Source organism: Podarcis melisellensis (assembly GCF_964234715.1).
Source record: "Podarcis melisellensis genome assembly, chromosome: 10".
Lineage (NCBI taxonomy): Eukaryota > Metazoa > Chordata > Lepidosauria > Squamata > Lacertidae > Podarcis > Podarcis melisellensis.
This window is the reverse complement of record NC_138542.1, coordinates 38,229,608-38,806,323: the sequence shown is the minus strand read 5'-3', so window position 1 is coordinate 38,806,323 and position 576,716 is coordinate 38,229,608. Positions and strand designations below refer to the sequence as shown.

The 576,716-nt window shown below is 40.8% G+C and overlaps 2 protein-coding genes and 2 long non-coding RNA genes across 7 annotated transcripts in view; 2 read left to right on the top strand and 2 right to left on the bottom strand.

Annotated features, from left to right (window-relative positions):
- Positions 1 to 26,087: 26,087 nt before the first annotated feature.
- Positions 26,088 to 32,196, top strand: LOC309378496. 2 transcript variants are annotated; one of them, XR_014172110.1, is made up of 4 exons: positions 26,088 to 26,274; positions 27,906 to 28,062; positions 30,680 to 30,762; positions 32,014 to 32,196. It is a non-coding gene; the product is annotated as an uncharacterized lncRNA (long non-coding RNA). The 2 variants fall into 2 exon arrangements; XR_014172109.1 differs by lacking the exon at positions 27,906 to 28,062.
- Positions 32,197 to 239,454: 207,258 nt separating this feature from the next.
- Positions 239,455 to 552,390, top strand: MGAT4C (MGAT4 family member C). Of its 3 annotated transcripts, XM_081926596.1 has the most exons (6): positions 239,455 to 239,477; positions 241,494 to 241,702; positions 311,922 to 312,017; positions 544,671 to 544,823; positions 548,485 to 548,632; positions 550,807 to 552,390. In XM_081926596.1, the coding sequence occupies exons 3-6, from the start codon at positions 311,991 to 311,993 to the stop codon at positions 551,961 to 551,963; spliced, it is 1,485 nt and encodes a 494-aa protein (XP_081782722.1). In that variant the 5' UTR covers positions 239,455 to 239,477; positions 241,494 to 241,702; positions 311,922 to 311,990; the 3' UTR covers positions 551,964 to 552,390. The 3 variants fall into 3 exon arrangements, with proteins under 3 accessions (XP_081782722.1, XP_081782723.1, XP_081782724.1); XM_081926597.1 differs by lacking the exons at positions 239,455 to 239,477; positions 241,494 to 241,702 and having other exon boundaries at positions 311,971 to 312,060; XM_081926598.1 differs by lacking the exons at positions 239,455 to 239,477; positions 241,494 to 241,702; positions 311,922 to 312,017 and adding an exon at positions 499,153 to 499,181.
- Positions 306,284 to 316,505, bottom strand: LOC309378495. Its single transcript, XR_014172108.1, has 4 exons — positions 316,321 to 316,505; positions 315,002 to 315,231; positions 307,467 to 307,642; positions 306,284 to 306,401 (listed from the first exon to the last, which is right to left on the bottom strand). It is a non-coding gene; the product is annotated as an uncharacterized lncRNA (long non-coding RNA).
- A 21,457-nt stretch (positions 552,391 to 573,847) lies between the features above and the next one.
- The window catches only part of NTS (neurotensin), a 13,605-nt gene continuing 10,736 nt past the window's right edge, over positions 573,848 to 576,716 (bottom strand). The window contains exons 3-4 of the mRNA XM_081926614.1: positions 575,643 to 575,867; positions 573,848 to 574,212 (exon numbers count right to left, since the gene is read on the bottom strand). Of these exons, the coding sequence (XP_081782740.1) occupies positions 574,066 to 574,212; positions 575,643 to 575,867 (372 nt within the window). The 3' untranslated portion in view covers positions 573,848 to 574,065. The remainder of the gene's footprint in view (positions 574,213 to 575,642; positions 575,868 to 576,716) is intronic.

The window sequence follows — 576,716 nt, the reverse complement described above, 5'->3', positions numbered from 1 at the left end:
AATTTGTAAGGATAAAATAAAACAGACAAAAAGACATATAGGCCTTGGTGCAAGGATGAGGAACTTCTCATCCTCCAAATGTGGTTGGAGTCCAAATCTTATCAGTCCCACTCAGCATGCCCAATGGTCAGGGATGATGGGAGCTGTAGTCCCATCCAAGCAGTGCAAGATGGCACCTTATTTCTTAAGCCTGGAATATTATCATATTCATTTGGAAACTGGTCCCATTAAATTCAGGAAGAATCATTTCCATATTTAGGATCAAAGTGTAAATCTTTCAAAGCAACCCAGCAGCTACTGTCTCTAGCAAACTGTATGAAAATGTTACTGTGAAAGGTTTTATATGCCATTTAAAATATCCGGGTTATTAATCATTCCACTAATGGGTAAGCTGGAATAATTGAGGGTGAACTGTACTAATGCGTCTGTAATTTTTTGGTACGAGTGACAAGTCTGGCTGGAGTATCTCATGCTAAGTGTAATTTTTGAAGAGTCAGGGAGCTTTGCCAAAAGCACATTAAAGAGGGAAAGGTATGATATTTCCTGAGTATCAATTCTTTTCCAGGAGCCAGTAGTATGCTAATGTATTAAATGTGTAGTTCTGGCTTCCTTTCTTAGCTGATTAAATGGATCTTATTAATTGTACCCTACAAGAGTCAGAAAGGATAATGAAGAACTTAAGCACGGTGCCAGATCTGATATGATAAAGGCAGAACCCATGTATTTATTTATTTATTTGCTTGTTGTTTTATAAATTAATGATAGAAAGACTATCATATATGCTTGGGGTAAAATGAAATGTTTAGAATATCACTAAAGATATTGCTGCTTACACATCTATTGAATCTCCAATATTGTTTGTAAATACAAACATTAGAAAGCTATCTAGCATGAGTGAAAAATTATCAAGGAAGGGAATCTCCAGTTGTCAGCTTCTGAGTACAGTTATGTGCCTCAATTTCCTCATGGTTTTTTCCCATCCATCTGAAAATGCAGCCTAGAGTAATAAACCATGGAAGAGGAGTTGTCTCAGGTAAAATGTGAAGCTGAAAGCTTCTGAAATATGAAGAGAATTCTGGAAAAGAGTTGTATAGCTCAAGTTTCAGCAGAAAATTTAAAATAGGAAGTGAGGCGGACCTGTGTTCCTTCTTAATCTTTTATCAAGATTGCAGTGGTTCATGAAGTCTAATACTGTTCTCTGTCCTTGAACTGGAATACCACCTATACAAGAAACCATTTAATTGGGATGTTAAGTGTTTGATTTACAGGGCAAATCTGTTAGGATTTTATCACTGAAGTTTAAAGCTTGTAGTTCTAGACCAGGGGTAGACAACATATTGCTCTCCAGATATTGTTGGACTAAAACTCTCATCAGCCCCAGCAAACACAACCAGTGGTCAGGGATGATGGGAGTTGAAGTCCAGCAACAAGATCTGAAGCATCTTTCCAAGTCTGTATGTCTACCTACCTCCCTATTTTATGATATCCATTATACTACCTTTCCTCTAACTCCCTCAGGGTGACTTATATGGACCATTTTATCCTCCCAACTATCTTGTGAAATAAATTAAGGATGAGAAACAGTGAGTGGCCCAAGTTCTCCCAGTGAGCATTTTTCAGGAGAAGAAAAGGCTAAGGCATAAACTGTACCCAAATCTGGGGTGGAGTCCCTAAGATGGTTGGACGGTGTCATGTATGCCTCCTTCCAGCAACTACTGTAGCCAAGCTGCTGCCAAACATATTGCTCTGCTTTCTTTAGGACCAAATCAGTGAGGCCAAGAGGAGAGTCTTGATGTCCGGGCAGCCCATACAAAACTGAGGCTTGTGCCCCAGAGAGGTCACTTTACTGCTGCTAACGCAGCAAAAACAATTCATGAGACAGCAGTTACAAGTTACTGGTCTCTGCAGTCACAACAGGTGCTATGATTCTCCAGTAGTTTGAGGCACACTCCATTGTCTCTTGAGGCAGACAATTGCCAACAACAGCAAATGCGAATTCCCCCCCCCCCATCATGAACTGTAAATTTCCCCAAAGATGCAGTCAACTTTCTGGAATAGTCATTCATCCCCACGCAGAACACCCACTCCTATGACTTTCATTCACCTCTTCCTTTCACAGAAATCATTCTTCTCATTGCCAGGCATCCACCTTTCTGGAGAGTATGACTAATCCCACCACTTTCTTCCCAAAACAGTTCAATGACATGGTTATCCTTATTTTGAGTTGCTGATCTCCATCATATTTTGCTTTTCTGTGACTGACGAGTCTCTGATGAATCCAGTAGTACCAGGTGGGTTAACCCTGGTCACAGAGATTAGACTCGTCGGGTCTGCTTTCCTTTCCCTTGTCAGTAAGATGGAGAAATCTCATCAGCATCCCTGCAGTCATGGAGAATCAGAAAACAAAAGGACAGAGCAATAGGGTGCAAAAACAGCACACCTGAAGCAGTGTGGAGCCTAATAGATGGAGCGGCAAGGTTAAAAGGAAACAGGGAAGGCCACTCTTCTGTATGACTCTTCAGGAGAGAACTTTTATCTTTAAAAGTGATAAGCACTTCAGTGTAGAATGTTTATCTAAACTAATAGCTTGCCTTGGGAATGGAAAGTCTCTCCCTTCCCCTCCTTCCTTCGTGACTGAACTAGCACAGTCATTGTATCTTACAAGGGAAAGATTATAATATCTCAGAACTTGGTGGGCTTTGTGTTAACGATTGCTAACTGTAAATCAACTTTATAGTTACCTGCAAATGGCAATGCTGTAATGTTTTGTGTGAGAACCACAACAGACAGGAATTAATTCTTTCTTTGTTTTGACTTAAGGGATGATTTTAAAAAGAAGAAGAAAGGATTTGTATTTGTAGTTTAAGCTCCTGCTCCAGTCCCTGCATACAAATATCAATCAGGGACAACTATAGAATTTCAACAACTTCCACCGCTCCAGAGTTCCAGCAGAGATCATGCTTGGCAAAAATAAAATAAGAAATGCTATAGACAAGTCATTTCTCTGCTGGCTCCAGAGTATAAGTGGTTGGTAATAGATTTTTTAAAATTCTATTTTATTAGATAGAATAATTTTACTAAGTACAGGAAACAAGCACCAATATTTTCATGGACAATTAGGAAAAAAACCAAGTATAATGATATTAAAACACTATCAGCAACAGCTCTGAAGAAGCCAGTGCAAGGTCCAGACTAGCCTTTAAGATTTATTTGGGTTAGGTTTATTAAATTTATACATTGCTCCCCACAGAAAAAGTCCTGGAGTGATTTGTAGCCAAGTAAAAAATAAAATAAAATCACACCAACATATTAATAACAGATTTAGCAATGCATTATCATATCACTGATGTGTCCCGAATGTCCAGGAAAACAAAAAAGTGTTTGCCAGGCACCAAAATGATGAGAACATTGGTGAGAGATAGCCCTACCTGCAGAGAACATTCCACAAATTGGGGACTTTTAGAGAGAAGACCATTCTCTTCTTCCCACCATCTGGGTCCACCTTAGAGGTGGCATGCAGAGAAGGGCCTCAAATGATGGTCCCAGGGGCCAGGCAGGTTCATATGCGCAGAGCTGCTCCATCAGGTATGGTAGTTCTGAGCTGTATAATGCTTTAATGGTTAAGACCAGCACTTTGATTTGGGTACAGAAACAAAATACTGGTGATATATGTGCATGCCTACTTGTTCTAGTTGACAAGTGTCGCAGCTGCATTCTGCATTAGCTGCAGTTTCTGCATCATCTTCAGAGGATGTCTGAATGCATTGAAAAAGCTGAGTCTGCACACTGAAGCTATTCCGCTTCCATATGCTCAAGTGGGTACCCTTTCTGCCTTAAATACTCAGAACACAGGCTCATGACACAAAATTGCATGTACACACATTCCTTGGTCACCCTAGCTGGTAACCTTTGTCAGGAGACTTTTCAGAAGCTTGTGATACCATGGATCATGGCATATTTGGAGCGGCTCCATTGGGGCTGTTCAGTCATTCAAAAGCCCCAAGTGGTGCAGACACTGGTTGTTGGTGTGCTTCCGAGATCAACTCAAGGTGCTTACATTGACAGGTTTGAGGGACAGCAGTGCATGAGAAGACCTTTCTGTGGTGGTCCTCAGATTGTGGAATCTCCAATGGGTATTTGACCTCATCTGTGCATATATTTTAGGTAAAGAGTTGCACCTCTTCCCACAAGTCTTTGGGGTTGAAGCCATTATATGGTTCAGTTGTACTGAGCAATATATAACCCACCCTCAGACTACCGGTACATGGTGATGAATGAGCTATTAACACCTATAATGTGGAAAGAGAGAGAGGGGGGGAGAGTAAGTTAAATAAATGGCTAAGGTCTCACTGGCATTGTACTTTGCAACATGCTCAGTCACCCCTTAAGCAAATATAAGGTTTTTTAAAAGTGGGGGTTGCAGGAGATTGGGGCCCAATGTAAAAGACCTGATGCTTGGGGGGCGCTACCTAACAACATCTCTATACTCAGACTCAGCCCATTTTCCAGCTCACATTTCCAACTGCCTTTAAGTTGCACAAACGCATCTTTAGAGACAACCCAAAAGTGCTGAACAGTACTGTCTGTGTTATAGCCTGTCCTGGATTGTACCATTTCAGACTGCAGGCGGGGGACATCCAGGCTGAATGCTTTTGCATTCTATGCACACAGAAAGCTAACATGTGAATAAGAAGATTTCTGGCTTTTCACATCTCCCTGGTGCATGTGAACAAGCCAAAACAGTTTGAAAATGGTCTGGGGAAGTCCTATTTGCATGTTGGCATGGAGTTCATAAATACTTAATTCTCATATACACCATACTTTCCAATATTTAAACGCCACAGTATTTACCACTAGGTGTCACCACAGCCATTGGCATAATGGCTTTAAAATAACACACGTTTCAGGCTGCGACTTACCTGGTAGTAAGTCTCACTGGATTCAGTGGGGATTACTTTTAAATAGCTATGGCTGGGAATTCTGAATCGGGGTTGTTTCTGAAAGTGTTTGCTATTAACGAAGAGTTCAGAATTACGCAAAACTGAAGTCTGGATTTTGACAGAATAAACATGCCTTTTCTTGTCCTGCTTCTCTCTTTACTCTTTGTGTTGAGTCACTTTCTGGTTGAGTCAGTGTTCCCTCAACCTGTGTCTTTCCTGCATGTCACTAACTTTCTCCTCCTGCCTGATCTTCTGACTGTATTGTTATAGGGACCATAGCTAAGTGATGGAGCAGGTGCCTTGTATGCAGAAAATCCTAGATTTGGTCCCTGGTGTCTCAAGTTAAAAGGAGACTAGCTTGCAGATGTCAGAAACAATATCTGCATAGGAGTCCGAGACCTTGGGGAGCCGCTCCCTGTCAGAGTAGGCCATGCCTGGTGAGATAGACCTTCTGGTGGCCAGATTACCAATGAACTGATAATAGTACAAGATGATCTGAGGGCTCTTCATCTTCCTTGTTCTATTCACCTTCTTTATATGTAAAAGATGGAGACCCCCCCTTTTTGTTGCTTACAGGTCTGCTTACTCTCCTCAGGTACAGTGAGTTTGAGGGCCAGTGATGCCTCCTCTACCAGATCTGATGTAAGCTCAGGTTGCTGGGACTGCCTGGCCAGAGAGAGGAGCTTAACGCTCTCCTCACTGACTGGGAACCGGATCCAAGCCTGTCTGCAGGTTGGCCAATGGCAGGCAGGCTTGGAGGCAGGACTTCCATTGGGGATGAGCCCAATGAAACAGGTAGGTGTGATGGCCTGGGATTCCGATTCAGAGGATGAACCAGAGGAATCCCAGCCTGCACAGGAGTCCCCGCCTCCAGGGCCGGCTGAACTGGGGCAAGGCCTAGATGCTGAAGAGCCTGCACCTGTGGCAGAGCATCAGGAGCTGGCCCCAGGTGAAGCCCTTCTGGCCCCAGAGGGGCTTGACGACTCAGTGGCCACAGGTGAGCCTCCTCCAGGGCCCAGTAACCCTTCGGCCTCTCCTGATCTGCAGAGGCTTAGGGCAGAGAGGCGAAGGGAACTGGTTGCCCCCAGGAGGAGTGCTCGCCTTAAGGCCAGAGGAGGCGGGGCTCCTGGGGGCCGGGACCGCCCCCGGCCTTAGAAGAGGATAAAAGCCCAGTCAGCCCGGCCCCAGGTTGCGGGAGCAACGTCGTTGTTGGCTTCGTACCTTCCTGTGTTCCTGATCCCTGCTCGGCCTCCTGTTCCTGACCATCCGGTGCTCCTGTTCCTTGCTCGGCCTCCTGTTCCTGACCATCCGGTGCTCCTGTTCCCTGCTCGGCCTCCTGTTCCTGATCATCCGGTGCTCCTGTTCCCTGCTCGGCTTCCTGTTCCTGTTCATCCAGTGTTCCTGTTCCCTGCTCAGCCTCCTGTTCCAGCGTTCCTGTTCCCCGCCCGGCTCTCTGCCTTGGACCTCGCCCCTCTTCGTGTGGACTCTGCTTACACCCACGGTACCTTACCCCCGGGACCAGCACAGTAGGCTTCTTTTAGGTCTGCTCCTAGGGTATTTAAGATGGCCTGCCCTGAACCCAGCACCTGGTTTTCCATGTCAGATCTCTCACTCATCCACACCCTTTTGTTTAAGATGTATATTGTGTATTTTTCACCTTGCTATGTCATTGTTGGTTGCCATGTTCAGGGCTTGGCAGGGATTTGTCTTCTAGGCAAATTGGCTGCAGCCTGGAGATACTGCCTATCTCATAGCAATTTTGGTACTTTAAGCATTGGGTAAACATTAGTCTTCGATAGAGAAGAGGTCTCTGCCTGCCCCTCCAGTGGTAGGGTATCCTGTTAAAGGGAGCTGGGAGGAGTTGCTTTTGTCCAGATGCCCAAGCAGGGTCAGGGTCCTATAGCACTCCTCAAGACAACAATCCCTGTCGGGGTCCCCCTATTTGATGTACATCAGAGAAATCCCTCCTGCTGGATTTACTTGGTTTCACTGCTGGCAGGTGGGCTGGAAGTCAATCGTTGCCCAACAAATAATCTTGCAATGTGGTTACAATGCCTGCTGGTGATTTTTATGTGTGTATGTTGTTTTAAGCCATTAAATATATTTGCTACTTAAAGGTTCTGAGTCTGGTTGCCACTGTTCAAGTACATACTAATCAAAAGGAAGGAAGAGAGGACATGAATGAACTGAAATTGTTTCAGTTGTCCAGGATTTAAACAGAGTTTACTTGTATTGTTCCTAACCAGAGGCAATCATTTCAATCAGAGAACAGACCACAAAATTGTTATCTATACTGTCAGGTACATTTTCTGAACTTTGACCAAGCTATAGATCACCCACAGTTAATATGCATCCATATGACCTTGTTTGCTCAATACAGAAGTTGAGCAAAAAACGAAGAAACATTATACAGATCAGTTGGCAGGGGTGGGGTGGGGTGGAATCTAGAGTGCATTATAAACTTATTTTTGCTGAAATAACACTGGATAAATATCTTCTCTCTTATAGCCTGAAATTCATTTCCCAGGAATTTTCACATAGTTTTGTTGTTGCTTCTTAAATCACTGAGCTATATAGTGCAAGATAAACAGGTAACATTATTGACATTTTCTATGGGCAGGCTTGCTCCAAATCTGTAGAATTCAGCAGATCATTAATCTTCTTTCACAAACTCCACAAGGCAGGGCCTCTGCAGAGTTTGTTTGTATCTCCAGAGATGTTGAGAGTGCCAGTTGTGACTCTGTAATTAAGGCTGACTTCCATTTTGCATTTCAGCAAGGCTTTCACATTCTCACCTCTTAACAATGAAACAGAAATTCCTCACCAACAGGTAATAGATCTATCCTAGGGAACAAGCTTTCTGTGTATGTGTGAGAAATTTGAATGAGTTTATTAAAGATGCTGGAATTCCAGTGTCCATTGATACTATTTTTTTTCCATATCTGAGAATATAGGTCCAGAGATTGTAAACAAATCTCCCTCCCACATTTTCAGAGCCCAGGGTGAAAATATAGACTATGATTAAACACTATTGTAGAGAAATTGACTTACATTCCTGAGCAGAGTTTATGGAAATCTGTAGAAATCAAGAAAAAGATGCAGCATTATCAAGATACCTGATAATGGAGCAGCAAACTCTTAAAGCATCCTGTGGACAAAATCAACTGACATTTTGCTAGAGTGGAAAATCTGTGGCATCTAGCACAACATAATCATTGATTCTCTGTGAGAGGTCCAGGAGCAATGCTAAAGGGTTTAGTTTTCATTCAAAGAGAATGTACTGGAGACTCAAGGTGGCTTTGCAATGTTTGCTTTACTTATAAATATACAAACAGAGAATGGTGGAAACAAATAAGTTCCTAAGCAAAACTGCCAATCCTGTAGCAGAGCTCTGAAGAGCTAACCAAATCTTTAGCCTATTTCTAGCTAACACCAAGATATGCACAGGTGTTTTGCACAAGCTCCTTTTGTAGTGTGGTGCCATTAGACCAGAATGTCACTAATTCACCAGGAAACTTTGTTACCAACTTTGGAACAAACCAGGATCTTAAGTCATGGAGCCAAGTTTAAGATCATGACTTGTTATGTACCTATTAACTACTATGCTTAGTTGGAGATTTCCAGCTAGGAATTGGAGAAGAGATTTGATTTTGTGTGCATGAGGAATTACTAATTTTCACTTCTCAAACAACTATATAATCTGAAACAAAGCTATCCTTTGAAATTCACACTTTGCTGAATTGGTGATGCAGTTCTCCCACCAACCAATGTGTGTAAAATGCATATATTAGTGAAGATAACATTTAGATTGCATTAAATTAAGGGAAAGTGCTTGCAAAAATGCCAAAACTGCATATAAAATATGTTTATTTGGAGAAACAAACCATTTGCACTAAAATGGTGATGGATTCTCATAACAATTTTTCCCCCAATTGCAAATTGTTGCAGAGGTGTGGAGAACTGGAGATGGAAAAATGAGAAACTGGGAGAAACCAAAACTGACAGATTCACCTGTCCCTGTTTCCAGCTTTAATTGCTTCTAGTCATGAAGACAGAAAAGAATAACTAAATGTGCTTGTAAAGGGCTCATGCATATATTACTTATTGAACCAATATATGATAATCTGTACTGGACCAGGTAACTGTATCTGTAAAGTAACCAGATTTTTATTTAATGAAGTAGATAAATTCCTTCATGTGAAACATTGACAAGATCTAATTTGTTTCTGAAGGAAGTAAGTTATTATTGAGGATGTTCAACCATTATTGACATGTTGTTTTTGAGAGGAAGAAAAATAGCTTGTGGCCACAACACTAATGAACAAATATAGCAACCGCAGGAGGTCTTATTTTTTGTACTTGTTCTTTGCAATGTAGGAAACTATTTTCCAGAATGGCTCTTTAAGCTCTGCAGGAGAACACTTTACAGAGAGAGGAGGTCTTTGAAAAATTGCTTGGAGGGACTGCTGGTTTGACGGAGGCTAGGTTTTCTCCAGGCCTCTGACTGAAGTTCTATGACTTACCTCTAAGAGCCATGCATGGTTTTGATGCCAAAAAGGGCTACAGTTTCACTATGAATTCTTATCAAGTCATAGAGAATGAGAGGCTAAACAGTGTCCATCAATACCACAAAGAAACGTGCTTCATTTTTAAAATGAATTTGGAGAGCGTTAAGAGTTTGACAATGCAAGTGGCACAACACATATAATTCTGGAGCAAAATAATACAATGTAGCATCTCAACATTAATCCTACGTCTGCTTGCTGGAAGTAATGAACAGGAATGAAACCTGTGTACTCCAATACATCTAGAGATGGAAATAGGTATTTGCCTAACGATGTTCAATCATCCCATGACTGGAGGGGAAAATCTATATACCAAATGCCCTTGATGTCCAGAGGGCTGAAAAAGGCTCTGCATTCTTTCTTTAAGCCTTCCTTAGCTAAATGAGGCTGTGGCAATTATGAAGAAGTTCCCAAGTTCAGTCCCAATTGTCTCTAGGTAGGGCTGGGAGACTCCCATCTAAAGCCCCAGAGAGTCACCACCAGTTACCACAGAGAATACTGAGCTAGATGGGTCAGTGGTTTGACGCAGTATAAGGCAGCTTCCTGTGTTCCTATGTTTACTAGCTCTCTTCAGTTGTCAGGGAGTTCTTAGGCCCATACATTGACGCAAAAATTTTCAGATCCAGAGGCAGTTTGGAATGTGAAGGGGAAAAGATGCTGGTCATAGGAATCAAGTCACACAGCCACAAAAATGAGGAAGGACAATTCTAAGAAGCTCTCTTTCTCTCTCCCACAGGGGCAGGATCATGCTCCTTTTCCCAAGCCAAGTCCAAGGAGTAGGAGGCAAAATCTTGTAGCTGTCACCATCCTGAAGCACATGCTATCTGTCTATCAGAGAACAAACAGCAAGGACAAGAACGATGACATGCCTGCAGTATTCCCAAGCCCTGAACATGACATGCTGTAGACAGTCATTGGCGGTTCCTTTACAATGACTTTGTTTGTATATATTTATCAGTTATCTCTAACTTAGCAGTGTTTTTTTTCAGGCGGACATTCTTACATGTTAATTTCCTTTTAAAGAAACGTAACCCCCAAGAGCAATTTAATGTGAAGGACATTGATCTTAAACATTTGTGTCTCACTTAATTCTATTTTCCAACTATTATTTTTTGTTAACGTCAAGGCCTGGCGGGGGGCGGGGGGGGGAAAGAGGAGAGAAAAGCTATTTTAGAAACATTCCGGCAGTCTTAATCGATACAGTGTAAATGGAACGACCATAATGGGCTGTTCAGTCAAGAAAGAGTCCATCAGATCACATCACATTTAACACGACACAGAGCTAACATTGTTAGTGTGTGCATGTGTGAGAGCTTGAGAGCATTCTCCTGTCACTCAGCCATCACAGTAACCTGCTACCTCTCATTATATATGGAGAGCTTAATGGAACACACATCGTGGGAAACCAGCTGATAGCACAACACTCTGCCACAAGGGATATATAAAATTTGAGACCTGAGTTTTCTCTATTGCTATTATCCTGGTAAGCAATCTGAAAGCTGCTAGAGCAGCATGATTAGAGGCTGTGGAGCAATGGCTGCACCTTGCCAGCATTTCTTGAGGGACACAGAAGAGGAAATAAATTTTTTTTAAAAGAGTCTACTCTTTAAGCTGACTTTGGTGAAAATGACGGACCCATAAAGGGACTGCATGCCTACCCAAACCCCCAACTTAAAATGCATATACCATACATTTAAAGCACATGACTTTCCTCAAAGAATGTGGGGAAGTGTAACTTGTAAAGGGTGCTGGGAATTTTAGCTCTGTAGTGGGGTAAACTACAGTTCTCATGTTTCTTTGTGGGGAAGCCATCTTCTTTCAGTGTGAATGATGTGGCTGAAGGTTTTTAAGAAGACCACAGTTAACAACCAGCACCATCATTTCTTGCTTGGTTGGAACTTGGAGAATATTCAAGTTTATGTTCACAGATCACTGGTCTGTTGAAACGAGCAGTGTCATATGATGGGCAAATGACACTGAAGGATTGACCTGTCCTTCTCCCTATCAATGAGGCACCAATAAAGCCCTGAGCAGATGAATGAGAACTAGGCACCAGCTGCATATAAAAGAGGAGAAAGTATTGTAGTGACAGATTTAACATCCAGGCTCCAAGTGTTGCTCATGCATTGTGAATGGAGCCTTCATTTATATAAGCTGTAGGTGCAGAAATTTGCACAGATCATACAGAAAAGACCTGTACCTGCAAAGGCTCAGAGTGTCAGCTTTGATCTATTTTTATTTATGGGAAAAGGGGAGAGCCTAAAAAGAAAAGAAAAGAAAAGAAAAGAAAAGAAAAGAAAAGAAAAGCAAGTAAAGTCTTTAACTGTTCACCATTTCTTCCATTTATTATCCCTGATCATCCAAGTGAAATTTTGCTTATTTAGTTCCTTCCCCCCTCCTATAGTTCCATAATAAGGGCCTGAGGCTGATAACATTGGCCCAGATCCAGATTTCAAATATATGATCCATGCAGTGGGAAAGTGCATTCATGCCAGGACTTTATTTCTCCTTCAGATCTTATGCTAGAGCCATATGCCTGCAACATAACAAGGAAAACAATGCACCAAAGTCCAGCTGCATGCACAATGATGACCAGCATGTGCTTAGCCATTTTTTTAGCCCCTGGTCCATATGATATGAAAGTAAATATGCAAAAATAAAAGGAATGCAAATTATTTTAAATTGAGGATCTTTTAAAGGAAAAGCAGAACACACCGAATCCAAACAAGAAAGTGGCCTTTTGGATGAATTATTGCTATGAGGTCAGTTCATGTGGTCACTTTCCCCTCTATATTACACACTTCCAGCACCTGCAGGGATACGTTTACATTTGGAATGTCGCTTGTGAACCAGATACAACCACCACCTCCTGTGATTATGACAGCAGAAGAATGTGGCCCCATGATTGTGGACATTGCTGGTGAGGAGAACCAAGTATCACATTCATCTCATTCAGGAACTCTAATACCCAGTCAGGGCAGGAACACAACAAGAGCAATCAAGTCCTCATTCTTGTCTCAAGGCAGGGTCATCTCCATTTTCCTTCCACTGCAGCTCAAACCATCTAGTTTAAACAAATGAGCTGTAATGGACCCAGTGTACTACATCTTCAGAACACATGCCTGTAGGTCACCAAGCAAGACAGTTGTCCAACATGCTACAGGTATATTTGGGGTATATAAAAAATGGAAGCTGGGATTTCAGAAAACGGTGCCTGAGAGGTTCTATGTATGCATCAGTAGGTATCACTGAAACTAGGTGAAGGGCTGCAACTATTTGGAGTAGCAGCTGCCGTGGGCATTGCTGAAAAGATGTGGTGAATCTCTTCCTTTACAATTTTTCTCTTACATTTCATCTTTACATTGTGTGTTGATCAGACAGCTGGTCTTGCTGTGATTGTTCCTGCTGCTGCTTCATCAGTTGGTGGTCCCTGAAGTAGACTATATAGCAGCAGGAAACTTTCCTAGTTTAATACTATTTTAAGTTTCTATTAAGCATTCTAGCAGACATCTTGCTTCTAAAATAGGTTACTCTCCTGAGTACTATAATGATTTTAGCACCTTCTTTTGCAGTCTTTTGTCTGCTCAAAATTATGGGAAAGAAATGTGTTTTAAATTGGAAAGCATTTGAATGATTTTAAAATGAAAAGCACTGTTTCTTGATTTCAGTAAATTCTGTTGCAAAATTTCAGTAAGAGCCGGCATCCTTCCCATAGTAGACGCTGTATGAAACATTTGAAGCACTAATTCTGCTTTAAGTGGAAAGATTTCCAGCTGGTATATAGTTATCATTTGACAGCAGGAGTCTTGAATTCACACCAGTAGCTGCTGCATCGTTTGGAGTGGACCAGAGATTCCGGAATCTTAATTGGTTGCTTCGCTTCATGGCCTTCCATTCCCCACCATGGGTGGCTGAGAAGTTGTGCACCGAATAGAGCAGCCTTCGCCAACTTGGTGCCCTCCTGGTCTTTTAGACTCAACTTCCACCAGCCCTAGTCAGACTTCCCTAAATGTAAGTCAGAAAAGTCAGAGATGTTGCAGACCTACCTTCCTCTTGCATACAAATGGGACATTTTGTAGGTAACATTAGCAGCAGCTCAGCATTTTGTTACATTTCCACCTCTTACAGATTGGGCACATACTAATGACTCTTCCTTTTCAACAAGACTTTAAGGTTGGAGGTTTTTATCCCAGTCCGTGGGCATCTCCAGACTGTTGCTATTTTCTGAGTGGGATTCAGACACATACTGGCAAATTTAGGCTTCACTACTATAGATGGCTGGGAGGTCTTGTGCAGCATGCCTCCTCCCCCAAAATTGAAGGAAAGTGTTGGAAAATTGCCCTTTCATGCAATATCACATTTCCCACAAACAAAACAGAATGAACGCCCAATAAACAGCTAGCACCATCTGGTCAGGATGAATGTTCATTAAAAAAAAAAAGTCACAATCAAGAGCCCTGTACCCATATCGGATTTGAAATCGATTTTTAATATATAAAACTGGCCTTCAGAAGGTTTTCCAGAACATAATGCGGCCCTTGGACTGTAGCAGAAGGAATCCAGGTAGCCAGCCATACTCTCTGGTGTCTGAGTGCTGGCATGTTCTTTTGGGATTGGATGCATAAGCATGTCAGTCAGTGATCTGGCAATCTTCTCCTACTTCCTCACTTGAGTAAGAGAAAATATTGCTGCTCCTCATAATAATTAAGGCAGAAATAGAGTCAGTGGATATTCTGAGGGAAGGGGAGAAGGAGAGTCCAGGTAGTCTTTCCTTCTCTCATTGGAAACTGTAGCATTGGGAAAGCAACATCCCATTAAAGCTCTTAATAGCAAATGGCTCTGTTTGGTGAGGCTGCTGGTGCCTTCTCCCCAAGTTCCATGCAAACCTTCTGTCAGGAGAATGGAGGTGAATGTGGGGAGCAAAGAACAGAGGATCCTTTCACAATTTTGGAGAAACCAGCCAGTCAACATATCAAGAAGGCATAAAGCTCACATAATCCCTAACACTGACCATGCTTTGTGCGGTTGATGGGAGAGTCCAAGAACTGAAGCTCTATAGCTGAACAGTCAGGAGATGTACTCCTATCTAATCTGGTTCAGATTTACCAACATGAATTATGGCTGTGAAAACATAAGAACATAAGATGATCCTTATGGATCAGGCCAATGGCTCATCCCATCTAGCATCCTGTTTTCACAGTGGCTGACATGCAAGAAGCTCACAAGCTGGTCATCAATGCAACAGCATGAAACTCCTCCCAACTCAGTGGCCATCGTATTGACACAATTGACACAGAGTGTACATGAAATCATAAAGAATCTCTTTCTCTCTTTTCTTAGGCTCTCAAACAATTTCTGTTGTACTTTCATCACATAGGTAATCTATTCATTAATCCAAAACATGGTTCTTGCCTGTTCTTCATTACTAAAAGTAATCTCAGTAATCTCTTGCAAAAATGTGATGCATAATGAAACGGCAGAGTAATGAAACAACACACAATGACCAATAAACTATTGATAGGCAGTGGAACTTCATGGCCCAGGAGGCTGACCCAAAGGGCTGGGTGAATAGAATGTCTTGCATAGTGGGGTGGTGGGTGGTAGTGGGAAGGTTGATATTTACCTTCAGCAGCCCACCATTCTGCAAAAGGCTAAGGTCGGGTTTTGTCTCTTCAATGAATTTTCACTAGCTTTCTCAATTGGCTGCAAAACTGATTAGCAGTAGGTACTGCTGTTAAACTCAGTCATTCATGACTTCACCAGATGGGTTTGCTTCCAGGCCAATGACAGCCTTTGCATTGTTTTTCTTCTTTCTTGGAGCAAGCACCAGTGCAATTAAAAAAAAGCATAATAAAGCTGCTCGTCTATAAGCAAATGCCTGTCCCCCCCCCCACTGTAAGCACAGGGGGTGCAGAATAGCGTATGAAGTACTTGCATCACAATAAACATGCATTCAGTTATCTATCATACGTGTTTCCCTCTGCAAAAAAAAATTTCTTATGCTCCCATTTTCTAAAATTAGATTGCATCCTTGTTTATGGTTACCAACTTGCCATAGAAAAAGAAGAGAGCATTTGCATAATCACAACAGAGGACATGCATCTGCATGTGTTAATGTTTATGCAAATTAATAAATAATTACTATAATTTAAATATAAATTCAATGCATCCTGCCATAGCGGGAGAGGCACCAGGTGCCTTGTGGACCTGCTTGATCTGCTGATCTGGTACTGTTCATGGTTGATAGCCAATTTCAAGGTCCCTGATCATCCTTTTTATTCTTCCTTCGCTTTTACCCACACTTGGATGGCATGCTTTCACAACAGAGGACTGCCTCTGTGAAGTAGGACACATGGCTGTCCTGTCATTCCTGCTTGCCAACTGTTTTGCCCTTTACAGGTTTGCTTTGTAGTTCAGTAGGACATGCTGATGTTGTGTTCTAACAAAGTTGCATGCTTGTCAGGTGCTGCTCATCTAGGCCTTGAGAAGATTGGCCTTTGAGGCGAGTCCAGCAGCAGGGAGATCGAGTGTCCAAACAGCTACGGGTGGGTGAAGCAGGGGCAGAGCTCAGTTAAACACCTAAACCAGGAAGAGGGAACCTGTGGCCCCCTAGATGTGGTTGGGCTCTAAGTGCCATAAACCTCAGACAGCATAGCCATTGATGATGGCAATTGTGGCCCAGGTCTAGTACGTGTCCAAAGCCTCAGTCCCAGCTGTAAGTTTAGCTTAAAAAAATCAGAATCAGCATCTTCTGTATCCTCTGCCAGATGGGTGTGAGAAGCCTTAGGTGACTGGAGAAGTGATGGAGTTGAGAGTTCTAGTTCGTTCTTTGAGAAGTTTGAACCCACAGGATGAGACAGGCATGAACTCCTTTTTCATCAGACAGCTAGCAGCACCTTCTTCCCCTGGCTGTCCTCCTGACCCAGCTCCACAAAAGCCTCATCTGCATCAGAAATACTCTCCAAGGCAGCTTTAAGTCTGAGACATGATGACTGAGCTTGCCCTAAAAACCTATTTGTTCTAATTCTCTTTTAATTGCTTGCAAGCCACAGGGGGATTTCAGCAGATCATCATTAGATGACTGCAGATGAATTCGAGAAGTGGGAAACATTGGACAGAGACGGATGGGGAAAAGTGTAGACAATATCCCCAAGGATGGGGCTCCTCTGTTAAAAACACAACAAAACCTGCTTGAGAAAGGCAACATTTATTAGGGAGATGCCTCTTGTTTAATTGCATTGGTTCCTAGGAATTCTGATGACTGCTGGCATCTGCACCTTACTTATTTGCTAGTGGGGTTTTGTGACATATTTCTATGGCTACATCTTATTGCTGTCTTCTACTCCCAGCTGTGAACTGAGGTCAGCATTTCCCTGCTGGTACTCCTTAATTAACTATTTCTCCAAATTCAGTTGTTATGGTGACACAATTGGGGTAAAGATATTTGTATCTTTATTCCTGAGATCTCTCTTCCTATATATTTACAAATGTATCGCACAAACATATTAGATAATCATCAATGGTTTGGTTTTTTAAAAAAGTGCTATATTTATGAATGGAATTTTAAAAAAGAACTCTAATTGTCTTTCGGTCATACAATATTATTAGAAGGAGCCCTCGGACCATTTCTGATTTACATATATATATGTGTGTATGTTTTGTGACACATTCTTATTTATTTGAAAAGAGCTAATTATAATGTGCATTGTGCATAATTGCAGTTTTAATTATTTGTCACATTGACCTTTACAGAGTGATGTGCAATGTGAACAATTCATTAGAATATAAAAGGAATACCCATGCTCAGGAGAATGCTAGCTTTGAATGAAAAGAAAAGAAAGATACTACAAACTTATAGTTTTTAGTTTTAGTTATATAGACACAGTTTAATGTGTGCCATCTATTCAAGTTTAATGTAATGTTTCCCAATTAAAGAAATAAAATAAAAGTAGAAAATATCAACTATGTATGCAAAGCCAGTATAATAAGGAAAACATAATATATGGTTGGATGCTATTATAAAATATGTTATTCTGGAACAGTATGAAAGCCCACACAATTATGTGCATGTTATCTATTTCTCCTCCTTCTGATATGTGCCAAGTTGATCAAACAGTAGCATTCCAAACCACTGTGAGATTCCAAAACTACTGGATCTGTGGCTTGCTTCCAATAAGCAGATAAACATGAAGCAGTATTGGTGATTAAATTCACAGTTACTTTTAGATCAGTGACATTTACCAGGCTTGAGTAAAAGCCTTTTTGGGGTCTCATGGTAGGATGCAACCCTTCATCTCATTCATTAGGTTAATAATAATAATAATAATAATAATAATTTATTATTTATATCCTTTCCTAAACAGGGCTGCCTTCAGATGTCTTCTAAAAGTTTGGTAGTTATTTTTCTCTTTGACATCTGGTAGGAAGGGGTTCCACAGGGCGGGTCCCACTACCGAGAAGGCCCTCTGCCTGGTTCCCTGTAACTTGGCTTCTCGTAGCGAGGGAACCGTCAGAAGGCCCTCGGCCCTGGACCTCAGTGTCCAGGGAGAACGATGCAGGCGGATACGCTTCTTCTTCTGGTTTCAATGCTATACACACATGGGAGTCAACAAAGTCAATGGGACTTCTGAGTAGAACACAAATACCAAAACAGTATTTAATGGTTTTCCAAAAAAGAAAAGAAAATATAAGTTATGTTCTTCTAGTTTGTGACTTTGCCTTTTAAAATAAATAGTAAAGACTGAGGTATTCTCCCATCCCACCCCTAATTTTGCTCTCAGATGAATTCTGTGCTCAGAAGACTTGGTGAATACAGATAGTTGGTCCTGTTACTAATCTAATCAAACAGAAATGGACTTGCTTGATTCTCCTGTGTTACTGCAAATATCCCCACCTCTTTATGCTCCTGGTCTGTACTGACGGAAAGGTTGTCTATAAGATATCAATGCCACCTGCTGAAAAGAGCAATTACAGAGCTGGCTTGCATGTTTTTGCCTAATGGCATGCTATTTATTTGATAAACAACAGAGGATTTGCAGTCACCAGCCAGGCCAATGCGCCAGGTAAGTCAATGAAATTTATCACCTTTGGGTGTTTTATGGGCCTCAGACAACTCTGCGTTGCAGTTCTCTATCTTTATTGGATGTCCCTGGTGCTTACAGTGAAGATCCAAGATAGCAACAAAATAAATAACAGCTTTTACTTGAGTATCTTGTAAAAGGTGATCTCTTTCTTTTTGTATATAGCTTGCTGCTGCAGATATTTACAAGGGGAAACTTTCACTAGTTTTTCTCCTGGGTAAGGCAGGTGGCATTTTGAGGTGTTTAATGGGAATAATGACCTGGATGAGATTTGCAACATCATAGGCCATGTGTCAGGTACTTGACTTAAGGGAGAGAGACTGAAGTATACGGATACATCATATTGCACAAGAGAGTTGTTAGCATTATCTCACAAAAACGAAAGGCTCCAAAGAGTAATTATCCACTCCAGCTCTGGCAGAGGCAATAGGATCATTTAGGAAATTAATTTCCATATTTTCAGGAAGCATCACATTAACATGTTTGAGCAACAGACAAAGCAGAGCACATTAAGGGTGCTACTCTCACCTCCTGCTTTCAATGCGGCTTATCTCATTTTTCACCTTAAACAGAGAAAAAGTCTAAACTTAAAAAGTGATGCTCAAGGCAGGAGCTATTTTCTTTGTGTGATTTGCTGAGCACATTTCCACCTGGAAAGTCTGCAAGGCTTCCATCTGTAATTATATTAAATTGGATCTTGCCTTTGCTACCATTGGTGGAAGCATCCTCTCAGAAGGGTGGGGGCAACTTTTGCTGATTTCACTCTACCCCTTCAGCCCCCAGCAGTACCTGCCACACTGGAGATGGACAACATCCTGGAACAGTGTTAAAGGTAGTCTGCAGGGGTAGGGAGGTAGAAATCCTACTCCACTGATGGGTTCCTTCCATTAGATCAAAAGCCTTCCATGGACACTAGAACAGGAACAGGCAAACTCGTCCCTCCAGATGTTTTGGGACTACAATTTCCATCATCCCTGACCACTGGCCCTGTTAACTAGGGATCATGGGAGTTGTGGGCCAAAAACATCTGGAGGGCTGAATTTGCCTATGCCTGCACTAGAAGTTTTTCTGATCATGGAAGGCAAGTCTGGATTCAATGCATTGATGTGATGGAACCAGCTTTGTTGATTAAGACTCAGGTAGCACCTGTGGTCTAGACAGCATCTTGAGAAGTAGAGACATCACCTTGCCAACAAAGGTTCGTATAGTTAAAGCTATGGTTTTCCCAGTAGTGATGTATGGAAGTGAGAGCTGGACCATAAAGAAGGCTGATCGCCGAAGAATTGATGCTTTTGAATTATGGTGCTGGAGGAGACTCTTGAGAGTCCCATGGACTGCAAGAAGATCAAACCTCTCCATACTGAAGGAAATCAACCCTGAGTGCTCACTGGAAGGACAGATTGTGAAGCTGAGGCTCCAGTACTTTGGCCACCTCATGAGAAGAGAAGACTCCCTGGAGAAGACCCTGATGTTGGGAAAGATGGAGGGCACAAGGAGAAGGGGACGGCAGAGGACGAGATGGTTGGATAGTGTTTTCAAGGTTACCAGCATGAGTTTGACCAAACTGCGGGAGGCAGTGGAGGACAGAGGTGCCTGGCGTTCTCTGGTCCATGGGGTCACGAAGAGTCGGACACGACTAAACGACTAAACAACAACAACAACAAGCACCTGTGGTGAAGAATGCCTTCTTGCATTCACCAGTTATGGCTGTTCCTTTATAGAAATAGCCTGGCCACAATGGCCCATGCTCTGGCAAAAGACTTTCTGGATTATTGTAATGTATGTATTATACACGGGTCTGCCCTTGATGATTATTTGGAAGCTTCATTTAGATTGGTCTGTCTGTCTCTTAATCAGTGTCAGGAACTGGCATGATGAAGAGAAGGAGGAAGAAGAGGAAGATGACCCCAGTGAGGGATGTAGGCAGGACTGGGCCAAGCAGGGGATGGGGAAGGAAGGACTCACATGGTGATGGAGGATGGAGAGGAGATGGGGGCCAGTGCGCAGGAACCAGAGCAGCAGGACCCATTGTTGGAGCCTGAGGGCCCCCTGTATCCATGAATGGCAGCCCCTGACATGTAGGAAGCAGTGGGAATGGTGCTCTGGGAGGCTGAGGCAGGCAAGGGCCCATAGCCCAGCTCACTAGCTGTCAGGTGGGACTTGCTAGCTCTGGGAGGAGGTGTGTGGTTCCTCAGCTGGAGTAGGCTGAGAACAGGTGAGGGTCACATGCCTCATCAAGCCCAGATTCTGCTATCAGCATGCAAAAAAGGGATGCAGAGCTAAGCTGTTGTGCTTGCTCCATTGACCATGTTGATGGTCCTTGACTTGGATGCTCCTGGACCTCCACAGGACTGTGCTGCAGGTTTGACTCTGGACTGTATCCTGACTGCTGGACTTCAGACTTGGCTACTTGGACTGACTCTGGGTTGAGTTTCCTGATCTTTGGACTTTGCTTATGTGGATTAGCCCTCGGACTTTGAACTTTGGACTTGTCATACTGACTTGCTGCCAGGTAGGCCAAGGGTTCAGAACAATCAGTCAGCCATCAATCTATACTTTCTCACTCTGATATACACCACTTTTAACTTACAACAAGTTTTCTCCTGTTTTTGATGTTATATTGCAAACAATGGTGCATAGTTTTATATCTTATTTTGTAAAGCTCTAAAAACGGTTTTGGTGAAAATAATACCGGAGGTCGTAGTTTAACAAGGATAATCTTTCAAAAGAATTCTGGCAGTGTCTTAATTACTCATGGGGCCCTTTAAACTCTGATGCCACTTGTAGAAAGAATGGGATTTTATAGTAGCAGAATATGTCAGATTAGAGATAAAGAAAATTTAGATCCTGAGAATATAAAATTTAGATTGTCTGAAATGACGAGGTCACATTCTGGCTTTAATTACCTATTTTATAAACAATATTGTTGCATAATCCCAATTTTCCTAAGTGATGAGAAATTAAAAACATATGATGCCTATGTTGTACTCCACCATCAATTATGGGATACATTAGCTCAGGCACTTGGTAGAGTAGGAGGCAACATTCCCAGAGCACTAAAACTATTAATCTTTGATGGTCTTATTTTCAATATATTAATCTAAAGCACTCAGAACACTCTGACCTACATGAGAAAATCCTTACGTGTAGAAACATTACACTGAATTTTGCTCCTTCACGAACCACATTATAAAGATTTCCTAATAATAGGTTGATGTGTTCTGGGTGTTTTCGATTTATATATGGAGAACAATACCATCACAGACTCAAAGTTTTGCAGCTCTGGGGAGGCTGCTTCCAGTCTAGGACATTTGTGCATCATTGCTGTCTGGGTACAAATCACTGATGACTCAATTAGTATTTTGCCATCATACTTGGCTTGGGCAATGAATCTGATGCCATTGATTGATTTCAAAGTGACTAGAGTAAATCATTGTCCTTAAAAACAAAGATAGTATCAAATAAATATTTTTAAATGCAAATCTTTCCTTGTGTTCTCCTTTTGAAAGTTTGATTTATTTAACCTTTGTTTTTAGAAAATTGCTTTGATTTCCACATTTTCCAGGTGATGGACTTTGGGGAGGCGGGCAATGTTTTACTGTCAGGCTGCATTAGTCACACTGCATTATGTTGTTGCTTGCTCTAAATTAAGTAACAAAACATGACTATTAATGCTGGGATGTGCAAGAGTATCTCCAGCTTGGGACTATAAAGACTCAGTTTCCTGAAAACAGCTGCCTTTATAGCTTTTTAATGCCATTTTTATGCAGGAAACTGATAGAATTTTGCTAACTAAGCAGCTTCATGGATGATATCTCTGAGTATATTAAGAAAATGCATGCAATATTCTTATTTACATTCCCTCTCACATGCTTATTCAAGTTTCTTTCTTCACTTGGGCAGCAAATATTGATGGTAGAAAAATACGAAGGATGTCACATTTATCTTAAGGAAACATTTCCTTTATCTTAGAAGTAGCATACAATTATACCAGGGCCATTGAGCATTTTCCATCCCGTAAATGATGGAAAACTCTGAATGGTTATTCTGCAAAATAGTTAAGTGGAGTGGGTGGGTGTGGGAGGGCAAACCAAATAACTATATTTCCAGCAGTTTCGGAAATGACATTGACATAATATGTTGAGAATGGATTTCAATGTATTGCAACCCCTCAACTTTTTTCCTGGAGCTGCAATCTCAAACACTTGCAAGATCATTCAACGACTTCCAAAGCTCCACTCCTAATAAATGTACCGTACATTGACATTGTCATAGAAAACTTTTGGAAAGCATATAATTCTCAATCAAGCATTAATGGGGAAGGTTTGCCTTATGTTAGTTAAGAGGCTCATTTGGTGGCAGCGGAATGATAGGAATGCCCTCAAGAACGACCATCCTGTGCACAGTGATGACACTTAACTACTATAGACTTCAACTGAATTTAAACAATCTAACTATATACGGGATTTTGGCCAAGATCTCCCTACACCACTGGAAATGGAAAGCCTACCACTTATTTTGGATAAGTTCATCCGACTGATTTAATGATATCAATTTAATAAGATAATGCTTTCCATGTAATTCTTTCTCACCACTAGTGAGCATCAGGTCAAAAGCCCTTGCATGAATATATTAACTGGCCATGTTAGTTGGCCATCCCACTATATATCCTCTATATAAAGGATATATACAAATCAAAGAATACAGTCAAACCCATCACCTCCCCTAATAGCAACTTCAGGTGGTATAGGATGACAGCTTTGTTATATCAAACAACACTTCCCACAAGCTTGGAGTGGTAACAAAAATAATATACATGTGGCTATGATTAACAAAATGGAGTATTTTTTGACGTTGAAAAATGTTTTTGCTTCTGCCTTCCCGAGCTGCTCTGATACAAATGAAATTATGCTCTTTCCAACCTGGCAGTTATAGAGTTTTGATGATGGGCTGTCCAGACTGACATTATACAGTGTTAAAGTGTCTAGCATATACATCCAAAATTTCCCTCTTTTTGCCAACATTGCTGATATCAGTTGAGAAATGAGAAGAAAGTATTGGCATGCTTGGGGGGTATGCAGGTTTGCAGAAATAGATTGGGGAGGGGGTGTAGAGAGAGAACAACCCAGGAAAAAGTGTCACCTGGAGAAAGGGGAGGTGGGTAAGGAAGTAAGTGGGAAAGCGTATGGCTTGCTAGCTAGAACCCTGAACAGGACCATTCCTGTTAGATCAGACATGGTACAATATATTCTCAGATCTCTTTATCTATCTATGCATGCAAATTTGCAGCACCCCATTCCACTCCACCAGCTCCATTGTTCACCAGTGTGGGCAAGTTCAGCACTCCAGTCTAGGAGTCTGTAGATAACAGGTGGCTTGGTACTCAATGATGTCACAACCAAATGGCTGCCATTAACATTGCTGTGGTGAAAGCAAAGGCTACTCTCCACCTTTGAGTCTGTCTGACACAGGATGGAGTGTCCTTACAGTGGCAGGCATCCTGCAGGGATGCAATTGTGTGCTGTGTCTTTAAACATTCAGAGAATGCAGACATCCATAGAATCTCCAGAGCTCTCTGTATTAGGTAAGAAGGGTTTACATATCTACCTACATGGTGGGCATTCTGCTAGATGCTAATGTCTTGGACATTTCAAGCCATGTCTTTTTACAAAACATCCACTCTACCCAGAATTTCCCATATCTGTACCCATCACCCATTCTTCCTGCCTCCGCTAAATTACGCACCTCTCTCATCAGTTGGTTCTTAAAAGTTTTCCCTATGCAAACACGGATGAATGCAGGGAAATTATATTTGTACATTCAGTCCATTGTGTTCTATATAATGTCAGTCATTATTCTATCTGACATGGATTGCAGACTGATGTGCTTAAAATTAATGAGCCATTTGTTCTCACACTGTGAAAAATAAAAATGAAGAACTCCCCCAATCACTACTATGAATTATGAAGACAAATGAATACAGATCAATTTTATTTTGGGAGGACAGTGCTATGATTCGCACTCCCCTTCAAGAGACATCTAACATTTTATTTGTATGAGAGAGTTGTAATGACTGGATGATAAATGCAACATAAATTAGAAGTATATGATGTGTTTTTTCAGCAAGGCTAGAATGAAGTGCAAGGCATTCAGTGCTGATCTGCCATGCAACCCATTCATTGGTAAAGTGCTTGATGTACCAGAAGGTCTAGAATTCAATGCCTGCGATTGATTATTTGATTTCTATACCACTTAATATATTAAAAAGCAGCTTACAAAAATATATATTCTCTAAGTGATGTACAAAAAATGGTAGCAACATCAGATAACTTAAACAAAATATTACAAAAATAGTCACATATAAAAATGCTACATTAATACAAATTTACTAATAGATATAAACTCATACCAATTCCTTTTCCTTCTGACACACTCTCCTTCTCAGCCTCCAGGTTTTCACCCACAGTCCAAACAAACTCTCACTCACCCAAGAATTATAGGTAATCTAAATCTCGATGGCCATCAGAATTCAAGAACACTGCTGCTTTTTATTAATTTTGAAAGCAATGGTCAGTATAACTGCAGTGTTAATTTAAGATTATTTAGTTTAGTTGACTTCTTATTAATTTTGGTTCATCATCTTTTGCTTTAGACCAAAGTAGCAATTTGGTGGATTTCATGTGGGTAAATGGAGTCACATGGGTATAATTAATATGTCCTCCTATCTGTAATGCAATCTTAAAGCTTTAAGGAACTTTTGTAATTAGTAAAAGGGATTAGTACTAATGAGGTTTATCTTAATGGATTAGACTGAACCTAAGGATTAGATACGTTTAGTTCTGTTCCAGGGGATCTGACCCATTTTGCAGGTGGACTCTGGAGGTTACAGAGAGCTTTTGCATACAGTTCCCATGGTGTTTGTAGCTGCAATAATTTAGCAAAGAATGTCTGACCTGAGTGCTTCAAGTCAGGAAGGGTGCAACAACATAGTGCCTGGGAGCATGCATTTCAATAAAGTGTATTTGAATTAGCTTATTTGCTAAAGTTAATTTGGGGGACACTTTGCAGACAGCCTAGAACATGGGTAGGCAAACTAAGGCCCGGGGGCTGGATCAGGCCCAACTGCCTTCTAAATCCAGCCCACGGACGGTCTGGGAATCAGCGTGTTTTTACATGAGTAGAATGTGTCCTTTTATATAAAATGCATCTCTTTGTTATTTGTGGGACCTGCCTGTTTTTTTGTTTTTTTTTTTACATGAGTAGAATGTTTGCTTTTATTTAAAATGCATCTCTGGGTTATTTGTGGGGCATAGGAATTCGTTCACCCCCCAAAAAAAATTAGTCCAGGCCCCCACAAGGTCTGAGGGACAGTGGACCGGCCTCCTGCTGAAAAAGTTTGCTAACCCCTGGCCTAGAATTATCAGAGCCAATGACATCAACTTTGATAATCATGATGATTGGTTGCATGCCCTGTCTCCATCCTTTGTGAGGTGACAGTTGTGCCATGGTGCTGCCCTGCTGCCATTGTCAGACTCCTCAGGTGGAGTCTCAATGGCCAGTGGGAGATGTCATGTTCTCTTTTGCTGGTCAAGGGGTTTTGAATTTGGCTCACCTGAAAATTGGCCAATCACAGGCGGGCCTGGAGGCAGGGCAGAGCTAACTGCAACTCAGGCTGGAGTCTTCACTCAGGTCTGCTCCCCAGGCTTCAATTAGGCCTGCCTCCTCACCCAGCATTGCGGTGACCTTTGGATTTTCCACCCACCCTCCCTTGTTGCATGGTTAGCACCCACCCAACGGAGGGGGTAGTGTCCTTAGTATGGCCTTTCTATGGAACTATCAGTTGCTGTATTCAAGGCCAGGGAGGAATTTCTCATTCAGACTAATTGGGCTTGTCTGGATCCCACCCCCCACCTCATAGCAATCATCACAACTTTGGTAAATAAGGCACTGAGTAAGAGAGCCAGTGTGGTGTAGTGGTTAAGAGTGGTAGACTCGTAATCTGATGAACCGGGTTCCCTTCCTCACTGTTCCACATGCAGCTGCTGGGTGAACCTTGGGCCAGTCACACTTCTTTGAAGTCTCTCAGCCTCACTCACCTCACAGAGTGTTTGTTGTGGGGGAAGAAGGGAAAGGAGATTGTTAGCTGCTTTGAGACTCTTTCGGGTAGTGATAAAGTGGGATATCAAATCCAAACTCTTCTTCATCATCTTTAGTCAAGGACAGAAGGGGGCAGTTAAAGTCTTATCCTCCAAGGAAATGGGGTATCTAGTTAAAGGAATCCTAGGGGGAGGCGCTTCTGTCCATATGCCCAGGAGAAGGCTAAGGGCCATAGCACTCCCCAAGGTGGTGATCCTGTCATGGTTTGATGCCTGTCATAGGTCAACCCTATATCAGGATTGATCCCCCAGAAAATCTTCCAGCAGGTGGGCTGGTTAATACAGGAGACCCTCAATGCCTAAGCCAAAACTTACATCTGTCATCAAAAAAGTTGCGGCCTAATTAGAACCAAAGTGACATTGTACTGTGGTCCTTTCAGTTTCTACATATACAGCATCAAAGGGGTATTGGGCACACAGCATCTGGGCATGCAACTCCTGATTTATTAGGCTCACATTTAAACCTGGTCACATGGTTGATCCCTTCCGTATCTGCAGCTACAGAAGATAATGGTTTGATCAAAGATTCACTTTTTCTGAAGGAAGGGATGTTCCCCTGATGGAAGGAATTCTTCCATTGATGGAAGATCATTATCTGCTGTCCTAAAAGAAATAACCAGCCTACTCAGGTTAGGACTATTGATAAAGTGACCCTTTAATGATGGAGAAAAACTTGTATATCTCTACTGCCCAGAAAATGGCTAGATTTAGTATTTTTAAAAGCACATCCTCAAGCTACCTTAGTTTTCCATCATTTTTTATTATCATTATCCCTTATACTAGCAACACTTCAAAGAGAATAGAGATCAAGTATTTGTAATGGTCTCATGGTGACCTGTTAGGAGTCTTTGATTTAAAAATCTACCACCTATAATGGTAATAATGAGCATTTTAAGACTGCTCTAACCACCTGAAAGAAATCCCAAAGATGGTTGGGTGAGTCTTTCCATTGTGAGTTCAGATTTGATCGCTTCCTTCATAAAAAAAGAATGCCTTATTGGCAGGATGCTCAAAAAGAGAGTATTGATTTGAGAGCATAATTCTTTAAATCCTTTAGCAAAAAAATAAAATTGTAGAAAGACTAAAGAAGAATAGATTTCATGTATTTCAAATGAGATGAAGGAAAGAGAAATACTGTTAAGGAAACTAATGATTTCGTTATAGCTTCACTTCAAGAGATCTCCAGGGGTTCTGCAGCAGTTCACCTACTACAGAATGAGATACTGAAGAAGTTCTGAAGCAGTTGCCTGAACATTGAAGTCCGGTCCATATGCTTGATTTTCCAAAGGCTTAGATAAAGATAACCTTTTTGCCCCTGAATGTAAGATCCACTCCTTCCATAACCTGATCTCTTGAACTGACAAGTCACTGACAGAAGTGACTCTGGATCTTCATTGATTTTATTGATTTATTAAAGTCCTTCCAAAGGAGCTCAGGATGGCAAACACCAGGCATTGGCAAACTTGGCCCTCCAGATGTTTTGAGACTACAATTCCCATCATCCCTGATCACTAGGGATGATGGGAGTTGTAGTCTCAAAACATCTGGAGGGCGAGTTTGTCTATGCCTGGCAAACTCTGTTGTGATAAAAAATACCATTGAAAATAAAATAAAAACTAAGTTAAAACATTAAAACAAAAAAAATTCCTTCCAGTAGCACCTTAAAGACCAACTAAGTTAGTTCTTGGTATGAGCGTTCGTGTGCATGCACACATGCACACGAAAGCTCATACCAAGAACTAACTTAGTTGGTCTTTAAGGTGCTACTGGAAGGATTTTTTTTTTGTTTTGACTATGGCAGACCAACATGGCTACCTATCTGTAATTAAAACATTAAGTTATTTAAAGTACCCCAAGCAACAAAACACAATAAAACTTAGGTAATAAATTTAAGAACAGATGTAAACAAATCAGATTCTTTAAACAAAATGGGAGGGAGCATTATCTTATCCTTTGCCTACTTTCACATTACAATCTGGAGCATAGCCAGCATTGGGGGCATGTTCATTGGTGGTAGTAGGTGGTGTCTGAAAAAGGCTGCAGCAGAAGGCTTCCTCTGTGGATGCATGTTCTGGTCTCACATTTCCTTGGCACATGACATGGCACACTAGTCTGGGAATTACCGTTCTATCAACTCAATGGGAAACACTTCTGAGTGGCAAGTGTAGGCGGTAATATCGATGTTGGCCTCAGAAGGTTTTTTTTCTGTTGAAAGAATTAAATGAACATTGAGGATTACCATAATTCATTGTGTGCCACAGAGGCTCACAGAAACGAAGCCGAGAACGGCACTTTGTGAGAGAGATATTTACTAGGACATTGTTCTCCCTGTTAGTTTTGCTCTTTGTTAGCAAGGGGGGAAAACCCCCTCTTATATTCAGAAATAGATCCTGCAAAATAAAGTGGTGCAGTATAATGGCCAGTATAATAGGTTTTGCTGTGATCACAACTGAGACGTTGCATAGTGTATGTAGGCACAGTTTAATGCAAAATCCATTTCTGACAGTGTAATTCCCTCTTTTTTTAAAAAAAAGGAAAGGAAAATACTTTGCTCCTCTGTAGGTTTATTCTTGCTTTATAATGAGCACAAAGAAATCTTTACTTGATTTATTTTCCCAACACATGCTCAGGTTTGAATTCTCCCTCTAAAATAAATCAAGCTCTCTACAGAAACTTTCACTTTGACTCATCAATTAAGAAAAGAAGGGGAGGAAAGCCAGAGCAATGGCTCTAATTGTTGTGAACGCCTAATAAGCATGATCCATACAAGAACACAGATTCTAGGGTGCATGTGATTTCCTTTTGTTTTGTCTGAGATAGCGGATATACTGAGGAAATATTGTTGCAATACATTGGTACCTCGGGTTACATATGCTTCAGGTTAAATACGCTTCAGGTTACAGACTCCGCTAAGCCAGAAATATTACCTCGGGTTAAGAACTTTGCTTCAGAATGAGAACAGAAATTGTGCTCTGGTGGCGCGGCAGCAGCAGGTGGCCACATTAGCTAAAGTGGTGCTTCAGGTTAAGAACAGTTTCAGGTTAAGTACGGACCTCTGGAACGAATTAAGTACTTAACCCAAGATAGCACTGTACTATATTGGGAATAGAGGAGGCATTTGCTGGGTCCATATTGCAGACTCACATGGTCAATATATTCTGGAGTGATTTGCTGATCTGAATGTAGTCCTTATTTGGAATCCTTATTTGTGAATTACATTAGGTGGCGTGTATACACGGGGTTGGCTTAACACATCTTGCTGCCTGAAGCAAAGGACAAGATTGTGTCCCCTTCCTATTCCAGGCACAGAGTGGCAGCTGAATCCTATTTCAACTCTGGTGATGGGATAGCATGCAGGTTTAGGTAGCCCAGGATGGGCTGCATAGATCTGTCTTCCAACAGAGGGGATGACTGGAGGTCTTAGGAGGAACAGCTAAGAGGCTGCTTCTGACCCCCCGACTCTGACACTTTAGGCCTCACTTTGCCTAATGGTAGGGCCGCCCCTGGGTGTATATACTGTTACAAGCCATCCCAATCTCTGAGCGGTGCAAGATTCCAGGGGTTCCAGGTGCACTTACCAGGGTTTGTGTATCCTTTTGGAAAACATGAGGGACAGAGGGGACTGTGGTGCCTTTATGATATATGGTTTGTTTACATATATATGCAACCTGCACTTAGATGGAGAGAATGCAGAACTTTCACATTCCTTCCATTGCTGCAGCTTCCAATTCAAAGAGAACCCAACCATTGTGTCGGACCCTCTGACCAGCTGATCAGTAGCGCCTGTAAGCCCTCTTTGACCCAGCCACACCTTTACCTGTTCCTGACATCATATCTTACAGTGGGCCACAGGTTCTGAACCTTGGGCTAGGGCATGGGAGCGTCTGAAATAAGCCTAGAATTTGACTGATATTACTGAGATACTTCCTTTTTTGTAGGCTATTCCTAATGAATCTGTCTTGCAGTGCAAAGGCATAAAAACCGCAAACAAAGAAGCAGATAGGCTCCTATCTTAACAATGGTAAGGAAACGCTAATCTCTGTTAATTTGTTTTTCAAAAAAGAAAAACTTTTCTCAAGGGCCTTAAGTGACAGGAAAGAAACTTTTTTTTGTAAGAGGAGCTGAATTTTAAGAATAAATTTAAAAGTTAAAGTGCACCAGATTAATCACCACCCTTGTAGCTCATTTGCAGAAGCACTGAAGCAGCCTACAAAGCTTATACTAATCTGTTTTCAGTCCCGGTATCTTCATTTCCTACAAATTAAATATATTCAGTGTCAATGCAGAATTAAGGTTTTCTTATGTGTATGAAATGAAAGAAGGAAAAAAACTGTATGGAGGAATCTATAACATTGTTTTCCTGCAAGCTATCAGAAATATATATATATATTTATCAGCATTCATTCTCCCAAGCCCCCTCCTGCATTTTCTGACTTGATTTGACGCTAAAGCCACTGATTAAGGTCTGAATTTTCAGGAGCTGCAAACATTATAAATTGCAGTGTTAACAAATGCCTGGACCTGAAATGAACTGAGCCAAATTAGATGCAGACCTAGGTTGGATCCAAAGCACTTTGGAGTTACTGAGAGCTTTTCCACTGACCTCTGTTAAAACCTGGTGCAGCTTCAGTAGTTTTAATGGGGTTGGAGTTGCTGCAGAATAACTGTGCTCTCATTCATATGAACTCATGCAATTCTCTTGCTAGGGGTAGCACGATAGATAATGAAAGGCAATGAAGGCCAGTCCTAATGGGGCTCTTTTCTGTATTATAGTAGGAATCATGCACCAGAGTAACCCATCATCTTAGGGTAATTTGGGGGTGATTATTTTACCTGCTTTTTTTTAAAAAAAAGTCTACAGGATGGTTTCAATACTTTAATTTGAATTAGTCCAGCATCTTAAGTTACAACAGGTGTGGGGAATCTTCAGTCCTCTAGATGTTGCTGAATTACAACTCCCACCATCCTCAGCAAGCCTGACCAATGATGAGAATTGTGGTTCAGCAACATTTGGTGGGCCAAAGAGTCCCCATGCCTGATTTACAATCTCCCGACACAACATCCTTATTGCCATGTTTTATTCTCCCCAAATATACAAATTGTGGCTTTGCTGTTTTTCGTAAAATTATCTGAAGGAGAAAATTCTCATGCAAACCATTTGTGACCTTGATCCTCAATGCTGTAAAAAGGGAAATAAAAGACCTTTCATCTAAAGTCTACCACTTTTCTTTAAGCTGAATCATTTGGTTCTGATCTTTCTTTCTTTCGACAGGGCAGACTGATCCTGGCCCAGCCTCATCTACACCAACCGAAGGCATGGCAATGGCTTTGCTAAGACCTTTCTGAAACTGTGGAAGTTAGCTTGGGAAATATGTTATTGTATTCTGTGGTGACAGATAATAATTGTACCTGAAACCCTGTAATGATAAGACAATACAGATAGCTTTTCCATTCAGGAGGTTGTTTTTATATTAGATACAGCTTTTCGGTGGGAATTGACATTGGGCAGGATCTCCTGGTGGGATAGTGGAGGTCAGCTCCCAGCTTCCCATTATTGGGGATCCCCTTAAGGGATGTGGAATGCCGCCCAAAGTACAGATGCACAGACTTGGAGGCAGATGACTTACTCATCACACAGCAACTGGGGTATACAAGCTGATCCTTCCCCAATGCCAAGCCAAACCCTCCTGGGCTATTGTTAACCAACAAATGTGACCTTGCTTCCAACCATTTAAATCTGTCCTTTGATTATTTCTCCGCACTCCACCCTTGGCTTTTTGTTGTACCCAGATGTGCAGTTCATATTGTGAATGACGGGATAGATATATGGCTTTTTAGTCAATTTGATAATACATTACCTGTTCAAAGACCTAAAAGAGGAACATTCCTTTAGGTGTTCTATCTATACTCAGCTGCATATAAATAAGCTTGGCTCTGTGGTGTCTAGGCTGTGAAACTGGACAGCTGATCAGCCACCTTATTTCAAGCAAATGGGCACTGTTTGTTTTGGTACTTCTGCTACAGCTTGCCCAAGTAGTGTCTACCATGATAGAAAATAACTTGGACCTCAGAGTGACTCATTGTGCCATAATAATTTTTTTTAGATGTTATGCCATGCTTAAATGGAAAATCCCCCCCATCTACTAAAGAAAAAGAAAAGATGGAGAGAGCTGATTTTTTTTTTTTAAGAAAAGTATCTCAGTATCCATTTGGTTTTCCCTTTCCCTTGTGTGGAAGAGGATCCACCTGCGAGTTGATGCCATCGATGTGGAAATGGGGCAAACTGAAAATAGTTTTAAAATGAGAAACCAAGAGAACCCAAAATTTACAGATTCGTCCAGCTGGCGCTTGTGGCAAGGGATGATGCAGATCTAAGATGGCAGCTTTCCATGGTTCTAGCCTGGTCTGAATCCACTGACCACCCCTTTGTAGCAATAAGTTAGACTAGAATTCAAGTGTTTGCTTCAGTCATTTAATGTCATTCGCCTCTGTAATTCCAGCTATTTACATGAATCCAACTCCTCTTTTGTCATGACTGATTTATTCAGGATTGTAATCTGCATCTATTCCTGATAAGCCAACATTAATAAGGTCAAGGGAAAGCCAGTTACTATTGACCATTTCTTTCTTATGAATGTTTGAGTCACAGTAATTAATTTTGGGGTAGGCAAAGTTTTAAATGTTTTTGCTTTTAATTATCTCTGAGGCAGCATTCATTATGGAAATGAGCTACAATTATTTCAGCTTCTTTCCTCCCACCAGGTTTCCAGATTACATAAAACAGTTGCATACCTAAGAGAGACAGGCATCTTTTCAAATCCTGCATTATACATGTTACACTAAATGTCACAAATGGTTTCACTGCAATATTAATGAAATTCAGCTGGGAAAGCCATTAGAGTTGTATTTCACACCTGTACAGAACATCACTTAAAATCAGAACTATTTAGCTGAGGGTGGGTTGGTTTTTTTAAAGCTGCTTTGGATTCTGTACAGCATTCCAAATAAGTTTCTGCTTTTTTAAAACAGTTGTTCAGTTACGGCACGTTATGATGGGTCCAGAGTCTAGTCATGATCAGCCAAGAAGGTTCTCTCTCATACAGATCTAACTTGTAAATGGCTTTTAACTAAACAGTTCCCCCTTGCGTATGGGAACTATTGCAGAGTAAGGAAAGGCATGCACGTGTGGAATTAATACAATTTATATAGATACAGAAGCCAGCATTTTGTAGGTTCAAACCTGGCAACTGGCAATTATTGCTAGAGAGGGGTTTTTTTAAGTGCATATTATACAATTTGCATATACTCAATCAAGGCTGATTAAGGTTTGCTTGAACACTTCTGAGTACCCATAATAATGTGCCTCTTTGAGTGAGTGAATGAATATGGTATATGTATAAGGAGACAGTGTAGTGTAGTTGTATGAGCAAGAATGATGACATCTGGTAGATGCTGCTGGGTTATAATTTCCATCGCCCTTGAGTAGGACCTCAGAGTGGCTATTTCTATTGGCCATACTGGTTATTTACATTAGATTTTCTTGGAAATCCCACCCACACACTCATTCAACATTTGATTTGCTCCTTGTACTGCCATCCTTGCACACTTTCTTTGAAATGAATTCCAGTGTGACTTATTTTTGTGTAAACATGGATCTGACTGCACAGTTAATTACCAAGGTACTGGCAACCGCCCACTGCCTTCCTGCTTTTCCATATTGTTATGGATATCTTTTGCATTTGGGAACGCATAGAACTCTTTGGAGGCACTCATGATAGATATTCATTTGAGGGGATTTGTTGGAACAGCTATATACTTTGCCTTGCAAACAGCCTTGCTTTAATTTACTATATTTTTCCCCATACTGCAGCATTTAGTGGACACATTTACTCAGAGAAACACTTCGCATTCATTGCTATTAGTTCCTGGCTTATATTCTTCTTCTTTTCAATGGTGCTTTAAATTTGTTATGGATAATTTTTATGTGGCAGCAAATCAGACTTCAAGGACAGATGCCGGCTTACCTACCTTTTGTTGCCATTTTATTTTATGCCAGTATCATCCATTTATTTTATATTGGCTGGCATGCCAGCCACTTGCCACTATTAATGAATATGCTGCTGGATCTCAGAGCGGAAGCTGGCAAAATCTATATTAATGTTTAAGAGGATGTATAAACACAGTAAATTTTAATGCATGAAAAATGTCGGCATCCTCATTTTTACTTTTATGCTTGATCTTTTCATCTAGATGACATTCCTCATTTTTACTCATAAAGTCGCTTTGATAAAATGCAGGGATATTCAGCAGGAAAACAAAGAGTGAAAACATTATGACTACTAAAAGGAGTCATTATGCTTTCTATAAATGTGGACCTTTCCCTTTTTCCCCTGGGAAAATGGGGGTTGTTTCAGAGGTTCTTACCAGATGTCTGCAGGAAGCCTGAAATCAGGACTCAAACACAGGTCCATGGAGGCAGAGCATAGCCATCGTGGCTAGCAGCCACAGGTAGCCATATCCTCCATTAATTTATCTAATCCTCTTCTAAAGGCACGCAAGTTGGTGGGCATCAATGCCTCTTGTGGGAGTGAATTACATGGTAGTAGTAGTAGTAGTAGTACTAGTAATAATAATAATAATAATAATAATAATTTATTATTTATACCCTGCCCATCTGGCTGGGTTTCCCCAGCCACTCTGGGCACCTTCCAAAACAATATTAAAATACAGTAATGCATCAAACATTAAAAGCTTCCCTAAACAGGGTTGCCTTCAGATGTCGTCTAAAAGTCTGGTAGTTGTTGTTCTCTTTGACATCTGGTCGGAGGGCGTTCCACAGGGTGGGTGCCATTACCGAGAAGGCCCTCTGATTGGTTCCATGTAACTTGGCTTCTTGCAGTGAGGGAACCGCCAGAAGGCCCTCAGCACTGGACCTCAGTGTACGGGTAGAACGATGGGGGTGGAGACGCTCCTTCAGATATACTGGACCGAGGCCATTCTAGTTCAGCTAGAATTGTGCTGTATCAGTGTACACAACACACACAAGAGGCTGCCTTATTCCAGGCCAAACTATGTGCCTATCAAGCCTATGATTTCTACTCTGACTGGCAGCAGTTCTCCAAGATCTCAGGCAGAGATCTCTCCCAACATTTGCTATTTTATCCCATTGACAGGAGAGGAACTGGAAGTCATGGACATCCAATGAAGCTGAGTGTTGTAAGATTCAGGATGAATAAATAAAAGTACTTATTCATACAGCAACATAGTTAAACCATGGAACTCCCACAGGAGCAGTGCTCTTTTTCAGCTGGAGCACACCAGAGCGCAGTTCCAGCACCTCTCTGGTGGGTGCCATTGTGTGTGCACCCACTTCATGCCTTTACATACTTCTGAGAAGCCCAAAACAAACATTTCAAGTCAAAATGGAAGCTGGCTAGCATGTGCGAGTCTGCACTTTCTTTAGATCTATGACTCCACCTAACTCCTAGCTGCTTCTAGCAGGGATTGGCCAAGCTAGGGGGTGGGCCCAATTCATATTTCATTTTCTTCAATCCATCTCCCATGTAGCACTGGCGGGCTTTCAGCTTTCCAGCCTGGCATATATGAAGTATTTGCATGAGGGACCTTCTGAGCTTCCCTAGCCATCCACCTGAATCTAAGAGAACAAGGCCGTGAGTGCACATTTATTTGACCTGCACCAGAACCAGGGGTGACCCCCAAACCAGCTAGGGTGACAGCTTGCCATAGTTTTTAGCACCTCTCTGGGCAGTGAATGTGGCTGTTGTCAAACCAGCATCTGTTCAGGGCTGTTCAGAGCTGCCCTGAGTCACCTGGCAGCTTACTGTAACAATTTCATGGTGAGTTCTGCATAGGAGTCAGTGATGGCAAACAACTTGGATGGCTTTAAAATATCAGACAAATGCATGGAGGAGAGGCCTATTGATGATTACTAGCCATGATGGCTATGCTCTACTTCCATAATTGGATGATTCTGAATACCAGTTGCTTGAAACCACAGGAGAGAAGAGTTCTCTTGCCTGTGAAAAACCCTTCAAGGACAACTGTTCAGGCAGTGTGAGAACAGATGTGCCACTGGCTTGATCCAACAGGTTCTTTTTATGTTCTTATGTTCTTTGAAGCATGTGTGAACTACTGCTAAGCAATGGTCCCTCCCTAAAACCCTAAAAGATCCTGGGGTGACTTGTGTTGCTCAAGCAATGTACACAATGTCGTATTTGTTTGCTGGACATAAAATAAAAGCAAATAACCAGTAAAATAGCATAGATAATTTGCAGGTGGAGGGGAAAGGGACTCCTCAACATGCTAACTGGAATTCCCTAGTTAAAGCTATCAATCCATGGTGGCTCCAGCTGTGACTGGGTGCAGAAGCTGTAGCCACTGTCATTACTGCACATGAGTAGTAATAAAATTTAGATTTTGACTCTCTCTCTCTCTCTCTGTGTTTGTGTGTTCTGAGGAGTCCAAACATATTCAAGTAAAAAAGCTGAATTGGCTTTGCTTATGCATAGCTAGATGAGATCTAATTAAGGTCCCCCCTGCTTCATCATGCAGACTATTAAGGAGACATAAAGTATAACCCCCGCTAACTGTTCATCAGAATGCTTCTTCATAAATGAATAATTTATTTATTTTACTTCAGAATCCATTTGAGTCACACATTTAGGAGCTTCCCACAAATCTCTGATATCCATTAATACTCAATCTCAATGAAGCAAACATGGCATTCTTTGATATTATTTTTACCAAAAGGTACTAGTACGCAAGCTGAAAATCCATAAAGAAATGTGAGTGGGCCTGCAGTACCGTGTCTTATAAAAGAAGAATGAATAGTCTTGGGCACCTGGTAGAATCTTTGTGACTTGACCCTTGTACAAAAATACAAACACAGAAGAAGCTAGAGATGAGGTTACAAGCCTTCTATGAACATGCAGCTTTTGAGGTCCCTGACAGTAATTCATGCATGACATTTCTTAGTTTATATTTGAGGTTCTATCATATCTGCCAGGTTCGATTGTTGACATGGATATTGCTAGTCTACTGGTGTGGGAAATTATCCTTATTTTTCCTGCTGCCTAATGTGATCTGATTTACTTCCCATTTTGAAAAGAAAATTGGTGTCTGAATGAGCAAAGAGGGCAGAAAGTGCACAGGTTGAAAGCAGCATGGAGTGATGCATCAGAATGTGCATCAGGGTGCAAACATCTGCCAGCCCAGCATTATTCCTGCTGGGATGTCCCTTCTGATACACATTCAAATGTGAATTCCACATCTAGTGAAACTAGCCGCTATGCTGCTGTAATGTTTGTACAACTATATTTTCAATGGGAAAGGAACCAAGAGCCTACATGTGTAGAAGTTGTCCAGAAAACTACAGATATCAGAGACACTCCATGGACTTCTTGTTGCTATCTGAGAGCATAGTAGGCAAAATGGAAAAATTCACAGGGACTGGTTTCATGCCCCCCTAATTTATGATACTGTGTTTACCATTCGGTTAAAAAAATTGCTGATGATGTCTGTAGGAAAATGTCATGCTTATCCACATCTCTTGCTAGTGCACTCATCCATTCACCCTCTGAATCCCCTGAGAACAACTGCAAACTAAAAATTCATCTCAAAATGTCACCAGTCAGGAAAGCAATGCTTAAAACATGATTTTTCTGTGATTTCCTTTTCAGTTTGCCATCTCCTTGGTTGATCATGTGGATCTGATAGGTATTCAGCATTTTTTTGCTTCTTCAAGTGGAAAGTCCATATTTACTGTTGGTCCAAATATTTATCACCAGATTCATGAAAATTAGCAATGGGATAAGCTTCAGAGTGAAGCCAGATGTGCTTGTCCTTTGCTTTAACCTTTTTTGGCTGTAGTTTTTCTCTTAAGGAGAACCTCTCTGGGTCAATGGCTTTTAGATTTGTACTCATATTTGACATTATGAAGTCACAGTTAGGTATCCTTGGCCACAATGCTATCAAAATTTACCTTTGAAGTATGTCCCATTGAGGTATGCATAGATAGACATGCTCTGTTTAGTCTCTGTTTTCATAAATGCATCTTGATGTTGTAAATTCTGCAATCAAGACCTTCAAGACTTCAAAAAAGTCCCTTCAAATGCTAAAGTTCTCCAATATCCATGACAGGGAACTCAGGCATGGGGACCAATTGTAGCCCTCCAGGATTCAGCATCATTCAGCCCTTGGGACTCTCCCAAGGCACATCTACTCCACAAAGCACATCCCTTTGTTCTAGGCCGCACCACTCTTTGGCCCTGCTCTGTGGCCTCCTTGGGTCCACTTCCTGGCAGGGATGTATCCTTAAATTGTGACAATGTCTCCTGCTTGCCTGGATAGAGGTGTTTGTGTAGAAACTTCTGGCTTTTATGTGGCTGGGATGTAACCAACTGCACAAATGTCACAATTATTACCTCTGGCCTTGCACACCACTGCATGTGGTACCCAGAAGACTGTTCACAAGGGCCTGCTGCCCTTAGGCTGGAGAAGATTCCCTACCCTCAATCTAGGGTCTTATTCTAAAGAAATTCCATCAGGGGAAACAGAATTATGATGGTAAAAATACAAAAATAGAAAAGGGAAAAAATAGAATTGGAGAAGCAGACCTGAATTTCTCTGCATTCCTGTTGATGCACATGTAATAAGATGATGAACAAATAACAGGAGTATGTTCCTTCTTTTTAATGACTGAGATCCCTTGCAAAATTTAGCTCGGAGGCATTGATAAATCTGTTACGTGTAAAATTTCTATCATTATACAAATTCTTCCCTCTAAGTAAATAGGAATTTCTTCCCCATTCATCACTTTTCACAGCATTAACCTTTCTACCATTCCCTGAGTTGACTTGCAATATGGGATTTACTCTAATGATTTATGTATCACATGGTAAAATGTTCAGAGAAAAACCTGCTTTTACCCACTAACCCTTGAGCCATTTTAATTTGTACCTTTTGTAGAGTTTCCAGAAAACACGTCTGTTGCTCTTTAGCAAGTTCATAGTAACAGCAATATTTTCAAGGAGATAACGCTACCACATTACTGATCTGCTTATTTTACATATAAACCATCAAATCTGACTTCTAAGCCAGGCTTTGAATTTATAGAACGTTATTAATATGGGTAGGGAGAATTTGACAGATTGGGCACATGGGATTTTAGAGACTAGTCGGCTTCATTAGTTTTTTTAATGAGTTGAATAAAGAACTGCCATTGTAGAAGTAACTAAGCTTAGGGCCAGTTCACACACACCTCTAGAATGCACCCGCTGTTTTCTATGCAATTGTGTCTGGACCCCAATTGTTTAGAAAAACAATGTACAATAGGTTATGGATTCAGCAGAGATTGCTGTGATTCAGGCCATGTGCTTTGAAGTTGCATTTTTTGGTGTTATGGCAATCTTGAGTACATTCATGTACCTCCAGGTCGCAAAGCTACATAGAAACCCCTGATGAAATGGAGTTAAAGCCCCTTGGGGGAAGGGATTTTGATGCACACCGCCTCCCTGAATTTGAAAGGGGTGTACACAAGAATCCCATTCTAAAATGGACATTCCCCGCCCCCCCCATGATTCTAGATGGGGATTCCATGCCAACCTGCACACGATGAAAGTCACCTGTGTGATACTACACACATGACGCTTCCTCTTTATGGGAGAGGGAAATCAGTGCATAATATCCTTTGTCAATGTTGAATGCAAGTCTGTTTACAGCATGGATACACACTGGGAAGCCATTGTAAAGAATGAGTTACCAGTACATGTAGGAAAGGAATGAGAAAACAGTGGTTCTCCAGACGTTGTTTGATTCCAGTTCCCATCAGCCTGAACAAGCATGGGCTATAGTCAGAGAGTTGCATTAGATCTGGAAGGCCACAGGTAAGCCATCCCAACTGAAGGGGAAAAGGAAGCAAGCTCAGTTGGGAGAGCATGAAACTCTTAATCCCAGGGTCATGGGTTTGAGCCCCACATTGGGCAAAAGTTTCCTGCATTTCAGGGGGTTGAATTAGATGACCCCTTTTTTCCCTTCCAACTCTACAAGTCTATGATTCTGATAGCTCAGTGGACCTCATATGGCTTAGCTATAGATTTTTCACCTTGAAGCTTTAACTGTGGTAGAAACAGGAAAAATTCTACATAATATATTCATGCAGTCATTATATCCATGTTCTCCATTCATCGCAGTCTATGCAGGTTGTTTCTCCCACACGTGAATGAAGTCAGTGACCCTAAGAAACAAACAAATGGCAGAGTAGCAGCTTCTGAAGCCATTGAATCATTACTAATCAATTCATCTTTTGTGTGCCATTAAAATGCCAGGATCAACATGTGTTCAGTTTTGTACACATTACCTCTTACTACTTATTCTCTTTAAATAAATTGAAGGTCAAGGATAAATTATAAATAAGAGTCTAATTATTATTTTGCATCATTATGCCCCAGTTTGATTCTTGATTTTAACCTTCGTATTCACATGGGGTTAACTTAACACAGATTATTTGCTGAGCTCATAACTTTTCAATTTATTACTGGCATAACAACATCTGCATTCCCTCCTTTAAGAGAGTTGCACTTGAATCATCCTTGAGGAACTGCAAGATAAAGCTGAGCTAGGCTTCCTGGGCCTTTTGTCTTTTGCCAGCCTTCTGGGAAATGACATATTTCAAACTCTTGTTTCCATAATGCACAGTAGAAGACAAAGTATTCTCATAACACCCTTAAATGTAAATTTGCAAAGGCTACAAATGAGCAACTGCCTTTAGCATTCAAATGAAATGCTGAGATTCACAATAAAGCCCCTTGAGCTTTGTCTTCAAAAGTGTTCTGCCCCAGTATGTGAATAAATGCTTGGAACTTTCCTTAATTTCTCCATGTTTTGGTTTTTTAATTATTATTATTATTTAAATGTTCCTTTTGTGGCATTGGTAATAACCACTTTTGAGGAAAGGAAATTCTATGTTGGTCTAGCATTTTTTCATAAACATTCTGCATAATTTTATAGCCACTGTGATTTAGCTCAGCACTTAGGTTTCTCAACAAGGCGGGGGCAGGAATGCCCCTCTTACACCCCACAGCTAGCAACATTAGGCACTCGACTCTTTGTGACCCCATGGACCAGAACACCCCAGGCACTCCTGTCGTCCACTGCCTCCCGCAGTTTGGCCAAACCCATGTTTGTAGCTTTGAGAACACTGTCCAACCATCTCGTCCTCTGTCGCCCTCTTCTCCTTGTGCCCTCCATCTTTCCCAACATCAGGGTCTTTTCCAGGGAGTCTTCTCATCTCATGAGGTTGCCGAAGTATTGGAGCCGCAGCTTCATGATCTGTCCTTCCAGTGAGCACCCAGGGCTGATTTCCTTAAGAATGGATAGGTTTGATCTTCTTGCAGTCCATGGGACTCTCAAGAGTCTCCTCCAGTACCATAATTCAAAAGCATCAATTCTTCGGTGATCAGCCTTCTTTATGGTCCAACTTTCACTTCCATACATCACTACTGGGAAAACCATAGCTTTTACTATACAGACCTTTGTCGGCAAGGTAATGTCTCTGCTTTTTAAGATGCTGTCTAAGTTTGTCATTGCTTTTCTCCCAAGAAGGAGGCGTCTTTTAATTTTGTGACTGCTGTCACCATCTGCAGTGATCATGCAGCCCAATAAAGTAAAATCACTCACTGCCTCCATTTCTTCCCGTTCTGTTTGCCAGGAGGTGATGGGACCAGCGGCCATGATCTTAGCTTTTTTGATGTTGAGCTTCAGATCATAATTTGCGCTCTCCCCTTTCACCCTCATTAAATTCCTCCTCACCCTCATTTAATTCCTCCTCACTTTCTGCCATCAAAGTTGTGTCATCTGCATATCTGAGGTTGTTGATATTTCTTCCGGCAATCTTAATTCCAGTTTGGGAGTCATCCAGTCCAGCCTTTCGCATCCTGAATTCTGCCTAATTTAAATAAGCAAGGACTTATATGGGCACTTAAGTCCATTAATTTCTTTTCTTTGGCCAACAGATCCACAGCAGACTATTTAAGCAGAACATGAGAGCTTGTTGAATTTCCCACTGCTGCCCACACCTCCAGCCACTGTGGCCTGAGGCTGTGCCTTTGGCATGTGCCTCTCTCTGTGACCAAATGTGTGTATAAGAATGCACCTAGGATGTACTTGGGGATTTAGAAACTAGTTAAAGCTGGTGTGTGTTTCGTGCTTGGTGCTTTTAGTTCCAAGGTTGTATCTGTGCTCGTTTTAAATTATTTCAGTGTTTTATTAGAGTAAAAACATTTTGTTCAGGTGGATTTCCCATTAATTTCCGTATTCTGAGCTGGTGCTGCTTTAATTATCTGCTCTGCTGCTGCTTCACTCTAATGCTTAATTGTGGCTTGTTTTATTGCACTTTGAATGTTGTTAGCCACCTTAAACACTCCTTGGGTAAGTAAAAAGGTGGGATGAAGATGATGGTGATAACAGTAGTTCTAAGAACCTGATTGCATGTGTGAAACTTCAATTGAAATGTATGAGACAAGCCCAGTCATGTGGCTCTGTCAGCTGAGCATGTCCGCCGAACTCTGCTATAGTTAGGGAAAGTGAGGCATTATAACTTGAGACGTTGAAGAGATATTGAGGGGGGAAGGTTTGATGTAGCTGAGGTTGAGTCCTAAAAACTGCTCTCCCACACAAACTGGTTAATTTTTCCTCTCTCAAGGAGTCCATGACTGTGCAGCAGTGTGGGTCAATGTGGTTGCATCAGTAGTTGCTAGCACGCCAATATTCTTTTTTTTTATAAATATTTTATTAGGTTTTTAATAAACAAATTTCCACTTTCAAATACATACTTCCATGAATCCAATGGACTTCCCCCATCTCCCGAGCACTGCATTCCCTGTGTAACCAAAACCTCAGCAATTTGTTGACTTGTTTTGTACATAACAATATATCTTCCATTTTATCGTGTTATCTGATGTAAACATTTCGATACAATTGCATTAATTTTTAATTTCCACACAATAAAAATATTTCGTTACCTCACTTCTGTCTTATAGTGTCTTATTTATCAATTCAGAAATTTGCCGATACTGAAGCTATACCTTCCTAGAAAGGAGCATTTTTTAACATTCATACAACTTATAATGCTTTTTCAAATAGTCCTTAAAATTTTTCCAAACTTCCTCCGTTTCTTCTTCTCCCGAGTCTCGAATTCTGCCAGTCATTTCAGCCAACTCCATATAGTCCATCAGCTGCGTCTGCCATTCTTCCAATGTGGGTAAATTTTGTGTCTTCCAGTGCTTTGCCAACAGAATCCTCGCTGCTGTAGTAGCGTACATAAAGAAAATTCTATCTTTCTTGACCATCCTCTGGTCTACCATGCCCAGAAGGAAGGCCTCCGGTTTCTTAGGTAAGGTGAATCTCAGCACCTTTTTTAGTTCATTATGTATCATTTCCCAGAAGGCCTTCACTTTCGGGCAGGTCCACCAGAGGTGTAAAAATGTCCCTTCCTCTTCCTTACATTTCCAGCATTTATTGTCAGACAGGTGATATATCTTTGCAAGCTTGACTGGGGTCATGTACCACCGGTATATCATTTTCATAATGTTTTCCTTCAAGGCAGTACATGCCGTGAATTTCATTCCGGTGTTCCATAACCTTTCCCAGTCTTCAAACATAATGTTATGCCCCAAATCCTGTGCCCACTTTATCATAGAGGATTTGACAATCTCATCCTGTGTGTTCCATTTAAGCAGCAAGTTATACATTCTCGAAATTAGCTTGGATTTTGGCTCAAGCAACTCTGTTTCTAGTTTCGATTTTTCCTCCTGAAAACCCACTTTTTTGTCTGCTTTAAAAACTTCCTGAATTTGAGCATAATGCAACCAATCTCGCACCTTGTTTTTTAACTTTTCCATACTCTGTAACCTCCATTTATCTCCAATTTTTTCAATTATTTCCCAATATTTAGGCCAGTGGGCCTCCATATTGAGTCTTTTACGTGCTTTGGCCTCCATCGGTGAGAGCCACCTCGGAGTTTTACTCTCCAATAAGTCTTTATATTTTGACCAGACCATGAAAATTGCCCTTCTGACAATATGGTTTTTGAACAATTTATGAACTTTAACCTTGTCATACCACAAATATGCATGCCACCCAAAAGCATTATCAAATCCCTCCAGGTCAAGGACATCGGTGTTCTCCAATAAGATCCAATCCTTCAACCAGCAGAGGGCTGCAGCTTCGTAATATAACCTCAAGTCCGGCAGGGCAAACCCCCCTCTTTCTTTCGCATCTGTTAGTATTTTAAACTTTATTCGGGGCTTTTTGCCCTGCCAGACAAATTTGGACAAATCCCTCTGCCATTTTCCAAAACATTCCACCTTATCCACGACCTGGAGGGACTGAAACAAAAATAGCATTTTCGGCAATACATTCATCTTTATGGCAGCTATTCTGCCCAACAAGGAAAGTTTTAATCTTGACCATGTTTCCAGATCTCTTTTTATCTCTGCCCAACATTTCTCATAGTTGTCCTTAAATAAATTCAAATTTTTGGAGGTCAAATGGACCCCTAGGTACTTTACTTTTTTGACCACATTTAGTTCTGTTTCTTTTCTGAACTCCTCTATTTCAGTAGTTGTCAAGTTTTTTGCTAAAACTTTAGTTTTTTGTTTATTCAGCTTGAATCCCGCCACCCGACCAAAATCAGAAATTAATTCTAACGCTCTTTTAGTACTAGAGGCTGGCTCCTGTAATGTTAATACCAAGTCGTCTGCGAAAGCTTTCAGTTTATATTGTTTCTCTCCGACCACAATTCCCTGTGTCAACTGGTCGTTTCTAATCATGTTCAGTAGCACCTCCAGAACTGAAATAAACAGCAGAGGAGATAGAGGGCACCCCTGTCGTGTCCCTTTTTCAATTTTAAACTCCTCTGTCACCACGTTGTTTACTATCAATTTGGCCTTTTGTTCTGAATAAATTGCTTCTATTCCATTTTCAAACCCCCGCCCTACTCCCATCCTTTCCAAATTTTTCTTCATAAACAGCCAAGAAATGTTGTCAAAGGCCTTCTCCGCATCAATAAAAATCAACACCGCTCTTGTGTTTGAATTAATCTGTAAAAACTCCAAAATGTCAATGATGTTTCTTGTGTTGTCAAATAAATGCCTACCAGGGAGAAAGCCTGCTTGGTCCTTATGAATAACTTCATTTAAGACTTTCTTAAACCTACTTGCCAAAATGTCTGCAAAAATTTTATAATCCACATTTAGGAGTGAGATAGGACGGTAGTTTTTAAGTTGAGTTTTTTCAGATTCTAGTTTTGGGATCAACGTGATGAAGGCTTCTTTCCACGTTTCCGGTGCCTTCCTCCCCTCCATAATCTGATTGCAAACTTCCAACAATGGTTGTGTCAATGAGTCCTTCAGTACCTTATAATATTTGGAAGTAAGCCCATCAGGTCCCGGAGATTTGCCCAGTTGGAGGTTCTGAATGGCGCATTCAATTTCTTGGGTTGTAATATTACAGTTCAGGGTTGCTCTCATTTCCTGGGGTATTTTTTGTAATCCATTAGTTATGACAAATTGGTCCACCTCTGAGCTTTTTTGTGGCCTTTGAGAATAGAGTTCTTTAAAATATTTCTGGAAGGACCTTCTGATTTCTTCGGGTTTCTGAACCATTCTCCCTTCAATCTCTAGATTTGTAACTGTGTTAAGTTTTTGTCTCTTTTTCAACTGCCAGGCTAACAATTTTCCACATTTGTTTGCAGATTCAAAGGATCTTTGTTTCATTTGTTTAATTTTCCATTCCACCTCTTGATTTATCAGTTTCGAATATTGTGCCTGGAAAAACTTCACTTCTCTCAATACTTCCTTCGATTTGGGCCTGGATCTCAGTTTTCTCTCTCCTTCTCTTATTTTCTCCAAGATCTTCTCCTTCTTTTCATTCCAGAGTCTTTTTTTAATCGTGTTCTGTTGTATTAGAAACCCTCTTATCACTGCTTTGCTTGCGTCCCAGATTATTCTTTTTTCCACATTTGTCTTTAAGTTTATTTCAAAATAGTCCTTTAAAACTTTTTGGGCCTTCTTAACAATCTCCTGATCTCTTAACAAGGCGTCATTCATTCTCCATCTGAACGATCCGGTTGTATTTAGTCTCAATTCCATTCTCAAGGCGTTGTGGTCGGAGCAGGTTTTTGGGCAGATTTCCACTTTTCTGGTCTTAGGTGCCAGCCCTCTAGTTATCCATATTTGGTCGATTCGCGTCCATGTCATATGGGCCTCAGAAAAGAAAGTTCCTTCTTTCCCTAGAGGGTTCTTGATCCTCCATATGTCGATCAAATCCAAATTGTCAGTCATTTCAAAAAAGGTTTTTGGAAGTCTGCCATCTTTCGTTATATTAGCACTTTGTGACTTATCCATATTCACTGAGGCGACACCGTTCATATCTCCCAACATGATAATGTTGTTATAGTCCAAATAGTCCAGCATAATCTCATGCAGCTTCTTAAAAAATTCCGATTTTCCATCATTTGGGGCGTAGATTCCTAGAATTAAAAACTTTTCTCCTTGTGTCTGAATTTCAATTGCCAAAATTCTGCCCTGTTCGTCTTTAAATACAAATTTTGGGGACAAGTTCTCCTTTGCATAGATCACCACTCCTCTTTTCTTAACTTTATCCGATGAAATAAATTCTTGGCCTAACCTTTTATTAATTAGCACTTTTCTATGGAGTCTTGTCACATGTGTTTCTTGCAGGCAAATAATGTCCAATTGTTCTTTTTTCAAAATATGAAATACTTTTCTGCGTTTTTCTGGAGAATTCCCGCCATTTATATTCCAGCTAAGAAGCTGTAGAGACATCCCGGTCTACTTCTTGGATATCACAGTTGGGTATCTAATTTGTCTTCCTTTTCCGGAAGCTGTGGTGCCGGGCCGCCTCCAGATGGTGTGGATCCTGGTGGTAATCCCGGTGGTGGAGGCCAAGAATCTGCGGCTCTCTTTTGGAGGTCCTCCTCGTTGTCGTGTAGGAACTTCTGGTGGTCTTCTGGCGTTTTGATTCTTACCTTCTTTCCTTTATAGGTAAATGACAGACCTTGAGGAAATTCCCACCTGTATGGGATTGCGTTGTATCTTAACAATTTGGCCAAGTCTGTATATGTGGCTCTAAGGTCCAACAAATATTTAGGAATATCTCTATAAATTTCTGCCCTTTTACCTTCGACTTCCAGGGATTTTTTAAAGTGTTGGCCTAATATCTTGTCTCTTTCCTCTCTTGTTCTCAAACAAACCAAACAGTCTCTGGACTTATCTTTTTTAACCGATCTTCCCAGTCTGAAGGCCGTCACGATCTTGAAGTCTTTATCTTCTTCAACCCCCCAAAATTTAGAAAACAGCTCCGTCAAGAATTTCTCTAGGTTGCCCTGTTCCAACTCTGGGACAGCCCTCAGCCTAAGATTACATTCCTTACTTTTCAGTTCCACCATTGACAGGTAGGCTTGCTGTTCTCCTACCTGTCTTCTCAGAGGTCTTACTTCCCCTTTGATCTCTTCCACCTTCTTGCACGCTTGCTCAGCTTTTTGATTGGCTTCCGCAGCTAATTTGTAGTTCTCCGCCGTAGCTCCTTGCAATTTCTCAATAGCCTGGGTATGCTGCGAAACCTGATCTGTTAACTTGCTGATAGTAGATGTAGCTCTATCAATTTTAGATGACTGATCGTCCACCTTCTTATTCAAAAGTGCCAATTGTTCCAAAATTTGTTTCAAGACTGGATCAGTTCCTCCAGCTGCCATTTCTTCTGTAGCAGGCGTTTCAACTTCCTCCTCCTGCGCCGTCAGCACAGTAGGCACCGAGGATCTACGATGGTGAATCAAGGTTGTTTGGACCAGCTGCCCAGCTCTCTTGTCTTTTTTCTTTTCTTTAACTTCCTCAGCTAAAGCTTCCTTAGCTTTAGCTGCTCTTGTTTTCGCTGGGCCACTCATTCCCCAGCTGCTGTTCAAGGTCAAATAGTCTTTCAGTCCATGAGAAAGGCAAGTCCAGAGTATAAACAATTAAACCACAAAAAATCCCAATAAGATACAGTTCCCAGGCTACTATGTCTCCGCAAATCCACTAGGGGGGGTTTTCAAAGGAAAGAAAGTTTCTTTTCCACCATCAAAGCTCCTATTTCGACTGAAATCCCCAAGTTCAGAAAGGAGGATTTCAGAGAGTTCTGTTTCGAATTAGTGCCACAAGGTAACAGAGAGGTTTCAATAACAGTATTAAAGCGATAGTGTATCCATCAGTGCAACAGTTTATGTTAAAAGAAAAGTTTCTGCAGCCTGACAGTACTCATTTGCAACACTGGCAGTCCAATAACTCGGTTGTCCCCTTCAATTCCACGTCTCTTCACAATAGGAGGAAGATTCTCTAACACACTGGACTAAAACATTTATTTCTTCACCCTTTTTCGATTTCTAAAAACACACAGTCTATTAATGCCCCTTCTTATTTCTTTCAAAGTCTCTTTTTAACACTTCAGCCCGCATCGGGTTCATTGCTTTGCTCCGATTAGCAGGACCGGAAGGCGGACTTCCTGTTACTCGCCTCCCGTTTTCAGCCAAAATAGACAAATTTAAGTTGATCCTTAGTCAGTTCTTTGGTACCCCTTACTCACGGGTAAATTGCAGCCAATCTCGATGTTTTTCAAGAAGAAAGGTCGGCGCTCATCAGCAACAGCAGCGCGGCTTCACTTCCGCGAAAAGAGCGATGAACTCACAGCGCCGCTCCCCCGTTCACGATCCGGAGCCTCTTACGAGGTCCCTTCCTCGCTTCTGGGGGGGCTTCTGGCACCCGCCGAGTCCCACGGCCACAGGCTCGCTCTGCCTGCGGTTTATCTGGATGGGTCTCCGCTTCGCCGTAGCGGAAAACCCTTTTTCGCGGAGCCCCTCTTCACTGGGTAAAGAGGACCGCCATTGCTGTTTTGCGCCGCCTCCGGAAGGCTAGCACGCCAATATTCAACACAATGGTGTTGCAGATTTTTTTTAAAAAATCCAGCTGTTTTAATCGTTTTTTCACCCCTTCAGTCAGAGGGAGTGTGCTTCTGCATGCCAGTTGCCGAGCGTGGGGTGGGTGGGTCTTGCTATCTGGGCAGTCCAGGACCTCCATACACTCTGCCTAAAGGTGCCCTGGGTAGGTCACCTCAGTGCTACTAATACAGCTGATTGATTTCACTGCTCAGAGGCAGTGGCAAAGCTGCATGCTTCACTACCGGGGGTGGAGAGCAGGTGGGGGCATGGCTGGAACCCCTGGGGTGTGTGGCGCGCACCCCAGGGGCTTTACAGCATTGTGTCCAACACTAGAAATTGGCTCATGCCCATTAATTTCAGTAGGTTTGCTTTAAGTGCAGCAGTGGATCAAGCCAATCAGGAGCCTGGGGCAGCGCACGTGCCCGGTGCCTAGGGGCAGGGCCAACCACCCGTAGGGTGGGGCCAGCTGGGGCAGCACACTCTGGGGGGCCTCTGAGGAGTGTGCCTGTCTCCTCCCACTCAGCTGCCCTACAGCTGAGGGGGAGGCGGTGGGTGGGCCATTTGGGGTGGCTCAAAGCCTGCGCGCGCCGAAGCCACCGCGACTCTCCCAGGAGAGACGCATGGCTCGGGCGCACTGCAGGCCTTGTGGGGAGTGCCGCCCAACTTTTTTTCACCCCTCAGAGGTGACACCCGGGGCATACCGCCCCTACCACACCCCCTTCCTCCGCCCTTGTCTAAGTGGAACTTAGTTGAATTCAAACCATACTTTGTAAACTGCTAATAAACCTATTTTGCCATTAAGCAGTATATTAACGAACAAATAACAACGTACAGTGGTACCTCAGGTTACATACGCTTCAGGTTACAGACTCTGCTATCCCAGAAATAGTGCTTCAGGTTAAGAACTTTGCTTCAGGATGAGAACAGAAATCGGGCTCTGGCGGCACAGCGGCAGCAGGAGGCCCCATTAGCTAAAGTGGTGCTTCAGCTTAAGAACAGTTTCAGGTTAAGAACAGACCTCCGGAATGAATTAAGTACTTAACCCGAGGTACCACTGTACAACAATGCTTATTTGGACTGCAGCGGACAGAGTCCACTACAAGAACTTGCTCCAGTTGCCAGGTTTAGAATCCTATCACACCCATCCAAGTTAAAGCTATTTTGCATGGCTTTGACTAGAAGTGTATACAGTCTTAGGGCTTCTCAAGTTTCAAGGAATAAATTGTAGAGAAGGAAATGGTTATAAAAATATACCTATAAAAATATACATAATGGTGATATCAGGCTTTTCAGAATTTCAAATTGCTGACTTTCTAAATCTTTTACACATGAAGAAAGAAAGAGGAATAAAGTAATCCCCAGGTAGGTGTCCAACTCAATTGTTTCAGGTGAAGTACTTGGATTTAATCAGTATAGTTAATTGACTTCATTGGAACAGAATTAGTTCAAATGGTCCTTTAGCTTAACTGGGCTCTAGATCAATTATTCTAAAAGCAAGAGTTATTCCAATTATAGTAACTGGTTGCTGTGGTTTTCTTCCAGCAAAATGCTATTCAAATTAAAAAAAGAAACAAAACACTACTAAAATGTTTAGGGGCCAAATAAATAGACAACATAGGATTTAATATACACTGATGACCTTCCTACTCCTCATAATAGTTTTAACACCTAGGACACAACCTATTTGCTACAGTCCTGTAAATAAGCTGTTTCATACATTGATTACGGAGCTCTAGGGATATAAACACCTCATATATAAACCTGATGGACATTTCTCAGCTACTTCTGGCACAGCTTTTGTTGAGATATCTCTGTTTTTATCGCTGAAAGAGAAAATGAATGAAATTTAAGAAAACATGACCCCAACATATATTTACACTTCCTGTGTGCAGACATTCTGTATCGTTAGTCCTATCTAGAACTATGAGGAACAAAGGGAGCTTCCATGTAAATGAATTATTCTCATTCTGTCCTGGATACACCTAAGCTTATGCATGCGGGGCTAATATTTATTACAGCCGAACAGTGTTTTAGTGTGGACATGTATTTGATCCTTTGCAATCTTCTATGCCATGCATTCAATTTAATGGGGTGTGTGTGGGCATGATCCCGCTGGTGTTGGGGTATAGTCAGATGGTGCAATCTCCTCTTCCCCCTCATGGGTTCAGTGATTATGCATAAAGAGGGTTTTCAAAAGGGCTTCTGCACACTCTTGGACTGCAATCCTGCTATCGTTCCATGTGTGCAGTTCTGCACAGAATGAACCTTTGCACCAAGCTTCAACATAGGAGCGCAGAGCAGTTTGTGCTGTTGTGAGATCCTGATAGTTTCAGTACTTAATTTTGTGGAAGCAAGTGTAAAATACGTCCGCTAAAGGTAACACATTCAGGAATAAGCTGTATATTTTTTTTTCAGTGCACCTGACAGCCCAGAGGTTCTCCATAAATGGATGATTCAGCTCACAGTAGGTTCTAATATGATACTGATCTCCCAGTGAAAGTATTGAAGCTTTATTCCTATCCCTATATACTGAACAAAAAGCAGCTTTCCATACCCCCAACTTTCTTTTCTGAGAATAATCTGGAACCTTTCATTTTAATATTGCAAGGTTTGCTTGCCCCCGGTGTTTCAGCATAAGGGACTCCTAGTATTTAATGTTTTGCTTTTGCAAAAGCTCTTTCCCCCACTTTTGGAATGTTGGAGAGTAATATCCTCCACAAAGGTTGCGACTTCCGAAGACGCGTGAAGTGAAGTGAGTGGCACCAAACAGTAGGTAGCAAAGCACTGTACAATTCAGTGAACAACAAGGTCAATTACTTCATATCTACTTGTGGTTCGGCACAGCTGGAGTGAAAACCTCATAATGCCTGACTGGCATTTCTGCAGCAGTTTAATGGAGAATAATCACAGAGCTTAAATCATTGGCTTACCAAAAAAGAAATGGGAAAAAGGGGGGGGGGAGTCATTTTGACTGGGCAAACGCAGAAGGCAAAACATATTCTTCGTCAAGAATCGATAGCACAAAAGAGAGACCCTGAGATCAGAGATGCAGGATAGGCTTAAGAGAAGGCCCACAACCATGCATAGCCCAGTTTGCATGCAAAATGTCTTGGGTTCAATGGCTGGTGTGTCCAGGTAGGGCTAGGAAAGACTGGAAAGCCAGTAGTACATGTGAATAGGATCATGGGGTCTTAGTAAACCACAGGTTTAACATGAGTCAAAAGGGGGATTCAGCACAAAAAAGTAAATGCTACTATAGACAGCATAAACAGAAGTATAATGTTCTGATCAAGGGAAGGAATGGTGCCACCCATGGCTTTTAGTGGGTTTTTTTTTTTTTTTTAGTTTTTAGTTCCGGCACCTTTCAGGTGGATGCCATTGCCATTATAAGAGAACAAGGGAGGTGCTCATGGTGAGTTCCATCACCTTTCTTTCCTAGAAAAATAGCACCGGTCCTACTCTATTTTGCCTTGATCAGACCACACCTGGAATACTGTGTCCAGTTCAAGGCACCACAATTTAAGAAGGATTTTGACCATGTGCAGAGGACGGCGACCAAGATGATAGAGATTCTGGAAATCAAGACTTATGAGGAGCAGTTGATAGAATCAGATGTGTTTAGCCTGGCAGAAGCTGGATAGCTCAGATGTTTAGAGCACAGTGCTGATAATGCCAAGGTTGCAGGTTTGATCCCCACATGGGACAGCTGCATATTCCGCATTGCAGGGGGTTGGACTAGATGATACTCAGGGTCCCTTTCAGCTCTACAATTTTACGGTAAAAAGGTGAGAGACAGGAGATATGATAGCCACCTTCAAATATTTAAAGGGCTGTTACATGGAGGATGGACCATGTTTTTATATAATAAGTGGTCTATAAATTAATTTATCAATAATAAGTTGGTAAGAGCTGTTTGACAGTGGAACAGACTCCCCTAAGTAGCTGGAGGACTCTTCTTCATTGAAGGTTTTTAATCAGAGGTTGGATGGCCATCTGTTAAAGTTTCTTTAGCTGCAATTCCTGCATTGCAGGGGGGCTGGACTAGATGAGCCTTGGGGTTCCTTCCAACCCTACACTACACACACACACACACACACACACACACACACATGGTATATTCCTTGTTGACATCAAATACAGACTAACACGGCAGAAAAAGGTGCCTGTGTATGTATACTAATGGTCATATCCTGTTGCAATATTTTACTTTTAAAGGGACCAAATAACCATCTCCACCTTAATAATGTTGTCAGCTCAGCTGCTGATGACCTCTTTGTGACAGCAGCCTGGGGAGGAGATGATTGACTGCCTCCAGAAAATGATCCTGATGTAAAGCACAATGGACACTAGGAAAAAAACAACAACAGCCCACAAGTCTAATTATATCTCCTTGCAGCTGCTTAGATTGTTACTGTCAGCAAACATTGTTTCTCTCATTCTGTCTGGCTCCTGACAAGTTTTCAGGTTCCAGGATTACCTTTGCACAACCCCCTTTTTCCATAAGCTGATACCAGAAGAAGCTTTTTATCATACAAGCACTTGAAGGAAAAATGCCAATCAATAAGATTTCATTAAAAGAATGGAGAAAACTGAAGAAAAGTGATGGGAGGGCTTCCCATAGAGCAAAGATGCTTTATTACAATGGGGAAAGAAAACCGTGTAGGATTTAATGCAGTATCTGCAACTATTCCTTTAACAGGCATTGATCTTCCTAGCAATAACTTTCTGAAAATTGTTGATTTTGCTTCTTGGGAAATTTGCTTTCCCATCATGCCAGCATATGGCCAACATCTCCAACCAGTTGCCTGTGAGTTTCACATGTCACATTTTAACCTCGTCAACATCCTGATGCTAAACATTTGTACAGTGGAGTGGAACCAGTGTGGTGTGGTGGTTAGAGTGTTGGACTAGAACCTGGGAGACCAGGGTTCAAATCTCCACTCAACCATGCAGATCATTGAGTGAACTTGCGCCAATCACTGCCTCTAAATCTAACCTATCTCACAGGGTTGCTGTGGGGATTAAATGAGATTGGGGGGGGGGAGAGAATAATGTGGACCACCTGGAGCTGCTGGGAGAAAAAGGTGGGACCCTGCAATGTAACTGCCACAGGCCCACAGAGCAGTACTCCAGTGCTATTATCTGGGCACGACCCTGCAAGCAGGAACAGAGCCATTGCAGCACATCTGACTTTAGTACATGGAATTGCAGGGATGCACCATCTTGTGCTTAATCTCAAGCAGGAAATGTATTGGGCCATTCCTGTTGATAAAGAAACACCTGCCTTTTTATGATGCTCCTGAAGCTGGAGTTTATTAGCTTAATTTCACCACAGCATGGATGCTTGTTTATACTGTGCTGCTTGGTGGTAGCAAATAATAATAATAATAATAATAATAATAATAATAATAATAATAATAATAATAATTTATTATTTATACTCCGCCCATCTGGCTGGGTTTCCATCAACTGAGTTATGCTGCTGTTTGGCAGATACCTTAATCTGTTAGAGTGGTCTGATGACTACTCACTCATACAGCCTGTTCTGGTCCTCCTCAGTATAAGACTGTCCCTCTTCCAATAAATTAAAACAAAGCAGAAATAGCTGCTTAGGAACGTATGACGCTGCTTTATACTGTGTCAGACCACTGATCCGTATTGCTGACACTGACTGGTAGCAACTCTCCAGGGCTTCTTCGACCTCTACCTGGAGATACTAGATACCTTGACCCTCCAGATGTTTTGAGACTACAGTTCCCATCATCCCTGACCACTGGTCCTGCTAGCTAGGGATCATGGGAGTTGTAGGCCAAAAACATCTGGAGGGCCAAGATTGAGGAAGCCTGTACTAGAGGTTGACTCTGGGACCTTTTGCATGCAAAGGAAGTTCTCTGCCACTGAGTTATGGCAGGGTTTTTTGTGGTTTTTAAAAAATACTTATCCCATCTCCAGTTTTTTTATCTCAATCTAGACTTAGAGGGGAAATGTGGTAGAAAAGGAGGAGCACTTTTTATTTGGTTGCATAAATTACAATGGCCTCCTATTAATTTAATGCCCTAAATTATGGGAGATAATAAAAGCACCCCGTAGGGAAAATATGTCAAGTATTGGAATGAATATAAAAAGAACTGTGCAACAATAGCTTTAAACTATTGATTTTCAAGCCATTTTCACGTTTTATATTGCAAGTTTGATTATGTAACAATTTTGATTTTGAGACCTAATTAAAATGATCCATTAGTAATTAACAACTGGATGGCAGTAAGTGAAGCAGAGAATATGAGTATTTCTTACTGGAATACCATCCAGCACCTCACCAGTGAAAACAAGGACCTACCTGTGCATGCACAGCAGCCATAGCCAGGCAGCCATAAAGCTGATTACCAACATGCCACAAATGAAAAGCATGTACAGAGCAAATTATTCCAGATGACTAAAGCAGGGAAGCTTACTACAAATCTAGCCATCCCCAAGCCAAGAACTTTAGCAGAAGCCAGTTTCATAGTGGCAGCAAGAAAATGCAAAGATCTCAATGCCTATGGGAGCCTATTTCATTGGTCATGGCAAGTACTAGCGGTAAGTGGGAAATCACCTTGAATCAAATGAAGTTGTCTCCAATCCATTTATGCTTCTGTCATGATAAATCTGTTAATTGCTAAGCTGTGTTTTCTGTTGCAGAGTAAACAAGCTGAAATTTGATGGGGTGACCAGAGGCTTGGCCATAACGTGTATGCATGTGCACACACAAACACGCATACACACCCCTCAGCACCTATAATTGTTTCTTTAATTACCGTAACTGATAGATTTCTGAAACAAACATTCACCTTTACAAGCACTAAGACCAGCACCAGGAAATAGGGTTTGGAAAGAAACCCCAGTGCTTCTACCCCTCTCGTCAGCATTACAGTGGAACCTCTACTTAAGGATGTAATCGGTTCTGGAGGTCCGTCCATAAGTTGATCTGGGTCACTGGTAGAACCGCCATTGTGCACCGGCTCATTTGGCAACAGCACTCTTCTGTGCATGTGCAGACGGTGGCAGCCACTTCTGCGCGTGTGCAAATTGGGGCAAACCTGGTATTTACTTCCGGGTTTGCTGAGGTTGCAACTTGGATTGGGCCCAAGTAGAGGCGGTCATAAGTAGAGGTTCTACTGTAATGTGGGAGAATTGTGGAAGCATTGTAGAACAAGCTAAAGTATTACAAAATACACAACAAATGCACTATCATTGTTTCAAGAGCATGTTGGGGATTAGACATGCAGTAAAACACCAGTCTAGAAATAATAATAATAATAATAATTTATTATTTGTACCCCGCCCATCTGGCTGGGTTTCCCCAGCCACTCTGGGTGGCTTCCAACAAAGATGAAAGATACACTAAAATGTCACATATTAAAAACTTCCCTGAACAGGGCTGCCTTCAGATGTCTTCTGAATGTCAGGTAGATGTTTATCGCTTTGACATCTGATGGGAGGGCATTCCACAGGGCGGGCACCACTACCGAGAAGGCCCTCTGCCGGGTTCTCTGTAACTTGGCCTCTCGCAGTGAGGGAACCGCCAGAAGGCCCTCAAAGCTGGACCTCAGCGTCCGGGCGGAACGATGGGGGAGGAGACGCTCCTTCAGATATACTGGACCGAGGCCGTTTGGTTTAGGAAGTGGCCTGATTATGTCTTTTAGAAGAGCTGTATTTGTTGTTCTGTATCTGGGGATACAGAAGTGATGTGGAAAGTGACTTTTATTTACTTTTTTGAGTCTTCATAAGTTATACTACTTAGGGCTTGGATGAGATAAGTCCAGAAGTTTGAAACATTTGATTTACACTTGGAAAATTTCCCACCCAAAAATCGGAAAGAAAAAACCCTCTCGGCACTGGAGCCAGCTCGAAGGTGGGAAATGGAGGGAAAGGACATTTTATATTAATTATCTATTTGTTGGTTAATTTGAGCCCTTGGAGAAGACTATGCCAACACTTTAAATTTCTTTGACATTAATAAATGACAAAGTTACTTTCTAATTAAGAAATCATCTTTTTTTAAAGGCAGTAGGATTGAGTGGACCTGTTTGGTAATTGCGGGTCCCATCAAACTGACAAACAGCATGTTATTAAATTAAATACAGTCAAAATGATCAGACATCTCTAAGATTATAATAGGCAGTAACTGACGTTGGTGACAGAACACATTTCATTAACGAGACTCTGCTTGGTACCTTGCTAGTTATTCTGTGCCTGAAAATCCCCTCAGAGATGGAAATGGGATTGTGATGTTAGTCAAACCAGGCAATAAATCAAATCTCTCCTGATTATGGTGCAGTTTATTACATGAGCAAACATACAAATTTATAAAACCTTTGAGGTATAGTTCTGTATTACTGGTTCCTGTGCTGATTTGTATCTCCTCTCTGCCAATCTTCTTTTTAAAAAAATAATTTCTTTCAAAACATGTGCTTTGACAGGAACCAGAAAACAACTAATTTATAGTATGTACCTCATTCCAGAATTTTCACATTTTATTATTAATTTTATATGCTGTTTGGTACGGGTATTATCTGGGTGGGTTACCAACAATAAACATGAAAATACAGTATAGATGTGAAAGAAATCATAAACATGGTTTTAACAATGAGTCCATAAGTGACTGTGGAGGCCAGTTCTGGATCCACACATCCTTCCACAGTGGGGATATTGGTTTCTGGGTGGGAGTTGATCAAGGTGTGGATTTGCCAAGCATGACTTCCTCTTAGCACCTTTCTCCCTTGCGTCCTGAGTTCGAGTGTCTTCAAAGCCCATGACACCTTTGGTAAAGGCTGTTCTCCAACTGGAGCGCTCGCAGGCAAGTGTTTCCCAATTGTTGGTGTTTATATCACATTTTTTAAAATTTGCCTTGAGATAGTCTTTAAACCTCTTTTGTTGACCACCAGCATTACACTTTTCATTTTTAAGTTCAGAAAAGAGTAGTTGCTTTGGAAGATGATAATCAGGCATCCGCACAACATGACCAGTCTAACAAAGTTGATGTTGAAGAATCATTGCTTCAACACTGGTGATCTTTGCTTCTTCCAGTACACTAGCATTAGTTTGCCTGTCTTCCCAAGTGATATGTAAAATTTTTTGGAGACACCATTGATGGAATCTTTTGAGGGGTTGGAGATGGCATCTATAAGTGGTCCATGTTTCACAAGCATACAGTAAATTTGGTAGTACAATAGCTTTGTAAACAAGCATTTTGGTTTCCCTGCAAATGTCAGACACTCTGCACTTCAGTCGGGAGAAAGCTGCCCTCACAGAGCTGGTGATTCTGGATTTTAGCATCAATGTTGGCCCTTGTGGAAAGAGTATCAGGTCAACACACTGAAGACAAATACAAAACAGTTTTGTTAATCCTATTACAGTATTTGTTTATTAGAAGTGTGCCTTTTGCATGCAATTACTCTTTACTGTCAAGCTGATCATTTTATTATTGTTTTAAGCAGTAATAAGTAATTTTACATTATATCACAGGCTGTTATGTTCACTCTACAGTGGAGCTCAGTGTATTTTGAGCAGGGTCAGCTTTTAAAAAATCAATACCAAGTGTCCTGCTTGAAGGAATAACCTGACAAATAGCCTGAAAATCCATTTCAGGTTTTCCTGAGCTGAGCATAGTTACATAATGACTATTTGTTGCATCAACATTTACCCTCAAAGATAAATTGAATATTTCCCTCCAGGGAGAAAAAGAGAGGAAGGTAAACTGACACTCTGTGACTGACTTTGCTTTCTTCCTCCCTCCTTCTCTTTCCCTCATGCTTTCTACCATGAAAGAATTAGAAAAAAATCTTGACAAATCAGTGTACCATAATCTATTGATTTCTTTTTTTGGGGGGGGGGGGGAGGTTCTTACCTTTCAAACTACTCATTTTAACTGGCAGTTGTTAAACAGATACTTTTGAATTTGCAACAGAGGTGTAAATTCTGTGGCAGTCCTGAACAGGCCCTGAGCATGGGGAAATGGGTGATTTTTTTTTAGATTCTGAGGGACCTTCACTGGTTGCCTATATGTTACCAGGCCCAATTCAACATGCTGATATTCTTTCCCTTCTCAATGTTGGGTGTAGCCTGCTGTATAATGACATGGGTTGGGGCCTTCTCAGTAATGGCACCTCAACTATGAAATTCCCTTTCTCTGAAGATGCAGCTGGCCTCTCGCTATGGGGCTTCTGGCATCATGTAAAGGCATATATTTTCACCTAACTTTGGGAGAGAATTGATTGCTGGACTACCATTCCCATTATCCTTGGTGATGCTGGCTGGAGCTGACGGGATTTGTAGTCCAACAACTTCTGGAAGGCCTCAGGTTCCCCTTCCTTGCCTTGCATGCAATATTGATGTGAGTAATTCTGCAACTACCCTAATGGAGAAAGAACATTACATCAAATTGGACAGTGTACAATTATATCAGTGTAAGATACTCATTTTAAATGAATCGAGCAAAGAAAAGAAAACAACAGCAGCACACTTCATTAATGATGAGTTCTAGATTGATGGAAACTCTTAAGTTATTGTAAAATTAACTTAAAGCAATCATTCATAGGGGAGAATTAAAAAAACAACAACACTGAAGAAAAGCCTGTAGTTTTCCTAACTGCTTGGCTCAGCACACCTATAGGAGAAGGCTATTTATGACATTTGTTGTGCAATCCTTCTGCAAAGTAAGTGCAAATAATGTTTAGAATTGGGGCTGTCACTTGAATTTTGAAATCTTAATCTATTAATTTATCAAATTTGCAGATAAGTGTCAAATGTATTTTATTGTATTTTTAATATTTTGTTGGAAGCCGCCCAGAGTGGCTGGGGAAACCCAGCCAGATGGGCGTGGTATAAATCATCATCATCATCATCATCATCATCATCATCATCATCATCATCTACTACCAGAATTCTGTACTAAGCTTGGGAAACTGAAACAATTGATTAAGATGTCTTTAGGAATCATTTATTGCAGTTTGTGGGATTGACCACTTACCCAGCTCTGGGGTGTTGGTGGTTGAGGTGGGGGGATGATTAACAAAATCAGACTGGGAATATCCCCTCACTCCTGCAGTTTAGGACATTCCACACCTTTCTTCAGAAGAGGCAGTTGGTCCCTCTTAACAGAAAGTTAATGGAACACAGAGAAGGTAGGGGCTGATTCTGGAGCAGAACACCCTCCCCCCCCCCCCGAGACCTATCACTCTACTATTCAAATTAGGCTGCAGTGTTTTTCTTACAACCCTCATCCACTGAAGATGAAAAGGCTCTATATTGTGGCCAGCTGTTTGATTCTCTGGATGGCCACAAGGGATCATGGGATAGCTCACCAAATCCCCAGTTCTAATCTGGCCAATCAGAGTCAGCCATGGAGGCGAAGCCTTGGCAGCAGCCTCGGGTTGGCCACTTTAGTTGGCCTGCATCTTGACATGGTCCAGATCCCAGCCCTGTTCAACTTCAGCCTTCCTCTCATAATCAATAAAGTTGTGGCTAGTTTTTAGTCCCAGAAAGTTCTCATGTGTAGTTTGTTCCCTCTACCACTTATTAATGTCTTCACCCACAGGGGCGGGGGGGGGGGCGGGTCCTGCAACCAACTTCCTATATATTTGTTTCACACTTTTTCACAGATCGACTACCCTGTAAAATATACAATTTTCATTTCGGTTGTTTTGTTGTCATAAAATATAACTACATTAAAAATGGCTGCTCCTAAAGAATAATTTGAAAATGGTAAATAGGCAAAAATGATTGCTGTGATTATGAAAAGACTTTGGGAAGGAATAAAATAATATGGATGAGAAACCTGTAACACTCTACAGAAAAAAACATTTTTTGAAAGTGCAATATGGTATGTCGGCTTTTCACTGTTGTTACTAAGGGACATCTACCGTATATATCTGTAGGACACCTTCCCAGGGGAGATTAAGGACTGCACCCTTAACTATGACTTCAAACTGAGTAAAATATAAATGTTGTAATGTATATATTATACAATATGTTCATGCTTTTAAACAAGATTTGTTTTGTTTTGTTTTGCTTAGGCTATGACTTGCTTTATGCCATCTCAAAAAAATAAAATTATCCCCAAAAGTTTGAAAGAAAATTTCCAATGTATTGAGAGAGCAAAATCTCTAGTCCTGTTTTGAGTGCTTCCAAAGAAAAATAAAATAGCCCACCTTCACTTTAATTTAGCAGCAGCATGCAGGCTACTCTAATAGGAACGCTATCCTTGTCAAGACAGTAGACAATGTGATTGTATGACTTGATGCTCTGACATGCCAAAGTCAGTCCAGGGTTGGAAGATCGATTTGACAGGCACAATTTCTTTTTGGACAGATATAAAAAGAACATCCTGAACATTAATTGGTGTGAGGGAACTCTAGGCAAGCAAGGTCCTTGTTTGACACAGATAGGAACACATCCAGGATTAGTATATGTGGACAGCAAGTATAAAATGCTTGCAAGAGATATCTTCTTGACTAAACTTGCTTAACCAGCCAGGTGAATTTTAATCCTGTGGATTATAGAAGTGTCAGGATTTAGGGACTGAAAATGACAAGCAATTGATACAGTTTGCATTCCTGATGTGACTTCAAATCCACTATGCAACTTCACATTTGCTTCTGCTTTCAATACTGTTTCTCTCTGCAGAGGTTTAGGGTGGCCATACTGTTTAGTTTCCAATTTGTGCATGTCTCAGAGATGCCTGCTGAAATCACGAAACTTTTCATACCACAACTGTTTGAGTGGGGTGGATGACAGGTATTCTGCCTTCGTTGCACTACAGCACAAGAGTGCCCCTCTAGGTGACAATTATGTGGTAGCATTGGGGAAACATTGCAGAAAAAACATGAAGTGGAATGCTGTGTGGATAGTCCAGTATAAATCCACTATGAATGCACTATGCTTGTGATAATGACATGATGCAGAATATGCCCACAAAACCACCCAACCCATTCTGGAGGGGTACCATGAGCTTCCAGATAAAAACTAATCGCAAACTCCACAGGAGGTTTTCTTTCACATAAGTTCATAGTGAAGCAAATTGAGCTGACAGGTAAGAGATGAGCTAAAAGTAGAACTGCCAAATGCTGGGATACTCAAAGACAGAATCTGAGGATCAAGGATTTTGTGGTTGCCACCAAGAACAGGGGATGCTCGATTATGAATGTTCTTGCTTATGTATTTAAAACAATAAGCAATATTTTCTTGCTTATGCATTAAAATTTACTGACATCACACCTTGACTCTCCACTTAACAGAGCAGGGTGTTTCTTTTAATTGCCTTTGCAAATATATGAGCATTTTTTTCTGCCTATATTTTAAATTCTCCAAATGAAATATTGGTTCTGCTGAGAAGACGCAGGCAATTGTTAGAAAAGGTATATATTCTACCTCAACCAAATTGGCTAGAAAGGAGTGGGACATTAAGCCAATTCCACCATAATATTATCATTAACCTCCCTGCATGTTAAATGCAAAGTTTGACCCTAAGCTTGTTGATTTAAAGATTCTACACAAGTTGATGTTGGCTGGGATCCAGTATATGCTACTCCAGCCATGCCTGAGAGATTGCCTTCTGAGTGAAATGTCTGTCATTTTTTTATTTGCAAAGTTAATCACTATGTCATATCACCAACTGCTTTTGGAGCAATTTCAGAACTGTCTTGCTATGAGGCCTTGGAAAGTCCTTTTTGAGATGCCCAGATTCAGCGGCCGCTTGCGCACATGGAATATCATTGGGCAGTACTTTCCATTCAGATTTTTATGTAGTAAGATATCTACATCTCTGTTTCGATGGCTATAGGTCATGGCTCTTATTCATGTGTTCCATGAGATAGTCCCAGCATGCCAACTGGAAGAAGATTCTCACATAATCATTTCTCAAGGAGCAGGGTTTTTTAAAAATGTGAAGTCGTGAAATAGCTATATCTCTGACTCTTCTCCATTTCAAAGAATGATCTACTCTAGAATGATGAGGACCTGCCCCAAACATGACACCTTCCACCTAAAATGGCCTATCTTCCAAAACATCACAGTTAACTACTGGGATAAGAATTTCAGACATATGCTTAACAAAAAACATTTATTTCATATTTTTGTGCTTTTAAATGGTGTTTAAATTTTTCATGCTGTTTTAAATAGGATTACTTATTAACTTACTTACTTTACTTATTTTTATTGTGTGTGTTTTGTCTGTATTTGATTTAATTTATGCTGGGAGTCACCTTGGGTCCTGCATTGGATTTTAGAAAATTGTCTCTCTCGGACTGATTTTCTAAAGCTATATGCAAGCTATATGCCAAATGATCTCCTCTTTGTTTCTTCTCATAGATACCCCTCTGTTCTCTGTTTTGCACTTTTCATCAAAATGCAAAATAAAATTAGGAGTTTGGTTTATTTTCAAAAAAGAATTTTTTTTTGTATTTATTTAAATATTGGCCATCACACAATCATTCAGCTAGTGGAAGGCTCACTTAACTGGTTACCCTGTTGATCTATGATTGTTCATACATTTTTAATACATTTTTATATTGGCTTGAAATGAGCCCATCTTCTTTTTGTCAGTATCTACTAAAACAGCTCCTCTCCTTTAAAATACATGTTGAGATAATTATTCCATGGCAGGCTATCATGTCCTTTGGAGATCTTTCTCAACAGTATTTAGCACACTGATGCACAAATATTGGTATGCCTTTATAGAGCTTTGGGCAGAACTGATGTATGCATATCATTTTTGAGGAGGGCAAGAGTGGGAACGCAGACACTGTTTGTGTTTTCACTGTTTGAGAGTCAGTTTCCAGGCTCATTTTGTTGAGATGTGCTTTCTCCTTCTCCTTTCTGTTTTAAAAACCTAGACCAACTCGGAAACACGATGCTGCTGTCACAGTCGTGTATTTCCACCACGTGTGACCATTTAGACCTTGTTACCTGGGGAGTCTTCCCTTCCTGTGAGCAAGCCTGGCTGCATTCATTGTCAATAGACTGACTACATTTGTGCCATCTGTTAGAAGAGCAGAAAGCCTGTGGAGCAGCTGGCCAGTCCGTTTCTCGGCAGCAATAAATGCCAGGTAACAACAGGTTCACACAGTAAAGATGTAATGAGAGCTGCCTCTCCCTTCTTCCCACCCTCTATCTTTTGGCTAGCAATGAAGCATTGTTACCTTGGGCCCCATTTTTTCTATAGCCATCACCTGTTGGGGGAAAAAAAACCTGTGCCAAAAGGAAGCAGTTGGTGACACATTGGTTCTCTTAAAACCAGTAAAAGAGGTTATTCTGAAGCAGTTAGTTAGTACAAGCATCAATGCCTTACTATGACTGCTGAGTACTTTTCCTTTTTACCTACAATGCAAGCAGAATTTTGAATGTGCAGAGGTGCTCTATTAGAAAGGCTGAATATCAGCCATGCAGTAATCCTGCTAACAGACTGAGGTTTTGCAGTATTGTGCTAAAATGGAGAGGGCAAGGATGATCTGTGTGTGTCTGTTAAACATACACCTCGCCCATTTAGCTTTAGGAAATATTTCAGCTAATTTGATCATCTCCATGTTTACGTTTGGGAAACTGAATTCAGCTTTCCAGTTCTAACAGGAATGGATTGTGTTCCCTATCAGCATACAAAACCAGGCAGGACCCTTCACAAGTATAGGAGAGTTCCCTGCTCCAGAAAGATAGCCTTGAAACACAGGCGAAGGAGATGGGAATATGGACATAGGAAATTCAGGCACATTTTCTTCTTGTGTGCTTATTCAAGTCCTCAGCATCTCTAGGAAGAGCTGGGACCAACTTCAAACTGAGACTCTAGAGAACCACTGCTGATCACCGTGGACAATACTGAACTAAATAATAATAATAATAATAATAATAATAATAATAATAATAATTCTATTATAATAATAGAATCATGAAGTTGGAAGGAACCCCAAGGCTCATCTAGTTCAACCCACTGCAATAGAGGAATCTCAGCTAAAGCATCCATGGCAGATGGCCATCCAACCTCTGCTTAAAAATCTTCAAGGAAGGAGAGTCCACAACCTCCCAAGGGAGACCATTCCACTGTCCAAACAGTTCCTACTGTCAGAAAGTTCTTTCTGATGCTAAGTCAAAATCTCCTTTCTTGTAACTTGAAGCCAATGATTTTAGTCCTTCCCTCCAGAGCAGGAGAAAATAAGCTTGCTCCATCTTTTAGGTGACAGCCCTTAAGATATCTGAAGGTGGCTATTGTATATCTTCTCAGTCTTTTCCAGGTTAAACATACCCAGCTCCTTCAAACATTCCTCATAAGGCTTGGTTTCCAGACCCTTGATCATCTCAGTTGCCCTCCTCTGTACAACTTCTAGCTGGACCAATGGACTCAATGTCTGGCACTTCCTTAAGTTCCTAGACTATTTCAAGTGTTCAAAGTGCCTCACATGTATTATGGAGTGATTTTTACATAAACTTACTATCTTACTAGGGACGCGGGTGGCACTGTGGTCTAAACCACAGAGCCTAGGGCTTGCCGATCAGAAGGTCAGCGGTTCAAATCCCTGCGATGGGGTGAGCTCCCATTGTTCACTCCCAGCTCCTGCCCACCTAGCAGTTCAAAAGCACATCAAATTGCAAGTAGATACAAGTAAATTACCTTCTGGCGGGAAGGTAAACAGCGTTTCCGTGTGCTGCTCTGGTTCACCAGAAGTGGCTTAGTCATGTTGGCCACATGACCCGGAAGCTGTCTGTGGACAAACGCCGGCTCCCTTGGCCTATAGAGCGAGATGAGCGCCGCAACCCCAGTCGTCCTAACAGTCAGGGGTACCTTTACCTTTACCTTTATTATCTTACTATCCACCCGAATTATAGATGAGTAGATTGAGGCTGGAAGGCAATGGTTTGCCTAAGGCCATGTAGTGGGTTCATGGCAGCGGTAAAAATTGAACCAGGCACTTGCTAATTCATTCTCTTAGCCACAACACTATACCTGTTCAGTGTGTTGCAGCATGAGTATAAATCACAGTAAATATCAACGAATTCTGTGATTATTATTTCCCGCCTCTATTTTACATGTTTTAAGCAGAAGCCAGTAAAGTAGCAGATTTTTAAACGGTGTTTTAGACCACATGGAATCATTTCCTTCTTTGCTCTTTTCCTATTCTGCGGCTGTACTGAAATAGTTAAATGCATGATGTTCAGTTAGAATAGCTCAAAATAAGTGTGAGCAGCTTCAAATGATGTCTACTTGCATGAGGAATGGGAATCAACTCACCATGGGACTTCTGGCTGCTAATCTGCTCTGCCTCACCTGCCAGAGCATGTTTCTTTGGGTATGTGTGGGAGGCTGCAGGTGGAGGAAAGCTAGAATAGTCTCTGTTGTACAAGCAGACACCTGAGCTGTTAAGTTGGATCTCATCCTATGTGGCTCTATACCCAAACTGCAGTGGGTCAAGTATTTTTTTTTTTGGGGGGGGGATAATTTCCCCATGATTGAAGACCCGCCTAAGAGTAAAGGAAGTATTTACAGAAGATAATACTGAGTGCAGGTTCTCATAAGAAATAAACCATAATGCATAATCTGTCTTAAAACATAGCAGCAGAACTTTCCGTTAGAAGATATCGGCATGGAAGCAGCCTGCGACCACACCTGCAATTTGCTCATTCCCGTAAATGTGGCTGAAGGCAAGTAATACAATGCCAGCATCATGTAATGAACATTTGGTTCACTTCCATTTGTTGAATCTGCTGCAGCACATTTAAATTAATGGCTGCATTTGAAATTAAATGTAGGTTAGCCAGATTTTGCAGTGCAGAGCTGTTAACTTTAATACTTATTTTCCTGGCCATACTGGCTCAGCCTTGCTGTGCACCAAATGATGGTTACAGATTTTCAGACTGTGATTTGTAAAATTCTCCTCCCTTTTTCAACTATCACAAAGGTTTTTCCATCCCAGTGCAACTTAATTAATTAATGCTAATAATGATGACGACGACTTTCATGCAGTATCATGGGGTCATATATTACTAAGTCATTCTCGCAGCTGATCCATTGAAATGGATGAATACAAGTGACTTAAGTTCACTTGTTTCAGTGGGTCTAGTCTCAGCATGACTGATGTTGGCTATCACCCATTTATAAAGCTACTGCACTGCAATTAAGTGTTATAACTTTCTCTCTCCCCCCTCTCTTTCACACACACACACAAACAAAATACACATGGATTAATTTCCTTTTCAAGTTTTGAAATTGATACCGGAAACCAAAATAATGCTTGGAAATGGATCAAGCCATTTTTAAACTAATTCACTTTGATTTTGACATTTTTGTCCCTTGTTGCCCAATAGGAAGAGGATGGAGATGATATAGCATAACAAACAGCTTGGATCCATATTTCATATTTCATGAATAGAAAGCTTCCTTCCTTCCTGCTGCTCAAGGGAATTTCACTGATTCCCTTTCCCTGCAGCCTCCAGTGCCAACTCCCACACTGTTTAGAAGGGTTCTCCAACCCTCTGGAAAAGTATGGTCTGCAGGGGGAAGAGGGGAGTCCTCAAAAGTCATCTCCCCACCTCTGCCAGTGGGAAAGTCCTATGAACAGAACTCTGCTTGGTGGATGTTCTCATCCATAGGAGCAAATTTGGGATCCAACCCAATGTATTTTATGCCACCACTTACAGTTGGTTGGATGCAATGAGGGCCCTCATCACTCTCATTTATTAATTTATATACCACTTAATTTCTAATTATAAAGCCAATATACACCTCATCAATGCATTAAAATATATATCCCAAATTAAAATGTACAATAATAGAAGGCCATTAGAACAGCACAATTAAAACAATTAAAAGAGAAATTAAAACGTACAAATTAAAAGAGCCAGCCAAATGCCAATACTGATGGGGAGGACTCTTATATTTCAGCAAGGAGAACATTTCACAACACAGATGGAAGCAGTAAAAATCACCCCCATCATGTTGCAACGATGCTGAAACTATTGGAGAGTACACAACCTATGTTGCTGGTTCACTTAAAGTACAAAAGCAAAATCAAATTGAAGAAGTCAGTGAGGTCAAACCCAGCCCTAATGCCAGTGCTCTGATCCAGATCATGGACACCTCATGTTGGCAATTTGTGGTGGAAAATGCTTGCACTGGAGGGCAAAGTGTGTGATAAACATCATATGTATAAAGGTAAAGGTACCCCAGCCCATATGGGCCAGTCTTGACAGACTCTAGGGTTGTGCGCTCATCTCACTCTAGAGGCCGGGAGTCAGCGCTGTCCGCAGACACTTCCGGGTCACGTGGCCAGCGTGTCGAAGCTGCTCCAGCAAACCGGCACCAGAGCAGCACACAGAAACGCCGTTTACCTTCCCGCTATAAAGCGGCACCTATTTATCTACTTGCACTTAAGGGTGCTTTTGAACTGCTAGGTGGGCAGGAGCTGCAACCGAACGATGGGAGCTCACCCCGCCGCGGGGATTCAAACCACCGACCATGCGATCGGCAAGTCCTAGGCGCTGAGGTCTTACCCACAGCGCCACCTGCGTCCCATAGGTAGTTTATCCCAATTTCACACATTAGGAGTCATATCCAATGCTGTTTTTCCACTAGCGCAGAAGCACTCTGTGCAATGCAATTTTCCTCTCCTCTCTCCTGCAGCTCCCTGCATACCCTCAAAATATGTTTTCAAAGGCTGGAGTATGACCCAGAGCAGATTTTGACAGCATGTAGGGAGAGGAGAATTACAAACATAGTGTCGGATATTACATAACAGTAGGAGAATAGGGCCTTACCTGAATGTTGCCAGACAACATTTGCCCAGACAACGTCTGCATGGCAGGAATCGACAAAATTATGATCCTACATTTTAAGTTGCTGCTTAGAATAGCTCTTCAGAACTGCCTCATGTTTATATAAAATGGCTGGATCATTGAATAATATTTGTTGCCAATGTAAAAATGAAATTCTTCAGCAATTTTTCTGGACAAGGTGTGTAAGCTGCTGAAGAAACCAATATCTAGGTGTTCAGCAACACTCTTGATTTGCTAAGGAAAGGGCAAAAACTATTTATATGAATATTTACTTGCTTGTGAAAATAATAAGAAGGGAATATATGTTCTGTTTGCTACTTTCATTTCTTTAAGAAAAGGTGATTATGAGTGGCTGGGTAAATGCAAGGTTTGCTGAGGTAGCTGCTGGTTTCAGCACAAAGGTTTCTTTCTTTCTTTTTTTTTTTTTTTGCATGTCCTATGATGAATGGTTGGACTTTAGCATCATTTTAAAGAATGACAGTTATCGTGGTCTTCCTTTCTGCCCTGACCATTTAAGTCATTACAATGTGCAAGTCAGCATTCCTTGAAAATTGTGTTCTATGAAATATGGGAGATACATGTATAAATTTTGTTTGAGTGATATGCTGGTATCTTGGCATTAAGGAAGGGGGCCTCATATCTCACTTGTCTGTAGCAGAACTTCATGTTGCAGCTGATGCTTCGCCTATATTTTAAGTCAATTTTGTGACCAAACACTGGCCATGCCTTATAATCTCGGTAGTTAGCTTGGTCTTGCTTTGAAACCTTCTGACTAAGAACTGGCTGGAAAGTATTGGTGTGTTTTGTTTTGTTTTTAAAGGAGAAGATTCAGTAGATGATTTGGATCTTGCTATAATGGAACATGTGTGAGAGAAAATAATTGCACAGCTAACTTGTTGGTAGCCTGTCCATGATTCAGCAATGCTCCTATGATACCTCTTCATGGCGAGCAAAACAGCAGAGGCTCGTCTGCGAGAGTGAATCCGGCTCTGTCCCACCAAGCTCAGTCTATTCCTAGACAACCCCCATCCACCTGCTTTCTTACTAGCATCCAGTGCAGAACTTTCAGCTTCCTTCTCCTGAATCTTAATGTTGCCCTTATAGAACCCAGCAGGGAGGAAGATGAGGATAAAACTGGAATTAGTTGGCTCTGCCTTACACTGGATGTCACTGTGCCTGTCATTGGCTCCAGTTTCACCTGCTGTTGGCTCTTGCCTTATACCCTACCGATCCCAATGGACACCAGTTGCCACTGAAATCAAGCGAAGCCAGATCTCCTCTCTTTAGGCTGATGTTGGACCACCATGCAATGTGCAGAATGCTGCTGTGTGGCTAGTTTCCAAATCTTTTTTTGGAATTGTTTGTTGTTAGCTTTTTCTTTTTTAAACAAGCAAACACAACCACATGAGAGTGCAGGTCTGTGAATTATGTTTATACTAACCGATTTATTGATATATTTTTTAAAAAATCTAGTCTACTTTCAATTCAAATGAGCCTTGTTCCAGGGAACTCTTGTCTTGGGATCTCTTTTGTCAGGTGACACATGGCCAAGTGGCCGCAAATGGGGGCAGGGTCCTGCCCAGATCATGCTCCCGTGGGGACCTCCAGAAAAAAACTCTCCCATGGGATGCCACAGGAGGGGATAGAATAAGGTTACCAGATGTCCCCGTTTCCCGGGGACAGTCCTCGGATTTACAAATCAGTCCCCATACAAAATCAATTGAAGTTCAAAAGTGTCCCTGGATTCATTGGAAAAATCTGGTAACCTTAGGCTAGAAGCCTTTAGAAGGCTCCCAGTCTGGAGTTCAGGGTCATTTTGCCTCAGACGCTTGGAGCCAAAGGGGAAATCAGGGATGCAAAGTGGGGCTGCAGAAGAGAAGAGAGTGGTGGCTTCAGAAATGGGGTTTGGAAGATGAAAAGTGAGCTCAGTAGTTGCATGGGTTAGAAAGGGTAAACACTGCGTGGTAAATGTGGGGGTGGTGGTGGTGGTGAGTTGGCAATGTGAGATGTAACATAAGCAGTCAAGTACAATACTTCCTGTTTTCCCAGAGTGGACACACAGGTGGATGTTACTCCAGCCAGAGGACTTCCTGTCACACCTGCCTGGAGCATCCTCTTCCTGCATGTGACTAGGTAGATGGGTGTGACCTCATAAAAGGAGCCCCCCATAGAATATACTGTAACTATTAAAAACATTTGAATTTGCCCAAAATGTTTTTTAAACTGCTTCATAAAACAAATAAGCACATTAAGAGGACAACAGACAATTTTTTGTTCAAATTCATTCTCATTCCCTCTCTCTCCCTCTCTTTCACACACACACAAAACAAACACACACACACATATTCACACTCAAAGAAATATTAATGACATTTGTTTATTCTGCTTTACCCACAAGAGAATTTCCTATTTGTAGGAAATAAATTTCATTTTAAACTCTCCAGTCTAGGCTGGTGTTTGTGCTTCAAAAGCCTTGCTTGGTTGAATGAAATAAAACACCTGAGCTCTGTTATCCTGTGTAGCACAGTGGGAGATGATTCTGTTTCCTTGTTTGATAGGTGTTCTGTATTCCACCCTCAGTGGCAAGTTATGATGAAACCAAGTCTTAGTCAGTTAGGTTGCAGCATTTTTGTCTCTGAAAAGTAGACCTTCATTTTCAAAGCACCCTTCCCCTAAAACAGGACAGAGGTAATTTCTTTCTTTTCCGCTTAGGAGAGCAGCATGACCAATGCCATTTAGGCTCCATTTAGTCAGGAATAAGTGCCATGCAGGCCTTATGCTGATCCAACTGAAGAGAATGTCACATCAGCCAAGATAAATATCCCCCGTTTGTGAGAAAGGGGCACTGGCAGAGCTCACCAATAGGATTAGTAACTCAGGAACATTAATCAGACCATTGGTGGCTGGCAGTGGTTCCCTAGGACAGGGCTTTCTCCCAGTTTTACCTGGAGATGGCAGGAATTGAAGCACAGACCTTCTCTGCTTTGCATGCAAAAGGTTCCAAGTGCAATCCTTAGCATTTCTAGCTTGGCTTGGGAATATCATCAGATTCTCTCAACTGATAGGATCAGTTAGAGGAATATTGAAACAAAAAACAACTAGAGAATGGATAATATTTAAGGATTATGTAAAACTCTATTGTACAAATAACTCCGTATTAGCAGAAATTGAGTGATATTTGTAAAGAAAAAGATCAAAGGAATGTATACAAAGCAGAAAGAAATTATATTATATAATGTAAACCTGTGTAACCCCTTCATGGATCACTGCCTTGCCGTGGCGAAGGGGCTTGAAGAACTCAGAGAAGCTATGAACTATGCCGAGCAGGGCACCCAAGATGAACAGGTCATAGTGGAGAGTTTTGACCAAACGTGATCCACCTGGAGGAGGAACCGGCAAGCCACTCCAGTATCCCTGCCAAGAAAACTCCATGGACAAAGACAACAGGCATATAAAAGTTATGACGCTGGAAGATGAGCCCCTCAGGTCGGAAGGCGTCCAACATGCTACTGGGGAAGAGCGGAGGGCAAGTACAAGTAGATCCAGAGCTGATGAAGCGGCTGGGCCAAAGCCGAAAGGACGCTCAGATGCGGATATGCCTGGAAGCAAAAGGAAAGCCCAATGCTGTAAAGAAAAATATTGCATAGGAACCTGGAATGTAAGAACCATAAACCTGGGTAAGTTGGAGGTGGTCAAAAATGAGATGGCAAGAATAAATATTGACATCCTGGGCATCAGTGAACTAAAATGGACGGGAATGGGTGAATTCAGTTCGGATGACCATCATATCTACTACTGTGGGCAAGAAACCCGTAAAAGAAATGGAGTGGCCCTCATAGTCAACAAAAGAGTGGCGAAAGCTGTACTGGGATGCAATCTCAAAAATGATAGAATGATCTCGATACGAATCCAAGGCAGACCTTTTAACATCACAGTAATCCAAGTTTATGCACCAACTACTGGTGCTGAAGAAACTGAAATTGACCAATTCTATGAAGACTTACAACACCTTATTGAAGTGACACCAAAGAAGGATGTTCTTCTCATCATAGGGGATTGGAATGCTAAAGTAGGGAGTCAAGAGATAAAAGGAACAACTGGCAAGTTTGGCCTTGGAGATCAAAACGAAGCAGGGCAAAGGCTAATAGAGTTCTGTCAAGAGAACAAGCTGGTCATCACAAACACGCTTTTCCAACAACACAAGAGACGACTCTACACATGGACGTCACCAGATGGGCAGCATCGAAATCAGATTGATTATATTCTCTGCAGCCAAAGATGGAGAAGCTCTATACAGTCAGCAAAAACAAGACCTGGAGCTGACTGTGGCTCAGATCATCAGCTTCTTATACCAAAATTCAAGCTTAAACTGAAGAAAGTAGGAAAAACCACTGGGCCGGTAAGATACAATCTAAGTCAAATCCCTTATGAATACACAGTGGAAGTGAGGAACAGGTTTAAGGATTTAGATTTGGTGGACAGAGTGCCTGAAGAACTATGGATGGAGGCTCGTAACATTATACAGGAGGCAGCAACGAAAACCATCCCAATGAAAAGGAAATGCAAGAAAGCAAAGTGGCTGTCCAATGAGGCCTTACAAATAGCGGGGGAGAGAAGGCAAGCAAAATGCGAGGGAGATGGTGAAAGATACAGGAAATTGAATGCAGATTTCCAAAGAATAGCAAGGAGAGACAAGAAGACCTTCTTAAACGAGCAATGCAAAGAAATAGAGGAAAGCAATAGAATGGGAAGAACCAGAGATCTGTTCAAGAAAATTGGAGATATGAAAGGAACATTCCGTACAAAGATTTCCATAATAAAGGACAAAAGTGGAAAGGACCTAACAGAAGCAGAAGACATCAAGAAGAGGTGGCAAGAATACACAGTGGAACTGTACCAGAAAGAAATGGATGTCTCGTATACCCCAGATAGTGTGGTTGCTGACCTTGAGCCAGACATCCTGGAGAGTGAAGTCAAATGGGCCTTAGAAAGCACTGCTAATAACAAGGTCAGTGGAAGTGATGATATTCCAGCTGAACTATTTAAAATTTTAAAAGATGATGCTGTTAAGGTGCTACACTCAATATGCCAGCAAGTTTGGAAAACTCAGCAGTGGCCAGAAGATTGGAGAAGATCAGTCTACATCCCAATCCCAAAGAAGGGCAGTGCCAAAGAATGCTCCAACTACCGCACATTTGCACTCATTTCACACGCTAGCAAGGTTATGCTTAAAATTCTACAAGGAAGGCTCAAGCAGTATGTGGACCGAGAACCCCCAGAAGTGCAAGCTGGATTTAGAAGAGGCAGAGGAACCAGAGACCAAATTGCAAACATGCGCTGGATTATGGAGAAAGCTAGAGAGTTCCAGAAAGACATCTACTTCTGCTTCATTGACTATGCAAAAGCCTTTGACTGTGTCGACCACGGCAAACTATGGCAAGTTCTTAAAGAAATGGGAGTGCCAGATCACCTCATCTGTCTCCTGAGAAATCTCTATGTGGGACAAGAAGCTACAGTTAGAACCGGATATGGAACAACTGATTGGTTCAAAATTGGGAAAGGAGTACGACAAGGCTGTATTTTGTCTCCCTGCTTATTTAACTTATATGCAGAATTCATCATGCGAAAGGCTGGTCTGGATGAATCCCTAGCCGGAATTAAGATTGCCGGAAGAAATATCAACAACCTCAGATATGCAGATGACACAACTTTGATGGCAGAAAGTGAAGAGGAATTAAAGAACCTTTTAATGAGGGTGAAAGAGGAGAGCGCAAAATATGGTCTGAAGCTCAACATCAAGAAAACGAAGATCATGGCCACTGGTCCCATCACCTCCTGGCAAATAAAAGGGGAAGAAATGGAGGTAGTGAGAGATTTTACTTTCTTGGGCTCAATGATCACTGCAGATGGTGACAGCAGCCACAAAATTAAAAGACGCCTGCTTCTTGGGAGAAGGGCAATGACAGGCCTAGACAGCATCTTGAGAAGTAGAGACATCACCTTGCCAACAAAGGTTCGCATAGTTAAAGCTATGGTTTTCCCAGTAGTGATGTATGGAAGTGAGAGCTGGACCATCAAGAAGGCTGATCGCCGAAGAATTGATGCTTTTGAATTATGGTGCTGGAGGAGACTCTTGAGAGTCCCATGGACTGCAAGAAGATCAAACCTCTCCATACTGAAGGAAATCAACCCTGAGTGCTCACTGGAAGGACAGATTGTGAAGCTGAGGCTCCAGTACTTTGGCCACCTCATGAGAAGAGAAGACTCCCTGGAGAAGACCCTGATGTTGGGAAAGATGGAGGGCACAAGGAGAAGGGGGCGACAGAGGATGAGATGGTTGGATAGTGTTTTCGAGGTTACCAGCATGAGCTTGTCCAAACTGCGGGAGGCAGTGGAGGACAGAGGTGCCTGGCGCTCTCTGGTCCATGGGGTCATGAAGAGTCGGACACGACTAAACGACTAAACAACAACAAACCTGTGTAAAAAAGAATGTTATATCAAACAGTATAATGAGACGGATGGGAAGGATTTTACTATGTAAATAACTTTGTCTTTTTTAATTTCTTTGTTTCTTATCTTTGTTACTTCTTTATTTTTTCTTTCTTTATAAATTTTCTATTTTATATAACTTTCTTTTTTCTACCTGTTAAGAGATAGTACATAATGTTTGTATAGACATGCAATTTTTTTAATCAATAAAGAATATTTTTTTAAAAAAGATTCTCTCAAACCTATATTGGCATATGTACAATATTGTCAGAGATTGGTCTGGATCTGAAGACTGGGGAATGCAGTCACAGACAGATCAGCTTCTCTCAGAAGAGGAAGGGGAATATTTGCGCCGCCGCATCTCCTGTGTTTACAGAAGCAGAGAGATAAGCAGACACAGACAGGGACACAGAAACTGAAGAGATTAGGGAGGAGTTACCCAGCTTACGAGATAATGACAAGAGATCCAGAAGGGAGGGTGCAGTTGGGAGACACATCAATTGAGAGTGTGGGGAAACCCCCCTCCCCACGGACTCAGAGGTCCGAACATATCAGAGAACAAAGGAAGCCAAGAGTGAGAGGAACTTCTCATTGGCGCGCTCCTTGCTGGGGAAGTAGGGAGGCAGATTCAGAGTAGGCAACTGCCCTCCTTGCAGAGAGCTGTGTTTTTTGTGACCACAACATGAAGCTTTAAAAAAAGGACTATAAATCTATCAACTGCTCATTAATTCTTATTTGTGGAGTTGCCGAAGGGAGGGGAGGACTCTCAGAGCTTGACAAATATTGCAGGAGGGCTCAGTACAAAAGAACCACTCACACTTGACCGGTCGGTCGGTCAAGTTCGGTCAAGTGGCAGGATTTATATTGAATAAGAAAAAAACTAAAATAATTGCAAAAAATATGGACCAAGGGATGATAGAAATAATGCAGCAACAAATAGGGATAGAAGTCGTGAAGAAAATTAAATATCTGGGAATTTGGTTAACCCCCCAAAATATTGATCTATTTCAGAACAACTATATACCAGTGTGGAATAGAATAAAAAAGGATCTGGAGGTGTGGGGGAGAATGAAGTTATCATTCTGGGGGAGAATTTCGATGATAAAGATGAGTGTGCTGCCAAAGATGCTATTTTTATTTCAGACAATTCCAATAATCAAAGGGGCAATGATATTTAAAGAATGGCAAAGAGTAATTTCAAGGTATATCTCGCAGGGTAAGAAGCCAAGAATACAGTTTAAGTTATTAACAGATGCGAAAGAAAGAGGAGGCTTCGCCCTGCCAGACTTGAAATTATACTATGAAGCATTATGCCTCTGTTGGTTAAAGGAATGGACAAAATTATGAAATGGAGAGTTGTTAGACTTGGAAGGATTTGATAACAGATTTGGTTGGAACGCATATTTATGGTGTGAAAAGAAGAAAATCCATAAAGGCTTTGAAAACCACATCTTCCGAAGATCTCTTATGGGAAGTATGGGATAGGTATAAAAACCTATTAGAACCAAGAGTGCCACACTGGTTATCCCCATTAGAGGTGATGAGTGTTAAAAAGATCAATATGAGGGGGAGATGGATAACATATGGAGATTTGACTGTTAAGGAAGGAGGGAAATGGAAATTGAAACCCTATGAGGAGGTAAAAGAGTACGTGTATGATTGGTTGCATTATTATCAGGTAAATGAAATGTTTAAAAAAGATCTTAAAGAGACTGGTTTTGTTGAAAAAGATTCAAAATTCCAAATAGAAATATTAAATAATGATTTTAAATTTTTATCAAAAACGTATTAATTGCTGCTGGAATGGCATACGAAAGATGAAGAAGTTAAATCGGTTATGGTTCATTGGGCCAGAGACTTTGGATATAATATACAATTTAATGATTGGACAAAATTATGGAATGAAAGGTTAAAATTTACAGCTTGTACTGCGTTAAAGGAAAATGTTATGAAAATGGTATACAGATGGTATACTACTCCTGTAAAACTTGCAAAAATGTATAAAATATGTAATAAGTGTTGGAAATGTAAAGAAAAAGAAGGGACATTTTATCATATGTGGTGGGAATGTAAGAAGGTGAAAGGCTTCTGGGAAATGATATATAATGAATTGAAAAAAATGTTGAAATATACATTTGTTAAGAAACCAGAGGCCTTTCTACTAGGAATAGTAGGAAATGAAATAAATAGAAAGGGCTGTAAACTTTTTCAATACGTAGTAACAGCGACAAGAATATTACTGGCTCAAAAGTGGTAACAGGAAGAATTACCGACGGTGGAAGAATGGAGAATGAAATTAATGGACTATGCAGAACTTGACAAATTAACAGGAAAGATTCGATACCTACGGGATCAAAAGTTCACTGAGGACTGGAGTAAATTTGTAAATTATCTGAAAGGTACATGTGACGAACAGACAATGCTTGTGGGTTTGCAAGAAGCTCTGTGAAAGTATTTGGAATATTGTAAAAAAGGGAATAGGGTGGGGGAGGGTATATTAAAAGGCAATATTGAATTAGGAAATGCGAAAAGAAAAAATCAAAATGGAAGATTGGCAGGGAAACTGAGGGAAGTACAAAAAAAGGTTTGTGTGATAAATTTTGATATGGTTTTATAAATTTGTATTGGAAAACGAATATTTTCTTTTTTTAAAAAAGAACCACTCACATAAAAAATCCCTGCACCTAACGTTTAAACTAGTGTTGCATAGCATTCACAAATCCTCATTGTGTGTTGCAGAATCCTGGCTACTATCTCCATCTTTTCCCCATCCTGAGTAAACATAAGGAAGGCTACCTTTCGTTTATCTGAATGCTGCTCCCTGATAATAACCCCCACTAACCATTCCCTAATAACAATAAACTTGTTAGATTGAATGCTATGATAACAGGGGCAGTGCAAAAGAACATGTGTGATTGATTCTGTTTGTCTTTGACACAAAGAGGCATAGTCTCTCAACAAGTGGTGTTTTCTGGAATCTCCCCTGTAGTATTGTTGAGGGTAGCACATTCATTCTCGCTAGTATGTAGGCCCTGCATTGGAATATCACCAGTCTGAAACTCTGGAAAGCTGCTGCCAGTCACTACAGTGGTACCTCAGGTTAAGAACTTAATTCGTTCTGGAGATCCATTCTTAATCTGAAACTGTTCTTAACCTGAAGCATCACTTTAGATAATGGGGCCTCCTGCTGCCGCCGTGCGACCAAAGCACAATTTCTGTTCTCATCCTGAAGCAAAGTTCTTAACCTGAGGTATTATTTCTGGGTTAGCGGAGTCTGTAACCTGAAGTGTCTGTAACCTGAGGTACCACTGTACATACATCACTGCATTAAGTGGACCAATGGTCTGACTCAGAAGAATGCAATATATTTTCCCCCTAACTTGCATTTGCTGCTGCTCTTCAATGCTTCAAAAGTTTTGCTCACTCAATAATCTCAATGAGATGATCAGCGGTAGGGAGAGTAAAAGCAGGGTCCCACCGTCTGATCTCACCCTTGCCATCATGTCCCACTCAGTGCCATCTGAGTTATGCTTAAGGGTCTAAAATAAAGGGGGGAAACCCAGTGCAGTAAAGTGAGTTTCTACCTGAGGAATTCACTGTTTGAGTTAGCTTAGTCTCCAGCTTCCAGTGAATAGCACCTGCTGATTGCATGGCACTTGATGTTCTTTTCATCCATTGTGGATGTCTATTGTTCAGTAAAGTGCTTAGAGCAGGAACAGGAAAAAGGTCAGCACTTCATCCATTAAGCCATCAAGCCCTTCCTTTTTATAACAGTAGATGAAGGTCTTCAACTTCAATCACAAATGCAAAGTTCATCAGACTGATCGTATCTGAGACTGGAAGGAGATGGCAAAAAATAGCTTTGTCATAACACATATCGATAATTTGGTGGCCTGAATGCCAATATACAATGACAGAGCATCAAATATGCTGAATCGTATCACTCAGAGCCAGGAGACAGAGCAATTTTTAGCTTCCTACATTCAATTTATGCTTATTAATGGAAAGCTCAGCTTGAGCTCTACTTATCTGAACAGACAATGCTAGCGTGAGGTTGAGATTTTATATGAGACTGCTTGTTTATTTCCAATTATATGGTAATCAATTTGATTTCTCATTTAAACTTAGGCTAAGCTATTGCCATGTAATAATCGGCCTCATATTCAAGCAACAAAGCAGCTGTTGTATGCCATGCATAAGCCAAGTTTAATTGCTCATTTGGTATGATGGAAATGAAGATGGATTCTCTTTCGTTTGTACGGTGCAATATTGCGCAATGCACTTTCGCTTTGAGCTGGCACTTTTATGGCTAAATTATTAAACTGTAACATCCAAATATTTACTAAGACATACCAAGGCATTTCTCTTGTCTAAGTGAGGCGTGTGGGTTCACTGCTTTCTTGTTCTGCTGCTTCTCTCTTCCAGGGAGTGTTGAACGCTGTGGATATGCACATGAAAATGAAAAGAATTGTATAGAAAGCTAATTGTACAAAGCCTAATTGTAGTTCATTGCTGTTGTAATTCCTCAAATGAAAGTACTCTGAAAAAAAGTGATCACCAACTTTGCTCATCAAGGAAAACTGGAATGGGTGTATATAATACAATTTGATGAATTAAGGAGAAGAGGGGATAGATCCCTCCTTTAAAACAAACAGCTAGTTATATGAAGCTTATTGTAACTGAGGAAAGTTAAGATGTCTCATTTCACAAAGAAGCACACACACACACACGGTGAGAAACTTATCAGGTGCCATCTGCCCTATACATTTTGAGCCATATCATGGCACCTTAAACAGGTAGGGCTTCCCTTAAAGAATCCTGGGAACTGTAGTTTGTTAAGCATGCTGAAAGCTGTTGGAAGACCCCTATTCCCCTCACAGAGCTACAATTCTCAGAGTTCCTTAGGAAGAAAGAGTGTTAAACCATTATGCATAGCAAGGGATGTGTGCCAGCATTTGTGACAATCAACCAGATGCCTCTGAGGAAGTATTCTGCTTCCAGGGACCATAAGAAAGGTGTTGTTGCACCAGTCTGTCACCAGTTGCTACCTTCATATATTCCTTGCTCAGATTGCTTGCTTACCGTGTCACCAGCCTGGCCCTACAGGCCCAAGAGACTTCTTGGGTATGATATATAATGAACTTTTAAAAATGTTAAATATACATTTGTTAAAAACAACAACCCAGAAGCCTTCCTATTAGGAATTGTGGGTAGAGAAATACATAGGCAGGACAAAACATTATTTTTATATGCTACAACTGCAGTGAGAATATTACTAGCCCAACGATGGAAGCAAGAAGAGATACCGTCGGAAGAAGAGTGGTAGATGAAATTAATGGACTATGCCGAATTGGCGAAATTGACTGGAAAAATTTGGAACCAGCAGGACCAGAATTTCTTGAAAGACTGGAATAAATTTATGTTGTATCTGAAATACAACTGTAAACAATTGACCTTGCTAATAGGGCTACAAGAAGTTTTATAGGCTCAAATTATCATTTATCACTAAATGCAATTTACAAATTGTTTATTTAAGATTGTGATTTAACAGTAATATTTATAAGAACAAAATGCATATTAGAGATTAAGTTGGAAAGATGAGGGAAGTTCCAGGCTTATATAGCCAATGTTTCTTTATTTTATTTATAAAATGGATGTTACGGGGAAGGGGAAGACTTCCTGGGTAGACAGAGCCTACCTGTCCTTGAAGCCTGCATGGCTATGTGCTGTGTCAAAGGAGCCACAAGAACATTGTCCAGGACAGGAGTTGTTGCAGCTGTTCCCCGCAGTAGCAACAGCACCAAGGCCTGGGCAGGTAGGCTGTCGCATTGTGGAAGGAGAACTGCAGTATTGCAGCAGCCTAACAGAGAGGCTTTGTGGCTTACTCCTTTGTAACTCGGCTATACAGGAACCCTTTCTGAAAATGAAATTCAGTGTTTTAAAATGTAACTTGCAGGACTTGCTTAATAGTCAAATTGAAAAAGAGAAAGGTTTCAAGGTTGGCTGACACTACAGAAAGACTATTCAGGGCTGCAGAGATTGCTCAATTGAATAATCAATTTCAGACATGCACAAGGATTTTTGATGTACAAAAAACGGACAGGGCTTTTATTGAATCTTTACTTGCTCTGCCCCTTGAATATTATCTTTTGAATACAATTAGATTAGATACCGAGGCAGTTTCAGTTGTGCCTTGAAGCTGCTAGCTCAGCTGATTATATACTGTGCCTCTGGCTACACTGCTTCGGATGATTGTTGTAGGCTTACTTTCAGAACAAAAACTTGAAATATAAATTCAGAGTAGGCTTCTCAGTGGCTATATGATATATAGTGTTCAAAGGATGAGGAATGATTGCAGGTGCTCCCCGGGGCAGGCAGGGAGCGCCAAGGGTGTGCAGTGTGTAATTTTGACCCACCTTTTGGTGTGGGCTTAAGGTCCCATCCACACAACCTCACATTTAATAATCATAGCTTCTCCTTGGGAAGTGCAATACAGTGGTACCTCGGGTTACAGATGCTTCAGGTTACAGATGCTTCAGATTACAGACTCCGCTAACCCAGAAATAGTACCTCTGGTTAAGAACTTTGCTTCAGGATGAGAACAGAAATTGTGTGGTGGCGGCACGGCAGCAGCGGGAGGCCCCATTAGCTAAAGTGGTGCTTCAGGTTAAGAACAGTTTCCGGTTAAGAACGAACCTCCAGAACGAATTAAGTTCTTAAGCAGAGGTACCACTGTATTGTTGCTCTGTGAGAAGTCTAACAATTTTCAGCACCCTTAACAAACTACAGTTCCCATGATTCTTTGAGGGGAGCCATGATTATTGTACACTGTTTTAAATTGTGTTTTATTGCATGTGTAATGTTGTGCATTGCCCTGATATTTTACAAGCTGGTAGGGTGTGGGCTTGTGTGAACAAATATTTTAGTTCAGTGCTTTCCCCCTCCATTGTTACCCTGTTGAAAATCCATTCCCCCAGTTGTTCTGTGTCCCATAAGTGAAAACTTAAAATCATGTAGGCTTCTTTCTGTGACACCAGCCTAATTTAGGGCTGTATGACAAGTCGGGTGTTTTCATCTTTTGACTCATGTATTCCGAACCAGTGATGTTAAAATTCAAATAGCTGGATTCAACTACATAGGTGCACTAGTGCAAGTAAGTGCAATGAGTCCCACTAATGCAAGGAGGCTTTCCTTTCTCCCCCTGCGTGCCCCCAATCTAATTGTGGGGGGGGGCAGGAGAACTCCCCAGAACAGCATATGAAGAAGGGTAGATTATTCCATTTGTCAAGCAGAAACTGATGGCACAATCAAATTGCACGGTGTTTAATTCCACCCACTATATTTTAAATATATCCATCCCCATTTACAGAACAGAAGTAGCAATACCACACCAACTCTTAATCCAATCAGCTAAAATGAAACGTTAATATGTGGGGATAAAAATGTTACCACTTCAACTTGTGCAACATAATCCTATACATATCTGCTCAGAAAGTAAGTTCCACTGAGTTCAGTGGGGCTTACTCCCAGATAAGTAGGTGTGGGAATGCAACATGAGAATCTTGAAATATTTGAGCAGGTAACGGGGAAAATCTGTTGGGTAATGAAAAAAAATACTACTACGGAAAACAATTGTATATTTTATAGAACAGTAAAGAGAGGAAGGATACAACAGTAGAGCTGGAGGGGAAAGGGAAGTATATGTCAGATTGCCTGTGTTCCCTATAAATTATAAATGATAATCCCTTGAGATTTCGAGTTGTTAAATTTTAATATGTTGGAATCTGAAGAAAGCCTTCTGCAGATAACCAGCAGAGTCGGAGAGGAAGAAAAACAGAAGGTGCATTTTAAAACGCCATCCCCTTTGGCATGCAAAACAAATTATTCTTTTGGGGATTACTAACTTCAAGTTGATTAATCAGTTTCAAGGAGGAATTCAAAGAAGATTTCAAACTGCTTAGCATGTAAAGTTTGGGAACAATCTCCAAAAAGAAACAACGGCATGAAGTCATAACAAGATCGGTTTTGAGATAGGGTTGAGCTAATTCTGCAAAGGTGTTTGATGCTGTCTATTCTTAGTGCTCTAGTTGCATCACACTGGAGCTCCCCCCCCCCACTCCACTGGATCTTGTGCTTTTTCTCTCTTGCTATATTTATCCAAAACTGCAATACAAACACCAGGTTGCTCCTGCTTCCATATGGTGTTTTGGTGAGTTAACGAGTTTGGGGTTAACATATAGAAGAGAAAGGCTCAGTAAGGCTGATATATCCCAGGTTCCAAAATGTCAGGCTTTGGAGAATGGCTTCTCTCCCTGCCCCCTGCATCAGCAGAACAAAGCAATCAAGTCCCTTACCAGTTTAAGAGTGTTTAATGGTCAAAGCAAAAGTACAATGCAGCCATTCTCGGAGGGAAGGTGCTCCCGGTTAAGCTTCCCTCCTACTTCCCCCACCCTCAAGTTATCTCTGTCACTTCCCCCTTCTTGAAACCTGATCTCGCAACCACTGAGCCGTCTTCATAGCAACCTTATCAGCTCTCCTTGCCCTTGGAGATAGAGGCTGGATACTTTTTAGTGGAGTCAGTTATCTCTCTCTTCCTGTTCTGCTTCTCCTAGCTGTTCCCCACTCAGCTCTGCCCAGCTGTTGTTTTCCAAACTATGTCCCTCTGCAAACCAATTCTCTAAATCTATACTGTTCCGTTGTTTCAGAGCAGCTTCAGGATCCTGGTCAGGAGCAGGAAGAGGGGGAGGTTCCCATCATTCCTCTTCAGAGCTGTAATCCTCAGTCTGGTCTCTGACACAAATAGCAGCTACTATTTTGCATATTCTCAACTTCTTTGCCAAAGTAGTACCTCAGGTTACATACGCTTCAGGTTACATATGCTTCAGGTTACATACACTTCAGGTTACAGACTCCGCTAACCCAGAAATATTACCTCGGGTTAAAAGCTTTGCTTCAGGATGAGAACAGAAATTGTGCAGCGGCGGCACAGCAGTGGCAGGAGGCCCCATTAGCCAAAGTGGTGCTTCAGGTTAAGCACAGTTGCAGGTTAAGAACAGACCTCCAGAACAAATTAAATTCTTAACCACTGTACACCAATTTAGCCATGCAGTTTCTACCAGCTACTCTTTGGTGCATCGCCTCCTGATTTTTCTAGTCTAGATGCTGAGCTTGTGGCTCAGCTGATGAATGGGCTTTATGTGTAACAAGAAGGGGGAGCTATAGGGCCTTCATTACAGGTTTGGTATCAGTCAGGTAAGAAGGCATTGTGTTGTGTCCCCTCGTAAATACGTAGATGGAGATATCCTTGAAGGAATATCAGATTAAAGTCTAAAATAAATAACTGCATAGAACATGTGTGGGATAATTAATTAATTGTCTGAGTCCATTTCCTTTAGAGAAACAAAATTCAATTTCGGTTCCGGCTTCTGTTACTAATGCACCAGCTATATTTCTAGAGAAGCTAAAGATCCAGGTTCAGCATGCCTTAAATTTTTAAGTCTTCAGAAGTATTTATGTAGCTGAACAGAAGGGGGTCATTTGTCTTTCAGAGCTGGGAATACACTTCATCTGAGACAACCAGCTTTCCACATCCAGAAGCCAAGTCATCCCACTGTGAGTCTAAGAAATAAAGAGGAGGATAGAGAATCTCAAAGCTTCAAAGGAACCCCTAGAGGGGAAAATTAAATTTCACAGAAGATCTATTTTGATGTTGAATTCAATTTCCTTCACCAACCTTCTGATCCCCAACAGATTAGTGACCAGAATTTTTTTCTTCCATTAAGTAACAGGAGCTAAAAGTGATAGCTGTTGGCACAAACCAAGCACAATTAGAAAAGTTAATCCTGATGCTATCAGGAATTTAGATTATTGTCAGGAATGGCCAAAAAGGAACAGCTTTAGTAAGAGAGAAAAACTGTTTACTTTTCCTGCATGCATATAGCATACAAGGATACACACACACACACACACACACACACACACTACTGTTTAAAGAGAATAGATTTTTAATATACAGGCAACGACCGATTTAGGAGTGTCTGAATGATGCCCGATTATGCATGTGTGCATGGCACCAAAATTGGAAACAGTCTGCAAATGTTATGAAAAGAGGCAGAATGGGGAGGACCACAGGCAGGGCAGAGTAGGGTTATGCATGTTCCACCAGTGTGTGTGTGTGTGGGGGGGGTGGATCTGGAAAGTAACCCCAGTGCAAAACAAGGATTGATTGTATACATCTATATAGGTAAAGGTAAAGGTACCCCTGCCTGTATGGGCCAGTCTTGACAGACTCTAGGGTTGTGCGCTCATCTCACTCTATAGGCCGGGAGCCAGCGCTGTCCGCAGACACTTCCGGGTCACGTGGCCAGTGTGACAAGCTGCATCTGGCGAGCCAGCACAGCACACGGAATGCCGTTTACCTTCCCGCTGTTAAGCGGTCCCTATTTATCTACACTACCCGGGGGTGCTTTCGAACTGCTAGGTTGGCAGGCGCTGGGACCGAATGACGGGAGTGCACCCCGCCGCAGGGATTTGAACCGCCGACATGCAATCGGCAAGTCCTAGGCGCTGAGGTTTTACCCACAGCGCCACCCACGTCCCTATACATCTATATACATATAAGGTAAAGATAAAGGGACCCTGACCATTAGGTCTAGTCACGGACGACTCTGGGTTGCGGTGCTCATCTTGCTTTACTGGCTGAGGGAGCCGGTATACAGCTTCTGGGTCATGTGGCCAGCATGACTAAACCACTTCTGGTGAACCAGAGCAACACACGGAAACACCATTTACCTTCCCGCCAGAGTGGTACCTACTTGCACTTTGCACTTTCGAACTGCTAGGTTGGCAGGAGCAGGGACGGAGCAATGGGAGCTCACCCTGTCATGGGGATTCAAACCGCCAACCTTCTGATCAGCAAGTCCTAGGCTCTGTGGTTTAACCCACAGTGCCACCCGCGTCCCTTATGTACATATAAATAATATATATTAATGCTGCAATCCTATACCCAGTTGACTGGGAATAAGCCTCACTGAACTCAATGGGACTTACTTCTGAATAGACACAGACATAATTGCACAGTAAGGAAACTTTAAAATCCAAATTAAATAATTCTAAAATCCCTCTTTAGCTAATGATAGAGTGACTTCTATAACTATATGCCCTCGCCTGATCTATGCAAATAAATCCCAACCCAGTGTTTAGGAGCATCCCCAATCTGATCTCTTAGGACACACAACAACAACAGCAACAACAAATGGATACGAATGTAAGTAAAGGCGGGGGAAGAAATGATTATGAATGTCATTCAAAAGTGTTATGAATGGCAGTAGAAAAAGACCCAGCAATGAAAGAGATGGAAGAGTGAGATGGGACCCTATATGATGTTAGTATTATATCATGTCTCCCTATAAATATGTACAGTTGTACCTTGGTTCTCAAATGCCTTGGTACTCAAACAACTTGGAACCCAAACACTTCAAACGCGGAAGTAAGTGGTCTGGTTTGCGAACTTTTTTTGGAAGCTGAACGTGCTTCGTTTTAAATGTTATACTTCTGTTTTGAGTGTTACGCTTCCGATTTGAGTGTTACGCTGAGGTCTGCCTGTTTTTGCTATTTATTTTGAGTTTGAGTTTTTGTGACTCTTTTTTTGTTTGTTTTTGTGACTGTGTGGAACCCAGTTGATTGATTGATTGCGTTACTGCAGTACGTTGTTTATTGCTTTCAATTTATGGATCAATGGTCTCATTAGATAGTAAAATTCATGTTAAATTGCTGTTTTAGGGGTTGTTTTTAAAAGTCTGGAACAGATTAATCCATTTTGCATTACTTTCTATGGAACGCTTTGGTTTTGGAACAGATTTCTGGAATGGATTAAGTTTGAGAACCAAGGTACCACAGTATATAGATATATTTTCAGAGAACAGTTCCTGAGAGTCTTCAGAGGAGATGCCTTAAATGGTGTGGATGTGAATGTTACCTGATGCCTTCTCCAGCTGGGATAAGAGCAGATGCATGCTCCTGGATAAGTGGAGGGAAAAGGGTGGTAGGCTATTGCACAGAGTCTACTATAACACAAGAGAGTAGACTTCAAATGCTACAAAGAGGCATTCCCTCAGGACTTGCGTGATACAGTGTCCTGTATGCCCTTTTCCTACAGTTTAGTGTAACTCTGGCTAGATTTGATACTAATTGGTTGTGTTTCCTTGGTGTTGGGCACCTCTCTCCTCCTGATCTATCTAACCACAATAGTGCAGAGAGGCTTCCATGGATGCTGCAACAGAATAAGCATAACATTGGCAGAGACAGCTGTATCCTGTATGCTGCTTGCTAGTTGCAATCTCACTATAACAGGCTTTGGCAATGTATCGGACATATAAGACTGTGATATATATAATGGGCTCCATGGTGGTCGAATGACATTCTCTTGCTCTGTCTTTGACCACCTCCCATTTCGACTGGTTTTTATACCTCATAACAATTTTGTGAAACACTGTTGAGTTGCACTGAGACATGCTATCTCTCTAAACAGTGTGTTCTTGAGGAGTAGAATTGATTGAGACACATGCCTCCATGCTAGCACAGTATGGGGAAGGCTTGGTGTTTTGCCAAAATAACCCTTATATCAATCCATCTTGCTTTTTTCCTGGATCATGAAATATTATCCTTATTTTTACTTTTTGTGGTGTAAATAGCCCTCCTATCATCATCATCATCATCATCATTGCATGAAATAATCACAGGTCACAATTTGCATTTCCCTGCTAATTCATATTGCTTAAAAAACCCCCCAAAACTTAAGCATGATGTGTTTTAATGATCGATGCTGAACACAGGTGTGTTTAAATACCAGACAATATTCCTAAACATGCCAGAACCTGTGCTAGACTTTTGTTGTTGTGTTTTACCTCTGCTTTATCCCATCTGCATTCTGAGTCTGTGTTGAACATTCGTTTAAGGTTTACAAATCATATTGATCCATAACACGGTGTTATAAAGCAAGTTAATTTAAATAGTTCAATATCTCCCCATCAGTTGCGGAACACATTTAAATCAAGGGACCAAAAAAAAAAAAAAGCAATTAGAAAATAAATAATTCATGACAGTTACGGACCAATAAAAGTTGATACAAACAGGATGCATTACATAACAAGAATGCAGATAGCTAAGGAGAAGAGTCAAAAGGGATTTCTTACTCTATCATCTGCTTTTTAATTTGTAGCAAAGATTGAATGGATTTAGCTACACTTTCAGTAAGGTAGAAAAAGACATCACTTCTGCCTTTTTAGTTTCTGATACTACTGTGAGTTTTATAGGGTGCAAGGGGAAGGGAAATGTAATTCCCATAGATTATTTTCCCCCTGAAAAAATAAATTGACTACATCGATGAAGTGCTAATGTAAAAAGACAAGAAAGACTTTGTAGAGATTAATAATTACTAACGGAAACTCTGGAAGCAAAGCTCTATAAAAATATTTCCTTTTTAACCATAGCACTTTATACTAGGGTTCAACGCTCCCTGCAAGTTTGCAAGAAAGAAAACATCTGTGAGTGTTTGGCTTTATCCTCTCCAAAATTCACAGCAATTTCATGACATCAGCTAGTGTATGCCCAGCATAAAACCCCATTAAACTGCAATTCTAGGCAAACTTACCTGGGACTAAGTCACATTGAACTCAAAGGAACTCAAAGGAACTTCTAAGTAGGCACACATAGGATTGTACTGCTGGTGACATTTATTCTACTTATGTGCAATTGGAAGCATGCTCATGTGGAATTTACCAGAAGCAGTAATTACTTCCAAGGGACGCGGGTGGCACTGTGGGTTAAACCACAGAGCCTAGGACTTGCTGATCAGAAGGTCGGCGGTTCGAATCCCGGCGACGGAGTGAGCTCCCATTGCTCCGTCCCTGCTCCTGCCAACCTAGCAGTTCGAAAGCACGTCAAAGTGCAAGTAGACAAATAGGTACCGCTCTGGTGGGAAGGTAAACGGCATTTCCGTGCGCTGCTCTGGTTCACCAGAAGCGGCTTAGTCATGCTGGCCACATGACCCGGAAGCTGTACGCTGGCTCCCTCGGCAAATAAAGCGAGATGAGCGCAGCAACCCCAGAGTCGGTCACGACTGGACCTAATGGTCAGGGGTCCCCTTTACCCTTTACCTTTAAGCATGATTAGGACTAGGGGTGTTTACATCTGATTTGCCAAACATTCATCAAGCCCAACCTTTGTTTTTGTTTGGACTTCTTACATGAATAAGATTGCATGGCCAGCTCGCTCAGAAATGTCTAGTATCAATGGTACTCATCTGATGTAAGGCCGGGAATGAATCTATTCTGTTATAAATAACACAAAACAAGGATAGGAAAACTGTATATAGCAGTAGCTGTAAAAGCATGTAGCTGTGATTGAGTTTAAATATCATATGGTGAATATCAGAGCCACCAGCAATCCAATACACACGGTGACCTTAATGTATCATATACAGTAAGCCTGCAACTTACATGGGGGTTATGTTTTGAGGGTCACGTCTAAAGCCAAGCACATTGGGTTCAGTGGTGGGTGGAATTGCCAAAGCCATTTTTCCTGGAAGCTCACCCCCTTTCTGCCCCCAGCCCATCAGCAGTGATGAGCAGTATGGGAAAGACGAAGAAAGTGCTCTCTTCTGGTGATATTCCCAAAATAATAAGTTTGGCAACACATAATCAGAGGATCGTATCCAATGGTGGCAGTAGACTTGTTCACATATTATACTGAACACTGATCCAAGCATATTGTGTGAAAGAGTGTACACTTATTGATTGGTACAACTCAATTCTTTGTGTACACAGACTGTGTACTTGATGGATGTAATTTGTCAACACTTCTGTATTAGAAGTCATTTTTGCTTTGTTTTTGTTAATACTAAAACATGGAAAAGAGGGAAGGGGCTCATGCAATATTGCCAATGAAGTCTGCATTAGCACACCCACAACTTTACTTTCTTTAAAAAAAAAAAGACTCAAGAAAATAACATCTATCAGCACAGAGTTAAATCTTTTTTTTTTAAAAAAAAACACTCCCAAATAAAAAATGTAGGTCCTTGAACTCAAGAGATATTCTTTGCTGGCTTTGTGACTTTCATAAGTCTTCAAAGTGCTTCTGAATTTTCAAGTAGCATTCAGGAATTTGAAAGCACTAGCTGCAAATTGAACTTGAACCACCATTCTATCATAGGAATTCATATTCTATCAAGGAAAGAGTAATTGGTTTCTATCTGAGCATAATGCCTTATGATAGGGTGGATTCATCTATTGTAGTTTAGCTCCTCTTTGTGAAAATTGATGCCAAAGATTACAAACCCAGGGCCATGATTTTAAGTTGAATGCCTAGATATCACATGTCTTGAGGAGATGATTTACTGAGGACCTATTTATATTTAAATTTCCCAAATAGGAATTTTGTGGGGCAGGCTTAAGAGGCATTGCTAGACTGTTCCTATTTTTTTTTTTTAAAGCTAGGAGCTTGTCCACTTTGATGCATCCTTAGTTTCTTCACAAAATATGAAGTGTGGGGTATAAAGAATTTCCATAGGTGGAACATGTGATATCAGAAAGTCAGAGTATGTAGATAAGGCAGGAATGGAGGTAGATTGCTGGAAAGTCAAGAGAATTTGTTACTGATCCATACTAATTTACTAAAAAGCAAAACCCTTTCAATTTCCCTCAATATAAATTATGCCTTATATACCACCGATGGAGAAACCATGGTCAAGATGCTGTAAGACTCCAACTCCCATGGACCTCAGCCAGCATGACCAACAGTCAGTGATAATGAGAGTTTGGACCAAACAACATCTGGAGGCACACAGTTTCACCATCCCTGCTATATATTATAATAGTTGTCATTCTTAGAGTGTTGATTGTATTCAACATACAGGAGCTTAATGGACTGGCAGTTGAACCTTCAACACTGACAATAGGACAACATCCTTCAGTACACCTGAAGGCAACAGGGTAGCTTAGAGGGCACAAGTCAGACCATGGTCTGTAGCACTCTGTTGCCATTCTCTGCCCCAACATGTGCTGTCCCAGGCAGCTGCCTCATTCTGCCTAATGGGAGGACCAGCCCATATGCAGTCAAAACAGCACCATCCATGCACAAGAACCTTGGAAATGCAAAGCTGGGATGGAGGGGAAGGAAGAGAGTATCCTGGAAGAAGACATGAGAAGTTTGGAGGACTGCAAAGGAGCACTCCATGCTGCAACTTTTTGTTGCATTTTTCACTTGCAAAATATCTCATAAAGCCAATAAATGATGTGCAATGAGAAATCCAGGAGGTGGACAGAGGCTATTTTCCCCCAACATGGTGTAAAGTGTTCCTCACTCCCAGGAAAGAAATTTATGTTCTGCAGCTAGGCTATGTGATCTGCAGGGTGAAACCTTTAGAGATATTGTAGAAAAGTCCTAATTACATGCAGAGAGCTCTTATGTGGTTGTAGAGAAAGAGATTCTTGAATGCACCATAAGAAAGATCAGGGGAAGAATCAGTTGCCAGGGGATCAACCTGCTGTGTGAATAACTGCTTTCTCCTTGCACTAAGCATGTATCTCAAGAGGCTGCTGAAATATCTTTGAGGTAGGAGATCTGATCATCCGGTTTTTATCATACATTTTGAAAGAGGCAATATAACTGTTTATTCATTTTATGAATGAATGAGTGATGAATTCACAATGGTGTATGATTTTAGCAATAAATAGCTGAAACAGTAGGACGCTTTTCCATTAGTAGCTTTGTGTACATCAAAAATGGTCATGGTTGTATTTGTTGCTGGAAACTCCTGCTGGTCCAGAGATAATGCCACTCTTCTGTGTGTTCTTTAATTATAACTAACACAATTCTTTCCTTGAAAATAATTGAAAAGTAAAGAGTGAATGTTAAATATGTATTCTTTTTAGAAAAGAGATACTTAAAATGATACCTAATTGAGCTTTCGGAATTAGTTTATAGCCATGGTTACATTAGGCCCAGTCATTTCAGTTCAATTAAATGTGTATAGCTAAATTGCAGTTAGATAAAGAAAAGGGGCGGGGGAACCCACAGATGATATAAGGGAAATAAATAATCAGACTCGAGCTTTGTGTTCTGAAGAAAGTTGGGGGAGACTTCTTTCAAGTAGTCTAGCTAAGGCCTGGTTTTATATCAGAAAACCAAAGACCAATTTTTGCAACATGTCATGCTTGAAAATACATAAGAGCATAAGCCAAGCTATTATGCTGACTGAGGGAATTGTGGAAGAAAGTACTGACACAGTTGGGTGACTTAGCACAATAGCCCTAGCCTCCATAGTAATAGCTGGTGTTTCTTGCACAGTGGAACTGTTAATACTAAAGCAGTGGAAGAGGGGAAAGAAGGAACTAAGTCAGGAATAGGGAACTTGTGGACCTCCATATGTTGCTAGCCAAAACTCCCATCATCCCCAACCATTGGTCACTCTGGGTGGGGCTGATGGGAGTTGGAGTCCAACAACATCTGGAGGTTCTCCATTCCTAACACAACTTCATAAGAGGCCATGAGACACTTAGTGCTGTGCTTCACTAATGTCATTTTCTACAGGTAAGATATAGGATGCAGCTCTTGTCTTAGACCATTTAATACCCCCCTTGAGGATTTTATACAGGTACAGAAGGAATCTCTTAGCCACAGATAGATTATTGTGATTCAAAGATGATGTCTCATGGTGCTTGAGGTGGCAGACTGTTTTGGCACCCTGTCATTTAATTTAGAAGTGAGGGAATGGACATGGGATAATAGATTCCATGGCTTGCTTTAGCCACAAATGAATCACATGGGAGTAGGAATGGCAAATAATGGTATGACTGTGTTTTATTCATCTGGGTATTATTTATTGGCAAAAGTCTGTCGCTCACTTAATGGTGTCAAAGCTGTGGAGGACAAGGAGGGAGAAGGCTTCTTTCACTGGAGAGAGCTGCCTGTCTCCCACTGGCTGCCATGGATGTGATGAATGCCAAAGCCCCCCTCCTAGCTAGAGGAAGCCATGGGAGTCTTCCTCTCTTTTGAAAGGGAGGTAGAGGGCAAAACTACCCCCTCACAAGAGATGGTGGGGTGGCAGCAAAAAGGGGTGCCAACACTGAGTACCAGTCAGTTTTGTCAGGAGAAAAAGCACTGCATGAAGGAGAAGAAGCTGTTGCTTCTGCCTTCACTATGGACTTTCTGAAGACGGGAGAGGTGAGGTGTTGAAGGAGTCCTTGCATTCTCAACCCACAGCTTTGATTTCACCATCGGTGAGGACTTAGGTCAGCCAAAGTGAGCTAACTCATTTCACAAAAATTGCAGGTGGCAGCAGCTCACCTTTAGACTTATGAACTTACTCTTTTTCTTAAATGAAAGCTGTAAGTTCAGGCCTCGTGTTGATGTTTCATATGCCAGCCCCTTAAATTTGCTGCCCTGGGCAATTGCCCCACTGACCTTTCTCAAATACATTTCTGTTCAATGCTGCAACTACTATACCAACATCTGCTGGAGCACCGAAGTAATGGGCTGAAGTGGAGGCTGAGTTTGTTGTCAGAGTTTTGCAGATAAGTTATCTCTTTGCTCTGCTACTGAGAGCCATGAACCTGATGCTGCTTTGTGATGCAGGCACAGCAGAGCATAGTTCTGAGCTCTAGATATAATAATACGCTGTGAGAACTTGATGAATCCCCCACTGCGCTCAAAACATGCTCAAAGATGTGACTTTCAGTGCCAGTTTAGCCCATGATATGAATGTCATAATGTTACAGTTTTCATGGTTTTCTTGGATTCAAAGATTCTTGAGGCACCTTTGTCCCCCTCCAAAAAAATGATTGTTCATCCCTCCCTTATTATGACAATAAGCCTTTGTGGTCAGGGCTCTAGTCCACAGACCTTTATTCCATAACAACATTTGTTAGTCTGTAAGGTTGGGATGGTTTCTCATTTTCCCCATCTTATGTCTCTCATTAGTTTCTCATTTTCCCCATCTTATGTTCACTTTGCCCTATTTGTACATCAGATTGCAGATTCTTTTTAAAAATTATATGGATTTTTGGTGTTCATATACACATTTTTGCACACAATTTTTCCTAACACAATGAATTTTTGTATGTTATTTTTCAGGAATATGCACATATAGGCTCCTCCTTTTATGGGAAGTCTCAACCTCTACAGTAGAGCCTCTCCTCTGCACACTGAAGCTGTCAATTTCAATCCTCAGCAACCCTAGGAAGGGCTGAGAAGGTCCCTAGTCTCAAATCTTGGAGAGCCACAGCCAATCAGTGTAGACATTACTGAACTAAGCGGACTGACAATCTGACTCAGTGTGAGGCAGCTTCCTGTGTTCAGAGTTCCATCTAATATGAACATTGGTAAAGTTAAAAGAAAATATTTACACACAGTGATGACCTTGCCATTGTAGAAGTTCCCATATAATAGGTAAAGTTCTATCTTCTTTTTTCTACTTTTCTTGGCAGCAAATTCAGATATGAGATTTTCAAAAGACATTGCTCTTGTAATATCAAATTCTGTAGAAAAGAACAGATAATGATAGCAGTCGTGACTGCAGCAGTGGTAACCATGATTTATTTTTAATGAAAAAATTGCTTGGTGAACAATCTTTTCCCTTCAGAATTTGAAATGGACAAAGTTAAAGACAAAGAGCTATGGTACAATTCTGGAAAAGTCTCCAATGTAGGTCCTTACTGTGAATTGTCTTCTATGTGCAGTGTTCTCAGATCCATCACTTCACTCTGTGGCATCTAAGTAGTGAATGAAATGGCTGAGCTCAGAGGATGGAGGAATGTGAAGGCATTTGGAGTAAGCTCTCACTAAATCTTCTGCATCCCTTTCATGATCCCTTTCAGTGTATCAAAATTTGGGGAAGAATGGCCCAGTCTTGCCAGGAATCCAAATGAATCCACATATTTGGCAAAAGCACATCTCTCTGAAAGCTTTCAGTCACTTTTCTCCACCCGTGAAAATTTATTTGTTTCTCTGTGTGGTTGATCTTTCATCTGAATACATGGGCTTCCATTTGATGACTCGTTTTCTTTGTTTTTTCTTCAATCTCGTCAGAGTTGGTCTACATGTCATGGAGAAATGTGACCAGGGAAGAGAGCAATCTTTTCCCTGATACAATGTTAAGGCTTGCTTGTTTTAAAGGATCTTGCTGATATAGTCAAATCTGTGAAGGACTTTATGCCAGAATACTTCTATAAAATAGATTTCAAGTGTTTCCATGCTTTTTTAAAAAATCACTTTATTTCTACTTAAGCACCACTTTCTCATTAGAACCACTGAACTGCAGTCAGAGTATACCTATTGAAATTCATGGACCTAAGTTAGCCATGGCCATTGATTTCAGTGGGTCTGCTCCATGTAAAACTTAGTTGAATACAACTCTTTAACAATATTCATTGAGAACAAACAATCACAACAGAGGACAAGTGTTTATGTGGCATCTTCTCTGATTTGGGATATATATTTTTGGACCAGTGATCAGTATTGTCTTTTCTTTACTCTACTGGTAGTGTCCATTTAGAATTGTAGATAAGCCTGACCTTTTAAAAACTAAGTTGACTCTCCCATTAGCTCGATTTGCGCAATGTTGAACTCTATATACACTGTTTCCTTTTTACCCCTTTTCTGAAAACTGGAGTTCTTAGGCTAGTGTTATTCTATGGATTACCCTTATGATTTAGTGTTGTGAATTTTCACAACCTTTGGACCCTAGCGGGCAGTTGCCTTAATGTGCCCTTGGCTGGAGAACCACATTGCCAAAATAATAATAGTAAATAAAATCACAGTGGATTTTGGATGGCTTTCTTTTGGTTCTCCAATTGTTTCAGTAAGTGCCTATCAGGTGGGTTTCCCTTTAAATCTTAACTGAATCTATTTTCTCTCTCTCTTCCCCCCACCTATATCAGAGAGATACAGCATTTCTAAATAAGGCCACCTTCCTTTCTTTGCTGAACCTGAGGACAGAAGATTTGTGGAAGAGAGCTAGAAGTTAGGTCAACTCTCTTGATTAAATAGTGGTGATGTATTGACTTCTAATCCTGCCAACCTAGCAGTTCGAAAGCACGTCAAAGTGCAAGTAGATAAATAGGTACTGCTCCAGCGGGAAGGTAAATGGTGTTTCCATGTGCTGCTCTGGCTTGCCAGAAGCGGCTTAGTCATGCTGGCCACATGACCCGGAAGCTGTACGCCGGCTGCCTCAGCCAATAAAGCGAGATGAGCGCTGCAACCCCAGTGTCGGCCACGACTGGACCTAATGGTCAGGGGTCCCTTTACTTTTTAAATACATAATATAAATGTTACTTTACTTTATTAACTTCTAAAGAGAAGACATACCTTCCTATGCAGCACATTTGTTCAAATACATAAATAGTTAATTAACACCCTTTTCACTAAAGCACACCAATGCATTGTAGATACCTATTTAAAAACCTCAGTCTTCATTCCGAGACTACAAATTTGGAATATTCTGAGTCACTCACCGTTCTGAAATGATGCTCTGTAGTGGTCTGAGTTTTGCATCTCCGCCCCTTTTCTCATTGGTTTGAATCTTGCCGCTCCCACAGAATTTTGATCAAAGTTCTACATTACAGGTTGTAAACATTACAGGTTGTAAACATTACTCACTTTAATTTGTAGTGCCTTTGATAAGTGTCTGAAAGTGAGTTATCTCCTGATTCTGGGGGAAGTATAAGTAATAGAGTTGTGGAGCCCTGGCCCAATTATCAGAGACGTTAAGCTGCACCACATTTCCCAATAGCTTCAGTTGTCGCAGTGTGTTCTCATCTCCCTCGCTCAGGGTCACACAGAAAGTAATTGATGGAACCTGGCTTCTAAAAACAAGCTAGGCCTTCAGTTGCATTCTAAATTCAAAGCCATATTTTATGCCTTGGGGAATGAAATTCTCTGTAGAAACTTATAACTGGCAAAGCCTTGAATTATTTTATAGCCATGTAAGCTACGGGCGCGCTGTGTGTGTGTGTGTGTGTGTGTGTGTGTAGGAAATGGGAGCTTTCTCCAAATTCTGTAAAGAAGCAAGGAAAACAAATGACCTGAAGAATTCCTCCTTGAGCTTTGAGGGCATGTTTACCACCTTAATTAAAGCAGAACAAATTGCTTCTGAGTACAGTGAATGAACTTGATAACTAATGAGAATTGGGAATTTGCACATATAGCTACTAGAAGAGGGTTTCCAGAGAGATTTTTGATAGCTGGGGAGGAAGATGGTAAACAAACTTTATGAACTATTTTAATTGGTTGGAAGTCCCTGAACTTCAGACAGAAGGCTCTCTGAATTATGCAAATTAGTTCTTGGAATTTTATAATGTAAAAATCTCTTTTTATATTAATGGAAAGGTGGTAAAACTCTCCTGCATTTTCATCCTTTTGATTTATGATATTGTGTGCGGGGTTTTGTGCCTGTGTAGCTGTGACTGCTGTATTAATGCTGCTTAAGTATGCTCAAAGCACTTAGCGACCTCATTTGCCCCAGACAGGATTATGCCAATTGATAATGTTTGATGATTAAAGACCAGGAGCCCACCTTTCTAGACTATACGCTGACAGTTACTGCATGCATTCTGACTGCATATTTTAATTACCACTTCTCTTTTAAATAAATAAATTCATTGGAACAGGGTTCATCATAGTGGACCTGGGAATTTACAAGGTTAGAGTGATCTTGCTTCATTGAAATGTTTATCATACAGACATAATCTATTTTATATTTTGAAATAATTCCCAGGGTGTTGCTCTTTGTCCTACAAATTATGCCTTCTTTGTTATCCCTTTTGTGAGGAATTAGAGAATGCAAGTCAGTCATCCTTGCCTCCTCAATGTATTAACTGAATATGAAATGAGTAACTTTGGCTGCAATCCAGTTTATACAAGTGTGAGTCCATCAGCTTCTACAGGATTCAATAAAGTGTATGCTGAATTATAGCCCCATTTCTGAGTGCTAATGGCTACATTCTAGAAGCCCTCAGCTGATGTTACAGATTTTGTATGAACGAAAACAGACACTCTTCATTTTCCAAGCCCAACATTCCCCTTTCTATCAAAACAAAAGAAAAATCATTGTGCTTTTAGAGTTCTGTAGACATTAAATTTGTATGAATATGCAGAATTTTAATCCTTACATTACATACTGGGACAGACGTATGGGAACTGACATGGGACATAAGACCTGTATTTGGGCAGTAAAGGGAAGAGTACTTCTCTAGGTTCCTAATTCTTATTGTAGAGTGTGATGCATCATTTGGCCATCATTCTTATTGGATGTGAATCCTTGAGAACCACGTGACTATATATATTTTCCTCAAGTGTCATATGCTGAAAACAATAGACAGTGATCATTCAGCTCTGTTCCACAGATGTATATCACTCTCTTTCTTCCCAAACAATAAGCATCATCAGTACACTCATCACCATGTCTAGTCAGAAGTAGTTCAGTTGGATTTTACTCCTAGGTAAGTGTGTACAATCACACAGCCTAATGATTTTTCCAGTTCCCTGTATAAGCACTGTATTAATAATTTCCACATATAGATCATGTGAAATGTCATTTGGCAGCTTATTTCTCTCACTAATTCAAGTGCCACAAGGGACCTCTGCTCATAATTATTCTAAATGGTAAATAACATAAAACAAACCTTTTATTCTGCATATGGTAATCATTTGGCTAAAAGCCTCTTCCTATTGTGCTTGCTGGGAACTAGGTGTCAAGGTATTTGAGAATAGCTTTCTGTGAAATTGTTTGGGGGACAAATAAAGAAGCTAAAACACAATAAAGGACAGATGGCAGTTCTTGTCTCGAGATATCATCCTTTATGGATGACTCAAACAAAGCCATCTAGTCTTTGTAACTCCACTACAAATGAACTATTTTCTGAGTATGAATTGCTTCTCACTGTTCATGTTAGTTTGTTGTGCAGCTGGAAGCTAGAATCTAGAAACTTGTAAAGGCTTTTGAACAGTGCTATCTTCAGCATCATTATATGCCACTCCTCAGACAAACTGTGGCCCTCTCATTTCACTCTAATATGGTGGGTAACCTTTTAAGAACTCTAAAACATATTACTAAGTTAATTTACTTCTACCACTAGTATTACACTTATTAAGAGAGACTTTCCTAAATCCAGCTATTTACTCCAGGAAAGTGAAACCAAGGCCCCATAAGGCTTCCTTGAAAAGGATGGTCTGTATGTTCAGAGGTGGGGAAACATTTTTTTTAAGCCAGTGGACTTCAGTCCCTTGTGGGAATGCAGGTCTCCAAAGGCTGTGTGCCAGTGGTGGGTGGGGCTAGAAGCTAAATGTGGGTGGAGCAATTGTCTCTTCTACCTCTGTACAGTAGGATACATTCTGGCTGGGCAAAAGTAAGAGGTTTCTACATCCACATCCCCAACCTCCATCCACGAAAATAAGAGGTAAGTATTGTTACAGTTCAGTGATACATCCCAGCCAGGCAAAAGCACTTGAGGAGGGTGTGGAGCAAGGCCAATGATGGGTGTGGTCTAAGAAGAACACATGGTCTGTGAAGAGTCCTGGGGGTGAAGTACAAGTGCTTAAAGGCCACATTTCCCACAGGCTTCTGGTTGGTTACTGTGATAACAAGATGGTGGACTAGATGGGCCATGGGCCTGATTCAGTAGGTACTTCTTATTTTCTTAGTTTGCAGTCTTGGTGGCTTAAAATTCTTTGACATCCATAGTTATTCCATATCCCCAAACAGCTCCCTATTCTTATAATTAGCACAATGCTGGAATTTTCCACTGACTAAATTAGGTGGTGTTGACACTAATCTACAGATCTTTGATAAATAGGTACCACTGTGGCAGGAAGGTAAATGGCATTTCTGTGTGCTCTGGCTTCTGTCAGTGTCCCGTTGTGCCAGAAGCAGTTTAGTCATGTTGGCCACATGAGCCGGAAGCTGTCTGTGGACAAACGCCGGCTCCCTCGGCCTGAAGTGAGATGAGCACTGTACCCCATAGTTGCCTTTGACTGGACTTAACCTTCCAGGGGTCCTTTACCTTTACAAATCCTTGCATTCAGCAGTATACATGGTGCTGCCTGCAAAGATCTATGCAGAGCCACTCATTAAACAGATGACTGGCACAGCCAACTATGATGACCCTTAAAGAGAGCTGAATAGATGGAGATGCTTGAAGAATTTGATTTCTGTGAATTCCAATGCAAACTGACCTAAATCCTGGATGAAGGTGTGGTTTGGAATGTAATGATGCTTTGAAGTTCCAACTTCTGCAATGTAGCTCTTCACTCAAAAAAAAGTACCAAAGTGCATATTGTAGGGTAAAATACATTCAGATGGTCATATATTGAAATAAAACAACATTTAATTGCCTATATCATTATAAAATAATATTTAAATATGCATTTTGTAAGTGTGTGTATGGATGGATGCATAGATCAATAAATCAATAGATAAATGAATTGCTGATTAATGGAGTGGACTTAGAAATTACACATGGAAAACCTAAGTGGACTGAGAATAGACTGAAGTGACAAGAGGAGTACTTGGGCTTCATCCCAGTGGCGTTGCGTGGGGGGTGCAGGGGGGCCCGGCCGCACCGAGCGCAACATCTGGGGGTTAGGGTTAGGGGGCGCAAATCCATGAGTTAGGGGCGCAAATCCACGGGTTAGGGGCGCAAATACTTGCCTTGCCCCGGGTGCTGACAACCCACGCTACGCCACTGCTTCATCCCCCTATTCTTCAAATGGATGTGCTATACAGTCAAAGCTGACTATCCCAAGTTTCTGCTGAGGATACACATGCATACTTAATCTGGCACAGTGGATCGCCACATAATACACGTGCAGGATGAATGTGTTTGTTAAATAGTACCATCTCACATGTGTGAACTGCATACTTGCATAGACCAAAGCAATTGGCCTACAGACTGAAGAAGTTGTGCATGTGAGATATGACATTCAATGGGTGTTAACGTGTGGCTTTTATAGTGGAACACCTGGATGGGCAAGTTCAGAGACACATATACTGGGAGAGAAATGCTATCAAAGTTGTGGATAAGCATCATTTCCTGTCCTTTTCCATTTGATTTATATGCCACATGCAGAACAGTACAAGACAGTAAACGTAGATAAAATGTAGGCTTCAGTATGCAAACTCCAGGAAGCCATTTGTACTGCTTTGAATTAAAACTCATTACATACTAAAACTAATTGTTGTCAATATGAATATATCTAAGTCAACCACTTTAGCTTTTTAATTTTTCAATTCTATGGTTTTCTGTCAGGAAAAGAGGAAGAGTAATGCATCCATTTTCTGGCAAGCTTAAAGTATCTCAGTGTGCAAAAAGCAGATTATAGTGGAAAGACATCCTTCAGAGGACAAAAAGCAGTTATTTTAACTGAACAAAGTGTTGTAATTATGAAGAAATGCAAAATTATTCCCCTTTCTTTCTCTTAACTATAAGTAGCAAATGGTTTTATAGAAAGGAAGTGGAGGGGGGGAACCCTGTAGTATGACGACTCTGGGTGGCTCCAGTCTGTCAGTCTTTTGCAAGAGGGATTAAGCCCATCCTGGAATGTTAGGCTTGCACAGGTAAAGTAGATTAAAAGGCTCTGTTGCCCTAGCACAACAAATCCACTTTTAAAAAATCACAGACTTCTGGTGGTTTGGATTATTATGGGGAAATGCTTTGAAAAGCATGGGAGGAACAGCTGCTCTAGATTCCAGGAGTTCCAAGGACTTACAAAAGGTTGTGTTTCCATTGGGAAGTTTGAAGCTCAGTGGTGGCTAGTGTCTTTAAGAAATGTGGTTTACTTTACATCTACAGTAAACAGGTAATCCCGCGATGGGGTGAGCTCCCGTTGCTCTGTCCCAGCTCCTGCCAACCTAGCAGTTCGAAAGCATGTCAGTGCAAGTAGATAAATAGGTACTGCTGTGGCAGGAAGGTAAACAGCATTTCCGTGCACTCTGGCACTCGTCACGGTCCTCCGTGTGCCAGTAGTGGTTTAGTCATGCTGGCCACATGAACTGGAAAACTGTCTGTGGACAAATGCCAGCTCCCTCAGCCTGAATGCGAGATGAGTGCCTCAACCCCATAGCCGTCTTTGACTGCACCGTCCAGGGGTCCTTTACCTTTACCTTACCTTACAGTGTATATACCTGGAAGTCTGCAATGGAGGGGATGCATAACATTATACCCCAATAGGGTATCTCATTGCTTCAGCAAGCTTGGGTTCAAAGCAGCAGTCAGTCAGGGCTCCTGGTCTTCGGGTTGCAGCCTCTCCAGACAGCAGCCAAGATGGTTCTGATCTCCAGCTCCCATATGGAGTTCTGGTCTGTCCAGCAACTCATGGAGGTCTGGCCTTTGTTCTCCTTCTCCTCAGCACAATTCTGCTCCAAGCAACTCCTCCTCATCCATTTTCCATCCCGTCTAGTTTTCGAGAGGCACATTTTTGCCTGCCCCTTCCCCACCACCTTGGCAACCCCTGTCTGTCCAGGCCCAAAAAGTCATCAACACCTTTTACTCCAGTACTCCAGATATTAGCTAGATCCTGTCATTCCTTAATTTCTTAGGTTTAGGGGAGTCTCCTCCCACACACTTACACAAGTATGTAAACCTGTACATAAATCAGAATGAATACTCAGCAAAGACCAGATATAGTTTAACCACCGTGTGAGCTTCGTGTAAGCAAATCAAGACAAATACTGAATAAACAGATGATTTGAAGGAGTCTTTTAATACTCTGTACTCCAATGAATTTCTGGGTCTGTTTCACTAGGGTGCAATCTCATCAATGTCTGGCACTTCTCTAGTGCTATTTTAGGCATGTCTACTCAGAAGTAAGCTGCATTGACTTCAATGGTGCATCCTCCCAGGCAGTGCTCTTTTTCTAGAAAAGAAGTGCCAGAACTCACCATGAACGCCTTCCTTGTTCTCAGCACAGCAATGGCACCCCATTCCCCAAGAGCTATTGGCACCCACTTGAGAGGTGCCAGAACTGGGTTCTAGTGAGTTCCAGCTAAAAAAAAGCCCTGTTCCCCGGTAAGGTTATTTATTATTATTTATTAAATTTATATACTGCCTTTCGTCTGAAGGTTGTATAGGATCACAACATTAAAGTATCCATGGGAGAGTTATAGTGCTTCCTTCTTACCTTCATCCCATGTGTATCCTGCCCTCTTTGTCCAATCTACATGCAAAAGTACACTTTTCCTGTCCTTCCTCCTTCTAGCAAGTTATACATTGGTTTTATACTGTTCACCATGCTTACTTTCAGATGCCGTTGTTGCTCTTTCAATACATAGCTAATCATGCCCAACATCCAGCTTACTTTGTTAAGTAGTTAACCAGTTGCCTTTGTTAAGGAGAGAGCTCAGCACACATTCCCTTTTGTTCAGAGAACGGATCTTTGCACAACTAAAGAGTTGGCCAAGTCTAGGTGATTATCAATACATGTTAATCTGCATGTATATTCAGTGTGTTAAGCACTCATCCAACTCATACTTTCATGTAAATAAATTTTGAACTTTATTAATAACTTGAACAGAACTTGAACAGCAAACAGCTTGTAAATACAGGTGATCAAATATTTAGATGTCTTAGAAGGATTAATGAAAGATTGATTCTGACTGAAATAAAAAAAGAGGTGATATGAATGAACAGAAAATGTAGTGCAAGGCGTGATTCTCCAGGCTGCAACTCAAGAGTGAATTGGAGAAGTCCAGAGGGAGGCTTTTCTTTTTCTGAGGAGAACTAGTCTAAATAGGATTAGACATACTCCATGGAAAAACCAATAAATGCATGTTAGTAGATACTAAGGCTTGATAAGCTGCTAACTGTTCAACAGTGGGAAAATTAAAGCATTTCTAAATGCTAGGAGACAGTGTAACAAATAACAAAATACCAAGTTGGAAGAGAACAGACTGCAGTTGTTGTTGTTGTTTCTTAAAAAACCCAACAACTCTAGGGCTGAGGGCAGCAGGAGATTGGCAAACAGGAGAGGTAGGGAGTGGCCTTTGCAAGAGCAACATGAGGCTGTTTGCAAAAGGGCTTTCAAATAGCCCCACACTGTGCTTTGGCTGTGTGTGTCTGTTTCTACAGGGAACACCTTGGTGAAGTAGCACACAGCTGAATTGCACTCTCTGCTCACCTGTTGCAGTGCAGAAGGTTCATCCTGCTCTCTGCAGTGCAGTCATGAGGGGAGGGGGAAGGAGAAAATTATGATCATTATTATTTAATAAAGGATATTTTTTAAAATCTCTTTTAGGTTGTTATACAGCATGGGGAGAGGGCTCTGTTGCAAACAAAAATATCAAGAATCGCAGCAGGCATACCCAGATTCCTGGGCATGCTGAAACCACTTCTGTCCCCATTTAATTATATTCCATAAAAGATACAAAAGGCAGCATTCATCAATAGTTAGGAGCTTTGCAGTCTCCTGTCTTCCAATGCAAATTGTTCTCATAAGAGCAATCTATTTTTCTTATCAAGTAATGATGATGCTCACCTTGTCCTCCTCCTTTCATCTTATTGAAATTCATTTGTATGGATATTATTGTAACCAGCTGAAGGATGTACAAGGAACTGCATTTTTATAAAACCATTTCCCTTATCTTTTTGTGAAACCCTTGTACCATTTATAGTGCCACCATTATACCACTGTCAGAGCACAACTCTCTTTTCTTAGAGATGTTTTCCTTTAATTACATTCCACCTCTATTAATCATAAGTGTGGCAGCTTAATGTTTGAGCTGCAGCATATAAAGTAATTTATTAAAATCTGTTTCAGGCAGTTTGAGTTGGCCTTAAAATATTTATGACTTTTTTCTCCATGTTTGGCCTAAGGAAGCCTATTTTTTAAGAGGGAAAGATGCAAAGTTGATTATCCAAACCTTATTAGTTGTTGAGATATAACTTACTGGAATGTACCTCGAGTGGCATATTCTGCAGTGAAGCAAGACTTGTTCATGGGTTTTGAATTGACACCAAGATTTATGCACAACCTATATTGAAACAATTTAATGTTTTGATGCTCTAATACATTCCATCAAGAATTACATGGTCACACTCCACAATTTGTCCTTTCTTTCATTCTACAAATCAACAACAGGGATCTGAAGCCTTCCCAGGTGCTCATTTTATGAGGTAAAAAAGCTCCTAAAGAGCTTTTTCAGATGAGGAAGCAGAGGCAGCCAGGAAGGTCGCAGAGTACTAGAGAAATGCTTACTAGGAGGAGGAGGAGGAGTTTGGATTTGATATTCCACTTTATCACTACCTGAAGGAGTCTCAAAGCAGCTAACATTCTCCTTTCCCTTCCTCCCCCACAACAAACACTCTGTGAGGTGAGTGGGACTGAGAGACTTCAGAGAAGTGTGACTAGCTCAAGGTCACCCAGCAGCTGCATGTGGGGGAGCGGAGACGTGAACCTGGTTCACCAGATTACGAGTCTACCGCTCTTAACCACAACACGGCTCTCACAAGAAAGAAAGAAAGAAAGAAAGAAAGAAAGAAAGAAAGAAAGAAAGAACACACCACGCTCAGCCCCTTCACAGCAATAAGGTAAGCTGACCAAACCATGAACTGACTGAACCTGAATGGTGGCTGCCTCTGCTCACTCCACTAGTCAACCCTGCCTGCCCTCCAACCCCACTTCCCCTACAACTGGGATCCATTTACGCATGATCAACCCCCCTTCCTTTTCACCATCCCTCACAGCTCACAATACCACCTCCCCTCATAGCTCTCCCCAAGCTCATCCCCCTCCTCTCACAGCTTACTCCCACTGCCAACCCCTTTTAAAGGGGGGAAGGTTTTCTGAAGTGCCTCCATGAAGGGCCTTCCCCTCCTCTGCTAAGCAGCTTGCTCTTTAATTGCCACCCTGTCATCATGCTGTAAGTGCATAGTGCAGATGAAGCCAAATGGTTTAGAACTATATAGTCACACACATGCAAGATCCTATATATGCCATGTGCCATTCATTCACATAGTGATGTTCACGATGACTCACATTTCTCTAGGACAGGGGTGGCCAACTCTCAAGAGACTGCGATCTGCTTTCAGAATTAAAAACTGGCAGAGATCTACCCCTGTTTTTTTGGGTTCAGCTCAAAGTTGTGGAGCTTTTTTGGGGGAGGAGGAAAGCCCTACTATTTTAGGGGTTAAAATAAAATAAAAAACTTTTTTTTGGGGGGGTAAAGGCAAGGGACAAAGGGATAAAGTCACTCACAAAAAGATCACTATGGATGAAAACAGCAGCACAGAGAAAGTTCTGTTTTCCCTTCCAGAGATCAAACAACAATGGAGGACAGGGCGAGGGGGTGGGGCAGGAGTCAGTTTTAGCGATGCTACGGAAGGGGAGCCAGAGATCAACCATGATCTACCAAAACCTCGCAGGGATCTACCAGTAAATCACGATCGACCTGTTGGACATCCCTGCTCTAGGATATGCACAGCAGAATCCCCTCTGCTCATCACCTACAGTCCAGTCACCATTGCACTTCTCATTTTAAGCCACATATGGAATCTGTGCCATATTTCCATGATTTAAATCATGGTGTTGGTTGCTGCCCATGCACTGTTTTTTGACATTTGTGACTTTGTCAGTGGAATGTTCTGGATCTGCTTGAGGTGAATGGCAAAAAGCCACACATTTTAATGATGCATTTGTGCAGCTGTCCTTGCTTTCAACCGTACATAACTTTTTTGCCCTCGCAGCAATTCATTCGGTGGGACCATTAGTGCCAGACATTTAAGGGTAGCTAAGAAACCCGTTTGTAGAACAACATAAAATACAAGTCAAACACTAATGTTGAAATGTGTACATGTTCACAGGGAGATAGTGTTGTGCAGCCACTGTGCTCATGGCAAACTACCTAGATTGTAGATTTGCTGAAGAAACAAATAAACTGATTGCCCAGCGGAACTTGTTTCTAAAGGGTTATTATGACTTGAACAGAATGACAGTAAATATAAAAACTGTGAATATTTGCACATATAAACAAGATATGCTGAAAGATTCAATGCTGTATGTTCAAGAGTACAGCATGAGCGATATTGTTCCTTGAAGATATTTGCCTGCCAATTCCCTATGTCTCATAATTACTAATCACTACTATGGAAACACAAGAAAAATTATAGGGGGGAAATGTTTTTAACCCAAAAAGTGTTAAGTGTGTGTGTGTGTGTGTGTGTGTGTGTGTGTAACATTTACCACCAAACACATCCTTTTAAAATGTGTTAACAAGAAATGATATTTACTGTATCATGTAAAAGAGCCAACAACCAAATCTGCTTGTTTTTCCTTTCAGACACTCCTATGGGTAACTTTTGATTATGAACTTTATGGTATATTCTGGTTGTACAGGTGAGTTACTGAAAAACCAAAACCCTAAGACCACTTCATATGTGTCTCCAAGAACAAATACCACAATCAGGGTTGAGTTACACACTATGGTATTTTTTTTAGAAGCACTGAGACATTGCTTGGCTGCAATCCATGGAAAGAGAATTAAAATGGTGGCTCACAGAGACTTTTTTGGCCCTTTGTGCAGCTCCCAAGGTTATTTCTAGTACCTATTAAAGAAAGAGGGAAAAAGCTTAAGTTTTCAGACCACCTTGTGGAGGAGTTTGGAGAGATGTAGATTCCAGAAATGGGCCATAGTCTCAACAATACATTGTTCTCAGAGGTGGAGATTAGGTCAGTCTTCTCTGGAATGCAAACATCCCAAATTCCTCTCCTATCCCCACGTCATGTGAATAATACTAGATTGTCAGTGAAGGATGGGGAGAATGTTTACGTTAACAAGCGAAGTTGCCAAATTTGCACTTTTTGACACAATACGTGAACTGAAAAACAGCCACCCTTTGAAAATTGCATTTCTCTGAATTTTGCAATGAAGTTCTCCAGTCAAACAAGAGTGTACAGAAATGCATTTTTCCAGTAAAGTGTGCATTAACATGCACATATGAGTGAAAATAGCACACGGAAAAGTATTATATTATGGAAAACCACTAACAAAATTATGTCTTTTAATAAATACTGCTTCGAAAGGCATAATTCTTCGGAGAAATTTGCACTAAGATGCTGGTGAATTTTCAGGAGATTTTTAAAATTTAAATTGCAAATTATTGCAGAAATGTGTAGGATTGAATCTAAGATTGAAAAAAATGAGAAACTTTGAAAACTGATGTAAATTGGTCTGTCAAGTTCATTTCCCCAGAGTGTATTCAGACTGGTTTTCACAGACCTCCTGGGAACACACTTTTGCCTTTTGAGTGGGAACGTAAGTCCTGGTATAGGTTGTTCTAAAATCGCTAAAGGGGACCAAAGAAGGTCAGTTTCACGTATTAGCACATGGGTAGGCAAACTAAGGCCCGGGGGCCAGATCCGGCCCAATCACCTTCTAAATCCAGCCCGTGAATGGTCCAGGAATCAGCATGTTTTTACATGAGTAGAATGTGTCCTTTTATTTAAAATGCATATCTCGGTTATTTGTGGGGCCTGCCTGGTGTTTTTACATGAATAGAATGTTAGCTTTTATTTAAAATGCATCTCTGGGTTATTTGTGGGGCATAGGAATTCGTTCTTTTTATCTTCTTTTTTTCAAAATATAGTCTGGCCCCCCACAAGGTCTGAGGGACAGTGGACCAGCCCCCTGCTGAAAAAGTTTGCTGACCCCTATATTAGCATGAAGAAAGTGAAGCCATTCCCTCTGTGAAAGGATTGTGATTTTCCTTACAATAGAACTGCTAGTTGGTGTGGGGGTGTTGTGTGGATTCTCCAAAATAAGTGGACATTTATTTCACTGTGAAATTAATGTCAAACTTTCCCTCAAAAGTTTCACTGCATTCCCAGCAGTTTTTCAATTCTTCTGAGAAAATGCATTCAAAAAGCTACAAAAAGCTGATGTGTGTGGGGAAAAAACCCTATCGTGACCATTAGAGGATAATCTAAGTAAAATGATAAATATTTGACTTATCTTCTTACATCCTTGGTATCATATTTCTTAGAGATGGGAGCCTTATTTATTATCAAAGGATGCAGACCATCTGAAGGGAAAAGATAATATCCCTCATGTCAGCAGCATCACAAACTGCTAGTTCAACAACTTTCTCTTCTGCATTGCTAGAAGAATAAAATGTAAAGAATCTCATTCATTTATTTAGTTGCATATTTTGCGGGGAGTAGCTCATTCGAGTAACCTCAAATGAGTTTGAAAGCATTTATCATTACATTAGAACAATAAAACAAGAGAAAGGCAAAGTGGTTTAAAACTCCAAGCTAGGAAGATGTTCATAGAGAAGAGTCAGCGCCCCTTTTCTTCCGCAATCTTGAACGAAACCAAAACTATATAAAACAAAGGGGTTTTGCTAACATGCTCAAGAAGGCTTGAGACAAGGTAGATGGGTAACAGGTTATATGTATTAAAATATAACAACTATAGAATCTGCAACCAGAATAATTCAACCAAATTAACCATCATAGGCATGTCAGTGTTGATGGCTTCCCCTCCCTCTGGGAATGTGGCAGTGAAAATGGTTAGTTCAGAAGGTGTAATTTGCCACCAAATCTTTAGATCTTCCATGACATTTGTGGGCAAAATACAGGAATTACCATTAAGGCAATTATACCCAAGGATTTGGCTGGTCACCTGAAATCAGTATGAGAATGTCAGTCTTCTTTACCTTGATCAGAACTGGCCATGAAGTTCTTGTGTTATGTAAATGATAAAATTCAAAGGTGAAGAAAGCATGAAAGGTTTTTCACAGAGGTCCCTAGCAGAAGAAATGGTGAACTTTGGCCTTCCAGATGTTGCTGAAGTACAGCTCCCAGCATCTCCAACACACTGCCCATGCTTGCTGGGGCTGATGGGAGTTGGAGTTTAGCAATGTCTGGAGGGCCCCGAGGTTCCCCACTTCTGGCCAACAGCCTTTAGGAGTGGGTAATTTGGACAATGTTTTTGACAATGTTGGTTGAAGCTGAAGTGAGATGAAGCCCCCAAACACCTGGTGTTTATCACATTGCTTATTCCTGAACAGCTTCAAGCAGTCACTAAGAAGGTTTATTAAACTTATAGATGTACCTTGCTTCTGCTCCCCCTGATATGAGTTACATATATTATCACTGTCCTGTACTCCTGACTGCTTGTGTTGTTGTTATTGTTGTTGTTGCTTTTAATGGTTCTGATTCCATCATCACAACTTTGTCACCCAGTCACAATCTTTGCTGGGGTGACACAAACGGGCTTTCACCTGGCAAATATGTTTTCTTCCATGTATTCTAATTGAAACAAGGCCTTTGTAATCTTGAAAATTCTCATTGTGTGTTTATTTATTTTTTAATACACCCACGTGTTTCTCTTTAAAATTGGAGAGCTTCAAGCTAAAGAGCTCAATTTTTCCAAAAGCCTTTTCAAGAGTCGGAATAATTGAATTTTGGACTGCCGGTCAGACAGCTTATTTATTGTGCACACTGATTTTGTTTCTGTTTCGGGAAGCAATCATGTCTTTGTGTTCTCAATGGATCACAGTCAAATTTGCCGTCGCTGTTAAAGGAGAAGCAGCAGACAATAATGCCTTTCTGCTCCCCTGACTCCTGTTAGCAAATACTGATCTCTTCCTGTTATGTTCCAATGGGCACAGTGAATCAGTAAAGGACAATGACAAGGATCTTTCACATGCTCTGCACTGGACTATTTGATTCTAAGATAAACTACATTTTGCTTTACTACCATGGTACAGAAGCAGTGGGGACAGGAGTGTCTGTCTGTCTGTCTCTTTCTATGTGTGAATATGTATGATTAATCAAGTCTTAAGGCAACTCCGGAGAATAAGTACCACCAGGCAGAGACTCATGTAGAACTTTCAAATAAACAGGACCTCTGCTAGCTCACATTTGGGAACCTCCCTTTTTTTGAGCCATCCTGAAATATGATGCAGTTCAACTACAGTCTACTTGTGAGAGTATTTTCATTATTATTATTTTGTTTATGGATGGGTCTCACTTTGGACTTGACATTGAACTACATGGTACTTTGGTTTTTTTTCTTACTTTAGATTTCCTGAATGCATAGAATCATAGAACTGGAAGGCACCAGGAGGGCTATCTATTCCAACCCCCTGCGAATCTTTTCGCCCAGCATGCAGCTTGAACCCACGACCCTGAGATTAAGGGTCTCATGCTCTATCGACTGAGCTATCCTGTATATTCCTGGCATTCTACACCTTTAAGTAGGTTTGGAGGAGATAACAGATAACCCATATTCTTTGGAGTGACTTGTATTCTGCTAAACATGCATTAAGGTAAAGGTAAAGGTACCCCTGCCCGTACGGGCCAGTCGTGTCCGACTCTAGGGTTGTGCGCCCATCTCACTTAAGAGGCCATGGGCCAGCGCTGTCCGGAGACACTTCCGGGTCACGTGGCCAGCGTGACGAAGCTGCTCTGGCGAGCCAGCACCAGTGCAGCACACGGAAACGCCATTTACCTTCCCGCTATAAAGCGGTACCTATTTATCTACTTGCACTTAGGGGTGCTTTCGAACTGCTAGGTGGGCAGGAGCTGGGACCGAAAGACGGGAGCTCACCCCGCCGCGGGGATTCAAACTGCCGACCATACGATCAGCAAGTCCTAGGTACTGAGGTTTTACCCACAGCCCCACCCGCGTCCCTAAACATGTATTACCAGAAGTTTATTTCCAGGAAAATATGATTATTGATTGCATCTATTTTCTAAGAATGGCAATTATTGTGTAAATACCTTGTCTTCTTAAACCAAGGGCTTTTCTGAATTTCCCTAGTTTTCACTGCTACTACATAATTAATAATGAAATATATATATAAGAAATAAAAAAGAACACTTTCCCACCTCTGAATATATTAGAGATTAAATGCTGCTAGTCTGTTTGGGGTTCTTTTTTTTAATAAAAAGAGCAAAAAATTTTTTAAAAAAGGGCAATGTGGTCACAGTTTTACTACCAAAGTCCTACTGAAGTCAGCCTTCAGCTTTTAAAAAATAAGTATAAGTCGGTAAGGAAGCACAACTGCCCTTTCTTTCAACATAGTTCCCTGTAGGAGGGGGGGAAAGCGTATGCCATTTTAAAAGGACAAGATTCAGAAAAACATCAGGGAAGGTAACCCCCATGTCCTCCAATTTCGATTTTCAAATGCAGTGCCTGGAGTTCAGAGCCTGGCCTTCTTCTGAAAGTGTTGCCTCCTCCTGTTCATAAAGCAACTGCTGTTATGCCCCCAGCCTGAAGTATTTGTGTAAGCCTGAGTTGTTAACCTGTAATTTTCTGGGGTCAGGTGGCGTCTCCTCATTCTGTCACACAGGGGGGTGGGGAAGCCCTTGAAAAAGACTATTGAGTTCTACTTCTTGAAGAACAGCAGGACTGCAATATACAGATTATGATTTTGCTGTGCTCTTTCCTTCGGCTTAAGTACGTAGGGTAAGCTCACTCAGATGTCAATTTCCTTTGAAAACGGTGAAGCCACAGGCCATTACAGACACAGGTAAACAGCAGAAAGTTGAAGGAAATACTAAGAGAATAATCCGTTTATGCAAACTCCTCAGAGCGATTGGTGCTATCCGACATAACACTGTAAAAATTGCAGTATATTTCATTTCAAGAAGACACTGTGCTAATTTGAAATCTTTAATTTCTTCGTTTTATTTGTTTTCTAATGGCCGGATCTTATTGTTGTGCCAATAACTGTGGAAAATAGTTTATTTCAACAAGAGGAAGTTAATTTATGGAAGATAATTAGAAAGTTTAATCTTTTCAGATAAATATTTGTGAAGTATTCATTTGTGAGCTCTACACCCTCTTCCAAGAATGCTGCATGTGTTATGTGTGTGCATGCTCCATCACTGACACATTGGCCCATCTGCAGATAATCAAGACTCTTTAGCTTTGTGTCATCTGCATGAAGAAAAAGATATGTTGAATTCTGTGAAAATTTGAGGAGGCAGCAACTACAGGGGTTCACTTCTTTGTCCCATATCTGTGGCGATTGTCAGGCCTTCTAGTAAGAAATTCTATGCTGGAATTGCAAAAGAGTACAGAAGTATGCTTGTGCAACTCTTACTGGTTTCAATGAGCTAATACCAGCCAAATGCTCCTGTTGGGCTGAATCAAAGTCCATTGGGTAAAAGTACATATTCAGCCACTCATTGTCATTATGGTGAGCGGGTAGCACTGTGGTCTAAACCACTGAGCCTCTTGGGCTTGCAAATCAGAAGGTCAGTGGTTCGAATCTGCATGATGGAGTGAGCTCCTGTTGCTCTATCCCAGCTTCTGCCAACCTGAAAGCACACCAGTGCAAGTAGATAAATAGGTACCGCTGCAGCAGAAAGGTAAACTCGTTTCCATGCATTCTGGCTTCTGTCACGGTGTTTTGTTGCGCCAGAAGCGGTTCACTCATGCTGGCCACATGACCTGGAAAGCTGTCTGTGGGCAAACACCGGCTGCTTCAGCCTGAAAGTGAGATGAGCACTGCAACCCCATAGTCACCATTGACTGGACTTAACCATCCAGGGTCCTTTACCTTTACCTGTCATGTACCACAGAAGATCTCTTTTGTTTTTAACTCTAGGATCAGTCAGATGTTTGCATACAGTACTATTTTTCTAGAAAAAGAGGTAGCGTAACTCACCATGAATGCCTCCCTTGTTCTCTTATAATGGCAATGGTGCCCACCTGAGAGATGTTGAGTTCCGGTGAGTTCCAGCTGAAAAAACTCCTGCATGTCTACTTGGATGTTAAGCCTACCAAAGTCAATTTCCCACTTGAAGCTTCCTTCACATGACAGCTGTTCTACACAGCAAGCCTGCATAACATAATGCTGTATATACTGATTAACATTTAAACAATGAAGAATAGTTAGAAACAATACCGAAAATAACAGCAGGAACATTTAAACACAATACAAAGTAGACAGCCATAGCAGAGTCCTATTCATCCAGTCAGGAAAGCTTGTCAGAACAAAAAATGCCATCAGTGGTTTTGGGAAAGTGCAGGGAAATGTAAAATACACAATAATTTCTACCGTACAACCCGAATGTTAGCCCTAATCCCAATATTAAATGAACCTGCAATAAAAATATACCCATTCAGCCCAAGAATGTTTAAAAAATATATTTTCCCCAATTTGTCCATTACAAAAGTGTTAGTGAACATGGGACTTTGTGTATTGCAGATATAATGTGAAGTTAAGATAGTAGGATTCTACAGAGTTAATGTATTCCAGCCAAATGTTTCATTTTTTCCTGTTCTACAAACAATGCAAATTATATGCGGAACTCTAATAGAGATCATTTCCCTCCATAAAGCAAAGAATACTTGTTAAAATAAATAGCCCAAATAAAGGTTCCTTAGTAATGTCCTCCATATGGATCTAGTGTATTCAGTAGCATCCTCTGAAGGATACACTCTTAACATCTCTGCCCTTTTTGCTTTTTGTTATCCTCAGCTGGGAATTTGTGCCTCAAACTGCATGACCCGAAAGGTGAATGTCTGGGTCTATATATGCATACAGACAATTATATGTGCAAACTCCTGCATATTTCAATACTCTCTTCCTTGCTTAAGTAAATGTATCCAGGTTCCTGTTTCTCCTTCAGTGCAAATAACTATAGTATTCCCTTCACAGAGCTGCAATTCTCCATGTGGTTTAACCACCAGTCCCTCTTCTCAGGAAGTTCTGGAAACTAGCTTTCAGAGGGGAACAGGGGTCTCCCAAAAACGTTTAGCACTCATAACAGACTACAGTTCCCCTGATTGTTTGGGGGAAGCTGTGACAGGCTAAAGTGTTATGATACTGCTTTAAATGTGTAGTGCAGATGAGGCTCAAGTAAGATTCCCCTGGCAATCTTTCTTTCGCTGATCCTCCTCTGACCTAAACCTGTTCAATCCAGTCTTGCTTTCTGGGGCAGCAGAAAGTAAATTATTGACCTCTCCCATGTAACAGCCCTTCAGGTATTTGAAGCATGAATGCTCTAATACTTTTCAATATTCTCTTCAGTCTACCAACAATAGTTTGTAGGCAATGTGGCTTTTCAACTTTTGACTTATGTTAGCTCAGGTTTGGTGCAATTTCTACCAAGAGTTTACTTGTTTTAATTGTAATTTATGAATAATCTCAACTGGAGAATAAATCTGTGCCAAAATTCTCTGGTGTGGAACAGTATTCCACAGAAATACACAGATGCAGTCCACTACTGTATGTATTATGAAAAGTGTGATGGGCAAGCAAGACATTTTCTTTTTTCATATGCCCTACAGATAAAGCATCTGTATTTTTAGTGGCACTACAGACCTCTGGGTCTTGGGTGTACCTCCTTTTATGATTTTAGGGTTTCATGCACACACATGTTGTCATCCTGTTGCTAATATTTTCCATATATAACTTTTTTAAAAGTAGCTGGCCTTTTACTGATCAATTCACTTTATAGACTCATTCCTAATTGCGTCACCTGGGGAGAAATCTTGTTAGAACGAAGTAAACAATTTGTCACAATGTATACATTCCCAAACGGTTTCTAAATGTGTTCTTTAAAATCACAGTTAGTATTTCAGTGCTTTCGGGTTGCTATTATTATTGATCATCTTTCAGAAAAATATGGCCTCATTTGTGACACTAGCTATGAGCTACATGAAAGGATCTGTAACCCATTTTTCATTCTCCTTTCAAACTGTATCTCTTTGTTGCAGAAACAAATAACAATCTATAAGTTATGAAACTGCACTAGAATTAAGAAGGATCTGTTCCTTGTCTAGAGTATATGTATATTTTAATATAATTTTCCATAAACAGTTAGGTACCTATACATATTTGTACCAAAAAGAAAATTAAAATAACCGAAAGAGGAAAAAGAAAAATAACTTGACTAGAGTACATCATGCCCTTGTAAAAAGTGTTGGCATTTTGGTGACTCTAGAGAAGATATTGTGGGCTTCACATATCCTCAACTCCACATTCATTCCCTGCATGCCCATTCAGAGTAAACCAATGGTGGCCACTCCTATGGGCAAAATAAGTCAGTCTCCTCTGCTGTTATAATTCATCACCCATCGCTCACTCAGCCACAGACAGAAGTCTTTTAAAACATCATTTAAATGTACTTCCCTTCACCAGTTTAATTCCACCATGCCAAGTGATAATTAAAGGCACAGATCATTAGAAAAAAGGGCAGGAAGTAGTGGTTCTACCTAATGTGACCCCTGGCTCTGGCTACCCATGTTCTTTATTGTCTACCCTGCCTTCTGCTCCATCACACACACACCCAACTGTCCCATTTTAAGTGGGACATTCCAGAATCACAGAAGCCAATCCTGCAGCCTGGAGGTCCCATTCCCACTCACATTGTTCCATTGTGAGTCTTCGCACGATAGCACCGGACCAAAAGACGTCTACTCTGGCACGAATCAGCAGGATCGTGCCAAATTTCTGAAGGTCCAGCACTCTGGTGTGACCCTGCTGATGAGCAACAGAGAGCTGGAAGGGAAGGTGCGACCTTCCTGACATCCCGACAAAAATGTTGGAGGGCATGCCATCAACACCACTGTGCACAAGCTTCCATGCCAGTAAACTTCAGCCTTTCCCTACACCTCTCCTTCAAATACATACATCTATTTAGCAATTACATTAGCATTATAAATGGCATGGTATTTAAGTATAGCTGGCATTTGGGTCAGAATTTCCTGACAGTTAGTAACTGGGCCCTTCATTTAGCTGTCCATTAACTGCAAAAGCCCATTCCCAAGCCCATCAATACCTTCATAAACCTTTTTGAATTAAAGGAATATAAGTTACCATTTTCTTTCTTTAATGCATCTCCTACTCAATTAATGCTATTCTGTTCCTTTTCTAGCAATAAAAGGGTAAAGTTGATGAAAGCAGCGTTGATTCAAGGAAAGCAAGAGTTTAATTTTCAACAATTGCACCTCCTCCTCCTCCAATTTTCTTTTTAACCATCTAATTACAGTTTCTTTTGTGAAAAAAGTATACATAATTCTGGGAACAGGCACGATTCTACAGCATTTTAAAAAGGTTAGATTGAATAAAAAACAGAGGGCTTTACAGACATATTCCTTTATGGGTTTCTAGATGTGGAAGGGGAGAAGACCCAGCCGGCTCTGCCTCTGATGTCTAATGTTCTTTCTTCCGGTGAGGCATGTGAAAGGAAGTACCTTCATAAGAAATATACAGCTAATAATAGCTTGGAGTATCAATTTGACTGAGGCTGTAGCAGTAGTGAGCTTCATGATGGGTACCATTGCTCACCTGGTGCTGCTTACTGCGAGATAGAGAGGAAGGGGAGAGGTGGCAGTGGTGAAGTCAGCACAGTGCAAACACAGTGGCAGAACCAATCTAGTGGCAGAGCCAATCTAGTGCTGGTGCATTTGCGCCATGTTCCCAATCCTGCCTCTCTCCTCTACCTCCTGGTAAGCAGCAGCAACACCAGAGGCAAAGGAGCGTCTGGTGAGTGGTGCTGCCCCACCATGTTGTCAGCTGATGGACTGTAGTGGGGAAGGGATGTTAACCTCACCTCCCATGCCAAGTCCTCCACTGCTGCTTTTGGGCAAGGGAAAGAGAAATATACATGTGTCCTGAGCTCCTAGGAGTATAGTCTAGCCTTGGAAGTTATTCATGTCAACTTCCAGCAAAGTACATCTCATGCCAGGGTTACATTCTAGGAATAGCTTGTAAAGTCAAAATCACATATAGTCAAAACAATGAAAAATGGTCTGTAAGAAGCCGCCTGTTCCCCCCCCCCCCAAGGCTGCTCACGCTCTCCGTGCACCTCTAAATGCTCTCCCAAGGTGAGTGCAATGGTGGGTGGGATTGCCAACATCCCCCCCCCCGACAACTTACCACTTTTTATCTTTTTTCTGGCCAAGTTCATCAAGCTGAAATCATGTAAGTTAAATGCGCTTAAATGCGAATCAGTCATATTACCGGTAGTTAGTTTTTCACTCAGGTGGGAGACTGGTTTGTCACCCCAAAACCAGCTGTGGCTTATATAACCCCAGCAATATGAAGTAGTCTTTCACATGGACTGGAATGGACCAGATGTGGTTTATGCAAAGGGTATACTAGCCGCAATACGTCAAGGACCACCTCTCCCCATATAAACTGGCCCAGACTCTTATGAGGCCCTTCTTTGTGTGCCTCCTCCATGAGAACCAGCCTTTTCTGCAGTGGCTCCCTGTTTGTTGAATGCTCTCCTCAGAGAGGTCTATTTGGAACTTTCATTAGATATTTTTAGGTGCCAGGTGAAAGCGTTCCTCTTCAACCAGGCCTTTGGCTGGTTCTACAGCCTTTGAAATGCGTTTGTGGGAGGGAGGGTTAATGTCTTCTTGTTTCTGTTTTAACTATTTATTTGTGCTTTTATCTTGTGAACCAGCCTGAGATCTTTTGATGAAGGGTGGTATATAAATCTAAGGCACTTAGGCACAGCTCTGTCAACATCTTTTGAGGCCCAGAGCAACCAAGGACCAAAGCAGCATAAGATAGTGACCGTGCTTTGTAGCTTTCTTTGAACTATTTAACAAAATCTTCATCCTTCACCCTGTTTGTGTGTTCAATGTGTTCTGAATCCTTAAAGAACCATTGCCCTTTTGTATTGAGGTCTGGAGTGGCGGCAGCCAGCTAGCTTCGCCCCCACCACAGTATGCATTAAACATAACACATGAATAGGACTTGTTACTTTAGGAAATAGTTTGATCTGGGATCCTTTGGGTTTAACATTTTACTCATAATTATGAATACAGAGTTATTAAGTATGACATTAGAGTATTACTTGAACACTGGATATGAATGAGCATGTAATGAACTTGAACAATGAAACAGCAGGCAATGAAATATGGATATCTTCCTGAAGACATTTTTCATTGTTCATAAAATTGAGAGGTATTAACTGGATATCTATTTTTTTTATTGCTAAAATATGTTGTGGCGCACGCACACACACACACAAACTGTAAAAGATACATTTTCTACACTGGAAATCTGATGTCGCAAGTTTTTATTTGTCTTGAGTGCTGTACTGGTGGAGTTCGATCAGCAGAAAGTTATGCATTTTAGTCCTACTCAAAACAATGGAATTAATGCAGTTAATGGTGCAATTCAGATTTTTCAGTAGCTTGCTATATGATGAGAGTTAAAACAAGCCTTCCTCTTCCCTCCTGGGCTAACAAAATTGGACACTGTAACATCTGCCCTTGAGTTAATAATTCTTCTGAGTAAGTGTCAAATAAGAAATAGGTAATTGTTATGTGGCTCCTCCTTCTTCATGTGGGATATGGAAGTGAGTGTTAAGCAGACATTATTGTTTTAGTTTTTGGAGCCTCTTTGGCTCCCTGGTATACTCCAGAGCTTAGAATGAAGAAACAAGCTGGGAGACAGCTCAAACACAACTGGAGGAAAATTCCCATTGAAGTAGGGTTGCCGTATTTTTAATCTCCAAAATTTAAGTTTTTGAGCTTTTTTAAGGAAATTCCCCCCAAAATCAACACTTTCAATATGGACTACTTTACACATGGTGGTCCTAAGTTGAATGCAATCAAATACTAGTGAGGGCTCACCATCAAGACGTTGTTGTTTTGTTTAGTCGTTTAGTCGTGTCCGACTCTCCGTGACCCCATGGACCAGAGCACACCAGGCACTCCTGTCTTCCACTGCCTCCCGCAGTTTGGTCACTCATGTTTGTAGCTTCGAGAACATCAAGACTACCTAATGGCAATGAACTCCATTGCATCCTCATTGTGCTTTCTGGCACAATGCTTCTGGGTAGTGCAAGACTTGTTACAGTCTGGCCTGTAACCAGTGCTGGAGAAAGGGAGGTGTGGGGGTGCAGTCCACCCCAGATGTCATCACTGAGAGGGGGGGTGACAAAATGAGTTGTTGTTGTTTTAAAAAATGGGCTCATGAAACTTTTTAGGAGTGACGTGGTGGCTTGAGCACATGCAGGTTCCGCGCTGCCTGAAATGGCAGCATGGGCCTTGCGTCTGCCTACTGCCTCTCCTTCAGCCGCCCTACAACTGAGGGGGAGGCGGCGGAGGGGCTCGCCCTGCCCCCATGGGCGGATCGTCCTGCCTCCGTGGGCATGGATCACCCCATCCCCATGGGCGGCTCACCGTGCCCCTGGCTGCAGGACACCCCCCCACACCAGGCACCTGAGCAGCTAGCTACACCGCTGCCTGTAACCAATGGTAGCTTGCTGTGACTTGTTTGCAAAGCATTTTGAGGATAAAATTGCTTGCATCCACTAGGATCTTGACTCCACTATTACAGCAGATGAATCTCATGGGGTGTCCACAGCACTGTCGAGTCCTGTTATGTTGGACGAGCTTCAGTTAGTAAGGATCGAGGCTGTGGACAAGTTGCTTGGATCACTCAAAACTCGACCAAAGCTACTTACCTAGTTTTGTGTTCTTTTTCTGAAGCGTTGGAAAGTGCCTCCCATTTTTGTCTCTTGCGACAAAGATTTTTGCTTCTATTTGGTGCCCCGTCTTTCCACACACCCTGGTATGACACTACTTCTTCTCATCTCATTTTTCTTCTTTGCCTTCACTGCCCTTGAGCCACATTTGTCCTCACTGCTACTCATTTTGATTGGATGTGGCAACTCAGGTGTTTTTGTTGATGGCATAATAGTGTTGCGGGACACGGGTGGCACTGTGGGTTAAACCACAGAGCCTAGGACTTGCTGATCAGAAGGTTGGCGGTTTGAATCCCCGCGACGGGGTGAGCTCCTGTTGCTCGGTCCCTGCTTCTGCCAACCTATCAAAGTGCAAGTAGATAAATAGGTACAGCTCCGGCGGGAAGGTAAATGGCATTTCTGTGTGCTGCTCTAGTTCGCCAGAAGCGGCTTAGTCATGCTGGCCACATGACCCAGAAGCTGTACACTGGTTACCTCGGCCAATAAAGTGAGATGAGCGCCGCAACCCCAGAGTCGTCCACGACTGGACCTAATGGTCGGGGTCTCTTTGCCTTTACCTATAATAGTGTTATGTCTGATATGATGACATCTTGAATGCCCATAAACACAAGCATGTGGGCTGTCACATCCTATCAGGATAAATGGCAATGAAGGGGAGGGCAGTGAGAGCAAAGAGGATGGCACTAAGAATTAGCAGTAACCAGGAGAACAAAAGGACACTGAGTAGCTCTGAAACAATGCAGAAAGTCACTGAGACATTCCCCCTCCCCCGCCAGCAATTAGTTCAGCTGCATTGAATATGCTAATTTTGAATTAAATAGTGGTTGCTGCCTAGCTTGAACTAAAAAGTGATACTGTCTGGAGCCTATCATGACTGCTGATCAAAACTCATTTTCAAATCTATATATTGGAACCAATGTGCACCAACTAATTAAAAAGCTGCTCATTAAACAAGAGGGTCTTAACATCAGAGTTATTAAAATTTAGTAAGATCCAGTTGCATGAGTGCCATTTGTCTTACTGACGTCTCGTTTTGTCCCACTGACGTCTCACATCTACGCAGGCAGACATAAGCAGGAGCATCTGCTTAATAATCACGTTAAACTGCCGTGTTATTTTGTCTCTGAGCAACTTGCTAATGCAATCAGCACACATAGATTTTTCATCAGTCCTTAATTTGCTTAATTTTCATGAGCCGTTGTCTTAGGAAAAGTTCCCATCTTTCAGCTGCATCACATTGATGGAGCCATGCACTCTTCTTTCTCTGTCATTCCCATTTCAATATAGATTTTATAGTTCATTACCTGTCAATCAGTTTTAAATGGTGCAGTATTCATTTTATCATGTTCTGTAAAACACTTGTGTGCTCCTTTCAATGTCTTACATTTATCCCCGTCTTAGCTCTATTTATTTTACTAAGCGTTAAAGTCATCTGTAGCTGCGCACATTTTAACACGTATTTATTTTAGCAAATGCAATATTTTTCTTCCCTTTTATGCAGCATTCATTTGGGATGTTTATTCAAGCAAGTAAATTGTGACTCAGTGGCACTCTGAAAATTCTTTAGCTGTGACAAACATTTCTCCTCCCAATAGTCTCCCCCCCCCCATTCAGTCATAAAACAAAGAGCTCTTTTCACATGCTGCATAACATGCAGCAAAACAACACGTGCAAACTAAAATAAAAACAAACACTTCATACAAACATATAAAATGCTTTGTACAACTGAAGACTCCTCCATGCCATGAGAATAGTTGCTAGGTATCTTGGAGAAGAAAGTAGGACAGTGATAAAGGGTGTTCTCATTAAAAGAAAGCACGTGTTGTGGTGGGGGCCAGCCGAGCTACCCCTCTGTTGCCAGGCGGGTTGGGATGGTTGGTCTCTGGCAGGGATCGGTAGTTTGAGTTGCTGGGGTAATTTTGATGTTGCTAATTTGGGGGAGGGACCAGAGGTTTTTTAAGCAGTGCACACAGCTTTTCACTTTCTCTTTTGCTGCATGCAGCGGATCACCCGACCACCGTCTCTTATTTTAGGTCTTGTGTGTTGACCTTGCTATGCCTGTCATGGGGTCGTCTGCTTTGGAGTGGGGACCTGGTAGGAATTTTGTCCATTTGGCTGATTGGCTGGTGCCATTTGGTTTTTGCCTACTGCATAGCAAATCGTCACAACTTGTAAGGTTGTGGTTAGGCATTGGTTAAAAATCGGTTGGAGGAGGGGTAAGGATTGGCTGGGCCTGCCCCTCCAATGCTGCTGTGGAAAGGGAATTCTGTTAAAGGAATTCAGCGGCTTGCCATGCTTTCGTCCAAATCCCTGGAATCGGGTTTGGGCCGCGTAAGCCCCTGGGAGAATGCAGGGAGAAGGTGAGGGCCTGTGGTGCAGCTCCAGCTTCTCCCCAATATTGTTTCCCCTTACTGACTTTTGCTGGAATCCGGAAGTCAGTTCTGTCCCCAGAATCAATAATAATAATAATAATAATTTATTTATATCCTGCCCATCTGGCTGGGCTTCCCCAGCCACTCTGGGCAGCTTCCAACAAAATATTAATATACAGTAATGCATCAAACATTAAAAGCTTCCCTAAACAGGGCTGCCTTCAGATGTCTTCTAAAAGTCTGGTAGTTGTTGTTTTCTTTGACATCTGGTGGGAGGATGTTCCACAGGGCGGGTGCCACTACCAAGAAGGCCCTCTGCCTGGTTCCCTGTAACTTGGCTTCTTGCAGTGAGGGAACCGCCAGAAGGCCCTCGGCGCTGGACCTCAGTGACCAGGTAGAAAGATGGGAGTGGAAATGCTCCTTCAGGTATACTGGACCGAGGCTGTTTAGGGCTTTAAAGGTCAGCACCAACACTTTGAATTGTGCTCGGAAACGTACTGGGAGCCAATGTAGGTCTTTCTTATAATTAGTGGTGAACCCAAATCTGCCCTCTTGTATCTCAAATGTTTTCTTCCCCTGCAAAAGAAGCTTCTACTTTTCTGCCTTATTCTCCAGGCACTTGATAATTTCTTTAGAATATCTGTCAGTGCAGGGCTTTGACCTTACATTGTGAAGTGGCCAGAGTGGTGTATGTCTTTTCCTTTCGAACAAACATTTCCCCAGCACTCTGCAGCCTTCCTGAAAAACGCCCATGGGAAGAGCCACAGTATGATGCCTTCCCCTGGGATTTAACTGAAAAAACCGGCACGTGGGAGGGATACAGAATGCAGACCGCTAATGAGATCATTTGTAGAATGGAAGAAGAGACACTTACAAACATTCTTCATGTACATCAAAAGAAAGTGCAATAAAAAATCTGATGCACTCTCCCCCCCACAAAAAAAAGTTCACTGACCTTTACTATCCCTTTTGATAATTTCTAGATCCATTTTTCCTCTCTCTTTATTGGAAAATGATCAGGAAAAGGGCAGAACTTTTTTTCAGCACAACACAAGCACACCCACCCAAACATGCAAAGACAGATAACAGACTCTCTGCAGTATTAAACATCAAGACCAGATCTGGCTCTGCTAAGAAGTCATTGCTTGATTCCTAGTAAGCAGCCCAGCCCCTGAACATTTAAGATTTCTTTTAGTTTTCACCACATCTAGATTGGGTCTCAGTTCTCTTGGATGGACTTAACTCTGGCTGGATTTTGTCCCGTGAGTTTTAAGCAAGTACACATGGGTGCAAAGGTGCCTTTGTGTTCTTAAAAGAGGTTTAAAAGAGGGGAAATGAAACCAAATGCAAAAATGGTGCCCTGTTTGTGCATAGCGTGTTCTCCTTCATGGAGAGCATGTGTTGCGGTGGGGGCCGCCAGGACACTCCAAAGTTGGGGACGGGCTAACTGATCGTTGGCCACTGATGCAATTGGGGCTTCCCTTGTTGTTGGGAAGAAATTAATGTTGCCATTTATTGATTGACAGCCAGAAATGCTAAAACTCCTTGCACGAGGCTAGGGCTTCCTCTTTTCGCCCGTGCAGCGGATTGCCCGTCCCTCCCTCCCTAGAATAGGGTTGTTCGCTTTGACCTTGCTATGCCTGTCATGGGGTCGTCTGCTTTGGAGCGGGGGCCTGGTAGGAATTTTGTCCATCTGGCTTATTGGCTGGGGCCATTTGGGTTTTGCCTACTGTGTAGCAAATCGTCACAACTTGTAAGGTTACGGTTAGGCATTGGTTTATGGTTTGGTTGGTTGAGGGGCATGGATTGGCTGTGCCTGCCCCTCTAATGCTGCTGCTGCAAGGGATTCCGTTAAAGGAATTGGGGGCTAACTATTGCTTGTCCACTCTTTCAAGGGGGCTCGGGCCATAGCAATGAGCTCCTGGTTGCATTTGGGGTGAGGGCAGGTTCCCTGCTCCGCGTAACCCCCAAGTGTATTCCCCCATTCTGACTTTCGCATCGTGCAGAATGTCAGTCTGTCCCCCATGGTGGGGGCAGATAGTCGCAACCAATGCCTAAGCAACCACTCACAAATTTGTATTTTAATAAAGTTGTGGCCAAAATTATGCCAAAAATCTTAAACAAAAATTCTGTGTGATGTGTGAGTTATTGGGGTGGACCTGGGAACCTCAACACGCAACAACTTTTTTACACAAGAGGAATCATGGAAACAGCTCCAGAGCCCTTTTCTGCTACTTTGCTCTTTTAAGCATTTGTGAACAGCACTGAGACTACTTGCCTTCCTCTTCCAGGTCTTTGGAAGATAGTTCTCAATCTCTAACACATAGTTCTCAAGAAAGAAGCATTAGAAACGTTTTAGAGCCACATTTATTTCAACATCTTATGCCTTGTTTTAAATACTCAGATGGCTTTAGGGTCCTTCCCCCACCCCAAGTTGTCTGATCTAATGTTAATTCTAAGATTACAAATTTCTAATAAACTTTCATTACAAATTATGTGTATTTATGAGTGAAAAGCAATGCTTTTTAATATATGATCACATGCCTCTGTCTCATCTTATTAATATTCCTTGGCAAGAAAGCATGGATCTACATTATTAAGAATCTCACACTGGATTGCATTTATTATGAATTATAGTTATTAAAATTAACTGAAGCATGATATACTTTTCAAATGAAACTTCAGCTGTTCTTGGTTTTACAATTGTTCAGAAGTTAAAATGACTATAACAAATATATTGATGAATTTCAATTCTATTTCAAGGCCACTGAGTAGCAATTAAATTCACTATACAGACCAATAAAAGGTAAGTGTGTGTGTGTGTGTGTGTGTGTGCGCGTGCGCGCACGTGCGCACACAAAAGTCATGTCTCAAGGGGTCTAATGATAGTAAATGAAAATGATCATGTAGTGGTCCTAAAAACTATCCCTGGGACAGATTTCTGAAGAGTAGGCTATTGGGAAAATGAGATACGAAAGAAAATCTGTTGTGAATAAAATATAGACAGCTGAAGGAGCACAAGCAAGCAAATTCTCTTTGAGAGATGTGAGTTGGGTAACCATGATTAAACCTATGAATTCCTAATACACACTTCTTATGCAAAGGGGGATTTCATTGAGATGAAGAGAATATTATTGTATAAGACTGAACATTAGTTCTAAGCCTACACCTAATATTCATTCAGACCTCATTACTGAAGCACCTATTTGAATGGCGTAAGAAATAGCAAAATGTCTAAACAAAGCAATACATCACTGCATGCTGAATTCATACATATATTTGCGGAGAAACTTCAAGAAGATTGTTTATGTCAAAAGTAGATGGGGCTGAGAAAAGTGCTGTTGAAAAATGGGCTCTACCTCAAGTCTCCCGTGATATATTAAGCACTGAGTTGTCTCACATAATGGTGCCTGATAGGATCACGTTGTCAGCCCTGATGGATGAGCAAGTGGTGGAACAAGTATTGCCATGTGCAGACATTGTATTATCTACCCCAAATGCCCACCTCTCACCCCTAAATGAGTTTCTTACATGTGTACCATATAATCCTTTTGAGTATATTGTTGAGAAGAAACTGTTCGACTTTCTTGGCCATGCACAGTGAGAATAATTGGTTTATTTATTGTGTTCCGTAAGCAGCAGCAGAAGAAAAAAACCAAGTACGTGAATAATGAGATATATATATATATATATATTCATTCAAGATTAGCTGTCCTTGGCAGACTCATGTTTGTCCTGGTTAACTATTGCTGTGAAGCAAAGGAGCCAGTAAGTGATGATGGTCAGTGATGAGCACTTTAAAGAACAGCTGTATCCTAAAATAGGCAGTGAGAAATAGGCCCTTTCTGCACTTAACATATATAGTGGTGTAGTTGCTGGGTTGTAGGAGTTTTTTGGGGGGTGGGGAGTTGGTATGCTGCCAAACAACATCATCATTATTCAGCTAGTATTCCAAAATAATGTGCTTTTTTAAAAAACAAAAACCACAACCACTTTTTCTTATACCTCAAAAAAAAAAAACTGTCTTTCATGGAAGATCTGGAATGGATTCTCAATATTTTCATATGTGTGCTATATGTACAAGCATTATCCCCTTTTCTGCGGGGAGAAGGTTGGGGTTGGTGGGTGTGGTTTGGCAAACATGTGTTTCATGCCGCTCACCATTTTCCTCTGATTGGTGAGAGCTGTCAGTCTGTGATGTCAGTCTGAGCGCAATGACCGCTCGCCGTTTAATAAGGGGGGGGCGCCCTTTGCGTGGACGCGTGCAGCCCCTAGATCTAGATCTGGAGCGGCTCCAACAGCATAGGCTTGGCTTTGCCTTCCCTCAGATGGGATACCTGGAGGTCTCCGCCTGCCTCAGTCAGTTGTCCAATCCCACCTGGGGGAAGCGTTGCCAAGACGACCAGGCCAGGTAGGGGAGGGATTACCTGCCCACACAATAGAGGGAGGATCTTACCTGGGAATCCTCACTTGGCTCCAGAGCTTCTCCCACCCTACCCACCCTCAGTTAATGTCTTATTTTGCAGGTTAACTTTTCTTCACAGGTTTTGCAGGTTAACTTTTCTTCACAGGTATGTGGGCGCTGCTACGTTTAAGGTCGCTGTTAAAGGGCCGGAAAGGAATTTCCCTGCATTGGCAAGTTTCGCCTTTCCCGTAGCAAAAAGTCACAACTTTGGCGGTATCAGGCCTTGGGCGGAATCCTTTTGTCCATCTTCCTCTTTGTGGCGGCGATACCAGGGTTCCCCGTTAAAGGGGTTTTCTGAAGGGAGGCTTTGACCGTACGCCGAAAGGTCGTCATTGCTCTCCCCTGCGGCGTCGGCGTTACGGGGGCGGCTATCTCTGCTTGAACATATGTTCTCCAGAGCCGGCCCATCCCCCACACACATACTGGATAACCCTGATGCTCCCTAGGTCTCCGGCTGGGGACTGGGGAGGCAGAACGCCCAATGCCTGAGCCAAGGTCTACCCACATTTGAAATTTAATAAAGTTGTGGCCAATTTAATCCCATAGCACGTTGTCTTGAGTCGTTATCCCACATGACGGGGGGACCGCGCGGGATCTGGGGACTCCGCCTGTCCACGCAATCCTAACTCAGGAGAGAAATGGCGGATTATGGCAATGGCACTAAATCAAAGTACTGCCCACCTCTCTGTGCGAGAGAAGGAGAAATGCAATTGGGCAGAGAGAGAGAGAGAGAGAGAGAGAAAGAAAGAGAGAGATATGTGTGTGGCTGTGTGTGTGTGTGAAGTGTATAAGGGAGAGAGCTCCATGTTTGTCTGTGGCCCATATGTGTGTGCTAAGTTTGTGTGTTCTGTGTGTGGTAGAGAATGAGTGTGGTATATTTTTCTGAGGACTAGGGAATGCTCCCTGTAGTTATTACAAAGCATCAACAAAGTGTTGTGTGTGTTTAAATCAATATTGTGTGATCTGCACAATCAGGACCACAACACTCTCTCTAATTTTGTGTTATGCCATGCCTCCCTATGGTAGTCATTTTGTGTAATGCCATACACCCATAGCAGACACTTTGTGACTGGAGTGGACAGTGCTTCCTTAATATTTGAAATCTGCCTGCCAGTACAAAACGTTTGATGTATCATACCCTAAAATATCTGATAGCTAAAATTGGGTATCAACGCTTCTGTACAGCTCTAGACTTTGGGAAGTTGCTCAGATATGAAAGCAGCTGAACCTATGCTATTGTTGATTTCTCCAAATTACTTTGGAAATGAATATTAAGAAATGCAACTGGAATGTATCATGTGGGAGCCATCCCCAATTTTAATACTGACTTTAAAAAATAAATCTTCTAGAAGGTTGAAACAGAAATCCACATGGGAAAAGATTGGATGAATTAGAGGGTATTACAGTTTAAACTGCTGTTTGGTTTCCCCCTCTCTTTTATCTCATCAGAACCAAGGGGCTATCCTGTTAATTGACAATTTCATGGATGGTTTATATTCTTTGTAATCTTTGCAATTTAATGTCATGTTTATTATTTACTTATTAAATATAAATATTGCTGCTGCTGGCTGCAATCACCGGAATATTTCTTTCCTGGCATGCTTGAGCACATTTTGTGGTTATTACTGATTTCAGTACTTAGTTTATTATGTATAACTAGAGCAGCAAGAAGCTGGTTTCTTAGGACCTAGGTCAAAAGTAGCTACTAACTGAAAAGCAGTGGATTTAAAGGAGAAGCATTTCTTTTCTACTGTGTTCTGTGCCTAGTTATAATTCTGCACATGTCATTTCTAAGCTGTTTTTCTTCCTGGTTTAGGCACTGTATTTTAAAGCTGCATGTAGAGATCGAATTATGATATGTGCACAGTTTCAAATGTGGAAAGCAAATTTCGGCTGTTGACACCTGGCCTAGCATCAGATTTAAGAAGGAATGTCACTGTTGAAGGAAAAATCCTGTATTGGAAAACTGCCTTTGTCTGACTTTTAAAGAAACATGCTCCACAACACTATGGGTACGTTTAACCTGGAAAAGAGGCGACTGAGAGGAGATACGATAGGGCTGTCATATGGAAGACAGAGCGAGCTTATTTTCAACTGCTCTAGAGGGTAGGACTTGAACCAATGGTTTCAAGTTACAAGAAAGGAGATTCCAGCTAAACATCAGGAGGAACGTTTTGACAGCAAGAACTGGCTCAACAATGGAACAGACTCCCTAGAGAGGTTGTGGACTCTCTTTCCTTGGAGAGGTTTCTAGCAGAAGGTTAGATGGTCACCTGTCAGGGATGCTTTAGTTGAGATTCCTGCATTTCAGGGGGTTGGACTAGATATGCCTCATGGTCCCTTCCAACTCTACAATTCTGTGATTCTATGAAGGTGCTGTACTGGTATCACACTTCTGGAGCTAGGATGGATCTGTCAGTTTCAGGGTTGTAGGACATAATTATTATTATTTTTGTCAGGACTGTGTGGCCTAAACTATTCAGTTCCTCCTTCCTCTTCTGTGGTCTTATTCCTCCATTTTTATTTTTAAAAAGATGATCACATATTTAATATAAAGTGTTGTTTGACCGCCAAATGAGGGCACATTCTGGAAGTCAAACCAAAAAGGTTCCACCAATGTGTGGAGGGTAGGATCTATAATGTGGTGGAACATGCTGTTGTTGTTGTTATTTTTAAAATTTGTATACCACCCTTCACCCAAAGCTCAGAAGGCCACAACTAAAAAGATGCTGCTCTGATGACTCCCAGGGGTCACCTGTGAAACCGAATGTGGAGCAGGACACCCTAGTAGTTTCAGTAAATTTGGCAGGGTGGTATAGGAACTGAAAATGACATTCCTTAGCCAGACCTAGACCATATGGGGATTTAAAACCAGTTAAAAAATCAACACCTTGAACTGTGATTATAAGTGAAGAGGAATCCCGTGCAGTTGCTATAATGTAGGTTGAATGCACTCGTGTCTGCTTTCAAGTACCACATAAATAATCAGCAATAAATCTGTGCACTGTGCTTTCAGGAAATAATCTTGAATACCTTGATCCAAAGACTACTGAACAGAGAGGCATTTGCCAGCCTTATCTTGCTCTTTATAGAGGCTTTCAGATTGATATCAGAGTTTGAATAAGTAGCCCAGCTGCTGCCATGAAACTGAATGGGTTGATTTATCAGGATATTTCTGAATTAGCTACTGATTTATCCGTTGGAAGTCACATCACATTTACTTTGGAGCACATATAATGATATAAAATCAGTACCATAAAAAAAGAAAGTAGTCATTTGTAATTATTTCCTTGAAATTATTTGGCAGAGTAAAAGCAATTATTGAAAGGTGTTACATCCCTCTCTCCAGTATCCAGTGCCCCAAGTCTCCACTCCAGGGACAAATAGAAAGCACTGAAGTAATCTATTTTCAACTATAAATGTGTGTCCTTACGGAGAAAGTTTTCACCTTATAGCATTTCTAGTGCAGCAATAATATGACATGCCCATAAATACACTTCCAAGAAGCCAAACCACCAAGTAAATTGAGAGTTACTGTGGTGCAGTGGTTAGAGTGTTAGACTAGGATCTGGGAGACCAGGGTTCAAACCTTCATTGGGCCATGAAGCTCGTTGGATAAACCAGTCACTGCTTCTCAACCTAACCAACTTCACTGGGTTGTTGTGAGGATTAAATGAGGAGGGGGAGAACACATACACCACCTTGATCAACCCCCTTCTCCAGCTTGTTCCTTTCTTTCATTATAGATGACATATAGATTTGTTGCAGATATTGGTTTAAAACTGTGGAGAGAGTATATATAGTTTTATAAATGCAGGTTTTGGTGTCCTCGGGTGTCTTCCCGTGTAAAAGTTGGGGTGTCTAGGCGACGTTTCGACGAGGTCTCACTCGTCATCTTCAGGCTGGTGCTTTCGGCTTCTTGTTACTGGAACAGAGCAGGATCTCAGTGTTTGAGTTCCTATAAATACTGTTGAGGGGGTGTGGTGTATAGCCTCCAATGTTCTGGGCAGAGAGGAAGTTCCCAGGCTAGTGTGCCTTTTCTTCTTTTGTTCCTTAATTACTTGAGGGATATCTTGAGTGATTTCTTGAGTGATATCCTGAGTACCACTTAGGTGGGTCATTAGGTGTGGATTAGTTGCTAAAGTCTTTGTGTCTTGACCTCTTGAACTTTGTGAAGAGTTTTTCTGAGAAGATGGCTGTACTGCACTTAGTTGTGCTCTGGCTTGGCTTCGTGTATAGGGGCGAGCTGTGGTTTTGTGGCCTGTGTCAGCCAGATCTGTGTAGGGATTGCAGGGGGGTGCAGCATCCGGAGGTGCCACCATGGTTTGGCTACTGGATGGTGTCTGTAATTTATCTGTGGAGAGGGTCTGGGTTTGGGTCTGGTGTGGTTGATTGGTGATGGCGTTCTGTGTGCCTCTGGATCTGGTGTCAGTTTTTGTGGGGAGGGCTAATTTCCAGATGTCTGGCAAGCGGGATGTGTCGTCACGCTTGTTCATGTTGTGAGGGTGTTTCTCTATCTCGATGGCTTCCATGATTATTCTCTTGTGGTGATGTTCCATGTTAAAGAGCAATTTGGAATCTGCAAAATTAATTTCGTGTCCTGTTTCTTTCATGTGTTGGAAAAGAGAGGAAGTTTTTTCTTCTTTTTTGACGGCATTCTTGTGTTCTGCGATACGTGCATTTATTCGTCTGTTTGTTTGTCCAATGTACGTGGCTGGGCAGACTTTGCAGGGTATTTCATAGACCCCTTGGTTTTCCAACTGGATTTTATCCTTGGGGTTTCTGAGGATATTGGCTATTTTTTGGTTGGTGCAATATCCTCAGAAACCCCAAGGATAAAATCCAGTTGGAAAACCAAGGGGTCTATGAAATACCCTGCAAAGTCTGCCCAGCCACGTACATTGGACAAACAAACAGACGAATAAATGCACGTATCGCAGAACACAAGAATGCCGTCAAAAAAGAAGAAAAAACTTCCTCTCTTTTCCAACACATGAAAGAAACAGGACACGAAATTAATTTTGCAGATTCCAAATTGCTCTTTAACATGGAACATCACCACAAGAGAATAATCATGGAAGCCATCGAGATAGAGAAACACCCTCACAACATGAACAAGCGTGACGACACATCCCGCTTGCCAGACATCTGGAAATTAGCCCTCCCCACAAAAACTGACACCAGATCCAGAGGCACACAGAACGCCATCACCAATCAACCACACCAGACCCAAACCCAGACCCTCTCCACAGATAAATTACAGACACCATCCAGTAGCCAAACCATGGTGGCACCTCCGGATGCTGCACCCCCCTGCAATCCCTACACAGATCTGGCTGACACAGGCCACAAAACCACAGCTCGCCCCTATACACGAAGCCAAGCCAGAGCACAACTAAGTGCAGTACAGCCATCTTCTCAGAAAAACTCTTCACAAAGTTCAAGAGGTCAAGACACAAAGACTTTAGCAACTAATCCACACCTAATGACCCACCTAAGTGGTACTCAGGATATCACTCAAGAAATCACTCAAGATATCCCTCAAGTAATTAAGGAACAAAAGAAGAAAAGGCACACTAGCCTGGGAACTTCCTCTCTGCCCAGAACATTGGAGGCTATACACCACACCCCCTCAACAGTATTTATAGGAACTCAAACACTGAGATCCTGCTCTGTTCCAGTAACAAGAAGCCGAAAGCACCAGCCTGAAGATGACGAGTGAGACCTCGTCGAAACGTCGCCTAGACACCCCAACTTTTACACGGGAAGACACCCGAGGACACCAAAACCTGCATTCCTGTACCCGTGAAAATCTACGAAAGTTTTATAAATATATATATATGCATCTCTGGGAACCTCCCTCTCTGCTCCCGGAAATCTGAAATGACAAGCTTGTCATACTGATTTTCAGTTAATTAATGTACAGGTTGAGGCAGATTAGAGGAGGCAGCTTGTCATAAAACAGTGAGTGAAAGCAGGGGAGATTGCTCAGTGGCCCTGAAGCTAACTGTAGAAATTATGAAGGGGAGGAGGCCTTCCCGACTGTGGTACCAAGCTGAAGCCTTGATCTTTTTCGCAAATATGGATGCCAGTCTGGCTGGCAGATTTGGATGTGAGGGTCTTGCTTATTTATTCAATGATTTAAAAAACCCTGTCAGTTTTAGATCAGGCTTAAGGCTATCTCATCTTGGTGCAGCCTCCACAAAGCTGAGAAACTGGAACCTAAGACGCAGCAATGTGCCACAAATTGTGCTTCCTTACGGTTTATCCTTCATGCTTCCAAACTTTCTTTTGGCCTCTCAGGCTCAAAAGTCTTGAGCACTTGGGGCAAGCAAAGATGCCTCCAGGTGTCCTGGTCCTGAACGAAGTATCTACTTTCCTTATTATATTGCTAGAGGAATCCTCAGTTGATCCCATGGGGGTGGGTTTCAGTGTCATGTGAGTTTTGCATGTGTTTTGCTGTGGAGTGGGGTGAAGGTTGGGGGGAATAGGTGCGAGGCACAGTGTGTGTCCGCTCTGGGGTTTCACTGTGGAGTTCTGTGGCGTTCTGGTGGAGTTCTGTGGTGGGGTTGTAATTGTGGAGTGTGTAGAAGGAATTTCAGTGTGTAGTGGGCAAAATGCCATGTGGGGCAGAGAGGATTCAGTGTGGAGTGGGCTTCAGTGTGGCATAGGGCTTCTATGGTGCTTGCAGAGTGGGGCGAGGTTATTTGTTTTTGTTTTTGAAATTTGCATGTTCATATATATATATATATATATATATATATATATAATTGTTATTTATTTTCCATTTAATAATATACACTCACATCATTATTATCCACTTTACCTCCCTGGCTCTTTAGAGCCTATTGACCTCCTTCCCTCCCACCTCATGGCTTTCAGAATTAACCTTTATATCATTGCATTTTGTATGTTTTCCAATTCCAATTATGCTCATTACAAAATAACTCAAAATTTAAATAAATATAGAAAGGTAGAAAACTTCTCATTACAAGTCTTCAGATAACCCTGCTATTGATGCTTGCAATAATCATTCAGATACTGTATAAATTTACTCCAGTCTTTTTGGAATACTTGATCATGCTGGTTTCAGATTTTTCCTGTCAGCTTTGCCAGTTCTGCAAAGTCCATCATCTTCATCTGCCACTCTTTGATCATTGGTACTTCTTGTTGTTTTCCATTTGTTTCCTGGGGTGAGGTTTACAATGTGGAGCACATGTGTGGTTTTGGGGTGTGGATTCCTCTAGTGGTTTGAATATTTGATTGGTTAAACACATGACATGCATCTGACAGAAATTGCATTGCCACAGCCCTATCTCTCCACATGGCCTACATCACTGAGCTGTTTTAAGGAGGATCTTCCTTACAACTCTTCTGGTGGGTGGGGGTTAGTGTGTGGAGGGGTGTTTTCTGAGTGGGGTCTCAGTGTTGGGTCATGAGTTAGTGGTTTCTACTACGAGATGGAGGGTGTGAGTGTGTTGCATGGGAACGCGTACATTCATGGCTGTCATAAGTGCGGTCCCCCACAACAGTCTCTTAGATTTCCACATGTGCCCAAGACCCTCAAGTTGTTGATGACCACTTGCGTAACCACTGTACCACTCTGTCATGGAGAATAGTGGGTTCCATTAGTGGATCATTACTGACGTTCAGGAGGAATTTAAAAACATTTCTACTTATCCAGGCATTTGATAGCGGAAAGATATTCCTCCTGGCAAACTTATGTTTTTGTTTTAAAATACTTTTAGATGTTTTAATTGCTTTAGATGTTTTAATTATCCATTTTTTTAAAAAAAATTCTATTGTTTTCATTTTTGTGTGTGTTTGCTGCTCCAGATTCCTTTGGGCAGAATATAAGATTGATAAATAACAATGGCAATTAATGACAAATAATGCTAATTATTATTATTAGGATTTGTGCAGAAGTGATGTAAAACACTGATAGTACCTTGTGAATCCAATGCCATGCCTATGGTTGCCCTCAATGTCTGTATGCAGTTGCATTTATAGAAGAGTCTTTGATTGAGAGGAGGAGATGGGCTTTTCACTTAATGTCCTCAAAGCCTCCATGTCACCTTTTTGGGGGGAACTGCAGGGGAAAGAGGCAGGAATCCTCTCTTCTTGTCTTCTGTTAGCAAAGCCCTGCATTAGATAAAGTGCCCCTCTGCAAACAGATGGGCACAATTATATTCCAACCATAGATTTTCCCCTCCTTCTGCAAGATTTTTTTTTTTTGTAAGTTAACTGCCTTTCTAATGAGCCACTATCTTGTTGCTTGTTCCATAATAAGTTAATGCAGAGATGTCAATAGCAGTTTCATATTTAAAGTTTTAATACATTCTCTATTGACCAATGTAAGGCGTTTATTATTCAGCGAAATTGGTGTTATTTATCATTTTCTAATTAGTTTTAGTAGACTAATAAAGCAATTGATTTGTGTAGCATTTACCCCCCTCCCAGATTTGTGGAGCACTCTGATGTCCTCTTAATTAGGTGCAGCGAACGCTGCTTAGTAAATTATCTGGTCTGAAATTGTACTATAAAACTGCATCTGTTCCAGTAACAAGAAGCCGAAAGCACCAGCCTGAAGATGACGAGTGAGACCTCGTCGAAACGTCGCCTAGACACCCCAACTTTTACACGGGAAGACACCCGAGGACACCAAAACCTGCATTCCTGTACCCGTGAAAATCTACGAAAGCATATATATATATATATATATATATATATATATGCAGGTTTTGGTGTCCTCGGGTGTCTTCCCGTGTAAAAGTTGGGGTGTCTAGGCGACGTTTCGACGAGGTCTCACTCGTCATCTTCAGGCTGGTGCTTTCGGCTTCTTGTTACTGGAACAGAGCAGGATCTCAGTGTTTGAGTTCCTATAAATACTGTTGAGGGGGTGTGGTGTATAGCCTCCAATGTTCTGGGCAGAGAGGAAGTTCCCAGGCTAGTGTGCCTTTTCTTCTTTTGTTCCTCAAGTAATTAAGGAACAAAAGAAGAAAAGGCACACTAGCCTGGGAACTTCCTCTCTGCCCAGAACATTGGAGGCTATACACCACACCCCCTCAACAGTATTTATAGGAACTCAAACACTGAGATCCTGCTCTGTTCCAGTAACAAGAAGCCGAAAGCACCAGCCTGAAGATGACGAGTGAGACCTCGTCGAAACGTCGCCTAGACACCCCAACTTTTACACGGGAAGACACCCGAGGACACCAAAACCTGCATTCCTGTACCCGTGAAAATCTACGAAAGCATATATATATATATATATATATATATATATATATATATATATATATGCAGGTTTTGGTGTCCTCGGGTGTCTTCCCGTGTAAAAGTTGGGGTGTCTAGGCGACGTTTCGACGAGGTCTCACTCGTCATCTTCAGGCTGGTGCTTTCGGCTTCTTGTTACTGGAACAAGAAGCCGAAAGCACCAGCCTGAAGATGACGAGTGAGACCTCGTCGAAACGTCGCCTAGACACCCCAACTTTTACACGGGAAGACACCCAAGGACACCAAAACCTGCATTCCTGTACCCGTGAAAATCTACGAAAGCATATATATATATATATATATATATTTTCAAATCAAATGGCAAAAAGTAGAGAAGCTACAAAAAGATAAGAAGGTTACAGACATTCCTGTTTGCCAGGCCCATCCATTTTCCTGAGATAGCAACCCTTGGTGTAATGCATTTTTATTCAACAGTTTACAGTGTGAGTTGACATATTATTTCAGACCTCAGCGAGCATAACCAAATGCTTTGGTGACATGGAAATGGCTGCAATATTTATGGCAATTTTAATAAAACTTAATCTGTTGTTTAAATGGAAAGACTGGGCTTCAAAGGGCGCAGGAATGCTCAACTACTTGAAAGCCAGGGCCAAATAAATAGCAATGCTTTTGAATGAAAAGATGAACATTAATTGGGGTCGAGGTTAAACAAATCTCAGATGAATAAGCCATTAATTAGCTGTAAACGGGAGAGAAATAAATAATATAGCATAACATTAAGGAAGTTAGCAAAGAAGGCTTTAGTTAGGATTCGGAGATCTTGTAAAATGTTATATCTCTAATTACCTATAATCCCTTTCTTAGAAGTCCCATCTCCTTTAAAATTATGTGTCCGGGATTAATTTTAGAGTGCCATAAGAAATATATAGAGATATACAACAGGCAAAAGACAGCAAAGATAAGACATAAATGTGCTGTTACAGCAATATCTGATGTTATCTCTACACTTAGAGCACTGTTTTTGTAAACACTTCATTAATTATCTCCAATGTACATGCTGAGTGACTGGCATTTTTTCCTTCTTCTTGCAGTTATAGAGCTCCCTGCAAGCCCTGTTCCACAGATCAACAAGGCCACCTACAGGGTAACAGTCACAATCAGGGGGACAATTCTGAAACATCAGCTTCATAGCATTTTGCAGACCTACGTCTAGATGAAACATGCATCAGGGGCCCTCTCCCTACATACAAAATCTCCGGGTATACAAACTGTAAGGATGAAAGCTTCTATCGGCAATCGAGAAACATGTCAAAAAATAGAGGAGCATAAGACACTGTCTTATACTGAGTCATACCACTGGCCCATCTAGCTGAGTTTTGTCTACATTGCATATATTCTTACCGCCAAGTATTGATAACTACCCTAGGCAAATCTAAAAGTGACCAAGTGTTTCATCAAATAGGGGAGAGAGTTTGAACCACATCTAATGTATAATTTCTTATAAATTCATGAAGAGATCTCTCAAAGAATGAGAACTTCACAAGTTTTCCTCCCATGGCTTCCTCAAGGGGCATATTTAAACTCATTTGTGTTTTCAGAAACTAGTATGTGTACAGAATTAGAGACAGGAGAACACTGAGTGTTCTACTTTCAAGTTGAAACACGTTGGATAGTCAGTGTGCTTTTTTTTTCTGCATGATTTTTATTGGTTTACATAAATTAAAGTACAAATCAAAATACAAAACAAACTATATCAGTACTCTTATTATTCCACCAAAAATATAAAAGAAAAAGACTTCCTTCGGTCTTTCCACGAATCGTCCATACTGTTACAAACATTAAGTCCGCATTTCTTTGTTTGTAATACCATAAGTCATTCTCATTCATTCCTTTTCTTTTGGCATTACCCTTTACTTCTTACAAAGCACCTTTGAAACCCGCTAGTGTTATCTGTTCTTCGGTTAAGCTTTCCAGATATTTCGTAAAACTTTCCCAATTTTCAACAAACCTCTGATCTTTTATATATCTAATTTTTCCTGTCAACCTATCCATCTCCACATAGTCAAGTAATTGGGATCTCCATTCCTCCATTGTCGGTAGAGTCTCTTGTTTCCAGTTTTTAGCTATTAGGACCCTTGCTGCCGTTGTTGCATATTGGAACAATTTGTGATCTTTTTTCTTTATCTCCATTCCTACCAAACCTAGCAGGAACGCCTCGGGCCTTTTAGCAAAGGTGTATCTTAACATTTTCTTCATTTCATTATATACACTCTCCCAGAACCCTTTGACCTTTTGGCATTCCCACCACACATGGTAGAAAGTCCCCTCTCTTTCTTTGCACTTCCAACATTTGTTGCAAGATCCGTACATTCTGGCTAGTTTGACCGGGGTCAGGTACCAGCGATAAAACATTTTCATTAAGTTCTCTTTGAGTGACACACAGGCCGTAAAATTAATGTGTTGTTTCCAGAGTTTTTCCCATTCTTCGAAATATATATTACGGCCTAGGTCTCTAGCCCAGTGTATCATTGCCGCCTTAACCTCCTCGTCAACTAAGTGCCAATCTAGTAGATGCTTATACATTTTAGATAAGATTTTTGTATTATTCTCCAGAATCTCAGTTTGAAATCTAGATTTTGTGTCAGCATATCCTTTGTCCTTAACATCTTTTCTGAACAAATCGTTTAACTGGTGGTAGTGCAGCCAATCATATACTTGAGATTTAACCTGATCGTACGGCCTCAGTTTCCACTTTCCTTCCTCCTTCATTAACAGTTGTTCGTAAGTTGCCCAATTGGCTCTCATATTGATTTTTTTGACGGATATAGCCTCTAATGGAGACAGCCATTGTGGTGTTCTGGGTTCTAACACATCCTTATACCTTTCCCATATCTCCATCAGAGGCCCCCTGAATATGTGATTCCCGAATCCTTTATGCCCTTTCTTCCGCCCGTGCCATAAATAGGCATGCCACCCGAATCGAGTATCGTGACCTTCCAAGTCTAGCACTTCCCTGTCTTCCAGTTTTATCCAAGTTTTAACCCAGCATAAACATGATGCCTCGTAGTATAACTTCAGATCTGGCAGGGCGAAGCCTCCCCTTTCTTTCGAATCCGTCAGTAATTTAAATTTAACTCTCGGCTTCCTTCCCTGCCAGATATACCTGGAGATCTCTCTGTGCCAGGCTTTGAATGTCTTTGTGCCTTTAATAATCGGGATGTTTTGAAAGAGAAATAGGATTCTTGGGAGTACCGACATTTTAATTGTGGCTATCCTACCCCAAAAAGATAATCTAAGCCGACCCCACGTTTCTAAATCCTTCTTAACTCCTTTCCATACTGTTTCATAGTTATTTTTAAATAGATCTATATTTTTTGACGTTACCCATACCCCTAGATATTTCACCTTCTTTGTCACTTCTATTTCTATTTCTCTTTGTAATTCCTCAATCTCATCTGCCTGCATGTTCTTAGCTATTATTTTTGTTTTCCTTTTGTTTAGTTTGAAGCCCGCTACTTCCCCAAATTGGTCAAATTCTCCGAGTACCTCTTTTATTGAGTTCAGTGGGTCTTCCATTGTTACGACCAGATCGTCTGCAAAAGCCTTAGTTTTATGTTCGTGCTGGCCGACCCTGATTCCTTTGATTCCTTTATTGGCTCTAATGGAGTTTAGTAAGACCTCTAACATCACTATGAATAGCAATGGGGATAGTGGGCATCCCTGTCTTGTTCCCTTGGATACTAATATTTCTGCCGTCTCCACATTATTTATTATCAATCTCGCTCTTTGTTCCGTGTAAATTGCTTTTATCCCATTGTAAAATTCAGTACCTACTTCCATATGTTCCATTTGCTTCAGCAGGAATTCCCAGTTTACGTTGTCGAACGCTGTCAGGGTTTCAGGGAGAGAAGAGCAGATGGGGGAGGAGACAGAGAGCGAGGGGGAAGAATCCCAGAGAGATGAGGAGGAGGATGACGATGACCAAAGGTCATCCATGAGTTTGTCCAGTGAGTCAGAAGACTCCCAGAAGGGAGCCCCCCTGGTCAGACCAAAGGGGGACCAAGGGGGAAGCAGGGAGGAACAGGGGAGCGAAGGGAGAAGCCTCAGTAGGAGTAGGACACAGGAGCCAGCTTCTCAGCCGGAACGGAGTGAAGGGGGTGGAGTTACCAGGGTGTCAGAGGGAGCAGAGCGTGAAGGAGACAGGGGGAGAAAATCGGAGCAGGACGCTCAGCCGGAAGGGGTGGAGAGTAGCACCGGGAGCAGTGTAGCGGTCGAGAGAAAGGTCAAAAGCAACGTACGCGCGCCAAGTTCAAATGTAGAGGCGCGCGGAAGTGAGGAGAGCCCTGGGGAGGAGCCCGGCCCCAAAGCGAGAAGGAGGGGGCGGAGGCGTCAGAGGATTCAGCCTCGGGCGAGTCCCGGCGAGGGGGAACCCAGGGGGGCAGAAAGACCCTGCGGAAAAGGAAGGAGAGGAAGAGGTGGTCCAGCACAAGCCTCTTAAATTGGTGCCGAGGCGGGACAGATTCAGAGGGTACTTCAGCGATCTAACGGTACAGACGTAGAGTCACAAAGATGGAATGTAAACGCAACCATGATCTTCAATAAAGACTTTCTGTAAATAAACCGGATTGGAATTGGGTCTCTTGTGAGCTGGGACCAGACGGGTGGCTCTGACAAACGCTTTCTCGCGTCCACGAATAGCAATAAGCCTTGTTTGTCACACCTTTCTGTTAGGTATTCTATAATATTTATAATGTTTCTTATATTATCTTTTATTTGCCTACCCGGCAGAAAGCCGGCTTGGTCTCTATGAATACTTTTTGCCAGAATGGCTTTAAATCTCCTTGCCAGGACTCCCGCGAAGATCTTATAATCTGTATTTAGCAAGGAAATCGGTCTAAAATTTTTAATTTGGTCTAAGTCTGAATCTTGCTTTGGGATTAGTGTAATCAGTGCCTCCTTCCACGTCTCCGGAATTTCTCTTTCCTTAAGAATGTTGTTCATTACTTCTTGTAGTGGCTTCAGCAGAACCGGTTCCATCTCTTTATAGTATCTACTGGTAAATCCATCTGGGCCTGGGGCTTTCCCATTTTTTAGATCTGTTATTATTACTTTAATTTCCTCTGTCTCGATTGGGGCATTTAGCTTCTCTTTGTCTGTTGTGGAAATCTTATTGATGTTCTTAGATGTTAAGTATCGCTCTATTTTCCTCATCTTATTCTTTTCTGTATTTTTAAAGAGCCCTCCGTAGAAATCCAAGAAGGCTCTCCTTATTTCTTTAGGTTTATTTATCTCTTCTTCTTCCACCACTATCCTATTTATCATATTCTGTTCCTTTCTTTTTTTCAATTGCCAAGCGAGTAGCTTCCCGGTTTTATTGGCATGTTCGAAATTCCTCTGTCTCAGTCTTTTAATTTTCCATTCTATCTCTCTGTTTATCAGCATTGTGTATTGGGATTGTAAAACTTTTAAGTTCTCTTTTTTTATTTTTTGGGTTTTTAATTAGTTTCTGTTCATTCTCTGCTATTTGCTGCATGCTTTCTCTTTTCCCTTTTTCCCTTTTTTTATTCTTAATTGCGCTCTGTTGGATAAAAAAACCCCTCATCACCGCCTTGCCTGCATCCCACACCACCTTTAACTTTGTGTTATTACCTAAGTTGTCTTCAAAGTATTCTTTTAGTCTGTTTTTGGCCTTTTCTACTACCTCTTGGTCATCCAGCAGATAATCCTTAAGTTTCCATCTATTGGATCTGCTTTCCTGCCCTTTCAGTTCCATTTTTATTGGGTTATGATCCGAGATTGTTCTAGCCTGGATCTCCACCCGTACAGATCTTAGGACTAATTCTTTCGAAATCCACATCTGATCTAATCTTGATGATGAATCATTAGGTTCTGAATGGAAGGTGTACTGTTTTTCTAGGGGGTGTTTAAATCTCCAGATATCCACTAAACTACAATTTTGCACCAGGGAGAAGAAAGTTCTGGGTAGCTTCCCTTCTTTGCCCTTTGTATCCCTCAATCTATCCAATTCCAACGACGCCACGCCGTTCATATCTCCCAATAATATAATTTTCTGATCGGCGTAGTCAAGTAGCTTTTCTTCCAACTTCCCATAAAACTCTGACTTATTGTCGTTGGGTGCATATATTCCCACTATTATTATCTTTTCTCCCTGCCAGTTTATTTGTACTGCTGATATCCTTCCTTCTTCATCTTTGAATAGATGTTTCGCTTCAATTTGTTTGTTAATATAGATAACCACCCCTCTCTTTTTGCTCCGGTCAGAGGATATAAATTCGTTCCCCAGTCTCTGATTGATCAAAATTCTTTTATGTTTTCTCGCTATATGCGTCTCCTGGAGACAAATAACGTCCAAGCCTTCCTTCTTCAGGATATGCTCAATTCGGTTCCTCTTACCCTTATCGTTCATCCCATTAACATTCCAACTATAAACCTTTAACACCATTGTGATTTAATTAGAGGAAAAGAAAAATAAACAGCTGTTGTTTCCTTTTGTTGTTTCCTTCTTAAGCTTCCTCCTCCGTCCCTCCCTCCTCCCCCCCCGAACCCCCCACCCCCCCTCCAGGTCCTCCTCTGATCCCTCTTCCTCGCCTTTGCCCTTTTCTTTTTGTGGTTTTAGTTCTTTGTATTTCCTTAAAAACTTATCTGTTTCTCCTGGGTTTGTCAGCTTTTGTCTCTTGCTCCTATATGTAAAGGAGATACCTTCAGGAAACTCCCATTTGAACTCGATGTTATTCCTTTTAAGTATCTGTACCAATTCTTTATAGGAGTCCCTACGTTTTAGAAGCCTAACTGGGATGTCTTTAAAAATTATTATGTTGTTGCCACCAATATTAAACCTTTTCTCTCTATTTTTGTGGAGAATCCTGTTTCTTATTTCTCTATCTTTGAATATAATTAGACAATCTCCTACAAATTTTTTATTCCTTGGGGGCTTAGCTTTCAGTCTGAAAGCCGATTGCACTGCCTTTTCTACCTCTTCTGATGGAATCTCTAGCCAGAGGGCTAATTCTGTTGTTAATTTCTCCTTTATATTTTCTCCCTGAACTTCGGGAATGCCTCTCATCCTAAGATTAGCCTCCCTCTGTCTTAATTCATTCATGGCAATCCAGTCTTTCATGTCTTCTTGGCTTTTGTTCAAGTCCAGTACCTCAGCTTTAATCCTATCTTCCTCACGTCTTACATCTTTCAATTCTGCTCTTGTCTTTTTCAAACCTTCCTCCACTGTCTGTGTCCTCCTAAATACCTCTTTCAGTTGACTCTTCAATTCATTAACTGTTTCATCTAGCTTCTTATCTACTTCCCCAATTCTATGTTCTACTAGTTCTATCTTACGCTCTACATTTTTCTCACTTTCTCTTATCTCCGCAAACATTCTTAGGATCTCTGCTCTGAAGTCCCCTTCTTGCTTTGATCCCTTTCTTTCCGCTGGTGTTCCCCCTTCGGGTCGTTTCCCGGTATTTGACATTCTTAATTTGGGAGGGTGACCTGTACTTAATACGGCAAGCAATATATTTACAACGTTTCTAGGCAATTTCCAATTTGTCCTAGTTGTCCCCGACCCTCAGTCTTTTACCGATCTTTAGGTTGCGCAAGGGGCGTCTTGTTTCTTCTCGCCGTGTTGCTTCCTTGGGGGTATCAGAGAAAGTCCCGCAGTTTTAGAGTTCAAGGATTGGAGAATTCTAATGTCTACAGTCGAAGGTGTGCTTTCAATCAGCACATTAAATCAGCACAATAAGTTCTTAGAAGGGTTTTGTTAGGAGGGTTAATTTTACAAGTAAGGGACAAAGGGTCTCAGCATCGAAAGTCCCGCTCTGTACTACCCAGGAGGAACCAAAAAAAAAGGGGGGGAGGAGGGGGAAGGGGGGGGCGAGGGGGCAAGGGGGGGAAGGGAAGGGATGTAAGTCTACAGGAATAAAGGAAGAGGGGAAGGGAAAATAAAGTTTAGATAAAAAAGTTCCCAACGCAGTAAACACTTTATCCACTAGGTGGCTCACTCTGTCTTGCTTCGTTCTAAAGGCAAGCTCACCACACAAATAAACCAGAAAGTCCGGCAGCGCGGAATAGAAAATTATTTCCCGGTCGTTAACCGCAAGTTTACCCGACTCTTCGCTATGGCATCAGGGGATAGACAGGAGCACAACCGCAAAGTTTTTAGAACAGGTTAGTCCATATTGCTGAGTTGCAAATTGCCCGTTAGCGCGTACTGCTCTCTGTAATGGCGCTGCCGTCGGCGCTTCTCTTCCGCTTTCCGCTGGGCGTAGCGCGATAAGGATGGCGTTTTCCAGCAACCCCTTCGTTCTGACAAATGGTTTCAATTTAATTACGGCGTCTTCTGTTCCCTGTTTAACCGCCTCTTTTTCCGAGGGGGTCAGATATTTTTGTATAGAGATCTTTCAAGTCTTTCAGGGAAACGAAGTAATCACTAGCGGTAGCTCAATACGCTTATCTCTGCCTTGCTGTTTCTCTGCGTATCCGCCGATTCCTGATGAAGACTGAACCCCCTGAGGCTTTCCTCTTTCTCTTCCTCGGGTTCGTTAGCTCCAAAATCGTTAAGCCATCAAACTTTGTCCGTTCCCGGGTTTCTTATTCTTGGAAGCGGAGCGCTAATCTCCGGCGAGGTCTGGGCTGTCCGTTGTTGGGGGGGGGGAGGAAATGGCTGCCCAGGACCTGCTGCTCAGCGTCGCTGTTCTCCTCGCCTTACAAAGGTTACCTGACAGCGAAGTGGGCCACGTTCGGTCTCTGCTGGCTCCTTGTACCTCCGGACACCCTCCGGACGTGTTTCTGGGGTGCTCTCGCCCTCTAGGACCCCCTTTTCCCCCTCCTTGCCGGACTGGGTTCGCGCTCTTGGCCCGAATCCCTTCTCGCACCGGAGACGCGCACCACCGGAAGTGTGCTTTTTAACCATATGGTTCAGGCTGTAAGTAGTGTAAAGCCAATTTGTATGGGCTTAATTTTTTGTCTTCCCTACAGCGGCATGATAATAAGCTTCCTAGCTTCAAGCACTTACAACGTTTATGTCCAAGATAAGAAGGTTCAGCTGAGACACCATCATAAAGAAGACTTGGCAGAGGTCTAGAACTGAGTTGGGAAACTGAGAGATATTTTTAAGATAGCCTTTCTGTTATGACAACTACACAAACACTATGTATATTTCACTATGTGTATACAATGAAATGGTTCATCAGGAGTGGCCATATTACTGCCTCCTTTAAGGCAGCTAGACAACAGCCTCAGGCCTCAACTCAAAAGGATATTGTAGACTTGGAAAAGTTCACAAAAGGGCAACCAAAATGATCAAGGGAATAGATCAGCTCCCCAAAGATGAGAGGTTGCAGCATTGGGGGCTTTGTACTATAGAGAAAAGGTGAGTCAGAGGTGACATGGTAGAAGTGTACAGCATGATATATGACTTGGAGAAAATGGATAGGGAAAAGTTTTCTCCCTCTTTCATAGAACTCATGGACAGTCAAGGAAGCTGAATGCTGGAAGATTCATGACGGAAAAAAAGAAAATACTTCTTCACATAGCATGTAATTCAACTATGGAACTTACTCCCACAGGAGGCGTTGATGATCACCATATAAAAGGGATTGGAAAAAGTAATGGTATTAATGGGAGAAAAGCAATGACAAACCTAGACAGCATCTTAAAAAGTAGAGACATCACCTTGCCAACAAAGGTCTGTATAGTAAAAGCTATGGTTTTCCCAGTAGTGATGTACGGAACTGAGAGCTGGACCATAAAGAAGGCTGATCGCCAAAGAATTAATGCTTTTGAATTATGGTGCTGGAAGAGACTCTTAAGAGTCCCATGGACTGCAAGGAGATCAAACCTCTCCATTCTTAAGGAAATCAGCCCTGAGTGCTCACTGGAAGGACAGATCGTGAAGCTGAGGCTCCAATACTTTGAACACCTCATGAGAAGAGAAGACTCCCTGGAAAAGACCCTGATGTTGGGAAAGATGGAGGGCACAAGGAGAAGGGGACGACGGAGGACGAGATGGTTGGATAGTGTTCGCGAAGCTACCAGCATGAGTTTGACCAAACTGTGGGAGGCAGTGGAAGACAGGAGTGCCTGGCATGCTCTGGTCCATGGGGTCACGAAGAGTCGGACACAACTAAACAACAACAACAATGGCCACCAGTCATGATGGCTGTGCTCTGTTTCCACAGCTGGAGGCAGTAATGCTTCTGAGTAACATTTGTTGGCAACTGCAGGAAGAGAGATTTCTCTTGTGCTCAGGTCCAGCTTGCCAGTTTGCCACACAGCTGGTTGGCCCCTGTAAGCACAGGATGCTGGACTTAGATGGGCCACTGGCCTGATCTAGCAGACTCTTCTTCCATTCTCAGCAACTGTTGTTGTTCCCTTTGTGGGGACCGTAAGGACAAAAGCAAGATGAAGACAACAAGATGGCCTCCAGACAACCTGATGATTGAATATTTTCCCCAATTTGTTTGCGTGGAGGTTAGAAAACTGGATATTTGTTGAGCATCCATTCCGATTTGTTTGCAGTGAGATTGCATGATGCAAGTGAATGGTGCCTGACACTTTTAGGGTGTTTCCCCATCTCTTTCCTTATTGCATGAAGTCTGATCTGAGGAGAAGTGGGTTTGTTGGGCAAGAGCTCCATCTTTAATTGCACCACCTGGATTTGGGGTTATGTGACTGAATCCCACCTGAAAACAGCAAAAGTGCTGCAAGTTTGTGCCAGCAAGTCTTCTGGATTGCCTTATAGAACATGACCCAGAAATGCACAGACACTGCATTCCTCTTAACACTTGCTCTTATGTTAGTTTTCACATTGAGGCATAAGCTATAGCATTCCTGGGATGTTTTCCTGCCCCCCCCCCCCATTATGGCTTTATTAAGTAGAGCAAACATTACTCAGCTACCATATGATACTATATTCTTCCTTAAAATTTTAATATTGAGCACGAAGCTTTATATTACCTGTGCACTGGTAGAAAAATCAATGTACTAATAACACACTACACTATTTGATTTTATATCAAATCTAGTCCTCATGTGACCACTTTAATAGCTAGGACTTTTGCCCCTTTCAACAAGTAAAACAATTAAATGGGTCTCACGCTCTTGGAGACTAAAATAGTTTTTTAAAAAATCAATTCCATTTATGTAGCCTATTATGTCAAATTTGTCTACAGAATATATTTAAAGGGGGGGGAATCATTCTTGCTGTTATACATTGCCTGTAGCTGAATGGAGAAAGACTTGAATGCTTGAATCTATTAGAACTCATACCTACAGAGAATTATAATTAGAGAAGAAAGAAGGCTATGCGGTGTCCTAAATGGAATTTTTCAGCTCAACGGTCTGAACAGTTATTTCTCACAAACCTGTAGCACACGGCCACTTATTCATAGCTCTTAATATTTTCAAATGTGCTGGTGACAAGTTACTTTTCTTCCTAACAGTAAACAAGTATATTGATTAAATTGTTGATGCCTGTTGTGCAGAAAGGCTGTCACGAAGAAAAGGGCGAGTTCTTGTTCTGTGCTGCCCAAAGGGCAAGGCCAAGGTATAATGGGCTTAAATTGCAGGTCGATAGAGTTCTGTTGAACAGGAAGAGAAATGTCTTAATGGCAGGAGCAGTTTGATACTTAGGGGAATATTGCATTAGTTTCCCTGATGCTAGTACTTCCCATTTTCACACTACAGTGCCCATCATGTTGTGGAAGTGTGGCTTTTTGAAGAGTATAATTTTCCATCACACCAGTGATAATGCCTCTGTTCCTCCAGGGTTTTTGCATGCGTGTTTCTGTTCCCCCGTGCTTTCTCCATGAAAACAGTGGGGGGACATTATGTGTCAGTATATTGCCCCAAATCAAATCACTTTACTCCTGTGATTTTCTGGGTTAAGGGGACTGCCAACGTATTTTTTTCTGGAATCAAGTAACACAGAACTGAACACTCAACTTGAGCTATATTCCATTTGTTTCCTGGAAGTTGTGCAAAAGCTCAAATATAATGCAGGAACTAAAATTTTAGGGAAACATCGAGGAAGTGGAATAAACTGCTGTGCCAATACAACCTGAAACCCAAATGCAGCCCTTTGCATCACCAGAAGGAAACCTGTGGCCCAGGGGCCACAAACAGCCATTGGCGACTCCCTGTGTCGACCCCTGAGGAGCTCTTTCACTTTTCCCTCCATCCAGCTGATCAGCTGTCAACCAGCTGTCAGGCAAGATGGTTTTGCCTCTTCTGCTATTAGCATGATGATGAGTTGGGCTACATAATAATCACTATGGTGGGAAAGCTTTTAACTGGTACATCTGAAATTGCTCTCTGAGTTGCTGTCTCTGAGTTGATAACAGCGGTTTTGGAACAGTGATCTTAGTATGATCAGGACCACTGGGGTGGGGAAAGCTAACACTGGGGAAGATGTTAATGCTGGGAATCACTTGGGGGACAAACTAAGAAGGAAAACTGAATATGTGAGGGTCAACTGAGTGTGTCTTCATGGCCATGCCCACCACCAACATCAGTTCTGCCACTGGCATGTGACACTCACCCAGCACTGGAAGACCAAGGCCTTCAGGGGCAAAAAGGTGGCCCTCACTCCTGCTATGTCTCACTACTCAGAAGTAAGTCCAGTTCAATTATACCCAGGTGTGCGGATAGGATGGAGTGTTCCTCACCAGACATTTTCAGACAGGGCTTGGACAGTTATCTGTTGAAGATGTTCTAGCTCTGGATTTCCTGGATTATTACATTTTTATTCATATTTTAAAAATTATATACCTCCATAACATAAAATATCTGGGTGATGCACAGCAATGTGTATGCAATAAAATAGAAAATGCCCTAAAAGCAGTACAAAGTCAAGCTGGAAAACCCTGCAATGGCCCCCTCCAACTCTGTGATTCTGTGACTGAAATCCTATCAGCTTTTATTTGAGCTGCAGTAGGACCAAGCCAACAACACAGCCTTCCCCAACCTGCTGCCCTCCAAATATTTTGGACTACAAAGTGTGTTCTCCTTCAGGGAGAGCACGTGTTGCGGTGGGGTCTACTGAGCCACCCCCTTTGTTGCTGGGTAAGTTCTCCAAGATGGCCAGGGGGCATTGATTGGATTGCCAAGTAGCTGGGGGAAAAGTTATGTTGCAATTCTGGTGGGAGGGGCAAAAGGTTTAAATACTCTGCATGCAGCCTTGTACCTTCCCTTTTGCTGTGTGCAACGGATCACCCGCCCACCCGCCCTAGAATAAGGGGTTGTTGCGTTGACCTTGCTATGCCTGTCATGGGGTCGTCTGCCTTTAAGCAGGGGCCTGGTAGGAATTTTTCCACCTGGCAAATTGGCTGGCTGGGTGGTTTTTGCCTACTGCGTAGCAAATCGTCACAACTTGTAAGGTTGTGGTTAGGCATTGGTTATAAATCTGGTGGAGGAGGGGTTAGGATAGGCTGGGCCTGCCCCTCCATGGTTGCTGCAGAAAGGGAATTCCGTTAAAGGAATCCTGGGGCTTGCCATCTTTTCGTCCAATCCCTGGAATGGGACTAGGGCCGGCAAGCCTTCGGGGAGCAGGCGGGTGAGAGTTGAGGGTCTGTGTCTCAGCTCCAATTCTTCCCCGACTTGCTTTCCCCCGCACTGTCTTTCGGTGGTGCCTGGAAGTCAGCCCTGTCCCCAGGCGGGGGGACAGATAGTCTTAACCAATACCTAAACAACCACTTACGGTTTGTATTTTAATAAACTTGTGGCCAAAATCATGCCAAAAATCTTAAACAAAAAATTACGTGTCCGTTGTGAGTTATTTTGGGGGGTGGATTGGGGACCTCGACACGCAACTCTCATCAGCCCTAGCCAGTAATCCCAACAGTCTGGGATGATGGAAGTTGCAGTCCAAAATGTTTGGATGACCACAGATTGGGGAAGATGATATACGGTATCTCAAATCAGGCTGCGTATGTGAGATGTGCCTAATGAGATGTGTGCAATGATTAAGGTTATATAGATTGTTCCTAGAATGATATAATGGCTGAGGTATAATTTTATTGTGCAAATATTTGGCATAAACTATAACTATTTTGTTATTTTCAGCACCTTGCTTTAGCTATGGTTCATAGTTCAGTTACATTATTTCATCCTCTTTCCTACATTGTTTTTCTTTCTGGGCACATCTTCCGACTGCAGAAATACCAGTCCACAGTTTTTGTATATTTGAAATCTAAGGAAGATGTCTTAATGTAAACATCTAAAGGAGGTAATTTCCCATAGCTGAGAGTTAGGGGATGAGAGCCACCCCTACCCCATTTCCAGTAGAAAATAACAGCTAGAAACTCAAATGTTTCTGCAGTTAACCGGTGTTATGATTTTCAAATGTGATATTGCTGGTCAATTGCTATAATATAATATCAGTCATAGTATATTATCATAGCCATAGCGGTAACTAAAGGAAGTTAATAAAGGCAAGTTAATTGTCTTACGTCCTATATTGGTTCATTTGGGGGAGGGATGTCATGTTCCGCTGCCATGCCACCAGGGTAATGTCAGGATTAAACAATGAGAAATCTGGCTCTGCTTTAAGGCATTATTACATTTTTATAAAGGTGGATTTAATTAGTCCACATGAGTAACTAGAAAGCCAGAATTTCATATTAAGTAGGCTTTATTGGATTAATCTACTGTATCAAACACAAATTCCCTTTCACTCATCATCATTTTAAAGAGGGGAATAGGAAGCTAGGAAATTTCCTATGATAGAGAGATATAATTAAATTTAATATAAATGTAAATTAGTAATTTAAAACTTTGAAATTAGTGTGTGGGCCAGTTGACCATGAGCCAGCCCATTTGAACTTCACTTGGCAGGCAGCTGTATCTGTTTGCCATGAGGTAATAAGGTCGTGCCAGTACACACCTAAACAATGCAGCAATCCATAGAATAAGTTCTTAGAAGTCCTGGAACTAGGACAAACCAGCAAGTAATCAAAAAGCGGTATCAAATGTAACATAGAACAAACAATATCCCAATTTTGAACCAGTGAAGCATCAAAAATGATAAGTGACTACAGGTACTACAATTTATTCGTTATTGTTATAATACATTTCTTTAAAAAACCACAATCGACAACTGGCTTTGCTTTAGCGGCATGTACAGTTTGTCAGCAAATGCTTTTGCTTACTTAACTTGTACAAGAACACATGGAAGACATGAAACATGGCAGTTATTTCATGGGGTTATTATTTTTGTGGGAGGAGTAAGCTTTTAATGTTTAATGTTCTTTCATCCTCTTTATTGGAAAAGTCTCAGTGACAAGGACATTCTTGTAGGGTGCAGAATGGGGCAGGGCAAGTTTCTGCGCATCCCACTGACATGTGTGGTGCCTAGAATCACGATGCCCATGTCAGTGGGGGGTTGCCTGTATCCATGCACACCTCCTTGGGCTCTTGAGACGAATGTTGGGATATAAGTGTAATAAGTAACTAATTAACATGCTCCCTCTTTGTTGCATGACTGGTTTTGTTGCGCAATCAATTTTCTTGCTCTAACTAATTTTGCATTGTCACAATTGAATGCCAAAGCCAAGGACCAGTAGCATCCATCGAAAGAATTCCCTGGAAAACTACCCCAAGGATGTGAGATGATGATACTCACAGCTGATTGGTTTTGGTTTTTTGCTCATCTCACTTGCTGCTATTCAGGGTCTCCTTTTTGCTTTTTTGGGGCCGGGCCTCTGTGCCTCTCTAAGTTGTACTTAGCAGGTAGAAATCCAGCCGGTGGACTCTTTCTGGCCAGTATGCCAGGGACCATTACCTGCTGAATTTTTGCCTGCTACCTAACTGTTAAAAGAGACAGAAAGAAGCTGACAATTTTGTTAAGGAGAGGCTCTGTCATGAGTCTGAGCACTGCTGTCTGTTCTCCATCCAAGTGGAACCTATGAATAAAAATGTGCTTAACTACGATCTGAATGTGGTGTACTAATGACCTTTTCCTTAATAAAGGGTAAGAGTCTAAACATTAAATAATTGAATTGCCTTTGCGTGCAATTATTTTACTTTATTGTTCCCACAAAACTGGCCGGCTTTGATATAATTGTTTTACAGCTAACAAAGGCAAGGTCATATTAGCAAATGTGTTCCTTTTTCATATCACTGGAATTATAATATGAGAACTACAGATATATAAAAAGATCATTTTACTGTCACACTATAGACTAGTTCAAGGGTAATCAGGCATATTTCAATCCACTAAATCTTAATTTTGTGGGAATTTGAAGTTACCAGACAATCAAAATTTGATGCAAAAGCAAAACCTAACTTGTGTTAGTTCTGCTGCTTCGTTACAGTGGAAAAAGCTGCAGTTAAAAGTCCTATGGAAGATTTCAATGAACTTTGGCCAGACACAGAATGCTGTGTTTTATGAAGCTAGGCCACTGATCTGTCTAGTTCAGTACTGACTATATCAGGCATAGGCAAACTCGGCCCTCCAGATGTTTTGGGACTACAATTCCCATCATCCCTGACCACTGGTCCTGTTTAGCTAGGGGTCATGGGAGTTGTAGTCCCAAAAACACATGGAGGGCCGAGTTTGCCTATGCCTGGACTGTATGTACTTGCAGCAGCTCTCCAGGGCTTCAGTTTTCAACAAGAGCCCAACCTGGAGATGCTGAGAATTGCACTTCAGGCCTTTTGCATGTAATTAATGTTCTCTGCCACTGAGCGATGGACCTTTCTGAGCTCAGCCACCATAGTTTCACCTGCTTTTTTTCAAGCAAACCTTGAGTACACAATAGTCAGGTACAAAAGACCTGGCCAGGTGTTCAGTGCATTTATGGAGGGACATATGCTGCCCCATACAGCTTAAAAAGCAAGACAGTTTGAGCATATTACACTGATCCTGGTTCAACTTCACTGGCTACCAATTAGTTTCTGGGCCCAATTCAAAGTGCTGGTTTTGACCTATAAAGCCTTAAACGGCTCAGGACCGCAATACCTCAAGGACAGCCTCTTTCCATCTGAACCTACCCAGACCCTGAGATCATTTTCTGAGGCCCTTCTTCGTGGCATGTCCCACGGAGGACCTTACGGTCTTCAAATTAAAACATATTGGAGATCCCAGGCCACAGGGAGGTCAGGCTGGCCTCGACCAGAGCCAGGGCTTTTTCGGCCGTGGCCCCGATCTGGTGGAACACTCTGTCACAAGAGACTAGGGCCCTGCAGGACTTGACATCTTTTCGCAGGGCCTGCAAGACAGAGCTGTTCCACCAGGCCTTTGGCCAAGGCACAGTCTGACCCCCTCCTTCTGTAATCCTCATAGAACTCTAGCCCAATGGTTGCCATTAATTTGATTCTGAATTGATTTTAGAATGTATTTTAATTAATTGACTATGTGATTTTATGTACACTGTGCTGTTTTTACTTGTTAGTGCTCTGAGCCTGGCTTTGGCTGGGGAGGGCGGGATACAAATAAATTATTATTATTATTATTATTATTATTATTTGCATATAATTCAGTTGCATTTTACCAATCCCACACCTGATAGCCCATATGATGTCAGATTTGGATCATGCAAGTGTCCTGAACCTTATGCACATACAAAGAGAGAGCTAAGCAGGGCTCCCCACTGCATATTTGTCACAACACACAAATGTTGAGGGGCTGGTGGGACTTAAAATAAGGGCAGTAGGAACAGCAGCTGTGGTCCACTCCCTCTGCAAGCAGAGAATCTATATATAAAGAAGGGCTTCAACTTCCTGGGTTTAGAGTCAATTCTCAAAATCTTCAGATTCCATTTGTAGAAAAATACTGAAATCTTTCTCTCTGTATCCTCTTTCTTTGGAATTGTGCCCTATCTATTTTATTTTGCATTCTCTGCATTCTCTGCAATACAATGTGACATGCTGCTACTAGATAACTGTTTTAATTACTTTTTAATTTAGAGCCAGGCATATAAATCCCTATAGCAATAGGATAGCACAAATAATTTAAAGGCAATTAAATGAAGCAAGCTTTGGATTCTTGGATGATACTACAACTTTTTTTTTTATAAAAGCTGTCTGTAATTAGACTTTGTTTGGTTCTTCTATTTAATCAAAATTCACTTAAACCTCCTTGAGGAGATTTGATATTCCCTACTAAGCTCAGTGCTGAATAACAAGCACAGACAATTGCCAAAAGAATGATTGGAAACATTTATTTTATTTATAATGTGATTTTGTTCGAATAAGTTGGAAAACAAAATGGACTATAAAAAAGGTCTCTGAATAATGAAGGAGGGCGAGGGGAAAATTTAATGCCAATTGCCTAAATTGCTTGAGAATGGCAGGGAGAATCATCTTAGGGGACAGAATGTAGCTCAGTGGAAGAGCTGACAGTTTGCATGTAAAACCACAGGAAATTTTAAGCTACTGCCGAGTGAGTCCTCTTACCCAGAATTTCCATCCCCTCATTTCCCAGGATATTCGCCATAAAAATATTTAGGCATACTCCAAGTCCCCCTTCTTTTTGCTTTGAAGGCAGTGGTGGAAACCAGGAAGACAGAAACATCTGGTGTGTCATGGGGGAAGCCTGGAAAGGAAAGAATTCCCAGGAAAAGGAATCATCAGGTAGCTAAGGAGCTGCCTAAGGCAGGCATGTAGATCATTAACAGAAAGGGGCTGTGGGATCATAAGTCCCAATGCCGACTGATGGTGGGAGAGCAGTGGCTTTTTGGCCTGGCATTTCATTCTTTACATGCACACACTCCTTGCTTGGTATGTGTATGGATCACAGCCTCAATGTGAATACCAATTAGAAATAAGTGTTAAGTTACCTAATCAATCAAACATAGTATCATCCTGCAATGCAGGAATAATTTGCCTGAGGTGGGGCTCACAAGCCACAACCCTGAGATTAAGAATCTCATGCTCTACCAACGGAGCTATCCCAGCAAACATGTTTAAAAAGGTAAAGGGACCCTTGACCATTAGGCCCAGTCGTGGCCAACTCTGGGGTTGCAGCGCTCATCTCGCTTTATTGGCTGAGGGAGCCGGCGTACAGCTTCCGGGTCATGTGGCCAGCATGACTAAGCCGCTTCTGGCAAACCAGAGCAGTGCACGGAAATGCCGTTTACTTTCCCGCCAGAGTGGTACCTATTTACCTACGTGCACTTTGATGTGCTTTCGAACTGCTAGGTTGGCAGGAGCAGGGACCGAGCAACAGGAGCTCACCCCGTTGCGGGGGTTCGAACTGCCAACCTTCTGATCAGCAAGTCCTAGGCTCTGTGGCTTAACCCACAGCGCCACCCGTGTCCCTCATGTTTATTTGAACTTAAATATGTGAGTCAGCTTCATCTAACACAGGATAGGGAAGTGTGGCCTTTCAGGAGCTGCTGGACTACAACTCCCATCTTTCTTGACCATCGGTCATGCCAGGTGGGGTTGTTGGAAATTGGAGTACAACAACAGCTGCAGGACCTCAGGTTCCCCATTTCTAATGGTTTCTTATCCTTCATCTAGAAAGTATAGTCATACCTCAGGTTGTGAATGTGATCCGTGTGGGAGGCATGTTAGCAACCTGCAGCGTTCGCAGCCTGAAGTGCTGTGTCTATGCACACGCATGATACGATTTGGCACTTCTGTGCGATGTGTGATGTCATTCTGTGCTTCTGCGTGAGCGCCAAAACCCGGAAGTAACCCGTTCCAGTACTTCCAGGTTTCGCGGCCTGCAACCCGAAAACGCGCAACCCACAGTGTTCGTAACCCAAGGTATGACTGTATGTGGAATTCTGCTTTCTAGCTTACATAATTATCAAAAGCACCCCAAAACTAAATTTATCATGAAGCTCTGACTTTACTATAAATTTCACATTAAACTGAATTCACAATTTGTGCAAATCTTGCCCACTCTGGAGATGCCTACTATATATACTGTTGCTAACTGACATAATGCTGCACAACCTTGTAAAGTTTTGGCACCAAGCTAACGCCACATTTTCTAATAATCAGATTTTTCAATTAAAATAAAAAAGTAAACATTTTCTGGGTAACCACTTATTCAAAATGCTAAAAAAACAATTGTACAACATTGTACAATTACAACTTTTTGGAAAAGCCAGAAGAAAACATAATTCTACTAAGTCTTCCTTCAGCTAAAAGACATCACATTTTGAAGGCCAATGCAAAAAGATACAGCAGGTCTTCAGGGCCTTCCCAAAAGCCTACAATGTAGGAATTTGCTGCAGGTCCCATAGAATGGAATTCCACAGCCATGGAGTCACCATCTGACAGAGCTGGGGATCTCCCCACCCACAGCACCTCCATCTTCTTGGATTTAACCAATCTTCACATGAGTTTTCAGCTGGGTCCATCATGGTTATTACCCCGTCACCACCACCACCCACAAAAAATCTCTGAAGACAACAGCTTTTATCAGACATTTGACAACACACAGCCAGAAGGAAGCTGGTCAAGACTTGGGTATAAAGTTTGGAAGCAGGGGCATTTATTTATTTATTTAGTGCAGGTCACCTGGGGGGAAGGAGAGCATTGAGATGGTACCAACATTCATAATGGGGTGGCTATGACAGAGAACTCAAAACCCACTCCCATTATGATCCGAGCCTGCAATTTTACTGGCATCTATTAATTCAACAGGTTGCTGTTAATTCAACAAGTTAGTTATATGAGAAGTGGAAAAGGACTTCCTTTGCTTTGTCCTGAAAGTGCAGCCCATTGCTTTCACTGTTTGGACAGACAGAATAATTTCTTCTCTATTCACCTTGTCCACAGCACTCATTGTTTTATAAATCTCTATCATATCTCCTCTGTCAGCTTTTCCCTTCCTCTAAAGAGCCTCGACTTCTTAAGCCTTTCTTCATAAAGACCTTCCACCCTCTCAATCACTCTGTCATCCTCCTCAACAATATAACATTTGAGATGGAGAGTGGAAAGAGCTCCTCGCATTGTTCTAAATATAGCTGCACCATAGATTTATTTAATGGTATTATACTTTCTGCTTTATTTCCACTTGCTTACCTCATGCATGTATGACCACAGTTAGAATACATTGTTTCTATGCGCACTACGACTGGAGATGACTGACTTCTAGAAACAATGTGAGCTGGGAGAGCTCACAGAAATGTACACAAGGAAGTGTAGCCTTGAGGAACTCTAAAACAGGCCAGCCCCATAATTTACATTATTTCAGGGTGTCACCCCTTCAGTAAATTTTCAAATTTTTTGCATTGTTTTAAGGAAAGTGTCAGGAATGCCAGATGAGGTTTCATGAGCCCCTTCATAGGTGTAGATTTCACATTCTCAAAATTGTTTGTTTGTAGGGTGGCTGCTTAAAAAGGTAAAGGGACCATTAGATCCAGTCGTGGCCGACTCTGGGGTTGCGACGCTCATCTCGCTTTATTGGCCGAGGGAGCCGGCATACAGCTTCCGGGTCATGTGGCCAGCATGACTAAGCCGCTTCTGGTGAACCAGAGTAGCACATGGAAACACCGTTTACCTTCACGCCGGAGCAGTACCTATTTATCTACTTGCACTTTGACGTGCTTTCGAACTGCTAGGTGGACAAGAGCAGGGACCGAGCAACGGGAGCTCACCCCGTCACAGGGATTCAAACCACCGACCTTCTGATTGGCAAGCCCTAGGCTCTGTGGTTTAACCACCAAAAATGAAGAAATGCATCACATATATGCACAAAAGCACACAGATATGCATAAACGTTAAATCCAGTTTAGGCAATTTAAAAAAAAAAATCATTTCCATAATTTAAATAGAAATGCAACAGAAATGCAAAATTCTGGTGAGGTGACCTATGGATCTATTCAATCTGCTGTCCAAGTGCTAATGAGCAACTACAAGGGTCCTGTTCACTCTGCCTTCTTATGGTTCTTCATCATTACCTGGAATGAACCTTCAGACAGAGGACTGTCCTCTGTAAAGCTGGACACATCCCTATGCTTTGTATTTGTCATGAGCAGAGAGGCAAGGTGAGTGGTGCTGATTATAATAATGTAAACTAGACAAATGGACTTCAAATGGTGGGTCAGAACCCACTAATGGAACATGAGAGCAGAACTGCCACGATGTGAATATATGATAAACACATATTAAGAAATAGGCTTCTAAATGCATGTTTGGGTTAAACGTTGATCTCGGCTTGAAAAGACTGAAGACTATTGAGCTAGACCCCATTGCTAGTCCCTCTGAACTATTTAATTTGCCTAGCTTTGAACATAACTATAGTATATGCTTTCCTAGGGATCTCCTCCAGGCTTACAAAGAGATTGGAAAATAATGCTCATTATTTATTTGCATTTGCAGAGTGTTAATTAAATCTACATATCAATATTTATTTTCCTGTGATTTTAATAATTCCACACACTTGCAAATAATCTTTTTTTAAAAAAAGCTTTTTTGAAAGGTTGAAAGATGTGATTTGGCAACGACTTCATACTTTTTCAACACTATCTTTTCAAAAAGTTACAAAAATTAATTAAATGCAATTAACACAGATTAAACATTTCAGTTGTGATTAAAGTTGACAATTATAGTACATAATTAACAATACCAGAGGGAACAGGGATAAAGGGGGTATTTTAAAAGAACAATGTAAGTACAGAAATGACATGTGTGATACTTATCTTAAGCAAGCAGATTTAGGAATTTCTTGTAATAGCTGGCAAGATTTAGGAGAGTTTATTCTAAGTCAGATGGATAGGGAGGAATAAATTATCTATCTTCGCTGGACACCCCTAACAACATTATTGTTAGTCAGCAACATTTAACAACAACTACAAGGACAATAGAACAAAATGACATTTCCATGGATCAATTCTTATTCTCCATTTTCCAACCAGCTTCTAGTATGCTGGAATAATTACTGAGAATATGAGCGAAACATTCAGTATCAGTGTAATTGAATCACCTTTTTTCAATTAAACCCTCAAGATTCTTTTTTTTACAAACTATAAAAACTGATATGCTTCTTGCATAATTAATGTTATTAAGCTGATTTAATTACTGAGTGATTTAATTATCTAAATTCAATCACCAGCTTTTGCAAATTAATTTCATTCAAATAAGAGGTGATAGAGGCTCTGAATCATAATGTGAAAATACGAACCTGCACAGAAGTGAATTGCTGTCTGCCTACCTTCTCCATTCTTCCTTTCTTCATCTAGAGGCAAAAGCTGAAGGGAATCCATGTGATTCAATCAACTGTGGGCAGACTTGCATAGAGGTCTACATGCACAGGTTTCTCCTCTGCTACTACCCATCTGTGAAGAGGATTAATGAAGAGAGTTAAAGATCTTCTGGAAGTCAGAGGTCAAGGGGTTAAAGCCAGCAAGGATTCTCCCATTTGGATGGGCCCAGTGGGCTTTGCTCATTGAACAAGTGGAAGGAAACATACAAAAAGGACTATGCTTACCTTGACTGTCAACATCGCAGTTGTCATACCACAGGCAGGGTTTTAAGGGATCAGTTCTGTAGGCAGTGATGGATGTTGGTCTTTAACATTTCAAAGGTGCCTTGTGCGAGGCTAAAATTTGGTGCACCCAAGGGGGGCTTCTTGCTTTCTGTTCTGTTCCATTCACTATGTTAATCACTGTGAAGCTCCGCAGCACCCTCAAGTGTCAGCATCCAGTGTAGAGGAACCGGTCGCACCCCCCCAAAATCTGCCTCTGTCATAAGGCCTCAAAAAAGTGCAGATCTGTACCCAAGGGTTGGCAAAACTGGCACCTACCGGCCGCACAGATCCAAAGGGGTTGGGAAAGTCAAACCAGAAATCTGTCTCAAGTTATCTGGGTAAGGTTGTGAGTTTATATAAGAGCTAGGAGCTGAGCAGCAGGGGAAATGGCAATGTGGGATGAAGGTAGACTGCTGGTGACTATGGATTGAATAATGTATGTGTGTGTGGTGGCCTAATGCCACTGTTGCAGAGAGATCAAATGGAGGAGAACTGCCCATCCTTCTTATACTATGTCACATCTGAATTTCTTTGTCCTTCTCCCTTGCATTTCCCTCACTTCGGATGCTGTGAATATTTGGGTTGCATAAAATATAATAATTTATAATGTAGCTATTGCGGTAAAGTGATTTGTGGAGGGGCACAGATACAGCTCCTTGCCAAGGGCACAAGGGACTGTAGGTATCCCTCTTAGAAAGCGTGGTGTATGAATTCACCAGATTTCTGCACCATGTAGAAATTGAAAGGTAATTTGACCTACAAATACTTTAACTGGCAGCATGTCTAATTACCTCCTTTCAACCATGACAATTTAAGGACAGTCTGTATTGCTCGGATTGTTGTAAATCTTACTGATGATACTTGATTTTTTCCAACAAGTTATTCACGCGCTGCACAGTTTTCTTCACACAGTGCATAATTAAACTGTGAAATTCACTAGCAGAAGATATAATGATGACCACCAACTGGGAAGGCTTTTAAAGGTCATTAGACAAATTCATAGTGAGGCACTTTTAGTGGCTAAAACTCATGGTGGCTTCAGTTGCAGGGATAGTATGCCTTTGAATGCTGGTTGCTGGGGATCATAGAGCAGTGCTGTTGTGTTCATGCCCTGCTTGTAAGCTTCCTGTCTGCATCTGGTTGGAAACTGTGAGAGCAGAATATTGAACTAGACAAGCCTTTGGTGTGATTCCCCAGGACTCTTCTTATAGTCATTGAACAGAAATCTCAGGCTGAACTTGGCCTATCATAGCTCCACCCACCCCATTGTTTGTGTTAAAGAGGGTTCTTTCCAAATGACACAACTTTGGTTTTGACGTAACCTGTTGGCAATATATGCATGGCCATATTAAAGCAGTTTTGTATTATGTACTTCTGTCTCTGCTGGCAGAGCAGCAAATTTATGCCTTCCCCCTCAAACCTCTAATAAGGGAAGAATTGTATCCTAAAAATAAAAAATAAAACCCAAGCCTTATCTCCTGAGGTTGTAACATACAGTACTCCTCCATTTATTTTTATTTTTTGCTTTCCTCAGAATATTTTACTTCCTCCTCTGTAAATAGGGAAATATTCTGATTTGAATAGACCAATATAGTGAAATGCTATTTCTTTTTTTCTTTTTTGGTCTTAGAAATAACATTTGTTTAAGGAAATACATTATTATTAGGTTAAAGATCTTTGCAGTGATATCAGTTTTGCATTTCCTACAAGATGGAGCTGCTTAAGTGCTGATGCAGGTTGAAATCTATGTACACAGTGAACACCAAGGTCATGGTGAGATGAAAAATGCTATTTTACTGTCGTATTATCTGTTTGTCTAATAGTGTACTCATGATATTTTTCATAATATAATTCTTTCCATATTTTATCCATAGCAATTGGTGGAGTGACTTACCGGCATCTAAAACTGCTCAGATGTCCACCCCTGCTTAGCAGTAGGAGTAAATTCATCTCACAGGTTTAGAATAACTATAGAAAGGGAAAAAATGAAATATTGAAAATGGTGCACATTGCTTTTCTTTCTAGCTCCCTGTCCAATTGACCAAACAAGGGACTGAAGAGTCGACCCTCTGAAATTAATTGACCTAAATAGACACATCCATTAATTTCAGTGGGTCTACTCTGAGCATGGCTACAACCCAAGAGATTTGCTGCAACCCAAGGATACAGAATAACTGCAGGGGGAAAGGTGAGATAGCAACTGTGGGTCTTATGTCTGACCTCTGCACATTGATCTGTCTCCCCTACAGAACCTTTGCATGTGAAACTATCTGAGCACAGGCTTTCTCCATTCAATCGGGGACTGTACATTTTGCAGGATTCAAGGGTGCGTGCATGTGTGTGTGTGTGCAGTTTTATTTCAGGTTCTCTACAAAATTGCTGGATTCATATATGGAGGTCAGGAGAGGGCTGGTGGGAGCTACAGTATCTCAGTTCCCTGCTCCTGCATCAACTATCCCATTTCAGTTGACTGAATAGGTCTTTGTTCTATCTCACACACACTCTCTCAAAATATTTTTTTTCTACTAAAAATAGATAAGTCAGCATAAAAGACAAAATATTAATACTTTAAAAACATCTAACAACACCAAATGCAGCTTAATTATTTTTAAAGTCATAATATTTTGTACAGTATCTATCAAATTAAGAAAGGGCTAGGTAGAACAGGGCCAAAAATAAATGTGGAAATAAATAAGTGTTTATACTGTAGTTTAATGATGTTTTTGTATTTGCTGCCTTGTCGAGTCTGGTTTATTTTATCTCTGTGGTGCCATCCACAGTTGTCAGGGCAACAGAATGAAAATAAATGAAAATAAAACAAGCTTTCCCATCAGCCCTCTCATGCAATCCTCACAATTCTGTACGGAAGCCAACCAACTGAAGAGTCTCTTCTGGCCTGGGTGATGACCTGAGAAGAAGGTGGAACTTGACTAGGAAAAGAAAAAGTAAATGTCATGACAGCCTTATCTAGGCATACTTGAAATGCTGACTAGGACTCCTGCTGTTGCTTGGTTACTTCAGTGCTGAAAAGAAGTATGAGGAGCAGTAACTTAAAAAAAGGAAGGAAGGAAGGAGGGAGGGAGGGAAGGAAGCAAGGAAGGAGAGAGAGAGAGATGACTGACAGTGAGTTGGATTTTTCTTTGTGTGGTCAGTGTCACTTACAATTCCCCCATTCTGCATCAGCTGGGAGATTAGAGTAAAGATAGATAAAGTTGCTTTGTGGTTCACCAGGAACTAATATGCTGAATCAATGTATCAAAGCTCCTGAAAAATCTCCCTGAAGGCATACTCTGAGACTCAGTCATGAGCAATTCCCTTTCTAATATGTAACATTACTTCACCCATGTCATATTCCAGGATCCAAAGAACTGAGCAACAGGTTTTGCACACCAAGGGCAAAGCACTCTGGAAAATGGAAGGAGGCTCAAAGGCAATTAAAGTGTGTGGTAGTCAGATGTTGGGATAAGACAAACACTTGGTTCTCACAAAGCCCTGGGATTTCCCTAAGCAGCTCTTTGTCCCTGGCTGCCGGACTTGACCTCATGCTGACCCTCCACATGTAGTGAGAGTGTTCTTCGGTCCCATTGAGCCTTCAACATGGAGTTCTTCAGGGTTTAATTTTATCCTCCATGCTGTTTAACATCTACATGAAACTGCTGAGTGGGCTCACCAGACTTTTAGAGTACATTGTCAGCAATATGCTGATGACGCACAGCTCTTGATGGGCTTACACTCCCTCTGAAGGAGCAGGTACACAGCTTGGAGATACTTCTGCTTCCACTGCTGTCACTTGAGCCTCAGGTGGTTTCAGTGGAGCAGAGCACCTCCCATCAGCTTCAGCTGGTGGCTTCAGCTGGGACCCAATTAAGACAGGGATAGTCTAACTTCTCTTGTCTATGCCCTGGTAACCTCTAGGTTAGATTACTGCAACATGTTATATGAGAGGGCTACCTCTCAAGACAGTTTAGAAACTTCAGCTGAAGTTGGCAGAATTTCGCAGCTAGGTTGCTCACTGGGGCAAGATGGTTTGAGCATACTACACTGATCCTCGCCCTATTGCACTGGCTGCCAATTAGTTTCTGGGCCCAGTTCAAAGTACTGGGCCTATGAAGCCTTAAATGGCTCAGGGCTACTATACCTTAAGGACTGCCTCTCCCCCTATTTTCTATGTCTCCTCTGCGAGAGGTCTGGAGGGTGGCAACACAAGAATGGACTTTTTCTGCGGTGGCTCACCACTTGTGGAATTCCAAAAATTCAAACAGCTGTGTTAACCTGTTACTACAGGCATACACATACAAAGCACCCAGCTTATTAGGATCAACATCACTCCAATCCCATGTAGTTTCCAGTGAGTTTAGTTCATTGAACTTTGAGGTGCTTGCTTCTGATTTCATAGTTCTAGTTCTTACACTGCCCAGAAAAGAGTGACTTCAGCCAGTTGAAACACAACCTTTAAGCTTTTAACTACAGAAAGGAAAACAATATTGGAAAGGAATGTTTCCATTTAAACTGCTAACTCAGGAACTCCATCAAGGAAAAGCAAAGAAGGCGCTGGCCTCTTCCTGATTTGTTTTGCATTTCCTCTGACTTCCCCTATGCTAATCTGTCACAAACAAACATTAAAGCCTCATTATCACCTCATTCACTCACCAAAGTAAGGAGAGTCCACCAGTTGCATGGAATCATACCTCATGCAATGAAAACAACAACAACAAAAAATCCTTCCAGTAGCACCTTAAAGACCAACTAAGTTGCTACTAAGGTGCTACTGGAAAGAATTTTTTTTGTTTTGACTATGGCAGACCAACGCGGCTACCTATCTGTCATGCAATGAAGTCCTAGATCCCAGCTCCCTTGTGTTCTTCCTGTGGTACATCACTAGTTATGGCTATAGGGATTGCTGGCTAATATCCCAGAATGGCTGGCTAATGCTATGTTCTGTTTGGGATGCCTCAGTTCTCTCTAGTGCAGGGTATTGGATTGGTTTCAAGGGCTCATTCCACCTCTACATTTCTAAGGTTTTATGGGTTTAGTTTTTCTTTTCCCCAAGAGGAACTTTATAGATATGATCCCCCAACCCTAACAGATAGCTGATCCAAGCACTGGTCTCAAACCTAGCATAGTCTGAATCAAAAGCAGGTCCATTTTGAAATATCAAAAAACTCCAATATTCCAGCAAATACCATCTCCAAGAACAAGCCCTTTCCAACAACTGAACATAATTTAGAACATGCTGCTTCATCTGCTAGATTTCAATTAGTATTTTCACAGGCTTATTTTATAAACAACCAGGCACAATATGCTACACATTTGTCATGTTTTACATTGCTTTTCATAATGATGTATATTTTAGCACTTTCCAAATGTATATGATTATGTATTTAACGCCAACATAAAAAATTATCATAAATTTGAAATGTAGAAGTCTAAAGCTGCAATTTTTATTCGTTCTCCTATGCTGTTCTTCATTTACATTTTTGTAATCCATCTGAAAGAAATTTCAAATTATTACACATTTTATCATACAAATGAGTTCAAGGTCTGGAAATTAGCAGAGAAGCAATTAATATGCACCAATCATATCCCTTTCAGTAGCTGTGAAGGGCTGAATTTGAAATATCATATGATTAAAGGGCACCTTCCCCCCACCCCCCACCATGCTTTGATTAAGAGTCTAAAGATCAAATCTGCTATTTCATAAATCTATAGAACTGGCACAGTCAATAGTTCTGCTTTCTCCACGACATAATTTCCCAAAGATTTGTACAAGGATTTGTATAATTTTTACAAGCTATTCAAAACCTGTCAGTAGGCAATATGTCTCCAATTTAACAACTTGCAGTGTGGAGTGAGTTGGAAGAAATATTAGCTGCACATTACAACTAGCAGGTTGTCCAAAGATCAAGGATCTAGAATACATGCAGATAATTCAATCCCAGCAACTCTTTATCAAAGATAGACTGCTCCATATATCTTTCAGAGGGGAAGTTTATGAGGTTCTTTAATAACTTCTCCAGTAGTGCAAGACCTTATCATGTAAATTATTCTGTGAATCTTCATTCTATAAATATACAGAATAGCCCCGTTAGCTGCACACAAGGATGAGGAAATATAATTATACTTTCACTTGCTCCTACCTGTAAATGAGCAATTACCTGTGTTTTATCCTTGACCTTTTGTGCTTTTTGGTCCATGAACATTAGTATGACTGTAGAGTATTTTTCTTCAGAATAAAATACAATGCAAAGCTTTAGCAGCTTCAAGCAACACACACACTCAGCTTTTAGGACAAGACAAGCTGTTTTTCTTTCATTTTTTTTAAATGAAGGGGATAGCTCATCTTCTACAACTGAATCTTGATAGTCTTAAAGCAATTTGAGAACAGAAAATTAAAAGTGCTTATAACAGAAGGAATCTTCCACGTAAACATTGTGCTTCTGCCAGAGTGTTTTCATATGTGTCAGGTGATAAGCTGTATGACACTATATTGTGTTTTTATCTCCTGTTATTTAGATCATTTGGACATATCTTTTTCCATATGCATTATTTATGTAGGCTGCAGGATCATAAATAACAGGATGGAATAATATGAATGCTGTGTTACAGGACATTTCCCCCCCAAATGCAGCGTAAGAAGATGCAAGTATGAGGCTCTTTTGCATTGCATTAATTGCGTGCATTAAGACCAATAAATCTTCATCAGGAAAGTATTAAATACATCTGGGAATGTGACACAGACTTAAATGCATATAGGAATGTGACTAAAACCCTGTTAAGAAGAAAATTCATGTGATCCCTAAAGAGGTGTCCCAGTAGGGGCTACAGGAAGCTACAAGTGTCTTTCTTTGAGGACAGAGATACAACAATGTCTTGGTGTTGGATTCTCAATTCCCACTGCTGGAAAGTATCTGGGGCCCTTGTCCTACTGATGGAAGTTTTCCAGCACTGGTAAGGCTGAAAAGTGTGTGTGAGACACACACACACACACAGAGAGAGAGACAGAGAGAGAGAGAGAGAGAATGGCAGACTGGGGATGTGCCAGGAAAAGTCAACTGGCAGACTAAAATATGATTGATCCAGAGCCTGTCTTTGCATGCAGGTGAAGGCCCTAACTCACTGAGGATTTGAGACCCTTTGGCTACCCTTACCTGGTTCAGCCAGCCAGTCAAAGTCATTTTCTAGGGTGTGGCTATTGCTGCATGCTGACATCTTCTAGGAGCCACAATGTGTTCCCCACCAGATATACTACCACTCTCCTAACATCCCCCCCCCCATCATCATTATCATCATTGTCATCATCATCACCACAAAAACAACAGTGCAATCCTATGCATGTCTCCTCTGAAATAAACTCCATTGAGTACCATTGGACTTGCTCCTAAATAAATGTTCATAATAGGGATAGCTTATGTTGTGTCCTCCAGAAACTCTTGACTCCAGCTCTGCATGATTATCTGTTAAGGATTAAATGTGGATCATTGACTAGTCCACTGATAGAAATACCAAGATACAATTGTTCACTTTTAAAAAATTGAATGGTTATTGCTCAACATGATATACTACTGATATTTTCTTATACCATTACCATGGAACCCAGAGTAATTAAAGGGAAAAAAATCATAACATTTTTATTTGTCTGATAGGAAGTTTATTTGTTTTGTGATAATGAGGAGGAGTCTCTCTATTAATTACTATTATGCATCACTGGTCTTATTGACAAGCGTAAATTAGAAGCTAATTCAATTTTGTGGCAATGGCCTCTAGCTTTGCAAAACAAAGCACACACGTCATGCAGTCTCGCCTTGCACACCAAAGACTGCCATGTTGATAAATGTGTACACAACTAAATTAAGCACAAATTACCTCATTTTGTAGGAGGTTGCATTCTTCACTCACAGTGACAGAATGAAGAAAAGTTTCCTTGGATTTGTTTTTGAATGAGTCTGGGGGTAGTCATGCCAACTAAAAAAAGGGAAGATGCACATTTTTATTGTTAATTTCTGTTGTACCTAGGCTTCGGTTTTTTTGTTTGTTTCCACATTTGTAGGGATAATTTTGTTAGTTAATAGAATGTTCTCTTGAGGAATGGTTAAAGAAAACTAGGAAGGCTGACAAAGAGGTAGTAGCAGAGCCAGCCCTACTGTTAGGTAGAGTGAGACAACCATAACCAGCAATTTATTTTGTGTTTCTGAGAGGGCCGCAAATTGTTACTTAATTAATTTGCTATTTCTGTATATTTACTGCTGGAGAAATTGATTTTCTGTCTCAAGAGGCAGACTTGGGTACTGCTTACATTGACTCAGGGGGTGGGGTCGGGGGCAGCAGAGATAGAAATTTGTTGCTCTGTCTTGAGAAGGAAAAAATATGGGCTTCATTATGGGTCCTATTGCATGACTGAGGGGAATAACAAGGCACTAGGCATTTCAGTGCTCACCTGTTACCAGGCAGTCCAAATAATGTGTCTCCCCCCTCCCCCCAAAAGCTAAATCACGTTCCTTCTTCATATCATGAAGTTTGAAAAGTATTCACATAATGTTTACCTATTTCCAAACATTTATTCTGTTTTTTTCTATTCTGCAAAGAGGGTGGGGTGTAATTTACAGTCCTCAGAGAGTACACAAACAAGTCCTCCTCCGAGACCCTGGCCCCACATAACATGGGGGTATGAAAGGGAAAATAAAATATACTCCTCCATTGATAGCTGCAGAGGTGATCAGAAGCAGAATTAACATGAAATAATAGGTGTTTGGACCCAGTGACTATTCCTGTGGTTTGGTTTCATCATTTAATGCCCTCAACAAATAGCCAATGGCTAGATGCAGATGTGGGGAATATTGTGTTAATTTCCGAGATTATAACACTAGAGCTTCTTCTCTGTTTTCTAATGTTCCTTTCATACACCATTACCTGTTGTGTTATGGAACCGTGGCTTTTTGAGCAATACACTGGCATGAGGTGCTCAATAAGCATGGTGTGACATTACAAATATCATTGGACAATGTCTCTACTCTCCTACTCTTTCTGCACATGTGTGCTTCTGTTTCCCATGATTCCTCCATGAAAACAGCAGAAAAGAAATTTATGCCAGTAGACCACCTCAATTTCCATCACGATTTGGTCCAGACTACTGGCTTGTTCTTCAGTCCTGCTTCCTGGCTTGTTCTTCAATCTTGTCCTCACTTGCTATTTGGTCCTGACTATTGGCTTTGTCCCACAACTCTTAGTCCTTGGCTTTCAGCTCACCTCAGAGTGCTGCCCTTATCTCAGCCCTGATAAACAGCGACAGCCTTAACACCTGATCCACTTTCCAACTGAGATCTCTTGTGGGTTTATGGGTCCTCAGTGAAAAAGTTTGCTTGAGCAGCCTTTTAAGAGTAATAATGTAAGCGTATATACACCTTCACCCACCCTTTCCATTTTTGACAATGTCTTAGGAGAGCTCTTTCTGACCCCAAAGACTTATTAAAGTTTAAACTTTGATGCAGCTCCAGCATGCTAAATTGAGAAACTCCCAGACCAGACACCCAGGGAGCCAGGAATTTTAGATGAATAGAACCCTTAATGATCAGCTTGACAGAATGTCATAGAAGTTCAACATTGCTTCATTTGTATGAGAAAAAATCCTCTTGATTCTCAATTGATGTCCTGCTGTTGTATTTTAATGAACAGAATTTTAACTTCTTTTCATTTTTTCTTAAAAAGAAAAATCCTTCCTTTTTCTGTACAAAAGTGGATTGACAAAGATATGTTTTATCTTTGAGACTCACTGGGAACATTTTGTGACTATAGTTCCAAATACATCTATTATTATTATTATTATTATTATTATTATTATTATTATTATTATCCATTCAAAGCTGGTGAAATGTTAGTCCACCCCTATGAGCAGGAAGCCATTGCAAGATTCAAGGCCAGAAACTCACAATGGGTAGAAGACGATCATGAACATTAATTGACATATTAGATGTTGGATAAAGGATGCTAGATACAGACATTTGTGATTGCACATTTTCCGGATAGAGGCTTGAATCCAAGGCAATCATTATGTGAACAGAATGACTTCCACTTGCATAACCGAACTTCTCCTCCCCTTCCTCTCCCTGTATGGTCCCCACCCCTCAGATGTGCTCTGGGGAATTGGAGGAGACGGTAGAGTAGATGTGGGAGATATTTTACAAGGGGAAGTTCCTTTGTATGAGCAGAAGTTATGAGTTTTTCCACTCATACAATGAGTTTCCTGATGCAACCTAGAAAATCAAGAAACAAATAACAAGAACACATACTAGCACCAGTAAACTTTTAAAAACTGTACTTTTTTAAAAAAAATAATTTATTTTCATTTTTTGGACAAAATTCATATACGTTTAAATCATTTTCAATTTATACATATCTGAGATCTGTACTTTTTTTTTTTAACTTGGCTTTTTCCCTACCCCAAACCAAAACTTTATTTGGCTGCAAACCACCATGATCATGCCATCAAAATAAAAATCTGATCACGGTTAAAGAGGCCATGTTGTTGGGGGTGTCGTGTGTGCAGAAAGAGCACACAGCTTCACTCGTCTTAAAAGAACAGCTGTTTGATTTGAATTGTCCTCTCAGCATGTAAGGCTCAATATCTGCCAAAATGCAGTGTTCACAATGAACCTTTTAAGCAGTTTTTGCACTGTGAATACCATGAGGGCCCTGCCTTCTGGCAACATTTATGGCACAACATAAGTGCTAGGAAGAAAGGTTTGTTTACACTAAATATGAATCACACTTTTCTGACTATTCTGTGGGTTTGAAAGCTATCTCACTTACTGGCAGGAGAATGAATAGGGGGGTTTATGTGAGCCTTGTGTCAAAAGATAGCATGTAGCGAATATTTCTGCCTTCTGCTTTTACCTGCTGCATGTACAAGTCAAGTGTCCATTCCTTTAATAGACTCTTCAGGAAGAATTTGTTCCATATCATTTATGTGCAATTGTTTTTCAATGTGGCTATATTGCTTACTATCATTCTATATTATTTCCAGCAAATGTGATGAAGTTAGTATTCAATCAGACTTAACCCTAACTTCCTGGAGCACTAGACTAGCATTATTATGGACCAATCTCCTCTCACTCCGGCTTTTCATCATCAGCTGAGTACTTGGATTTTAGCCAAATTACCCAAAATTGAGGCTGTGGATTGGAATATCAGAAATTTCCTTTCAACCTCTTCACTTTTGTTTCTTCTGTTGACAATTAGATGATTAGCGAAAGCTCAGGGGTTAATTTATAACTCTTTGGAAGAGTTCAGATCCTTTGCAAAGACTCCGAAAGTAGCTTTTAATTACTGTACAAGTTAGCTGGAAGAAGGAGTGCAGGTACCATAATTAAAAGCTATTGAAAAGGATTTGTAAAGGAGATGCCTCTTGAAAGGAGTTCTGATTTAACAGAACAGCTTTGGAGCTGGTGGGATATCTGCATACAAGAATCCACATGTGAACTAAAGAACTGCTGGATCTGAAATAATGAGTTTAAGTAGACCAGGGATGGTGAAACTATGACCCTCCATATGTCATGGAACTCCCATCATCCCTGACCATTGACCACACTGAATAGAACTAAAGGCAGCTGGAGCCCCAAAACATTCAAAGAATCAGAAGTTCCTCATCTCTGAAACAATGTAATGTAGATGCATGGCATGAAGCTCTGGTTGTTTCTACAAGCCTTCATAACCTGTCTGAGTTTACATAAAACTCCATAATGCGTTCTCACATTGAAGGGTTTCTATCACAGAGAATGTTCTTTTATTTATCAACATTGCAGACTTTGATTAACTGAATTGATATATACAATATACTGTATATACAGTAGTGGACCTACATTTAGGGGAAGCCCTGAAGCTTGAAATGTCATGGGGTCCCCTTTGAAACCAGCAGCGAGGTGTGGGTAACCACTGTCAGCTTTGTCAATGGGGCTGTTCCATGACAGATCACTACACCTTTACACCATCTGTGCTACGGACTGGGGATGTTGAAATCTATACAACCAAAAATCAATCAATTTGAGTTCTGCCTCTCAAATTGGCTCTACTAGACCCAAATGTTTTAAGCAATGTGGACTAGAATCATTTCTGCCCCCCCCCCGGGGTTAGGTGCCCTGAAGCTTAAACTTCATTAATTTCATAGTAGAGCCACCTCTTAATATATACATTCATTGTATTGCTTTTGTTAACCACATTTAGAGTGGTAAAACTGTTCAGTCTTATCCATGAGCTCATTCCATTTTGATTCTAATCAAAGACCTGCTGTCTATTTATAAATGGAATGTCAAGGAACACAGCTGCACTTCCAGAGCAGTTATTTAATGTGTGCTAAAGAAATAAGGGGGAATTCTAAAGTCAAAGAGCACAGCCTATCTAGAACTAATCAAATAATCATATATAACAAAGCAGAGCAGCTTCACAATACAGAACAATACACAACAATATTCAGTATTGCCTTTGCATACACTGGGTGGTATCCAGTTGTACACTGGGCGGGAGGAATCCGACAGTGGTGTTGTTCTGTGCACTGTTGTGCAAGAGTTAGGAGATGCCTGCATACAACATAGACAACTCATTGTTGCCTATCGTCTTGTGCTAGATGTCTGCAAACGGTTACATGATACATTCTTCTAGCACTCATTGGTACATTTTGCAAAAGTAAGAGATTGAGCAATGCCTAATGCTAAAAGAAGCACATTGCTAGATTATCACATAAGGAGCATCCATTTGCAGAATACGTCATCTTTTTGCACCGGGCTTCTCTGGATGCAACCCATTTATTTAACAGTTGTTATGACCCACTGATTATAGTAACAATGCGTTTCTACATAATAATAATAATAATAATAATAATAATAATAATAATAATAATAATTTTTATTTATATCCCGCCCTCCCCAGCCGAAGCCGGGCTCAGGGCGGCTAACAACAATAAAACAGTACAAAAGTACAACACAAATAACACTCTAAAATCATTCATTATAAAATTAATTCAAATCAAGCCACTGGCAACCATTGGGCCAGAGTTCCGCGAAGATTGCCGAGGGAGGGAGTCAGGCTGCGCCCTGGCCAAAGGCCTGGTAGAACAGCTCTGTTTTGCAGGCCCTGTGGAAAGATGTCAAGCCCCTCAGGGCCCTAGTCTCTTGTGACAGAGTGTTCCACCAGATCGGAGCCACAGCTGAAAAAGCCCTGGCTCTAGTTGAGGCCAGCCTAACCTCTCTGTGGCCTGGGACCTTCAAGATGTTTTTATTTGAAGACTGTAAGTTTCTCTGTGGGACATACCAAGAGAGGTGGTCCCGTAGGTACGAGGCTCCTAGGCTGTATAGGGCTTTACCAGCACCTGCCAGTGCAGCTGGTATAGCACCGGGTGAATGTGATCTCGCAGCAAAGACCCCGTAAGGAGTCTCGCTGCAGCATTCTGCACCCGCTGGAGTTTCTGGGTCAGTCTCAAGGGCAGCCCCACGTAGAGTGAGTTACAATAATCCAGTCTGGAGGTGACCGTCGCGTGGATCACAGTGGCTAGGTCAGGGCGAGAGAGGTAAGGAGCCAACTGCTTAGCTTGGCGGAGATGCTGTTAGAGCGACCAGCGTGGAAGCCGGAGTGGAATGGATCCAGATGAAAACAAAACATTTCATATAATATGATCTGATTTTAAGTTACTTGGTTACTCTGACACAAAACTGCCCCTTCCACTGAAGTAAATGAAGATGCTCTTTGCAATCATGGAGCCAGTTCCAATTGAGCTAGAGTTACTTGCAACATTCCCATTGAAAGCAATTAACTTGTTAGTAACAACTAACTTGTTCAGTGGATTTCCCTGAGACCTATATATGATTGGCATTGGCTGGATTCCATATCAGAGATTCTGCATGCGTGCTGGAACACCTGAGTGTTCAAATGCTTCTGTATCCAGATAATTGTCTGCAAGTGAATAAAGATTTCACTAACTGTGCTTAAGAACAGGCGTTTCCTGAAGACAACCATATTTATTTCAAAATTACTGCAGAGCAAGAAGGATGAACAACAATCTATCAGCAATAATGATTTTAGATTACTTTTCCAAAGGTTTAATGACATGGCTGTTTGCATTTGAAGGATTTTCTTTTTTCCTCTGAACCTTCATGCAAAAAATTAAATTCCAACTTACATCCCTAATTAATTAGTCATAAAACTTTTCTTTTGTCGCATTACATTACTAGAAGCTGCACTGTAGCTTACTTCATTTTATAGACACTTTAGAAACCTGTATTCTGCTAACCGTGTGGTAGGAATATAATTTCTTTTTCTTGCAGTTGCTTGGCAACAAGAGTTCAAAATATTTCCTGTTGACCACAAACATAGAACTATGTGCTCTCAAAAAGGGAAGAAACACATTTTCCATATTAGGAGTAGACAAATATTTATTTGCCAATGAAAGTGATTATATAAAAAAAGGGAGAAACCAATATTTTATTAGCCCCTTTTCATTGAACCCACATAATTTCCATTCTATAAACATATGTACAGTGAACATTAGTATGCTTACAGGATGGAGAAGGATGCTCTATAAATTAATGAGCATTAATAAAATTTGCAACAGTCGAATTGGCCTTATATTTTCAATATGTTTCAAATTCTCCCTTCGCCCAGGGAAGAGTGGAGAAGGAGATTAAATGCCATCTTAAAGAAGCCAACTAAACCAGCAGATATCTTGGCTATCTTTAATGACACGTTGCGCAAATGGAAATGTCTATAATATGTATGGAATTTGTAAGAGGGATAGCTAGCCCCAGAGACTAGGATTGGGAATGGAATACATAGAAGGTATATTGTGACTGCACCATCTATTGACAGGTGGCCTGATAGTTTTTCTATTCAATAGCAGGGAAACATTTTAATGACTTCTAGCATCTTATTAAGTCTGGACACATCCATGTATCTCAATCAATAAACCAATCAAAATACTTTGCACACTTCCACTACCTCTTGGGTTTATCCCTACTATATAAGACTAAGAGAAAATTCTAGCAACTTCAGTTGTAATACATACTAGGGTTGTTCAGTGGTTTGGGATGAATCCCAAATCTCAAAGGGAAGCTGGGTACCTCAGAGAGATTTTGGGCTTGTCAAGGGCTGGGCAGAGGAAGAGGAGTGGTAGAGACTGCCTCCCCATCCTAACCCTTCCAGGGAAGAGGAAGAGGAACTGGTTTGTGGGAGGTCACACCTCAGAAGCAGATGAGGGGGGAATTTGGGAAATAATGGGAGAGGAGGATCAGGCAGAGCTGGAGTAGCAGCTGGCTGACACGTTGTCACTAGAAAGCATTCCAGACCCACCATCTCGCAGAACCTGCCGAGCCTTAAAAGTAGGAGAGCAAAGAGCTCAAAGACAGAGGGCACTTAGCGGCACCCGTAGAGGAGGTGATGATGATGATGACGAATGAGGAGGTGGGAGAGAAGGAGGGGTGGAGATTCAAGCAGGACAACACCATTATCCAAGAGGATAGGTTCTATAGCCTGTCTCTGTAAAGTTTGAAATAAAAAAGGACTACTTTTCCTTCTCAAAAATATGTCCTTTTATGCAGTGGTTTTTGATCTGGGAATGGGGAAGAGGAAATTAGGCAGCTCCATGTGGTGCTGGTTAGAGGAGGCTGTATCAGATACTGGGGACCATGACTGGCTGCCACTTGCTGAAGTTATGAGAGAATAAATGATAAACACTCTTGGAGTATAATGTTCTGCACACCCTCCACTGAAGGCTCCATGTGTAAATATGTGTGAATAAATCATATTTCAAATAGACTCAGGACACAGTTGTGCTTTGATTTTTCCAATGGAGACACATTGCTGGGTGAGTGCCTGGAACCCCCTGAAAACTTGCCACTGCTCAGTAGAGATTGGGGGTGGCGTGCAACAATATTGTTACTCGGAATGCCAAACCTTTAAGATAAGTGACTTGGATACTGCTTTAACATGTTTGCAAGGATGGTAAAATGGTTAGAGGTATAGAACATATTGATAGTTATTTAATGGGTTTTTCTATAGTGGTGATAACAATAACAACAGCAGCAGCAATAATATTTATAACCTACCCTTTACTGTAAAGTCCTCGTATGATAAAGTTTCAACAATATAAAAAATACATCCAAATCCACTAAAACATCAACAATAACAGCATTATTTCTTTTGTTTGTCACTTGGACGATATGTTTAAATTGAAATATAAATATAAATAAATTGAAGTGTAAACAAGATTGAAAATCTAGAGACATAAACAGACTTTTATTATACATTTACTTAATGTTAGATTATATAGGTTTATATATTACTTGATACTAGACACAGTGGGGCTCTTGGAAAATAAAATATGAAACAGTGAGCTGTTCCATTTGCTTAGATAATAATAACTCCAAAGGCATTAGAACCACAGATGATTTGCTAGAGTAAATTTTACATTTCTGTATGGATATTTCAAAGGTTGCATGAAATGAAGTTTCTCCTCTGATCCATATCTATTTGTAAAGGTGGGCAATTCAGCTTGCTTTATGAAATATATTCTTATGAAGCATAACAAAATCCAATTTACCAGTAAAATCCATTTAAATTAAAATCAAAGAATAATCTTTGTACGATTCACTCCTTGTGCTGTAATGATGAAATGAGATCAGATGCCCCTGCTGTAGACCTTCAGATCCTGATTACTTTTAGACCTATTCAGCAGAAATTATCCACAGTGTGAAAGCTGCAGAAAGGTCACCAATCTTGCTTTCTTGCTCAGCCAAGCTATTCAAGCAAGAAGCTTGCCCAGCCTTCAGTAATGGCTCTTTTAGATCTGCAACTGTTTTGAGCAGGGACAGTTCTCTGAAGTGACTTTCTTGTCTCGATGAATGCAACATGTATCATTGGAAATAAAAAATGTGCACCCATATGAACCAAGTTTGTTTGCATCCCTCCCAGCTTTTTAGAGTCAGGGGCAGCCTTACTAGTAGGCAGAGTGAGGGAACTGTTCCAGGCAGTGGAGCCTGCAGCTTGTCCTTTGAACCCCAAAGAGACACCAAACTCCAGTTACTGGTCCACAGACAACTCAGAGGATCAGGGAAGAATGGTGGAGACGTCCCACTGTGGCTTGTAATCCCTTGTGGCAGCAGAACGGGCACCAGCCCTTCAACTAGCCACATGCACTACTCAGGGTGTGAGGCTTTCATCTTGACTGCCTAGCACAAACTATAAAATTCTGTCCATTGCTTCAATATCTTACCAGGATGATTTTCTGCATCAGATGCAGGATTGCTAGCCATGGTGCTGAACCATTGCCTTGCCATCTATTCCAGAAACCTAGGCTTGCTGATCATGATCTTGCTTAGACCACCTCCTTCCATTGGTAGTGGACCAACACTATGGATCAGGACAGGAACTCCTTCCCAGTGGGTTTGTGCAGCTTACATTTAATCACATAAACATCTAGTGCTCAATTTCATAGACTTTAAGATGATGATGACAGTGACTGTAGTACCTTCTATATGCTCAACACTTTACAAAGAATGGATATGACGGGCCCCTGCCATGAGGGGATGGAGGCATGAGTAGGCAGAGGAATAATATTATTAGCACTTTGGCTTAGTTACAATTGTGCAGGGGGTAACTCATGAAACATAGTGTGCCTGCCAGCATGGTGCTCACAAAATGTCTCTGTAAATATTCCCTAAATTCATGAGAGAATGTTTGCCCCTCCTGCTCAGTTCTTGTTGGCACTGGTTCAGCCTCTACATTAAAGCCATTATGCCACAGCCACCATTTTGTGTTATTCCACGCCCTCACAGAAATCATTTTGTGTTATGCTATACCTACAGCCTCACATTTTGTATTATCCCAGGCCCTCACACCAACCATTTGGTATTGTACTACAGGCTCACAGCAGCCATTTTATGGCTGGCACACATGGTACTTTCTCAAAATTCTAAATGTGTCCACTGGTCCAAAAAGGTTAGCAACTCCTGAAACAACTCCCAACAGATATCTTCCTTTTTTGATTGCATTTTGCACCCTTCAGCTAAATCAGACTTTGCCAACCTGGTGGCCTCCAGACATTCTGGTCTCCAACTTTCAACACCCCTACCATTGTCCATGCTGATGTGGCTGAAGCATACTGGAGTCCAACACATCTGGACAGGTTGGCGAAGTCTTGGTGCAGAGACCCTCATGAAGATGGATTGGTTAATAACACCACTCTGGGAATGGTAGCTCTGGAAGGGGAAAACAGGTTTCCTAACAACCTGGGTTTGCCTGTGTGTAATGTGCAAGACGTCCCTTAACGTGTGCCTAATTTCCCCTGAATGATACTGACTGTGTTCAAGAAATTAGCTGTAAAATGGCTGTCATTCTGGCTCTATCTGCTACATCCCCACTTAAGATTTGACAGTTTTAATCCTGATCAGAGTCAATGAGGAAGAGAAAATGATAAACAGCAGTGGGAGAATGCTTGGAACCAGCTGGAGAAAGCGAGAGTTTTCTCTAGAAAGAAACCAGCTAAAATAGATGGCTGCAGGGCCAGGCAAGATATCAAATGGGTTTTCAAAGATGCTTAGAAGGAAAGTACAGCCAGCAGCAAGGACAGACTGAAAGTTATTGCAGGCAATAGGAAAAGCTGAGTTATCTGGCTGTGCACTTAGAGATTTTGAAATGGTAGTTTTCCTACACACAATAAATAAGAAATGAACACAAAACATCACATCTCATTAGTTCTTAAATAGTAAGTTCTTCCTTTTTCCCAATTCTTTTTTCCTTTTGGTTAAATGCAGAAAGCAACTGATAAGGGATTTGTGGCTTTTTTGTTCTCATTAGTCCCTAGCATTTTTAAAAATATACTAAATAAGAATCAAATAGAAAGCTGGCATTAGGACACACTGCTACCTGAATCACTACAGCTTTAACTGATCCATAGGAGTGAGGAATGTGTAGTTTTTTAGGGGAGATATGTGGGTTTGCTCTGCTAGCACTATTTTTTGTTAAACCACCACAACAAAACTAATTAACTGATTGTTATTTGCACACACTGGAGTAATGCTCTTGGGTTGTTGCTAGGAAGTGAGTGAAATGTAAAGCATTTCTGGGGGGTGGGGGATTTGTACTATGTTGTAGCCCACCCTGGTATTAGTACTGATGAAAGGCAAGCTATAACATTTCTAAATAACTAAATAAATATTCTTAAAGTGTAAGCTAAATAGGTTATATCAGAGATGACAAATATGTGATGCTTGAATGCTGTTGTACTATAACTCCCATCAGCTCCCACCACTGGCTATACTGCCTGCGACTGATGAGCGCTTATTATTGTTGTTTAGTTGTTTAGTCATGTCTGACTCTTTGTGACCCCATGGAGCACGCCAGGCACTTCTGTCTTCCACTGCCTCCCGCAGTCTGCTCAAACTCATGCTGGTAGATTCGAGAACACTGTCCGACCATCTCGTCCTCCGTCACCCCATTCTCCTTGTGCCCTCCATCTTTCCCAGCATCAGGGTCTTTTCCAGGGAGTCTTCTCTTTTCATGAGATGACCAAAGTATTGGAGTCTCAGCTTCAGGATCTGCCCTTCCAGTGAGCACTCAGGGCTGATTTCCTTCAAAATGGATGAGCGCTAGAGTCCAACAATATCTCAAGAGCCAGAGGTTGCCCATTCCAATGCGTGCGTGCGCGCGCGCGCGCACACACACACACACACATATATGGTGTGTGGGTGTGGGTGTGTGTGTGTGTGAGAGAGAGAACTAATTTGAATTTTTGAATATTCATATACCAGCTAGGACCAGTTCAGAACCTTTTGCATTTTTCTTTTTAATGTATCATGGCAGTATGACTCTTCCTCTCTCTGAGATCATTGAATTCTTCCCTACATTATGTTTGTAGAATAGGTTGAAGATTTCCATTCCCTGATATAGCTTCATCATAGGAAGATTTAGCAGACTTGTCATTTGCTAGCTTGAATTCAAGAATGTGTGCCATTAAATTAATACTTTAATGGGCCAACTACATGAGTCCCTGGTGGATGCTTTAAAAATGCTGGGTTTTACATTGTCACTAATTTTATTATTGCTTATGACTGAAACAATTATAAATGACTGCTACTACATGCAAACTAATTTTTTGAATCATGGCATCCAGATTGCAGATCCTAGTACCTGCAAATTAATGATTTGTTCCTTCACTTGATCGTTGGGCTTCCCAACCGTAACACTAATACTGTACATAGTGGTTGTCAAGCGCTTGCTTATTTCAAGCATGGGAATAGTCAATTTGCCCAAGACTGTAATCTTAGCCACTTAATATCCAACTGAACAGACCTATTGATAGACCTACTGAAGTCTCATTGAAGTTGAGATTAGTCTCACAGAGAAGTTAATGACTATAAAACTGGATTTCCCCCCTCCTCCCTTATAATCCTCACATTTCGGCAAATCTCCTATCTAAATACTTCTGCTCATTTCTCTTTGTGGGTGGCTATATATTATGTGACATTAATCAGAAATTAAGCACACTGATGGCTTCCTCCAGACTAGTCCAAATGGGGTCAAATGCATTGCATGGCATAACAGCTCTATTAACAACAATCTTCGTATAAGGAGATTACTCGGGATTGGTTCACATTAACTAGCAACCCCCACTTAAGCAATAGGAGAGTGCCTGGAATTATCACTGACCAGCAGGTGGAGCTTCTCATTGTAGGGAGCTAGAGCTCAGCCCTGTTAATATCTGCAGATGAAGCAGCTGTTAAATGTTTAGGAGCAAAGGCCAATAAGCATAGTTGGCAACCCTGGGAATGGAGGAAAGTGTTCAGTTTATGGCTGGCTTTCCCTTGCAGGGCGAGGAGATGCTCTTTGAATCAAAGTACAAAATTGCTATTGCACAAAACAGAGGTTAGCAACTCTGATTTTTTAAAAGTGCTAATAATGTTAGCAGCAATTCACATTCTGAACTCATCCATGGGTCATATCGGTAGGTTCATAATTACCCAGCCAGCACTTTTCAAGATCCTCACGAATATAAGCAGCATCAAGAAAATGTCACTAGATCTTGTAAAGGAGTCCATAATGAACTCCCTAATGACTTGTAGGGAAAATATTCACAGAATGGAAAATAAAGGATATTTTAATTGCTTAGTCTTGCAGAGGAAAGTGACAGGAAAATGAATGCCTATTAGCAATAAGCTACCTTTACTAGACGAGAACATTCAACTTCACCTTGAGCATCATAACAATAACAGAAAGAGCTGTGGGCAGATATTTAAATGCAGGGCCTAAAAATGTTGTTGCTGGAGGTGAGGGATTTCAAAGATAGGCATGGATAGTAATTCATTTCTTCTTCTTCAAAATTTAGCCCAAACTTTAGCCTCCCTGAAGTGTTAGTTTCCTGCACAAAAGGCCAATATGTGGAGAAGAAGTAGAATGGTGATTCTCTAGGCACCATCCCAGTCTCCGTGCCTTCATTTCTCTGCTTCCATCTTCCCCACATTGGGTCAAAATCTGGCCATGCAATCCAGTGACTCTCAGATAGAGCCATTGTTCTTATCCAGACACTTCTTGTCCAGACAATGCATTAGCCATTCATGTCAGTACAGCTCAAAGTGAAAGAGTCATGCATGGAGCCCTCTACAAGCATTAAATTAGAAATTAATTGAATACAGAGGTGAGTGTGCTAGGTCCATCACCACCACAGTCACCTTCAGTTCATAGAAGAACTCATGGAGAAACCTGGGAACTGCCTTATACCAAGTCAGATCATTGTTCCACCTAGTTCAGTAATGTCTACAATGACTTGCCAGTATCATGTGGGAATGCCAGAGTTTGAATCTAGGACCTCTTTTATGCAAAGCAGTTGCTCTGCCATCTATGGGCTTTCTCCAATAGATGACAGCCGTCCATATTAACAGAGGCTCCCTTCACACATTTTAGAGACTTGGAAAAAGCATGAGCACAGAAGGCTCTGCAGACAGTCACTTTCCCCAAGTCAAAAGGCTGATGGAGGGGCAAACTATTGCCCTCTTCCACACATGTGTTTATTTAACCATTAATTGCAATGCCTGAAGACAGTTATAATCACTGGTGTAGCGGGAATAAATATAAAAACAGCATTTACCTTGAAGACGAGTGTCAGAGCAAAGATGGTGTCATCATGAGACGGATGCCTGCACATTTTCAGGTGAAATCTTATAGTGTAATGGATAAAACTTCCATTTATACTGTACTTTTCTTCCAAAAGGAATGAATTCCATTCAAGCGTGCTTTTGACGTTGCCTTCAGTAAGAATAGTGTCAGGCTAGGGCTGCGTACACATTACTGGTTCAAAACACAGGTAAGTTGTTGTTTTTCATTTCACATTGAAGCTGGTTTGGGGAAAAACACATAAAAACTTGGTATTTCATAAGAAATGATAGGATAGATGTGTATTATAGCTAACATCTTAAGTATAATTGATTTAATTCATGCTGAAATGGGATTGTCTGTGTACTGGTGAAAAGGTTTAACATGGGAAGATTCTATTGAAGCTAAAAACAGGAAAAAGAGCTCTCTCTGAGCTTTAAGTAGTTGGTAATTAACTGATTCTTGTCATTTAGCAGCTAGCAAGTGAGTGTTTTAACCTTAGATCAGGTGACAAAGGTATTGAATTGCAAATTGCTATTTTGAAGAGAGTTGCATTTGCTTCTTTGGTTCCATACTCCATGGAGTGAGGATGTATATGAAGCTCTCAAGGAAAACAGCTCCAGGGAAAATGGAGGCTGGAATGGGGGAGAAACAGAGTTACTGTATGATCACAACCATGTTTAAAGTTGTTTCTAAGAAGATGCTGAGCTAGTGCTGGATATGGAACTGTTTGGATGTTTCATTTATTGGTTTTTTTATGGTTGTTGCTTTTTAAAACAGTTCTGCAAATAAACTTAAAATAATATTTCCATGGGTCTGGACAATGTTTTCTTCCAAAAGGAGCCAGTTCTTAGGCTTCCAGTCACTTCAGACTGCACAATATTAATATTTGCAATATACACCTCTTACCAAACCAGCAGCAGGAATGTCTTGAATGCAGAAGAAATGGGAGTGTGTTCAGAGCCTTGTCGTATATGCATTACAATATTATACATGCAGACATTTTATGAATCACTGCTGAAATAGAACCTCATGGAGGAAGGGGGGAGAGGGAGTTGCTTAGTAATAAATGGAAGTATTTTGAAGTCCAACCGTTTGAGATTAAGAATTCAGAGTGGTATTAAAATGAAATAATTTCTAGACAATCTACAGAAAAACAGGAAGAGTCCAAGAAAGTACCCATGTAAGTCTTTTTATCAGGAAGTGCTGTATAGCTTTTCCTTATCTAAAGGCTCTAAACCTGCAATCCCATGCACATTTATCTGGGTGTAATCTCAGTCAATGCAGTGGAATTTATTTCTGAATAAACTGCATATGATTGGTTGTAAACTGCAGATAATACAACAAAGAGGTATATTGGCTTCCACCATGCAGAATTCAAATTCAGTGCTTGGATGTGGACCCAGGTTAGACAGATAACTCTGTGCATGAATTATTTCAGCTTTTTTACTTTGATAAACTTGGCCAGTCAGACACAGGATGATCTGAGTTGTAAAACTAATAAGAAAGGGCATAACCTTTTCACTGGTGCTTTTATGTTTCCTGTAGAGAGCCAGCATGGCAAAACTGATGAACTGTAGATTAGCATCTTTGCAATTTGCAGAGGAAAATACATAGGAAAGCTTTTGAAGTTTCTCTTCTGGGTTGCTTTTAGTAAGAATTTTTGTATTTTTCACCCATTTGTGGAACATTATTTCAGTACAACAAACCGTATACTTCTTCCACTAAGGTACAGCAACAATAGCAGCAACAACAACATAGTGCTGTTATTCCCATTTTAAGCAGACTGAGGATTCAGTCTTGCCCCATTGAACTAAGTTGCACTTACTTGTGAGTAGACATTCATCAGATGCTGTTGTACTCATCAGGATGGTTGGTTGATTTTTCTTCACTAATATGCTCCATTCAAACTCTTGAATACAGTCCAGGAAGCTAATGGTTTGTACTCTGGAGATAGGTGAGGAATTTCTATGTTTGAATGAGATCTTCATCAGCTGGGCAAATTCTATGAAGCAGGGCCTCAAATCCCTTTTTCACCCACTTTTCATCTTCATAGAAGGATCACAGTTGGTTAAAAGAAGAATGTTCTTGGGCTTTAGGACCTCCCTCTGTTATGGGGTAGTGATTCTGCTTCTTTATAGAAGTGCTTCCATTGGTACCTGTGCTCTAGTATATATTTGTAAATGAAGCAAACGTCACATTCATCTCCAACACACTCTCTCAGTTGTCCAAAATGAAGAGCAAAATAAAATAAAATAAAAAACAGGAAAATCTCACATTGTTGTTCATTTTCTGGCACATCTTTCTTCCATGAAAGATGCCTATAGTTATTGAAAGTGAAAGTGACAAGTCTGCACTGAACAAAGAGAGTTCAGTGAACCAAGAACATATAGATTCTGGTGTAAGTAGCAGATGGAGCAGCCCTTTGCTGAGTAGATCACTTCATACCATTTTAATAGCTGGCTAAGTAAGCAGCTATTTGTTCAGTAAAGCAGACATTCCATCTCCACTGAAATGAATACTGGCATAGTGGCCACTAAATTGTATTTTGAATTTTCCTAACTCAAATAATGTAATATCAGAACATTTCCTAGGTGTTTTACATTACAACAATAAGCAGAGGGAGGCTTTCAAAATCAATCAGGAGTCTGAAGACTTTGAAAGGCCTTTTGCATTTTATGTTTCAGCTAATTATGCTTTCAAATTAATCATCTGAAATGAATGCATCTTTTCTATTTATCATTGCTTAATGCTAAATATGCCTTTTGGGTGATGTTTTTAAAAGAGGCTTGTTGGAATGCTAATAGGAGAATGTGAGTAGGGAGGTTCAGGACTGTGGGCTGTGTGTTCCAGTGGCATGCAGTCAGTGGACTAGTCCCCTAAATGTTCCCTTGCTGCCTCCCTCCCAAAGCTTGGCAAGCTTCTTCCCAGCTTAGGGAGAGAGGTGCAATGCTCAAATGCATGACATCACACGTGCAATGCCCCCCTCTCCAAATCACCATTGCGAACTGGCACCTCACTGTTCCCCTATGAAAAATTCACCATCCTCCACTGTAACAAACATGTATGCTTTCCAGAATCTCTGAGACACACCTCTATCTCCTTTTTTTCATTTACACCACTGGGTTTTTCCTGTTTGTGTGTGTGTTTGTGTGTGTTTCCATAAGAATATTTACAATACAACAAGAAAAATGGAAGGAGAATAAATGGCGGGGAGATAAGCACTGAGCCATGAGTTGCTAACCTATGGTTGAAACCAGACATGGAGAACCTGGCACCTCCCAGATGTCCGTGGAATCCATCCGTCATTGCTCCTGTTCATTGGCCCATACTGTCTGTAGCTGATGGGAGTTGGAGTCCAACAACATCTGGAGGGTCATAGGTTCCTCATCCCTTCCTTAGGTTTACACTCCATTCTCCAGTTCTGCTCCTGTAAAAATAGCAATTGCCTTGTGAGGAACAAGACCAAGTCTTCCAAAGGCTGCTTTCTCATGTCATATTCTTTGAAGGTCCTAGTTTATAATTTATTCTGTTTGCAGTTTGAAAGAAGCACATACCAAGAGATGATTCAGAAGGGTCTGTGTATCACCTCAGATGTTGGGAGGAAGCATCATTTAAAAGTGACTGCCTTAACATTTCCAGCACACTCAAAAGTGTATAAAGGTTCAGCTATTCGTGTTAGCTTGGTTGCAGCAGTAAGCTCTTGGGCATGTGGTTTTGCTCATGTGGAGAGATTTTGATGTGGGGTTATAACAAACTATGAAATTCCCCAAATGCAGATTGAAGGCACCCCAGCCCAATGAGTGGACTGCTGAGTTTTCTGTCAGTTCTTACAAAGCCACCCTGGAATTCACACTTAGTGAAATGGCTGTGAAAGGACTAGCTGGTCTGGGATGCCTGAGAGATGCATTCACCATTGTCTAGCTCTCGGGAAGTGGGGGAGGCTGTACACCAGCAGCGGGTGTGGCCACCATGCACCCTAATTTCAAGAACTCCACAAAGATTCCCAGAAACTGTAGTTCATTAAAGGAATCAGAAATTACAGCTTTCTAATGGCAGAACTACAGGATTCTTGGTGGGGTGTGTGCTTTCAATGTATGATGTATATGCAGACAAGGAGGGGAGATTATTGCCGCTCGAACGAACAATCTAATTCTTGGCAGGAGGGCAATTTGTATCGCCATGAGGATGCATGGGGAGCCGGATCAGAACTGGAGGATAGCTACCCCTTCCCTGTACTCATACTTTAAATTTATAACCTCCTTTGCATGTTAGAATACTAGAATAGTGCTCACAGACTGACTGTTGAATTATCTATTCTAGGACCTTTCCCGGTATTGATGCCAAGCTCACTTGTCGGCAGTTACCACAATCTTCTCCCCCCCCCCTTTTAAAAGATGGGGACAATGTTTACCTACCTCCACTTCACATGGATGCCACCTGTTCTCCAGTAATTCTGAAAGTTTATAGACAGGGCTTTGAGATTACATCCACAAGCTCCTTTAGTACCTTTGGGTGCAACTAATCAGGCCCTGGAGATATGAATTCCTTTAATGTAGCAAGGTGTTTGTTTACCACCTCTTTTCATGTCTTGGGCTACAGCTCTTACCTTGCATCGTCGATTCTGTCGTCACCAAGTTGGGCACTGCTTTCCTTCTGGGTGAAGACAAAGTAGAAGTTGAGCAGCTCCACTTTCTCTCTGTCACCCAATAGCATTTCTCCATTTTCTCCAGTCAGAGGACTTGCTTGTTCTACCTCTTGCTTCGAACACAGCTGAAGAAACCTTTATTTATGGCTCTTTACCTGTCTTGCAAGCTTGAGCTCATTCTCAGCTTTGGTCCACTTGACCTTCTCCCTATAACTGTTGGCTACATGTTTATACTTGTGTATATGATTTCCCCTTTCTTCTTTTCCTTACACTTGCCCTTCTTAAATCTCAACTCATCTTTAAGCTCCTTATGCAGCCACACTGGTTTCTTCAAATGCTTTTTCTTTATTTTATTGTTGGAATGGTATCCATTTATGCTTTCAATATTGAAAGTTTTCGTTTCTGAACAAAGCAATGTAGGTCACTACCAATAAATGCTGGGTCTTCTACTGTAGTAATGACAAAGGATTTTTCCGTAAAGAGAGAGAGGGGTAAGGCAAGAGAGTAGCTTCTCCTGCAGTATATATTTTCAAGGTTAGATCAGATAGCAGCCCTGGGAAATAGTAACATTTGACCTTGTGGGAAGAAAGGATGGATTTGGCACAAAAGAACATTTTTGTAGAAAATGAAAAGTGTTTTATTTTGGGGGAGGTAGCTGAGTGTGCATTCAATATTTATATATGTTTTATTACTTCTCTGATGTCGCATCTACGTATAGCATCCCCTCCCATCTGCTTATCCATCAGGGTATACTGGGTGGGGTATATGGTATATGATAACTGTTAAGTTGTGGGTGAACATATCAGACGACACAGCGATTCTTCGAACAGCTCTTGTTTATTCATAGGCCAGAACAGAACTGAACTGAAGGGTTCAGCCAGCCTGCTTATATAGAGCTCCACTAGAATGCAACACTAACCATTTTCTATAACTATCCAATCACTGAACATCACTTTCGATCCCTTATTTGCATATGTGGACCTGAATGTGGATCTACAGTATCCCCCTGCTGGCCCAGGGTGAGAACTTCAGTACATAACAATAACATCAGTAATCAAGCAGAATACCATCAATATATTATAATGCTATTTTTAAAAAATATAAAATACATTGAGTTCAAGTTTTGTTCTTACATTAATCAGAGGGAAGAGGGTGAAGACACCATAACACAATCCCCCCATATTTATCCTCTCATTACTATCTCTGTCACTAAATTCATGCATATAGATTTTACAAGGCATGGCTGTCAAGGATTTTCGAGTTGACCATAATCCTCATGATATGCATAATGATGAGCTTGCCTTTTAGAAAAGGAAAAAAAGGGGAAAAAAGAATGCCACACAAACAAGGAATCCTCAGGCTTTCAGAAGGCAGTTTGAAGATCTGTTATTAAAACTTGCTAAAGGAAAATGTTTTCACTTACAAACAAAACCAAAACCCCTTACACCAAATCCTTAAAAAATAAAAAAAAAGTAGGAGTAGTTTTGCCATTCTGTGTGAGCATCTTCTGAATGGAGTGGAGACACTACATTAGCTTCCTGGAAGATGAGTTCCTGATGCTTGCTGGGAGGGAGAAGGTAAGGGCAGCAGGGAGGTCATTGTGGTGCAAATACATCAGCAGGAATTGGGCTCTGCTAGTGCATCTGTACCACACTGACCACTGCAACATCTCTACCCTCTCACTATCTCTCTTGGTCAGCAACAGCAACCCACCTTTCTGAAAGCTAGCTTAGATGTTCTGCTGCACTTGGCTGTAATACCCAAAGCGGGATTTGTACAGTTTAGGCTCAGAAAATGTGTGCACCCAAAGCTTTCAAATCTCTGCAACTCACATTACCCTTTGAACATTACAGTAGCCTGTATTAAATGTTGTTGTGCAACCAGCGGCAACAACTGCCTGTGCTGTTGTGACCGGTCAGAAAAATCACAGCTAGTGATGAGCCAAAACATACCGCTATATGCATTAAATTTCATTCACTCACACCAGTGGGCAGAGTGTGACGCAGCAATGAACATCATTTAACATTGCTACTCCTTCACCATTTCTGCACATGTGTATTTCTGGTCCCCTTATGAAAACATATGGAAAGAACTGTATGTTGGTATACAACCCCAAATTTTGTCACTTCACTGTAGGAATGAAACCACAACACTCCCACATTTTCCTGGTTAAGACAGCTGAAAACATATTTATTTATTTTTAATTAAATAAAACAGGAACGTGCTAAACATGTGCTTTATTCCATTATATTTCTAGAAGTGGTTTTTATGTCACATGAAAGCTCAACTATAATGCGGAAATTAACAGTTTAGAGAAATGCCAGGGAAATGAAATAAACTGCTGTGTGAATGCAGACTCTCTCTCACACATTGTTGTGTGACATAATTTCACAAACACAAAGAAGTAAAATGTATAGTCGTTTTTTTACATCTATATTTTAAACTCTTAGAGAAACATTGTGGCAGAATGTAAGGAGACAGTTTTATTTTCAACTCTGGCCTTCATTCCACACAGAAGAATATAAATAGTATTTTCTTGGTGCTTATGACTTGGGGGCTGTGAAAATCTCCATAGCGGGGGGTGGGGGAGAGAGATGAACAGAGAGTTCCATTTACAATTATAATTCCTGGTAAGAGAGCATACACCCCCCCCCCAAAAAAAATCATACTCTGAAATAGTTACAACAGCCTTACCCTGGTAAGGCTGGCTGAAGAATCTTATGTAATTACACGATAAGATCAATATTGATACAGTATTAAAAGAAGCTCGTAAAGGCCATAATCCTTTTATATAGCCTTAAAGGTGTCTTGGAGATTAAAACCAGTATATTTTGTCTTGCTTACTCAGGACTTTTTCCACATTAGGCGGCTTTAAATAGATGACAGCCCTGAGGCTAAAATTGAAAGATGTTTCTCTTCTCTTCTCCATTGTCTGGAAAGCTTTGGATATATGTGGGTTTATTGCCTGATTAAAAAGTCTCTGGACATGGTTCTCAAATATATATGGGGAGGCAGGGTGGTGTGATTTTTTGGATAAAATGTTTTTTTTTAAAAAAAAAGCACATCAGCTTGGTTCCACTTTAATAAAATCTACCTCACCCCAATCTCAGAGCAGTGTGAGATTCCAGGGGTACTGTGCTAGTCCCGGGGGGGGGGGGAGTTACTGTGCGGCGTGGTCTGAGTCCGGTCCTAGGTTGAGGGTATGGAGGCTGTCCATCAAGGGCAAAGCAAGGTCCAAGGCAAGGAGCTGGGCATGGTCAGGAACTCTGGAAGAGCAGGACAGGGTGCTGGCAGGAACAGGTTACCAACGATGTTGCATCTCTCCAAGGTTTCAGGCATCTTTCCCAGCCCTATGTTGACTGGGGACTGAACCTGGGGCGTTTGGCATGCAAATCAGTTGCTGCACCACTGAGCTGTGACCCTTTCCCTAATGGAATGGAAGCAACCCCATACCGCCATCAGCTCCAAATACTGCAACCTTTTGTGAATGAGACATATAGCAGACAGAAATGCAATTCACAGCACGAAGCTGAACAAAGTTGGGTCTGCGGTCTGACAATTTAAACTGCTATGTAGGCTGGCATAGACCAATCTGGTCCAGATCTGGAGTGACTTCCCAAACCTAAGAGCTAGGGCCAATATTTTACACAGGCATACTGCCCTCAAGATTACATATGTATGCACTCCCTCTCTCTAGGATTGGTTCAAAAACTGACACCCCTCCCTAAATATTTACAGAGTGTCACATGCCAAAAGTTAGTGCTCAAGATCCCTACAAGCACAAGGTGTGACATGGAACTGATCTTTTAATTTGGAAGCAGTTCCTTATGAGTGTGCAGATGCTATAACGCTTCTTATCCTAGCAATTTCACCTCCCCTCCCTTACATGTTGAGGAAAGAATGGTATCCGTCTAAATAAAGTAAATCAAGATCTTTAATAGCATACCTTAGAAATATATCACCATTATTTTCTACTTCTCCAGTGCTGCCAAATAAAACATCCAAGAAGATAAATTCTTTAAAAGGCATTTTGTTGTCATAAGCAAGTATTTCATATTTGGAATGTAAAGTTTGGTATTCGGCTCCATCCCTCCTTTTTGTTATTAGAACAATAACAAAAGTTCAACTCATGATATTTTGCAGAGATTGTTTTCAGGTTCTGTTCTGTAGTGGTGTTTCATCCCTGGGTATGATGGTGAGAGAAGCTGTTGTGAACAGCCCAACACCACAATCTTCCATATACAAGCACATTTAGAGACATTGAATTGCTGTTTGTGATTGTGTAGTTGTGCTGTCTCTTAACGCATCCCATCAGGGTCACACCATCAGTCTTTGCTGCTGGTTTTGAATCCTGATGGATGCTAGAAAGGGGAAATGATATGGAACAATTCCAACATCCAAAATAGCAATAAAGCAGTATCCGGAGTTTTCCACATGTATCATGCTCCTTTTCCCATCCCGTAATAGCAGTGCTAGCCCAAAACGTTTTGGCACCTGAGGCAAACCACAAAATGGGGCTCCCCACCCCATCCTGGAAGAAGGGGTGAGTGAAGATATACATCAGGAACAAGGGAGGAAGTAAAGTTCTACATCATGAACAAGAGGGGAGTGAAAATCTAGATTGGGAACGAGGGAGTGGAATCGAATCAGCCTTATCCGGTGGTTGACGTGGGAATCAAAGTCCATCATGGCAAGGAGCTATGGACCCGTTCTGAATCATGCTGGTTGGATTAAGAGCCCAGGAGACTCCAGCGGCAGCCTTTGTTATTTCCTCCCTGGGAGGAGACCAGCAGCACCTCCTATTCCCTGAGAGGCTGCTGTAGAGGTGACATAGGGCAATGCTGAGGAGGTGACAGATCTAGCTTGCAAGGAGTATGGAAGAACAGATGGTTCAGGTGGTAGACCATAAGACTCTTAATCTCAGTGTCATGGATTCAAACTCTGAGTTGGGCAAAAGAATCCTGCATTGCAGAGAGTTGGACTAGATGACCCTTGTTGTCTCATCCAACTCTACAATTCTATGATTCTATGCTGCAACCATCACTACTAGAATGGTAGCAGCAGAAACTGACAAAGCATTCTTTGGAGGTGGATCTGCCGCCTTTGTGGATCTTGCCACCTGAGGCAGTCACCTCACCTTGCCTTATGGCTGGGCCAGCCCTGCTTAACAGCCCCAGAAATAGAACACGCCCCCCCCCCGACAGCTAGATAATGTACAATTGCTATGTTGAATTGTTTTATTTGAGCACTCAAAGTTTGATCAGGTTGTGTGCCATACACTTGAGTATACAGAAGGACTCAATAGAGTCCTTTCTTGGAAAGCATAAAAATCCAGTCTAAAGCAGTGGTGTAAATGGGATTTTGATCCTGACTCCTATGTTCCTCCTCAAAAATAATTCTATTAAAGTTCAAGGCTATAGGCCTGGAGGTATTGCCTTATTCTTCCATTCTCTCTCCTCCCTCTCTGCTCTCGCAAGGGCATTGCAGGATTTAAGGTTGTATTTATTGTAACTTTGTATTTACTGTAACTTTGTAATAATGCACCTAGGGGGAAAGGCTTCATAATACCTTGCTTCTTTCTGTACTCGTACACAGAGGACCGACAGAGTCATGTCCTTTAGAATCAGAGCTTTGTCTGGTCATGAAATAATAAGGCCCCGAGGCAGGACTGATCTGTTGGAGACTCGAGACAGCTTCATGGCTTGGAAAAAAAGACAGATGCTTGTACATGGCAAAAGGGTTGGGAGGGGGGATCATGTGACACAGCTTGGGAGAAATGTACAGGTGTTTTAAGGATCAGATAGCAAATACGTGCTGAGAAACTGGAAAGTAGACAATGCTCACTGGATGCACAGAGAAAGATGGCCCAGTACAATGGGGCTTCTTGGGTTCTGTGTCCTGATGAGCAGAATGGGAAGCTGAATGGGAAGCAAGAGAGAGCTTTCCCTTATCGTCAGGTAGAATCACATGTCACACGGCTGTTGAGTGAAGGTTCGTCTTACTTTTCAGTGGCTGTGGCCCTTTACCTGCTGTAGGACTATAACTCCCAGTATTCCTGGCCACTGGCTGTGCTTTCAAGGGCTGATGGGAGTTTGAGTCCGACATCAGCTACAGAGCCACAGGTCCCCCAGGCTTAGTGTAGAACACTGTGTTGTGCTTGCTTTGTTTGGGTTTTCAGCTCTGCACTTTTTCCATTAGCCCTCACAAGGGACATTATCAACCTTATGCACTCTGTGCACTGAACAAGAATTGTGGAATCAAGGCTTTAATCTATGAACCACTGAGGCACATAAAGTATAACAAATTTTATTCATGATACACTAACTAATTAATTTGAAAATGAAAAAGACATTGGAGACAGATTTCTCCAATGAAATTTTCAACAGCATCTTCTCTTTTAATGGGAAAAGGGAGTTTCAAAGGGCACATTACATCCTTAAATTAGTCAGCTAATTTCTTCTTTAATCCTATCAAAGCGGAATTTGAGTAGAAAGCATGAGGCTTGCAACAAGCCTACCAGCTATTATGTGTTTGTGGGGGTTTTTTTAAGAAATATTATTATTGATAAAATAATGTTTTGGGGTTTGGAGCAGGTTGTCATATATATGTTGGAAGGCTGGACATGTTATGGTAGCACAGTGATGCTTTGAGATACACAGAGGCTTCTAAAAGAAAACAGTTCCTCGGACACAGCCAGGGACATCTGTTTGGGAAGTCAGTCGGGGGCAGTTCACAGTGTGAATCTGGAATCTGGACAGAGAAGAAATTCATTCAGTTCACACTTAAAGGTGAATTCCCCAAATCTGCACTTTCCAAAACAAAACAGAAACTGAAATGTAGCCAGCCTTCAGAAGTCACACTTTTCTGAAATTTGCAAATGCATATACTAGGATATAATGTTCATAGAATGCATAGATTAGTGAAAATAACATGCAAAATGGTATTATATCAGACAAAACTGCTTTGGGGGAAAATGAGTATGCTAAGAAAAGGGGATACAAAAAATGTGTTTGCTAGGAGAAATGTGCACTAAAATGCTGACAATGAATGAGGATGAACTTTTAGAGCAGAATCACAAACCTTTGGAACAGAATCGGGGAAGGTGCAGGGTGCATGTGGGGGAAGATAGGGGAAAGTCCCATTGCCGTAGTATTTAATCTTTGATCTTGCACAATTATTTTGTTGAATACCACCCACGGCTCTTGTATCTCGTAGAATCAAATGTAGTTTCTATTGTTGTCTTTCTTTTTGTAACAAAAGGGTTTAATAAAAAAAAATCAACAGTGAAATCTACAAGTTCAAAAATGAACGCAAAAAAGATTCCTGAGAAAAGTAGTATAAAACTACCTACTTTGCCTGCCAGTGCCTGACATTTTTAGCTCAGAATAATCCTTTGTGTTTGGAAAGTGCTAGCTGGCTTAGATATGAGGTTTATGATGATGTTTACCAAGGGGAAATTTAAGGTTTATGTCATTATTTTCCCAAGGGGACAGAGTATGTCTTCTGGAAGGACATGAACACAGAATGGATAATGGTCTTGAATAACAATGCAATAAGAGCACAAAGGCTGAAGAAAGCAGAGAAATGGTGGAAACATGCACTTTTACAAGTGTCATATAATGTTCATGCCACATCTGTTGGGAGTCAGTCTTTCAGCATAGCAGCACCAACGATTTGGAACACCCTACATTTTAACATTAGGCAGGCACTGTTACGCCATTTTAGAACCTGTTTTAAACTTTTAAACTTTGTTTTTAGCAAGCCTATTCGTTTAGCTATGTGTGCCTGCTTTTAGTATTTGCTGTTCTTACCTGTGTACTTCTGGTAATTGTTTTATGTACACCATTTAGAGGACTTGTTCTGCTTTTTATTAAGTGGTTTATAATTGTTCTAAATAAATCAAATAGCAAGCAAATCTTCCTCTGCTAGCAGTGTGTGGATTTACTGATAAAGCAAAGGGATTGAGAACACTATACATAGCTAGAGACTGAAATATTTCAGGTAGTTGTCAATGGAAGAATCCCACTTAGGTAACATTTCTTTTAGGCAATATTTACACATTAGATTCACTTTGGTACCACATTAAACAATAAATCTGAGGTTATTGCACTCTGCCTACTAAGAAGAAGTTCTTTCCCCTTCCTGCCTCTTTTTACTTTTTATTTTCAATTAGATATGCAATATATTAAGACAAATAAAATCCTCACATATTTTAAAGCTACAATTTCCACTTTTCCTATAAAGTGCTTTATATCTGAAGCTCTTTCAGTACTTAAGCAGGTCTTGTTTGACATCTTTAATTTATTGACTCAGTGATCCTATATGATGATAGTGGAGGTCTGTGTGTTTGTTCAGTGCCTCTCAGAAGTGTAAAGTCGCATGTGTGATACATTAAACCAGAGCATTTTATATGCAGCAGGATGTTTTCTGTCATTTTTGGACTTGTTTGGAAAATCAATGAAGCTTTTCCTTTAAAAAAATATGCATCAGTTTTAGACTGTCCTCTCATAACACACTCACTGCATGCAAGCTTTTCTGCTAAGGCTATATACCAGACTTTTGAATGCCACTTGCCTATTTATGGGGCAATGGGCACAAAAGGGGCAAAGTACATTCCTAGAATTCCTAGTTGTTTCATGTTAATGATAGGAGTCCAGCAAATGAGGGAATTTATCCCCCCCCCCCCACGCCACCCATGTTGAGCTCTAATGAAACGGCAGCGCATTCCTCTTTAATTTATAATTATTGTATTTCTGTGGGCAGGGAAGTAGAGAGGTGCTTCTGGGATTTTCTGTCTCAGGTACCCAAATAACTTGACTAGCCTTGGGTACTATTCCTCTTTGCCTTGGAGGAGGTGGTCATTTGCTTCTTCAGACAACAAAATATCTTGAACCTGCCCTGGAGGGGTATGATTTCCCCCTGCATTTTCCACCCACCACCACAATAGAGTAATGTGTTAATTTACATGTGCATTTTGGCACTTGTTTAGATCTGGATTATGGGACAGCCAAATTTAGAAGTATCTGAGTGTTCACTAAACCTTTGACCTTATAATTGTACAATGAAAAGCTCCGACAGTGACATTTTTCAATACATGAGGTTGTTAACTTGTTTTTCCTCTGTAGAAAAGGAACTGTTGCTTACATTGTCAAGACCAATACACAGAGCAAAGAAACATGCCTAGTGAGAGTATGTGATGGGAATGTAGTTAATGCTTGTTACATTCTACTGATACAGCTTTCTATACTAAGGCAGAGGGCAAAGAGCAATCAGGCAGAATTTGCAGCTGCCACCCAAATGTGTAAGGAACTGTGATTTGGTTGTACAAATGAGCGATTGTACAGGTAAACAGAGTCTTAAGTTGGAAAGCTTAATTCTCATGAACACTCCGGTGCTTAGCCAAGCAAATGTGAAAAGTGGAATTGACTAAAAAACAGGAAAAACAAAACTTTCAGCTCTAAACTGGAAAATCCTAGATCTATGTACGCATATAGGCTGAAATTCAATACCATGGCAGTAGAGTTCCACTTTCACAACTTTTCTCCTTATGTTTTTTCTCCCCCCGCTTCCCCAGTCTGCTCCACATCCCCCAAAGCTGGGTGTTTTTGTTTTTTTTTAGTATTTTGGTTGACATTTTTAGTACTGTTGTCATAATGTATGTTTTTAGTTTATGTAAACTGCTTTGAGATTTATGTGAATTCCTAAATTAATCAAATAATACGTGAACAAAGTAGGGTGTAGGACTTAATTAAGTCCTTCAGGGATGATAGCATGAGTAGGCTTTGGGAATTTTCTTCCATGGAAGCTTATAGTTAGAGGTTAGTCCCTGTCAGCTACACGAGGGAGAAAGTAAAGTGACCCGGTGCTTCATTGAGTTCTGAGGGCAGTTAGTAAGGGAAGGAGCTTCTCACAAATGCCTTCTCAGGTGATTTGCTGTGCATCAAAGAGCCATGGTCCAAGCCAAGCCACTGGGTGCCAATACACATGATCCTCAAGTTTTCAGAAGTTGGTATACCCTGATTTAGGAAACTCTGAAAAAATGTAGCATATAAGGAAGCATTAACATGCAACACAGCAGTTGCGATTTTTCATTGTGTCAAGGTGGACTTGGGCTATTCTGTTGTTCACATTGTTAGAATGTTTGTACAGCTTTTCAATATTTTCTCTCTCACTCTCTCAAGGGCTTCTTGAAATGTTGTTCTCAGGTCAAAATAATGGCAAGAAAAGCAAATTCCATCTGTTTCTGCCGAATACATAACGGGATTCGGGGAATCAGCATAAACACTTAGCGGCAGTTACAAGCACTCCATAGCTAAGCACGTTTGGGCTTTGATGAGGAGAACAAAGCCAAAACAAAACAACATGACCACACATTAAAATAATTGATTTCAATGGGATTTAAGGGCATGTGAATGTGCTAGATTTCAACTTTTGCATTTAGATGCTAACTTAGGTTCTGCTGTACTGAATAATGCCCATGTTTTTCAGTGCCACTACCCTAAAATATTTCAGCTTACTTTGAGCCTAAATGCAAAAGTTAGAAATCTGAAGTAAACAAATTGAGAACTTTGCATTTTCTTCAGTCTTAATGGTAGTTCACTTTTGTTCCTAAATTGCAGTTGAGAACAAAACTATGAACTAGGTGGAAATTTGTTATGTTCCTCAACGACCTTTTGTGAGTTAGCAAAAAAAATGAAGGAGCTGGTATATGTCAATTGTGTTAACGATACTCCTGCTTTTTAAAAAACTGAAAAGCAATTTTGGAGAGATACAATTTAGAGCAAAAGGAGGGTGAGCTTAATTCTTTCTCTGTCCACAGTGTCTTCACTCCGAAAAGCTTCCCAACTGGATTTTATGGGGTGTACAGTGTTTGAGTGATAAGGTGGCTAGCCTAACACCAATTGGTCTGAAGTGATCAAGCCCACCTAGAAATATTAACCTAAGTATAAATATTTATGCCAGTGGGTCCCTCCCTTGAAATCTAAGGTATTCATGTCTTTCCAGTAGCTGAGTCAATGGACATTATTTTAAATAACATCAGAAATATTATATATTTGCATGTTTGCATGGCTTGCATAATTCCACTGATAAAGTTGCATGTGCGCGGTGATAAAAACAGGAACGTCAGAAGCATCAATCAACATAATTTTCTTAACTAGATTAAGATTCATGTACATCTTTTGTGTAAAATAGATATTAACAGCTATCTGGTTTCCAGAAACAGCATGCATGTTAGCATTTGATGAGCATTTTAAACCCCACAATGAGAGAGACCAAGGACAGGTACACCAACTCCATCACCTTCCACAAGTTGGAGGGATAGCAACTGAAGTGAGGAGTCTGCTCTACTCATGTATGGTAGTTAGAACCTTGGAAAAGTTTGGACAATGTATTGAAGGTGATATGAAATAGTAAGAAAGGCTCTCTGCTGTAGAATGTATACCTCCAACTTGTGGAGGGCAATGCAGATGCTTCTGTACGTGTGTGGAGATACAGCACTTGTTCTCAACTGATTCCAATTTTCTAAATCCTATTCTTTCTGCTGGTTTTAATGCCGAAAATTTTATATAGCTATGTCTAATCGCTCTGAATAGTTTTGAGAATGCTACTGAATGTTTCAGATTTGATTTTTGTATTGGGGAAAATGCCAAGAGGCACTGATGGCTGCAAAATGAAGGCAGCCCAGTAATTGGTGTAGTGTTTGCTATTCAAGTAATAGCAGTCATATAATAAAGCAATGGCCTCTGTGCTAAAATGCTCCTTCAGACACCTTAATTTGCTGCAAATCAGACTAAATTAGAGCTTAAAATGAGAACATTGCTACCTTGCACTTCATGTAGCAATGCTGCATCCTTACAGCATGTAAGCCATCAGAAGATTTAGAGCTCAGCTCAATCAGAGGCAACAAAATTAGAAATAAATAGAGGGGGATCAATATGAAGTGTTGTCTGGAATAATGAAACAGCCCTAAGCTGGAAAAATCTATTTTATTTCTTTCTCACCAGCCACACTCTTTGACAGCCTCTGCCACAGCCCACTACACAAAAGGCCTATTTATTTTATTGAGGAAAAGAAAGTGCAGGAGTTACATATCTTATGTTTTAGAAATACAATATTGTGGATCGATGAGGTAGTTAAACAATTTTGTTTGTATTGCTGAAGACCCTGGCACTAATACTGCACGCCATTATTTAATTCAGCATTGCAATAACAAGCATTTGACACTGTTATTTTGCAAAATAATGTGTCGAATAGAAAAGCCTCCCTTTGTGTTCTCTTTCCTTCATTCTCCCTTCCACATATACTTACTTTATTTTATCCCGCTCTTTCTCCAAAGAGGAGGGTAGCAATCCAGGGCTCTCCCCCTTTTTCTTCACAATGACTCTAGGAAGCAGTTGGCACTCAATGCTGTTTTTCTAGAAAAAGAGGTGCTGGAACTCACCACGAACACCTCCGTTGTTCTCCAAGAATGGCAATGGCTGAGAGGTTCCGCAACTGAGTTCCAGCAAGTTCCAGCAGAAAAAAAAAGCCCTTCAGATCGGACTTCCGGTCGGCGCCAGCGTTAATGGCGGTCCTTGCTTCGAGCTCCGAAGCAGGACTGCTCCGTGAGTTCGGGTCTGACCCGCTACGGCGAGCGGGGGACCCCTAAAATCACAGGCGCTGAAGCCTGTGAACAAGGAGATTCGGTGGGCACCTTTGCGCCCCCCGGTATCGCGAAAGAGCCTTTTTAAAGGCTCCGGAGCGGCATCGGGTGTGAGCGCGGTGCTGAGGATCGCAACCCAGCTCACGGAGCGAAGCCGCGTCGCCATTGACGGAGAGCGCCGATTCCTTCCCGAAACTACCGATTGGAAACAACACCCGTGAGTAAGAACAGCAAATAAAGGGAACGGGACTTTAAAATTTAAGAAGATTCGGCTGAAAACGGGAGAGGCAAAAATTAAGGAAGTCTGCCTCCTGGAACTGCATGATTGACTGAGCAACGAAAAGAGTAAGCTGTGCTTAAAGGGGACGTATTTATGCTTTTTAACCCTGTTAAACCTGACATCGGAAGAGGACCTCCCCCCCCCCCAATGAGCAGGAGAGGGGGGGAAGAAATTTGACTTAATTTTATCTGTTTAAGAAAGGAGTTTTGAACGGGAAACTTTCCACTGCCGATACCTCTGGCCAGGCTGCCGGAGCAGTGAGCGCCTGAAGTGAACTGTCAAACTAGATTGAGGATACAAAGTAAGATTTATCTGAAACAAAATAACGGGACTTTAGTGGACAAAAACTGTAACATTTTAAATTGCAACAAAGTGGGGTTTTTACTTGGACTTTCGCTTTTGGAACTTTGTATGGCTACTTCTCTCCCTGTTTCTTTGTTTCCGTACTGGATACAATGTACTCCCTCTAGAGGCTTAAAAGAGAGACTGCTGCATTGAGATAGAAACAGTGGGATTTTCCAACTGCAACTGTTCCTGTGGGAACGACCTTGAGATATGAGCGGCCCACTGGATGAAATATCAACAAGATCCAAAGCAAAACAGGCTCAGGCTCAAAAGAAAAGAGGCTCCTTGACAGGAGCAACAGCAACACAGGAAAGAACAACAACGGTATCAATGGATTCCATGACACAGGCTCTACTCAGGATAAATGAATCTTTAGAATCACTTACTAGGCAAACTACAGAGAACTCCAAGAAATTGACTGAATTGACAACAAGATTGGATTTGAACACGACAATAATATCGACTAATACAGATTCTATAAATCGTTTAATTCAGGAAAGTACAGAGACGAGGAAAATAGCTGAAAGCACGAGGACCACGGCCGAGGAAACCAAAGGGAAATTTGTTCCTATTGCAAAGAAGGTACATGAACATGATGAAGCCCTGGCCCTCATGGAATTGGAGAGGAAAGGCAAGAATTTGAAATTGAGACTGGTACCTGAGGAGGAGGAGGACAAGCTCGGGGAATTTCTTACAGACAAGTTCCAAGAATTTTGGAGCGAAGAGTTAGGGGAAGAGGAAGAGGATTTTACAATAACTACAGCCTTCCGGATTGGCAGAAAGCAAGGCAAGAAGCCAAGGGATTGTTTAATTACTCTCAGATCCAAGGAAGAAAGAGACAAAATATTGAACCTAAACTTCCAGAGGGCATTGGTTATCAAAAATTCCCAAATACAGATCTTCAAAGATATTCCTAGATACTTTTTGGAGGTGAGAACACAATTTAAAGACTTAGTCGACCTATTGAAACAAAATAACATTCAATTCAGGTGGGAATTCCCACAAGGGTTGTCCTTCAACTTCAAAGGGAAGAAAATCAAAATAAAAACAATTCAAGACAAAGAACACTTTTTGGAGAGAAACTCTGAGGACTTTCAGAAAGGGACTGTAGAGAGGGAAACACTGGATATTACAAACCTATCGTTTGGATTGAACCCAGCACCAACTGACGAGGAACAAGAACTTGGAGCAGTGGGTGGGAAAAATACCCAATAACAAAAATGTCCCTGCAACTTCTGAGTTGGAACTGTAATGGTCTAAACCACCCCCGAAAAAGAGATCAAGTTTTTCACATATTAAAGAAAGAACAGCTAGATATAATCTGCTTGCAAGAAACCCATATTGCCAGGATACACAGGAAACTTTTGATAAATAAGAGATTAGGACTGGAATTTGTTTCCTCAGACAAAGTTAAGAAAAGAGGGGTGGTGATTTATCCCAAGGAAAAATGGGAACCAAAAATGATCTTCAAAGATGATGAAGGAAGATACCTGGCAGTAGAAATTCAAATTCAAGGAGAAAAGATCTTAATTGTTGGAGTTTATGCACCCAATGAGGGGAAGGCAGAGTTCTTCAAGAAGTTGCATGAGACCTTAATGGACTTTATGGACTTTAAAATTATAATGATGGGAGATTTCAACGGAGTTGTCTCCACAAACATGGACAAGGCACAAAGACAAGTAATATCTAAGGACGGGACTACCAAAGACCTTCTTCGAACTCACTGACACCATGGACTTGATCGACATTTGGAGAACTAGGAACCCTCTGGAAAGAGAGGGAACCTTTTTCTCGGAAGCAAAAATGACCTGGACTAGAATTGATCAAATTTGGATTTCTAGCAGCCTGGCACCAAGAGTGAAAAAAACAGAAATCTGCACAAAAACCTGCTCCGACCATAATGCAGTCAAGATGGAAATGAAATTAACAACGGCTGGAACCTTCAGATGGAGAATGAATGACACCCTATTTAGAGATGAAGAAATTTATCAAAAGGCCCAAAAAATTTTGAAGGATTACTTTGAGATAAATTTGAGAACGGAGGTGGAAAAAAGAATAGTATGGGACGCAAGCAAGGCCGTGATGCGTGGATTCCTAATTCAGCAAAATTCTATAAAAAGGAAGAAACAAAATGAGAGGAAGGAAAAGATTTTGAACCAGATAAAGGAAGGGGAAAAGAAACTGAGATCTAAACCGAAGTCTCATGAGATTTTAAGAGAAATAAAGTACCATCAGACGCAATACATGGAATTGATGAACCAGGAAATAGAATGGAAGATAAAGCAAATGAGACAAAGGACATTTGAATCGGCAGATAAATGTGGGAAACTGCTGTCATGGCAACTGAAAAAGAGGCAAAAGTTAAACACTGTGACATCCCTGGAAATAGATGGGAAAATTATCAACAAACCAAATGAAATAAGTAACTGTTTTCAAAGTTTCTTCAAAAAACTTTATGCACAAGGGCCTACAAACGAACAAGAAATAGAGGAATTTGTTAAAAAAAATGGACTATCAAAGATTTCAGAACAAAATAAAAGGATTTTGAATGGAAAAATTACAGAACAAGAAATAGAGGGTGCCATCCAGAATATGAAATTGGGGAAATCACCAGGACCAGATGGCTTGACTGCGAAATACTACAAAGATCTTAAAGAATGGCTAATACAGCCATTGAAGGAAGTATGCAATCAGATATTAGAGGGGAAAAAGGCTCCCGAATCGTGGAGAGAAGCATTCATCTCACTTATACCGAAGACAGAGACTGAGAAACATCAAGTTAAAAACTACCGCCCTATATCACTCTTGAATGTGGATTATAAAATCTTTGCAGACGTTTTGGCAAAAAGATTTAAGAGAGTTTTGGTGGAGGAGATTCATAAGAACCAAACAGGCTTTCTCCCAGGGAGACATATGTCAGAAAATGTGAGGAACATTATAGACATTTTGGAGATGCTGGAGGTGGACATTAATAGGAAGGCAGTTTTGATCTTTGTGGACGCGGAGAAGGCCTTTGACAACATTTCTTGGAAATTTATGAAGAAGAATCTCCATGGGATGGGGGTAGGCCAAGGGTTTGAAAACGGTATAGGTGCAATATATTCTGAACAAAGAGCGAAACTAATTGTGAACAATGTGGTAATGGATGAAATACCAATAGAGAAAGGTACACGACAGGGATGCCCTATATCCCCCCTACTTTTTATATCTGTCCTGGAGGTTTTATTAAATATGATTAGAAAGGACCAGCTGGTAAAAGGAATACAGGTCGGAACCAAACAATAAAAGTTAAGGGCATTTGCAGATGACTTAGTGCTAACTTTGCAACAGCCAGAAGCTAGTACCAAAAGAGTTTTAGAATTAATGGAGATATTCGGCCAGGTCGCAGGATTTAAACTGAACAAACAGAAAACAAAGGTGCTGGAAAAAAATCTAACAAAAGAGGAGAAAGATAGGTTTCAAAGTGAAACTGGGTTGGAAATAGAAAAAAAGGTTAAGTACCTGGGGGTAAATCTGACATCAAAAAATGTGAATCTATTTAAAGATAACTATGAAAAATGCTGGACAGAAGTTAAAAAAGATCTAGACATATGGTCTAGGCTAAAACTTTCCTTGTTAGGCCGAATTGCTGTTATCAAGATGAATGTATTGCCAAGAATGTTGTTTTTATTTCAGACGTTGCAGATCCTAGACAAAATGGACTGTTTCAAGAAGTGGCAGAAAGACATATCTAAATTTGTCTGGCAGGGCAAAAAGCCCAGAATAAAATTTAAGATTTTAACTGATGCAAAAGATAGAGGGGGCTTCGCCCTGCCAGACTTAAGACTTTATTATGAATCAGCAGCTTTTTGCTGGTTGAAGCAATGGCTACTTCTTGAAGACACAGACATTCTTGATCTGGAAGGATATGACAATAGTTTTGGTTGGCATGCATATCTGTGGTATGACAAGGTAAAGGTTTATAAAAGTTTTAAAAACCATATTGTCAGGAAAGCATTGTACAATGTTTGGAATAGATATAAGGATTTATTGGAAAGTAAAACCCCTAGGTGGTTGTCACCAATGGAAGCGAAAGCAGTGAAAAAAATTAACATGGACTCTAATTGGCCTAAGTATTGTGAAATTTTAGAATATGATGGCGAAAAACTGAAGCTACAAAGTTTTGAGAAGCTAAAGCATAAAGTTCGAGATTGGTTACACTACCGTCAGATAAATGAGATGTTTAAGCAGGACAGGAAACTTGGTTTTCAGAAGGAGAGGTCAAAGTTAGAAACAGAATTGTTAGAATCCAATACTAAAAATCTATCTAAAATGTATAATTTGCTGCTGAAATGGAATACACAGGATGAAACAGTGAAATCAGCTATGATTAAATGGGCACAGGATATTGGTCATGACATTTTGTTTGATGACTGGGAACAGTTATGGACCACCGGTGTTAAATTTACGGCATGTAATGCCCTGAAAGAGAATATAATGAAAATGATCTATAGGTGGTACATGACCCCAGTCAAACTTGCAAAGATCTACCATTTGCCCAATAACAAATGTTGGAAATGTAATGAGGCTGAAGGTACTTTTTATCATCTTTGGTGGACTTGCCCAAAGATTAAAGCCTACTGGGAAATGATCTATAATGAAATCAAGAAAGTCCTTAAGTGGACATTTGCAAAGAAACCGGAGGCTTTTCTCTTGGGCATGGTCGGCCAATTGGTATCAAAGAAGGATAAGACATTTTTTATGTATGCAACCACAGCAGCAAGAATCCTGTTGGCAAAGTATTGGAAGATGCAAGAATTACCTACTCTGGAAGAATGGCAATCGAAGGTGATGGAATATATGGGATTGGCAGAGATGACCGGCAGAATCCGTGACCAGAGGAAAGAGACAGTGGAAGAGGACTGGGGGAAATTTAAAACATATCTAAAAAACTACTGTAAAATTGTGGACTGATAAGATGTTAAGGGGTAGAAACAAAGAATTACAGCTGTAAATCTTAAACTTTAAGAAAACTCAAAAGGGACCTGACTAAAGACTGATCGATGAGTTGCTCGAAAAAATGGTAAAACAAGGATGTGGCGAAGGGAAGGCATGGGGAAGTCAATTTTTGTTGTTTGTTTTTAATGTTTATGTTTGTTTTGTTTGTTCTTATTATGTGTAAAAACCAATAAAAATATTTAAAAAAGAAAAAAAGAAAAAAAAAGCCCTTCATAAATAAGTGGGCATTTGAACCCATGTCTAGTCAGCTACCCTAACCACTTCACCACAGTGTACCTGTGGCCAGAGTTGGCCACTCCTGTGTGCAATGAAGGTCACTGCTATTCCATTCTTCCTAAATCCCATGCTATTATACTTCCTCGGTCACTCAGTCTTTTAAAACATCTTGTTCCTTTAAATACCCTTTACTTCACCTGTTTAATTCCAGCATCACAGGCTGTTGTTGAATGCTCTGAACCTGCCTGTTGTCTGCCTTGAGTTCTGTACCGCTATCACCAATGGGCATCAGCTTACACTACCCATTGCCCTATAGGGAGATAATGAAGAAATTATTCCTATAGTGCACAGAAGCTATTGTTTACAAGCATCACATAATGCACAATCTGCACATGTGGGAAATCAATATTTTAGTGTTGTAGCGGCTGTTTTATGGAACTCCCCACCTATTAATATTACACAGCATCTTCATTGTGTTTTCAATGCCTATATATATATATATATATATATATATATATATATATATATATATGGAAGCCTACGCAGACGTGAAATTTTATTATGTATATTTACTTTGAAAACATTTGATTTTTAGCTGTGTTTGGGTCATTTTATTGTCTGTTGTTTCTAAAGCCTGTTTTTTTATCATTATATTTAATGACTATTTTATATGATTATGTGAACTGCATGTATATATATATATATGTATGTGTGTGTGTATATATATATATATATATATATATGTATGCAGGTTTTGGTGTCCTCGGGTGTCTTCCCGTGTAAAAGTTGGGGTGTCTAGGCGACGTTTCGACGAGGTCTCACTCGTCATCTTCAGGCTGGTGCTTTCGGCTTCTTGTTACTGGAACAGAGCAGGATCTCAGTGTTTGAGTTCCTATAAATACTGTTGAGGGGGTGTGGTGTATAGCCTCCAATGTTCTGGGCAGAGAGGAAGTTCCCAGGCTAGTGTGCCTTTTCTTCTTTTGTTCCTTAATCACTTGAGGGATATCTTGAGTGATTTCTTGAGTGATATCCTGAGTACCACTTAGGTGGGTCATTAGGTGTGGATTAGTTGCTAAAGTCTTTGTGTCTTGACCTCTTGAACTTTGTGAAGAGTTTTTCTGAGAAGATGGCTGTACTGCACTTAGTTGTGCTCTGGCTTGGCTTCGTGTATAGGGGCGAGCTGTGGTTTTGTGGCCTGTGTCAGCCAGATCTGTGTAGGGATTGCAGGGGGGTGCAGCATCCGGAGGTGCCACCATGGTTTGGCTACTGGATGGTGTCTGTAATTTATCTGTGGAGAGGGTCTGGGTTTGGGTCTGGTGTGGTTGATTGGTGATAGCGTTCTGTGTGCCTCTGGATCTGGTGTCAGTTTTTGTGGGGAGGGCTAATTTCCAGATGTCTGGCAAGCGGGATGTGTCGTCACGCTTGTTCATGTTGTGAGGGTGTTTCTCTATCTCGATGGCTTCCATGATTATTCTCTTGTGGTGATGTTCCATGTTAAAGAGCAATTTGGAATCTGCAAAATTAATTTCGTGTCCTGTTTCTTTCATGTGTTGGAAAAGAGAGGAAGTTTTTTCTTCTTTTTTGACGGCATTCTTGTGTTCTGCGATACGTGCAGAAACAATGGCATGGCCCTCCTTCCTTATATCAAGGGCACTACAGATAAAATTAGCAAAATCCTCCATAAACACAATATCAAAACAGCCTTTTGCACCAACCAAAAAATAGCCAATATCCTCAGAAACCCCAAGGATAAAATCCAGTTGGAAAACCAAGGGGTCTATGAAATACCCTGCAAAGTCTGCCCAGCCACGTACATTGGACAAACAAACAGACGAATAAATGCACGTATCGCAGAACACAAGAATGCCGTCAAAAAAGAAGAAAAAACTTCCTCTCTTTTCCAACACATGAAAGAAACAGGACACGAAATTAATTTTGCAGATTCCAAATTGCTCTTTAACATGGAACATCACCACAAGAGAATAATCATGGAAGCCATCGAGATAGAGAAACACCCTCACAACATGAACAAGCGTGACGACACATCCCGCTTGCCAGACATCTGGAAATTAGCCCTCCCCACAAAAACTGACACCAGATCCAGAGGCACACAGAACGCTATCACCAATCAACCACACCAGACCCAAACCCAGACCCTCTCCACAGATAAATTACAGACACCATCCAGTAGCCAAACCATGGTGGCACCTCCGGATGCTGCACCCCCCTGCAATCCCTACACAGATCTGGCTGACACAGGCCACAAAACCACAGCTCGCCCCTATACACGAAGCCAAGCCAGAGCACAACTAAGTGCAGTACAGCCATCTTCTCAGAAAAACTCTTCACAAAGTTCAAGAGGTCAAGACACAAAGACTTTAGCAACTAATCCACACCTAATGACCCACCTAAGTGGTACTCAGGATATCACTCAAGAAATCACTCAAGATATCCCTCAAGTGATTAAGGAACAAAAGAAGAAAAGGCACACTAGCCTGGGAACTTCCTCTCTGCCCAGAACATTGGAGGCTATACACCACACCCCCTCAACAGTATTTATAGGAACTCAAACACTGAGATCCTGCTCTGTTCCAGTAACAAGAAGCCGAAAGCACCAGCCTGAAGATGACGAGTGAGACCTCGTCGAAACGTCGCCTAGACACCCCAACTTTTACACGGGAAGACACCCGAGGACACCAAAACCTGCATTCCTGTACCCGTGAAAATCTACGAAAGCAATATATATATATATATATATATATATATATATATATATATATATATATATATATATATATATATGTATATATAGCCGTATATAAATCTTGCTAAATAAAAATAAATGAAATAGACAAAAGTCATCAGATAATTAGCACTGAAGGAAACAAATCTGAATGAGTATTTTCAGGGTTATGGGGTTTTTTGTTGAGCCCCCAGACTTTCTCATGTGCTCTGAGCCTTGTGGAAAGCTGTTTCTGTGTGGTGCCATTGTACACAGCAGCATCCCTCATGGGCTTCATGCTGCCACAAGAACAGGGCTGATCTTGTTAGTTGGTTCCACACTCTCAGCTCCTGCCATTTACAGATAGGGTAGCCGTGTTGGTCTGCCATAGTCAAAACAAAAAAATTTCCTTCCAGTAGCACCTTAAAGACCAACTAAGTTAGTTCTTGGTATGAGTTTTTGTGTGCATGCACACTTCTTGTGTGCATGCACACGAAAGCTCATACCAAGAACTAACTTAGTTGGTCTTTAAGGTGCTCCTGCCATTGTCACAGATATTTGCCAAATACTTCGGAAATATCCGCACAGCCTCTGCACACCTGCATTATTCCCGTGTGTGCACCCTGCAATGTGGGATCACACCCTGCAGGAAGTGGCTTGTGCACTCTGGGAGCACATCCTGTGTCTGGTTCTGGGCACCCCAGTTTAGGAAGGATATTGACAAACTGGAATGTGCGCAGAGGCAGGTGACCAATTAGACAAAGCGTCAGGACTCCAAGCCTTATGAAGAATGGTTGAGGGAGATGGTGTGTTTATCCTGAGAGATGATAGGACAGCTGTCTTCAAATATCTGAAATGGATGGTGGAGCAAGCTTGTTTTCTCCTGCTGCAGAGGGCAGGACCCAAACCAATGGAGTCAAATGACAAGAAATGAAATTCTGACTAACTATTAGGAAGAACTTGCTGATGGTAAGAACTGTTTGAGAGTGGAACAGAATCCCTTGGAAGGTGGTAGACTCTCCTTCATTAGAAGTTTTAAAAAGAGGTGGGATGACCATCCACCAGGGATTCTTCTATTGTGACTCCTGTTTTGTAGGAGGTTGGACTAGATAACCCTTGTCCCTTCCAACTCTACAATTCTATAATTCTATGAGGTGAAACCCCTTTAGCAAAACCAAAGTATATGCATACATATATAAGATCAGTGCTGTTTTTCAACTAATAGTTTGCAGCTGTAATAACTAAAATTAATACTGCCAACAAGAGTGGATTTCATCTTCTTTATAATCAGAAGCAAGCCGTGCCTAATTACTGCTTCAGCTATTGACTGGTGATAAAGTAATTCTGCGGCAGCACCTCAACTGTGGGTGATAATGGAAAACATCTGCCTAATTTTCATTCCCTTTCCATCAAACTCCTGGGATATCACCTCTTAGCCACTTACACAGAACCAGGTCATTCTTTTGTTATCAAATTTCAATGCATCATCAGCTGCAAAGCGGGAGAGGAGTTCGGTGAGGGTGGGGCAAGGAGGAAAATAATGCCCTTTACCGATATTTGACAAACCTGACAGAGGACCAAAAATGTCAAATTATACTTTGTGGTCATGCACTTGAAGCTTAATTTTTAAGCTTCTAAAATATCACAACTTAACAGGAATCAGAGGCAATTAAAATGTGTTGTTGGAGCTGCAGAATATATTTTCATGCTGTGATCTTTTCTCTCTTTCCCCCTCAAGGATCATAGTTTCTTCTTCACATCTAGAGAAACAGGTGTTCTATTAGCTGACATGACAAGACTTTGGGTATAATTGTTCTCTCTTGTCTAATTTTTACTTTAGGATGAGATTATCAGTCACTTTCAATTGTCATTGGGCAAACAACTTCAGAACCACTATGAAATGATCTTCCTGGTCCATTCTGTGTGGCCCTGCCAATGAAGGGATCTCACTTGGAAAAGGTAAAAAATACATATAAGATTACTAAATGGCATATTTTATCTACTTTCAAAACTGCTGTTGCTGAAGACAGACACACACACCTACCCAAAAATAGGTATCTGAATAAATTCCGATGGTTCAAGAGACTGAACTGAAAATTAGGAAATCCATGGTTTGAATTTTGCCTGAGCAAACCATTCTTTCTGAGCCTGAGATCTCTCTTCTATAATATGGGGGTGTGGGAAGTAATCATTTTAACTTGCCATACATAATTGTTAGAAAGCTTCTAGCACCTTCTGGTAATCGGTTGGTCACCTTGAAGAACTCACAGGATGGTCTAAAGATTCCAAGATTGACACATGTAATCAGGTACCAGCCACCCCTTCCACTCAGCAGAAACAGCAGAGAGTCTTGCAGCACCTTAAAAGCTAACTAGGGTTTAAAAACCTGAATCTGATGATCCTAGTCTGTGAAAGCTTATGTCCAGATAGCTAATGTGCTGCTCTTCATATGCTGCAGGACTAGAATTCCCATCCACCCCAGCCAACATGGCAAATGGTTGGGGTGATGGGAGTTATAGTTGGCCACTCTAGGCTTCTACCACAATAGAGTTGTTAGGCTTTAAGATGGCACAAGACTCCATTGCTTTTACTTTAACATAGATTTAACACAGTTAACCCTCTGGAAATCCTCTCTCTTAGGATGTTGCTGACTGCTGACGAGAACACTTCATCAACATCAAGTCAGCAACATCTGCCTTGTCCTGGTACTCTTTGGAAGCTAGTCTCGAAAATGATGTTGTGGCCTATGACATCCAAGCTATATGGTCATCTTCCAGTCTTTCCCACCCAGTGGTGAAGCTGCATGCTCTGCTACCGGGGGTGGAAAGCAGGCGGTGGCATGACACACCGCCCAGAGGGGCATGGTGTGCATCCCGGGGGCGTGGCACACTGTCTGCGAGGGTGTGATGCGCGTTCTGGGGGCTTGATGTACTGCCTGTGGGGGTGTGGCAGGGGGTGTGCAGCGTGTGTCCGGGGAGGCCGCTGCGATGGCACCCTACTGGAATAGTAATGCCGGGGCGGTCCACTCCCTCCGCTGTCCTGTTCCTCTGCCAGTGTTCCCACACCCTTTAGTAAATGCAGGCAGAAGTTAAGAAGTGACCTGATGTTTTTCGTTCATTGCATGAAGGATGAACAATTAGTGCCAGTCTGGTTCCTAAACACAGTCATAGGGACAGCTGCCTTCTCCTGAGTCAGTGCTCCAACTAGTTCACTCCTACCTAAATGACTACCACTGAGCCGTGGCCCTTCCACAGTAAATGCCATCAATGGTGCTTACTTCGAAGATTGCCCCCATTTTGAATCTGTTTCATCTTTTGGTGGTAGAGCTGCTTATCAGAACAACAATATTCCTCCATTATTACCCTCCCTTGTGAAAGGTCAAAGCCATTCTTTCATGGGCTCTAAAGTCCAAGCTAATCTGCGACCATGTTTAATTCCATCTTTTTCTTTTCCTTTTCTTATGCATTATCCTCTGGTGGATAATGCAAAGGGTTTGTTGCTAGATTACAATTATCCCCTTCCCTGCTTCCATATTTATAACATGTCGCACACAGTAAATTGCATACTTTTATTTGCCTACCTCTGCCACATTGTACCTAGATTTTGGACTACCAACAATTCTTTCTTCCACTTAATAGCAGAGTGCTTTTAATTCTTGTCATCTTTTGCTCCTTATTCTTCAAAGCACAATTGTTGTTGAGACTAAAAAAACTGTACTTTTCAGAAATCATGCTCAGAATGCTTATGTTTGACTGTTTTATGTAGTCTTCTTCCATGTTTTATGACACATGGACAAGAGTGCTTGGATCTTTTTATTACATTTAAGAATTGCATTTATTTTAAACATTGCAGTAAAAATAACACCTTGTCATTATTTTAACCTTCTATACTCCTGAAAATAGCAAAGCATTCAAAGAATCATATTTATATTTTAAGGCCGATGTACATTCCTTCTGCATAAATGGTTCAGAATAACTTTTGCTCTTCTGCTCATGTTAGACAAACATCTATTTTGTTCCTACATTTAATTAAATGTCAAAAAATGCAGCACAGTGGTCCACAAAAGCTTGTGTTTCCTTAGTAGCTTTTCAGGGGTTGCTCAGTAAAAACATTTGTAATGGCCAATGAGGTCCCATGAAAGCCCACTTACCATTTTTACTGATCTTCTGAAAAGTTCAAATACACTTGATTAAATGATACAACCAATCCATCTAATCACCATATGCAGATGCAGTGGTGATGTTCAGAATGTTTTGAAATGTGATTTTCAATTTGGCATCTGACCCTGAATACAGATCTTGGCATATTTGGTCATTGTGCAGAATAATGCCCTCCCCTGTGACTTTGCACTATGGTAGGTGATTTAAGTTCTATCCTGATGGCTAAATATATCATGGAGGGTCAAGCTTTGGGGAAATCAAGCCCATAATCTTATCAGTGTTTATCATTGTACAATAAAGTGTTAAATTCATTTTCATTTTCAGGTGTATACATTTCCAACAAGGCAGTTGATGTGTTGCTGAAACTTTAAAGTGCAAATGAAATTGATTTTTTTTGGGGGGGGGGGTAATATTCCCAATTTCATATGTTCTACTGGAAAAAAATGAAGAAAACAATGTGTCATCACTTAGTAACATGAGTTTTCCACTGCAAAGTCTAGATTAATGTCATTTCAGCCACAAGTAGCTCCAAATCAATTTCAATGCTAATCAGTGGTTCAAAGGATAGATTAGTAGAGCGATGAATGCCATTAACCTTTCAAGCACTGCCATTATAGGGAGCTCCCTGCAGAGGTACATTGCCATGTGGAAATGTAATATATCCACCTAAAGCATTATGGTGGAAGTTGCCTGGATTTCTTTCTGAATTGCATTTCTGAATTGCAAGTAAGGTGGGAGGGTGTTTGTGTGTAACTCTAAACAGGTTATCTGCAACTGATATATTGGATATTTGACAATGATCATGTGAAAATATAAGGATATTGACTGTGGTACAAGCAAGCAAAATATTAGGTAAAGGTAAAGAGACCCCTGACCATTAGGTCCAGGCGTGGCCGACTCTGGGGTTGCTGCACTCATCTTGCTTTATTGGCCGAGGGAGCCGGTGTACAGCTTCTGGGTCATGTGGCCAGCAAGACTAAGCTGCTTCTGGCAAACCAGAGCAGCACACGGAAACACAGTTTACCTTCCCGCCGTAGCAGTACCTATTTATCTACTTGCACTGCTGTGCTTTCGAACTGCTAGGTTGGCAGGAGAAGCAAAATATTAAAGGCTATACTAATGCTAACACTCTGCGTGTAGCTAAGATGGCACTCTCTATGCACAAAAAGGAGGTATCAGTAGCCTTTGTGGAATCCCATGCTTTGCAAAAGCCTAAAAAGTATTTTTTATGAAAGCCTAAGGGGAGGAAGAACTCCAGAACCTCCCCTCAATTGAAGAGTCCATAGACATCTGATTTACTATTGAGGAGAGATGAAAGCCAGGTCAGCAGGGGAATGGAAGAATGTTCCCTCATGGAAGGCAGGGCTGGCTGGCAAGCAGAGTGAGCAAGAATATTTCACACTACAAAACCTTTGCAGGTTCCACTTCATGCATTCTTGATCAAGGATGTGCATTCTTGGCTGTCACTTGACACTGAAACCAGCAACACTCAAAGTGGATGGAGGAATAAATATACAGTATCTCTGTCTCAAACAGATTTGCTCAGAAGTAAGCATTATTAAGAGTCATTAAAAAACAAGCCATGCAGTCCCAGAAACCATGCATGCAAAATCAGGAATGTTCAGGCTAACATAACTCTCCCAAGACAAGCAAACACATACAGGTGGTGATGTGGTCTAATCCACTGAGCCTTGTGGGCTTGCCGATCAGAAGGTTGGCGGTTCAAATCCCCACAATGGGGTGAGCTCCCATTGCTCTGTCCCAGCTCCTGCCAACCTAGCAGTTCGAAAGCATGCCAGTGCAAGTAGATAAATAGGTACCGCTGTGGCGGGAAGGTAAACAGTGTTTCCGTGTGCTCTGCTTTCCATCATGGTGTTCCATTGCACCAGAAGCAGTTTAGTCCTGCTGGCCACATGACCCAGAAAGCTGCCTGTGGACAAAAACTGACTCCCTTGGCCTGAAAGTGAGATGAGCGTCACAACCCCAGAGTTGCCTTTGACTGGACGCCAGAAAACAAGCAGCTTCAGGGAGATGGCTTCCACTGTCCATGTCCAACCCCCCCCCATTACCTCAGCCCAATGCTAGTTGTCTCCACCCCCATCGTTCAGCCTGGACACTGAGGTCCAGCGCTGAGGGCCTTCTGGCAGCTCCCTCACTACGAGAAGTGAGGTTGCAGGGAACCAGGCAGAGGGCCTTCTTGGTAGTGGCGCTCGCCCTGTGGAACACTTTCCTATCAGATGCCAAGGAAATAAACAACTATCTGACTTTTAGAAGACGTCTGAAGGCAACCCTTTTTAGGGAAGTTTGATGTTTTATTGTGTTTTTTAATATTCTGTTGGGAGCCACCCAGAGTGGCTGGGGAAACCCAGCCAGATGGGCTGGGTATAAAAAAATAACAACAACAACAACAACTGTTCTGAATGGTATTGGCTGAAGGAAAGGGAACTGTCAGCAGAAGCGTCTCCCTGGGTGGGTGGAACTAATACGCAGGTTTTCCAGCATCTGAGTCAGTGTGATGTAAACACAATGGCAGAGTCAATCTGGCACGCCTGTTGCATCTTGTATGTGTGGCGCTTTCATTTGTATTGTTTTATTGCAACTGGTTGTAAGCTGCCTTGAGGATAATTCAATCAAAATATTCAAAGTATCAGTAACATGCACAATTAAGCATAAGAATATTAAACGCAAACCTTAAATGAGATGTGTGCTTGAAATATGTTTTCTATTATTATTTTATTTTATTGCATTTACATCCTGCCTGTTAGATATGGTTATCGCTACACATCTTCTCATTTTTGGATGACCTCTTAAGGCAGTTTTGTCCTGACTCATGGTGGATTTCTTTCTTCTTCTTTTTAAAGTAATATTTATTAAAGGTTTAAGGATTACAGAAAGAAAAAATGAAAAAACAAAGTTAAACAAAACAAAACAATACATTACAATAAAGAAGAAAAACAGAAAACACTACTTATCTTAACAAAACAAAAACAGAAACAGAAACAATTAAAAACACATCGAATATTCCCATAACTTATCTTTCATTTACTTGTTTCATTGACCTCCTCACACCTCCCTTTTTTGGATTCTAGTTCAGTTAGCTATTTCAGCAAATCCTTTCCATCTTTCTCAGTTTTTGTCTTATAATTTGTCTTGACACAATCTAACCTTACTTTTCCCCCTTTAGCCCATTAACAATCTATTTTTACTTAATTCTTTATAACATTTCTGCTAAAACCATATAACTTTATTCTAACATCCTTCTAACATTCATTAATTTTACAATATTTCTGTAAATAATCTTTAAATTTCTTCCAATCTTCTTCATGGTGGATTTCTTTTTAAAGCATTTCCCCTTCGATTATGTTCATAGTACCCCCAACCTCTCTCACCACCAAAGAAATACAACAAGGGAATAGTAAGAGAACCCATACGAGTAACTTTGACATAAACTCCCCCCACCCCCACCAAGTAGAAGAATAAAAAAATAACCACCCAAACCCACTCACCATTCCCCCTCCCCTCTCCCCCTTTTATTTTTTATTTATTAATTTCTTCTTAACTGTTTAAACCAATTCATGAACCAAGAACCTGTACATTGACCACTTATAATGAAACATAAGTTGTAGATATTTTTCCACATTTATTATGCTATTTTTGTGATATAAAAATGACATGAGAAAACTTGGTATACTTGTTTGTATAACGTTATTCTTGTTTATAAAACCACACACACACACACACACACACATATCACAAAAAATATGTTCATGGTTTCCTAAGTATTAGTTCTTGTTGTAGATTAGTCTGTAGGGTAGACGCAGTCTCTCTCTCTCTCTCTCTCTCTCTCTCTCTCTCTCTCTCTCTCTCTCTCTCTTTCTTTATGCCACTGATTCTTAGAAGTGGCTTGCAAGACTATATGCTTTTCTTTGGTGGGCGGGGGGGTTAAGTGGTGACCTAGTAGAAAACATAGCGAAATAATAGTTACCGGTAATTGTTGCTATTCTTTTATTCATTTTTTTTTAAAAAAATGTTCAAACACAATCCCGTGATGATGATTCATGGTCCCCAAGCTGTTTTTGTCTTAGTATTCCATCATTTTGAAAACATTGTTGATACAATCAATGATGATAAATGATTCATCTCACTTAATTAGGCTGAGGAACAAATGAGATGTTTCAAACAAAACTGCTAAGGAAACTCTTATTGCATGATACAGTGTAGTCCTATGTTATTTGGAGCTATAAATGCATTCCCCCTGTTTTGATATCCTATTATGCTTGGGCATATTCATGATAACCAAATATAGAAATGGCCTTTACTCAGAAATAAACAATGCTGCTTTGAATACCATAGTGAAATGGAATGAGCCTTAGACAGGCCTAACGCACAAAAAAATATTTTGTCTGAAGATGGATAAGCATATAAATTTGATGTTTTAAGGCAACAGGGATGGTTTTCAGAGCACAGTGTATTTTGAGTATAGATCAATTTGTATCTTGTTTTGTTCTTATGCGGCTTAAATCGCTGTGGTATTTTAACATTAAAATGCATCTGAAATACTTGCATTTAAGGAAAGAGCTAGTTATATTAAAATATTTATTTTTTACAAGGCCCTCTATTAAGAATTTATGTGCACATATAAACAGGATACCAGCAGGCTCTTGACAGTCAGATATGAATAAATTACTAGATGCCAACCATAATGCTACAGCAGGTTATATAAGAAATACATCTCTTGCTTAACTATGCTATTGCCAGCCCAGTAGCCATCATAAATATAAATAGACTGTGCATCTGCAAAGCTGTTCAAAGGCTTTAAAGGAGGAAAAGAATGTGTTGATGGTGGTACAAAGAGGTACAACTATGACAAATTCAATTCTATCAAAAAATGATGTGGAATTGCTAACAAACATCTGTTATATGTGATGACCACCAACTTGGATGGCTTTAAAAGAGAATTAGACAAATTAATGCAGAATAAGGCTAATGGTGGCTACTAACCATGATGTGTCTAGTCTATCTGCAATGCCAGAGTCCTGGGAAATGCAGGAGGACAGAGTGCTGTTACACTGAGGTCCTCCTTGAAGGTTTCAAATGGGCATGTGCTTGGCCATTGTGAGAACTGTAGAGGGGACACTGGCCTGATCCAGCAGGTATCTTCTTAAGCTGTTAATCACATTTAACCAGGTCTCTGTGGTAGCAATACTTCTTCCAAACCTTACATTCTGAAGGGCACAAAAATCATCTGGCAGGACCAACCCAATACATGTTTATACCTGAGGCAAACAGGAGTGTCTCCCCACCCCACCCCAGTAAATATGTGTCAAATTCAAAGCTGGTCAATTTATTGTGGTGCCTGTGGCAGAATGTCACACAAGCTCCACACCCTCTCCTTGGCTATAAATACATTTCAGACTGTATTTGCACATTGTTGCTTACATCAGTGTGGCTTTCTGTGTCTAGATAGGTCTCCTGAGGTAAGCCCACACCAGTGAGGAGAGATGGGGCAGGGATGTCTTTACCCAATGAGCAGTTTTCAGTTCAGGTTGAAGCTACACTTTGGAGGAAAGGCATCAAAGAGCAATATGTCACAAGAAGCTACAGGGCAGGTGTGGGTTGTCGCTAATGTTGTATGTATGGAAATGAGAGTGTGTGTTCAACCAGTGTGTGTAACTGTGGGTTTTCTATTTTTGCTGTGTGGCTTCTTCCTCTTTCCCCATCCTTTTAAGAAGAGGAGTGGAGTGCCTACCCAGGTGAACATGGTGGGTGGGTGGCTTTGTCTCTTTCTTAATCAGTGGCAGCACAATGGGAGGATGGAGATGAAAGGAAGAGAAGGAGGAGCCTAGGAGTGAGTGGATGTCTTTCTCCTCTCTTGGCAGATAGCACACAATGACAAAGGTCAGAGCAGAAGCATCCTCCTCCTGGATCTCACAGCTGCTTCTCTGAACTATAGAATTTCATTTAACACTAGCATCACAAGCAAAACAGCTGATTCTTCATTAGAAACACAGACCTTCCCTGTTGGTACTAACAGCACAAAGGGGGGGTGTGTGTGAATATGTTCAGATGGGGAGGGAGGGAGCTGTGAAGGGCTCATGCCCTCTACCTACAAGATACACAGGGCACACTTAATGAATAATACTGCCCCAAATGCTCCCTTTTCCAGAAGTACTTCAGACAAACCTGACATGCATACGTGCACGAAACCTGTGATTATTTATTCCCATTATAAAAAAGAGAAAAAAGAAAACAAATTCAGCCTCAGGTGATTGGAGCAGCACTGCAGGGGGGAGTGGGGTCCCCAGGTCACAGTCTTCCCCACAATGATGAGCTGAATTGCATTTCTGTTTCAATTACAGTAATTATGTCTAAATTTGGATTTAGCGAATATAAAATAAATGGGCATATGCCATTTTTTTGCAAATTGCTGTTCTCCTTTGTCCTTAAAGCCATATATTTGTTGAGTGCTATACACTTCAGGCCAAGCCACTCTTCTGCAGCAGCGCCTCTGTTAAAAAGCAACCCTATGTACCTACAGAACACAATGGAACTTATTTCTGAGAGACCACACATAGCCTTGTGGTGTTTGGCTCAATAGCCTAAATACACTAGATAGGGAGTGAGCCCCAAAGGAAAATGCTGAAGATTGGGTTTTCCATTGATGCGCCAAATATCATTCCATCCACTAGTATCTAAGATATTGCTGTCTTTTGTTTATATCAGTTTGCCTAGCAAATCTCTGCTGGGGTCAGGTGCTCTAAGGTGCATACCCACAATCGTTCCACTTTGGGACACCCTGTTTTGGATATCCATGTGAGAGCATGGCACCCAAAACCATGTGAGATTGGAGCACCTGAAAATGGGTGTTTTGGGAGATCATGCTCTCATGCAGGTTATGTTGCAGGTTATCCTAGTCAATAAAGACAGACAAGGGGTCTTTCCAAGGAAGGTCTGGTTTATTAAGATCATTCTCAGAGGCTGGGCCCCAATTGCTATTTGGGGCTTGCTTTTATACCATGTCACAAACAACTTCCAGACACGGGTACAAGAGCATGTACAAAGCCCTGATTACAAAAACTTTCTGCTTACAGGGTACTTTTTGGGTGCTGGACTGCTGAGGCAAGTAGATTCTATTTTCTAACTGTTGAGTTGATTTCTGCACTATTCCCCCAGGCAGACATTTTCTGATCATCCTTGGGGCAGGGGCTGCTGGGGGCAAATGGATTCAATCTCCCCATTCCTGAGTTACATGACTCACATAGGAGTGAGGCCCCGGAAGACAGGCTTCCTGGTTTTTGGCTGCAACGTGTTGGAAGGTATGCTAAGGCCACATTCACACCATGCCTTTAAAGCTCTATGATGTTTAGAAGACATTTGAAGGCAGCCCTGTTTAGGGAAGTTTTTAATGGCTGATGTTTTAATGTATTTTTAATCTTTTGTTGGAAGCCACCCAAGTTGGCTGAGGAAACCCAACCAGATGGGCGGGATATATATGTATGTATGTACAAATAAATAAATTATTATTATTATTATACCACTTTAAACAGTTATGACTCACCCCCACCCTCAAATTCTTGCTTTGTTAAGGGTGCTGATAATTGTTAGGAGATCCCTCTCCTATGGCCTCTCCTGGTACACACTCACCTGAGCTTTTGATGGCGGTGGAACAACCATCACCTCATCTTAACACCCAAGAGGCTCTGTAGGGAAAGAGGTGGTCTTTGAGGTCTCTGGGGCCTGAGCATCTTGAATTGGGCTCAGAAACAAACTGGTAACCAACGGAAACTGTTGAGTTTCAACATACATGTTCATCATTCGGCTGCCACTTCTGCAAGAAGTAATGAAGACTTTCATGTGCAGAGCAATTGCATCACAGATTAACCATGACAGTTAATGCAAAAGTTCCATCTAGCATCTAGCATACGATGTTTCAGGGGAGGTAGTTCAGATGTTCGGCTGCATGCTCAGTATGAAACATCAACTCCCATGTGGGAAGCAACATTTAATTCCTGAAGCTGCTGGACTTCTTTATAAATGCTTGAGGTCTCCTGTTATGAACTGGCAGTAAAATCGAACTGCTACAAGAATGGGTGCAAATATTATTTAACACATCACTGTCAGATGCCAATCACTGTAGATACGTTTAACATCAGCTGCTGGTGGTGGAAATGTGTTGAATGCTTCCCAAGATTTCATACGAAAACATCACAAGCATGAAATCTCAAATTTTATGTATTGAGGTCATAGTCTTTTTTTAAAAAAAAGTCAGATACATTTGGTGTGCTAGAATTCCAGCCTTTAACTTGCAAATTTATCTTCCAGAATACTGAATGTACTTCATATGCTGATTTTATTTCTTCTAAAAACTTCCTTGTTTTTCAAAGGAGGAAAGAATGTATTATCTCTCCTTATTAACAATTCTAAATAAAGACTTCCTTGGTTTCCCTTAAAAAAAAAAGAATGACTAAGTCAACTATAACATATATTTGACAGAAATAATTTGAAAGTAATTATAACAAGCCAAGCATTTGGACTCATGGGTAATTTGAATTCAAATTCTTTGCACCTTATAATTATGTACTTTTGGGGGATGCACTACTGAAAAAATTTTTGTGTGTGTGTGTGTGTGTATTCATTTATTTATTTATTACAATAATGAGCAGGGGGCAGGGCAGCAAAGCACAAAGAAAATATTTAACCAAGTCAATTAAGAAACCAGCCACTGTTGTGGACTATAGAAATAAATAAGTTCCAAGAGCTTGATTTTCTAGTATTTGTGTTTCCTGCTTGGCAGGGGTTTGGACTCAATGGCCCTTGTGGTCTCTTCCAACTCTATGATTCTAAGAGAGGGGGAGAGAGATTCAATTCAGTTCACATTTAAAGGTGAACTTTCTGCACTTGCACTTTCTGAAACTGTACTTGAAGTGAAGCACAATCCTCCTTCGAAATCCAACCTTCTCTACATTTTATTTCTTCAGCCACATAATGTGTACATAAAAGTATACAATGGGGTAAGGTGTACACATAAAATCATTACTAATGAAAATAACAGACACTTGATCTTAGCCAAAAGGCAGAGAAGCAAAATTTCTCCATATATAATGCATTCTTGAAAATAACATACGAGAATGCATTATATATGGGAAATTTCTTTGCAATACTGTGTAGATAAGGCGACATTGCATACAAATGTGTACTTCAGGAGAAATCTGCACTTTAGTGCTGATGAATTTTCATGAGGAATCTAAACAGAAATTCACAAACAGGTGTGGCAATGTGGATGACTGAACTGAAGACTGGAAAAATGAGAAACTCAGTAATCCAATCTATTGTAAATATTGTTCTGGATTAGCATGATGCTTAGTGTGTGGCTGTTTGCATTGTTTCTTTTACCTGTTCACAGCTCCTGTTTGGTGCTCTTTTCAGCACTGCTTTTCAAATAATTCTGCTTCCCTGTTCTAAGTATCCAGCCACATACAAGTGAATTTGAGGAAGAAGTGAGCGGTTTGCCTCAGCGGTGAGGATCCTATCCCCCTTTCTTCTTAACACCTCACCCTTATGAACAGTTTTTCAACTTTTCACGATGAGGTACACAAATCACTGAACAGGTAGAGTGCTTGGCCAATGACAAACACATGCATGAAAAACACTCCCCATTTCAGTTAGGCACACTGCTCTTCCCCCTGTGCAAAGGTGGGAACTTTTCAACTGCCTTGTGGATTCTTGTCTACCTTATGCAGAAAACGTAGAATTTGTCAATTCACATCAATTTGTGATGTGTACTAGTTAAGACTCAGCCTTTTTCAAACTTTGGGGCACTTGAGTTTTCACTCGGACTCCCTGCGTGATCTTTGAATGTTCAATTGTCTCTTGGTTATGTTAACTGATTAAGCATCTCAAAAAGGGATTATAGAAAAGAAATAAATGAGGATTGTGAGGGACAATTGAACAATTGGAGTGGTATACTTAGATGGATCCTTACTTAATGCAGAACTAATGAAATAAATGAGACAAATGTGGATTAATGTGAGTTGCATAGATCTCATTAGATCTGATTAAGCATGAGTTAGACTGCAATCCTAACCCTAAGAAATTCAGTATGACTTACTTCTGAGTAGACACACGGTGGGTCTAGACACAGGGAGAAAAACACTGTAAGTAAGTCAGAAATTAGATCATTATAACAAAACAAAAAAATCTCTATGGAAAATCATGTTTTAAAATTTCCTGCTCTCTGGCACCATCTGATGTTGCATTCTTATAGCACCTTCAAATTGCTATTTCTTTACTAATTTAGCTGAGTCCACAGTTAGGATAGTGCTGTAATTTTGGAACCAATCCATCAAACCCAGGGTATCCCAAAACGGAGGTGCTAAGCCCTGGAAGCCATAGACTTGTCACTTGATCTTAAAAATCAAGCATGTTTATTACCCCTGTATTTCCATAGATAGATACAGTATCCATAGATACAGTTAGTGCCCTTTAAATTTATTTATTTGAAAATGCAAATGATAAAATAGGAATGCTAGTTGTATTTGCATTCAAATCTAAATTGTGTCATTTATGTCTTGCATTATTGACAGTTCTGGTTATGTGTGTAATCTAAAATAGCTATGGATCAGCTTGCAGTACAGTAAGTTATTTTCTTCTTCCCTTCTTTACAGATCTAGAATCCAGCTGGAGGAGCATTTATTCAGTTCCCTCTGCAAATAAATTAGCAGGATTAATGTGCAACTTAATGCCACTGGACATATCTACCATCACACCACATGACCTTGTAGGTTCTAAGTAATTACCGGCTGAATGCTAATGCAATGATTATTGTATTGGTGGGATAATGACATAGGGTGAAGTGAAAGGCAGCACATTCAGATTTCAATTAATTTTGCAAGCTCCGAAGAAAAATACTGTTTTATATAACTACAATATGTTTTATACGCGAGCTTTAACTGAAGCTCCGATAAAGCTTTTTAATATTCCTGGTGGTGAACAAAGGAGAAGACGGTTCTATTAGGGTGACAAAGCAGGGATTTAAAGGAAGGGAGAAAACAGCCTTGGTGGATACATGCATATGTCTGTTAAGTGGAAATAACATCACTTTGGGCAAACTGAAAGATATACTGTACCCAGTTTCTCAAAGTATCTGTGTTCCTTGAAACAGATAAGATGCCCAGGCAAACTGTTCCAAATTGAGGCTTATATAATTGACTGGCTGAGGCTGAAAATTAAGAACTGGGCTGGGTGGATAATGGTGAGAGTTCTGTTTCATCTGCTTTTGATGATGACCACCTCTAGAAGAAAACTGATGTGTGGAATGTATATTATCAGGTTTCCAAGGTGCTAGACAGTCACATTTCAGAGTATTCTGGACAGCTGCAATCTGATGCATGCTTACAAAGGAGTGAGTGCCATTGACCACACCTCTGAGTAAATGTACCATAGTTAGGCCTGTGCAGCACATTTAGGAGAGTGCATTCCAGGGTTTTTTGTTTGTTTATTTTGTTTTGCATTTACATCCTGCCCTTTCTCCCAAGAGCTCAGAACAACTTGGCTCTGGCCCTTAGTTTGGTTTCATCTTCACAACAACCCTGTTAGGTAGGTTACACTAAGTGATGTTGACTGGCTGTAGGTCACCCAGTGAGCTGCATGGCTGAAGAGGTATTTAAGCTCAGGTGTCCCTGTCCTTAGGCATTTACAATACTCTAACTACTACCCATTCTTAAGGAAACCAGCCCTGAGTGCAGATCCTGGAAGGACAGATCCTGAAGCTGAGGCTCCAATACTTTGGCCACCTCATGAGAAGAGAAGACTCCCTGGAAAAGACCCTGATGGTGGGAAAGATGGAGAGCACAAGGAGAAGGGGACGACAGAGGACGAGATGGTTGGACAGTGTTCTCGAAGCAACCAGCATGAGTTTGATCAAACTGTGGCAGGCAGTGGAAGACGGGAGTGCCTGGCGTGCTCTGGTCCATGGGGTCACGAAGAGTCGGACGCGACTAATGACTAAACAAAAACAACAACTACTACATTGTGTTGACTAACTTTTAGCTGTATTATGGTTATATCAGGTGATCGAGGCAGACCTCCAAATCACAATGGTCTCACAAGCCAGAGAAAGAATCATAGTGTGGATTTGCTTGCCAGAAACCACACAAAGGACATGCTACACATACAGTATGTAGTAACAATTGTACATTTTCATTTCTTTGCTTTGCATTATTTACTGATCCTCTGGGGGTGGGGGTGGAATACCCAGAAGAAATATCAATAACACATCCTATTTTCTTGACTTCACTTTCACCTGTGATAGACCTGGAAGTCCAAGGAAGGAACTGAACAGCACAAAACTATAGACACTGATTCAGGTAAGGCCTGTTGAGTTCAGTGGGGCTTCCTTGCAGGTAAGTAGGAATAGAATTGCAGCCTTAATTGGCGGTTGGTTTGCTGAAGGTAGGCATACAAATGAAACACTCTCTGTACAGTGCTACAATACAGTTGTGTTATGTTGTGCACAATGCCTGGAACTCTGTTGGGGCTAATAGCTGTTAATTAAAAAGACCCAGGCGAAATGGCTGGAGACAGCAGAAGAGTCTGCTGCTCCTTGGTGTTTTAGCAAATTGGTTGGACATGAAGAGCATTGCAACTGAACATGTTTAGCCGCAGGATAATTCAAAATGAAAAAGGAAAGGAGAATGTGTTATAGCAGCTCCCTGTTTAGTTGCTAGTCAGATTAGTGCTGGAAGACCCACTTTTAAAAATGTCTCAAGAGCTCTTTTGCTCCTCCTACCAGTGCAAGCTTTGAACTTCCTGAAATGAGAAATAAGGCAGCAATCCTACACAAGTCCTGGGAGGAAGCTCCATTCAACAAGGTGAAACTTCTTTCTGAGCAGACATGCTTATGATTGCGCTGTTAATCATCTGGTTAACAATGCAGCCTGAGGCAACCGTCATGTAAAAGCAAGTTACAGTGCCTATCACCACAAAGCCCAATTTGTATATTGGGTTTTCTTGTCAGACCTATTGACTTTATAGCCATCTTTCAGATGCCAAAACAAATACATGTTTGTTAGAACTGTGGAGCTGGAAGGGACCACAAGGGTCATCTAGTTCAACCCCCTGCAATGCAGGAACCTTTAGTGGGCTCGAACCTTCAAAATCCTGAAATAAAGATTCTCAAATTTGCTACAGCCAGAACCTACTCTAGCACTCTGGTTCATCAAATAGTGAACTGTATGCAGATTGTTTTAAGAAACCATGTCTGCATAGGTAAGAATTATCATAGTATCCATATGTATATAAAAATGATTTTCTTGATATTGAAATAATTAAATTAGCAAAATTAAATATAGGTTCACCACATCCTAATCATAAGTGAGCCCTACTGAATTCAATGGAGAGTACTCTCAGGCAAGAGGGGTTATGACTGCAATATTATACGCCAGATGTGTGGGAACTTTGGCCTTCCAGATGTTGCTGAACTACAACTGCCATCAGCTCCAGCAAACATGTCCAATGGCCAGGGATGATGGGAGCTGTAGTTCAGCAACTTCTGGAAGGTCAAAGGTTCCCCACACCTACTATACACATTTACCAGGGAGTTAGTTTCATTGCAATATGCGGATTACTTCCAAATAACGTGAATAGGAATGCACTGCTAATCTACATTTACCACCAGCAACATTACTTGGAATTGCACCATATTTTCAAAACTTTTTTTGTCTCTTGAAAAATAGGGGGGGGGGGGAGAGAAAAAGCATTGATACTTATATACACCTGGTAGGTCTGAATGAAATTTGGTAGGGAGAGAGGAGGCGTTGCAATTCAACAAAATATTTGAAACCTGGTGCTTGAAATCCATTATTGGTTTGCAGTTTGCAAACAGGATATATATATATTCACTCCATTTCTGAACATCATTTTCATGTCATACATTTTAATATGTGCCAATTTTGTACAGAATTGCTTATTTCACTTTAGAGTACAGCCTCTTTTATACAACCTTCAGCAATGTTTGATTGTCATATTTGAATATGTCACTAATCAGTGAGGCTACATCGAACTGTACATACCAATTTTCTTCACTGAATGCCTACAGTTCAATTTTGATCCAGCTTAATAGCATAAAACTGAGTCATGAGTTTTCAGGGAGAAAGTGTATTATTTTCTGAGCAAGTTGGAGGATTACAGATAATAAGATTCTGTGCAGACATGACCAAACTATATCTATCATCTATCTATCATCTATCTATCTATCATCTATCTATCTATCATCTATCTATCTATCTATCTATCATCTATCTATCTATCTATCATCTATCCTATCTCCCAGCTGTATCTTGAGATGCCTTGGGCTTTCTACACTCAAAGTAGGTGCTCTATGTCAAAATTACACCTCTAGACAGCATTTAAAGTATCCTCGACCAGTGCTACCAAGGACATATCTGAATGTGTGGCATCTCTTGGCCACTTGCTTTCTGAGTCTAGCCAACTCCACTGACATTTTGAAAAGGTGAATGTGAGGAAAAAGTTTAACCTTTATAAATGCTCAACTTTTAAAAAGACATGTTTTTTAAAAGACAAAGAAGAAGGGGGGAGAGACAGAAAGAAGCCCAAAGTTATTTAATCAGCTCCCACTGGTATCTTGTGGGCTGCCACACTGCTTGTTTGCATTGTTATAAAAAGTGCTCTTCTGTGCTGCCAAACCCGCTGTGCTGCCTCTATCTGGCATGGAAACCCTATCTTTTCTTGCCGTACTGCCTGTGTCTGGTGATAAAGTGTGGCTCTGTGCTGCCTTGCTGATTATCTTCTCTGGTTTATAAAAAAGTGCTCCCTTGTGCTGCGGTATTCCATTTTACAGGGCTTTCCTCTGCTGCTTGTTTCCTTTCTGATACACCCGTCACTCTGCAGCTTTTCTCCCATTTTCCTTTCCAGCTTTATTCCATAGCATATTTTGTTCTGCCATATGCATTGGGGAGGTTTACACTAAGTCAAGGAATGTGCAGAAGCTGGCAACAGGTTCAGGTTCAAATCCTCACATTCTAATTAACCACAGAAACCCAGCAAGCACTGAGCCAGGTAGATAGGCAAAAAAATCAAAATGAAAAACGCACGGAGTGTTTGCAGGCTTGCCAAAAAAAGAAGAAAAAATAATGTTCTGAGCATGGCTCACACTTCAAAATAATCATGCTAGTTTTACATTAATTGAATGCCTGGGTAAGTTATCTGTGTCAAGTGGGGATTTTTTTTTTTTTTTTTTGAAACTTGTGAAAAACAGTATGGGTTTATGGGGGAGGGACCTAGCTCAATGGTAGGCATGCAGAAAGATTCGATTCCCAGAATGATTGATCAAAGACTTTTTATAAACCAAGAAATGCAGGTACGCACATAAACTGGGCAACACCCCTTTCTGATACCCTGGAAACCCACTGAAGATCATGTACCGTCCAAGTGTCCTGATTTTCCAGGGGCAGTCCTGGAATTATGAAAGTCATCCTGGTTTCTGATTGATGCCGGAATGTCCTTATTTTCCCTGCCAGTGCTTCTGCCACTGATCTCAGAAAAGAGGATGAGTCTGCTCTTGCCCTGAGTGACAGCAGTAGTGAGGTAGCATCCTGTTACCTCTCATGGCCTCTCCAAGACCACTGCTGCTGGTCTCCTCCCTTTAGCAGCCCTTAATGGTTGCTGGAGAGCGGGGTGAGGAAGAGGAGAAGCTGCCACTACCAAGGCCCAGACCTGTGGGACATGCCGGCTTTGAGGGGCAAGAAGAAACGGGGAGCAGAGCAGAGTGCAAGAAGTCTTTATTTATTTATTTTTAATAAAAAAAATATATACTTTGTGTATTCACTTCTAATCTTGACGCTTTCTGAAATTTATTTGTTGGTGTGTGTTTTTCTTTTTGTCAATCTACCAAAGAGTAAAATAAAATTGGGATTAAGAGGTTTTCTCTGGATGGTGGGTGGCATGCATGCCATGTCCTGTTGGTGTAGTAGTGATGGCATTTGCCCTTCTTCTGATAAGAAATGTTCTGCGAGGATCGGGGGGGGGAATGGGTGGTCCAGGAGGGTCATTTGGGTGGGGGAGTGAGAAACCTCCCCATTTTCATCTCATGAATGTTGGAGGGTATGATATCGGTGTAGACCAGCTTTTCTCAAGCTTTGGTCTCCAGATGTTCTTGAACCACAACTCCCATAAACCCAGACCACTGGCATGCTGGCTAGGAGTGATGGGAATTGTAGTCCAACAATAACTGCTGTGAGGGCTGGAGAGAAGACTGCTCTCTACTGCAAGGCCCATTTCTACCTGGTCCAGGGGGCCGGGGGCCGCACTCACCCTGAACAGCTAAAAGCGGCTCCTAGGAGGCCACTGGGACATTGCTGGAACAACGCTTTGGTTGAGGCACCTGGCTAAAATGTTTTAAAATGTTTTAAACAGTTCTAATTTTGGTTCCTCTATTTTGTTTTTATTGGGTTGGTGTTGGTTAACTGTTAGTTGGGGCTGGCCATTACTTTAATTTGGATATAAGTGCAAACTGTTTATTATTGTTATTACTACTGTTACTGGTTTCTATTGATTTATTGGTTTGTTGCATGTATATGAGATTTTGTTTTTAATGTTTGATTTTATATATATATATATATATATATATATATATATATATATATATATATATATATATGTTGTAAGCCACCCAGAGTGGCTGGGGAAACCCAACCAGATCGGTGGGATATAAACAACAACAACAACAACAACAACAACAACAACAACAACAACAACAACAACAACAACAACAACAACATTATTATAACTGGGGAACCAAGGTTGAGAAAGACTAGTGTAAACTGTTCTGAGCCAGATAGACCCATTGTCTTATTTGGTATAGGACCATTTCCTGTATTCCTAAGACTCATTCCTGTTTCACTGTCTGCTATCTTGAGTGCCCCTCTTTCTGTATAAAGCAAATCCATTAAGCCACAGCCCCCCAAAAGAGACAGAAATCTCCTCATGCATTATAGAGACAGGATATTGGGCTACCGCTGCTGGGCCAAGCTATCTCGTGTATAATTTAAAAGAGAACATTAAAAATGATAATCTAGGAAGGCCTTTTATCTCAGTAAGGTGTTTTGTGTTCAAAATGAAAGCTGAGTAATTGAGACCACTTATCTCAATTACCCAGTTTTCATTTGAACACAAAATTCTCCAACTTCTGCACAGCAGAGAGCAGATGACTGTTTTGAAAGGCCAATGCAAAAGTAATTTCCTAGATTTCGTCCCTCTTAATAAAAGGCCACAACCAAATCTATTTTGTGCACGTATATGCCTATATCCAAACCCCGAAAGAACAAAAGTAACTGGGATATTTTAATAAACTGGGAGACCCAGCAACTCTCTTTATAAAGAGAGATTTAAAGAAAGCCAAGGGCTTCAGAGCTAGTGTTGCAGAGGACAGGGCATCTGTGGCTACCAAACTCTGCCCCCTCACCAGGCTCTTTCCATTTTAGCATCCAGTCCTCCACCTTTGGCTATAGTGCTGGTCAAATTGGTTGCAAACATTTTCCATCCATCAGCACACTGGCCTCGTGGATAGTGGTTTCCCTGCTCCCCTCTGTCTACTCAGTACTGCAGGGTTATCCAGCATGGTGATCTCCAGAGAGTGTTGGGTTCCAACTCCTATCAGCCCAGCTAAGAGTCAGGGCTGATGTGAGTTACAGTCTAATTACCTGGAAAGAACCAGATGGGACAAGCAGAAAGCAGCTTGGACCCTTCTTTCTGGGTCCAAGAAAACAGGGTCCAAGCTGCTTTCAAGGTATGGGACAAGTGGAAGTATGGATGAACCCTAGGTTAAATGAGCCACATTTGAAAGGAGGAGATGGGAAATTGAACAAGGAACAACGTGTTTAGGTGAACATCCTTTGACATCTTTGGGGATGACTGCAAGGGTGGCCTTCATTTGTAATGTGCTGTTGATTTCTTTTTGGTGCTCATTTGCTTCTATGTTTCATATAATGAAATGCAAACAACTGCCAATGTATTTAAAACAAATTTGCCTAACCAGATTTTAGTCTCTTGAATCCTGTTTGGTCACCACCCTTTTGTCCAGTAGGGCAATTTAAGAACTTCATTTTCAAGGTGAAAGTGGTGCTTCCTGCCCAGTCCACATACAAAAAGCTAAGTGCATTGCAGCAGTTTGGACTAGGTGACCCTTTGAGTCCCTTTCAACTCTACAGTTCTAGGATTCTATGGGTTGCAACTGAATAGTACTTCATTGCTGGCAATGGAACAGCCTCCTCTACCACTGAGTGCAGGGTATGCTACATCTTCTATTACCTGCCTTTGCCTCTTACCCTCCCCAGAGCATCTGCTGCCGAGGAAGCTGCTTCATTCTGCTTCACTGTAGAACTCGCTCTGTCGAACTGCAGCAATACAGATGTAGTAGCTCTGCCCCTCCAGTAATGCAACAAGAAGCCATTGGATGACAAACTGGGGCTTTCGCAACATATTTGATTACCAAAATATCATCCTGCTTTCTACACAAGGGAAGCAAATAATTTACTTCTAATGTAATTCTAGTTATTTATATTCATTAAAGCGGTATTAATGGACTTGAAAGCCTTGCAACCATGAAAATAGACTTCCACACCATAATCAACTAAGGTTAAGTGACTTTCCCCCAAATGAGGAAAAAGGAGCATATCTATCTGGCTCAGAAAATTATTAAGCCATCTTTAACCATCCAGGCTGCAGATCTTCCAATAAAGGAGTAATTTTGATATTCATTATTATGTTGGCCATTGGCCTCAACACCTGAAATGGGAAATGGACTGTAGCTTCTGCATTCATTGTGGAAATACAGTTAGAAAAGAGAAAGGGACTGCCAGAGCTCTTTTGAATTGCCCCCAAATCCCACTTATTTACCACTCATTAAGGATTACAATTTGCATCAGACTAGTCCCTACATACCACCTGCTATTTTAAATTTGATTACATTTAATTACGCAATCTGTTATGGCAAGGGTCTCTCAAGGTGGTTTACAAAATAGCATAAAATCAGGGAACACCTTCAATCACATAGCAAAGTACATGATATTTTGTTTCCTTACACACTTTAACTCTCATAAAACATTGTGACATATCTAATAACAGAACTTTACTTGTTCTACTTCCAAGTGCATCTTATACATCACTGTTTAGTCAACGAAGAAAGTAGGTAGTGATACATACTTTCTTTCAAATGTGCTTTTTTTCACCCTCTTCCTTCTGACCCCCAATGTTCTCTCCTTTCTCTCATGTATTCTAAGGTTTCCCTTCTGGCTGAATTGTTTCGACACTCAGAGCACCTGTACAGTTTCTCTCCTGTGTGAATCATAGAATAATACAATTGTAGAATAGGAAAAGACCCCTATCATATCGCCTCTTGGTCTCCTCTTTTCCAGGTTAAACATAGCCAACTCATTCAAACATTCCTCCTAAGACTTGGTTTCCCACCCTTTTATCATCTTGGTCAATTTCCTTGGCCAGGGTTGCCAACTCAAATAAAATATTGGGTGGCAGGTAAGCCCACCCCCCATTTTAATAGCAATGCACATCAATTTTGGTGAGGCCCATCTCCCCCAAATATTTATTTTTTGGGAAGGCAAAGGGACCTTGGCCCCTACATCCTCTACACATATTCCAACTTATCAGTATCATTCTTAAATTGTGACAGCCAGCACTGGACATAGTATTCCAGGTGTGGTCTGATCAAGGCGGAATACAGCAGTACTATCACTTCCCTTGATCTGGACACTATGCTTCTATTGATGCAGCTTTGAATAGCATTAGCTTTTTTGCTGCTGCATCACATTGTTGACTCATGTCAAGCTTGTTATGACCCATAAATCCTTTTCAAATGTACAACTGGCAAGACAGGTGTAGCCCATCTTATATTAATGCAGCAAATGGATCCAGAGACAAGAAAAGCTGCCTTGGTTTTTAAAAAAGTTTTAACCAGGAGTGGGGAACCTATTTCAGCTCAAGGGCCACAGATCACCACGGGGAACATTTCATGGGGCATCTGCTAGTAGTGGAGCCAAAAGGAAAAGTGGGCAGAGCAATGGGTGTGACTCTCATCCATGTACAGTAGGCTACACACCAGCCACTCAAAAGTAAGAAGCTTTGACTCTCACACATGCAGTCAAAATAGCATTTTCATCTGCTGAATCAATAGTTTGGGCCCGCTAGCCTTATGAGGCCCTGAGGCAATTTCCCCCCTAACAGAAGGGTTTGGGTAAGCATGCAGAATGGATAATGTTATACCAGAATTTCATTTAGCCGCACGGAATATTTCACAAACCTTATTGCTTCCCAAATTTGTGTGCATAAAATGAAATTAAATCTGCAAACCCTTAAGTGCCATTTCTCTTGCCTACTGTATTGCATATAACATAGCATCCTGTGGCGACGTCTGGTTTTTTGTGGCTAAAAATGCCTAATAATTAGATTCCAACATTCAAGTGTTGATTCTCCTAAGCTCATATCAGTAAAGAGCACTTGTATTTTGAACCTTTCATCTTAATGGTTTTGATGTTAGCAGGAAAGATAAATAAATATGATTTCACTAGGCACTTATTTCCTTGGCACCATTAGATTATTTAGCCCTAACTATTAATTGCTACTGTCCATCAGACAACAGGAATCCTTGAGGGCACATTAAATCTTCCCGCTTTGTGTTTGTGTGTGCGTGTGTGGGTTTTACTAGCAGACTGTTCTCAGGGTGTTGTCTGCAAACATATTATAAAATAAATAGATTTTGAGTGAGGAGGGTGATGCAGCTTGCAGAGGAATTAGCAACTTTGAAGGCACTGATAAATCAGATATAACTACACTCGAGGGACGAAATTGATATATGGTCCTCACACACAAAGCATGTCATTGCTACCTAGCAATGCAGCATTGGGGGGGTGGGGTGGGGAGAATTACCTGAACTATAAAATGCATTAGAAATTTGCAGGTTACAATTTCCTTCACAATGTGGGTTGATATATTTTAGAATAATGAAAGCTATAAAGTGAAATAAAAATGTAAGATGGTTCTGCACCTCAGGAGCACACCCAGAACACTGCATGGCTTTGGAACTATGGCTCAATTCAGACACGGTGAGCTTGCCCTTCACAGGGAGTGGGCCTGGGCCTCACCTATGATGTCATTTGTATGCAGCCCGAGCCACACAAATGACATCATAGGTGAGATGGCTGATGCACATTCCTGATACTCATAACCTTCTGCACTAGGGATGGTGAACCTGTGTCCTTCCAGATGTTGTTAGATTTGGATAGCCTTAGCCAGCTTGCTCAATGATTGGGACAAATGGGGGTTGTAGTCTAACAGCACCAGGAGTCCCATCAAGTTCCTATTCCTTTGTTTAAACCTTCCTGGGAATGGGAGGGGTGACACACAACAGGTACCCTATCCAGCTCACACAAACCATTTGTTCATGTACCTTTGTCCCTAAGATTATGGCAAGCTCCAGACATTTTGCTTCCTAATGTCCTCTCACCAAGTCAAGATGCACAGTGCCCACATGCAAACCCCTTATTCCCCCTCTTGTTTTCTATATAGTTACCCAGATGGGTCACTGCAATGGCATATTGGGGGCTGCTGCTTCTGCCTTTCCTTCTTCTGCTTCAGAGACAGGATTGGTTAAAGCCATTCTCTGCCTCAGGCAGAGAAGCAAACGCCATCCCATCTCTGTCCAGAGGCATTGTACCCAAGAAAAGCCATATTACATTGTTACCCAAAGGTAAGAACCCCACAAGCATCTCTCTACCTCCTTGCTCAAAAAAATACAAATATAATACATTAAATAACTCAATAATTTTCTGACCCTTCTTGACACCCTAAATCAGCTGCCTGGGCAGCCATCTAATGATAGGGCCAGCACAGCAATCCAACCCTCGATTGAAGCATATGCAATGTTATTGTTCAGTTCCAAAAGGCCAAGGTTCAGGATTGATACCTGGGGATTAGCCCTGCCATGAGAAAACCAAATGGTTTTCCTGGTATTGAAGCCATTCAAATTGTTGCTGCGGTGGTGGTTGTTACTATTATTGATTTATATCCCACATTTCCTCCATGGAGCTCAAGGTGGTATACCTGGTTCTCCCTTCTCTCCCTTTAATCTTCACAACAACATAGTGGGTAGGTTAGAATGAGAGACTGACTAGTCCAAGAGCTCTCCATGAGCTTCAGGGCTGGGTGAGCATGGACCTTGGTCCCCAAGTCCATAGCCCAAAACTCTACATATTGCTGTGGCATCTAAAATAGGTGTAGAATGAAGGAGATGACAGTTGAGCCACTGAGCTGCTGTTTATTGAGAGTTACTAACAACAAGAAAAACAACACCTTAAAAAAACCACCTGTTGTGCTGTTATGAGACCCTTCTTTCACTAGGAAAAAAAACTGTCTATGGTATTTAATGGTGCTAATGTAACCGGTGACCCTTTTTATTTGCTATTGTGACAGCATCATTAAATCAGATGATGAGGCTTCTCTTCAGGAAGTGAAAACTGCTTTTATAAAGTCTCTGTTGACTTTGTTTCTCATGGTTTCAAACCCAGCTAGCGCCACATTACTTTGACATTTCTGGTGGCTTTTTTTAAAAAAGGTTGATTTTTTAAAAATGTGCCAATTGCCTGCTATGGTCTTTATTTCACATACACTTGAATGTATATACACTATATTGTGGGGTTTCTTTTGTTTTATATACATACACTCAATTTGTCGCCGAAAGAAGCAATTTTATTTTCAACTGGAAGAATGAAAATCCTGTGTGAATTTAATTCACAGCAGCCATAACAGTCAGGGAGTGCTAAAACAAGCTTGCTGTTTGCTAAGTAAATTTGGATCTATGGTAATTTCTCCCCACCCCACACTTCCATTTGATCTTTTAACAAACACATTTTTTAAAAAAACAAACAAACAAACCTTATTTAATGATGTATTTATTTAAGGATAACCTAACTGACCCCCCCAAAAAAACCCCCACAACAACAACCAAACTATAGACCACCAAATTTGTTCCCTATTGGCCTTTAAGCATCATCCCAAAGTGACACTCTGATGTGTAAAGATCTTTCCTATTCTAATTGATTCATCAGGGTTCTGGAAGCTTCTCTGTGTGATACAAGCCAGTGCAAGCTGGAAGTTTCTAGCTGACATGCAAGCTTCTATTCTGCCTAGGAACAGGCAGAAGGTTCCTGATGTTTGGGTTATTCCTTCAGAGAAGCTGAACAGCTGGTTTAAACTGGTACTGTTATCGCTTTCACTCAGGGTCATGCTGACTATAATAACAGGCCAGAAGGAGCCTGGGTTTCACCTTTCTTTCATTTCCTTTTGGTGTGGTGTTCTGTACATAGTATGCTTAGAGTTAGATTTACAATAAGACTAAAACCTTAAGTTACAATGTGCTCATTCCTGCCAACCTAGCAGTTCGAAAGCACGTAATCCCCCCCCCAAGTTCAAGTAGATAAATAGGTACCGCTCCAGCGGGAAGGTAAACGGCGTTTCCATGCGCTGCTCTTGTTTCGGTGTTCTGTTGCGCCAGAAGCGGCTTAGTCATGCTGGCCACGTGACCCGGAAAAACTGTCTGCGGACAAACACCGGCTCCCTCGGCCTGTAAAGCAAGATGAGCGCCGCAACCCCTGAGTCGTCCACGACTGGACTTAACGGTCAGGGGTCCTTTACCTTGACCTTTTTAAGTTTAAGTTAAGTCTGTTGCAACTGGATTACTTATGGACAGCACCAATCCTGAATATGTTGGATTTATGACCATTATGCCCATTTACCTTCAGTAGCAGTAGTAACTCTGCTGGATGAAATACAATTGCCCTTGCTCTATTTTTGGGAATCCTGCAAAATGTTTCAGTTTTTTACTCTGCTAATTATATGTTGGAGTGCTTCTTTGGATCAATATGAGTAAAATTCATGTCACTTTTACTGCTCTAAATTAGCATCATGCCAGTCTTCCATTCAAACACTTTCCCATTTTACATGGTAGAATCTGTGTATATTGGACATCTTCAGCAGATCATAGCTAAATTCTCTGATGGAGCAACCCAAATCCCTGATCAGCTTCTTGGATGAAGCAAGAGGTCTTTGACCTCCACTGGTAGGGGAGCAAGCTCTACCATCAAACACTGAGGACATCCTACTGGTGAGGAATGTCCCATTGCACCTCTCCAAGTGGCAGAAAGGTGGAAGCTACCTCCAGTGGCATCCTTGCCAGTAACAAATGGGCAGAAACCCATGAAACAGGGCATTTCAGGAGAGAGGGGTGGGCGGGTCAGCACAGGTTCTTTTGGATCCTGTGTGAGCTTTGCTGCCATCACATGACATAGCAGAAGGGCATTCCCCCCTCCCCCCGCTACCCCACCTTCTAGAGTGGCTTCCATGAGTGCTGGCCAGGGGTTTGGACTGAGCCCTAAATTTCCACAGGCATTGTCGCAAAATACAGTTTCCCACCCACGTTATCACAATTGTTGAGCACAAAGTTATAAGGCAACACTATTCTGTGCTTTTTATCTTATTTTATGAAAATATTAGTAATGTACTAGGTGGCAATTTACTGTTGGACCAGATTGCTGTTAAATGCTGCAGTGTATTTATTTAGCTGTAATGACAGTGTTGGGCATGAAAACTGCAAGTGGGAGGGAATCAAATATTGTCATTTTGTAGGAGGAGCATTGAAGAGTACAAAGCCAATTCTGCTTCCTGTACTGTCACCCCAATTCACATCTCTCTGCGCATTTGGCATACACATACGTCTCGTGCGCATTGTGTGATCTTTTCCTTCAATGAAAATAGCTGAAAGGTGGCACAATAAAAGCAAATGCAGGTGATTTTTTTCCAGGAGGGGGGATTCTTAGCTGTACATTGAAGCTCTTTTACCTGGAACTGATTATTATTATTATTATTATTATTATTATTATTATTATTATTATTGGAGTGAGTAGTTGTCCTTAAAAGACTGCACTGAAGATTCAGTGGTATTTAGTGACAAAATGCATTTCTATGAAAACTGAAGGGGGGAGATTTATGAAACAGGAATTTCATTGATGGTTTAGCTTTCATCCATTTTGTTAGGATCCTCTGCTATACATGAATTCAGGGTGGATTACAATGCAGAAGCAGTCACAAGGTGCCTTCTTTGAAGTATAGATCCAGGTTTTAATTGTAAGCTAATTTGTAATTTGAATTTTTACAAAGGAAAGCAGAATACAGTGGTACCTCAGGTTAAGAATTTAATTCATTCTGGAGGTCTGTTCTTAACCTGAAACTGTTCTGAAGCACCACTTTAGCTAATGGGGCCTGCCACTGCTGCTGCACTGCCGGAGCACGATTTCTGTTCTCATCCTGAAGCAAAGTTCTTAACCCGAGGTAATATTTCTGGGCTAGCGGAGTCTGTAACCTGAAGCGTATGTAACCTGAAGCATATGTAACCCGAGGTACCACTGTACACTAAAAAATAAAGAGCCACTGAATGATTCTCTATCTACATCACTGATTCTTGCACAGTTGTATTTAAAATGTCCTCCCTCTCTATTTGTCTAGATATGCCATTGCCATAATGAAATTATTTTTGTTATTATTAATGTTTTTACCTTGCTGTTCTGATCTTTACACATCATTCTGCAAATCAAAATCACGACAAAACATCAAAAACTAAGATACAGCAAAATACAATTAAATGGAAGCTAGGATTATATTGGTCAGCTAAACATTTCATTTACAATGAGCTGTTGTTGTTTTTTTAATAAAAGCAAAAATGGGTGCTATTATTAGGACTAAACTTAAATGGAAGGGAGAAAGCATACAGCCAAGATTAAGGCTGCAGTCTCGAACAGAGGTACCGTACTTGGGACATCAGCCCCACTGAATTCAGAAGGACTTACCATATTTTTTGCCCTATAGGACGCACTTTTTCCCCTCCAAAAATGAAGGGGAAATGTGTGTGCGTCTCATGGGGTGAATGCAGGCTTTCGCTGAAGCTTGGAGAGTGAGTGGGGTCTGGTAAATGTCTATGGTGTTTCCAGGTAAACCCCTATAAGAACTGTACTGTTAATCTTCCTTGCATATTTGGTCTATGGGGAAATGAATAGATGTTACATAACAACAGTACTTCATGCATGGCCCCCTGTATCTTTGTTGATGGTTGGAAGTTGGAGAGCCCTTCAGGCATAAGAAGGAAATAGAAATGTTAATTGAACGAAACTTTCCCCTGCTGACCTTTATCTTTACTTAATGTTTCAGCATCACGATGCAAAGAACTAAAGATGCCTATCTACCTTCCAGTGCTGATCTTTGAAATGTAAGGACCATTCAGATTTATTTTTATATTTGAAATGTGTAGAGTTCAATGTACTTCCACTTGACTTGACTGAAGTCATTATTCTTATCAGTTATGTTGGTTCCATGAAAACTATTTCTGAGCTGCTCAGAGAACTTTTGTTTTTTGTTTTGTTTTTTTGCTAATGGGTGAAATGCTGTGAATAAGTAAAGAGATAGAGAAAAGCCCCACAAGGAGAGGTTTTGCTTCCATAGTGAAGATTAATTCAGCCATTCCATATATATTTTATTATGTATTGTTGAGAGAGCATAACTGAACTTCATTTTGTTTAGCCCTAATGACTTGCAGGCCCTCAAGCGACTAGGCCTGAATAATGCAAGGCTGAAACACCACGCTTTCAACAGCACAATGGCTTTTATTCGAGCTACTACGCAGCTAAAACATGGATGACTGAGACAGTCAGACAATGAGAGACTGAGAGTGGGGAATACCCAGAGATGTGAGGCTACATATAACCATACATTTAAACAGTGTTTTGTTTTGTTTTGTGGGGTGCGACGCAGAGGTACGCATACCCCTAAACATTTTGTGAACCTAATGGGAGAAGAAACTAAAATAATTAATTTTTTTAGTTTATTCTCTAGCACAGTGAATCATCAGTTCCATTGCTACCCCCAATGGTGGCCCTTTGTCCATTTGCCGTATTTATTTTTCCTGATTTGAACAATGAAATGGTGATGTTCTTAAGTGAAAATGAGAGTACCCCTAAACTTTTTTAAAGAAAATAAAAGCACTGCATTTAAAGCACATATAAAGCACCTTCCCAAAGAATCCTGGGAACAGGTAGATTGGCATGGGTGCTAGAAATTATAGCCCTGTGAGGGGTAAACTACAGTTTGCAGGATTATTAGGGGGATACTTTAAATATATGGTGTTTATGCAGCCTAAGATAGGACAGGAAAGTGACTTATTAAACATTAAGCATGCACATATATTTCATCACTAAAGTCCTCTTCAAGCTTTATTTAAAGTGAATTAGCACATGAGGAGGAATTGGGCCTGAATACAATAGCTCTGCCCCCTCAGTCATTATTTACTGCTTCCACCTCATGGAAGCCAACTGTCTGTAATGGGAATATGTATCTGCATGTCAGGATTCAGCCTGAACTGGGCACTGGACCTGAGAATCTCCACATCACTAGTGACCCTGAGGAGCTATTGGATCTGGACATTCATGCCCCAGGACTGGAAATTCCCAACCAGCTGCCTGGGTCCCTGGTTAGCTCTCATGACTGCCACCCAACCTTCCCCTCAGGCCACAGGAGCAATTTTAGGTATCAATGCTTCATGTAAAAAATAATGGCAGATTCTCAATAACGCTTATTTCTTTGTACGTGTGGTTGGGATTTCTTTGTTTTTGTTTCGAAAGCGTAACAAGCCTCTGCCCCTCCCCTCCCCCTAAATAAGTGTTCTATAATGAGCCATTACCCTAATTTCTGGATTATTATATTTGTAGAGACATGGTAAAGTGTGCTTGTGTGGCGAGAAATAAAGCTTAGGTTAAAAGACTGAAGAGCATGAAAGACACACTCAGGTGCCAAAGTGGAAATTGACTACCTTTTAAGCTATTGAACAAAGCTGTAAAAAGATCCTAGATACCATTTCTGTACCTTGAAAAGTTGAAGTGCTCTATTTAGATAGAAATATATAGCCCAATAACATGTTTTCTGACCTGTAGCTTGAAAGAAAGCAACAGTAAAATGAATTTCATGCCAGCAGACACTTTTTAAAAACTAGACTTAGCTTCAGTCACATTAGCTTAGATAATGGGAAAAAATTTTCTTCATTGAAATGCTCTCTGTAGCTTAAGAAGAACTCACTGAGGCAGCCTGCCATCTAGCTTTTTCACAGCAAAACAGACTTTCAGACTGCAGATGAGAGAGTCAGGAGCAGAGACAATTTTAACTTAGCCATCCCTAATTTATCTCAAGCCTTTTTCTATTTATTTTCACTGCTGTATGCACACTGGAACACCAGGCTGCCGTCCTCTGGGAAACAGAACGCAACCAGGAATCTTGGAGAGGTGTCACAGCCTGAGAAATATTCAAATTGCACTGATTTTCTCCTGGAGTACTGAGCAGAAGGAATGAAACTCTCCATCAAGTCCCTGCTTTGCAGGCAATAGATCAGAGGATATTGTCAGTTTTCTTGATGGATTATTGTTATTGGGCAGGTTCTTCCTGAAGGTAGGTCGTTACTCTTTCCATTCATTAACTATGCTGTTTATCAGAAAATGATCTAATGGGCTGGCAATCCAAATATGTTCAAGCTAATGTTAAGTAAGTAACCTCTATTGATTGAATGATGATGGCACTTTATTGCAGCATGGTTGCAGGTAAAATACTCTGAACTGCTTACTATTGGTCTGTATCTCCTACCGTACCATAAAATGCTCTGTCAGCAAACACACACACACACACACACACATACACACACACCTCTGCAAGCTGTATTAGTATAAGTTCACATTGGCTGCTCTGATAATTTTTCTACAATGAATCATAGCACTGAGACTGACAAAACATTTTGGGGGGAAGCAGATACCCATCTATGACTGTTGATACTGGGGGGTTGAACAAAATGGTAGAATGCTTCCGAGAAGCTCGGAAAAGTTTCGCAAGTGCATGAATTATTTTCAGTGGTTCAGTATGTTCTGAGGTTATTACAAGGCATTTAATAGCAAGACATTTCATCAAATATGATAAACGTGACTGGCGTTTGCCTTCCTAATTTCAGAAGCATGCTGATAAAAGTTTATTATGCAGCCAAGGACATGAATGCATTAAAAATCTACAGGAGTAGTAAAATAATAGTAATAACAAAGTTCTGTGTGACTTAAGAAGACTTTTAAGCATGTGGTGCTTTGGGTAGATCCCCCTTTTTTAAAAAAAAGAAGAGAAATAGGGATCATTTTACTGTGTTGCAGAGAAGTCAGCATTCAAACTGTTTCAAGGTTCTGCTTGCTGGAAATGACAGCAATTGCATTCAGTCTGAGATTGGTGTATCATGAAATTATTCTTGATGTAACATTGCTGGCTTCAGCGTGTGTGTGTCAGCAGTGAGACACATATATTCTAAGGAGATGTAGGAAAGGAACCCGGGAGGGAAACCTGATAGTTGAAATGATGCACAGATGTCCTTTTTCTGTTTTTCAGCATGATATTTCATGCTTACACATCATACTAAAGCTCCTTTTCTTCCAACACATTGCTGGCATGCCTCTTAAAATATATGACTAAATAGGTCATATCTGGAGTTTCTGACACCGCTGGTGGGATGAATCGACTAGCTACAAGTTGACACATGTTAGCTGTGCTGTCTAATTTGTTTATAGAACTGATATTGTCAGTTCATGGGAAAGACATGGCAAATCACGTTTGTCAGGCGTAAGAATAATAACAGAGAAGATGGAAGAGCCAGAAGCATTAAGTGGACATCTTAAATCATCTTCCTTTGGCAAATATTTAACATTTCAGAAGTAATTATGATAAGGAAGATCATGTGCTGAGCTTTGGCATGTCATACTTTTGAAACTTCTTTTACAACTAGAGACTTTAGATGGAGAAGAGACGTGAAGTAGAGATAAAGGGAACTGATTTCCCCTCAGGTGCTACGACTTCTAAATTGGGAACTGGGGTGCTAGCCTGTGGCCCTACAGGTGTTGTTGGACTCCAGATCCCATCAGCACCAGTTAACTTGCTTGGGATGATGGGAGTTGTAGTACATTGGCATCTAGTGATCCACAGCTTATCCACTCCTTCTCCAAAACATGTCCCCTTCCACTGAGATTGGGGGAATTGTGGCAAAATGAGGTTGACTAACTCATTTTAGAGGTTCCTGTCTTTAGGAAACATCACTCAACTTTTCCTTTTGTATCTTTTGTGAGAGGCATGTCTTCTTTTTCAAAATATTTAACAACATTTTAAAAAATTGAACTTCTTATTGATTTATAAGGCACTTCTTGAAGGTTTGGCATTTGGAGTATTTCAGAAAATCTAATCTGACAGGTTGTCCTCAACTCACCTCCTACACTAGCATGGCCGTACTCAACTAACTCTGAAAGGTTTGAACTTTCTCAAAATACAAGCGGATGATTACTTTTCTTTGAAAATTCTTTCATAGTGTAAAGTATGTCTGGTCTGGCATGTGAAAGTCAGGTCCAATCCCTTGAACTCTCAGTTAAAAGGAGCAGATGATGTATCAAACCTTGTCTAAGACCTTGGAGAGTTGTTTGTTACCCATCAGAGTGGACAATACTAACTCAGAAGGAACGTATCAGGGATAAGATTCCCTAGGAGATGTTAAGCTGTGGATACTGTCAAATAGGACATGTATCCTGAGGTGGTGCAGTTGTGTGAAAGGTGTAACACATGTCCCACTGAGTGTTTGATTTGTGTCCTACTTCTACTGATGTTATTTGGATTCAGGATATAAAGATGTTTTTATTTTATTTTTGATCTTGACTCCATGAAATCTCAAGTGAGATTTGTGGTGGTTTTCAGATCACAGATGTGCCATTTCTGTCACAGTATGATTTTATTTGTAAAGTACAGAAATAATGCTTGGGGAGATGCCATATGGCAGTGATGGTCAAACACGTAGGTGGGGTCAAGGTTCATTCTCTAGAATCTCCAAACTTTGAAACTCTTCTTTCTCAAGGGAAAGAAAATTTTCATGGTAGTATGTATCTGTTTTTCTATCACAGTGACTTTTCCTATCATTCCTTATAATTAAATATGAATATGTAGGCAAATAATTCCAATATCAGATACCAGCTGCTTATACCAAGCAAGGATTTGAATATTATAATCAGAACTCTCTTTGTAATTATCCTCTTAATTTATTTACTATTAAGCAACCAAGATTCTCAAAAGAATCATGGCTATGAACTTCAAAAGTGTGGATTCCTTACTTTCAGGCATTGAATAATTTTCATTGTATACTGACTCTTGGGATTTTTGTTAAAAACTTTTGGAAATATTTTCATTTTTATTCTGATGCTGCAGTAGTGTTTTGCCTTCATAACAAATTATTGAGGTGAAAGACATAAATGAATTAAAAAAGGCATTTTTAAGGATGCACTGCTGCTTTCATGTCTTCGATTCAGTTGTCTGTAGTAAGTCTGTGCAATATTACATGCATATCTTCATAAACTGATATATTTCCTTTATAAAATTTAAACCAGTGTTAAATTTAATAAGTGATACCCAACAGAATCATACTCCAGAACCAGGAAAAAGGTCACAAGACTTGGAATATAGTTAGCGTTGAATATCAACCGCTATTTGGGAGACTAATGGGAATATGAAACAGGCAAAGTAGCTTGCCCATACCAGTCACTATTACTTTTATTATAATCATTTGTTTAAAAATACAAGATTCAGGTAGGTAGCCATGTTGGTCTAATGCAGTCAAAATAAATTAAAACATTAAAACATTGTCCATTAGCACCTTAGAGATCAACTAAATTTGTTCTGGGTATAAGCTTTTGTGTGCATGCACACTTCTTCAGATACCTGAAATATCTGAAGTATCTGAAGAAGTGTGCATGCACACAAAAGCTTATACCCAGAACAAACTTAGTTGGTCTCTAAGCTGCTACTGGATGGGACACAGGTGGCGCTGTGGGTTAAAGCCTCAGCGCCTAGGACTTGCCGATCTAAAGGTCGGCGGTTCGAATCCCTGCTGCGGGGTGCGCTCCCGCTGCTCGGTCCCAGCGCCTGCCAACCTAGCAGTTCGAAAGCACCTCCGGGTGTAAGTAGATAAATAGGGACCGCTTACCAGCGGGAAGGTAAACGGCGTTTCCGTGTGCGGCTCTGGCTCTCCAGAGCAGCGATGTCACACTGGCCATGTGACCCGGAAGTGTCTCCGGACAGCGCTGGCCCCTGGCCTCTTAAGTGAGATGGGTGCACAACCCCAGAGTCTGTCAAGACTGGCCCATACGGGCAGGGGTACCTTTACCTTTACCTTTAAGCTGCTACTGGAATGTTTTTTTTAAAAAAATATTTATTAAAATATTTATTTTATTTTATTTATTAAAAATACAAAATAGGGAACACTATAAGGCTTCTGTATGGAAGTGTTTTGCAAGTAGCAGATTACAGTCTTTCCAGCCCAAATGGTCACTAGATATGCAATGAATTGGAAACCCCCAAAAGCCGGTACACAAAGTATTTACTCTTTTTTTTTAAAAAAAAAGCCTTCCTTCAGCAAAGGATACTTTTGAATGCATGAAGCACTTTCTCAGAAATATTCCAGCACTTGCAGAATAACCATCAAGCCCCTTGCCCCACTTCACATCCCATATCCAAAACTGGGTGGAGCAATTGACTCACGGTGTTTGAGATTGACTTTGGTGGAACTCAGCAGACTTAAATCGAAATGATCTGTTTTAGATCTGCTGTTGACTAGGATGACCTATAAAGGTAAAGGTAAAGGGACCCCTGACCATTAGGTCCAGTCATGACCGACTCTGGGGTTGCGGCACTCATCTCGCTTTCTTGGCCAAGGGAGCTGGCGTACAGCTTCCGGGTCATGTGGTCAGCATAGCTAAGTCGCTTCTGGAGAACCAGAGCATCTCACGGAAATGCTGTTTACCTTCCCACCGGAGCAGTACCTATTTATCTACTTGCACTTTGACGTGCTTTCAAACTGCTAGGTCGGCAGGAGCAGGGACCGAGCAACGGGAGCTCACCCTGTCACGGGGATTCGAACCACCAACCTTCTGATTGGCAAGTCCTAGGCTCTGTGGTTTAACCCACAGCGCCACCCGTGTCCCTATAGCAAACCTAAAATGACCTATAGCAAACCTAAAATGGAGAACGTGGTGGGGGCAGGAGAGAAGCACCACAGCAAGATGGAAGAACAGACACAAAATCAAAAACCATGTATAAAATTCATATCGTAATGCATATTAAATAATTACAAATTTTCATATATTGCCTTTGTGAATAATTACTTACATAATACAGCTTGCATCTTACAGACCCATTGCAGAAATCAGTGAAACTTTCATACCATCCAACCTTTGAACTGCACAGTCATTTGCAGACATAAATTAATCTGCCATATCATTTGGTGCCAATGAATTATCCCACTACCATGCATTATGTATAGATATGTCTGGAGAATATTTTCCCAAAGCTGTTTGTCAGCAAGTTGCTAAAACGTAACTTCCTTCTTCAAATCCACCCTGGCTCTTTTCTCCATACAGCTTCTATACCCTGATCTTAGCTGTCTCTGCTTCCACCCATTCCCGATCCTAGTTGGTGGGTATGACCTGTCCCCTTAGCTTGAAAATTATCACCTGGATATCAGTGTATATTAGTATCTAAAGCTAGAAAAAGGCTTATAGAGATGGGCATTTCCTCCCTTTACAGAGTTGTAATGTTGGAAAAATGCTGGAAGATGTAGAAGTTGTTGCAGCAATCAGATTTGGAATCACAAAGCAAGTCACACTTTTTAAGGCGCATGGCCTCATTCTGTAGCTAGAATGAAACAGTCAAAGCATTAAAAGAAAGGGACAGAAGTAACAGCTTGGAAGAAGAAGATCCTGCAATCTGCATACACTGAAGCAGCACATAACTGGACTATCAAGTTGGGGGAAATGGCTATTGGTTCTTGAGTCAATGTGGTCCCTGTTTGTATGATAGAGAGACTAAAAAGGGGGGGGGAATGGAAGGTAATCAAATAAAATGAAGGGCTCACAATGGTGACCTCAACTCACAATGGTGATTTGTGAGCTAGATATAAAAGTCAACAACAAACAAGAAATAATTGCATTGGCAATAGTGCCTGAGCAAATAGTGGCAGTGCTAAGATGGAGAACCTGCCATGCTCTGGGTCTCATTAAAATAAATTGTATATGCTAGAGGGCAGAACAAACCAAGAGGGAGCTTATTCTCTGATGTTGTTAAGGAAGCTGCCTACAGAATATACAACAGAGGTAATAGAACCTAGCTACTCCACATCACATATCTAGAACTATGGCTTTTGCATTTAAAAAAAAGAAATTTGTAAGAGATTCTCTGTGCTTAGTAATAATAGAAACAGCAGAACAAGAAATAATGCTATGAAACTTTTGCTGTCATGCCGTTGTCAGCTGCTGGGCCTTTCCTTCGGTCCAGAGTTTTATTTGTTTACTGGTATTTCTGTTTGATACATGTAAATAATTGTGGTTCTCAAAAATATTATTTAAAATATATATATAGAAAGAGTAGCAAGCCAATAGAATGCATATGGTTTTTTGTAGAAATTGAGGGATAGGGTCTAAAATACATTTATGTTCTCATCATAAAGGAGGAGAAATTTGGCTTAGTTTGTATGTCAACACAAACCTAATCTGCACTTTTGAAAACAATATGCAAACTGAAACAAAGCAATCTTTCATTTTTTTTAATAAATATTTATTAAAGTTTAAAATACAAATGCATAGATAGTAAACAATATAGCATATGTCATAACATAATTTCACATCTTCTTTGGACTCCCTCACGTCTCCCACTCCCACTTTCATCATTATAAATTTTTGCCAGCAATTTGTCGTCTTGTTTACATTCTTGTGTCCCATCTATTTATTTATAATCTAATAATTCTCCGAAAAGTTTGTATTTTCTCAATCTCACTTATCATCCTAAATCATCTAGTTTAGTGGTGCTCAATTATTTATGATCTAGCATCCTTCTTAATATTCCACTAAATCACAATATTTCTGTAGGTAAATCTTGAATTTCTTCCAATCTTCTTCGATCCTTTCTTCTCCCAGGTCACGGATTCTGCCGGTCATCTCAGCCAATTCCATATAGTCTATCAGTTGCATCTGCCATTCTTCCAGTGTGGGTAGATCTTGAGTTTTCCAGTGCTTCGCGAGGAGTATCCTTGCTGCTGTTGTTGCATACATAAAAAATGTTCGGTCCTTCTTTACCACCCCTTGGCCGACAATACCCAGAAGGAAGGCCTCTGGTTTCTTAGTGAAGGTATACTTAAATACCTTTTTCAGTTCATTATAAATCATTTCCCAGAAAGCCTTCACTTTAGGGCAGGTCCACCAGAGGTGAAAGAATGTTCCTTCACTCTCTTTACATTTCCAGCACTTATTATCAGACAGGTGGTATATTTTTGCAAGTTTGACTGGGGTCATATACCATCTATATATCATTTTCATTACATTTTCTTTCAAAGCATTACATGCAGTAAAGTTCAACCCATTAGTCCACAACCTTTCCCAGTCCTCAAACATGATATTGTACCCAATGTCCTGTGCCCACCTTATCATAGCCGATTTAACCATTTCATCTTGCAAAGCAATCTTTCAAAATTCACACTTCTCTGAATTTTGCAGAGCAGTTCTCCAGCCAAAATATATCTACAAAAGTGCAATTGTGTGCAAAAGGAACTCCTACACTGGGGAAGATAGCAGACAAAAATTCATTATATTAAGGAAAGTTGCTCTCAGAATGCATATTGTTAGGCAAAAATTGCTTGCAAATAAATTCAGAAGAAACAGGTGCTAAAATACTAACAAATACTAACAAACATTTGCAAGAACTTAAATAATATGGAAATGAAATGAACTGAATTTAGGATTGGAAAAACAAGAAACTGAGAAAATCTGAAATTGACAGATTTGTCCATCCCTAGTCTTCACCACTAATTAAACAAAGGAAGATACTTCTATTGGGAGTTGGAGATAAAATATATGGAGAATTCACTGTGATCCAGTATTATTACTATTTTTTGCGCACTTGATGCTACCTTGGAGTTCTCCCCAAGGTGCTATCTGTGTAGGACATAGTGGTCCATGTGTGTGTTTAAAAAGCCCACATTTTGGTTATGATTTACACTGCAGATTTTTCAAAGAACATTACTGCTACCAAGGGAGAAGACATCCAGCTTTTCATAGATAGCATCTTAATCTAGAAATTCACAAGTGAGCAACATAACTGAAGGCTTCAGAAAGCATGGTGGGGAGGGGAAAAACCAGAATAGCATTGCTGAAACTGAATAAAGGAAAATGGTAGCCATTTGGGTAAATAAACAACAGACTAAGGTTGATCCAACAGTTGCTGTCACATCTGCTCTAACAGATAAGGAAGGGGTACAAAAATTCTTTAGAATGATACATTTATCAGACAGTACATACCACATCTAGCTCCTTTAATTTTCCACATGAGAGCATTACTGCATAAATACACATCTCAGTGCTGCATTTTAGAAGCTTAAAACAGGTATTAAAAGAAGGTCAAGAAGATACTATGAAACCAAGCACAAAAGAGAACTATCTGCAGTGGCCTTAAGAAATGGATTTGAGTGACCTTTCTGTAACAATATGGTAATCACTGGAGATATGTAGCATATGTTTCCTAGGACACCCAAAGGTATCTTGGTATGCCCAAAATTAGAAAAAAAGCCATGCAGTTCAATCCTAAACACATTTGCTCAAATATACTTTTTTGTGTGTGTGTATATTCTTCTTTTTAACAATGATGATTTTATGTATGTTTTTAATTGGATTTTAATTATGTTTTGTCTCTTATTTTTTTCCACACAGTGCTTAGAGAGTGCTTGCAGTTTATAAATTTTATTTAAAAATAAGATAAAATACACCCCATTAAAAAGTTACATGATATTTGGTCTCCTTCAGGTGTGTTAAGGATTGCCCCCAAAAAGTATGTGGGGGGGGGTTGGGGAGGGAGGGGAGCAATGAAAACAGAAATTGATAATAAATTACTAGAGAAAGTACTAGCTAAGCTCCTGAGTGAAGGCAGTCATGTCACTAGATTTAAGTGCTTTGCGGTTTGGAGATGCAACGTGCAGTGACCTGGTTATGGAGGATGGACTTTTTGGAACAAAATGTCTTTGAAGAAAGCCTTGAATGTGTTAATCTTATTTAAAAGATGTGCCCAGTGTCAGGTGACACATATAACTACATTATATGTAGCTTTGGGAAAGGCATTTTCAGGGAAGAAGCAGCAAATGAGAGAAAGGTGTCTTAACCACCTCTGCATCTTTTCACCTGCTGTTGTCTCCATGCAGCCAGGTCCCAGAAGTATGTTTGTGAAGTCCCCAAACATGTGAAGGTGCATAGTTATGTCTGTCTCCTTATGAGTGGCGGGCAACAATTTCTTTGTTCTTCATCCATTCATGCTTCGTTAAATTCACATAGTAAGAATACATCACAGGATTATGCTTTAGAACAGAACACAGTATAATTCTGGTTTAATATATCTCCTAATTAATTAAATGCATTTATCTCTTACATTTTTAACCCATTCTTCTTCAAAGAACCTTAGCATGGTGGACATGTCGCTCCCCATCAATTCTCCCAAAAATTCAATGAAACAGTTTAAACCGATTGATATTCTCTCTAGTTCAATATCTACTACCATGCTAGCTCACAAGCATGGATGGTCAATTTATCTTCACTATTTATTTATTTTTTAAAAATGAATATAATGGTACTCTTCAATGGGAAAAAATATATATCAATGTACTATTACAACATTCAGATTCTCACACAACAATAATAAAAGTCAATTTCCTAAGGACTGAACCTGGGGTCAGTTCTGAGAAAGAACTGCATACCTTCACAGTTCATTTTTAAAATAACTCCTGCAGTTTTTGTAGTGATGTCACTATTGAAGAAAGGATTTTAACCCCACACATGAAACACAAAGTCTAAACAAATGTCAAGATTCTGTGTAGGACACTTTTAAAGTGCACACAATAATGTGTTTTTGTACTTTGACCATGGCACTTGCATAATGCCTAACTACCAGCATTTGAACAAAACAAATGTGAGCAAATCAGCTATTTCCATTGGATCTTCCTAGATCTTTCAAGATCTAGATTCATAAATGGCGGGGAATACAGAGATGTTTAGGTTGCACTAGCCATTCTCTTCCATAAGGAGCACCACATTTGTGCAGTGTACACATCACATATATCAAGAATGACCACTTATTCAGTTCAAGGGTGGGTGGCGATTGAGACCCAGTGCAGCGCTTCCCTCGTCCTCCCAAAGTTACGCCATCTTTTCCCAACAGTTGTTCCTCTTCCCTGGCTGCCAGGGAGCCTACTGGGTTTCCCTCCAAGCCTAGATTCAAATTCTGGTCAATCCGTGGTGGCCTGGAGGGAGGGGCAATTAGAGCAGACTACATTGCTGAAGTCTTCATTTTGGTCCGCTCCACCAGCATAAGCAGGGGCTGGTGTTAAGTACAGAACAGAATGAATGATACAAGCATGGATGCCCCCCAAAAAAACCCTTCACTAAAGTTGAATGAGATGCCATTTACTGTTAATCTACTATAATATGTGATTACTATCAGACAACATATGAAGAATCCAATTTCTGTAGAAAGTAAGAATGTATCTCTTTAGTTTGTGGAAATAATCCCCCATACCTGACATTAATTGCGCTCCTGTGAAGATTCAAGAGGTAAGACAACTGGCTAAGACAACTGTCTTTAACTCCACTGCTGTATTTTACAATGATTTGGACCACGCCCAAGAACTACTGTACTGCCTTTAGCTTTGCTGAAAAGCCTGGTATCTAGTATCTTGTAGTAAAAGATCTAGGTCAGTTCTGCAACTCAGGTGTTCCACATTGGTTTACTTGTCTTATAGCCATTGGGGATGCTTTTCTGGAGATAATCTATCTTTCTTCAAGTATCAGACCATTGGTCCTTCCTGGTCAGTATTGTCTACACCAAGCATGGCCAAACTTGGGTCTCTAGCTGTTTGAGGACTATGATTCCCATTATCCCTGACCACTGGTCCTGTTAGCTAGGGATGATGGGAGTTGTAGTCCAAAAACAGCTGGAGACCCAAGTTGGGCCAACACTGGTCTACACTGACTGGCAGTAGCTCTCCATGGTATCAGCTGCAGAACATTCCCAGACCTACTTGGAGATGTGAGGGATTGATCCTGGGACCCTCTGCATGTGAAGAAGATGCTCTACCATTGAGCTGTACTGCTCTTGCCCAACACAGTCCCAGCTACTAAAGAACAGCTGAAATGCTCCCATCCGCCCCATTAGAAACTGGGTTTGTCAGAGCTGATTTAGATGGCTCAGGTGGATGTGTAGCTTCATGATCTGATTCAGATGTAGGTTTTGATATCTCAGGTGAGCTTGTAGCAACTTGATCTGTAGCCACTGTCAACCCTGCAGTGTTTGAATCAAATACTGGAAAGCAATTACTGACAGGAATGTTAATCTAGAAGCAGAGTGTTGGAGAAACAATAGAAGAATCAATTCTTCTCTGTTTAGATTTAGAGAGAAGGTGATGAAGTCCAGCACTACTTGGGATTTGGTCTTAGAAACAAATGCCCCTTAAATCTTTTCAAAAGCAACACCACAAATCCATTATTAAAATTACAGTATGTACTGAACACTAAAACCGTTTGTTGCGTGCTGAAAGTGTTTATGTTTCACCAAGTGTTTTTTATATATATAAAAAACACCTCAGTTTAATTCAGCATTGACAATTTGTTCCATTTTTAATGATTTTATTAAATTATGGTGGTTTATTTATTTTACTGCACATTGCCATGGCTTTCTTATGTTGGCAGTGCATAAATATTCTTCCAAAGAAACAAATCAATAAATTGTTAGCTTCAGAGGCTTTGCCAAGGCACACCCTTTTATATTACAGTGTCACTTCATGTTGGGCAGCATGGAAAAATGCATCTGATGAAATGCGCTTGAGTTCATGAAAGCATATGCCACAATAAAAAAGCTTGTTTGTCGTTAATGTGCCGCAAGGCACATTCCTTGTTTCTGCTGCAAGAGACAGCTACAACTATCTTTCTGGAAACAATTAAGAAAGAGTGTCAGTTATGTAGTTCTTCTCTTTTTTGGACCTGCAGATCTCAGTGCCACAACCTTAGTCATTTGGTTTTCACCCTTTGGCTTGTGCTTATACTACCCGTGAGAGAGCAAAAAAATGCACATCCTCCAGGAACAGCCCCAGCTGACTCAAGTCCACCCTTCTTTGCTCAGTTCTATGCCATTTTAAATTCTGAAGACTTGCAGTTCTGGAAATTTATGTGTTTAATTTACTCTTTGATTGGGTTGCCTGGATTTTTATACGTACATCACAATGGTCATTGGCTACAAATAGTAACTATCTGATTGATAGATTCTCATTCTCAATTCTAACAGGACTAGGATTTTATTTTATTTTCAAATGGCTACTAAAGCCAACAAGAAAATTTGATAAAAATAGAAGCAATAAATGCATTATTAATTTTAAAAAAATAAAAAATAAAAATGCACAAATTAGTTTTGCCTACCCTTCCATAATTAACCTATACAGAATATGGGGAAACATTTCTTTATGACTGTAGCTGTCACTGGAATAACTAATATAAAATGTTGAGCACGGATCCATGCAGATTGCCTAGATAGCCCTAGCCACCAGGCATGAAATCCAAAAGGTACCTAAAATATTTATTTCACCCCTATATAGCTGATGGCATTAGGCATTAAAGGACATCTTAGTTACATAGAAAACAACCTTATATACTGGACCAAGTTCAGTATAAGCCTTGATACAGCTTAGGTCCAAGTTACTTATCCCGTAAATACCTAGCAGGCCACTGTATTCTGCAAGAGGGTTTATCCCTGAAATATCCATTTCATGATAGTTTGGAGTAAAGCTGTCCTTGTTCTGTGGAACAGCATTCTTATTGTGATACAACAGGCACCCACTATTTGCACTTCTCATTTGTTTCTGGAATTTTGTTTGGACAAGTTTTTCCAGTGGGATGAAATGTTCTCTGTTTTATGTATTGACATTATATTGTTTTAAAAAAACAAAGCTGGGGGGGTACTGTTTAAAACCATTTAAAAGCTATTATAACCCTATTTTTAAACTAAATTATCCTGAGACCCATGCAGAAGGAGATTAATAAAATTAATAATAAAGTAGCTGAAATCGCCACCGATTTACAGTCTTTATATATGCATCAAAATCTGTGCCAGTTAAATAACTGATAAGAGAACAATTAGAACCAGCCATTCCAATACATTCAAAAGGGTTTAGTATTTCCAATCTCACAAATAGTATGGCTCTTTAATTAAAATGTAGAGGTGAACAAAGGTTATCAGTATTTATAGATACAACCAACAACAAAAAACCTCCTTCCGCATAGCATGTTAATGTTTGCTGAAGAACATTGCTGAATTGTAGGTAACAGAAAATACTTATCTGCAAAGGAGACATATTCATATATATTTTCCATGTAAAATGTTTTTCGTGAAGTAGAATGCAAGCTTAAGCACCTGAAAAGGTTGTCTTGAGGAAGAACTGCAGAACAAAAGATGTGGTCAATAACAGGAGCTCAATGAGCACCAAGGAACACAAAGACCAAAAATAATTTTGAAACTGGATGGCACATGCTTATTCAGTACACCAGCTACTGATGGCTCAGTCTGGGCAGGGGAGAACTTTGGTCTTTCAAATTTCAGCAGCGCTCAGCCAAATTCATGACATCATAGTTATGATGCCCTGGATTTAGAAGGTGATTGGGCGGGATCCAGCCCCTGGGCCTTAGTTTGCCTACCCATGCCCTAGGCTCAGTGCCGAGTGCAGTAGAACTGCTCACACTGCCTTCAGTCTGCCTCTGCTCTGTAACTATCTGTTAAGATGAAAAGTTGCTGATATAATCAGCTCTAAACTATTATACAAACTTCCTTAATGTTTGACTGCATTACTTACATTGTATATGCATGGAAAGTTCCTGGGGGGTGGGGGGGTGTGGAGGGATATGGAGATTGCTTATTATGTCTTTTTAGAAACTGAAAAATAAAGTTAGGGAAACAGAGAAAATAACAGGATCTCACACCTGAGAAGCTATTTTAGGCACACTGAGACACAAATCCACTCACACACATACAAATATAAAGAGGTCAAAATACTTAAGAAGATGGTTTCATGTAGGATATCTAAAAATAAGATGCCTCTGTAAGTTGTTAAGGTTGATATAACTCTAACTAAAGCAATTTGACAAATGCTGTAGCTGACAGAGAAGTGTTCACTAGCATGAAATTGGATAAAAGGGATAAATATCCCAGAAACCATGTGTGTGTGTGTGTGTGTGTGTGTGTGTGTGATCCTGACTCTTCTATAGTCACAACATTTACCACAGCATCATACCACTTTAAAAAGTCATGGCATCCCCTAAAGAATCCTGGGAACTGTAGTTTGTTTTGGCTACTGAAAACTGTGGCTCTGAGAGGGGTTTTCCAACAACTCAGCACCCTTAGGAAGCTACAGTTCCCAGGAGCCTTTTGGGAGAGCCATGACTTTTAAAGTGGTATGATACTGCTTTCGATGTATAGTGCAAATGGGTGCACAGCCATAAGAATGAATAAACAAGCCGGGTCTGTATAAGCTTATCCTTACATCATGACGTACCAAAAAGGAGGTGGGGAGGGGACCACAAAAGTATTTACTGTACTTTTATATGAAGTCTGGAGAGCAAAGGAAGGTGTTTTGCATTGCATGCTGAGAAGCAAGTCAAAGCATGAAAGGCAATATGGTAACTTTACTTCATTTTTATGGGGTCTATATAAGCTGGAAAAAAATACCCTCCAGATAAAGCCATAGGAGATTGCATTGTATGTTATTTCAAGCAATCTCTGCAGAAATTACTTTGCTGAGCCACAGGTATATGAAATAATATAAAGCTGAGAGCCATGCTGAGTTTTCAGATACAGTAATCTCAGTAGCCCCTGATACATTACACATCTACATAATGGCCAATCGAATAAAACCATGGGAAATAATGACAAATGGTATCAACATGCCACAAAGCTGTTGTTTTTGAAAGCCACCTTCTTCAACATCATGAGCATATTTTATCATTTGCATCCCAATTTTATTAAAAAATCTAATTTTGCATCTGAAACATCAACTCAGTTCAGCAGGTGGGGTGGGAACATCAGTTCATTTCGCCTTTTCAGATATGTCTATTGCCAAACATTTGTGAAGGGAGAAAAACATTATTTAAAGGAGTTTATGCATAATGAGTATTTAAATGTATTATACCCCTGTGTGTGGTTTTCTTTTTTTCCATTTATGGGTGCCCCCGATTTTCATGCACAGGGGAGTGGGCAATGAGATTATAGGGAGGAAATAGGTTTCATTCAAACTTTCAGCACTCTATTGCCACTGTATATTTATTATTTTTCCTGCATGTGCTGCACAGTTCACAATTCATGGTGCACTTGTTATTTTAAATGGGTCCCCACTTAAAGAAGCATTAGCAGATTAATCTACCGCTTAGAATAGTTAAAGTTGGCAACCTTACTTGTAATTTTATAAGTATTTTATCATCTGCCATGCTAAGCAGAATCCTTTTCAGGGGAAAAAAGGAAAGATTTGTAAAATGGGGTAGGGCAGAAATCTTGCCGTATTAAGAAAATAATATCTTTTCAAGGTGTAGCACTGTATTTTCCTTCTCACTGCTGAATATCTGTGCTCTTTTTCCGATTGCTTCCTACCTTAGAGCCAATGGGAAGAAACTTCAAAACGTTCCACCCTATTCTACCCTGTTCTGCAGAAGTACCCTTAGTAGTGAAGCATGGCCATTTATTTTCACTAGTGATGGACAAAGGGCTGTAATAAATGGAGATGTAGGACTCCCTAGCCAGCAGCTGATTACCCAGCTGTTCTTGGGAAAGTGAAAAAGAAATAGTCTTGGAAGAAATGGGATCATTTTTTCCTCCTTGTTTTCACGCTTCCTTTCTGCATTCCTATAATAAAATTAAATGATGCATAAGTGTTTATATATAGCAAAGCTACTGCAGGCAGAACCTCATCCTTTGCTGCTACAACATGGTGCCCTCGATCTGTTATTGGACTACAACTCCCATCGGCCTTTGCCAGCATGGCCAATAGTCAGGGATGACCAAGGCACTGTAGCCCCAAAACATATGGAGGTCTGCGCTTACCGAAAAAGGTTGGAGAACACTGCTCTACAGATCATAATCAACTCATGCCACATACGGTAAATGGCTCCAGAATGCATTAGGGCTTGGATTTCTTGTCTACTTTGATCCATCCATCCCTGCCTCCTGATGGCATCAAGACTCTTCTTGCCTTTCCCTCACCGTTGCCTGTGAGCAGCAGAAGCAATACAGTAGACACCCCAACTTTTACACGGGACACCCCAACTTTTACACGGGAAGACACCCGAGGACACCAAAACCTGCATATATATATATATATATATATATATATATATATATATATATATCCTTTTTTCTTTTGGAGCTGCTAGCAAAAGCTGAATTGGAACAACAAGGGTGTTGCCTGTCACTTTGGGAATTATGTTACTTTGGGGATTTGAAGAACCTGTCCATATGCTCATTTGCTTGCAATCTTTTCTACCTGCATATTTGTTTAAAAAACAACAACCAGCACATGGATTTTAACATGTAAGCCTTAGGCATTGCTTTAAAACTCTTCTGAAACTTCCCACTCTTTGAGGAGGCAGACAATGCAAAGCACCATATATTTGTTATGTTATTTGTTGTAAGAGTTTTTACAGTACTCTTCAATCATTTTCCCAGGGCAGTTTATTTAGCTCCAAGGAGGCATCACTATCAGGATGAAAGCACAAAAATGTATATAGCAGTTTATTGATTAGGTGATATGTGCGCGGGGATAACTCAGGGTACAGGATCCCAAATGTATACTCAGTTAGATACAGTAAATCATGGTGTTTTCTTCTCCTTCCAGCTTAGAGAGAGATGACTAGGCATGGGCACAGGTCCAAATTCCAGCTGGTCCTGGTTCCACAAGGGACTGGGGTAATGCCCATTCTGTCCTGGTTCCACACACATATTATAAGAAGAATTTTGAAAACAAAACAATGAACTTTTTTTTAAAAAAATGCACACAGTTTGGAGGTTGTCCAAGACCTTCCCTTCTATCTTATTTTACTACATTTGAAAGGTAATCATGACAGCACACAAAGCTCCTGACTTCACACATGTGAAAAATAATCCCCTCTCCTCCTCCTGCCACTTCATCCCAAGAGCTCCATGGAGTCAAGCATGGTTTTTCTTTTCTTTTCTTAACAACTCTCTCCAGAACTGACAACCATGCTTTCAGGTTGTGATTCTTCCAAGGATATTTGCTATATTTTCATCCCTGCCCCCCATGAGCACAGCAATAGGAGACGCATATATTAGCTAACTGCTCATAGGCAGCTGTGATTGCTTTTTTAGAGACAAGCAAGAGAAGTCTGGGAGGCAGCTACCTGACTTTTTCACATAGTCACTAGGGGATTCAGCAATGTATGGGTTCCCAAGAAGATAACATTGGTTGGGATGATGCAGATCAGGTGATTCCACATGAGGATTTTCTTTTACCAGATTCCTCCCCTATCACTACAAATGACAAAGATGAGCTTCTAGTAGGACTTGAAGATTTACCTACAGGGAAGTAGGTAATTATTATACATGGAATACCAGTTTAAGACAGGAAAGTTCACATAGCCTACAGGATACTTCCCATTTGATCCAAAGTAGTTCAGTTAAAATCAGTAACACTGGTATAATACCATTAGATATGAATTGTGATGTATCCTTTTACAGTTCAGGAAATAAATGCTGTTCAGCAAAGGTCAATAGAGTATTAGGGATACCCCAACCAGAAAAAAGAGAAGGTTCATTTAACACTTCCAGCCAATGTTAGTGATTGGTTGACAGTTATTTAGCTGGCGAGAACATTAGCAGTTTCTTGTCAAGTATTATATTAAAGTACTCTGCTATGAAGCAGTTTAATAACTCTGAACATACAAAATACGTGAGTATGTATTGTACATATGCCTTTTTGTTAAACAGTGGTTTGCTAGGCTTATGATTTTGTGAAGTGCAGTTGACTCTCTTTTTATTACTGAACACCACAGAGTGGAAATCCATTACAAGTCCTTGTATAAATGGTGTCATCATTAGTACGGCAGCATTTATCACATTTTATGCCATTACTCAGCTGTTTATTATTTTAAAGCAGCCATTGTTACCATTTTAATAGACAGTAAGTCATTAAGACTATTATTTGTGACTGATAATATCATTCTTAAGCTATCTTTAGTATCTCATTAAATGTTTACAAGAGTTTCTGGAACTCCTATTTTGCAAAACTAACATCACAGCATTTTACCTGAAAACCATTCCAATAAAGATAAAATGAAGAGTTGCCTTGAAAAGCAAAGCTTCAAGATTGTTGCAATTTAGAATAAATCTATATATGGAAGACTGTTTTTGTTACCTCATAACAGTTAATTAACTTTATAGGGGAGCCTTAAAATGTGCAATTATGTCTACAGTTTGTGTTCATTTGCAGCTCTGACTCATTTCAAAACACAATTTTGGTACTTCTGCTAATGTATATTTAGATACAACTGCATTGCATTCATGAGGGTTTTCTTTTCCGTATATACAAAACTGTCAAACAAATGTTCTGAATACAGACTGCCACAGCCTAGATAGGATTCCTGATAATGTCTGGGTGCTATTTAATCCCAGAAAACATTCTCTCACTGCCTTGTGTGTGTGTGTGTGTGTGTGTGTGTTTGTGTGTGTATTATCAGAGCTGATGTACAGAAATGTGCACTATAAGGACGGACCTATCAGCCAATTTTCATTCCATGTCTGTAATCCATTAGATTTTCTTTAAAAACTGAGAAATTTGTTATGATTATTCAATGTACTTTCCGCTAAAATAACACTGTGTGCATTTTGTTTGCATTTTGTTTTACTGTAAATTATGTTAGGAAGTCCCCCTCCCCGCATCATGCTCAAAAACTCACATAGTCCTTTGCCTTCATCTAATGTCCAGGCTATGCAACCCCATCATTTAATAGAGTGTGGGATACTGGTAGAAGTGCAACTTTTCTTTTGCTTCCATTTATCTTCATGACAGGCAGAAATTAGCAGGTGTAGCTTTCCCTGTTATTCCATCTTTCCGCAGGGAGGAATCATAGCGTTGAAAGAATCTGTGTCGCCTGCCCAGCACCAAATTAGTCAATTGTCTTTTGACCCAGGCTATAGCAGTGAGTTGCAGAGACAAAAACACTGATGAGAGTGTCTGCAATAGGAACAGAAACAGGCTTCAGTTTCACCAACCTGGTCAATAACTGGGGGGGGGGGGATCACTATCTGATAACTAGGTATGCTGCCAAACTGTAAGGTAAAAAAAAGGCAAAGGACCCCTGGGCAGTTAGGTCCAGTCAAAGGAGACTATGGGGTTGCGGTGTTCAACTCACTTTCAGGCCGAGGGAACTGGTGTTTGTCCACAGACAGCTTTCCAGGTCATGTGGCCAGCATGACTAAACCGCTTCTGGCACAATGGAACACACTGATGGAAGCCAGAGGACATGGAAATCCTGTTTACCTTCCCGCTGCAGCGGCACCTATTTATCTACTTGCACTGGCATGCTTTCGAACTGCTAGGCTGGCAGGAGCTGAGACAGAGCAACGGGAGCTTACTCCGTTGCGGGGATTCGAACGGCCAACCTTCCGATTGGCAAGCCAAGGAGGCTCAGCGGTTTAGATCTTTAACTGCCAAACTGTACTGGGGCCAGCTGCAACAGTAGCCTTTTTAGAGTAGAACTGGATCTATTCTGAAACCTCCACTATGGTAAGAAATCCTAAGGCTATTAGGAATGTGCAAATAGACTTAATTGTGCTCTACATCTCAGTTGTTGGTAACGTTTGACTTCATATTTCTGGAGTTTTGATAGCATAGAGGGAAGAAGTTTCCCCTTGGGTCAAACACTGCTTCCTCCTTCCCAGCCACTTCCTGATTGGCCTGGAGGTGAGCAGACAAATTGGTTGCCTGTGGTCAACGCTGTTGGGTGGGCAATGTGCCCTTGACCCCCCTACTCCATTGCAGACATGAATAAGAGCTCCTGGCACTAGAGGGACTCAGAGCTTGGATAAGGTAGAGATAAACATCCATATAAATAAGCTGAAGAAGGGATGATTTAGCTGTGCCTCCTTCAAGCCACAATACGCAGATTGCTCTCAAAAATGCTTCCTCCTGCCACATCAGATATATTGGTATCATCAGAAATTTTGAGGCACTGCCAATGAACTGGAAGTAGAGAACATTTTAAAATGCATAAAACAGAAATTGGGTGCCAGCCTAAATGGGATCAGGCTGTATGTTTGTCATTTTCTTTTTCAGCGTCGGTTGCTTTGAAAGATCTCCATTACCTGCAACTTTTTGCATCATGGTCCATTTGTTCCACATTAACAAGATTGTGATAAACTTCCTAACAAATAAAGCACATTTCCCGTATCTTTCAGGAGACATATTAGGGAAAGCTCATATGTGTACTCCTGGAAGACAAATGTTTCTTTCTCCCATTTTGCTGGAATGTGAAGCAAGAACATGTATAGGTATGGAAACTGAATTATACAGTTCCTGGATGTGCTACTTGCCACTCAAACATAATATTACTGTAAGAGGCAGCATAATAGCATGCTTTCTGAAATAATTTACAATAACTAGTGTGCAAAGATAAGTCTTTCGAGCTCAAAATTTTCAGCTCTTCTCTTTAGGTCCATAAACATTTTTTCAAACCACTGTTTCCTGCACTGATCCAGTTCCACCACCTCAGTAAACCATAATTAATCCTTGCTCTGGACCACTTTGCTCCTCTCTGCTAGCACATGGGAGTAACAAACCACACTCCCTGGCTTAGAGTTATACCTATATCAGGGGCTGTGGTTTGTTTCACTCAAACAACAAACTTTGTCTACAGACTGTGGTTTGTTTGTAGCAAAACAAACCATGATTCTTGGTTTGGACATAATACCAAATCAGCCATTGCCATTTGTTTCTCCCACACACTAGGGAGAAGCAAAATGGCCTAGATTGGTGTGTTCCTAGCAAACTACTAACTATGTAAATGATGATTTTGTGACTCTCACATGAGGGTTACGTGATCAAGAACCCATATTCTCATAAACTGAATGACCTTTATTAATTGGCCCACAGAAGATGAAAACAAGCATGCGAACACTTGTCCCAAATACTTTTCTCTACAGTTTTGCCATAAGAATGTAAGAAGAGCCTGCCGGATTAGAGCAAAATCCCAACTAGTCCAGTATTGTATTCTCAGAGTGGCCAATTAGTTACCTAGGGGAAATCGGTAATATTACTCCCCTCATTTGTGATTTAAAGCAACTGGTGTTCAGAGGTATGCAACTTCAACAGTGGCGGCAGAACATGGATAGCCATTGTGGCTATTAGCCCTCAATAGCCTTATTCTCCATAAATTTGTCTATTCGTCTATGTCATCCAAGTTGTTGGCCATCTCTCACACTTGTTGGACAAAATTCCATAGCCTAAATCTACACTATTCCTATGGTCTGCAGATAAAGATCAAAATGGCAGCCCTGGATCTAATCCAGTGTTTCCCAACCTTGTGCCTCCAGCTGTTTTTGGACTACAATTCCCATCATCCCTTGCCACTGGTCTTGCTAGTCAGGGATGATGGGAGTTGTAGTTCAAAAACAGCTGGAGGCACAAGGTTGGGAAACACTGAAATCTAAGCTTTTCATGAGGTAATTCTGAATACCTTACCCTCTGGAGCTTCTCAGGCTCACCACATAACATTGATTTGAGGCATGAGGGTGAATTATGTGCAAGAGCCCTAGAATATATGTGTGCTCACAGCCGGACCTTGGTAATATGCTACCCTGTGTGAGGCCAATATTTGATGCCCTCACAGTGCCGGCTTACGCCCAGGCTTTGGGAAGAAGGCGTGAGGCTCTGACAGGGTCCTAGAGTCCCTCTGCCTCCATCCCAAAGCTGGGCAAGTAATTACTGGACTTTGGGAAGCAGGTGGGAGGGCTCAAGAACTCTGCCAGGGCTGCACGTCTCCTTCCCAAAGTTGATCAAGCACTTACCAAGCTTTGAGAAGGCAACCTTTTTGGCTGTGCACCCAGTGCAACTGCACCATTCACACTGCCCTAAATCTGCCGTGTGTGTGTGTGTGTGTGTGTGTGTGAGAGAGAGAGAGAGAGAGAGAGAGAGAGAGAGAGAGAGAGAGAGAGAGAGAGAAAGAATGGGTCTTCAAACTCTACAAGTTTTAACTGCTGTGCCCTCCAAAATATCTGTTATGCATTATTCGTGATATTCTCTCTTTCAGTACATCTTCCCCTTGTTGATGAAATTTTTGTGAGCAACCAATTCTCAGGCATTAGGGAGAAACCAAAGGTAGACAAAACCGTTGGGAGAAGAAGAATCAGTCTAACAAAAACTGCTTAAAATGAAACTGTGTTCCATTGCCATTTACCTCTTTCATTACCTTCTTCTTAACTTGGTTTATGTCTAGGGAAACCGAATCCATGTGATCATGCATGCCATTCCATCAGCGGGCATCTGATGAAAATAGGTTTGCCTTTGACCTCCTGGGCAAACTAAAAATATTAAGTCTCAAAGGTGCTACAACAGTCTCAATATGGCTCTTGACACCTTGTTATTTAAAGATGTGAAAGCATAGATTAAATTTTATTGTACTCTGATGAGAGGAACACAGGTATACAGAGTAAAACTGGGAAATTATTTTCATGCCACATTCCCCATTTCAAATAAGCAGAAGGAATGAAATCTATACTTGTACTTCCCTTCCCTTAATGTTTTATGTTGTGGATTCTTTTATTCCAACTTTATACAAGTTGACCTGCTCGGGTCACAGCAATTGAATTCAAAGGGCTATAGGGAAAAATGCCTTGATGTGCTGCATATATAGCTTTTTTACACTTCTATCCTGATTAACAAGGTACAGCGATCCACTTGGATAAATTTCTCTCTACTTAGCAGTAGTCTTGTCAGGGTTGACTAGGTGTGAAGAATGAGATTTTTTTTAAAAAAAACAACAAAACAAAAACTAAATATCTTTGCAGAAAACCTGAAACATTCTAAGCAGTCATTAGAGCCTCAAAATGTTGAAAGCACTCTTCTTTCTGCACTAAACAGCAGCTGCATGGCCCCAAAGAATTAGACCATGCTGGCCAAAAAATACCAAACATGCTGTAGTTCTGAAATTGTCATCCTTTGGCCTAATCCAGCATGTTCTTGCTACATTCTTACAACAAAACTGCAAAGAAAATAACTCGGGGCCACTTTTAAACTAAAAGTAAGTGCTGCTGTTTTGATCTTCTATGAGCCAATTAACAAGGCCCATTCACTCTGTGAGAATATGCACTCTTGGCTCCATCCATATTGGAGTTTGGGTGCTTGATCAAGAGTACGTGTGTGCTGTTAAGAAGTAGATAAGTAATCTATGCCTTCTAGAATTTGATGGGAAGACTATTTAATTGGAGCAATTTTGAATATACAGTGGTACCTCGGGTTAAGAACTTAATTCGTTCCGGAGGTCCGTTCTTAACCTGATACTGTTCTTAACCCGAGGTACCACTTTAGCTAATGGGGCCTCCTGCTGCCACCACACGATTTCTGTTCTCATCCTGCAGCAAAGTTCTTAACCCGAGGTACTATTTCTGGGTTAGCGGAGTCTGTAACCTGAAGCGCCTGTAACCTGAGGTACCAATGTATTTCCTCTGCAATCTCTTCAGTGGTACTGGGCACAGTTTCCAGTAGCCTGATGGCTTGGAAATGAAAAATACCCAGCAATGGGCTAATAGCCACCAATAGCTTTATTCTCCATGAATTTGTCTAATTCTCTTTTAAAAGCTATTCAAGCAGGGGAGCCACCTCTCCTCAGACTACTAGTGGTCTAGGAAATAAGTCACTAGAAAAGAGGACAAAAAGCACACAGATTTGTTTATGCTAATTTAGCTGTATGGATGCTAATTCAGCCATAATTACTATAATTTTAATAGAAAAACAGCAGTGGGGAATACTGTAACCAGATGGCCTTTCTGCCTGCTTGGTCAGCTGTCCAGGTGGTAAGCACTGATGGGCAACTTCAGGACTTCAGCTGCTCTCCCATTTTGTGCTCCTTTATGTTTAAACCGGACTTGGTACAGCCTATCAAAAAAGAGGATTATTTCAAACAGGGTAGGCTGTATGCTTGAATCCCATTTAATTCCTGGATCCAGCAAGGATTCAGCCAGGCCAGGCCAGGCCAGCTTCTTGGTATGTTAATGGCCCCTAAGTATAGGTCATAGAGGAAGTGGCTTTGTGCCAGAGAACAATGGGTGGCTCCTGGCCCTCATCTGGTCAGTAGTCAGAAAGACAAAACCAGAGTTGAGTGTCTAAGAGCTGGACTAGAAGCAGGCAGAGAGACAGAGGGAGAGACAGGCTTGATTTCTGCTGGAATCCAAGTCTGTGGCTATGAGAGAAGCAATACCTTCTGAGGTGTTAATGCTGTGAGTCCCCTCCACCAAAGGCTTAGGTTATACATATGTGTAAATAAACTATTTGTTATAAAGACATCACGGTCTCTGCTATCCCTCACTCCAAGGAATTCAAACTCTGGGCAAACTCCTGGGACCCCCGGAGTTTTGCACCACTCAGAGATTGGGATTGCATGCAAAATATATTGTTGGTCCTACTGTATGACATTCAGGAAATGACTGTCCATCATAACACACACTTGGCTTAAAACAAGGTACAAATGTTCTCTCCCAGGTTGATGGCTCGCAAGATGAATGGTTAGGTGATCAAGCATGGTGACATCAGGTTCAGCGTGGCATCCCTGTTCAGAGATGATGGCATTCACTTATCTGATGGTGGTTATCAGACATCATAGGCGGTATCAGGAACTGGTTGCAGCTGTGAGGGTATTTGGCGGTGTGCCTCTTCAGCTCGGATTGGAATGTGTGTTGTGCATTGGTGGGCGGGGTTTGGCCATCACCTACCCCGCCCCTTGTAGGGTATTCCATTAAAGGAATCCAGCGGTCATGGATCCTGTCCGATGCCCTGTTGGTGGCTAGCGCCATGGCATGACCCCTGGTGACATCAGGGGAAGCTTCCAGTTGTATTTGGATCAACAAGCACCTTCCACTGTTTGTTAACCTTCAAAAGACCCCCTGCTGCGCGGGTGGGGTCATGTACAGGTTGTTTTATCCAATGCCTAAGCCAATACCACTCACATGCTTTAACCAATAAAAGTTGTGGCCTTTTTCAGCCCATTAACCTAAAATTCTTGTGTCCTTTTCTCTTATTTACCACCACAAGGGTTCAGTTCCTTGACTCACAAAATAACTGGGTCCTGGAATAGTTAGAAAAATACTTCAAAACACAGGAGAACAAAGTGTCAATGGATTTAAACTAATACATGTAACAAAGAAATCCATAAAGTAACAGTAATGATGTTATCAATATTTCTTTTTAAAAGAAAAAAAAAAGAAAATAGCATGATTATAGTCTCACGAGGATGTATTCCTTGCCCATTTGGGGAATAAATTGCTTTCCCCCAAAAAGGAAAGTGAGAGACAGAGACAGAGACAGAGAGAGAGAGAGAGAGAGAGAGAGAGAGAGAGAGAGAGAGAGAATCAAATATATTCTCGTTAGCTTCCCTGGTATAATAAGCCTGTACAGTAGTAAAGTGTACCATTTAAGTACAAATCTGTTGCTGGCAGGATGACAAAAGCAATTTAGAAGCTGTCTTTGTAATTATCTCAGCCAATGCAAGCAGAAATATTTCATCCCAAAGAACTCCCGCCCCACAACAAAAAAGAGTTTAGCAGCCATGCAGTAAATACAGTATGTTAGGTTAAGAGAGTTGTATTGATAATCTCTCTTATCAGTAGTAATGCAGCTGGGGAGTTACTAATTTGGGGCTCTTAATTTGGCCATTTTGCTGCTGTTTCAGTTGATTTAATTCAGGGAACTGGTGATACTCACAGTCGAAGCCTTTTTCCTATGTGAATACATAAGAGCCATGCCGGATTAGGCCAAAGGCCCATCTAGACAGCATCCTATTATTGCAATACCAACCAGTTGCTTACGGGACATCAGCAAGAATTACCTAAACACAACCACACTCTCCTCACCTGAGACTCCCACAATTAGTTTTCAGGGGCTCTGGGCAATGGAGGGAGGGCACATCCATTGTGACCAGTACCCTCTAATAGCCTGTCCCTCCACAAATTTCTCTTATCCACTTTTCAAATCATCCAAGTTGGTTATTGACCACTATCACCATCGCTGCTATAGTTTGAGGTTTCTATGCATTACGCAAAGAATAGAAACCAATGTGGAATGCTGGTGCTTCAAAAACACTGCCGAAATAAAACTGGAAGCAACATCATAGTTGTCCTTGCTCTAGCAAGAAAGTATTTATCCATCTTTATGAGTGCTGCTCTGTTTAAATTACAGCTATGCTTTTCCGGGTACTTGGCAAACTGCTGGGATACATGCTTTGTTCAGTTAAGGTCAGTACTGCAGGGTTAAGCTCCTTATACCTTTTCATGCAAAATGGAATCAATGAAGCAGAAATTGACTATAGAACATACTGCGGGCTTCATCTGTCTATTTATTATTTATTTTAAAAAACCTTAACAGGATTTCAGCTCGAGTTTATAACAGTTCAATATTCATATGGGTGTAAGGGGCAGTATACCAAGACTGCAATCTATGCATGCTGACCTGGGAGTAAATCCCATTGGAGTCAGTGGGTTTTTACTTCTGAGTAGGCATGCCTAGGACTGCATGGCAAGTGGCTGAATCATTGGAAGTCATTCCTAATTCTCAATTCATGGTTTTAACTTTTAAAGTCTATATGTATTATTCTTTTAATAAAAAAAAATAACCTAAGCGACTTTTAATCTGAACTGTGGATAGTATTAAACATGGCACAGCCATTGTGTTAACCATAACAGTGAAAATGGAAGGGAGGATGTGATTCTATGGTGCAGATCCTGCACTGGGGGGAGGTGATTGGGCTAAATTTAATAAATAATAATAATAATAATAATAATAATAATAATAATCATTATCATCATCATAAATTTTATTTATACCTCACCCTCCCCAGCCAGAGCCGGGCTCAGGGCAGCTAACACCATTAAAATTACAATAAAAACATAATGGGGGGGGGCAATTTAAAATACAGGTTAAAATACAATTTAGATGGGCTCCAATGTCTCTTGCAAGCAATACGATTCTAATTAAACAAGCTATGGCCTTTTAAATTGTGGCAGGATATTGTCTGGTTTGCTATTATGTCATGTAATTCTGTATTTTTAATACTGTAAGCTGCCCTGTGATTCTTGGATGAAGGGGGCTATATAAATTCAGTAAACCCAAATAATTAATAAATAAATATTAACTGCGGCTTTAACTCTTGGACTTTTTTTATGAATGGCGTGTTATGTGTGTAACCCACCCAGGCAACACCAACTGGTGAAGAGTGGGTAGTATGTGCTATTAATTAACAAAAATAAAATAATGAAGTAAAGTGAAACTGATGCAATTCCTCAGAGTTACTTCATGAGTCACTTGATTCTCTTCTCTCCCTATTACAGTGTGAAATAAAGTATCAGGTTGTTGTTGTTTTGCCAGTGCAGGGACACTTGCAGGCAGGAAAAAAATAAAATATTGATCAGAGCAGGTTCATTTTGATACATTATATTTAGTAAAGAAATTCTGGAGATCCCACTACACCAAAAGGGGCTTTTCTACTCACAAAAAGAGGCAGGTTTAATGCCAAGTTCTACATTTCAGGAGCAAGAGAGTTTAAATAGACAAGCATGCAACATTAACACATGTCATATTTCATTTTGCGGTTCACACTGTGATGTAAGGAGTCTGGGAAAAACAAGAATGCGCATTGCCAGCGCACAAACTCAACCTTCCCTCAAGCAAGTTTAAATTATGCAGGAGCCTTTTTTGGATAAATTTGCTGGACATTATTTATTAAACTAAACTATTTGTATGTAGCTCTTTAGTTATGCACAAAGTGTTCTAGTGTGCATCTGTGGGGCTCTCCTGAGACTGCATTTAACTTCTAATAATGAATGGAGGCTGGGGAGGAAGGAGAGATGAGTCCCTCTCAGAAACAGGCAGAAGTTCTCCTCCAGAACTTTTTGTCAGTCACTTTCACCCTGACTCTAAGCAGCTTTATTCAGAAGTAAGTCCCATGCCAAGTATGGGTAAAGCAATAGATCGTGCATAGGCTGTACTGTATTTCAAACATACAAAAGTTCAGGAGTTCCACTACATGCACATACCTCTCCATTCTCCATTTTAGCAATAGTATCATAGTTTGAGGGCACATTTCAGCCAGGCAAAAGCACCTCAGGAGGTGTGGAGCAGGGTCAGTGAATGCTGTAACCTGGCAATGATCTGCCAAGAGTCCTGAGGGTCAAATAAAGAGGTCTGGGTACTGCGTTCAGCCCATGGGTCTGAGGTTCCTCACCCCTGTCCTATAGGAAGAGGAGGCATAGGCAGGGAGGACAGTAATGTGGATGGTGTTTCCTCTACCAACTGATCTGGAATAAAATAGATCCTTCAAAACCAACTCTGTGCATGATCACGGGCACTAATTGCCTTGTGTGTATATGTGTGTGCACTATTTGCTGTTCCACCTCAAACATCAAAATATATTGGCCCATCTTTGCCTACGGCCATTCCAGTAACAATTTGCACCATGCAAAGAGTTGAAATTTTTGTTTTTGTTTTTAGCCTGGATAGATAATTTCTATCTTAAGTTAACCACGGGGAAATCATAAGTAAAGTCTGTAGTTTGTAGCTGGTCTAATCGATGGCTTGTCAAATCCCTACAGTGTGATGAAAGGGAAATACTGGAGATCCTTAAGAAAGCTTTATAGTGTTAGAGTATGCTTACAGAACTCTCGGGGGCTCTGCATTTGATGTGGAAGAGATACTGGGTTATTTAGTCCATCCGTTTACTGTGGGAGCTTTGTGCCCTCTCCATGTGGTTGCATAGGAACAAGACTCCTTCGCATTTTACAGCTCCTTTAACCAACTGAACTGTTTGTTTAGCACCTCATCAGTGGTTTATCTGACAGCCCAGGTGCTTCCTTTGATCAACTGTTTCCCCTTAAGAACTTTATCATTCCTTTTATGACTGCCGCAGCCGCTGTCTTATCCCCGTACCCTCACGTCCCTTAAGTAACTTTCGCCCAAGCACCTGCTTGTTAACTTCTGAAAACAGCATTCACTGGCTCTGTTCTCGTGTACAGGGCCCAAATTGCTTCATTTCAGCCTTCTACAGATTTAATACTTCACTGGAACTATCAATGGCCCCCATCTCGTCTCTTGGATTTATTTCATCCTGTCTGTAGGTCTTAAATTGCTTGTTTAATCTTTACTTCTGTAATTTTACACACACACACACACACACACACACACACAGCACCACCCTCTGCCCCCAGGTCTTTGTTTTTATTTTATTTTACTGCATTCATATCCCACCTTTTTCTTCAAGGAGCACAAGGTGGTGAGCAGCATGGTTCCGCTGGTCTTCATTTAAGCCCGACAACAACCATCTGAGTCCAGGGTCACCCTGTGAGCTTTAAGGCTGAGTGGTCTCCCAGGTCCTAGTCCAACACTCTAACCACTGCACCACAATGGCTCTCAAGGCACTAGGTAATTTACCACACCACCCTATGCATATCTGCTCTGATCTAAGTTTCCAGCTAAGTGGACATAGGACTGCAATCCTAGGATAAACACAGATGAAGAGAATTCCTGAAGCACCCCAATTACATTGTAATAAACCATTACTGTACCCTGAAGTATATGACAGCAATAGACATTTGGCATAAGGGTAATCTGCTCATCTCTCAATGCTAGACTTATCCTGTAATATTTAAAAGTGATGAGTAGTACCCAGGACATCAGAACGATGTGAACTGCCTCTATGCTCTCCCCTGCCCCCTGCAATTCATTCTAGTATTCCTAGAGTGGCAGCATCATTCACCTCTTATGTTCATTACAAAGCTTCCTGGTGTCCTGTCCTTAGCCTTATGAACTTAATCTATGATTTCTTTTAAAGTGAATATATCACTCATTCATTACTGGTGCTGTTTTAATTTCCTCTCCAGCTCGCACTGCAAATAAAAGACTCCTGGCTGTTTTTAATTTTCTGCTCTGACAGTGGAAGATGTATTTGCATGATTAAAATGCCAGATATCTTTATAATTGTTATCAATTATGTTAATTAATAGAAAATAGCAGTGGATTTATACAGAAGAGAACACTGCTCTAAATCTTTATTAATGCCAAGTTGTCTATAAACTCCTGTTCCTCCCACACATTGCTCCCCCTCCACTTAAGTTTATATATAATTAATATCCACTTCTCTAACGAGTGCAGCGTGTAGTAACAATATGAATCATAGACTCATCAACCTTTCCAGTTTGGGAGTTAAGAAGCAGTTTTCCATGAAAAGTATTGAACTCATTAAGTGGTTGAATTATCCAATTGCCAAGCAGTCTTCTTACGGTCACAGATTCTGTAAATTAACACGTTGATGAATCAGTCCACAATTCATAATTGGGTAGAATAGAGAACATTAATTGGAGAGTTTCAAAGCCCTATTTGTAGGTCGCATGGTAAATTAAGATGACCCCTTCCATGCCCAATCTTACTATTGGCATATTTCCCTCGCATTGACAGGTACTGTCATGGAGCCAGCTTGTGATGGAACTATATTACTGAACAATTAGGAATATATTAGGAATTAAGGCAAATGCTAACATATTTAATGGTTAACATTTTCTTCCTGTATTTGAATGTGTTGATGCGCATTTTAAAAATAATTATACACTTAATAATGTATGCTGCCTTGAGATTTGGTGTGGGAAGTGCTATAGAACTGTTTTTCATAAATGCTACTACTAATAATCTGGTTCTTTTCTTGCATTGTAAATAAAATAGCAGGAACAAAGGAGGGAATTATTTAGGGTATAGGATATATGTATACAACCTGTGACCATTTCAGTGCAGCTTCTCATGGCTGGGCATCTAAGATGTCCCTCCCCACCTTCTGCCAAATTTTGCCACCTGGAAGGTAGTGCAATTGTGATGGGCAGTGAGGCATGTGGGGATCATAGCTTTTCCTTCTGTTAAATATATGTGGCAGCTTTCATGGCAAGGCTGCCTTCTCCCTCCCTGCCTCTGCAGCCACAAAAATTAAATTTTTGGTTAGTTATGGGGTTTGAAAGGTCCTTTGTCACTTGGTGCTGTAAGAGGTAAAATGGATGGAGAGTAGGTGGAAAGAGGCCAAGGGGCCAAGTGCTAGAAGTGACACAAGGGTGCCTGCTTCATGTTCAACCTTCCTTGTTTCAGTGGTAGGTGACTGCTGACTCTAGACAAGGCCACTGGTTTACTGTCATCAAATCATCATCCCATGCTGGTGTAGGAGGACTACTTTAGCAGGTGTATAGAAGACATTGCTAACTGTTGGTGAAGATGTCTGCCTCTTGAAATTGAAGAGATCTTAAATGAAGTCTGATCAATTTTGTTTTGTGAATGCTGTCTTCTTAGAGGTTTCCACAAGTACTGAAGCACAATAGCTCCTAAGGCCAAAATGTCAGAAGGTTTCTTTAGCCTAGGGAGAATATTTTTACAGCCTTGATTTGGACCTTTTCTAGTTGACTGGCTCCTGTCTGGCTGGAGACAGGCCTAACCACTAGGCCTAACAGATACCTGATCTGTCTGTTATCTCTATGTCCACAGTAGAGACTTTCACAACCTCTCCTATCATTGGTTTTCTTGCCCATCCCATCTGTTCTGTACCTTTCAAATGGAATAGCTTGTGTGATGGATGTGTGTGTTCAATCTCAAGCATGTGTTTTTCTCTATTTGTGAATCTGTCTGCCTGCTCCTCTCAAATCCGTCTGCAAGAGTGATCAAAGAGACGTGTTGCTGGAAACTTGAAAGAAGTTTCACCTACCTTTCACCTGGAAATCAGCCTCCAACTGCCCTGTCTCACTAGGAATTGCAGAGTGAGAAAACATGGCTTCTTTCTGTTTTAAAGAGCTATGAGTACTTTTGTGATGACATCAACCCTACACTATTCCCATCCCTAGCAATAAATGTACAGTACTTCCAACCATGGAAAGAGGTGGAAGATGCTGTAAAGAACTAGAAGCCTAGGAATCAAAATGAAAATGGGAAGAGATGGTGATTACCAGCAGAGCTACTGTTTGTCATTGAATGGCATTCGAGGTCTTGTGGAAGTGAGAGCACCCTCACCAACATTTAGCTCGGCTCATTCTGCAAATGCTCTGCCACCTCTAGGCCACCACACAAAACCCCACCATTCGGTGATCATTTTGTTAATATCTGCTGTGAACTATTTGTCACCTTTGACCTTGCTACAACTAGTTAAAGGAAGTAGAGGAGAACCCACTGCTTTGACAGGGATGATGCTGATGTTGATTTTATTAGATTTCTTACCCACCTTTCATTATCAGGTCCTAGGATGGGTTACAACAATGTGAAAATACAATCTTAAAACCAATTAAAACAATTTACAATCACACAGTTGGGGTGGGTCCTAAGATATATCAATATCTATATATTGTGGGAGAAAATTGCCTTTGGGGGGTTCAATACAGAGAATCAAACCAGATTCCCAGTTGGTCAGACTTTGATCAGAAATGCATTAGTGATCAGAGCATTCCTAGTGTACTGTATAGGAAAAAAATACATACACATTATTTTGGCTGTTTATTCTTAGTCAACCACCACCTTCTGCCTCCCCAGCACCTCACCATTTCTTCATCTAACCACAATCCTTGAAAACACTTATTCAACCCAAGATTTTTTATGTAAGTGCAGGGCCACTCTTGCGCCTTATCTGGAGTTGTGGTTTTTTCGCTCTTAACGGTCAGTGTTATCTTCCTGTTAAACTTGGTTCTTATCAGGCTTCACTTTTATGTAGTGACATTGGTCTCACTAATAATCAGCTTTACAGAATTTCTACTTCTATATGTATAGCTATGTATATATGCACCAGGTGTCAATATCCAGGCTACAGAGATATTTCTTTAAGATATGACAAAATCTATATAGTGAATGCGTCATATACCAGAGGCGGATTTAGAAAAGCATGACCAGTTTAGTCACACTGGGTGTGAAACCTTGTAGGTGCTACAGGCGGCACCACAACTATGATGTAGAAAGAAAGGCAAGAGGCGGGGGGCACTGAATTTTGGCAACACACAGGGCACCATTGAAATTTGTGACCCCAAGGTCTGCCACTGCTGGGAGGGATTTCCACAGCTATAAGACTGACCCAGAGAATGCACTCCCTGGACCACCAATGCCCAAATTCCAAGTGTGGTGGAGCTACCAAGAGGGCTTCCTTGCATCTGAGAGGGTCTCTGGTGAAAAAGGCAGCCTATTAGCTATTTTGGGCTTAAGACATTGGAGACTTAAGAAGTTAAGGGGCAAGAGACTAAATGGAGGGGACTGGTACACCTTTTTGCTTCCAACATCATCATCAGAAGTATAACAGGATCTGAAAAGAAGTCTATCTTGGGCTCAGAAATAGCCACACTATCTCCTAACCATTTAGGCTAGCTAGCAGAGCTCAATTCCAAATTGAGATTGGGCAGGTGGGTGTTTCACTCATCACAATAATTTCAGTTGCTTTCTCAACACTCATTTTTTTTCTTTGATGAACCTCAGTGTGCTTCCTCTTCATTTTTATTTAAACCTCTCCTTCATTTGCACTTCCAGATGCTTTTGAATCCCACTCTCTTATTGTCTTGTGATCTCTCGTTGTTCCTTTTTTATTTTCAAGTATCCTCACATGCAAGTTCAGTTTTATCTAGATATTTAATTTACTATGAAGAAGAGCTGAGGTCAGTTTTAATTGGATGTATTATAACATTGCTAGTTAACTGAAATTTTGCATGAGAATTTGTTGAAAGGGGGATGGGAGTTCATTTTGTCCTCTGAGTTAAATTACTTTATTTTGTGTCTGCTAGACAATAGTGCTATTTAAAGATGATTCTCCATGCAGCCTATGCCCTAGATACACAAGATTACAAAAAAAAATATGGGAGCACCTATTCAATCTAAAATCAAATCTTGACTTGTATCCTCCCCTTTCTACAGAATGAATACCTATTCCATGTCTTCCAGTTGACTCCACTTTCCAGTTCTATTGCCTGTAGAAACCTAAATGGCTTGGGCTGAAGATAATTGAAGGATAGTCACTTCCCACATGAATTTGCTTGTGAACTGCAGTCAGCTTCCAAGACCTTGTTTTGTGTTCCACCACAACACAAAAATGAATTCAATGCCATGTCTCAATGTCATGCCCTGTCACCATCTAACCTTTATACAATCTTAAAAGATTATGCAATAATCTTATACAACATTTGGAGTACTCCATATATCTTCTTTCATGGTGACTTAGGTTGTACTTTCCTTGAAGTTCACGTGTATGTAACAGAACTTGCACACCCTTCTCTTGAAACTGATGCACGTTGTGTTTTCAGTGTCCCTAAATGCTTAGCTTTGTAGCACACAGAACAAAAACATCTTTGTGTTCTTCCAACGCACCTTCACCAGAGTGACCCTAAGAGCCAATCCTCAGTGGTGGACTCTCCTTATTTCACTCTGAATCAATCAATACAAAGTGTGAGAAGACTTATCAGTGGCTAAGAATGTCCCCTTTCATGCTGATTTGGCTAGAGATAGAGCCCCTGCCTCAAAAATAGTAGCAGGTCTTTGACCTCCTGTGACCCCAGACTACTGCACCTCTGTGATCCAGTTGGTTAGACTGGGCCCTTCTCTACTGCCCTTTGCTGTTATATTGCTAGGTTTTGTTGATTAAATTTTGCATTTGAATGCTCTGTTTAATTGTGTTGATGTTTTATTGTGGCAAAATGCCTGGGAGGCTCTTTTTATAGTTGAAAGGCAATATTGACATGTTATATTAAAATAAAATGAAACGATTCTCTATTTTATTTTTCATTGGCACTTTGATAAGGTTGTCATAGGTATTTTTTGTTTCGTATCATGTTGACGAAATTCGTTTTAAAAATGACACTTTTGCTCTGAGACATCTCCATAGGTTGAACTCCAGTTTCTAACAAGGAGTGGATATGTCAGATCTCTTCTGTGATTCTAGAATGACTTTAATTTATTGGCTTTTAAAACAAACAAAAAAATGCAATGAAATAGCACTAGATGTGTGAGTAATTAACTTTTAAAATAATATCACGTCACTAACTGACTTCCAGATTTTTAAGCAATTATTTCTCAATGGATTTTTTTTTTAGTGAATAAAGCTGAAGTACTAACCTAACTCACCTGGGAGTAAGTGCCATTGGATTCAATGGGATTTACTTCTGAGCAGACACACTGAGATTTGTACACTTAGCAATAATCCCTCTTTAAATAGGGCAGTGATATAAAGTGAGCTTCATGGATGATTGGGGATTAGTTCAACTCTGAAATCATCAACCCCCCCCCCCGAAAACCAACCTACCACTTCTACAGCCATAGCTAATTCATTTCTCTAAACCTATTGGTGTTTCCCCTGAGCAGTATCCTCTTAAATTTGTCAGTGAAATCTAGTGACAGCCAACAATCCTTTCACTTTTGGCTAAAACATGCAAATTTTCATCCAGTGCAGATGAGAAATTGATGATGACAGCTTGACAACATCCTCCTTTAGTGTTTCTCCCCTCCTGCTACCCCAATTATGTTGCCAGCCACAGTTCCTTGGCTGCTTTGCCTTGTGTGGGACTCTCTTCGTTCACCCTGAATCTTGCTTATGCAAAATTGTTGGCAACTATGGTATGAATGGCCCAAGGAAGTATTTAGTTTCACTTTCAGGAAGCTATAATAATAATAATAATAATAATTATAATAATAATAATAATTTATTATTTGTACCCCGCCCATCTGGCTGGGTTTCCCCAGCCACTCTGGGCGGCTTCCATAGAAACCAGGAAACACTAAAATATCATACATTAAAAACTTCCCTGAACAGGGCTGCCTTAAGATGTCTTCTGAATGTCAAGTAGTTGTTTATCGTTTTGACATCTGATGGGAGGGCGTTCCACAGGACGGGCGCCACTACCGAAAAGGCCCTCTGCCTGGTTCCCTGTAGCTTTGCTTCTCGCAATGAGGGAACCGCCAGAAGGCCCTCGGCACTGGACCTCAGCGTCCGGGCAGAATGATGGGGGTGGAGACGCTCCTTCAGGTATTGATGTGTGATGAATGAAGTTCAGCATGAAAGAAGAAGAAGAGTTTGGATTTGATATCCTTTCACTCCCTTTAAGGAGTCTCAAAGCGGCTAACAATCTCCTTTCCCTTTCACTCCCTTTAAGGAGTCTCAAAGCGGCTAACAATCTCCTTTCCCTTCCTCTGTGAGGTGAGTGGGGCTGAGAGACTTCAGAGAAGTGTGACTAGCCCAAGGTCACCCAGCAGCTGCATGTGGAGGAGGGGGGCGCGAACTCGGTTCACCAGATTACGAGTCTAACACTACCCAGCAGCTGCATGTGGAGGAGCAGAGACACGAACCCGGTTCCCCAGATTACGAAACTACCGCTCTTAACCACTACACCACACTGGCTCTCAAAGGAGAAAGGAGAAACAGTGGCCCTACTACAATTCCCATGAGCCCTAGCCAGCATGTCCAATGGTCAAAAATGAGAGGAGTTGTATAGCATCTGGTAGGCCACAGGTTTCTTCTCTTTAAGGTAAGGGAATGATTGGGTAGTCCAGCATACTCCCTTGTCTCGCCGGCAACCAGTTTGTTTGGCTCCCAGTGTCATTGCATCGATCCCCCCTGTAAAGCAGTGAGTGGCCAAAATCCCACCAGCTGTGTTGCTTACTCCTGGTTCTAGACAGGTGGGTGGGTCAGGAATGCTGCATGTGTAATGAATGGGCATAGAGCCTTGGGTTCTGATAGTGTGGGTCTCCACATGATTCTATAGCTACAATTTAGAAGTTTCTTTACACTATCCTCTGCATGAAGGGAACAGAACGATACCCTTTTGGTTTTTCCCATTTGATGCCAGTACAGGTACGCAATGAAAGTATGGAAGATATCATTGCATGACTTGCATATACTTTCTGCTTTGGATGGTATTTTGGCATATGAAAAGGAAACGAGTGCATAAAAAATGTCTGATGAAATGTTGCATTTTGAATTTGATATTACAATTTTGATTCCCATATTATTTTGCCCCCAGTCAGATTTCTCATAAGTTGATTCCCCCACTTCAGCTTCAGTCTTTGTTATGCTAATTTATTACTTTGTATTATCTGCTTCTCTCCATCCTTCATGAGTAAGGAGGTGCATATTACCAATACTGTATTTATTAGGAGAAAAAAATAGATAGCTCAAATTGTAATTCCTACTTTCTTGCACAACTGAGATTTTTATTGAAAAGTTAATCAACTCCCTTGAAGCAAATATGAGTCAACCCCATATGATGCTATTCTCAGCTCAGAAAGGTGTTTTCTAGATTGGAGTTCACTGTCACTGATAATCCCTTAACATATTTTTTTTTTAAAAAAACCCACACAACTTAACTCTGCTATCTCTTAAAATTTTAAGTTGAGGAAGCAATGCCTTCTGAAACTTTAGCCCAATTCAGACAAGAATTACATGTGTGCTGAGATTATGTTGCTCTTTTAAAAACTGAGCCTTTAAGGACCTGGTTAACTTTGGGCACTATGAGAGAGAGTAAGGCAGAAGCAGGAGAGTAAAATAAATCTGCAAATGTTGGTTTCTCTCAGTTTCTTACTCAGACCTTAGTGTTGTAGTAGTGGATATCTTGATATAAACATAGACCCAGTGTTTGTCAGCCGTGAAAAAGGCAAATTCCATGCCGTTTGATTCCTTCCATTAGCAGAGGAATCAAAAAGTATTCCATGAGTACGAGAGAACCAAATGGATTCCACCCTCTGAGTTTATTTTTCATCTTAAAAGCATTCTCTCTAAAGCTAAAAATTCCATGTTTCCCCCACTCCAGGTTTTTCTTCTTATATCTCTCCAGAAACAATCACTTTGTAAGGTACCTGTCTCTGTTTTTTAAGTGTCAGTCATGAACAAAATGCTGCTAATTATTGTTGCTTTTTTCAATCTATGCTGTCACACAAAGAATTAATTTCATCTGAAATCTGCACAGCAAACAGGTCCCCCAGCTTGTTAAATTGCTGTGCCTGTAAATAAGTCTTTTGTTTTACATTGGATGCTTGAATAGCTGCATCTTGCTCTTGGCTTCGAGAAGAATCTGAGGTTGTGCTAACCTTAGAAAATGAAAAATCAATGGTGTGTTGCCATTTTACCTTTTGTGCTAACGATTTTGGGGGAGGGAAACGTATTAATGTGTCACAGGTTTTCTATAATCCCACTAAAATGTCACGTAGGAACACTTTATGAAAAATGATTAATTGCGAGTCCAACCTGGACGTATTTCACAGTTATGGGAATGCATCCAAATATAGGTATTCTACTGTTCACTACAGCATTAAATACCCGTTTGTATATTTTTTGAAGGATGAAAACAGTAATGAGCAAATTCTCACTGCTCTGGCTCTAACTCAGGGATGGGGAACCTGTGATCCTCCAGATGTTCTTGGACTCCAGGTCCCTCCAGCCCCAATCATCATGGCCAATAGTTGGGGATGATGAGAGCTGTAGTTCAGCAACTTCTGGAGGGCCACCAGTAACCTATTCCTTCTCAACCTGACTGAATGGAAGTACTGAACTGAAGGTGTGAGAACTGGTTCAGAGCTTGATCCAGAAACTGAGCCCCTTGCCTGACATGTTGAGGGCAATGGGCTTTTAGAGTTGCCCATTCGAATCTCTGATCTGAATCCTGTGTAGAAATGGATGCTCTCCACCACAAGTATGCGCTCCACAGCTTTACTGCAGAACACTCTTAAATACATTGTTATTTTGTAACATTTATCTTATTGTAACACATTGCAATATCCTGCCAACCTAGCAGTTCGCCCTGCCAACCTAGCAGTTCGAAAGCACGTCAAAGTGCAAGTAGATAATTAGGTACCGCTCCGGCGGGAAGGTAAATGGTGTTTCCGTGCACTGCTCTGGTTCGCCAGAAGCGGCTTAGTCATGCTGGCACATGACCCGGAAGCTGTACGCCGGCTCCCTCAGCCAATAAAGCGAGATGAGCGCCGCAACCCCAGAGTCGGTCACGACTGGACCTAATGGTTAGGGGTCCCTTTACCTTTAACACATTGCAAACAAGCGGTGAGATTCAGTCCTTTATGCAATCCAGGAAACTTTCCTCTGTTCCCAGAGGGAGATCCTAAGCTTGTTTAGCATTGCAGAACTTCACTGCTGCTGCTGCTGCTACTAGCCATCTCCAACAAACAAATACAGGGTTCTCAAGTTTCAGCTTCCTGCTCTGCAGCTTGTGTTTCCTGAGGTGAGTCATCAGGTAGCTTCTCTCACTCTACTGGGGGGGAAAACACCAGCCTTCTCTGACAGTTTTGCCAGAGTGGAACCTTTTTGCCTAAAGGGAAACCTCCCATTATAGCACTTTAAATATAACGCATTCAAACACAGCATTTTATCTACATTAAACTTATAACTTCAACTTGGGGATGGTTTCTAGAACTTGTTCTCTGGCACCTAGCCACTTTTCCACACCAAGAAGTTTGATGATAAAGGGCAACAGCTAATATTTCAGAAGAAATACCCATTGAATCCTCTTCTGTATTGCTGTATCATCCAGGGCAACTGTGCCTAGTTTAACACCTGCATGGAAGCCAGAAGGTCAACAGGGATAGTCCCCCCCCCCGGCCATAGAGATGCTTTGTTGGGAAATGGTGTGCCTGTGGAACTACTGACAGTATCTCTGCAAGGTAAGGACATGGCAAGCTGGTCTCTGACGCAGTGGGACTAGAGGCTCTTATTCATCACCAATGGTAGCTCTGTTCCACAGTGCTAGACTGGGTGAGGTTGCAGCTGTGTAAGAATTACAGCTCATCCAAATGCATCATGAGTATAAGAAGTATAAGAATAGCATCAGACATCTGGGGTGGAACAAAGCACAGGGGTGCATGAATTTTCTGTATCCCCTTCACAACCCACAAGATTTCTGATTAGGGCATGCCACCGGTGTTTGTAAGGTTAAAATTCTTAATCCTGTAGAGTGGCCAGATACATAAAAGAGGAGCCCTCCTACATCTTTAATAGTTGTGTAGAAGTTGCCATGCAAGCTACACCTGCTGAAATGTCCTCTTATCCTGAACTAATAGAGATACAGGAGCCCTATCAGCTTTCCCCTCTTACCACCCTATTCCTCAATGTTTACAAATGCACTGTAGCCCATCTTTGGCTATGAAATGAATACACATAGTAATTGTGTGGCATGCTCCAGCTCTGAGGCCAAGTAGTGTAACAAAGCTGGAGTTTTAATAACAAACTTGGGTCTCAAGAGAACTAGAAACCTGACCTTAAATTTGTAATGCAGTGACCCCAGATTTTCAGCACAGCTCCTTATGCAGTTGAATGTCATAAAATGCAGTCCTAGGAAAATCTGCTTAAAAATTAATCATGCGGCATTACTTTTTCAATAAGTTGCTATATTCTGCGGACCCAAATGGTTTCAACTGTCTTCTGCTGAGTAAGGGCTTGTGCTTCCTTAATCACAAAATTTGGTTTCTTAATGCTCACATCTATCATTGTAAATTGCAGCTGACATACATACTTGTCAACGACTTTGCCTTTGTTTCCTTGTAATACTCGTTTCAACACCACAGTGATTCTTGCCACAGGAACTGACCCAAAGAGTACTGCGGTTTTTATTAAGTTAGGTAATTAATGCTATTCATCCAAGGAGAGCTCACACACCATAAATCACTCGAATTTCCAAACTCATATCAGAGTTGAATAATCTGCTTTGTCTTAATCCTATCACGGCTATGCATAGAGAAAATGACATCTAAATTATGCTTGGGCATCTTGGCATTGGCCCTGCATGACAGCTGTGCATCTCTCAAATTATTTTAGTGAAAAGAGAAACAGTTAAGGTGACCTCCTGCATCAAGGATGTGGTTGCAACTCTGGGCTCCTTTGACTCTGTCCTCAGCAGTGGATACAAATAAGAAATAATGGTGATGCAATTTAGATTAGCCAATGTGGAACCTTCCAGATGTTGTTAGGAACACAAAAAGCTGTTTTCATTGAGCCAGGCCACTGGTCCATACAGCTCTGCATTATCTGCATTGACTAGTAGTGGTTCAGCAAGGTCTTAGGCAGGGGACATTTCCAGCCTGACCTGACAATGTCAGTGATGGAATCTGAGATGTTCTTCATAAGAAGAATATGTTCTACCACTGAGCTATGATGCTTTATGGCCCTGAGGAAGAGGAGGTTGCAAGGGGGACGGGTAGTTGTGCAAGTCACTTCCCATCTTCCTTAAGAGCCCTGCCTGGATCAGGCCAAAGGCCCATCTAGTCCAACACTCTGGGGCCAACCAGATGCCTATGGGAAGCCTGAAAGCAAGACCTTAGGAGTGCTTTCCCTTCATTCATAATCATAGTCTCTGTGCTGCTGTATCTGCTACCCCATATATATATATGAAGAATACACACACACACACACACACACACACACACACATATAGATATATACATACACACACACACACACACACACACACACACATATATATATATATATATATGAAGATCATTGGCAGTGAAATAGCAATAAGAATAAATGCCTCAGGAAATGGGGGGGGAGACTCTTTGAGAAATTATCAGTAACCAATTGGCATTCAGAGGGAGGTGCTTGCAGGAAGGGGTATAAATTCTTAAAGGCTTCTCGATGCTAATGAATTTGGCTGAGCTCTTTTAAGTAGAAATGTCAGACAGCTGGTGGAACATATTGTCAGGTGAAAAACAAAAATTAGGTGGCAGTTGATCAAAGGGCTTTCATTTAATACAGGGACTTGAATATTCCTCTCATGCTCTGGTTACATGTAAAAGGTAATCTAGCGAAAAGCCCAGTGTTTAACAACTTATTGCAAATAAGATGAAACTGGTTATATCAAAGTTCTTCCCCCTTCTTAGAATAAATAGACAGTCAACTTTCTGGGAAATGAAAATAAACAAATTATGTATTTTTAGGTATAGGAAATATGGAAATACTAATCCATGAAGCGCCACTGGAGAAATGTGTGTGCAGTGCATATGTGTGTAACCAAGTTTTCACTTTGCTTTTACACACACACACACACAGAGAGAGAGAGAGAGAGAGAGAGAGAGAAATTTCCTTCCCTTTTGTGGGCTACTCAAATCTTAATAGTACCAATCTATGAGAGGGGACGCGGGTGGTGCTGTGGGTAAAACCTCAGCGCCGATCGTATGGTCGGCGGTTTGAATCCCCGCGGCGGGGTGAGCTCCTGTCATTCGGTCCCAGCTCCTGCCCACCTAGCAGTTCGAAAGCACTCTTAAGTGCAAGTAGATAAATAGGTACCGCTTTATAGCGGGAAGGTAAACAGCATTTCCGTGTGCTGCGCAGGTGCAGGCTCGCCAGAGCAGCTTCGTCACGCTGGCCACGTGACCTGAAAATGTCTCCGGACAGCGCTGGCCCCCGGCCTCTTAAGCGTGATGGGCGCGCAACCCCAGAGTCGGTCACGACTGGCCCGTACGGGCAGGGGTACCTTTACCTTTACCTAATCTATGAGAAGGAACATATGAGTCAAATTTTTAGTGCCATTATGGTTGTATGTCTTTATATTCTTCTAATACTATTTGCTCTGCTTCCACTTATTGGAATTTTCTTTCTTTCTTTTTTAATAGGTTATCCTTTATTACTCACAAGTATATCTTTACATCATAACTTTACATCTTTCAGTCATACATATGCTTGCCGATCTATGATAATAATTATGAACTTACTTTGAAAACACTTATTGGAATTTCCAAGTGCTTATTTATTTATATATTTCCATACTTACTGAGAAATAACAACAACAACAGCAACAACAACAACAACAACAAAACCTCACAGCAGTTTTTACATAAAATCAGCATAAAATCAAAGGTGAAAACATAGAAAGGCAAAGATCAGAAGAACATAAAACTGGCCCATGTGGCAGGATAGACCTGTATAAATAAAAGCATTTTAAAGCTGTATCTAAGGTTGCCTTCACACGGTCAGTACTTTGTGGAAGTTATTGAAGCACTTATTGGGAAGTTCAGGTTTGCACAATTAAAGTGGATTAAAATGCTGTGTTATTCTAGTGCAAAAAATCCAAGATAAGAAAGCAACTGACTTTTGTTATCAGGAAAGTGGCTGGGAAATGCAATGGAATGTATGAGGTGAATGAAAATTAACAAGAAGGCATATGGGCCTTCTGCACAAACAAATCAGGATGAACACTCATTGTCACATAACCTTTCTTCAAATGAATCAGAATCCAGGAAGCCCAATAAAAACCAGACACAAGCCTCATCTGCACTAATGATTTAAAGCATCATCATACCACTTTAAACTGTCATGGCTTCCCCCAAAGAATTTGGAAACGGAAGTTTGATAAGGGGGTTGAGAGTTGTTGGAAAACCCCTTTTCCCTCACAGAGTTACAATTTTCAGAGTTATCAAGAAGAGGGATTGTTAAACCACTCTGAGAATTGTAGTTCTGTGAGGAAATAGGAGGTTCCTAACAACTCCTGGCACCAAACATCAAACTACAGTTCCCAGGATTCTTTGGGAAAGCAGTGATGGGAGGGTGGACCTGTAGCTTGTGGGCCAGATCTGACCCACCAAGCCACTACAAGTGGTTGGCCAGCCTAAGGAAAATCAGACACCTTGTCAGCATTGAGATTTTTCCACTGCAGCACTGAGTGGAGGAGTTTCAGCCTCTCCACTCAGGGCAGCGCTGTGATGAGATGATGTTCCCAACAAGATGAGATGTTGAAACCTGGCAATGTAGATCAGTCCTGTGATGGGCTGGGTTTGTTTTTCCTGTGATGGGCTGTTTTTAATCTATTGCATTAGATCAGGGGTAGTGTGTTCCTCAAGGGACGCAGCTGGCGCTGTGGGTTAAACCACAGACCCTAGGGCTTGCCGATCAGAAGGTCGGCGGTTTGAATCCCCACGACAGAGTGAGCTCCCGGTGCTCGGTCCCTGCACCTGCCAACCTAGCAGTTCGAAAGCACGTCAAAGTGTGAGTAGATAAATAGGTACCACTCCGGTAGGAAGGTAAATGGTGTTTCCATGTGCTGCTCTGGTTCGCCAGAAGCGGCTTAGTCATGCTGGCCACATGACCTGGAAGCTGTACACCTGCTCCCTCAGCCAATAAAGCGAGATGAGCGCCGCAACCCCAGAGTCGGTCACGACTGGACCTAATGGTCAGGGGTCCCTTTACCTTTACCTTTAGTGTATTCCTCTGTACATGTGTGAATGCATTTATATATGCTGTGTATTTGAATATGTATTTATATATGTGAGCAAGAAAGGGGAAGAGGAAAGAGTTGTGTGACTGCATGAGTATGCATGAATGAGAGAGAGATTGTGTGTGGTGTCAGAGAGAGACAAAGAGAGTGTGCTTTTTATGTGTGTGAGAGAATTTGTTCTCTGTGTATATGTGTGTTTGTCAGAAGGAGAGATTGCCGTGTGCCTGCATATGCAAATGAGTGTTGTGTGTGCACGTGTACATTGTGTGTAGGTACGTATAGTGCGCATGTGTAGGTTTGTGTGTGCTGTATATGTGATTTTTCACACAGTGCAAGCAGCATGTGACTCTTGGTGTGCTGGCTAAACATGAATGTTCCCCCTAGCCTGAAAGATGTTTAGTAACCCTTCATTTAATCTGTCAGAAATACATATGCTATCACCATATGTGTACACACATGCAAGTAAAATTAAGGAAATTTTGTCACCTGTTTTTGGAATGGATGAGGGCCAACACTTATCTTAGCACTCTGAAAGCTAGGTTCAGAAGTGTCATCAAGAATACAAATGTTCCTAGACCAAGTATATCAGTGATAAATATGCAAGTCATGGCTTAATCCTATTTTTGTACATAAGGGCATTTGGTGACACACCAAGCTCACTCTAGAGTAGAGACACAAAACAATGTCATGACTTTACATAGCCCTATATCTGCAGTCATTAAAATTTGCATTACCAATCATTTTTAATTTAAATTTATTGCCCATCATGTTCATTTGTAATTCTTTGTGCAAGCAGCAACAGCTGTGCTAATAAATTTTGTGTGGTATCTTGTGAATAAATAATCTGCTTTTTGGTTTCAGTGCAATGAATAAATTAGGCCTATATTGCTTGCTGTGGTCTGTTTGGAAGGGAAAAGTTTTGGATTGCTCTGGACTGCCTGGTTTGCCTGCACGGTGGCTGTTAGAGCAAATCTGTGTGTTAATCTGATACATTACTGTGTTAGGAAGTGGCTACATGAACATAGCCTATACTCAAAAATATACTCAAAAATTAGCATAAGCAGGTGTATTATACTATGAATGCATCCTCTATCACCACGCGATGTGCTAATTCACAGGTGTGCTATGCTAGGAATGGGAGGGGAAATTTGTTTATATTCACATTTCATTTTGTAATTTGCACTTACAGAAACAATTCACAAAACTGAAACACAGCTATGCATTGAAATCCACACTTCTCTGAATTTTGCGATGAAATTTTTGTGCAAAATCACACAAATTCAGAGAAAGGTGAATAAAGTTGCACATATTTGTGAAAATAACATGCAAACTGCATTACATTAAGGGAAATGGCTTGCCAAAATGCATATATTACCAGATTTGCATACAAAAACATACATACCAAGAGAAATGCTGCACAAAAATGCTGAATAAACATGATTAGGGTGAGTGATTGACAAGTTCCACCTTGGAAATTAGCCTAACTGCTTAAAATTGGGAAACTGCTTGGCCAATTTCAAGCTGATCCAAATAGGGATCAGCTCACTACACTGCCCTCTTACCCCATTCTCTGAACCTCTTTCCCTCTCATCCCACTTGCTAGGCTAGCATGGCCGCAATGCTCAGGTGACAAAAGCAAGCCTCTGCAAGCAGGGGGAGGGAAGTGGAGAGATGTTTGACCATACAAAATGAGAAGAGGAAAGTGGAGGAGGGACCTTCTCAATGTGATGATAGGTCCCAAATGCTCCAAGGAAATGGTGTACTAGCATCTTTCAGGGGTTACTTGCTGGCCCAAAGCCCATTAGTCCTATTAAGAACAAAATAACATAATAGGAGTCTGTTGGATCAGGGCACTGCCATGTAGTTCTGAAAAGGTTGCCCAGAAGAGAACATGACCTTCACTTCTAAAAAGGTTCCCCACCCTGCTCTGTTAAATTGGTTTAGAACTGCAGCAGCCCAATAGTAGTAATAATAGTAATAATAGTAATAATAGTAATAATAGTAATAATATCCCACCCATCTGGCAGGGTTTCTTTAGCCACCCTAGGGGGCTTCCAGCACATATAATAAAATAAAACAAAACATTAAAAACTTCCCGTCTTAAGATTTCTAGTTATAAAACCAGTTTGAACTGAATATGTGTGTGTGTGTGTGTGTGTGTGTGTGTGTACATAGATATAGAAATAGATATCTAGATAGTACTGCTAGCATTGACAAACGGGGCTTTGACAACTACCATTATTTTCATAAAGAATTTTATTTTCCCCCCCCATTCAGATTAAAATATCAATATGCCTCATCCATTTAAATAACTTGCCTAGCCCTTTAAGGCTGGTTAAATACAACACCCAGCACAGAAGGTGCCAGAAGTGGATTGTCAAAATGCTATAAGGCTATTTTAATTGAAGTCTCAAAATCTGTGCTGAAGTCAATATACCTGTAGCAGCTTAAATGGCAAAGAGAAACCATTTTCAAGATCAGATCGTAACCTTTCCAATGCTGATCTCAGATTGTGTATGAAAGGGGTGACTGACAGGTGTGAAGGCATTTGGCATTGTTCATAGCCTTCTGTAATGAGGGGTTTTGTTGGGATTACAATGAAAGTGTTCCTGGAACTTTACAAAGCAAAGGTTAAGCAGGGAATATAAATCAATTCCTGTTAGATTTCTCAAACTGGCTTCATATGTCATCGTCTATTGCAGTCATGTGTATGATTACTTGAAAGTCCTGTTATGTTCAATGGAGCTTACTCCCAAGTAAGTGTTGTTAGCAGCCTTAATCATGACTGGAAAGTAAAGTTTTCCATTAATAGTAGTTGCACCATGGGGAAAATACTGTAGACCAGGAATGAAGAACAGGACTAGGTCTGTGGACTCCATCCTGAGCTCACCGGTAGGCCATTTTGGCAGGCAGGCCACACTGTGACATCAAGTGACCCCAATTCAAAGGAAAGAATCGGAAGCAAACTCTAATCGTGCTCCCTATTCCTGCCTTCCTTTCTTTGCAACCTGGCTTGAACTCAATCCAGATGGAAGATTGCTGATCAACAATAGCAATAATCCCTTCTTTGGGCAGCAACATAAGAAGGTAAGAACATCAGAAAATAGTTCTTGGTCAGGCCAATCGCCCATTTAGTCCAGAATCCTGTTCTCTCTCACAGTGGCTAACAATCGCCCTGTGAGCAGCACTGAAGCAGGGCATGAGAGCAATAGCACTCTGCCCCTTGCAATTCCCAGCATATTCAGATTGCTGGCTTCCTCCAAAGAATTCTGGGAACTGTAGTCTTTTAAGGGTGTTAAAAGTTCTTAAGAGACTCCTATTGCTCTCACTGAGCTGCAGTTCTGAGTGGTTTAACAATCAGTCCCTCTTAATATGGAACTCTGGAAATTGTAGCTCTCTGAGGGAAAATAAAGGTCTTCTAACAACTGACCTAATATGTGCCCACTCACTATTTAGATCTGCAGAACTGTACCTACTGATGAATAGTAGGCAGGTATTGTTACTATATTGTTTTCAGCTGCTGCTAGATACTTTTTGTTTCAACAAATCTGCCCAGGCATGTAATTTCAGCAAGCAGTTTTAGCCCATGTTCTTTGGTAAGTATGGTTAATTTAAAATTACTGGTTTAATTTTATATTTTAACTTGTTTTTAATGTTTGCTTTTATTGGTATTGCAATGGATATCTTAGATTGCCTTTTATAAACCACCTATAGGTCTTTTGCTTGAGTAAGCAGTGTACACATTTTGTTTAATATAGTATAATAGAAAGAAAAATAACTGGTCTCTTCCAACGAAGCTTACAACCTAAATTTTGATATAAAGTTTCATTTGGGAGGGACAAGGAAAGGGAAATGGAAATAGTTCTTAATTGTATTTTATCTCTTCTTAAAATTTAGTTGTATACTAGTCTGATATTTTGAATGGGAGGTCTAGAAATATTTTGATAAATAAAATGAAATATTGTTCAAAGATGAATTCAGCCAAGTGTCTGGCCTTTGCAACCATAGATAGGATGTACAAAAACCCATACAAGAGGACATGTTAACACTGTTTCCAAATCATCCATTGACTACTTGTTTGTATAACACTGGGAATCATGTCTTGTAAATGTAGCACCTATTGTTTCAGTTTAATCCACCTTGGGAGTTGTGTGTGTATGGTGCAGAGGCAAAATAAATTCATAAATGAGAAGTTTATTTGTTCTCCCTGGATTCTGTCATAAATTTCCCTGATGAACCAAAGCCATTAACATGTCCTTGTAATTGTCACATATTAATTTCCTAGCTGTAGGATTTGTCAGTAAACCACCCTATTTAATTTGCTGTTGACTTGACTAAAGTGCATAATTCAGTGAGCAATGATGAGTCAATGGAAGTAAGTTTCTCAGGCATTTGTTAATATTCATTTGTGTGTGTGCTTTTTTAAAAAAAGAACATCTTTATCATTTTAAGAGCAAAGAACTGAAAGCTCTGCATCCAGATGCCTAATGGTGATTATGAATAGAGTCAATATCAATTAATATGCTAGTTATTCAGAATGGAAATGTCTTATTGGGTCAGTGTATTCTACACTGGGATGCATCATACCTATTAACTACAAGTCTGCTGTCTACTTTTTCCAGCTTGCTTTTCTAATCAGGGACATGCTTTCTCCCCTGAAGCATGTGGGAGTTTAACAATTACTTGAAACTCTTTAACGCCAAGCAATTTCTTCTGGGACTGCAATCTGTTAGAGTTCAATTTTCTCAGCCACAGACGAAATGATCAGAATGAATTCATTCCTTCAGAATGGAACTCAGTGAATAAACTAAATGTGATTGAAATGAACTTATGTGCCACTCATAAATAAATCAGCAGACTTCTCTTCCCTCATATACACTGCCACGTACAATGAATACCCCATTTAGAAGAAGTCAGAGTTCTGCAAACCCAGTACGAACAAGACTTTTCCGCCTCCAAGTTCCTTCAGACATACCAGCAGTGAAATGAACACTAGCTCTTCAATCTTCACTTCTTAGTGGGCTACATTGTTCACTCTATCATTTCTTCTTTTCTTCTGCTGCCAACTGCCTCACCTTTGGCTAGGGAAAGCAAACCACCTGGTGGCAGGGCTGTCTGTTAGTTTTCCCCAGTGAAGGAAGAAGCATCAGTAGCAAGTAATGGAGCCAGTGTGGCAACACAAGACCAAAGAGATTAAATGAGCATCTCTGATTCACCGATGTAGCTGGCTCTCCAGGTTTGCAGGCAAGATCAAAGCACATTGAACACTCTCTAATCTCTCATTTAACCTTTGTCACCAGTCTTCAGCCTCTGTTGGTCTTCCTTTCTCCTACAGACATTGGCAAGGCAGACTTGTTATGTATTCCAGCAGCTGGAAAGAGAACTATTAAGCCTGTGAAATAAGGATTTCCTGGATCACAGTCAACAGCCAGGATAGGAAAAACAGCAACTGAACTTGAGTTGTCTGTCTCTAATGACTCCACTGATAGGCAATGTAAGAAAACAAGAACTTCATTGAAATGGGTCACTCCTGTCTGGGTAGAACTTAAAATTAACAAGAAGGAAGGTAAAACATGATAAAACCTACTCCTTCCCCAACACAAGGAGTTGTCTTTGGATTCACTCAACTCCTCACTAACGTCTTAATGTGCCAAGATAGCACTCTGGGTTATGGGTTGAATCTGTGCATTCCAGATTAAAATATCCATGTAAACTGTGCTAAAGCCTTTCACATTTAAATTCTCAATCATCTATGGTCTCAACAGGGGACTTCAGTTGTCCTGAAATTGTCACCCTTTGTATGCTCTGTAGTGAACATTTTATCACATTTTAGCTTCCCCCTAAAACTGAACTGATTTGCATGCAATGCAAAAGTGGTGATTTATGTGTCATCTTCCCACACTTATGAGGCTCATGGAATTAGGGAGCTCACACATCTCTCTCACAGGATATGTGTACATTTTACCAATTCAAGTAAATGCATTCACTTTTCCCTTTCTTGAAACCTCAGCAGTATGGACTGAGGGTACCCAAGCCACCAATATTTTTGTGCTTCCACATCATGTATAAAGATGTGGAGCATCCAAGGTTTGTAGAAAAAGGAATCCTTTCATGCGTATAAAATAAGCAGTTCAATCTTGGCTAAGCACTCTGAGGATTAGATCTTCAATCTTCCAAGTAAAGTACACGCTTAATTTGTAAATGTCCATAAATGTCAGGAAACTCTATATTGGATTATTTATAAAATATAGAGGCAGTGCTTACTCATTGATTTAATAGCTTGATTTTTTTTTTACCAGGGAGATGTTCATGTAGTCTGTAGACTGATACGAAGTTGATGCTTTTAGAGTGTCATAAAATATTACATATTTTTTGCTGAGCTGGATACTGCTGGGGATTGCCTGGGTTTACAGCAATGCCGGATGTAACCGAAAATCTTTTAATCATGTGCTTCCTGATCCTCAACTGCTCTGCTTGTGCAAGCCCTGTTTATTTCAGTAGTGTATGTTCCAGTGCTGTGCTTTGAATATGGAGCAGAAAATATCTGAAGAATGTAAAGAGCACACATAACTAGCAGGGCTGTTGGTCTGAAGGTGCAACCAAGGCATGATCTTTGAAGCAGAGAGTGGGTTATAACCAAGTAGACTAGTCATCTGAGCTACAGGTGAAGTACTCTTGGGATGTGATGCTTAGTCAGAAGAGCCAGGCAAAGTCCACTTACCATCAGTGGTGCGGCGGCTTTTCATGGCAGCGCTGCTTTCCTCCAATCAGTCCAACATTGATCTTGTTGCATGGTCAGTGGGAGGTATAACTGCTTGCATTGCTGGCCAGAGTTTAGGATCCAAGCCTGCCTGCAAAACTGGCCAATCATGGGCAGGCTTGGAAGCTGGCCATTCCCAAGGGGCAGATCCAACAGAGCATGCAGGCGTCCTTTGGGTCTGCTCCTGGTAGATATAAAGTGCTTTGCCTTATCCTCAGTGCCCAGTTCATTGCTTTTGAATAATGGCTGCTATTGGTTGCTCTTGACCTTGGTATGGACATCGTTGGCCACTGTAATCAGGGCTGGGTAGGAATGTTCCCACTGGGCCAATTGGATCTAGTCTGGTGGTTTAAGCATTGGGTAAGTCTTAGTTTGGTTGGAGAGGTTGTAGCCTCTGCCTGCCCCTCTGAGAGAAAGGATATCCCGTTAAAGGGATCTGGGAGGAGTTGCTTCTGTCCAGATACCTAGGCAGGGTCTACAGTTTAACTCAAGACAGCATCCCATCAGGAGCATTTCTATTTGATGTAAGTCACAGGATTCCCCAGCTGTTGGGTTGGCTCAGGGAATACTTCTGACATATGGGCTAGAAGCCAATGATTCTACCCAGTGCCTATGCCAAACATCTGTAATGAATAAAGTTGAGTCTTTTTTGACCCAAGATATTGTGTTATGTCTGGTTATTCCTTGGTAATGGGGGCAGCAGAAGGTGCAGAGACTTGAGACACAATCTAGAGTTAGGATGAAACCCAACTTGTTGGTTATGTCACCTGCTGCCAAACTGCCAAGTCAGTCTAGGTATGTCAATGGGCTATGATAGATTTATCGTGACTCATTGAATCAGCAGCACTCCTGAGTATCAATTTATGGATCTCAGAAAAGGCAGCTACATCTTCTGGAAAGCTATCATGATTTTACAGGAAGTAAGGTAACAGAATTTGAGTCCTTGAAATAGAGAGGTCCCTCCCTTAAGACACCTGGCTGACCCCACGATAGAAATATTTAAGTGGCAGTTAAACACAGTTTTATTTTCCAGGATTGTGAAGGAAATTGGATTTTAGTGAGCTGCTATTATGGATATTGATACTGCTGAGCTCTATTAAAATTAGACTGTGGTTCTGTGATTTTAATTATAGTTTTATATAATTATGGTTAATTTACAATATGGCTTTCTATTATTTACTTGGATCCTCATACCTGGCATTGCTGGGGAATTCTAAGAAGAACCCAAAGCCAGTGGTTTGGAAAACAGTGGTTAAAATAGTGCAGTTTTGAAAGGGTCATTCCAGCATCTTAATTCACAACGCCCCCAGCTAAATCCAAACACCTACAAAAATCCTGCTCCTTGATCTCAGGAACCATCACACAAAATTTTGTTAAGCTTTGTGCAATTGTGAAAGATTCATTTCAGCATCTTGTTTCAAAATGGTGCCCAACTATATTCCAAAGTAGATGAAAAAATTTTCCCTGATCTTAGGAACCATCGTGAAAAAAATTGTTTATAAAACATCATCCAAATGCATAGTGAATCAAAAAAGAAAAACCTTTCAGAAATATATGCAGATATTAGCTACCCTGAGCTCTTGATTTGAAGATTGGAAAGATATAAAAAAACCTATAAATAATAATTATTTCATTAACAATAGTCATCAAGAACAGCAGAAGAATGGAGTAAGTAGTTCTTCATCAAAGTGTTTGCAAAAATTTCTTCATTAACCCAATAAGCCACAATACTTCGTCTAAATGTCTAGAGATGTTGCTTTCTCCTTATTCCAAATGATAATTAAAGGCTTCAACAGGATCTAAAATACTTTTGCTATTTTTACTTTCCGATATATCATACTGGACCCATTGAAGGCATTTAAAAGTCATTTCAATAGCATTTCTGCTGCTTAGGAACTCACAGCTCAGTCTGAATGTAGGAAAGGATGCAATAAGTAATGTATTTTGAATAAAAAAAATTAAACAGACATCTTGGTAATGATTTTTTTCTAATGGGCTTCTAATCCTGTTCATTAAACCATAATTCTTTGCATTAATAGTCTTACGGTTGCAGAAAAACTGTGTAGGTGTCAGAGAAAATAGTGATTTTAATGATAGTCAAATCCAAATTCTTCAGAATGAATCATCCAATTTTCCTGCAGATATACCTTAAATTAAAGAAGGAAAAGCAAGTTAAGAAAGATAACATTATCATTTTAAGAAAGCTCATTCAATATATGATATTTTAAGGAACACAATTATGAGACTAGCAAGTCCCTGTGCAGCAGTTATGTGTATGGGAAATATGCTCAGAGCTTCAATGTTGATTCAGGTAAATGGGATGAGCCATTTAAAAAATATTTTTATCCCACCAAAGAGCTTGGAGTGGTTCCTTCTTCCTCATTTTCTTCTTGTTTTTGTTTTATTCTCACAACAACATGATGATAGATTGACAGCTGAATGATAGTTTAAAGACTGGTCCAAGGTCATCCAGTCAGCTTCATTTCTGAGTAGGGATTTGAGTAGGACTTGGACCTACCTGCACTATAACCACTATACCACACTGGCAATGTCATATTGTAGAGTAAAGCTTAGCATTCATGGTGCAACAAGCTCCTGAAATAAAACTACTTTAGCCTCCCTGATTTCTAGCAGGAGGGAGTTCGGCAGAGTTGGGCTCCTACACTGAAGGCACAATCCTCATTGACGTGACTAGTGCTCCCTCAGATGATATTGGTGATTTACTTGGGTCATACAGGGTTAGGTGGTCCTTCTGGTTATGGGACTAAGTTGTTTCCACTTATGGACTTATGGATGGGAAAGACTCTGTGGGTCTTTAACACTGGTGTCATGTTTGAGTGGTAGTCTGTTCCCATCACCAGGCTAGCCTCAGCATTCAGCAGTAACTGAAGCTTTTGGACAAGACCTGGACACCTGAGAAATCAATCATCAGTAATTCTCGTGAAGAAACTCCGTATCTTAAACCATCCCTCATACTGAAACAGATGTTGCAGGTGTGTTCAGTTTCAGAAGATTCTGTACTTAAATGTCCCTAGTTTCACAAAATTATTTCCCACCCTTTTAAATAGTGAGTGTGCATGTCCTTTATTTCTGAAACACCAAAGCATTGGACTCAGCATACAGAGCATAGTTTGAACACAACCACCATATTGTTAAAACACAATGAATTTGGATGATACTATATTACTTAGAATATCATATCAACGGAAGAACAGAGTGGATTGTGGGGATTGCATGAGGAACAGACACAATTATCGGGTATATAGCCTTTGATGTTCACCCAGAAACTGCAGTTCATGAAAAATACAGTGGTTTGACTGTTAGCTGGGAAAGACTTCTGCCCCCTCTTATGCTGTTGATGAAATAATTGCTCTGGATGTCAATTAGCTGATGAACAAAGTTCAAAGTTGTTGGTTCTAGTATACAAATATGACTTGGGATTAGGTTCCCTAAAAGATCACCCCTTATTCACCCATCTGACTTCTGCATAAGAAAGCCTATTGAAGATACAATCTTACCAGGAAGTCTGTTCCACATAATGTCATAATTGGGTCTTTAGGGTCTTTTTTATGTAGGAATTTTATTGTACAGTGGTACCTCGGGTTACATACGCTTCAGGTTACAGACGCTTCAGGTTACAGACTCTGCTAACCCAGAAATAGTACCTCGGGTTAAGAACTTTGCTTCAGGATGAGAACAAAAATCATGCTCCAGCGGCGCGGCGGCAGCAGCGGGAGGCCCCATTGGCTAAAGTGGTGCTTCAGGTTAAGAACAGTTTCAGGTTAAGAACGGACCTCTGGAACGAATTAAGTACTTAACCCAAGGTGCCACTGTATTCTCTCGGCAAGGTACTTTTTTGATCAGAACTGGGTCTTTAGTGTGGTAGCACCTATCTCTTGGAACTCCCATATCAGATGGGCATGATATTATATTTTCAGCATATATTGAATACCTTCTTTTTCCAACAAACCTTTTAAGTGAATATATCTATCCTTGGATAGTGTATAGTTTAGCAATATAGCATGGGCTATGTCCATTGCTACAAACCTACATTAAAGCAGCTGCGAGCTGCTCAGCACACTTGATGTGTGACTTTGATGGCATGTGCAGAGCTGTGTTTTTGGAATGTGTTTACGGATCAAAGCAAAAGTCTTACACTTATGTCACATGAAGACCCAATAGTTCTTTCTCTTTCACAAAGGTCAGTCTAATTGTCTTTCTTGCATAAAGTAAAGGCATAAATAGGATTTTAAAAACATATTGTAACTAACTGAACACTGCAGTTTTGACAATCCCCCTCCTTATGGAGAAATATATTTGTCACATTCACTGCCATACTTGACCAGTAAATTGCCCTATGTCTGAGTAACTTTAGTTTTAATTTTTCTCTTCTCAGATGGCAATCGATATGTCTAGAAGCTCTTGTTATGGATATACAGCTCAGTCTTAAATAGATGAGTTGCAAAGACCTTTCTTTCTTCCTTTTTTTAAAGCAAAACAAGATTTGGAATATTTTGCTAGTGTTTGTTGGAAGCAAATTAAAATCTGATGTTGTGAAACTAGTGCTTTTTATTGATTAGCGTGTTAGTCGAATTGCCTTTTCTCAGTTTCACTCTAAACTGGTTATGTTCATTTTTGGATGGAATAATGAGCTTGCTTTCTTGACAAGTCCCTTATGTATACCCAGACGGAGCTTTGAAAGACCAACCTTTTCTCTGAGCTTTTTCATTCTAATCACAATGGAAATGGCAGGCGGGTACCAAGAGCATGGAATAAGTTTTTTTTTAATGGAGAAAATGCATGTCATTTCTTTGAAGCTCAAGACTTAAATCTATATTGAGCACAGTTAACAGATAAACAATACACCCTAGGGTTTGTGCAGCATTTAAGCTAGTTGAACGAATATGGTTACTGGGCCTCAAATGCCAAAGCAAATAGGCAAGAAGACGGTGCTGATTAATGACAGCTGCACAAACTAAAGCTTAGATTAAAAATAATTATTACACAGCACAGACTTAACATTTGTTTGGCAGAAATCCAGTGGCTCAATGCTTAGAACACAAGAGCGTGAAATCATTAAACTTTCCTTTGTGGAATACAATGGCATCGATGGAGTGGCTAATCCAATGCAAAATATCTTTCTAATCCAGTAGAAACCAGGTACTAATGGCTAGCCTTTTCTTCATCAAAGAGAGAAGCTGGGACTTGGGCATCATTTAGAACAGCCAGTTGTGGACAAGCAAGGTTCAGAACACAATATTACTTCTGGGAATTGGCCTTTATTCTGAAAGTGGCCAGAATGGTAATTTGATAAACTTTCTCTCTAAGGACATTTGGCCTTCATAATACATCCTTTGTAGACACTTCAGCCAAATCTCTTATCCAATAGTGGCAAAAAACAACAACATCTGTGTCCTGCGTAATTTTAATCACAAGAGCCTTGAGTCTAGCATAGCCTAGCTGTCACCTTCAACCAAAGGCTTCTAGAATTTGATTTGCGCTTCAGGAATTATTTGTATATACACATACAGGTATGGTCTGGGGAAAGAATAGACCTTGGATGCCCTGATGAATGATCTTCTCTGGAAGAGAGCCAGGGGCAGTGCAACCCTCTTAATCCTGTTGGCTCTCTCAGCAGCTTTTAATACCACTGACCACAGTATTCTCATGTATGATTTCCTTGGTTTGAGGGTTGATGACACTGTATTCAGTGGCTTGATTCTTGCATGCAGGGTTTATTCCAGAGAATAGCATTGAGTAATTGCGCCTTGGCTACCTGGCAGTCACTATATTTGCCTCAACACTATTTAGATCTGTCTGCAGTTGCTGGGAGACGTCATTTAGGAGATTTGCAATGAAGCATCACCAATAAGTGGATGATACTTGGCTGTGTTTCTCTGTAACATCTGAGTCAGTAACAGCATTGCATGCCCTGAACCAGTCCCTGGAAGCAGAAATGGGCTTGATGAGACCTAATAATGGACACTGAATTCTGACCAGGCAAGAGACCCTATGAGTGGGTGGGTCTCTTGTCTGGGTCCAATCTTGGGTCCAATAATTGGGTTGCACTCCTAAATCCATATTAGTTTTTAGAGGCTGAAGTGACTTGTGTTGCATGGAGTGCTCACTACCGACTCTGGTTGGTATGCCCATTCTTAGACAGAGTAATCTCTCTGCTGTTAATTGGTATATACATTAGTTGTTCTGCACTCTTTCTCTCTTCTTGATTGGTTCTGCATGTTGTTTCTGCTTCATGGGAATTCAGAACCCGGAACACACAGATTCATAATGGGCAGATGACCTTGTATTCTTGCAGATGGGCTTTTGATTATTTTTTTTGTGCTTTAGAATTCTGTGATCATAATAACAAGATCCTGTTTGGTAGGGAGAACATTGCAGTGGTTGTTGATTCAGTGTTAGAGTTGAATTTATTGTCCTCAGAGAACCGTTTCGCCTTACGGAACAGGATGAAGAAACTTAACCTTAGTTTATTCGTTGAGGATAATGTCTTTTGGTATATGAAATATTTATTGTGTTGCTGTTACTGTTCAGGGAGTCGGTATAAGTAGAAGCATTTTCCAGTGTGCCATTTGTGTCCTTGAAGCATTACTGCTATTCCAAGCAGGCCTGCTTTTGATTGATTCCCTCCTAGTGTCTCCCCCTTTTGCTTCTATAGACCTATTGTTTCTCATTCTTTCATTAAGACTAGTTATAGATTTCAGTAAGCCAACTCATTTTCTCTCAATGAATTAAAAATGTCTGCAGATTTTTGCTTTGGTCTATTTATATTTGAAAAGATATATGTGGAAAACAGAACAGAACAAAAAGCTCTGTAAACTCAGTTCTATAAGTCATCAAGGTTATTTATTGTTATCCTGCTGAAAAAACTTTTTGAAAGAGCCATTGATGTGAATAGACTTGACAGTCTGGGCATAGAAAGAATGGTGCACCCATTAGGGATTTTAGTGTACAGCAGTAGCTGCCATCTTGTTTTCTGTCACAGCTCAATAATGACAGCTGTTTTCACTGGGAGTACTGCATTTTTATTTTTTAAAAAAACTGGTATCCTCTGTGAAACAGGAATCTGGTTCATGTGTGTTGAAATTACAGGAAAAGTCATCGTATTTTCTGGGAGGGCAGACCCCAATAACCTAAAAGGTTGTTGGATTCTGAACTTTTAGAATTAAATGAACACCCCTGCTTTCAAAATGGCTGGATTCTGGGAGGGGGGTTGGAGAGGGATTGTGGAGGCTGCAGTGCATGGCGATAGATTCCTAATGTTCATATTTCCTAATGTAGTAAAGGAGTAGTCAGTCTTTTCTTTTGTGAAGTAAACAGGCCGAGAGGTGCACCCTTCTTAACTCAATTAACTATCTATCAGCAGCAGCCATTTTGCTCTCTTCCTTGGGAAGTGCTTAAAATCTGTGGAAATTTATCTGATGGTAGTGAAAGTACTATTAGCCTGGCACTGAAGTACTTTCTGGTTACTTCCACTTAAAAGCTGAAAAGTGTATGGCTCATGTTCCCCTCCCAGAATTACAATTTCTGAGTGGTTTAATAATCCATTCATCCTCTGACCATCGTAGCTCTGTGAGGGGAATTGGGGGCTATTAAAAACTCCCAGCACTCTTAATGAACAACTGTTCCCAGGGTTATTTGGGGGAAGCCATGACTGTTTAAAGTGGTATCTTAATGCTTTGAATGTATGGTGTGAACATGGCTTTGCTTTGACTGGATGCTTTCCCTGCAAGCTTCACATTCTTGTAAAACAGGTCATGAACAAACTTCTCTCTGTGTTCTGTTCTAATTCATGTGAATAATAATAATGATGATGCCAATCTTATCTGTATTCCTTATTGTACTTCTCAAGCATAATGTGCAGGTTGCACAAGGCAAGTTATTTGACAGGTGCATGTGCAAAAGGTGCTTTTCTCAAAGTTCCAGGGCAGCTGGCACTCTTGTAATATTCCTCAGAGATGGCCTCATTTTGTGGGCCTGTATCAATTATGCTCAGCTAGTACAAATAAGTAGCAGAATGAGATAAAGGGATCCTAAAATGTCAACAACAATATCTTTTTGCTCTGTGTCCCAGAATCAAATGTTTTTCTGTGACTAATTAGGATGGTTTCGTAGACCTTATGAAGTGCTCTGTATTTTTAGAGCACTGGAGCAATATTAATTAACCTGTATAATTAAAGTGCTTGATTTAAGAAGCTCATTAGGACCTTTAAAATCTAAAGTATTCTCCCCAAAATTAATTAGTGAAGCCTTGTTTAATTCAGCATCCCTTCGCTCTTGCATAGTTATTATAATATAAATGCTAATCTGTCCATGTGCCTTCAAAGTGCCTCGAATCATTGTGTGTCCAAGCGCAGTGGTGGAGCCAAGGCAGGGCAAGGTTGTTATAAATACAGGCCAGCTGCTTGGGATTTAAACAAGCCACAACTTTATTGATTACATATGTTAGCAGGTTTTGGCACACGTATTGGGTGTGTGTCCTGAATCAACCAACCCATTTGCTGGCTGCTTATTAGGCAGGGTTAACCAAGGTTATGGATTTCCCCATGACATACATCAAACCAGGGTGACTGCCACCCTCAAAGCACCATTTTGGGGTTCTCTGGCCCATCAGTCCTTGTCTGGGCTTCCTGACAGAATCATTTCCCCCTGGAGGCCTTTAATGAGATACACTGATTCCTTTCACTGGGTTGGAACTTCCTGCCCCTCCCCCCCACACCTAGATTACTTCCTTTGTCCTTATATTGTATTAATTAGGGTAAGGACACTCTCTTTTGTGGCACTCACAGAATCGTCCCTCTTCTGAAATAAGTTGAGCACAAATGGTGATGTGCTTTGGACATTTGTTGAAAGCTTATTTGTTCCTCTTGGCCCTCAAGACTCAATAGTGTTCGCTTGCTCTATTTTTTTCTCTCTCTCTCATATGTATATGCATATGCATTTATTGCTGTAATATATAAATTACAATGAATTCTACATTTTTGAATTCCTAAGAAATGGTGGCCTATTTCAGTAATATAACAACAACAACAACAACAACAACAACATATTATTTATACCCCACCCATCTGCCTCAGTGTCTAGGCAGAACACTGGAGGTGGAGATGTTCCTTCAGGTATACTGGGCCAAGGCCGTTTAGGGCTTTAAAAGTCAACACCAACAGTTTGAATTGTCCTTGGAAATGCACAGGTATATGAGTGAAGTAATTATAATGGTGGAAGAGGAAGAAGAGAAGAGGGTAGACACATATATTACAAAGGAGTTTAGGAAGTTGCCTCCTTCACTAGAGATTTTTAAACATGGTCTTCCATCTGGGATTCTTTAGCTGTGATTCCTCCATTGCAAAGGCCTTGACTAGATGACCCTGGGGTCCCTTTCAACTGTCCATTTATTTGATTCTAAGTCAAACCTTTCACTCCATCTTGCTTAGTCCTATGTGCACTGACTGGCTGCAGCTCTCTTGAGTTTCAGGAAGAAGGCATTTCCAACTCTACACTGGAGACTCTGGGGATTGTATCTGGGACCTTCTGCATGCAAATCAGATACCCTAACACAGTCCTACAGCCCTATGCTGTTTCTTCCCCACCCCAAATATCCTGCACAAAGTGGTGAAAAGTTATTGGAGAGCAACCAACAGATTGCAATTCAAGAGACACAGTTGTGCACTGAATACGTATTGAAATTGCCACATGTCTCCAAATGTCTCACCACCCGTCCACAACAACGACAAGAATGCTTGCCTTCGATCTGTCTTCTTTTTCTTGTCCCCTTTATTTTTGACTTAGTGCAGAACCCCTAGAATGAGAGGGCTTGTCTTTCAGAGTACGCTAATGAATAGTAAAGAGAAGTCACTCATCGCACAAACCTCAGAGGACTTAATACTATCTCTAAATCCTCTGGAAGCATGGTAGCACTCCACATGAAAGACTTCTGAGAGCTCCCTTGCGCACACTAGAAAGTACAGTGGTATTAAATCAGTGTCTTTTCTCTAAGTATCATTAAAGTCTGAAGTTTTTGCTGGCATTTGAACTTTTCTGGAAATTAGGTCTTTTGGGGACTTCCCTACAGCCTGAGCTAAAATGAGAGAAACAAATGGCAGGGACTAATATTATTAATCAAATACGTTGATGTAATGAGCAGAAAACACTGGGGAGTGTAGCTCACCCAGAGCTGGAGTATTAGCATGATCTTCCTTGTTCTGTCAAGTGAATGAAGTGATAATAAGGCTCTCAAGTTTGTTGATACAGAGTAAATCAGAGATCGGGGAAACAATCAAACAGAAGCTTGATACTTCTCTTTTCCTTGATGGGGCTAGTACTTCATGCTAGCAGTTTAAATTGGCACAATGTTTTTACAAGATCGCTTGCAGTTTAAACGGTACCTTTTTTTGGCAATATTGTATTTTGTGTGGCTCATGATCTTTTGTAAACGCTCAATATGTTTTACAAGTTGAATCCATGCAACCAGAAACAAGTTCAATCGAGCTTACCCCCAGGAAACAATGCAGAGGGTGGAAGTCATAATGATTCTAATAAATTGGCGTTTGTGTGTGTGTGTGTGTGTGTGTGAGAGAGAGAGAGAGAGAGAGAGTACCTATAGAGTCCTTTAAGACCATTTGCTTTTGTCTGCAATAGACTAACACAGCTCTTCTCCCATGTGCATTCATTTGTTTTTATCTAACTTTATCGGCAGCTTTTCAGTTTGATTGTACTAGTCTTGTTGGCCCAGGCAATGTTGAACCTGGCAATGTGGATGCAAGACGAAAAGGGTAGAGACATTCCACTTTCCTTAGAAGAGCTTCCCTTCAGGTCTAATCTTGAGGAGGAATCCCATGGATGCCCAATGATTAAAAAAGAAGTAATGTTTTAAATAACATTGGAGGAAAACGTCACACAAACACACATAGAGCAGAGCTATAAGCAACAGACACAACATTTGCTTAAAAATATGGCTATTGCCATAGTTTAATGGCCATCTGAACTAAGAAATGAATAAAATTTACAGTGCTGTGCATAAATAAATAAATGATACATCACGCTTATGTATAATATTTACAGTGCTGCATTACTCCCCAGGACATTAATACTAAGGAAGCATGGCAACATACAAAGCAGGAATTTGTTTTCTGCTTGTAGATCTTATTAAAGCATCACTCTTACTACAGTGCATCAGAATATTTTCCTTCATTTGTTCAAAATCTCAAGTGACTTGCCCAGTAGATAACCTTTTTCTTTCTTTCCTAAAAATAAAGACAGAGTCAATCCTAATGCTAATTGGTAAACAGTTGCATCTGCTTACTTTGGTGAGGTTTGTGTCATATCAGATGTTTTTGAAGATTGATTTAGCTGAGGATGGCTCAGATTATAATTTCATGGGGTGTGCTTTTTGAGGTGAGCAAGTGTGAGAGAGCAGGGAGGGAAGGGGAGAGAACTCAATCCATATGTGTGTATTCTTTTTTAAAGTGTTGTGGCTAACCCAGCTGGAGACAACGAAAGACAGAAACAGTCCAAAGTGGAAATCACATATTCAAAGCATAAACACATCCACGGGCCCATCTGTGTGACTCCCTCTCAAGTTATTAATGTTGGCTTTATTTCCCCCAAGCTCATCCATATGAATTATAAAATTTACATATTGCTGCAGGATAAATTTAGGTCACAGTCTTTGTAGTCATGTTGGTTCCACAGAATGCAGGCACAGAACTAGTGAAATTATACCTTTTAATTGGACTAAGATGTTTTCAAACTTCAAGGAAGTAGGCTTCATGTGGAAAGCAAAATGACATTTAATTAAGTGCACACTTAAGATGTATAAGTTTAACACTTTGGTCACTTGAATGAAAAAAAGAAGATGGCTGTCTGGGATAACATAACATATCTGCTTTGAAAGGATCAGCACCAGGCTCATGAATGGGACACTTTGACCATAGAATGATGAGATGAACCAGTCTGACCGATAAGTCTAGCAGAGAATGCATAATAATAGGGGGGCCACTAGGGGTGCATTGGAAGATAGCCGACAATAACATCTCTCCGACCCACATGAGGTAATTAACAGGCTGTGATGGGAGTATGCAGCCTCCCTGCGCCACCAAGGAGATGGGGGGGGACTGCCCTTGCCTACTGTGCTCACATATACCGCCCCCGAACTCGAGGGGGTGGGGGCACTAGGCAGAAAACCCTTGTGTGGACTTCGGCTCTCCTGGACGCTGTCTCTGATTCGTGCCACTAGCTGCAGCAACTTCAAAAGAAACAATTAGAAAGAAGCAAATGCACATATTTCAAGGAAGAATGGGGAGTAAAGGCTGCTAATTGAAGAGATCTCTGATAAAGAAGGCGGGTCGGATAAACAGGAATATATCATGAGAAGACACACCAAGGCTCGGTATGTCGGCAACGGGACTGGATGGGGGGGGGACTTTCCTTTCTTTCTTTTATGTGATTAACCAATAATCCCCCCCCCCAAGTCAGAAATGCCGCTTAAATGACCTAAGATGGATGATTTAAGACTGTGTGGAGATAATTTTTAACCAAAAGCATGTTTTAAGGAGAGCGTGGAAAGTACAAGAGCTTTGGGATGATGCAGTAAAAAACAGCGTCACCATTTTGGCAAGTTCTGTCAAAAGACTTATGTCTGGAAGGAGGAATGCATTTGTTTTCATACAGCGGGTGAATCTCCTCAGAGGACAAAAGAAGGCAACAGATTTGCGAAGATTAATGATGGAAAGAGTGCTTTTATTTATGGAAGTGATGATACATGGAAACCATCTCGATAAGGTTATTGTTTCTCCCTGACAAAGGAGTAAATACTACACAAATCTGGAATAAAGTCCCTAAGATGGTTGAATGGCAACTTCTGGCAACTCTGCAACAAAGCTGGTGCCAAATGTGCTTTCCTTTGGACCACATCAGTGAGCCTGAGAAGGAGGTCATATTATCTGGACAGCCCAGGACCTCTATACAGTAGTACCTCAGGTTAAGAACTTAATTCGTTCTGGAGGTCTGTTCGTTCTGGAGGTCTGTTCTTAACCTGAAACTGTTCTTAACCTGAGGACCACATTAACTAATGGGGCCTCCCACTGCCGCCGCGCTGCCACCACACAATTTCTGTTCTCATCGTGAAGCAAAGTTATTAACCCGAGGTACTATTTCTGGGTAGTGGAGTCTGTAACCTGAAGCGTCTGTAACCCGATCTACCACTGTACCAGGCTTGTACCCTGGGAAGGTCACTTTGGTGTAGCTAACACAGTAAAAAGAATGTGGGAGCCAGCAGTTACAAGTTACCAGTCTCTGCAGCTACAGCAAGTGCTCTGATTTTCCAGCAGTTTGACTTCACCCCACGAGGCACATCCCATTGTCTCTTGAGACAGATGGATGCCAACAATAAGTGCAAAAGCATTCTAACAGTTGAATAAATAAAGAGTTACTTATGGCTGAATAGAAGAGTAGGAAATGTCAGGTGTGAGCTGCATTGATTTTTTGCAAGAGGAATGAGTGAAAACATATTTCCTTTTAGACAAAGCACCTCCTACCTGCTCTTTCCAATATATCTATAAACTTACCAGCTGAATCTTCCCCTGTCGGATACATTTTCAGTTTATAGTATAAGGGTACACAGGTACACAGGTGAGGATTTCACAGTAAACCAGAGAGATTTCTCCCTGCCAAAATTCATTACACCACCAGTTTGTTTATTTTATTCTTCCACTTGTGCAAGTTGTGAGGAGGCTTGTAAAAACAGTTAGAGCAGCTTTTGAGAACAGGAATGGTATTTAGCTTGACACTGTTCTGGAAGAAACAGATTTGTAGCTCAGAGGTGTTCCTGAATCAAGCATGGCCTATGGAGGCTCAGGTAGTCTCAGAGGCTGAGTGCCCATTCCCAGCTATGGCTGGGTCACCAGCTGTGGTCCCTGGACAGTGATGACTTGGCCACTGTACTCCATGCTGTGGTGAGTTTCTGATTGGACTACTGCAATGTGCTCTGTGTGGGGCTACCTTTTTCTTTTTTGTATAATTTTTGTTGAAGATTTAAACAAAACATATTATCCAAAAACATGTCATCCTTAATTCCCCCCCCCCATTTTCCTAAGGAAAAGCAGGGCATTCTGGGATTAAATCAGAAACTGGGACAGCTTCTCTAAATCAGGGATGCCCTGGAAAATAGGGACACCTGCAGGGTCTGGTTTAGTATTTTGAAGGCCTAAATGACTTACGTCCAAAATGTTTAAAAGACTGCTTTCATTCCTGCTAACCTTCTCAGATGTTATGATCTACTGAGGGGGCTCTATTGATGGTTCCATGACCCTCAGACGTGTGCAGCATGGCAGCCCAGGAGAGAGCTTTATCTGTGGCACCCCCTAAATTGTGGAGCACCCTCCCCACAGAGATGTGTCTAGCTTTTCCTATGTGCTTTATTGTCAGGGACGCGGACTTATAAAAAATATTGGGGGGGGGCCGGGAAAGCTCATGAATAATAAATAAGCTCATGAATATGCAAATAAAGTGGCGCCGCCTCCTCGTGAGCGAATAGGGGAGAGCGTGCTGCGCCTATTAATCAGCTCCAAAGGAAATTGGGTGGAGCTTTTGCTCGGGAGGGAGGGCAGGAGGCATGCAGCCCGCCCCTCCCTGTGCATTTTGGGCTGGGGGAGGGGCGGCGATGGCGCTCTGCTGGAGGGGCGCTGGAGATTATTGGGGGGGCGGAGCCCCCCAAACGAATTTTTGAGGGGGCTCGGGCCCCCTCAAGCCCCATGGAGTCGGCGCCTATGTTTATTGTTCACCTTTCACCATATTATGAAGGCACATGTCTTTACATTGACCTCTGACAGCTACTGTATTTCATTTTGTGGCACTCACCTCTTTTGCTGAATACTTTCCTGCTCCAAGTGAAATGACTTTTCTTGTTTCATAATTGTAATGGTTTTATCGGTTTTTATAACTGTGTATTATATTGTTGTAATCCTCCCTGGCGTCTTGTGGTGAAGAAATCATGCCAATTAATACCTCAGTCAAGAGGCGGCAGCAATCAATATCTGAATATGAACAAAGATGCATGCTCAACATTCATGTGTACAAACAATAAATTAACTAATAATCAAACTTGGTTAGAATTACAAGAATGTTTCAGTTCACTAGAGAGACACCAAAGCTTTGTATTCATCTGGACATCAGATTTGTCCTTGAGACTGACCAGTTACAAGTTTGGGTTGCTTCACTAATAAAAAGCAGTGTTCCCGATCATGTGTAGAGAGCCTAAACAGGAGGTGGTGGTGGTGGCTGCTGGCATTATTCTTAATTCTTCTTATTAATATGCAGCAAAGGACTGATCTTGCCTCAAAACCCCAAAAGCAAAAGAGTAGTTTCTTACTGCCCCTCAGGGTGCTTCTAACCCAGCAGTATTTTCCTGCTTTGTCCATCCTTGTATTTACATCCCAAACTACCAAATTTCTTTGCTATTACCTATCTTGTGAAAGGACAGAAAGAACAGTAACTGACTACCAAGGAGTCTTTCACATTCCTGGGAAATTGCATCATGAACATTAAGAAAATGTACAATTTGAACCATTTATGCCAGAAGGAAGGAATCTAAATATCTGGCACAAATATAATTTGTTTTCCTCATGATGCATTTCTGTTTGCTTAAAAATAAAAGTGTAACATTTGTTTTCCTGGACATACATGATATTAAAAGCAATGAAAGAACTACAACTCTCTCTGAAATTATTATTTGCAATGCAAGGCTATTCAGATCCCAAACGTATCCACAATTTGAAGTCTCTTGGCAGTGTTGAGTATTTCTTCAGCACAGATGCATACGCATAATTAGTGACTTTTTCTCTCTCTTTTACATTGATGGCATGAATATTTATTCAGTGGTTGTTGTTTTCTAAGTTGAGGAAATGTTGACTGGGCAATGTTAATAATTAGTCAATATGTCCATACATTTTTTAAACAGGTGGTTGGCAATCGGCCTCCAAATGGTCACTCATTTCATTAACAGTTGCATTATATACTATTTGTGCAGAATGAAGTGTAAATGTGGAAATGGGGGGCGGGAAGAGAAACCGAGAAACCAAAATTGCCATATTTTGCCCAAGCCTGGTTGCAAGCTATGGGACGTGGGTGGCGCTGTGGGTTAAACCACAGAACCTAGGACTTGCAGATCAGAAGGTTGGCAGTTCGAATCCCTGTGGTGGGGTGAGCTCCTGTTGCTCGGTCCCTACTCCTGCCAACCTAGCAGTTCGAAAGCATGTCAAAGTGCAAGTAGATAAATAGGTGGGAAGGTAAATGGGATTTCCGTGCACTGCTCTGGTTCGCCAGAAGCGGCTTAGTCATGCTGGCCACATGACCCGGAAGCAGTACGCCAGCTCCCTCGGCCAATAAAGCGAGATGAGCGCCATAACCCCAGAGTCGTCCGCGACTGCACCTAATGGTCAGGGGTCCCTTTACCTTTAGTTGCAAGCTACTGCATGCAAACATCTCACCACACAAAACAATCTCCCTGATTGTGGAGAAAAGTGTAGTTAATTTTGCGGTATGGAATCTTTTGTGATAAAGTGGTGTGGTGAGTCATTTCTGCTCAGCAGCCTCCGCTAGTTGCCCTTGCAATCATCCTTGCAATCATCTAATGGCCATAATATCCATCTGTCTGTCTATCTTTCTAGGCTTGAACTTTGCTGAGTTTCTTACCAAGAGGTCACTGTCAAGCAATAAGAATGCTTTTCTTCTTCACATGCTTTAACAATCCTCAAGATTGGAGTCAGGTTTCCAGTGACAGCTGGGGACATGTCAACACTTGCAGCATGGCAGATGGTTGGATTGTGTGTCAAGCAAACCTTCAGCAAATGCTTATGGCATCCACAAAGTCTCTCCCCCACCCCTATGCATACAGCATATAGAAGGGTAGAAAGAACTGTATGAGGGTGAAAGTGACAAAGCACATAATGAAATTATTGCTATTTTATGTGACTATAAATACAGACGTTGTTCTTGCCTTGTGAAAAAAGCTCTAATTTTCCATGATTACTTCGATTAGCAGCATTCACAACTAAGTACCTGAATTAAGCAGCTATAAAAGGTTCCATAATGAAGCAGGAGGGCAAACAACAATTATTGAGTCAGACCATTTTGCTGCTCAATGCTACCTAGTTCCCCATGCTTTAACATGTACCTGGAGGTGTGGTCATTTTCCTATACTGATGGACAAGATGCCCGTTGTGTCACACTGTCAGTGCTATCTTTATTCTATTAACCCATTTCACTTCCTTCACTAAAATTCATAGTGATGTTACTGAATATTTCAAGAAAGTGCCGGATTGACAGCGCAGGACTATCAGGAGCCGGAGTCAGGAGTAAGTCATCAATAAAACATACAGTGTCAGTGAAGTTAACTCTTTATTCAAAGAAACCCAAACAGTGCAGGCCCTAGTGATCACAGCAACTCTTCCCAGTAGGTCTTGCCCCAATGAGGCAGTTCAGTTGCAAGGACTGAAGTTCCCTCCCCTCTTCCTACTGCTTTCTAAGGCTCCTCCCCCAGTTCCTTCAGGGATGTGTGCTGAGTCCCTTCCTGTACTCGTTGTATACATATGACTGCATTTCACCTGATCCATCCACCACAATTATTACATTTGCAGATGATATCACCATAATCGGTCTAATTACAGGTGGAGATGAATTAGCGTATAGGGAGAAGGCACCTAGAGAACAACTTGAACCTAAATATCAGCAAGACAAAGGAGATGGTGTTGGACTTTCAGAGGTAGAAAGAGGAACTAGCCCCGTTGTATATCAGGGGTGTGTGTGTGGAGAGAGTCTCTTTCTTTAAATTTCTGGGAGTTTACCTTAGTGAAGACCTCACTTGGAAAATCAATACAACCCAGGTGGTTAGGAAGGCCCAACAGAGACTCCATTTCCTCAGGGCCTTGCAAAAGAATAATGTCAAACAAAAATTGATGATCTCCTTCTACAGGGCCACAATAGAAAGTGTCCTTTCATACTGTATAACAGTGTGGTATGCTGGTTTGACAGCCATGGACAAGAAGTCCCTACAGAGGGTGGCAAATACAGCACATGACATCATGGGCTGTCCTCAGAGTTCGCTAGATGACATTGCGGGAGACAGCTGCCTCAGGAGAGCGAGGAAAATTCTTAGGGACGACTCACACCCTGGCCAGCACTTCTTTAATCTCCTACCTTCGGGCAGGAGATACAGAAGTATAGTCAGCCACACCAACAGGTTAAAGAACCATTTTTATCCGTGGGCTGCTGGGCTGCTGAATGGAAAAATAATAATAATAGTGGTGTAATTGACTTCTGACAAGCACACAGAGTGTGAACAAGACTGAGTGTATGTGGGGGGCATTTAATTTCACTGCACACAGGTGGTGTAGCGACAATAAAGGTTTATTTATGATGTTTATTACAGTCATACGTCAAGTTGAATGTGTTTCGGGTTGAGCTCGTTCAAGTTGCGCTCCATGGCAACCCGGAAGTAATGGAGCGTGTTACTTCTGGGTTTCGCCACTCGCGCATGCGCAGACTCTCAAAATTACATTGCGCGCATGCACGGTAGCGGCGAAACGTGACCTGCGCACACGCAAATGTGCCATTGTGTCTTGCGTTCTGTTCGGGATTCGAACGGGGCTCCGGAACGGATCCCGTTCGCATCCCGAGGTACCACTGTACTATTATTATTTACCAGCAGCCTAAGGTTCCTTTGTCTTGCCTCTCTTTGTTCTGTCCTTTTTACTTGTCTCTATGTTCTGGGAGACCAGGGGGGGATGGGAGCTGGTCACAGCAGGAGAGGGGGATTCCCTGGTGTCTTCAGCAGCCTGCTTCGACTCATCCCCTTGATCCCCCTATTCTGCCTCTGAGTCAGAACTGTGCTCTTCCACAGTCTCTTCCTGCTCACTAAACCCTGTTGCCTCTTCAGCTTCTGACACATCCTCCTCCCAATCTTCTGCCTCTGACCACTCATTGTAGTCCCACAACCAATCCACCAGCTCTGAGCCTTCTTCCCCTGGGGGTTCCCTTGGGGGTTCCTTAGCTGGTGCCTCTCATCATTCTGCTGCATCCATCTCTGCTTAATGATAGGGCTGGCCCAGCTGCTCTAGAGGGTTGGAGGATGTTGTGAAGCAACATGGGACTTTGCTTGGCTAAAACTGGTCCCCACCCTACTTTCATTCATGAAAGTCTGCAGTGAACTCATATTGATCATAGACGGGCAGTGTTGGATCAACTCATAATAAATGAAATAGTAATAGTGGTAATAAGTTGAAGAGATATATATTATGATTTTTTCTTTCTCTCCAGACTTCAAGAAAACCGTGGAGGCTTGGAATCCTAAATGCAATACTGGTATGGAGTTTCAGCTCTATCACCATGGTTGAGAACAGCAAGAGCAAAAAAGTAAGATATTAAATAAAAACACCAGCCAACACGAACAATTAGGGTATGTTATGATAATTAAATGAAATAACAGTAAACTAAAGTATTAAAAAAGTGACATATTCTGAAAACTAAATGCATGTGGTCAAGGAGTATGGTAGCTTTGGAAAAAAATATTATAGGCAAGTACACACATTTTTTCATCTTTGGGAAATTATTTGTCAGATGGGTGGAAAGAGAATGAAGTTATCCAACTGATTCCTTGTGACCTGAGCAGCAAAGTGGAAAAGTTGATGATGATGCAGTCATATGATGGAAAGAGATCTGAAATATGTTTGTGAAGAGTGTGTAATGCCTAATGGTTGTAAGGAACTGTTTGAAGCAACAAATAAAACGGAAGAAAATGATACATGGAATAGTTAGTTTTGGGAGCTGGACACTTGAGCATCTGGATCAGAGTCTGTAATGCAAGCTAGCCAATGTGCTGTCCTTCAGGTGTTGGTGAAAACTCTCATCAGCCCTTGCCATTAGTCATGCTGACTGGAGCTAATGGGAACCACAGTGTGGCATTTGATGTTAGCTACTCCTACTATTTTCTTTTCTGAGTTTAAATTGGTTGATTGACGAAATTCTTCTTCCCTCCAAAAGCACAAGGAATTCTGTGCACTTACAAGGGGATTTTCATAGCACATAATGGATACCCATGAATTCACTCATTTAATTTGACTGAGCTGATTGAAACCAAACTATTATAAATGCAACTTTCTTGCATTTCTTTGCTGCATTTATGACCCAATAATAATAAATCATAACATAATAATAAAGGGAATCCTAGTTGGAAAACATCAGTTCTCTCTCTAAATGGGAACTGGTTGACCCACACTCAGATTATAGAAGTTGTTTGAAGGTGTCACAACTACATTTGGATTTTTAAAATTATTGCACTTTTGTAGCACTGTTGAAAAAGTCCTGAATCTCCAATTAAATGGGCTTATGACAAAAAATCAGCTTCTTATCTGAATTCTAATATATCATTGCAAGTAAAAAATATTGATACCTGTAACTATGTAACACTGTAGTCTCAAGAGAGAAATATATGCAAAATTAAAATGTGCAACATATTTTATTTGATTTACTATGAATTCTCCCATGTATTTCCAGGTGGCAAAAACTGGCATTCTTGAGGTTTTCCAAGAATAAACCCTTTATGTCTGATTAAAATGCAGATGAGCTTCATAAACCACAGTAATTTGAAGGGACTGATTTACTGATGCAGTCGCCTTCCATCTGCTTCAGGTGTGAAGCTGGAAAGAATTTGTTACGATAAACTAAAATTAATTTGGATTTAGAATCCATTTCCTTAAGATGAACATTTTACACTGAACATTCCACTAATCCTAAACTTATGGTTCTGCTAGCACTATAGTTAGAGGTTTTGTAATGTGCCTTTCATATTGTTACCATGTTCATGGTGGGATCTTGATGCATCATCATATTGCATATTCTGGATCAATTAATCCAGAGATATAGAATCTGAGACCCTCCCAATGTTCCCGAAGGGAACTGAAGTCCAAGAACATCTGCAGGCCCACAGGTTCCTCATTCCTAATCTAATCCATCTCTTCTAAGTGGATCATGAGTTGGATCTTCCAATATGGGAGAGAGGTGCAAGATAGCAGCAGTTCTAAATCAACCACTCAATCAGAAGAGCAGATAGTGTTGGACCAGAGCAACAGCGAAATGTTTTTGCCTGACACCTAAACGAAGATGTGCCTCCTTGAGGAGATAATTCCATAAGTGGGGAGCCACCATTGAAAAGGCCTCAATGTCATCACCCCTTCCATGGGGGCTTTCAGAGAAGGGCCTGAGGTGATGAATGGGCTTAATTTATGTGGGGAGAGATGGTTCTTGGGGCATATTGACTGCCTACTCTGTGATGGATAAAGATGTTTGAAGAATAATCTTTGTGTCTAGAGACCATTGCACTACATAGTTTTGCCTAAATTGGTGCATTGTTGTTATGAGAGCGTATATCATAGAACAGAGCTATGAATCAGGAAGTTCCTGGTTCATATATTGCCTCTCTCATGAACTCTCTAAGGCCATATTCACACCATACATTTAAAGCACTATACTACTTGAAATAGTCATGGCTTCTCCCAAATAATTCTAGGAACTGTTGTTTGTTAAGGGTGCCTTCTCATGGAGATGCTGGTATTTCTAGTGGTGAATTTGCTTCATGCAAGAGGGTTCTGTTGGCATAAATTGGGGCACCACATTTTAGCCAGTGATTCTCAGGAATGGCTGAGAAGACAAAGGGTTTAAGTGAGGAGGTATGGCAGCAACAATTTGAGGCCAAAGTTTTATGAGTGAAAGCAATTTCTGAAAAGGCAAAGCCAGCACTGGATACAACCGTAATAAGGACATAAATAAAATAAATGGGGGGAATAGTCAGTGTCTCATTGAGGATCACTTAAAATGACCAAGTTGAACAGCTTTGCTGAGGCAAAATTACTAGTAGGCAGAGATAAAAAAGAAGATTGCAGGAGTCAAGGGGATCAGTGAGTATATTTTTTAAAAAGTCTTGGAACTTGTGTATAGAGCAAAGGTAAAAGTAAAGCAGTTTGAAAACATACCATTCACTCCTGCTTTATGTATGCAAGTTGGATTAATGAACATAAAAGGCCAATTTCCCACTTAAATAAGTAGCAGAGTAGTCATTTTGTAATTTTCCCTTTTGAGGTAGAGAAGCATGAGAGAAATCTTCCTGTTTCACCTATCGCTTTGAAAGTAAAACATTCAGCTCGTTCCACGTAAAGCTAAACAGAGCTGGCTTTGAAAGCAGGTGTGGGATTAGCAGAGATGTTGACGTTGAGAAATTAAGTTCAGTTACTCAACGGCAGGGAACTTTGCTCAATGAAGGGAGAAAAAAGCACTGCTCAGCTTGCAAACAGCCATATTACCTTTTCAAATGGGTGGCTGCCAGCAATAGCTTTCTTTATTACCTTTCTTATTGAGGAAAGCCATTGAATATTTCATTCACTCTCTCTTCTGTTGATGTTTTGATAGCTTGAATGCTGCTGTATGGCAAACTCATTTCCTGGGAATGTATATTTGTAACAAAGGTCTGATAGGTACATAATCCACTGGGTTCTTCATTCTTTCCTCTCAAGAGTTTCTCATTGCTTTGCTTAAGGTTATAACTTGAGCTCAGATTGCTGCTGTTGGCATCCATCTGTCTCAAGAGAAAATGAAGTGCATCTCTGGGGATGAAGTCAAGTCATGTAGAGTCCTCTCTGGGGGGCAAGTCTGGGCAATGTATATGGAGGTCCTGAGCTGCCCAGATGGAAAGAACCCCCTCTTGGCCTCACTGATGTGATCCAAAGGAAAGCAGAGCAATACATTTGCTACCATGTTGGCTGCAGGAGTTGCCAGAAGAAGGTGCAAGGGACCATCCACTGTGGATTCTACTCTGGATTTGTGTAGGGTTTACTCGTTAACCTTTTCTTCTCCCAAAGATGTCCCACAAGGCAGCTCAGGAATATATCAGAATATATACAAAGACATTTTCTTGCAGGCAGTTATTCATAAATACAAAAAAAAAATGATTTCTTGTTGGTATATATGTTTGAAGAAAGGCAATAATATTACCAATAGTAGGGAAAGAGAAGAATTAAGAAATGGTAAAATTAGTGGTATAATTGGGAAGCAAATAAGAACTCTTGATTATTTCTTTTGCCCTTTCATATTATAGTAAATACTAGAGATGCACACGGACCCAAAGTTTTTCCTTTTATTTGTATCTGTGGTTTTCTTTCAAAGAAAAATCCAAATCACCCTTGGATTCAAAGAATGGATACAACTGCAATCGTATCTCCTGATGCCAAAAAAGGGAATATGATTAAGATTTCTCAAAAAATTATTTTTGTTATTGGGGATAGGATATTTCTTCAGGATCTTCTTCATAATCATAAGAATAATAAACAAATGTTTAAACCTTTTCATAACTTAAAGCCATTGAAGTGGTTTACATATTAAACAGAATAAAACATAGAAGCGCAAGCTCTAAGGCTGATTAAAATCAATTTAACAAACTCTAAAATGATAAAATAATCCATACAGATTCTAAATACTACAAAACAATTTCATCAGATGTAAAATGGGAAAAGTACCCATTGCTGGAGAGTATATAATCAGGAGATAGCTATTGCCTTCCTGTCCCGCTTGTTGATTTTGACGGTGGGAAGTAGGATGCTTGATGGACCATTTGAACTGTTCTTAAGTTATTATCCTTCATATGAGGTTTTAAAGCCTAACTTCTTACCTCAGATCTTTGGTAGTTTCTGAACAGTAAGTTACAATGGGTCACATTTCTGCACATGTCTTCTTCTTCTTGATTTACCCTTGTGCGTGCAGAAAAAGCTCACATCACGTGCCACTAAGGTTGTACTCTTGCATCATGTGTACACTGCCCAAGCAGATGACTGATGTTGTAGCTTTGTTCATCACCTGTTTGAATGGATGAAAGCTGAGCATTCCACTCCCTGTGTCCCAACAGATGACAAGTACTGTCAAGCAATGAAACAATTGTGTGTTCAGTGAAAGAGAACACTGTGTGTAGCAGCCGGCACAGAATTCTCTGTTGACTAAGAGGATCAGTATATCAGCACCATAGATTTCAGTGCCATTACCAGAGTAAACTATTATTTATGAGCTTAAGCTGAGGCATTATTTAAAAGGTGCAGTTATCTGTAAGTACTGTATATTTAGTCATTATCCTTGAGAAAATAATTGGATGGAATTTGCTGCTGTAGTTTCAGTACACAATTAGCCACAAGATTAATCAAAATAACACCTATTGTCTAAGTGTGTATTAAGAGATAAATCTTGTTGACATGCGGACTCTTACACAAAGTGATACATGAAGGATTAAAGGTTCTGTGCATTGGATTTTAAATGGTAACACAACCAATTCCTACTGGAGGAGAAAGGCATGTGTTTATTTAACAACTATGTCACCACAAACTTTTTTTTTTAATGCCATTGACAAAAAATAAACAGGGTTACTACTTATGCACCAACTTGGAGTGATGTAGAATTCATCTCTCTGCAGAATTCAGTCTGCTTTCTTAAAGCGTTAAGATTTTCCTCCCACAAGGTCTGTCATCTTCACTGGAGCATAGGAGCCAATGGAAATATTAAGCCTTTTTAAAAACATGTTGGTCTATGGAGGCAGGGAAAGTTGACAAATGAGACCCAAAAGAATGTTCTAAAATATAAGTTTTATCACACAGATATTTTAGCAACCTATTACCCACTATCTGCGCAAAAAGCTGATATGCAATCCAAGTTTGGGGTACCTCTTGCGGGAGCAGAATCCATGGTTTAACTATACGCTATGCAAAGAATAACTTTATTTAGTCTGTCCTGAATCTTTCATCAATCAGCTTCATCTCATATCCGTGAATTCTAGTGTTCCAGAGCTCTGGTGTAAAATTCAACCTTGTTATAATTAAGGACTTAGAACTTTGATATATTTTAACAGGAGACCCTAACTGAAATTAACGGGACTCAAAAATATTTTTCTTTTGGCTGGATTGCATCAAATTATTTTAGAAACTCAGAATTGAAACTGTTTTTTTTTGCACAGGTCAGTTTCCTAACTTTAAATTATGTACTTATCTAAATCCTTCTTGTGCCATTTGTTATATAAGTGGGCAATTTAATTAAGGAGCCAGTGTGTTGGAATGGTTGGAGTGCTGAACCTTGCACCAATAAATATCTGTCAGCCTACACTGCCTCACAGGGTTGTTGTGAGAAGAAAATAAAGAGGGGAAGAAGCCACCCTAAGCTCTTTGGAAGAAAGAGGGAATATAAATGTAATAAATAAATACATTTATACAGATGTGAGATACAATAACAAATTCACCATAACTTTTGTGTGAGACAGTCCTATCTTGCTTATATAACTATTGAAAGAACACTACAGACTCTATAGTCTGGATTCATGGGTTAACTTCACAGGAAGGGAAGTTAAGTGTTGATCAAAAACAAGAAACACAGTAATTTAGAACTACTATAAAGCACGGGTGGCACTGTGGGTTAAACCACAGAGCCTAGGGCTTGCTGATCAGAAGGTCAGCGGTTCGAATCCCTGCAACGGGGTGAACTCCCCTTGCTCGGTCCCAGCTCCTGCCAACCTAGCAGTTCAAAAGCACCTCAAAGTGCAAATAGATAAATAGGTACAGCTGTGGTGGGAAGGTAAACGGCATTTCCGTGTGCTACTCTGGTTCGCCAGAAGCAACTTAGTCAAGCTGGCAACGTGCCCTGGAAGCTGTATGCTGGCTTCCTCGGCCAATAAAGCGAGATGAGCGCCACAACCCCAGAGTCATCTGCGACTGGACCTAATGGTCAGGGGTCCCTTTACCTTATAAAGCACTATCCCATACATTTCTGCTCAGAGGTAAGTCCCATTGAGTTTGGTTGGGGTTACTTCCAGTTTATGGGTACAGGATTGTAGCCTTAGTAATTTGGAACTACCAGAATAGGAATGAGAAACCTGTACTTCTCCAGATATTGTTGGTCTACAACTCCCAATATCCCTAGCCATTTGCCATGCTAGTTGAAGTTGTGGAGGACTGCAACATCTGGAGGTCTACAGGTCTCCCAGCCTTGATTTAAAAGGAAGAATAATACCAAGAAAGTGAATTGTTGTAACATTGTAAACACATTTGATAGCAGATATGAAATGAAAGCCATTCTTGGGGGACAACTTTCCTGATACAATTTTTCTTTGCTTAGCCTAAGAAAGCACAAGATGCCTTATGCAAGAATGACGTAAAGAGTATTGCCCTGTAGAATGTTTGCATTCATACTCAAAGCATGTCAGACTTAACAAAGTAAGCTGTTTTCCTAACACACAGCAAGCAATGTAGCAATTCAATAGCATAGAAATAGTTGGGATATAAGTGTTTTGACCATGTACATTCAAGAGCAAGTAGAATACATTCTCTTCTATAATGGGGATCACAGAGGTTACAACTTTACTAAGGCAGCATTAAAGTGATCTAGTTAATACATTTTGTTTCTTGAGGCCTTTAATACTAAGATGTCTTTTATTTGAGAGCTGAAATGGCTAGAGCATGGTAAAATGAGAGTTGATGCATTTCAAGGTCAATATCAGTAGGAAATCTAGCGCTCTCAAGTGAGTCATGCACATTTTGGGGTGAGAGAGGTACAATGCTTCTTTTTTTCTTTAGACAAATAGGAATATTTTTCTTATACTCGGAGTTGACTCACAACAAATGATTGATATCCTCCAACACAAGAAAATCTCATTATTCAAAAGTCTCTTTCACAAATATGGATGCTAGCTACTTTGGACGTGATATGGACTTATGAAAGGACAGGTCACACCTGAAGCACTTTGCAAGCTTTGGACATGGTGCAAAATGCTCTTTAAAGGCAAAAAAAAAAAAATCTGATACAAAGAGAACCAGGGAGTTTGTTTCATATGCATTTTCTCCATATCCCTTTTCAACTCATTGTGTGGTTGTAGTCAACAAATGATTATCCCTCTGTGTAGTTAGATGACACATATGAAAGTCAAGGAAGGGGTAAGCACTGGCGGGGGAAGAGGAGTGCGGGGGGAGCGCCCTGCCCCCTGCAGTGCAATTCTGGTGGGGTGCCATAGCGGCTGCCCCCCTGCCTGCACTGGGTGCCCCACCCCCGCAGGTGGCATGCCACGCCCCCGGACACGCTCCAGCCCTTCTCTCCACTCCCTGGTGCCACAGCATGAAGCTCTGCCACAGGGGGTAAGATTTGGATACAAGCCAGCGTGCTCAGAACAGCAAGCTAGAAATTGCAATAGCAACAACTGGCTTTTAATTGTTCTGTAGCTAAAGGGTTATTCTAGCTCCAACCCCTCTGACAGAAGCTGTTGGCCCTTTGGGGGCTTGGAAGCCTTCTACTCTTTTTGCCTGTTGGATTGTAACAGCATAGTGCCTTTCTACAGCAAGGAGGTTTCCAAGGTGCAGGGTCAGCGTTGCCATCTTGAGCAAAGCAAATGATGAGGATGTAAGCTCTTGGGGTCTCCTTCCTGTGGGAGTCTCCAACAAGGCAGGCATTTCTGGGGCTATCTCCACACATGGCTGCTACCCCACAGTCTTCGCCATCCTCTGTCATCAGAGTTCAAGTCTGGTCTGGTCCTTGACTTCCATTGGGCATGCCTAATTTTTTATTTATTTATTTTTTTGCTGTGTTCAGGTGACTATGCCATGGAACACAAGACCTAGACCCAGGCACTTTTACTTCAGAAGAGGAGCCCTGAGACATCAAACAAAAACCCTCTCCTTCGACCAACTTGGGAAACAGCCACTAAGGCAAATATTTCTTACCCAGTGCCAGGGTAAAGCTCTTGAGCACTTGCAGTTACAAAACTTGGCAGGTGGGCAGGCAATTAGGGGTGAACTCAGGGGGTTATTTCCATGTAGACATCCCATTGACGTTCATCCAATCCCAGCTTGGAAATTAACTTTGTAGCCTCAAAGGTGAGTATTTGAAGCCCTCACACACTTATCCAGCTCAGATTAAAATTTGATCAAAATTGCCATTTTCCATTCACAGAAGAGTAACTCGCAGCCCCAAAACACACTTCCATTCCCATCCCCTTTTAATAAGTGTTGCATCATAGGCTATGAATGCATTTGAGGGGCTACAAGTGCCCCTCTAATATCTCCCATTCCACCCTCCTGAAAAACTCCAGTTATTTCCTGAGTGAAATCGAGGTGAGCTTTAGGAAAATTCAAAGTATCTCTAGACCTGTGCCAGAAGTAGAGTTCATTTCCACCTTCCACCTCACTCCCACGATTCTTCCCTAGGTACTCAGCCTTTCAGCTTTCTGCCTTCATTTTACTGCTCCATCCTCAGAAGTAACAGGAAACCTACCAACTTCATCAGAGTGGACCCCTCAGAAATAGGGCAATTAACCTTAAATGTGCATTGCCCTGTGGTGGTATAGTACCCTTCAGTATCAGTGTTGGGACAACACTCTAGGTTACAGGAACTCTGGTTTAAACACCACCCACATGATACATTTAAAGCACATGGCTTCTCCCAAGAAATCCTGAAAACTGTATTGTGTTAAAAGTTTAGAGAATTGTGACTCTTTGAGAGGTAAACTGGTATAGATGTGACCTTTATCTTTCCTTTAACTCCAAACATTAAGTATTTCACATTTTGATATAGGATTAACACTCCCCGCTTCTCGTTATTGGCTGCTTGCCATGTTCTGCAACCCATCTTTCTTCAGGACTTCAGGTACTCAGTAGCACTCCTGTATTGTAATGCTGTATTGTAATGTTGGGCATAATTCAGTCAAAGTGAGGCAGTCATTAAGTCCCAAGAGACTGCAGCAAGTGCTTGAATCTTTCCCACTGAAAGAGAGAGAGAGAGAGGTAGAATTGTGTGTGAAATGGAGTAAACAGAATTTATCCCAAACTATGCATCCACTTTGCTAAGGTTTAATGATGCAGGGAGAATTTGTTTTTCAACATGTAAATTGAGCTTTCCTAAAGGAAAGGCATTTGTTCATTTTTTGTATGATGTATAGCACAATGCATTGTGTGTGTGTGTGTGTGTGTGTGTGTGTGTGTCTATTCTTCCCCTCCCTACTTCTGTTCCTCTTGCACAAAGCTTTGTTCTAGTTTCTCTTTGTGTCTGTCATGGTTACTATCTCCCGACTGTATTTTTTTTTATGTCTAGTGTCTGCTGTCATTATAAGGATTTACTTGAGTAAATCTTTACCTCCCTAATAAATCTGCAAATATGAAATTAACAAGAAGCAGGCTGGTTTTTCAGTCTCTCATACATACTTGTAATTGTGCATGCAGCATCCATTATTCCTTACTGCAGTGACAAATCTATATGGTTGATAATTCATTATTTTCTGAGTTGGCTCCCTGTTCACTTATTCATCTCAGAGAAATATTTCTTTCTGCCTACTTAAATGCTCAGGAAAAAAAGAACTTCAAACTTCTGAGAATACAATATATGCCCTTGATGAGGGTGTCTCTGTGAAACAAGGTTTGAATTTTTAGGTATTATATTGATGGAAAATTGGGGATGGGGGAAAATAGAAAAGGCTGTTTGAAAAATGGTAACGCCTTCTACATTTCCATGGCAGTAAATTCCACTGAATTTCAGTGTCACTTGTAAAATCCAACTAGATTAGGATTGTGGTTTGGGAGTCCAATGAACTTTAGGTGCAGCAGTGTAAGGAAAGTCTTTCCCCACTTACAGATCTTATATCTAACAATGCTGGAACAACCCAATTTTTTGCTTATTAAAAGGCTCGGGGGGTGTCTTGCATACGGTATATGTTTAAAAAAGATCCAGTTTAAATAAGGTGAGACTCATTGGATCAGGTTGCAAGAAAGGCAATAGAGAGTGGGAAGGACTTTACAGAAGTATAATGAAGGAAACGTTAAACGACATATGCCGTATTTATGACAGAGTTTATTTGCATCTCCAGAGATTTTGAGAATGCTAGTTGGGACTCAGTAATTAAGGCTGACTTCTATTTTATATTTCTGACCTGGTATAAGGCAGTTTCCGATGTCCAGGGTGTCCAAAACACTCAGGGGCTGATGTGAAATTCAGATAACAATAGCAATATGTTTATTGGCATCTCTGGAGCATTTGAGAGTGCCAGGTGTGACTCATTAATTAGCAGTATGGCTTGAGACAAGCCTGTTGTTGTTGTTTAGTCGTTTAGTCGTGACCCCATGGACCAGAGCACGCCAGGCACTCCTGTCTTCCACTGCCTCCCGCAGTTTGGTCAAACTCATGCTGGTAGCTTCGGGAACACTGTCCAACCATCTCATTCTCTGTTGTCACCTTCTCCTTGTGCCCTCCATCTTTCCCAACATCAGGGTCTTTTCCAGAGAGTCTTCTCTTCTCATGAGATGGCCAAAGTACTGGAGTCTCAGCTTCATGATCTGTCCTTCCAGTGAGCACTCAGGGCTGATTTCCTTAAGAATGGATAGGTTTGATCTTCTTGCAGTCCATGGGACTCTCAAGAGTCTCCTCCAGCACCATAATTCAAAAGCATCAATTCTTTGGCGATCAGCCTTCTTTATGGTCCAGCTCTCACTTCCATACATCACTACTGGGAAAACCATAGCTTTAACTATACGGACCTTTGTTGGCAAGGTGATGTCTCTGCTTTTAAAGATGCTGTCTAGGTTTGTCATTGCTTTTCTCCCAAGAAGCAGGCGTCTTTTAATTTCGTGGCTGCTGTCACCATCTGCAGTGATCGTGGAGCCCAAGAAAGTAAAAAGTAATGTGAGGATAGTCATTAAAAGATTGGGCTGTAAATGTATTAGAACTGGGATGAGGGGCCTATGAGCCTCCAAATGTTTCTGGATTCAAACTCTCATCATACCTGACCATTGCCATGTTGTCTTGGGGTGAAAACTGTTGGAGTCTAGCAACATATAGAAGCTCATAGGTCTGTCTTAAAGCATAGCCATTTGTGGCACTCTTTTCCAATCTCTCTCTCTTTCTCTAATGTTTATTGAGTTTCAGATCAAACACAAAAACATACAAAATACAAACATAGTAGTGTATGCAGAATTCAAAAACATCAGTCAACCTTCCCAAGGCCCTTCTCCAAAGATCTTAGCATCACATCTAAGGCAGATCCATATTACTTGGCTAAAACAGAAAGAAACAGCTTAAAGTAAAGAAAGTAAAGAATCCATACACCTACCAGGTCTAAACCAGTCAAACATATTTGTATTGGGTTTGAACTTATTTATGACTACTTCTCTCTTTTTTTTCTTTCAACCTTCTGGTTGGGGAAATGACAGATTACATAATGGCAAATTATCATCTTTCTTATACTTGTGGATGTTCCTTATATAAGGAAATGACATTTCAATCAGGACATTACCCACTTTACAATAAATACATATAACCCCCACCATTACCCCCCCCCCACCAATTCATTAAACACTTGCAATTTTCTCCCTCCATCTCTCCATCTCCCTCCATCTCTCCCTGCAGATCCCTAGTATCTTCACTTTTGGCCCATCTTCTTCCAACAATTTCATGCAGACTCTCAGCTCTGTACAGTCTGGAACTTAGCATTATGCTGAAATCATGCACTATGGCAGTTAATGGACTACTCTGTAGAAAGGGAGTACATGTGCAAAACACAGATCTGGGCAAGGTAAGAAATGTTGGGACATTTTGTTAAATAATGATTGCACCTGCCAAAGTGACAGACTGCCAAACCCCCGAAGGACATTTACCGTGCTAATGGATCCAATATTATGCCTACTATCATGCCAGGACCTTCTGTTCTTTATTTCACAGAGTGTCCTACTTAACATAGCCTCAGTTTGAATTACTCAATAATATCCTCCTACATTCTAAATTTCAGCATTTATTACCAGCAGTGCATTATGCCTGTAATGCATTATTTGATGGTTAATAAACAAAAACATAATGTAGCTGCCTTATCTGATTTGTCCACAAAATAAAATTATACATCTGTGTAACTAATACTTTCTAATAAAAAGAACTTGCTTTGCACATCATCTTTCTTAAATGAATAATTTGATTTATTTTAATGGCATAAAATACATTACTGCTGAGGTTAGGGGTGCTTATTCCCAAAAAAACCTCTGTAGTAATCTAAAACAGTTTATTCACAAAGGATTTGTTTATGTATGTGTTTGCATTTCCTGATGCCTTATTAGTGACTCCAGTGGAAAGCTTCCAATGGATTAATTGCTTGATTTTCCACAAGTTCTTTATTTATCATCATTAACAGGCCTGTTGAAAGTGGGGTTTTTATGGTGTAATGTGTCATTTACAGAAAATTTCTCTCTGGCGCACTGACAAAAGGAGTATATTAGATGTTATGCTGTCTAATTACATGGCTTGATTCTAGCAATCATTTCCAATTTGTTGGTCTCAAGACACAGAAGGACACAAAGGCAGCCCACTGAAGACCAGGTCTTAAAACTCTTTCTAACGGTTATCTACTAAGGATAGGAAAAAATGGCAGGAAAGTCTCCCTTTGTAGCATTTCTTATAAGCTGAACCAAGCAGCACATATTGCTACTTTTTGATTGTGCCTTAAGCAAAATGCTAAAGCAACTGTGGAGGTTCCAGTTCAGAAACGTCATTTGATAAGCTGAAGGAGATAAAAAAGAGTTTGAAAAGACTACAACATTTTTCTTGGAGTCCATGCATCCCTAAATAGAAATGCAATGAAAATGCAATACCACTCAGAAACTGAAACATTTAGGCACTGTTTTTGGGGGGATGGAAAATAATAATAATAATATTATAATAGTTTATTATTTATACCCCGCCCATCTGGCTGAGTTTCCCCAGCCACTATGGGCAGCTCATAATCAAGTGTTAAAAATAATACAGCGTTAATTATTATTATTTTTAAAAAAATTACGGTTACAGACCAGGATAAAAAATATTAAAAACTTCCATGAATTTCTGCCTTCAGATGTCTTTTAAAGATAGGATAGCTGCTTATTAATAATAAAAAAATAAAAAATGAGGTACTAGTCCTCATATATTGATACCATGGGTCAGTGGCATAGCATGGATTGCCACTGCCCAGGGCAGGCAAGTCACCAATGTCAGCAGAGTGACTCCCCACTACCAGAGCCAAGCTGCACCACCTGCCCACCTGTGCATGGGGGAGCCTGGCCAGCCAACACAGCCTCTGTTGGGTGAATCCCCCCAGATGCCCACAGAAAGGAGCACCAGGCCAGACTGCATTGGGGTTGTCCCTTCTCTACCTCCCTCCATCCACACCTGCTTACTGTGGGTCTGGGTGGCTCCCACTGCCATTTGGGATGTTTGGCATACTGAGAGATGAGTAAGTAAGTGCTGGCTGGCCGAAGTGTAGCCTGGCTGATGGGCAGCCCAACCTCAGGAATGCACCCTCAGGAGTGTAAAGAAGGCAGACGGAGCCCTCTACCTGGTGTGTGCAGAGCCTCTGCGGTTGCCGGCCTCTGCTGGGGCTGCAGCAAGGCCAGGCTGGGCTCTGGGGCTGGGTGACCCCTGGGGGCAGGCAGGCAGGGAAGGATGAGGAGCTGGTGATGGAGGTTTTTTAACAGAGGTTGGGTGGGCATCTGCCAGTGATCATTTAGCTATGATTCCTGCATTGTATGGGTTAGACTATATAACCCTTTTGGTCCCTTCCAACGCTACAATTCTATGATTCTTTGATAAAGTACTAAGGGACTTCAAATGATGTGCCCTTACACATATGCCATCATATGTAAGCACTTTCGGTTGTCTTGACATGGGGAGTGAATCATACAGGAGTGCCAGCTCGCCCTCAGGATTGTGGGTGCCTGCCACCGCAACAGGGATGTGCAACATCACATGCCCACACCTGTATGTAGCACGTGTGACATGCAGGTGTGTGTGATGCTGCACACCCATGTTGCTTAGGTCAGACCTCTTCTTCCTACTCTTCTCTGTAGCCAGCCAGTGAGGCATCCTTTTCTGTGGGGAGGGGCACCATCACTGCCTCTGTGTCCAAGCTCCTCCTCGCAGAAAAGTATGCCTTGCTGGCTGGCTGTGGAGGGTGGAGCTGAACTATTTCTCTCTCGGAGCAGTGCTGCTGCCTGCTGGCTTTTCTCATTGACTTTGAGGGTGCCAAGCTCCCTGGAGTTGGTTCCTATCATATCATATGAACCTGCCCTAAGTGATGTTGGCTGTATTGGCCCAGGGACACTTGAGAAATTCCAATATGAACTGACCTAATCCACACCTCCCAGAACAACAGTACAAATCTAACCATGTCTACTTAGAAGTAAATCCTATTCCATGAGTCTGACTCTGAGATAAGTGTGATTTGCACTGGACTGCAGGGGGCATTGGATTAGGAAAAGGTGTTCCTCTCCTCAGTCCTGCCAAACTCAGTCTGTGTCATCCTGCAAAAAGCCCCTAAACAGGTCATTCAGTGGGCAGAAAGGTGCCAAGCCAGCTCCAGTGCTGTCATGAACTTTGATAAGAAGTGTGATAAATATGTATTTAAAGAATACTTAAATCAGAAATTTTAATCTGAATTTCTTTTTTAAAAATAAATCTGCAGCTTACCACAGAAACAGGATGCAACAGATTTATGACTGTGTGTGTGAAACTCAGGTGGTCCAGAAACATTCTAATTTATCTGTCTCCAATCATGACATAACTTGGAATGCACAACATTGCATATTGTACAATATACATATTACCTGACAGAAATATGATAGTTATGGATCAATGTCAAAGTGTATCACAAGGAGAAACAAATTTATTTTTTAAAAAAGGAAGATTTGTGATAGCTCCGTTGGTAGAGCACAAGACTCTTAATCTCAGGGCTGTGGGTTCGAGTCCCATTTTGGGCAAAAGATTCTTGCATTGCAGGGGGTTGACCCAAATAACTCTTGTAGTCCCTTCCGACCCTGCAATTCTATGGTTCTAAGATTCTATGATCTGGATATAAAAGCAGGAAAAAAGAAACAGAAAGGGGAGAAAACCACAAGGGTAATTATTCCTATCTGTATAACCAATGAAAATGTTTCGCAGAACTTGGATTTTTGCTTGTTATACAAAAGTGATACAGACTGGAAGTCAAGTGGTTCATTCATCTATCCTTTCACAGACTTCTCACACAAATAAATGTGGTTGGGATCACTAGCCAAGAGTGCCTGTTTTGTAAAATAGATGCTTTCTGTCATTCATCCTGTTTTAAGAAAACGGATCAAAAGCTGTGCGGCCCATTTGCTCAAAAACCATTACGACTTTACTTATTAAATTGCTAATTCAACTAACTAAACATCCGTCAGCGAGCTGTTTAACAAACAATTGGATCTGAAAAAAATTATATACACAGCTCATATATACATGTTGTTTCTGCAAATTAGTTCCCAATGAAAAGGGACTGCTGAAGGGCCAAAATACTGACTATTTTATGGATTAAACCACATACCATGGCCCTATCTATATTTAGTCACATAGGCATGTGGGTATTCTGTCAAGTTTATTATCAGCTACAAGCACAAGCATTTAAGAGAACTGAAAGTTTTAAAGTAGATCAAGCAGTGATTAACCAGATGAGGGTAGATGTATCCTTGACAAGCTGAGGACTCCCTTCTGCTAGTGGCCTGGATCTGAAAGGTTGGCAGAGCTCATTCTGCCATGAATGTCACCACCTATTTCCTAAGTGTCAGGGACTGGGCAGAGGAGGAACTGGGCAGAAGAGGAACTGGGCAGAGGAGGAACGCCTCTGCAGACTGACCCTTCCAGAGAAGAGGAAGACAGTTCAGAATTACAACAGAGGTTTGTGGGGGGTCATAGCTCAGAGGCAGATTAGGTGAAACGTTGGGAAATAGTGGGAGAGGAGGAGGAGGAGAAAGAGGAAGCACCAGGGGGACAACAGCTGATGGATACAGTGTCTTTCAAAAGACTCTAGACCCCGCCCCCTTCCAGAAGCCGGAGAGCAAAGAACTCGAAGACAGAGGGCATGTAGCAGCACCTGTAGAGGAGATGATGCTGATGACAAATGAGGAGGTGGGAGAGAAGAGGGGTGGAGAGTCACTCGGGACAATGCCACTGTCCAAGAGGCTGTGTTCCAAAGTCTGTTTCTGTATATACCGAATAAAAAGTGGATGGTAAGGAACTTTTCCTTGTCTTTGTACATTCCTGGACTACCAGCCATGGGAGTTGCTTGCAGCTGCCTTGACACTAAGTAAATGGGCCCCAACATCCCAAGGACAAACCCCAAGAGAAGCTGCATATTCAAAGAACTTCTGTGAGGTGGTACCTTGTGAGGGGTACCATTCTGGTGCAGTGAGAATGTGCTGTGCCAGCATGATCAGCTTAAGGGCCCAAAATGTGTGCATGCCATGCAGCAGTCTATAGTCAGACACTGAGAATGCCCAAAGGTAGATTTATGAATCCAGAGGTGAATTTAGTGTAGTGTGACCAGTTCCTCCACATTGGGCGCCAAGCCTAGGTGGTGCCATGGTGCATCACAGCTATGGCATAATGAATAGAGCAGAATGGAAGTGGTGAGGTGGGGGAACAGCGAATTTTGTCCTCACACAAGGTGCTGCTGAAATTGGAAAGACCAAAGTTCACTCCTGATGAGCTACTTTCCCCAAAATGTCCCTATTTTCCCTGAAAGTGCCTCTGTTGTTGAAGTTGGGGAGGAGAATGAGCCAGCACTTGTGACATGCGATGGTGGTGGTGGTAACTATGCCTGCAAGAGAGGACCATGGCCTTTCCGTGGCTGTTTCTGCCAGCTTCTTCCCTTGGGCAGCTTATAGTGACTGCTGGAGAGCATGCAAGGAGGAGAGACAGAAGCCACCAAGGCTCAGCCTTGTGAGCCTTCCCTCAGTGGGAAGAAAGGGGGAATAGAGCAGAGCACAAGGAGCCCTGATTATTATTATTATTATTATTATTATTATTATTATTATTATTATTAATGTTTTGGCTGTTTGTGTCTGACCTTGTGCCTTTCTAACATTTATTTATATGTGTGGGTTTTTTTCCTTTTTGTAAATCTACCAAATAATAAAGTAAAATAAAGTCAGGATTGTCAGGAAAGTGGAAGGTGTGCGTGCTGTGTCCCGTTGATGTAGTGGTGACAGAACTTTCCCTTCTTCTCCTAGAAAATGCTCTGCAGGTGGTAAGGGACAAACATGGGGGGTCAAGGAAAGTCAGTTGGGGGTGGGGGAGGGAGAAATGTCCCCATTTTCACCTGAGGAATGTTGGAAGGTATGCACAAGGAGAGAAAAGGGTGGGGAAGTTCCATTGCACAGCTAAAATTCCTTGTCCTAGCAGAACTGCTTAGATACTCAAAATAAAAATAAAATAATATAAAATTGTCCAGTAGCACCATAGAGACCAACAAAGTTTGTTTTGGGCATAAGCTCTCGTGTACATGCACACTTCCAGAACAAACGTAGCTGGTCTCTAAGCTGCTACTGAATATATTTATTTTTTTATTATTTTGACTGCGTCAGACCAACCCGGCTACCTACCTGCTTAGATACTGTCCACAGTTCCAACCTGGCTGCTGATAACTTACCTTCCATTTAGTTCAATTTTACTTTGCACTCTTACAATGGTAGATTTTAATAATCACCCATATATGATTTATGATGTTTTGTATAAAGGGAAAACTATGTATTCTTTCTTTGTGGCAATATTCAAATTGATACAGAAGAGAGAAAATACCCTTTAGTGCATAGAAGTTAATTTACCATCAAGCATTGCAACATAATTTATTTGGATTAGGAAAACAAATGCAGGATTATTGAACTGATAGCACTGGAAATGCACACATGCTGCTGTGTGTTTCTAGAAAACACACAATGGATTCAGCTGTCAGTGTGAAAAATTCAGCAGGATTATCTGTTTATGATGAGGAGCGCCTGCTTATGATTCCCACCATTAAATTCATGCCAAGGTTGTCATATATGGCAATCCATCCTTTTGATAGCACAGATTCATGCTTCGTATCACAGTGGCCAAGCCCCTAACTCCATAACCATCTGATAAACTGCAGTGTTGTGTCTTTCAAAAACTATACACATCAGAATTGTCTGATGCCAAACAGAATGAAGGGATTGTGAGCTCTGTTACCTTGGAAGCATTGAATGGCATTCTCTCCACTAAGAATGTACCATAGGCAAAGTTCACGTTATTTATTATTAGCTCATATTCTTAGTTTTCCACTGCCATGTATGTGTACAGTGTCATCCACTGTATTCTCTTTGGTGAGGGACTGTTTATATCTTAGCCTACAGCTAAGTCAGAGGAAAAACCACTGGGCACTGTGACCAATTTGAGAAGCACATTGTGCTCACTTGGTGCTGGTGGTATTTGATGCCTCACTAAGGGGCTTGGCAAGACTCTTTATGAAGGACTTTCAACTTAGTTGGCTCTGTTTGATCTGGTTACATTAAATTCTTGGGTGAGACAGCTAGGGGATTTATGATAGGGTGTCCCCAGTATGCGGGCAATACTCAACTTTATCTGTCCATTTATCAGAGCCCAGGGCAACAGTTAAGGTCCTGAACTAACATCTGAAGTCAGCTATGGCATGGGTGTAGGTGAGAAAGCTGAAGTTTAATTCACATAAGACAATTGGCGTCGCTAGTTGAGAACCAGGTGATCTGCAGTCAGGCAAACAGAGCATTTTGAGAATCAACATTAAGCTTCTCAAAACTTGGACAGACAAACCTGGGAGACTGCAAGACCAATCTCGCTCAGGGTCTGAGTCTGCTTATATGGCACCACATGGTACTCGTACCATGACACAAAAATGGATTGTTAACAATAGGGTTTGACAAAGCGTGGCTTGTGTGATACTTTGGTGCTTAAAATGCCGAGTGCTTTTGTACACAACAGCACTGGGACCTTCCCCCTCTATTGCAGGCAGATGGTATAGCTGAGATCTGATGCTTATGGTAGAGAAGGTTCATTTCGGGAGAAAACTCAACAGCAATGCTGATGCTATTGCCTCAACACCACTCCTTGGTCCTACTGAGGAGGTTGATCTACTTGTACATTGCGTTCCTTTAAGTATCTGGTGATGACCTGGCTGTTTGTGGGACCCTTGGTCCAGCTGGAGAGTGCTTATTGTTTCAGGGACACAGGATGAGATATGTTGTTTCAAAGTTTTGGAGAGAGAATGATTTGATCTACTGCCAGTTGTTTCTAGAGATGCTAAAAAGTTACCAATTTTCTAGCTCAAAATACAGATCTGCCAATCATGCAATGCATGCATGTATTGTGAAAAGTTATTTGATAGTTGAAAATCTATAACAAGTTTTGCAGATTCATGGATTAAATTAGCTTCAGTCAATTTCTCTTCCCCCCCCCCCCACCCTTATGTCCTGGACACAAATGTCATCTCAAACAGAACCGAGCAAAGGGGGTGTGTTTTTTTAAATCTTCCAGGGATTGGTATGCAGGCCTGTACACTGCCGTGGGAGAGACAGTCCCATGTGCTTGTCTAACTTAGAAGCTTCCCAACTCAAAAAACCTGACAGCTTGTGTAAGATCTTTTAACACAGTTAGCTTTCCACTTCACCACTCTCTTCTTGATGACTTATTGAGGGTTTCTTCCCCAAATTTCCACTATTAGGTGCAAATTGAATGAACTTATTATGCAAAAATGCACAGGTTAATTTTAATAAATTTACAAATGAATGCCTGCTTTTTAGAAATTTAATTTAGGGTTTCTTTAAAAAATTAAAAAATAAAACTGCTGTATATGAACTATGTTCATGTTGCCTACATCTACATGCATAATGTGCTTTTATAAAACTGATTTCATAGACTCTTTAAACATCCCCCCCCCGAAGGATTTTGTATTGGCAATGCCTCATAAATAATGTATGGGCCAAATTAAATAATTTAAAAGCAATTACAAGGAAGTATGCATTTACAGTTCTGAATGGTAGTAATTAATTGCTTCAAGTGTTTCAGAACAGTTAGTTCTATCGCTGTTTCATAAAAACACTGCCCACGCAGTATTAGATGGGACTAAAGTTTTCCCCTCCAGATTGAGGCCATAGTCAAACTATTATGCCAAATGAGAAATATGAATTAGTGAAGATTCCTAGATATATATATATACCTGTTGCCATCCAGAGGTTATGAATGGCAGCTCACATCAGACAATACAACCATGTTGGATGGGACTACTAGGAGTGCTATGCAAAATATCAGGGGGCGGGGGAACAGGTTGGCAAAGGCTGATGCAAAGGGTTGAGGTAAAGGTAAAGGGACCCCTGACCATTAGGTCCAGTCGTGACCGATTCTGGGGTTGCGGCGCTCATCTTGCTTTATTGGCCGAGGGAGCCGGCGTACAGCTTCCGGGTCATGTGGCCAGCATGACTAAGCCGCTTCTGGCAAACCAGAGCAGCACACAGAAACGCCATTTACCTTCCCGCTGGAGCGGTACCTATTTATCTACTTGCACTTTGACATGCTTTCGAACTGCTAGGTTGGCAGGAGCAGCTCACCCCGTCATGGGGATTCGAACCGCCAATCTTCTGATCGGCAAATCCTAGGCTCTGTGGTTTAACCCACAGCGCCACCCGCATCCCTTAAAGGGTTGAGACATTCCATTAAATTCCCAGTCTTTCTCAGCCTTTCCAGCTTGCTGAGAAACCACAAAATAGTAATTTAAAAAATGACCATTAGCACAGTTCATCTCTCAATCCACCTAGAATCTGAGCCTACGCAACATAAATGTGGAAGGATGGAAACTTGCCTATAACAAATAACAAGGGGTTGTATCCAACAATTCTTCCCATGCAATGGGACTTCTGGCACCTCTCCTACCCCTGTGCACACCCCATAATCTGCTCTGGAGGATCCCAAGCCCCCAGAGCTGGGGAGGGGGGAGGGATTGGAGGGAAGAAGAGAGGAAGAGGCAGTTCCACTGTGCACATAGAAATCTGATACATGAGTGGAGCAGCAGCGTACGGATATTTGCTCCCAGTGAGACATGCTTGTGAGATTTCTACCTCTAGGGCAAAAATGCAAGCAGAATTTTTGTCAAATGTGTGTAGGAATCAATTTGAATTACACTTACTGTTATGTGGAAAGTTGAGTACTATTTGCTAGCAGATCAATTATGTGGTAGACTTTCAAATAATTTACTAATTAATATTGTGGATGGTTGTGACTTTAAAAGATATTTGTAGAGATCTCAAAGGTGGGAGAGTTTCTGAGAGTCTAGCTCGCTATGTTGGAAGCATTCATTCTGTTGCACTTAGCATCTGGTCAGAAAAAAAATCTCATTTATGTGAGAGAAGAAGGGAAAAAAACAGTTTGGAATTGGAAGATTGATATGTTTATTTCATAGCAGTATACTCTGAGAAAAGACTTTAATACAGTATATCAAACATTAATCCTGTTATATCACCGCTGACTTCATCTTCGTGATTTCTGTGTAAGTCATGTTTACCATTGAATTGACATTCATCAGATTCATGTAAAAATTAAACATAGCTTGTCTTGAGGTTTTACCTAATTTATTCTGCAGCTTACTCTTGTTTCATTTTCATAAGGAATACTCATCTATTTTTATAGCAGGAGGTGAGAGATAAGGGTACTAATGATTTTAAAATTCCAACCCATGATAGGTTGCATACTCTCCATACCTATAAAGCGTATTTGAAGCACATTCCCCTCCATCAAATAATTCTGGGCACTGTAGTTTGTTATGGATTGCTTTGAATGTGCTTTAAATGTACAATGTGTTTACACAGCCGTAAGAGGGTTCGCACACACCACACATGCATTAGAAGCTGATATGCATGGTGACCATACTTCCATAATTCCACAGCATTTTGGTGCACAGTTCTACTAATAAGTCTATATCTATATCATCTATCTATCTCTATCTATCTCTATCTATCTATCTATCTATCTATCTATCATCTATCATCTATCTATCATCTATCTATCTATCATCTATCTATCTATCATCTATCTATCATCTATCTATCTATCATCCATCTATCTATCTATCTATCTATCATCTATCTATCTATCTATCTATCTATCTATCTATCTATCTATCTATCATCTATCTATCTATCTATCATCTATCTATCTATCATCTATCTATCTATCTATCATCTATCTATCTATCTATCTATCTATCTATATCATCTATCTATCTATCAATCATCTATCTATCTATCATCTATCTATCTATCAATCATCTATCTATCTATCATCTGCAATGCTTTTTTCTGGGGGTACACAGGGGTACACATATGCTTAAACATTTTGTGAATCTAAGTTTGGCCCCATTGAGGGGCAATATTTCAATATGAGTAGGAAAATGAGAGTACTCCTAAACATATTTTTTTTAGAAAAAAAGCACCATATGTATGTAAATCCCAACTTCCATACTTCAACTTAGACCTCTTTTGCAGACCTGGGTAAGAGCAAAGAATATATATAAAGTACTCCTAAAATGTGTATAAATATAAAATCCATCTTAAATACCACCAAAAATGCATAAAGTTCTCAGTTTTGAAGAAATTTCTAGCAGCTATGCACTACTCTGTATTGTAGCCATTGCAGGTCAGCTTACCCTCTTATCTATGTAGATCAGCCAAGTGGCTAATGTCAAGTGTCAGATCATATGTTTTCAGAGGTGTCAACTTCTTAATATGATTATGGGGGTCTGATACAATGTCCTGACAGTCCTCCTTGCAATATCGCAAGGAGTTCTCTGAACATTGAAGAGGCTCGGCCCCTTAAAAAAACATGGGGGGGGGGGGAGAATTGTCTGGACCTAAAGAAGCTGGTGCCTATGTGTGTGACAAACTCCTTGAGCTCTGAAGAAGTAGGTCAAAACATGTTGGACCACTAGTATAAACCCATTTATTACTTGTCACATCAGACTGATGTTTATGCATCAAACTGGATAGATGATAGCATATATCATTGTGCTTTAGTAATTTTATCTTTATTTTTATTACTATTATCATTATATATTTATTTACACCCACTTTTTCCCAGACAGGGACTTAAGGTAGCTTACAGATACAGCTAAAAACATAGAGGGGAAATCAATCATTTAAAAACAAGTAAACATTGATAGAGTGAAAAGTATATATACTCTCTTAAAAACATACAGATAAATTTGAAATCTGACTTAAAGATTGCAGGAAGTGGTAACCCCTCCCCCCAGCCCCTTTATCAGTTTCTTTCTGGCTGAACACCAAGACCAGTTGTGCTTTGCAAAGTTTCTCTCCACCGCCTCATATTTCATTGCTAAGCACTGGCTTGCCCTTCATAGAAACTGACATGTTATTTTCTTCTCAAATTATTTTTTACTTTGTTCTAGAAATTTTGGGAGCTGTCAATAGTGATGACACCCTTGGGCTTCATATCTCAAACAGTTGTTTTTTTGCTAAGGTGTTCGTGCGATCTGACGGCAGTTTCAAAGCAGCGGGGTGTTTGAATCTACCTCATTACCTACTCCAGGACTTTTATGTTTTCCCACCCCGCTATGACCTGAAGTTTTGTGTGTAGATGTCTCTTTAAACCTCTTTGCTATCAAAATACTTTGAGCCTTTGAGTTTTGTCTTTGTCTTTGGGGTGCTGGTAAGCTATATCTAGAAAGCCAATGTAAGTACCAGGCATATCACAAGAAGTATCTTTGCAATATATAGTTAAGTATCCTTACACTGTATTACATGCAGCAAGATCTTCAGGGATATAATTTTGCAGTGAGTCAGACTCAAACGCTGAATTCCTTAAGTACATGCATTAATGAATGAGAAAGTGGTAATAGTTTGTGGACAGAGAGGAGGAAATTTACTTTTTAAAGTAGAATGAACATAAGTAGAATGTCTTGCACGGTCCCCTGTTTTATCTGGGTCCGCAGTCCATCATAGGATTCTATTTGTGTTCGAGCAGAAACAAGTGAAAACCCCATTGCAGACCTTTCTCATTCAATACAGAGAAAGTTGGAGGTAAAGCAGATGGGCAACAAGCACAAACGTGTTGGCTTGCATGTATGCCCCTGCCTCCTGTTCAAGGATGGAGCACTAGCATGTTCAGGCAAACACCTGAGCATGCCTTGGGTCAGTGGCCAGGCTTCATTTAGAGCTGCTTCACACATCCTTGTGTATCACTGAATACAACCAGCCAAGTGATCAATGTGGGAGAGTTTTCTTGTCTCTTTAAATGTGGAGTGTACTAATATAAAAAAAATGGTGCCTGGTTTTGCAATGTTTTATGGTTGCTGTTGCTCTGGCCCTACTAAATGATTCATTCTGTTGCTGTGAAGGGAAGAGCTGACTTCTAGCTATTGCTGCTACTTTTTCTTCTGGGAAGTATGTAGTTAATTTAACGTCAGTTTTAAGAATTAAATAATGTCCAGTTTCCAAGTTCTTATAGCTGGATTACATACATTATATAACATTTTTTAGAGCTCTGCTTCTTAATGCAGCACGGAATGAAGGAGATCCAAACTTTTTTATGTAAAAAAAGTATTCTCTTTAGTCTAAATTCCTATCGGTTGCTTCTTGAAAAAAACAATATTTGCATCTTATCAGATGTGAGCTGTTTTGATTTCATTGCACTCTTCTTCACCTCTGTTCACATTAAAGTAAACTATTCATGTCACCTTTATTTCTACAGAAGAGCAATTTTGCCATGCAACACTTAATGGACTTAGGAACACTTTGTATTGGGAAAGCAAATAGCCCCAGTGAATCTAGAGATTTCCTTCATTGACTTATGTATCACTAATCAATAGCTTTCTGTATCATTTAGTACTTTGTGTATCAACATTATTAATGATACTACCACAGGTCCTGGAATAACACTTGTTAATTAACTGTTTTCTTTCTCTGCTGACTGATTAAAGCACAGTACAGAACTATTGCAGTTTCAGAGTAAATTGCTGATTCTTTTGCAGTTTGCCTTTGGGATTTAATAAAAGTTGAAATAAAAATGAGTATTTTCTTGTAAATATCAGGTTGTGAATATATTCGAAGTGTCTGTATTATTAATATAGTCTTTACTTCTTGCAAATTTTATAAGAAGCATAGAATCAAAAAAAGCATAGAGCTGAAAGGGACCCTGGGGTCATTTAGTCTAACTCCCTGCAATATTGGAATCTCAGCTAAAGCATTCATGACATATGGACATCCAACCCCTGCTTAAAACCTCCAAGGAAGGAGAGTCCACCACCTTCTGAGGGAGCATGTTCCACTATTGAACAGCTCTTATGGTCAGAAAGTTCTTCTTGATGTTAAGTCATTGTCTCCTTTCTTGTATCTTGAAGCCATTGGTTTGTATCCTGCCCTCTGGAGCAGAAGAAAACAAGCTTACTCTATCCTTCATGTGACAGCCCTTTGAATATTTGAAGGTGGCTATTATATCTTGTATCAGTCTCCTCTTTTCCAAGCTAAACATACCCTCAACTGTTCCTCATAAGGCTTGCTTTCCAGACCCTTGATCATCTTGGTTGCCCTCCTCTGCCCACATTCCAGCTTGTTAATATCCTTCTTAAATTGTGGCACCCAGAACTGAACACAGTATTCCAAGTGTGGTCTGACCAAGGCAGAATATAGTGGTACTATTACTTCCCTTGACCTGGACGCTATACTTCCGTTGATGCAGCCTAAAATAGAATCAGCTTTTCTTTGCTTCTAGATCTAGATCTGTCCATGCATACGTTCTCTGTTCCCTTCTCTCTTGTAGAGAATGAATGCTCCTACATGATGCGCGCTGCTATCTTCCTCCTGACAGGGGACTGTGAGTGTATTTTTTTAAAAAGGCAGAATGAGCACACCCCTCCAAATGCTTCACCCTATGATAACTTTGCAACATTTTCCTTCACATTTTGCATCAAAGGATGGCCATTTTAGCCCAAGGCAAATTAACACACATGCCTATTTGCATGCATGATAAATATAGCCCAGGAAACACAGACATGCACATGCACACATACAATAATCTAAAAGACACCAACCAATCTACCATTCCCCCACCAAAAACGCAGATGTGGGAGTGGGATGCATTGCAAGGGGGTGAGGGCTGTTGTATAATGTGTGTCTTGGGAGCTTGGGGTGTTGGGCACTTGAATTTGGGAGTGTCACTTGAGGGAGAGACTTCCCACCTAGTTGCAGAAGTCTTAGTCATGTCAATAAATGCAGTGAGAGAATACGGGTTATAATGTCAGCAAAGTTGGAATTTCAAGAAGAGCACATGGAGCTGCTTCCACGAGGTTGCGCTCCCATGCCTGAATTGCACATAAGAATAAGGGTGATGTTAGTTTAAGATTACGAATATCCCTGTTTGATAGATCTGTGAAACATTTTCTCCATGGGAACCAAACCTTCTGCTGAAAGAATCTTACCCTCCCTATGGAGCTGTCTTTCTGAAAACTATAGTTGGAACTATTCCTTTGTAAACTGTAGGACACAGACAGGGATAAAAAAAATACTATCCCACCTGTGTTGTTTTTATTTTCTCAGTTCTCTGCAGATTCCAAAGACAGATTCCGCACAGTGTCTTTTTCCATCTTCTCTGTGGAATGGAAAATGCTACTCATTAAAACACAGAACAAAATGAGTGACAGACTAAGCCTATGTGTGTAAGAGGTTGAAGTGTGTGTATGGAAGGGGGTTAGAGATTGAAATATCTGTCAGTATTATTTCTCTCTGTTTCTCATTTTCCCAATATTAAATTCAGTTCTCCAGGTTTCTGCAGCAATTGGATTATTATTTTTTAATCCTTGTGAAAATTCTAGAGCACTTTAGTATGAATTTCTTCTAATAAACACTTTTTTTGTCTGCACCTTTCACAAGCACACATTTTTGCAAGCAATTTCTCCTAATTTGATGTATTTTGTATGTGATTTTCATTACTATATTTCTTTGTTTATTCACATTTCCCCCTAAAATGTGCATTTTTGAAAACACAGAAAACTGCATCACAAAATTTGAATTAGAGCAGAATTTTAAGGACATCTGTGTTTTGGTTCTCATATTGGTTTTGAAAGTGTGAATTTTATAATTTTGACTTTAAATGAGAATCAAATTTCTCCCCCATCCCCCATTACTTTTCAGCAGACTTAAGTGTCCCCGCACCCAATTCAGTGCTTTGTGTCAGTTTAGAAGAAAACGGCAATGCTACATCTAAGCCTAATACTCAGAATTTTCTACAATAGATGATAGAGGGAACAGTTGTAATTGTACAAATTAAATAACTTGATTCTTTCACTGCTTAGTTTCTATTAGAAGGAGGAGCTGATTATTGCTTCCTATGCATTAACTGATGAAAAATCATTACAGATTCACAAAGTGAATATTAAATTATATAATCACATTGAGGGGTGCTACATTTCAGATCTCTAGTTAATAATATCTGCTTGGAAGGAAAGAACACCTAATTGCGACCAAAGTGTTTTAGTCCTAATAATTTCATACTAATGGTATGAAATTGCTCTACAGGCTTAAATCCTAATCCCCTCAGAATGACCTGGAATGAAAATGTACATCAGAGAGACATTAAAAATGACTGTTCACAGCAAATCTGTTCAATTATTGCGATTGGTAGATATGGAAATATGATATTATTATTCTTTGTACTGAATTTTACTGAGGGTAAATGTAAGAGGCAGCTTACACCTGGAAGACTAATGAGGTGTTAAGAGTCCTGAACTAGTAAATAGGCTGTATCATTAAGGCTGTATGTGAAAGATCATTTTTAAAAAATCTCACAGCAAGTAGAAAGCAGATACATCTTCCTTAGTGGGTTGTTGTTGTTTTTAACCACCAGAAGCTTTTTGTTTTTGTCTTATTTTCAAAGTGCGTGGAAAAATTCAAACCATGTCTCTCCTGCTCCTTAACACACACTTAGGCAAAATGTTTGAATTGGTAACATTTTGCTTGTTCTATTATTTTATCTTACCTAGTTTAACTACAACTAACCAATGAGGTTGTTTTACATAACTGTGACATTTAAAATTCTGGGGAAACCAGCATCATATAACCAACATGCTTAAGTCTAATTAATTAATTAATTTATTAATTAAGGGGTTATGACCATAGAGTAAGCTGTCCTGCAAGGCTTAGCTCACCTTGTGAGTTCAAAAACTTCCCTCCATCCCCAGCATAAGAAAACCACAGGTTTGGTAAGTTAAATTTTGTTTACTTACAAACTCTTCAAAGGTCAGGTTCATGAACTTTTCCATACATCAGTCAGAAAAGATGCAGAGACAGTAAAACATAGCTTAGTTCCAACTCAAGGGAGGCTTGTTAGAGCCATGCAGTCTGAGCTGCAGCAACCTCCTCAGATCTCTTCACACGCTGAGCTTCTCCGCTAAACTGATGGGAACAAAGCCTTGATTACCTAGTCTGCCCCATAGGGAGCTAAGCCTTCTAGGAAAGCTTACTCAATGGTCTTAAACTCTTCATGCATTAATTAGACTTAAGCATGTTGGTTATAAGAGGCTGGGTATTCCACAGACTCCTTTGCAGGCAATTATAAATATTGCATGCACAATTATTGAACCATCCAAAGTCCCATCTTGACTCGAAGGTTCTCTTGGTAGTGGCTTGTTGAGAGTATCAGCTGTCATTTCTTTGTTTTCACAATACACCAGATCTTCTCACTCAAATTGTGTTATTTCACTCCAATGTGTTTGATTCTTTTATGGAACTTTGAGGTAATTTAAAACAGCTTTGATTGTCCTTTATCAATCATATAGCTTTCTGCCCACACAACCCACAGTCCATAGTTGTTTGGTCAATCCAGACCAGTTAACTGCATGCAGCTATGTGCTCCAACTCTGTGGAAGACAAAGCCTAGGGCTGAAAGAAGCCAAGGAAGTATTTGCATCAATGGTGACTGACTTTCTAAAGAGTAAATATGAGTCTGAACTCTTGCGAGACAACAACCACTACAGGTCAGCCATTGGAAAACTCCTGTGCTTTACCATAACGACCAGCCTTGACATAGCAGATGTAGTGGTAATCCTAAACAGGAAAGTTAGCTCTCCCACTGAGAAGGATTGGACTGCTGAGAAAAGAGTTGCTAGATATGTAAAGGGAACCATGAACTGTAATCTTAAACTGCCAGCCGATTGCATTCTAAAACTACTAGGTTGCATGGATGCTGTTTGGGCCGGAGACACAAAGCATTACAAATCAATGAAAATGGTCCTGTTTCCTGTGCCAGTTATAAACAAGGATCTGTAGCTTTGTCTCCCACAGGCATGACACCTCCGCCAACACATTAGATGAGACAATAAAGGTATTCAGGCAGCCAAGCTCTTATGCAGATTAAGGAAGGCAAGTCCGTACGGTGCTGCTTGTATTTTATTTTGTTGACAACCAAGGTGTGCTGAAGCCTTTTGCATATTGGGTGATTGTGGTGTACTACAAACATAATCATCAAGCAAACTGAACTTCATTCATTTCAGGATTTTCTTGCAGATATATGAAAATACACGTTCTCAGACCAGAATTATGCCAAGATTGACCTTGCTTGCATTAATTTACTCCTGCAGCCATATGTTTTCAAAATTGCTTGTCAAACAATCTGCACATCAAATGGTTTTTTTAAAAACAGAAAATATATAGTGCAGCCTTTGTTCAAAGGTATCACATGCACATTTTATAGTTAACCAAACCTTTCCTTCACTCCTGAGAAGTGACTCTATACTGGGATGCATTTGCTCCAGGACAGAAAAATACACTGATATTAAATGTTTCCTTGTGAATCTTTTAATGGAACCTGCAAGCAGAGATGGTTTCAAAATCTACATTTATGCAGTAACATTATTAGGACCAATCAAATGTCACAAAACAATGAAGAAGATTCATGGGCTCTTCAGAACTCTTCCAGTTCTGAATGTTCCAGCTGAACTCTTCCAGCTAGATGTTAAGCAAAAAAGTTGGGACAGGGAAGAAAAAAAGGTGGTCTGTTGTTAAAGCCACAAGGTATATGGAAGTTGTACTCAGCACAGACCCATTAATTGACTTAAATCCATTGATTCTGATGTGTCTATTCTGAATGTGACTAATGTCATACTCACCCTACATTGTCCTAAAATGAATTGTTCCAGACTTAGAATCATATAATTGTTCAGTAGGAAGGTACTCAAAGGGTTGTCAAGTCCAGACCCTGCAACACAGGAGCAGCTGACTTCATTGGATTAGGTTCTGCTAGGAGAGACTGTTGATCCACAGATGCAAAGCCACTTCAGGGACACCTCAGGAGGGCGTGGGCTGGTATTCTGTTTTACCAAGAGCCTCCAGTACAGATCTGCTGCGTGGAACTTGTGCTTAGTGATGGTTTTCAGTGGTGTGAACCTCTGACAATGAGCAAGGTGATGTAGGAAGCTTTCAAAAATGCTAACTTGCTGTCTGTCTTGCCTCCAGTTTAGATTGGATTATTGATGGTTAGGATGATGGTTTTTTAACCAAAGGATGTTGTGGTTAACATTGTTTGGCTACTCAAGCCACCAAAGTATTTCAAACTCTGAGACAGGCTTTGGTGATGCTGTGACCTAGATAAAATTGCTGAAAAAGTGAGAAAAGCAAATGCAAGCATTAATTTGTACATTTAAATAAAGTGTGAATTGTGCAGTCAACTAGTGCTATTACTCTTTTCTTCTGAGGTACTGTGCAGCTTCCTCATTTTAAAGGCATTTGATCTGGCCAACATGTCTAAGCCCTGCAACGAATATTTGCAACAGCAATACCAGTGCTTCTTCATTTAAGGATGCAAGACAGACCCCCAATCTGCTGCACCAGAGGGGGTGGTTTTGAATGGAATTGAGGTATCTGCCCAGCCCAAAACAGCTCAGCTCCACTGGCCTCTGCCTATAGAGTGATATCAGTATCCCTATTCTGGAGCAAAGCTCTCCATTCTACCCACTGAATTTGTTCCTGGGCAGAAGTACCACCAATGGGATGCTCCCTGGTGGTAGCCCATGGAAAGCCCCAGAACAAGCTTTTTTTGGGGTAGGAGGAAGAGGATCCAGCCCAATCTTGCCCCACTATTGTCACTTAATGGTATCGAGAGTCTAAATTTCAGTGGTGCTTTGTGTGCTGGGGTCTCAAATTTCAGTGCCGCCTTGAGCAATGCCAAAATTTGGTCTGCCCCCACTCTTGTGCTCCATTCTAAATCATAGTTGAAGTGCCCCTGAGGCTCAGGGCTCAGTGACATCAAACCAACTGTGGTCTCTTAAATCTGCCTTTGCTTCATCAGCCCCTGGTGAAGTAGACAACAGGCGGTTGCCTTCTCCCAGCTTCCCTCTGGACGGTATGACAGACAAGTGGTGGGGCTGCAGATTTCCCAATGGTTATGCCACTCCATTGCACTCTGATGCTGCCAAACAAGGGTTAGGACTGCTCTGTAATTTTATTAGAACTTTCTTTAACTACTTAGCCAGAACTCATTTTCTTCTTTTATTTTGTTACAACTCTGAGCAATATTTTGCTCCTCTTTCCCATTTCTCTAGAGAATAGGTGTTACAGAATCAGTGTAAGATGTTTTATTCGGCTCCCTGTGTCTGCTGATATTTATCGAAATTGTTTTTCCGTGCAAAAATAGAGGGAGAGAAATATTGGATGCATGACTAGAATGACTAGGAGCTGGAAGGACAAAGAGAGCTTTTCAAATGATTTGGTACAAACTGGACTGGACATGTGACCAGTTAAACTGGCCCTGATGTTCGTTTTTGGTGAGATTAGCATGAAGATTTGAAAGGCACATGCAGCACAATTAGAAACCTTCAGTGCAAGTGGGATCCCTTTTTTACCAGTGTTTTTGATCACAGGGAGAGTTTCTAGACATGTTCTTAGAGTTTCTAAGCACATTCAGTTGAATTGACGTTTTTTTAAAAAAAACCTTCACCTCTTCATCATCCAATGAACTGAACTGAAGACCAGCCCATATGCCTCCTTCTATTGGGTGTGGGACTTGGGTGCACATTCCTGCCTCTTCTTCTTCTTCTTCTTCTTCTTCTTCTTCTTCTTCTTCTTCTTCTTCTTCTTCTTCAGCTATATACTATAGTAATCAGACATATTTGCTGTCTATCTGTGTAGCATCTGCATTTCTTTTTTTATTGAATTTTATAAATATTTTTTTTGTCAAAACATCCATCTTACCTATAATATATAAAGACCACTTGGCCATCTTGGCCTGAGACTTACTTCCTCCTCAACTAATGGTTTTCCTAATTGTGCTCTGATATTGCATTTTGTTATTATTATTACTACCCTTAAATCCAAATCTTAAATACAACATTTAAACATCATATTGATAATAATTGACATTTGTATTTCTTAACTTAACTTTTCTTAGTAGGGTTTTGTTTTGATTACATTTGAGGTTTAACCCTGTTGAACTGAGTGACTTTCCTCTAGCTCAAAGATTCCCTTTTGTTACAAATATGCATATATTGAGTAGCACAGAGGAACACATTTACTCTTGGGCTGTGTGCTCAGGCTGGGAATTTAGAATTCACAAAACTATTAGTTTAGCATTTAAAAGAACATGACTGTGCCACTTCCCTTAGAAAGTTTGTTTTTGTCATATGGAGTATATTGTGCTCAAATATGCAAATCCCCAGGATTTAGTGCAGTCAGACCCTTCTCTTAACAGCTGTGATCTAAGAATTCTCTTTAATATATAACAATAAACGTTTCGACACGAGCTAATCTGGGCAATCAGTGGATTCATCCTCCATGCCATCCTTTGTCTTTTCATGCAACAAGGAAATCAATTTAGTCTCCCTGGATAAATGTGCATGTATCTGTAAACTTAGGCACTTAATTAATTCTAACCAATAGGGGAATGGCTTCATCTCCCTGCCCTATTTCCATTTACCAAAGAAACAGATTTAATTATTGCCCTGTACTCACCAGTGAATTGAGAAATAATTGTGGAGGTGGGAAGGGGAGGGAATTTGGGGTGTATAAGATTTATGCTGAAATATGAAACTGGGGGAGAGAAGCAAAGATAGCCTAGACTAATCAGTTTTAAAGTGTCAAAGGTGTTCTACTTGTATAGGGATGTAGGAGAATTTCATCTGGTCTGCATTTTTAAGTGAACTGATGTAAATCACACCTCTTAGACTAATGCATGGATTGGAATGCAGCTGTCATTTTGATTTTGCACTTCTTTGAATTTTGCAATACAGTTCTCAGCTCAAACAACATATCAAAATTTAAATAGGCTTTTTGTGATAACCTAAGCGGGTGGCGCTGTGGGTAAAACTTCAGTGCCTAGGGCTTGCCGATCGCATGGTTGGCGGTTCGAATCCCCGCGGCGGGGCGAGCTCCCATCTTTCGGTCCCAGCTCCTGCCCACCTAGCAGTTCGAAAGCACTCTTAAGTGCAAGTAGATAAATAGGTACCGCTTTATAGCGGGAAGGTAAACGGCGTTTCTGTGTGCTGCGCTGGTGCTGGCTCGCCAGAGCAGCTTCGTCACACTGGCCTCGTGACCTGGAAGTGTCTCCGGACAGCGCTGGCCCCCGGCCTCTTAAGTGAAATGGGCGCACAACCCTAGAGTCGGACACAACTGGCCCGTACGGGCAGGGGTACCTTTACCTTTACCTTTAAGTATTTCAAAATGATTTTTTAAAGTCACATATTATTTGAAGAAATGGGACAAGATGGGCTTCTTAATAAACACAAATGAATTTGGCAAGGATCAGAAATAGACTAATTCATCCATCCTTATATCTGTGTTTGATGTCATACTATTCCAAGACGCTTTTTCTAAAATAGGTCTTCACATTAAATTTAACACTATTAATCTGGAAATGATGGAGGTTTAATCTGCAAATGGTGGCACCTTGTCTGAGACTATACAGAGCCTCTGCCTGTATTGTTGACATTACTGAAATAGATGGACCATTGGTCTGACATGGAACAATAAAGTTCCCTATGTTGTAACACATGTAGTGATGTTGGTGGATGGGTGCTCTGTCAATATGTCTCCATAATGCAATTTGAATCATAATTTCCTTTCCTGTAAACTATCCATGTAAAGTTTACCCTGACCACTCTGCTCTCAAGTTCCAAGCTTTATTTTTATACTTCATTTTCACCAAATAGTTCTATATCTACAGCAGCTAAACTTTCTTTCAATATTTTGTTACATTACCAAGAATTAGAGTAAATTAATGTTCCCAGTAGTTATGTATGGAAGTGAGAGCTGGACCATAAAGAAGGCTGATTGCTGAAGAATTGATGCTTTTGAATTATGGTGCTGGAGGAGACACTTGATAGTCCCATGGACTGCAAGAAGATCAAACTTCTCCATTCTTACGGAAATCAGCCCTGAGTGCTCACTGGAAGGACAGATCCTGAAGCTGAGACTCCAATATTTTGCCTACCTCATGAGAAGAGAAGACCCCCCCTGGAAAAGACCCTGATGCTGGGAAAGATTGAGGGCACAAGGAGAAGGGGACGATAGAGGACGAGATGGTTGGACAGTGTTCTCGAAGCTACAAACATGAGTTTGACCAAGCTGTTGGAGGCAGTGGAAGACAGATGTGCTCTGGTCCATGGGGTCCTGAAGAGTCGTACACAACTAAATGACTAAACAACAACAATGTTCCGTTGTCCATAACACCCATGGAAAAATTCTGAAATCCTGTTTCCTTTTCTTTAGTCTACACGTCTTTTATGTATTAACAGATTTTCAAAACATCCCAGATATTCATAACCCACCAGTCATTGAATCCATTTACTTGATATGTGTGTGCATATGGGCTTGAGAAAACCTGCAAGAAGAAAAAGAGAGTGAATTTTATGGTTTTGTAAAGTCATACGAAACCATATGCATCTGCTAATGCATTTCACTGTAGCACAAACTGCTTTTATAGAGAACTAAATGTCTGTTACGTTGGAAAATGCAGAAAATGTGGTTATTTTAAAGCCTGTATTAGTTTAAACTGAGCTTTTTGCCATCTGCTCTGGTTCCTAATTGTAAATGAGAAAGAACAGATTTCCCTGTTATAACCATAAAAAGAAAGATGTAAATGATTTAAATACAGCTGTATATTAGGGTGCAATGCTGCATTCAGTGCGGATGTACATGTTTTTTCTAGTACCATGATCTTCAAACTTTCTACATTTAGCAGATCAACCCTTCATATGAATAACTCCTGCACAATAAAAAGAGTGTCCTGGGGCACATTCAAAGCCACACACTCAATTTACAAGGGTGCTGTCCAGACCAGCTGGGCTTCACTTTCCCAAACTTGTGGAAGAACTGTCCAGACTGTGTGTGTGCTCAAATCTTGTCTTGTTCTGGCCATGCAGAGAAGCCCACAGAAAAAAGGCAGCTAGGTAGCTGCAGTACCTTGGACAGCTGCCAGTGAGTCGCTTGCTCCAAAAGGCTTGAGAGATCTAGAGTCTCTTAAAGGACCAATCCTCTGGTCTGCAGACAGGTAGTTCTCCTGTAATCTGTGGTGTTCCCTGAACCAATGGACTGGGAATAGAAGACTCCGAGAGTGTCATGTTTCTGATTCTATGTGTCCTAGTATCTATGTAGCTGGTCAAATATTTGATCTTTTGATATCCAGCTGGTCAAATATGTGATCCTCTTCTTTGTGATTAAGCGGCTGCAATGTACTCTTCTTGGGTGTGCATCTGAGAAGGCTCCATATGATGCAGCTGCCAGACTTGAATGCAACAAGCTGTCTTGTGCACATAACACTGAATTTACTTCCTCGGTTTCCAGATGGTTTGGGGGACCAATTTAAAGTACTGGCGTGTTGACCTTCAAAACACTAAATTGCAGGCCAACTTTATCAAGCAGGTAGGGATCACCTGTTATCCACCTGATGTCACAATGATTTCAGGTGACCCAGTTTCTCTTTGCCTGTGTGGTTTGAAATCAAACCACTTCAGGCAAAGGCACAGTGCTTTGTACATGCTGACAAACAGCTGATTGGTCATGCTTGGGAAACCTAGTGCCCTTGTGAGTGCCACCATTGTAATTGATGTTTGAAAAGGCACAGTGCTAAACAATCTGAGCGCAGGATACCTTAAGGACCAACTGCTTCTGTGCAAATCTACTCATACATTAAGAACCTCCTTGGAGGCCCCTCTCCATCTGACACTATCTGACACATGGAGGCTGGCTGTGGGAGCAGAACTTTCTCCATAGTGGCAACAAGGTTGTGAAATTCCCTCCATAGAGAGGTTTACTGCACTTTTAGGCATCAGACCAGGCATCTCTCTTCTGAAATCCTTTGGGATGCTTTTTCTTTTTTTAATTGCTTCCATTGGTTTTGCTATTTAGCGTTTTACTCTTATAGCACTATTTTTTTTAATGTGTGTGTGTGTATTTTAATGTGGCTTAAATGTGTGTTGTTTTTAGAAAATTTGTAAGCCACTCTGAAGATTTTAATCAAAAGGCTAAGTATAAATCTTTTTAATAAGTGAAGTGAAGAAATAAATAGCTCAGAATCTAGATTATGCTTTGTATCTTCAGACTTATTTTTAATAAAATAATTTCATAGTTACCACTTGCTGTGGGGGAAAGAATACCTATGAATTCTTTGCAATCTTAACAAGGTTTCAGTGGCAGCAATATGTTTTTGATTTTACCAGAGACATCATATATCCTTCAGGGGGTGGAGAAAGTGTAGCGATTTCTGACAGCTTCATCACCAGCTATAGCCTCTGGAGCCTGAAAACTCTGTCCAGAAGTCTCTGTTATAGAATAAATTAACATACTATTTTCTTTGCCTTTGAAGCCTAGGCAAAAGTCTCACTAACTATGATTGAAAGGAACTTAAGTGTTCAAAATATAGAGACAGCTATATTCTCCTGAGCGTGACCCAAAATTGTATGGACAGCAATTAGCCAGGAATAATTTTAACTTCCTGTCAAAAACATTCCCTCATTTTTACTCAAGTTTAAAGGAAGTAAGAGTGGGAATGAAACCAACCCATGCTTTCAAGAATGTGAACAGCAAACATCTTGGCAAGAACATTTTTGTCATCAGTTCAAAGGGAGTACACAAGGCTTTATATACCAGATTATTATTATTATTATTATTATTATTATTATTATTATTATTATTGAGTAAGTGCAACTTGAGTACAAATGCATTGCAGGGGGTTATACTTGATGGCCATCAGGGTCGCTTCCAATTCTACAATTCTATGATTCTAATTTTGGTGAGGTCTATCTTAAGACACAAACACATACTTTTTGAGAGGTTGCCTAGAACCCTTTCCCTTCTTAGCTTTAATTCCAGTGTTGCTGTCTCTCACACACTCTAACACATCTGGGCATCTTTGGGAAGAAAGTTAATATAAAAAAATTAAAGGACTATGAGAAGTAGAGTGGGGGCAGTTGCTGAAGGAAACAAGAAAACAAGATTTTGTTGTTCTTATCTTATCAGAGTGGTGACACGTAGACCTCAGCCAGGTCAAACCTATTGGTCTCCTGTGAAATGGCAACAGAGACTCATTAAGACCAGTTCTAGTGAACAAAACATTATTAATACAGTAGTAACAAACACATGATTCAGTCTTACAAATATTCTATGTAGTTTTTGTTTGCTACCATGTTATGTATTTTTGTGTTTTTATATTGTAGACCACCCCTTGACCCTCGGATGAAGGACGGTACAGAAATTTAATGAATAACAATCATAACAGCAATTATTTAATTAAAGAATGTGAAGGCCTCCACATTTCTTACCCCTGGTGGACACCAAAATATGGGCACCAAAATATGTGAAATGGCCACATATGTCCCATCTAGTCCAGCATCCTGTTCTAACAGTGGCTGAGCAGATGCCTGTAGAAAACCTGCAAGTCGGACATGATTAGAAAAACACCCTGCCTGCCTGAAAATTCAGAAGCAAAATGCCTCTGGCAATGGAGGCAGACTAGAGGCTTATTCTCTGTGAATTTGTGTAATTGTCCTGTTAAACTAATGAACTCACTCCCAGAGGAAGCAGTGGGAGCCACCAACTTGGATGGCTTTAAAGAGGATTAGACAAATTCACAGTGGACAAGGCTACTGAAAGCTACTAGTCATGATATCTATGTTCTGCCTCCACGGTTAGAGGCACCATGCCTCTGAATATGAGTTGCTGGGAATTGCAGGGTGATGGCGTGATGTTGCACTCATGTCCAGCTTGCAGGCTTTGGTGGCGCCCCGGACAGTGGAGGTAAAACATAGCCATTGAGGCTAGTAATCACCAGTAGCCTTTTGTGAGTCGAGGACCCGCCACCTGCATAGGGATAAATAAGACACAAGGACTCATGTATTTTAGGTTAATGGGCTAAATAAGGCCACAGCTTTATTGGTTACAGCATGTGAGTGGTATTGGCTTAGGCATTGGATCAAACAATCTATACATGACTCCACCCCCCTCAGCGGGGATTCATTTGAGGGTCAACAGCCAGTGGGAGGAGCTTGTTGATGCAAATACAACTGTGGAAGCTTCCCCTGACATCACCAGGGGTTGTGCCATGGCCCTAGCCACCAGCAGGGCATCGGACAGGATCCATGACCCCCGGATTCCTTTAACAGAATACCCGAACAACCAGCTCTCCAACACACAACACATATTCCAATGCCTAACCGCCAATATCCTAAAGTTGTGATGATTTGCTATGAGGTAGGCAAAAACCAAGAGGCTGGTGCCAATTTGCCAAATGGATAAAATTCCTACCAGGCCCCCTGGGCAACCAAGGCAACCAACCAAAGTCCATAGCAAGGTCAAAAGCATAAAAAATACCTAAAGGGAGGAAGGGAGATTCTCTGAAACTGGAACCCGAATGGTGCCCCAGCACTGCCACGGCCGCTTAAAGGCAGCTAAACCCCGCCCCCAAGTCAGCCCTACTGGCTGGCTGAAAAGCTTGGCATGGCAGCTGGGAGAAGGCTGATGTAGGGGGCCAGATATGGCCCCCTGCTGATGCGGGAGCTGGCTCCCGCTCACAACCCCTCCCCTCTGGAAGGAGGAGAGGTATTATCCCATGAATGTGTCTAATTCTCTTTTGACAGCCATCACTACATCTTGTGGGAACAAATCCCATAATTTAACTGTGCACCAGGTAAAGAAGTACTTTCTTTCTGGCCTCATGGTAATCTCAGGCAACTCATTTACAGCTCTGTGTGTAAATGCAGGCGGCATTTGAATCCTCAGTATGCTAACAATAAATGTAGGTGAAGTGCAAAGTCTTTTCAGTGAGTGACAAGTGTTTGAAAAATAACACTCATTTTCTACTGACCTTATAGAACTTCCTAGCTATTGAGTAGATCTCCTTCTTGCTAATCATAACTATCTGCCAAGGAGTTGCCCTCACTTCATAGACATATTTCCCCTGTAGCACTGTCAGAACTCAATGCAACCTTACATTGAGTTTGATCTAACAGGAATTCTTCACTGAAATTTTCAGTAATCATTTCAATTTAAATAGATTGGATTATTTCTTCATAGATCAAAGTAAAATATAGCTACACATGCATATGTCAGAATATGATGTTTTAATTATTAGTGTTTATATTACACACCTTGATGATTTGCAAGTCATATAGTGCTTCGTATCACTTTTAAATGACCTACAAATAATCACACATATTGTTGTCTTGGGAGACAGTTGCATTAATAATAATAATAATAATAATAATAATAATAATAATAATAATGCCCCACCTTTTTACCAGATGTGACTCAAGGCACCTTACATATAAAATTGAGAACTATTAAAAACATGGAAAACAACTACATAAAAAAGCAATTAAACTTTGATAGAAGTAAAACACAAATAAAATCTATGAAACCCATACAAATAATTATAATAACAACCAGTCCTTTCATTAAAAGCAGTCAGTTCCCAAAAGTCTGTTGGAGTAAAAATCTCTTCACTTGCCAGCAGAAGGACAATGAGGGAGACAGTCTAGCTTCTCTAGGGAGGTAATGAAATGCAGAGAGAGAGGGAGGGAGGGAGGGAGGGAGGAGAGAGAGAGAGAGAGAGAGAGAGAGAGAGAGAGAGAGAGAGAGAGAGAGATGGATGTAGCCAGAGCATTACTTACTTTCCCCAAAAAGAGACCACTTACTTCTCACAAACCAAACAACAGAGAAAGGAGTCAGGAAAATTCTTCTCCTGCACATAGTTTTCTCCTGCACATTTTAAAAACATTGCAAAAATATTTCTATTATGTCAGGGGTGCCCTTACCTTTACTTACACTCTTCCTTATTTTAAGCTAACTTTTAAAATTAAAATGTAATCAGAAAACAGAGGAGACAAACCACCCCAGAAACTCTGAAATATTCTGGAACACTGGGGGGGGGGGAGTAGTTCAAAATTACATGCAGCAAAAGCCTATGCAGACTTATTCAGAAATAAGACCCACTGTGTTTAGTTGAGTGTCTTCTTATGTAGGCATGCATAGGATTACTGCCTTAGACAAACTGCCATAAACCATGTAAATCTGAGAAAGGAGGAGGAGGAGGACCTGACAAGTTATGGGAATGGGTCATTTCCCAACAAATGCTGAGAACATTCAATTTCCAATAAAATCACATGGAGAAATGTTTTTTTTTCCTTTGGATCTGCCACACTAACTATGTTCACATATGATTCTAAACCATTGTTAATGTTTTAATTATGTTTTAATAGGAATGAGCAGATTGCTGATTGGTGCTCAATTTACCCCGCCCACAGTCCTGCTGCAGGGTCCCATGCCAAGAGCAACAAACCACAAACAAACCACGAGCCTAGGTCTGGCCAATGCAACAAGCCAAGGCTTGAGGTTTGTGGCTCTTTGTATGGCATGGCAAGGGAGCAGCAAAGCAGGGCCTTATCTGTTATGCAACAGTACGCTGCTTACTTGCATCAAACCAGAGTTGAACATTAACCATGGTTTCATGTGATGTGAAAACCAGGCCACAGTATGTTTTATGCTGTTTACCATGGCTTTTTCATTTGATTCTGCTGTTTCTCGGGATTTCTGTCTACAAAATTGATGTGCAGTTGAGAAAAACCCAAATTTTTTTTAGTTATTCATGCGGTCCAAGAGATTATGATCAGCAGCAGTTTAAATATGTACACACATGCACACACACGCACAACCCTCCCCTGATTTTAGTCGTCTTCTCTGTCACATCGTAACTGAAGCTGAAATGAAAGAGGTGTAACAGGGGACAGGTCATTTGTATTTCTAAACACTGCCTCTTTATTATTTATGTTTGCTTCACAAGCCTGTCATTTTCAGTTACTGTAGCTGGTTGCTATATACTCCCCCCCCCCCCAGCTCTTTCACATTGTCCCCTTGATTCAAAGAACTATCATATTGCATTTTTAAAATACCGAGCTAACCTAGGAATTAGACAGAAATGACGTTTGGTTTGCCTTTTAATGTGAACCTACCCAGTTCTCACTTCCCAGTTTGTGAACTGAAATGCAGTTAACCTTCAGACTTGGCAGTTTTCTGAATATTGCAATACAGCTCCCAAAACACAGAATGTGTACACAAAATGTGTACAAGTATGTGAATAGTATTAAAATGCATGTATTAGTGAAACATACAAAATCACATTATGTAGTTAAAATCACTTGCAAAATGTATATACTCGCTTTGAAATTTCATGAGCAGGAGGAGGATTACAAAGTGGTGTGGAAATATGTTGAGTGGAACTTTGGGAGAATGAAAAACCACGGGAAAACAAAACAGACATGCATACTTTAACCAAAGTTTTGCTCTAGTCCTTTCACCTCCTTCAGAGGTAGGAGTTGCTTGTCTCATTCATGATTAAACAATCATTCTGTGGGCACAGTGACACGCGTTTCTCTAGATGAATAACAATATTTTACATAGGTTTGTATTACTTCAAACAACTATGCTCAACCCATGGTGGTTGCAGGAAGAAAATCGGGGGGGAGGGAGGCTAAAAGCAAAAGCCTCTTCCACCATCCAAACAGAAATGCCGTGCTTTAAATAACACAAGGATATTTTAACGTTCAAATAAGATTGTTTTGTTGTGGATTTTCATTAGGGATTTTCACATTGGTGCAGCTTGTTTGTATATGTCGTAAACCACTTAGTAGCCTCTTTCTGCATTCAGCTACATGTTACTTAACCAATTACAATGAATATGACTAGTGTATGGTGTCAAACCATGCAAGCGAGCATCGAGACTTAAAGTCTTGCAAGCAGAAAAGACACCAGCAAAGCCTGCAGTGTGTAGATGATGGCTACTTTAATTCTACTTGAACACTTTTTTGCCCAGTGCTCTAAGATAGCAAAACAAAACCCTACCATGGAACAGAGGAAGGTGGTGGTGTTCCCAATCCCCAACCTTCTGTTGTTGGGGAGTGAAATACTATGTCTCAGAATTCCAGCTAGGAATTCCCACCAGGGATTGTAGTTCTAGACCCCAGTGGTTAAAGAGGTTTAATTCTGGGCTTGAAGCACCCACCTCCCTTTCCCCCTGATGTAAGGTAAATCTTTTGGTTTGGGGCAAGCAAAGGGGAAGGCAACAGGGCCTTTTTCATGTGTTCACTTGAACACTTGAAGAGATTCAGCCCCTTTAAAAATGAAAGTCCATCCTTACTTCCATTTCCCATCCACTAGGTTCCTGGCTCATAATGTGAAGTGGGCATTTAATTAATTTTAAAAGGCAATCTTCGTAGTCTCCATGGCATAAAAGTTTCAGGAGAAGTGTCTATTTTCTAGAAAAGCAAACAAAACAGGCATTTGTTAATGTCCTTCTTTGTTATGGTTATACTTCTACCTGAAAACCCTGGCCAAATAATCATTTCAAGATGTGTCCACATGACTGTTTAAGAATGAATTATGCTGTGGGATAAGCTGGCACACCTACTGCAATTGGCTTTGAAGCATGAATGTGGTACTGACCTTGAAATCCTTTTCATTTTCACTTTCCTTGAAATCCTTACAGAGGTTTTAGCAGAACCCCTTCCTCCCAAATCACCTTGACTTTCGCATTGGGCAAAATTCAGTGGGAGCTCTCGAAGAATGGGGGATAAACTAGATTCCCCCGAGAAAATTTCTAGACCATCAATTCTGATTCTGTCTTCTCTGGACTGGAAATACAAAGTGAGAAACTTCATGACAGACAATGTGTATGAAGGTCTACAAGTTTGTCACTTTGCAAGCATTGGTGTAGTCAAAGACATAGGTGTATCAACCTATGCAATGTTAATGAAATGTAGCATAAATGGCCCTAATGCCGTAGCATTGTTTTAACATGCAAGTGCTCCTGGGGTGAATGTTTTCCACACTTCTAAAGAGAGCCAGGTTTTGTGCAGGACCTGGAGATTAGCCAAGTCTCCCTCCCTGCAGATCTGTCTCATTTAACTAAATTCTGAAGCCCCTAATTCCCCTCTGATATGAAAATAATTTTCTTCTGTTACAGTTAGGGTGGTGGATTTTGTCATGGAAATTCCTTAATAGGATTATGATGTGAAGCAGAGGAGAAGAAAGAGGAAGAGAAATTACTTGTAGCCTTTTGAAATGTGTATTTTCATATTTATTTCCCACTGCAGTGTGGGTAACTGTATTACTGAGACCAGAGCCGATATGAGATTTTTTTGCTCTTTTATATTTTTTATTTGTGGGGAAAAGTAATCCATCTGGTCTCCTGTTGAATGTCTATATTTGCACTACGGGTACAGTTTTTTGTTTTTGTTTTTATCTTCACATCCCCTCATTAAAAAAAGGACAGCAATCCTTGTCCCATTTGTCCCTTCCAAAACAGAGACATGAAATGCACAAAAAGATTGAGAACCTAGAAAGCAGCCTTCAAGTCAGACCATTGGTCTGTATTCTCAACACTGTCTAGCAGTGTTTTCAGGCAAGAAACTACCAGCCCCACCTGGAGACACAAGGAATTGAACCTTGTACCTTTTGTATGCACAGCAGATGCTGAGCTACTGTCCTTCCCTATTGAGCTATGAGACATCATTACTAAATGTCTAATCAGCAGCAGTCTTACTTAGTTAAAGCCAGAAACCTTAACAAAGTTTAGATATGTGTGCTACCAAGGTGAAAGCGAGCATCTTCTCCTGCCTGGTGTGTGTGGATGACTACAACCTGACTCTATCCATCAGGGTTTCTTTCTTTTTCTTCACAACCCCTGCACTTAAAAGTTTGTCAGGGCAATCTGGTTTGTCAGTAATGTCAATCCATTAGCCATGGGCTAAGTTGGGCTGTAGTGCAAAGGCGAGAAACCTGTGGCCATCTGGATATTTTGGATGACAACTCCTATCTCCCCTGGCCATCCAGCTTGTAGCTGATGGGAGTCCAACAACATCTAGAGGGCCACAGGTCTCCCTATCCCTTTTGATAAAGTCTTCCTAACCAAGCACCAACCAAGCTGGTAAGCCCTGGGTTTGCTGGTTTCACTATTTAGATGCATCGGGGAACTCTCTAATGTTTCCCTTCCTTCAACCTTCATTGAACGTGCCACTTGTAACCTATAAAGGTCAAATTTGGGATGCCTGAAGAATTTGATTTTTTTGAGTTCAGTTACAAACTTACCTGACACCCACTTCTCAAACTAATAAGCAGATTGGATCTTAGTATTTGTAAGCTTTTACTGTTCCCATATCTGACATTGTTTTCAGCTCAAAGAACATACCAATGTGCATTATAAAAATGGGCATTATGAGAGGAAACGGATTTGGAAATGCATGTTTTGAAATAAAAGACATTTAGAAACTTCAATTCACGACAGGCTGTCATCCCCCAGATGTTGATGTGTCAGCCATGGCTTTCTAGCTTTCTAGCTTTCTAGCTAGCTTATGATCAGCATCAGTCTGAAGTGTGGGATATACATATATGCTGTATGTACTTAGTACTCCATTCACAAGGAAATGAACCCTGATTGACCATGTTTCTTATCCACAAGGGATATATCCATATGCAAGTAAGCTCCCCTTTGGATTGATGCAGTCTGCACTTTGACCTGAAGGCACATGGTCATCATGCACATCAGCATATAGGGGACCAATCTGGCCAGACATGTTCCAAAGATTGCCTTTACACATTCAGTACCCATAAGAACCACATGCCCAAATTCAGAGTGCCCCTGAATTTACCATGCATAAGGTACAACATTCTGAAGCTACATCAACACAAGTCAGTCAGCATTCTGCCAGAACTACACACAAACCTTTGTTCTTCTACAAGATAGTGATGATGCCACCAATGTTTATGAGTATGTGAGCACATACAAAGCCAGTATTTCTTTTTTCAACAGACTTGTAAATGTGGTGCATTCCTTTGATTCATCCCACCATTGTGGGACTCCCTGTGGCAAAGGTTTAATATATCTAATTTGTCAATGTCAACAATACTGGTAATCTTTCTGGCCAGTGTCAAACTCTGAAAGCCATCATCTATCCATTCTGTGGTGCAGTGCAGAGAGGAAGATGTACAGTTGAAGGAAAAAAGTAATCTAAGGAAGATCAGGCTATTATTGTTTTCCCTGAGCACCTCAGAAAGTCCAGAGGGTAGAATAATTTTTTAGTTAAGATCTCCAAGGTTCCTTATTCAATTATTTTTTGTTTCATTTCCATTGTCCAGAGGGTTGCAGATTTTTGCTGTTCCTTTTAAGGCCACATTTACTTTTATTCTTTCTTCCTCTCCTCAGTTAATGTTGCTCCCCACACCCCAAACACTGTCTGCTCGTTGTTAGATGACAATCTTTGGTGATTGATCCATGATGGTTCATTCACATATTGACGCCACCACATGGTTTGTGGATTATAGAACTATTGATTAGCTCAAAGCATTACGCAAACAACCATTTATATATATATATATATATTTTTAGAAATGGAGTTTACTTACTTTCAGAGTTTTCTTTTCAAGGACAGACATTGCAGGACCGCTTCAACAAATAATGGAAAAAATAAGAAAACTGGATAGAGCTGGTTACAGAGATTTAATAGAAGATGAATGGTTCACTTTTTTAAAAAGCCCTCTCTCCTTAGTATTTCATAAAATATTATTATAGAACCTGCCAAAAAGAAGTCAGGAAGAATTTGATTCTTAAAACAGAGGAGACATGGCAGCTGTCTCCCCAAAGTGCTGTTATTTTTCAGTCCAGGAAAGTCATGGGGAATGAATTGACTGCCTGTGATACACCATCAGGTGATTATTCAGTGGGGATTTAGGCTGAATGTTACAGCAGAAATCGAAGAAGTTAAGAAAAAATCTTTGTCATGAGGCACTGAAGAGAGAAGGGAGCTGAAGTGTTTTCTCCATCTGTCAGAAACTTCAGCAAACTTGGCTATTCTGTTAAAACTTTGGCAGACTCAAGCTAATATTTACCTATCAGAATGCTGTGTAGAGCATGCTGGTCTCCACTGTGATGCTAATGTGCAGCTGTTAGTGCAAGTTGATGAGATTTAAAACTGAGCAGACATCTTCTGGCAGAAACTTTCACTAATGGAAACTGGTTGACCTTCTCACATTCATCATAGGAGTTCCTTATTTTCCCTGCTAGAAGGAAAATGAAAGTAGTCATCTTTGCCTAATGTAAGAGAAGCCCAAACCCGGTGGACCTATTCCATCAACATGGGACTTGTGGCATGATGAACTAATCCTGGCCACAATGTTATGCCAACCCTTACCCTGCCTGCTGCTGTCAATAAAGATTTGGCCTGATTTTATCCTACCACTGTTGTACAGTCTGGTTATTTTGCTGCTCTCATGGGTCACATCACGTGCCTTCAAGGGCAAAGAACTCTACTGCAAAAGCTAGGAGCCCTATGAGTTCAGGCACAAAAGGATGTCCAATCCAACCTGGTCCAATCCACTGGTCAGAGGAAGAAGGGCAGCTATAATGTTGAAGCCACTCCAAACAAGAAATTCCATATTGTTCAAGTTCAGGATCCCCGCTGCAAACTTCTTAAATATCTGTGAAAGAAGCTCGGGATATTTGGAGAGGCATGGCATATGAAGAGAGATTTTGTAAAACCTGTACCTTTCTTCCTATGGGTATTTTCACCTTCCCACACACACTGCTGTTATGTGTGAAGGACAAAACAAACATGTGACACTTGCAATTCAGATATGGATGAATGTTACACATTGTATGGTTATTATTAATTGCAATTGATTGCACTGTACTTCAGCTTGTCCATCACCACCTTTTCTGCTAATTGCAGCATTCTCAGACCTGCTCCCTGTGCATGGTGCATCATGCACATGTAAGTTTCAGACAGAACACAAAAATCTATGTATACTTGTGGCATCCCTGCAGGTGTTTTACTGTATGTGAAGCAGCTCTGGGGTGAGAATGAATCATCTTTCAAGGAGGAGAACAGTTGGGTTTTATCCAACAAATGCATATGCAAAGTAGATCCATTGAAATCAATACTTTGACTAGCTTGAGTGCATTGATTTAAACTCCAGGTACGACTTACTTAAAGACAGACGTCAATCCTGGAAAAGATGTTTGTCTATACCTGCAGAACAGAAATAATGTAGAATCCTCTTTCTTAAAGGTCAAAATTTGGATACAAGATGCTTTTGTGGAGGAAGGTTGTCCAATATATTATTCAAGCAAAACTTTCTATCTGTCTCTGCTAGAATAGCTTGGATTCTATCCATCTGCTTAGCACTTAACATCTTAATAGCCCCATGATTGAATTTTTCATTACTAAGCAATTAGCGCTTCAGGTTTAAAAAGCTCCGTTGGAGGGATCTCCACTCCAACAGCCTTTTTGTAAGATTCAGTTAAGTGGAGATTATCTTGTGCTGACTTCACCAAATGGTACATTGCAAAATGAGGCTGATGGCAGCTCCAGGGGTTTCAGATTGGACCCAGGCCAGGTCTGGAACTCTAGACTTGCCTTGGGTTAGAAGTCTGAAGCCAATGACAGTGATGTGCTGTAGAGGAAAATGTCTGCTTGAAAGCTGCTGCTGGAGATTAAAGGTGGAGCTGCACAAAACAGCTTTGATAAGAATGACTTTAATAAAGAGATAGACATTTAAGAATCCAAAGACTGTGCATGCTGATTATTATCATATGGCCATCTGCTTTGCTCGAGCATCTCTGGATTAAATCCAATGATTGCTGTCCCAAGATTCTTCTACATCTTTTGCTGCTCGGGGCATGAGCAATAAACTCTCCCTTCCCTAACTTCCTTGATTTTATATTCCCCCATTAAGGAATGATCAAAATGACAGCTTTCCAGATCCAGTTATTTAACCACTATGGGGAACTGCTGGGCTTAATGCCATACGTGATGGCTTCCTAACTACCAGTTCCAGCAATGAGTGGCCCTGCAGCAAGAGCTGCAACCAGGCTAACCAGAGGCCAGGTTTCTGCAGACCAAGTCTGAACAGACTTTGGCTGAACCCAGAGGACCAGAAGTGAATATCTGAGGGAGGGCTTCTTGAACAAAGAGGGGAAGAATCATTGGCTGAGCAAAGGCATGTCCACCTAGAAGGAAAAAGGCAGGAGCAAATAAAATTCATTAACTTTCTAACTCCAGCTTAATTTCATCAACATCATCATCATCATCATCATCATATTCTGAGTATGAGAGCATACTAAAATATCCTGCCATTATAAATGCAAAAATGAAAATCATTAGTGGCTCAAACCACTTAGAGAAAGCGCGGGCTACTTCAGCCCTGCAAAGTAGTCCAGTGTTATTATATTAATATTTTGGGTTGGGGTGTGTGAAAAGGGTAGTGTATGACAACACCTTTCCTGCATTGCAGGGGGCTGGACTAGATGACCCTTTGGGTACAATCCGTGGTTGTTACTTGTCTTGGTGACTTCTTGTTTGATTGTTGTTATTTTAGGGAAATATTGCTTGTTAAGTAAGTATATCCATGTCCAAGGCTCAAATCCTTTTCGCTCAAAAAAGGAAAAGGGTGAATCTTTTATTTGTGCTGATAACATTGATGTGGTTTATTATAATATCTAAATAAATAATGACCACAAGTGCTCTTAGAATATACTGTACTTCTTACCTTATAACAAATTAAATTTACATTTATCTACACATAAGCATCAGCACCACCTGAGATACCAAGCCTGGTCTTGAAGTGAATGTTCTATTGCCAACCTGAGGTCAATTGATGAAACACCTATAGTAATATAATTATTATATAATTAATAATTACTATATAATTAGTAATATGAATGGGTAAGAACTCATAGAATTTGAGGTATTTGGATGGTTTAGGGTTGGAATTGAGGGAGATCAGAGCACTTGTGCCTTTCACATCTATGTGCTAGGAAAGGACGCAACAGGTTACACCTTTGTGGATGTGATTATGGAGAAAACTTCACTGGTTGACCTTCTATCTGTCCAACTTCGAGTTACTTGTTTGTTGCTTTAATTTGCTTTTGGGTCCTCCAACCCACCTGAAAATGACATTACATAAGACAGAAAGTAAATGCAAATTTGATGCAGATTTGTTTCATATTATGCAAATGAGGCAAAGAAAATCCTGCTGGCATCCCGGCTAAAAACAGTCCATGTAAGAACAAAGTGTAAGCTGTTACTGATAGTAAAATAAAATGATCTTCACCATGACTTTGCGGGGAAGGGAGTTTGGACTCCTGATTGCACATAGACCTCTATCCAGTTTTTCCTTTTAAATTACTCATTTCTTTCACTCTCTGCAATCATTGTAGCAACAATTCTGTTTTTTAAATGCTCTAGCAGTGCATTAAAAATATCCTCAACAATATAAATTCCCTTCCCAAAGAATGTATTCTTTTCAAAAATTAGCTGCTTTAAAAAATGCTTTTAGTAGTAGAAAGGTTCTTTTATATATATATATATATATATATATATATATATATATATATATATATATGCAGGTTTTGGTGTCCTCGGGTGTCTTCCCGTGTAAAAGTTGGGGTGTCTAGGCGACGTTTCGACGAGGTCTCACTCGTCATCTTCAGGCTGGTGCTTTCGGCTTCTTGTTACTGGAACAGAGCAGGATCTCAGTGTTTGAGTTCCTATAAATACTGTTGAGGGGGTGTGGTGTATAGCCTCCAATGTTCTGGGCAGAGAGGAAGTTCCCAGGCTAGTGTGCCTTTTCTTCTTTTGTTCCTTAATTACTTGAGGGATATCTTGAGTGATTTCTTGAGTGATATCCTGAGTACCACTTAGGTGGGTCATTAGGTGTGGATTAGTTGCTAAAGTCTTTGTGTCTTGACCTCTTGAACTTTGTGAAGAGTTTTTCTGAGAAGATGGCTGTACTGCACTTAGTTGTGCTCTGGCTTGGCTTCGTGTATAGGGGCGAGCTGTGGTTTTGTGGCCTGTGTCAGCCAGATCTGTGTAGGGATTGCAGGGGGGTGCAGCATCCGGAGCCATCTCCAGAACCAAACGCCTGGCTGACAAAGACCACTTGACAACTGAGTTACAGAATCTCTCAAATGTGTTAATTGCCAATGGATACCAGCAAAACAGGGTTACGAAGCTAATCCAAAAAGAAACACCCCCCAAAAACCAAGACACAGAAGAAAACAATGGCACGGCCCTCCTTCCTTATATCAAGGGCACTACAGATAAAATTAGCAAAATCCTCCATAAACACAATATCAAAACAGCCTTTTGCACCAACCAAAAAATAGCCAATATCCTCAGAAACCCCAAGGATAAAATCCAGTTGGAAAACCAAGGGGTCTATGAAATACCCTGCAAAGTCTGCCCAGCCACGTACATTGGACAAACAGACGAATAAATGCACGTATCGCAGAACACAAGAATGCCGTCAAAAAAGAAGAAAAAACTTCCTCTCTTTTCCAACACATGAAAGAAACAGGACACGAAATTAATTTTGCAGATTCCAAATTGCTCTTTAACATGGAACATCACCACAAGAGAATAATCATGGAAGCCATCGAGATAGAGAAACACCCTCACAACATGAACAAGCGTGACGACACATCCCGCTTGCCAGACATCTGGAAATTAGCCCTCCCCACAAAAACTGACACCAGATCCAGAGGCACACAGAACGCTATCACCAATCAACCACACCAGACCCAAACCCAGACCCTCTCCACAGACAAATTACAGACACCATCCAGTAGCCAAACCATGGTGGCACCTCCGGATGCTGCACCCCCCTGCAATCCCTACACAGATCTGGCTGACACAGGCCACAAAACCACAGCTCGCCCCTATACACGAAGCCAAGCCAGAGCACAACTAAGTGCAGTACAGCCATCTTCTCAGAAAAACTCTTCACAAAGTTCAAGAGGTCAAGACACAAAGACTTTAGCAACTAATCCACACCTAATGACCCACCTAAGTGGTACTCAGGATATCACTCAAGAAATCACTCAAGATATCCCTCAAGTAATTAAGGAACAAAAGAAGAAAAGGCACACTAGCCTGGGAACTTCCTCTCTGCCCAGAACATTGGAGGCTATACACCACACCCCCTCAACAGTATTTATAGGAACTCAAACACTGAGATCCTGCTCTGTTCCAGTAACAAGAAGCCGAAAGCACCAGCCTGAAGATGACGAGTGAGACCTCGTCGAAACGTCGCCTAGACACCCCAACTTTTACACGGGAAGACACCCGAGGACACCAAAACCTGCATTCCTGTACCCGTGAAAATCTACGAAAGCAAATATATATATATATATATATATATATATATATATATATATATATATATATATAAATATCCATATTAATTTAACTTCATTAATTTTGCTTAGGAGCAAAATTGTAGCATTCTGTTATGTTCATGGTACATGCAAACATTTGTCCTCAGCCACATTCTTGCAACATAAGCACACAGAATATGCCAGGCCCCTTTCTTAAGCATTGATAGCTATCAAGTCAGAGGAAGTATATGTCTTATATGCTGAACAGGGGTTGCCTGGCAACAAGCTCATTGTCAATTTTTCTTCAGGGTGCAATAAATGTCTGTGTCTGGAACACTATTTATCTTCATTATAACTAAGTAATTCAAGCTGTCAACTCTCCTGTGACCATTGGGTATCTGCTTACCATATATTTGATGCTTGACTTCACGGTAACCAAAAAGGGGAAGGGGAAAAAAACCTCACAAAAAACTTGTCAAACCTTGTGCTTGTGGCATTATTGAACACTGGCAAGATCCCCACCCTTTCCTCCTGCTACACATTTATTAACTGGACTGCAGTCATATTGAAAGGTAAATGCATGATTGTATTCTTCAAACTACCCATCTCAAGTTAATAATAAAGAAAACACAACATTCATATATATATATATATATGCTTTCGTAGATTTTCACGGGTACAGGAATGCAGGTTTTGGTGTCCTCGGGTGTCTTCCCGTGTAAAAGTTGGGGTGTCTAGGCGACGTTTCGACGAGGTCTCACTCGTCATCTTCAGGCTGGTGCTTTCGGCTTCTTGTTACTGGAACAGAGCAGGATCTCAGTGTTTGAGTTCCTATAAATACTGTTGAGGGGGTGTGGTGTATAGCCTCCAATGTTCTGGGCAGAGAGGAAGTTCCCAGGCTAGTGTATATATAGTGTATATATATATATTCCCAAAATATTTCAGAGTAGGGTGTTTGGGTTTTTTTTTAAAAAAAAGTTGTTGCTCTAATTAATGCACCCAATCATTGCATATTAAAATTCTGGAAACTTGTAAGAGAACAGGCGAGCTAAATATTAATATTCTCCCACATTGGTCTTTCCGAAAAGCCTCTGTGTGTGACCCAGGAAGCTGGATGCTACAACAATGATAAAACTGTTTATTTGAAATATATTCACCTGCAACAGAAGCAAAACTTAATCAGTGTTTAAGCCCTCAATTAAACATTGGAAAGTTTACAATGTGGACACATGTAAGATGAAGACAAATATAAGATCATTTTCAACATTCATGTTTATTCTCATGTGCTGGAACACTATAGCCATTTAACAATTTTTATGTCCATCAGAAGATGATTTGGCCGGAAATTGCTTTTGCCTAGTGTATTTATTCGTTGACCTGCAAATGTGTTCATTTTAAGTCCTTGTTTGTATGGAGCTATAATTCGAGCAGGGACGCAGGTGGCGCTGTGGGTTAAAGCCTCAGCGCCTAGGACTTGCCGATCGAAAGGTCGGGGGTTCGAATCCCTGCGGCGGGGTGCGCTCCCGCTGCTTGGTCCCAGCGCCTGCCAACCTAGCAGTTCGAAAGCACCTCTGGGTGCAAGTAGATAAATAGGGACCGCTTACCAGCGGGAAGGTAAACAGCGTTTCCGTGTGCGGCTCTGGCTCGCCAGAGCAGCGATGTCACGCTGGCCACGTGACCCGGAAGTGTCTCCGGACAGCGCTGGCCCCTGGCCTCTTAAGTGAGATGGGCGCACAACCCCAGAGTCTGTCAAGACTGGCCCGTACGGGCAGGGGTACCTTTACCTTTACCTTTATAATTCGAGCATTATGCTGAATAAGAGAAGGAAGTATGTGCATATATATATATATTGTCTATGAACGGCCTGGAGATATTAGAATAATATTTAGCAACTTCACAAAATAAGAGAAATATTTAGTAGCTCCATTCCTGCAGTAGCTCTAGCACAGATGGATAACTCTAATGGAAATGCATTTTTAAAATATAAATTTAGTCCTGCTGGAGACTACATCTAAACATTACTTCTTTAAATACCTTGTTTAATTGTCAGATTGTGAGTTAGGATAAGTCAAGAGCATTTGAGCAGTTCAGTGTCCCTTTCTTCTTTAGCATAGTTAGTGACTGATGTTATAAGAAGTTCTGCTCAGAACCATGAGGATGAACTGGTGGGGATTGGAGACAGCAGAACTGATGCTCAAAATTTATTTCTCCTCTTTCACTCCTTCTGAAATGGTCACTCTGAAACTGCTGAGCACACCACTTTCTTTACTTTTTCTTTTTTTTTCATTTTGCTGTGCTTATAGTTCTGAGAATTGGGGCTGGTGCGTTTGTTCCAAAGGTTTAATTCAAAGGGCACCTGTATGACAACTGCAAAAATGGCATTCTAGAGAGAATTTGAAGATCAGGAAGTTTGGTTACCTGCTGTCAAAACTAGGGTAAACAAATCTGTACTTTAACTTTTTGCTATATGAAAAGCTGAGCAAATCATCGGTTTTTAATTGTGAAGTTTGGAACACTGGGCAACATGTTGAGATGACAGAAGGGTGTGATGCTTTAAAAGTGTTTTATTTATGTTTTGGTTGAGAAACACACAGTTGGAGGTGAGATTAGTTAATTATAGGAATAATAATGAGTGATGACACCTGATGGGAATCTGCTGAATTGTGGCTAATATTATTTCATTTTTTAAAGGCATTTGAAACTTTAGACGGAACAAGTCTCAAAGTAAAGTAGCTCCACTTATTTCTATGTCTGGCACTCCCTCTCTCTTTCCCTCTCTTTTAGGAATAATCATGATCCCAACATCTGCCTTGGTCTAACATTTGCATTGATATATCTCCATCAGTTTGGGGGCAATAATTAAATAATGCCATATGTTTATTGCATTGTGAGAGCAACAGAAAATCTAAGATGTTCCTGCGTTCAATTTTGGAAATATTTATTTCATATAGGGATCTGTTATTTTTTGTTTCTCTCAGTTTCTCATTTCTCCAATCTTTAATTCAGTTTCTCCACATTTCCACATCACTTTGGTGTCCTTGTTTTTAAGTATCATGCAAGTTCATCAGCTTTTTGTGAGAATTTTTCCCAACTTAGACATTCTGGCAAAGCAATTACCATTTTGTATAATGCATTTTGCATGTTATTTTCCTCTAATATATGCATGTATGTGTATGTTTTACCCTAGTATATCCTTCTTCTTTTTTTACATATTACCTCACTGGAGAACTGCATTGCAAAATTGTGTTTTGATTTGCATATTGTTCAGGAAAGTGTGAATTAGACAAGTTCATATTTAAATGCAAACTGAATCAATCCTAATTACAAAACTCTTTGGAAGACCCAGAGCTAGAATAATAATTTCTCTTTAAGCTCAGTTTACCCCTGAAATCTTGAGACAATGACAATAATCAGGTCCTCCAAGAAGGGATGGAGAGATGGGTCTGTTTCTAGTCTGTTGCACTTCTTATATATGTTCCAAGTACAACACAAATGTGCATTTATTTTTTTTAAGATGGCTATGATACCACACACCTGTTGGAGATGTGGGATAAAATGCTCACACTGAGACTGCAGCAGCAGCAGGAGAGAAGTGAAGGTGGCCACATCATCATTGTCATAAAATGGTAATCTATGAGCATATAATTTGAAAAATTCAATGAACACCTTCTGGACTATTTACGTTTCTAGGATTTCAAGGTTCAGACCTTGCAAGCTCTTCTGTTTTGCTACCAGATGGACAGAATGAAAAGCTAGCATAGTTTCCCCCTTCTGAACACCTATTCATGGAACATGAACTTTTCACAGTACGATTCTGGCAAACTTGCTTCCTCTTCTCTTCCTAAGCCACAGTCTACTTTGCTTGTTCCTCTCCTCCTCGTCATCAGATCATAATGCTTCATATATGTTTTGTGTCACCGCTCCAAGCCCCCCCCCTTCATTTATGCATCCCTCTACCATGCACTTTATTCTGTAAAAGTAAGATACAGGCTAAGGATGGATAAATATGTCAATTTCACTTGAAAATTAATCAGCCTTTGGGTGCAGATTTATTCACAGGAATATATTTTTGTATGCATGTTGACTAATATACATGTTTGCTAACAATTTCCCCCTAATATAATGTTGCTTTCACCAGCATATGTGTTTTGCATTCCCCGAACATACCCACATTGAGGCATATTTCATACATATCCATATTTTGTACTTACTCTCTCCTTGGAGATCTGCATCAGTGTGAATTTTGATGGACAGCTGTGTTTTGGTTTGTGTATTGGCTTGAGAAGTGTAAATAATATTGGTTTTTTTTCATTAAAATGCAAACAAAATCAAAATTTTCTCCCACTCTTAATAGCCCCCCCTTTTTGCAAAGGAGCAGGAAATGTGTAAAAACCATTAATTATGATTGTTCCAAAGCTGTTCTAAAAGAACTGAAAGACAGAGGTAACTGGTGAGCAAATGATATAATATGTCCTAAAATGAAGCCTCTTTATCCCATAGGTTTTACTAGTTGAAAAGCACATTGTGTTTAGACAGACAGATGATAGACAGATTAGATAGATAGATAGATAGATAGATAGATAGATAGATGATAGATAGATAGATAGATAGATATAGATAGATGATAGATAGATAGATAGATAGATGATAGATATAGATGATAGATAGATAGATAGATAGATAGATAGATAGATAGATAGATGATAGATAGATAGATGATAGATGATGATAGATGATGATAGATAGATAGATGATAGATAGATAGATGATAGATAGATAGATAGATAGATAGATGATAGATAGATAGATGATAGATAGATAGATAGATGATGATGATGATAGATAGATAGATAGATATAGATAGATAGATGATAGATAGATGATAGATAGATAGATAGATAGATGATAGATAGATAGATAGATATAGATAGATGATAGATAGATCTCCTTTCCTTGTGGGTACACCTGCATAATATTACTAACATTCCTATGCATTGTGGTGCACAGCTGCAAGATTGAGAAGGATTCTAATAAAATAAAGAAACTCCTCCCCTCTGAATTTCTCTGTGTTCAAAACAAGAAGCAGGCAGGCATTCTAAAGCAGGCAGAGGCCAACTCCACCCTCCAGATGTTTTGGGACCAGTGGTCAGGGATGATGGGAATTGTAGTCCCAAAACATCTGGAGGGCTAAGTTGGCCTATGCCTGTCCTAAAGCATACTGAGATGCCCCTGAAGCCCTCCTTATTGCTTGTGTAGACTGATAGAGAACTGCCACATTCCTTAAATTCATAGCTATGGATATATCCTCTTCTCCTCAAGAAATGCTTCTATACTATCAACCCCCCCCCCCATCTTCTCAAAATTCCTCATTTTTTTTCCAACTGACCTGGAAGCACTACATTTGATTCAACCTTGCATTTTTCACTTTCTAGTGCAGCCCTTCCTAACCTTGTGCCCTTGAGGTATTTCTGGACTACAACTCCATCATTCTCAAGCATTGTCCATGCTATTTAGGGCTGATGGGAGTCTAAAAACATCTAGGGAGCACCAGCTTGGAGGAAGGTTGTTCTACAGACTGAATATACGAGTATGTTCAAAAACCCTCTGGGAAAAAAATCACTTACCTTATCAAAACATATTGGGCTTCCCTATATATTCTCTAGGTGTTTAGCCTGAGGAAGACCCTACCCTTTAATTTATTTAAAGAAAACCTAATTATAGTAATGTGGCTGCCCCCTTCTGTCTTGTGGGAAAAAATGGTTGACATTTGTAAGATGTTTTCACTTTGTAGCCAAGTTGGGCTGATAATGCAATTCAGTAGAAATCTGCTAGAAGGATGCCTTTTCTAAGGATCATAATAGCATCCTGATCTTTACTGTGTAGAAAATCCTTATATAGAAAAGTAAATGGGTCTTACATCTACACAGTTATTTCAAGATAAAAAGAAATATGAAATATTAAAGTATGGGGCAGTAGTGGAACAGAAGATGGAGAGAGAGAAATCCTTATCTTTTCAGTGGTTATAGCTGCAATTGGAAAATTATTTCCCTTTCTGCCATTTAGAGGATCGCTGTACTTCATTTTTCTGCATGCCTCCAAAGAATGTAAATGCTTGTTTCAAAGGAACATGCTGGTCTCAATAGATCACAGTCCTGATCAAGCAGGCGCTTACTGAATTGAATGGAATAACTAACTGTCATCTCAGTCCTAGTTATAATAGGTAAAAACTACTCAGCCACTTTTTTATTATTCATTTGATTTCCATTTTCCACTTACTTTCTCCAGTGTTCATTTAAAAGGGGGGCTTGCTATCAGGCACACAAATTGTTTGACAACAATGTGACATTTCATTGTTGTATAGCACCTGCATGATCACTGATTTGCTACACATCAGTGATATCATAATATTTTGGGCACTGGCCCCAAATTTCTCATGACTGCACAGAGCTGGTCACAAGTGGCTTCTTGAAATTCTCCACCCTAGTTGTGGACAGACAAGTTAAGAGGGGTGGTGGTGGGGAATACCACTTCATCGCTTTTCTCCAGAAATGGGGGAAATTCTTCAACAGTTTCTAAGAAGACAAACAGCAGCAATCACACAGCTTCTTTCTTTTACCCTAAGTTTACAACACAGGCCCCTCCACAGCAGCAGCAACAACTGTACTGGCAGCCTGGCCACCATTTTACAAAAAATTGGTGGAGGATATTCAGCTAAAAATCTGCAAACGAGTGCAAATTTCTTTGTGAGCAAAAGACAGAAGAAAAAAAATATCATGAATTTTGGCTCAGCTATGTCGCCGTCGTCACCACCATCATCAAGTGTGTACAAAAGCAGTGGCAGTGACAATCCCTTAAATTGCAATGCAGTATGGATTGTAGTAGTGACAACAACGGTGCAAGTTCTGTAGTATATCTACTGTAAGTGCTTTTGCAGTTATGGTTTGTTATTTACCACTGATGTTCTACTCTGAATTTCCTTGGATTTCGCTCTAGAAGGAATTAAGATGCCTTAAGCAAGGTAACGTTTTCCCATTGTATCTGGAGACTGTTTATTATCCATATCATGTAAACAATGGGGACATTTTGCATTGCCAACAGCAAGGGTTGCGTTTGCGAAGCTTCGAAAATGCAAGAGTGCTATCCTTAGATAAGGCTAGTGAATCCATGCCTTTCTTTTCCTTTCAGCCATTCCAAGGTTGTGGATTACTTCTTTTGGGTGGGTAGTGCATGGAAGAGTCTAGTGTTGCTTGGATTGTTGCATTCCCTTCCTCATTAGCAGCACCGGCACTCAACAAAAAGACACAGGCTTTCTCAAAGGTCATTGCTTTCCATCAAGAATGCAGAAGACAGGCTGAATGTCTTTGTAGGGGAGGAGGGAGGAATCTTCCTAGATTACATCTGACTCAAAGGAGCAAGAGAGGGAAGCGTGGAAGGTGATAACTAAAAGATACTGTATGCTGTTGAAAACTTGTGGTTCTTTTGAAACGGTAGCTTATTTAGTGATGTCTATAATTTTACTCTATTTTTCTCCCTAGCATATTTTAGCTCATTGGGTTGCCAGGAATTCTGTTAAAGTGATGTAGAACAAGATTATGGGTTGCTTCACTCCTAGAAACATATTTGCCTACCCACAGATATTTAAGGAAACAATTTGATAAAGTCAAAATAATTATTCATAGACTCAAGGTCTATTTGTATTTATAAAAGAGGCTTCCACAACATCTCCCAGTTCAAATCACCAATGCCTTCATTGGTTTTTATGCACATATATAAACCATTTACCCAGCAGTGCTAAACTGAAATTAATCTCCTTATACAATAATTGAAAATAAGCGGCATGAATGTAATATTTCATTTGCATGACTACCAAGCTAAATCATTATGATTAATAACATTGCAGTGAAGACTTAATCTGGTAATAAAGATTTGTCATGTATTATTGTTATCATAATAATAAAAAACAGCTATTCTCTATCAAACGAGAAGGACTTAGCAGCATGTGGCCATTTAATTTGACCCACAAACTTATACGATATTTCCTAGAAGGGTGAAATTATCACTGTGAATTATTGGCTTGTGTCTGTTCAAGTTATTCACAGCATTAGAAATAATCTTTAACAGTTCAGAGAAAAGGTTTTACACCCTCCCTTTTCAATCCCCTTGGAAATGATTGTTCATTAATTTGCCATTATTTGTAGATTTAGTCGTGTCTTATTCATTTGGATGTAGCTAGCAATTATTTAAAAAGTGGCTTGTGAATAGACATTAATCTTCGTCCATTATTATTATAAAGCACTGTGTTTGATGTCTGCGGAAGCATAAACTTTAAAATGATATTGGTTAGGCCTGTTCATTATAGAATATGCTTGATTTTCTTATAAGCTTTGTCAAAATCCAGGCTTCGCTCTTTGCTGAGTGACATTTAGAAGAAGAAGAAAGAAATATGGTCAAATTCTTTGATCCTATAGGTATTCACAGATGTGGTGCAAGAAGAAATGCCCAAGTATGACAACTGAAGTGTCCTTTCCATTGAAATCTCTGTGTAATACGTTATCCATTATTTGGATAATGTATATATCACTTCAGATTTCAAAGATAATCTCTTAATGGTTTTCTAATACCCTAAAAGAAAACCACGACTGCTGAAAACTATAGTTAGCTAATGATCTATAATTTTATTTTTACATGTTTTAATTATATATAGATATTGTTGTAAATTGCTTTCATGTTTTTAATGATTGGTAGTATATAATTTTTTAATAAATCAAATAATCAATAGTAGTGATAGCTTTATGTCTATTAATATACCTATTTCTGGCAGTGGCACACTTCCAGAAATAGTCACAACTAATAGTTGCTTAACTAGAATAAACATTCACTAGTGTGGCTATTACCGGCTGGGAAAGCTGGAGGGCACCAGGTTAGCAAAGGTGTTAATTCAGAATGTGAGCCACAATGAAACTGATATTTCTCTGAAGACATTTTTCATCTCAACATACATAAAGTGTCAGTCAAACATAAAACCATATATATGAATGGGAAGGATTAGTATTCAGGTGCGTAGACTGGTGCAAGGAAATCATACTTATTTCTTTCCCTAGCACATTTCTCTCCCAGTCATTCTCCTCACCTTCTGCCATCCCTAGCTTCCTTTCTCCTATGCAACCTATTTCCTCTGGCCCATGTCTTTCCTTCTCATTATTGCAAATCCATTGCCACTTACTCTTCTCCTTGACCCCAATATACTGCCACCTGAAGCGTGAAATTAACACAAACTATATTAATCTACAAATATTTCCAGCACAATTTTGAAGGCATGCTGGCTTATGATGGTAGCCCTATGCAGATGTTCAAGAGCACTCACTGTGGCAGAATTGGGCTTGCAGTTTCCTGTCCCACTCCCAATGAGCACATATTGGATTGTTATGCTTGCATGCATAGAGGAATAGTAACACTAAGCCTAAAGTATGGACACCCCAACCACACAGAGAATCAGACAGACAGATAGTTCAATAAGAACATACTTTCAAGAGAATGTGCTCATAGAGCTTCAACCTTTCAGGAGGCAGAGATGTGAGAAAATGCATTTTGCCATATATTCCAATTTTGTCAACAGTTTGATAGTTTAATATCACTGTGCAATGAACAAGAAAACCACAGGAAAGGGAATAGCTTGAAATTAGCCAGCATTTCACCAAGGATGACATGATAAACAATTGTCAATAGCAGCCTTCTCCAACCTAGTTCCTTCTAGATTGGGGCTGATGGGAATTGTATCCAGAACATCTGAAGGGTATCAGGTTGAGGCAAACTGGTCAACAAAAACTGTTGTTGTTTTACCCACCTTTCACCTTAATGTTCCTTGCTATGTGGACTCTAAATAGTCAAAGTGATGGTTTTCAATTTTCAATAACTACAATTTTCAATGACTGCAGTATGGAGCTAAAATTTGTTGCACACATATTTCCCCCTTGGTGTTACTGAACTAGCGCTAAGAAGCATTGTTATTCCTTATTCATTACATCTGTGCTCAAGGTTCAGCAGTTGGAGACATACATAACCATCATGAGAAAGCCAAGAGAAGCCATTTCTGGAGAGAAAATTGTGATCATAGGCTGAAACGTCTGCTTCTCAATTTACTGTTTCAAGAATCAATATCAATTGGTTTATGGAGACAATCCACTTTGCTTCATGATAGACCCCACAATAAGGAGGCAGAATGGAGTTCAGAAAACCTTGGAACTAGAGCTCCCCCCTCACCATGTAATTCTGTGAAGATTTTAGAATACTATCATTCAAGAGCAGTGATCAAATGACCTCTTGAAATTCTTCACACTATTTGCGAGCAGAGGAATTGAAGGGATCATTTCACCCAATTTCTCCAGTGGGTAGATAGATTTTCCAACGGTTTCTTGGAGGTCACTCTGAACATCAGCAGCAGCACAGTTTCTGTCATATTTCATAAGGTCCCCCCTCACCACAGCATGTGGCAGCAGCTACTATCTTTTCAGCATGACCGCCATTTTGCATCCTCCACAATGCCCTGGTGCTAGTGTCATGCCAGGGAATTGTGGGAAGGAAATGTCATCAGCTAAGTGACCTCCCTCTCTAGGAAGGTGTTAGAGAAATAGTAAATAAAAATCTCAGAAATTATATCAAAAGCTAGCTTTTCAGCACTTCAGAAATATCATCTGTTTTCGATCAGTTTTTGGTTTAACCAGTGCTTTTTTCTGGGGGGATGCAGGGGTACGCATATCCCTAAATATTTTGTGAATCTAAGTTGAGGGGCAGTATTTCAATATGAGTAGGAAAATGAAAGTACCCCTAAACAATTATTTAGGGGGGAAAAGCACTGGGTTTAACAGAGATCTGTGTTGTGAACTTTACAAACATTGTCAAGGAAGCCTATCCTACTGTTAGGATAGTGGGTGGTTTTCCTGGAAAGTGCAGCCTGGAAAACCACGAGTTGTTGTTGTTGGTCCTAAAAAAATATACATCCCAAGCGATAAATGAGAGAAAATAGGTGTGTCTTAACCTTCCTCCCTCACGTGCATTCTCCAGGAAGATCACACAGGCCTGAGGAGGTGGGGATCACATCACCACAGTTAGGCTTGGGGGGAAAATCCCTCTGTTGGCTTAATGCTTAATGTGGCGATGCTCTGAATGGATTGGAAAATCTGCTTGATGAAGCAGCTCCTGAGTATGTTACACTGGGTGTAGTTATGTAAGTGCTTTGTCATTAAGGATAACCAGCACATCTTTCATGTACCGACACCACCTAAGAAAGAACATTAAATGATTTCAGTGTTCACATGACAGCTCAGTTGATAGAGCATGTGACTCTTGATCTCAGGCTTGAGGGTTCAAGCCCTATGCTGGGCAAATGATTCCTTCATTGCAGGGGTTTGGACTAGATGACTTTTACGGTCCCTTTATAGCACATCATATGATCACCCATTCAGTCCTATGAAAAGAGTAGCAGCTCAGTGTTAGAACACATGTGTTGCAGCTTTAATTCCTGGCTTCTCTTGGTAGGGTTGGGAAAGGCTCCTGTCCAGGCATTACAGCAGTTCTTCTTCCTGTTATGCCCGTATGTTGCAGAGAGATGATATCTAGCCCAATCTTTTCTCTCCTCTTTTTTTAGATAGAGAATAATGTGGATAATCTCCTATGTACTGCAGAAACCTCCCATCCATTTGGGTGGCATAGGTCCCTGCCTTAATATTTTAGTGTGGCGTTCTGGTGGTAGCTAATCTAAACACATTCAAACTGCTCTGAACATTTTACTATGCTATCCAGCAAACAACAGCAGCCCCTGTGCTAGAGAGATAAGATTGCTGAAATCACAGGCTTCATTATTTGCCTCTCGGTATATTTGCTAATGTTTGACAGTTCCCCCCACTCAGAATGTGCCTTTTGTAAAGCCCTACTGTTACGTTCTTGAACTTTGCCATGACTACAACCCTCGGGTATCTGAACTGTCAGACAGCCGAAGTGGAAGACAGAAAAAGCCAGCAAAAAAATCCAGAAGGCACAAAGGTTCATAAAGCGCTGATGAATTTCCTACCAGCAGATAGCTTTCACTTTGCCTTTATTGCTGTCACATTCCCTTAAATAATAGGGAGACTTCTCTGCTAATGGACAATGGAGGCTGTTTGCTTGATGGGAACTTCCTGAGGCAGGCTGCCCTTTGGCTTTATATTTTAAATGGAGGTGGGGCAAGCTTGCATGACCCCAGATAAGCAGGCTTGAAGCTGTCCTATTCGCATGCACCTTTGCTAATTTATCTGTATATTCTTTTTTGCATTCGTATATACCCACTTGCTGTGTGCTGAAGCATTAAATTGCTTTCCACTGGGAACAGGTCACATTTGGGGGGTCAGCCGAGCCATGCCACTGGATAGAGCACACTCGGTTCAGAAGCACTCCTGTTTGCGATCTTGGCAGCTGAATCCCCAATCTAATTAGCGATGTTGCTCTTGCCTTTTCCTGGAAAAAGCAGATAACTTTAAAAATATAATGTAGATAAGCTATTTTTGTGCTGCGTAGCACTTATGAGATGTCTTGCAAAGCAGAATGAGTGGCTGGTGGATATGAGTGTGCCAGGCCTTTTAAAAGAAAAAGAAAGAAAGGAATGAAATAATAATAATTATATTCAGCTTCCTTTACTTGCACCTTTGGTGGTGGTGTTTAAAGATAGATTATTCACTTTACCAAATGGTAATAAGATTTCTATTTGCATTTCCTAAAATGTGATTAATGGGCTGACTGCCACCCACAGTTTTAGCTGACTCTGGGCTGTGGGATACTGGAATTTAAATTGCATAGTAGCATTTAAAATACTAAAAAAGACGACTAGGTGAAAATCTATTATGATCGCTTTCTACTGAAAGATAAACACTTTCTTAATTTTCTAAATATGTTTAAGCGGGGAACAATCTATTATGTATATATGGAGAAAGTTATCATATTTAGCGGAATTGTTGTATTAGAATTATAAAGTTATACATACAGACAATACATGAAGATAATCTAGTATAAAACTAAGTTAAAAACGAAGTCCCTCTTTAAGCAAACATGAGTGGATACGCTTCACCATGTCAGGACATGGGATGAAATTCACTATAAAACAAACAAGCTGATATAATGTCTTGTGTGTTTGGGGATTTAAAGCCAGGGATAAAATGACTATGGATCAAAACTGAGTCTAAACAAAGTAAAACACAAACAAAACAGGTTAAAACGAAGTCTACATCTGAAGTCAGATAAGGAACATAAATGAAAGGAAAACAGAACAGGCACAATAGAAGGAGGTCTTAGACTTGGATCTTATTTGCTCTCAAGCCCACCAGTCAAGCTCCAACAATCACTGGAACTTAGGGGACTTTAAGAACTACATGACCCCGTATGAATCTGTCTGTCTAGAAAGATGTTGAGCGCAACCCAAAAGGGAGGATCCATAATCTGGCCTCTGCTTTCTACTTCCCACATCTGGTCTGTGTTGCACAATCACTTGGCTGCCACAAGGCAGGCTTTTTAACCAAGAAAACAAAGTGGAAACAAAGTGGAAAACATTTCACATGGCATGACATTGTTCTACCACAGTCATGCTGTGATGGTGTGCAAAAGGGAGCCAGGTATTTTAAGGAACTGCACCAATGTTAGTGATAAGACTGCCCAGTATTCAAAGTAAAAAAAAATGCAGTTTTTAAGGATACAGAGCACCAGTTTAAGGAGGACGAGGAAGTAGGATGAGATCAATCATGCAGAATTCACAACATTTAAAAGAGGAGATGCTTCACAGTTTGTAATCTGTAAATTAGGCAGTGACCTTAAAACCTTGTGAGACTTTCTAATGAATAGTGGTATCCAATGCAGTAAGTACATTTCACAATGTTTAATTGGCAATCTAACACTTCTTAAGAGGGAGATTTCTTCAAATATCACTTTCTATATAAAAGGAGATGTGTGTGTGTGTGTGTGTGTGTGTGTTTGTGCGCGCACACACACACACACACACACACTGGTATCAAATTAACAAAAACAATGTGATATGGATCCTCTCAAGGTTTGCACCTGCAGTTTAACTAGTTTCTTTATACTTTTTGTATTCATTTGACTGCCAGGTTGAAGAGAGAAAAAAGGAATTCTATCCCCATAATTAAAGCAAAACAAATAACACACATGATCAAAAATGCTATTCAATTCCTTGGCATTAACACTGATCCAGCTATTTTTTTCTGGGTGGGGAAGCTCCTTCCTGATTCTTACAGCTGCTCCATTCATTTCATGAAAGAAGAGGATTTGTGAATGCATTCCTTTTGTGTGTTCTTATCTGCTCCTTTAATTGAAATGAATGATGTGAACCTTGTGAAAGGGGAGATGGAGTTCCATGTGCACATTGTAGCCTAAAGAATGCTCTGGAATGAAGGATTCTGATGTGGCTCTGGAATGCCAATATACATGTTCTGGGAGTGCGACCCAGATGCATAACAATCTTGAAGCAATTTGCCATTGACTTTAGTAGAAATAACTGTGGCTCATATGAGTTGTTTCATTTAAAAAGTTTCTTTTATCAAATGCATGCTGGAAAAAGTTTCAAACAAACAGTTGGCTCTGTGTTAAAAAAGAGTAATTGGATTGTTTCCAGAAAGGTCAACATCTGAAAAGCAACAAGTTTGAGCTCTTACCATAAGACAGTACAGGTGTAGTAGAAATTTTCTTGTAAAACTGTTACTCCCCATTCCTAAATGTTAGGTGATGACTAACATCTGCGGGGGGGGGGGTCAGCTTGTTCCTGGACCCAATTCAATGTGCTGACACTGGTGTTTTCAACCCTAAGCTACCAAAGTCCCAAATACCTGCAAGGCTTCTATACTCTTCAACAACCCTGATTAAATTGGGGTGTTTTGGGTGCTGCGGCCCTGAAAGACATTCGGGTCACAATCTTGCACAGGTCACGTGACTCGCATGGGAGCACATTCTGAAAGACCTGTGTCCTGGTTGTCTGCTGTGACATGTTGGAGGGTATGGACTTCCTCCTTCCCTATTGAAACTCTCAAGTTTTAAGATTGGCACAAAAGGCCTTATTGGGTGTTGTCCTCAGAAGCCCAGGGAGAGTGGCCTAGGAGAGCACATTCTCTGTGGCAATCCCTAGGCTGTGGAACTCGTTCCCTTAAGAAGTGCCCGGCATCTTCAGTTATACAGCTTCTGGTGAATGCTGAAGACACACCTCTTTACCCTGGCTTCTGACACTTGAGTTGCATATTGATAGGACCTTATTTCTGTGATTGTTTTAAACTGTTGGGTTTTTAAAAAAGAATATTGGGAACTGTAATTTACCAAGCACCCTTGATATACTACAGTTCCCAGGATTCTTGTGGGGTTTGCTTTGAAGTATGGTGTATACACCATTTTAGAGGTATGCTGCCTCTGGCACTGTAGATTATAGAATCCATCCTCGGGGTCATTGAGTCAAACTCCCTGCAATGCAGAAATCTCAACTACATTGACTGATGGCCACCCAACAACTGAATGGTGGCCATCCAACATCTGCTTAAAAATCTCCAAGGAGAATTCACCACCTCCTGAGGGAGACCATTCAACTTTCAAACAGCTCTTACTGTCTGAAAGTTTCATCAGAATCTCCTTTCTTGCAGCTATCATGACTTGTAGCCACTGATATGTTTTCATGGAATGGCGATACCCCTGGAGATGAACCACATTCATTAAATGCTAGTATAGGCAAGCATATGCATGTCTATGCAGAAATACGCCCTATTGGATTCAAGCAGTCTTGCTCCTGAGAACATGCACATACGATTGCAAACCTCAGACTGCCTACTTCACTTTCTGAGAGAGTGAAATCCCACGAAACTCCTCACGACTTAACTCCTAGGAGACAGAGAGGATTGTACTGTGAAGAGCGGTATACAATTTTAATAAATAAAAATAAATTTAAAAAAGCATTAGTGAAGCCTTAAAGCAGTCAAACAATCTTTCTTCTAATAACCTGACAGGGAAGGAGAACTTATCTATGAGTTAACTATACAGCATTTTAGCTGAATATAGATGTGAACGAAGAGAAATCCAGTGGTACTGAGATTGCCATATAATTGGATACCATGACCTCATAAGAGAACACTACTCCTGTTAATTCTTATTTAAATAGTCCATACCGGTGGTGTACTTACTCATTCATATTCATAGACATTCTTAAATTGAGCTCGTTTGCAGAAGGCAAGCTGCTACTTTGCTTTGCCAAAACTCCAACTTGAGTGATGAGGCGAGCAAGGCAGCATGACCTGAAATTCACTGCATGAGAAACTTGTCTGTGATTTGCAAATGGAGCCCAATGCCTGCCAATTCTGATAGAGGAAAATAGCCCTAGGGTGTTCCCTCAAACTGGTAATTATTTATGAATACAGAAGCTAGACCAGATCCAATGAACCTTAAGAAGAAGCAAAGGGAGATGAAGAAAAAGGAATATATATAAGATTAAACTGAAAATGAGCACAGGTGGGCAACCTGTGGATGTCCCCTCTCTGGACCTAATTTTGTGTGGCCTCTTTGCCTTTTGAAGTTATCCCATTCTTCCATCCTGTCAGGGTACCCTTCATTCCCTGCCTATTTTTTCTGCCTTCTTTTGAAATGTTTTCTCCTCCTACTACACAGTTTCAGAACAATTAAAAAATGCAGCATTTTATTTGATAAAAATAAACTGATGGGTTCCTTAAAAATAATTCCTGGTTGCATGGCTTGGGCAAAAGGAAGTCCCCTCCCATGTGTTTGAGGACAAATCAGTAGGTCAGTTCTTGGTGTGTGCCTTGTGATTAAGAAGGGATACCTGTGCAAAGGAACTACTGCTTTCTAGAGCAGTAGAAATATTTGTCTATTGTACTTAAAAAACCCCTCAAAACCTCTTTGTGTTTATTTGATAGTAATCCCATCAAACCCAGTGAAGTTTACTTCTGAATAGATGTGGGACTGGGAATTTTAATCTGAGTTAGCTGGTGTGAAAAATCATAACAAGGTGGTCTTTGTTCTGGATTTGCTGATCCAGAATATTTTTTTCTTTAACTCCGTTATTGGCTTTGACGCCACTCATCAGGGCCATGCAGCCCCCAACAGAGAATACTCCCGTCTCAACAATGTGGCTATCAACAGAGAGGGAAAAAAAGTTTGCCTACCTTAGTGAATAGCAGAGGGGAAAACTTTGATCCTCCAAATGTTGTTGGACTGCAGTTCCCATCAGCACAACCCAGCATGGCCAATGGTCAGGATTGATGGCCACAAGGTATCTCACTCCTAGCACCTAAAATGACAGCCTCAATATCATTAAAAAGCAGGTGATTGACAAGAGAGCAGGCAGACTTGTACCATCCCTCCAGTTTTTAAGGTCTATATGTGCTTATATGTGGTATACTGTGTTCCATGTGGTTGGTTTAACCATATTATCTGTATACCCATCAGTAAGATTTAACATGGGGAAAATACTTTTGCCATCTGAAATACAGTTATCTGGGAGTAAATTCTGTTGAACTCCGTGGAACTTATTTCTGAGTAGATATCCATTGCCCTGGGAGAATCACAAAGTACTAAGTGATACAGTGGACTCTGAAATTCCCCAAATTTCTTATTGGAAGTTGCCTTTGACACAGATGTATTAGTAAACTCTGTGAAATGGTAAGCAATTTGGCCATAATTCATTTTACGTTTTTAACACTAAAGCTTCCAGCTGTCACTTGAAATACATTCTTGTTTAATCAAACAAAGGAATCAATAGTGCACCAAGCTTTCTGATATGATTACTGCTGGTTTACTTTAGCTTCCAAGAAACAATGAAAGAAAATAGTTGCGTGTTGAGGCTCTCAATGCCACCCCCCAAAAAAAGATCACACATCACACATCAATTTTTGTTTAAGTTTTTTGGCATAATTTTGGCCACAACTTTATTCAAATACAAAAAATGTGAGTGGTTGCTTAGGCATTGGTTATGACTATCTGTCCTTGCCCCAGGGACAGAACTGACTTCTGGATTCCAGCGGAAGCCAGCGTGGGAAACAAGTATTGGGTGAGAAAATGAAGCTGGGCCTCAGTGCCTCACTTCTCACCCTCATGTTCCTGTGGGGCTTGCACGGCCCAAGTCCGATGCCAGGGACAAGGACGAAAAGAATGGCAAGCCCCTGGATTCCTTTAACGGAATTCCCTTTCCGCACCACCATTGGAGGGGTAGGCACTTACTCCACCAACCAATTATAACCAATGCCTAACCGCCAACCTTACAAGTTGTGACGATTTGCTACGCAGTAGGCAAAAACCAAATGGTACCAGCCAATCAGCCAGATGGCAAAATTCCTACCAGGCCCCTGCTCCAAGGCAGACGACCCCATGACAGGCATAGCAAGGTCAAGTGATCAAGACCCCCCCCCCATTAAGGGAGGGTGGGCGGGTGATTCCGTGCAAAATGGCCAAGAGGACACCCAACGTTGGGCGTCCTGTATTCAAAGACTCTGACCCCTCCTCCAAATTGGCAACAATCAAAACTCCCCAGCGACCAATTTTAACTATTTGCTGCTTGGGCTTTATCCAAATCTGCCCAGCAACAACGGGGTGGCTTGTATCCCCCAACCGCAACACGTGCTCTCTGCTATGGAGAACACGCTGTGTCAAACATATCAGTTGTTAGCAAAGAAATGGTACGTAAGATTTGAAAAATTAACACAACCGCAACATTAGCTACAACCATGCAATATTTTAGAGGTACTAAAGATGGTAGAACTGGCAGGCTTTGTTATTTTTCAAGAATACCAGGAAAAATTGAATATTTTAACATTCAGAATCTTCTCTGCATGATAATATATTAAGCAAATATATGGATTTGAGTTGTACTACTGATTCCAGAATAATTGTGATGACTATTTGTTCACTTGCATTGTTATTAAAATCATACAAAGGGATAACTATTAAATCTCTTCTCCTCCCCTTTTCAGTCCTGACCTGAAATATATAACAGGTACATCTTCATATAGCAAGGATAGTAGAATATAATTATCTTGTAGTCTGAATATGTTGATTAATTCAGCATTTTAACAGAGGCTAATGTAACTCAAACAAACTAGTGAATTGAATGCAATTGACCATTAGGTAAAACCTCATTACTGTAGAATGAAGCAAGGAGGGAGAAGACAACAGCAAGGTTGTGATAGAGCAAACTTGACAAAATTTGGCCCCAACTTTCTTGACTGCAGGTGTAGGTTAGACTTTGGCTCCGGCACTGGGTGTATATCCATTGTCAGACTCCTGTTGGAAGGGCTGAAGCTTAAGCAGGCTTGTGCCTGGGATTTGGGGCCATGTCAAGATGCAGTTCCACCAACATGGCCCATCCTTGGTTGCTGCTAGAAACTCTATGGCCTGTCTGCTCCACACTTGGCTTCTCGACAGAGACTTCCACTTAGCCCCCCTCCCCAATGGGGCACCATGAAATGGTACCTGCTTTCACCACTTCACCCAAAGCCAATTAATGGACTAGGATTCCCCTCAATGCCTTATTCACCAAAAGTTGTGACATTTGCTATGAGGAAGGCAAAACCTCGAAACAGGCGCAAATTCCTTCCAGGCTCTTTTTACCTCTTCTGGGAGCAGCACGCACCCTCCCTCCCTTCACTTCATAACTGTGTAGGAATTTTTGGCCAGCCAGCCTCTTAGTGGGTTGTTGTTGTTGTGCCTACTCCATACTGAATAGCTGGGTAATGGGCATTAGATGGTCAGCTGTACTGTTAATTAGGTCAATCTGGTCTTCAATTCAGTCACTTTTGGCAGTTCAGGGGAGTATTTGTGTTTCAGCCTACTGACCGCATTTCGGCACCTTTCTGGCTGGCCCTGAGGCTTACTCTCTGGGTTCTGGAGTAGGAGAGCAGCTCGTGAGGCTGAATTACATCATTGGTCTGAAACTGTGGGACCTCAGGGTGGTAGTGGAGCAGCACATATCTTCCTACTCACCTTCATGGTGTGACAGGGGAATGGGAAGCACTTCATAGAGCAGGGGTCAGCAACCTAAGGCCCATGGGCCGGAAGCGGTTTGACTGGCCCATGAGCTGCCCCTGAACCGAGTTGCCTGCTTGAGCACTGCACTAAACCAGTGTGGTGTGGCACAGGGACTCGCTTCCACCGTGCTGAAAATTGCATCTGCACATGTGCAAACACCAAAAATCATGCAGGGGAATGCAATCCAGCCCGTGGAGGGAACCCCACAGGACCAATCCGGCCCAGGCAAGATAAACCTTGCTGACCCCTGCCCTAGAGGCTGCAGTTTGTTCAGATTTAGGTTTGCTCTCTCTCACCAATAGTGTTTTCCCTCTGCAGGGTTTTTTGTGTGTGGATTTTATTCTTAAATAAAGCAGCCTAAGTTCAACCCAGACTCTTTGTCTGTCTCTTTATTTGACCATCAGTTTGCAAATGCTGCTTTCCCAGGGCATTTCTTTTTATATACAAAATGGTATGGAAGTGAATTATTTGAGGAGGAATAGTTTCCAAAATATCCATATTTATTAGATTTGGGGATTGGCAAGTAGGGATGGATAGATCAGTCTGTTTCCAGATTATGTCAATTTCACATATGTTCATTCAAATGTCTGTTTTCTGCCATTTCCACATCAATTTACATTTTAAAATGCCCACATTTTTTATTTAAATTAATATGTAAATGTTATTTTGTCACAAAGTACACATTTCAACATGTATGTTTATCTTGATATATACATTTCAAACATATTTAATCCTAAACATACACATGTCATATGCATCCTGGCACATTTTTGGAGACAAAGGCTTTATCACAATGTTTGGAGATGTGTGAACTCTGGAGATTGTCCCTAACTAAGTTCTGCTCTGAGTAGATTCAGTGAAACTGATGGACCTAAATTACTTCATATCCATTAACTTCAATGCATCTATTCTGGGGATAGTTTAGTTGGATACAACCCTGGATAGTTATGTCCCAAGTTGCACAGTAGGACAACAGGGGCAGATCAGGTCAGCTTGCGGCAGAAAGTACATAAATCAAATTCCTTGTTCATCCTTATGGCAACAAATTGGGTGAAGCAGCATTGTCAAAAAGAACAGGATTAAAAAAAAAACAAAAAACCTCAAGCCAATCTGTCTCATGGTGCCCATTGAAATATAGCAAGAAAATTTATATTCTCACCAGGATGAATTTGGAGGTCAAATTTTTATGAATCATTCAAAAGTTTCCTTTACCAACAGCCTCCTGGAAAATGTGCCTATATTCATAGACACCAAGGGATCTAACACCTGTTCTAGAAAGTGCAATGAAACCAGAGGGATTTGGATGGAGCCGCCTGATCTGAACTCTCCTTCAGTCAGAAATTATTGTTTGCATTGTCTTGTAGAAATCCTTGGTATTTGTGAATGGTCATAAATTATATCCATGTGGTCTTGGGATTAGGGCCATACATCTGAATTTTCTCAGCAACTTTCAGGGTGTCCTGGTTTCTACTCTTTGAAACATGGCAACCTTACTTGGGACTATCAAATGGGTAATAAAAGTGGATTCTAAGAGGCAAATAAAGTTATTTTGTAAGGCTGGAAGAACAATTATCTACTTTCTGCTACTCAGTGATCTGAAAATTTCAACTTTTGGACCCATACCTTATATTTGTCAATCTTATATAAATGTCAGTTTGGACATAGAGACTACATATATAGAGCTATATATTTCTATTAGGATTGATGGAATATTTTGTAGTCAATGACATCTGTCAATGTTTTATTGTTGTTTTCTTTCTTTCTATTATCTTTGCGAATAAAAATTCTATTAAAAATGAGAAAGGTCTATTCATATCCCCTGCTTTTCCTTTCTGTGCTGTCACAGATACCGCCAATTGGCCTTGCTGTTATGTGTCAAAGTCCTTCAAACCTTTATGCTCATTTGCCAATGGGTTTACATTTTCTGCCTTGTGCACAAAAGATAAATGGTTTTAGCCAAGCATATGGATCAATGGGAAAACACCACAGGGACTTACAAATCTTATACCATCCAGACCATTCTAACTAGGGATGCTTGAGCAATTTGTTCTTTGAGAATTCCAGTAGGAACTGACCTGGTCCACCTCCACTGGACTAATGTGTGAATGCTGCTCCTGTTTTTCTTGTTGTTGATGATGATTAATTGAACTTGTCAGTTGCTTGGTACACAAAAAAGGTCTCCAAGTGACTTACAACATCTTTAAAAGTATAATTGGCAGCACAACTAACAACAAAGAACATTATTCTAGTTCAGCAAAAGCCTGGGAAAAGGAGTAAGCTTTTACTTGGCACCAAAAATGTGTGAACAGAGACACTCAGAGGATCTGACTGGAAGAGTGTTCCACATACAGCTGGGGGGGGCACAACTGAAAGCAACTCTGTGAGAACATGGTTATCCTCCACATTTTACACTTTTCTGAATTTTGTGGTGCAGTTCTGTGTCAAAATGCACTTTCAGATGCATATGTTAGGATAAAATAGTTTAGAATCTGTGCTTCAATGTAAAATATGGCTAGGAATGTGTGTTCTGAGGCAAATGTGTTTTGAAGTATGAATTTTTCTACAGATTTGAAGAAAAATTGCAGTTGATGATGATTATTTGTCAGTTTTTACACTGTTAGTGTCTCTAAGGGAGGTACAGGACAAAACTAGAAATAGCAAACATTAAAACAAAAACTGGGCCAAGTTCAAGGTGATACTATTAGTATATACTTGTAGGCTTCCTTATGGGTTCACCTTACCCCATGTATGCCCAGCTGACCCCTTCAGTCAGTGGAACTTGGCATTTGTTACACATGACACACAGTCTTTGTTCTGCAGCTATAATAAAACTATCTTTTAGGGTGGCAACACCCACACTTTGGAATATTGGCATCAGGTGCTATCACTTTATAGTGGTACCTCGGGTTAAGAACATAATTCGTTCTGGAGGTCCGTTCTTAACCTGAAACTGTTCTTAACCTGAGGTACCACTTTAGCTAATGGGCCCCCCTGCTGCCACCGCCCGATTTCTGTTCTCTTCCTGAAGCAAAGTTCTTAACCTGAGGTACTATTTCTGGGTTAGCGGAGTCTGTAACCTGAAGCGTCTGTAACCTGAAGCGTCTATAACCCGAGGTACCACTTTACTCTTTATGTTGCCTGCTAAAAACATTTTGTCTAGGCAGTCCTCTCTAAAGATGTGGCACCTGGCATGTGTTTTAATCTGCTTTTGATTAAGGTTATGCCTTAGAGGTTATGTCTGCATTCAAGTAGTGTAAAAATTGTATTAAATAAATAAATATAAATTTAAAGAATACTCGTTCAGAAATATATATATATAATGCAGATTAATGCAGAAATCTGATGGAAGGGATCCAGGAATGAACATCATTGCAAAAGTGAGAGGGAATTATCTGTCCATCCCTATGTCATAGCTCTTGGCAATGTGAAGGTGTCAGCTGGACAGCATCCTGTCTGATGGGAAGTTTTATGAAATAAAACTTAAACTTTTATGAAAATGGAATTTGCACCTCTCTCCCTCTCTCTTTCTCTCTCTTACACACACACACACACACACACACACACACACACACACACACACAGGCTCTTTTAATATTTCCTGAGCAATCAAGTTGAACTTTCATTCAGTTTGCACTTTTAATCCCAGGCTAACTTTCCTTGTTAGCTTTTTATCATGCATTTTTTTCTCCTGCCAGGCTAAAGAGGAACACTGATGAACAGAAACCTGTGTGTACACTGCAGGCAGTGACAGTCACACCATGAAGGTCATTTCAGAACTCCGCTACAGAAACAGGAAAACAGGTTCTCCCTGCCTAAATTCAAAAACACTCCAGCTGTTTCTGCCTTTTGTGTATACCAGACTGATATTGTAAGTCTTTGAAGCAATTTCTGAGTTTGTTGTCTAAGCTTGGCTATCAAAGACAGATAGGTCAGTGTGGCTAGAATATTCAAACTATTGGATTTTTTTAATTAAAAAATTACCAGTATGGTTGCAATATTCACAGCAGATTAAGTTGCCAGTTTGAAATCCAATGTACAAATTACATTGCACAAGTGCAATGTGTCAAGAAATCCTGGCGAAAAATAGGAGACAGAGACTGTGTGTGCTCAGTACTCTGCCACAAGTTTACTACTGAAACTAGAATTGGGAAGTCTCCATCACCACCACTGTAATGGTTTTATGACACGAGTTGCAGTTTGGTGGTAAATCAGCTTTAGTTATTGTTAGAAGCAATGAATCAACTTCATACCCAGCATTAGAAATGTCATGTGGAAACCAGTGCAGTAAAAAGAGACAGATTTCAGAGGGCATAAGTCAAGGATATCTTCACTGCAGCAACACCCTGAATGGATTTGAAGGGAATAGCAGTGAATTTCCTTCAATATACTGCCTTAGGAACAGCACAGATGTTAGGATTCCACTGTCAGTATAGTTCTTATATACTTTTCATGGAAGAATTGTAGATTCCATTTCTGGCAATACAGGTTGAGTCTCAACAGGCAACAGGTTGGCCCCTTTTTTTGGTGAGAGTGGACCTTGTTGTTTCTTAATACCTTTCCATTAAAATATCTATTGAAAGTACATTACTAATAGTCTCATAGCACACATAGTTTACATTGATCACAAACTTCATAATAAATAATGTCTATAAACTATATATAAAATGTCATATACAAAACTGTTCTAAATAATAAAATAAAGTTACATTTTGTAATTATGTGGTATATGCTGAAAAAGTACTTCCTACATATGCTTTTTCAAATAATTCAAATATATAGATGTATGCTGTCTATCACCACAGAGTTTTCTACCAGGGAATTGTGTATTGTAATGTACAGCCCTTGGAAATATCTATCTGGATTACTAAAATTAGCTACTGGGTTGCTGACACAAGACATACTGTTGAACAATTGAAAATGCCACAAGGGATAATCTAAACAATGAAGGCAGCTTTCATTACATTAATGCGTGGATAATGTGAACTCCTAATACATTTTAATCCCTACATTAATTGTTTGAGCGATGAAGAAGCCATTTTGTAGTGGAATTAAAGTAGCACTCTTTCGCAATCAAGGACAAACATGCCATGTGTTCATTCAATGTGGTAAACTTCAGTCAATTCACACAATCAATTGATAATGACTGCCCTGATAAGCATAGCTGTTTCCTTGCCCTGATTCTTCTACTACTCCCTTCCTGTGGTTTCAAGCAACTGGTATTCAGAAATTGTGGTTTTAAGCAAGTGGTACTCAATACTATTTGATATTGTATTTATTATTCTGCCATCATTACTAGTATGTTGTTGGGATGCATTTGGCTGAGCATGCAGTAAGTGTTTCAGCAGACCCATAGGATTGCACTGCTCACTCATAAACAACATCCATCAAATGTGGGGAATTTTATGCAGAGGTAGCAGCACTTTAACATTTAATAGCTTAGACCCATAGCAATTTAAAAGCACCACAATCAACAAGACTGATTAATTGACTACTCTCCTTTCCCCTGGGGTTTAAGAAGTATGGTGCTTCAAATCCATCAGGCCACTTTTTGGAAGATATGAATATGTGTGATCTCTCCAAGTTCCGTTATCTACCCCAGTAGCCTCTGCAGCCACGTAAAACACACTCTCCTCCTCATCCGAAAGCATAAATATTTAGTCATCCTCTTTCATGTTAGAAATTGTTTGAAATGTGAGCCTTTTCATTAGCACAGATCTGCTGATTTCCATCCAGCTGGAACATTGTCTTTAGTCAGACTGCTGAAGATTCATTAAATGCAAGCTTATGAAATCTTCATGTATAAACAGTGAAACAAATGGAGTTATGGCAGAAGATATTTGTTCCATAATACAGAATATAATTCAATGCAACGGGCGTCAGAGCCATATCTCATTAGCCGCTTACATGCTTGTTTGCTAGATTGAAGTTTATTGTGATGACTGTTTGGTCCTCTGAGGTTTTCACACTTCTCCCTGGCCTGCAATGTGCATGTGCCTGTTTGTCTTTTTCAGGCGAATCCCTTTTTAAGGTCCAGGATAAACAATCTTATCACATGGTAACAGATGAATTCGACAAGCACAGATGGGGCGGAATAGCATAAAGTCTCAGATTTATAGCATGAATCACTATTATTGTGGAGAGATGTGAGCTGAGCTGCTGGACACTGATGGGCTGGTTGGCCACAGCTGCCTTGATAGCTTTTGGCTTTCTGGTCCCTCCCTCCCCAACCTAGTTTATTACCAATCATGTAAGAACAGGCAATACTATTTTCCTTACAACTCCAATAGTACAGACAGGAATAAGAGATGTATATGTGTTCCACAAATACAAGTTTGTGAGGATAGTTATTTCCATCCCTCCATCTCTAGTCCTTCAGAGCAAAAACAGGAAGAAATTTAGAAGAATCTCAATTGGCACATATCTGGGGCAAGAACAGTTTTTTATTTTTATTTTTAGGTCTTCATTTCTAAAACCCTTTTCTGAGCAATGGCTTCCTCACCACCACTTTCCTTGCAAATAGTTAGGAACAAAAGAAGCTGCCTTAGATCAGACCAGAGTATTTGTCTATTGAGTCTGGTAGTGTCTACTCTAGTTGGCAGCAGCTCTCCAAGGTCCTGCATCAAAGCCTTTTACATTAGCTGCTACCAAATCCTTCTATCAAGAGCAGCCTGGTATTAAACCAGGGGCATTCTGAATGTGAAGCACATGCTCTCCCTCTGAGCTATGATTCCTCTCCTGTGGTCATGTGATCCAGTCTGAACAAAAGGAGAGAGGAAACCTCCAGGGCGTAGGAACTGATTTACTGGGCTCAGTGAATTTTGAATGACTCAGGTATTTGTGCGTTTTTGGCCTCCAGCGTTTTTGGCCTCCAGCTCCGTTTCATAGGGCCCATTATGCAACTGTGGGTGCAAATTCTGCAGCCAAATATATCTGCATAGTTTTACTTATTTTGCACAATTCTCAGGATTATGCTGTGGTTTGGTGGGACAAAGAGTGATTTAGAGCATGGGTATTCCCCCAAATGCACACTGATAGACATACTTAGGTTCCCAGCCTTATATTACCAACCTTCTGAGATTTCGTGAACAATGCCTGCATACTTTCAAGCAAGAAGCATACTTGAAAAGAAAGGAAAGATGAGGATGCTACATTCTGCATCCATTTCATATATGTGCAGCATCCACATAGTCCTGTACACACAATGACGTACTAGCCTTCTGTGTCTTCAAACTTAAGGGAAATATTTGTTACCCTTCATTACATTTCACAGGAGATAGGAAGTGTTTCCTTTTCAGTCATGATGCCAAACACATTTTTAAAGGTTCTTGTGGATCATTTTTTCCCACTATGGACAGCCCTCCCACTGGCCAGCCATCTCAGAGCTGTTTGGCTGGGGATGTAGGAGGACCAAGTGAAGGAGAATGGGTACAGGACATGATCAAGGACAATTGGCCTTTGCCTCAGGTGCAGAGGGGTGAAGAAAGGGGGAGAAACTGTGTTAGATAGACTGAAGCAAATGTCAAGTAGGAAAGTAGTGTTAATGGTTTTGGTGATGGGGAGAAGCAGTATTTTTTGTGTGCAATGAGAAGTGATGGTGTCCTTCTTTGCTGAACACAGTGGAACTTACAAAAAATGGGTAAACATGGATAGGATTATGCTGTGAAAGGTTTAAGGCAGCGAGGCATCCGTAACCATGAAAATGCTTTTGCCAGCTTAATAGAAATAACAGTCCAAGGTTGTCTTGTTTTTGTCTTCTTGAGCGTCAAATGCTTTTTTATATATTAACACAGACTGTACATTCAAAACACAACAAATGTTACCATTCTTGAAAGCTTTAAGACGTAGTTAAATGAAAAGCTCATTAGATTGTTTCGGCCTTGCAGGTCCATCAAAAAGAAAAGGTGCTGGTACATGGTGTCAGATTTTATACCCCCAAACTCTCATGTTTGAAACAATATGTCACTGATTCAATGCTGTTTTTTAAGTGTCTTACATTTCAGCTCCAGTCTGAACAGAACAGGTGCAACTTTATGTGAACGTCTCTTCTGAAATAGTTCTATTCCACATTGCACCAAATCTGTCTTCCTTCTTGTTGGGGAATACAGAAAGTTGCCTTATACTATTTCAGACTGTTTGTCCATAGAGCCCAAGGCACTGCCTCTATTGAACTGGCAGTGCCTCTCCAAGGTCTTAAGCAGAGGCCGAGGCCATCACCTGAAACCTGATGCTTTTAACTGGAGGTGCAGGGGAGGAACATGGGACTCTCTCAATGCAAAACATGTGTGCTCCACTTTGGAATTACATTTCCTCCTCCAGTTATGGGCTGGGAGTCACCAACCTGGTGCCTATTGGTTCCTGTCATTCAGTGACATATTTGGGCAGGGGCCCCAGACTCTGAACTCCCTCCCTCCCGTTCTTTCTTTCGCCCATAGGCCTCCAGAAAGAAAGCTGTGAAGCATAATGTGTAGGTACCCTTTTAGCAATTTCTGTGAATGTTCCCACTTGTCAGTGTTCTTAGCGCATGAGGAGATTCATAGCTGTGACTGATAAGTAAGTTGTTTGGACACCAGGCCATTGGAATCCTTGGGATGCTAATGAGCTGCTGCCCCCTGCCTTAATGTACCTTTTCCTACTTCTGTTTTATTTCACAGTCCTTTGAATCTCCTTGGTTTGCTGTTCCTTTTTGCCCAACAACCAGGGTGCATCTTTCTTGTGGTGGATTTGTCTGAGATCAGGTACTCCCTATAAATTATGTGTACAAATAATACTACATATCAAGTGCAGGTGGATGTTACAGAATCTCCCCTCCCCACAAAGGCAAGTGGGGTTTTTTAATAGAAAACAATTTTATTGAATCTTACAATTTTATAAACAACAAAATCCAACAACATAGATTGCAAAGAAAAAGATAAACATAAATCCCTTTTTTCCCTCTCCCCCACCCCACGGCTTCCCTCAGCCTCCTTTCTGGTTCTTTTATTATTTGGTCAATTCTGCATATTTTAATATATCTTAACATCACACTCTTCTACCTAAATACTCTGGTTTCTTACAAATTTTATCTCAAACCATTAAAATCACATGTTCTACTTATTTATTTTCCTTTCATCCTTCTATATTTTAAACATTCCATTTTTTTGTTATAAGTGTTTATTCAAACCCTGCTACCGAGTCTAATTCTTTACAATGCTTCTGAGAATATAATATAAATAAATTCCAGTCTTGTTTAAAGTCTTTATTGCCTTTATCTCTTAATCTTGCTGTAAGTTTTGCCATTTCTGCATATTCCATCATTTTAAGTTGCCAGTCTTCTTTCGTTGGTTACAAAGGCAAATGCTTAAACTTTGCCAAAGAGGTTTAGGTATGTCTCCTGCTCTTCAGGAACTAAATACCAGATATTTATTGTATTGCTAATAGTATGTATACTGTATCTAATCAGAAGTTAGTCTCTTCATGTTTAATAGGGCATCCTGGGTTTTGATTGAGGGTTGACATTGCAGAGAAATGGGACTGTCATACTTTAGTACCTGTATGGCAGGCAGAAACACAACAGGGTAAGTGTTTTCCAGCACTGAAATACAATTAAGGGGAAAATTTCACGATGACTGTCTAATACTGTATTATGTCTAGCTCCCACAGCAGCCATTTTGTGACTGGCATTCACAGCACTCTTTCAAAACTCAAAATGTGCCTACTGGTCCAACAAATAACATGGCGACATACAGGGGTATGAGTACGTTGGCGTCATATGGGCTGGGCAACATATTAGCCAAAATTCAGACTATACACCTTGCTTTCTCTACTTTTCTAGCAGGACAGCAGAAATGAGCAAACAGAGAGGGAGATGTTCTTTGCATGTTTGACAATGTAATCACATTTTCACTCCCATCCAAATTAATTATGGTACATTAACTAACATAGTGGTCCATAATCAATATGGATACTTGCTCTATATAATCTTACATGATAGAACTTTGATACACTGCCATATTTAGTAAAAATTATCCAGCCATTGACCACTTCTCTATTTATTTATGCAGCCTACTAATCAAAGGAAGATGAATTAGCAATATTTAACAGTTGACTGACTTTAACCATCAATAGATGAAAGAAAGTGACAAAGAGATGTTAATGAGACTATTGAAGTATATTTACGGTTTCAATTTACTGTTCAAGCAAGCTTTAGTGGAGGAGAAAATTCATGGGTCATTTAAAATTGATTTTTTAGTTTTCTTATGCACTGATCCATATAGAACATATTTCCATGTTGTGATTGCTCTAAAAACCTCAAGTATTTTTTTTTAATCTCATGATGTTGCTGCTTACAGCCACACACAAATATTTATTTTGCTGTCCTCTTCGCCAGCCACAGAAATCCAAAAAAGTCAGTTCTAAATTATCTAAAGCCATGGTTCCCCATTAGGTAAGTACTGTGGACCCCTTGTTTTTCAAAAGCCGAGCCATGGACCCCCTACTTTTGAAAATTTTGATATCTCTATGATGGGTTTTGTGGACCCCCTGGAGTCCACAGACTACCAGTTGAGAACCACTGATGTCCTTTTATGGTTACTGATCTAAGTGCTGTGTCTGATTCCTACTATACTTTTTTAAATAAATGAATAAGCAGTTGCAGATGATTCATTAGGGCAAATGGTGCATTGCCTCACCATCCTCAGCTGACTGTCACCAGCCCCTACCTGCTTGCCTTTTTTTAAAAAAAACAAACCACTTTTGACCAGTCCAGGGGGGTAGCACTGCCTATCTGCTTCCTTCTCCATAGGCTCAATGTTGCCCCTTCCAGAAATCAGCAGGGATGAAGATGGCAACAACACTATAAGTAGATGGCTCTGCCTGACATTGACACTTTCTGCTGGCCTTCCTGCCTTCCACCCTACCAGTCTCAATAGTCACCAACCAGCGCTCTGAACAAGGAATACACAACAGAATCTATCATGAATTCAAGAAAAGTGTCCTCACAAGTAGAAGCTTTGTTTTAAGATCCTTCTATAAAGTTTCCAAAAAGAGCCAACATTGTTGGATACAATATGTCTTGGTGGCCTGGAAAGGTCTTCCAGACTTCATTGAATGGGTCAAGATAAAATGGGGCAGTTTAAAAGGTTTGATAATGCAGGATCATGCCTCCCATTTTAGTGAACTGGCTTAGGTAGCCTTTAGAGTGCTTTCACTGTTGATTCTACAATATCTCTGTTGTCAGGTGCCTTTAGTACAATAGTAACATTTTTGAAAATCCATTGTGTTGTACAGATTCCAGTTACAAAGGATTTTCAAATAAATGTCTATGTATGTGTGAAAGCCCTGCAAAACAATTGTTGTCTAATAAAATGATGAACTCTCTTTGTAATTCCTTGAGAGGTTTACTGTCCCCCAAAACATCAGAAATGTGTTCTACAGGGCATTTCTTTTTCTTAGTTATGTTAGCACATTTGTACAGTATTAATTCCATGAGTGAAATAAGAAGCCCTTCACAAGATGGTGCCTTACTTCATGAAATTGTATCTTAAAAGAAAATCCAGTGCTTCAAGTCCATAGTCCCTATTATTTTTAAATAGTTAAATGCAGCTTGCAAAAGCATCAGAAACTAGCATTTCTCCCCAGGGGGTAAAGTATCAGATCAGTTTCCAACATAAATATATTAACATTAACCAAGTAATTAAGAGTATTTCCTTAGTATCATTCATATTCCAGTTAGAACATAGGAGCAATGTATTTTACCAGGTCGAACTATTCATTCATCTACCCTAACATTGCATATTTTGACTGACAACAGCTCTCCAGAACTATAGGCAGGAAGGTCTTTGCATCATCTTCAACTAAGGAGGCAGCACTAGGGACTGAACCTGTATGCAATGAAGGCACTTGAGGAATTTCAATAAGACAAGCAGAATTATTTGGGAGTCAAAGAGGAAAACAAATGTTGTAAGCATTTGTGTGTGTGCAAACTTCTGAAGAGAGTGGGGTATCTTTGGCTCCTATTTAAAAAATCATACCCTTACCTTGCATGACCATAATATAATAAAATAGGGTAGCACATGAGAAACCAAGAGAAATCGTTCTTTCTCTTGGGAGAAGTGTTTGTGCTTTAACATTACTTTATCAACAAGACAAAATTAGAACACATAGAGCCAAACAAAGACACCAAGAAAGGCTACATTAAAACATATTAAGACAGAAAATGACCAGGCAGTTGGAAGAACTTTACATTGCATCTGCAGAATAATCGAATAGAACTTTTTCAGGTGGTCCCGGGCAACCTACATACTGATGTATAATATAGGGATAAAGACTACTGTGACCCATTTGCAAGGCACTTCATGGATAAAATGGCTCATATCTGTATAAATTTGGACTAGATATAGATATAGATAGATATAGATATGCAGATGGCACTGTGGGTTAAACCACAGAGCCTAGGACTTGCCGATCAGAAGGTCGGCGGTTTGAATCCCCGCAATGGGGTGAGCTCCCGTTGCTTGATCCCTGCTCCTGTACGCCAGCTCCCTCGGCCAATAAAGTGAGATGAGCACCGCAACTCCAGAGTCGGTCATGACTGGACCTAATGGTCAGGGGTCCCTTTACCTTTAAGACCTGTACACCTATGCTTGATCCTTGTCCTTTCTGGCTTAGAAAAACTTTCAGAGGGGGCTGAGTGGAAGGTTCTTGGGCTAGGACAGGGGAGACCAAGTTTCAAATCCCCACTCAATCACAAACTGATCTTGGGTCACATCCTAACCTACCTCACAGTTTTGTTGTGAGGATAAAGTGGAAGCAGGAGCAGTGTGTGTTGGGGGAGAAGGAGAGAAATATTTGTTGCCTTAAGCTCCCACCCCCACCAAGTGAGGGATCCTCTCCAAATGCATGTGTTTGAAAGGGAGTGTGTATTTAAGCACAAACAGATTTACAAATCCATGTGTGTGTGCATGTGTGACAAATTGTAGAAGAGCCATCCTGTTAGGCTACAATAGATTATTGATTGCTTTGAAGTCACTTCTGCACCTGAGGAAGAAAGAAAAAATCACCCCAACCGCCCTGCCCCACCCCGTTCTGTATTTTGCCAGAACAAAAGTGGCAATCCTAGATACAATTGCAGTAAGTAAATAAATAATCTAAAGCTCTGTCACTGAGCTATAGCCCCTTCCTAAAGCTTTAGCCAGTTTTCTTTAAAATGGCTAAAATAAACCTTAATCTGCTGACAAGCCCACCTTTTGATATATCGGGATAGATGCCAAAATCTAGGATTATGACTAGATGAAATATTTTATTTCTTTTCCCCAGTGGATCATAGGTAATGTAGAAGTAGTTTAGATAGGATTATCCTGTAAAAGGGGTTTGGAGCCAGCTGTCTGTCCTTACCACATCATCTTGCCTGAGTACACCCGAGATGAGCAGCCTGAAAAATGGGCACTGTGAGGTCTATATGATAGAGCAGCTATTCCTGGCTGTTGAGGAAAGTGACAGGATGTGGCTGCTGTATAAAATGTTTAGCAAGCTCCCCAGGCACCTATAGTCAAAGCAATTCCATCTGCATTCTTGTTGTGCTGTGAGCGGTCATTTCCCCAGTGCTATCAACCAAGTGCAAATGGTGACAGCTTTACAAACCAGGATCTCCAGCAGAAAAGTGCAGTTATTTACTAGCTTCATAACTGCACCCATTTGAGAGGAGGCTGGTAAATCATACATTTCCAGATTCTCTGCTCATAGCATGCATCTCTGGGTTTCCAGATTGTTTGTGTTTATAGAGAGGCATTCAGAAGATGCATGGCACCAAACAGAGAAGATTTTCTCAATGTTTGTGGCTTGGTGTGTGTGTGTTTTAAACTATAATTCTGCACAAAGTTACATGATTATTTGAAGGAAGTCATGATGGTGAAAGTGCTATAAGAGCGCTGTCAATGCATGGTGTGGATGTGGTCTCAGGCAGACATAGCAGCATGGAAACTGCTCCCCTGTGTGCTATTCCACATCACTGACTTAAATCCATTGGTTTCAATGGGTCTACCTTGAGGATGACTTGGCTGGATACAACCCTATGTTTTTCATGAAGAGCGATAATCAGGTAGAAAAGGAAACCCATACAGTCATAGGTATGATATTGGCACACGCTCCGTGGATACATGGAATCCCACCAGTGGGAACCAGTGGGAATTAAGTCTTACCATGTACATGAGAAGTGGACCAAAATTAGGCTGGCTGGAGCAGGAAATGGGAAGTTCTTAAGGTTCTTCTCCAAAGCAGCTGGCAGAATGAGATTACTGCCCATAGCTTTGAGTCCAAGGGTCTAACAGATATAGATGGCAAAAGGCATGGCGAAGAGAGAAGTGTTATACTGTTTGTGAAAGATAGGGGCTTTTTCTTATTATTTTACTCGCTGTAACCAGGCCCTGTGTAAACTTCTGCTTACTCTGCACACACTCACAATGCAAGAGCATTAAACTATGGTCTTGTGGAGTGGAGTGGCAGGCATGAACACCTTACAGATCCATACAAGAAGATTTCAGAAGGAAGGAAACTGAAAGGTTTTATAGAGATCTGTAGGTAAAGGTTTGATTGCAGCAAAATTTTCTGTGGCCTACAGAGAGGACAAGTTTACATACTTTGTACTCAACTTTAAATAAATATTTAGTGTGCTTATATACAATACCATCAAAACCAGGATCAATTAATTGCTTTTCTTTTGGTTTGCTTGCTTTTAAGCAAAAATAACATATTAAAATTTATTGGGTACATTACATGCTTCTGTGGTTTTAAAAAGTCATTAAATGAAAGTTGGTGCCACAATTCAGTATAGTGAGCTCATTTATTGAGCTGGTAGAGTAGTTTATGCAAATTACCCAATTTGCAGTTAATTATTTGATTGCATACAGTCTCTGAATAATGGCTTGTTGCACTCTAAAGAAGGAGTACCTTTCTCCATTGAAGTTTCAGTTAACAGACTGCTGGAACCTAGTTGGAGCAAAGGTCATTGCTAAGAGTTGCGTGGAATATATATCAGTTGGCAGCGTCAGATTTGTATCCAACTGAGTTTTACTCAGAGAAGACACACTGAAATCAGTTGCCCTCAGTTAGTCATGCCCATTAATTTCCATGGGTCTACTCTGAGTACAAGAAACATTGGAGAGCACTCTCGGTTTCCCTTTGTCTACACATATTTAGGGATACAGATGCAATGTGGTCTGTATCTTTATTTGTACTCTGTAATACAACGTGATTTAAACAGTAATGCTTACTTGCTCGACATACGGTACTCTATTTGCTAAGGTTAACTGATTACAAAACATTGGTGCTTTACAGGACCATATAGTACAGGGAATGCATATAAAGAACACAGGTGCCTTGAGACAGTTGCCTTGGAGCCATATGGTGATTTGCAACCTGTTATTATTACCATATTTTCCGGCATATAAGACGATTGGGCGTATAAGACGACCCCCCAAATTTTCCAGTTAAAATATACAGTTTGGGATATACTCGCCGTATAAGACTACCCCTCTTCCAATGCACACCAAATAAAAATTTAAAAAAACAGTCTCCAGTACGGCTCGGAAATCCGAGAGGCTGGGGGCTTCTGGGGCCAATTTTCTTTTTTTTTTAATAGTATTTTTATTGGTTTTTACACATATCAAAGACAATACAATACAAAACAGAACACAAACATAGAAAACATACAACAATAATTTGACTTCCCCATACCTTCCCTTCGCTACATCCTTATTTTGCCATTTTTTCGAGCAACTCATCAGTCCATTTTTAATCAAGTCCCTTTTAAATTTACTTAAGGTTTAAGATTTACAGCTGTAATTCTTTGTTTCCTGCCCCTTGACATCTTATCAGTCCACAATTTTACAATAATTTTTAAGATATATTTTGAATTTCCTCCAGTCCTCTTCCACTGTCTCTTTCCTCTGGTCACGGATTCTGCCGGTCATCTCTGCCAATCCCATATATTCCGTCACCTTCGACTGCCATTCTTCCAGAGTAGGTAATTCTTGCATCTTCCAATACTTTGCCAACAGGATTCTTGCTGCTGTGGTTGCGTACATAAAAAATGTCTTATCCTTCTTTGGTACCAATTGGCCGACCATGCCCAAGAGAAAAGCCTCCGGTTTCTTTACAAATGTCCACTTAAGGACTTTCTTAATTTCATTATAGATCATTTCCCAGTAGGCCTTAATCTTTGGGCAGGTCCACCAAAGATGATAAAAAGTACCTTCAGCCTCATTACATTTCCAGCATTTGTTATTGGGCAAATGGTAGATCTTTGCAAGTTTGACTGGGGTCATGTACCACCTATAGATCATTTTCATTATGTTCTCTTTCAAGGCAGTACATGCCGTAAATTTAATACTGGTGGTCCATAACTGTTCCCAGTCAACAAACATAATATCATGACCGATGTCCTGTGCCCATTTAATCATAGCTGATTTCACCATTTCATCCTGTGTGTTCCATTTCAGCAGCAAATTATACATTTTAGATAAATTCTTAGTATTGGATTCTAACAATTCTGTTTCTAACTTTGACCTCTCCTTCTGAAAACCAAGTTTCCTGTCCTGCTTAAATGTCTCATTTATCTGACAGTAATGTAGCCAGTCTCGAACTTTATGCTTTAGCTTCTCAAAACTTTGAAGCTTCAGTTTTTCACCATCATATTCTAAAATTTCACAATATTTAGGCCAATTAGAGTCCATGTTAAGTTTTTTCACTGCTTTCGCTTCCATTGGTGACAACCACCTAGGGGTTTTACTTTCCAGTAAATCCTTATATCTATTCCAAACATTATACAATGCTTTCCTGACAATATGGTTCTTAAAGCTTTTATAGACCTTTACCTTGTCATACCACAGATATGCATGCCAACCAAAACTATTGTCATATCCTTCCAGATCAAGAATGTCTGTATCTTCAAGAAGTAGCCATTGCTTCAACCAGCAAAATGCTGCTGATTCATAATAAAGTCTTAGGTCTGGCAGGGCGAAGCCCCCTCTATCTTTTGCATCAGTTAAAATCTTAAATTTTATTCTGGGCTTTTTGCCCTGCCAGACAAATTTAGATATATCTTTCTGCCACTTCTTGAAGCAGTCCATTTTGTCCAGAATCTGCAACGTCTGAAATAAGAATAACATTCTTGGCAATACATTCATCTTGATAACAGCAATTCGGCCTAACAAGGAAAGTTTCAGCCTGGACCATATATCTAGATCTTTCTTTACTTCTGACCAGCATTTTTCGTAATTATCTTTAAATAGATTCACATTTTTAGATGTTAGATTTACCCCCAGGTACTTAACCTTTTTTGCTATTTCCAACCCGGTTTCACTCTGAAACCTATCTTTCTCCTCATTTGTTAGATTTTTTTCCAGCACCTTTGTTTTCTGTTTGTTTAATTTAAATCCTGCGACCTGGCCGAATCTCTCCATTAATTCCAAAACTCTTTTGTTGCTAGCTTCTGGCTATTGCAAAGTTAACACTAAATCATCTGCAAATGCCCTTAACTTATATTGTTTAGTTCCGACCTGTATTCATTTACCAGCTGGTCCTTTCTAATCATGTTTAGTAAAACCTCCAGGACAGATATAAACAGTAAAGGGGATATAGGGCATCCCTGTCGTGTACCTTTCTCTATTGGTATTTCATCCATTACCACATTATTCACAATTAATTTAGCTCTTTGTTCAGAATATATTGCACCTATACCGTTTTCAAACCCTTGGCCTACCCCCATCCCATGGAGATTCTTCTTCATAAATTTCCAAGAAATGTTGTCAAAGGCTTTCTCCGCGTCCACAAAGATCAGAACTACCTTTCTGTTAATGTCCACATCTAGCAACTCCAAAATGTCTATAATATTCCTCACATTATCTGACATGTGTCTCCCTGGGAGAAAGCCTGTTTGATTCTTGTGAATCTCCTCTACCAGTACCCTCTTAAATCTTTTCGCTAAAACGTCTGCAAAAATTTTGTAATCCACATTCAGGAGTGATATAGGGCGGTAGTTCTTAACTTGATGTTTCTCGGTTTCTGTCTTCGGTATAAGTGAGATGAATGCTTCTTTCCACGATTCGGGAGCCTTTTTCCCCTCTAGTATCTGGTTGCATACTTCCTTCAATGGTTGTATTAACCATTCCTTAAGGGCTTTGTAGTATTTCGCAGTTAAACCGTCTGGTCCTGGTGATTTCCCCAATTTCATATTCTGAATGGCACCCTCTATTTCCTGTTCTGTAATTTTTTCATTCAAAATCCTTTTATTTTGTTCTGTAATTTTTGGTAATCCATACTTTTCAACAAATTCCTCCATTTCTTGTTCGTTTACGGGCCCTTGTGCATACAATTTTTTAAAGAAGCTTTGAAAACAGTTACTTATCTCGTTCGGTTTGTTAACAAGCTTCCCATCTATTTCCAAGGATGTCACAGTATTCAACTTGTGTCTCTTTTTCAATTGCCATGATAGCAGCTTCCCACATTTATCTGCTGATTCAAAAGTCTTTTGTCTCATTTGCTTTATTTTCCATTCTATCTCTTGATTCATCAATTCCATATATTGTGTCTGGTAATATTTTATTTCTCTTAAGATCTCCTGAGACTTTGGTTTAGATCTCAATTTCTTCTCTCCTTCTTTTATCTGTTTCAAAATCTTTTCCTTTCTCTCATTTTGTTTTTTCCTCTTTATAGAATTCTGCTGGATTAGGAAACCGCGCATCACGGCCTTACTTGCGTCCCATACTATTCTTTTCTCCACCTCCGTTCTCAAATTTATCTCAAAATAGTCCTTCACTATTTTTTGGGCCTTTTGATAAATTTCTTCATCTCTAAATAGGGTGTCATTCATTCTCCATCTAAAGGTTCCAGCCGTTGTTAATTTCATTTCCATCTTAACTGCATTGTGGTCGGAGCAGGTTTTTGTGCAGATTTCTGTTTTTTTCACTCTTGGTGCCAGATTGCTAGAGATCCAAATTTGATCAATTCTAGTCCAGGTCATTTTTGCTTCAGAGAAGAAGGTTCCCTCTCTTTCCAGAGGGTTCCTTGTTCTCCAAATGTCAATCAAGTCCATGGTGTCAGTGAGTTCAAAGAAGGTCTTTGGTAGTCTCCCATCCTTGGATATTACTTGTCTTTGAGCTTTGTCCATATTTGTGGAGACAACTCCATTCAAGTCGCCCATCAATATGATTTTAGAGTCCATAAAGTCCATTAAAGTCTCATGCAACTTCTTGAAAAACTCTGCCTTCCCCTCATTAGGAGCATAAACCCCAACAATTAAAATCTTTTCCCCTTGAATTTGAGTTTCTACTGCCAGGTATCTTCCTTCATCATCTTTAAAAATCATTTTTGGTTCCCATTTTTCCTGGGGCCAATTTTCAAGCATATTTCTGCTTCATCTAGAGAGCTTGGTGTCCTCTGATTTAATTTGCTGTCATTTTATCCTTTGGTGGGGAGTTGCTGCAGGAGCTGCTGCTGTAGCCGGCGTATAAGACGACCCCCAACTTTTGAGAAGATTTTCCTGGGTAGTAGTAGTCTTATACACCAGAAAATACAGTAGATATCACATTTTGTATGGCTGGAGAGACAGGCTGAGATTTTTTTAAAAAATGCATGAGATTGAAAAAAAAAAAATAAAGAATGAGGTTTGAGAGTGTTTGCAGCATTTTGATCCCACCTTCAAATATGAACTGTCAGCCATGCTAGCAAATCAAGCACTGCTTGATAGCATTTCAGTACTGCCCTTCTCTACTAGCTCCATGGTTGACTACTGCTGTTGCCACTTTGTGATCACCTGTGCCTCCTTCATCTCTGGGGAAAGCGAGCTGAACATGCTGGAGCTAGAGACGTAAGATTTCTGCACTTGAAGGTAGAGGGAAAGGAGGAAGAGACACAGGTAGGGAATCACAGTTTCCATATTTAGTACAGTGGTACCTCATGGGGACATGGGTGGCGCTGTGGGTTAAATCACAGAGCCTAGGGCTTGCCGATCAGAAGGTCGGCGGTTCAAATCCCCACGACAGGGTGAGCTCCCGTTGCTCAGTCCCAGCTCCTGCCCACCTAGCAGTTTGAAAGCACGTCAAAGTGCAAGTAGATAAATAGGTACCACTCTGGTGGGAAGGTAAACAGCGTTTCCGTGCGCTGCTCTGGTTCGCCAGAAGTGGCTTAGTCATGCTGGCCACATGACCCAGAAGCTGTACGCCGGCTTCCTCGGCCAATAAAGCGAGATGAGCGCCACAACCCCAGAGTCGGCCACGACTGGACCTAATGGTCAGGGGTCCCTTTACCTTTACCTCAGATTACAAACACCTTGGGTTACAAACACTTCGGGTTACGGACTTTGCTAACTCGGAAGTAGTACCTTGGGTTAAGAACTTTACCTCAGGATGAGAACAGAAACTGTGCAGCGGTGGCAGTGGCAGGCTCCATTAGCTAAAGTGGTCCCTCAGGTTAAGAATGGTTTCAGGTTAAGAATGGACCCCTGGAACAAATGAAGTCCGTAACCCGAGGTACCACTGTACTGGATTTTGAGGGAAGGATAAATTATTCAATTTCAGTTTCTATTTCTCCCCCTTCTAAAGTTCAGTTCATCCCATTGCCACACACAGTAGTGATTTTAAAAATGCATGGAAATTCATACACATTGTCTTGCAAATGGATTTGCCTAGATTTGGGGAGCATGCAGAGTTCAGCAACATGCATATAAGCCATTGATTGTGACTGGGAAGCTGAATGTCTGGATTTTGAAAGACAGCCCAAAGAGGAGGCAATATCCAGCAGGAAGTTTTGTGTCTATTCCTTAAACCTGAATGTACACAGCTCATTATTAGCTGGTAAAAAAAGAGGAAATTCTTCAATTTTAATTTGTGGAGGCCTGAATGATAGAATAAATTCAGAAGTGGGTGGGGGAACAAGAACCACAACCCTATATCTACAGTCTAACATAGTGCTGTGAAATAGACTGTGGTAGATTTCTGGTGAAAAGCATCAGGAAATTCTTTGGAAAGCATAATACAGTAAACATTTTTTTGTGTGGCTGCTCATGATAAATTAAGGGCTATTCATAACGAAACCCATCTCCCCACTCAGACAAAAAGCCTGTTTCTAAGAAATGCTTGAGATAAGATGCAGTAGTGACTGCTGTGCCAACTGGACATAAAAAAGCTACAAATTTATTTTGACATTGCAAGGCATTCCTGTTGCAGCTGACAAGTACTCTGGTGTTGACCTCCTGTTTTTCAGGTTGCAGATGGAATGTGCAACGAGGCATTGAAAATCATGAGCATTCCCCAGATTAAATTCATTTGATTTCAGTACATATCTTTGGAGAGGATTTATTTGCACTTAAATTCAACTAAATATGTTGCTGTCGTCATGGTTCAGCTAATATCTCTCAGCTCCATACATTTTTGTTTCACTGTGTAGGATTCAGGAGGTGTCCCTCTTTTTCTGAGTTTGGGGCAATGGGATAGTTTAGTTTTCCAAATCTGCTTCCAAACCTGAATGGAGGAATTCACCCCACCTCTATTTCCACTCCGTCAAGAACAGAATCTTATGTTCTGACACACTTTAATTCCTTTCCTACCGAGGAGCTTTGGTTTTTAACTAGATCTCTCGCCCCCCCCCCCCCCCCCCCGGAAATTGCACACTTTTCAACTTTAAATAAAAGCTAATCTAATTTTATAATTTGCAGAAGTTGAAATAAAACCTTTATTTACCACCTTGCATGTCTGTAAAAAACTGTGCAGAGGTGAAAACTTAGAAAAACAGATGGCTGCAGAATGCCTTAATGAGCTGTGGAATAGGATGCCTGGTTTGGTGATGGATCCTTTTTCGTTTTTTTCAACAACCATCTTCTTTGTGTTTATGTTTGTGTTTAGAATTGGTTCTTTGCTTCATCAGGGAAGCTGTTAACAGATAATCCATCAATTTTGCATGTTTGCTTATTCATGCATGCTATCTAAACCAGGTTAAGATGGGGCTATGCATAATAGACTCTTTATTGTTTTTCCTCCATCAAGTCAAATAATAATGAAAAAGTTATCTTAGCTTCAGTATAATAGATTTCCGCAAGGAATTCAACATATTTTCTTTAGGAAAAACAACTTAAATATAAATAAGCTCATGCCGAATGATAGCCAAAGTTGATGTGAGCCAAATTTCTAGGAGCATGTTGGGCCAGCTTCTGTGCCTGGCAAACTGAATACAACCAAGAGACTGACTGACACAAGAGAATCAATCAAATACTCAGTCCCCCCACCAATGTGTCTATCTGGGTTTCTCTACTTTTGATCACTCTGCACTTGTGGATCTGTGTGGACCGACTCCAGTGAAAGCTACCCCTTCCAATTTTATATCATCATCTTAAACTTATGTCTGGTTCAGTCACCAGCTGATGCTGCCATGATAAAGATACACCAGCAAACTACTCCCAAGTGGTCCTCAGATGAGATCCTGATGGACATCAACTGTTGGAACAGTGACTGCATTGTTGCTACGCATAGCCACTCGAGTACCCATCCACTGTCAAAAGAGAATCTGGATTCACAGCCTCTTTTATTGTGTTTTGATAGGAACATCTTTTAATATATAAATAAATAACATACTTTACTGCAGACTAAGAACCGGCAGTTTGTTCCTAGAATACAACTGAAAGAAAGAAATAAGTCAAAAGCCAGAGTCTCGCTACAGTCCACAGTAATACAAGATACTAAATTTAGCTCCATAATGTTCAGTCTGTGTGAGGGTTTACATTTATTATTATTATTGTTGTTATTAATATGTGATAAACTGTAGTCATATCTCTGATCTGATTCTCTGTGTTGTCTAATGCGGGAGCTGAGTGCAGTGCGCGTATATATGATTAATCTTGATTTTAAGGTATGAAATTACACACCAGAGATTGGCTTCACGGGTTTGAAAATAATGCCATTTTAAAAACAAGTGAGACAATTTTCCCGAGAGAAAATGAATAACTCTAAAGAGAGTGGTGCATGTTTTATTGACCTGTTTGAAACAGCACCATTATCAGCATAAATAAACTGTTCAGATTGCGAGAATACATTAACTATCTACTTCCCTAAACAAAGAGCCAGAAAGGAATGGCAACAATATGTGGAGGAATGGGCCATAGCAGTCACTAACTCAGGGTGGGGCAAAAGCACCATAAGATTATAGAAAGCCAGTCATAGTCAAATTGTGCAGGTAGACATCACAATACTGGGTCCAAGTTTGTCATGGGCCAGGAGTCGACTTCACCTGCTGAGCAGCTTCCTGAAGGAGCAAAAGGCAAAGCAACTCCACCTGCTGCTGATCAGCCTTCTTGCTCCTGATGAGAACCAGATGGCTCCAGCTTTCTTAAGCAGGGTTTCCAGTCTTAGTCAGTTGCTGGAAACAACATTCGTTGTTCCTGGCCAGACCTCACTGCTTCTTGTTTCTCATGACCTTGGACCTTCAGCTTTCTTGACCCCCGGATCATCTGACTACATGAGCTGAGATACTCCTGACCTTAGGACTGAACTGAACCTTGTATATGAACTGTGCCTCCAGGCAAGTACCTCCCTGAGTCTCAACTGGTTGGCTGGCTTCTCCTTCCACTGAGCTCTGCCATGGCTGGCAGCAGAGGACTACAACGAAAATTATTGTATTAACTTGCAATCCCCTGTGCCCAGGATACCTCAGGAGCTACCTGATCCCTAATATCCCTGTCTGATCTCCAAAGGTTTGGGGGGAGTTGCTGATAGTGTCATATCACTTATCATACCTTCCAACATTCCACCGATTAAAATTGGGATGCATGTTGTTTGGTGCTGCACTCCTATATGAGCCAGCTGGGTCTTCCCTGCCCCGGTCCCCTGTCTTGGCTCCCTCAGTGAATGCCAGACCGGCACCTCCAGCTTCTCCTCCCCCCTTTCTTCCCTGTCCTCATTGTTCTCCTGGTCTTCACCGTCATATTCTTCTCCAATGGGGGTAGCATTGGGCTGAGGAGGTGTGGTGCCTGGGTCCAGCAGGGGATACCTGACCTGTCTCACCAGCAGTTCCCTCTCCTCCCCCTCCATGAGTTCCTGCTCAGTGTATTATTATTTTTTACATATAATTTTTATTTCTTAGCACAATATTTCCAACATTACAATAGCAAATAAAAACACTCTTTGCTCTGCCGAGCTCATGACTTCCCTCCATCCCTTCAGCTGGTTTTGTTGTTGTTGTTGTTGTTGTTTTCAAGTCTTTATATTGCACTTTAAAACCTCCATTTCTGACCTTTATGTCGTTAGAGTCAACTCTGTTTCTTTGGTCTAGAAAGTTATAAAATGTTTTAAGTTTCGTTGCAGGATTTATTTCAATCCTGCTAGTGTCTTCACATTTTTACAAGAAATATTCATATACAGTGGTACCTCGAGTTACATACGCTTCAGGTTACAGACTCCGCTAACCCAGAAATAGTACCTCGGGTTAAGAACTTTGCTTCAGGATGAGAACAGAAATCGTGCTCCGGTGGTGCGACAGCAGCAGCAGCAGGAGGCCCAATTAGCTAAAGTGGTGCTTCAGGTTAAGAACAGTTTCAGGTTAAGAACAGACCTCCGGAACGAATTAAGTACTTAACCCGAGGTACCACTGTACCCAATAAATTTACTCCAGTCTCTTTGAAACTTTTGGTCATTTTGGTTCCAGATTCTACCGGTCAGCTTGGCTAAATCTGCATAGTCCATCATCTTTGTCTGCCACTCCTCAATCATTGGCAATTCCTGCTCAGTGTATCTTTTGGTGCCCAGCTCTCACAGAAACCACCTGACTTGCATAAGAGCTCAGCACCAAAAATGGGACATCCCATCAGAAGCCGGGATGGCTTCTGTAATACCAGAATGTCCCAGTCAAATCAGGACTGTTGACGGATAAGACATGCCTCAGATGCATGGCTTGTATCCCCAAGAAGTTGTGCTTCAGTATTGTGGGCCTAATTTTATAGAATCCCCACTGGAGATCAGACAGGCCCCCTTCCTGTTCAATTTCCAGTGCCTACTGAAGACTTAAAAAAAAAAGCAGCAAGCATTTCAACTGAATTCTGATTTTAGAGTTTTAACTCGTTCTTGGTTGCACTGTGTTGTGTTCCTTGTACACTGCTTAGAGATATTGTCTAAATAATTGCCACCACAACCTTGTAAGGTGGCTTTGAGGTTAACCATTTCCCTACTGGCTATTCTTACTCCCTTAAGATGCTTCCCCGCCCCCAATGAAGTTTGAACTTAGGGAAGCCATTTTGAATGGGGAAAATAATAGCACCCGGGAAGGTTAAGAGCTTGCTTATTCCTACTCATCTGCTTGGAATTGCTCTCTCCTGAGGCTTCTATGCATTGAAAAAGAAAATCTGTCTGAGCATCATTACATATATTTGCATGTGTGTAGTTTGCCCCTGGGGAAAGCTGAAAATAACCAATCTTTTGCAGTCATTCTATTTAGTATATGTTGATAGGATAAATATTTCATTTCATATGGGATGCATTTCTGGGTGGATTAATCTCTGCTCTCTTTTCTACACTTTGTTTTCTTCAAGCTCTCATCCTTTTATTCATTATACTTGTCAAATCTCTGCTCAAAAACCATGCTGGCATACGTTGCTTTGTTCAGATTTAATTGTGATTAATTATAATCAAACTCATTGCTACAATCAAGAGTTGCCAGCTCTTCTCTAGTGCATTTTAGTATGTAAAAGCAGTGTGTGTGTGTGTGTGTGTGTGTGTGTGTGTGTGTGTTTTCCTGGTCTTCTATATACTGTATATTGTGACTGTCTGAAAACTGGGAGGGTTTCAATTAATTAGACTGCAGTGGTGCACAATATCAAGGAGCTTTCTTACACTTGGTCTGTTGTCTAGGACACCAAAAAAGAAGCACTTAATTGTCATTGGATTGGAAACAGATTTTATGGAAGGTTTGAGTAACTGTGTGATATTCCATATGTACCCATCTGAATCTCCTTATTCATCCAAAGAAGTATTTTTTGCATCCCCCCCCCCCCATTCTTACATAACCAGCCGCCTTGGGTTCCCCATCTAGTTCTTCACTACTTCTCTCCATAAAGACCTCTAAATGGCATGTTTTATTGACATAAATCCTTTAGTTGTGTATGCAAGGTAGTTTTCATTGAAACATTGCCTGTTTATTGGGGAAAACAATATATAACTCACTTGTTTGTACATTGTAAGCCATTTGAATTACCCTTCATAGCATGAGTGATATATCACTGACACAATCTTTTGGAGCTGAAATATGGGTCGTGATTTTAGTCCTATGTCAACCACACTTCCACCATGCAACACAATTAAGATCTGCTATCCTCCTCTACAACTGATATAGTGGAGGGAAGTGAGGAGATTTGCTTTATTATTCCATTTCTATAAAGTTAACTTGAGCAGCCCCACATCTTTCTTGATATTTATAAACGTGAAAGGCAGAGTGACATGGAAGGCTGAGGCCACACTCAGAGGAAGGTAGAAAAACACCACATTGCCTTTTTCTAACAAGAACAAAATAGCAGCATGGGATTTGTCACTGCAGCCAGATATAACTAAAGTCAGATTCACACCATACAAGCACATATAAGCTACATATCTTCCCCAAAGAATTCTGGGAAATGATGTTTCCCCTCAGAGCCACAATTCCTACTACTCTACAGCTCCCAGGGTTCTTTGACAGAAGCCATGTGCTTTAAATGTGCATTGGGTGTTTTTTTTAATGTAAGGTGTGGTTCTGCCCTAAGTCCAGTGCCATCTGGTGATAAAACCAGGGGTGGGCAGTTGGTAGATTGGTGGTAGACTCAGTGATGTGCTGGAAGGATTTATCCGACTTCCAATTGTTTGACAACCGCAAACAACAAATTGACTTTCCCCCCTGCATATAATGACATTATCCACATGCTGATACAAATACTTTAAACATTAAATATAGATGACAAATAAATAAATAATCCATGAGGGGGGGGGGAGGTGATTATTGCCTTTGAGCTTAATAAACAAACACACAAACATTCAAGTTGTATGGGGAAAGGAGCATCACAGAATGTGCTTAGTCATGGTAGAGATTGTGTAGGAAGCAGGTAGATTGTGCTGTGAGTGTGGAGGCAGACCTAACATGGTGTTTGAAAAACAAGCACTGTGTAACTTCCTGGGAGGCATCAGAGCTTAAGACTGGAGAGGCATGAAGAGGAATGCCAAGGTGGGAAGAAAGCACCAGGGGAATTGGAGGACATGAGTTTGAAGGCAGAGGGTGGTGTTCAACTAAGTCCTACTTAGACCCATTGAAATTGTTGTACCCAAGTTACTATTGTCCATTAACTTTAATGTGTCTGATCTAAGTACGATTAGCATCGAATATAGCTCATGGAATAGACAGTAGTGATGGGAAGCAGGGATGGAAATAAGAAATTCGGACTTGGGGTGGATGGCTGTTTTTGATAATCAGTTGAATATTGATCTGTAATAACCAGCCAACTGTTGTGCAGAATATTGGACCAATTCAAAAAAAGGTGTGAATGTTGGTAGATAACTTTCCTGTCACCCTGGGGTGGCTCACTTCAGTTATGAGCTGAGCAATCAACTTCATCTGTAGATACATTTATATATACTGCATACTTTTTCTGCACCCTTCTGTTGTATTGCTTTCCCTATGGACATTAAATTGCCATTTTGGTAATCAGACAGTGATACCTTTAAAATGCTGTTTCTGCTGCTGCCATCTCACTTCCCGTTCTTTGCGGCAGGGAACCTTTACCTGTGAGCTGTCTCTTGATACTTGAACACCCCCTCAGAAAAGAAAAGAAAAGAAAAGAAAAGGCACTTTGCAAAGCTAACTATGCACTTTGCTTAATTTGCTTTCCACCATCACTTTATGGAATGCAACAACAGAGTAGTTTACCAATGTTGCCTGTTTCCAAACCTTTAAGGCACAAATGGGTTCAAGTGAGAGCAAAAGTTTAAAAGCATCCATTCATCTCTGATATATTTAGACAGGGTGAGATCTAGAGCATGAAGAAGCTTGCAGCTTTCCAGAGAGAGAGATTGTTGCTGAAGGAGTCCAAGAGGAAGGAAGCGGCTGTTTCTGAAGTTCACACATACAAATGTCATTTCTCATTCCAGTGAAACAGCAGGATTTGAAGAGATTCCCTTTATCATGTGAAATAAGATAAAAATTTGTATTGTGAAGATATGTTCCTTGTTAGACAGCAACACTATTGGTGTGTGTGTGTGTGTGTGTGTGTAAATCAACATTGTGCAAACTCCAGAACTGGGATCAGCAGGATATAGCTTACTCCCCGTGGTAAGGATGAGGTTGTCCTGTAGGGGATGAAGCAAGAAGTGTACTCTCTAATTTTGTGTCATGACATGTCCTCAGTGGCAGCTATTTTATGACTATTACCCATGGTACCCAAAAAGATTGACAACCCCTGCCTTAAGAATACCCAGAACCAACTGTGTTAGCATGGATTTGTTATTGACCTCTTAGATTTATACCATGTGCTCCTGTATATTATCAAGGTGGCTTCCAATAAAATAGTACCAGCACCATAAAATAACTACGTTGAAATGAGCTAAAAATGGCAACTCTATAAAAGCAGGATGAAAATAAAATAGAACAACAAAAGTTAAGAAGCCCCAAAGGTTGGGGGGGGGGGAGGCTTTTGCCTGGTGACTGAAAGCTGCTGAGAGATCCAGAAGCAAAAACAAGATGCCACTATTTCTCTCTCTGCCCTGGCATAAATCATTCTTCAGGATGGCACTTCTGTACCAAAAGCAAATCTACAGTCATAAAATCAGCTGTATCCACATCCTCAAACACATTGCCAGGAAACTGGATTATATATAATATTTTGGGTCAAATGTACATTTCTTCAGAAGCAGTCGTACCCAGCAAGGGCTTTTGGGTGGTGAAAAGACATTCTCCCGACACTAGCATCACTGTTGCTTTATAAGAAAGGGCTATGGGACAGGGTGGTGTGTCCATTGGAAATGGTGGCGGTAGTGGTTCCATGACAGCAATCATGCATTCCTAACCTCCCTGTTTCAGGTCCATACAGGAAAGCAGCAATGATGCTGGTGTTGTGAGGGTGCTTCTGAAATTCTGCCCCACCTCACATGGTCCTACTGGCCATAGTAGTGCTTATATAGGAGACTAAGTGCTCTCTCTCTCTCTTTCCCATTTATCACTACCTGAGCCCAGCCAGTCAGACTCTTCCTTCTCAGTGATATGACCCTAGAAGGACAGGAGTTGAGCATAGGCATGTCCAATTACTTATTTATCAATATAGGGCAGAATAATATCTGGGCACCTTCATAGGTTGCCCTCCAAACATAATATCCAAGTCACAGCAGGCAGGAGTTATTTCATCCTCAAGGTACCCCGTGAACATATCAAATAATGTGATTTTGAAGGCATCCCAAGAAGGCTAAATTGCAACAATGGTGTGAAAACAAACTCCACCCCTCAACTCCCAAAAGAACAAGTTTTGCTAGATGGCACTGAGAGGAGGTGATGGTCAGACTATTGGTGATCTTTCCTTCACTTGCATCCTGGCCATTTCCTTTCCTAATTCCTTGCCGTCATTTCTACAGAATACCAAAGCTGTGACCAAGGGTTTTGCAGGGATGGAGGTGAATGTTCACATCAAGTACCTGAATCATCTCCATATTTCACAGTGTGACCAGGGCTATGATTGATGTCGTCTCAACTCATGCATCAGGAATCAAATAGCTCCCAGTCTCTACCCCCAAAAAAGTACAGCAAAAAGAAAATGCAGCAATTGGTTTTTGGTACAGTGTCTTTTCATATAGATAGATAGATGATAGATAGATAGATGATAGATAGATAGATATAGATAGATAGATAGATAGATAGATAGATAGATAGATAGATAGATAGATAGATAGATAGTATGTGATCAGGCTTTATTTGAGAGCACAGGTTAAGAAATATTGTTTCATATGAATTAGATCAGTTACTTCTAAAAACAAAACAGAAAGCACCAGGCTCCTCAGCTATACTGTCATAGAGAAACACAGGGGGACATAATATTTCATCTGTAATTGGCACTTACACAGACATCTTTCTTTCTCCCAGTATGGTGTGAGAAAAAGTGCCATGGGCAGACTATTCTTTTTGCTAGATCAGTCAGAGATGGATAAAACCCACCTGGTGAGCAAGAGGTTCTCTTTGTTGCAAAAGATCCACATCCTTGGAAACCCAGGGAGAGCAACTTTTAGCGTCAATGGAGAAACCTTCAAGAAGATAACACTTAAAGGAAATGCTGGACAGTCAAATGGGGCGTTTTTGTTCCCTGCTCTGAAATTCTCCCACTTTATTTCTCCCACCTAGGGCCAGGCTTTCTCTGAATCACAGACCAAAAGACTCATTTCTCCATATAAATCCCTACCCAGAAATGCAGCAGATAGCTTTCTTTCTTTTTCAATTATACAGAGGCACCTTGCTAAAATATCTTCCTTTGTTAAGCATAAATTATGCGCTTTGGTATAAAAATCACTGTAGGAAAGAATGTGATTTTGAATATCATGTGTTGGTTGATCCCCCTGGTTCTCCAAAACCTTAAAAATTGTCGAGTTGCTGTGTGTGCAATGCATTGAGTCCGAGGGGTATGAAAATGTCATGGCATGAATTATCTTCCCGATTTGGTGTCCCAATTTCTAGCCACACACCTTTCTAATGATACCAAATTCCCACTGTACATTGATCTTCACTCCTGTTGTTCTTCATATCCTTGGAGAGATCGCTGTGTCCCTCTTTAAAATACAGTAGCTGTTCATTACTTATCCTGTAGAAGACCCAATCTCTCCACAAAGAAGAGCTTTGCTGCTCTACCTTTCTGTTGCCTAACTATTAATAGATGGGTCCCAGCTGCTTCTTCATTTTTCTTCTGTCAGGAAAGATGTAACTACATGATTAAAATGGCATGCAGTTCTAAAGCTATTATCAATTATACTAATTAAGGTCAAATAGAATGGAACAGCAGACTTTGGAAAAATATAAATAAAACACACACACACAAAAAACCACAGCAACAAACACAGGCAATATAAACTACAATTAATTCAGTGATATCATACATACGTATGTCAGCTGCTCTTGGCTATGTTATTATTTCTGGGTGATCCATTTAGAATTGCAGCTATAAAACATTTTGTTGTTCATTTTTTAGTAAGGAACAAAAAAATAACGATCAACATCAATGCATTCCGCAGAATGGGGAAGAGGTGGCCTATTTTCACTGGAAAACTCATCTCTCTTTGTTTCTGACAAAATAAGGTCAATTTTGCAGCATTCAGCATGTTTGGCTTTCCAGATGAAGTGGACAGCTAGAACACATTAGAACTGCTAAGTGCAAATGGAAGTGTCAGTCGCTGGCAGACATTTGTCACGTGAATCCGCTCTTCCAGGTAAACCACTTTTGAAGAGTTCTTAAAGTGGCTATGCTGTGGCCCTCCAGATGTTTAGACTACAGATCCCATCTTCCCTGTCCATTGGCTATGCTGGTGGGGGTTGATGGGAGTTGTAGTCCAACAATATATGAAGAACCACAGCTTATCCATGTCTGTTTCTACACCTTGGTACACCCTCCACTTCACTGTTAGCTGCCATATAAACCCATAGTTATTGTCAACAACTAGGGCTGGCTTGAGGCAAATGAATTCTCCTAGTTCCTATCCAGGGTGGAAATTGACTGTTACTTCAGCACTATCAACTGGACAGCAACCTCCACCAAATCTGAGGGCAGATCATTCAGGGTAGGCCACAACTCACCACTGCTCTGTCCCTGCTCCCAGTACCCGTTTCTTGAGGCAGCCACCTCACTCTGCCTAATAAAATGGCGCTCCTCAGCTTCCTAACAACCATGGGAAGCCTTTTTCTTTTTCTCTGCTCTTACATTGCCTCTGGAACCTAGATCATGATGACAGAGGAAACGTGAAGGCTTTAGAAGAAACTCAGGATAATTTTATAAACATGAAAAATGTGCCCAGATAAAATTGGCTTTAACAATACTATTTTTTATTCCTCTTAAATTCTTCAAATGTTTTAGCTGAGCAGGGGCTAAAGTGAACATTATACTGTGCAGTGCTCCTATTCAGTTTTCCAGTAAGTCAACTTTGCCCTCATCCAGGATGTTTCCTGGTTTTCCATTTTGCTCTCCCTCCAACAGCCAGTCAACTTTCTACGTCCTCTGAGCATGCTCAGTCCTCAGTGAGGTATTTTGAGTGCCCCTGACTTCCATTTAGGTCCCCCTTAATTTTTATTGTATTTCTGCAAACCATTTTGGCACCAAAAGAACCCTTAGGCAAAGAATGACGTTGCTAATTGGACTTACAATTTGTCGGTGGATGCAAGTGATCTGTAATCAGAAGTGTGCGGGGCAGGGAAGGGAAGGAATCCTGTTTTGATGGCTGACCAGAGACCCGTTTGATTATTTTACATAGAAAGCATGGAACTGTTTCCGGCTTAATCCTTCCAAATTTGGGGTTTGCTATCTTTTTTGCATAATGAGTGACTTTCAACTATTGCCACCAGATGCTGAATAATGCATGTAGAGTGAAAAGGATTGCATGAAAGAGCTTGGGAGCATAAGCAATGTCTGTGACCAATTAGAGCAGTCACAGCATGCAAAACACATTGTACCTAAATTATTCAGATGAGATAGGTGTAGTAATTAAGTGCACATACTATTACTGGTTGCATTCCATATACTGCAGAAGATCCTATAGGCTTCAAGAAGATTCCATAGTAAAAAGGGGAGAAACTTTCATATTGGCTTTGTTCAGTCTCAGATACTATGCTTGCTTACAAATTAGACTCTCTCTGCCTACAATTTGCCTTAATCTTTCAAATCCATTTGGAAGGTGTGGTTGCCCCCAAGCAGTTATCTAACAGGAACAGCTGATCTGCAAAAGCACTGTGTTTATTAGTCACCCAATAACATATTTTCTCTATATCAGAGATAGGGAAACCTTTTCAGTTTGAGGCCTCTATTCCCTTTCAAGCAAACTTCTGGAAGTTTTGGTTTGGGTCAGAGGCAAAAGTGAGCAGAGCAATGGATGTGACTCTTACCTTTCTACAGTAGGATACATTTCACCATGTGAAAACCAAAGCCCCCCCCCCCATCTCTCCATATTCCATCAAGGCAACCAAGAACCATTATCACAGTTAAAGGACATATTTCAGTCATTTGAGAAGGACATGGAGCAGGACTAGAGATGGGTGTGCCCTCAAAAATTCCCAAGGATTGGCTAAAGAGGCCTAGTAGGCCACATTCATCCACTCCAACTCAGCCTGAGAGTCCTCACCCCTGTGCTATAGGCTCAACGTATAGCAGACAATAAAACCCATAAAGTACACTTCTAAAAAGCATAAGAATGGAAGAACATAAGATGAGCCTGCCATGAGAGGAAGGTGGCTTGAAGGAGCTCTGGGGCTTGAAGCAACTGTGAGAGAACGGCAGGTTTGGGTGAGGTGTAAAGGGAGGAGTAGGTTGGCCGGGGGTAAGGGGCAGGTAAGATTGGTGAGCAATGTGAACAGGGCAGGTCCCTAGTAAAACATAATCATAATGTAAAACACAGTGGTGTGAAATTTCACAGACCTTTTCCAGGTAAATATTTTTGATGTGCTAAAAACATACAATAGAGCAGTGTTTCCCAACCTTGTGCCTCCAGCTGTTTTTGGACTACAGTTCCCATCATCCCTTGCCACTGGTCTTGCTAGTCAGGGATGATGGGAGTTGTAGTTCAAAAACAGCTGGAGGCACAAGGTTGGGAAACACTGCAATAGAGACGACACCTTATTGATGTACTAGGAACAAAGGCCTTATGCCATAAAGACTATTTGTAAATCTATACCAGTATTGTCTATTTTGACTGGCAGCCCCCTCCTCAAATAGTCCTTCCTGTTGCCCATTGAGCAGTAAAATGACAAGGAGATTCCAGAATAAAATGAACTAGCATTGAACTGTGAAAGCTGCTGGAATATTTTGAAGAAGACAGCACAAAATGCATTAGAGAGAGAAAAAAGTCACGGGGTTGTTCAGTATATTATATAGAAGAAATTAATAAGACTTGCTGCAGGGGAAATCAAATTAGAAACGGGGAAGTCTAGTTCTCTGATAGGATCAAACACTGCAGCCACGTAAATATAAAGAATGAAAGAAAATGCTAATTTCAAGAAGGCAGACTTTTAATAGTAATGACTTTTTAAAAAGATTAGATGCTTTAAAGGAAACCAAGTTAAAGGAGACTCTGCTGTGGTCTCAGTGAAGAAACCTGCTGAAAAGTGCTGATGGCAAGCCATACTAAAGTTAAATTTCCAAGGCTACAATGATATTTGCCACCATATTCATGAGGCATTGGGCCTAATAGATGCTCATGTGAAGTGTGCAAGCAAGACCTAAGCGCAGCAGCATTCTTGCCTCCCGTGCTTCCCAGAAACTGATATTCTGAACCATGTTGCCTCTGTCTGTAGAGGCATAGTATCACCATAATGGTTAGTACTCATGAGCTGCCATATGAGTTCAATAAGCACCCAGCTTTTGCTTTGTGCCTGGGAATCCAGAAAAAAAAAAGATGTGGGCAAAGTTATCTGAGAGGTCCAAGTTTGTGGCTAGTGGGATGCATTTAATTTGCACAAACCAAGTTAGGAAAACCTGCACCCCTGACAGTTGACCATGCTGGCTAGGACTGATGGGAACTGGAGAGGGCTGCCATTGACATTTGAAGAGACAATGTGTACATTTTCTGACTGCACATCTGATCCATTTATTTCAGTGACTTGTGGCCTCACAGCCCTGCAGCTTTAAATGATCATAACATATAAAAGAGCCTACAAAGGCATCTATATGAAATCATATCCTTTTAAAGAAATTTTTTGAAATTATCCAGTTTTGTTTTTAAATGGTCATGATGAGCATGTCAATACAGGTGCCATCTTGTGAATGAGCAGATAAGGAGCCATTTGGTGACTCGGCTGAAACATGAAATGATTATGTTCACAATTGCACTTGACTTAGGATGCAACAAACCTTTTCATTTAATCAGTGCAAACCAGATCCTTTTATTGTGGATTGCTTTGGTCGTTAAACTTGTATACCTGAATAAAGGGTCAGGCAAAGAAATTGTTTCAACTCCTGTGACATATTCGCTCCTAAAAAACTGAGGGCATAATACACCAACACACTTGGTAGAAAAAAAAATTCTGCATGATTACTCAGAAGCAAGCCCTGTGTTCAGAGGGGCTTGCTCCCGAGTAAATACATTTTACATTGCAACTTAAGCCCTATTGATTTCAATGGGTTAGTATTAAGCACTTGCTTAAGTTTCCCTTTGAAATCAAGTGCTTAATTGTTTGTGCGTGTGTGTGTTAATTGCATCATGGCCCATGTTTCCATACCATTACATTGTAAACCATTTCCTGTATTTTGATACAATACTTCTTTATATGTTTTATCCAGGCAGAAGTAGTGTATTTGGCCACAGGCAAGGAAAGGGGGAAGGAATCATTTGATTTTCTTATATACTATGTTACTGTGTAGACTCACATCAGCACAACCTAATCTGAAAAGAACAACAAAAAACTCTTTCCCATTATACAAGTATAATAGGAATGTGCACTGTATTTTGTTTAATACAATATATCAGGTTCTTCTGTTTTTTATAATGTAAAAAAATACCCCAAAAAACTGAGATAATAGGGCTAAAAATTTTCTGAACTACTTTAAGTGTTTCTACATTTGCTTTTCACTCAAGCGGTCAATTGAAGAAAATAGCTAGCAGCTATTTCTGAATTTTAGTATGCAGTTACAGCATAGAGGAGACATAGAGCTTTGGCAGCCCATTATTTTTATTATTATTTTCATTTGTTCCCTTCAATTCAGGCAACTGAACTGCTGCTAATTCCCTTGTTGGCCATGTAAACTTGCTGTGTTGATTCCTCACTGCATTGATTATGATCATGAGATGTCTGCTTCATTAAGCTTTGTTCCAGCCAGTTCTTTCTATAACCATCAATATTTCCATTGTGTTGTTCATAAATTGTCATTTCTGTTAATGCCAAGAAGATGTATAAGCTTGTGATTTAAAGCTGTAACTCCGCCCCCATGGCCTTTTTATTTTAGTTTCCTTTGTGCCATGCATTGCTCACATCATTGACCAAAGGTGGCCAAATATGGGGACAAGGGGTGGAGACTTAAGGCAAGAAGGTTCAAGGAGGAGCCTTCCATGTTGGGCTGGCTTTCCGGTAGTCTGATAAGCTCCATGGTTTTTCTGTTTAGAGATGCGTGAGAAGGGAATCTTTTCCATAGCTATATTTCTCTATTAGGATTGTCTCCAGAGACCAGGTTGGTCAGAGAACAGTAGATTGACAGAAATGTTTGCAGCACTTCTCAAAATTCAAATAGAATTATAAAATGTTTGTGGGGCAGGAAGGAGTACCTGGATTTGAGATTTGGGTTATTATTATTATTATTAGGCTTGCTATTCTCCTTGGGAGGGCTATTTTGTAGTAGCCCTTTGTAGTAGCAGACCAGCCTCCTTTTATTATTATTATGTATTTATTTATGCCCTGCATTTTTCCCTGATGAGATTCAAGACTGCTTACAGTTAAAGACTATTTGATGAAGGCAATTTGCATGAATAGAGGAGGTGGAGAGAGAGGGGGGGGGACAGGAAGAACCCAGGCTGCTAAAGTTTAATTCCCGATGACCTCTTATTCATGTTACTGCACGGTATTGAGAACTAGTGTTAAAATCACATCCTTGAAGAAGGAAATCTCCAATATGTGTTAGGCTCACATTTCTGGCACCTGGAGTTGATCTTCATCTCCCCTGCCCCCATCAGTGATTACATTTTTTCATTGCCATTGGTGTTCATAAACAAGGTTGCCAACTTCCCAAAGAAAGATCTTGCAGTTCTTCTGAGTGGCACCTGAGGGGACAGGGCCCAGAATCAGTTCAGCAGTGGAGCCATGGACACAGGTGAACAGTTTTTGTTGTGTCTGACAGCACAGCTTTGGGTAATAGGTCCAGACAGGGCTGACATAAGTATCTGGCATTATTGGGCAGTTGTCAAGGTCCCAATGGCTTGGCAGGACCCACTGCTAATACCAGCTGAGTGCATCCTCTCCATTTTAAAGCTCCCAGCAGTAGCTGCTATGTTTATTTTCAAAAATACTCTTGAGTGATGTGATACTATGGGCACTGTGCAATTCAAATGATGGCTAGACCAAGCTGCCTGGTGCTGCACACAAATTATTTGAACTGCCAAGGCCGAGTAAGACCCATAAAAGCTGAAACTGGCCCTAGGTCTAGGGACAGAACCTAACAACTTTGGCATGTCTAGGGGCAGAGCTCAGGTTATTCACCTAAGGAATTGTGGTGTGCTTTTTAAAAAGATTTTTTTCTGGCAACCAGCTGAAAGCAACGTGAAACCAAATGGTCAATAGGGTTTTTTGTTTGTTTGTTTTGTTGGAGGGAGGGAGGCAGGAGAGGACAGATGATTGGCCACCCTGTGCACATACCCAATTACCTCTTTCAAATTCCTCTCCTGGCATGCTGGTCTTAACGAAAGCAATGGGCCAAATGGTCTTAATCTGGTTTGTGTCTCTTGCACAGGCGTAGACCAGTAAATTCACTGTCAAATATCCATGCAGATCTTTTTAGGGCAAATGCTTAAAATAATCTATGCACTTTCAAAATGTAGGGGAATGGAATATAAATATAAAGCATTTAGGAGGTGGCCCAAAGGCTTTCTGTCTTTCTACGTTTTGCTGTTTAAAATCATTTTCTAGCTGCTTGGAGCAGCTGTTTGGGTGCAGCCATCATTATAGCCATACAATTTATCATTATGCATTTTATTTATTATTATGTATATATCCCCATTTTTATCCTTAGAACAACTTTGTGAGTTACGTCAGGCTGAGAGAAAGGAGTCACCAGGTGGGATTTATGGCCAAATGGACATTTGAACCCAGGACATGGTGGTCCATCACAACAATCATAACATACATTAAAGGGATATATATGAATATTCATATATGTGTGTGTGAAATGTCCCAAGAAAACAGAAGTGGAAATTGCTACTGTTTGTATATTTGTCCCATGGTTTGGAATGGAAATCAATTTAGCAGAAATACAATTGGTATTTACTGCCTTGTTGCTTTCATTCCGCAAATGTTATGCAATTGATTATGTCCCCAGCCCCATTCTCTATTGCGTTTTCTTTGCATTAAAATGAATGGAGAATTGTGTATTGACAACATAACTTACCCAATTCATGTAACTTTCATAATTTTGCCACATCAGACCATGAGATAAATAATGGGCTGACTGAGTTAGGATGTTGCCCAGTGGGAGAGAATTGCAGAGGGCCCAGAAGATGTCTCTGTGGGCTAGAGAGGTCACTGCCTGATCCAGGGGTATCTGATGCTGAGGATTATGGGTGGGTGCCCACCACTCCATCTGCTCTCACACCTTGCCAGTCTCAATGACATAAGCCACCAGCCCCTCCTTCCCTCTTCACAGCTGCTAGTCAGTCTCAGATGTTTCCATTGGGCCTCTTTCTCCACCCTCTCTGCCTACAGAGGTGTGGGACACTGAGTCTAGCCCTGCCTCTTCAGAGGGGGTACTGCACCTCCATCCTCCACCTCTTAAGAGATAGAGATGTCTTCTCTGTTACCTGGGTCAACAGAGAGGCATGGACAGAAGGATCAGGTTCAGGTTCAGATCCAGCCTACAATGTAAGTACTAGATTGCTTGCTAAGGAACAGAAACTTTTGCCATGTTAAGCTGTGCCTGCCCCATTCCTTTATAACGGGATTTCAGGAGATGTGCCATTGCTTTGAGTAGTCACATCACCTGCTGTGCCTTTGTTTATCCATGCCTTGAGTAGAGATGTGTATTGCCTGCTGAGCTTTTGAACTGTGTTTTTGCATATGTATTGCAGTGACTTGAGCATAAAAGCATTTGGGAAGAATCTTCCATTCAGTTCAAGTTCTTCCTTTAGTGGGAACCAGGATAGGATGTAGTTTTTGGTGGGAGTTGATCTGCAGGGGAATGGAAACAACATCGCATATGATGAATACAGAATAGAATGGAAATTTTTGCCTTCTTACATCTGTAAGTAGTAGCAAATCATGCTTGGGAAGGTTCATAGTCATGTGATATAATTCACATATCTCTGTCCTGATCCAAGCATGATCCATTAGATGGGGGGGGGGCTTCGCTCCTAATTGTGGAGTGACCTGAATACTCACCCAACCTTAGGGAAGAGTAGCTACTCAAAGGAGAAAACACACTGCCTTGTATAGAAGTCTTACAAACAGGAGATGTTAAACCACCTTTCATAAAGGGTTAGGGTTAGAAATTTAGAAGGTGTTGCTGAGTGACCTAAAGCACACAGTCAGATTTCTATCACAGAGAGCCTCTCTGCTTGATCTTGGCTATTTATAGCATTAAATTTTCAGAGGAATATAATTTATACATGTTATATGCCTGTCAGGGAACTGACATCTAAAGCGCCGCAGGTGCAAAGGCTCCCTGAGGTTGAGAGAGCAGTAGCAGCGGAAGAGGGAACCAGTAGAGGGCGAGCAAGAACTCCAAGGGAAAGTGAGTCGGAGGGATGGCTCAGAGACGCTTCAAGCGAAACCAGTGGGGAGGTCTCAGGACCTCCTATAGGGACACCCACACCTCGACGGAAACTGTCACGCCGAGAGGCCAGACGACGTGTTTCCGTTAAGGAGCTTTTATGTTGGAAACGTTTCCGAAAGCAGCCACTTTCGGATTCTACTAGTGATTGACGCAGCCATGCTGGAGGGGCTCCGTCACAGGCAGAGGTTTGAAAACCTGATCAAACTCTGAGGGACTTGCATTTTACGCACAAGCAGCTCATCGTCCCATCACAGCAATCCGAAAGTCACCGAAAGCCAGCTTGTGCAGAGAGAAGCATCATGAGCAACCCAGCCGGAACCGGGGGTGCAGGAGCAGCTGGAGGGGGTCCAAGCCTGGAAGAAAGGTACAGAGCGTTGGAGATCCAGTTGGCGCTGCAAACGGCGAGGCTTGAGGAGAGGAGGGCTCAGGATGCAGAAAAGGGAAAGGAGAAAACCACCCCGCTCGCCAGAAAGGTACCAGGATTGGTGCAGAAATTCGGGGGGGATCCCAGGAACTATCATGCCTTTAGAACAGAGATGCAATACGCTCTAAACTTGCAGTTTGATGACTTCCCCGACGAGGAATCGCGAGTGGCGTATGTGATTGGCCATCTCGAATCCGGGGCGAAAGATTGGGTTAGACCCCTGATGGCAGCGAATAATGAGATCTTAAAGGACACGAGGAAGTTTTTTCGTGCCATGGACCTGATGTTTTCCAGCGATATTGAGCAGGGGGTGGTGCGAAGGCAGTTAATGGCTTGCCAGCAAGGAAGCAGATCTGTCCGTGAGTACTGGACTGAATTTACTATGCTGATTCATAAATTGGGGTGGGACCTATCGGCGGAGCCCATCCAAATGCTTTTCGAAGAGGGGCTTTCTTCAACCGTCAAAGATGAGCTTTCCCGGGGGCCCAGGGCGGAGTCTATGGACCAATTAACCAAATCTGCGCTGGCCATAGGAGCGCGCCAGGAGGCGAGGGCTTTGGAAAGGCGGGAAGGGAAAGGAGACCGTTGGAGGGAGTTCCGCATTCCAGACATTCCAGAGCCATCTTTCCCGCCGGCAGAGCCGATGGAAGTTGGAACAGCGCGGGCGCGCGCAGTTTCAAATCCCAGTGAAGGGCGGAAGAAGGAGGGAAAGAGCGCCAAGAGATGTTATCTCTGCCAACAGCCAGGGCACTTTGCCAGAGTCTGCCCACAAAGAAAGGAATGGCAAGGGATGGCAGGAGCTGTTGGGGGAAAGGAAGAGGAAAGCAAGGAGCAAGTAAAAGCCAACGTCTGGCTGCCACCGTCGGGGCACAGCAGCCAGGCCAAAGAGCAATGAAAGTGCCCATGCCAGAACCTCCCAGACCTGCTTTAGTGATAGAGGTGTTACTAGAACTGCCAAACGGACACCCACTAAAGGTCAAGGCGCTTTTGGATTCAGGCAGCTCCTGTAATTTCATGAGTAAGGAGTTTGCAGCTGAGCACCAGATACAGACCATCCCTTTAAGTAACCCCTTGCAGGTGACTACGATTGACGGCAGAGAGCTGTTGGGGGGAGAAGTTAGCCAACAGACTGTCCAGATGATAATGAGAGTGGCAAGGCACACCGAACAGATAGCGTTTAATGTGGCCATCCTGGGAGGAGCTCCCATCATTTTGGGGATGAGCTGGCTGGCGCTACACGATCCGCTAGTGGGCTGGCATCAGAGGGTGGTCTCCTTTGGGTCAGCGCATTGCCTAGAACACTGCAAGGAGGGGAAGGTCTCGGGAGGAGACAGAGTCACCCTAGCGGGGATGGAAGTGATGGGCAAAGGGAAGGTGCCCCCGCAATACGCAGATCTGAGCAACGTATTCAGCGAAAGGGAAGCAGACAAACTGCCACCGCATAGACCCTTTGACTGTCAAATCAACCTACTCCCAGGGGCCCAACTCCCAGTAGGCAAGCTGTACGCCATGTCAGACAGGGAGATGCAGGGGCTGAGGGAGTTCATTGACAAAAACTTGAAGCGAGGTTTCATCAGAGAGTCCCGAGCGGTGGGGGGCAGCCCAGTGTTTTTTGTGGACAAAAAGAACACAGACAAACCGAGACTGGTGTGTGACTTCAGGGCCCTCAATGCAGTGTCGGAGCCCCTGGCTTTCCCTATGCCCCGAATTGACGACATTTTGACCAGAGTAAGGAAGGGAAAGATTTTTACAAAACTGGACCTGCGGGGGGCGTACAATCTGATACGCATAAGGAAGGGAGATGAATGGAAGACCACCATGTTTACCCCTTTGGGAGCCTTTGAATACCTCGTTATGCCCTTCGGTCTACAAGGGGGCTCCGCCTGTTTTCAAGCTTTTATAAACCACGTTCTGGGACCTTTGCTCTACAAGAACTGTGTGGCCTTTTTAGACGACGTGTTGGTGTATTCGGAAGATGAGGAACAGCATGTGAGGGACGTTCGAGAAGTGTTGGGCAGGCTGCAAGCCAACCAGCTGTGGGTGAAACTGGAGAAGTGCCAGTTTCATACCAAGGAGGTGGAATTCCTGGGGTACCGCTTGTCAGACAAGGGATTGGCCATGGATCCAGGCAAGGTTCAAGCGGTACTGGAATGGAAGACACCGAAGACCAAGAAGGACGTGCAAAGATTCTTGGGGTTTGGGAACTTTTATCGGAAGTTCATCAAGAACTTTGCCCACTTGACGGCGCCCATCACCGACTGCCTCAGCAGCAAGAAGAAATTTGTTTGGACGGTGGAGGCGGATCGAGCCTTTGAAGAACTGAAAAGGGCTTTCGCCTCGGAAGAACAACTTCTGCATGTGGATTTACAAAAACCCATGAGAGTGGAAACAGATGCATCCGACCGGGCTATAGGGGCGGTCCTTCTTCAACCGGGGAGGAGTGCGTCGGAGTGGAGACCGTGTGCATTCTTCTCGCGGAAACTGAATAAGTCCGAGAGGAATTACACGGTGTATGACAGGGAACTACTTGCCATTCACGAAGCATTCCGGAGGTGGAGACATTTATTAATTGGGGCACAACACAAGGTGCAAGTGTGCACCGACCACAAAAATTTAGAGTATTGGAGAACAGCTCGAGTGCTCAACCAACGACAAGTGAGATGGGCACAGGAATTCTCCAAATTTAACTTTGAGATTTGTTATGTGCCAGGCCCAGAAAACGTCAGGGCGGATGCGCTCTCACGCAAACCAGAATATTGGGAAGGGGAGGAGGTGATCGAAGAGAGACATGTCATCCCGGAGGACCGCTGGGTGTGTGGGGCGGCGCTGGTGGGGCAACGGGAACTGGTGGAGGAAACGGAAAATGATGAATATGCCCAGGATAAGCTCAGAGGTCTCAGGGGGGAGGGCGAGAGCCCCGGAGGTTTTGAGGAAAGAAATGGGGCATTGTATTACAAAGGGGCACTGTATATACCCGAAGGTGAATTGAGGGGGAGAGTACTCAAGCAGTTGCATGATAGCCCCACGGCGGGACATTTTGGGCAACACAAAACCACGTGGTTGGTTACCAGGGAATTTTGGTGGCCTAAGGTGAGGGAAGATGTAAGGGAGTATGTAAGAGGGTGTGACCAATGTCAGCGAGCCAAAGGGGAAAGAAGGGCGCCGGCAGGGTTATTAGAACCTTTACCCACACCAGAACGGCCTTGGGAAGCGATATCAATAGATTTTATGACGGATCTGCCAAGGTCCAAGGGGAAAACAGCCATCATGGTAGTAGTAGACCTGTTAACTAAGATGTGCCATTTTGTAGCATGCTCACATGCAGTCACAGCGGAAGAAACGGCGAAGTTGTTTGTGGAACATATCTTTAGGTTGCACGGGGCTCCCTCGAGGGTGATCTCAGATCGAGGCAAACAATTTACTTCCAGGTTCTGGAGGAAGCTCATGAGCTTGCTACACGTGGAAGTTAATTTTTCAACTGCCCGGCACCCTGAAACCAACGGGCAGGCGGAAAGGGCAAATGGCATTCTTCAACAATATCTTAGGTGTTATGTCAATGACAGAGAGAACGATTGGGTCGAAAAGTTGGCGTTGGCAGAATTTGCCTACAATAATGCGGAGAATGTGTCCACAGGGATGAGTCCCTTTTTGGCTAATTACGGGTGTCACCCCAGGGCATTTCCAGGGGAAGGAGGGGAGAGATGGAGCGTTCCAGCGGCTGAACATTTTGTAGAAGAGATGGAAGCCATCCATCAGCAGCTCCAGCTCAACTTAGAAAGGGCCAAGGCACAATATAAGAAGCAGGCAGACAAGAACAGAAGGGAAGGTGAAACCATAAGGGTGGGGGATCAAGTGTGGTTGTCAACCCAAGGGTTGCCGTTCAAAGGGGGTTGTAAGAAACTGAGGCCCAGAAGATTGGGACCTTTTGAGGTGATTCAGCAGGTCAACCCGGTAGCTTTCAAACTCCGATTACCCAACCACATGAAATTGCACCCAGTGTTCCACAGGTCGTTACTGTCACCATACAGGGGGGGACGTGAAGGGGAGCACGTCAGGGGACCAGCCTTGGAAGAGAGGGAACGCCGCAACCATGTAGCGGAAATCCTCGATTCCAGGTGGAAGGGTAATCAGGTGGAGTATTTGGTGGCGTGGGAAGGGGAACCGGAGTCAGAAAACACCTGGGTAAGTGCAGAGGAAGTCAATGACGAGGTTTTAACAGAAACGTTCCACCAAAGGTTCCCGAGGAAACCTCAGCCTATAGCAAGGTTTAGGAGGGAGTATTTCGGCACCACCGATGAGGAAGAGGAAATGGAAGGGTTCGCGGAGTCGGAGTTGGAAGATGGAGTGGACTCTGATGACGAAGAGTACCTAGAGAGTAGGAACAGCAACAAGTGGAAGGAAGTGTTCGCGACGTCGGAAGATGAGGGAGGTTCTTTCAGGGGTTTTACCTCCTCACCGCCAGTAGGAGAGGAGACGGGAGGGGGTGAAGGGGGCCCTGGAGGGGAGGTGGATGTCAGGGAACTGACATCTAAAGCGCCGCAGGTGCAAAGGCTCCCTGAGGTTGAGAGAGCAGTAGCAGCGGAAGAGGGAACCAGTAGAGGGCGAGCAAGAACTCCAAGGGAAAGTGAGTCGGAGGGATGGCTCAGAGACGCTTCAAGCGAAACCAGTGGGGAGGTCTCAGGACCTCCTATAGGGACACCCACACCTCGACGGAAACTGTCACGCCGAGAGGCCAGACGACGTGTTTCCGTTAAGGAGCTTTTATGTTGGAAACGTTTCCGAAAGCAGCCACTTTCGGATTCTACTAGTGATTGACGCAGCCATGCTGGAGGGGCTCCGTCACAGGCAGAGGTTTGAAAACCTGATCAAACTCTGAGGGACTTGCATTTTACGCACAAGCAGCTCATCGTCCCATCACAATGCCTAAGCAGATTTTACTTCATAAATAATTCTTTTATTCATGACTCATATCTCCTTAGCAATTATTGGGTCTTACCTTTACCATTAATCATGAACAAAACCAAAGTTGGCATTCCCATTGTCCAAATTCATCTTTCTGATCTGTAATTCAGTCTTGTGTCACTTTGCATGGCAATGGATCTTCCCCACCCCCTCTATACATTTCCATCTGAACTCCTATGTTTTGAGGCAGAAATAAATGAGCAGAGGTTTTCACTTTGGCCTAAAGTACATTTTGACTAATAGGCCAGTGTCTGGATCTCCACACAGAGCTGCTGTTTATTAAGTCCCCAGAATTTAATCTCCCAAGTCTTTACAACTTTGTGAAAGGACCACAAGGCAAAGGCAGAGTAGTTTATCAAGTTAATTCCCAAACTCCTATAATATTTTCCACCTTACTGTGTTCAGCTCAAGGTTTTTCTTCTCAGAGAATAAGGGTAGTTGTAAGCTTTTGAAAAAGAAACTCTGAATTCAAAAATATATTGGAGTGTTGGATGTTTTATTCAACACAGGCTTTATTCCATTCAGATAAATGTAATGGGGTAGACCTTGGCAACAGAAGGAAATATTTAAGTGCGTGTGTGTTTTTGTAGCTTAATAACTTTTTTAAGTATTGCCATGATTATGTCAAATGTAGTTGAAAATTGCATTTTTGAGAGTTTTAAAAGAGAAATACAAATAATTTATAATTGGCTTTAAAATCACATTTTTGTCTGATTGCCAGTATTATAACATATTTAGCTCCTCTGTATAAATCATCATAATCAAAGCATTATCTTGCATTCCTATTTGACTACAGAATGCCCAAATTTCTACTTCCTATTTAGAGATCAGTATATATGTATTATTTGGGCACACAATGTATCTTTTAAAACTTTGAAATCAATGTAACTCCAAAGCTTGCTACAACAAAGTAAAACATCACAAAATAAACACCCTCCCCCTTTTTCCAAGCGTATATCTATCAGAAAGCCTGGGCACAATAGGAGACAATGTAAGCCCATTATGGTTGAATCCTCCAGATGCTGTATTCATTAACCTTTCCTTTAATATCCTTTCTGTACAATATTTTGATGATTACTGCCATTTAGTAAACAGATTATGAAAATGCAGTTCCCAAGGGCTCTAATTTAATAATTTAGGCAAATTAGTTTGGGTATATAGATATAGATATAGATTTTATTTTTTTACACATTCTCCTTCCCATTTTTAATCAATGTGCACCTGCCAGCTACTCTGTCTCTCCCAGAATGGGAGATTGCTGCCTATCCCTCTCCCAAGGAACAGAGATCCACACTGAAATGTGCATCTGACAGTTTAGGGTTAAGATATGATTCCAGGTAACAGAAGCCAATGAGAGTACACCCAGTTGATGTTTGTGACATCATCCCCCAGTCAGAGTACATAGAACAGCTGAGGTAGCTTTCAGCTTCAGTACTAGTGCCATTATGATGGATGTTTACATCTCTTCATGAGAGCCAATTATTTTGCTTTTGTGTGAGGCCCAAGAATCACTCATGCTGCCTGCATGCACAAAGCCTGTTGGATGTAGCTGAACGAATTGCTTTCTCTCTACTCCTGGTGGTAAGAGATTCTTTTGTTTTACTTCCTCTTTCTTCAGAAAAAGAGATGATGGATCAAACCTGTACGGGGAAGGGAACCGTATTTAGAATCCAAGGGGTTGTGCTGTTTTAATATGTAAGCTGCAGCCTTTGTTATGTAAAGAAGGGTGTTATTTAAAGGGGGAGAAAAGCACGTGTGTGGTGTGTGTATGTGTGTGTGTCTTATCTGGCTGACTGGCTGGAATTCTACTTTACAATATAGAATTGCAATGCCAGCCTGTGGGTGTTTTAAGATTTAGCACTGGATTGACGAAGCTGTAACCCTGATCAATAATTTACCATCCTTCTCCCCTTTTTTATGTATAGACGTTTAGCATTTAGGGGAAGGGGGAAGAGGTATATAAAGAAGGTTTTGCTACTTTCCACTTGTGCAGGAAGACAGAGAATTTGAGATCAGATCAAACTTTTAAAATGCTCCGGAATAGTTTTGTGTTGGTGTGTACTTCTGCATTAGCAGCACAGGCTAATATTTAGATTATCCTGATTCCAAGATTAAGTTGTATGCACTTATTTTCATTTGTTGTGAAATGAGAAAAACACAGATTGTACAACTTGATGTCAGCAAAAAAATATTGATCTACTGTGTGTGTGTGTGTGTGTGTGTGTGTGCGCGCGCTCTCTCTCTCTCTCTCTCTCTCTCTCTGATAATTACTTTTTTTTGGTCTGGTATAAAAATGTCTAATTGTGCCCATCTTGGGCAGAGTAGAGCTGCTGTTCAGCTCTGTGGCTGTTCTCTGTGGGGTCCTGCTTATACGCCTTCCCTCTTTTGCAAGATAGTAAGCACATGTAAAGCTCCGGAACTGATGTGGATTTAGGAGATTAGCAGTGACACTGACTCTGACAAATCAGATACAATAATGGTTTAATTGACTGAGGGAGTTGAAGGGCTACTGTATGAACAATCCAATAACCAGTTTAAGTAGTCAAATAATGTGCATAATGAGAAGAACTAAATAACAGGTTGAGGTTAATATAAAAGCTGATGACAGTTGTTTAGATGGGAATGATTGGAATCCACTGACTATTTACCACTTAACATCTGTCTTTATTGTTTCTAATTTCAATAATCTCTGATAGCATGCACTCATAAAACTCATTCTTATTGTACTATTTGTAATTTCATCACCTGTCTACATGTCTCAGATTTGTGTTAAAGTATCAGTAATATAGGAGATGTGCTGACTTTCAGCTCAGGAGTTTCTTAAAAGATAGTATGGGTTTATTGCCTATCCTGTATTTGCTTACATTTTTTTCTTTTTCTATCTCAGAAGTGCTTTAACAGTAACTCTGATTACTTACCACTTCTGATCTAGCTCTTTTGGTGCATACATGCCCAAACAATGCCATGTGTGAATGAAATAGTAAGTGAATGAAATTGTAGATAGTCTTAGATTAGAACAGAAACTTCAGTGACTGAACAACTTTTCCCATTCTTTATATAGCAAAAACAATCAAAGGCACTTATGGATGACTATTTAAACACAGAAGACTCACACAACTCTGAAAATGGGAATGCAGATTGAATTTAGGTGTGCAGTGATTGATTCTTCATATTCCCAAATCTCAGGTTTTCTGTGTGGATGGTTACTCCCTTTATGTCTGTCTGTCTGTCTGTCTGTCTGTCTCTCTCTCCCTCCCCCCCCTCTCTCTCTCTCTCTCTCACACACACCCCTTTGGAGATGGCAAGCAATAGTGTAATCTTCATTTGCTTTAAATGGGCATGGGTTCGTGGAGACAACCATTGCACATCCAAACTTAGTCCCTATAGATGGATCGTTTATTGTCAAGCTAAACTGATTATTTCTGGCAACTACAAATGTATATTTTTGTATCCCTTCACACATGCATATTTATAATACCAATTCTGTATTGGTAAGAACTCAATTGTTTAGTGTTTAGTGCTTACATTTTGGAACTCCTTTACTATTGAGATCCAGCAGGTGAGGTGCCTTCACTGTGCTCTTTTTGATGCCTGCTAAAAAACAGCCCATTTAGATAAGCCAAATACTTAGAAAATTGAGGTGATTAAAATCTGTTTCAGTATTTTAACTTGTGTATGTTTTAAAGGTTTTTTTTATATTATTGTTTTATCTTTTGTAAACCACTTTGAGATTTTTGAACAATCAAGTGGTGTATAAATTTTATGAGATGAATAAATAGAGAACAAACATTTTACTATTCATTGGAAGTTTTAAAATGGGTTAGATGGCCATCCATCAGTGGTTATTTAGCTGTGATTTCTGCACAGCAGAGGGTTGGACTAGATGACCCTTGGGGCAACTTTCAATGTACAACCATTTGAATCTATAATTCTTCAACCCCAAGGGTTTCTGAGAGTGGCGAACAGTTAAAAGAAAACCACACAATTAAAACAGCTGGTCATTAATATATTAAAACTTTAAAACATTGTGTAGTTCTTCAGACTGGGAGAAATTAAACTTGTTGCCAACCCACTCCAAAAACATGTGTGATATCACTTCTTTCAAATTCCTCCTCAAAATCCACCTTTTCCACATCTTTTCCACAGATGTTGTTCCATTATTATTTAATTCATATACTATCCTTCATCTGAAGACCATAGGGAAAGTTTACAATCTAAAAACAAGATACATAAACAAAACTGGGCCCATTGAAAAGGATCTAGATGAAAATCGATTTCCTCCAAGAACTCCTGAATCTGGTCCACTACCACCCATTCAAGAACCTTGCCCAAGAAGAGGAGTGTGACAACTGGCCAGTAATGACTTAGATGTTCAAATCCAGGGAGGGTTTCTTGAGGAATGGGTTTACCACTGCCGCCTTCAAGCAAGCAGGGACCACCCCCTCTCACAAGGAGGCATTAATCACCTTTCTGGTCTAGCCAGCTGTCCCCTCCTTGCTAGTTTTTATCAGTCAAGGTGGACAAAGGTCCAGAACACAAGTGGTCACCTTGACTGATCAAAGCACCTTGTCCACACCCTCAATTCAGGTACTCCTGGGCCCATTTCTGTCACTTGAGGCTCAGGTGGCCTCAGTGATGTGAAGTGCCCTCCATCAGCTTTGGCTTGTGATGATATGGAAATGGGATTTTTCACTGGTGTCACCAGTGTTAAGGAACACACTCCCTGCTGAAATACCAAAGGCCCCATCTGTATTGGCATTCCACCTGCGTTTGAAGACATACCTGTTTACACATTCATTCCCTTGATCTTTTGACCCAAGTCTCCCATTTTAATTGCTGTGGTGTTTTATTTTGATTGTTTTATTGCTTATATATTAAACATGGACACTTATATTTTAATGTTATAATGGGATTATTGTATTGTGTATTTTAATGGTGGCATATTTAAATTTTTGCATTTTATCAGTTTCTGCAATTGGTTTTTATGTTTTATAAACTGTTTAGAAGCCATCTGAGTGTTAAGTGATATGTCCTGTTCCATGACCAATAAGCACAGGACGCCTTTGTCCAGTGGCTCTGTGGCCCATAGATTACAGCAAAGTACTGGGCAAGGTTTTGTCAAGTATCTCCTCTGTGTGAAGGGCACATGGGAAAAAGCTGTCCCATGAGTCCTTGCTGCAGAAGGGAGGGGAAAGCCTATATAAGGCTGCTTCCCCTAGAATTAGCCATTTTGCTTTGAGAGCTTCCCCCCCACCGTCCCTCACCGCCCACCCTCAGGTTACAGCCTTCACTGAGCAATTTTGGGTTGCTGGTTGACAGGGCCTAAAAGGAATCTTTTTCTCTTAACCTGATTGGCACTTGGTTGGGTTTTTTCCCTGCTTTTCCCTCAGTGAAATTATGGCTTTCCTTTGTTTGGTGGAAGAATGTTGTTTGTATGAGGGTGGAAATGGCATTGGTCAGGATCAACATAGTATAGGGGGGCTCCCATAAGGGACCTGAGGGGAAAATTGACTACGGCAAACCCAAGCGTGGGTTTGGTATCTGCCTGGTTGGAATCTGCACCCTGGTCCCCCAGTGAGAACTTGCTTGCTTAGCTTGCATCACAGCAAGGTTCAACACTGACCAACTCCCATCATACAGGTTTGGAGCGATCAAAACCCAGCAGATCCATTCCATCAACATGGGGCTTGTGGAATGATGAACTGATCCTGGGACCCAGTGCTATGCCAACCCTTGCCTGCCTACTGCTGCCAAGAAAGAATTGGCCTGATTTTACCCCATCACCATTGTACAGTCTGGTTATTTTGCTGCTCTCATGGGTCCCATAATGTGCCTGCCTGGGCAAATAAAGTCATAATCATTCCATGATGCCCACACATCTGTTTCTAAATCTGCAACTCTAAGTAAACTTGCTAATGAGTAAACCCCCTTGAACTCAATGGGGATCAACTTCCAAGATAGCATGCTTTGGACCATGCTGTCAGTGTACTAGTCTTTTAAGTTGTGTGTTGCCCAATCCTATTGGGATTTATATCCCAGTTGGTTATTCCAAATTGAGACTGCAGTCCTGTTTACACTTATCAGGAGTAAGTCTCAACTGATTATTGAGAAATACCTCTGAGTAAATATGCATAGAACCAGGCTGTAGCTTTTACAAGTAGACACTGCATGTCTTAAAATATCAGGCACACCTTAAAACCCTTTGCAAACCTTGAATTTCATATTTTATGATATCCATGCGAAACAGGGTGCCATGACAAGGTTGAAGGATATTAACTCACTAAGGCCAGTTAGAAAGTTGAGTCCATCTTTTATGAGGCTTTTACTATAGTTGCTACTTGTATCTCTCCACACAGTGAGATGTGCTTGTAACCACCACCCCTTCCTGTATACTTACAATTCTGAACAGGTGTCATAAACTACAGAAGAAATGTGCAAAATATTTTAGATGTTCCACCTAATGCTAGCAGACAGGAGATGATCAATGAGATTTTTCCCTTTCTGTTCTCATCCTGTAGATAAATAATTCCCTGAAAAGTGGAAATGAATAAAATAACACAGTCAAAGCTTTGGCATCTGTCCTGCTCTGTTTCCACGGAATCCATGAAGAGTCACGGTCGTCTTATTGTAAAATCCTATGCTGGCATTTAATGACAAAAGGGCCATGGCCAGGTACACCATCAAAGGTGTGTTGTGCTTCTCTAGCATTGATGGCTTTCCTTCTCACATTCATAGAACTCTTGGGAACCAGAATGTTGGCGGATTTCACAGCATCCTTACCTATGGTAAGTGCAGGCAGGATCAGGATGCAGAGGGCAAACAAAAGAGTGAAATGTTAGGAGGAGCAGGAAATGCTAAGGACCATAGGAGCCAACTCCTAGGGACCAAGTCTCTTTGCCCCCACAATACAATATTTCAGGGGGCCAGCCCCCCCTCAGTTGATGGACATTTCCATTCTAACAGTGTGTGGGTTCCACTTCTTGTGATTGATTATGCAAGGCAGGGCTCACCTGGTGCCCACACTATTTTGTTCAAGTTGGCATCCCTGCTAAGGACCAATGTCTGAGAATACAGAACAACTAAAACACTCCAAATAAGAGTCACTGCCAGTTCTGTGCTTTTGATTCCTTGGATTTTTTCTGCCTCATTCTTAGGGCGCAGGAGAATTTCTAAAATGTTCGTGGCTGGTGGGTTTTGAGCAACCACAATGAGGTGGTTGTGTGGGGTGTAGCCTCCTTGTTTGTCTGTGTTTCCAGAGCAGGGGAAAAAATGCTCAACTGGAGGAATTCCATGGTGATGTTTTTATCTGGACTCTAATTGAAGTCCACATGGGAAGGCTGCAGATTGCGGACCACTGAGATGAGATAATTTGTAGAGAGAATGGACTCTCACAAACAAAGTAAGTTCAACCAGTATCCTTCATGTGACCCTTCAGGATTTCACCATTTCCCCACCTCTCCCCAAATGCAAATGATTTTCCTCATTAATTGATGGAAAATAGTAATGGAGCAGAAAACCCTGGAGAATTTTTTGGCAGGGTACTGGTCAATACACAATTAACTTATAAATACACCCGAACACACCTTGTGAAAGGTAATTGTTTATGGTGTGTGTGTGTGTGTGTGTGTGTGTGTGTGTATGTATGTGTTTGTGTTTACTCTATCCCTCTTTCATCAGTGGTAGCTTCTATTGCAATGCAAATAGCAACAACATTGGCAGCTTCTATTGAAATGCAAATAGCAGCAGATGATGATGGTCATTGGAACCACAGTAAGGAAGGAATGGGTTAAAAAATATCTGCACCTGCACATGGCCTGGGTACTGTTGGATGTTGTGAAAGGCCAAACTATACAATGGATCCCCAATGGCTGTTGCATTGGAATTGATGGTGCATATATTTTATACTTGGCTATGCTGGTATACCACAGAAATATTCTATTGGGACCGATTGCATCATCATCCTAGCATGATTTGAGAATAATTGCTATTTTTTATAATGGTGTTTCTGCATAGGTGGTTATAGGAAGGGTAGAAGTAAATGCCTTTCTATTGCCCTTGACAGATTAGTGCCTCAACTCCTTGCAGCAAAAATAATAAGGTGCAAGGATCTCTACATGTCCTGGCATGGAAGAAAATGTTGGCAAAGTGGGTTGCTAGATGGTAGGATAAATTTAACAGATGGATTAATATTTTCAAAGTTTGAAAACATTGGCACACTCAGTTAAACTCATAGAAAAATGACAGCAAACAACTCCAAAATATTGGTCCACAGAGAGGATTCAAAAGACGTATTTAGAATGGAATGGGGTCTGCCTGTCTCTATCTCTCATTGTGTCTTTCAGCCACATAACATACGAGTCATTTATGATAAACCATAATGGTTATCACTATGTGGTGGAAGTAGTTATATCTTTTAGACTTGCCAGATTTTGGTAAACTTGCAAAGGAGCCCCTCCTCCCCACATTCTCATGATTTTTGAAGATCGTTCAATCAGAACATTTGAGCTTGGCTCTTTTATAGACTTGGCTGCTATTAGAATATTGTTTTATGGACTTTAATTGCTTTGTTGTATTTTGACATTGTGTTTTCAGCTGCCATGGAAATTTATTTTGAAGGGCAGGGTGTAAACGTTTCCCATGAAGAATAAATCAATATTCAAAGAAACACGTTTGATTTCTGAGTCTTACCTGTCATCTATATGTAGACTGAAAGCCTATTGAATTTTCTGTCAGGGTTTTTGGAAGCAAACTGAGAAAACGCTTAGCATGAAGATGTCATCATTTAACAAATCAAATTCTGCAATGTAACTCCTAAATTAATGATTCCTCTCACTATTTACTGTGTATGACTCATGTAAAATAATTGTATCATGAGTTTTGTCATGACCTCCTTTCTGAAAGCATCAAGAGCCTTTGAGATTCATGAAGTAGGTTTCACAGTAGATGTTATGAATAAATTGTGTAAATAATTATTTGTTTGAAAATATACTGATAAAACTCTCTATCTACTAGAGAAGACTATCCATTAACTAAAGGAATTGGTGATAATCATAGCTTTTGATATTCTTATAGCTCTTTAGAATCATTAGACTGAGGTTGGCAAGTTTTCTTGGATTCACAATATAAGGTATAATATCTGCCTCTGCAGCATCTCTTAGCTTCCTTTCAGGAATATATATATATATATATATATATATATATATATATATATATATAGGCAGCAATCCCAATCCCATATACCACAAGAAAAGATAATAGGAACTGATTACTTCCAACAATACACTGCTTACTGGGGGAACCCTCACAAATAAATAGGATTTCTTACTTCTGAATAGACATGGCTAGGATTGTGCTATGGATGTGTTTTATTGGTAATTTTACTATTCTTTAACTCTCAAGAGGTCTATCTACTTAAAAATGTTTACGTTCCAAAGAGAGGCGGCGGTTGCATTCATATACGGGGTTTATTCTGTTCATTTTACTGATTATAAGATTAGAGCTTCTGTCCCCTTTTCTAACATTCCTTTCACACTGCAGTACCATGTTGTGCTTAATTTCATTCACACTAGTAGGTCCTGCAGTGTGACATGAAAGTTAGAAATCGGGACAGCAGCACTGCCCTTACAATAATCCCCTCTGCTCAACAGCAGAGAAGAGCTATTTGCAGAGCATCCCCAGCAAGATGGCGGGGCAGGGAGAGTGAAGGCCAACCCTAAAAGCAAGGTGCTTGCAGAAGCTCCTGGAAGGTGAATCTCTATACCCTGCAGGTTTGAACAGGAGTGAGGCAAAGGATGACTAGGTCAGAGTGCTTGTTCACTTTGAGGCTGACCGTTTTTTCAGCGGCTGTGGCCAGGCCTAAGCAACACTCCCATGGTTTTCCAGGTTTCCAGGAAAGCAAAAGGATTATTTCCAGAATCAAAAACATGGAAATGTGTGCTAAACTTGCACTATATTCCATTAAATTTCTGGAAGTGTTTTGTTTTTTTAAAAAAACATTAATAGAAAGATCTAATATAATGCACAAATTAACTGTTAGGGAAATGTTGGGAAAACAGAATGTCTGTGTGAATGCAGCCTGACATAGAGACAGAAAATTAAGGCTGGAGGAATACAGTTTTGGATAAATGAAAGACTGGATGAATAAAATTTAAAAGAGAACAAAAAAATTGGCAGAATATTTCCTTTTGTCACTTGCCGTGTGGTTTTAATCTGTTGGCAATACTTTATAATGGAAGTTACGATGAAGATTGTCATATATATTTGAGTGTGTGTGTGTGCGCCCCATGAATGGGATTGGCCCTACCATTAGGCAGGGTGAGGTAGATACCTCGGGCCAAAGACGATGAGCAGTGGGCAAGTAGTGACAAGGAGACTGTGTTCTATTTGGCCTGCTCTGTGACCCCTAAGAGACCTTGCTATCTTCAAGTGTGGTGCAGGATACTACTCCGTCACCAGCAATGCTGTAAAATTCAGCTACCAGTTGGGTTGGTTAACTGCATGGATAGATTACATGCTTAGAAAACACATCTTCTCATTTACCTCAAGCAGCAAAATGCATTAAGCTGGCCCTCCCCATGGGGGGAGGGGGAAAGCCAAGTTGGAGGGGAAGGCAAATCCTTCAATTTTGGCTGAGAAAAAAGGCACACTGGGCCCTTACCACGTCAGCTCAGATGCACTGCCCCAAAACATCAGACACAAAGCCACGAGCAGCCTGCAGCCAGAAGTCTCCCGACACACAGCTCTGGGCACTATGTTGCTATACAGCTGCTGGTCCACTACAAAGAGGTCCCAGAATGCACCAAAGGGATGGCGGAACTCAGTATATATACAGGGGGGAACCCTGTATATATGGAGGAAGGGAAAGCAGAGGTGCTGTCATTTTAAGGACAATAAATAGGTTTAATTAAAATTTATCTTAACAGATGCAACAATTATGATAACTTCAATTCTACTTTTTTATAACAGATTCCCCCCCCACACACACAGTATATGCCTGCTGATAATCTTTCATAGTATGCTTCTACAGCTCAGAAATAGCACAATAATAATAAATATTTTGTGGCAACTGCAGCCGTGCGTTCTTTCCTGGATGCTTTACCTGCCATTATTTTGACCTTCTACTGAAAATGGAAGCACAGGGCTTGGAGATGATATTTAATGAAAGGGGAAATAATTATTTTTTTAAAAAAAGAAATCTTATGCCGACAGCACCTTAACCTTTCATGAGAAATGTGTCTGTCACTGTGACAAGGGTGAATAATATGAATTGTTTCATCAACACACAATGATTTATGTGTCTTAATTGTGTGTGTGTGTGTGTGTGTGTGTGTGTGTGTATTTATAGGCATGGGTAATATGCAATCCTATACATGCCTGAGCTCTATGTGACTCGCTTCCAGTACAGATGTGTGTAGGGTGGCCGCCTAAAAGTTATATATTTATTTGAATCTAGTACAGAAGAGCGAAAAGGCTCGGACAGGATCATTTATATTGAATATTTTATTTTTATTTTTACTGGATTGAGTTGAAATTGAAGGGAATCAAAGGAGGAGATTTCAACACAACATTATAAGAAAAATCCTAAAAGCAGAATTTAATTGACAGTGGAACAGACTACCACAGGAGGGTGTAAGCTCCCCTTTGCCAGATGTATTTAATAGGGCTGTCTAATAGGACTCCCACGAGAGGCTGTGGACTCTCCTTCCTTGGAGATTTTTAAGCAGATGTTTGATGGCCATCTGTCATGGATGCTTTAGCTGAGATTCCTGCCTTGCAGGGGGTTGGACTAGATGACCCTTGAATCCCTTCCAGCTCTAAGATTCTATGATTCTAAGACACCCTGATTCAATTTGGGGTCTGATCTGGTGCTTTGGAGCAGCTCTGGTATAACCTGGGAGTTTTTCTATCCCCTTGATAATTTTGGTTACACTTTTCCCCAAACTTTACAATATTCTTTTACAGGTGAGGTGCCCAGACCTATACATAGTATCCCAAGTGAAGTCACACCATTGCAAATGCCACAATGTATAAGGACATTGTGGTATTTGCAATTTATATTTTCAGCTACTTTCCTAACGATCCTTAGCAAGGAATTCACATTTTTCACTGCTGCTGTACACTGTGTCAATATCTTCCCTGAGCAATCCACTACCACCTCAAAATCTATTTCCTGGTCCATCACTGCCAGTTCAGAACCATTATTATATATGTGAAATTAAGTTGTTATTTTCGCCTGGCATACATCATTTTGCACTTGTTTGCACTGAATTACATTTTCCATGAATTTGCCATTCACTCTATTTGGAGAGGTCATTTGGGAGCTTTTCACAATCCCTTTTTGTTTTAATCACCCAGAACAATTTAGTATGATCAAATTTGGCTACCTGACTGCTCACTCCTAACTCCAGATTAGTTATGAACAAGTTAACAAGTACAGGTCCCACTTTCAATCCTTTGGTGACTCCAGTTTCTACATACCTCTATTGGAAGAACTATCTTTTTATTCCTACTCTCTGCTTCCCAGTCCACAAGAGGACCTCTCTGATTCCATGGCTGCTTAACTTACTAGGGATTCTTTGGTAATGTAAAGAGCTATTTAAAAGTCCAAGTGGAAAACATCGGCTGGATCACCACTATATACTTGTTGACACTATCAAAAGAACTCTAATAGGTTAGTGAGATGGGACTTAATCTTGCTGGTTTTGTGTCAGTAAGGCTTGTTCTTCCATACACTTGATAAAGCTATCTTTGACAATATTTTCCACTACTTTCCCCAGAACAGACATATATTCCCTGTGCTTATCTTTCTATAATTTTGAATTCTTGAAAAGTATTATTATTAAAAAGTGAACGATAGGGCCATGTTTGGGAATCTGTTGTAGCAATATGCTTTCAGTTACATTATAATTATTTTGCCAATATTGCCCACAGATTTGCCACCTCTAGTCCAAATACTATGATTCTCTGTGGTAGATTTGCCAATATGTGGCAAATTTCACATTTTTAAAAAATCCAGTAGGAAGTTATACATGCTACAGTCTGGTGTTCTCATTTGATTGCAACAAGGTCCTTTTAAGACATTGGGACTGACTTCTAAATACCGTAAGCTGTTTAGGATAGGATGCAAGTTTATGTTCTACAGCTTACCTTACTTAGCACTTAGAGAAAAACATTCTGCTATAATCAGCAAAATGAAGAGTTAATCCCATCACTTCAGTGATAGGGGTCAGCACATTAATATTTCAGATGCTGGTTTCAGTCTCTTGATTACATATGATGTTGGTTACTGCAAAAGAAAGATAGATTAATGACTTGGGATACGATAAAAAATTCATCATTTATGCTTGAAGTTCTGGGAACCAGTGGCAGATCAATTAATATTAATGCCCAATCAGAAGCCTGAATGGAAAAGGATTGATTCAAGCTTTGAAAACTGTGCTTGATAATATAACAGAACAGAGAAACTTAATTGAATCTTAAGTGCATTTTAACAACTTTCAAGATAAATGGGGCAGCATGGAAATACTAGATCTGGGTCTGTTAGTAAAAGAATTTGTTCTTCCGGGCAGCAATAAATGTGCTATCGTTTAATAGTCTGATGTCTGCTTTTTAAATTTTATTTTACGAAGAACAGATTGAATTTATGAATGGCGAACCTGTTGATTTGCAGAAGCTATAAGTAAAATATGAATACCTACGTATTATATTAAGACACGGAACAGTGAAGTGCTTAATAAATTCTGGAAGCACACACACAAAAAGCACAGGAAGTATTTTCAACTCTTACAGATCAAAGAAACGTGAGCCAGGATCCTTCGAACTGCACAAATTGTCCCAAGTGCATAATGAGTTCCCAAGTAGGACTCTGCCTTCGCATCACATTGGTAAATCATTTCCTCTTTAAAAGGATGGTGGTAGTCAAAAATCCAATTGGGTTGGGAATGCCCAAGACTTTGGGTGTGCCTCAAGCAGCTTTCTGGATCCTTGTCATAATATACTCCCCTTCCCAATGTCTTGGGTGGAATTTTAAAATAACTGGTAGCCCTTCTTAAAGGCGGTGTCTTTGAAACATCCATGTGAAAAACCACATTTTGTTTTTAAGAATAGTAAGGGGAAAACACAATGAGGTGCCATCCAGTGGAAATGAAACACATTTCAAATCCCAGCAGAAGAGATTTAAGCCTAATTCTCTGATTGAAATCAGTGGGCTTTAAAAGTGTTTCATTTCTACAGAATTGTTCCTGGTGTGTATTTCTTTTTCTTACCATGTATTTCTGTTCAACACATTGTCTGTCATTCACAATAGAAAGGTGGTCAAGGAAGTGTGAGAATGTAGTAGCTGATGTATTGGAGTAAATAAGGGAGACAAAAAAAGACACCCTTTGTCTTCCACTATCTCTATATGAACCATCTGCCAGTGAGATCACAACTGGAGGAAAGGGAAGAAGGCGGAGGCATACACCTGCTTTGTGAATCTTTCTGGAAGATCAGCTTGACTTCTAGCAATAATGATAGCAAGCATGCTTCTCACAGAGGACAGAGGATTCAGCTGTTTCAAAGGCACTATGGTCCTTTTATATTTCCCCTGAGAGTGGGTGTAGTAATCGTACTGTTCTACAGAACTCTGTTCTACATTCTCTCCCAGCATCTGTCTAGGAGGGGAGAGAAGAATGAATTTGGAGACAGGGCCTATTTATGGCCTGATTTGAAGGTTTCTATATCTTTTAAAATATCATTTCAACACACTTGACTCTTGTATATCCAACAGTGTTGGTCTGCCTTCATCCTCAGTTCTCGACTGTTGGATATAGAGGAGTCGAGTGCACCGAAAAGCACATTAGAATCACACCTCTTCATTTTTCTTCAACAGCATTATTCAAACTTAGCACTTCAATAATTGTTGCCATCTGAAATAGTGCCAACTGTTTCAGACATCTACACAAATCTACAACAATGAGGGTTAAAAGCTAGTGCAGTTGAGCAACCTAAGTAGAAAATACACTCTTGGGCATAATACTTACCCCCATGGAAGAACCTACTCTTAATCTATCAGAAATATTTGACCATACAAATCTTCTGAAATTTTCGTATCTCCATCTGATTTGTCTATCTAGCCCAACTACCATCTAAGACCAGGGAGGGAAACTTGTGGTCCTCAAGAGGTAGCTGGACTCTAAATCTTACCAGTCTTGACCATTGACCATGCTGGCTGGGACTGCTTGGAGTTGGAGTCCAAGAACATCTGGAAGGTTCCTCACCCCTTATTTATATTTAGGCAGGTAGTGATCAGGCTTTTTTCCATATTTAGACTATCCTCCTCAGAGAAGCTCATGTGGTGCCAGTTACCAACTTCTATGGTTGTCCAGCATTTCAGCATCTTGTATAGATGTTTTTAATTGTTGCTTTATTACTTTCATTTCTTAATGGTTCTGTGTCCCCATGCTTTCATTGCATTTTTATTTGCTTTATACTTGTAAATGGTTTGCTTCCCTTGGATCTGCTGATGATGAACAACTAAAGTATATTCTGTAACTAAGCAATTTTTTAAAGTAATTTTTAATTTTTTAAGTAAATTAAATTGGCTGGGGAATACTGTACAGAACAGGAATTGGGAGCCTGAGGCCACCCAGATGTTGTTACACTATAGTTCTTACCATCCCTGACCATTGGCCATACCATCTGGAGTTGACAAAAGTCAAAGCACAACATTTGGAAAATCCCACGTCACTCATCATGGTCAGTCAGCCTGATTCTCAAAGAGATACACAGAAACCAGGTGCCATCTGTGAGCCATAAGTTAGCCATCCATGGCACAGAGCAATGAAATTTCTGTACACTTCCTCTGTATTCAAATTTAGTTATCAGTGAATATGCAGTCCCATTTATATTTCACACTTTCAGGTTCTCTGTAGTATTTTGTAGTAAGCCTGTTTTGGAACAGATGTTTTGGATAACCTATTTACTTCCTTGAACTCTCATATACAGGTAATTTTCTCTTACCAAAAATAAGCACTCATCACAGTCCTGATTGTGCCATGCATTTCATGAAAATCTCAGTACAAATAACTGAGGAATTTATTTTTTTAAAAAAAAATAAGATATTCAGCGTATGTATACTCTTTCTTACAACACTATCTTCTGCCCCAAGCATTAAATGAAATATTATTAGAAGAAAATTCTGTTGCTTAATGATGAAGCATGGAGAATCTGGCTCTTTTTCTTTCTCAGAGCCAGTACAAAATGACATTAGATGCTGCCTTCAGATTGTCTGTCTGCATAGCAGACAATGATAAAGATAAAGTATTATCTTACATTACTGCATGATAATGCCATTGCTATCTTAGGATGGTACTGAAAAGAACTTTGGTTATTACTATAACTGCCACTGCGCGCGCGCGCGCTCTCTCTCTCTCTCTCTCTCTACATATATATATATATATATTTCCATGAATGAGATTAGATGGAACTCACTGCCTGCCTAAATTGTACCTTACTTTACTCGAACACTGACTTAATATACCTTCATTAGATGATGTGCTTTAATATTGTGTCCATAAGCCACAAGTGATAAAATACTCTATTTCATGAAAATTTGGGATATGATTTGTATTTCATGGTAGGCGATTCTACAAATGTGGAGATTATACAGAACACTTGAGATGCCTTTTGTTATTCACACTAAACTCAATAAATCAGTGACAGAAGAGATTTGTGTCCCAAAATGGTCATCATTATTCCTTTTCCAAAAAATGCCAAATGTGATTTCTGTAATGGCATATTTATGAATCAAAGGGGAAAGAAAAGGGGCAAGACACCAGCCATGGATTAAATAAGCATCACAACTTTGTTAATTGGTTTACCTTAGGGGTGGCTAACTTGTGGCCCTCCAAATACTGTGGGGCTCCAACTCCCATCAGGCTCCGCCAACATGGCCATTGGTCAAGGACAGGCTTCTTCAACCTCAGCCCTCCAGATGTTTTGGCCTACAACTCCCATGATCCCTAGCTAGCAGGACCAGTGGTCAAGGATGCTGGTAATTGTAGTCTCAAAACATCTGGAGGGCTGAAGTTGAGGAAGCCTTGTCAAGGACAATGTGAGTTGCAGTCCAGCATCTTCTAGAGTTGCCACAGCTGAGCCAACCCTAGTTTAAATGTTATGCCATGGGATAACACAAGTGTGGGTATAACCCTGATGTTGAAATGATAGGTGCTACTTTTTTGTCTGCTCCAATCTCACAAGATTCAGGGTACCCCAGCCTGGCTCTGATTTCAGGAGTGATGAAGAGGCTTTTCCCAGTTCCTTCCACATATCTCATGATGGTTTGTGGTCTTGAGAGCCAAGCTACCACCCACTGAGCCTAATAGCTTTGCATAGGTGATTTCAGGCAACTCCTATTCCCACCCCCTTTCCAAGCCTAGTAGCCACCAAATGGAAGCCCTCATTCATCTTCTAAGCCTTTCTGAACCTTGTTCCCCTCCCACACTAGTTTATGATTTATTTAATTTTTTTCCAAGTTCTCATGAGCAATTGCCAGCATTGGAGTGTGAATTGCTCCTACATTTGTCCACTTTACCTCAGGATGTGCATTTTTTTTTACACATTGCGTAGCTGGAAACCTGCACTGCAAAATTCAAAGAAGTGTGAATTCAAGTGATGGTTGTGTTTTAGTTTCTTGTATTATTTCAGAAAGTGCAAATTAGGTAGGTTTGTCTTTAAACGTGAACTGAATCAAATTTCTCCTCCGTTCCTACCCTATGCAGATAGAACACAGTGCAGAATCACATGTAAGTGAAAAACTGACACATACTTGGATGAGTTTTTCATACTCTCCCTACTTTGTCTTTTCTGAAGTAATGTTTCTTGCTTCACAACTTGAGCATTCTGGAAAGAACCATATGATTTCTGGAGATTTTTGTCCATGCTGAGAGGCAGGTTGGTTTTTTAGTGAGTCAGGCTAGCGCCTCAGCTGTGGCACGCTTATCCATTTGCCACCGCTGATTGTTTTGACCCTGAAAAAATACACCTGCTAACGCTGAAGGGAGGAGATGGCCTGTTCATAATCCAGTGGCTCTGTCTTTGCTCCATTTCACACATAAATTAAGAGAAGAGCCAAAGGAAATGTGTCTGAAGCAAGCAAGCATCTGATAAAGGTCAAACCTTCAGAAACATCTTTTACAACAGATCTGGTGCAAGCAATTACTGTGTACCTTTTTATTTCACATACGTGGGTGATGGATGGCTTGACTTTCTCTCCTAGTCCAATCCATCTCCTCTAAGAAAGTACAATTGGGTGATGACAGCACAATGCGAATAACAAAGAAAGAGTGACCCCATCTCTTTAGCTGCGCAGCTAGTCTTATTAGTAAAATTTCAGCATAGTTGAGTCCCTGTTTTGATGACATGATCTTGAGGTTCCTTATTGTGGGCAATATGTCCTCTCAACATCCTATCTGAGGCTTCTTTAACATTTGTCTTTTCTCCGTATGTTGTTCACTGCAGAGTGTAAGGAATTAATGAATGGAGACTTGCAACAAAATGTAGCCGTCACTCTAGTTTTTATCCACCCACCCAAACAAAAACACAAATTATACGTGGTGGAGTATGAAGAGTAGTTCAGCCCTCAGGCATGTGTGTAGTACACCTGAGGAAGAGCTCTAACTGTGGATCATCTGTTCTGCATGCTAAAGGTTTCAGGTTCAACCACTTGCATGCCCAGGTAAGGCTGGAAAAGATATCCTAACTGAACCCCTGGAGACATGCTGCCAGAGAGTATAGACAATACTGGACGAGGTGGAGCATTATTCTGAAGGTATAACACCATTTCCTATGTTCCTTTGTACACTGGATAAGGAATGCACCTGGAAAGTTCTTCCTGCAATGTTCTCTTACAGCCAGTATCTCTGCCCAGTATATCATTAAAATCAAGCCCTCCGCAGACAAAGCACACTATCACAGTGATGGAACATTACCCTGTGTAGGTAGCAGATGAATAACCTGCAGACATGCAGCTTTTCCTGTAATTAGATTTTAAATGACTAATGATATATAACTAATACTACAGCAGTCTCCCTCATTATAGTGTACTTTGTTGAAATTTCAAAGACATAAATGCATATTAATTTTGGAATAATGTTTGTTCATTGCAGGGCAACATGATGAAAGAAAACATCAGGTTAATTGTTTTGTCTTGCCAGTTCAATATGCAGGTCACGAATGTCCCCAGTGTGAGCCACTAGTACATGTTTTCTTGACAATGGCTTTGCTAATCTCTGGGGGTGCACATGAACTATCAAGGGACAGTCCTTCCAAATGTGCCTTATAGCAGTACCAATAATATTAATAATAATACAGTAATATTTTTTCTTAGCAAAAACGGGCCTAAATAAGCGCTTTGGTATGCCAAAGTGAATGAAGGTAGAAAAGCACTTTTAAAACTTTTTTTCTTAAAAAAAATATATATTCATGACCTGATATGCAGATTTTACATTCAACTCCTGCAGATCCAAATCACCTTTCTCTTTATGCTGGTTGTTGAGGGCGAAAAATGTTTTTATAATAATTATGGCATGCAACTAACTGCTGTGTCCGATAAAATCTTTAGCCGTTACAGCATGGGCATGTGAAAGGATTTATGATTTATTTTATGCATTTTTCATAATGCATGCTCAGACTTTAAACAGGGAAGTATGAGAAATAAACTTTTAGGAGAGATGTGGTGCAATTCTTTGCATGTTTACTCTGAAGTAAGCCTCATTGAGTTCAATGGGATATACTCTCCACTGCTTCTGTAAGATCCCATGGAGCATAATGAGACTTCTCAGCAGGCATGCACAGGATTGCGCTGTTAGATACACAGCTAGTCACAAGAGTGCTTTGTTTTAGATGTTATACAGTACTTGAAAACATTAGGATAGATCTGGAGATACTGACATGCAGAATCCTGTGAGATGTTATTTGATGTCACTGTCTAGGCTGGAAGAACAGAGACACTATCACTGTGACCGTTTCCATGAGGTCAACACCTGTGTGCATGTGGCAGATTCCTTTGGTGTTCTAGCAACAAAATTATTCCTGCTAGAAGAAGGCAATGCAGCAATCCTGTTTTTATTTTGCGCATGGGGGATTTGCATGTTTAGAATACCTATTCCATGGGCATGACATCCCAAGTGAAAAAGGACTGTGGAGAAAACTGTGTGTGTGTGTGAGTGAGTGAGTGTGAGTGAGTGAATATTATATATATATATATATATAGCGGTGACTCATGCCCCCCTCCTCTTTACGGTGGCGATACCAGGGTTCCCCACTAAAGGGGTTGTTTTGAGGGGAGGCTTTGGCCGTACGCCTAGAGGTTGTCGTTGCTTTCCCCTGCGATGGTGGCGTATCAGGGGCGGGCTCTCTCTGCTTGAACATATGTTCTCCAGAGCCAGCCCATCCCCCCCCCACTGGATAACCCTGATGTTCCCCAGATCCCTGGCGGGAGACTGGGAGGGATAAACACCCAGTGCCTGAGCCAAGGTCTATCCACATCTGAAACATAATAAAGTTGTGGCCAATTTTAATCCCATAGCACGTTGTCTTGAGTTTTTATTCCACACGGGGGCCGCTCAGGATTTGGGGGACTCTGCCTGTCCAAGCAAATACATTACTTCTGGTAAATAAGCCATGATAAGCCCAGAGGGCCATGAAAATTTCTGTACTGGGCATTTTAGACTTGTCTACCCATGTACTATCTGAAACCAAAGGGGCACATTGCTTGCCAGATCTGAAAACATTTTTTTCCAGCTCTCCTACCCCACTTCTCTGGAAATCCCAGTAAGAAAGCCTAGAAGCTGCTACTATACAAACCATATGAAGTAGCCTTTGGCCATCAAGCCAGCTCACAGCTCTCCTGTCAATCAAGAACTCAGGCAGAATGTTTCTCTAAGCTTTGCTACCTGAGATTCTTTAGCTGGCCATGTCAAAGATTGAAACTGGGACCATGTGCAAGAAAAGTTTATGTGCTACCACTGGGAGATGAGTCTGGCCTGCATGAGAAATTAATGGGTAGAGCTTTGAGGTTTTCAATCTTCTCTAGGTTCCTGCGGAATTGAATATTCATTTAATCATAACAGATCTCCCCTTAAGGTTGTTCATTCTGCGAAACCAACCTTTGGACTAATAAGGATCATCACCTCTTTCTCTTTCATCTGCAAAATGCATGTGGATAATGAATTTAGAATAGAAATATTGGCTACATGAATTGTTAGGTTTTACTGCACCTGTGGCTGAAGTTCTAAGGAGCCTTTCACTGGCCAGAAAATTGTAATAAAATTTCTGGAGCATAAAAACAAAGTGAAACTTCTAAGCTGGAACATCACCCCCACACACCCACCCTGATTTTTAAGTTATTTGTCTAGGAAAAACTGCGCTGAATGCCCCCACCCCTGCCAATAAAAAGCTGGTGTTTTATTGCAGATGTATTCTGTTACAAGTTCTTGGTGCACTAGTAGTGCATTTGTGGTGGATTTATCCTGCTTTAGTTTGTTCTGTGATGCTTCCACAATTCTACCCATGGTTGTTGTCCAGAGGGGCTAAAGTGCAACAAAAGAGGGCAAAAAATAAACCAGAATGTTTGTAATATAAAAAGTTACGGGTAAATTCATCAGAAAGTTAGGGGATTTGCACGAATGGGAAATGGACCTGGGATAGCTCAGTGGATGGAGCATGAGTTTCTTAATTTCAGGGTCATGCATTTGAGTCCCACATTGGGCAAATGACCCTTTCATTGCAGGGAGTTAGACGAGAGGACCCTCATAATCCCTTTCAACTCTACAAAGCCATTTCCCGTTACCGGGGAGATGTCGTTGCAGGCTCGGAGCAAGTCCTCCCCACCTGTGCAGGGTGGGATCACCCCTGTGCCAAAGAAGAAGAAGAAGAAGAAGAAGAAGAAGAAGAAGAAGAAGAAGAAGAAGAAGAGGAAGAGGAGGTGTTTGGATTTGATATCCCACTTTATCACTACCCTAAGGAGTCTCAAAGCGGCTAACAATCTCCTTTCCCTTCCTCCCCTACAACAAACACTCTGTGAGGTGAGTGAGGCTGAGAGACTTCAGAGAAGTGTGACTAGCCCAAGGTCACCCAGCAGCTGTATGTGGAGGAGCAGGGAAGCGAACCCAGTTCACCAGATCACGAGTCCACTGCTCTTAACCACTACACCACACTGAATGGTCCTCAGCCACGTCACCCTTAGGCCGTCCAATTTGGACGGTCCGGGGTCGTGGTACAGGCTATTTAAACTGAACATGGCCGAGGACTCGCCCCTGTTTTTCTCCCTGCTTGGCCAGTTCTCCTGCCCCTCCCCTAGGTTCGGCTCTTTCATTACTTGACCTTGCTATGGACCTTGGTTGGTCTCCTTGGTTGTCCAAAGGGCCTGGTAGGAATTTTTCCACTTGGCAAATTGGCACCGGCAATTTGGTTTTTTCGCCTGCCTCATGGCAAATCGTCACAACTTTGTAAGGTTTGGCAGTTAGGCATTGGAGTATTAGGCTGAAGGTGAAGGGAGGTAGTGGCCATCACCTACCCCTCCTAATTCAAGGGTATTCCGTTAAAGGAATCCGGGGGTCATGGTCTCCATCCAAAGCCCCAGATGGGGGGCTAGGGCCATGGCACAACCCCTAGTGATGACCCTGGGATAGTCCCTAGTTGATGTGCATCAGTAGGGCTCCCCCTACTTGTGGTTAACCCTTCCAAGACTCCTGCAGATGGGCAGGAGTCAGATATAGTCATGTGGTTTCCAATGCCTAAGCCAATACCACTCACATTCAGTAACCAATAAAGTTGTGGTCTTTTTTTGCCCATTAACCAAAAATACTGTTTCATGTGCCTTTATTCCACTTCCTGGGAGGGTTTGGGACCTTGCCCCACAAATCTATGATTCTATGAAGCAGTGTGACCTCCCCTAAACCTCTGCAGGCACAAACAGCACTGAAAGTGGGATTACATGTCACTGCCCCAATAGCCCCATGAGCACAAATAACCATGAATGAAAAGGATATAGTGTATGTAAGTGTGTGTCCATGTCCTGAAACAGATATTACACTGCTTTATATGCAGGGGTATGCTCTGTTTAGCACGCAAAATCTTCTGATATAGTTGTATTATTAAGAGGGTTCATATCACAGCAACAACAGCTTCAGAAAGCATGATAATATGTTGGTGTCAAATGTGCATTAGGGATGAACGGACGAGTCTAAGTCTCTCCCATATCTGTTTTGTTGGTATTCAGACATAGATCTATTCCATTATACTTCTTTCAGACTCTCTGGAAAAGCTGCAAGTAAATTATACACATTTTGTGCACACTCTTTCCCTAGAACACAAACAATTAAATTCATTTCAAAGCTTTTCAATGCATTTCCCAAAATATGCATTATATGGACTTTTTAAAATGGTTTTTTTTAGAACAGCATTTACAACAAAAACTGCAGCACAGAATTCAGATAAATGTGCAATGCAATCGATAGTTTTGTTCTAATTCTCAAGCAAGTCTAGGGAAATTGAATTTTTTGGTCTACTGAGAAAAGTCCAGTGAGAAAAGTAGAGTGAATTGTTTCCTTCCCCATCCTTAGTATATATGCTGAGACAAGCAATCAGTTTACAATATTATACAGTGGTGCCCCGCAAGACGAACGCCTCGCAAGACGAAAAACCCGCTAGACGAAAGGGTTTTCTGTTTTGGAGGAGCTTCGCAAAACGAATTTCCCTATGGGGTTGCTTCGCAAGACGAAAAAATCTTGCGTCCCCCGGCGGGTTTTTTTTTGCTTTTTTGCCCTTTTCCTAAGCCACTTATCAGCTGTTCTGCTGATAAGCCGCTTAACAGCTGATCGCTGGAAGCCGCTTGACAGCTGTAGCGCTAATCTGCTAAGCTGTCAATGGGCTTGCTTCGCAAGACGAAAAAACCGCTAGACGAAGAGAATCGCGGAACGAATTCTTTTCGTCTAGCGAGGCAGCACTGTACCAACTCTGAAGGCAACAAGGTATAGGATTGCTCTATGAGGTGCCATGGTCCCAAAGAGAGATCTGCAACAACAACCATAAAATTGGCTGTAATAGAATCAAAGAACTGTAGAGTTGGAAGGGACGCCAAGGGCCATCTAGTCCAACCTCAGCTAAAGCATCCATCCCACCTATGCTTAAAAACCTTCATGGAAGGAGAGTACACAACCTTCTAAGGGAGACCATTCCTCTGTCAAATAGCTCATACTGCCAAAAAGGTCTTCCTGGTGTTTAGTTGGAATCAACTTTCTTGTAATTTGAAGCCATTGGTTTGAATCCTACCTTCCAGAGGAGGAGAAAACAAGTTTGTTCCCTCTTCCATGTGACAGCCCTTAAGATATCTGAAGGTGGCGATCAAATCTCCTCTCAGTCTCCTCTTTTCCAGGCTAAACATACCCAGCTCCTTCAACCGTTCCTCATAAGGCCTGGTTTCCTAACCCTTGATGATCTTTGTTGCCCTCCTCAGCACTTTGTATTTAGTGGTATTGAGAACATAAGCAATATCAAACTTCTCAAAGTGCTGTCTATAGGTTTTGGGTTTTTTTATTCCCGCCCCTTCTGTACTAAAGGATAAAAATCTATTACATGAAATGCCATTGCAGCACAGTGTGATAGTATACCACTTGTATTTACTGTGTCACTTCTAATTTAATTGGATTTGACAGAAGGGTAGAAGATGTTTATTATAGCCTGCTTTCACATTTTGAGTTTGAATTTCTGCATTAATGGATTCGTCGGAAGCAGCCTCTTTTGCTCCACATGGAGGGATTGATCAGGCCTTCTCTATGGATTCCTCCTGATGGTGGCCTTAGCCAGGAAAAGCAGCCTTAGCAGCGTGTTGACAGCAAAGGGCTCAGTTCCACTGCTGGTCAGACATATAGGAGAGCATGTTGCTGTAGCCTGATTGATCTGTCAATTTAGATCAGTAATGCTAGATACTAGAACGGCAAGGCTATCAGGAAATCTCTAGTAAATTAGAAAGATAACCTCCAGCCACCAATTTATCTTGGTATCTAGCACAAATAGCTAGTGCTAGTTCAGCTATTATCAAGGGTGGGGAAGAGATGGTACACAGTCCCCAGAGTCATCTTTGTCCAGGCAGAGTCACTTTTCAGGAATACATAAATTGAACGCCTTTTTATTTTCTGAAAGACAAAGTTTATAGACCTCTTCGAAGGCAAGAGCAGGCATTTCTTCCCCAGCAGTCAGGCAAGCTTCACCAGCACTAAAGGAACATACCTTTTATTGACTCACAGCAATCTGAAATTTATTTTCATCATGAAGTCTTGGGCATTCAGGAATATTGAAGGAGCAGCACAGTTGTCTCCCAATACTTCTATAGTCAAATGCAATTGACTTCTAAATGAAGATTGTGATTCGAGGACCCGATCCCCGCTTGGGGGAATAAAAACACATGGACATAGTATATAAGGTTAATGGGCAAGAAAAGGCCACAACTTTATTGATTACAGCATGTGAGAAGGTATTGGCTTAGGCATTGGACCACAGAAGATTTGACTCCACCCACTTGGAGAGGGGTGAGTCTGCAGAGGGGTTAACCACCAGTCGGGGGAGCCTGTTGATGCTAATACAACTATAAGCTCTCCCCTGATGTCACCAAGGGTCGTGCCATGGCCCCCCACCACACAGGCATAGGACAGGATCCACGACCGCCAGATTCCTTTAACGGAATACCCAAAATTGAAGGGGTAGGCGATGGCCACACCTTGCCCTTCCAAACGCCAACAACACATTCCAACGCCTAACCGCCACCCGAGCCCAAGAGGCTCGCCGCCAATACCCTCACAGCTGCAACCAATCCCTAAGACTACTGACGATGTTAGCCAACCAAATGTCGTTTCCCTGATCTGAAAGATGAACCCCGTCATCCTGGAACAAGGTCTGGTCGCCAATCATGAGAGATAACTAGGCCATTCAGGGGGCAGAACGCCCCCTGCGTGATGCGGGAATCGTCTCCCACTCACAACACCTCTCCTCCGGAAGGAGGAAAGGCCTTACCAACTCCCTCCTCCCTTGCTATGTCTCTTCACATTCGTTGAGAAAATTGAATTGTATTTGTGTTTCTTTCTTATAACGACAGGGGAGGATGATATTCTCCAGATCTTGCAAGGGTTTATTGATAGAAACTTGGGATGCAGCCCCTGGAAGGTTACCCACAAAGGAATGTGGTCCTTAGACAAACTGCCATGATCCCTGAATCTAGCATCAATGCAGACACAGAGCTGGAGGTCGCAGGGACACCAGCTAAAGAGCAAGATCAAGTTCAGGACTCTGATCCAGCTGCTGGAGATCAGGAGAGCACCATGCCTGAGGCTCTTTGACAGGAACCACAGGAAGAATCTCCTGGATGACCAGAACCTGTGGGGTCAGACCTTCACAAGTTCCTAGCCTGGAGCTTGTGCATTGCTCTTTGTCCATGGGGAGCATTTACTGCGGTATTGGAAGCTCAGCAAGGGTGTACTCAGGTTGTTGACTGTTATGTACTGAGTTGAATAGGATCCAAAATGCAGCAGTCTGATTGGTCCTAGAACAATGCAGCAGTATGATTGGTCCGCAGGAGCCACCCAATCCAGCTCCAGGTGGAAGTGAATCCATAACCTGATTGGCCTACAGGAGAATCCCGGAATTAGCCAATCACATGCAGCACATTGTGTAAATAATGTCTATAAAGCAGATATTGTGGGGAAACTTCCATTCCTCCTCACCACTATGAGCTGAATAAAGAGCATGAAATCCACTCTGGACTCCGAGTATATTTCATTGACCCAACAAGGATCCAGGTGAGACTTATAGGCTTATAGCTCACTGCCAGCTCCTCTTCTTCCTGTTTTTCTGCTACAATGATCTTACCCCTTCTCCCATGCACAGTCTTCATTTTGATGAACCTTCTGAGGATAAAGCCTTCTTTCAGTCAAAAGGGTCTCCTTCACAGCCTCTGGGTTTCCCACCAGGTCCACAGCCACCTTTACCATTGAGGTCCAGGGGACAAAAGGAAAGATCAGTTGTCAGGGGTTAGTGGGTGCCCGAGGGACTCTTAAGTCCCTCCTCCTCCCATGCTTGAGATGAGGCATGTCAGGCTGATCTTCCAGCTTCTCAGAAGTGGAATTAAATGATATCTTGGAGGGGGGTGGTGAACTTAAACTGGAACTCATCCCTTTAAAAAATGAACTCCCCTGCCACAGAGATGTCTCATTAAGCATGTGATTTGCCATTGTGTGCTTGGTTTTTATTCCCTAAGTAATAGCTGGAGGAGTATTCCACATTGGGATCAGGGCATCGTGGCAGAGGGGAGGAGGAGGGACTTAAGAGTCCCAATTTGGCCTGAGTCTCCCTTTCTGCAGCCACATTGTCTCCTTGGGGTGCGGTTGTCATCGGTGAAATTAGCCATTCTGGAGGAACTGGTCCAAGATGAGGCAGAGGGTTAAATTCCTCCCCAGTCCAAACCACAGACCAAATTTAAGTTTGTCCTTTTAGCTCGGGAACACAGATAAAGTTCTTTATAATGTCTAGCACACTGTTAAATATCAGTAGGACACCTCTAACAGTTGATGACAGCTTACAAGATTTTATATTTCACTCCTTGTTACTTTTCTAGCAAAACGTTGCACTTTTAGATTTGGATTCAGGTAGGATTTGATACTATGAATTTTACCATACTTGGGATTTCACAGTGTTTTAGGTGTGTTATCCTCCCACATCACTCTCCACTGCTAACTTTCTCAGCTGGGTTCCAGTATCACATTGCTTTAGGGTGGGGGGAATAAAAGGTATAAAGTGTGTGACAATTTGCTCTATCCCCTTGTTTTTGTAGTGCACATTATATAATGTATATATTATACATTGCTAGAGTATGGATTTCTTTAATATAACTATTATGCAGTGAATGCAAACATCTGCTTTATGGTCCCCTTTTCAGCAAGGATTTGTAGGACTGGGCAGTTTTTCTATTGCTCTCTTTTGTTCTGTTTGCATTTTGCATGTTACACAAGTGACAGTCAATTTGTATCCTTAGTTGATAAAACTTGGGAGACCGTATTGCAGCCTGTGCCCTGAGACATCCTCCTCTCTGTTTAGTAGCCTTGGTGTATCCGTCCCACATTCTCTGTTTAGAATCCCCACGACCCAACACACAGAGGCAAATAGTGCACCCACACACTATACAAGCAGGGATGAGTGGAATTAGATGGCTTCACTTTGTGGAGTTTGAGCAGAGAGGAAAATAGAATCCTGCTGCCCTGCCCAAACTCCAGAGTGGCTTATAGAATATGGAATCTGGTCTCTGTCATTGACTCAGCATCTATGCAGGAGCATTTTCCTGAACACTTGCTGGATGTGAAGGTTCTAGCACTACACCAGGCATGAAGAACAATTTTCAGTCCAAGGGCTGCATTTTCTAACATGAAAATAGTGAGTGGGGCCAGAGACAAAAAGTGGGTGGGGCAATGGATGTGACTGCATAGTAGGTTGCATTTTAGCCAAACTAAAGTCAGAGATCTATGCAGTTCACAGGACTTGAGAAGGATGTGAAATGAGGCAAGTGTAGGGTATGGACTAGAAAGAAGGGGAGTGGTTCTGAGGCCATGACAGAGGAGCCCAGAGTGCTTCATTTGACCCCTGAGCCTGAGCTTCCCTACCCCTACATTAGACCTTACATGCTGGTGGCCATGCTGCAGTAGAGTGAGAGGACCATTGTTTACCATCCCTTCACTGTGCACACATTTTCCCTCCTGTAATGCAGAGAGCACTCCATGTCCCAGGATGAGGTCTCTGATCCAACCAGATGATAAGGTTACTGGTGCAGCCCAGGTGGCTGCAATAGATTTCCCCCTTCCATCTTGAAGGTTACCTGCAAGCAGGTGACAATAGTGAGGTTGTAGGAGTAGGAGAAGCAGTAGGTCAAGGAAGCTCTTGGTGGTTTCCTTACCACCACAGCTATTTCATGGACCTCAGTATATACCCAACTATGCCAATCTCTGCAGCTAATCCTAACTGGAAATGTGGAGGGTTTTCCATTTCTACTTGGGTATGATGCCTGCCTGTAAAAAAACCTTTTACAATTGCTATCTTGTTAGGCTTCAGAAGCAGCACGTTACTAGGAGTAAACAAGATGTGAGTCCACCTTTATTCGGCTTGGGCTCCAAATAAAGATTTCTATAAAATAATGATTCCATTCAGCTAAATTACGCAGAGCGCATTGAGTGACCTTTTCCCATTTCCAATTACAAACCTGTCCATTTCTAGAGTGTTTTCATTTACTTTTCCTATCCTTAGCTTCTCTTTGTCAATCAATTAAAAGACCTGTTCCTTTGTTTCAGGCTATAAATTAACTGTAATGTTTACCAGGTTTCATCCAGACCTTGTGCGTTCTTTTGCTCATGGTAAATTGTACATTCAGACTCATGTTTTCCTGCCATGCCAAACTTAGATTATATATATTTTTAAAAAGAAAAAAAAAATGCACCCCCTGCTCCCTCTTTTCGTCTCACTCAAAGTAATGAAATCCAAATCAGCAGCTACATCTACAATACTGTCAAGCTGTGTTTGAGCCATGCCACAGTTGAATGCTTGCTAGTCTCACTACAAGGTGAACTAATATTTGGAGTTCCCTCAGAATCTGCTGTTAGTCCATCTCATCAAGTGTCATCTCTTTCAAGGGGGAACTCTGCAGCAGAACAGCTCCTCCAGTCTTCCGGCATTAGGTTGTCTTATTTTTTTTATTGTTGGATAGAAGCTATGATTACTGTCTGAGAAAATGTCATCCTTTCTGCTGTGAATCAGCACAGAAATGGTGTGGCACCTGAAAGGTCCTACTTATTAGATGACTGGGAGAACTGAAAGGGACAAGCTGAGGTTCAGGGGAATCTTTTCTCATCTCCAAGAGCAGCACACATGAATACAATGCATAGCCGAAGATCTACATTTCGGAACACAATGAAAATGGGACAATGGATGACATCCAGCATTAGGCATACACAGAGTAGAGCTGTTGAGTCTGCCCTGAGTGAGATTTAGTTGGATATCACCTACTATCTTGCCCACACATTGTAACTCTGTTTCATGTACCATGCATTCCCTGGGGAGACAAATAAGCAGAACTTCAGATCAAACATAAAATAAGAAAAGATATCTGGAAGTTTCTAGGGTGGTGGCAACCTACCTGAATATGACTTCAGGAAGTGTGCATAAATCATAATGTATGCCATTTTTGCACCATCCAAAAGAGGGACTATATATTTCCACTGTGATGAAACGCAGCCACATAGGTAATTCAAATATTTATCAGTGGAAAGTCGTGCATGCTTCTCCCTAATTTGGGTGCAGTGATGAAACACAAACAGGAGGTGGTGATTGTTGCATCTTGCAGTGTTTCAAGCCACCCTGAATTTAATGTATAGCAGTAGAACATTTTTGAGAGGGGCAATATTAAATGGATTGCAAATAGCATAGCTTTGCTCAGAGCAATGAGAATACTGCCAAACGTAGGGGGGTGGAGATAAACATTCAGTGTGAACAAAAATATTGTAAAGACTATGCTTGTACCTCCAGAACACTTCTGACCTCACCGGGTATCTTATAGCAACCCATTTGGTTGTGGTGGGGAGATCATTCTGTGTCTAATTTGTTAATTGCTGAATCGGAAATGATCAACTCACATCTCACATTTGTAAAAATACACCTTCACTTGTGATCAGAAAGGTTTAAATAAATGTTTCAGTGGTATACAGGTTTAAAGGGAAGAATGAAGTTTCAGGCTGTAGGCAAAGGGAGTACAGTGGTGAACCCGAATCTACAGACTGGAATTAATTGTCCTTTAAAGAAGTAATAAATGAGAATTGATGAAACAACTGTATGGGGATGAACATAATGGAGCGTTGACATGTTGGTGCATCTGTTTTCCCAATCTAAAAAAGGATGTCTGCATTGATTTAGCAGATCTTCCTTGGTTTACGTAAGTGCAAGTCTGATGTTTAATTCAGAAGGAAGAAGAATGCTAATTTGTGCAAATTTTGTCACTGTGTACTGTTTGCTTGGTTTTTAAAAACACACAGACACACACATCAACAAGAGCCAATTACGTATTCCCTGGGAGGAAAATAATTACATGTTTTTCTTCATTTAAAAATAAACTGTAGCTTACGCCTGCATTTTGGTATGTACTGTAGTTCTCAAACAAAAGAATTTCAACAAATGAAGCATTTTTTTCTGAGTGTCAGCACTTTGACACTTGCCCTACCTAGTTTGCTTTCCAAATTCATCCCCAGTTCTGCTAATATAATGACTACTTTGCACTTCTACATTCTTTGCCTTTCAAAGTTTCTTTGAGATCTGGTTCTGGTTGGAGTTAGAGATGGAGAAATGCCTTCTCTGCTAATGATTAATTACATCTTGATTTGCTACCTGCATTTTCCTGGCTATCATTCTTCTGGTATCAAAGTGAACTGAAATTTCAACCATTTCTCTGAACAAAGCCTTATTATCTATAATCCAATTACCACGCTGCATCCTCACCACCTTCATTGTAAGAGCACTGGACCCAGCCAGAGAACTGTAAGCCCAAGCCTAAAAACAAAATCTATTTTTATGTTTTGTTCTGAATACCAGCTCTGGATGAATAAGAGATGACTCCAGAAGCATTTTAAGCAAATGATAAGTCCCAAAAGGTATAATTTCATCTGCTCTGTGTCCAGCATTTTGAATAGGATTCTTCTTTATTATTACCATAGCAATTGGATTGATTTTATGATTTGAGACTTCACTATTTAATATTCTGTGTCAGGAAAAGCAAAGATTTTTAAAGGAACAATTGCACATCTCCAGTCTTGATGTTTTGTGCCTTTGTTCTCTCCAATGCAATCCTTTATTGCAAAGCTGCCTTTCCCCCCTGTTCATTTGATCTTATTCTGACACTTTTTTTTATTTTTACGAGTGGGTAGCCACTGGACACTTGCTATTACCACAGTTGTGAAGTGTTGACTCTCAGGTTTGAAATGAATGCATTAACTCCTCTTGCAAGCTCATTTCTCTCTCTTTCTCTTTGAATCTTTTGTGGCATCTCTGTGACAAACAGTAACATGCTCTGCTACTGTGAGGGCAGAGTGAGGTAATACAGTGGGAAGCTTGGAAAAATATTGTGGAATTAATTTTTATTTCTAAAGACCTTTTAACTGGCACTCTGCACCCAGAATCCATAAGTACATCTGAATCAGTTTCCGTTCCATGATCCATTAGTATGGCCTCAATTCTCTGTCGTATAGATTATACTTTTTAAAAAGTATGAAAGATCACCTTTAAATTGTACACATTTTGTATTTATTGTATTAAGTTATAAATTTCCTTTTACATTCATCTTAATGTGTATGATTTTTTTCTTAAGAAAGTACAGCCATACCTTGTTTGCTGAACACCTTGGAACTCATACGTTTCAGCTCCCAATAGATCGAAAACCAGAAGTGAGTGTTCCAATTTTCGAATGAATTTCGATGAATGTCCAGCACAGCTTCCGCGGCTTCTGATTGGCTGCAAGATGCTCCTGCAGCCAATTGGAAGCCGAGTCTTCATTTTTGAACAGTTAAATGGACTCCTGGAAAGCATTCTGTTCAAGAACCAAGGTACAGAAAACAACTAAAGACAGGTTTAAAGCAAAGGAAAATACCTTTTCATCTAATTGGAAAAGCTTGTTGAATCAAAAATGTTTTCAGTTGTTTCTGGAAACTACTCAGTGTAGACACCTGTTGTACCTTGATGGAGATACTTTTCCATAGAAACTGATGAAGCCCTGGAAGCCCAGCCCTGAGTTTCTGTGGCTTCTAATATTATGGAAAGGTGAAACTTACCTGGAAACACAGGTTTCCCCTTATATTCCTACTGGGAAATACACTGCATCCATTTAACATGCATTCTTCTTCCTTAAATACATGTTCTTGTATGCTTTGCAGTGTATTTCCACCTAAAATGTACATTTTTGAGCTGAATATAAAAACTAAATAGAGCTTGCTGGATTAGGCCAATTACCCATCTCGTCCCCCTTGCTGGCAGATGGCATTATCCCTGCTCCCACAATCCCAATCTTTCTTGGAAATTTACACTCTTCCTCCCCCCATCCCCACTCCATTCTTACCAGGGAGAACCGCTACAGCTATCATTGTAAAATATGGCAGGCTTCGTACGCTTAGAAGGGGCAGCCATGCCTGTAAACTGAATCTAATGCTGGCAGAAAATAAAGATGCTTTAAAACAAATTGATTTTAAAGGCATCCCTGCATGAAAACACCTGTATGTCTCTGCCTACAATTTGGCAGCCTGGATCCACTCTGGATGGGCATGTGTGCCTGTAAATGCCATCTACTTTGAAAAAGGGGAAACAACATTTTTAGATTCCCCATTATAGTGAATGGGGGGACGACAAAGCTTTGCTTTAAATGTATCTAATTCAGTCCCAAATAATGAACTGAATTGGAGAGACACATACACCTAGTCAAGATACATTCATTATTATGATTTTCCCTGTGCTTTCAGTTCGTTAGCAATTTCCTATTTAGACACAGTGGTGAGAGTTTCTGCATTGCTTTTGGATCTGATTTGTTTGCCGTTCCATCCAGTGCTATAAAAAGAAGTACTGGTGCCTTTTTATTCATTGCAAAGTTTCACATATGCTTGGCCTTTATAGTGGCAGGCCATGGGGAGATAATGTATTCTCTTCTAAGAGCATTTTAAACACATTGGCTCACAATTTATTTTGTCCTCTGACACCAAGACATCGCAACACATCCCATTTTCACTTCTGCTTTTCTTTCCCCAGAAAGCTCTCTCTGTGCTTGAGTGAGCTGCGTAAACTTCATTCCCCCAAATGGCTGGAATTTGCAATCTCTTCACATCATCATGCTGTTAAATGATTTCAATACGCATTCTTACTGGGACATCCAGCTTCCTATGCCTGGATGCAATGGAGAAATACAACCATACATCTAGTTAAATAGAAATCTATGCTTAAGCCTTTGAAACAGATACACATAAATGCTTGAGGACATTACCAACTTTAATTGTACATGTGGTATGTGACAGCCTGCTATTTCGCAGCTCCGAGAGAGACGTTTTTGTACTCTAGACATGACAAAATCCTGCCCGGCTCTATAGCTTATTTTCCACCTCTTGAATATTTGACAATTTATCACTGCTTATTTGCATTCAAGAGATGCCTTTTTTTTACCACTGAGGCAAAACCAGGATATTAATTGGGATTTTTATTTTTGCCGCATGTAGATGTCTACTCTAAATAAGGGGGGGGGGGCTGGTGCTGGGAGGAGAATATAGGTCAACATCTTTGGTGAAAACACTGAGGCCACGAGGGGGAGAGAAATAAAATGAATTTGATGTAGGGAATTAGAAATGGCCAGCCATAGTTTGGCTTTTGACATTTTGCTACATGTGGATTTCAGACTAAAAAGTGGGCATAAATAGTTATTCTAAAAATAAGATAAATACTTTTTAAAAGACAATACTCTAAGGACGATGGGAAAAGTCTATTTAGATCATCTGTACATGAGCTGTGTGAATAAGCAGCACATTCTGACTTGACTGAGGAAATACAGTGGTGCCTCAGGTTACATACGCTTCAGGTTACATACGCTTCAGGTTACAGACTCTGCTAACCCAGAAATAGTGCTTCAGGTTAAGAACTTTGCTTCAGGATGAGAACAGAAATCGTGCTCCGGCGGCGCAGCGGCAGCAGGAGGCCCCATTAGCTAAAGTGGTACCTCAGGTTAAGAACAGTTTCAGGTTAAGTACGGACCAACGGAACGAATTAAGCACTTAACCCGAGGTACCACTGTATAGAATGCCTCTGGATGCTGCCTCCATGTGGTTGTTCCATGCCGGGAAATGACTGTATGTACAAACTTACAATTGACTCTACCATGTGATTTGTACCTTTGCAAGTAAGGATTATTTGGCAGCAGCCTGGAAATAATCCTCACAAAGCAGTGGCAAGTCTATCTGCCATGAAGACTGGTCCATTAGGGCAGAGGGGGGACCACCTTCAATCACCTCCACATGCCTGCCTGCTTTCTTCCTTACAGGGAGTGGCATTGCTTGTCAGTTTCCTTCTCCTTAGTCTCATTGTTGCCCCTTATAGAACTCAGCAGGGAGGCAGATGGGGACAAAACTAGAATTTAGTTGGCTCTGCTTGTCATTGGCTTTATTTCCACCTACAATTGCATCACATTCACACCATTCATTTAAAGCATAGTGATACTGCTTTTGCTAGTCATGGTTGCACCTAAAGAATTCTGGGAGCTGTAGTTTGTAAAGGGTGTTAAGAGTTGTTAGGTAAAGGTAAAGGGACCCCTGACCATTAGGTCCAGTCATGGCCGACTCTGGGGTTGCGGCGCTCATCTCGCTTTATTGGCTGAGGGAGCAGGTGTACAGCTTCCAGGTCATGTGGCCAGCATGACTAAGCCACTTCTGGCAAACCAGAGCAGCGCACGTAAACACCGTTTACCTTTTCGCCGGAGCGGTACCTATTTATCTACTTGCACTTTGACGCGCTTTCGAACTGCTAGGTTGGCAGGAGCAGGGACAGAGCAATGGGAGCTCAACCCATCGCGGGGATTTGAACTGCCAACCTTCTGATCAGCAAGCTCTAGGCTCTGTGGCTTAACCCACAGTGCCACCCGCGTCCCTAAGAGTTGTTAAGAGACCCCTATTCCCTTCGCAGAGCTAGTTTCCAGAGTGGTTCAACAATCAATCCCGCTTCCCAGGGAGCAGTTTAGGATTTTTGCCTTTTTAATAAAAACCTGCAAGCCTTAGTTTTTCAACTGTCCAAGAATTGTGAGTGTTGAAGTTTGGTGAGTGTGTTAACATGGCTGCTCGCAGTGTGCACAGATGCAAATGCCTGCAGGTGTAACCCAACAGAATTGAGTTAGTCATTCAATTTATTTTACAGGATTGGTTCCAGAATCAATTGCACACTGGCCAATGACCATGTTTCGAAAAAATAAGCACAGGTAGGTTTCCTCCTGAAAGCTATGCACACCATATGTGAGTGTGGGTCTTGACATTTCCTAGCCTAAAATAGGAAACGCTTGCATTTTTTATATTTGATGTCCTGGTTATTATGTATGAACAGATGTTCCAGAGGAAGAGTCTATCTAGTCTTCATTCAAATTCTAATCATAGGCTGTGTATACACCATATATTAAAAACATCCCTCAATAATCTTGAGCACTGTGGTTTACTCATCAAAAATCTACAGTTCCCAGCACCCACAAAAGTTCCCACGATTCTTTGGAGGGCATGAATGTGCCTTAAATACATGATGTGTATGCAGCCTTACTTTCTTTTTGTTAATCCAGTAAAATAATAGCAGATTATGAGTTGTCTTTGTGTGTTTCTGAAAAGATATAACAAGAGTATTATTACTTTATATATACTTCCATATTCATAGCCTAGCATGCTCCTAGCAAATACAAACTATTTAATTAGGTCCCCCCCCCTTTCCTTTAGCAAAGATTAAGCTACTTCTTCAGGCATTTGATAATATATGAGGATTTGTCAGTCACTTTAGATCACTCGCATGCAATGAGCAGTCTTTTTCCTCCAGCAGCTCAGCTTCCTATGGGTGCCTTCAGCAATGCTTAGATATTTCAAATGTGGTGGCAAACTGCATTTCACATTACTGTGAAAAGCTTCTTATGAAATGCATGAAATCAGCAAAATAAACTGGGCTCTGGTGGTTTTTGGTTAACTTAAAGTGGTATTGGGTGCATAGTGATTTCTTTCTCTCTCATTCACCCTGTTCAGTTATTCTGGTCCATCCTAGATGATAATGTGCACTCTAGTCATAGCCCCAGTGCATACACAATAAATGCATCCTGGGGACTTTGCACATAATTGATATATGCAGAAAGGGACCCCCAACAGGGAGGGAATCTTGAAGGGAGCATTTAACAGAGAGACATTTAGAATCTTTTTATTACTGCAGGTGGATGTTGCCATATTACTTGGAATACTTGTGGTAGTGACTCCATTTTGAATTATAACACCTGAGTTAACATCAAATACTAACTCTGTGCATTAAGAATTGAACTTGGACACTTTTAATTCTCAGAGGTTGCAGTTGTACAGTCAAAACAACAACAACAAAAGATATTATTTATACCCCACCCATCTGGCTGGGTTTGCCCAGCTACTCTGGAATGCTTCCAACAAAATATTAAAATACAATAGTCCTTCGGATATTAAAAGCTTCCCTAAACAGGGCTGCCTTCAGATGTCTCCTAAATGTCTGGTAGTTGTTTATTTCTTTGACATCTGATAGGAGGTCATTCCACAGTACCGAAAAGGACCTCTGCCTGGTTCCCTGTAGCTTCACAGAACCTTTTACTTGCTTTACAGTTTGTAATTTTAAAAAATGCAAACAAAAAGAAAGAAATAGGAATGGTTTGAAATCTGGAATATACTGGAATGGGAAAACCTACCTTGAAAAGTTTGGGGAATAGTGCGAGCAAAGTCAAAGGCAATGCTCCAAATGATCTAAATAGAACTGGAGGCAGGGCACCCAGCAGATTTTTTGAAAGTGTTACAAAAAGCAACATCTTAATACCATAGTTAATTTAAATTGTTTCTAACATCTTCTCATCCACGAAGCTCCCAGTCCCACTCAATAATTTACAAATTGCAATCCGCACTAGTTCTATCTGTCCAATTTCATTTGTGTCTGGTTTGTGATTGCCACTTACTTTCTTCTCCAACCTTTCATCTTTTCACTTTGAAAGTGTCGCTCTCGGCGCTATGTTTGTTGCTCCAATTCAGTTTTCCAGGAGCAAATGTTGGTACTTAACAAGAGGACAATTCACACTTTCCCCACAGATTGGCTATATTTCTAAGCCATTTTCAACACTGTGAAATCTTAAGAAGATTGAGGAGCAACTGAGAGATTTATACTCATCCCAACATAAATTCAAATGCACATGAAGTTTATTTCATTTTATACATATTTATTTCCTAGTTCTCCCTTGGCTGCTTTAATCCCCACAGCAACCCTGTGAGGTAGGTTAGGCTGAGAGGTAGTGACTGGCGCTAGGTCACCCAGTGAGCTTCATAACTACATGGGGATTTGAACCCTGGTTTCCCAGGTACTAGTCCAGGACACTAACCTCTGAACCACTGTGGCTCCCTTGTTGTCTGGGGTGGGTGCGCATGGAGTAGAGCCACTGTCCTACCATGCAATCAGTAGTCTGTTTGTGCAATTCTTCAGATAAAAATCATTTAGAGGTTCATCAACAAAACAATATTAAAAGCATAAGAATCTGCAGCAGATATACAGTATCAGATTAAAACTATATAGAGCTCAACACACACACACTCACACAACATAGCAATAACACAAGTGAAACAAACCAAAACTTGGAATACAGATTATCAGTTTGTTGATGACATTTGTTTTAGTTAAAGTACACCTGTAGATACATTAGTGTTGGATTAGGCCTCTCCATAATGACACATGTGACATAGGTGGATGTAGTAACCTAAATAATATTTAGGTGGCATTGTCAAAGATGTTGTAGGAGCTCTTAATTAGCACTACTGTTACAAGGAACTGGGTATGTGAGGAAGTGCTAAATGGCAGCCACCAATTAGTAGCTATCAAGAGGAGATTCTTCAGCACCTGCATATAAATTTAAATTTAAAAGAGGGGAGCTAGATGCAATGGGAAACCTGCCTCCTGATGAATTCTCCACATATGAAACCTCCCACCCTCCAAAATGGCCCCAGGTTTTCGGCTTGTTTCCCCTGTTCAGTTTGAGCTGGAAATTTAAGCCTAGAAAATCCAAACATTACTAATACAGGCACGCTCAGTTGAACATCGTCTCGTTGTTTTTTTTTAAAAAAAATGAAAATGGCAAGGATGACAACAGAAAAGCCTTTCATGGAACAATCACCCTGACCACAGGGTATAAAATCATACTCTGTCATAAACTTGGTTGTTGTATTAATTGTTATTTATGCTGTGCTACAAAATATTATGATAGTCAGTAAATTATCAGTCAAACAATAAAAGGAATGTATTTATGTAAAGGGGTTTTTTTATTGACACTTTTAAATGCCAAATCGTAGTCCTGATGGAGTGAAATGTTATGCTAATAATGTAATCGGAAAGGGGGGAAGCCCACAAAGTTAAATATTGTGCTAAAACCGACTCTGTAGAATAAATGAAAAATGAGTTTTGCCTTTTGGCAAGGATTTATCCACACCGGGGTGTTTTAGGTTTGAGGGGGTTTGGGCAAAGTGACCTCTACTGACCTCTGGTGACCTCTGTCCTTGACTCCTTGGGAATTTCTTGGTGGCAACTATCAGAAGATAATGGAGTCTAATGGATGTTCAGCCAAGGGGGTAAGGCTCAGTTGCTCTCCTGGCTTCCCCAAACAGTGGGTCAGACACTCCTGCCACATGTGTCAGGGATTGGACTCAAGAGGGCAAGGTGGAGGAGGAATGGTAGAGACCACCTCCCAGGAGAAGAGGAATGCAGCATTGAATTACAGCAGGGGCTTCAGGAGTTTGAGGAAGATCACAGCTCAGAGATAGGCGAACAGAAGAGTTGGGAAGTGTTAGCAGAAAGGGAAGGGGAGACAGAAGCAGAGCAGCCAGCTGACACATCTTCTTCAATAATAATAATAATAATAATAATAAGCCACTCTGGGCAGCTTCCAACAAAATATTAAAATACAATAGTGCGTTCCCTAAACAGGGCTGCCTTCAGATGTCTTCTAAAAGTCTGGTAGTTGTTTTTCTCTTTGACATCTGGTGGGAGGGCATTCCACAGGGTGGGTGCCACCACCAAGAAGGCCCTCTGCCTGGTTCCCTGTAACTTGGCTTCTCGCAGTGAGGGAACCACCAGAAGGCCCTCGGCACTGGACCTCAGTGTCTGGGCAGAACAATTGAGGTGGAGATACTCCTTCTGGTATACTGGACTCATTGTTCGTTAAGAGTGCAGGAACAAAGGATTCAGAGACAACTGACCATGAGCAGCCACCGTAAAGGGATGTACTATTGTTAGGGAGGAGGGAGGAGGAGACCAGTTGGAGCAACAACATTGTCAGGGCTTGATGTGTTCTTTTGTCTCTCGCTATTATGAATGAATAAACTCATTAAAAAGGACTCTAGCTTGCTTTCTGGTTTTCTGCAACCAGGGGAGGAATAGCTTTCCCTAAGTCTTGACAACATGCTACACGGCACCAAGCTCCCTGCACCTTTCACCTCCCTTCTCCTTCTTGGTAAGTGCCAGAAGCCTGTTGGGCTGGGAAGCATCACAGCAATGGTGCCCATTGGTGTAGCCCAATGGTGAGATGATTTATAGAATGAAAGGAACGACACGCACAAACAGTTCTCATCTAACTTAAAAGTAAAGGAAGTGCTGCAACAACAACCACCCCATTATAATTCTCTCTCCCCTATCGTAATGTTTGAATGCAATTTCCTTTCTCATTAATTGACAGGCAATAGTTGGGGGGCAGAGTGCAGGAGAATTCTTCAGCACAGTACTAATTTAATGTTGTTGTTTCACCAACACTTGCAGCATTAGCACGCCAGAGATCTGTGGTTCAGGCAGACACCCCACTGGTGTAGTTGCTGAGAGTCAACTTTAAATGAGAATGCCGGCATGTGGTATACTGCATGGGTAGGGTCCCCCCCCTTTTCTCCTCCTCTTTTCGCTTGCCTGGCATCATTTTAAAATTGGGCTTGCGATAGACTTTACATAGTACACTAGGGATGTGTAATGTTAAACATTAGGGGAGTATAATTGGATGAAAATGTATTAAATTGCTACTGTTTGGAGTTTGCATCACTGAATATCAACAAACAAAGGCTGAAAATGACGGATTAGTAGGAGTAGCTCGCTGTGTTTACCATGAATTCCCAGCTGGACTGTGCAAGCTTTGAAAAGTGAATTGGAGTTGGTCTTGCATGAAGTTTTTATTTATTTAATTACTTTAAAAGAATATTTATTTATTGTTGTTCCACTGCTATCCATTGAATTTCATGGCTGAATCAGAACTTGGGCCCAGATCTATTTGGTTGAGGGTTCCATGACACTTTGCTGTCGAGTGTTACAACAAAATATTGGTCTTCTTGTTTAGTGTACTGGTGCCTTTACTTAAATCTGCAAAGGAAGGTCTTCTGCATTTTTAAAGGTGGAACTGGCACTAAGGTGATGGCTGCACCATACAGAGGTCCAGGTATCATTCAATTCAGCAAAATATTTCGAAGATATACAAGAGTGTGTGTGCATGTGCGCATGCAAGCACTAATTTAGGGGGGAACAACACAGGTGTACATAATGTGATGTGTTCCAACCTTCTAGTACAGTGTTATTCAACCTTGGGTTTCTGGCTGACTTTATAGATGACATCTTAAGGCAGCCCTGTTTATGGAAGTTTTATTGTGATGTTTTATCGTGTTTTTTATCATGATGTTTTATCGTGTTTTTAATATTCTGTTGGGAATCGCCCAGAGTGGCTGGGAAAACCCAGCCAGATGGGCAGGGTATAATTATTATTATTACTATTACTACTACTACTACTACTACTACTATTGGCCATTGGTGAGGGATTGTGGGAGTTGGGGTCCAAAAACAGCTGGGGGAACCCTGGATGAACAACTAGTGCAAAAATAAGGATATAGAAAAAAATGTCTCCTGAAAATTTCCCAAGCTACAAATGAAAGAATGACAAGAAATTAAGAGTGGGGATTTTTATTTAGGCAAAGTACATAACAGCATTCCAAACCACAGGGCCTAGGGCTTGCTGATCAGAAGGTCAGTGGTTTGAATCCCTGCGACGGGGTGAGCTCCCGTTGCTTGGTCCCTGCTCCTGCCAACCTAGCTGTTCGAAAGCACATCAAAGTGCAAGTAGATAAATAGGTACCGCTCTGGCGGGAGGGTAAATGGCATTTCTGTGCACTGCTCTGGTTCGCCAGAAGAGGCTTAATCATGCTGGCCACATGACCTGGAAGCTGTACGCCTGCTCCCTCGGCCTATAGAGCGAGATGAGCACACAACCCCAGAGTCGGTCACAACTGGACCTAATGGTCAAGACTCCCTTTTACCTTTACCTTTACATAACAGCAGCCAGTTTGCACCTAGAAAGCTACACAAGCCAGAATCTTTTGTTAAATCACTCAGCCATTTAATAATGTTCTAGTCATTATTAGCATGAATAGCTCTTCTCTTGGCTACCCCATATGGACTATCAGAGATGCATTTGCCCCTTTTTTGTGTATCAAAGTGTTGCTTTTATTCACTCTCACTCCATGCTTATTAGCATCTACAGGAAATACAATAAAGGTGATTGTCTAGAACAGCAGGTTACTCTTTCACATAGCAAAAAGACAAGTTTCTATCCAGTTCCCTAATCACAATGTATCAAGCATCTTTTTTAAAAAGCAGAAAAACAGTGTGATGAGAGTCAGTTCAGCATAAGTAGCAGAACCCAGCAAAAATTATTATAAATACTTCTAGCTACACTATCATTATGTGGTTTCAAAAGAAATCTTTTTGCTGAGGATTAATTGCTTTCTGTAACGGGTTTCTCTGTTCATCCGCATAATTCTGTTTGTTGCATGTCTGGTCTGTTGTTATGCTAAATAACAGGGTTTTTAAGATATCGAACAAGAAACAGCTTAGTGCATGATAGTTTGGGGACACAAACATTTCTATTGCCCAGATTTATTGCGTAATGAATTTTGAATCCCAGACACACCTGCTGCTTATTATTTATTGTTGCCATTAAATCATTTGAGAGCATAAGTTACTGGAGGAATTGTTCAAAGTTAGGGCAAGATCCCAGTTCATCGAAATTAGGAACGTTGCCAAAGTCCACAAGTCTAACTCAGTTTAAATAGTGTTTTCCGTTATTTCTATTTGCATGGAAACTCTCTCATTCAACATTTAAAGGATTGTAAATCATAGGTTTGCCTGACAAACTCTTTGCCAATACCAGTATGAAGTGATCTGGTTCACACTTTCACACTTTTCTGAATTTCAGGATGCCTTCACCCCAAAAATGTGTTTATAAATATGTTAAGAACTGCATATTGTGTGACAAAATATATTTTAAAATAAGTATTTAAGTGTGAATTCTCATGCAGATGTAACACACATTAATGCAGAACTGGAAAGGAACAGACTTAGGAATGAAAAAATGTGAAAGTGACGCAGATGGGAAATAACTTGATCCCTTGTAAAACACTAAGCTACTTGAACTGGAATTCTTGGTAGATTTTTTAAAAGGGATTATATTTATTTTAATGTTTCCCTATCAAAGAAAAACAAGCAAAAAAAATCAACAAGAACTCAAAGCATATGCATTTGGTTTCAGCAAACATAAGAGCAAAACAAGTAGTCAACAGAAAATCATAACATGTGCACAAATCAACACTTAGCGAAGCAATCAGGGAACCGCCACAGAAGTAATCATCTAGCCAAGCATAAAGAGAAGAAGGAAAATTAAGTCATTCAACCTATAACATCACTCCATAAAGCCACATGAGTTGATGGAGGAGCCTATTATGCTCTTTGACTGAAATATATTTAATAAAACAAAACCATTTTGTTTTGTTTAAAACGTTTCTTTCCTCGTTGGAGTCTTCCATTCCCTTAATTGACAAGGGTTCCCCCGCCCCCCATTTAGGGCCACCAACCAAATCTGAGAATACCACTCCTCAAATTAGGTGCTATTCTGCTAATTTACCATTTCAGGATACCACTATGCAGGTTGCAATATAAAAGGAAACCAATGCACTCTGATAAAGTGCCTTTTTGTTTCCGTTATCTAAAATGGACAACAGTGCCAGAAGTGGATCTGGTGACAGCAGCTGCCCCATAATCAGCTGGAGCTCATGGAAAACCTTCTTCCAAAGCTCCTCAATCACTGTGAAATGACCTAGTCCTCCACACAACGTCTAATGATTGGGACTGGTACTATGTGTTATCCTATTCAGAGACTGAGGAGTCAGATATTACCTATGAATTTAAAACAATTCTCTTTAAATCTTGCTGATGAAATGGAGCTTTCTCCCACACTTTCTCCCATTTTTTCTGAATTCCCTTACCACCATAAGATACTAGCAGATTCATCCAGAAAAATAATAATCCAAATCTGCAATAACCTTAGTCTACAAATGAATGCTGATTAACAACAACCTTCCTGCAAAGTGTGCCTTTGGTCTGAGATGCCATACCTCTCCAGATAGTTTAGATTTGCTGCTTTGTCTGAGACCATTCACTGAACTCTACAATTTGGGAAGAATTTGGAAATATCCAATTCCAAATGTCTGTCAGCTGCAGCACTAAAGTAAAAGCAGGAGCAGAGCTTGGTAATACGGTGCCCCGAGTGAGGGCAAAATATGGAGCCCTCTCTATTTCTTCTTTTCACAATAATTCCTTTTGGAAAAGAGTTTGTTGAAGTGCCCTCCCCCTTCTTGCCTTCTGTTCTGTGCATGCTCTCAAGTGCTCTGTTTGGTCTGAGAAAGCACCCACACTGCCCTAAATCTGGCACTGTATAAAGACTCACATTTGTTTTACAATTGTATTTGGGAATGGCTACCTAGGTGGTGCTGTGGGTTAAACCACAGAACCTAGGGCTTGCCAATCAGAAGGTTGGCGGTTCAAATCCCCGTGATGGGGTGAGCTCCCATTGCTCGGTCCCTGCTCCTGCCAACCTAGCAGTTCGAAAGCACGTCAAAGTGCAAGTAGATAAATAGGTACCGCTCCGGCAGGAAGGTAAACGGTGATTCTGTGCGCTACTCTGGCTCGCCAGAAGTGGCTTAGTCATGCTGGCCACATAACCTGGAAGCTGTACACCGGCTCCCTCGGCCAATAAACCAAGATGAGTGCCACAACCCCAGAGTCGTCCTCGGCTGGACCTAACAGTCAGGGGTCCCTTTACCTTTTACCCAAGTACAGTAAATACCTTTGATCAAGTGTGGAAGGAATACCTCCATATACAATTGGGCATGTTCATTTAAATACTCATAAGCAAAGTCCATATTTTTCCAAGTTGCTACTTCAGAGTATTTTTGAGAGGAGTATTCCAAATATGATGTCTGTGTGCACAGTTCACATTTGCAGAGAGCCTCATTTATTTTGCGTATCTATACTGAAATAAAAAGTGAATTGCCCTTAAGTCATGGAATATATATCTTTCAAGATGCTTCAGACTACATCTTTCAAATCTCTAAAAACGGTGTAGGCAGTTACTTCCTGCTTCTGATGCTCAACCTTTCATCTACTCGTCTCGTAAACACTCCTACAAGCCTGGCTGATGAAAATTAATATTTAAGAACACCAATTGTATCTCGGCATGTCAGAGGAATCTGTTGAACATGGACTACCAAGCAGAATTTCTTCTATATTTTTGTTTGACCCCCATCACAGCTCAGACTCTTGCTATGAATTCTTTTCACCTTAGTTCTCTACAACAGAAGCATTTTCTTAAACATACACACATTGTACGTAAATAGATACACAAACTGCTTTGCAGTAGGTGTTAAACGTGACACGCATACCTGACCATTTTTTTTTTTTGGTAAAGTATACACATTTGTGAAATGAAGTGTTGCAATAAAAAAGCTGTTTACGCAGTTAGATGCGTGAGAGAGGCTGCAATCCTATACCCGCTTACCTGCAAGTAAGCTCCATGTAATTGAATGGGACTTACTTGTGAGTAGACACGGTTCGAATGCCAGCCATAGATGCCTTTGTGATAGGCCATTAGCCACTTCATTAATTTTATCTTTAAAGTGCCACAAGACTCTTTGTTGTTGTTAGTACAAAAGACTATAACAGGGCGACACTTCTAGAAATGCACTAACTTTGAAAGGACAAGGAAGGCAATTTATTTGTAAATATCTATGGATGGCTGAGATGTTTGTGTCTATTGTGTAATATGATAAATGGAAAAAAGTACATCTATTTCTACATCAGCAGATGATGAAACAGGGGAAACAAATACTTGTGCAAAATAAACCCAGAGGCTGTTTTAAGGTAGCAACACTGGTCACTGGCACTGCAGGGGACGCTGTATCAAAGATGTAGAACAGAGTGCGAGAGGCGCCAAATTTTAGCATTGCACAGGGTGCCACTGAAACTTGAGAGCCCAAAGTCCACCACTGATAGACCAATTGCAATGGGACAGAAGGCAACGTGAATGAATGTTGGAACAGATTGAGGCACCTTTCTATGTTCCTATTTGCATCCCATTGGTTCTTGATCATAGCTTGAATTGAATCTAAACTTTAGCCTAGAGGAGCACTGAAATATACTCGGAGTTGAGTGTTGACAGGCCAATCAGGTTGCTGATTCACTTCCTCCTGGAGTCGGATTGGGTGGCTCCTGCAGACCAATCAGGTTGCTGCCTCCTAGGATCCTACCTGCCTATTGTTCTAGGATCCAAGCTCAGTCCATAACAAGCACAAGGAGAATTGAAAGAGAAGAGAGAGAGGAATGAGAAGAAACAGAATACCTTCCAAGTAGGATATTGCCTAGGATAAAACATTCACATCTACACCACAAATATAAATCTAGTCACAACCGGTCTAACCAGTACAAACTCCTCCAAGCATCCCTGGGGATTTAGTAAGGAATTATGTGTGATTCCTGGTGTCTAGTTCAAAATAGTTTGTCTGTTTAAAATCCACGGTGCTAAACTAGTTTAAAAGGCAAGGTTACATTTGCAGTGAAGATGTGCCCAGGACTCTGGTAGTAAGACCAAAGCCAGTGTTCAGCAGGAGCCTGCTCCAGTCTGGCGCCCTCTGCATATTTTGGATTACAACTCCTATCTGCTGCAGCCAGCATGACCAATGGTCAGAGATCATGGGAGTTGTAGTGCAAAACACCTGGAGAGTACCATTACCAGGTTGGTGAAACCTGGTACACAGTATCATAGTTTACTTCCTGAATTACTAGTTAGTGTCCAGGCACAGTGTGTCTAATGTTGTTAGAGTAGAGAGTGGAAATCAATAATGACAGGGCAACATACCGGGATCAAACTGGCCACAACTTTTATTGATTGCAGGTGTCAGTTGGCTTTGGCATAGGCATTGAGTGTGAATCCTGAATCATACAACCTTTATTGGTGAAAAGATTATTCCTCCAGGGTCAATTCTAGTCACAACCCTAACCCTAACCCTAACCCTCATGATGTGCACCAAATTGGACCAATCTTCCAGGATGCCATTCAGAATGTTCTATGGCCCATTAACCTCTGTTTGGGCATTCAGACAGAATCCGTCCCCCTGGATTCCTTTTCTGAGGTACCCAGATCCCTTGAGAGAGAAATAGGGTTAGAGCACCAATCTTCCCTCAATGCTTGGACTAAGCATCCAACTCAATGCCCTTTTTCCACCAGCAAGTTGTGACAATTGCTATGAGGAAGGCAAACCCTCAAATTTGTAGGTGAATTCCTCCCTGGCCCAAAATATGGTAACTGAATAATGCCACAGCAAGGTCTGAGCATGTACTGTCCAACATGCCTACTGCATGGGTAGTGTCAAAACATTAGGACAGGACATCTGATGATATTGTGAGCACAGTCAGTTCAACTAAAAAGAAGGCAGACCTGAGTGAAGCCCATCCAGGGTAGACTTCACCCAGGTCTGCCGAATAATGATCCACCCCTTAGTTCACCTATGATTGACTAATTCCTGGGGTATGTCCAGTCAACCATCATGGCCAACAGAGGAAAGCTATCTGTTGGCCATGTGGGAAGATTTGTTCTCCGCCTGCTGACTCCCCATAGACACACCAGGCCACAACTGCTGCCGCCACCAAAAATGGTAAGTGGACTTGTTGTGAGTGTGTGTGTGTCTCTGTGTGACCCAAACAAACTTTTAATGATGAATTTACCAGGCTTTGCAAGGCAATTAATATCCTCTGGGATTGGAACAATTCAAGTGCTAACCTCACTTAGGATTGAATTTACCTGATATTTCCTTCAAATTGCTTCTCGAGCTCTTAATTTCCAAGGCATGAAATTTCCAAGGCTGTTGATTTCTTGGTATTTGAGCTCCGCTTGAGATCTATTTCTTATGCTGTTGCTTAGCTATTATATTTGATTATTAAATAAATAGTTTCTCCATTTTCAAGTAGTTTTGCTTTTGCATGCAAGGAATGCTAATTTCATGTTTACCACACAATCCCATTGAAGGGGGAGGGAAACAGAATCACACAGCAAGTGCAACATCCAGCCATCAGTGGCAGAAATTGCATATTTATCGTGGAAAATGACAACCCCCCTCTTCCGTATTTCACAATGAGGTTGTAGTTCCATGGTGTAATCAAATATGGAAAGGACCAATACCTATCATATTGGATATGGTAAAAGACTCCTATGAAGGAGGTCTTTAAAAAATAAGGTAATTGTAAAAATAAATAAGAGAATAAACTCTCTTCATCCCCTCCCTTCACTCATGATTAAACCATGCCATTTTACATTAAAGCTGTTTTTACCAGGAACTTAAAATTGAACTTATTCATTTTCTTTCTCTTTTAAAAAAGACCCTGTGTAGTCACAATGGTAACCAGAAAACCACCCCTCTCAAACATCAATGCACCTCTTGTGCCTTCACCTCCAATTCTGCCTTGTGCAGCCTGGGACTGAAAGGAAAAACAAAGCAGTTTGCTATTCTTGTTGCTAGAAACAAACAATGTATGTAGTATGGAGAGACTCACCAGAGAGTTAAATGTCTCTCTTTCCTCCACAATTCATTCAAACCTGCCCTTCAAAGGCAGAGCTCAGCCTATGCCAGGTAGCCTGATTCCAGACCACGTCTCACTCACTACCAGCCTGTCTTTGATGTCCCAGTGACTGCCAGCACTTTAGAGTCGCTGTTGGAGTCATCACTGCAAAACTGAATATACTCAGAGCAGTTGGAAGGCTCTCCTGGAACATTGGTTGCCTTATTTCTCCTGGGAGACTGGAGAAGAAAACCAGCTCACCCTGGAAAGACTAGCCAGAGGGAGGGTGATAGAGGCAGGCAGCTCCTGGCTACCTTCATTCATTATTTTTACAAATGATGTTCAGGACTTGGGGACACCTGCTAGAAGGTGTCCCACTCCTCTTTCTCTACACACTTATGCTCTGCACACGAGTAACACATGAACACTTATCTGTGTCAAATATTTAGGCTCTAATCCATACCAGGGACCTCTCCAGATGTTCTTTTTATTGCATATTCATGATGATCCCCCCCCCCATAATGCTATTGGAGCAGTCATATACTGTTCAACAACATTTCCAATACTATTTCTGCCTGCAAAAGTTTTGGGGCGATTATACTGATTTGTTGCCATGTCAGTGCATATCCTGTAACTCCAGACCACAATTTTGGGGGTGGGTGGGGGTTGTCCCGCCTTTGTGATGTCCTGCATATGTTGTTGGATTACAACTCCCAGCATCCCTGACTATTGGCCATTCTGTCTGGAGTTGATGGAAGTTGTGGTTCAATAGCATTTAGATGGCATTATGTTGTCTACCCCTACAGTAAGGGTATTTTGCTGTAGTAAGTGTAGCAAAGCTGCTGTGGCGTCTAATCTTTTCCATTTATATGCCCCTAGCATTTCCCACTTTGATGCTAAAAAATTGAGCACAGCTGCAATGTTTTACAGTGCAAAATGCTATTTTGTTTTATAATGTAATGCATCGTATTAGACAATACACTTTCCCACACTGAGATTCAGGTCCTGTGGCACAGATTATTCATTACAATTTTAACGAAAGCAAAGTTATAAGGGAAAGACACCCTGAAAGTTGTTAAGCCTTTCAGAATGGTATAATGAAATGTATTCCTTATTTCCATAGTAAGCAGCAGGATTATTAATAATAAACAACACCTTCCTTTTCATGAATATTTCATTGTAGAGTTCAATGATCTACAGGGGATAGCATCTGCTTTTCCATAAACAAAGAATTTAATGACATGAATATCTTTACCTTACTGATGGGCTGCATATGCAAAAGCCACTCCTAAATAAACTGTCGGCAGTAAATTCTCATCAAAACTAACTTATATATTGTACAGTGTTACTAATATTTATAGTATAAGCTTAACACATTATGTACAAGTTCCCAAGGAAGGAGGACTGGAGACTGAGACAGAGATGTTAACTATGATATGTTATAACTTTTAAGCATGCTTCTAACTTTAGGTCTTGTTTTATGTTTTTATTATTTGTGAATGTGTGTGTGTGTTCTTGAGGATAGCAGGCTTTGGGGAATGTGTATATATCAGCTAAATTCTGCACCTTCTTCAGCCTTTATGCATAATCTTCAGCAGGGCTTGAGGAATGTATCTCAACCATATTTTATACACCACTTAAAGGTTTCACTAAAATCAAGTGGTATAAAGATTTTGTTCAACACAACAACACAACACAATATACCTTGCAGGCAATATGCACATTCTCCAATAGGTATGCATGGTCTCCAAGAAACACACCCTTTTTTTCCTTACCTCTTGTTCAGAGGCATTGTATCTGCACCCCTTGGGCTGCTTTTTGTCCACTGCCTAATCTTACTTGGCCCACAACATCTTCTCCCACCAATTAGAACTGCAGCAGGAAGGAGTGATAAGGTTCCAAATAAAAATTGACTTTTTTGCCTGCAGTCCAATCCCCTTATCACCATTCTGACCTGCACTTCAGTCAGTTGAGCAGTACAAGAAATGGCAATGGGTAGCATCAGAGGAGAGTTTCCCATTATTATTGACTCCCATGCTGCTATTCAGTTTTTCTTTAGCTTAATTAATACCAGCAGGGAGGGATTTTCATTTGAATCATGGGAGAGGGAGGTAAGGTTGAAAACTGTCCTCTCCCTGCTCCCTCTTGCGCTGCTCAGCTGACTGGGGAATAGGTGAGAATTGCTCCCCTTTTGTTTCACCTGAGCGCATGGGTGCCCCTTCAGGTGGCAATAGCAGTATGTCATTGGGGAAGCATCACAGAACAACTAATAAACTGAGATATTGTATGGGCAGTTCAGTATAAGCCCTTTGATTGCATCAGTGATTTCAGGTGTAAATACACCTGCAAAAAGACAGCAGTCCTGTATCTGGTCACAGACTAAGGAGATGTTGCAGCAGAGGCTCCATAAGGTGCTATGCAGGTTTCCAGTTAAATCAAGGGCTGCAGGGCAGAACATACAATGGTTTGGAAATATAAAATCTACCCGTGCAGCATCGTATCAGTCAGTTAATACTAAACAGAAGACTGATAAGGCTAATTCGCTTAAAGATATGTAAATTTAACTTAAAAGAAGTTCAGCTGTTCCAATAAGGGAGTCACCCTGACATCGCCATTTCTGTGAGCAGCATAATACACAAGCTGGGAATTTATGGACCATTGCAACATTAATAGCCATTACTTGGAATTGTTTGAAAAGGCACCCCTAAGAAGTTTGTAAAAGTAGAGTCACTATTTGCCATATGCAAATCTGCTTATGCATGTCGAGGGCTTAAGTAATGTCTGATTATCAGGTTATCGCTTGTGTTTCTCATTTATATCAAGCAACGCCAAGGTTCCAGTGGAATGCAAATTCCACTTTCCACTCCTTGCACAGTACATGAGAGAAAACATGTCAGCTAGAAAAGTCTGTGGTAGTGTTACAGTTAACAGACCCGAGGCATCTTGCAGTTCAGGCAGGTTTAAAATGGCATCAGCATTTAATGTGTTCAAAAAGAAAATATAGCTATAATAAGAGCCATTTTGAAATGCGTTCCTTTAGCATTCAAACTTTAATAGTGATATTTATATCTAGTAGCACTCACCTGAATACCATATGAGTAACCTTGATAGCACATAAATGAACTGATTTATGTTTGAAACTGGAAAAAGTGGGCTACAGCAGACGAGCAGTATTATCACATTTGTTCTAAAATAATAATAATGCAGCCCCACTTTTCAGGCATTGGTGAGGATGGGAGAAAAGGAGCTTTTATTCTGAATGACTATGAATGGATTTTGAATATATATTCAACACTTTTGTAAATTTTGCAGCTCATCAGATGGGAATACTGAAACAGTCAATGATAAATTGAGCACAGAAAAATGTTTTATAGGTGATATTTAGGCATTTGTAGTTTAATTTAGGCATTTGGGGTTGTGGCCTGAGAAAATCTGTATTACAATCAAAGGGCAGGATTCCATAAGACAAGCAGTGGTTCACATGCTGGAGGTTATAAAGTGCTGATGTGTATTATTCAATGAAATGAAACGGAGTTGACAGCAGAGATGGCATAAAACCAATCAATGGGTGTGGTGAGGATCTGATTCTTAATACACTTCTGAGACCTGCATCAAGAGACTTGGCTGACAGATGTACAGATTTGCTTTCTATAGAAGTGCATTTTTGTCAGGGATCAACTTGGCTCCAGTAAGGGCAAGAATTAAATAAATGACTTCCATGAAGGAAAGGGATTTGCCAAACCTATAGAAATAGGGCACCTAGCAAAGTGAAAATAAATACAGTGTGACAATTGGCTTGATGGCAGTTGCTACTACATTGGGTCACTGATTTTGTGCCATCTGTTGTTTTTCAGTGCAACTCAGAAGATTGGATTTTCACCTCTCTGTGTGTTTGCTGCATTTTCAATTCACTGTACAAGCTGCTAGAATGCCACCAGGCAGTAGTGATCAGATCTATCCTTTGTATCGATACTGAAATTTAGGATTTGTATGGATGTAAGTGTCATGGGCTAAAGAAAACATCTTCAAAATGGACCATGTATTTCATTTTTTGCAAAGAAAAAAAATAGAGGGTCCTATGTGCTTTTTTCAATACGATGTGAGTTCAGATTTACAATTCCAATAGAAAACATAATGCTGAGCTTTGAGAATCCATGGGCACATTTGTAAACAAGAAACACTATTTGTGGCAACCACATTTGTGGGAACCATGTGGGAAGCACAGGTGGCAGCTTTTTTCCTATTAGCTATAATAATACACATGAGTAGGAGTCCGGCAGAGACACATGCCGGACTGGCATGTTCAGCTGGTCAGCTGGGAGATTCAAAATCTTTCTCCAGCCCGAACATCACAGCAATTGATACCTAAGAGGTATCAGCACACTTCAGGATCTGCAGAGTATAGGTAGTCAGCATACAGACTCAGTAGCGCAGCAATTTGGCTAAACTACATTTATTTACATATAAACACTTGGAGCATCGTAACTCAGCTCCTTCCTCTTCAGCATCAAACAGCATAGAGAAAGAACAGAAGGACAAAAATCCTACATCACGGAAACACAGTAATAAAAACATCCTGTCTCCGTCACTTCCCACAATGTGGAATGAAAACATACACCATCATGAGATAAAACAATCCCATGACTGCAACATGGGGAATAAATCCTAACAGGGGATACTCTGTGGACTCCAGGGAAGGCTTCTGAGGGCACCTCTGTGCCCACGGGCACCTCATTACGAACATTAAAATAGCCCTCCTGAATCAGCCCAATGGCTCATCCAATCAGGGATCCTGTTCTCACAGTGGTCAACCAGACATAAATGGGAAACAGCCTTTGTTACCAACCCCTGTTTTAGCAGTCAAAACAAAATTTAGCTTTAACTAATAAATATGAGGGTTTGACTATTAATATTAGCTTCATCGCTCATACCAGATTTATAAAATGTGCAAACTAGCCAAGACTGCATGAAAAACCAACAACAGCATATACCAGGAGAAATATGCACCAAAAAGATTATGAATTTTCATAAGGACATAAAAAACAACAACCCTGAACTTAAGTTTGGGAAAACGGGAAACCAAAAGAAAGTGAAATTGACAATTTTGTCCATCCCTAGGCAAGATAAGAAGGTGCTTAAGTGTCCCACACCTGCCAATTCTCTCCAGCAAATACCATCCCCATCTCCTGAGGTTATTGTTCCCCAGACAGGCTTCCTGCTGGACTTGACTGGGCAAAACTAAGCTAAAAGTGGCCAGAGGAAATTAGCATGTGGAGGATGGTTTGAGCACTCCTCTTGGTGCCTGCAAATACTACCCTCTGTCTTCTGCATTAGCATTGTAAATATGGAGTCAGGGAAACTTTGTGTTTTTCTACTCCCCAATCCCCACACTAGGAAACATCACTTATGATGAGAAGAACCTTTCTTTGCATCATTTCAGCAAACACAGTTTGGGGAACAGATATACCATTTGCCAGAATAGTTTCCAGTTGCTTGGAAATGTGGCAAGCAGAATTTAAGATTGGGAAAATGTGAGAAACGAAACTGGTAGATTCACCTCAAAGAAAAGCCACATTTAAGGTGGTGAGGGCAGTTCCCCACATAAAGCTGAGGTGGCGCCAAGAAAGGGAGCTGTGTTTTAGAGTCTCCGTATCATACTCAGCCATAAATAAGGCTAATCGCTGAAGAATTGATGCTTTTGAATTATGGTAATGGAGGAGACTCTTGAGAGTCCCATGGACTGCAAGAAGATCAAAACTATCCATTCTGAAGGAAATCAGCCCTGAGTGCTCACTGGAAGGACAGATCCTGAAGCTGAGGCTCCAATACTTTGTCCACCTCATGAGAAGAGAAGACTCCCTGGAAAAGACCCTGATATTGGGAAAGATGGAGGGCACAAGGAGAAGGGGACGACAGAGGAAGAGATGGTTGGACAGTGTTCTCAAAGCTACCAGCATGAGTTTGACCAAACTGTGGGAGGAAGTGGAAGACAGGAATGCCTGGCATGCTCTGGTCCATGGCGTCATGAAGAGTCGGACACGACTAGTGACTAATCAACAACAACCTCATCCTCCACCTTCCAGTTCGCAGTGAGATTTGTCATAAAAGGGAAGGGGCAGGGAGAAGGTGTAGAAAATCCAAAAAGTGAGCAAGGTGCATCTCTTTCCACCACTTGCACTTCCTGTCCTCTTTCTCTCAAAACCAAACCTCATTCTCTTTGCTCAGGAGGAGGACTGAATGGTGGGAGCTACCTCCCCACCCCCTTAGACATAATGCACAAGAGCAATAAGGCAGTTTTGGAGACTAGAAGGGGCGGAAAGGGGGGGAAGCACTAAAATTTTCTTTCTGCTTGAGAAAGATGGCTCAGAAGGGGGGAAGGAAGAAGGAAAGGGGGAAGGGAATCCACAGAAATCCCTCTGACACCTCTTTGTTAGTTGTTTTTGTTGTTGTATTGCTTGGGAGGGGAAATCAGGCTGCGAAGAAGGAGAGGAATAAAGGAGAGGATAGGATAGGAGGCGGGGAGAGCAAAAAAACTGCCAGCCTCCTGTTGTACCAGTGCAGCTGCTTGGCCATCATTGGGGGGGGGGGATTAGACACACAAATTTGAGCTTGGATAGGGTGCCATATTGTTAAAGTCTGCCGCTGCCCAAGCACCTGAGCAAACTGCACATTTTAATTATGCTAAAAGGTCCTTAAAGCAGGCATTGTTTTGTCCCCAACACCCAAACTGTTCCCATAACACAGTTGCTAGGTCACAGTCTGAATATTTAGCAAAGTTCAGCCAGAAAGAAAGAGAGCTACGTAGAGATTACATTATATTTTAATATGTTTCTAATATTGCCCTTGCAGCCACTCTAATGACCTTTTCTTTTGAAAGTTTTGGATGGGATGAATACTTCTTTGCACATGTCTCCCCCTGGAATAAAATGAACTGCAAAACCATTATTATCATTTTATAAATGGTTACTTATTGCCTCTTCTTCCCCGGTTATGTCCTGGTTTACTTGGTATTATTGCTGACTTTTATCCAAGAGCTGTCAGATAAAGATATTAGTTCTGAGCTACCTTGTCTTTCTCATTGCCACGCCAAAGGCAAATGTGTTCTTGGAACAATATTGCAGCTCTGCCAAAGCACTCTAAATGACAATGTTGTTAAACTTTCCTGTTATAATGGCATTCACATTGGATTGCACAACCAACCCAGACAGCTCTTTACAGATTTCATTCCCATCTCTCGCTGAAAGGTAAAGGTGAAAATTTTGCACAGCAGAAAGATAAATAAACAACCATGCTTCAATCTGAACATTGTGCCAGATCAAATAAACATCTAGAAAGCTTTAAAAAAATCAATCCAATGAATAAATTAGATAAGTGATATAAAAAGTCTAGCTTCTTCAAACAGAAATTTTAGTAGATTTCTGTTTAGCAAAATGGGGGGACACTCAATTTCAACCGCCTATGTTCCACCTAAATGCCTTTGTAGCATAATTCGGATGCCATAAAACTGTATGGTTAAGATATCTTTCAAACTTTGCTGGCATCAGTTAAAAAAACCACATCTGGCTTCCGGTAGTCTTGCAAATCCCAAACCCAAAAGATTAAGTTTTCTGTCTAAAGTAAGCATATTCTCATATTATATATGATTGTGGCCTTGGGATCTGGAAGGAAAATGCAAACTTAAGTTTGGGGTTTGCAGATGGTCACAACTTTCAGTTTCCATTTAGAAGACAAAGGAAGAAATCCCATGTTACAGTCACCAGCAAGATACAAATAGCCCCTTAGAGATGCATCTCTGGGAGAACCTGGTTACAGGGGTCAGCAAACTTTTTCAGCAGGGGCCAGTCCACTGTCCTTTAGAACTTGTGAGGCGCCAGACTATATTTTGAAGGGGGGGGGATTGAATGAATTCCTATGCCCCACAAATAACCCAGAGATGCTTTTTTTTAAAAAAGCACGCATTCTACTCATGTAAAAACATGCTGATTTCCGGATCGTCTATGGGCCGGATTTAGAAGGCAATTGGGCTGGATCCGGCCTCCGGGCCTTAGTTTGCCAAGCCATGGACTGCATGGTGCATGTCCACCATATTTGGAATGGCTATGCAGTCTCCAGTAGCCTCAATGAATGGGAGCTCTACATGGTAGGAGCGGATAAGTGATTACGAGATGAACAGAAATCAATTGACACAGAAATGCTAGTTTTAAGCAAGTCACATGTCTGAATTTATTTATTTATTTCATAAAATCTATATACCACTTGCTTGTAAAAACAAACAACAAAAAAACCAGTTTGCAAAAACTGACTTATATTCAGCAGGGACCATCCCCTCATGCAGCAAAATGTTCATCACACTCTGTACTCAACCTGTCAACCCTCTTCTGATAGATTTGATAATCCAGGAGGGACAAGGGTTGAGGGGGTATGCAGTCAGATGCCTTGTTGACATCAACTGATTGCATAAGGTAAAACTGATCCCACAGAACATCTTTGATAGCAGAACTAGGTACTTCAACTAGAGCTGCAACAAGTGGAGACTCAAGATCGCTCTGAAGTTGAGCGATTTTATCCTCAAAGTGTCTAGCCAAGTTGGTCACAGTGGGGCCTTCAGATGTCCATCTCCACATAGGGAGGCAGTAACCCTCAGGCCGTCTGAGATAACTTCTCCAGTTGGCTATTAGAGAATGCAATGAGAGCTGCAAAACGAGCTTTTTTCACAGCCTGCACTGCCACAGATAGGCACAATTATGTGTTCTTACCAGTGCTCAGTCAGCTTCAAAGCGAGACTTGGACCATTTGCACTTCAGTCTTCATCCAACTTGTTTCATAGTTCAGCGGTCCCTAGAAGATGCTCAGGCTTCATAATACCAGAAAGGTTGCTCAGGAGTGATCATGTCAACTGCCCATATCATTTCACCATTCCATAGCAAGACCAGGGCTTTGACAGGATCACTAGCTTTCTCCACTGGAAAATCCCCCACAGCATTCAGGAACACATCTGGTTCCATCAATGTCCAAGGGTGAGCCATGTGGACCCACCACCCTTACAGAGGGAAACTGCTACTGTTAATCCAAACAACCAGATAATGGTCTGATCATGACAAGGGAGTACATTGCACTCCCTCTATCTTCAGTCCACCCCTTGTATCACTTTGGGAAAATGTCACATCAAGAGTGAGCCCTGCCTGGTGTGTTGGACTGATGACCATCTGAGAGAGACCCATGGTTGCCAAGGAGGCCATGAAATCTCAAGCTGTTACTTTTGTTACTTGTTCTTTAGCTTGAAAGTGGAAGAAATAAGATAATAATCCCTGCCGAGCAAGGCTGATGTGTTTGAATACACATGATAGTTAGCTATACTTCTAGAAAACATTGCATTATGGTGAGTGGAACATGGATGGATGACATCCCAGCATCCTCAAGCTAGGCTAGCTGAGAATTGTTCTTCCATTATCAGAGCTTGCCAATGAATTTACCCACCAAGTTATGCTGAAGATATAATTATCTTCAAGGGCTGTACCCATATGAGATCATTTGCCTATTTCAGTTGCTGGTAGGATACTGGTCACCAGGAGATGCAAGCACACCAACCATGAAACTTTACCAACTTTATAAAGACGGAGAAGAATAGGCTTAATAGAAACATCAGCCCAATAAATTGTTACTCCTCTGAGAATATCTATTCCTCTTCACGGACCATAAGAAAGCTAAATAACCTCATAAATTTTTGTAATTGTTTAATTAAATAAAAACATTATGCTATCAATAACTAGCACTTTTTAATAATAATAATAAAGCAAAGCCTCGGTGTAACCTTTCTTGTTTCCTTATTTGGCATTTCCCCCATGTTTTATTTTCTGCTGACATTCGGAGTATCTTCATTTCTATGTATATCACTTGTTATGTATGCTGTTTTGTCCTCTGTTCTCTTGCTCTCCTGTGAGATCAGTAAAAGTGATATCTCAGCATAGATAAGACAGCTAAATCAACACATCCTTCTTTCTGCATTTCCTTGACATATTATTTATTCTGATATGTTATTGGTATATAACAGTGTACTGATTTATTTACTTTGAAAGATTAGTGGCAAGCTTTCTCACAAACTCTGAATAATTTATTGTCATAATTTTCCTTGTTCCTTTCGGTACCTCTTGTTGGTTTTAAGGCAGTAGTGTAGTTATTCAAATATATACATTCACTAATTTGGTCAGTGTGCTTTTAATTAATATATTCTACGTCTGGGTAGCCAATGTGATGCTATCCAGATGTTCTGGACTACAAGGTCCACCAGCCATGACTATAGGCCATGCTGTCTGGAACTGATAGGAATTGTAGTCCACAACACCTGGAAGGCATCATGCTGGCTACCCCAATTGGTGATGTATTTCAGTTTAGAGATGGGATGCTCCTCTGTGGACATGTGCATCTTCCATCAAACTTTAGAAGTAGAAAAAACAACAACCTTGCCATAACATTTATGTAATGGAATCCAAACCCTTTTCTCCCATGGGAACTTGCAAGATTTATCACTCTTTGTTTTATTGGGTGGTTTCTTTTTGCCCCCACCTGCACCAAAACTATCTGCCCAGCTTTAGTAAAAAGCACAAGCTTCTGCATAGCATGGCTTCTGCAGTATCACCTCACCATTTCAAATGTGCATTTAAATGGATTGTTGGATTAAAATGTAATTAAGGTCGTTAATACATTTTTCATCAAAATATGAGGTCCTGGCATCTCATTATTCTTTAGAAATGCATGGTTACAGTTTAAGTCAAAAACCATTTTATTCAACTCGCAGAATGACACAAGCCATCTAAAACCTTTTTTTAAATGTTGGGATTCTGAAGTTCATATTCTGTAACCAATATAAGAGCTTCACAGCCGATACATCCAGGAAATTCAGAGTAATCTGTGACCTTCTGGTTATTTTCTGAGGAGTAGAAATGAAAGAAACTATAGAAATCTTAGAAAAGGAAAGTGAAAAGAGAACTGCCATACTTTTCAGGGTATTATTGAAATGCAGACATAAATTTAATTCAGATGAGATCATTTGCATGCAACTGGATCAGACTGCAAGCTTATCTCATTACAGTCTCAAGCCGGTGAGTTTGTCTTCCTCTTACAGATGCCATTAACTTTAATAATATGACTGCCTGAAGTGTGTACAAAATGTTTGGCTGCTATATCAACTGTATATTATGGTGAGATTTAAGCGACTTTTATTCTGTTACATTTTCATTATGTTGCATTACAAAACAATACTGATAGAAAATTGAAGCCCTGAAATGAATGAAAGCTCATTTATGCCATGCCTTGTCCCAAAGCCAAGATCACCCATCTACCACCCCTCCTTGGCCCTGTACACTAACTTGTGGAATTCAACAATCGGAGAACAGGCACTGAAATAAAGATTACACCAGTGGTAGCCAGGATGGTGGCTTCTGTATGTTGAACTACAACTTCCACCATCCCTGCCCATTAGCCATGAGGGAAGTTTTAAGTTTGTGAGCTTAACCATGAGTCCCAGTTTAGATGACACACTAAGCTAAATCATGGCTTAGCAGTGTGTGACATGGGAGCATATGATGATGATGATCAAGGAAGGAGCAATACTCCTCTCTAGGAGAATTTTTCACATGGTCCAAGTAAACCATTGTTTAGCTTACTGTGTTATGCAAACCAGGTCAATGTAAGAAAGGCTTTGTTCATATGTAATGTTAAACCATGGTTTAAACAAATATTAATTAATAAACTATAGTTTAGCATAAACTGACCAATATCTTAACAAGTTGCTTGGTTTGTTAACTATGGTTTGCCACTAAAAGTAAGCCATTGTTTGTTGTTAGCTTACTAACCTTAAGTATGGCTTAACATTATATGTGAACCCAGACGGTTGCTTAATTATGGTCTAGTGTGGTTTCTTTGTTTACTCTGCCCAAATCACCCTTAATGCTACAGAAGCACTAGCCAAGAGCAGCTGAAAACGAAATAAAACTGCTCTCCATGCTCCTGCTTGGAGTTCCTGCTGATTGTGTTAGGGAAGATGCCATGGCTGCTAAATTTGCCTGTTAACAGGTTCGTTTTCCAACCCAACTCCTCCACCTCCAGCCTTCGCTTCATAGCTGCTTTGCATAGTGAAAATGAAATCTCAAAATATTATTGCATGAATAAAAGCATATGCCCAGCAGCGTTGCATGCGGTAGGGTGGCACTGGGCTTCTAACACTGGCAAGAGTGCTGCTTAGGTGGACAGATCTGGGATGGGGCAGTGGTGGGATTGAGACTGTGTGGATCTGCTGGTGGGAGTGCTGGGTTGGCCTTACCAGGGCACCTGCACAGCCCCATGTTACCTTTGCCAAATCCCCACATGCACCACTGCTGTATTTAATACCAGAGAGTCATGCTAGCCTTTCACTGTACTTACGTCTTCATAACTGCCATCATAATTTCTGTGTTGCTACTCTCAGTGAGCATGATCCAGCCAATGTGAAGCAATTTTAAGCTCTGTGCTTAACTCTCCCATTGAACTGATGAGATTCTAAAATGCTTTATTTTGATGGGATTGTGCCCTGGGCATCTGATCCATCTAACTTGGCCATAAGTATCACTAAAGGATTTAGAAGGCGCAATGTGGTCTGTGAGAGAGTTAGTGGTTCATCAACTGTGCATTTAGATGCTTTAAATAAAGCCCATGCTGTTCTGCCCTAAGTGCATAATGTGTTTGTAGTAATAATCTGTGTGTGCCCCAGCTTTAAATAAGGAGGGGAAACAGAAATGTAATTGACCACCTACATTTCTCCACAAATAGTCTGCAGCTGTAAAGAAATTTCAGGTTCAAGTAAACACATGCAACAACAATAAAAAACAACACTCCATAAATGTCCCTGGCAGGAATACATGAAAATATTCCAGATGTAAATGCATACACACCAAGCAAGCGATAATCCAACACTAAGTGTATTGCAGTGGCTGAGGGGATATATTACCCTTAGGGATTGCTCTGACGATCTATTTTCGCATTGGTTCTTATGCTAGGGTGAAATATATCACCAGAGTGATGGCATTTGGTGCAATACTTCATTGGAACAGCAGCTCTTAGTGTTGTACGGTACATCATCCAAATGACAGCCTTCCAGTGATGTGTAATACATAACCACCCTAATTTCATTTTGGCCTTAAATGCATGGTGCTCAGTGATATTAATAATAATGCAGTGCTTCTTGGTTTAATATAGTGAAGTCAACAGAGTACCTGCAGTTTCATCCTGCAGCTGTTTTGTGAATATAGCATCAGATGTGACTTGGACTCCCTTGGATCTAGGAAATAATTCACATGCTGTATTCAATATATGTACATGTTATCATCATCTCTTCCAGTGTGTGTGACAGAAGTTAGGTGACAAATAAAACCTTTAGGAAGGCCCTAAATCTCTGCAGTTTCACATCTCATTTTTATGTATCCCTTGTTATAAGAGTTTGCAACTTCTTCTTTACGATCAAGGTAGCATGCAATTTATGGCTGCCCAAAGGAATATTGCATGCCACTTTCCTCGCCATTGATTACAGCTGTCAGCCCATTCTACCTAGCAAGCTATGTCTTCTTTGAAGATGAGAAGAAAGGAAACACTTATTTACTGTATTTGAAGCTGTCTGCAGAATGATGACATCCCTGCCTTCCCCACCAAAGAATCTGGGTAACTACTAGGTAATGCACAGCTCAATGTTGTCTTCCAGACCCATTGTAGTGATTCATTCTTCTGGTGGCTCCTGAAAGGAAGAGATTGCAAAAGAGGAACCTTGGCTGCCAAGTGATCATCCTCAAAATTATAACCTAGCAGGAGGTACATTGGGGAAGGCTGGAGATATTGGACAACTAAATCATGGCAGAAAAATAGAAGTTGGGATCCTAGTTCTGAATAATCATTCAGAGCTATGAAAAATCACACAGAGAATAAGGCTGCTCCATCAGGACCAGCTCTACCATTAGATAGAGTGAGGCAGCTGCCCCTGATAGCCAGATGTTCTATGTCTGTGTGTGGCAGGGTAGTGGCAGAAACCTAAAGGGCATTCCTCCTGAGTCCAGGGGCCAATCCCTTCTGTTGGATGATAGAGCTGTGTGTGACGTACAGCCTACCCAGCACCTCCTAAACGAGTCTGCTTTCTGGAGGATACTAACTGTCACCAGTGTCAAAGTAAGTTGCAGCTTCCGGTTCAGTTGGTTTCTCTACGTGGATTTGAAGAGGCACCATATTGTCCTTAGTCTCAGGCAGCCAAATGTCTTGAGAACAGGCCTGTTGCACATCTCCAGTTGAAATAAATCAGAGCTAAGTAATTTGCGAATGAGGCCCCAGTCCTAGCTGTCCCTACTGAGGAGTGAGTACTTCTGAACACAGAGCAGTAGCCTTCTGAGGAAACATGGACCAAATTGTGCTCAAAGTCTGCCAATGTAATCAACAGGACCTGAAGTATTTTAGATCTCATAAACTGGGCTGCTAATTAAATTACATTTACTCTACCAGAAAGGGGATTTTCATGTGACGCTTAAGCATTTCATTATCTTGCCATTCAGTATTATATTTGACTCTTTTTTGTAAGCATCACAGCAAACACATGCTGATGAGCAGCCATCTAGTAATAACAAAGTAAGCAACTGAATGAATAAATAAACAGCATTGTTTAACTTGTGGAATAATGCGCACGGTTAGGCACTAGAGCTGAATAGGCATCCTTACCTTTCTCTGGGTTCTTAAGCTTTTGCTCAGAAGGAAAGAGTAGATGGAACTCTCCTCTTTCTGTGGAAATTCTCAAAGCTTTAGTGATTCCTCCCCCTTCTCCGGCTGCCTAGTTACCTGTACATTTCTGTGGATGTCAGGAATCTTTCCCCCTGATTGGCAAGGCACCTTCCTTCCCTGTAAGTAGGGTTCATTTTCACTTCATTCTAAAAAACGTTCAATATGCATAGCCCCAGCATTTGTGTTTTACATGAATTTTTCTTTCCATCCTTCCTTCTTGCTGCTCCACATCCTTGGAGATCAGCACTCTTCTCCTTTTGAATACATTACTCATTCATGAATAATGACATGAAAGCTTGGCAGTGCTTTAGAAAAGGAGCCTTTTATTATACTGTTCCAGCAACCGTTAATATCTATAATACTCAGCAGTTTTCTAATTTTCTTTTGTGAAAGGACAAGCTGTAACTACATGACAAAATGGCATGGGGTCCAAAACTATTACCAGTTTCATTAATGTAGGTGAAATAGGAGGAAATGAACAATGGCTTTCATTCATGCCGGATGGCGGATGCTTCCGCTTTGTCCATAATCTGTTATCTGCTTTCAGCTGGATTTATAAACACTAATTAAACTAGAAAAGCCAACGATGACAGCCATATCATTTTCTACCCCGCTTCAAGTTTGGAACATTTACAAAGGAAACAAAGCAAAATCAAAGTGAGGATTGTCTATGTTGAGGCCCCAAATTCAAATTAATTTATGGGCACAAAATAGCATTTGAATGTAACAAAGGAGCAGAGCTTTTGTGTTGCAAACTTTGCATTATGCTTGACCTTTACATTAACAGGGTTCATAGCAAAGAGGCTTATATTCTCCCCACTGCAGGTCAGAAGCTGTACGTGCTCCTCTTCCTCAAAACTAATTTTAAGAGGAATTTTACAATGTACTGTTGATCTGGGTTCACACACACAAGATGAGAAGCAAACCTCTGAGTTCACCTGGAGCCAGGGTAATAGCATCTCCTATCACTGCCCGGGGCAGGCACACATGTGCTGAGGTGTTTGCAGGATGTGCTAGGGGTGGCACACTCATGCACTGGAGCCTGCCACTTCTGGCCCCGGGTCAGGCCTGACCCAAAAAGTGGAACTGCGGCTGGCTGCCAGCATTGGGCCACCATGTGAGGAAATTGCTTCCAAGAGAATATGCATGCTTCAGTTGTTGTAAAAGGTGCTCAGAACCCCTTTCTCCACAATCTGCTGATCTAAACATGAAATAAACTGCACTGTTTTAAAATATCCATTATAGCCTTTATTTCATACTATATTTCATACTACAAATCTCCTGAGACGGAAGGAGAGGATTCCAATTTTAACTATGGCTAGTTGTGCAGTTGATTTAAATGAGATAGCTTTAACCCATCACTTATTGCTACTTGAACCATGGAAAACAAGATAGATGGTGGGAGCAGAAAGCTGACACTTTGTGTCAGGCCTTTGAAGGTGTGTATAGACTGTGCAATCCCATCAAATCCAATACAGGACCTGATCTGGCACTTCAGAGAGATCCTGATCTGACCTGGGGATGACATGGCTCAGAACTCGGCTCTGAACCAAATTAGGGACCATACACAGCCTTTAACTAAGGTTTTAAACTCTATTTAAACATGAAGTCAGGGAGAAGGAGAGAGAGACGCCTGCAGGCAGCCTCCATACATCTCCTTCTCCTGCCCTCCATTTGCTGTCTGAAAACCCTGTTAAAAGTTTAATTTACATAAAATGTTTTATTTGTAAGTTTTAGGCGTATAGCCAGTATTGTTCCGCTGGGTGTGGTAGACAACCTTGTGCCTAAGCCTTGTGACTAGATCTCAGGTATTAGGTCTGTGATTCAACAGGCAAGCTGAAGCTTTAGTATCTTATCAGCATTTGCAAAAATGGGATTGCTTTGCAACACAGAGCTGCATGTAGTCAGTTGCCAGCATGCAGGAGAATGAGATAGACACAGTATCTACATTTTTTAGCAGAGAAGCTACATTTTAGTAAACATGCTTAGAGCCTCACACTGGGATGAGTGTGAGAAAAAAAATGTAATGCTGAAACTAATTGCTTGTTGGTTTTTTTGCAATATATAATTAACTTGTTTTTGTAACATTTAAAATCAAGTTCTGCAAGTAAAGCTTAAAAAACCTATTTCTTGTGTTAAATAAGATTTATTTCTACACAATGGCCAGACCTTGATTCTGTCCAAAATGTCCCACTTCAGCTCAGGATTCTTGCTTTGTCAAAAATTTCTGGGACACGTATATTGTCCCAGTATATTGACTGGGCTATTAGCAGTTGATGTCTGCTAATTGGAAGCCATAAGTTTCCCTATGACTGGTTGATAACCCAGTGGAATGCTATATCAGAGCATTGTGCAAGCATCATAATGGTGGGTAGCTTGCAGGTACCTTGTCACAGTGGTGATGTTTGCTGTCAACACTCATGGACACTGGCAAGCCCACCAAACAGAAGGGTCCATCACTATCAGAGGGAGCCCACTGGAGAGCATTTTTGCTGAGGGTCCCTTTACTTCTGATGTCAGTCTTGGACCAGGTCATGGAGAACAGGGAACTGGGCTTCATACATATGATGTTTTCTCTCTGTGTGTATTCACTTGAGTTATTCTATTTCATTTTAGTTTGTGTATCATTTTCCCCACAGGATTGAGTAGCACACATTTTAGGCCCTGCCAGACATTGTTCATCAAAAAATGAAATGCAATTTAAAGAGAGTGGATTGAGCATAGCCGCAGGGGGGAGTCATACAAAGTCAAGTAGAAATATTTTCTGCAAGAGTTAATAGTGCAGTGATTCTATCATCTATCTGATATTGTCTGAGTAACCACATCAGTTGATGCATTGACTTGGTTTTTCTCTTAGTCTTTAAGCTCCTCTACAAAAGTAAGGCAATTTCAAAGCATGCTGCAAGAATTTGTATGAAACAACTGTGTTTGCTCATAACGCTAAATTTTGTTAACATTATGAGAATGAGTCATGCTTTTCCTGGGCTCACACTCTTCCCCATCCCTATCATCGCCTTGTGTGGCCACAATAAGAAGATTGGCAGCTCTCCCTTTAGATAAACCGCCATCAAACATGCTGTAAAAATGGTACTTAAACTTAACTATGGTTTGTTGAGACCAGCCAGTTTCGTAACCTTATGGTTTGAAGTCGTCTTGTTTCAGACAAACCACAGATTTATATTATGTGACAAACTGGGGTTAAACAGAAATGGAAGTGGGTGCTTCCAGACCCCTCCTCACTAGTATTCCATAGGAGAAGGAGAGAGTGTGCAAACCAAAACAGGGGCCAATCATTGTCTTATAATTCTCTATGGCCGAACCAAACTAATACATTGGAATGTGAGATATTACCTCCTCCCCATTATCCTGTTCAAAATGCCATTATCAATGAAGAGCAACATTTTGAATTTTAATTTTAATCTGTAGGTTTACTTGTATGTGTGTCACAAATGAGGCATTCATTTTTCCTTGATGATCACCAAAAGTCCTTCAAGAACTTTTGTTTCTGTTTGCACTCATTGTGAGGAGTCCCATTAGTGGTCCTACTTTAAAAAAAGAAAGATCTTTAGCTGGATCTTCAAAATATTTTGAAATGTAAGGACTTTGAGAATAGGGTGGGTGAGAAATCTCAATAAAACAGGATCTTCACTTTTAAATAAATTCCATTAATGAAGGTGGCATTCAGAGTTTCCCGTCATAAATCAGGTTTCTTGTTGTTTGGTTCACCCACATAAATATGCATACAACTAAGAGGTGACCTTGTACATTGCATTACCTTTTAGTGATATAATGAGTTGTTTTATGCTGCAAAAAGGGTTGGGGAAGTTATAAGGTCTGGGGGGAGAAAGCAATTTGAAATGAATATAGCTTTTTGGAAGAAACACCCAAAGGATATTTGGAGAAGGAACAGTCAGAGGACATTTTTGTACCCAACAATAATGAAAGTGTTCTAACCTCCTTGAAAAATGATCAAAAGCCCCCAAATGTTCTTTCATATTTTCATTCATGAACGCTATTTCATTAGTACAAAAAAAATATGTTTTAGACTAATAGACAATAATAGCCTACTCTCCATGTAACAAAAGGTTCCTACCTAATTAGCATTATTATTTAATCTGTAGAAATCCAAGCTTCTTTGGAAAGTTCAGCATAGCTTTATTGGTGTTCTCAATGACTTCTCATCCACACCACAATTAGGTCACACTTGCTTACTTTTAACAATACTATGGAGTAAAATGCCCCTGGTCTCAAATCATTCAGTAGGCTTAATGAGCTCCCTAGCAGAGGTAGGTATTTACCTTCATAGCAGATATCTAGAATGGGATGTCAGCTGAACCTAAGAAGACATTTCCCTGGGAACCAGCCTTTCCCAGCACATTCCACCTTTTTCACACACACACACACACACACCAGGGCTATGGAAGCTAGGAAATAAGAAGAGAGACTGATCTAGTCCTCTTGCCCAAATAACTACGTAGGCCAAAGAGTCAGAGTATCTCCACATTAGCAGAGGGGCAGATCAGCCAAGGAAACACTCCAAATTTCTGTATTTCAAGGAATTTCTCCAAAGCCCACCTTAGAGGCAGTACTAGAAAGCATTCCTCAGCATGCTTCACTTAGCTTGCCCACATCAGGAACATGAGTGGCAATGTGGGTAAGAAAAAAAATATCACAGATAAAAACCACATTGTTGCTGGGTTTCAACCAAGCCGTGCAAAACATCTTATAGGAAGAAGGAAAAGCAAGCAGAGAAGTGTAGAAGGGTGGCAGAGGAGGTGAGGTGGTAACAAAATTGTGTCAGAGTCCTGAACTACTTTGAGGATCTTGTTTACATTGTGTCAACAATCAAGGCGACTTTGATTTTTCCATACTCTGCTAAGCTGCTTTTTCTGAATACACCTGTGACTCTTTTATTGGGCAATTTCCAGCTAATTTGTATCAATCACATTGACAGATGTGCCTTACCATTTATGCAATGTGTTTCATTATATGTAGGGTTTTTCCTGAATTATTTGGTATTTTGATTTCAGTCCCTTGGAACGTCATTCTACTATTTATGTTATATGAAATGCTACATTATCCATTTCAGTATGCTTCTGTAAATCTGGGAGCTCATGACCAGGAGATTTTGAACAGGACTTGCAAACAGGGGTGTTTGCGAGGGCTTGGTGGTGGAGACTGAAAAGAGTGAGCTTGTGTCTTTTGAATTAAGGTTGTTTGTTTGCTGAGCTGTTTGGAAACTTGATTGTGAGTTTGTGGGTGTGGGTGACTAAACATAAGGAAGACATTTCTGGTGGTAAGACCTGCTCAACAATGGAATGGATTGGAAGGTGATTGACTCTCCCTCATAGAATGGCCATATGTCATTCAGATGATTGGACTAGATGATGCTCAGGACCTCGTCTAATTCTCCATTTCTATTACTCTATATAACAGTGGCATGGCTGAACACATCTCACTGTCTTTCACATGGTCAAAAACATGGCAATTTGGATTTTAAAAAATGATTATGTGTTTATACAGTGGTAGCTCAGTTTATGAACTTAATTCGTTCCAGAAGTCCGTTCTTAAACTGAAACCATTCTTAAACCGAGGGACACTTTCCCTAATGAGCCCTCCTGCCACCGGTGCCCTTTCTTAAAGGTAAATTTCATAAACTGGGACACTATTTCCAGTTTTGTGGAGTTCTTAAACCAAATTGTTTGTAAACAGGACTGTTTTTAAACCGAGGTACCACTATATATCACAATTGTTGTTGTTGTTTTTAAATGAAAGCATTTTACCGGTAATTCATTCAAACAGGACTTAATTCAGAAATGTCCTGATTGCTCAATAGTGCCACCAGCTCCCACTCCCCCGAATATTTGTTTGATGTAAAGAATGTGAGGAGATGAAGATTAAAAAAATTGACCTTGCAGAATTATACTGCTGACAGTTTTCAACCTATCCTGAACCATTCAGAGAGTTTGACCCTACAACATTTCAAAATTCTATTTTGCTTGAGCTACAGAGTTATAAACACGGGAATTGCTTCAGGCAAAATATTGTTATTTCAGAATGAGGGTGGATTCAGTTATTAGGCATGGTGAGGTTTAGAGGTGCACAGCTTGAATCCATCTTTAGGCACCTAAAATAATGGCATTCACATTTCAACAGTGTTTGTATAGTGTTCTTATTGGAAAACCAAATATATGGGATACCTTACCTATTCCTTCCCCTGGGCTGTTTTAAAGCCTTCGGCATTTTACTCTGTGAGTTTATTTCAATGCAGCTGTTAAATCTTCTGCAGCCGTGGGAAAGCTGGAAATGAAATGGCCCTGATTCAGATCTACATTTTTCACAGCCTTATGGCTAGGTTGTCAAGGTGAGTCACGTTCAGATATGAATATTGAATGTAATGAGCAAACAGGACACACAATAATGCATTTTCAAGAATTATATATAACAGGGATGGTGGAGACTGTTCATACCACCCAATGTGAAATACAGCTTTCCATCTGAAAATAATACATATGTTTGTATCAACGTACTCTCTCTCACACACATACATCATGACCATCACTATATCATACACATGGTTAGTGAAATCAGATACTTGATCCCTCCCCCACATTATATTCTAAGCAATGTACAGAATTCGGGGGGGGGGGTAATACCTTTTGTGTTGTTTCCCTTAGCTGTCATTCAGAAGGCTGTGATGTGATTTGATTAAAACTGGAGAAAATATTGTGTTTCCAACAGCATGGAAGCTCTCACATACACAGTACCACAGTCACGACTTGGTCCTGTCTTTTGTCTCCAGCGTTTGGTATTTTGAAGTGGGTAGCTCAGTTGGTTAGAGTGTGGTGCTATTAATGCCAAGGTCACAGCTTCAATCCTCGTATGGGACAGCTGCAGGGGGTTGGACTATGATTCTATGAAGTGCATGACCCATACATATAGAAGTACCCAATTAGCTATCATAGTGAATACCTGTTGGTAGAACTCTCTTCCTTGAATTTGTCTCATCTATTCTTAGAGGACTGGGGATGGGCAAATCTGCCTGTTTTGTTCCCCCCTGGTTTTCTATGTTTTGAATGTTCAATTCTCCACATTTCTGCATGTTTGAGATCTTTTTTTAATATCCTCGTGAAAATCCATCAGCACCTTTGTGTGAATTTCTCCTGATACACAGAAGTTTGTCAAAGGCATAAGTTTTTTTCATGAAAATTCCCCTAATACAATGCACTTTTTCATCCCATTTTCAATAATATATACACTTTAATGTACACTTTACCTTGTATATGTATTTTTGTACACATTATTTGATTTGACAACTGCTTTGGAAAATTTCCAACAGACTCTGGTGGTGATGCAAGACAGACAGCACCATTTATTATTATTTTTTGCTAGTGATGCAGCTAAAAATCAGAACTGCAGAGTCTGGAGTCTAAACTTAGTTTGGAGCTTCCTAGCTAATGATGAGCTGAGTACAGTCATACCTTGGGCTGAATATGCTTCATGTTGAGCGTGTTCAAGTTGTGCTCTGCGGCAACCAGGAAGTAACGGAACGCGTTACTTCTGGGTGTCACCGCTCGCACATGCGCAGAGGCTCAAAATGACATCACGCGCATGTGCAGAAGCGGCGAAAAGTGACATGCACGTGCGCAGATGTGCCTTCACTAGTTACGTTTGCTTCTGGATGCGAACGGGGCTCCAGAACAGATCCCGTTCATATCCAGAGGTACCACTGTATACACAAGCAGGAGTTTGGGATCAGCTCAGCATTACTTCAGTTCTGGGTTTAACAGATGCTTCCTCTGATGCAGCAGTATCCTTTCCTACTAAAATGTTTTTGAAAGCTGTGGAAATACTGAGAAAGCCTTCTTCTGTAGCATTTATTAAGCTCTGGAGAAGTATGATGGGAAATGTAGTTTCACATGCCTCTTGGGTCATTCCTAAGATTATCTAACAGTGCTTCGAACCTCTAGAACATGCCTGGTACAAATCTGTAGTCTCCCTCACTGCGATTTGCATGTCCAAGCTTGCAACACTAATTTGCTCTATCATAACCCTCCCCCCCTTTTGGCAGCCTCCTCTCCAGTATTAAGCAGCAACACTATTGTTTGTGGCTCTTCAGAAGAGTGTTCAGACAGTATAAAATGGTGTGGTGGCATCACTCACTGATCTCTAGCAGGTCATTTACCGATACTTACTGGGAGGTAGAGGGGGAGGGAAGAGGCAGTGGCATAGTTGGCATAGTGCAAACAAACTGGGAAGAGCACCTGATTGACTCTGCTGGTGCATTTGCACCACACCAACCTTGTTGCTGCCTTGTCCTGTCCCTTTACCTTCCAGTAAGCAGCAGTGATCCAACTAACCAGAGGTCAGATGAACAAGGGAAAGTTAATAAACAAGTATCTCTGACAGTATTTTCTAAATAGGAAATAAAGGTCCGACACTACTAATGTTTCCCAGGACAAAGTCTTTCATCTTGTTTGGTTTCCTTTGCCCTGAAAAAATGGTGATAAAGACAGAATGCATTTATGAGGCATTGAGTGACTTTGGGGGCACACTATTTCATATGTTTAGATGGTGAAAGATGAGCAGAAATATGCTTTAAGCAGCATTTCAGATTTCATAGTGCTATGGAGCATCTCTGAATATTTCTGACACAGAGGTTCCATTGTGTATAGGGATGAAACTGTGAGTAATAAATTCTAGATAAGGAGGCAAGTTATTCTGTCCTGTCATCATAGAGTTCTTGATATGTTGAAAATTTGTTGTTCTCATAACTCAAAGGAGCTGCACTGTTTTTGTTGTTGTTTTGCTTTATGTCTTTGGAAGTCAGTGAAAGACAAGACCATAAATTCTCCAGAGCCAATATATTTAAATGATGTTGCCATCTCTGTGATACCTGAAATAAAAGGTGAGAAATAGTACATCAAAGCATATGTCATGTTTACTTTAATAAATATCAATGTGTGTTCTGCTTTAATTTATAAACTGTTCATTAATTGAGGTGACATTTATAACACAAACAGTGTTATAAAACAGGTTGATGTTGCCTTGCCAATCACGGAAGTGAATAAGAGTGTCAACTAAGGGATTAAAATTCTAGAAGTGTTCGCTTCAGATATGTCATCTTGAAGAGAAACCCATCGCCTGATTTTTTGAACAAGGGACATACTCTATCTTCTCGTTGGCTGGCTGGCATACCCTGCATCTCCACAGCTACACAGCTGCCCCCTCCTCCCCCCCTTTTTAAAAAAAGACATTGAACTTGGTTAACTAATTCAGATGGCTTAAGGAATGCATGGATATATCCACCCATGTTTTTAATGGGAGCTTATTGGCAAGATGTGGAGATATTACACACATCAGATTCGCCACATGAAAATACCCCATCTCATTTGAGGATTTTTGAGATCTCCAGCCAGAAGATCTGTAAACTACTTGGGGCTGAAATTTTGCTTGGTGTCTAGATATACTGAGGAAACTAGCCAAGGGATTAGGTGGTGTCTGGAAAGCATGTTCCTGAAGGTAGCCAATGTACTATAACCATTAAAGAGGTGAACCTAAGACCTAGGAGACCAGGGGTCAAATCCCTACTCAGCTATGAAGCTCACTATGTGTCTTTGAGCTAACAGTCAGCCTAATGTACATAACAGGATAAAATAGATGGGAGAGAACCATGCATATTACCTGGAACTCCTTGGAAGAAAAGTGAGATAGAAATGTAATAGAGGAAAGATGTAATACAAATGTAATCATAATCATTATCAAGTTAATGTGACAAAATTCCCTGATTTTCCAGAATAACATAAATGATGCATTGTGTTCCCATTTACATTACTTACATATAATACTCCTGTTTTAAAGTATATTATTTTGATGCTTGGAAATTGTTCCCTGGAGTGGGTGGGGATAGCACATGTGTTTGGATCCAGACCCTGAGCTGCCGTGGCTGCTTCTAACTGCCTACCATATTTACATTTTGAGCCCATTGTGATGCCTGTACATAACAGTACCATAAACGACAATATGGATGCAGCAAGGGCAAGCCATAGATGCAGCTCATATATGATAATGGGGAGAGGAGCTGAAAGCATTGACAGCAGGTTTCAACATCTGGAACTGCCTGATTTACACTACAGAAGATGTACTTATTTTCAAGCCCGGTTTCTGCTTTTACGGGCCTTAATCGGAAGCTGTGTGCTCACAGTTCTGGGCAGAGTAAAATGACTTCCTACAGCAGAATGTTTCTGGAAGTGGATTAGCTCACAACCATTTCAGTGAAGGCAGTTTGTTTGTTCGTTCCACTATAGGCAGGCACCCCAGTATCAACCCAGCACCAGTCCTCTTTGAGATAATTCCATTCAGCTTGAGGGAGATATTTTATCCTGGCTAGGCATCCAATATATGGCTTATCGTGACTTCGAATTTGTTTTTCTCTGACCATATGGAAATTCTGCAAAGAATTATATTCAACTGGATAGACTTCAGTTCATTTTCTTCTGTGTGGAGTTTAATGCTGTTAGTACTGAGGATGCCTGCTAAGGCTGTAGGCCATTGTAACCAGCTGGTTCATTATGGCATCTTTCTACAGCACTGTTCATTGATTTCTTTGTTCACCACAGCCTTGGTTTGTCTGTTTCTTCCCTCAGTAGATCAAGGCTCCAATATTTAGCCTCTAGAGCTAAACTTTATGTCAAGTAAATTAATCCCTTGGTAGATGAATTGTAAGTCAACAGGATAGTGGAATGGCGTCTGTTGATGAGGCAGCTTACAAGCTCTGAAAAGAAGTGTTCTTCAGACTTTTGGTACAAATATAGAGAAAGAAAAAGAGGACTTTAGTACAAGTATAGAGAAAAGCTACAGTTTCCCCCACTTTTATTAAATATTGTCTGTGCAGCAGATGTTAAGACAATGTGAATCTGTTTTAATGATTGTTTCCATGAATATGGAAAAGGATTCACAACCTGCCCTCTTCCAAGATTTCCATGGATATTGTATGCTGAAAGAAATTTGTTGAATGTGTATAAATGCCATCACCTATCGATGTTGCAAAATGTAGTGACGATAACAATGACTTTGGATCAATCCAACTGTATGGAAATAGCCCAGTTAGTTCTTAGTGAGCAAACCCTGGTGCATATAGCCAGATTGCTTTTCACTTTCTCCTGCGTATAGCTTGGTTCATAGTGCCAAGACAGCTTAGTTTCCAGTAACTCTTAAATAAGAATTATCTAACTATTTGTTAATGTATTATTATCGTTTTAATCATAAGGGCCTCTTTGAGATGCTGTTCTGGCTTAACAGTAAAACTTTGGTGACTGAGTGAACTGTGGTTTTTTTCATGCTAGAACAATTTAATAGTATGCACACTCAAATGATCACTAAAACAGCATTGGTTACTACAAAACCCTCGGCAAAAAAGCAAAACAAAGGCTAAAACTTATTAGGTGGTTAAACTTCCATGAATTATTTGACCAGCTCTAATTAAAACCTTTCAGGAAGTTAAACCTTAGACATTTAATTTTACCCACCTGAAATAAAGCATACAGTAGCTAAATGTATAATTCATATCAGCTTATCTAACCAATTTAAATCTCTTTCTATTTCTGATGTCTCCGCTCTTCTAAATGATTGTGCAGGGAACTCACATTGAATATTTTCTTGATCATCTGAAAAGGGTTATGTGGGAGTAGCAGTAATCACAGTTCACCAAGCATAGATGAATACCAGTTCACTGCAGTATTCCGTGACCTCCACAATTTTTTCATTCATATGGCTGGCATATTTTGCTTCAGTGAGTGTGAGAAATTTTGTTGAAGATGTGGGTTAGGGTGAAAGAGATCAGAGACCCAGAAGGAAGATCAAGCACTATTAATTAGTAGTTTTATAGTTTTATAGGGCGCTGGCAGGGGTTGGTATGCCACTGCCTCAACCAAGATCTAGTACTGGAGCCAGGGAGTTAATCCATGCTATACTTAGAGGGCCTTGGGCAAGTCATCCAGTACCAGATAGCATGGTGGGTCTGTGCTGCTCACCTGACCTCCCTCTAGCTCAGTCACTGCTGCATACCAGGATGGAGAAGGCAAGAGTTAGTGGTGGCACAGTATAAACACACTGTAGGATAGATTGCACTGAAGATGGTTGCATGCTCATTTGGGATGGTAGCAGCTCCTAGGGTTTGCAGTCCATTCTCACAGTACGATAAGCTATCTGTATGTGTTGTTTGAATGCTCAGATGTTGGAGTTTAGTAGAAAACTCCAGTTCTGCTGGCCTTTGTGCCAGGCATGGCGGCATATCTGTATGCAGTTCATTGGCACTGTCCCTGCACATTTATCATCATTTTGTGTTTAGTGGAACTGCTATATTCTTACCATTTATTTACTAGCATAGCAAATTCTTGCATTGGAGACTCTTTGGCAATATTTTTATTTTTATTTAATTGCCGCCTATTGTGGAAATGCTATGGCTTTTTAATGAAGAAAATTGCCTCTTTTTATAATTAGCTGACTATGATGTTCTATTAGCTATTTAAAATAACTTTATACTTCAATGGCTATAATTATATCAGCATCTACAGATGTAAGATCATCACTCTTTTTGCTCTGTTTTCAATTATTTCACAGGGAGTTTCAATAACATAATGCATAAAGGTTTTGAACAAAATCATTTTCTATTTGTGTTGGTTCCTTTACATGCCCTCTAATGCATTATTTACATGTTTCATTTATGGAACATTTATGAATACAAATATAGTCTGGAACTTTGAATTAATTATAGTAGATTTGCTCTGGCTTTGCATGCCCCTTTCATTGTAGGTGCAATGAAAATAAACAATGTAAATGATTTACTTTATTTAAAACAGAATAGAGAAAACATAGGTTTGTGTACTGAGAAAAAGGTTTGTGCTCTTGACAAAAGCCATTTATTTGATTTTATGGAGGGATTTGAATCATTACATGCTGTCAGGTCAAGATTTTGAACTGTCCTAGTGACATCTATCAAACAGTAATGGCATTGGATGTAATTCCTAAATGATTTTGAATGGAGCTATGATTGTTGTTGTATTTGAATTGTTGAGTAGAATTCTTTATTACAAAAATGGGATCCATTTTTTGAATAACAGTATGGTCATCCTTGATATTTGGACAAAATGACAAGTCAGTGTTTGGGGCTTGGACTTCATAGTTGCTTTTGTTGTTGTTTAAGGCCAGTTCTTGAAGAATGTTCAGACCAGATATATGAATTCCACTGTACATAGTAATGGGATTTTTATCTGAAACACAGAATTGAAATGGAGGGCTTTCAGCACCATTATTTTGCATAAAATGTGCATGTAATCTTATTCATTCTGGCCATCCTACTGTGCCTTGGCTGAAATAAACATTTTATGCCATGGTAAATGGGCTGTGTTTGAGGAAATATTATAAAAATGGAAATTGTTTTATGAAATTTTGGCCCACATATGTACACAGAGTGATTCTGTTGAATATTTTTTAATTCGTATTTTGAATATTTATTTTCAAGGATGCACTTTGAATGATAGTTTCAAAGTATGAAATTTGGTTGTAAGTTTCCTTTATGAATTTGAGTTGATTAACAAATTCAAATTATAAGAACAAAGCTATTTAATGCAAGTGTCAAACAATAATAATCCAGTGTTAATGAAATTTGGGGTCTGAGTTATCTTGATTGTAACACAAAGAGAAGCAACTCTTTCCAATGCAGGTGCCCTATAGGACTAAGCAGTGCTTTTTCTGGGGGTACGCAGACCCCAAAACATTTTGTGAATCTTTGAACTTTTGTCCATTTACTGTATTTATTTTCCCCGATTTAAACTATAAAATGGTAATTCTCTTGAGTCAAAATGAGAGTACCCCTAAACAATTTTTTTAGGGGGGGGATGGAGGGAGATGAGATTTTATTCAGCATATGCAATCTCATGATCCTTCCTTTTCTCACGTTACCTAATAGTTAAACAGTATTTTCAGCTGATCTCATTCTTCTGAAGTATTTTTTAAAAACCTTCCTGTTGATCTTAATATTTTTAGCAACATACTTTCTCTCCCCTTCTCTCTCACTGCCCACATTTTCATCAAGTTGTCTCCCCTGCCTTTTCTTTGGTCAGAGTTTCTGCTTATGAGGTTTGTCCTTATGGTTATGGGGCAATTAGACATAGAATAATCTATTAGTTTTTTTTTTTGCCATTGATTGAGAGTAGAGAGGAGTGTTCCAATTATCTTCAGTGTTGCTGTCTCCCAGAAAGAAATTAGTATGAAATGTTTAGTGATCCAAGTTTAGTGAATTAGATTGGGAGACATTTATTGATTTCAGCACACTTTGGATGCTGGTTACAGTCCTACAAGACAGCAAGGCAATCTGTTGTTATCATAAAAATCTGATCCCAAGTTAATTTTTTCCTCCGCTGTTTCCAGCCAGTTATATTTTTTTAAAAAGTGAGCTTGGTATTACCAAACATAAGCTTTGATAGTGTGGGTGTGCAAAGCTCCAATGGATTTTAATATAGCTGGTTGGAACCCATTGTTAATTTGTCAGCAGCTTGCCTCTGTTCAACTACCTGTAACACACACATGAGCAGAACAGTCAGCCTTGTATTGTTTAAAAGCTTAATGAGAATAATGAGAAAATGCAATTCTAAAGAATAAACATTCTACCAAGTCTGCTGAATTATAATAGTACAGTGGTACCTCTGGTTATGAACTTAATTCGTTCTGGAGGTCTATTCTTAACCTGAAACCATTCTTAACCTGAGGTACCACTTTAGCTAATGGGGTCTCCCGCCGCACGATTTATGTTCTCATCCTGGGGCAAAGTTATTAACCTGAGGTACTACATCCGGGCTAGCGGAGTCTGTAACCTGAAGTGTTTGTAACCCAAGGTGTTTGTGACCTGAGGTACCACTGTAATAGGAGAAAAGGATGCAAATCAGTATCTTTTTGGGGAGAGAAGAACCAGATACAGTAACATTTACTTGGGAGCAACTTTCTTTGATTTACATAGAGCCAACTTCCAAATAAAACTAAGTAGCTCATGGAAATAGATACCTTTTAAGAGGCAAAGCTATCAATCTTCTTTGGATGCTACCAGAAAAAAATAGGCTCACACTCCAATAATTTTGTCGTCGTCGTCATCATCATCATCATTATCATCATCATTACCATCATCATCATAATTTGTATACAGTGTTACCTCGGGTTAAGAACTTAATTCGTTCTGGAGGTCCGTTCTTAACCTGAAACTGTTCTTAACCTGAGGTACCACTTTAGCTAATGGGGCTTCCCGCTGCCACCATGTAATTTCTGTTCTCATACTGGGGCAAAGTTTTTAACCCGAGGTACTATTTCTGGGTTAGTGGAGTCTGTAACCTAAAGCGTCTGTAACCCAAGGTACCACTGTACTTCCCTATACCACAACATAAAGTACAATGTAAAAAGTACCAAACTCATAATAAAAATAATTAAAACAGATACAAAATCCAAATTAACGTATAACATTAAAAAATAATGGAAAGCAACCCCACCGCCCAATAAAATATCCATCCAGGTTAAAACCCCATCTTTGTTAAAACCATAATTTTAGCACAAGGGGGCTGACCCACACCCCCGTTTCATCCCCAAAGTGCTGCCCCAAAGGAACAACACCATTTAGTGTTTCCCACATCGCATTACCCTGGCCTCCCTCAATCATGGGGGCAAGCTGGCGCACTTGGAGGAAGTGGACATCAGAAGGGAAATGAATTACATGTGAATATATCAGTAGCTTTGTATTAATGGAACAGTCAATGCAAAAACTGCATTGTAATATTTTGTTTATCTGTCGTTGCTTAAGTTTTTGTATACTGCTTAGAGATATTTTTAATATATCAAGTGGTATAAACATTAAATAATCAAATCAAATCAAAAATCAAATGTGTGGCTTTACCTGCTCTGTATCTCATAACACATGTCAGTTTTGAGCTGGCAGACAATATACACAGGATAAACACATTACCACTAATTTCCCAGTTTGGGGGTCATTAGTTTGGGTAATATAGTGGGACAGCTTCCATCAAGTCAGACTAATGATTATGAAAAGATCCTAAGCGCCTGCAGAGAACAAGGAAAACAGCTCCGTACCATTGCCAGAAGAAATACAGTAATACCTGCACAGTCAGAAGTTCAATTTAAATGTGAACATAAAACGACAGTAATAAATGGCAAAAATATTTCCCCCAAATGTATATACCAAATAAAATATGGCATATTAAGTTTATAAGAATATTTTTCCCCAACAATGTAAAACTACATACAAACACATGACTCATTCTGTTCTGTCTTTATAAAATGTCTGAACCTGATTTTCAGAAACACTTTGCACTGTCCCCCATTACTCTCAGGCGGTATTGAAGATGCTTTCCACCTCCTCGTAGAATCTGGTGCTGCATCAATGGCAAGAAAAATGGGTGGATAACCAATTTGGAAGAAATACTTCAAGGTGCAAACCCAATTAACCTGCCTGTGGCATTCTTCATATTCATTCTTAAATTCTTCCTGAAAAGCTTGTTATTCATTGAAAATGTGGCACTGACCTGACAATACTCAGGTGAGCTAAGGCTCTGTGGGTCATAATAAGTCTTAACTTCTCCTTAACATTTTTGATTTAGTGTTTTTCCTCTTTACTTAATGCAGAAAAGAAAAACAGGAGAGAGGATAATATCCTACCCCCTCCTCCTGCACAAAGAAAAATTCATTTTATGTTCTTCATTAGCCTGGACATGAATGCTGTTTTAATTTGTTGTTACACCAAAGTTTTACACTTCATTACATGTCTGTGCCAATAGTTATGGGCTGCATTGATTTTCTGTCTTTTTAAGTATTCAGGAGCATTTGAGGGGTTGTCTACCACTGAATTGTTTTTCATTCATGGCTATGACATTGTTAATCTTGGGGAAATGAGGTGGAAATCATTTTAAATTTCTCTTTCCATTCTGCTATCTTTGTCACCACTTAAGAAGTAATTAAGTAAGTCAATGGAAGGTTTTTCTCCCCACTCTACACACCTCACCGCATACACACACTAACACACAACAAACAAGCTTTAGGATGTTACTTGTTCATTTTTTATTTTCTAGTTCTGAGCTAAAAAGGTGGTTTAAAAGTTTTGCATAATTCCTCCCCACACAAAACATGCTGTCCCTTCCTAGCAATTTATTCATCCTTTAATTAGCTGGCACCACACAGTGAAGAGCCCTTTCAACATGGGGAAAAAATGCACAACGTAATGGCTGTAGAAATTTCATTTCTGTCTTCCGCTTGCTAGGGTAGCCTTAGGCAAGCCACTTTGTCCCAGACTCAAGCCACATCCAAACCATACATTTAAAGCACTATTACATGGGTTCCCCCTAAGAATCCTGGGAACTATAGTTTGTTAAAGGTCCTGCTATTAGTTTTTTAAAAAGGTAAAGGACCCCTGACAGTTAAGTCCAGTCGCAGACGACTCTGGGGTTGCGGGGCTCATCTCGCTTTACAGGCCGAGGGAGCCAGTGTTTGTCCACAGTTTTTCTGGGTCATTTGGCCAGCATGACTAAGCCGCTTCTGGTTCAACAGAGCACTGAAACCAGAGCAGCACATGGAAACACCACTTACCTTCCCACCAGAGTGGTACCTATTTATCTACTTGCACTTTGTCATGCTTTCGAACTGCTAGGTTGGCAGGAGCTGGGACCGAGCAACGGCAGCTCACCCCCTCGTGGGGATTCGAATTGCCGACCTTCTGATCGGCAAGCCTAAGAGGCTCAGTGGTTTATTCTCCCCAGGGAGCTGCAACTCCTATAGTGGTTTAGCAATCACTTCATCTCTTTGTCTCTATTATTAGGGGAGGATGGGTAATAATACTGACAGGGTCACTGTAAGGCTCGCACCTAGATAACAGATGTGAAACACGTGGAACACCTGAAAACACTATACCAATGTTAAGCACTATTGTTGCACTCTTAGATTGACAATATTCAACAGTCAACACGTCTGTAATTGGGAGTAGAGCAAACCTCATTAAAATATTGTGCTAAAATAATTGGAGTGGCAGGGAGGGAGAACTTATGGCAGTCTTTGTGCGTGTGTGAAGGAAAGAATTCTAAGAAGTTAAATGGAAGAATACACAATTACTTCAGCTTTTTAATGCAGTCATTCTGTTATTTCTGAGGCTAATTTTAGTTAATATCTCAGGATAAAACTAAGAGAAGTTGTCTAGTATTTACTAATTATCCTAATCAAGGAGTCTCCTGTCTGAAAGAAGTTGGATCGAGGGGGAATATTCTTTTGTGGATATTCTTTGGAACATAAAAAGAATTCTGTAAAATCTCCATGAATCACAACTATGTCTTTATTTCTGACAAGTGCTTTTTCCAGATCTGGTGTTGGTAAGAGGAAAACAAAGGCACCTTGGAAGTGAAATGGATTGAATGGCATATTGCAATTTATCACTGTGCAAAATTTGAAGTCTCACCCACCCCACCTCACTTTTCAAATTATTTCTTACAGATTAGTGCTGTGTTAAAAGTGTTGTGAAGTTCTGTTTTCACCTTGCCATTTGGGGCATATGAAATCACTTGAGAAAGCCATCTTCCATGCTTTAGAAGAGTATTTCTTTCCTTTCCTTTTATTTTTTTTAAAAATAAGCTTCCCACCTCCATCATTTCCCCAATCTGAAATGCTACTGCTTGTGGAAGAAGCAGAAATGGGTTGCCTTGCTAAGGTAACTGATATACAGGGATATGCATCTCAATATGCAACCCACTGAACTTCATGCAGTGCAGAACAATGACATACCATATTTTTCTGTGTATAAGACAAGGTTATTTTATTTTAAAAATAATACTAAAATTGGTGGTCGTCTTATACATGGATAGTGGAGAGGTGGGACGGGTGTTTGGTGGCTGCTGGTAGCAGATTGTCAGTGGCGGTTTTGCGGGTGATTGGTAGGTGCGGCAAGGTCCGCTGGCTACTGGCTGCCACGGCAATTAGGTGGGTGACTAGTGCTTGCTTTTGGCGAGCAGGCATACAATTGGTGGCTTTGTCGATGTGCATGCGATTGGGTGTGGCGGTCCTGCAGGTAAGCGATTTTCAGCACACCCCCCCCCCAAAAAAAAGGCTCAAGCTGGAAAAAACTCAGCTGGAAAATGCGGTATGTGCCTTTGATTGCTTATCAAATGTATCTGATGTTTTGCTCCTGTATAGAATTCATTTTGGTGGGATGTTCATTCAAATGTGTTAGGGTGCCCTGGTTGCCTTGGCAATGGGAACACATTCTCATTTCTCCTACGCTTGTTCCATATAGACCTTTTCATGTAGAACAGGGAACTATCTGGCCATTGCCTCTCCCCAGGTCACAATCCCTCTCCAAACACATCCCCCCCTTGCCCTGTTTTTCACCTTCCTTGGGTGATTTTGCCTGGTTTAGAATGTGTCAAACTCTGACAATGTATGGATGAAGAATAGAGCGGTGTGTGGAAGTATGTGTCGAAACTAGCCTACTGTACAAAGGCACCATTTAAATATGTTCCTCCATTCAATTTTGGCTGCGGCACAGCACAGCATGGATATGTGGCCCCTAAAAGGTTGTCCAAGAGGGAATGCGGCCCTCAGGCTGAAGACAATTTCCCAACCCTGATGTAGAGTGTTCATCAGATAGGCTACATAAGACTACAGGCAGATCAACACATCCAAAGCACATGCAAAACACATGACTTTCCCTAAAGAATCCTGGGAACTTCAGTTTCCCCCTTACAGAGCTACAATTCTCAACACTCTGAACAAACTACAGTCTGGGGGTGGCCAACAGAATCACATCTTTTAAAAGTGCATTGAATGGGCTTCAAATGCATGATGTCTTCCCGTACATCTCTTCTAGTAAAGACCTTTGAAAGATTATTATTTTTGCCATTAATAGTCTTATAAGTTAGTGAAAGGGTATTCAACCTTTAGAAGGTGTTGAGCTTCTCATTAGGCAGATTAATTTAAAAGCTAGATGGGGCCAACTATATATAGAAGCAGATAAATTACAGATATAAGTGTAAAACATAAACTGGTTTGTGACATGATGTCAAGGCTACGCCATGTTTCCTATTCCTGAAAAGAGAAACATTTTATTTCACCATATCCTGAAATGTGAAAATGGATAATACATTTAAGGGCATACGGAAATAGAGCATAAAAGTTGTGAAACACAATTCTACGAAAATGGAACATTATAATGCCCTTCTACTTAACCTCCACACATAACCAGAAGAACATGTGCTAGGACAGAATTATGATGGTTTCCCATGCCATTCTATGCATTCAGTAGTCCACTATGAAAGAAATAAGTGGGGAACTACACACTGTGTTATCCCAGGTACCTTGTGACATCAGAACATGTCAACCAATGGCATTCATAGAGACAGAGCAAGCAAAGAGACAAAAGTAGAGGAGGAGAAAACAAATAATGATGCCTGGACTTAGATTAGATTTTAAATGTATGTACCCCATTTCCAGTCACACTCACAATACACAAAAACAACAGGAACAACGCGTTCAGAAAGCATAAAGTGAGGGTCTGGCGGCGGCTGTCTCCAGCCTTAGAACTGTGTCAAGTCTGGCTTCATTAGATGTAAACACAGGAGGGAAGAAAGTGGTGTTACAGCAGGTGCTTTAGCTTCCCCCATCAGCATGTGGACTGGGAGAGGGAGAACTGTGTTCCTCTATGAGGGTAGAAAAAGTAAGTTTTGTGGGGATGGCACAGAGACATCAAGGATATTTCTTGAGACTTAGGGCTGTATCCAGTGTTGATCATACGTAGGCTCATTGAAATGAATTAACATTACTAACTTAGGATCATCAGTTTCAATATATCTACTCTGAATATGATTAATGCCAGATGACAACTTTAAACTTGGGCATAGTGGGCAAGGGAAGTCAGAAGAAAGAACATATACACCAAACAAAAAGAGAATGCTTTGATGAGTTGAGTTCCAGACTTCTACAATCTACAGTTGTCCAGGTGGTTGAACAGTCAACCTCTTTTTTCAGGAAACTGTGGGAATTGTAGCTCCATGACAGGAATATGGGAGTCTCCTAATAACTCTCAATCCATATATTTCCCATGATTCTTTGGGAGAAAATATGGTTGTGGTAAAATACTGCTTTAAATGTATAGGGCAGATGGGGCTTTCCTGAGTTACGAAATATGAATGACAGCTGACTACAAATAGCATAATGTTTATTTACCCACATGGATACCTGCATTTAATGTGATACAAGAGAAGCCAGGCAATGGCATTCTGCAAAAATGCAGAATGGTCAGGAGAATAGTTTGAAAAGATTCACATATTGTTGACTAATTGTTCCATGGGTATGGGCAGACATAAATGAATCCTAAAGCAAAAAACAAAACAAAACAAAACAAAACACAGCCCCTCCTTGCCAGTATAGTTTGGAAGATACATGAATTACTTAGTCTGCTCATTCATTCATGACATCAAAAACATATTAGTTTGATGAATATATTATTGTGTTAAAGTTTCACCAATTCCAAAGGGATTCTCCTGTAACTCTTCAAAACTTGTGAGATGGGGGAGGATGGCATTAGAAGGCTGCAGGATTCTGTTCTTGCAGACTTTGAAGTAGGAAGGAAATGGAATGTTATCTGTGGGTTTTCATGGGTAGCCACTTGTGTAACAAGGATATTTAGCTGGACACACACTGCTACTTTTGCAAAAACAGATGATTTGAAACTATTTAACTATAACTCTAAAAGCCGATGGCATAATAATGCAGACCGTTTCTGCCTGCTACACAATTTTTCACAACAATCTTTTCCTCCCTAAATGAAGCAGCTTTGCTTTGATTGCATTCATGTTTAGACGAGACGCAAGGTATCCCTAGGAGTCTTATGGCAATACTGATACCCAAAGTGACTGTGAAGAAAAATAGTTAAAGAATCCATCACAGTGTTCTTGAGATGAAGTGTAGACAATTATGCATTCAGACTTCATGTTCTGGACCATTTATTTTCCTCTCCTTATGTAGTTCGTTACAACAGGCTGGTTTTCATGGACCAAATTTTTTTTTCTTTTTTCTTTGAAATGCATTTCATATAGCATTTTTCTTCTAAATCATTACCACTGAAAACAGTGAGATTTCAAATGATCCCGAGATCAAATGCTTTTAAAGCAAGTCTTTATTCCTTAATTTTTTTAATAAGTTGCATATGGTTGGGGGGTTTTACCCTTAACAAGCTTGTAGGGAGGGAATGTTTAAAAAAGTAATTATATGTGAAGATATATTCTTCTCTATTTCTATGAGAAGTTTCACACAGCTATGAGAATGAACACCAAGTGTGTGCAATTCTTCACCCTATTTGCTGGCAGAGAAATGTGGGGGGGGGGAGACACCAGTTCACCAAATTCCTCTGGGGGAAGGAGACATGATGTACCTGCATATGGTTCATATTTTGTGCAAGAGATTCCATTGCATACTGGGAAATTTGCACAACTGAAGTGGATTGAAGCATTCGGTTTTCCTAGTACACCTCACCTGCTTGAAAAAGAAGAAGCTGACTCTCGTGATTTGGAAATGTGTTGAAAGTTGTGGGATGAACAAGTGACTATAATAGGAAGATGTCACCCTGCAAGCAAATCAGGATGAATGCTCATTGTTATAAAAATGCCTCATAAACAAATCAGAACAAATGCTTATTAATGGGCAACCCCGACAGTGGAATTGCCACGCAAGCGTTTTCTTTTTAAATGAACGTATAGCCCCACAAGTAGGCCACATAGCATTCCTAAAGCAAATATCACTTTTTTCTCCCTCACCCTCGCCCCAAATACAAGCCAATTGTACCATCATTAGTAGTTCATTTCACTTTCTCTTACGGTGAACTCTCTGGCCTGAGTTTAGTTTTCCCCATAAGCCACGCCTAGGGTATTTCAAAATGCTTCCCCACACACTCCATTTGTATGTGCTGTATTTCTGAATGCCATTTCATAATCGCACAAACCACTTCAAGTCAACATAAGTGGTAATTTCTAGCAGATCTTATGTTCTGCTCAGGGTTCTCAAGACGCTGTTGTAGGCCACTTGCTAGTAAGTGAAGCACTTTCTAAAGTTGTTGTATTATTTTGCCGAGAGAACACCACATGAAATGTATATATAATATTTATGTTTCATAGCTGGAGTGCAAATTGTACATATTGAGTGTTCTCACCATTGAAATCTAATCACACAGGCCGCTGTTAATAGGCTTACAGTTAAGGGGTGATCTAAACATAATTTATCTTCCTTCAAATGTCTCGTCAAAACCTATATTCCCTACATACAAGAAAGACTCATGCAACACCTTTAAAGTCTAATACATTTACAGTGGTATAACTTTCATGAACCACAGTGTGCTTCATCAGATGTCTGAAGTGACTCCTGAGTTGCAGGTATAGAGATACATGGTGGGCAGGGGATGGGTGGAAGTTAATGAAAAGGAGACCTGCACACTATCTTATGGTCATTACAAATCCTCCAGGGTAAGCAGGAAAGAGGAGGCAAACAAGACAGAATAAAATGTATCCCTTTGTCAATTTGGTTCATTGCATCCTAAGAGCAGATGGGCAGGCTCCAAGTATTTCAAAGTGTACTGATGGACAATGGACTTAAAAACTTGGCTAAAGTTCTGCCCATGCCCCTGCTAGCATCTAGATAGAGCATATGTCAAGACACTTGCATCTGGGTGCTGTACCCCTTTTCCAGGCCAGATGGAATAGGTGGGCCAGGAAAAGATGACATCCAGAATGTCAAAAGAGAAGTCAGTTTGGTGGAACTCAAAATGCTTTCAAATGTGACCTCAACTTTGAACTCATCTCCTCTTCAATGTCTTAAAACCGTGTCTGGAGGATCTGATAATAAAGCTTGAGCTTGCACCAAATACCAGAGAATTTAACCTGTGTGTATCTCAGACTTCTAAAATACAAATGTTTAAAACCTTGCCTTTCTCCATATTGCTTTGTCATCTAAGGTAGGCACATCCCTCTTTTTCAGCTAGATAAACTCCATAAAACATGACACCATACACATATCTTGCAAGTGAGAACATCTTAAGCCCTGTATTAGAGGAAAATGATGAACCACATCACTCACTGATTTGCCACTGATATAGCAAACAATCTCCTCACAGTATCAGCAGTTCCTGTAGCTATGTACTTTTTTATGGCCTGTCATTTTGAGCCATCAGTTTTAGGTTAATGTAAGAAGACTGTACCTTCAGAATAGGTAACTGCATAAACATACATACTGGAAAACTTCATCTCTGCTAATTTTTTGTTTGCTTTGATGCAGACTTTTCACTTTGCATCTAGCTCAACACTGTCCATACTGGGGTAGCCTATGTGGTATGCTCCAGATACTGTTAGACTGAACCTGGGACATTCTTCATGGATAGCATGTGCTATGCCAGCTACCACTGAGCTACAACTCCTGAGTCCTGTAATTTTTTTTCTGCTGCAAGGACATGTAACTCCCCATCAGGTTGGTTTCTATGAAAACAGGATGTCATGGATAGATGTGTGAATAGATGAGTTTTCCTTTGGTTTATTACTATAGATTTTGGCACAACGTAACATGAAATAGATCCACATTATGAATTTTATTGACCCTGGTACCAGTCTTATCTCAGTTGTGTCCTAGAAGGCATCGAGGAGACATCCTGAGCTCCTAATACTTTGTGTAAAGATCAGCAAATATAATCTGGTTACCAACAAAATGCTAAAGAGCACCTCCAGTTAAAGGATGGTTGCCACACAGACAAATAGTTTTTAGGAATAAATAGGGAAAGTATATTTAATCCTGAAGTCCTGTGTGTGGGATACTACAAAAGAACCAGTGGGCTGCATGAGTTTAAAAAGCGAGGAACTTGACTCACTCTAACAAAACAGCTCCCAGCAGAGTTTAAATACACAAGTATATGCACTGTTTGTGAAGTGTGGGGAATATAGGTTATTAGACTTTAAAATATCTCATTTCAGACAGTTACAATATTCTCCTCCATTGCTCCCATGTCTCTACCCCTTTCTCAGTGAATAGATCCCACACTTTAGTAAGTTAAAATGCTTTACTTACATAATCTGAAATCTCATTCATGTGTCAGCCAATGCTACAGCAAAGTTAACACAGGTAAAAACTTATTGAGTACAAAGTTTGTTTCTAAATATGGAAGCTGGGCTTGGAGTGGAGAGCAGGCATGTCCATTTGCTCACATGGCACAAAGAAACAAGAAAAAACAGGAAAAGAAAGTTTTACTTTCTCCCTCTCTGGAGAAGATGGAATGTCATCACTGAGCCTACTCTAGAAATTTAGAACTCCATGGTCCTTAACTGCTTCACATACTAAGTAGCATTGTTAGGCTTGACTGAAAATCTTTAGTTAAGATAACTTTAAGACAGGAAACAAACATAGATACCTAGTTTCATCCTTGCTCACTAGGATTATATTCCATAGAAGGATGTTTTCAATAGGGCTTTAATAAAAGCACAGACACCCCAGAAGGCTGCAGAGTGCAGACCGCTGGAGAAATTATTTGTAGAAATGAAAGCAGCAAAACAAAACAAAAATCCCAACCAAACACAGTCACCAAAAGTAAGGTAGATGTGACAAAGACCCTGAACCCCACCATTATGAATTTGACTGAAATTTTCTCACTTATTTGATAATTTTAGAATCCAATTTCTTTTCTCATTAATTGATGGGGAGTTGTTGCAAGAAATGTGAAGAGGTGATGGTGGGGTTTGGCACAGCACTAAATCAAAATGAGTTATCAAATAGAATAATGGTATATTGTTATCATAGTTATTCACAATTTCTTTCATTCATTCCATTTATAATCTCTTGTTTCAGAAGTTTATTAAAATTCATTTTAATTACACATAAACGCAATAAGTTAACCTCTCTTTTGAACACTACCCATATTTCATAAGTACATACATTTTTTCTGTATTATGCTCCTTCATTTAAATTATAGATCAATTATACAGTATTCTAACACCTAATAATGTCATAAACTGAATAATTGCTGAAGAACTTTGGAGGAGATAGATATTAAAATAGGATCTTTTAGTCTTCTTTGTTGTTAGATTTTTCTATGGATAAAACTCACATAGATTTTCTCCCAGTTTAGAGCAATTAAGGAACTGATTGTTTCCGAAGACGTTTCTGAAAAGACCAATCACAAACCCATTTTCTAGTGTGGGTATGTTTCCCCATTCCCTTCCTCCCTGAAATACAACTCAGGAGATTTTGCTCCGGAAATGGGGTGGGCAGATCATGAAATTCCAGAATAGGGTTCCTCAGCCTCCCACAGAATCCTTTGCAAAACTGTAAAAGGGACTAGAGATCCCCATCAGAAAGTCTGCAATGAAAGGTTTAAATAGCCTGTATCCTAAACCAACAAATCGTCAATAGCAATTTCTCACTCTTTTAGATAACATCCTAACTATTTCTAAAACGAGTAAAAGAAACCTGTTGGAAAGTCTTTGCTGCAGGGTTGCTCTGCCAACTCTCTGGAGCAAATCTGGGGTGTTACCTGTGCAGGAAACTTCAGAAGGAAGGAGGAATCGGCAAAAGATACTTCCCCCCTTGTCCATTTACAGAGTCCATGCTGGAGTCAAACTTTGTGTCATGAGTTGAAGGACAGCATCGGATACAATCTGTTGCTTTTTTGTTACTCTTCCCCCCCCCTTTGAAACCTGCATTCTCCCCTCCTTTCAACACTGGTTATTCTTTTGCCCGTTTCATCTCCTTCTTTTGTGAAGCTGATGAAGCTCGCTGCAAGAGTTGCAGGATAAACTTCAAGGCAGGAAACAGAATATATATTTCTCCCTTCCAGTGGAAATCTGGCACTGCTAAGGAAGTGAGGGTGGGAATGTGCCTTTTCCTTTGCCCTCACTGCCCTTGCTATTTTTCTGCATCCCTATCCGATTGCCTGTGACAAGCTCTGTGATTTAGGTGATGATAATCTTTTTCATCATCATCTCAGAGACAACAGTGTGTGGTATCATGGACAAAATTGCAGCAGTTTCTACATCCAACCAGGTAATCCCTGTGATTTTTTTTTTTTAGGGGGGGGGATAATAATCTCTTTCATCATCACATCAGAGACAGCAGTGTGATGTCATGGACAAAGTAATAGAATCATAAAATTGTAGAGTGGGAAGAAACCGAAAAGGTTGCCTAGTCCAAACCCCTGCAAAGCCAGAATCACAGCCTTTCACTGAGCTTGCCAGAGCCAGCTGGACTAAACAGCAGTGAGAACCAATGAGGCCAAAGGCACTTAAGGTATGGAAGGAGAAGGAAAGTGGTGCTATATAAGAGCAGCATTTGAAATCATCCAATTTTATTAACAAAGAAAAATGCTGGAAATAGCTTTTTTTAGCACTCTCAAAACCAGACACAAAATTTGGGCAAATATATAACTCTCAAAAATGCACATCTGCAGAATCTTTTCTCTTTACCTCACTGACTAGCAGCCTTAGAATGCTAACAGGCTAGTGAACATTAATTCATCTTCAAATTATACAATTATGCTTTCTCCCATTTCCTAGCAGTTTGGCACTGCTCTCTCTCTTTATTATCATCATTTATTATTTAAAGTGCCAGTTGCCGGCTCTCCTTTTATATCCTTGTTAATATCCCCAGGGTCTGAGTATGTATGAGTGACCATAGCTTTCAGATTCTACAGAAGCATTTTTATATCAGTTGCTTCTAATTCAATTTTAATTCATTTTCTTGTAAACCAAATAGTGACTGTATTTATGGATAAATCACAGAGGGACTTCTGCTTGCTGATCTTTATTTGGGGGGATTATTGTTCTGTTGCCTAGCGTTGTAATTATTGAAATAGATCTGGTTGTCCAGTAATAATAGTTGCTTAGTCAACACCAGACTGATCCTCCACTGCTAAAAAATCTGTTTTGGAAGACTTTTTTTAAAAAAATTGCTGGATGGCCTTCAAAACCCTAAGTATGGAAGAACTTATTTAAGAACAAAGAACTCCTGTCTTCTCATCCATTGCGTGCTGATCACTTCTCACCTAAACCAATGGATTCAAGTTACAAGAAAGAAGAAGAGTTTGGATTTGATATCCTGCTTTATCACTACCCTAAGGAGTCTCAAAGTGGCTAATAATCTCCTTTCCCTTCCTCCCCCACAACACACACACTGTGAGGTGAGTGAGGCTGAGAGACTTCAAGAAGTGTGACTAGTCCAAGGTCACCCAGCAGCTGCATGTGGAGGAGCAAAGACAAGAACCACATTCATCAGATTATGAGTCCACCACTCCTAACCATTACACCACACTGAAGATTCCAAATGAACATCACGAAGAACTTTCTGGCCGTAAGAGCTGTTCAGTAGTGGAACAGAATCCCTCAGAAGTTTCTTGGTTCCATTATTCATCCATTTCACGTTCGTTGTTGCTTGGAAATTGTCTGTTGCGTAGTAATCAAGCTAATTACATGGCACTGGTAGTGGATGGCGGTGTGGTGCAGAGCTCCATACCAGATCTCCTAGCAGGAAAATCACTGCTGCTTACCAGAGTGAACCTCCAGGGACATTAGACCAGTGGTGAGCCAGGAAGAAAAGTGGACAGAGCAACAGATGCGAATTTTACCTTTGTTTATTAGGCTGCATTCCAGTCATGGGAAGTCAGAGATTTCTACACACATCCATCCATTCAGGTAATCAAGTGTTATTATTATAGTTCAAATACACATTCCAAGCAGGCAAAAGCATGGAGCTAGGTTAGTGAGGGGTGTGACCTAAGGTGGGAGCTTTACAGGACGGAAGAGAGGAAGGAAGGAAGGAAGGAAGGAAGGAAGGAAGGAAGGAAGGAAGGAAGGAAGGAAGGAAGGAAGGAAGGAAGGAAGGAAGGACAGTGTTATGATATTTATGTGACACATACACTAATCTAGAAATTTGTTCACTTCACTTGCAATCCCTGCACCATAGACATGTGGAAAGCCTCTTGGAACATGTGAATCTTAACAAAATAATTTTAACTTCCCCTGGGAAGCCTACAGACATTTTGCCTAAGCAAGACCTTCCACGTTCACTCAGAGGAATAATATAATAATAATAATAATTATTATTATTTATATCCCGCCCTCCCCAGCCGAAGCCGGGCTCAGAGCGGCTAACAACAGTAAAATGATACAACATTCTAAAATCAGTTCATTATAAAATCAGTGCAAATCAGATTAATGGCAACCATTGGGCTAGAGTTCTGTGAGGATTGCCGAAGGAGGGGGGTCAGGCTGTGCCCTGGCCAAAGGCCTGGTGGAACAGCTCTGTCTTGCAGGCCCTGTGGAAAGATGTCAAGTCCCGCAGGGTCCTAGTCTCTTGTGACAGAGCGTTCCACCAGATCAGAGCCACAGCCAAAAAAGCCCTGGCTCTGGTTGAGGCCAGCCTAACCTCTCTGTGGCCCGGGACCTCCAAGATGTTTTTGTTTGAAGACCATAAGGTCCTCCGTGGGACATACCAGGAGAGATGGTCCCGTAAGTACAAGGGTCCTAGGCTGTATAGGGCTTTAAAGGTTAAAACCAGCACCTTAAACCTGATCCTGTACTCCACCGGAAGCCAGTGCAGCTGGTATAGCACTGGGCGAATGTGATCCCACAGCAAGGACCCCGTAAGGAGTATCGCCACAGCATTCTGCACCCACTGGAGTTTCTGGGTCAGTCTCTTTTTTTATATATAAATATTTATTGGAATTTTTAATAAAAGAAATGCAGAAATAACAAACAGCATTACTTTGTTTTTACAAAATTTCGTAACATCTTTAGACTTCCTCACATCCCCCGCTCCCACTTACATCATTAATAAACTTTTGTCAAGCAAATTATCATCTTATTTTCAATTTTATAACCACTTATTTAAATACAATAGTATAATTCTCCTACAAATTTTATTTCTCTTAATCTCTCTTATCATCAAATTCTGATCCAATTTAGTGATGGCCAATTATTTATAACCAAGCATCCTTCTTAATATTCCACTAAATCGCAATGTTTCTGTAGATAAATCTTAAATTTCTTCCAATCTTCTTCGATCCTTTCTTCTCCCAGGTCTCAGATTCTGCCAGTCATCTCCGCCAGTTGCATATAGTCCATCAGTTGCATCTGCCATTCTTCCAGTGTGGGTAGATCTTGAGTTTTCCAGTTCTTAGCGAGTAGTATCCTTGCTGCTGTTGTTGCATACATGAAAAATGTTCTATCCTTCTTTAACACCTTCTGGTCGACAATGCCCAGAAGAAAGGCCTCTGGTTTCTTAGTGAAGGTATATTTAAATACCTTTTTCAGCTCATTGTATATCATTTCCCAGAAGACCTTCACTTTAGGGCAGGTCCACCAGAGGTGAAAGAATGTTCCTTCATTTTCTTTACATTTCCAACATTTATTATCAGACAAATGGTATATTTTGGCAAGTTTAACTGGGGTCATGCACCATCTGTATATCATTTTCATTACATTTTCTTTCAAAGCATTACATGCAGTAAAGTTCATCCCAGTGGTCCACAACCTTTCCCAGTCTTCAAACATAATGTTATGCCCAATATCCTGTGCCCATTTTATCATAGCCGACTTAACCATTTCGTCTTGTGTATTCCATTTCAACAGCAAGTTATACATTCTTGAAAGTACCTTAGTCTTAGGTTCTAACAATTCTGTTTCCAATTTCGATTTCTCCACCTGGAACCCTAGCTTTTTATCACTTTTGAAAGTTTCTTTAATTTGAGCGTAGTGTAACCAGTCTCGCACTTTATCCTTCATTTTATCCATACTCTGCAATTTCCAATTATCTCCGTCTTTTTCTAACAGTTCCCAATATTTTGGCCAATAGGCTTCCATATTGGGTCTTTTTCGGGCCTTACCTTCCAAAGGTGAGAGCCACCTTGGAGTTTTATTTTCCAATAAGTCTTTATATTTTGTCCAGACATTAAAAACTGCTTTCCTGACAATATGGTTCTTAAAGGCCTTGTTTATCTTAACTTTATCATACCACAAGTATGCATGCCAGTTTCTGGGTCAGTCTCAAGGGCAGCCCCACATAGATCGAGTTACAATAATCCAGTCTGGAGGTGACCGTCATGTGGATCACAGTGGCTAGGTCAGGGCAAGAGAGGTAAGGAGCCAACTGCTTAGCTTGGTGGAGATGAAAAAATGCCACCTTTGTTATAGCTGCAATCTGCTCCTCCATGGAAAGGGAGGTGTTGAAGATTACACCCAAACTCTTAACGGATGGTGCTGGCACTAATTGTATCCCCACAAGAGATGGGAGTTGCCCCCTCAATCCCATATCATCCCGACCCAGCCAAAGGACCTCTGTCTTCAAAGGATTTAACTTCAACTGGCTCCCACGTAACCATCCAGCCACAGCTTCCAAGCATCTGATCAGCATGTCTGGGGCCAAGTCAGGATGGCCATCCATCAGCAGATAGAGTTGGGTGTCATCCGCATACTGATGGCAGCCCACCCAAAACTCTGGACAAGCTGGGTGAGGGGGTGCATAAAGATGTTGAAAAGCATCGGGGAGAATATCACACCCTGCGGCACTCCACACACCAAGGAGTGGTGTGACGACAGTTCCCCCCCCCCAAGCACCACCCTCTGTCCCTGACCAGAGAGAAACGAGTGCAGCCATTGAAGGACTGTTCCCTGGATCCCCTGGGCACAGACCTGAATATATAAATATATAAATAATAATAATCCACCCTAAAACAGTTTTGATGTAAGAAGAGACAAATGTGTAGTATCACAAGGAGAGGTGTGAAAGGCACCAGATATCCATGACCTGTAGTTCTGTTATATAAGCAAAGATTCCTGAGCTTGTGATGTTGCTGAAAAGAGGACAGTTTCAATCCAACCCTGGATCTAGGATAACACTGAAACCACCCTCAATAAGTATGGTCATAAGTCAGCACCTGCAGATATCAAAAAGAATCATGAAAATATGATGGGAAGTCTACACCGGAACCATAAATATTTGTGATAGTTAATGGCAAATTTTCCATCTTACTTAAAAAGAAGAATGTAACTGTTGGAGTCCTTAATTTCATTCTCCAGTTACAATGCAGAAGGCTTTTTTGCATAAACCTTATCTACCTAGTTCTTGCCCAAACTTACTTTGTCTGTCTCAGTGATATGGGTCACTGAATGCAGGCTGTGTGTGTGTGTGTGGTGTTCTTTTTTTAAGCTTAGTTAACACTTGTCTCCATTTAGTGGGACCACCCAAAAACTTAACATAGCTGTGTTCTTAGAAAAATGCATTAATGGAAGCATGTAATGGGGAGAAAAGCTTCTTCAATTTCAGCTCTTACTATTTCAGATAACTAATTTAAAGCTGTTCAGCTGATACAGATCTTTCACTTTTGGCTAATAAATGGTTCTTATGCATCACTGAGATGGGTCAGCGAATGGATGAAAAGAATGATTTTTCTTTGATATTCTTCCCACCCTTCCACCATGCAAATACATCCAGAATGCGGACAGATTTCTTGGGCTAATCACTGTCTTCTTCAGTATTTGGTTAAGAGATGAGCATTGATTATTGGAGACTTCTGGAATATGAAGAGGAATTATAAATGGGGAGTGAGTAAACCTCAGATATTGTATAGATGAGATTTCAGTCCATTGGTCATTTTATGTAAAGCTTTGTATTCCAGTGATGTCTCTGTTGTGCAGAGAAGGCCAAGCCTCACAAGAAAGGCCTGTTACGAATAAGATGGAGGAAAACGGTTTTGTTTCTTACACCTGACATTTTGGTTGCGCTTTGAATTTCACCTCCCCCCCGTCTAGAGATGAAACCTATTACTTTGCCTTGCATGCTTAAGTGGAAGATCTCTCTCTCTCTCTCTCTCTCTCTCTCTCTCCCTCTCTCTCTCTCTCTCTCTCTGTGTGTGTGTGTGTGCTTCTACTTCAGGGCACACCAGCGAGGTCCATAAAATATTAACAATGAAAGCTTTGAGAATTACATGTATCCCTGGCTTTACCTTTCTTTCATCAGACCTGGAGCTTCTTTGTTGTAACCTATTTTTCACATATGATTGGTCACAGAACTGCTATTGAAACCAAATCAAAAGAGAACTTTGACTACAGCACGAAAGGGGCTTTTCTTTGCAAAGTGGTGTTTATTTGAAATGAGCGTATCACAATCTCAAAGAAAGGGAGAGGCAGAGGCAGCTTTAGGGTGGCACAGCTGGTGTAGTTTGACTGGGCACCATGCTGCAGGGGGTGCTAAAACAATGATGTAGAATGGAATGCAAGAGGCATTGGGGGGGGGGTGATGAATTTTAGCATCGCACAGGATGCCGCTCAAATTTGAGAACCCAAAGTCTGCCACTGACAGGGGGCACTAAATTCCAGGAGGGGAGAGAATTCAGATTCTGGTGAAGGATGTTGATCCAAACCATTGCTCAAGGCATCCAGTTTGTATTAAGTTCACTTTTAAAAGCGAATCTACCTCGTTCACACCTTCTGAAACAATACCTGAATCAAAACACAATCATCTTTTGAAATTCACACTGCTCTGAGTTTTGCAATGCAGTTCTCCAGCAAAGTCATGTGCCCCAAAGTGCACAAACTAGGGGAAAGTATGCATAAAAACAACATACAAATGCATTAAATGTGGGTACGTGGTTTTGCAAAAACACAGGTTTTAGGGGAAATTGCATACAAGCAAATTAGGAGAAATTCATATTAGAATCCTTCAATGCACCTTGGCTTAATTCCAGACACAATCTGCCCCAGCCTCTTTCTCAGGCTTACCTCAGTGTTTTAGCAAGATTATGACTCTTTACCTTTCCTTTATTATACTAGGCAACAACCACTTGTTTTCTCGGTGTCACTTTCTTTCCTAAGAGCTGTTTGGTTTTTACCCCAATTGTTAAAATGATTTTTTAAACAAAAACAAAGGCAGGAACCACGAGAGCTGCCTACCCAGTGTCCGACTATGTATCCATCTAGCCAAGTATTGTCACGATGTGGGACAACAGTTTACTGACGGGTGAGGGACTCATTCAGAAATCACACTCTGTTATCACTGGGCACCAAAGAGTCCGAATTTTGTAATCAGGCATTGAAGATAGTGAAGTGTTTTATGATTGGCAGGCAAAACACCTCCATTTGCTGAGCTTAATTCTGAAACAAGCCAGGGGTGGTGGTGATCATTCACTAATTTGTATCCTTCCCTGAATGATAATATTACTCTTGGTGATTAGACTGACACCATTTTATCACCCCAAAACTTGGCAGGGAAAAGAGAATTCGCAATGAACTTCCCAATCAGATAGTTCTGCTGGGCAGGCATTTATCTGTTGCAGGTGTCTTCCACAGAAGCAGAGGTCACAAGGGCTGCTTTTAGTGGAAGAATAATGGCTGGTTTGCATAGCTCTGGCATAATATATAATACTAGTTCTCTTTTAATGTACACTGACATAGTCTGTCTGTTCAGGGCAACCAAGAGCAGCATTTCCTTTAAAGGCCAGTTCGGAGGTAATGTTCTTCGTCCACAGAAGAATACTGGCAAAGGAAAACACTTTGCGGACCGTATGTCAGAATGGCATTGCTTAGGGGAATTTAAAAGAAGGAGGGGAACTCACTGGGTGTTTTTTTTCTAAGAAAAAACATACATAAGAAGAATATAAAGATTGCTGAGCCCAAATTCTGCTTATCTTGGAATATATGAATGAGAAATGTCCTGAGAATTATCACCAGTCTTACTGAAGTTAGTTTTGCTTTCCTCAAAATGTACTGGATGCTTTTACCAAGGAAGAATCTTTAAATTCATCTTGTGTCGTCCCCCCCCCCCCACATTATAAGAAAATTTTGTGCCAATTCCAATTCCATTTCTTATTAGCATTGTATTTGAGTGGTAGGCTTCATTTGCACAATAAATTTAAATGCACATTTCCTGTGCCAAAGAATCCTAGTAAAAGTAGTTTGTTAAGGGTGCTGAGAATTATAGCCCTGTGAAGGGTAAATCATAGTTCCCAGGATTATAGGTTGTGGGAGGAGATGTGATTTAAATGTATGGTGTTTGCCCAGTCAAAGTTACTCAACAAGAGTGTTTGGGATTCCTCCTAATTCAGTTCATTGAATTCAGAGGTGTTGGAATCTATAATCATTTAGGGGTCATATATGGGCCCTATTCCAATTGTTTGAAGACAAAGGGATCCACTCTTTTACTCATCCTCTGCAATCTGCGTAGTCAATGGTAGAGAAGATAGCCTATTCATCCCATCCATACCCCATTTATCCATTCACTCACTGTTCACTGTCCCCACAATTAAAATTTAAAAGAATTCATAATCCAGTTTATCACCAGCAAAGAGAAAGCCACAGTTTTGTGAATAACTGAAGGTAGATTCCCCTGCCTTGTGAAATAATTGGGTTAAGCTATGCAATGGACTACAGATCAATTATGTGCCTTTCTGTGAATTTGCAAAGACCATAATGAGGTTGATTCACTAGATGAGTATGAATATCACATCACTTGAAATATTCATGGGAGGCTCATTGAAGGTAACACATCCTTCTAACTATCTCTCTGACTCTCCTCTAGACATTCCAAATGAGAAATAACTGTGTTGCTTATTGAAACATGAAGTTTTCAGCATATAGTCTAATGCCTTCAGGCAACAAATTACCTAGTTTGTAAAGTAGCAGTTCACAGTGATGTATTAACATGATTAAAATAAATCTGGGCACATGTGGATAATGCACACGAGTATTAACAGGTTATGCAACTGGAAATGCTAGCAGATACAAAGGCCCTTGGGGTGGATTTCTTACTGCAATGGAAATATTTTGGAACACCTTGTCTGCCGTTGTAGATGCTGTTGTACTAAAGAATCATCAGTAAATAGGGAGTACCTAATCACTGAGCAGCTTCATAAAAATGACAAGCTTTTCCTGCAGGTGCCTTGCCCCATGATAAAAGACTAAAAATAAGTCTTAGAAATCAATAATTGCACCCTATATAACTTGGGAAGCTAATGGTACTCATGGTGTGATATCTTTTACGTTTAATATTGGCAGCTCTGCACATCCAAGTCACTAAAACTGATCGGTAAGGAGAGCAAGAAGGAACACCTGCGGAGTGCATTGGTTTGGCTTTTTTCTCCTTCCTTTTGATCAGCACTTAGGCACTGAAAGTCAAGATGCTCTTTCTATCTAAAACCCCCACAGCAGAAAAATCAGATGAAAAACCAGAATGGGGGGTGGGGGGTGGGGTGGGAGAAATCAAAAGAAGCATGCTTACCCAATGAACACACCAAAGCTATAGAAACTGGATTGCACCTGCTCCAGTTCAAACATTTGAGAACAAGAGACAAATCGCAAATGGAAAATGTTATTGGGTATATTCATTCCAGTTGCTGCCTTGAACAAGTAGTTATAAAACCAAAGCCGGAGCTCTGGTTCCTACATCACCATCCTCTACTTTCAGGCTGGATGTTACTTGAGTTCTCCCCTCCATTCTTTTTGAATTTTGAGCTGCCGTTCTATCCTGGTGTATACCTGCATGACAGTCCGTCTTGAATTTATTGCTCAAACAAATGTCACACATTTACTGTTGACGGTCCTGATTTCCATGGCTATGGCAGTATGTTTGATTTTTGTTCTTGCAAGTTACCCAACATCAGAACAGTTGTAAGTCAGGTGCAGTGGTTGGACTAGGAGGACTTGGGAGACTGGGGTTCAAATCCCCACACAGCCATGAAGCTTACTAGACCACCTTGGGTCAGTCACAGTCTCTCAGCTTCACATACCTCATTGCAAAGAGGAGGAGGATCGCCATGGGATGTCATCTTGAGCTCCTTTAAAGAAAGGTGGGATATCATCAGCATCAGCATCATCTCATTTTCCTTACATCATGCAAGGAAAGAAATTGTAGTCCCTAAAGTTTGCAACTTGTTCTAATTGGATCAGTTGCATTTGCTGCCTTCACAAACTTATATCACATTTACTCTCTTAATAGAGCCATTTATGTTGCTGCCTTCAAGGCTAGCTGCAGAGATGGATCCCATAGCAAAATAGGCAGATGGTGCACTTTAATTCATTAGTAAGTAATTATTTGGATGAAATGTGTAACAAAATGACACTAGGCATATGAAGACAAAAATTATCTATGATCCATCTGCAATATATTCTTTTTTTAAAAAAAAGCCAAGTCCTTCATTTACTTTGTAGACTACAGGATTTGTCTGCTAATTTTGGACATCTTTTTTTCTGAATAGTCTTTGCCATTCTTTTTTGCATTGCTGCTTCTGCTGACAGTGATGTTTGTTCAGACTCAGAAAAACTCCATCTGAAAGAGCGTGAATTAACCTTCATGCATAAGCTTTGATTTATGATTTATTCAGTTTGATTGAAAATGGAGGTAGAATTTCAAGACTTTAGTGCAAACTTGCCCAAGGGTTAGATAGCACCTTATCATTCCAGTGGATAAGAACAAATATTTATGTGTATCACATTTCTTTGATATGTATGCAATGGAATATAATTTATTACTATGGATTTTATGTGAAGCTACAATGTAAGATTTCAGCAAGAACAAGCCCTGAAAGAATAATCTCTTGTAATATCTTTCCTCAGAAAAACAACAATGGGTGTATGTAAACAACCATCCACCTTTTCACTTTGAAAGGTTCATAACTCAGGGCTAGAGCAAATATTTTGCACCTTGAAGTTCCCAAGCTCAAACTCTTGAGAACTGCTACCAGTGAGTGTCTACAGTACTGAATTAGAAGGACCAATGGTCTGATCACAATACAGAACAGCTTGCTGTATGACTATGCTTATTAAAAATGAAACCTAATGAAACATATGTGAATGAGAAACATGCCTCAATTCATGTTCTTAACCCACCTAGATTCACCCTCGCTGCCATCTGAAAGACAGTAGCTGCTGTTCCAATATATTCAGTTTTGTATAGATGCTTGCCTCATCTCCCTCCTCTAACAGTAGAACATTTGCCTAGGATATGGGCACAATTCCAGTTTAGCCCCATTATTTGTAATGTGCTGACAGAACTGCTGGCATACCTTCTCCTTGAGGTTTATGCACTGGGTGAATAAGCTCAGGGACAGGGATGTTCCTCAGCAACTATGCCTATTTGAAAACGGTTCTTTTGCCACCTTCCAAATGGAGGCACGTGGATGAAAATTTAATATTCCGCCCTATTGGAAAAGGGTATTATCTCAATTACACTGCCGCAAATGAAATCCCAATCTGTTCTGCTATGTACAAATTAAAACATCTCGAACATGGTTTTCATTGATCCCCACAGAGCTTAAGAACTCATGATATATATATGGAAAGCCCCGTGCAGTGAAGGGTGTCTAAGAAATGATACTTTGGATTTAAAACAGCATTAGATAAGAGTGAGATTTCTTAGTTATACATGAAAGACTTTATCTCAATGTATAATTAATCTGTTTAAAGCAAAAACAAAAGTTTTTCAACGATAAATTATGGATCTTTCTAATGGAACTCTGACACTAAAATATATTGTCGGGCTTGGGTATAATGTGAGACAAATCAGATTTGGTGTTTGTGTATGAGAGAACAGTATTTCCAATTATAAGCACAGGGATGTCACATAGAGGAGGGATATAAAAGGATGTCAGATAGAGGAGGGAGAAAGGTTGTTTTCTGCTGCTCCAGAGAAGCGGACACGGAGCAATGGATCCAAACTACAAGAAAGAAGATTCCACCTAAACATTAGGAAGAACTTCCTGACAGTAAGAGCTGTTCGACAGTGGAATTTGCTGCCAAGGAGTGTGGTGGAGTCTCCTTCTTTGGAGGTCTTTAAGCAGAGGCTTGACAACCATATGTCAGGAGTGCTCTGATGGTGTTTTCTGCTTGGCAGGGGGTTGGACTCAATGGCCCTTGTGGTCTCTTCCAACTCTATGATTCTATGATTCTATGCCATTTCACTAGAGGACAATTACAATTCAGTCCTTGTTTTGGGCGTGGTAGGCTCACAGCAAGATTCATAGGTATGCAGTTGGGTTTATTAATTTTTCTGTTTATTTTTTTAAACAACACACTGCCTGGCATTTAATACCAGGGCTGTTTTTCAGCCAGAACTCAGCTCCAGCACCTCTCAGGAGGACACCATTTCCATTATAAGAGAACAAGGGAGGTATTCGTGGTGAGTTCTGACATCTCTTTTTCTAGAAAAATAACACTGCTTAATATAATTATTAAACTGATGCTGCTGTGCTAAAAGATTCTCCAGCATTTATTTTAACCATTCTCTATCAATTTGTGAGGAAAAATAATTGCATTTGAAAATTATCAAAGAGAAGAGAAAACTTTGGTAAAATTCACATAGGTGGGGAGCAGGGTTTTGTTGTGCTTGCCTCAACTCTGAGGTGCTTGAGGGGTGTCTGTGAGTGTCCTTTAAATTTTCAGATCAACTCACCATTGGTCTGCTCTTTGAAACCTTCCTGAGTGCTTGCATTTCAGTCAAACCTCAGGGGAAACTATCATCACCTAACTCTTCCTTTGGGGCTTTTTCAGATCAGGAAGCTTAGGTAGCCAGGAAAGCTGCAGAGTGCTAGGGAAATGTTTGCTGGGACAAAAAACACATACACCACACTTAACCACCTCACAATGACAAGGTAAGCAAAACAAAAAACAAAGCCCTGCACTCACTGAAATTCTTGAGAAATTATAAAGTATTCTATGGACGAGACAGAAACATGGAAACTTCTTTCACAGAAGATGACAACATGATAGAAATTGGTGGACAGATTTCAGCACAGCACGGTACTAAATTAATTACATACACACAATGTAGATTCCTTTTTTTCAAAGTTGGTGTTTAGGACTACAATTCTCATCATTCCTAGACAGTGGCCAAAGATAAAATGAGTTCCATCCTAAAACATCTGGAGGGTAGCAGCTTGAGGAAAGCTGATAATCTAGTGCATGATACAAAAATCTCTGGTTTTCTTTCCCAAAGGCTATGTTAATGATTCAGTTCAAGTTAGCTCAAGTTTGAGAATAGATATGAAGGCAAGCACATAACATCACCCATGGCACAAATGGAACATCCACTACAACAGGTTGAAACCTTAAAGTATAGCAATTAACGTCACTGTGTGAATGTAAAACATCTCACTGTAATGGGACATAGTAATGTAGGCTTGTTAAAATAGACCTAATGACACTTGTCTTTCCTCCCGCCTTTCCATTTTTTTTGTATCATATGAAATTACAATGGGAAACCTGTAAACAGGGATCAGCTTCTCCTTTACTTTTCATATTATTCTGAGACTTGTTGTCTTTGAAGACAGTGGTGATAAATTAGTTGAGTTTACATTTGGCAAGCTATGGAATGCATTTAGAGTCCTTTGCTTTCATAATCTGCAAAATAAAATAAAATCATTATTGAATGCAGGTCAGTGAGCCAAGACTGCAGCCTGCTAATGAAAGCAACATTTTATATTTGGAGACTTATTAGTCTTTTTATTCCATTTTTTACTTCCTGAACCCTCTGGCTGCCATGACTTTGCCGTAGTCTGGGAGAGAAGAATCCAAGAGATGAGATCGTAGATCAGAGTTTCAGGTGGTTGTGGGCAATAGAGTATCAGTAAGTTACCTTTTGTGTCACACATTGAGCACTCCCCTCCCTCTACCCACCACAGCTTCCCTTTTCTGCCCCTCCCCTTTCCAGCCCTGCTGTTCCCCTGCTGCCACAGCCCTTCTGTCTTTGGCCCTTCACCCATAAAACTAAATCAAGTATTCTCCAGTATAACAGCCTCCTATTGTCAAAGAAAAACCAATGCAAACCTTTGAAATTGATTGCCTTTTAGAGCTTTTCTGTAGGCCAGTACAGGGAGTGCACAGTTCCCCGCCTACTTACAAGTCGGGCAGTGGAGATTGTTGTGCTACTCTGCTGTGATTAGCATCTAAAGTGATGAAAAGTGGAGAATGACTTTTGGTTTTTGTTTGCAAAAGCCAAGCTACACATTAATATGCTTTCCCTCAACAAGTAAGCAAATTTTGACATATGCATTGGAAATCATGTCTCAGATCTGGTGAGAATTGACTGGCACCTCCATGTTAGAGCTGAGATTTGTGGGAATGCTGTGCTGCCAAAATGGGCTGCTGCCAATCACACATTGTCCAATTGTGCAACTGGTGGCAGCTCCAGAACACTCTGAAGACGCATGTGTAAGAGCTGTCTCAGGCCAGCTTGTTTTTGTAGCCCTTGATCCATCTAAATACACATGAATGCTCCAGGGTTTTCCAACTCCCTTCTATGCAGAGAAGTCGCCAGAAAGCACACTGGGAGAGTGTGGGAGGAAATGTCCTTCATGCAACAACATGAAAAAGCACCACAGTTATGTAGCACCCAAATGGCCCTTGGTTCAAAGTATTTTAGAAGTATTTTTTTGTAGAAACTTGGTGGGTTTTGAAAGATCTAACTATGTTCCATGTGCTTTTTCCAGCACAATTGATTCTTTGCACCATGTATCCATGAAGTACAGGGCTCTCTTGGGAAATAATGTAAAATAGATTAGGGGATTAAACATGAAGAAATTGGTTTCCACTGGCTATATTATTAATCTTTTTCTAAAATAAGTTTTTCATTAAGACCTTTTATTGAACACCCCGACAGAAGCTTCCTGATCAATAAAGGAATTCATTCCAAAAAGAAAAGGGGAGGGGTGGATAGAAAATGATGCACATAGAATTGGCTCTAGGTTAATACATAGATTTAAAAATTAGTTTATTCTCCAAAGAAAAACCAATTGGCAGTGAGTTTCCATGGACTCAAAGCAACATAATAGAATATAAATCGCTTTCAAAGTGCTGACTCTCTTGCACACTTGTTTAATGTGGAATATATTCAATTCTGTATGGATGTAATGCATACCAAATTTATCTTGGTGATGTCTGTTTAAAAATAATAGGTTCTACCCTGGAATCATTAAACTGATAACTATTAAGTATATTGGTTGAACAGATGACACTGGATCATCTCTTGTGCAATCAGATGGAGTACAATAGGATTGGCTTGGTTTCTGCAAGGGCAGGGAGTGCATAACTGTAAAATGGATTTCATTGCCCCAAATGTCAGCTTAATTTAGCTTTACTATAGAGAAATAAATATGTGAAGCTGCTAGAATGAATCACTACAGCTACAATGATCAGGGCTGGCCCAATATTATGGCACATGTGGTGAACAAAAAAGAAAGGTGTTCTCTGCCCTGACCTCCCCTGGGAAGAAGGTGTGAGTGAAGATCTACATCAGGAACAAGAGTGGGAAGAGACCAGTAGCACCTCCTATTCACCAAGAGGCTGTGTAGGAATAACGGAGAGGACAGGAGGTAGAATGCAGGTGAGCTGTGCAGAAGCATGCTGGCAAGCGTGCTACAAGCAAGCTGCCGGCTAGCTCTGCAGAGGCTCCTTTTATTAGCAGAAGTCAACAATTGGAAACTGTAGTGAAATCACCCTGAGCTTAACATATTTCCATCTACGCACATTTCCAGCATTAGCAAATACACGAGTCAGCAGGTGCTTCCCTCAAATGTTTTCCCCGATACTTCTGTGTCCCCCCGTCATGCTCCAGCTAAGTGATATGTCTAACAAACAAATTGTAAGAGGACCAAAGGTCGGGGGGGGGGGGACTCTGTTTTCTAGCCAAGAAGGCAAAAGGTCAGGGAAAGCAGGCGTAACGCTCCTTGACACACCGTTGCATGTCTGGTGTGAGGTTTGCCTTTGCAAAGTGGAGCGTTACCTCACAAGGCTGCTGTAGAAGTGGCATGAGGGGCATGCCAAGAAGTAAGTAAGCTCATCTGACAGCTGCAGAAGCAGCAGGTGAAACATTTACTGGAGGCTCGATCTGCTGCCCATGTGGATCCTGCCACCGACGGCAGTAACCTCACCTTGTGGCATGCACTCAGAGTTTGGGATCCTACATTTTTGTTCTTTCTTTGAAGGAGAGTTCCATGCCTGGAACTTTCTATTTAATTTATTTTTATCAGACTTGCCAGATTACCTTCAAAAAATAGAATCACATGCCCCTAAACTTAATCAGAAACCAGTTCCTCTCTTACTATACGCAGACGATGCTGTCCTACTATCCTTAACGAGCTTGGGTCTAAAACGTCTTATATCTTCACTGATCCTCTATTGCGAATGTAACAAACTCTCTATAAACTATGAGAAGACAAAAATTTTGGTCTTCTCGAATGGTTGGAAATTAGAGAAATGGAAAATAAGAGGGCAAGAAATCCAACAAGTGAAAATCTATAGGTATCTGGGAATCTTATTCCAGAGCAATTTAGGGTGGGCAACCCATCGCACAAATGCCATAAAACAGGCAAAGTGCATCTCATCAGCAGTTGCCCGTTTTCATTATCAGAAAGGTAATCAATTTATTCCTGCGGCAAACCAGATATTTCAAACAAAAGTGCAATCCCAGATATTCTATGGAATCCCGCTATGGGTCCAAGCATATAACAATGATTTAAAAAAGATTCACTCTAGCTTTCTGAGACGTATTCTTGGACTCCCAGCTATGATCAAATATGAAACAATGTGTGCAGAAATAGGCATACACACAATGGAATATTGGGCATGGTCCACCTCAATAAAGTATTGGTTACGCTGCCACTTCCGCTGCCCTCCATCAAGTCTGCTCGCTGATTTGCTCAAAGACTCCTATAAATCAAGATGGTATCAGCACCTCGAAAAAAAGATTGAATCTTTAGGCGTCGAGCTGGAGTCCCTGTACAATTCTAATGAGCAATATATTTCCCATAATATCCTAACTAGACTAAAGGATGTCGAGAGACAAAATATTATGGCAGCTGTAAACAAAATTTGCTCCCCCATATTCTATGAATTAAATATCTTAGATAGCAGAGCCAATTACGTCACTAAACTAATAATCCCAGCCCAACGTAGGGCTTTTATGCTGGCCCGCTTGAATGTTTTTCCCTCAGCATTTGTCAGGGGAAGATATCAAAACATTCCTAGAAACAAGAGACTCTGCAGATGCTCTATGAATGTCCCGGACACTGTAGAGCATATTCTCCTTCATTGCCCATTGTACAGTACGCTCCGTCAACGCGTGCTGTCCCCTCTTTTGGGTGGTCTGGAACCGCAGCAAGGTGAATGTGTGGGATTCTACCTATCCGACGTTGACCAAAGGGTAACGGCGGGGGTAGCCGAGTTTTTGGCAGCAGTCCTCCAAGGAGCAGGTTAACAAGGAAAACCACTGACTCTATATGTATATATATATATGTACTTAGCAAACTGCTGCCTTTTTTATATATATTTCAAGGCTTTTATATGTTATTTTCTCTTTTAAGGTTTTATTTCCATAATGCCTAATAAAGGTTTGAAGTAAGTGAAGTGGAACTATAGTCTGCAGTAATGGGAAAACTGGGTTAAGTGGCGGTCCCATCCAGCACAGGATTTGAGTGCTAGCTCTTGAAAAGGTTGTAGAGCAATTTTAAAGCTAATTTATGGGAAGTGTTGACAGGTGTTGTGATCATTCATTTTTGGCATGACTCATTCCTTAGGGGTGATTTTATAAATGCTCCGTGCCCTTAAAATAAGGATGGAATAGAAGATGACATATGCACATGACAATCAATGAAAGGCAAATCAATTAAAATGTCAGATGAAAGATGTGCGCAAAGGCAATTAAAAGAGTGACAAAGTGTAGTGGTGTCTGCAAATAAAGATTACATTTCAAAATGGGTAGAGAACTTTGAAGTAAATGAGAATGTGGACTTTAGGAAGGTGTCTGCCGAGTCCACTTTTTAATGCTTCTTCCATTAACAGAAGAAACTCCTCGTGCTGCTTCTATTTGGGGGCAGAAATAATCCACTCATCCCTACATTTTCTGGCATTATTCCCACAATACGTTTCTTCTTCGCCACTTGATGACATTTTCCAGTCTGTTGTATATTGGTAAAAAATGTTCTGCTCCTTGCTGATAAATATTATCAAGCTTTCTCCATAGGACAAAGAGTAATTTTACTGGAAGTCTACATGTGACCATGGACCACAGTTTAATTCGTCTTAATTTCCAGTTCAATGCCAACAATAGCTGAAAAATTAGGTCCTATATTTGTAAATGCATGTATTGTGGAAAAACTATGGCACAATATTGAACACCGTCACATACATTTCCTATTATCCTTGTAAAGGATTGTGTTGCTCAGGTGGGTATTTTTAAGCATCCTCCCACTGTCTGGATTTGTCAGTTGGTGAAGGTGAGATAGTACATAACCCTGAGGGCATCGTGTGCAGTCTTTTAAGAGCAAAAGAAGAAACATAAATTGGCCAAGCACAAAGGAAGGCAACCATAGCTGCTGACAAGTGCAATAGGTTGATACTATTTCAGGAAGAAGCATTTGCAAAGTACTGTAAGCAAGTTCACAAGTCTTGCAACAGTCTCTGAATGATTCTGTAAGTGGAACATGTCACTTGCTTTTGATAAGCATTTATTAAAGCTAAATGATGCTCAATATTTGTTTTACAGCCCAATCCTAACCGTGTTTACCTCAGAGCAATTTCCATCAATGCAAAATGTTACTTCCAAATTAGTATGCTTAGGACTGCAGTGCTAGGATTTTTGATGCTGGCAATTAAGCAGGGCTAAGGCAAAACTAATTATTTTATTTTGTACAAATGTTGAGCTGCATCAAAAACCCCACACCCTTCTGACAATTTCCCACAGTGTCTGTGACAGTGTTTGCAGCATAGTTCCAGCATCTTCTCAGTTTCTTTCTCAGTTGGCGTTGTTTGTCTTCAGGGGCGTTGTTATGCAGGCAAATACAACTGACCATATAGCTTTGTGATGGCCTTCAGTTACGGTGTGATACCCACTTGACTGAAATAACGGATGAGATTGATGGCTTCAGCTACTAGTGCTCTTACTCTCAATGGACTCAATGTAACCCCATCTCATTCGCTATTTGATCATTGGTTGGCTGGGGTAGCCCATGTGATTAACATAGGAATTAGAATGCGGTGGATGTGGGGGAAATGACAGAAGCAGCAAGGGATAGGGAAAGCAATGTCTTTGATTCCTCCCCCCCACCAAATACCTGTTTCCTCTGAACAGAGGGTGCACACACACTGGGGGGGGGGGGCAGAGGGCAGAGAGTGAAGGAGCCAGCCACAGCATTCCAGCCCTCACTGCTCGCTGCAGGCCTCCTCAAAAATCAAGAGTGATGCTCTCCTCCGACTGGAATCCAGAAGCACAATGCCACTGAGAGCAGAGGAGGCAAAGCAGTGGCTGAGGGCACTGAACTGGGCTGCATTGGGCTGTCTCCTGGTAGTGCCTCTAAGACAGGGGTAGGCAACCTAAGGCCTGTGGGCCGATTGCGGCCCAGTTGCCTTCTCAATCCAGCCATGGATGGTCTGGGAATCAGCATGTTCTTACATGAGAAGAATATGTCCTTTTATTTAAAATGCATCTCTGGGTTATTTGTGGGGCCTGCCTGGTGTTTTTACATGAGTAGAATGTGTTATTTTATTTTAAAAAGCATCTCTGGGTTATTTGTGAGGCATAGGAATTTGTTCACCCCCCCAAAAAAAAGATGATAGATGATAGATAGATAGATGATAGATGATAGATAGATGATAGATAGATAGATAGATAGATGATAGATGATAGATAGATAGATAGATAGATAGATAGATAGATAGATAGATGATAGATTTACATAGATAGATAGATGATAGATAGATAGATATAGATAGATGATAGATAGATGATAGATAGATAGATGATAGATAGATAGATAGATAGATAGATAGATAGATGATATAGATAGATGAAAGATAGATAGATAGATAGATAGATAGATAGATAGATAGATAGATAGATGATAGATGATAGATGATAGATAGATGATAGATAGATAGATAGATAGATAGATAGATAGATAGATAGATAGATAGATAGATATAGATAGATGATAGATATAGATAAATAGATGGGGCTGTGTGACTGGCTCTATAGCAGCAGCACTGCTGCTGCCCACAGAGCCACTGTCTTGGATCCTGCAGCCCCTAGCACTGCTGCTGCTCTTGTCGTGCAGGCAGGAGACCGGCCAGCTGATGCTGTACTTGGCGGGTGTGATCCGTCCTGCCCCCCCATGCCTGCACTACCAGCATGGCCCATCCTGGTGTCCCTCTTTGTGAGCATTGGTTCCTCCAATGCCTGGGAAATGAATGCTGGACAATGTTGGGGGCACTGTGTGGGGCTGCCTGCTTCACACCCCTTCAAAAATTCATGCCCAGGACTATGGCCCCTATGGAAGCCCCCACACTGCATCCCTGCTTTCACCCTGCCCACTGTTGGATTCAGCCCCACCATCAGCTGCATGTGGTGCATGGCAAATTACCACTAAGAGCGGCCTTGAGGGACCAAGCCAGCCCAAAGCCATAGCAGCCGGAACAGACAGGAACCCCTGCCATAGGAAGACGCCACAGCCCATTTGCTCCAGTTGGATATCTTGAATTTAGCCTGCCTGCACCATTGGGTCAAGGGTGGGCAGGCCTGTGGTGGGCTCCCTCCTAACGGGTGGGTCTGACTGCGTCCAACAAGGACTCCCTTCAGGTCTGCTCTCCACGGATAAAAAACAAACACACCTCACACATGGCACCACAAGAAAGCAATGTTTCCATGACAACATCATGGGCAACCCCATCTTTGAATGCCACTGTGTTTAATGTGGAGAACAAGTAGGAAGAGATTGAATACTCGGGCCCTGTTTCCATTGGGGAACACCCCCCCCCAAAAAAAACCCTCTACATTTCCCTTGAATAGCCACATTTCCTTTAATTCTGGATAAAACGACAGAGAGCTACACTAATGGTCCTAAATACAGTGGTACCTCGCAAGACGAAATTAATTCGTTCTGCGAGTTTCTTCCTCTTGTGAAGCACGGATGCACCCTGGTATTAACGGTTTTAAGAAAAAGGAAACAAACTCGCAAGACGTTTTCGTCTTGCAAAGCAAGCCCATAGGGAAATTCATCTTGCGAAGCAACTCGAAAAACGAAAAACTCTTTCGTCTTGTGAGTTTTTCGTCTTACGAGGCATTCGTCTTGAGAGGTACCACTGTATGTGACAAAAAGGAACTGTTAATGTAGGAGCTTTGAAGGAATCCAGACTGCTGATGTGGCTGAGTACTGCTGAAGTACTGAAGAACCAGCAGAAAAGATGCTCTCTTACTGGAGTGATGAGGATGGGGCTTTGACATGGTCAACCCCTAAATACCACCAGTGTGTCAGCAAGGCAGAGCAACAACTGAGCCATAAATTGTAAAGATATACAATCCAGAGCAACACATAGAGGAGGGGAAATAGTGCATGTCAGTGCCATGTAGAGTTTATGTTTTCCAGCTCTAACTCTTTACCAGCCAAGTCTTTTTAAAATAGAAGGCCAAGCCAAGAACACCAGGAGACATTCTAATTGTGCATGTTATTTTGAAACTGGCTGGGGTTGCCTTGCGCTTATTTGTCTTTTGGCATGAACTTAACAGCAAAATTATGTTTCCAGACATGCACTTAGGCCACATCAAACTGTTCTTCATCTTTGGACAGCTTTAGCATTGCAGCCCAAATTAATAAATTAACTTGTGTTCCTTAGTTTAACTCATTCTCATTGTCTTTGTCCCTTTATTCCCAAGTGCGGGAGCAAATTAACATTTCCATTTTTCTCAACCCACACACCCTTCCTCTACTCTGAGGCTTTTTCTTTTCTTTGCCTGTGCTTTCTGCCTGGTTGCAATTTGTGATTTATTTTTTTAATAAAAAACCCCCAGAAAATTCAAAGGAAATGTTAATTATCCCATGTTTCACTTTTCTGTTTAATACATAGTCATCTCATTACTTGATATGGGACGCATGACTTTAGGAGCAGAAACAAGACAGTTTTCATCTTATTCTTTCAGGTTTTCCTCCTCAACAACAGCAAATAAAAAGAAAAAGATCCATGTGGGTTTGGGATTCTGATATAAACTTTTCATATGGATTCCTCCATGTAGGGAAAGTGTTAAGTCAGATTTGGCTCTAAGTGTGCTAAAAAGAAAAACAGGTGATGCATTTAGATAACCTAATGAAAAAAGCAGTAGGGCAAACAGAGCTAGGAAAGAAGATAATATGCATCCATGCTGCCATCTAGTGATTATAAAAGTACAAATAAGTTTTTTGACACATGCAACATTATGCTGCGCCACACCTATGACATTGCTGTTTCAATACATCCTTGGTTTGGCTCGAGCATTTTATTTATTTATTTATTTATTTATTTAAGCCCTGAACTTTCCAGTTGTATTTGATAATTTTCTTTTCGGATGTACTCTTCCAAACAAATCTTTTGCTGCATTCCCACCTCCCGATACAGTGGTACCTCGGGTTACATACGCTTCAGGTTACATACGCTTCAGGTTTCAGACTCCGCTAGCCCAGAAATAGTGCTTCAGGTTAAGAACTTTGCTTCAGGATGAGAACAGAAATCATGTTCCGGTGGCATGGCGGCAACGGGAGGCCCCATTAGCTAAAGTTAAGGTTAAGATCAGACCTCCGGAACGAATTAAGTACTTAACCTGAGGTACCACTGTAAATATCTGTAGATTTCTGAAGGCTGCTTTGTGTAGGTCTTGATAAAGACTTATATATGAACATATAAATGAGGCCTCTGGATAGGTGATAATTCTGGGTCGGTGTTCTTCTTCATGTGTACAAGGTTCTTTTTTGCAGTGTCCACACAACATTGTTGTCATCAGAATGCCGTTTCCTATTCCCCTCCCCCAATTTTATTCAGATTTACCCTTTTCAGGGGAAATCCAAGTACAGTTTTAAGACTCACCTGTGATATCTCAGTGAAGCATTTGCAATTTTCATCTCTCATCTGGAAGCACCCTGAACAGATTCAGGTCTCTCGCATGGAATTTCAAACTTGTTATGGGACTCACCCTGCTATGCTGCAGGGTAACGTGACCTATTTCTGGTAGAACCATGTAAGATAGTTCAATGAAAGCTGAATTTTAAAAGCAGAAACCAACTAGCATTTTTGTTACTAGCTATAAACATCCTTAAGGCAAAACTTCTGCTTCAGTTGCTTGCCATTTGTACTTGCCATGCCTTGTTTGCATTCTTACTGTTTTCTTAAAGACTCTCCTCCCTGGAAGAGAGGGGAGTGGTTGTGGGTGGGAGCCCGAGCTCCGCCCCTAGCAGGGGGCGTTAGCCCCCTGCCTCCTCCTCTCACCTGGCTGGCGCCCACGCCCCTCGGCAGGCACCCAACCAGGTGCCTCTGAGGGGGCATTTACAGCAGCCTTTTGCTGCGGCGCCAGCCTCTCCCCGGCCTCATTATTCTCCATCGTCTCGCCGCGAGTCACCCACCCTCCACTCCCTTTGAGCTCAGGGTCTTAGTTCCTTGGCCTTGCTATGGACCTTAGGTTGGTCGCCCTGGTTGTCCAGGGGGCCTGGTAGGAATTTTTCCATTTGGCATTAGGCTTTTTGGTTTTTTCGCCTACCTCGTAGTAATCGTCACAACTTTTGTGGTATTGGTGGGTAGGTTAGGCATTGGAATAATGTGTTGTGGTGTGTCGAAGGGCTAGGTGTGGCCATTGCCTGCGCCTTCCATTAAAGGAATTTGGCGGTCGTATACTCTGTCCGATGCCTGCTTGGCGGGAGGCCATGGCACGACCCTCGGTGACATCAGGGGAGAGCCTATAGTTGGATTAGCATCAACAGGCTCCACCTACTGGTGAATAAACCCCCTTGTTTTAGACATCCAATGCCTAAGCCAATACCTTTTCACTGCTGTAATCAATAAAGTTGTGGCCTTTTCTTGCCCATTAACCTTATATCATGTGTCCTTGCGTATTCATTTCACATTGTGGGGGTCGGGTCCTCGAACCACAACTAACTGCTTTCAACCATTCACTGATCAATTCCCAACACTACACTCTAGGTTCAGGCCCATACAATTTGACTAAATTTTGTAGAGATGCGTAAACAATTTCAGATTGGAGTCACATAAATGTTGGTAGTGTTTTGTTATTATTACTCTGAGGCAGACATGGAATGTCTGTGCCTTGTGTGTTCTTCCTTTCACAAAGGGAGCAAGAAAATAACGTGTGTGCAGTTTTGTTACCTCCACTGGTAAGACCTTCGCAGTGGTGGCTTCTATCCTGTGGTATTCCCTTCCAAAAAATATGCAGCTAGCTTCTGATTTTAAAGAAAGTTTTACAAACCTATCTATTTTCGCAGGCTTTACATTGCATGTTCTGCTGCTATGGTTTATGGCATTTTGAAGTGTTTTTGGCCAAGCCTTGTCCAATTCATTCATTCTTTTATGATATTTAGCAATATCATTCAATTCCTATCAGCCCTAACAAGCATGGCCAATAGTCAGGGGTGATGCAAATGGTACTTCAACAACACTTGGATGGCCAAAAGCTCTGTACACCTAGTAAATTGTGCACATTTCTTGAAAACCACCTTGTGTAATGTGTATGATGTCAGCCATTTTTAAAAACGATGGCATAGTGTTTTAGACACAAGCTATTATTATTACTTCATATGTCAAGCTTTTCCATGTTTGTAAACATTAGGCTATGAAATTCAGTTTATGATTTCATATATGACATGAAGCAGCTGATAAAGACACGAAGAGATGTAAGAAATTATGAGGAGCAAAAGTTTTGTAGTGTTTTTAAAATTTCACCTTACCAATTGTTTCCCACAAGAGCTTTACAGAAAACCTAATTTCCCTATGTTTTTCTCCCTTAGGAGATGCCCTATGCCTTTCTCCATATGAGATCCACACTGAATTATCTGGACAAAATGAGATGCTTGAGAAAGCGATCTGCAGTTTCCTTCCTAGGAGTCCTTGTCATCTGCTTGTTGTTCATGAACTTATACATTGAAGATAGCTATGTCTTGGTAAGTTTGGTGTAGGGAACAAACTACCCTTTAAAACTATTGGATAACAAAAACAAATACAGGTATGTGAGGGTGGGCATTGTCCTCTCCCGTGAGTCATAAAATGTGTGATAGCTTGTCCAAAGGGATTGCTGAACTGTCTGTGGGCTGTGAGACAGAGTGAACAATTACTTATTTGCTGAAGAGATGGGTCTGAAAGCAATGATAGCATTGCCTGTTGGAGCCTTCTCTTCATTTCTGCATGATTTATAGAGCAAATGTGAAGCACTGGAACATCAGCCATGCTGCACATCTTGAGTTCAGAAAAAAATGGAATCTACCCAAAGCTCTAGCAATGTTGGCCAGGGGAAAGGGGTAGAAGGTTTCAGGATACTGGATGCTGAAGCTGCAAACATACAGTTCTGGTTTGTCTTCAGCTGGAGTCATTTAGAATCCTTCAGCCACTTCCTAAGTGTCTGTGTTTTTATTGGGGGGAGAACAAACGGCCATGTTGGCTCTGACCAAAGGTCCATCTATTCTCTTTCCAATGGCAACTAGCCAGCTGCTTCTGGAAACCCACAAAAAAGAGAGAGTATGAAATGGATGGGCTGTGGTTTGTCCTCCACATTTGCCCACCCAAGATGACTTTGAAGGGAGGATTCTCCCAACTTAGAAGAACTGTGCAAAGTAAATAAATTGTTTTTCCAATTGATTACAAAATTCCTTGCTATTAAAACACCACAGAAAGGATTCACTTTTGTATATGGCTGTTCAGGCTTCAGCCAGCAAGACATTTCCAAGTAAGAGAACCCAACATTTGGTCCTTTTTATTTTTTGTATTCTGCTCAGCTTTTTGATATGGCTTCTTTTTGTGGCACCATCTGCATTAAGATTGTAGGCGGGATTTTATTTATTAACAACCCCTAACTTGTGATTAGATGTGATGTGGCTTATACCATATTTTCTGTCAGTCTGGCTGATGCCTCCTTTGGTTTGCTAATTGCTTCAAAATCCCACAGATACATATCTGGGATTTTTTATTTATTGTGGTTTATGCTGTTTCTGTTTTGCTTGTCTTTAGATCTTTTTGTGAACTTCCCAGATGGCATGATGTATTGTGCTTTATTTGACTTCTTTATAATAAAATGTGTTTTCCCTCCATTGTATCTTTCAAAACAAATTTGGCACATCTCATTGCTGAGCCTCTGCTGTGTTTGTCTATTTCTTCCGATATTTTATGGTTCATTCAGTGTCTGAGATTAGACATAATGAGAAGTAATGCTTTGTACTCACCATAGTTAAGTTCACACATTATGATCTGAACTTTCAGACAAGCTATGATCTAGAGACACTTTGTGGTTTTTGTTAATATATATATATGGTACAACCTATGATTTGCAAACTAGCTTCAGACCGTGGTTGCAGATCCTGCATTGTCAGTGCTAAACAAACCAGTTTGTGAGTAGACCAAAGCTCAAATGTTAAAACAAACCACAGTTTAGCTAAACAGACCATGGTTTCATGTTACAACTGAGCTTATCCTATATATTAGGATGTTGGAACTTGTCACTTTTGTTCTTCTTCCTGGACTATCTCATATATTTTATGTGTCCCTCATAATAGGAAAGTCTAATGAGAAAGTACATACATTTTTGAGAGCTTCCTTTCTCATAAATTCAAATTCATGAGAAAAAGAATTATACAGATTCCATGGATCAGTTAAATCCTTAGCCCTCTGAATACTCATGTCAAGGTGGTGGGAGCAGTGATAAAGATGCTCACTTATCCAAGGGGAAAATGGTAAGATGAGGATGCCAGGGAAGATTATATGTGGGATGGTGTCAGGGATTGGCACAGTTGCGTCATTGCCAAGGCACATTGTCCAGGAATGACCCCTCAACCTCAAGTCTTCTGTTGCTCCAACTCCTTGGTGTTGCTACCTTTTCACCTACCCTCTCTAAGTAAATAAAAAGTATGAGGTGGAGGAGAAGTATTTTCTGTATGCCTTGCCCTCTCCCTCTGGGAGGTGGTATGGATTCATTCCCAGGGGGAGAGAAAAGCCAATGGGCACAGGGTTGGCGTGTTCCTGCCTGCGACATAACAACATATAGTGCCCAAGTCATGGAGCATAGTATTCAAAGCCAGCTAGGTTATTTTGGCACCTGAGGCAGAATAACCCTCTCTGTAGCAACAACAACAATGTTGGCTGCCATTTCATGACAGCCAAAATCTGCTGGCTAATGCAGTCACTTCTCTCTTCCTAATGGCAGGGCTGGTTCTCAGTGGGCAGAGGCAACACTGCTGCCAAAGTCAATGTAAAATCTGAAACCAGCACTGTCCACTCCAAAAAAAAGAGGACCTTTAAAGCTTTTTCAATAGTATTATACAACAAATAGAGACATAGAGCTTTTGGGTTTCCATGCCTTATTCAGAATGCATTCCATGTGTCTAGTAGTCTGCCTTAACCAACACTGCCTAAAATGTGCATTGAGGTTGCCATGGAAAAAAGAAGGAAAATCAACATTTCAATGCAGAACCTCCTTTGAGATGCTACAGCAAAGCGGTTTTCACATCTCTTGAGAGAAATGGCTACAACATACATAGATGAAGCATGGCTTTGAGGTGTCTTGAAGAAGACACTTGCACGGGAGGTAGTTCTGAAATGTACAGCAGTACCTTTCATACAGTCTGGATTTGTTTTATTGGAAACACATTGTGTTCTTGTTTCAAAGGAGTATTTGGATCTGTACTTCATGGGCAGAACTCATGTTCCATGGGAAAATAATTCTAATATATAATATATAATATCATTATATTCAAATAAAAATGGGAAAGTTATTAATCTCCCCGGGCATGTTAAACAACACCAATGTTTAACAAGCTGTCTATCTATCTGATTGTCAAAGGAATTTAATTCTATTCCCCCCCCCAAAAAAAAAATTGTTATATTTTCTTAACTTTTGGGTGATCTTCTATCTCAGCTTGATAATCAGAGATACAAATTAACCTTCTGACTATGTATTCAGCACAGCCCCTTTATTCCTCCTTGGTTTTAGTCCGGCCAGCCAACCTCTAATTAAGCAATGTTTCCTATTTCATCCAAATGAGGACAGTATAGTTAACAACTTTTCATCAAGCCAGGATGTTAAACTCTGCTTTGAGGTTGACTGAACATCCCAACTTGCTCTGAAGCTGTTAATCATTGCTTCTGAATTTGGGAAAAATGGGGAAATGTAGTTAATTGGAAGCCTTCCCAAATTCTTTGCCAAAAAAGAATAAAGTGTCTGAAATAACAAAAAAAATGTATTGATATTTCAGTTTAATAAACCAATATATGATTATCCAAACACAGACATTGTGTTCCTGATCCACATCCTATACATTAATCCTCCAGTTTAGCACGTAATATATACACATATTGACAGTGCAGATTCAGAATCACATATCTGAATATATTTCTCTATCCCCTATCAAGTTGGATGTATACTGTTTTTGATGCAAATGATAATGCTTGATTCTACCTGAAACCACCTGCACATGCTTATAACCAGGCTAATAGGGACTAATTTACATATATTTGCTTTGTAAGGATGTGTTTTCATCCCTAAACCCCTTCCCATTCCTCACACTAGCTTCTGAATTGTGAATGTCTTGCTTTTTCTGTTTCTCTACCAACTGCTAGGATGGAGACAAACAGTTAATCAGAGAAACAGCCACACATCAATTAAACTCAGAGCGATACGTTCACACATTTAAAGATCTGTCCAATTTCTCAGGATCAATAAATGTTTCATACCGCTATCTGGCTGGCACACCTTTGCTAAGAAAAAGTAAGTATCTGAACATTTCGATTTCATTAAGTAAAGCAAGATTTTTATCTGACCTAATTGCAGCAAGCAGAGAAAAAACTGCAAGTTGGATGTTGCTGCTTAGTAGAGTTGGGTGAAAGAAGCTTTAACTCAGTATTCAATTGATAAACTTTACTTTCCTGCAGAATGTGTATGTCATATATGCAGAGTGCATGAACACAAAAAGGAAGAGGCCTTCATAACCCCCTAAGTTGTGGCACAGGTTTAGGAAGGGCATAGGATTGATACTTAGGTAGCATTAAAAAGTAAAGGTAAAGGTACCACTGCCCGTACGGGCCAGTCTTGCCAGACTCTAGGGTTGTGCGCTCATCTCACTCTATAGGCCGGGAGCCAGCGCTGTCCGCAGACACTTCCAGGTCACGTGGCCAGCATGACAAGCTGCATCTGGCGAGCCAGTGCAGCACATGGAATGCCGTTTACCTTCCCGCTGGTAAGCGGTCCCTATTTATCTACTTGGACCCGGAGGTGCTTTCGAACTGCTAGGTTAGCAGGCGCTGGGACCGAATGACGGGAGCGCACCCCACCACGGAGATTCGAACCACCGACCATGCGATCGGCAAGTCCTACGCGCTAAGGTTTTACCCACAGCGCCACCCGCGTCCCATGCTTAGGTGGCATTAGTGATGAGCAAATATGTCAATTTCAGTTTCTCATTTTTCCTTTAGGTCAGTTCTCCACATGTCTACACCAGTTTGTGATTTATTTATTTTTAAACACCTCGTGACAAATTAATTCAACATTTTTTTGATGTGAATTTCTCTTACTATGTACATTTTATATGCATTTTTCCATAATATACACATTTTTGCAAAGCAACTTTTCCCTAATGTGATTCATTTTTGTACATTATTGTCACTAATATATGTATCTATATGCACACTTTACCATTGTATTTGCATTTTTGTACACACTACATGGTGTGAGAACTGCATTGCAAAATTCAGAGCAGCACAATTTTAAAGGATAGCTGTGTTTTCGTTCACATGTTGTTTCAGAAAATGCCTGTTTTTTGATTCTTTGAATACCCATACAAAATGAATATGGATCAATTTCCATGCTTTGGATGAATGTTTGTTGTCTGAATTCAAGATACCAACATGTTGTTATCCAATTTTCTCTGACCAACCCAAAATCTATTTTTTAAGCATGATCTATCTATGGTTCAGTATATTTCAGGAACATTGAGTTAAACAGCTTAATTCTCCCTCTGACACCAATACAATTTAAAATGCATGAGTATGACTGGATCAGAGTCCTTGCTTTATTTCCTTTTTAAGTACAAAAGCGGGAGGGGAGACATTAATTTGCCATTTATTCCCTAATGGATGGAATTGTAAACAGTTTGTGAGCCATAACTTTAAAATTCCCATTCCCCAAACAGAGTGTATAGCATTAATATTGTAAATATATTGTTTTCCTGCCAGCATCTTTGTACACATGCCTCCTGGCTTTTTTAGTTCACATCTCACACTACTTCCTGCAGTTAACAACTGATGTTTAATGCAATAGCCTCTATGTGCTCCCAATACATCTTTCTGGAGAAAAGGTATCAAGATTAGCCAATATATATTATCCTTAAAGCAATCAAAAAATCTTCACAATTATATGCATTCAGGAGACCTTTTACTTTGTAAAAAAATATCTCTCCTACCCACCCACCAGACACACAAAACTAGGTAGTTTCAAAAGCCATTTATGATGTGATATTGGGGTAGGATCTGCTATCTAAAAGGGGGAAAGGCAAAAGGCCTGCTGGTCATATATTTCCTATGGCCTTTGTGATTCAGGTAACTTATTTTGAATAAAACAGCGACTCTGCTTTTATCTTGTAGAGATAAAAGGTGAGACCAGTCATGGTGGCTATGCTCTGTCTCCACAGCTGGAGGAAGTAATGATTCTGAATACCAGCTGCTGGAAACCATAAGAGAAGAGGGTGCTGTTGTGCTTGGGGCCTGCTTGTAGGTTTCCCACAGGCAGCTGGTGGGCCTAGATGCTGACTAGATGGGCTATCGGCCTGATCCAGTAGGCTCTTTTTTATGTTCCCATGTTCTGACAATATTTTTAGTCTCTATTTATTATTATTATTATTATTATTATTATTATTATTATTATTATTATTTGCTTCTCCTTTTCAGGGTATCTTACCATTGGACTGTCCTCTGTCAAAAGGAAAAAGGGGAATTATTTGCTGGAGACAATCAAGTCCATCTTTGAGCAGTCAAGTTATGAAGAGCTGAAGGAAATTGCAGTAGTGGTCCACCTGGCAGAGTTTGATTCATCCTGGTGTGATGGGATGGTTCAGGATATTTCACAGAAATTTGCCCATCATGTAATTGCTGGGAGATTAATGGTGATCCATACGCCTGAAGAATACTATCCTGTATTGGATGGCCTTAAGAGAAATTATAATGACCCAGAGGACCGAGTGAAATTTCGTTCCAAGCAAAACGTAGATTATGCTTTCCTGCTTAACTTTTGTGCTAACCTTTCTGATTATTACGTGATGCTAGAAGATGATGTTCGGTGCGCAAAAAACTTCTTGACTGTTGTTAAGAAAGTCATAACCTCACGAGAAGGAACATACTGGGTGACGTTAGAATTTTCAAAGTTGGGTTACATTGGGAAGCTGTACCATTCCCATGATCTCCCTCGCCTGGCTCATTTCCTGCTGATGTTCTACCAGGAAATGCCTTGTGACTGGCTGCTGATACATTTCCGTGGGCTGTTGGCTCAAAAGGATGTGATACGTTTCAAACCATCTCTCTTCCAGCATATGGGATATTATTCATCCTACAAGGGTGCTGAGAATAAATTGAAAGATGATGACTTTGAAGAGGATTCATTTGACCTTCCTGATAACCCACCTGCCAACCTGCACACTAACATGAATGTATTTGAAAACTATGAGGCAAGCAAGGCATATAGTAGCGTCGACGAGTACTTCTGGGGCAAAGCTCCCTCGACTGGAGATTTCTATATGATCGTCTTTGAAAAACCTATTAAAATTAGCAGAATTAAAGTTGTCACTGGGACAGAAGACCGACAGAATGATATCTTGCATCATGGGGCTCTGGAAGTTGGGGAAAAAATTGTTGGTGGCAAAAAAGGGAGGCAATGTACTACTTTCTTGCGGCTAGGGGAGTTTAAAAATGGAAACTTTGAAATTACAAATGTGGAGCACAAAGTCCTTTTTGATATTAACTGTATGAGAATACTTGTTACCAAAAGCCAAAAGGAATGGTTGATCATTCGGAGCATTAGCATATGGACTTCACAGAGCCCAAGTCAATAAGGCAAATGTACCACAGTAGGTTTTCCCCTTCCTTATAAGGGAAGCTGGCCCCATCGCTTGAATCCCAAAAATGGTGCCACTCCCTAAATGACTCCACCCAACCCAATTTTTACTAAAGACATTGTCAATCTGGGAAATCATAAAACAAACAAAAGCAATCTAGTTTTTACTAGTTCAGTCAGGCAATATACAACTACTAGTTTGATGGAATGTTTGAATTTTTTTAGGAAGTGCAAACAAGTTCTTGTTCATCTCTCAAGCTCCAAATCCACTTCTCTGTTTTCATCTCCCCTCTGGGGGAAAATCCGATGTACTAAACAAAGCAAGTGCTGTTTCATTATTTAAAGGTTTTGTAGGCCTGTGCCAGTATATTGTCAAAAGAATTTGACTCCATCGTATCCACATATAAATTAAAAATGTAATGGTGGTTTGTGTTTGTACAGTGGTTGGTGGTTTGTTTTGTTTTGAAGAAAGTTTTGGTGACAGAACTCCTGTTAATGAAGGTGGTAATCTCTACTGTGAGAACTGTATGAAAACAGTGTTGATACCCTTTGCAACTTATTTAAAATGAAAATACATGCTCTGCTATAAATCTGTAATGCTCATTCTGTTCACCTCAAGTTCTGTAAACTATTCTTGATCTCAGTCACCATGTATGGTCCTACCATGATTCATTACATTGAAATGATGCACCAATTCAATTTTATATGCCTTTAAGTTCATTCCCCAGTATTCAGTTTGAATTACGGGAGTAGCCTTTCTGTTTTTCATTATCCGTCGTATTATACTTTAGGGTTCTTTTTGGTCTTCATGTTCAGCACAGAGGAGACTTAGATATGTGACAGCTGCAGAAACACAGACAATTCTGTAACCTACAAGGAAGATGTGGGGAACCTTTGCCCTCCAGATGTTGCTGAACTCCAACTCCTATTAGCCCCAGCATGCAAGGCCAATGCAGATGGAGGGCCATCGGTTGCCTATAGGTTTTGATGTCCATATGGAGCTCCAACCCTAGGAGCTACTAAGTCAAAGTTCTTGGGGGCTGCAATACAAGAAGAGCCAAGGACAGCTGTAGGAAAGAAGGCCATCCCGGCCTTGGGGCCGGGTCATAGTAAAGTGTGCTACTAAAGTGAACTACTAAAGTGATCTACTGAGTTCTGTGAGCACAGAGGATCCCTGCAGTGCTATGCATTGTAGCCAGAAAGAACAACAAAAGAGACTACTATTGCACAGCTCCATTTCAGTTCAGTGAGTCTTTCCCCTTTGCTCTTCTTGTCAATGGAAGACCTATCAGTAGGTGGCTTTATAACAACCAGCTCTTTTTCATACAATATCTTTGTTGTATTACCATGTGAGATATTTCCAATCATTTCCCTAGCCATCCAGATCAGCTTTTCCTTGTAGGTTTTTTTTAAAAATATAGTTAGAAATCTGTCATTCAATGCTGTTTCCCCAGTGTGAGCTTTTTGTTATTGTTGTGGTTGATTTAATCATTATGAATAAGTCAACTTTGCACACACACACCGGCCCAATAAAGCAGGTGTCCCCAACCTGGTGTCTTCCAGGTGACTTGGACTAAAATATGCACCGTCCTTCTTATCAGCTTCACGTAGCATGCCAGCTACAGCGTCCTCTGGATGGAGATAACCTAGCCATGGTAGTCAGTGCATTGCTGACCTCAAGACTGGATTGCTGCCATGTGCTCTGTGTGGGGCTGCCCTTGGACCTCCTCCAGAAGCTCCAGCTAGGGTAGAATGCAGCAGCTAGACTTCTGATAGGAAGAGATGAGAGACAGCGTACAACCCCTTTCTAAATCACCTGTACTGGCTGCCAGCAGGCTACCAATCCAGGTTCAAGGTTCTCATATTAACAGTTTAGGTCCAGCCCTTATATTCCAGCTTGATCACTGAGAACACCCAGAGGAGAACTCTTAATTGTTACAGAGGCCCAAGTGCCCTCAACCAGGTCATGCATTTAGTGTTTCCTGTCTCATGCTATGGAATGCTCTTCCAGGGGAGATTTTTGCAGGCACATTCTCTATTTTATGCCAAAGGTCAGTTTAAATTTTGTTAATGGTTATTTTGTATTGTTTTGATGGTATGTTATGTTTTATTGTATTTGTACATTTTGTTGTACACTGCCTTGATATTTTACGTGAGATGGCAGTACATCAATACTTTTCTAAGTAATAAACAGATATCTGACCATTGGCCATGCAGCCTGGGGATGGTGGGAGATGTAGTTCAAAAATATATGGAGTGCACCAGGGTGGGAAATGCTGGTGCAAAGCATGGTAGAAAACTCTTGCACACTTTAACAGTTTTGCTTTGGAGATACAGTTGATAAATACAGTCACACTTTTAAAACACTACTTTTAAATATTTGGTCCTCATTGCAGTTCCCCTCATGAGGGTTTCGTCCCCCCTGACCGCTTGCAACTTTAATGTATGTAAAGTGTACCTTGTTTTTTTTATTTGTTTTTTTACAGATTTTTAATTTTATTTATTTCTTATTATAGAAGTACTTTAATACTGCCAATAATATACAGATAATAAATTAATAATATAAACAGGAGCAAGAGATAACAGAAACTGCAACTAAACATCATCTTCATTTTTCATTTATATTTGAAGAAATGAATAAGTGTTCTAGGGTGATAGTGTAAAAAATGTACAGTTGCTGTCAAATTATGATGGTTCTATATTCCACTAGGAATGCTTTTATCTTGATAATTGTAGAAGGTTCATTGAAAATGAGAAACAAGAAGCATATTTATGCTTTCCAACACTACCTTCATAAAAATTTCATTTGTAGTTTCTTATCCTCCTCCCAATATAAATTCATGTGTTTTTCCATGGACGATCGAGGGCATACAACAAGGAGACAGAATGACATAATATCTAGTAGTTTGATACTAAAAATGAAATGTTGTTGCTAGCACACACATCTCTGGCTACAATCTTGTGTATTTACTTTTAACAGATTTGGAGAGCTCACCTGAGACCTCTTGAATTTCCCATTCCTGGCTCCAGCCTCACAGCAGCCCTATTAAAAGAAACTTCTAATAAGCTACAGTCTTTCAGAATGTGGCTAAAACCTGCTTGCTCTCTCATGTCTTGCCTTTGCTTAACCCTGTCTTGCATCCTTGAATTTGAATCCCTTCACTGTTTGCTGATATTCTCCTCTAGTGATGCGTGAATCTGCCAATTTTGGTTTCAGATTCTCATTTTTCCAAATTGTAAATTCACTTCTCCACATATTCACCTTTGACAATGATTATAGTGATGATAACCTCATGAAAATTCATCAACAAATTTCTCCTAATATATAGTTTTTTGTATGCTATATTGCCTAATACACATTTTCACAAAACATTTTTTTCCTAATACAGTATGATGAGTTATGTATGTTGCTTTCTCTAATATATGCATTTTAAAGCATTTTTTTTAAAAACCTTATATGCATCGTTGTACATATGACTTTGCATTGCAAAACTGGGAGAAGTATATTGTGTATTGTCAGAGAAAGTGTAAGTTAGGTAGGTTCACTTTTAAATGGAAAGTGAATTGAATTTCTCCCCATTCCATCATTCTGTCTCATGCTCAGGGGCATTGCTAGATATTAAAGGCACCAGCTCATAGGACAAATTTGCATAAATGTGTAGAGTGCCTTTGTGGAAATTAAGGTGCGGGTGGGGGCTGCAGTCTCACTGGCACTGCACTTCTGCAGCATGCCCAGCTGACCTGAAAGCAAAGTAAAACATTATTTTTCAATTCCCAAAAAAGCAGAGAAGAGGGGAGAGATCTGAGGCCGGTGCATAAAAGACTCAGAGAGGTCAGGCTCTCTGGGCATCCCTTTAGCAACACCTCTTCTGATGCCCTTAACATTCTTTCCCCCCTTGATCTAGCGATGGCATTCAACTCTTTCCCCTGGCTTCCTGACCCGCTCTGCATATGCATTCCCAGTGCACAGATGAAGACATCCCGAGGAAACCCTGCATTTACAGAAGTTCTGTGTGAGAAAATTTGGCTCAAGTTAATCGGCCGTTGGGATAGTATGGATGGAAGACACTTTAAAAATTAGTCCATATTCCTCTCCCCGACTGTTTTTGAGTTATCTTTCAAAGATAAGTACATCCGACATTTTTTTTAAAAAAAAACAACAACAAACACCAAACTGCAGCAATATTTCATTTTATTGAGCTTGAAGCAGTTGTCACTGTGCATGAACTGTGAAATTGGCATTTCTGAGCCCGGTGCTGGAGGTGGTCTTCATCATGACAAGTGATGTCAATTGTGACAGCAGCAGTGATAAATCTCTATGGAAGCAACAGTAAATAACTTCCATTCTAATATTGATTTAACTGACAGAATAGAAGACTGTCTTCATTACTTGAAAGTTAAGTCTTCCTTGTTTCTATTATGGTGAAACTAGGATGTGTACAGGATTTCCACAAGCTGAGCTGTGGATGCAGGTGCATAGACTGTACCTGGAACACTGCCAAGGAAGGGTGTGATTGGTCCTTCCTTGGCTGAAGGAATTAAAAAAGAATGAAGCCCTCTTAAAGGGGGGAGGGACTGGGGTGTCATGTGTTAATAGAACTTAAGGTTGAGGGCATCATGTCAGTGGCAGGCTCTGACCCCTGCCCTACACACATTCTAGCAAAATATCTGCAATATGCCCATGTGTCCATAGAATCATAGAATTGAAGAGTTGGAATAGACCCCTAGGGTCATATAGGCCATCACCCTCCAATGCAGGAAATCATACATGACAGATGGCCATCCAAGCTCTGCTTTAAAACCACCAAGGAGGGAGAGCCCACCACCTCCCGTGGGAGTCTGTTCCATGGTTGAACAGCTCTTACTGTCAGAAAGTAATTCCTAATGTTTAGTCAGAATCTCCTTTCTGGTAACTTGAATCCATTGGTTTGGGTCCTAGTCTCCAGAGCAGGAGAAACCAAGCCTGCTTCATTTTTCACATGACAGCTCTTCAGATATTTCAAGGTGGCCATCATATCTCCTCTCTCTCTCCTCTTTATGAGGCTAAACATAACACAAGTCCTTCAACAATTCCTCAAAAGGTTTGGTTTCCAGACTACTTATTATCTTGGCCACTCTTCTCTGTACATGTTCAAGCTTGTCTATATCCTTCTTAAATTGTGGTGCCCAAAACCGGACACAGAATTTTAGGTGTGATCTTACCAGTGCAGAACAGAGTGGGACAATTATTTCCCTTGATCAGGACACTATATGCTGATGCAGCCTAAAAGAGCAATAGCTTAATTTGCTGCTGCATCCCACTGTTGACTCGTGTTAAGCTTGTGGTCTACTAAGACCCCTAGTAGACCCCAGCAGACAACAAAAAAGGCAAAATATCAATGAGTCCAAATTAGGAAAATATATGCTAGAATAAAATCCAGGTGTATGTCTCAAAATGTGAGTAGTCCTACCTGAACAAATGACAATATAGTGATTCTGCTTCCCAGAGCCAGGGAGAAGAAGCTGTTACAGCTACACTTTGCTAGTTGTGGACAGTCTCTGAACTGAGCATAAGAACACCACCAGTTTACAAAATCCAATATTCAATAAGATGCACCAGAAAGGGTCTGGATGTTTGAAGACTACAATCATTTAATTTTTAGCCAGACATTCCTTCGATATTATCCCCTTTATCTTTTGGGCTCCTAACTCTGGCATAAACCTTATTTCTTCACTTGCATCTGTGGCCCACTCACACAGAAAATCAGCAACTCGTGTCATTTATATATGTTCTGTGTATTGGTACTAAAGGATGCTGCTCATGTCAAAAGGGATCGAATGAATAATGGTTCTGCAATCGGCTACTACTCATGGGGAAGGAAGCAAAAAAATCTAACTGGTGCAATAAATAGAGGTTGTGGAGGAGACCACTGCCTGTTGCCTTCTCAGACTCACCAGTTCCACCATATTATCACTGCCTATTGACTGAAACACCAGCAGTTATTGGAGTGGTGGGGTGAGGACCGGTTATCTGAAACTGCAGTAAAATGATTTATTTTAACATTTATTTTAAAACCCAGGAGACAAAGGCAGCTAGCTATATTTCATCTAATTTAGGGTAGCATTGGAACTGCAATATATTAAGTCAGGACATTGGTCCATTTGCTCTATATTGCCCACAATGCCTAGTAGTGGCTCTCAGGGATTTGAGATCAAAGGCTAAGGCTGGGAAATGATGGCAGGGATTGATCCTGGACCCATAGCTCAACTGCAGAAAGCAGGGCTGCAGGATGCCATCAGAATCTGGGCACACCACACAGGTTAGCTATTTTACATGAGATGACCAGACAATATAACTGCTGTGAGTATGTCAACCCCTTCACCAATTTCTGTTCAATAGGTAACATCTGAAAAGACCCTATTCACCCTGCAAAGATTGTTCTCCATAAACTTCATGGCATAAACTGTTTTCAAATCTGGAGATATATTTTCTGGTTGACTTGTTCCTCTCTGGATGAAAATTTCATTTTTGGAGTTCAATTCGCTTCCCAATCCTCAGCCCATTAAAGCAAGCACAATAGATGCTTGTACTGATACTCCCAGGAATGTTGTGGTCATCTGTGCTTGCAAATGAATTGGTGTGATTTGCATAAAGTTGGTTTTAAAAAAAGTAGAAAGAATGCCTGTCCTGAGCAAACATGCCAACAGGAAAAGAAATCAAACACAGCACTGTATGTACCTGCAAGGGCAGATTATTCACATGGCTGCAAGAGGTAGGAACCTCATAGCTTTCTTCTCATAAATCCTGCTAACTTTTGAGGGTGGTTTGGCAAAGGCCTTTTAAAAGCACAATGTCCCACTAAATAAATGGTCTAGTGAGTAGCACTGCAGCACTCCAGAAAGCGTCTCTTTCCCAAAGAGAAGAATCTCTGTTTGATTTCTCAAATTCCTTCACAACCATCCACTTCTCTAATCCCTGGTAAAACAAGGCATTTTAAATACCTTCTGGAGGCTCAAGTTCAAATGCCCCTGCAATTTCTCTAAATTAAAAAATAACCACTAAGTTTAAATCAACACACATCTAAATATACATAAAAGGCTAACTATTTTTAAAATTACCTTCTATAGTAACTGGCTAATTTTATGGCTAGACAATTCTTAAACAGACTGCCATTCTTTTTTGTCTCTTTGCCTATATTGGTAATGAAGGAACCTGATCAGAGAAGACTAAATATTATAAGCTTGTGTGGAAAATAAAGGAAAAGTAGTCTTAGAACTGCAACATGAGTCTCTCTGTGTGTACACACCACATATTCCAAACACATCCCACATTGAGTACACAACATACCAAGATGTAATATGTTCATTTAATCAAAGCCATGTGTAATTGAGTGAGTTTACAGTCATACAGTGAACTAAATGTCCCATGCTTGAAACAATTTTGTCAATGCATTTAAACCATAAATGACAGTTATTTATTAGCTTGTGTGGGAAATCATATACTGTATTATTTGGGAAGCTGGCTATAATTTTCTATATTTGCTGCTTCCCGTCAAATGCTGAAGCAGTGACCATTTCTTCTGAGTACAAACAGGGGTATGACAACTATCATGTCTATTGAAATTAATTCATATCAGTTGTCAAAAATTCTGGTGCAGTATTGATCCAAGATGGGGGGAAAATAGGGTTAAATATGCATGACATTTTGCATTAAGAAGGGTGCTGTCAGCTGGACAAGTTCTGCTTGCAAATGGTATGAAACAAATCAGACCATTGTCCATTCTATGCTTGAGTGCAATACTGTTATTATTACTAGACAGATATTTCCATTGGATCATAAAATGCCCACATTGGTTATTATTGGATAGAGTTTCAAAAATATCTTATACACTGTTTTGAAAGGTTAACAATGACATAACTAGATATTACTTATTAATGACATAACTAGATATTACTTATTAATTTACATGATTTCTAATTTACACCTTCAACTAAAAGGACAGCTAACAGAATTATCAGGGGGAAAGTACAGGTTGTTGTTGTTTTAAAGATTTATAAACCACATCAAAGCCAGAACCCTTCAAAGTGGTGTACAATAAAATAAAATGTGATAGAATTCCAAAGATGCAGACTCTAGAAACAATGAAACTGCTTCTTAAATTTGTTCTGTTAATATTCCATAAATGACTGAATCTTGATTCAAAGGTAGCCTTCTCAAACTATTAGTTGTTGCAATGCATACAAATTAATACACCAAATAAAAACAACAAACCAAAAGAACAATTCATGCCAGAAGACTGGCTGAAATATTCATGAGCAATTTCATCGCATGAAAATGCACCAGAAAAAAACCTATTGTGATTTTTTTGTGTCCGTGGACTTGCAAGCTGTGTTCGTGGGCTTGCAATTGGTAGAAGCACATAAGACTGAAATGAGCACTAATTTTTCTAGCTTTTCCAAAGTAACTTTTACATTGTGTGAACGATCACATAAAATGTGGAAATTATCAGGTAAGGAAACGTGAATGAGAAAGAGCTATGTATGTAGACAGGGGCTAAAAAATAAATGGTTGCCAGGCTACTAGATCAGGTAGCTATATATTCTTCAAAGAACTGAACCCTTTCTTTTGACCTATTGCCAGCCTGAGCAATGCTCCTTTCTGCCAGAAACACCATTATTCTATTAACCCCTCTAAGAAAAAGATGGCTGCTCACACAGCACTTGCCTTCACCTTTGCTTCCTCTATCAATTACCATAATGTGTTCAGTTTTACAAAGTCATGCCCTGGGCAAGTAGAGCTGCTATGTTCAGAAAGTGAAGAGTCACTCAGAGCTGTGAATGTTGCTTTCCTCATCAAGCCAGTGGGGAGAAAGGGCAGCTCAATTGAGGAAGTAGTTATGCATACAAACTGTACACACCACATGCTCTACTACAAAATGAGAGTACAACTTATGTGTAGGGACTTAAGAAAACATACTCTTCTGTTTGCCTGCATTCGACACATGCAGTACTGTTTCTGCCACTCTGCAGTTCATCTTCTGCCATTCATCTCACTGCCTGCTGTGGTGAAATTATATAATTTACATAAATAATTATGTAAATTGTGTAAAGTATGTTATCATTCCATTATCCCATCCCACTCATTTCAGTGCAAAGAAAATGCAATGTAGATGGCGGGGCATAATCAATGGTGTATTATTTGTTGACCAAAAGCAACACATCCTCACAAAAATAGAATCTCAGTTTGTAAAACCACTTGCAGAACATACCTGAATTTCGCCAGCAATGTTATTTTCTTTCTGGCATCCAGCTACATGCCAGGGCACATGTTTTGACTTAATGGGCAAAGACTTGGCCAAGGCAATTAAAAAAAATAAATCACTCATTGATTGATTTAAATTTCTAGACCAGACGACTAAGGTACCCTGGGCAGTTTACAAATTAGCAGTGAAACACACAAATTCAATTAAATAAAACAATCTCAACATAAATTCCTTAAAGACTCAGAGCCCAGCATAAAGTAAAACCACAATAAAACAAAATACCAAAAACAAACAAGCAGCATGAAATTAGTGTAGATAATAGCTTGAGAACCAGGAAAGGGGACGGGGAATTAATGCCAAGATCTAAAATGCACATAAAAATATGACCAGAATTAAAGACTTGGAAGAATACAAAGTTTGCAGAATTCTCGCCAAATATTCTCTGCTCGTTTCCTTCTTTTGGTGGTGGCCAGGGCCCCATTACCCAATACTGTACCTTGGAAGGTTGCAAGATGTTGAACATTGTGGTGGCAGTAAAATGGTGGCCAGGGAAACCTTTTAATAGCATCCCAACTTGTTTAATAGCATCCCAACTTGTTCACTCTAGAACCTCAGTATTTTACTGAGGGGGGATTAGACAAATACATGGGGAATTAAGTTATCAGTGGCTGCTAGTCACAATGGCTGAATGCTGCCTGCAACGGAAGAAGGTGTATGCCGCGGAATTACTGGTTTCTGAGGAGCATGAGTGGGAAGAGTGCTGATGCACTCAGATCCTGTTCAGAAGCTTCCCATAGGCATCTGCTTTTTCATTGTGAGAGCAGGCTGCTGAACAAGATGGGCCTTTGGGCTGATCCAGCAGAGCTCTTCTATGTTCTTTTAAATTTTCTTCATTGCATGGCAAATCTAGACCAGGTCTTAGGAAAAGGGGCTGAAAAAATATGGATTATATATGTCTGTCAGTAAATGTCTGTCAGGGTCTGAATCTACATGCAAAGTACATATGTACAACTATGGCTGCTCCTCCCTAACCTATGTGCTAATCTTCCATTCTTTACTGTAACTGTGAAACAAGGAACAGCAGGGACAGCTAAAACAATTAGTAAAATTGTTTGACATCTTAAGTAACTGTTTATTTGTTTTATGTTTGTTGGGAAACTGAGCCGTCCTTCCATATGGCACCGAGATCTGTCTTGAAAAGTGTGATTTTGCAGCTTCCATGGTGATAAAGTGTCTACAGGAATGCATTGCTGTGCTTGACAGTTAAGTACATGGAAGGAGTGAGGGAAATGTTTTCATCTGTAGACCACATTCCCTCATCAGCAAACCTGCATGCTGTTGGTGGGCAGGACAAGAGGCAAAGGTGTGTGAGGTCAAAGAGGCGACAACAAATGGGCAGATCAATGGTTGCAACTCTCACCTTCATTCAGTAGGCTATCCTTTAGCACAGAAAAGTCAGAGGGTTGTGCAACCCTCACTCACATCAAAGCAGGAGGCATCATGACAGCTCAAATACCAATTCCTGTCTGACAAAAAGCACTTGATGAGGCTGTAAAGCAGGGCTGGGGAGGACTGTAGTCTAGGGGGAATTCTGGGGGTAAAATAGAGAAGCCTGAACTTGGCTCCAGGCAGTGGCGTAGCATGTGGGGTGCAGGGGGGCCCGGCCGCAACACCTGAGGGTTAGGGTAAGGGGGCGCAAATCCACGGGTTAGGGAGCGCAAATTCACGGGTTAGGGGGCGCAAATTACTTGCCTTGCCCCGGGTGCTGACAACCCACGCTACGCCACTGGCTCCAGGGCCTGAGGTTCCCAACCCACAATGTATGGGGTCACAAGCTAAGCAATACAGGGGCAGAATTCGGCAATCTTTCCTAATATGGTGCCCTGACCGAGTCCAAATTTTGGTGCCCCATATGGATCTTCTCAATTATGGATCTACTCAATTTTGCATCCTTGGCACCCTGTGGCCATACTGCCCTAAATCCAGTGCTGAGCAATGGAAGATGCTTGAACCAGCCTTAGGATGATAATGATGATGAGGACGACGGATCAGTTCCATTTCTGAGAATCTAGGAAATTTGGAATTAAGAACACATTCCTAATCCTTCGACAGAATCCTTATGCAAATGTATTAAAAAGCTAAGCTTTTACTGGAAGAAAATATATGCCCAAAATTGACCCAAGGCTCATTGCTATTCAGTTCTAGTGGTTCTGGCAGCAACTCCATAGTAAAGGAACTCAATTCTACATGGAGTTGGGGATGCTCTACCCATTAACACCTTTAAGCAGGCCTTCAAAATCTATATTTTCGTTGCTGCTTTTAATGGCTTCTTTGTGCTGTATCTGGGTTTTGTTTTAGTTTCGTTTGTTTGCATGGTTATGTTCGTTCATGCTGGTTTTTGTAAAGTTTTGTACTATAAAGAAATGTCTGTTTCTAACTTGATTTTAAAGTTGTATTATGGTTCTATTTTGTAAAATCACGTTGGGAAGCATTTTGTTTGGAAAGTAATCTATGCCATTTTTAAAGATCAAATAAAAATAATTCTTGTGTGTGTGATGGTACTACCCAAGGGTATGTAAGAAACACCATGTCGAGAGAAATGACTGGAATTACACCCCCCCCCCCACACACATGGATAATTAGCCATCATCCCATAGATAAGGAACCTATGGTCCTCTAGATTTCCTGAACTACAACTTACATAACCCCTGATCAATTATCATGCTAGCTTAGTGGGTTGAGTGTTGGAGTCTGACAATATCTGGCGGGCTACACGTTCCCCATCCTTGACTTATGCTTTCTGTGAATGTACCAATTAGTACCAGTCTTCACATTATTCAGGCATGAAGAACCAGACAGTATCAATCATCTCCCTGCAAAAAGTTTTCTTCCTCTCTCATAACACTAGAATTTGAGGACATCCACTGAAGCTGAATGTTGGAAGATACCAGACAAAAAAAAGGAAAGTAAACCTTCACATGGCACATATTCCTCTGAACACCAGTTGCTAAGATTCACAAGTGTGGAGGGTGCTATTACATTCAGAATCTGCTTGCAGGCTTCCTTTGGACATTTGCATACCCTCCAACATGCTGCAGAAGAAAATCAGGTTGCACATCTTTCGGGGGCCCACTCCCAAAGTTTTGTCAGCATACCGAGCACACTTGGGAACCAATCAGAAGTTGGAATGGCTTCTATAATTCTGAGGTGTCCTGGTCAAATCAGGGCAGTTGATGGGTATGCATTTGGTTGTCCACTGAGAGAACAGGATGCTGAAATAGATAGTCCTTTGGTCTGATGCAGCATGGCTCTTATATTTTTAATTTGCCACAAGCCTACAGAAATGCAGGCTCACAAAAATATAGGCCTAGAAAGGTAAATAAGCTGTCAGATATTTGCCCAAAGATAGCAAAAAGTGACCCTAAGAAATCACACTATTCTTTATGCTTAATTGTTTCCATTATGGGGAATTTGCTGAAAGGTGTAGTGACTGCCAGTATAAAACAAAATGAATAAATAGCTTGTTTGCAAATGAACATATAATTCATATTCACAGAATGATGCTTCTTGATTTGTATTTGTATTTTCCACTGGATATTTGGAGTAGGAGTAGCACCTAGTGGCCACTTGGATTCTTGCTTGCTGCAGAAATAGTTCAGACCTTTCTTTCACTTTACTTGCTGATCTTTCCTAAAGTTTTGATGTGGCTGCCTTAAGTTACACAACTCACTTCAAATGCCATGAATTCCCCGAAATGACATAGCACAAATTCCTGTTTTGAAGCTCTTTTTATGCTTTTAAGTTCTTGAATGCAAAATGCACAAAGGTGAACCCTGAGTACATAACACAAGCCTCCAGGGTTGCTTAGCTTGCTTCCATAGTGTGGCTTGATCGAAAGATATGCCATCCATGATACGACCACTCTACTTCCTGCTCTGCTAACTTGAATACTGTATGGGGCTGCTGTTGAGGATGATTCAGAATATTCAACTAGTCCAAAATACCGCAGCCAGACTACTGGCCAGGATTCCATTTAGAGCTCATACCACACACACACACACACACACACACACACTCATTTTAAAAGAGCTGCACCCATTGTTAGTTCATTAGGAGACCCAATTCAGAGTTCTCACATTAGTGATTAAAGCCCTGAACAGCTTATATCTCCCAAATAACTGCAAAGCTGCTTAGATGTCTACAGACCATCTGGTGTGTTATGATCTGCAGAGGGGGCTCTCATTCTAGCTCCACCATTCTCAAAGTGTGCAGAATGGTGGCCTGGTCAAAGGCTTTCCCTGTGGCAGCTCCTAACTTGTGGAGTTCCATCCCCAAGGGGGTTAGACTAGCATCTTTTTTGTATAGCATTCACCATATGCTAAAGATACACCTCTTTGCCCTGGCCCTTGTTTTGTGGAAGCACCCCTTTTGCTGAAGCTGTGCTGTGCTGTGCTGTTCTAGCTGGATAGTTTTACTGGATTTTTTCCCCTAATTGTAACTGTTCTGTTTTTATAATTGTATATTATATTGTTGCAATCTGTCCTGGGAGCTTATGGTGAAGGGAATCTAAGAAATCTAAGAAATTAATTTAGAAAACAATATTAAAACAATCAAAATGGAGTGCTTACTTTGATTTTAATTGGTACTGACAGAAATTGTTAACACTGGAAGTTCAGCAGATGGCATTTTATTTGATGATATCCTACCAAAATCAGTGGACTTAAGTAATGCCCATCTTATTTACCTTACTGTAGTAAATAAAACTAAAACAAACTGAACTGTAGTTTATGGTCAACTGCAGTTTACTTCTTTACATGCCCTATTTATTTGTGAGATGCACCATAACTGAGAAAACTGTCCCAAGAGACCTGGCAGGTTGACAACTGCACAAAAAGAAAATGTGGGGCTGACCATCAACTGCACATGTACAGCAATAAATAAACATACTGTGGTACCTTGGGTTATATACACTTCAGGTTAAATATGCTTCAGGTTACAGACTCCGCTAACCCAGAAATATTATCTTGGGTGAAGAACTTTGCTTCAGGATGAGAACAGAAATTGTGCTCCGGCGGTGTGGCGGCAGCAGAAGATCCCATTAGCTAAAGTGGTGTTTCAGGTTAAGAACAGTTTCAGGTTAAGAACAGACCTCCAGAACGAATTAAGCACTTAACCTGAGCTACCACTGTATCGGCATCGACTTAGGCAAAAAAGTTTTTTTGGTAGTCTTTTTGTCATACCAGGAACTGTCAGTCATACCAGTCAGTCCTCCAAAATGGTGCTTTCTGTTTCCAGTTCAGGTGCTGGTTGCAAGGACTGAGTTGTCATCTGGTTGGCCTCTATGAAAACAGAATGCTGAACTTGATATGCCTTGTGGTCTCATTCAGCAGAAGTCCTATTATGTTTTTATGCATCCACTTCTCCCCCTCGTAGCCACAACAGTTTTATTTCATTAAAAAGTTGTTCCTAGAAATATCCACCAGATGATGCTATAACATAAAAAATGACATGAATACAAATAAATCATTTTGTTTTGGCCTCTAAAAATTCATCTCAAAATGAAATATTCGCTTAATTTTATTGGTAATCAATGTGGAAGCTTTTTTTTTTTATGCTTAGTTATTCCATTCACATCACTATGAAACTGAGTATATTCATTTCTACAAAGAACTGCTGCCCTGAGTGATTAAAAGGTAAAGGGACCCCTGACCATTAGGTCCAGTCGTGACCGACTCTGGGGTTGCGGCGCTCATCTCGCTTTATTGGCCGAGGGAGCCGGTGTACAGCTTCCGGGTCATGTGGCCAGCATGACTAAGCCGCTTCTGGCGAACCAGAGCAGTGCACGGAAACGCCATTTACCTTCCCGCCGGAGCGGTACCTATTTATCTACTTGCACTTTGACATGCTTTTGAACTGCTAGGTGGGCAGGAGCTGGAACCGAACAAGGGGAGCTCATCCCGTCGCGGGGATTCGACCCGCCGGCCTTCTGATCAGCAAGTCCTAGGCTCTGTGGTTTAACCCACAGCTCCACCCAAGTCCCACTGCCCTGAGTGATTAGAGTTCCCTAAAATATGAGGTACAATGTCATAAGAACATAAGAGCTGTGTACACACCATACCTTTAAAACACATTTAAAGCAGATTTCCCAAAGAATCATGGGACGTGTAGAGTGCTCAGAAAAGTAGTTCTGGGAGGGGTAAAGTTCTCATGCTATGCTGTGCCTTTGAAGTGCACAAAACTCTATTTAGATATATTTTGCAGTTTTCTTTTGCTCGTCTTTCATTCTGTCTCACAGTTTTGATGGATACGAATATTTATGACAAGATGAAATTTAGGCATTGACTCACAGGACTCACTCAAGCATAGCTGAACCACTTCTGGATAAAAGAGAACAAATTGGACTTTCCTGAGCACAATAAGCATAGCTTTATGTAGGGAAATAGTTCAGATGAGCTTTACTGCCTGGTGTGTCATCGCTTATGCTGGTCCTCAGAATGGTCCACTGAATATGTTGATTAAATCGCATTATCTGCAAAATGATTTGTCATGGATAAAACAAATCAGTTGCATTTCCCATCTCTGCTCATTTAGAAATGGAGATATGTTCTTCAAAGTTTGGAAAAGGGCCATAACTCAGTGGTAGAGTATTCACTTTGATTGCCAAAAATCAATCCTTGGCACCTCCAGGTAGGGCTGTGTGAGAACCCTGCCTGAAACTCTGAAATGCCACTGGCAGTCAGTGCAGACAATACTGGGCTAGATGAACCAAGCATATGGAAGTTTCCTATGTTCCCATCCTTGTCATTTCCTGGTAGAGCTGGGAATATCCCTGTTCAGATCGCTGGAGAACCGTTGCTGGAGAATCAGTGCTGTCAGTGATGGAGATAGATGACCTAACTCAGTTCTGACGCAAAGTCTTGAGATCTTCAGAAGTTAGGTAAGAAATTCATTCTCATGAGATCTTGCCCTGCACTTAGCGTATTTATATTAACTCAAGGGGTCAGAATTTATTTTATCATGCAGTGAGAGTCCCACATTGCAGCAATCCTTAGGAGAACAGCATCTTCCATAGTTCCTGGGCTTTGTACCCTGATGCACTTTGCCTACCTCATCACAATAAGGGAGAAAATGGGATGGAAAGAGGAAATCTTTCTCATTTCTCTGTTCTCCATCTTCTATTGTGGCTCCTTCTACTTGCAAAATAAGCCAATGGAAGGGGAGAGCATGTTAAGGAGGGGGGCAGAAAAAAGCTTTTCCAGGTAATTCCAGCTAGTGGGGACTTGTGGGTGGAAACCTGGAATTCATCTCCAGTTTTAATTTTAATTATAGCTGAAGAAGAATTTTAGAGCTTGTGAAATTCACTTTTCCTTGAGGTGGGCTTTTATGATATCCCAGCTAACCAGTCCTTCCTGATTGGACCCCAGTTCTGATTGAAAGTATATCCAATCAGACCGGGAGTCCAATCAGGAAGGAATCTTTAGCCCATAGGGGAAAGGACTGAAAATCTAGTGGCTAGCCAAACATATACAGTGGTACCTCAGGTTAAGTATTTAATTCGTTCCGGAGGTCCGTTCTTAACCTGAAACTGTTCTTAACCTGAAGCACCACTTTAGCTAATGGGGCCTCCTGCTGCCGCCAAGCCGCCGGAGCATGATTTCTATTCTCATGCTGAAGCAAAGTTCTTAACCCGAGGTACTATTTCTGGGTTAGCGGAGTCTGTAACCTGAAGTGTATGTAACCCAAGGTACCTCTGTACGTATAGGCAACCCAGGTTTTCAGAATGCATGCCAGCTTTGACATAAACACTCTTAAGTGTTGAGTTTTTATTTAGAGTTAGACTGATAAAAGAAGTAAGAACAATTCACACACCCCACATTACTCTGATCGAAAGTAGAAAATTCCTCTAAAGTAGTCACAGAACATTTAAAACTGAGTGACATTTAAATGATAGAATTTGGGGTTTCTGTTATCAAGTGACAGACGCCGATTCACAAAGGAAATGAAATAAGCTCAGCTACCCTGTAACACACTGTTTATAATAGCTTTTTTAGAGCTTTGTAATAAAGCTGTGGTTGATTTAACTTCCAAAGCATTGCATTTTCAGTCTGTCTTCCTCTCAGCTCTCTTCTGCAAATGATGTATCTCATGGTGAAAGTTGACTTGGTAACATTTTCGCCTCCCTCTCTCATTCTACTATAATTCAGAGAGAATGGTGGATAGTAGGTTCAGGACAGGCAAAAGGAGGTGCCTCTTCACACACTATTATTAACTTATAGCATTCATTAGTACAAGATGTGATGATATTCACCAACTTGGATAGCTTTTAAAGAGGATTAGAGATACATAGAGGATGGGTCTATGAAGTTACTCCCTGCTTTCTGTTCAGTGTAAGTGAACCCTCAGTGTAAGGGTTTGGTTTGAGCTTCAATATGTGCTCACAGAACTGTAAAGTCCTCTATCATTTACTGAGGGGCAAAACTAATAGAACTACAGCAACTGGGGCATAGTAGACCTCTGACCAGAAGGAGTAAGTTTCCCTATGAAAATCTGAAGAGTGAAAGTGCAGTGTTAAATTGTTGCCTGCTGAGTTGTAAATTTATTCTAAGCAAGCAGCTCAGAGGCAAGCCAGGGAGTTGTTTTGATTTTGGCTGCATACAACACCATACATTTAAAACTATTTAAAGCACACACACACCCCAAAAAAGAATTCCAGGAACATTAATTTCTTAAGTGTGCTAGGAATTGTAGCTCTGTGAAGTTTGCAAGAGTCATTGGGGGATAAGGTGTTTTAAATATACTGTAGGCTGCATAGAACAGTGTCTTGTCAGGATTCAACCTCAATCCATTAGCCGCCATCCATCCTCCAACTGCCTCCAGGCACTCACACAGGACTTTACTGCCTTCACTGGTTCCGATTTAAAAGATAGGTAGAGCTGGGTATCATCCGTAGATTGGTGAACACTCAGCCCAAACCCCCTGATGATCTCTCCCAGTGGCTTCATGTAGATGTTAAAAATCATGAGGGAGAGGACGGAACCCTGAGGCACCACACAAGTGAGGGCCCAAGGGTCTGAACACTCATCCCCCACCACCACTTTCTGGACATGGCCCAGGAGGAAGGAGCGGAACCACTGTATAACAGTGCCCCCAGCTTCCAGCTCCTCTAGATGGTTCAGAAGGATGTTATGGTTGATTGTATCAAAAGCTGCTGAGAGATCCAGCAAAACTAGGAAACAGCTCTCACTTTTGTCCCTAGCCCACCAGAGATCACCAGTCCCATTATGAGGCCTGAATTGGAAGGGATCCAAATGGTCCACATCCTCCAGGCATGCCTGGAGTTGTTCAGCAACCACCCACTCAATCACCTTGCCCAAGAATGGAAGATTTGAGACTGGGCAATAGTTGGCCATACTGGCTGGGTCTAAAGTTGTTGTTTTTTTAAGAAGTGGTTTAATGACTTCCTCTTTCGGCAGGTCTGGGAACACTCCCTCACAGAGGGAAGCATTCACCACCCTGCAGGGCCCATCACCCAGCTCTTCCTGGCTTGCTTTTATTAGCCAGGATGGGCAAGGATCAAGGAGACAGTTGGTTTCACATGTCCAAGCAGCCTGTCCACATCCTTGGGGGTAACGGATTGAAATTGAAATTGATTCCATGCAACTCGACCAGCCAGGCTCAAGCACTCTCCCGCCCCGGCCCTGCTCCCAGTGTCTACCTCCTTCCAAATCTGAGTGACTTTATCTGCAAAAAACTTTGCAAAATCGTTGCAGGAGATCTTGGGGTCTTTACAATGCCCCAATGGTAGACGTGGTTCTGTTAAATTTACCCTGATGTGCCCCAGTTCCCCCAGCTGGGGGACTTGGGGGGATACATGCCCACAACCTAAGCCAAGGTCTTCCTACATTCGGAAGTTTAATAAAGTTGTGGCCTAATTTTAATTTCAAAACACATTGTCAGAGTGTTTATTCCTTTCTTATGATCCCTGGGGGCTGGGGCTGTCATGGCCTGGTCACGCAATATCAAACTGAAATCTTGGTTTTGTTGGTGGAAGTTATTAAGATGTCATGTACCTTCTATTTCATATTTTATATGCCTGCTCAAAACTCTTCTATTCTGCCATGCCTCTGCAGGTAACCAAAAATACATATTTCCACGATAGTAAATTGCTTACTTATCTTAACTTTTTATATTGTTTTATTGTGTGGTTTTATGTATTATTTTTGATTATTTGATATTTATTTATGAAATAATGGCATATGCTTTTTTGTAAATAAAATAAATATTGCAGTGTCTCTTGACAATCCTGACCTTGAAGCTCCTATGCTTATGATATCCTACCAGCATGAAATAAGAAAGGAACTCACAGACCAATTGTGAAGGCTTTGGTAACATTGTGATATTACATCTTCCTTCTTTCCAGTCCAATTCCCAATGGACTTCATTTTATCTCTCACTTTCAGTGGGCATGTATGTAACACAAGCATCCATTCACTCTTGTATCCATCATCATTTCTACCTGCTGCTTCCCTGTGCCACTGGGATTTCCTTTCCGTTATCTACCATTTGTTTTCTGCCTAGATTGTTTCACTGGCTTTCCAACCTTTTTGGCATATTCAGAACCTGCACTAATAAAGGCTAGTGATGGGGTAAATTTGTAGGGGGGTGGTATTCAAAATACAAAGACCTGCACTTCAAAAAGTCTTATCATATTTTGAGCTGGGATGGGCTCACGGAAGGAGTGAGAACCTGTGACCTTCCAGATGGTGGTGGACTCCAGCTCTCATCAGCCTCAGTCAACATGGCCAGTTAAGATGGGAGTGGTAGTCTAGCAGGACCATTGATTCCCCATCTCTCATTCATAGCTTGGTGAAAATAATGTGTTTTTCATGAAGAAATTCCCAGGTTCCAGTGCTGGTATCTCCACTTGAAAGGCAGCAGATGATGAGAGGAACCACAGCCTGAGAACATGCAGAGCTGTTTTCAGTCCGATACCGATGCTTTGATTGATCGGTGTGGTATTAAAAGTGCCTACTTTATCTTGGCATATGGTCTGGGGATAGTTCTGCTTTCAGGAATTCTAAGTATGATCCAATTTTAGTGAATGTATGAGTCTCATTAGGTTTTTGAAAACATTTTAGCACCTTTAATTTGCTTAAAATGTGTTTTTATTTAAAAAAAAAATATCAGTATGAAATTTGTATTTCATACCCTCTGTGAGGGTAGGTTAAGCTGAATGATAGCAACTGGTTTGATGATACCTAATGAGCTTAAAGACTGAGTAAGTATTTGACCTTGAGTTCCCCCACATTAGTGAACCTTTATACTCTTCCCACTTTCAGAAAGTTTCACATCCAGTTTCACTCTTGTTTCTGAGGTCTGAAGTTTCCAATAGATATTCACTTCATGCCTGATGAAGAGTTCTCTATAACTTAAAATCATGTCCTATCATATCCTAACCATACGAGTTCAGTAAAATGGAGCACCTGAAGCACTTTATAACCTATCCTATCAATTTCCATATCAAAGCAATCAGTATAGCTTCCAGTTAAGAAATCAAGCCCAGCCCTAGTGATTGCCATACTTTTTGCTCTCCAAACCAGTTGACAATATCTCATTTCCAAACTGTGTCCATTGGGTTCTAGTGCATAAGAGATAGTGATCCTAAGACAGTTAAGTGCTCCTTATAAATTCACGGTACAATCCAAGGCATGTCATTGCAGAAGTAAGTCACACTGAGTTCAATGACACTTACTCCAAAGTAGGGCTGGGGAAGAAAATTCAATCCAGTTCTCATTTAAAGCCAAATCTATCAAAGTCCATACTTTCTGAAACAATATGAGAACAAAAGCACAGCTATCCTTTGAAATGTGCAGTTCTCTGACAAAATAATATTTCTCTAAGGTATATATTAGGGGGAAGTGTCCCTAAAGATGAGGCTATCTGTGAAAATATCATACAAAATGCATTATATTAGGATAAATTACTTACAACACTGTGTACGTTAGTTAGAACTTCATACATACATTTCTGTGTTATATAAAAAATGCTGATAAATTTTCATGAGGATTTTTTTAGAGAGGGAAAATGGAAATTGGTGCAGAAATGTGGAGAACTGAATTTTAGATTGGGAAAAAATGAGAAATGGATAGAACTGAAATTGACAGCTATTTCCATCTCTGCCCCCAAGAAAATGAGTAAAGGATTGGAGCTTTAATCCAATCCTTTGCATCCAGCCCCACTGGATAGAATGGGATTTACTTCTGAACATAGGATTGTGCTGTCAATCCCCCTGATTTGTCTGGGGTTTAAGGTGTATATAATTTCTATGGGCTTTGACCTTCATTTTCTGAATCAGTTTAAGCTAGAATGGACGATAAAAATGCATTTGGGTGTTATGAATTTATTAATAAGCATTCTATAGTAACTGATGGAATAACTCATCATCATGAATGTCAAAATGTTTTATATTGCAATTTACTTGTGTAATAACTATGGATAATTCAACTATGGATAATTCAACATGGCTTGAATTATGAAATATCCTTGAAAGGCTTTATACAACTATGCTCTTCTACTTGCTGAAAGGATTGTGTATCACAGAGTAAACAATGTTGCCAACTCTTCAAAATTCTCAGTGGTGTACAATGCATAATGCTTAGAAACTAGATTTATTTTCAAATGTATTATTCCAATGAATTTTAAGTAGGAAAAAATCACAACCAAGAAACAACAGTGGCAAGAAAGACACAGTCACTTTCCATAATCTATTTTCCACACAAATAAGATTTAAGGTTGAAATAAGGTAACCATAAAGCACAGTTACTTAGAAACTAAATAAACACTACTTTAACTGCTGAGTCAGTAATATGAACTCCTCTTCAGTATGTATGGTCGTCGGGCTTTGTTGACGTGCAGTTGCCGTTTCAGAATGTAAGGAGTTTTCCTCTTCATCAGATCTTTATCTTGGCTTGCATTTTCAGGGTCATAAACATCTTGCTGAAGTAACTGTTGGTAATAACAAGATAATATGGAATCATTGTTTTCCTATGGACTTTTGGTAAGGGGAGCACATCTGAATCATATCTATCTATCATCTATCTATCATCTATCTATCTATCTATCTATCTATCTATCTATCTATCATCATCTATCATCTATCTATCATCATCTATCATCTATCATCTATGCTGCCTAAAGTTAAGACCATGTAATATGAGCTAATCAATTACTATAGAATTGTCAACATGAGTAAACAATTACACCAGCCCTCCCCAGCAACTCCTATTACCCAATAGGGATTTTCCCCCAACTCCAACTGGAGAAATCATTTGAAATATTTAAGAAAATATTTTAGTTTCCTGTTAATTGTGTATAATTAATATCTGACTTACTTCCAATATTTGAATGTTTTATTCTGGATTGTTTTATTTGATGTTTTAATGCGTTGTAAACTGCTTTGAGATCCGCCCCCCTTAAAAATAGAAAGCTGTATAGAAGTGAAATGAATAATAATAAAATAATACCCTTCGTGTCCTAAGGATCAGAAAAGTATTGCATGCAGAAATAAAGACTGACTGGATGTTACCTGCACTCCTTCTCCTTTTGAACTCTTTCCATCTAATTCTAGATGTATGGGAACTAGTTGGGGATTTGCAGTAGCCAAGGAGATGGGACTTCATACATTTTTAACGCATTGTCTTTTAAAGTATTACTTAGCATACCGTGCCTCAGAAATCAGACTCTGAAGTTTTAGGGCAAGACTGGGTCCAATACAATTTCCTTCATCAATTAGGAATAAATCTATGACATTCCTAATCAAGGAATAAAAATGCCAGTCTGAAGACCTGTTAAACTATGGACAGTCTTCATTGAATACCTTGCTAACTGGAAAAGAATAATAATACCTCCCCACCCCCAAACACTCAATCTCTTATCAAACAACACACCACCTCACAAGTCAATTTCACTATGTTATTTTTTGTTGAACAGCCTAACAGTCCATGGATAAAAGCTATTTTTTAGCCTGTTGGTACAGCTGATTATACTTCTATATCTCCTGCCCGCAGGTAGAAGATTAAAGAGGTGATGGCCGGGGTGTGAGTCATCCCTGAGAATTTTTCTCACTCTCCTAAGGCAACAATTCCTTGCAATGTCATCTAGCGGACTCAGGGGACAGCCCATGATATCATGTGCTTTATTCACGACCCTCTGTAGAGACTTTCTGTCTGTGGCTGTCAGGCCAGCATACCACACTGTGATACAATATGGGAAGACACTTTCTATTGTGGACCGGTAAAAGGAGTTCATCAGTTGTTGTTTAACATTAAAAAACACAGAGATAATTTCATCTGTGCACTGTATAAATAAAAATGGTTTTTCATAGTAATATGATCAAACTAAAGCAAAACTTGGGTTCCCATCATGATTTGACTTACCTCCCAGTGCTGAAAGGTTCTGCTGTGGCAGACTTTCTGAAGCTGGTACAACGTCAGCAACGCTTCCAAACTAGAGCCATCAAGAGTAGAGGGAAACTGTCTTCTTGACAGGAGGTCTTCTTCTTCAACATCACCCACATCCTCTTCCTGGTTGTTTATGTTGCTGATGAGGTCACAGATATTTAGAAGGGTCATTTTCCACTGAGGAGGCTTTGCCTTGTTTATCTGAAAGATCAACAGGCACAGCATGTCAGACGTTCTTGCCAGTTATCTGTAGATAGTGCCACTTGAATAACAGAATAAGGTTTTTGAATGTGCTCTCAGGCTTCCATATAGCTGTTGTTCCTGTATGCTAAGAAGTGCTTCATATGTCACAGAAGGCTGAAGGCTTAACTGTGAGGATTAGGTTTTGCCTGCTATTCTGTTCTGCCATCCACCCTGCCTATATAGCACAGATTCAGCAGCTGTCATTCAGGCTACAAGCTGACACAAGGTTAGAGATGCTTCTCAGCATATCATAATTTCATTTCCCTTGATTCTGAGAGTCACAGTGATACTCACAAAGCTCTAGATCCTGGCAGCTTGTTAAGCTCACCATCTGGGCCAAAATGATGGCATGCTAGTGATAGCGTACATTCTGTGTGATTAAAAAAAATTATAGGGTTCATCTTCCCAACCTAGTCATGGGCAGTTAATCAAATATCTACCTCCTAGGGCTGTCCACTCCCAACTGTCATTGCTCAGTCTTTGAGTGATCTGAGCTTATAGTTGTATTCAATGCCAGCCATACTCAGAGTCAACCTATTGAAATGAATGGATATAGATTTTCAAATGTGTAATTTGAGTAGAAATGAAACGGTTACAATCCAGTGTCCTTAACTTTTAATCATATCTTGAATATCTACATTTCTGCTGATGCTTCTTAAAAATGTAAACTGGATCCTGATAGCTCTAAGGTTGGTTTAGACATTATTTACAAGTCTTTGTGCTTTGTAAATAGAGATGAATCCCTTAAGTAACTCAAGTAAACTTTGGCTGTTTTAATACTGGATGCATTTTATCTGGAGAACTTCT

Coding starts and splice junctions, on each gene's coding strand:
- MGAT4C (XM_081926596.1), top strand. CDS start 311,991: ATGGTTGAGAACAGCAAGAGCAAAAAA. Junction 544,824..548,484: donor TTGAAGATAGCTATGTCTTG/GTAAGTTTGGTG, acceptor ACCAACTGCTAG/GATGGAGACAAACAGTTAAT. Junction 548,633..550,806: donor CACACCTTTGCTAAGAAAAA/GTAAGTATCTGA, acceptor TCTCCTTTTCAG/GGTATCTTACCATTGGACTG.